The following is a 443671-nucleotide window of genomic DNA, read 5'->3' on the forward strand; positions in this document are numbered from 1 at the left end:
AGGGATTCCTGAGAGTCTGCTCGAAATCCCGGCCCGTTCGGGAGCCTCTCAGCGCCCCGAGGACCCTCACAAAAACACCCCCGCGCACACCAGCCGTACAACACCCGCCACGGGCCTCGCTCCGCCGCCCCGCCCTGAGAGGAGGAGCCCCGCCGCGGGCTGCGCATGCGCGGCGGCGGTGTCCGCCTGTCAATAAAGATTGAACAAGCGCCGGGCCGGGGGTGCGCGGGCGGGCGCGTTTTGTTGGTTTTCTTTTTTTTTTGTTTTTTTTTTTTTTCTCCTTCCTCTTCGAACAAACTTTATTGTTCCGGCGGCGCCGCGCGCACGCGATGCGCTGAGGCCGCCGCGCTCGGCCCCCGCTCCGCCCGGCCTCGGCATGTCGGGCAGCCGCCCGCCGCCGCACCCCGCCGCGCCGCCCGCCGCCCCGGCCTCCTCCTCCTCCTCCTCCTCCTCCTCTTCTTCTTCTTCCTCCTCCTCTGCGGCCATGGCGCCCGGTTCGTCCTCTTCGGGCGGCGCGGCGGCGCGGCCCGTGCTGGTGGCGGCCGCTGTGTCGGGCTCGGGCGCAGCGGCGGCGGCGGGCGCGGGGTTGGCCCGGCTGGCGGCGGCGGCGCGGCCCGGCGGCGGCGGCTCGTCTGGTGGCGGCGGGGCGGGAGGAGGGGGCAGGAAGAGGCCGCTGCTCACCCCGCTCTGCAACGGGCTGCTCAACTCCTACGAGGACAAGAGCAACGACTTTGTGTGGTGAGTGCGGGGATGGAGGGGGAGCGAGGCCTCTCGAGGCGGCCCTCGGCCCTTCCCGCGGTCTCCCCCGCTCTCACAGAGGGCTCCCGCCGTTCCGTTCCCACTGCTCAGCTGGAGGATCCCGCAGCCGGTCCCGTGGTTCGGTTGCTTACTTGTTTGGTTGCTGCGCGGGGGCTGTAAGGAGTTTCAGAAATCCCTCTGTTAGGGGCCTGGAACATCTCCCTGGTGAGGGAAAGCTGAACTCGTGGCTGTTTATCCATGCGACTTGGACCGGCATCTTTTGGTGCTGCACAGCAACAGAATGAGGGACGGTGGGCACGGGTTGCAAGATAGGGAATTTCATACTAAAGTGAGGTAGAAGTTCTTTGGGGATCTGATCAATCTGTATAAATATCTAAGATGTGATATGCACCAGGCTCTCTTTAGTGCTGTGTCGTGACAGGACAAGGGGAAATGGCCACAAACTGGAGCATAGAAAGTTCCACACAAATGTGAGTAAGAACTTCATGGTAAAGGCGACAGAGCACTGGAACGGGCTGCCCAGGAAGGTTGTGGAGTTTCCTGTGGAGACACGCATTCACTTGGGTCTTTAGTACCTGTGCAACCTGGTCTAGGGAGCCCTACTTTGCAGGGGGTTGGACTAGATGGTCTCTAGAGTTCCCTTCCAGCCCCTGAAGTCCTGTATTTCCTTACTATGCAGGTGGCAGAGCAGTGGAACAGGCTGCCCAGAGTGGTGGTGGAGTTCCCTTCTCTGAGAATATTTAAGGCCACTTGAGCACTGTGTTACCTATTGTAGGGAACCTGCTTTAGCAGAAGTCCCTTCCAACCAACCTCTATGATTCTGTGTCCCCTTGGCATTGCTTTTATTATATTTGGGTCACTATAAATCCAGCGAAACTGATGTGGGCCTTCCTCTGTTAGTTGGAGGTAAGTGTTTGTGTCAGTCCAGCAACTAACCCCAGATAAGTAGGGAACTTTTGCGATGATGAGAAACATTTTCTTCCTTAATCCTCTACATATGTTGTCCTTCTAATGTTCAGAACTTCTGCAGTGATGAGAAAAGCTTTCTTCCTTGAACCTCCCCACATGTCATCCTTCTGATGTTCAGCCAGGGCTGCTGCTTGTAGCTGAAAATACCCATCCAGCAGATGTGGAAGAACAAGGCCCGGTGCTGTGTCTGCTGTGGGAGCTGGTGGTAATTCTCAGTTTAAAGACAGGTTGCGGGTTTCAAATCTTCAAACATTAGGAGGAGGTTTGGTGTTTATGGCTGGGTGGATGTACTAAAATGTGAGAACAGAAAGGTAGGGTGAGTGCTCTCAGCTGATGTTGAGAAGAGACCAGAAACAAGCGTGAGCTGTAGGAAAGTCATCGGCTGGAAGTACAAGAGGAAAAGAAAGTGGACTGCAGCTGCCAAGGTGGCCCTGTCTGACTGCTGACTTACAGGGGAGGATTGGATGTTTGTGTCTGCAGGACATGTGTCGTAGCAAAGCCCCATGGACTTGATCTTAAACTGTCAGAGTAGATGGGAAGTATCCTTGTTACTTAAGTGAAGCTGCTGAGAAGTTGGAGGCAGGAAAAACAGCAACTACTTCTTGCTAGTAATGGAAGTAATTTTTGGTCGTTACCTGTCGCTGTAGGTTTGCTATGTAGTGGAATTGGGGTGAGCAAACAGCTGCTATTGGCTGGTGTGCTCTGTCTGAGCATGGGCCATGTGAAGTGGGTTTAAGGGTACTTGTTTGGGGAAATAGCTGCTTAGTTGCTTTGCTACTTTTTTTTCTGGTTATGGTAAGTGATGTGATGATGAATGCCCTTGTATATTCATTATGGTGTGGTCTACAGCCATCACTTCCCATCCCTGTCCAGTCAGTTTATGCTTTGTTGCGAGTCATAGGAATAAGGTTGCTGAAAGCAAGGGACATTAAATCCTTACCATTATGTTTGTAGGACAATTTGAGTGCTTTGAGTCCATTCAAAAAGCAGAGTTGCATGCTGCTATTTTTTTTTCCCTGCAGGTAAGTGCTGCAAGGAGAGTAATTAATTGTTTTCTCCTCATTCAGGAATACTGCTGGCTGAGTAAGTGAGAAGGGGAAAAAAAAAGTCAGCTGAGCAGTAATCAAGGCAAAATGCCTTTACTGCCCTTTTGTACTTTAAAGGAGAGCCACGCTGGGTCTACTTAACTATAGGTCAGAAGCTTTAAGAGCAAGTAATAATTATAGTAACTTACCTGGGTTCTTCACTGCCATGTATGTCAGTGGGCTGTAGCACCTGCTATTAACAATAGGTTTGAATTATAGCACTCATCTCTTTTCTTGAAGTAGCAGTACAGTTGTGCAATACAGAAGTGAAAACTCAACTGGCAACTTTGAGTAACATCCAACAAGACAGGTGTCTGTGCAAGTTCGAAGAATTGGTTTAAACAAGCTTTGGCTATTTTAGTCTGAGAAGAGAGAGCTTCAATATGCAGCTTTTCCAAGGATGCTTTCAAGATTCTGCCAGATGCAGGGGTCGTTCAGTGATCTTCCTGCATATGGATTGTGAGTTACTGTTAGATGCAGCTGGAGATTTGGCATCAGATCCTGCCTATACCAAACTGAAGCTGGAAGAAGGGCTTTCAGGTACACAACTCACCTGAACTTCTGTGTGAAAATCCTGTTGGTAGCCTAAGTGCATAGCCTCTCAGTCTTCCAAAAACGTGCTCTCAGAAATGTGAGGCTGAGGCTTTAATGCAAATGCTGGCATACGCTGCTAGTCTGGGTTGTGAAATCTTGAGCTCAGGGGTTTGCAAATAGGTACTGTTTGTAGTACTTTTCAGCTTCTGCCTGGAAATGCGTTACGCCAGACCAGGAAAGCACATATGTGTGACTTACTAGACAACTTTATGGTGATAGGGGAAACTTCTTGTTCCTCTTGGTGTAGGATGTAGAATTTAAAGGCAGACTTTGTATTGCTTGTGTAGCCGAGCTTCTTTCCAGTTGCCTCAGGAGTGTCTGAAAGGGAATCCTCTAATTGGAGGATTTCCTCCTCTGTAGCAGTGTAATTGCCTATGGTTTTCCCAGGCCTTACCTTAACCCTCCCAATTAATGGTTGACTAAAACTTTCTAAAACCAGTTGCCAGTTGTTTTGCTTCCCAAACCGGGGGGAGGGGGGTGGTCTGAACTGCAGGCTGACTTTTCAGTGGCTGCTTCATTTGTTTGAGCTCTGACATAAATAAGAGCATATGGAAAAGAGTATATTGCATACAGAGGTACGCCCAGCTAACTTGGGCGTGGGAAGCTCTGCTTGCTACGTTTAAAGGTAGGCTTGTAGGTCTTTAAAACCTGTTCTTTCTTTAGGTGTTTCCATGTTAATGATGACATGTGTAAGTTATAGTTGTTTGTATTCTTGTGATCTGCTGTTTGAGCTTTGTATCGAGCACATACTTGACGGCAGTGATCTTTGTTGTTTACACAGAGCTTGACCATTCAGAGCCTGTAGCCAGTGCTGCTCTCTTAGATCCCAGAAGAATGGAGTAGGAGGAAGAAACTTTAGCAGGTCTGCTTTGCTGTGGAACAGAAGGAAATATGGAATGTGCTTGACTTTTATAATGACTGCTTCAACCAGATGCACAGATAAGCCTTTGTGGTTTAGAAAGTGTAGGGCAGGTAATTGTTTAGTCAATAGGGTATCTGTATCTGGTAAAGAGCAGTGAAACTGGTGGCTTTCTGGAGTAATCTGCACCTTTTTTACATGACTCTGCTTCTTGAGTCCATCAAACAGTGAATGGGAGCTACCTCGAGAGTAGGGGCCTTGGTTTCACCATGCCCTGTGCTTCAGTGAGTGCTGCAAGCTGCAATGAGACTCAAGTTCCTGTCTCATGCCTCTGCTCACTTCTTAACTTTCCCTCTGTTAGGCTAACGTAAAACAACTGATGCACAGCAACTTCTATGGGTTACAGCCAGCTTGGCTTTGATAAGTATCAAAGACATCAATCTTGTTTCCCTTTGTATCCCTGAGTATCTGGGATGAGAAATGGTTCTGAGTGGAAACTTCAGGCTCTGTTGAGAATGACACTGGAGCTGAGTGGCTATTTTTGCAGGCTCTGTTTGCTTTTTCTCAGCTGTTTTAGCTCTGTCACTTCTCCAGTCAAACTGGTATGAAGAAGAATAAGTTGGGAAACAATGGTCTTGGATAGCTGTCATGTCAGGAGGGTGTATTCCTCCTTTAGCTCTAATTTCTGATGTCTTGCTGCAGACAGAAGAGCCTTGCAGCTTTGTTGTTTCCTGTACTTATTGCTAGGAGCGTACCAGAGAAAATGCATCTGATGCTGCACAAAACAGCAGTTTTTAGCCCTTGTCTCCAAATAATGCCATGTTATATGGCTTACCGGGGGGCAGCAAGGTAATGAAACTCTTCATCACCAGTGGGGAGAGACCAGCCTCAGAGACCTTCATCCTCTGTCTCTGTAACCACAGGTTTTTGACTCTCTTTGTATTCTGTTAGCTAGCCCCTAAGGGATGCTTGATTTTTTTTTTTTTATTTTTTTTTTAATTTTTATTTTTTCCTCTCGTTCATACATCCTTGTTGGCCAAGTTTGTTGAGAACTTATTCTAACTGAAAAGTGCCTTGAAACTAAGTTGCTCCTGTTTTAGAAACAAGTGACCTTAATGCCTCATGTGGTGCAGCTTGGGACAACTGATTCACAGTAAGGGATTTGCTGGGGCACAAGAGGAGCAGGTGCCAGTTAGTTACTGCAAGAATAAAGACACAACTTAAGTGATGCAAAGAATAATGTTCTACTTAGCTCACAGTTAAGTTGTGTTCATGTAGCAGATTTTCTGGGGTGTTTAAGACAACCTAGTTTGTGTATCAGGTTGAACAAACTTAAAAGGCATCCATCCTTCCCAATTTGGTCACTTCGAGGGGGATTTAGTTTGCAGTGGCCATGGCTTCCACTCTCTATGGGCTTAAAAGATATTTTAAAAGATGTTGCTCCTCCTTTTAAATGCTCAGTGGGTCCTAGATAAAAGTATCCTCTGAAAAGAGTGGTGGGATGTGGGGAATGACTGCTGTGATACCTTTTTCAGGCTCTAGGGGAGAAACTGTGGCGAAATAGAGCCTGCTTAGCTAGGCATTGCATGTTTGGTCTGACATCAAATGCTTTCATCTTAAATTCAGAAGAGTTGTGTAAACAGCAAAGGCTGTTAGCAGTTTTTTAATAGGTTATTCTATGAGAATGCATCACCTAAGGGGAGGCTGCTTGTGAAGAAAGCAGCTGCTGGTTAACTTCTCTCTGAGTGCAGATTTGTATGGACTAGCAGGAATGTGAGGATAGCATTGGAATCTCTGGGCTTGAAAGCAAGATGTAGCTTGTGGCACATCTGCTGCATGTGTTGCATAGAAAGTTATGATTCTGTTGTCCACAGCACCTTGCTAGATAGCTGATCAAATTCTGAAGGCATTATGTGATAGCGTGTCATACTAACCATCACTAGCAGCAAATTATAGCAGGCACTGGGAATCAACTGCAGCTCTTCTGCTTTTGTTTGTCTTCCTTTTCCCTCCCAAATCCATTGCAGCCACTTGTTGAGGAGGCTGATACCCTGTATTGCCATCTCAGGAGATCCCTTTACCTCCTGCCTGCCCCGGGCTCTGTGAGCACTGCCTGGCTGCGTGTCTTGCTCTGAGTGCTGTGCTTGTGTTGGTTGAGAAATAGTTCTGGAAAGAGCTGTAGCTTTGGTGTCCGGCTGCATTCTGCTGTTTTCCTAATTTGGGTTCCCACATCCTCTCTTCTGTTTTCTCCTGTGACTCTGAACACTGCTGGTCTGTTGGTTCCCACTTGTTGCAGTATGTAACTCCAGGTGTCCTGCTCTGCCTGCTGTCTGGTGTGCCCTGCAGGGCACAGCCCTCACTGGCACCTGTGCCTCAAGTTTATTACAGCTGATTCTCATACCATCACTACTGAGTCATTTCTTTTAATTGTGCCTAGCTATTGGCTGAAAAAACAGAATTAAAAACTGATCTTGGTGTCACCTAGACATAACTTATGTTAAAAATAGTCTAAGGTCAGCTTGAATTGGCCAGGAGGTTCTTTGCTTGTCATTGGTGCTCTGGCTTTGAGTGGTTTACAACTGTTGAAAGCTTCAAGGGTGAACACATACCTGATTTCCAGTTGTAGCAAACTGCAGTATTACTCAGAGTTCAAAGAACTGTTGATTGCCCTTTTGATCTTTATACTGTCGAGTTGCTGTTGCACTTTTTTTTCTGTTCTTTTCTATTTTACAAACATAAAAGATTACACTTGTTTGCGTGGCTGCTTCAGATTAATAATACTTTAGAAAAACATAACTGGTTTTTTTTGTTTTTGTTTTTTTTTTTTTTCAGTCCCATCTGCTTTGATATGATTGAAGAAGCCTACATGACAAAATGTGGACACAGCTTCTGGTAAGATCTTTGTATTGCACAGATCATCCATCCTGTATGGTGCTTGAGACCTAACATTGCTGTGGATCACTTTCCTTGTGAGTTGTTCCTTCTGTTTTCTGGCCTTACATTGAAGACATTGAAATCAAGTTTTAAGAGGTGATTACCACCAGTTAGACTAAAAAATTCTCCTAAGTATTTATGATGAAGCTTAATGCTACCATATTTCTGTGTAAAGAAAAAGATGGTCGTAAACTGTTGGTAGCACTCCATGTCCAGGGTCAGAGCTGTTTCTGTTGGAAATGAAAAGGTTTTCTTCTATTGCCATCTAATGCAGTGGGTGTTGCTGTTATAAAGGTCATGAAAGCCAGTGTTGATGTTGGCAGGCCCTCTTTGCTTTTGGGCGAGACCTTACACAATTTGAAGAGGCCTTCCCATTATCTGTTGCAATTCTACTGAACCTAAGAGAGAGGGTATGCTTCAGGCTTGCTTCTTTATTCACTCCTTTATATTTTTCTCTTTGCAAAATGCTTACTAGGAAACTGTTACATCAGGTTGGCTTGAGGTTCATGTATTTTTCAGTGTGTTATCCCTGGCTTTCACAAGCAGCAAATGTTTGAAGGACAAGAACCCTCCAGGTGCAGGTTTGGAGTTGCCTGCTTCCCTGGCTTCAGCTAAGGATTGGAATAAGTGTTGGCCCATGAGGTTTTAATGTCTGGTGTGTACTACAGTCTTACAGTGCCTGTTAAATAGAAAAATAATCTCCTACTTTTTACTAGTAGTATTTTAGGAGCATAAAACAATCACCTTGAGAAGCAGATTCTGTTAGCTTTCAGGCTATATTTTGTCCTGCATACAGGTAAGGTAGCACTTGACTCTGTGCTTTATACATAACACTTCATTACAGATCACTGGGATTCTTTTTAAGAAGTCCAAGATGAAAGGCATTAGAGTACAGTTATTTAGGTACAAGAGAGCAATGATGCATCATTGGATGTTTCTTTCTTCAGTTGACTTGAAGCTTGGTAGGGAGTGAGGTTCTTTAGCTCTGTGCTGAAGTGCATCTTTTTAGTCCATCCCTCAAATAGCTAACTGGTTTATCACAGCACCTTCAGAGTGCCTTGTATTAAGAACAACCACTGGGAGGTGAGGGGAGAAATGTGAGACTCTTTTAGAGGTCTGTGCAGTATTATCTGAATGTGGAGTAGCTTTCAGTGTCACTTGCAAAGTATTTGGCTGATGTAAAAAAGTTGCTTCTGAATAATGCAGCTCATCTGCCTGCTCTAGCTGTGGAAGAGGAGCATGAATTCAAGACACAAGCATGACTGAAGTAGCCACATTGTCACAATTCTTACTGAAATAAATGAGTGAAGTACTTAAACACAATTTTGTAATCCTTGCCAACTCCAGTTTTTGCTGTAGCCTGCCCTTAGTCAATATTGGAATGCCTTGACTCCACTGTAGCATCTTGGCAATGCAGCTGTTAACTAGCCATCCAAAGGAAGTACACATTATCCAAGGTTTATACGATTTCCTTTGTGCTTGTGTACCTTTTTGTTTTCTGTTTATTCTCTTCTATTTTCTTTTTTTTTTTTTTTTTAATAGCTACAAATGTATTCACCAGAGCTTGGAAGACAACAACAGATGTCCCAAATGTAATTATGTTGTGGACAACATAGATCATCTTTATCCCAACTTCTTAGGTGAGCTCTAGGTTTGTTTGTGTAAGTAACATCTTAGTTGTGATGGGAGATACGTACTTGTAAATTCATCCTATAAATAACCCACATGCAGAGATTGAAAAGGAAGTCCAAGCATCAGCCCTTTGGTCAACTGTGTTTTAAAATAAATAAATACACGTGGCTGGTAGTATAAATTGTTAATACTCCACTGCCTCCAGCAGTTCTGTATGCCGAGTTATGGCAGCAAGACTGTGATTTGCTTTTTATAGCATGCAAACAGCAGCGAGATGATGATGTTTTATGGTGAGTAGAGATTTCAATCTCTATAATTACTTCTGATTTCTTGTGCTGTCATTTGTTTAATAACCAAGAACTTGCGCTGTTTCTGAAGTACAGATGCTGATGTGGGGAGGCTGAATGCTACTTTGACTGCCACAGTGTGGCTCATGTGATGCATCTTTGTGTCTAAATTACATGCAGAAAATATTTGTATATGTACACAGTGCTACTTAATTGCTGCAGAAACAAAGAAGGGTAATAGTTAAATACTGTGTTACAAGGAGAAAAGATCTGAGTGAAACATGTTGGAGTATGAAATATCAAAATAGAACCAATCTTGATTTCATAGCTGGGGTATTCATTTAGTAATAGCCTCTGAGCCACAGTAGCCAACAGATGTTTCAGAAACAGGCACCCTGACTTAGCCCCAAGCATGCTGCGCTGAAGGTGGTGCTAAGGCAAGTTGTGGAGGGTATGTTAGGCTGAAGCATTGTTTCTGTACACTTACAGTTAAAGAGTCTGCTTTGGGAGAAAAAGAAGTGTGTGTATGGGAGAGTGGTGAGCTTACTTCTGTCTCTTTACAGTAATGGTGTGAAGTAAAATATGTTAAGCAATGAACATAGTGATATGAAGGAGGAAGTTTTTGTTTGGCTGCACTTGTTCTTGGCCTGTAGTAAACCTGTTGATGTTTCGTCTCCTTCAGACTCTTCTGTGATGTGTTTTTCAGTTCCAAGACAGATACACTGGTGCTTAGAAAAATGAACTGGAGCAATTTTGTTAATATGTAGGCATTATATTTGCTGATGACTTCTTATGTGTCTTTATACCCTTCGCAGAAGATTGTCCAGATAGTAAATTGATTAGAGAAAAATGTCTGTAACTTCATATTGTTTTAGTTGTTAGTAAACTGTCTGTGTAATTGAAAATAAAAATTGGGATGGATTTTTCTCATATTTGAGTTCTTAAATCTCTCTTCTGATACCTGTTTTTTTTTTTGTTTTTTTTTTTTTTTTCAGTTAATGAACTTATTCTTAAACAAAAACAGAGATCTGAGGAGAAGCGATTCAAACTGGACCATTCAGTGAGTAGCACCGTATGTTCAACCTTTCTTACTTTATATTTATTTAAATATTCTGTACAACAATTGTCATTATGGGGCTTAATTTATTAGAGAATATATCATCAAGCTGGTGTTTTAATATGTTCTGTGGGGGAATAACACCAATATCAGTGGCACTGTATGTCATGAAATGTACTGAATAGAACCTGTGAAACTACCAGTGAAAGCACACTTATTTAAAGGTAACTATCTTTATTCAGTGCTGGAAATGGCTACTACATTAAGACTAATAAGTAATAGAGGCTTGTCTGATCATGTGTGAGAGGTTAGGTTCTAGAAAGAAATTGAAGGAAGGATAATACTAACCACAAGAGGGAGAAAGATGTGTTTGGAGTACTGCTGTACTGGCTCTGATCCCAGATACAACTGCCTGGTTCTCTTCTAGACTTTGTTCATGTTGTGGAATCAGAGTGCAATTTAGGCTGAGCTGTGTTCTCTAGAGGAAATCCCTCTGCTGTAGCAGTGGATGCTTTTGTACATTTCAGAGCAGTGCATGATATTAATCAGAAAACTTGCATAATATTTGTCTTAGTTCTTCAGGTTTCCTTCCTTGGCTTCTGTAACTTGTAAATAAGGATGCAAAATAAATATGTTCAGTTAAAAAAAAAAAAATAATAAAATAAAATCTCTATTGAAGCCTTATTAATTTAGGGGTTACACTGTAGAAAACAATGCTTCCAGCACCAATGTGCTTCAGAAAAGAGTACGCTTTCAAGATTCATTGGCTTACTTACCACCCATTTTCTACTGAAGATAAAATGGAAGGGATTTAATACCTAGCTTTAAAATTCATACAGCTAACCTGAAGGAATGTGCAGCAGCTTTTTGGAAATCGATTCTGCTTTCTCACAGTGCACCATTAAAACTATACTTGTGGATGCCTCTATGTTAGATAACTGAGTAAGTGGAAAATCAACTATGACCTTACTCCAAAAACACTATTATCTGTTTTTGCCAGCAAACAAAAATACCACGTCTTCTAAAACAAGAAGCCTTGATGCTGCATGTGCTGCTTAATGTGCCTGTTCTCTTAACATCAAATGTAATGAAAGAAGTTGAGACACGTTACAGCAAATGAATCCTGTGCTGAGTGCCGTTTCTTGGCAGTGGATTTGTCTCGTTAATTGAAGAAACCACATTAAGGGATCTCTGAAACTTTCTAAATCATTTAGTAGAATCCATTAAGTAATAGCACCAGTACGTAAGGACAGTTTTCTGGTCCCTTCAGTGATGGCTAAGGCAAGATTCACATTGTGTGTAGCATTAACAAATCTACAGCATTCTTGTCCATACTGAAAGTGCAGTTCTAGAATCTGATATCTGCAAATATGAGTCCTTCTTTCTCTGTACATCTCATTTTATTCAAATACCTCTTTCTCCTTACCTAATGAGCCTGACGAGCCTTTGAACGGTGTTCCAATTACTTTCTGTTTCTGGAAGGAATTTATTTCCAGGTTAATAATTTTCAGGTTAATATTTTGTCTCTTTTTTGTCCTTTCAAAATATTAAATAAAAATCTTCAATAGTTCAGCAAGTTCACTGTTAACTTCTCTTTTTCATGAATCTGGTGCTTGTTCTTTCTTTCCATTCTTAGAAGAGTAAAAGTACACCCTGAAATTTATTCTAGGTTGTATTATTTAAAATTTCTCTATAAGCATATTGACTTGATTTGAAGTTACACGTATATTTTTTTCTAGTTGTTCCAGATTGAAATTGAGATTTTTGTCTGTGCTGTTCCCACAGGTTTTAAGTGTTGTGTAAAAAGGAATAATGTTCTATATGGATGTTACATTATTTGTTTTAATGTAGCCAATACAAATACTCTATAGCTTCTTAGAAAACGTCTGCTTTAGATTGGAAGGCACTTCTAGTTCTTGCAAACCTAAATATCTTGATTTAGTGTCATAGCTTTTGAGGAAAAGGTTTTTGATCCAGCTCTGGGTTTTAGGAGGCCCAAAGACCTTTCAGCTGCATCCTGAGTCTTCCTAATGTAAAGCTATGCTGGTGTTAACATGTAATTCAGCCTTTTCTCTTCTGAAAGGTACTTTTTATGCCTAACTTTACTGAGAATAAGAAGGGCGAACAACCTTTAGGGAAGGGAGTCTGGGCTGTTCAGTAGAGTGCTTGCTTTCCAAGGAGTCCTTTTCAGCTCTAACAAGTTGGATGAAAAGATCAGCCTGCTGGGCTCCATCTTCTTTCCTGCTCTTGTGTTTCCCATGAAAATACACTTAAGAGGAATAGTGTGGGCGGGGGGGGGCATAAAAGAAATGGGCTGATGCTACTTTCTTCCATTTGAATTTAGCATAAAGGCTTTACGTATTCCTTGGTTAAAAAAATTGAAAGGTATTGCCACTTAACAATATTTCAGGTAGATATAATTCAACTGAGTTTCCATAAACATGCTTTCTTTTCCTCCCCATAGAAATATGTTCTCAAAAACTAGGGCACAAATCAAATAAAACTGTGGCTGTGTAATAATCTTTTCCTAGCAGTAGCTGTGTTCTCATAAAGCACGGATTCTCAAAATATCTTCCAAACGAGATAAGCAGCTCCACAGAGGAGTGGGACAGAAGAGCTATTTCCTGCACATGTGGGAGAGCTGGGGATTTTGATTTCCAAAAACTGCTCTGAAATTTTCTACAAGGGGATGAAATAGTGCAGTTTAGGTACTTGTTGCTGGATATAGCCCTGAATTTCTTGAACCTTCTGTCCAATGTCTCTCATTTTCTTTCTAGAATGGCCACAGGTGGCAGATAATTCAAGATTTGTTGGGAACTGATCAAGACAATCTTGACTTGGCTAATGTCAACCTGATGCTGGAGCTGCTGGTACAAAAGAAGAAGCAATTAGAAGCAGTAAGTGTTTGCTTTTTTTTCTTTTATGCCTTTATATATTAAGACAGTTTGAAGATCTGTGCAGAGCGAAGCAAGCTGTTCCTGTGATTGATCAGCAATGTCATTGGTTTGGGAAAGTTAGGTATGTAGCCATTCCATGCCATTGGTTTCAGATGACCATTTTCAGTTATAAGAGCTAGATCTTCTAAATTAAACTGGGTTGCAAACTTTGAACAAGGGAACTCTGAGTAGGATTGAAATGATGAGGAAAAGTTGTATTGGAAATTGTGTATCTTATTCCTGTAGAATCAATATTTACTCAGTCTGTGCCTCTGATAGTGGGGGAGTAACACAAAAATATTTATTCGAGCCAGATTATTGCCCTCTCTTGGGGCATGGGGGTGAAGTTTTGTACCTAACTCTTTCACTGTCATTTGGTGATGACAGGGTGGGAGTATAGTTTCTAGCTTCAAAGTAAAACCTCTTTGTTCTCAAGCCTGTTTGTCACTTGGGTGAAATGTGAAACAAAGAAACGTGATTGAGCTTATAAGTACTTCTGAGCAGGAAAATCTTGTAAGGGTACTTAACTTTCAAAAAACAAAGTAAAAGCCATCCTCTTACACTTGAAGAATGCTTGACTGCATTTTTCTTGCATTTACTTGCTTTACTTTTTAATTACAGTCACAGAAGTAGGGAGAGAATAAGAAAATTACAGGGGAGAAAATTATTTCCTTGTAATCCTAATCTCCTTATGTTTTCTGTCCCCTCTGCCCTTAATGGGCTGTGTGTGTTGATGTCGTGAACTTTTTTGACTGAATGCTCACAGCCTTTCAGTGACGGATGTTTCTGCAGACTGCGAAAATGAACTGCAGCGTACTGGAATACAACTATAGGACTATATTCTGAAGTGTTTTTTATTCCCTCTTGCGGTCCTCCTTCTCCTTTTTAAGATTTTAGCAAATTTGGGTGTAATTATTAAGGCAAAGTTTGATGGAGATAACTTATTATGGAAAGACTAGAAATGTATGTTTTAGTTTCATCAGTGACTTTGTCTTCCATTTAGGGAGAATGTTCAGCAGCCATCGTGTCTTTTTACATAATAATTGTTTGTTTTGGGAGATGTTTTTCATAGAAGTATTTCATACTTCAGTGTGCTATTTGCAGAAGTGAATGCTAACGATCTTCCAGGATAGACAAGTGTGCAAAAAATGTGTATTCCAAAAACAATTTCATGTGCAGCAGAAGGGGAAAAAAAGTAAAAAAGTTCTTTTTTTTTTTTTTTTTTTTTTTTTAGTAAGCCTTCAGAAATATACAAACAAGAACTGTTACAAGGGTTTCTTCTTTCATGTTAAAACTTGTCATGAACCAAACAAAATCTTTAAAACCTGTGAGGCAAGTAAAACTACTGTTCTTAAAACTGCCTTAATAATCCATTTTCTTGTCCTCATCTCTGAATGAAAGCTGTTTCTTTGCTAAGTGAATATATGAATGCTGTGTATGAATGCTTGTTTCTCGTACTATGAAAGAGTTGCACACCCTTATTTATTATTTTACAGGAGTCCCATGCTGCCCAGCTGCAGATCCTTATGGAATTTCTCAAAGTTGCCAGAAGAAACAAACGAGAGGTAATGTGCTTTGTTTTTTTTCAGTGTGTGAGATGGTGTCTGCTGCTTTCTGTCACTTCGTTTCTATTTAAGTGATGTGGAAGTCTGGCACTATCTCAGCAAATAAAGCAAGGCACGTTTGGGGAAGTCCTCATGCAGAGGACAAACAATTTTCCTTGCAATCTAATATATTTACCACGTGACAGCTTTTTTTTTTTTTTTTGCCTTTTTTGTCTCATGCTGATGTGAATTTAATGTAGAATTTTTATCCTCAAGTTATTTTGTTATAGAGTTATTTCCCTTCCTCCAACATTCTTCACCAAGCTCTTCAAGCTGTTTTCTTTTGTGATGGAAAAGTTGTAAGACTGAGAAGGAGTGAAATTGTGGTCTGTCTTAATTTGATAGTATCGAATGCCATGACTAATGCTGTGTCAAAAAAGAATGAATAGTCTGTGCTCTTTTCTTACTTGTCTCAAAATGAATGTCTCAAGGAATGAAAGTTGTTTCCATATCATGCATTGTCTTTCATGGTTTGGAACTTGTTGCTTACTGTCATGCAATAGTATACACTCTGGTAGCAGAAATTTCTCAGAAACCTACAGAAATGATGGTGAAAACCACAAAAGAATGAACTTTCTGGAGGCACTGTTTTTTGTTGAAAGACAAGTCTGAGACCCAGCAGCGTGTCTGCAGCAAACATTAACATCACGTAAAGGTGATGCACAATGAGCAACCTTGTTCAGAGTGGCATGAGGATTTGCTTACATAAAACTTCCCAAAGGAAGTTATCCTGAACCTGTCTGCAAATAGACATCCATGGCCTTCTGATGAGAACCACCAACAGAGGTAACAGGAAAAAGGGGAAGCCTCACCTGAGAAGTGGTGACAATGTTGCTGATTAGGATACCTGATCTTCTAAGGAAAACAAATGCTACAGGATATCTTGGGTATCTTATACTAGAGGTGTCAGTGAAGATGTCCACTTATTTTGTTAAATATGAAGCTATTTGTCTGAGCCCTCAATGTTAAGAAAGAAATACATATTCCTGTGTTTTTATCTTGTTTAAACAGCAGAGACTTGAGCACTGCTTGAAACTGCTAAGACATCTGTAAGCTTTCAATTTTTTTAACAGTTATTCTGTAGATTGAGGAGTGTTGTATGTCTGCTATCATTTTTTCATGTAATATTTAGGATTATTCAGATAATGTCACAAATTTGACCTGCCTTCACATCAGAACTAATGTGGGCTCTGGCCACTGTCCAACTGCACTCAGTAAGTACCTACTGTGAAGATATGGTGCAGCTTGAGGGACTGAGAGATTGCCCAAGTTTCACAGTAACTCTGTTTGTCTGGGAGGCTGATACAGAGCTTGGCTGGGGAGTTCTTTAGTTGAGAAGTCCTGGGATGGTTCAGCTGTGCAATGTTTAGGTCAGTGCCTTGAAAAAAAATGACGACTCTGCTTTGTACTACTGCAGCTGAAAGAGTTAAAACAACTCTCCCAGTAGAATTTGCTATTAGTGCCTGCTTTAGTTTACGTTTGGGTGAAATGCACAGCTTCTGTATTTTCTTGTTGTTTTTTAGCATGTGCAGCGTTCCTCCACTGACAATAATATTCAGCACCTGGGAAACCTTTCCCATATCATCTGTGTTTGCCCTAAGCTTCAGTTGTAATGGACATTCACTTCTTAAGGCTAGGAAGGGGGCCTTGGGAGCATCCTGAAGCCTGTTGGGACAGAGGATCTGTTTCAGGTTCTTTCTGTCCCTGCTTATGTTTTCCTTCTTGTTGCCAAGACTACTTCTGATGTTGTTTCTTATCAACCCCCCTCCCCTTTTGTATTCTAACATCAAATGCAGATTGTCACATCTCAGAAGACATTTGTGCAAGCCTGTCAGTTCTGAGCTTGCTGTAGTGGTTAGCATCTGGCCTTGCCATTCATCTTTTAGGAAATGAAGCCTTGTCAGACTTCCACTTGCAATCTTTCTTTTCACTTGATAAGGAAGATAAGAAACAATTGATAGAAGAGTGGAAAATACAAATTACTAGGAAGGTTTTAGAAAAACTGTTTTCATCAATCAAGACTCCAGTTCTACCAACAGGCTAAATTAATCCAGTTGGTTCTTTATAGTAATCCCAAGATCTTTGCCACGGTCAGCAGTGTTTGTTACAAATACTCCGTTCTGTTTTCCAAATGATTTCGTCTAGAGGAGCTGCTGTTTGGAGAAGGATGTGGTCTATGCCTATGGTGATGATGCATCCAAGTCTTAACCTGCAGGCAGATGTCTGCAGAAAAGCTGAAGTACTAGTTTGGAAGAGGGGTTCAAATGACTATCTTAATAAGCTGTAAAGCACAGGAAAGGTTATCAGATCTTTTAGCAAATTTTAAGTTTCTTTTGATGCTTCAGTAGGTGATGTTAAGAAATAAAGATGGAACTCAACATGCAAAGACTCTGGAATGTTTAACATATTTGACAGAGCTGTGAGTCATGTAAGCAGGCTTTATTTTTGTGGGGAGAGTCTGAAGGAACACTGCTCTTTTTGTTTTTACTAATTCAAACCTGGTTCCAGTACAGATGACTGCAGAGTGAGTAATTGCAACTTCACTCAGTAAGTTACAGCTTCTTTTGTGTATGATTGAGTGTCTGTTTCAAATTTTTGTTTTAAATCTTCAAAGAAATACAAAATTGCCTGGTAACTTTGTTTCCTAGTGTGCCTCTTTGAATATTATTTATTGCATGATTTTATTAACAGCTTTTATTAATTACAGACTGCAGTTTCTTCGGGACTGTCAATTTTGTTAGTTAATACAGATCTTGCCCTGGAGTTAGTGTACTTGTATAATATTTCATTACAACATGTTCAGAGCATATAATTTACCACCTGTAACTCTGCTTATTTCACTCATAAAAGTTTTTTCCTCCTACCTTCATGAAATGGTGATGACTTCACTTATTAAAGGGGGAGTTGCATCTAGAAGAAAACTCTACAGACTCATACTTAAGAATTCAGAATATTGCTGTAGTCGTCTTCTGACAAATGCTTCTTTCTTGCACTTTCATCATTTCTCCAGAAGATAAATGTGAAGTTCAGCACCTGCAGGAGTTTCCATTAGAAATTCTGTTTTGATGTGTTCATAACTTTCCAAAACATTGATCTTTCAAACTGAAATTTACTGCATATGTTTTGTACAAAGGTATTTGCAAGTTCTTTTTCTTTTAAGGTTATGTTTTGTTTCTGACCTATGGCAATACGGCTTAAAAAAAAAAATAAATCCTTGGCAATACTAGTAGGAGAAAAAAGAATCTGACTTGGAAAAAGATTGAAAACAAATGGCTGAAGCCTGAAAATATCTTCTAAACAAAATAATGGATAGTTTTATAGTGGATGGGTGTATTGATCATCCACAATAGCTGGTTTTCTCAAAGACAAACTTCGCGTGGTTGTGTGCCTTTCCATATGTGTGCAGAGTTAATTGGATGCACACTTCCCTTTTTTTCCATCTATCAGGCTCTTCTATTAAAATCAAAGATCCAAGGAGTCTAGAAGGTCAAGTTTAATAATGAAAAGCTTGACTTTATGGTTTATTACTGTTCTCAAGGGAAACCAAATACATCAACCTGTGACTCTTTTAAAATTAGTAATTTGATGCCATTACCTTAGCTGTGTTGCATAAATACTTTATTCAAGTTTAACTTTGTTTATTTTTAAATGATTGTTCATTTTGAACACTTAACTGCTGTTATCCGCTCTCTTGCTACCAAAACTCTTCTGTTACCGGTTTAAGGAGACTTAACTAAATACCTTGTCGTGGTTTGAACACTACTGCATGAAGCTAGGTAGTACCATATGAATCTGTGTATTTTGTGTGTATATATAATTTGTCCTAAACCACTTTTAGCATAGCTGCTTGGTGGGGAGTCTGTTAAATGTTTCTGTGAAGTAGCACACTTAGGCCAGGTGGATAACAAGTTTAACAACTGATGTCACAAATCAAGTTGTATAGGCAGTGTTGTCTAGGTGCATTCATGCTTCTCTTGGCAGCTGTCACTACTTTGTATTTATATTTTTTATTTCTAATAAGGTCACATTAAGTCTCTCCTATTTACCAAACAAGACCTCTCAGGTTGTTGAATGCTTGCTCAGCATTTCAGAATCATCATCACCCTTTTCAGCCTCAGATACACATCTATCCAACCATCTCCAATTATTCCATCCTGTGAACATGTTAAATACTAAAAATAAGAGGAGTTATTAGTTATTGTGGGATAATTGCAGGGAATTATAAGTATGAATTCTCCAGGGGTGTCATTAGCTTGTGTTAATCACTTCACCTGTCAGATCTTATTGTTCTGTGCATACACACAAGGATGAACTAATGAATAAGCAAGAGGAGGTGACAGAACAAGAAATCAGTCATGCTCTTATGTTGTCATATAGTCTTGATTACATTCCAGGGCTCCTGAGGTAAATTTATAGCTATAGTACTCTTTCCTGTGCATTGCACTTAAATAACTGGTATTTTACATCTATTTGCATTTCTAAGCTGCTCAATTAGACGTGAGCTCTGACTGTAGTGATAAGCCAAGGATGCAGTTAGGGTATGAACAGACAGCTGGGGATTACCATAGAAATATCAGTGTGTAGTAGCTGAGTGTTATTCCCTACTGAGATGGGGGAGATTTCCCTAAAGAAAGGAGGGTGCAACCTAATGCTAGGAGTTAAGTGGCCTTGTACATAAATTTATTAAACTGAATCCATCTCAGTGTTTAAACAGTTTTGTTCCCTGCCTCAGTGATCTTTCTCTTGCGGTGTACTTCTACCTGACTGTGTCAGCAAGCATTCAAAGCATCGTCTCTGCAACCTGAACTGGAGGATTTATTTGAAGAGGGCTTGGGAGAAATTACAAATGTGAAACGTACTTGGTTAGCCAGCCATCCCCCATCCTGCTTGCAGGAGTTTTGTGTTAATCAGGATGTAGTCTCCAAACCATTGTTAGCTCTTCCCCTGCTAAGAGGAAATATATTGCTATTTGGAGGAAGTATTGACTGCAGGGAAGAAATATGTCATCAAGACAGGTCTTATGGGTGGCCTGCTCCTATGTCTAAAAGGCTTATCTCCCACAATTAACCAATGAAAATAATACGCAAAGACTTGTACAAAGATAAAAAGAATTCACGTTCAAATTTGCTGGTGGACTAGGTGGTAGAAGGACAAGATGTAGAAAGAGGATGTTGTGTGGAGAGTTTTTGTCTTTATTGTATACAGAGTGATGAATGCATGAAGCTTTTGGATCAGAGTGTTGTAGGAGTGTAGCTGACACAAAATAGCTTGTTTCCAAAAATGTGAGTCCAGAAGTTCTGTTTAAGCTGTTCAGTGGGAGTTACGTTGGGGATTTCTCAGTATTTCCTTAAAAAGTAACTTCTGCTACTTCTTTCTTATCCTTCTTCTAGAATTGGAAAGCCAGTTGGCTGAAGGCAAATGACTGCCTCGTGATGTTTTCTTGCCTGTTTGTTTCCAGGCCATCTCTGTGGCACTGAGAGATTCTGCTGAGCCTTGGTCTAGATGGTAGCACCTAGGATTCACCAAAGTGAATGAAGAAAGTTCTTGATCCAGGAAAAACAAAAAGCATGAGATTGAAAATTGCCCCACTGTGCCCAGCTGCGTTTGTTGCTAGATAACCAACTGACATCAAATTGTGACCAAGGTGTTTAGTGCTGTATAAGCTGCGATTAATAATCCCAACCTAGATTCTTGAATTGAAAGTCAGGAGCATTTTGGTATTGATGGTGCATTTACCACTGTATAACTGTAGAGGATGTACAGTTGTACAAATGTAGAGATGGAGGATGTCCTTTCGTACACTTAGACCAGAGCTGAAAGTTGATTTTAGAGAACTTTGTATCTAGATTACCCACAGGGTAATATGGTTAGGTTAGGATGGGGTTGGACTTGATGGTCTTTAAGGTCTTTTCCAACTTGAGCAATTCTGTGATTCTAGACAGCTTCAAATTCAAACCAGAGGGTTTTCGCCAACTGCTTGGGGATCTGAAAGGAATCTGATCTGCAAAGTTGTGTAAGAAGAAGGCTATGGGACCATACATTACCTACTGTGGTAACATTTCTTTTGTAACTGTGTGGGGACCACAAAAATGATGAGGGTGCTGGACTGTTTCCTTTGTCAGGAGATGCTGAGAGACATGGTTCAGAAGAAGACTGAGAGGAGGATCTTTTTCATTCACAATTATAAATGGTAGTGCAGATATCTGGTGGTAAGGAGTGAAGTGGATGAGGCTGGGCTCTTTTCAGTGGTGCCCAGCAGCAGAAGCAGGGGCAATTGGCACAAACATAAAAGTTCCATACTAACACGAGGAAAAACTTCTTTACTGTGAGGTTGGCAGAGCACTGTAATGGGCTGCCCAGAGAGTTGGTGGAGTCTTGTACTCTGGAATACTCAAATCCTACCTGGATGCTTTCCTGTGTAACCTACTGTAGGGAAGCTTCCTTAGCAGCGGGGTTGGACTGGAGGATGTCCAGAATCTGTTCTAACCTCTGTGGTTGTGATGTCTCTCCCTGGCTGTTACTGTTACTTGCTATTTTGACTACTACTCCTAGTCTGTTCATTTGAACAAGGATATTGCCAGTAGTTACCTTTTATTTTGTTAGTTCTTCAGCAGCCTCTGAAATGACTGAACTTGGAAGAGATTGTTCTTCTGGTGTGGGAATCAAGTTGTGCACTCTGACTAGAATACTGTGCAGCTGGTTCACTGCATAAGCTTGTTTGTCTTTGAAGTTTTGCTTAGCGGAGACTAGCTCTGAGTTGTACCATTAGCTTGTTTTTCTTAATTGCCATGCGGATCTATGACACCCTATTTTTCCAGTCCATTAGTTCTTGACTTGCATGTTCTGAAGCTCTTTTTCTGGGACCAGAATGTTACACACCTGCTTCTTGTAATTTATTCACGGTGGAGCTGAAATGACTGAGTTTGTTACAGCTGCTGAATTGAAGACTTCTGCTTATTCACAGTGGCTCTTTCAGTTTGGGGAAGGCATCCATGTCTGAGAGTTCATAATAAGTGGTTCTCTTTGTGCATTTGTTTAAGCATTCATTCTAAGCATTATGCCAACTTAATCTAAAGCTTGACGGAAATGATTCTGCCCATCAGTGAGACAGGACTTGGCTTGCTTTTTGAGCCCAACAAGACTGAAAATCAAATGACCTATAAATCTGGGCATATTATGAGGACTATAATTCATTTAGCTTTCCTTAAATGTTTTGCAGTGGCAAGCAATTATAATTCAGCCATCTCATTTTTCAGATTAGAATTGGAATGAACATGGACTGATTTAAGGACTTTGGTAGACTAAAGCAGAACCATGAGATATCTGAGCTACCAAAAAAGGTGGTCACAGTGTGAGTACTGGTAACTGGTTTGATGCTTATGGGGTCAGAAGACTCTTCCTGAAGTGAACATGCAACACACTTACCTCATTCTTAGGCTTGCTGCTGCTTGATAAATTTGATTGCTCTTTTAAACGTAACTGGAAGGAAGAATTAGCAACAGCAAATGAAGTCTTGGGTACTTTGGGCAATATGCAGTAGTTACTAAAAGCTGGCCAATGAAGTGTATCTGCTCTGGTGCCTATAAAAAGGTCTCCTGGTTACATGATGGCAACAGCCATCAGTTATTTTTCAGTCTTCTAGTTTGGCCGTGGTCCAGTCCATTGTAGAATAGCTCATTTCCTTGCTGTAATTTTGGAACTTCTAAGTGAGGTTTTGTAACTTCTTTTTAAATAAGTTTATAGAAGTAGGGGACTAATGGTATTTGACTGCTAGAGCTGAGCACAGGCAGGGCCCATACTGTGCAAGTGTCATTTAACTTTACCACTAATCTTGGAGCTGTAGCACCACCTGCTATTCTTGCTGTAGGTTTTGCAAGTGAAAATGGAATTATCTGTTATATGTAGTGGTTTGTAAATTATCTGTGGCACTCTAGGTTTAAACCATTAAACCTGTGCTGTCTGTGACTAAAATTGTGAACTGAAGACTTCAGAGTAGGGTGGCTATGATATACGTACAGCATCATCTCATTCCAAGGAAGATGCTGCCATCTTAGAAATAGGTGTGAATGCAGCAATCCTCTCCTGTCTTCAGGCACAGAAGCATTCTTCATGTGAAAAAGGTAGATTAAAAGAATGGATTTTCTGATGCAGAGCATGCCAGTATTTGCAGTGCTGGTCAATACTGGGAATTTTAGTCTTTAAGCAAAAGATTGTCATTCTAATGGCCCTTGAGGGAATAAGTCTTCAGAAACAATTTGCCAGACATTCTTGGGAATATGTTGTGCTAAGAGTATTATGTAATGCAGTGCTAATAATTTTAGTTTTGGTCAATTTGATGTAAATAGATTGAGGCAAAAATGTGACTGGCCTTCAAAGAATGTTGTGCTTAATGCACTTCCAGTGGACTTGCCAACTTGATAATAGCTTCTGGTCAAATGCCACAGTGCTAGCTGTCTGTAGATCTTTATGGCAAGGTGAAGCAAGTCAGGTGGACTTCTAATTCTCCTAGTTAGGGTTGTGCATGTCAGTAAGTTGGGCTTGCACAGAAGCCAGGGTTGGTCTGTTTAGAGCTCTCGCCTAGTATGGTGCATGTGTTTGAATGTTGAGAGGCTGAGCACTGGCTGTGTGGGTGTCTGGATGGGAGATGTCTATTGAATGAGGAGTGAGAATTAGAGCTGGTGAGCAGGTGATACTCTTGCTTAGGAGTAAGCAGTAAGCACCAAGGCTGTGGGTTTCGCTGTGTGTGTGATGAGTCAAACCGGGGCAATGTCTGGTTAGAGAGGGAAAAAAAAGTGTGACCCCAAGAAGGGAAAGGAAATGGTGGCTGGTGAGTTTGGAAGAAGTTTCCTTCTGAGCCTTTCACAGACAGACCTTGGTTAGATTGGCTGGAATCTGTGGTGTAATCCAAGGTTTTGCACCTTTTAAAGCAATGCCACGCTTGCTTCGTACCAGGAGCAAATCTCTCCCTGGTCATATTGGGTGTTTTTGCCAATCTGAAAATCTTACTAGAAACTTTAACTTGTCAATTAGTAGATTAACTGCTAGAAAGGGAAGTGCTCATAATACTTTTTAGCTAAGTATTTCACATTTTTTTTCATGGATGAAGTGATTGTGGTCTCGTTCTTGGGGTCTTTGCCTGATCGTGTTCAGTGCTTGTAAACAAGTTATAAATATCTTGCATGGAAGGTGCTGTGGGAGTGTAGAAGTGTAACTTTGAATGATGTGGATCTTTGTGTTTAAAATCAAAGTACATCATGCTCTTGTTTTGTACCATTTTACGATAACAACTTTGTCTTAAAAGTAGTTTGTGCATACTTATGTCAATCTATACATGTGAACATCTGCCTAGCGACTCTTGAATCACAGTTACAATAGTTAAGGTTTCTCTCTGAAAAGATCTTAATTTATTTTGGCAGCGGTGCTGTGCAGATTGATTTAGATTTCTCCCATTCTCTTATCCACAGCAACTGGAGCAGATCCAGAAGGAGCTAAGTGTTCTGGAAGAAGATATTAAACGAGTAGAGGTGAGGTGCCCAGACGTTGTTCTGACTGGCAATTTTTCTTTTCCATCAAGCTGTCTGCCTTGCTGTGGGGCTGATGTGTTAAATTTATGGCAGTTGCTTCAGTAATGGGAAAATGAACAGATGATGCTCTTTCTTTAATTTGTTCACATAGTTGATGTGTGCACACTGCAGGTTAGTAAAGGAGGGCTTTATTGAAACCTAGCTCTTACGTAATCATATCTTTCAATTTCTTTATGTGAGTAGTGTTTTAGAATTGCTAGAAATCAACAGCCAATTTATTGATAATGATTTATGATTTTTGTGTTGCCCTATTCTGGCAGTCTGTATAGGCTGTTTAAATCTTAGCAACATTGCCACAGTAGAAATGGAGATGCATCAGGGGTGCATGAGAGAGCTATAATGCAGAGGCAGGGTAGGAGCAGAATCAGCTCCCGCTGCATGTCAGAACAGAAACCATCTGCTACTTCCTGATCCTCAGGATCCTCTTGAGATTTTTTTTGTTAAGAATTATTTCTCTAAGTATTTGTAAGCCCATCAGCTCAATCCTGCTATCCTCATACAGTCCTTCAGGTTTCTGCTTGATCCTTTCCCCCAGTCATCCTAGTGTTTTGATTCAGAGGTAGGAAACTGTTTTAGGAATGCATCAGATTCTGCCACCTCTCTAAGTAGATTTCCCTTAGAGCTTCTTGGGAATCAGTTTGCATGGCTGCTGTTCTTCTTGCTTGCCTCAAGCAGTCAGTCCTATCTCCCATCCACTGCCCAAAAGCCTCTTAGATTTCTACATTTATGTTGAATTCATGCACATGCTGATGAATTATCGAAGTATAAATAGAACTGACAGCTGCAGGAACTTCCCTTCAGCTGATAACTATGCAAATTGTAGTTCAGCAGATAACAGTGTGTTTCAAGCTGGCTTCCCTGAATCTTTCTCAGCTCTTGGGAAATAAATATGCCTTAGCTTGCTAGACTGGTAAAATAGGCCTTCAAATGTAGGAGAAGCTATTCTTAAAGCTGTGGGGTCCCTTGGAGAATATCTAGCTACCTGGTTTTCTGCTCTTTAATCTGGCAGTTCAGTGGGCTGCAGCTGGGGTATGTATCCAGTGTGTGACAGTGACCTCAGTGCTGACCTCTGAAGCCTGGGATCTCTCTTGTCACAAATATCTCACTTTCTGCTTAACAACTAATGGGCACCTAGTGGGAATCCTAAAAGTAACAGTAACGTCCTGGAACATTTTGGCCCCCTAACTAATGAGCTGCAGCATCCTGCATAGCTTCAATTTCTTAAATGGATTAAAGATACAATCTCGTACTGGGTGCACTGTAGTGATTTGGACTGGAAGTGACAAAGCCAAGTTCATGTGTAAAGTTTCCCTTGTGCACCTACTCCACAGAAGACTCATAGATCCTCTTTTAAGTCTGGAGCACAATACCACCTTTGCCCTGTTGTCTTGTGGCTGTTCTTTCTTTGACCTACATCTGACATAACTTTATAGCTGCGAAGGCTGCTGGATAAAAGTTAGCATGTGTCTCAAAAATATGCTTAGAGCTTGCTTGTTCTGCTGTGCTTAAGGGAGATGCTGGGTTAGGGACTCTTGGATGTTAACTAAATCCACTGGTGTTTTCTCTTTGTTTGAGTATAAACTTTACAACTGCCTTTTGTGGGGCAAAAAATCACTGCAGCTGTGTGATTCCATAAACCTAGATGATACCTGGGTTTGTCTGGAACAATACCTGAAAGAAAAAATAAATGGGAAAAAAAAATCAAGGTTTCTTCAGGTATTCAGCTTCAGGGGGAAGCTTCCAGGAGGGAACTGAAGAATTGAAGCTACAGTTCATTATTTTGTTAGGAAAAAAAATAAATGCAAGGAAGTCTATGTAAATTCCATATATTGAAATGTACCTACTCTTGATGTTTTGTCAGCTTTGCTGTAATCTGGCTTTCTGTTTCAGGAAATGAGTGGCTTGTACTCCCCAGTCAGTGAGGACAGTACGGTGCCGCAGTTTGAAGCTCCCTCACCTTCGCACAGGTATGGAGTTGCCACTTGGAACTTGGATCTGCAGCTGTACATGCTGTGCTGTACTTGTTAGTCTTCTCCTTGCCATGCACGAAACACAAGCAAAAGTACCATACAGTATTTACATGTTTTGATTTTACTGGTATAAATTCACATGAACAAAGCAGTGAAAAGATTGTCCTCTGAGAAAGTCTTCTCCAATCCAGATGATGTGAGAAGCTGATGTTTTTAGATGTAGGATGGGCTAGTTAACATGAGTGATAAGCCTTTGCTATGGTATGAAATATTACTATTAAATACGTATTGGACATTGTGCAGTTTTTTGACATATGAAAACATAATTTTGCAAGATGCCAGTGTCCTCTGGCTTTTCCACTCCGCATGAGTGACCAAAGGTACTTGCTTACAGAATCAGACTGTAAAATGCACATAGTGTTGATTCGGTTTACCTACTGTCTGCTTTGATTTAATGAAATGCCTTTCTAATAACATATTTTCAATGTGGATTTTAGTCTGGAATATTGCACAGTCTGGTTTCTTGATGACAAAATTACAGATGCTTCTTACATCCAAGTTGCATGTGCCAAGGTTTGAAGTGCTGTGCTCTTCATAGCCACATTTTTTTCAGTTGGAAGAAAGCTCTGATTTCACAGGGCCAAGTTACGTTATTAAACGATCATCTCTCCTACCTCTCCCAAGTGTATTTCTTTAATAGCAAGCATTCTGTAAGCAGTTGATTCCTGTTACAGAATTTCTTGGTACCATTACTGCAATTAGCAACTCCAAACCTGGTAGCTCAGAAGCAAGCTAGACAGAAACGATCAGATTACCTCTCCTGGATAGATGTAGGAACAATGCGTTGGTATGGAGTGCAGCACTAGTGGCTGGGAATTTTTACTAAGTTGCTATTTTTGGATGGAGAAAAGAATCAGTAGTATTTCTAGGAAGTTCTAGTTGGCTTTAATGGAGAGGAATATAGCAGAGATGGATGGGAGCAGCATTTGTTGCTTTGTCCTTCGCTGCTTGCCCAACATCTGGGTGTGGGTGTGTTTTCCGTGTGGTTATTGCTGCTTTGCCAAACATCAGTTTTGTGAAGCTGATGAGATTTTTGTCAGGTTCTGCTAGTTTTCTGGTTGTTGGCTATTAAACAGATTGCTTGTGGTTTGTTTCATGTCACTTCTGCTTGGGGATAACTTCAGCAAGAGCTGGGCTGAATTTGTTCCTCACACGTTGAGCGCCTTCAGGCGTAGAAGCCTTTTTTTTCTGAGAAGATTGTATTTACGAGTAGAAATGTATCTTTGTTACTTGGGGCAAATTAACAAACAAGCTCCTGGAGAACTTTATCTATTGAAATCTCAAATAACGCTTTAAGCTCAAGAGTTTTTGTGAGAAGGTTTGAGTATCTGCTGTGTGTGACGTACGCTGATTTCAGTCTACTGAGAATTTCTTACTATTTCTTATGCCTCCTTATTTCATGTGCTAGGGTCAATTGTTCTCTGTCCTTGCTTTTGAAGATGTAAGATAGTGTCCTGAATAGTTCAGGGAGTTTCAGCTGAGGCCTGCTGGGAGATGATGGTAGGTCAGACCATTGCAGCTGCTGAAATCATGGGACTGTTTACTTAGTGGATCCTTCTTATGCTTCTTCTGTTCTATCTCAGCTGTGTCTGAGCCTCTTTCTCCTTCTCCTGTTGTACAGCATAATACTAGGACTGTGATATATATAACACAAAGTATATAGTGTCTTTCTGCACTACATGGATTTGCTGATTGCTTTTCTGTTTCTTGATGGCATTGCTATGTTAAGAGTAGTTGTGAGTAGTGCAAGAGGAAATAGTAAGTGAAGGCAATGTCTGAACAGGCATCCTTAGTTACCTGGCTCTTGTGGCTTCTGTCCCTCCCTGTTCCTGACAGATGATGTGGTTTTATGTAATACAAGTAATTGAATTGGCTTAAATTACATGAAGTCTGATTCCGGAAACTTCTACCACTTGAAATTCTTCTTTCTTTTTCCTAATGTTAAGTCTAAGTTTTGTGGAGTATCTCCCAAATTGGCTGCGATTCCTGCTTGGGAAGAGGGGTGCAGGGCAACTGATAGGAGCTTTAAAATCTGCGGGTTTTTCCAGTTCTGTGGTAGCTGATATATTTAATGTTCCAAGTGCTTTTTATTGGTGCTGTGAATCAGAAAGGATGAAATGCAAATATTTTTGGGGTAGTTTCACTTCTCTGTTAAAACGATGTTAAACTGGCAAAGACTTTTTTGCACTTTACCTGAGTTAAAGTGGTATATTAAATTGGAGTATAACTTGTTAATATGTTAAACACCTTGATAAAGAAATACAATCAAACTTGCTAGTACAACTCATAAATAGCACAAGGCTATCGTAGATCTCTGCTGAGATAAAAAAAAAAAAAAACACAAAAAAACAAAAACAACTCTATAGTCTTTGAATTTAAAGCCAAGAATATAGCTGTCTGCAAATCAGTTTTATCTGGTCTCCAGTGACTTGCCCTTATTCAACTACTTGCTCTAAATTACAGCCTTGCTTCATTAATTCTTTTCATTGTTTGTTGCTTTTTTCAAGCGTCCTCAACGTCTTCAAAATGTGGAATTACTGTGCCTCCCCCCATCCTCCATTCTGAGTCGCTTAGCAAGAAAACAAACACAACTATCATGTTCAGAGCGTTCTCTGCTTCAAGAAACAAGTGTTTTTTCTTTTATGCTTGTACAGGGCGTGAGGAAATATTCAATTGAGTAATAGCATGCCACTTGTTTACAGGACTGCAGATTGCTGGGTTTGTATACTAATAGAGAACGGGAAGAATAGGGAAAAGAACAAATAGTTCTGGGTTTGTCAGAACAGGCTTGTGTGCTATTTTTGGTATGGGTAGATGGTGCAAACAGGAGATAGAAGCAGCAGCTTCTCTGTGGCTAGGTATTCAGGCAGTAATAGCCATAACAAACCATTACTCTAATAGGTGTTTCTGGGGAGAAATTCTGATGTTAAAAAAAAAAAAAAAAAATTAGTTGCCTGGTAACTCGGCCTCAGTTACCAAAATCCTGATCTCCTTCCCTTGAATTTGCTCTTACCATCTCATAAGAATGTAACAAACGTGACTTACAGAGGCAGGTTGCTGCGTTGTTGTTCTCATTCCAGGTTTTTAAATACGTCATTTTAGTGTAGCTGGATTTCCTAATTGAGCCTGCTGCTACAGCTTCTTAAAAGGAGTTCAGAGGAAACTTTGATTTTTCTGATTATTTGCTTCATGTTTTTTAAATGGGAAACGTGCAAACATATGCCAGCTTAACTCTGCTTCAGGCTCCATGCAGAAACAGCTTTGAATTTGTATTCTGGTTAGGGAAATGACGTCTGCACTCCTGAAGGCTTTACATCACCAGACAACCTGCAGCAGAACGAGACTAGACACCCTAAGTCTGTGTGTTTTGCTGTTAATTGCTGCTATACCTGTCTCGGACTGGAGTACTTCTTCATTGCTTTCCAGCCGAGTGTCTTATCCATGCTGTTCCTGGCAGGATCTACTGTATGTGTTTCATTATTTCATGTGGCCACATCCTAATTTAAAGTTCATTGTCCATGACTGTGCTTGAAACAACTCTGCTATTTCTCCTTTGCAATAGCTAGCAGCAAATAATGATTTCTATCCCTTAGATTTTCTTTGTTTGCAGCTTTTGTCTTGCTTGTTACAGAACTCCAATCAATCTCATCTTGCAAGTTAGCCACTAGCGATACTTTAAAATCATCTCTCATCTGTTTCTACTTCCAGGAGAGCTTTAAAGCATTCAGAGAAATACTTAAGCACCAATACCATTATTTCATCCTCCCTAGACTTGCAGGTACCCTGACTGGTGTTCCAGCCAGACCACTTGATTCATGACCAAGAATGTCATGTCTGCCCATCTGTTCTGGCAGCCATTACCTGAACATCAGTACATGCAACCATCTCTTCCAAAACCAGGACTTATGGAAATGTTCTGGCAGCTTTTTAAAGAAATGTTCAGCTCCTCCCAGGCGGTGCTTAAATCTAGGGTTAACTTATAAGTAAAGCTGAGAATAACGAGCATAGCTTCTGTCCAAATCAATTGAAATGACGCAGCAGAAATGTTTCTGAAAAATCCTTTTTCTCCAACAAATCAGAAACAGTGATACTTGTAATGTGTTATTTGTGATTAACAAAATGGTGTTGTGCATTTAAAATTTTTGAATAGGGGTGCTTTAAGCTGACTTCAGTGCTTTATTTGTATTTTGCCCATAAACAAAAGTGTACTTAGCACCTTCTTTTTGGCTCTATCAGATACCTTTGCATTTTTGAAAACGAAACATTTGGAGTTGGCATGTGTATGTTATGTTTTAAAAGCAGTGACTTAGATATGCTGTGTAATTATAAATACTAACTGTGGAGCTGTATGTAGCATAGCAGTTTCTAGTAATAGCACTCTTGGCCGTTGGTATTTGAGTTTAGTTCTGTATTTCATTGCTGGTGTCTGTTCTGTGTGTGTTCAGAGATGTCTGGAACACTTGTGTCTTTCTTAAGCTGATTCCTTTAGGTTTTTCTTCACACTGCTGTTTCAAATGCAACAGATTTAAATTTCTCTTTTTTTAATTTAAAGGAACTGGAAACCAATTGGTAGCATGTTATTTTTCAGGATGTTAACCTGCATATTTCATGCAAAAGATATGCATTTGCATTCTAATTAGAAATTATTAGATTGTACTACACTAAATTGTGTGTGACAGTAAACAAATCTATTGTATGTACAGAGCTGATCAGCATTCTGTTCTAGACATTGTGCATTTAAAAACAGAACAAAAAATCCATATTGCTCCTGTATCCCCAAATAAAAAACAGCATTGTGTTCCATGTCTATAAAATGGGTTTCAAAGGTAAGTATGCTACAGGATGTAAAAAGGCTGGGGGAGAGTAGAAGAGGTTGGAAATAATAAAGGATGATTGTACAGTGATTTAAGCAGACTATTTCTTTTGTGTTTGCAGTAGTATTATTGACTCCACGGAGTACAGCCAGCCTCCAGGCTTCAGTGGCAGTTCTCAGGTAAGGTAATACATGTGTCTGTGCACGAGGGGAAAGGAACAGTGGATGTGGAGACATCACAGCACAACACAGACCATCTCCAGGGTGCCAGTCAACTGGCCTGTTGCTTTAACTGGTTATGTGGCCAAACTGGAGCTGAAACTATAGCGGTAGGAATGACTGTGCGTAGCTGTGAATATTCACAGTGATGCAAGCTAAGAAAATAACTGACTTATTAGGTGTGTGACTTTATTCCCAAAGCTGACTCTTCCAGGGCAGAGAGGATATTTTCTGCTTTTCATCTCCCAAGTTAGCAGTGTTTTAGAAGAGAGGTAAATCCCTGACGCTCTGCATTGAATTACATAGCATTGGATCAAGTCTGACTTCTAAACCAAGAACATTCATTCTCCAAATATACAGTTGCCTTGTAGTTTATCATTGTTAGTGCCTTACAAATTGTAGTAAGAATTCATATTGTAGAGGGCAAAAGGTTCAGCATACAGTGAGGCCATTTGGCAGGCAGCCTCCAAACTTGGTCTGACTCACACAGCTTACCAAATGACAAACAGCACTGCTGTGGTCTTGCAGTTCAGAGTGGTTCATCTGGGCTACAAAGATGACACTGGTATCCAGCTCACTGAATCAGAGGGGTTTTGACTATAGAGGTGAGTTTTTATTTAGCTAGGCTGTTGTTTATGTGTTAACTTGTGTCTGAGGTGCTTTGTTGTGTGCTGCCACAGAGAAACTCAGGAACTGGCAAATTAACAGAAGTGCTGCTGGATTTTATTTGACTAAGTAACTGATATCAAGAAAAAGCACCTAAATTTTGAGCTTGAGTGCATATGCAGAATTCTGTTTGCAGCTGTATAACTTATTAGTAATGAGGAGTTTTTTCAATCTGTGTAAAAAAAAGTTTGTTGTTCCTTCTGCTGCAGTCTGTGGGGTTTTTGCTTAAGCAAAATGTCACATTTTTACCTTACTGCAAAGGGCACATGAAATGTTCATGGGGATTTTATGTTTGGGACTGATATGGTATAGTGTTTGTTCCCTACTGACACTACTTGTCTCAGTACTTTAATTTTTCCTTTGAAATGGGAAAAAAAAAAAAAAAAAACATAGCTGTACTGCACAGAGCAAACAACCTAGATTTTCTAGTCATTCAGTATGACAGTCGTATTTGTTTGAGATTATTTTTTGTCCTCAAGAAATCCAATTTCTTTGTCCTTGACAGTGCAAGGTCTATACTCTCTAGTGCAAATTTACTAATCAAACTTTAATGTATGTTTGGATGGAGAGTTGAGAGGGAACTCTTAAACACTTCATTCAAAGGTAGTCTCATTTCAATATGACTTCACAGTAAAAAGTTTTTCTGCAGTGAGGCTGTTTCTAAGAATTTAAATTCAGGTGTACACTTTAAATTGTCAGTCACGACAAAGATTGCAGATTTTTACTGCTGGCAGTGTGCAACTTAGCTAGAAAGGACAGCATAGCTTGCTTTCACAGTGTAATTACTTTTTGCATTGCTTGCAAACATGTTAAGGAAGAGTTTATGTGTCACTGAGCCACAGGACAATTTTCTTGCAGAGACTGAGCTTCAGAAGAAAGCAGTGGACAAGTTGCATAGGCACTAGGGAGTTCTGCAGGTAGTACTTAGTTGCAGTCCCTGGCTTTTCTGCTGAAAATGAGGAGCTTGTGTGCAGCTGTGAAGGTTTTCCACGGTTGTTTGAGAGGACTCTTTAGGGTGCCTACTGGACTTCAGACAGAAGAATCACTCTTGATAAGGGTAACCCTTACTTACCATTCTCAACTGGAACAACACTAATAGCTTTCTCAGTTTTTAATATAGCGAGCAGTTGAATAGAAAACACTGGATGTGTTATCACTCCTTTTCACTCCTTCACTGCCTTATTTTTTCCACTCTTGTTTCCTAGCATTGCTTAACAACTAGCCATCAAGCAGTCTTCTCTGCTTAGAAGATCAATAAATGTTTTTATATAAAAGCCTGAGCAGCTTTAAACCTCTTGCTGCAGAGTCTCAGCTCAAGATGCAGTCCGATTCCCAGCACAGCTGGGTCACCAGGTGCCAGTCTGAGACTGCTCCGAGGGAATTTTCCTCTGCTGATGTATTACCCAGCAGGCAAGCTACTTCAAAACACTGATGCTTACCTCCGCGCGGACTGGACACATCCAGCAGATCAGAGATGAGCATGGCTAATATTCACTCATCATGTCACAGGCTTGTTTGTCTTAACGAGACTGGAGTGCCTTGGTTCTTGAGTCATCTTGAGCCCTTATCACGTCTGATGTGTGAGGAGAGGCTGGAGCGCGTGCGAGCAGGAGTGCAAAATTAGGGGAGTGATTCTGTAAAGCATTCTGTTACATCTCTCTTAAAGCTGTTATGCTTTAGAAAATTATATTCAAAAGGTGTTGAGGTAGGAGTGCTTTCCAGTACTGGAAATGTGTTTTGAGATTGGAGCTGCTTTCAAGATGAAACGAGCTGTCGAGCCATGAGTCACAGATGTCAGCACATAGCCAGGGGCCTCGCACGGGAAGTGGCATCTGGAAGTTTCATTGCTTGGGGTATGTTTCTTCCCTTGAGCCTTAGGTTACTGTTTGTACAGTTATAAGCAGAATCTCAAAGTAGGCTCTAAACTTTGTTTATTCTTGTTGGCTTCTTGACGGTTGTAATGAGAGCAGCCCCATTCTGCCTCGTGATTTGAGGGGGAATTGAACCAGTGTTCTTCGTGGCACATGCTGAATGAGTTTTGTTAGTGCTTGAGAGGCTGTACCCCTTGTGTGTGTTCAAGGGTATTGTGCCATAGGAATTCTTTGCTGCAGAGCTGTTGGTTCTTTTTAAGTTCTCCCATTGTCTCTGAGTGATGTGTGAGACTTTTGAAACACAAACAAAAGCAAGATGCTCTTCATCCCTGTGCAGTAGAGGAATTTGTTCCTTTCACTAGCGATTGAAACAAGAAGCACTTTGTTTTCTGTTTGCTTTCAAAGGGAGAGCTTGCTTATGTAGTTTCAGTTCTCCCTCTTAGCACTGATGCTTGTGTAGGTTGGGAAGTGGTGGTTTTTTGTGTTTCATGGACTTCTTTTCAATTAACCTTTGAACTTGGTCTCGTAGTGTATTCCTGCTTCTTTCTTCCTTTGTTTACTTTTATAGGTACTGAGTTACTTCAAAAGAAATAATTCACTAACTAACTCCTTAAAATAAACAGCCCCTGCTCTTTATCAGTGGTTTGCTAGGGATCTAGGGAGTAATTCTTGTACAGACCATTTGATTTGGGAAGCTGAAAGGCTGTATGTTGGGCCTCTGTCTATGTGCACAAATGCAATATGTGGCTCCCCATGGGTTGCTGTCACCTGTCATGGGGGTGAAGTTAAACTTGCAGAGCTTCAGAAAACCCCTATCTAAAAGGAGCTGCTCTTGCTTCTCAGGTTAGAAGGTGCAGTGCGAGACCCTGGTTGTGACTTGATAGCAACAAGATATTCTTCATTGTTGTTGTAAAATTCTGACTCACCAGATACAGAGGATAAATTGTATTTCAATTTCTTGGAATCTATTGAAATAGACCTCGGGCCTGGCTTTTCCTCTCTCAAGAAACATGTTCTCTTCTCCATTCAGGCCAAAAAGCAGCCATGGTATAACAGCACGCTAGCCTCACGACGGAAGCGGCTCACAGCTCACTTTGAGGACCTAGAGCAGTGCTATTTTTCCACAAGGATGACACGTGTCTCAGGTGAGTTCCTCCTGCTTGGTGTTCAACTTCCAGCATCATTTACTTTTCACAGTCCCACTCTTCAGGAAAGCTTCACTTTTAAGAGAGAAGCCTTGAGAAGCCTTTGCTTTTTCCCTGCCTGGGTGTGTTGCTGTACATATGCAGGTATTACTTCAAGTCATCCTGTGTAGATTTTTCTTGACCAATTTTTGAGGTTTTTAAGCTATAAAATGTAATACAGTTGTTTCAGAGGGGCGCACATGTTGCTCTGTAATGCTGTACTGTGAAGGTTGTAACCACTAAATAATTTTTCACTAATCTTTGTTCTGAAGGTGCAGACATTTGAAAGCAGTGGCTAGGTAGTCTTTCTTCTAGATGTGGAATAAGTAGAGTCATTAAAACACTTATCAAAATACTTGAGAGGTGAAAACAAATTGATAAATGTTCCCATACTTAATGTGCGGTACAATACTTGGAGATCCAGATTGTGAGTCTTAGTTAACAAATGGCTTGAAGTATAGAAGCTGAGTGTGCAGCAATGTCATTATCCCATGGGGCACACCTTAGATTTAAGACTTGTTTTGTAGAATTAGAAGCTGTTTTCACAGTTGCCTAGATTGCCTCATTCATAATTGAGTATCAGTGTGACAGCAGGCTAGAGTAATTGTTACATGGTGGATGGATGGTTCTTAATTATATAACAATATTCTCTTTGGAAGTGAACAGGTCAAATAAATGCCTCTTAAGGGAGAGGAAGGTTGCTCTCTGGCTCCCCTGGGGAAGAAGCAAGCTTTTGGGAAAAAAGTTTTGTGCAATGGGCTGTGTCAGGCAAGAGATGTGCAGCACCAAGCGAGCAGCAGCTTATGCAAAGAGGGAGAGGCTACAGTGAAGAGCAGGGAGCTACTGAGGGTTGAGAAAGAGCCTCAGAAGCACAAAAATAATGCAGGCAGAGGCTGCTGCAGCAGAGCATCTTTACTTATAGACTTGGAAGGCAAGGACCAACCTGTCAGGACACGAATCAGCAAGCAAGCTGGGGCACAAATCCCTGCTCCGTGAATACTCTGTTAATTTAGTTTGAGGTTTGGCTGCTTAAAAACTATCAAGCTTTTAAAAAATTATTATTAATTAACAAAAAAAAACCATGGTCTTTTCATGTTCGGAGGCTGCCGAGTGTTTTAGGAGAACTCACTCTCAGGTGGAAGATTGGCGCATGTCTGTGTCAGAGCAGTGGCTGACTCAGATCCCATCGTGTCCAGCAACACAGTTCTAACAAATTGTGGCATGATGGGCTTCAGCAGCTGGAAGATGGGAGGAAGGCAGTTGTGTATGGCCAGCCAGGCTCCTGCGAGGAGCTCTCAATGTTCTGCAGGCTGCAGTACTTCACAGATCATGCAGAGATGCTTCCGTACGTGTTATCTTGGTGATACGGAGCTGTTTTTGTTAAAATAATACGTTTATTAACTAAGAATAACAAATTGGACTTTTCCCAGCATTCCCTTGTTGAAGGCATCTTTCTTCATAATTGGAACTATAAATATGAATGCGGAGAAGCTGTTTTGTTTATGTGTGTGTCAGCTGCACCAAAAGTGGAGGATTTGCTACTGCAGTTTTTGCCCTAAATAAGGGATAACCTGTAATGCTTAATTAGATTTTCTTCTCTTCAAAGTCATTCCTGATTTTTGACACATTTTAAATAGGATTTAATACGGATATAAAGGTTTTTGCAAGAGATGCCTGAAAATCTTCTAGTAAGGAGCGGAGCAGTAATACAGCTGGAATTATGAAATGGCCTCACACTTTGACGAGGAAAATGTCTTGAGAAATAACATTCCGTTTTGCAGGCTTAGATGCAGAATAAATTACAGGAGGACTGTGTGCTTGATCTCTAAATGAGGGAAATGGAAGAGCAGCAGCTATTTGCTCCTAGTAAAGTGTCAAAGGAGGAATCAGTCTTTGAAAAGTACTTACAGATGTTTATGTACTGCTTCTCGAACTGTTTTCTGTAGTGGTCAGGTGCTGAAGGTTTAATTTAAAGCAGTGCTTTGTTCATTTAGATCTATCTGACGTGGGTGATGTACCTGTGGCTGTACCCTGTAACATGCTTATTACTGAACTTCACTATTTCTTTATGCAGTCAAACATTAAACAGCTTGCAGGGGACGCTTCAAAATGCCATACGGTTACAAAGCAAGATCATTTCTGATGGCAAGAAATTACCAAAGTGCAGAAATTTTAGAAATAACTGTTGCAACTTTTCTCCTTTTTTCACCCCAGTGTTTCCAAAGACTTCCAGTAAGTTGAGATTTATCACTTTCTTATGCATTTGATAAGAGAAGCTTAACTATAGCATAATTTAGTGACCTCGGCTGCACAGGCAAGTGATGTGTACCTTTCTGCTGCTGCAGTGGATGCTGTGGTTTAATAAAAGGCAAAATATTCAGTAGTGTGACTTGCATACTGGACTACCTATAATCCAAAGCGTTGTGTGTTAGAGCTGTTGCTGCTCCCTGAGCTCGTTCTTTTCCATGGTATTGGAGCAGAAAGACAAAGCAAGTAAAACAAGGGGGAATTGCTGCAAATTCTGGGGGTTGTTACACAGCCTGAGGGCTCTGTCTGATGTTTGACTGCAGTTGCTTGATCATATTAGGAAAGCTGGCTTGTCCATGAGACATGGCTGTAAGTTAGGAATTCTTCCTTATATAGGAAATTCTAAATTTTGAAATGGTTGAAATAAAATTCCATTTGTACTGAAGAAAGTTAAGACTTGTGAGGTTTCGGGGAATAATTTTTAGCCATCTATACTGCAATTTAGTTTTAACGTTTGTAGTGAACTGTTCCATTTTCCACAGAATATTCATCATTATTATTCACGCTGGCTCAATTTCATCTTGTCTGCTGAAGGTCATAATTTCACAAAACTTACAGCACATGGAGTCTTCTGGTTTCATGCTTGTCTCCTTTCTCTAGCCGTGAAACAGCTCTCCCTTAGCTCTGTTGCTTTTGGAGTAACAAGAGAAATACTTCTTGCTACAAGTATTTTGAATGTAATTGACACCAAATGTAGGCATATTGTACCTGAAGTACAGTTCTGGGGAAAAGGAATATGTTTTCACTTCCACAGAATGTTAGACATTCTATACCATGCATTTTGATGTGCTTAAGGCTTTTCTGTTAATAATCCTTATGGCCCATAGGCTTTGTATGTGACTAAAATAAGTGAGCTCATCTATCAGTAAAGCGTATTTATGATCTCTAGGCAGATGCTCAATGCAGTAGGTTCATTGGAAGGACTGAATTTATGCTCTGAAAATGCTGCTGCCTTGAGGGAATGCCAAAAAGACAAAAGAGAGAACCTATTTTTGACCGAGAATCCTCCCCAGATAACAAGCAGAGGTGTTATCACATGAAGACATGCATCATGTTTGCCGTTGTTTATTTACTTCCTTATTCATTTTTCACCCTCTGCAACTCTCCTACCTCTCCCTAGATGACAGCAGAACCACAAGCCAGCTGGATGAATTTCAGGAGTGTCTGTCCAAGTTCACACGCTACAATTCTGTCCGACCCCTGGCAACGCTGTCCTACGCTAGTGACCTCTACAATGGCTCCAGCATAGTCTCCAGGTGAGAAATATGGTGGCTCTAGCAGTGCATTTTGTGGTGATACAGGCTGCTGAGGCAGAGTTAATCACTTGTTTAATACGGTGTGTAAATGCTTTGGCTTCACCAAAATAGTTCTGTGATGAGTGTGTGGTTGTCATTGATCTGTGAAAGCGCTTGAGTATCCAGTAGTACCTTTTCTTCCAGTTGATATAGATCAAAACCAAGTGCAGAATCTTTGAGAAGCCCTTGTGGTAAGGCATGAAGGCTGCTGTAGGCTCGGTCCCCTTCATGGTACAGTTGCATTAAAAAATAATGGAGATCTAGCATTTTAAGCCATTTTTCCTGATGTTGGTAACTTTAGGAATCTGTGGTGTTATTAAATCTTGTTTGTGGAGCCAGTCGTAATGGCGAATATTAAATAGCTGAGTTGTTTGTGACTGCGATTGCTTGACCTCTGCTAAGCGTTGGAAGCTCTTTTTGCTGTGCTTAAACTAGTGAGGGGGTGGTTATGGTAACGTCAACACAATAATTCCTTTCGTGCCAACAACAACTCTGCACCCTTTGCTGTATGGGAGGCTCATGTCTTCTGTACCAGTAAGGTCTGAGCCTGCAATGGACCTGTTTGGACATAAAAGCCAGTGAAATGTCTTTCAAGAGAATCAGTTTCTTCGAGTTTCATCTCATGAACCAGCTCCCTTAGGGATCAAGCCTGAGAAAGCACACAGAAGAGGGAGAAGCTGGGACCTGCCAGCAGGCCGTACTTTTAGCTGACTTCAGCAGTTGTGGAAGCATTCCCTGGGGGATTTAATTAGTCTGTGGTATCTTGGTTAGAGCTGTTGGTGGTGTTGGAAAAGATGATGCAATATGTTAATTGGGATTTTTTTTTCTGTATGGCATACAGAATGCAATACCTTCACAAATTTTAAATGCAGTTGTGGAAGTAGTATCATCATTTATAGTTAGGGAGTGTGAGTTCCAGAGGCCATACCTGGAGTCTTGAAAGAAATTCTACAATGGCATGATGAATTGAAGTTGGACTGTGAGCCTTGGTCTAATGCTGTATGACACAGCCATCCAGACAGTGACAGAACAGCTTGGGTATTTCTTGAAAGGCTACAAGAAATGTTCTGTGAAGGAATCAAGGCATGTGTAGTGTAAAATGCATATTTTTTTTAAAGCAGCACTGATCCCTTAACTACTGCAATATGTAGCAGGAATGTATAATGTCTGACTTAGTCACAGAGGTCAGAACACAATAATCACTGATCTGACGTGTATTTAACCTGCACTGATTGGGTTCATGCTAGCTGCAATGAAATGCAGATGGGAATCTCACTGCAACACAGACAAACTTCCTCAGCTACCAACTTGAGTGTGGATTGGATTTTTCTCCTTTGCCCTTTCTTCTCCTTGACATTCTGCAAGAACAGCATTTTTGTGGTATTTGGTTAGAAAATACTGGAAGGGCAGTAAATCTCACTCCGGTTTTGAAGGTATTATAATTCTTGGGTGAAATATACTTTTGAATAGTACTTCACTGCTGTTAAAAATGAAGATAGTGTGGGTCCTCCGTCTGAGCTAATGATAGAATCTGTACTTACCTAATTTCCAACACATTTAACCCCCCCAAAAGTATGGCTTCCACCTTGATGTTTCTCCCTTGCTTGTGCCATTTTTAATCAAAGCATTTAAGAAACGTTTAGGGGTTTCAGTGTGTGGGCAGAGTTAAGACAGTTCACGTTTGAGTGTGTCCTTAAGTGCCTTGGTAAAGCAATGCTGCCAAATGTGCTGCCACTGCAACTCCAGTTGGCTTCTGGCTCTAAACAATTCCTTCAAAGTTTGAACTGGTTTATATGTAATATTTGCTGGCCAACGTGTTCAGTCGTTCACCCTTGTTCTTTAGCCAAATTAGTAGTCTCAAGTTTAGAGACTCTTAAACTATTAACTGAGCTAATGTGAACCAAAACTAATCTGTCTAGGGGAGAACATATGATGATAGAAGCTTGTAAGTAGTCATGATTGGGCCAAATTAATTAGCAGGGTGCTGTAAGAAGGTTTCTTACTGAGTGAAATGCTGTGCGAAGTTTTACTGTTTATCTGGACCTCTGTAGTACTGATTCCCAAACTTACTTCTGGATGTGCTGCTGGAAACATCAATGAAATAAAGGATGAAAGGAGAAGTCTTGCTGCTTAGCTGCTGTTGACACAAATGCATTTAAATAAAAAGCAAATATGACTTATTAGTAAGTAATCCTCATCAATTCACTCCTCTTCCCCCCCCAAACAAGCAAACAAGAAACTCAACAACCAAAAAGTGGAGAAACAACCAAAAAGCAACCCGATGGTGCTTTTAAGGGATATGTCAAATATATTTAGAAGTGGAACATGAGACTGACCTGAAGTTCAGTTCTCTTGTGTGCAGTTTAGCTAATAGTTTTTTTTTTAATAAAATGATGGTATGAACCAGCAGAATACAAAGGTGTCTGGTTTGCATTGCTTTAACCCCATAGCAGTTCATATGCTGGACTTGGACATCTCTGCTCTCTTTAACAGAGAGGTGTTAAGATATATTAGCTCTGCGTGCAAAGGACGTTAATGGAAACATGTTCCTTATCAGCAACGTTTGTTTGTTTAGAAGGGAAATAAAACCGGATTTATGGGAATGGGATGAAAAGTGTAATTAAAGGCTGTATATAAGCCGACTGAAAACCCCCAAAGCTGAGCAGCAGTCTCCTGAGCCACTTGCCACAAGCATATTTATGAATGCCTGGGCTTCTTGAGGGCTAGTGAAAGCTCATAAACAACCCTGGGCACGTTGTGTTACCTAGAAGTGTTTTGGTGAAGCATGAAGCTGTTGCTGCCTTCCAGAGCAGGGCTTGTCGTGTCCTCTGATGCAGCTTTCCCCAGCTCTGAGTGTACCCTGGGAACTCTTCCTCCTGGCTCTGCAGTCCTGCTGTCCCTGGGCAGCATCCACACGGTGGCAGCCGCCGGTTGCGGTGCTGGGAGCTGGGCAGGGGCTGTGCTCCCTCTGCTGCATCGTCCATCACGCATTAACACTGATTTAATAAGATGCACGCAGCCAGATGGTGAGCCCAGCCTGGGTGATCTTCCTCACTTTGCTTAGAAACGGTGCTCGTGCATGAAAACTACAACACGTTGTCCTTTTTCCCCCTATTTGCTTTGAGAAAAATCTGAACAAAGGAGATGGAGTGAAAATATGTGGAAGGATTTGCACTGACCGGTTGTTCAGTTTCACTTCAGCATTAGGGGCACTTTCAACAGGCCTGCTTTGCAATCGGAGCATACGTGTAGCTCAGCATGCTAAATGTATTTTTATACACTCAGTTCTCCGAGGACAAACTATTTACATGGCTTTCACGAGTGTATTAAGTTTTGCTAGAATTGGGCCAAGGAATAAATTTTCCGTTCATTATGCCACCAGACAGAGCAGTCGTCAGAGCTTAACTTTTCTTCTCTCCACTTACCGAGGCAGTAAATAGTGGAAGGCTTTCTTTTAAAGATGAGACTGTAAACTGCAGCGTTAGCATTACAATGATTTATGTAGAAAATTGCTTTAGCGCTGTCAGAGGCCTTCAGAGTATAATGTGGCAGTCTTTCATGTTTGAAGAAACTGAACAGAAAACTACAAGAAAGACTGCAGCGGGATGCCTGCCCGAGGTTGGGTTATCAGCACACAGCTTCTCTCTGCTGGGAGTCCTCAGGTCGGGTGCAGACATGGGCATTTCTGCCTCAGAAGCCCTCAGGATTTTTGGGCAAATGCTGTGTGGGTTTTTCTAATCGGCTCACACTGCAAATTCTTCTGGTTTAGTTTTACCACTCCTCTGAAAGGTCTCGAAATGACGTCTGAGGAGGTTTGGATAGACAGAGCTCTGTTTGCCCAGTGATTTAGTGATTTATTTCATTAGAAAATAATAATAAAATAGGTATTTTTTGGCTGCTGATACCTTGCTAATCAAATTAGGGATTTACCTTTTGGAGTCCACTGTTCATTTTTTGGATTTATTTCTTTTATCACTTGCTTTTATTCTCTTGCCTCTAAGCCATGCACAGGATGTGAAGAGGCATTCCTTGCACTCACACACATACAATTAAGCCACTGTTTCAAAGTTGTGCTTTTGAGTTGAGCCTTTCAGTAACGTGACCTGTAATTCTTTCCTCAAAAGTGAGACTAAAAGAAAAAAAAGTCCATTAGGAGCATGTTTTCTATCGATTCACTGGACATTTTATTTTTCTGCTCCCCTTTTTCCTTTGGCCTGCGATTGCTTTTCATATATATTGAGTTCTTTACTTAATAAGATGCCTTTTTGTTCTATCTAACACGAATCTTTTTTTTTTTTTTATTGTCCTACATCCCCTACTTTTTAATGCACTGGGCTGGCAGGGGTTAGATGAGCCATTTTATTAAGCTGGTGACCGGTGATGCTTCTGTGTTGGTGGTAAAGATGAATGAAAGAAACGTGTGAGTGGGTTTATCCTTCACAGGATTATGTTTCAGAGTGCAATGGATGCTGCTGCTTGAGAAAGTGAGAAATGAGGAGGGCTGAGTTTTTCTTATGGCCTTTTCTTCAAGCGGTCATTTTTGAAATAGACCCTTATTTAAAGGTGGCAGTTCTAAACTGTGGATGGATCTGTCTTCCTTGAATTGTTCTCCATAACTGGATAGAGGAGAAATGGTTGGGTAAAGTGACTTTAACTGCAGAATAGCTGAGGATGCTTGAAGTGGAAAGCCCTGAACCTCTTTGAAGTTTGTGCTTCTCCTCTGGCTCTGTTACCTTGATTCACATGAGGTTTTGGCCTACACACCAGAGGTTGTCTGGGGCTGAAATGGAATTTTGTTTACTTAGAGCTGGGCAAAATACTGAACCTTTCCATTACTTTTTCTCTTGAGCGCAGAACTAATGCATTTCTTAGTACATAATTGTGGTCTGGATCCCTGGAGCAGAAGCTCACTATGATGTGTAACCAGCAGAAGGGTTATACAGATGTCAGTGTGCAGCTTTGACTTTGAGGCCATCTCAGCTCCATGCTGTAACCCTCCCATTCCTGAGGGCGGAGCAGCAATACCAAAAGGAAAACCTTTCCAGCCCTAGCCAGAAATGCAAACCTTCTGGTGGCTGTGTTGCCATTGCAGCAATATATTCTTGCATCTACATGTGAATTTGCTTTTTGGGATAACGTTTACATAATTTGGAATTGGGAAGTTAATGAATGAAAATTTCATAGCCACCAGTGGGACCTTATTTTTTCTCTGGTAATTTCATACTATCTGATAGTAAAAAGATCTTCTTCCCATTAAGCTTTTAGTACTTCAAAGCTGCCTACCATTGCAGGTAATTAGATGAGTTTTGTAATTCAAATCAAATTTTATGAATTTTTATAAATAGTCTGTAAAAAGTATTGAAGAGTCCTTGATCAATTTGGGAATCAGCTTTTAAGCCAAATGTGTTAAACAGAACTATTGCTCTTCATGATTTTTTTTTTTTAATAATTTGGAAAAAGTTCATGCAGCTGATGAGAGCAATTCCTGGAAAATTTAGTGTAGTGTTCCCTGGCTGCAGCACAGAGCAGCAAACATCAGAGCAGGCTTCCTCCTTCCTTGGAAGCCCCAGATAAGAGCTGACCCTGCTTTGGGTGGGGTTTCGGGCTGAAGACCTCCCAAGGTCCCTTCCAACCAGAATTACTTTCTGTTCTATCACTAGGTAAAGCAGCTTGGAGCTGAATGCCATTTTCAGTTTTCAGATCCTCCTGTTTCCAGGTCTGTGTTCTGTACACTTAGGCCGAATGCACGCAGTCAGCTTGTTTTTAAACTTCAGGTTCTGCTTCCAGCTTCCTGCTGAGCATCTTTCTCTGGCCTTATGGTTCAAGAAGAAGCAATGTCCTCATGTGGCTTTTCCACCATGCAAACTGAAATTCACTTCCTACTTATTTAGGTGTCAATTTAAACATGAGCATTTACCCTAATGAGGCTGGACTTTCAAAGCATTATTTTGTAGAACTTCAGGAATTGAAAATGAATGCAGTAGTGTCAAGAATGTCTTCTGAGACAAATATGTGGGAGGGGTAGCCAGGAGTGTGTGGAAGTCATGTTGCATCCCTGTGTTCCTGTGTTCACCCTTCCTTTATTGATCAGGACGAAAGGTTTTCCTGGGGTGCTTCTGCTTCTCCTCCTATTCACATAAATGCCATCATTAGCCTGTAGCGTGGTGCTTTGACCTCAGACGTGGGACTCACAAACCACAAAAGCTGTGGTTTCACAGCACCTTATCTGCAGAACTCAAATGAGGACAGCGTTGGCAAAAGGCGGTTCCATGAGCTTGCCTCCCCCATTCCCAATTTTATAGCTTTCTTTAATTTCTGAGTTTTGATGCAGTGAGTTTCATAGCTGACTGCTTGAGGAAACAAAGCCTGTCATTAACAGAGCATGAATTTCAGTAGTTTATTAGTGGTCTCTTTAATTTTCTAGCTGGATTTGTTGGAAATGCCTCGCTTTGGTAGTAGGTCATTATCTGAAAAGAATTAGTGTGCCTTTGGATTTTTTTTGTTTTTCTTCCGTGCTTGCTTAGGGGGGAGTGAGGTTGTTAAATGATGGGCTGGCATGCGGAGCAGTGTGGGCTTGAATAGTTCTGAGGGAGAAAAGAGAGAAGCAAAAAAGAAAAGCCCCCAGCAGCTCAGCTTGGAGAAGAGGTAGGAGCTAATGGTTATTAATGTTGGCTGCACTAATAACTACAAAGCAAGACAGAGATGCTTTGGATCCATATGCTGCCTAGATGTTTTGTGGAATAAATTGTGAAGTGACACTGATGTTTGTGTGGTTACAGGGCTCTATGTGAGCGTGTGTATACGTTGATGTAAATGACGGTGGGAGTGAGGTCAGGTTTCTCTCTACAAAACTGAAACAAGGAAGATCGCTCGGAACCTTTCCCTAAAGAAATAGCATGCAAAATACTGACCAAAAAAAGATTCGGAATGCTATCAAAGCAATTCCCTGAAACAGACTTGGCAGGTGAACTGAAAATGTTTCAAATGGCGTTTTAACCTCGTTCCATCATCGCCAGGCAGCAGGGCCATCAGAATTAATTGTCCCAGCCTGTTCTTTGGCTCCTCGACACGGCTCATCTGCGGCGTGTGGACACGATATTTATGAAGGCTGGTGCCCTGCCTCGTGCTGCCTGTTGGATTCAGCCGAGGTGTCTGAAGAGGTTACTGTCTCCAGCTGTCCCTCCTGATGCTCTGCTGCAGGGAGTCTGGCAGAAGAGCTAATGGAGTCTGATGAATTCGGAGGCTCTGGCTAATAGTTTGGCAGACTGCGTGCCTGGCATGGGCTGGGCGCCGATTTGATCTGAGCTCCTCATCGGGGAAATGGGGGATCTGGCGATGTGGTCAGCTGGAGGCAGTAATGCCTTTGGCATGATGGAGAAAATGGGGAATTGGAGTCTGTGGATGGGCTGCGTTGATTACAGTCCTGGTACTGATGGATGCTTCCTGTGCTGAGCTCTTTTCAGATGCAGTTGTTGATCTGTTGCAGCTGTGATGCTCTGTTTTGAAGAAACAAAATTTTGTTGGCACGGTAATAAATGTGGTGGTTTGAAAGGAAGCTTGCAAGCTTTTGATGGCCCTATATTTAGAGGGAATTTCAATCACTATCAGAAGTTTATTCCTAATTCATGGCATCATCCTGATAGAATGTGCAGACAGCCTTCCAACTGGCCTGAGTTAGCCACGGGGTGGGGTAAGGCTTCTTCCTTCAAGCCTGCTCCATCATACACAGCTCAGGAGGAAGCTGCGAGCTTCCTTCTGAAAACATTTCCCAAGCTTGAAAAGAGAATGGTGAGTATGTGTGGAGACCTAAAAACCTCTTCTGCCGTGATGCTTTGGAATGCTGAGCCTGTGCAGTGCTACCACTGGAGCTGTCAATAAACTCTTGTGTACCAGCAAACCTGGCGAAAATTGAGGATCCTGTTTTTCAGATACGGATAGGCCACCTGAAATATTGCAGCAGGCAGTCTGATACTTGGCTTCAGTTTTAAACAGTCATTAGAAACACTCTGTATTTAAGCTGCATTAGAAACGTTCTGTAATACTTCAGCTGTGTGTATTTAAGTGTTGGTGATTTTTAGTTAACGTTTGCCCTAGCCTAGCTTATTTAAAAATGGTGGCTTTGGAAAAACTGAATTTAATCCTCATTGACTTGCATGGTAGTTGTTTGCAGTTGCTTTGGCTCATTGTACTTCTGTGTATCTGGCATAAAAACCCTGGGACTGTCGTCATCTCTTCAGCATGCAGAAGAGCATCACTAGCACTAAAGTGGCTTTTTATCAGTACGCTTTATGTTCAGTTGCTTGCAAAATTCAGTAGTTCCCTATAGGTTTTTCTCATCATTAGTGTTAATTAAGCTAGGTTCCCCTGAATACATGTATGAACAGAAGTTATTTAGTAGAATAGTGTGTCCCTAGCTACATGGTCTTACTGACAAAGTTAGAAGAGATTTTTAGGTTGTATTTAGCGGATATTATGTTCAAGGTTGCTTCCCCTCAAAACAGAGGGGATCTTGATTTTGAAAGTTAAGCTGCTGTAGGAGGCACTGTCTCATAGAGTAACATATTCTCCTGTTGAGTTTTAAAAAGGAATAATTCTATTTTATCTAGCGATGAGAAGGCATGAAAGTAGCTTTGTTGGTTTTGATTTTGGAACAGAGATGGAACTAAACCTACCAAACCTCCTCAATTTCAATTCAGAATGAATTGAGAGTATTACTAAGTGGCATCTATTAGAACTGATGGCATTTCATTACACATAAAAGGATTTTTGTAAGCATGAAATGGGCCCAAAACTAGCTCTAATGACATTACTTAGTCAACTTGGTACCTTTATATACCTTTCTTTGAAACAGAGCAGAATAAAACTCCAGACTAATGTGGCTGTGAGAAGGATACTGAGCGTGACTGCTGCATGGTTGGTGCTATAATGTCTTCATAAGAGCCCAGAGCTGAGGACTCACCTTCTCTGGGCAGTGCAGACTTCAGTAAACAGTGATGTCCTTCCCTGTTTGTTCCCTAGCTGATGGAAACTGTTACGGGGAAAAGTAGATAATGGACAGGTGAGGAGCTGGCACTCCACTGCCTTGTTTCTGTGTTGCAAATAGGCTCCTAAGCAGAGCTCTACTTGAAAACAATTGAAATGTGGAGGAGCAGTTGCAGGTGAGGCTACCTGAGACGTGTTCTAGCATCTGCGTCCAGCATATCCCAAAAAGATCCAAGAAATGGGATCAAACCCAACACCCTGTGCTTTTGATGGGAAAATGTGCCGTTACCAACAGCACAATAGTCTGGGTTTTTGGTCAACATCATCCCTTCTCATACTCCTACCGGGGATGAGGAGAGATGTCATTGTAACAGGACTGCTGAACCCTGATGGTAGTGATCTTAAGGCGACAGTGGGCTTCTGGGTCTGCTGCTTTGCCCCTCACTGGAGGTGCATGTGAAGAAATTGTCTCTCAACTCTAGCAAGTCCAGCAGAGATGGACCTGAAGCCTTGCTGTGTCCTCTATCTATGGCCCAGATCTACCTTATAAACTGTTGTGGCAAGTTGACTGCAACTGCTGGAGTCAAACAGCAAAAAAAAAACCCCAAAACTGTGAACCCTCTAGCATGTAGCTCCTGTCTTTCATGATCTCCACTGAGTGAGACTTTTCTGGGCTGAGTTCCTGCTGTTCTGCAGCTTCCAAGCATTTCTGAACTTGGTTCTTTGTACTGTTCTGATCATGGACAGAGACTCTTGCCTTGGGCGGAGAGAAGCATCTAAATGTTTCTTTATGAAAAGTGATATACTTAATTTTGGACGGGAATGCTTGCTTTGTAGAGCAGATTGCCTTTGCTAGAGGAGGCATAGGTTAAAATAGAGATCTGTGTGCAACAGTTACAACAGATGTTCAGCTTTCTTTTTTTCCTGAAACTCAGGATACACACTATCAAAGGGATCCCAAAATCCAATATTTCTGCCAGTTTTCCTGGCAGGTTTGCTGTGAACAGAATGGTAATAACTCTAGGCACCAAGTGAGCTTCAGCACTCTTTGAGTGATGGAGCTCTTAGGCGTGGGAAGTAAATGATAACTACAGTTATAATCAGGGAATAAGGAAGGCTTTCTCAAGTTACTGGCTCATTCATTTTTATGCATCAATTTTCATGTAATTTCATTCTTTGGGAGTTGGGACCAGAGGCTGTCATGCGCTGATGGACTTTCGTTTAATTAGCTGGGCTGTATGCTCTCTTTCCATTCTTTCTGTCCACTTCAAGTTTCCTTTCTGCTGTGTGGGACATGTGGCTGAGATTACTGAAATGATCCTTCTGGTTTCAACTTTGACTTGAATGTTCCACAGAACTTATCCATACTGCCTTCCTAAATGAGAATAAATGAAGCAGGAGGAGTGCAAAAGCCCCAAACTGTGATTCCAAGTCATATACAGATTATATTAAAACCTAAATAAAATTATCTTGACTTTTGGCATAGGGGTTTGTGGGCACATTTGACAGGACAAGAGGCTTAAGTTGTGCCAGAGGATGTTCAGGTTGAATATTGGGAAAAATTTCTTCTCTCAAAGAGTGGTGAGGCATTGGCACAGGCTGCCCAGGAGGAATGTGTTGCGATTGCCATCCCTGGAGGTGTTTCAGAACCATGAAGAGGGAGCACTGAGGGACATGGTCAGTTGGCATGGTGGGGATGAGTTGGGGTTGACTTGGTGGTCTTAGAATCATCAAGGTTGGAAAAGACCTCTTTCTGTGGAAGTGGCAGATGCTGCTGAATGACAACCTCATTTTGTACTTGATGCTCATACACCTGCTTAACATCTTTGTGTCCTGATTGCTTGGGCCTGCTTTGTGGTGGATGTTTCATTATTGTCTTCTGTTTGGGTTACTCTGTGGCCTAGTAAAGAACAGATCAAGCAGCCTACAGAATCCACTGTGCCAGCGTGGCATTAGGTGAGGAAGGTGCATGAAAGTCACCACTTGAAGCAAATGAATGTATGGATAGTAAAACTAACATCTGCTATTGGTTAAAAGGCTCTGTTCTACTACTATATTTAGAGCTTTGTGCCCTGCAGGTTGTCTTCTGGGATGTCTCATCCACCAAAATTAGTTTTTCATCAGACCTCTCTTAGACTTGAATCCGATCCATTAAGAGGCCTTAATTGTGGTAGCTGAGACATCTTTGTCAGATTTGTCCTCTAATAAAGCTAATGTTCTGGTAATCTATGGTTGTGTCTAACTCAGGTTGATGCAGTTCTTAAGGATGAAGATGTTTACTTTCTGAAGATAGAATCCATTAAGCAGAGTCTCATTTATGTAGTTAACTTGTCTGTCTGTGTAACAGACTGTAGAATTGAAAGATGCTCTTTTTTTAAGAGGCCCTTCCTAAGATTTAGGGGCTGCAGTAACCTGAGGTTGCACTGTACTTGCTCAGTGTATATTTGGAAACACCCTTAGCAGTACAGCAGTTCACCTGGGCAAAATGTTCAGTTGAGGGTCCGTGTGGGTTCCTGTGGCACAGGTCAAGGATTTAGGGGCAGCAAGGTGTCACTAATGCAACGGTTGCTTTATAATTAAAAAACAAAAAATAATTTTTCTTATGCACAGCTTTAGCATAATGGCTTTTTGATACTGAGACTTGATTGCTTTGTCTCAGTAATCTTTGTTTTTATATGTGACAGCATTTCGTCTTTGAGGTGATGGAGTGCAAAATATGAGCACTGCCTGAACGTAGCTTTGTTTTTAGAAGCTACAAATTAGTATGCTAGTGCACACTTAGTGACACTAATTACATTGCCTTAAAATACAAGTCTGCTGTAAAAACAGTCTTTAAGGAATGTGATATTAATACCAATTTCTATATTGGTCCCAGGTGCCAAACAGTCTGCAGGGCTGCTCATGGATTGGGTCGTAACCTAAATTTCTAATCTCTTGACTTCGGTGTCGGAAATAAGCAAGGAGGCTGAAAGCAATAGGATTTGGGACAGGATATCCTTCAGATTCTGGGGAGTGGAAGCGCAAAGTGAGAAAGACTGAAAGCGAAAACTGCAGTTCCTTCTTCCCTCCCACCAGTTAACTTCCCCCCCAAATTGGAGAGTAATTTTCCAGATTGCTGTTGAATGTGGAACTGGAGATGTAGAAATAGAAACAGCACCATATTAGGTAGAAAGTGGAATTGAAAGGATTTGGTATATTCAGTCAGAAAACTATATATAGTCCCATGGGGAGGGAGGGACTGAGACGTATGCTTTCTGGAAATGGCAACTCCTGCAGTCTCAGATTCTGTTACTGAGTCAGGACTTAAAATTGTAGTGGTGATTGTGGCATGTGTATATGTACAGTGTTCATTACCAGTGTCAGGTTCCCTTTGGCACAGTCGTGCTGTGCAGCAGCAAGGATCAGGTGGTGTGTGTGTGTGTTAGTGTTAAAGTGGGGGTGTGGGGAACCAAAGATCTGTTCTTCATCTGTTCCAAATCAGTCTTCTGGCAAAGTGCTTTCCACTTCTAATATGAAGTGGTTCACCACCACTTTTGCTGTCACTTTGTTCTTAAACACTGTGGCTTTGTACACCCTGCTTGTCCCTTCCCTCAACCTTCTGTTTCCAAAGTGAAAGCCTCAGCCTTTCTGGCATTCCTCCTGTAAGGGAGCTGCTCCATCTCTTTAATCCCTCCAATTGCCCATCTGTATGCATTCTCTAACTCTGGTGCATCATCCAGGGATGAGGCGAACACAACCACGTGCACCATCAGGATGCAAATGTAGCAAGGCTTTATGCAGTAGTAAAAATGGGGAATACTCATTCTTCACTGTTTTCCCCATAGGTCTACCTTCAGTACTAAGCCAAGGTCCAAGATGTGTTTCAGAAGCAATTTATTTCATAATTCCATTTGTTAGCTGCAAGTGCTCTCCAAGGTCGTTGGCTTTAGAATTAAAATGAAGAAGTTGATTTATAATCTCAGAGATTGAGAATAAAGAGAAGCAGCAGAGAAACCAGAACTCTTGAGAATGCGTTTGCTTTCCACTGACTGTTAGTGGTACTTCCAGTAGATGCCAGTTGCTTAGCTTAGGAGAAAGAAAGCAGTGATTTGGGAATTGGAAATATCTCTTCTGTTTTCCCTAGAAGAAAGCAATCACTTACTCTGAATTTGATTTTTTTTATACATAAATTCTGTTGCACATTGATAAATCATTTTTTGAAAAACCCAGGAGTTCTTGCATCCCCAGAAGATTCCTTACAAAAACTCAGATAGTTGCCTCTGTTGGAAATAAGGAGTTTTAAAAGTGCTATTCTAAGTGGGGGAGAAAAAACAACTGTTAATGATTCCTAATGTGCACAAATGTGAGCAGCAAAGATCACTGCCAGTCCAAAAGGGAACTTCACTGGATGTGTTCCCCTTTGAGATGCTCTAAATGTGGCTTACCTCCACTGCTGCTTCCTCAAGTATAGAAAATAATGATAGAAACCACACTAGTGAAATCACCTGTGTTTTCTTCTCATTCCTCGTGCTCTGCTGTGACATCTCATGCTTCCTTGCTTCTTTTTCAGGCAGTTGTATGTTAGATTAAGCACACAGAGCAGTAAGTAGCCATCTTTTTGGCCAGCGTGGGGCTCCTTCTGATGCTGTCAGTCTAGAGGGCAGTCTCCCATCCCTGGAAGTGGTTGCTTCCAGCTAGGGCTGAGGTAGGTTTGTAGCTCCAGCACTGCTGTCCCCTCAGCCCTCCCCAGCACATTGTTGGTCCCACGTTAGGTCTAGTTATAACAGCGCTGCCAAAACCCTCGGCTCTTCTTTCAGAAGGACATTAACATCCAGCACACGAGCGCTTCCTGCCTTGTGTTGGCTCGCTGGTGGCCTCTTGCTGCACATGAAGCAGATGCTAACTGCTGCATGTGCTGTGCTCTGGCTGCTTGCTTTGCTGAGTGATGGCCTTTTTTGACAAAAATGACGGTTATTTCCTATTACCCGATTGCATGTTATTGTTGTACTAATGGCTAAAACTTGATTTACTTATGTAAATTTGCCTATAGAAACGTGTCACCTGAAAAGCAGGCTGTTGTTTTTCAGAGCTAGCCCCATTGTGTCTTTTGGCAGTATGTAAAACTGAGTTCTCCTGTGAATTTTCATAAAGATAAACATGCGCATAAGGCACAGCTTATATTGAAACAAAAAGATTTGAGACAGTAAGTGACAGGAATACCAGTGAGCTAGTTAAGTGCAAATGAGCCTTGCTTAATACTAAACATGTTTAGAAGACTTGTAGGAAAAAGTGTGGCAATGGCTGCTGCTGTGCAAATGGGGCTGTTTGTCCTAATCCTGATCAGTGAGGGGGGAAACAGAGCTCTGCAAATATTAGCAGTGATTTTGCATAGTGAATAATCTGCTCCATTAGTTACTTAGATTGTTGATATTTTTCTTTTCCAGCCGCTTAGGAAAATCTGATTGTCAGAAAGCTGGGATGCTTTTTCTGCCAGCACTGCGTGTATGTTATGGAGGGCAGGATGAGATGCTGTTAGCTTTGCTGTTTTGGCTTTGCCTGCCTTCCTCATAGCCACCAAACACATCTGTGCAGGTGGTGCTTCATTTCTGCATCAGTTTTCTCCCTGCAATGTCTTTGATGCTGTTTGAAGGTCGCAGGTCTCACAATCTGTTTTGGTGGTTGATGCTTTTTATTATTTTTTTTTTAATGGTATGCTAACTTTTACAGACATATTGAAATGCTCATTTGTTATGTCTATGGTATATCTTTTAATAAAAAAAAATAGAACTAATGCTAGAGAAGGAAACTACCCGAGGTGAGACAGTGTTCTATTCCAGTAACTTGGCTTTTCACCAGACATTGTAATAAATTATTTTTTCTGCAGTAGCAGAAGGCTGAAGGTATAAATTGAGTCCAGGCAGATGAATTGCTGCCATCAGTTTAGTTGTGCTCTACCTGAATCCACGGGGCAGCAAGCAGGAGCCGAGACTGCAGTTCAATTAAGACGGTGGTACAAGTAAATCCCTTCTTTTGTTAGGTGTGCTTTCGATTATACAATTCTCACATAGAGCAGAGTGAGCTGACAAGACAAGTCTGGAACAATGCTTTTGTTCTGGCTATTTAGAAGGAGGTGAGGCTTGGGGACGTCTGGGGAGGAGAGAAGCAGCCTGGCTGCTTTACTGCTTGCTTTTTCTCTCCCGTTTTATATAAATAGATGCGTGCGCATCCACTTTATTCCCTTATTCCCCAGTCGTAAGCACGTTCCTTTTCTTTGCCTTTCTTTGGGACTGTGATTTGGCAGGCTCGGCCTGACTCGCTCTATCTCTCCTGTAGCAATCAAGCAGTGGAGGAGGAACTGTCTCCTGCAGTGCTTTGGGGAATTTTAGGCACCTGAGTTAAAAGGCCAAGTTATGAGCTGCTTCATTGAATTACTGCATATCGTCAGGCAGCATATCAAAAGTCCTTCGTCTCCATAGTTTAAAAATAACTTGATGATATCTCTCCTCTACAAGGATTTGAAAACTCTGTTGGCATTTGAAGTTCTCTTCCCTTGAAAGCAGTGCAGTGCCTTCAACTGCTCAGCTGTGGCAAGGGGTAAGAAATGCAAGCTGTGGCAGCTGTGAGTGCTGCCTGAAGAGCCCTCTTCTCTTATAATTGGTTTGTCACTTTCTGACTGTAGAAAGGTACCATAAGTACCCCTGCTCAGGATTTTTCAGACTATATGAGTGTGAAATCCGCTCAGCTTAAACTAGGTGTTCTCTGCTGTCAGTAAGAATGTGCTGTCTGGTTCACAAATGCTTCTTAAGAGATTCTGATACGGACAGTGGAGATTGAAATTAATTATTGAATGGCAAGCAATGGAAGATTGCTCAGGTGGGAGTCTTGAAAAGAGCTGGTGACTCGTCATAGCAACATAGACACTGAGAGTAGATGCTACTTCAACCTTCTTTCTAGGAGTAGCACCAAATTTTAATCTCTCTGACAGTGATGCTCCTGAAACTAGGTAGGTGTCTGCACACATCTGTCCTGCCACACCTTGTGCAACTTGGGCTACAGGCTGGTAAGAAGCTACTTCTAGAAAGGAGATTTACTTCTGTGGCTACTAGATGTTAAATATGTTTCTTTCAAGCCCTTCCAAACAGTGGAAATAGCAGTGAATTGAGCTGTGTATGCCCTGTTGCCTGCCTTTCCCTCAGACGTATGTCATGTACAACCGCAGGCTTTTCTCATTTGCAGCTTAACTTTGTTATAAGGTGACTGCTTTTACTTGCTGCTTTGTTGATATCTATTACAAACTTGCCCTGCAGTTCAAGAAAATAAGTGCCTCTGTTTCCAAGAGCAACCCTAAGTGGAAGTCATAGCATGTGTGTGTTTTACAGCATTGATGATATACGTCTCAACCCTCTGTTGCTGCTTAAGGAATTTAGAGGGCCTTTTCCAGATGTTCTGATTTGCTCTGCATTAGTACATAGAGTTCACCAAGCTGCTGTACAGAATTGCTGAAGGATGGAGCAGTGCATCCAAAATAAATCAATGGGCAGGCATCCTGCAGCATCTTGTTTGTAGACCGTGCCGCTGAATGTAAAGCAAGTTTCCTGGGTGAGCCGTCAGCTGTGATGTTTGGGTACCTTGTAACGTAGCTGGTGTAGTTGAACTGAAAAACCTTCAGAGCTTCTGAACAGAAGTTCATTTTGTAGAACGAAAAGTGGATGTGCTTGGAGGGGATGATTAGAAAACTGTGCTTGAGAGCAAGAACTCTGTGGTTGGTACCACACCTTATATGGTGCTCTGTGCAGCATATTTGCTAACTGCAGTCTTAAGAAGGCTTATTACCTGCTCTGCCATACTGAAATGTACTTACCAGCAAGGTATTTTATTATCTGAATATGTGTCATGTGATTCTCAGTCTGTGCTTTTCTTTCCTAGTATTGAGTTTGACCGGGACTGTGACTACTTTGCCATCGCTGGGGTGACAAAGAAGATTAAAGTCTATGAATATGGTACAGTCATTCAGGATGCAGTGGATATTCACTACCCTGAGAATGAAATGACCTGTAATTCCAAAATCAGGTAGGCACTGACTTTGCATTTACACTCAGACTGCCTTTTCCACTAGCTTGCTTGTGTATTGGTTTGGTTGGTTTGGTTTTTTTTTTGCTTTCTTTATCTGCCGTCAGTAATACTTGGCTGGGAGGGAAAGGGTAGAAAGCAAGATCTGGCAGAGAGCTTGCTGTGTATTCTGGGTAGGACAACATGGCACTAAGCACTCCTGCTCAAGTATGCTGGGCCCAAGTATTCAGAAAAAGCAGCTTATGGTAGTGAGGAGCCTTCGTGTTCTTTGCAAATGCTGTTGGATATCCACTTGGGTAAAAGGAGAGTAAAACCTGAGCTGTGGATCTACGGGCAATGTCAGAGCTTATACAGATAACTTTTGTCCCCAGTTCCTTATAACAGCCACCAATTCATTTGTGCTCTTCTACTCATTGGTAAGATCCCCTCCATTGCAAAAAAAGGTTAATGATCCCCAGGAAACGTGCCTCATTTGCACCTTCTGCCCATGAATTTACATTTGCCTGATGGGCCTCATGATGTTGAGCTCTAGGGAAAAAGTCTTGCATGATTTTTGTACTTCTGTTGTTACTGTCACTGTTTATTTTTTAATCCCTGTAAGTGACTTAAGCCAAAAGAAGTGTAGCCTATCCCACAACTTCTATCAAAAGAATCCAGCTAACGTAACTTTAAAAAAATCCCAATTCAAAAATTCGATTGAAGTTCAAAAGTAAATAATGGAAGCAATCATGTCAATACAGCACATTAATGGAAGTCTTCAGCACCTCATTTGTTTTGATTCACTACTCTACATTTTGAAAGCAGTAAAGCACCTTACAGAAGTGTGAACAACAGATTTGTTTTAGACTGCAGTCCAGTTCCTACCCTAACAGAAATAGTAATGTTTGCAGGTCTGTAGCAAAAGATGGTAGTTTTGTAGTTAGTATATTTCATTAAATAGATCAACTGCTGTTGTGTCACTTACGGTGATTGCTGTGTACGCGTGTGACTGTTCTCTGAAGGAGATATAAATGCAACTGCTCAGGGGCTGGCTTTCAGGACTTTCTGACACGAGCGTTGTTGGGTGAATGTGTTCTTTGTGGGCTAGGCAGCATACAAATATAATAGGCAGTCTCCCTGTGCAGCTGTGTGTTTGTATGATGCTTGTTTATGTAAATGCACCTGCTTGTTTGGAATGATCCCTTCATGACCAACTATCGGATTTCTTCATTCTCTTACCTGTCTCCTTTTCACAGCATTGATATTTAGATCAGTATCATTCAGCTGTCTCTTCCCACTCTGATTTATTGCCTGTTTGGAGCTGAATATAAATAATATGAGAGAATCCTGTATTGATAAACCATACTGCTGACAGACCTTGAGTTTTGCTGGACTTGTGAAATACTCTGCTTTTTTGGCCAAGTCATAGCAGAGTTCTCATTGTTCAGCTTCATTGTTCTGAAGAGAAGAGTAGAATAATAGGAGAACAATCTAGCAGAGCTGATTACTACCTCTTGCCTTAATTAGAAGGGGGAAAGTAATGCGAATTTGGTGCTTTGCTGTCCGAGTCTACTTCCCAACGTACTGCTTCACATTTGATAGGAATCTGCCCCGACAGTCCTGCCAGGCATTAGGTAATTGTTTGTTCTCCCTTCCCTGGCAGCTGCTGGTGAGGAGAGCTGCATTAGCACATTCACTGATGTTACTCTTGTCAGCTTTGTGCTCCAGACAAGACACTACTTGCATTCAGCATTTCTTTTCCTTCTCACATCTCATGCACGTATATACATATATATATATGTGACAATGCAAATGTACTGTCCTCTGACACTCTGCCTCAGCAGAGATGGACAGGGTCCTCTTCATTCATTTACCTGCCCTAGTTTCTCTCTTTCCTTCCAAAAAATGCTCTTTTTCTTTTTTTCTTTTTCCATTGGCACCTTCACATTATATCAACCTTCCTTCGGCATGTGGGTGCTTTTGGTTTTGACAAATAAAGTTAGGCTGTCAGTCAAATGCATCCCTGCTATATCCATTAGCTGTGCTGCCAGTCACTGGTCCTGGGGCTCTCTGTCACAGTGTAAAACAGTATAATAATTTGCTATTCTGAAGTGATGTAGCTTGAGGGAGAAGTTATAGGAAGGAAGACTGTAATCTCATTACAGAATATTGCAGTATGCTGAAGTCGTGCCTGCATTACGGTAAAAAAAAAAAAAAAAAAAAAAAAAAGCCTTGGCTTAAGGCTGTTTCATCTTAATTTGGGTGGAAATACAGCATCTTCCAAAGGCTTATTCTACCTCCTCACTAATGCCTTTCTATTACCAGGGACAAACATATCTCTGCAGCTCTGCATGGGTGGCACCTCTCTTGCCTGCTGTCTTGGATGGGTTTTGGGGCTCTGTCTGGTGCTGCCACTGAAAAATCCATTTGCTGTCAGGCTGCCTTTGGGAAGCTTTATGTCCTAGCTGGTTATAGTAGGCCATTTAAAAAACAACAACAAAAAAAGCTACTGGTATAATGGTGATCTTGCAGACGGCACAGCTTGTAACATCCCTTCCCTCTGTGCACTGCACCAGGGCTGTCTGTCTGCAGGCAGTTTTGCTCTCCAAATCCACGTCATGGGAAGCTCACCCTAAATCGATCCTGGTTAACCTTGTTCGAGGCGATGATGCTGGGACATAAATCATGAGCTTAACACCAGTGACTCAGCTCTGGGGGAGCAGCGTCTCAGTCAGGCTTCCATCGAGCTGACAGGTGACAGCAGAGGCAAAGCCAAGCTCAGCCTGGTGCCAGGCCTGCTGTCCTGGAGCAGCTGGGGAGGGGAAGGCAAAGGAAAATGGGAAGGACAAGAAGGGCAGCCCTGGTTGAGGCTGGCAGCCCTGCCAGCATGGCTGTCCGCTGCAAGCTCGGGTCTCACCAAACCGCAGTAGATTGTAGGCCTGCTTGGAGCAGAGCCCTGGCACCAGCTGTATCACAGCCTCTCTTCCTCTTTTCCAACCCCCTCTTTACACCCACCTGCTTCTTTAATGTGTTCCTTTTTTGTTGTCTGCTGAGCTTTTCCTGATCTTTATTTTTTTTAAGAATGGGGAAGGAAGTTGGTGTGTCAGTTTTCTGGTAAACACGCATTGTGTCCCCCGGGAACGGCAGAGGCAGAAGCTTCCAGGAAAAACACAAGATGACACATAAATCCTCATAAAAATCCCATTTACAGATTCATAGCTTCAGCACAAGAAACAAATCCTGGCATTGTGCAGAAGCTATAAACAGCACCGTGTGTGCTAATTATGATTTGCTGTGTCCCAGGCAGTAATCTGTAGCTCCCTCCAAGCTGGGAAGAGGTGGGAGAGGACCAGAGTGGGACGAGCAGCAAGCACAGCCCTCTTGTGATTTATCCAACAGGCAGAATGGCTGCTCTGCCATAGGCTGCAGCAGAAAGAGAAAAAATAAGAGGGCTAGCACTCCAGGTGAAAGAAATTGGCTTTAGGCTTCGTTAATCCATAGTAGGTGATGTGCAAGCGTGGCTAGGTAAACACGCCTTTGAAATGCATGTTTAATATTCTGCATGCTCACCACTGTACGTGTTTGCAGCGTCTGTACTTCAGTGATAGATGTTACCACAAGCTGCCCAAATCGGCTGCATCTATTTAGTCAGCTGCAGTAAAAGCTTGGTTGTTGGTTTGTGTGTTTTTAGGAGGCTGCTGGTATTTTATTGTTCTCATTTTTTGGTGTCAATAAATCAAATGCACGATTGCTCTAGCCTAATAGTTTGCAGGTGTATTACTGTCAATTTTTAAAGTGTCGTTCAGTCCCCGCTGTTAAGCTTAAATTAAGCAAAAACTCAGTGTGGTGTTTTTCAGCTTAGTGGGCTATTTGGAGAGGTATGATCTTTGTTTATGCTGGAAAACTTCAAGGATGGTTGTTGGGCGTCTATATTTCTGCTGCAGAGAACAGAAACACCTGCAACTTCCATTAATTCCAGCTTCAAGGTAACTGCCTTATTTTGTAGTGAGATGTTTTTGTTTAAAAGTTTTTCTCTTTTAACCCCACAAGGGACTTTCTTTGGATTGATTAGCAAAAAAAAAATAAAATCTGGTTTTAATATTTGCTGTGATGCTGTTATTCTGTATGCCTCTGAAGTATTTGGTTAGTGCTGTTGCTCACAGGGGTGGACCCCAGAGTAACAGATCGTTCCTTTAAAGGCATTTCTGCCCTCAAATTACTGGGCATTAGACTGGATCTGAAACATTTGGCACTCGAAAGCAGGTCAGCCCACAAGTAGTTTGTGCCTTATTAAAAGCTTGAGCTCCATCCAGTTGACACTTGGTAACTTCATTGTGGATTTGAGACTTTTCAGCCATAAAAACATTGGCTCATGAAAGAAACATCAGCGCAGCTGACAGCGCTCACTGAGCTGCCCACTCGTGTCACTGAACAAAATGAGCATACAGCTTCACAGGGTCAGGGATTCTGTGTGTCCGGACCAGATGCCAAGGTTAGAAGAGTGCTTCAGCAGGGGATAATTAGCTTTCAGTGAGACCTTCTCAGCAACTTTCTCCTAGCTAATCTCTTGGAAGGAAAGCTGTTATAAATTACAGCAGAGTAAACCTCTGATGCAACCGTTGCACTGTTTGTGGTCGAAAGAACAAAGTGAAAACTGAGAAGTATGGCCACTAGTATTTAAAATAAGAGATGACCTTCACAACCCCCCATTAATTATGCATTATCTCTGCCCTAGGTATCTATCTTTTATATCATACATCATAGCCTCCGCGTTTCAATTTTTCTCCTGTATGTGGCTGCAGGCCATCCGAAGGTTGTCTACAGAAGGTCATTTCTATATACTCCTGGGGTTTTTGTGCTTAACTCACCTGAGGACTGAGTAAGCTGCATTTTTGGCCCATCTCCCCTCTGCCCTTTCCTTTCCCATTTGCAGTCTGGCTCACCCATGCATTTCTGAGTCTCGCTCAGTTTGTTATCCATGATAACGTCTTACAGGAACCCAAGAAGATAAAAGGCCTTCGAAATTTCAACAAAACTGCCTGTGTTGGGCACGGGAAAATGATCAGCCTCTCTTCAGTAGCATCTGCAGTACCATCCCAACACTCTGTAGATCCCAGAGAAGCCACGTGAAGGAGATAGCTGTAGGTGTGCTCAGAACAACTTGTTCTTCATCTCTTGGCAGCCTTTACTCTATTTTGATACAAAGAACAATTAGGTAAAAAGTGTCCTTTACCTGGAGAAGGAGCTGTCCTCTCAGTTCCAACCCTCAATTGCGCTCTACGAAAAGTTACTTTTGAGGCTTTAAATCATAAAGAAGCTCAAGTACTGTATGTCAAGGAGAACGCTCTGATTTCAGACTTTGTAAAGAGAGTTGGGTGGTGATGAGGGGGGAATTAAAGCAGAGAGGTGGAACAAGATTGTCTTTGTCTTATTATGATCCTTTAATCATATTCCTTAAAAATGAAAGATTTATGGTGTGTGTGATTTAAAAGGTGTTAATTGAACCACTTAGTTGCTGCAAATCCCAAAACATTTTTCACCTGTCAGCTCCTGTTTTCCCTCCCAGTCTATCCACAAATGGTTTCCAAGTGAGTGTTAACCCCTTGTTAACACTATCAGGATAAGTGGTGCAGAATGTCTAGCTTGGTCTTTGCTGTGCCAGATCTAATGGACATGCTTTAGGGCACAGAAACCCTTCAATTTTTCTCTGTTTATATTGATTGCTGTGATGATCTATTACTTCTTACAAGCCTGACATTCCTTACATCCTTAGGCATTCTTTGGTCTAGCGCATCTCAAACAGCACTGTTAAACTGACCTTTATATTTTTCTATCTACTCAGTAGTTCTAAAGTTTCATCATTAGGGGTGATTTATTATTATTTTTATTATTTACACTATGTGGTTACACAGTTACCCTCTTCATAGTTCATTTCTAATCAGCCAGGCTGGCACCTGCCCATCTGCCTTTCTCTGCTCCTGCTGATGCTGCCTGTCTGACATGCTCTCAGAGCTGTCTGGATGGAAGAGTGCTTTTTCAGAGATTTGGCCCTGTGCTGCATTCTTTCTGCTCTTCTATGATGGCTAAACTTAGATATGTTTTTCTTAAGCTGTCTCCTTGAAGTTCTGGCTTGAATGAAGATAAGATGACGAGAGGAACAGGTTTAAACACACAGGTATGGTGCAGTGCCTGCCCCCTGCCAGTGCTTGGAGACTGCTCCCAACCCAGGGCCTTGTGCTGTATCTTTAGGGCTGTGAGCTGCTGCTGCTTCTGTCAGTGGTCACCTGGTAGCAGGACTCCAGATGTCAGCCATGGTTATCTCTGGACTGCTGCAGTCCTTGGCGGGCAGTGCCTGCCAGCTGCATTTGGTCCACAGGGAGCCACTTCATTCTCAGAATGAAGCTTCAGGTAAATCATTGACTCAAGATTTGCCTTTGTGCTGGCACCCGGAGGTGGTAGCATGGACATAATGATGATATCTCCTTAATGATACATTTGGGGATGGTACCTACAAGGGCAGAAGACACACTTTCTAATTAATGACTTATTCAGGAAAAGCATTGCCTGAGCAGTATTGCCTCAGCCCTTCTTTTAGCACCTGGTGGTACAAGATAATGATTTATATGAAGTGAAACTTTGAAATTTCTGAATGTGAAGTTTTGCAAGTAGTAGATGGCTGTTGCAAGAAATAAATGTCCAAGAGTGAGAACAGGCTCTACGTTGGTAGAGGTGAGCACAAGGAGTGCAACCGTGCTAAAGGAAGTTGCCAGTAATGCACTGAGGAAGGAGAGTCCTGAAAGCTTTCTCTGAGCATTGCAGTGGTGTGAGAGATTTGTTGAAAACTGGTCCTGTTGGATGACTTGGTCTCTTTTTAAGTTAGATTAATTTGTACAGAAGAGCAAGGCAGAGCTAGAAGGCTTGGATCACTCAACGAAGTTTCCTGTTGATGCAAGCACTGACAGCATGTTATTTCTTTCACATATTTCTTTCAATTTGTTTTAGAAACCAGCTGGGTTTCTTGCTTCACATTACTCAAATAAACTTGTTGGTGCTACAGTTAAATAGCAGTCAGCTGAGATTAGTGGTTGGTACTGATAGTCCCCTTGTAGTTTTAAAATTGACACCCCCAGTAAATCTGAGCACTGTCAAGAGTAGGACACCAGAGCTGTGCTAATCAAAGAACAATGGTGTTTATATTTTTAAATTGCATTAACAAAGGAAAAGGATTTTCCCATATTCAAGTGCCTTATTCCTGAGGAAAACAGGATACGAGTGTACAGTGGAACCAAGAATTTGCCAAGGTAAAATACTCCCAAGTGATTCCATGCATCTACACCATATTTCAAAGTGCAGCTGCAGTAATCAAAGGGGGACTAAAAAGTTATGCAATCCTGGACTTTTAGCTGTATTGTTGGTTAAAACTTGGTCCCGAGGCTGCCCTAATCTAGTTAACTGTGTCAGAGTGGCTTGACCTGCGTGAACTGGCCCTGTCAGTTCAGTTTCTGCTGCATGCGTAGCGGTTGATACCAACTGGTGTGCTTTTGTGCCAGATGGTCCAAAAATTGGTGAGCAAGTATTACAAATTTGCTTACCTCTGTCACATTTTCAGGAGGCAGAGCGGAGGCATAGTGCCAGAGCGATATGAATGTGACTTGGCAGTACTGTTGGTCCTGTTTTGTCTGCTAGCAGTTAGTTTGTCAGTGGAATTGTCATTTAGCTTTTATGCCTACTTAATTCCGTTAAGATATAAACCCATGCAATGCACTTCCCAGTCAGCAGCATTTCCTAAATGGCCCATAGCAAACAAACTGCTGTTTTCTTCTGCATAAGAAGTGGGCTTTCCACATTTGCTGATATTTGGAAATACTTTTTCAGAAGTTACAGGCTTATGTAAGTAGATATGTGTATACAGAACTATATATGTGCCAGGGAGCAAGACTGTTTTGCCTTCTAGGCAGGCCTGTGCTTTGCATGTATAGCTTTTCTTAGGTAAGTAGTTATCTTTGTAGTAATAATAAAGTAGTAGCTATTGGTAAGAGGTTAGGTCATCAAACACTGAACTCTCTGTGAGAGTTTTTGAGGAATTAAAGCCAGGACAATAGCTAAATTAGAGGTGAATGTATCCAAAAAATAACTAACTCAAATCCTAGCACTTTTCTTGCTTAAGTGATGTCATTCTGTCACTCACTCCTATATGATGTTTTTCTTTTAGCTTGTGGATGGAGGTTTGTTGTTACTGGTGGTTTTTGGTTTTGTTCTTTCTCAAGTGTTTCAGTGGCATGGACTGAATGAATCACAGAATCGTCTAGGTTGAAAAAGACCTTCAAGATCATCAAGTGTTGCGTGCTTTTTAAAGTGTAATCACCTGACATATTGCAAGGTACAACTTAATGAAAATCTGACCTGGCTTTTTATTTTCTTTTTTTAAAGCTGTATCAGCTGGAGTAGTTACCACAAGAACCTGCTAGCCAGCAGCGACTATGAAGGCACAGTCATCCTATGGGATGGGTTCACGGGACAAAGATCCAAGGTCTACCAGGTAACATGTAATCAGCAAGCAATGCTTCTCTGCACTACAGACTGTGTCGAGGGAGCAGCGTTCAGATTGAGATGCTGCTTTTAGTCCAGCAGTAGGTGAAATAGATGCAGCTTCTGTTTGACAAATGTCTTATCCATGTGATGTTATTGAGCTGTCTTCCTCTGAGTGAGGCAGCTCTGTCTTGTCACAGTCGTGAGGCAGTTGATGTTTTCTTGCCACCAGTCTTGCTGCTGCTTCTAGGTAGGGAGTTTGCACAGGGAGAAATGAGTTCCTGGAACTTATTTGTCTCGCCCTTCTTTAGAAACCTTTGTCTGGCTCTCTCCATACCTGCTCCACGTCTGTCTTTGTCAAAAGCCTTTTGTGAAATCCTGCAGTGATTACTGTTATGGGTCTTTGTAAAGCAGAAGAGCCAAATGCAGGCTTATGTAGCAAGCCTAGGAGAATGGAACTGTAGGCAGAAGGCTTCCCAGTACGGTCCTGTGCTCAGCAGAGCAGTGTGTGGATATGTGGACTGAGCTCAACAATTAGACCTATTTTGTGATAACTTTGTGGTACTTTGTCTTTTCATGCAATTTGAATGCTTTTTTCATTGAATGGATCTGAGAGCCTTGCGGTCAGAGCAAGGAGGTTGGAAGTAAAGGTGGCCTGGTGTTGTGAGGTTGGAAGTGCTGCAGCGTGGTGTGTAGGTAGAACACTGTGTTGAAACTGGTCTGTGCAGGCAAGCCTTCAGTTCTTCTTTCTTGACAGTTCTACATAAGTTTTAATTCCTACTTAAAGCCTTGTTTACTTTTTTCATTGTTTTAGTCATTTACAATGTTTGTTCTCATTCATCCTGTACATATGTCAATTAAACAGAAATGGTGCCGGACAAAATCTTGTCTGTTTTCCTCCCATATACATTTTGCATTTCTTTGAGACTCAGTAATGAGCCTAGAGAGGACCCAGCTGTTGCTTGTGTTAAAACAAACTAATTTTGCTTCCTATTGGATCACTTGAATTTTTGATTTAGATTTACAAAGATAAAGGCACACACACTGACATCTGCCTCACGTGTATTAGAAATCCTTTAGTGACTTTGTCCTGGCGAGCTTTTCATGTTATCATCTTGTTTATAGGCTTTAAACAAAGGGTTTGACTGAATTTCAGGTTTCATTCAGCACAGTGCTTTTGATTCCACACGAGATGTCAGCATAACAAATATAGCCCTTCTGTGTTTTGTGTGCAGGCTTGAAAGTGTATGTTTGAGTGGAGAAACACAGAATTAGACACCAGAAGTGCTGTTTAATAATTCAATATGAAGATGAGGGCTTCCAGGACTTTCTCATAGAAGATGTTCTAGTGGCCTTAGACAGACATCTTAATCAGTATTGGGAGACAAAGCTGTATGTTGTTAGAATAATTAGCAGCACACATTGAAAAAACAGCCAAATCATACTGGAAAAACAGATCTTTAACATATATTTCTTGAAATCATAACTGCTTCAAATTTAAAATTCAAATTGAGGAAAAAATCAGTTTTAGTTCTTAAAATTGCTGTTATGCTGCTGGCTTCTTTCAAGCCATGTTTAGCATGCTACAAGCATTAATCTGATCGGGAGAAAAGTTTTCGAGAAACCACCAGAAGGCCCAGGAATAGCCTGACAATTTATAGCAAACAGCATGCATTTTTCTTTCACTGCTTGATCAGATTACAGCTCACTGCCTTGAAATATTTGCCTTCTTTCTCCAAACAGGAGCATGAGAAAAGGTGCTGGAGTGTTGACTTCAACTTGATGGACCCAAAGCTATTAGCTTCAGGCTCTGATGATGCAAAAGGTATTGTTTTTTTTTTTCCCCCTGTCTCTGTGCAGAAGACTTGCACTTTCTGCATTCCCTCTGAGGAACAGAAATGTGATAATTCAAGTAGCTGATTCCTCAGCTGCCTTCAGAATTGTTGTTGGTGTGGTAACGTGTCAAGGTACCACCGAACTGTTCAGAACTCAGAGCGAGAGCCTTTTTTGGGATTAAGATTTCTTGGTGTGACATACAGCTTTTGGGGTAACATACTCGCTAGCCAGCATCTTCCAGAGCACTAAAGAAAATCATGTGTGTTTTAACATATAGTCAAGCTTGTTGAGTTAAAGCCTCAGGGCCTTTCAAAAGAGCAGCATGTATTTATGTTTCAAAAAAGTAGGTTGTCAGGCAGAAAGCAGACACTGAACAGCAGCAGGCATTTTTAACTATAGGTCTGAACATTAAATGTCCTGCACGACAAGAAGCATCTCTCTTTCACAACGTGTAGGGTGGTTTTTTTTTTTTTCAGAGCTTACTGAGGTTGGGCAGTGGACTCAATGGGATCGTTGGGAGCAACTCTCAACTTTCCGTACTCAAAGGTCCATTGGTCAAAGAGATTTTGGAGAACCCTTAAGGCAGCTCTTTCCCAACCTACCTGTGGGTAAATATTCCTCTTCTAAGAGACAGGAAACATCTGAAGAAGAGGATAGCACTGAGGAATATGTAACACATGTAACATACTTCATCCCTAATGAAAAAGATTTTATCTGTAATGCGTTTACAATAACAAATTGCTTATCAAGCAAGAAGAGCTTTAGAGTTGTTTAATAATTTCCTTTTGTAGTCAGTGGAGATGAACTCTGCTAGATGGGCTAACAGAGCCCTGGTCAGAGCTGTTCTTGATTTGCTTTGAAATGATAAATTTTGCACAGCAATTAAACCTTGAAAACCTCTAAAATGCTTTTAAATACTGTTTCAAAAGAAGGCTGTGTTAATGTTAGTCAAATGCATTTAATGCTGTTCACGTCATTGGCGATTTCATTTAGAAAATGTAGCTTTAATGATTATTTTGTATATAAGGTACTTTTTAATATTTTTTTTTTTTTTACACTTTCCCCCTTATGGTTGATAGCCAAGAGTGTTTTGTGTGTGCCTAAATGCAGTGTGAACGTTCACCTTGTAAATTATCTGCCTTTCTATCACTTTGCTCCCCACTCATGCTGTGCATTTGAAGAAGCTTATCCACCAGGTGGACACGCATTTATTAGCATGCTAACAAGTTGTCCAGTTGTGGAAAGCCAGCTGCAAGCAAAGCTCTTGCCTCTAACTTGACAGTTCACTTCTTCAGTAACAGTTTTTAAGAGTGATGTTTACTTAGAAATTATTGTAATAAAGTCTGCAGATCCACTTAAATGGCATTTCAATCCTCAAAGGTCTTTTGAAGGTATGTTGGTGAGCTTTTTTAGTGAATAGAACTGGCCTGGAACATTTTATCTTTTACCTCCACCACAGTTTGCCTGTGATTTGCATACAAAACAAGCAAATAAATGGAGCCCTGTGTGAGTGTTAGAAATAAGCACTGCTTTTAAGTATTTAAGGTACAAAGCAATAGTAGCAAACGTCCAAATTGAACTGTCATCAGTGTCCAACTTTCATTTCACATAAAAAGGGTTAAATTTGAGGAAGAGGTAATGCCTATGAATTGTCTTCTCTCATAAATTTGCATAACTTCTGTTTTTGTCTTTCTACTTACCTTAACAAGTGCTTGACGTTGTTCTGTCCAGCTCTGGATGTGCATTCAGGACATATTTGGCCAGGTGCAGCATCTGGTAGGAAATATAAGAGCTGCATACTCTTCCTGGTCTCTTTTCCTTATCTGCTTTTAAGGCCACACTGGGCTTCCTAACAAGAAATTTCAGTGTTGATAGATATTGGTGTGACCAGAGCAATTGGAACTAATCTCTCCATGTTTCTCTAGAAGGCATGGGTGTAAAATTTTTCTGTCAAGCATTCAGGACAAGCCAGCAAAAAAGTGACAGCTTAGCCAGTTTTTCCTGCTTGCCTGTGTATCAGCCTGTCTCTTCTGAGTCTTTTCAAGTTGGAGGCTAATTTTTAAAGCGCTGTGTATCCTCAGTAGGTATATATTGGGAAAGGAGATTTTAGATTAATAATCCTGTCATTGGTGCTTCACAACTGTCTCTGCCAGGGCTCAGACGCAGCAAAGAGGATGCTAATGAATGAAGTGTCACAAAGGATAAAATGCTTCTGATACAGTAAGAAACAACATCCTCGGGTCTTGGGTCCTGCATCAGCTTCTTCATTAGATGAACATAATCCAGGATGCTTATTTGTGGAAGATCTTTGTGCTTTAATAGTAGATAATGAGAGCGCAAAAGCATTAATGTACTTGAAATAGCTACTGTGTGCATGAAAGCACCATTTTGTCTACGGTTGTCATGCACTTCCCTCTTAACGGGGCAAAGGTAGTTGAGTATCTCTATAGAGACCCAAAGGTGCATGCCACCTAGATGGCAGTCAGCAAAATTAGTGTTTACTTGTGATACAAGCAGCCTAAGGAAACTGCATGGCCTTAATTTCAGCTCTTTTATTCACATAATAATGGCAGGAGCTATGATTCTCATGTAAGTAGGAAAAAGTGAAGTTTTGCGCTTTGAGCAGAGAGAATTTAATTTTCTGACTGTGCAGACGATATTGAAGTGCTGGGTAGTGCTGGAGCTAGAGCAGACTTGCAGCTCTTCCTGAACTCAACACTGCTATGAGTTCTGGGCTGAGAATGTAGTTTAATGGCCAGAGTGAAGTTAGTAAATGAGATAGTGAGAGCAAAATATTACCTGTTGCCATGCAGGGAGAATTTAAATCTTCACTGAGGCAGTTCTGGAGCAATCAAGTCTGTATTCCCTGTTTTGATCTTTTTGAAGCTCTCTGATGCTTGCGGAGATGCTAGCAATAATGACTAGTTAAACTATAGAAGGAGGGTTGGCTTTATGTCCTTTCTTAGCTGAAGTCCCTTCACTATTTCCAGCTCAAAATGGAGAGCTGGAGCAGAACAGAATCAGCTGCAAGGGTTCTGAGCTGTGGTGAAAGGTTACTTTTCATTGCCTCTTGACAATGGGGGAAAGCAAGTATTTGTTTTATTACATACAAGAGAAAATTATTTCCTCGGTAAGTGAGGCCATGGATGCCAATCCTGCAGCTGTTTCTCATAGTACCTGTGATGGGGCAACATAGGTTCACTCAGTTGGCCTCGTGGAAGTGTTCTCACAACTGCAGGTCAGAGCATGTTTCCAGCTGTGGTGAGGATATCAGAGGTTTGTTTGGTGCCTCATTTTTAATGATAGTTAGCTCCTTCAGCTTCTACTGACTCTCACTGGAGTTTTAGATGTTTACAGCTCTTCAAATATCAGGCTGAACTTTCAGGTTGTTCGTTTTCCTGGCTAATAGCAGTTCAATAATTTCCTGGAGCTTCGAGGGCCATTGTATTCAACTGGGAGTGCCTCAAAAGGTCAAGATGATGCTGGTAGGTAAAGTGGCAACCCAGATACCTGACTGACAGTCTTAAACTTTCAGTGTGCAAGGAGTCATTGCCCGCTAACAATCCGGAGTATATCATGCTCCTGACCTTACCATCAGTGTGCTGATTTCATACATCAGCCCCTTCAGTTATTGCAATGCAGGCTTCCACCTCCTTTATTAGTTAGTGTTTGGTCTACGGAAGATTAATTTATAAATTTGGTCCTGAATAAAAAGAATCTTAAAAAGACTTACGCATTTGAAATGGAGAAGGCTGTTCCAGAGCATCTTCTTTCTTGTGTGGTGGGGAGTGGACACTTGGCCACTTAGAACTGCATCTGTCAGTAGCAGCAATACTAGGAAACGTGCTTTGAGAACATGTTGTAGAACTAGCCAATCTCAGATGGTTGTTTGCCTCATTCACACAATTCTTAGTGATAAAGACATCTGTATATTGTATAATTACTGCCTCGACCTCAGCTCTGAAAGCTACAGTAAATAAACTCTTATGAATTATGCTTTATTAAACTGTCAGTTCTTTATGAAAAAATAATGGACAGTTGCAGGTAGAACTTGACAGGTTTCATTATGTGTTGTTACACGTTACATATATCCTTTTTTATGGCACTGACTAAGATATAATTGAAGCCTACTATATCCCACAGCAGCCAGATCACAGAAATTGCTGCAGACTCTAATCTGCATCTGTCAGTTGGAACGAATATTATGATGGCTTTGAGCACACAGGTTGACTCTTCTCTAGATAAATGGCAATGCAGTGTGACCTGAAGACTTGAATGAAAAAAACTGAAGCTGAATCGTAGCCCTCATGTAACTTCTGCATCAAAACTGAGACCTGAGGCTGTTTAGTAGAGATGGTTTCAAGAAGGAAGTAGGCTACTTTGGACACTGCATTAAATGTCAGTCAAAGCTGGAAGGCTTCAAGATGAGTCTGTTTGCTTTTATTCCTGGATTTGGGAACAACATAGCTCTAAATTGTGAGAACACTTAACTTTCCTGCATGCCTCAAGTTTAAGCAGTGTCTGCCAACGGCGTCCTCTACAGTGACAGCATTATTTGCTTCCTATACTGTCACATTCATAAATGTGATGTCCTCTACTGCCACTGCAACTTAGAGTGTATATATCTTGGTGTCTGTTCATTAAAGTAAAATACTAGTGTTATATTACAGTGCAAAATTATCTTTCCTAGCTTTGTGCTTCCCTTCTGTCCCCCAGTGAGAAATACAGTGGAGGAGGTATATCTTCCAGTCTGATTTGGGGAAAAAAAGAGCATCTTAAGCCATGTTTACAAGGTTGTTAGTTTTATTTACAAATGCAGCTAGATGTTTAAGGTGAATATTACAGCTCAGGTAAATAAGGATAGATTTACTTCTGAAAACCAACAACAGCGTGGGTGCTGTTTTCATTGAATTTTACGTAATGGCTTTATGTAAATCCGGTATGCATCAGTGTTTGTGTTTCTGTTGTCTTCACGCTGCCTTGTAATGGTTCCAGGCAGCTGTCAGATGCCAGCATAGTGCTGTATTTGAAAATGATGTGTTGGTGTGCTCTGAGCAGTTTCCTCTATTCCTGTAGCCGTTCTCCAAGGTATGTTCAGGCATTGCCAGCTTTTCATTAATAGCAATACTATTAAAAAGTAGGAGCATTGGAAAGAACTTGCCAACATTCCTTCTTTTCCTTGACTTAAGACACCCCCAATAATCCCCACTGAAGCCTTGCTTTTCCTTCAGAGCTCCAGGGAATGAATGACCAGAAGAAAGTACAGAGGAGCGCTCTGCAAGTGGAATGGACTCAACATGAGACTTCTTATTTCACTGCTTTACTGACTACAGCGGAAAACAAGATTCCTACTCTTTGCCATTTTTTTTTTACTCATTTGCCATCATCAGTCAGTGTTAGCGAGGTGACCGTCCCCTTCTGTTCTGCCCTGTTCCATCTGGAGTACTGTGTTCAGGCCTGGGACCCCCAGCACAAGAAGGCTGCAGAGCTGTCAGAGCAAAACCAGAGAGGGGCCACAAAGATGCTCAGAGGGCTGGAGCACCTTTCCTGTGGAGAACGGTTGAGGGAGTTGGGCTTGTTTAGCTTGGAGAAGGGAGGGCTCCAGGGTGACCTCATTGTGGCCTTCCGGTACATAAAGGGGGAATCCACTGGAAAGCTAGGGAGGGACTTTTTGTAGGAATTAGACAGTGGTTAATGGGCTTTAAACTAAAAGAGGGTAGGTGGAAGTTAGATACGAGAAAGAAATTCTTCACAGGTGTGGTGCTGTTACAGGCTGCCCAGAAAAGCTGTGGGTGCCTGGATGCCTTATCCCTGGAGGTGCTCCAGGCCAGGTTGGACAGGGCTCCGGGCAATCTGATCTGATGGGTGACAGCCCTATCCACGACAATGGCATTGGAACTAGAGGATCTTTAAGATACTTTCAAACTCAAACCATTCTGTGGACTGACCATGTGGGGAGCACCTATCTTCATCTTGAACGTTAAACGATGCTTGAAGTTTTTGTAGAGAGAGGAAAAAGCTAAATTTTGAAAAGCCACTGGTGTTTTCTGTTGATCTTCCTGTGAAGCACTGTAGTACTTTTGGGGAAGAGCTTGTTCTGTACAACATAGTTTAATCAGTGTTCACACAGCAGTGTTGAGAAACAGTAGAGTTCTTTGTACCAAGGAAATATATCATCATAGGAAGCCAGCATACTGATTTCTTTTCTGTCTGTGCCAGTTTCTTGAGAATAAAACAAGTTGTTCTTACTCGCTTGTGTTTAAGCATACAATTAGGTGCATTTATTAAGTGCAAAGCAGTTCTGCCTTGGAGCATGGAGTTCTGTACATCTCAGCAAGGGAACAAAGAACAAAAGGGGTTTAAACACTCCTGGTTATATGGATCTGCAGTCCAGTGATCTTAAACGTTGCGTTGAGATTATAACGTAACAGTGAGTCATCTGTTTGCACCCATCACGTGTGTGATGTCATGTGTAGGATGTGTGCCTTCCACATCTCCTGAGTGTATGGGGATGAGTAGAGTGTTGATGTAGCTGGGAAAGTTATCAGGCTCAGTAGCCATCAGTTAGAATCTGATCATTTCTAATTGTTAACAGCTTGGCAAATGAGGTTGTTCATAATCTTAATAATGAATGAGATTCTATACTTTTCAGATGGAGTTGGGAGTTTTTGCTTACTAATTCTTTTTCTGTTTCTCTAGTGAAGCTGTGGTCTACCAATTTGGACAACTCCGTAGCAAGCATTGAAGCCAAGGCAAACGTGTGTTGTGTCAAATTCAGCCCCTCTTCTAGATACCACCTAGCCTTTGGCTGTGCAGGTAGGTGAAAGAATCTCTGAGCAAAGAGATATTGTTTCTTCTTTCCTTTAAGCTGCTTCTTTCTCAAGGTTGGCTGCTGTTCCTAGCAGTGCAGTATCTTTGCAGTTAAAATGCCTCTGAGTAAGGCTTTTCAAATGTGCAGTCACCCAGAAGGCATCATGATACCCGAGCGTCAACTCCTTCCTGCAGCCTGACTTTTTAATTTGCCCGTGGATCAGAGAAAAAAGCTCATGAAAGTGAGAGGCACAATGTGTTTATTGAGATAGCTAAGGCAACCAAGCAAATCGTAGCTTTGTGAGTCTTGAAGCAATGTTAACGTGTTAACATGGTGATAGTTGTTCTTTCAAATTTACAGCATTTCTTATGAATAGTAGAAAACCATACTGGGAGTTTCAACTGGTTTTACCTGAGGCGTGCTGTATAACAGTGGCTGTGCATGTTTCCCATAGCTGCAGCTATGATCCCTGTGCATGGGCTGATGTTTTCCTAAGTTAGTAAAGCATGGTTTTGGGGATTTCTTGATGTTACTGGGAAAGGCACGATGAGACTTCTATCACTTGGATTAAATACGTTTTGGTGTCTGTACAAAGTCTTAAAAGCAGAGTGGGTATCACTTCAGGAGGAAACTGCATTGTGCTATGCATGCAGCAATTGAAACTTAGAGGTACCTATAAATGTTTAACCAACTCTGCATTTCCTTTCTCCTCAGGGAGTTTTAATGTGCTTGTAACTAGATGTTCCGATGACACTTGCGATCTCTGGATTTCGGGAGATATGTTGATCGCATTCTTGCAACAGCTAGTTTGCCATTTTCTTTAGGTGTTCCAATTTCCAGACTGGTTCTACTCAGAATTGACTCTTAGGAGGAAAAAATTCATTTGCATTTTGATACACTGCAAAAAATGGATTCAAGTTGGAGTGTAAAATATTGACTTGCTTGACAGGCATCTTGCTGAAGGTTAGTGAATTACATGCAAGAATAGAATTGAATTACAATACCTACTAGCAGTATTTGAATGAAAGGGGCTATCTGTGAAAGGCTCTAGGGAATGATGAGAGCACTAGCTCCAAATGGATCAGCTACTGATTAAAACAGATATGTAACAGCACCATGAAGCAGAATTCTTCCTGATAAATCAGTGGCAGGGATTCTTTTCCACCTGAAAGGCAGAGGAGAGAATAAGGCACAGATAAATCTATGGAGGTTTTTGGAGCTGTAGGGGCACATGGGATGAAAACAAATTGTGAGTCTATATCTATCAGGCCACAATTCATGCCAAACTAAAACCATGCTTGTCTTCAGCAAGTTAGGTGGGGAAAGAGGCATTAGTGGACAATAGGGGTTAACTGGAAGCTTCATAAGACTACGTGTGCTTTTTTGAGATAGCTGAGGGTCAAACAGTATTTGTAGTATGGAAGAATGCATAGGAGGAAGGCAGAAGATGATTTTCGTAAAAAGTAAAAGCATCTTAACCATCAGTTACCAAGCATCTTCTTGGAGCTTGGTAATTAAGTCTAAATAAAAAGTAAAATGGATATTTAATGGTGGTTGCGGGAGCAATTATATGGACTAATTGTACTGATGGGAATGATTTCCCACAAAAGAATTTTAATTGATCTTTCAGCAATAAATACAAGTGAAAAAATGCCATGTGAAACTAACCAAAAAAGAGGGATCTTAAAAGCTGGTTTTATTTCTAAAATTAAAAGTTCAGAGCAGAGAAATTAGTTTATTTTACTCTATAGTGAGTATGAAAGTAGGCACTCTCCTGCTTAATGTGTTATGACAGAAGCGGTTTTTTCTTCTCCATCAATTTCAACTGATCTTGTTTACTAATTTCACTGAGTCTATGGTAAAAAAAAAAATAGTGTAACTTGTGAATAGTGTGTTTGTCATGTGGGCAATAACATTAATAAAGAAAGAGAAAAGCTGATTTCCTTAAGCAGTGTTTAAAAAGAAAAGGCATGGGGATGTGGAGGTTCCTGTTTGCCATCACAGGAATAAAGGTGAGTACTACAAAACATTCACTCGCTAAGGAGTATAATGGGCAGTTTTAGGAAGTGGGCTTGTCTTTGTGTTGACTTGCTTAGGTGCTCAGAGGAGTTTCAGTTTTGATAATTCATGTCAATTACATTTCCAGTGATTGATCCAATGATAAAGGAGCCCTGATTTCCTAACGTTGCCCACGCAACAGAATTGGGTGCAGCGTTTAAGCAGAAGTGCTGCTCCTGTATATCCTTCGTAGTGTTGGTTTGGTGGAATCTGATGCTATATTTGTATGCTTGTATGTATGTATATATCCTTACAGCTTAAAGCTTGAGGAGAGAAGCAATTGATGAAATGGTTGGTGGAAAAAGAACCTAATGTTTGAAATGTAAAAGGATGATGTGGATTGGTTGAACTATTAAATTACTATATACACCTTCCATTCTCCCTTTCTCCATACATGGGATAGGTTGCAAGTTGGTAGCCTTGCTTAAGTATTGCAGTTCTGACTGTAAGTCTGGGGTTTCACTTAGTCTTTGTCACACATTTTGTTTTTCCAATTATTATTTCCCTTTATTTTCTCTTGAGGCTCAATCTTCAACCCTCCCCACAGCTGAAATCCTTTTTAGTAAGGCCTTGTTCTTCTGCATCTTGATGAATGAAATGTTTTCCTCTACCTTTGCCAAAAGCATTGTGTCCACTTGCGTCCGTCTGTTCAGAATGCCTCTTTGAAGTAGTTTTTCCTCATCAGATACTTCAGACAGATCAGCATCTCCTTGAATCTCTGTGCTGGTCCCTGCTTTATGTTCTCTGCAAAAAACAGAATGGCTATCTTAAGATCCTCCCTGCCTTATCTCTTATTTATGTATCCCTTCTCATTTGTTAGTAAAATGTTGACTCTTTGCTTACCTTTACCACTGATGCTATGGGTAAAATATTCAGAGAGAGATTCGCTTTGTAATTGCACGCTTTCTTCAATTTTTGAAGCATCTCCCTTCCTATTTCTCTAAAATGTCTGAACGCTTGCTAATTTCCATGGTGCGAATGATGTGAGCCGAGGCAGCAGCCTGTGGACGTTGTCATCCATTTCCCCATGCTGAGTTCCTCAGAAGATCCCTGCCCTTTATTGGCGGCAGGGGAAGTTTCAGCCTTGAACATCGTCATCTGAGAAGGGCTAGGATTGGAATTTATTGTATCTTGGATTTCTTCTGTGCTTCAGTTAACCCACAAGTAACTGGGAATAGTGGTAATGCAAGCAGTAGCTGTGATGTTTGGGTTGGATGTAGCTGTGCTCGAGCATTCGTGCTTTATCTCCGTATGAAGTGTCTTCCTTTAGAGTGAAGTACTGGCTTGGCTTTGAGTAGATGCAGCAGAAAACTAGTTTAGTTGCTATTACAGATCCCAGGATTCCCATCTTATATGGATGATACATGTTTCTTTTCTGGACTCTTTAGTCCGAAAGCTTTCAGATGACCTTTTTTGTGGCTTAAAACAAAGCAAACAAGCAATAAACTGGAAGTAGAGTCTAAAACAGAGGAATAAGTGGTTTAGGAAATAACTGTCTTAAAATTTGCCAGGCCCTTCAGGTAAGAAGAAAGCTATCACATCAGAATGCAACCTGATAAAATCCATTGCAGTGGAGAGGGCACATAAAGAAGAAAAGATCCCTCCTGTCTGCTACTTTAATAAAATATTCTATTTGCACGCTTACTGAGTTGAAACATTGTGCAGTATAAACTGTAATCACTGACGAATATAAAATTAGGTAATTTTGTGGTCTTTTCCTCTTTTTAAAAATAGATGGGTCTTTATCCTGAAATTAGCCGTATAGATCATGGCCAAAGTTGTTATTGTTCTGCTTCAGCAACAGCATTGATGCTCTCAACCTATATATTTTCGAGCAGTACTGTTTCCTTGCTTTTAGGGGAAAAAAAAATAAAAATGGGCTGCAAATGCATGCAGTTGGCAGCTCGAAAGTCCAAGTTCTGCAGTCTGGGTGAGATCAGCTTGTCTACCATCTCCAGTGAGCTAAGTACAGCTATTGATAGCAACTATGCTTTATTCCCAGCATGCTGTAATACCGTCAGCAGCTACTGCTGACCTTTTATTTCCCATATATTATGGGAAGATCAGATCATCAAAACTTCGAATTCCTGAGTTCTTGCACTAGATTCATCATCTTCTTTCATGTGGTTTTTCTCCATGCTGGACCCATAAACGTGGCAGGTTGAGTTGGGGATGAGAGGGGCTCCTCAGTGCTGCACAGCTGCAAGGCAGACTACCTGCTTCCCGGGAGTTGTACAAACAAGTGGAAGCAGCTGATGAGTATTTGTAGACAGAAGTACAGTGGCACATCTGCATCATATTCAGAGCTTAACATTTTGGTGGGTTAGTTTCAACCTCAGTCAGATCTCACTGTGTTGTCACAAACTGTTGACAGTGTGGATTCAGGTGAACTGACCCAGAAAAGCATAGGGCAGCACTCATTGTGTTGGCATTAACACTTACATAAAACTACACCCTCAGAGGTTGAGGTTGTCTAGGTTGGGAGAGTCTCTTCCCTACGCTCACGCTTCTCCACTTGTTCCTGTCCACGTATTCCTTGCCCATTCTGTCTCTTTTCCTTATTCCCTTCTCTACTTATACAATGCTGCTGAGCAAGAGCCCTTCCCAAGAAACTGCCTGTCCTTCCCAGATGACTTTGCCCTTGCCCAGCAGGTTTTGCATGCTATTTAAAATGTTTTTTTCTTGCACCATCTTCAGCATTACAGAGTGGCATCACGCTCTGGCTTTGAATGCCACAGCCTTTCGTTCCTTGTTGAAAGGCCGCAAAACTAATGATTCTGATTCACAGCATACAACTTGAAAAAGGACTCCTGTTGCTATGTCAACAGCTTTGTTTTGATTTTTTCCAACTGTATCGCCACCTCTTTAATTCTTTGCACAACCATTATGCACTTAGAGTTCAAGATCACGTGTCGTTTTTTTAGTGAGCATCATTCAATTTTGCTAATGTACCTGATGCCTAAGCAGGACTGCATTGAAGACCATCTTTGTCTAGTGAAATATTGATTTTCTTGCTGCACTAACTGGAGGAGTGATTTCTCTTTTCCAAATATCTTTCTGTAGAGCCAGCCTTTCATGCTGCCTGAGATCTGGGTGACTTGCCTGCCTTGTCACTCACCTCAGAAGAATGATGTGATATTAATGACCAAGAAGGCAGCGTGCCTTTTTGGAAGAGAATTAATGTTTTCCAGCTGAAAGCAAGGTCTTACCTTAATAGATTCTCCTGGGTTAAGTACTTTGCTCTACTGAACGCCAGCAATGACTCAGAAACGATCTATCCATGTGAAAACGTGATATGTTTAGGGTGGAGTTAAGCAACTTCTTTGAGCTTAAGCTACAAGATTGCCTTTAGCTTGTGAATTGAGCTTGGTATTCAAAGGCATAGGCTAAAGTTAGGCATTTCTTTGAAGCATGCAGATAAAGTTCACAGCAACGCTCAGAATTCAGCCTTTATGGAACTGGTGCAGTGTGCAGCAATCCAGGACTTGCCCGTAAATTCTGTTGAGCTGGACCTGCAGGGTATCTTACCTTTTTATGAGTATTCAGTGAGTTTCCTCTAGTCCATAATCTCTGAGGCTATTGCCAGGGAAAGATGGGGACAAGGCCATGCTTTTTCAAATGCATGCTTGACATCGTATGGCTTAAACTAAACTAATTCCAGAAACCATGGCACGTGTTTCATTTCTTGCAGCCTAGGAAAGCGTCTGCAGCCCTTCTTTAGTCTTCTAAGGATACTTTGAAAGAAGGAATCTGTGTTTGATATGGCCTCCCGTAACATCCTTGTTATGAAACTTAGAAAATGTGGGATAGGTGAGTGGGTGGTGAGGTGCACTGAGCACTGGCTGAGTGGCAGAAGTCAGACAGTGATCATCAGTGGCACGGAGACTGGCTGGAGGTATAACTAGCAGTGTTCCCAAAGGTCAGTGCTGGCTTTGGTCTTGTTCAGTATCTTCATCAGCGATCTGGTTGAAAGGATAGAGTCCACCCTCAGCAAATTTGCTGGGAGGATTGGCTGATACATCTGAGACTGTGCTGCCATTCAACAAGACCTGGGCAGACTGGTGAGTTGGGCAGGGAGGGACCTGACAAGGTTTAACAAGAGCAAGTGTATAATCTTGTACCTGTGGAGGAATAACCGCATGCATCAGTGCAGGTTAGGGAGTGACCTGCTGGAGAGGAGCCCTATGAAGAAGAACCTGGGTGTTCTGGTGAACAGCAGGTTGGCCATGAGCCAGCAGTGTGTACTTGTGGCCAAGAAGGCCAATGGGTTTCTGGGGTGTATTAAAAATATTGTGGCCAACAGACTGAGGGAGGTGATCCTGCCCCCTACTCTGCCTTGATGATATCACATTTAGATTCTATCCAGTTCTGCGCTCCCCAGTTCACAAGAGAGATGGATCTCCTAGAAGGAGTTCAGTGGAGGGGGCACAAAGATGATGAAGGGCCTGGAGCATCTCCCATACGAGGAAAGGCTGAGCAGCCTGGGTCTGTTCAGCCTGTGGAAAAGAAGACTGAGAGGGGATCTGATCAATGTGGGAGTCGAATGGATGAGGCCAGGCTCTTCACAGTGATGTGTAGTGGTGGTACAAGGAGCAATGGCCTAAAACTTGAACGCAGGAAGTTCTGTCCTGACATGTGAAGAACTCCTTTACAGTCAGGGCGATGGAGCACTGGGCAGATTGCACATAGAGGTTGTGGAGTCTCCTTCTATGGAGATATTGAAGGCCTGGCTGGATGCCTGCCTGTGAGATCTGTTGTAGCATACCTGCTTTAGCAGGGGGTTGGACTCAACTATCTCTTTTGGTCCTTTCCAGCTCCTGTGATTCTGTGGCTTTGGCCAGTGGTAGTAATCATATGTCTGTACTGACAGTACGTATTCTGGGGGAAGCACTGAGCTTAGTAAGATTGTTTAGTTTAGAACACTGTCTTGAAGGTTTGATTTAAAAGTGATCCCTCTTTATATTACATTCCAGCATTTATGAAGTGAAGTATCAGACTGTGCCTTCTGTCCTGATGCCTGGCCAAAGACTCTTTCTGGCTCAAATTTCAGACATTTATGGTGGATCTGCACCTGTTAAGAACTGAGAAATGGAGGAATTGCAGCCACACAGTGTTATTTAAACCAGTGCTGTGTGTAAATGGACCTGCCTGTGTGGGACCAACAGAGAGATGCTGGGTCAGCCAGGCATCGTGCAGTGCCTTCAGATCAGACTGGGACAAAAAAAAAAATCATTCACAGGCATATAGGAGATGTTGTATGTACAAATTTCAGGACTTAAAAGCTTATTTAACTTTATTTACACAAAAAAAGTCTGTGTGTATACTGAGATTCACTGGGTAAAGCACTTGAGATACATAGCAAATAGCACTACAGAGACCTACTGGGAGGTACCAAACTATCCAAGAGATCGTCACACTTCAGTGACAAGTAAATGAATAAAATGAACTTGAGAAGCTCCATTTGATTTTCTGGAGAAAAGGATAAATCTGATGTTAGCAGAAATGAGCTCTCTAATTGTTTGCTTAAATATTCTTTTCCTCAACATTTTGTCTTATAACTGGTGCAGAAGTCATTTAGTCAACACTACAGACTTCAAATTAAAATTGAAATAAGCCTTGAAATTGAAGAATAGAACAGGCCGCTCTGAGATTCATCTTTTCCTCCAAATGCCAAAGTGCTCTTGCTAGGATTTTTTGCTGTATTCCTACGAGTTGAATCTGCTTCAACATCAGTTTTCAAAGCTGCAGTTTTTTCTGGTAGTTTGACTTAATGGAATTACTTATTAGAATGACATCTTCTCTAGTGCCTCAGTGTTTTACCTCCTTTTCAAACTGCTTTTATTTGGGTATGGTATGCATTTAGACTTAAACAACATGGAGTACTTTTTCCCATACAAACTGGTGAAAATTGTTGTGTCGCTTAGGAAAAAATCTGCAACCTACAAATGCAGTGTGATCTGTTTTCTAGAAGGCTCCATGTCATAGTAGCTGAACGTGTGAAGATTGTACATGTTTTGTAAGAGGAGAGTTTCAGAATGCTTGGGCTAGATGGAAAGGAGCTTGTCTAACGAGGAACTTTTAGCCACTTGCATCTCAAGCTGGTGACAAAAGGAAAGGCTGTAGATGTATGTACAAATCCAGTTATCCTTCCTTCATGGGTCATTTCATTGTCTGTCTGTCTAGATTGCCTCTTTTCCATACTGGACACCTATGTATCGTCATGTACTTTTTCCATACTTATTTCCTCATCTGCATTATCTACAGTACCTTCAGGATTTTGATTGAAGCACTCCTATCTGAAGCTTGAGTATTAGTGATTATGACAATATATTTAATAGTTATCATCTCTTCCACCAAGACTGGAATCTACTTTGATGGCCATTTAGGTGATGAGTCAAATCACCAACTCCCAAACCAAGGAGGAGGAGGATTTTGTCTCCTCAGGCTAGTCAGCCACCATATAGTGCTGGGCCCACATCAGGTTTGACTGAAATTTGACAAACCTATGTCCTCAGTTGTGCATTGTAATGTCTATTGGAGCAGCATGCTCTTTTCCTAGAGCCACTTTGGTTGATGTGAAGCTTGTTTGGTTTGGTTGTTTGGTTCTTCTGTGATATTTGCTGATGCAACAGAAACCCTAACGCTGTTGCTCCATAGACATACTCATAAAATCTTAGGGATCCTTTTCATATCTATCTTTCAAAATGTCTCAGGCCCTTACCTGCATGAACTTGTTGTCTTGGAGCTTGTGGTCTCTGTGAGCCTGACTACCACCTCCATCACTGCTCTATGACTTGCGGTGCTTTGAGGCAATCAGTAACAAGATCTTTGGTTTGCACTAAGGTCAAATGTTGTGTGCAGCAAGTATCTTGAATCAGGAGGGATCTGCTCAGCAAATGAGGTGGTACTGATGGCTGTGATGGATGTAGCCAGCAGTCTTTATATAAATTAGACTTCTGGTGCTCCTGAGACAGTTCAGATCTTCAGACTTGTATCTAAATGGCAGTGTGGATTGGGGCACTTCTTACTATTAAATGATTTCACATATTCTGGGTGTCGTAAAAGTCATTTATGGACATTGAAGCATGTACGTTAGTGGATGTAGTCATACATGCTCACTGTCAAGAAGAAGAGTTGGATCAAGAGTCTGAACAGTAGCTTTTCTACAGGTCTGCTATTGTCTTCATTAGTTTTGTTTTGATACATCTGCCTTATCTGTACTGAATCTTTTGGGTTTTTTTCCAGCAATCTGGTAGATGAAAAACTTTGAATTGCATACAGACCTTCTATTCCTTGCTCCTATGAGAGATCTCTGCAGTTCTTTAAAGCCATAAAGGTCATAGTTTCAAAGGAGTTCAAGAGAAATCTGTTTTGCTCCCCTTCCCACCTCAGCTCTTTTCCTCAACAGATTAAGATCTCTAATGCTTTAGGTCTCCTCCTTCTCTCCTTAATATGATACAAGTTACTTAGTGGAGGCTTTATGGTCTGCTGTGTCAAAAGCTTTCGACAAGTCAATAAAAAATGTCCCTGGTGCATAAAGACCATTATCCATACCCTGGCAAATGTCGTCTGTAACTTCAAGCCATAGGGAATCCGTTGAATACAAAGGTTAAAAACCCTGTTGGCAGATCCCATCAAGGCTGCTGTTCCCTTTTTCTGTTCAGCAGAGGGAGATATAGATCTTCAGTGAAGTGCTAGTGTTGATATGTATTTAAAAATATATACATATATGCATTTGCTAGAGATTACAGTCACTGGCTGAAGCAGGATGTCGCCTTCCCTGCAAAGCTCTGTGAGAATATATCAGATGCTAACCTGTAGCCCACTGCTGTCACCTCCTTGAGCCTTTCCTTGGAAGAGTGTTTATGGAGCTGTTGGTTTTGCCAGGCATGAGACTGAATCTACCAGTTGTGCTCCATATGACTGCAGCTCCCTTGAATTCGGTTTGCATGGGGTGAACCTTTCCCATATTGCTTTCTGCGTCATCCAATCTGCCCTACAGAAGACTGCTAGACATTTCCTTCTTCTCAGAGCTGCATTCTGCCTTTGTTTATGTGGAGATCTAGGCTGGATTTCTGTGTTGAATTCTTTAAATATGATGAGCAGTTGCCTCCAACAGTAGTCTTTATTACAGCGTGAGAAAATGAGATTGAGTTGTCAGAATGCAGTCATTCCCAAATTCCTGTGTGCCTTCCTCTGCTTTAGAAACTCCCCGTTAACAGCCCTACTAACATCACTGCTATGTGGCTTACTTAACAGATACATTTCAGATTTTGCCACCAGCAAAATAAATCATAGAGACCTTGCTTACTGTTGCGTCGTCTTCCGAACCAGGATGTAAGGGAAGAGAACATCAGGGAGTTTGAACCCACTGGGAAAAATCTATTGAGTGCTTTTCCAACCCTGGGCCGTTGGTGGGTGGCTTTAAATGCTTGTGATGTGTATGAGCTCCCTGGGAGTGCTGTACAGAGGTGTTTGAGACCACTTGTCTAGACAGAACTCTGAGAGCAAACATGAATGAAGCACTGCATCCGAAATCACGTCAGGCAACCGCATGAAATACAAAATAAGGACGTTGTTCCAGTTGGCTGCTGCAGAGCAGGGCACTGCACCTTGAATACATTGCTGAGATCACCTCCCCCAGGGCAAAAGAAAATGGGTAACCAGGAAAACTGTTCTTTTCTTTTAAAAAGAAGAGGTAAAGCAAATGCTTCAAATGGGTAGTTTTGTTTTAGTTACGTAAACAGAGTACTTGTGACTTCTGCAGCAGAACGTTGTGAATATGAAGCTATAGCTAGCAAACATTGTAATTGTGCGTGTAACACTGATGTACTGGGATAGAATTTTCTTTGATTGTGAGTTCTTTTGAAGGGAAGCTATGGACAGGAAAAATAAGCATCAGTCATCACAGCCTGTGCTGTGATGATCTTCCAGCAGGGAAATGCTGGGATGGAATGGTTTTATCTCTGTTCTCTCCTTGCCATGTGATTTGTCATGCTGCAAGTGCAGAACGCTGCATTCTTCAGCAAAATGCTCTGGATTGTTTTGTCTGCCAAAGGTTCTTTGCTTCAAACTGTATCAAACCCATATTTAATCTCTTCGCTTGCAGTAAAGGAAATAGTTTGTAAAGAGGGCACTGGTGTCAACTCACTGCTGTTGATATTGTCTAATTTCTTCAGAAAATCTTGTGTTAATTTTTGTTTCAGGGCTTTGTTTTCTTGAATTCAAGTCCACTTTTGCTTCATGTGTTGCTGTCTTCTCTCTTTTTCCCAAAGCATCTATTTTCTTTATGTAGTAGAAACTATTATGTTGTCTTTTCTCCCTGCAATGGCTTGTGATAGGCTAAAGCCTGTGTTGATCCTAGTCCATTCTGGTTTTATTCTATAGAGAGAAATCAATCTTTTGTAGAGCTTCTTTGGCTGGAAGGCTTCCTCACCATTCTTTCTTGAAAGCTGAAACTGCATCCTTCCTTTCTATTGCTGTAGCAAAGACCCATTTTTTTTTTCCCCATACTCTCTTATACCCTGGAAAAGACCAGTCTTCACATTCCTTAGTGCATTGGATTGTTCTCAGAGTTGGAGCACTGAACCCTCCTATGTCTCCAGCCTTCTCTGGAGTGAGACCCACAGATGGATGCTCAGACTCCAGTCTACCTCTCTGTTGTAAAGGAAGCTAACTTTCCATCTGGTTATTTTTTCTGAGCAAAGCTACCTCACTCCCTTAAAGACCTCAAAGTGCTGTTGTTTGGTATTACAGACTGTGCAAAAGTTCAGGTTCTGTAGTTCCTCATTTTCCTTTTTTCTTTTTTTTTTTAACTAGTAAGAATAAAGTTAATTGCACGTGAACAAAGGTTGCATGGCAGCACCTTGCGCCACCTCCAGTATGTGGGAGTAAGTAGACAAAATGTGAAAGATCTAAGAAGCCAGGATAATAATAACAGTTTAAGCAAGTTTGGATCTTAAAAAAAAAAAAAAAGATTCTCCCTTATCCTTTGACATAAGAGTTCTTTTCAAGGTAGCCAAGATGATGGAAGAATTTGCAGTTTCACCACCTTTGAGATGCCCAGAGCTGAACTGAGTGGGACTGTGGGCGCAGCTATTGGACCTGACCTGACCTGAAACTGACTTAGCAGGTGGTTCTGATCGAAGCAAAAAGTAGAATCTATTGGAAGAAACCTCTGGAATCCATTCTGCATTATTCTGCAACTTTGAGGGCCCTTGAGCAAAATAAATAAAAAACAGATTTAAACAGAAATTGCTTTCTGCATAAGTATATAAAGATTAAGGTTCTGTTTTGACTTCATAATTAAATCCTGAGTTGTTTTTTGACCAGCCTTTGAAGAAATCACTGCTTTTTGGGGATGCACTGTTTCCTGGTGTGGACGCAGGTAGAAGATCTGCTGAGGAGGTTCCACTTTCTTCTTAATAGCTTTCAGGTTGCTCTGTAAGTGTGTAGCTTGTTTGATGGCTTTGAGGTCAAGTGAAGCACTGAGGCTTTTGTAAGTCTTCTCTCAAATTAAAGGAAATCTATTTTAAAGTATTTCATCTTCAAGGCTTGGGCACTGATAGCAGCTCTCTGTCTTATCTCAGATGTCTGAGAAAGAGCTACACTTTTATTTATCTGGCCCTTACTCAGCGTGCATGTTATGTGCACGGGTCCTTACAGAAAAGTCATGTAATGCAATATAGTACATCATATGACAGTGTACCTCAGTTGATGTGAGCTTATTTTAAAATCAGGATGTTGTCCCTTTTCATCTCCTTCCTCTTTCTCTGCACTAACAGAAGATAAGTTTTCAACAGGGAAGAATGAGGTTGTACTTAAGCCTCCTGATTCTGCTTCCATTTTTAGCCTAGCCAGAGCCTTTACCTCTGAGGATGCAAGTTTCCTTTTTTGTAGGACAGAATGTACTGAGCCTGGCAGAAAAAGAGACTTTTGGTTAACTCATCTTGATGGCAAAGTTCTGTTTTTTCTATTGCTTGTTTGTGTACAGTGAACAAAAATTCATTAAGGTGGCTTGCCCTTCTCTTCATGGCATAGCACTCATGGGAGTGATAACGTGTGCTCTTTCTCACTTAGACACTTGAAATACAAGGTTTTGTTTGGACCTCTGGGCTCGAATCAATGCAATGCATTGGGGCATGACTATGTGTTTCACTCTTTTCTTTGTGAGCAAGTTGCCTAGATGTAGTTCTGGGTAGCTTTGAAGGCCTTGTTCTATCCTTTCTGTGTGCTGAATGTTCTTGCTTACGCTTCATGTACAGAGGAGAAAGACTATTTTCTATGGGTAGATATTTAAATATAAATAGTGGGGTTTCATTGAACTCCCTTGATGTCTATTGAGCAATGGGTGCTTCCCTCAGGATTTCCAAAATCATTTTTTAACCACTGAAAGCAGAAATAGGATCAACCCCCCCCAAATCATGCCTCTCTTCCTTCACTTTTTTGTCTTTTTTGTGGTCTTTTTTGTGCCCTTTTGTTAGTTTTTTTTTTGTATTGGTTTTATTTGGATAACGTAACTGGAGGAGAGCAATTTTGCCCAGATTCAGATTAAACATTACAGGGCAAGTCGTATAAATACTTCCCTCCACTTCTCGATTGCATTTACATAAATATCTTTAATTTTTGTTGCCTATCATACAGATTTTCACTGTGGCAAAGGCCAGCAGCTTTGATCCAAACTTGACTATCACAGAGGCAAAAGAAACAGACAAATCTGAAGGAACTATCAACCACTGACATGAGATAATAGATAAACAGATAAGGCTGTTGTGAACAAAGAAGCAGAAGAGAAGTATGTTTGAGAGCTGCGTTCTAGCCTGGGCTTCTGTTCCAGTGGAACAGCTGCAGCACAAGGCATGCTGGACTGCAGGTTGGAGCTGGAGCATTGATACAGGAAGTGGATTTGATCCCTTGTTTATTTTTAAAAAAATAATAATAATTTGAAATGTGCTTGGATGACAAAGGGCCTCTCACAGACCTTAAGCAGCATCTGATTTGCTGCTTTCCAGCTTCGGTTTTGGATACTGGCATCTTCCTGCCTATGGCATCCATCTGACGTGCAGCAGTCAGCACCACTGGCATTCCCAGGCATGTAAGCCCTTGAAAAATGAGAACAACCTAAATTGCTTATGTTTTGAGTAGATCAATAACATAAATATTGAACAGCTGAGAAATATGCATTTCTGAATGAAGTAAGAAAAATGGTCTTCAGTTTGTCAGCAATTTGATTTTCTTGAGGAGAGCTACAGGACCTTTGCGTTGCAGCTCTTGGGGCTTTCTAGTCGCTACCTCTATTGCATACAAAGCTGTTGCATTGCAGGTAAGCTGTTGTTTTGCTGTCCTTGGCTTGATATTCCTTCTAGGAAGTGGTTCTCAGTCAGAAAAAAAAGCTTTGGAGGGCTGCGAGGTACTTGGAGCTGTAGGGTAGTTAATGCTGCTGGTGAAGGACGTGATGTGGAAGATGAATGTGGCTTGGAACTGCTGGTACCTGGAGAGTTGGATTGGTCTGTGCGTCACCGCCACTACGCACAGGTACTCAGAGAAACATTAGGGGGGAAAAAAATCTGCTGCCCTACGATGCTCTTTGCTAACCTTGATCTAAAGTTGCTCCTCAGTCTATTTTTAAGAGCTTTTCAATTGGTGATGTGAATTTAGAGCTTTCTGATAACAGCTGTCTTGTGAACTTTAGCAGCAAATCTCCCTAAGTGTAAGGAAAAGCATTTTTGGCAAAAAAACAGACTTTGCTCTCTTTTATTGTTGTTTAAACCACCGAAAATCCAAGAGCAATTACATCTTATAAAATTATGGAAGCTGCTGCCGGGTCCATTAGCAATTCCCAGCTCTCTTTGTGGAAGTATTTCCTGCACTGGTATAACCACATCATCACTTTGTTCATCTCACCCCCTCCTCAGTGCCAAAGCTGAGATGGAGATGCTCATCTCCTCGCCGTGTTCCAGCCATCCCATTGCCTTGCTAATTTACGAGCCGACCAGTGAGTGATGGCAGCCTCTGATGACACAGGCTGTCTTTCCTGGGTGGCTGGGACATCTCTGGAAAGTTTTGCTGGACTTGTCAGTGCTTGCAGCAGAAAGTCTGAATTCCTGATGAGTTGTCGCTGAGCGGCTGGAAGGTGAAAGCACTGCTTGGCTGGGGAAGTAAGCACTCCTGGAAGTGCTATTTAAAAACTCAGCTCTGGGGTCTGTGACCTCCTGGCAGTGGTAGCAGAGCTGAGCTGCCCTTTTTGCCTTCTGAGGCCATTTAAAAAATGCAGTAAAAACAGATACAACATGACCTGATAAATCTGAATTCAGGAGGAGCAGCAGCAGAATTCTGTCATGCTCAGTGTCTGCAATGACATTGAATTAGATGAGAATTGCTTTGGAGTGTTTAATTTGTTATGGTATGTATACATACTCCTCCCCATTATCTTGTGTATATTTCAATTAAGCCAGAACGCGGAAGCAGAAGTGAAGTTGGGAGCTGCTGCTGCTGCCTGAGGGTTACATGTGAGGCTTTTAGCTTTGGAAATTGAAATTGTTTTAAGTGAGCTTTTGGGTCAGGGGTGGGAACTGTAGAGTTTAACAAATAAAACTTGCTGGATGGTGGTTTTAATGCCCAACAAAACAAAGAAGTCAGAGCCACTAAGGTTGGAAAAGACCTGTGAGATCATCCAGTCCAACTGTCCACTTATCACCAAAAGGTCTTACTAGAGCTGTACACAACTGGCAGCGAAACAAACACTTGTGGCTTCTAGGGATGTGCAAACTTCTTAAAAAGTTGAAGGGTAATTGCCAAGCTTAGGAGCTGAGTCCCCTCAATGTCTATTCTTCTGACCACCAGCTGGCTCCTAGGACCTCATTGCTGAGCTGCACAGCACTCAGTGCTGCTGTGCCCTCATCCCAGTCCACCCCTAGGGGCTCCTACTGGGCTACCTGGGAGTTGTATTCCTCTCATTTAGCTTCGTTTTCAGGCTCTGCTCTTCCTCAGCAGATGGCATTTTTATCTTGTTTGCGGAAAGTCCATATGGCCTAAAAGAGAGAGTATCTCTTTAATTGTAAAACATGACCACCTGTTCTGGTTTTAATGAATGCAGCATGCGTTCGTCTTCACATAACTGCTTTAAAAATAGCTGCTTCGGTCGAATTAAAGAAAAAAAAAAAAACCCTCAATTGCGCGCCAACACTTGGGCTGCTGAAATAATCAATTAATAATTAAGTGGCTAATTTTAGAGCCCACTGGCCTTGCTTTTCCCCCGGCCCTGTGGTGATGAGAGCAGACAGTGATTGATTGCCCTGGTGCCATGGGGAGGCACGTTGTGCCGGGTGCCAGCGGACTTCCAGCTGCTTGTTGCCATATTTTGGAGGCGAGTGCATCTCCGCATCCCTTTGCTGCAATGGACCGCTGGTTCCTGCTGCAGCTCTTGCCTTTCCCCGTTGTCCAGATGCTTTGACACATTCTTATTCAGCCCATCCGCAGATCCCCCTTTCACTGTCACTCTCTGAAGGATAAAATCTGGTGATCCAGAGGCATCCTAATGACAGGCCAGCTGGAGAAGAGGCTGAAACTGGGAGCAAAAATAGGCTTGAAAGGCTTATCTACTAACTGGCTCCTAATGGGAAGCCCTGCTAGAATCATTTCTGCTCATTAAAATAACAATTGCCAGTTAACTGTTTCATAGCTCCAGGAGGTGTATGCTAGCCAGGTTAGCAAATGTGCCTGGTTTGAAGCAAGCTTTCAAAGAGATAGAGGGGAGCGAGATGCTCAGATTGTATGGAAGGAACGTTAACACTTAATCTAACTTCTCCTTGAAAGTCATCCCCTCTGTTGAGTGTGCATGGTACATCACCCTGTTGTGCTAAAGCTGATTAAATGCATGTATTTTAGGAAAGCTCTGGAATTTTGGTCAATAGCATCAGCCATTGAGGTTCCTGTTTTGGAGGTAGAAGGAACAGGAGCACATGAAGGAGTGTCTGAGAGTATGGCACTTCCCCATGTCCTGGTACTAGCAGGAAGGGACACAGCAGCTGCAGAGTTTGAGTCCAGTGGGGCGGCTTGGCCAGACCCTGCCTGCTTGAATCCTGGTGTGAGTGATGGAGGAGACTCAGTGTGTCTGCTTCTGCACTGCGAGAAGGAGAGGGGAGAGCTGGAAACGCAGCGGAGAGGCCACTAGACCTGTATTGATATGCAGTGAAATGAGGCACTTAAAGCAGAGAGGACAGCTTGCCTTCTTGCCACATCTGACTGCAGGTTCTGCCATAGGGCCCTGTCCCTGTGTCCTGCAATTAGTCCCTTAATATGGGTGAAAATCTGCCTCTGCTCCAGGAGCTGCTGTGGCCTGGCCTGATCAATGGGAATCCAGTTATCTCCCAAAGCACATGGAATGCTGAGACAGCCAGGCACTGTTTGTGAGACTGAGAGCCCTGCTTTGAAACCGTGCAAATACAGAAGTAGCTGCAGCTATTGGCATTTAAATTCATTTCTGGATAATCTTAGTGATAATCTTCCACTGGTGATGTGTTGTTTCAGCAGAAGGAAGATCAGGGCAGTGTTGAGTGATGTCTGAGTACCTTGAATTGCAGGGGTTAGAAGGTTGAGGGCAGTGGAGCTGAGTGGGGTCTGGACCACAGCGCGATGGGGAGCAGCTGAGGGAATGTGATGGGGCAGCGTGGAGAAGAGGAGCTCAGGGGAGACTTCACTGCTCCATGTAACTGCCTGAAAGGAGGCTGTGGTGAGGTGGGGGTCAGCCTCTGCTCCCAGAGTCTGCGACAGGATGAGAGGTGATGGCATCAAGGTGCACCAGGGGAGGTTCTGTTTGGATATTAGGGAAAATTTTTTCTCCAAAAGAGTGGTCGGGTTTTGGCATAGGCTGTGCAGGGAGGTGGTGGGGTCACTGTCCCTGGAGGTGTTCAAGAACTGTGGAGATGTGACATTGAGGGACATGGTTTAGTGGTATGGTTGAGATGGGTCAACGGTTAGACTAGATGCTCTTTTATAGGTCTTTTCCAACCTTAATGATTCTGTAATTCTAAGGGAGGCTTCCTGCTCTGCTTCCATGCACACGGTGTTGCCTGCCCTCCCTGGGTGTCCAGAGCAGCAGGAGATAATTAAATGAAGTTCAGCATTGACAATGGAAGGTCAGGGAGGGAGAAGCTGATTAACCTCATTAGGCTAGGAAGAGCAGTGGGTGGCCTTAGGGCTTGGATCTCATGGGGGCTTCTATTCTTGCTTTTCTTTTTCTGTTTTCCTGGGAATTGGCATTTAGTTGTGCAGGAAATAAAATGTATTGCTAATTTCGTCGCAATCCTTTTTATGTGGCTGTGGCACTGCAGCACATCTGTGAATTAAATCTAAAGAACTGAAATTTAGTCTCTGCTCTTTCACAAGCAGAAATGCTTATTCTCTCTTGATTGGTAATGAAGCCCAAGGAGAGAAGCAAAAACAAAAGTATAGAGGTTACCCATATAGGGTAAGCATAAGAAATTCAGCCCGTGTTTTCTGCCATTTCAGTAGCAGACAGGCTGAGTTCGTAGCCTAAGGTTCTTCAGCAGTTTTCCAAGAGGGGCCAGATTGAGGAAGGAGAGGGGTTGTGCCTTAGAAGTGGCAATTAGGCTGCCCAGGCACAATGCCAAGAAGGAAGGCAGGAGCGATGAGCATCCTTTTAGCTGCTGCCTTGCACGTGGGCTAAGGGGATTGTAGAATTGAGTTCTGGGGCCGTTGGAAGCAGCCTGTTTTAAACACTCCTTTCCTGTTGTGCAGATTGTTCACCCCAGTTGCAGCATGAAGTGAGATATAGCATAGGCAGCACTCTCACTGTGAGCTAATTACCTATGAGAGGTCCCATTCATCCTTCCCAGCTGATAAATATTACCTCTTCTTTCTCATTTCCAGATCACTGTGTCCACTATTATGATCTTCGCAACACTAAGCAACCCATCATGGTGTTCAAAGGGCATCGCAAGGCAGTCTCCTATGCAAAGTTTGTGAGTGGGGAGGAAATAGTCTCTGCGTAAGTATTTATTTTTATGTAGGGTAAGAACTTGGTAGCCCTTGGTTTCTGGCAGCTTTGCAAGGTGGCCAGTGTGGGTGGATGCGCACACTTGCTGTGCTTTTAGGAAGCGAATATTTGCTTTTTCAGGCAAAAATAGAAATTAATTCCTCGTGTTACTTGGCTCTGCTCTATATTATGGAGCTGAGAAGCTTGAGGAACGTGAAGACAAAGAAATTCAACTTCTGACCTTAAGCCCCCGCTTTGGTAAGTTGCAAGTCAATGGTCCTCCTCTAAAGAGCCTGTATGCTGAGGGTGCTCCTGACTAGAGCCCTGCTGCAGACAAGGCTGCTGGCAGCTTGAGAATAGTAATCTGCAGCAGAAGGGTGTCTGATGAGTAACAGAAGTGATTAAATAGTGTTGCTACAGCTGAAGAGGGCATTTAGCCACAGCGTGAAAGCAAATCAGGTGGAACCACCCCAAAACCAAATCTGGCTGCCTCCGTTCGAAGTAAGATTTCAGTCATGTAGGGGTGAGTATGTCTATCAGATGACATGTGGAAAGATTTGTAAGACTGGGTACGTGAACCAGAGATGAGTCCCTGTTAGACGATGGGTAAAAGGCAAATTACTTTTTGGAGGCTATGGGCTGCTAGAGGAATGTTAGGTGTTGTATGTGATTGTGTTGACATCAGGGGCAGTAGGAAGCAATCACAGGGTTAAATCTTGTCCTGGCTTGCTTCCTTGAGCTGAGTAGATGTCTGTCTATCGTAGTTCTCCCTGTGTTTTCTCACTGCTTGCTCTAGCAGCCTGGAGCTAAAGCAGAGCTTCTTGAGGCATACATCTGAGTATTCAGACTGCTGGTGAATTATGCTGATCTGAGCAGTGTGATGGAAGATTCCCCAGTGACTTCAAGTGCTGTTTATATTTAATCCGTTCCTCTTCTTATTTCCATCAGTGTTATAGCTCTTTGTAAGCGTGCAAATTCATACCTAGAACATAGATCAAATTAAATTGAATGCTTTGAACCAGATCTGTCTAAGAAGAAAGCGTTTACTAGAAGCATAAGGAGGCTGAGAATGTTTTACAGCCATGGGGTTCGGTGGGGTAGAACGTCCCTGTCCTATTTGAGCTGTCCAGTTGAGAGTGGATATCCTGAGCCCTAGGAGGAATATCAATAGAGCTGTTGGAATTGGACAGGCAGTAACAGGACGAGGCAGCTAACTCTAGGGTTCATCTATCTTTCTGTGTGAACAAAAGGAAGCATCAGAAAGAATAGATGTCTTAATTTTGCAAGCTGGGGTGTCAACAGTAGTGACTCCCAAAAGTCAAGCACCAATTCTTTTAAAGAAAAAAAATATTTCTATATTCAGATTCTTCAGATTTCTAGCTAAAGCTGTTTTATAGATTGCATTGATTTACTGTGCCCTGTAGAGTTAGGTTTTGACCTCGAGAATGTTCAGAACTGCCTGGTATTTAGCACAACACATCGATTACAGTGCTGATTTACAGAGAGGCAGATTTACTAGAGCAGCACATCCATGATATTTTTTGGAGAGGGTATGGAACCAGAAGAGCAGTGTCACAGCAGAAGGATCAATGGCCTGTTCCTATCCTTGTGGCACAGTGGCAGGTAACCATCATCTTGTATGGCACACTTGTCTTAAAGAGTGGAAAAATGGCTAGAGTGTGATAGAATATTGTTAACCTATTACTAATTGAATGCTTTTAATGTGAAGTGTTTTTATTTTAATGAAGATCTAGAATGTATGTTACTAAAACACGGAGGTTAAGTGCCTGTGTACGTAAGGTCGTCTTGATGGGTTAGCTAATAGCAGAAGCTGTCACAGGAACCTGACAGCTTGTAGACCAGGAATTATTCTTCTGCTTCACTCTGCCTTCTGAAATTTTTAGTTTCCAGGCAACTCTGAAGCTTTAAAATGTACCGTTTTAAAAATAATACTGCTATCCTAACAGCAAAGAAGGCAATGTCCTTGTACTTCTGGGCAATAAAAAAAAAGGCAAAAGGCAAAAACAAACAACAACAATGAAAAAAAACCAACAAATACAAAAAAAAAAAGCCAGAACAGTACTGTATATGTTTTTTCCTTTTCTTTGCATTGCTCTGATGATGAGTAGAAGGGAGAGTGAGCTGCAGTGTAGCTAGGGAAACTGAATGCTCTCTTTTAGGCCTCTCTGGTCAAGCCCTGGGACTAGGATAGCACTTCTGCTCAAGTCGCAGTGTTGGAGATACAGTGCATACCTTCGTCGAGATCCAACCTCATGCTGTTATTACATATGACTAACAAATCTTGCTGCAGCTCCCTTATCTCTCCTTTGTCATTCCAGCTGTCATTGAGGGCTGAGATAAGGTTTTTGCGGTAAAGCACGAGGTGCATCTCTCTCATGCTATATTTTTAGGCAAATGTGACATTGGATTAATGTGTTACGTTGGGAATATTTGATGGATATTGTGAGTGGTTTTTTTTTTTCCTCCCAACTCCCAGTATTTGAAAAGCAGTAAGTTTGGGTGATGGAGCCTGTACCAGCCTCCCCTTTCTTCCATCTCAGCCAGATGACAAGTCCTACTCCTGTTCTCTTTCAAATTTAAGATCAGAACAGCTCTGTTTTCTCAAGGGTGGGCTAACTGAGCTCCAGTCCCTTCCACATCAGGAGCTGTTGATGTGCTCACAGCCGTAAGTCAGGGAATGCTGGGACATCAGAGCCTGGCTAGACAATAAATCCTGGCAGGTGAGAGAGGCTCGAGTCCTATCAGCTCTGAGGAAATGTATCAGCCCTGAGATCTGGGGTCTTTCTAGTTTGCTTGAGCTCTGCCAGCCTGAGAAGTCTGCACCTACAGCACCTTGCTCTTGCTGAAAGGGAGGTTTGCTCACAGTAAATAGAGAAGCATTTTGAAGACGGGTATGTTTGCAAGTGGGGGAACAATGCAAAACATTGAGTTCGATTTAATCTCTATGGAGTTGTATATTTCTAAAAGTAATATTTAGCTTTGCTGTCAAGGTGAAAACAGTGAAAGTTTGAGATTTATATCTTAGGCAGTCTCAGTTACACAAGAGAAATCCACATGAATTTAATGCAAGTAGTAACGCTGAACCCCCATAGGTTTCTATGTGCTGCTGCTTGGTATTGGGCAGGAGGAGAACACTGTGCTTTCAAGGCAGCCAGAGAGGAGGAGACTGCCTTGAATTCTGTAAAGGCATGAATGAGAATTTCAGCAAGCAGGCAGGAAGGAGCAGACTTCCTCTGTGCTGTAGAAGTTGGAAAAAAATCGTGTCCCAGATCTGCAAGGATTTGGAGGAGGCAGTGATGTTCCACAGGCTGTACAGTTCAGTGGAGGACTCAGCAATTGATAGGAGAGAGGAAGAGTAATACTGCAAGGAAGTATTTTATTCAAACATTTTGACAGGCTTTTAAAAAGAATAGATACTTTGTCAGGCTCAAGCTGGGTTGCACGTGATTGAAAGTGGGATAAATCTCTGCAAGCACACTAAGACTTCCCACACTAACACTGCAAGTAGGGTGTTCAGGAGGAGCATTTCAAGCAAGGATTACCTGCCGTATGGCAGCACTGTAACTTTAAGTATTGTTTTCAGGTCAACAGACAGTCAGCTGAAGCTGTGGAACGTAGGGAAACCTCACTGCTTGCGCTCCTTCAAGGGCCACATCAATGAGAAGAATTTTGTAGGGCTGGCGTCCAACGGAGACTACATTGCCTGTGGTGAGTAGAGCAGCTGCCCTGACTGGTGCTGGTGGGACTCCTTGGGGCTCCTGCCTCGTCATTTGCAAAGCACACCAGCAATATGCCCTGTAGCTGCATGGACTTCTAAATAGAGGATTGTCCTGAGCCTTCCTGGGAATGATGTAAGCAGCTTGACCTAAGGGACTACTACTTGGTTTCCCTTCATTTGAGATGAGGTCTTTGCTGCCATCAAAAACTGCTTATTAACATAGTTGGTGTTCATACGACATACACCCTTCAAATTTATCAACTGATGCATCTTCCTGCATTTTTTCTTAGGAAGGTTAGCAGTCTAGACCATGTGAGTGGGTCAAATACTTGTCACTTTAGCTCAGTGTTCAACCTGGTGAAGCAGTGACTCCCTCATTGTGAACAACTTTCAGAAGACTGACTAATCCTTAAGCAATTACTCTTTGGGTTCTTTCTGGGTTTTTTTGCTGCTTTTTGGACTGTTGAACCTCTGCAAATCCTCAGGTCTTGGTAGAAAAGCATGGGCAGGCTGATTCCGCTGAGTTGATTGGGATGGCTGCTCCAGCACTGCAGGAACCTTAGCATGTGTTCTCCGATCTCCCCAAAGCTTGTAAGGCAGAAATTGGGATGGATTTTAAATGAAGCCTACTCACTGTCTAGTTTCTCTCACTTAAACCTCCGTGGACCCTACTGTCATATTCGATTACTGCAGGCAAATGTGTGACAGTGCTACCTGCCTCACAGCTGTGACACTGAGCATGCATTCCACATGCTAGTGTAGATGCCATACTCAAAGATCTTGACCTTAAGGAAGTTCTGGAGAAAATTTGGGATCTGGTGTATTTTACAAATGCACTGCATACTGCAGTTGTTTGGTAATAAAGCCTGTTCTGTTTTTAAGCATTGTGAAAGTTTGCTGCGGGGCCTGCCCAGTTGCCAAGGCACCACAAGCATGATGACAACCACTGGGAGGAAATGTCATCTCTTGAAAGAATAAAAGAGCTAAGAAACTGTTTGGTTTTTGTTTTTTTTTTTAATGCTTCCAGAACATGATCTTCTGTATTTTTTATTTCTAGGAAGTGAAAATAATTCCCTTTACCTATACTATAAAGGCCTCTCAAAGACACTCCTGACATTCAAGTTTGATACAGTCAAGAGCGTCCTGGACAAGGACCGGAAAGAAGATGACACAAATGAATTTGTGAGTGCTGTCTGCTGGAGGGCACTACCAGATGGGGTAAGCTTTCTGCTCACTCACACAGCAGGGTGCTGAAAGGATGCCTCCTGATTTTACAGCAAGTGGCATTGCTGAGGGTTTGGTTACGTTTGGTATTTTCCTGTTCATGAGTATTGCAGACCTGTTTGAGAAAGTGAAGACTGCAGAATGACTGAAGTGCTGTGAGCTGCAGAGAGAGGATGCTGGGGGACAGGAAACTGCTGTGGCCTGATGGTTTCCACCCATGGGTCTGAGTACCTTTACTTTTGTGTCTGAAATCCTAAAAGCAGCACTATACTTCTGGCGTTCACTTGTGTGTGTGCATTAGCAAAAGCATTGCATTAATCAAGGCAGTTACAGATACTCTCTGTGTACTCTGGTTTAAACGTTACCCCGTATACGTGGCTTGCTATTTGAAATGTGTGCCCCATGTGTGGATGAGTAAATATATAAAAGAGGTGAGCCCTGGCTGCAGTTACTTCAATGAGTACATCAGTGACAGGCAGTTCATATACATGAAGTGTGTACTAATGCTGCAAGCAGACCTGAATCCACATTTCTGAGCATCCTTTAGGTGTGGGGAAGCTTTGGAGACCCAAGAATGCTGCTTTTAAATTCTGAGTGTCCTTGAAAACCTTGCATAAAGAACTTAAGTGAGTGACTCTTCTGTGCAAGTGTTTGCAGATCAGATACTTAACTGGTTTTTTGGGAGGAGAAGGAGAGGATCTCATCCTAAATGCAGTCAATCAAGTAGCTGAAGTGGAATGTTGCCTAATTGATGTTTCTAGACATTGCATTTACAAAGATAACACTTTAGAAGGGTAGCATCTGCCAATTCTAAAACGTTATCTTTGTAAATGCAATGTATGAAGAAACTGCCCCCACAGCCGTGATTCAATTGTCACTGCCATAAACTTATTTCAGATGAATGCTTTTAAGAAAAAAAAAAAAAAAAGCAAAAAAAAAAAAAACAAGGGGAAAAAAACCACCACGAGTATCTAAAATGAAAGATTGCTCTTCAGTTCAAAAAGCAAAAAGTGGGCGGTTTCCGTTTGAGCTGTGGACATCAGGCTGAATGGTGTGGGGTCACTAACACTTTCCTTGCTGGGGAGTTTTGGGCTTTTGGTACACACAGTTGTCACGTCTCAGATGAAGAGTTCCTTTAGGAAGTTGTGTAATTTCATGTTTCTGCTGGATTAAAACATGCTGCAGAAAAACTCTGTGTCTGTAGACACCCTTTCTTAAGTTTTCTTTGCTGCAGTATTTCTCTGTTGGGCTATCCTGCCCACTGACCTGCTGTGCAGCTTTCCTACAGGCTGCACACTAACAGTGGTCCCAACTCCAGGATTATTTCTGTTGCTATCCATCCTTATCAGCCTTTTCTGTCTCTGATGTACTGTGCCTTACTCTGGCAAACCTTCTGTTCAGGCCACTGACAGTCTTTTGTGGGGTCACCACAGGCCGTCAAACAATTCTCCATAACAGGAACAAAAAATTCTGAGTGATGAGAATGTGAGAGAGAATTTTAAAATGTAACAGTTAAATTGGGCTCATAAACATTGTACCAAATAACATTGAAGCTTCCCTTTGTTAAGCAGCATTCAGAATCTGTCACCATCCTGGTTTTATTTTCTATCATTCCTCTGGGCTTCTACCAAATTTCAACATCTCCCATAACAGCCACAGCAGCTGGCTTCAGTTTTTAGGAAAACTATCTATGGTCTGAGAGCTGGGTGTTTTGCTTCAGTATTTCACTTCTTTTTGCAGCACTTGCCAACCTGCTTTACATGCCTAGCAAGCAACTGTGCTGGCTTTGGCCAGGAAGCCTCACTGCTGCCTTGTACTATCCCTGCAGCCTCCCCAAGAGGTGAAGTGCTCTCCAGCCCTGCATCTGCACTCTTCCCTTCCTCTTCTGGTGGTGCAGTGGTCCTCTCAGACCTAATTGAGACTTTGCTCATGTTCCCAGTAAATTAAATTACTGCACAACCAAAGGTCACTCACATCCACAAAATCTTGTTCAAATGATGAAACTTTTATTCTCCTTTTTGATGATGTCTCTTAAATAGGCATAAAATTTTCAAATGAGCTTTGTATATAGGCTCCCTAAAAGCTGGCGTGTTTCTTAATGATGCTGGCATGAGAGAAGTCCTTTGCTTTGCAGCACAGTCAGTGTGTACGGGCACTGGGGAACCTAGCGCCTGTTTCTAGGTTAATTGCAGGCTTTGATCCTGGGTGACTCACTCTGCCTTAGTTTCCTAATTATAAGAATTACCACCCCTGCCTTTGGCTGCTGGTGGCAATCGCTCTGCGCTCTGCTGAGGAGTGTCAAAACACAGAGCACAGCCCAGACTGCAGCACTTGCCCAGGAGCCGTAACGAACACTGTGGGCAAGCTGTGTGCTCTTCTCAGTGTCTTGCTGGGCCGGTTCAAAATCATTTTGGGTCTCCACAGCAGTGGTCACTGTGCACTGATTACAGTTTGCAAACTGGAGCTTTCCAGGTGGGGGTGCGGGCGCTGCCTGCCAGCTTTTCCCTAGGACTCCCAGGTGGAGCAGACTCTTTTCTGTTTCCCTACGGTGTTGCTCTCAAGGATTGTTCTTTAATTAACCTTTTGAGATGAGATGGGTAAGTTTCAGATCTGTCAGTTATCTTGGGAAGCATCAGTACGTGTATTCCTTTGCTTCATGCAGTTAAGTGCAAAATCTTGGATCCTAATTAAAACTTAAGCTAAAACTTTGAGATGAAATGTCATTGATTCTTTCCTAATCCTATTTTTGTGTAACTCAAGCTTTTCCTTCCTCCTGAGCCAAAGTCAAGCTGTGCCAGCAGTCCTTGCCAGAACCCATCTCTTTTTTTTTCTTTTTTTTTTTTCTCCCCTTCCATGGTCTTCCCTTGCTTAAGACGACGCAGAAATCTGTTTGCTACAGCTGTCACTTCTCCAGCTGCACAGGTCCAGGCAATGTGTTTTCTCCACGTGTGTCAAAGCTGTAACGAGTTAGAGAAATTGTTCTCTGTAAGTGCTTATTAGCATTTTGCATAAGGCTTATTCACTTCTTCAGCTCTTAGGTAATGTTTAGAAATGAGAGTACTAGCTTGTAGGCTAATGTTTCTGTTAGACTGTTCAAAAAGAACAAATGTTTCAGCATGTACTCGAGGAAGCAAGCCTTCATGCTTCTCTTGATGCTGCATTTTCAACATAAGTAAATGGGTTTATTTTTGTGTGTTGTTTTTTTTAAGGCACTTTTTTGTACCAGGTGAGGAATGCCATTTCTCACTTTTTTTCCTCTAGAACAGAGAAGGCTTTGGGAAATTTTTGGCCCAAGTGACTTGATATGTTGCTGAATTATAGAATAATGAAGGTTGGAAAAGACCCCTAAGCCCACCCCACCGTGCCCACATCCCTCAGTGCCACATCTGTATGGCTCTGTAACACCTCCAGGGACAGTGACCCCAACACTCCTTGGGCAGCTGTGCCAGTGCCCAACCACTCTTGTGGAGAAGTTTTTCCTAATATTCAACCTGACCTTCTACTTTTTGTAATACAGCCTCTATTTCTGGTACCTTGGCAAGATTTAGCTTAATTTATTTGAGAACCAACTCTGGTCTTGAAATGTCTAGAAATAGTCTTTTATTTTGTTAGCATCCAAGCAGACTAAAGACATGGTGTTTTCTCCTTCCCTAAAGGGAGCACCTTTCGTTAGACCTGGTTTCCTATATTGCAGAGTTCAGGATGTGCCTCACACATCTGTGTTAAATGGTTGCATCTCAACTAGCCCCTTTCTCATCTGCAGTTAGCACTTCTCAGAAGCTGTCAGAAGAGAAACCAATGCTGAACCTGCTCCCAGGACAGCAAAAAGGTATTACTGCTGAACACAGAAGCAATTTGATTATGTAGATTAAGCGTGGCTCAATCTATCATAATCACTGTAAAGAAGCCATTTAATTTTGTACCTGTTTGCATGAGTATTCATTACTGCTGATAAGCAGGTGAGCTGGGGAAAGGTTTCTCAAGCAGAAATGTTAAGGTTTTGATACCAGAAAGGAGATAAAGATATGAGCAGGAAAATGTCATGTAAATTAGCATAGGTAAAGCCTTACTTACGTATGTGTGTGTGTGCTGGGTGTTTGCTGTTCCACAGCAGGTGGAAGAAAGGCAGCACTGTGAATCCATCTCCTCTGTGTTACGTGGCAGATGCTGGTTGTGTGTCTTCTCACCTTGTTGGCACTCTTCAGAAGGCATCTGGATTTAGGGGGGTCTGGAAACAATTGTCCAGCAGCAACAGAGAGGAGGAGGCTGAGGGACTCGGGCTTCAAGCTGCCTTTAGGCACTGTCATACGACAGAAGCATTTACATAATTAGTTTTGCATCTCTGAACTTCTTTTCGTTAATCTATGGAGATGGAAATATTCCCTCCAGGTGGATTTTGGTGCAGCTCTTCAGAAAGGAAGCTTTTCCTCCATTTGTTTGTTCCTCTTCTCTCGACACTCAGCTTTGTATTTAATGATGTCTGGCTTGAATTCTGTAAATAGAAACCCATAATTATTTCACAATAAGCTGGTCATTTAATAGGGCTGTAATCTTGTTCAGTGATGAAAAGTAGCCATCCTTTGTTTCCCAGTAGCCTAATAAACAGTACACAATGTACACACAAACTAGTCAGGGCCTCTGATAATTTACAATCAGCAAATTGGCTCCCTTCACTGGATTTAATTTAGCCAATACAGATTATTTCGGGAAGTGATTCATTGCTGTTTTAAAGCACTAATTAATTTGGATGACTTACGAACATTAGAAATGAAACCTCCTTTGTCATTCCCAAAAAACCAAAAGCTTATTCAGTATCATTCTTGAGTAACTTGTGTTGACTGCAGCTATAGCTCTTGTAATGGTGGTGGTAATTTCAGTGGGATTTGGGGGGGAGGAATGGGGGGAGAAGGCACAAGAGTAAGGCTTCGTATTTTTTGTTGTTCTACTTCACTTCTGGTAAGTTTAAAGCCTCAAAATTGCTGAGAATTTTGTCCTAACACTTTCAGCAAGATGTTCTTGTTTTTGCAGCATCCTCATCTTGTTGCTCAGGTCATAGTTCAGTTGTAATCAGGGATCTAGCTAAAGCTTAGGGACAAAACAGTGGGTAGTCAGACCCAACTGTCCTTGCCTCCCCCTACCAGATGGGGATGGCCATGTAAGGATGTTCTCTGGCTCAGCCCTTCTTTCCCAAACCTGGGCTGAGCTCCACAGAAGCTGGCTCACAGCATTGCCGTGCAGCATCTCCAACCTGGTGTTCTTGCAGGTCATTCTCTGCTGTAGCATTGCAGTATGCTGGAGATGCAGTATCCTGGGGATGCATTCTTCGTGTTCTCCCTCTTGATAGAGATGCACAGCAGTTTAAGGCAAGCTGAGAACAATCAGCTTTTAAGAAAAGTAAGGAGATGAGGCTTTGATCAGATTTCTATTTTCTTTTCCTTTCCTCCCCCGAAAAAACTCTTCAAAGATTTTCCTCCTGTCAGTGGAACTTGCCTAAGCCCTGCAGCGTGTGTGCTGTGAAGCTGGGAGCTGTGTGATGGCTTCCCCTTCCTCTCTGCATGTCCTCTTCTTCTCTGTGGCCTTTGGCAATGCTTTCAACAAGAAGTTTTTGACTTCTTTACTTAGCTGCTTCACGCCTTCCAGTCTTAGATTGTAAACATGTTTTATTTCCCTTCTATCTTTTTCATGTCTTTTCCTCCTTTACTTGCTTAGGAATCTCTGGTTTTCATTAAAGAAAAAAAGTGGAACCTAGAATATTGCAAGATAACACCGTACATCATGCATGCTTGATTTTTTTTTTCCTCCATATCTTAGCATATTACTTATGCATACTAACACACACACAGTATATATTGTTTTGTATGCTGCTTGAAAACTATTTTTGCGTGCAGAATAATTTCAACCTTGCAGACAAAAAGAAGTCACAAGTTCAGTGTGCGTGCTCCTTTGGTTTTGTACATGGCTCATATCCTCTCATACCCACTTCTCTTCAAACGTTAATTTCTGGGCTCTGTTTTTCTGTTTGACTAATGAGAATCGATTCTGAAAAACTGCTCAGGTTACTGTAACAATATTTTACTCCTTATCGGAAGCCTTGAAGTCCAACCACAGAGAACTTCATGGGGGAAGGACATCATACTCTATTATTAATGTTTCATGCGTTATATTGAAATTGCAGTATTTTGACACTTCACTCTGTGTGAAAGACCATGTTGGTAATGTGATTATGTAAATGATAGGCTTTAGGAGAGAGTGTTTAAGTGTGAATCTTTTGTACAAGAAGACAAATATTGGTAAGCGCTTTTCTTATTCCCTCTCCCTGGCTGCAGGGTGCTCCCCGAGCTGCCTCCCGATGGGGGCAGGGATGGAGGGTTTCAGGCACTTGGTTCTCTGGTGAGGGGCGTTTCAGAAGAAAAAAAAAGATGCATTGCACCCTTCATTTTGCTATCTCAGGGCTCAGCACAGCATGCCAGCAGGTGCATAACGCATATGTTAACTCTAGATGCAGAGCTGCTGTTGGTGTGAGCAGAGGGGGTGAGCCTGTCGCTTTTGTTCAGCTCTGGAAGTTCAGGTCCCCTGTGGTACTGCAGCACTCTGATATCATTTGAGTTTCTATTTTAAGAATAGCCTCTCCAAGAAGTGTAGGTGGCTTGGTTTTCCTTTGTTAGCTTTACGTTTACATTTGCAAACTCAATTTCTCTCTCCTTCCGCAAGGTGAGGCGTGCATCTTTTTTCCCTGCATAATCACAGAATATTGCCACGGGGCCGATGTTTTTTTGAAGCGAAAGCAGATCAAAGTTGCTCATTTTTCCTGAATGAAATATGAAATATACTCCCAAACTTCTGATATTTGCTTACTGGTGCATCTCTTCTAATGCCACTAGAAGTGCCACGCAGGTGGGACTGAGGTCCTCCTTATTAGAGTCATCTGTTTCTTAGAGCAGTGAATGACACCGCGGTCAGCGTAACACTGTTGGCACTACAGTCCGGGAGCTGATCCCAGTGGTGCAGCTGTACAGATAATGGATTGCAGCTCACTGCTGGTGTAAGTAGAGGTCTGAGCAAGCTCTTGTTGTTTCCTTGCTTTTAAAAATAACAAGAGCATCCCAATGCAATCAGAAATTGCATTGGTATGGTACGCACCGTGAGCTGAGGATGCAAAGAAGTCTCTGTGCAGCTGTCATTAAACTTGTAAGTGGCTGTTTCTCTCCTGTCGGGCCTCTGTTGCTTTAGTAAACATCAGTTCTTTATTCAGGTCTGAATTTTATAACAGATGAGCCAAAGTCAGGAGTTCAGCTGTAACCTTGACTTCATTCCCAACTCCATCCTTGGTTCCCTGCTGTACCGTAATGCTGCAAGGCACGAGCAGAGAGGTAGCAGTATGGATTCATGTGGCTCTTCACATAAACTGTATCCCAAATAATACCACTTGATAGAAAATTACTTATATAACAGTATTGCTTAGGGGTACCCTTGAGTGTTCTGTGAAGGGAAAAAAGAGCAGATTCGCACATTTGCTTTTCTAATTAGGTGTTTATGGCTTCTTTTCTTCTTCACCAGTCCTCTGTAGTGCTGCTGTTGGATCCTTGGCCTGAATTCTGATAGATGTCCTGCTGAGCTGTAAAGACACTGAATCCAATGACTGATAGAGGTGTTGGTTGGTCAGATGGTGCCTAGAAACCTGCTTACTGTGAGTTGTAAGCTTCTCTTTTGCCAGGCTTGTTCTTCTTGTGAGAGAGCTCAGCCTCATGGGATTTTTGCCCTCTATAGCACTAGCGCTTAGAGGTGTTAGGCTTGCTTTCTGAACTCGTAGCCTTCAGATAGAAAGGCCAATCCTTGTTTTTTTTTTATTTTTTAAATAATGCTGCTGTCCCCCTTCTCATCTCTGTACACTGAAGTCTGTAAGTCACTGTTGGAATGAAGCAGAGGAGATGTGTGGGTACCAGAGCTGGCACGTATTGACTGATCTCAAGCTCTGACAAAAGCTGCCCTCCTCCAAATTCATCATGAAGACTACCTGAGCAAGCACTGTTACCCTTTCCCCTGTTCAGTTCATCTGGCTTTTGTGATGGTAGCACCATCTATTTTGAAGTCTGATTGGCACAAAGTGAGATGTGACTCCTTTAGCCAATTCTCAGCAAGCTAGGCAGCAGTCACTCTGTGCTTAGTGAAGCTTCTCCCATTTACGATGGGAACTGCAGGGGTCAAATTCCCATCTCAGCACTAAAGGAATAGCCTGGTTTTAGAGCAGTAAGAGCAGAGCAGGTTGTGAGCAGACCCTTGGCACTGGGCTCACCACTGCCTTTGAAGCCAGCTTCAGTGGAGCAGCACAATTCCCACACCAAGGGTGTCCGAAACCTCACTGCTGGTGTTCCTCTCTCACTGCTGCTTGATGGTGGTTTTATAACCTCATCCCTTTTAACAAGTGCCACTGCTTCAGTCAGAACAACCTCAGGGTACTCTTTTTCTCATTCTCTGGCACACCTGCTGATGCTGAGTTCTGCCAGGTCACCGCCATTCCGTTGTCGCAGTTCATGAGCTGCACCAGCCTTTTGCTCTGGTGCTCCCAATTAAGTGGTTGTACTGGCAAGGATTTGATGTTTTACGGAGTCTAAATGAAGTGGAAAAAATATGAAATGATTTTTTTTTTTTCTTCCCGGCACAAGATTTTGATCAGATGATTTAATCTCTGGGTGAAAGGGAAGTGGAAGCATTTGTGCGCAGGTGGTTTTGTCTGCAAAAGCTTTGCTTTATGTAGGTCTCTGCAGTAACAGTTACTGCTTGGCTTTGGAGCAACTGTTCTGAAGGTTTCCTTATGCTTTCTGCACTGCCATTATCACTAGCAAAACCCTAAGAACCTTGCAACGTGTGACTAGTTCAGTGTCAATCACATTGCCTGCTGGTAGAGGAAGAATTAAGGCTTTTGTGGTGCTGGTTTTCCCCTGGCAAAAAGGATTGATGCATCTCTTTCAGATGTAGGGTTTGAATTTTGGGTGGTCCTTTGTGGAGCTGGGAGTTGGACTCAATGATCCCTATGGGTTCCTACTCAGGAATGGAGTAATCTCTAACCTACTGAAATAAGACTGCTTTTCTTTCTGCTGTTGTCCCAGCCTAATTCTCACTGAGGGCAGACAAGCGAGCCACCTGCATGCAGTGGTCACCCCATCAATGAATCCAACTGCCTGGCTGTGTAATTAGGCTGTGTAATTATTGTATGTAGAGTACATACAGAATTAGACTAATCAGCCCTGCCTGAGGAAGGGAATCCAGTGCAGCTGGAAAATTACACTTAGTAAGTTAATGGGTACCTTGTAGATGAGAGTGATGCTGTTAGTGAAGGTTGTGCAGCTCAATAGAGCTGTGCTCACCCTTACACGAGGCACTCTGAATTCTGCAGCGGAGGTCTTCAAACAGTTGTGCCTCTCTTATGTTAGTGCCCATAACCATCACTTCCTGAGCTCTTATCTAGTCGCTAAAACTGTAGAAAAGTAAGCTGCTTGCTGCAGCTGGATTTTCTAGATTTATTTAGCGTGTCTGAAATGAATATTAAGAGGTGCAGCCTGGGGAGCAGGCAGATAGAACTGCATTGTTTTCCACTTACTTCTAATAATGAGAGATTCTGGAGGGAAGATAAGCAATATTGCATGTACAAGGAGGAAAGATAGGTTCAGATCTACTTAAAGAGGGAAAAAAAAGTAATAATAATAATTTCTTTTACCTGTAATCTGCAGATAGCATTATAAATTAATTGCAGTGGGAGGAGGAGAAGCTTCATCTCTTTTCACTACCCCACTAACAGGGACTCCACATTCTCAGCCAAGCCTCCAGCGTAAGGCAGCATACATGATTATTTTTTCTTCCTTGTTTCCTGGTTGATCAATTTGATTGTCTGAGCCCTTGTTCTTCCAGGAAAAAATATTTCTACCAAGCAGGCTTCTCTGGCCAAGTTCGTTCTCCTGACCACGGCGTGATGGAAAGCCTGTCTCATCTGGGAAGTATGTGCTCGTGGAAAGCCGTGATCATTTAGAGCGAAATATCCTTGATTAAAATAGGAGGTTAATGGTGCTCCTGTATGTGCCTTGGTTTAGAACATGCACGTTAGCTGCAGAACTTGAAGGGATGAATTTGAGCCAGCAGCAGTTTGAAGAAAAAAAAAAAAAAAAAAAGAAAATGAGCTGGAAGTGAAATACAGATGTCCTTATTTAGTACAAAAGAATTCATCTCTCTGTAGGCTTTCTGTTTTCGTTAGGTTCTTGCTTGACTTGACAGTGCAAAAGAAGAAATTTAAACTCTTGGAAACTCTTTGAAAATGTGAAGGAAAGCAGGAGCTTGTGGAACTTTTGTTCTGGTTCTGCAGCCTGCTTTGGGAATGCATGAGGTGGCTTTGTTTCAGGGTGTGAGGGGATGTATTTACCTTACAAAGAGTAAGCAGTCACACTGTGAAAATCGCTCTGCTGATGCTCAGATGTTTGTATAAGAAAAATACCACTTTAAAGATTTCTTTTAGATAAATGTTTGGATAAGTGTACGGTGACGGGGTGAGGAGACGCAGCTGGCTGGCAGCAGCTTTCCCAGTATCCTGGAGTGGACCTCTGCAATCATCCTGTGGCTCTCAGAATGATGCTCCTTGCTTTCCCCAGGAGCAGAGCAGGCTGAACATACAAGTGGGACAAGGGCTGCTTCCCTGTGAGCCCACCACACAGCTCTTAGCTTTTGATAGTTGTCCTGAACTGGAATTACAGTTCCCTTCCCACTGCAGAGCAGGTGATAGCTTGTGTTTGTGCTGGCTCTTAAGGCTTCTGTTCTCCTTTATGTGCAGGTTGAAAGTGGTTTTACAATGCTGACAAGTGTGTTCTCAGCCAGGCGGGGGTTCCTGTATTAATTTCAGATAACACGTAGATGTGGAATTGGAGTCCCTCTCCCTATAAATAAAAGGGGATGAAGTAATGAACCTGTCGCAAGCTGAGCCATGTTGTCTCTGTCCCTTACCCTGTGCATGTGCTGCGTGTAGCTTTTTGGAGGCCGTTTCTTCCTGTGTCATTTATTTCCTCCCTGGATGCCTTAGCTGGGGCAGTAGATGATCGTGAACTCTATGCAGGAGCTGTCTTTCTGCTGATGATGTAGCAGAGCACATAGTTTTGCTGTGACAGGAAATAAGCTGTGCTTAGTCCTGGCACAGAACAGTTGTTGTTATCTTCAGATTGACTGTACTTTGTCCTATATTTCTTCCCATCTCTGCTCTATCTTGCTCTCAGGTTCCAGCAGCCTGCAAGGAAGCAGCAGGTACCTGCTCCAGAGCCGTGATGTACATGGAGGAATAAGCAAACAGCAGCATCTGTGCAGAAAGAGTATTTAAAAGGCAATGATCGAGGGAGGAGGAAGCAGATTAGGTTAAAAATATAAAACAAAACTGATCAAATGCCAGAAGTGTTTGCTGTCATCAGCAGAGCTCAGGTGCCCCCTACTTACATTGCTGAAGGATATAAAATCAGAGGTGCTGTGCATCTCAGCACCAGGGGCTCATTCATTCCTGTAATTCCAGTACTATGTAACACAATTTTTTCTTTATGTACTTGAATCTTTTTAAACGTCCTTTTTGCTATTAGTGTTGTCGGTGGCTTAATGGATTTCTTGATAGCTGAGCTCCTCTTTTTGGTACAGTTTTGTTAATCTGTGTTCAGAAAGACAGCGCGTAAAAATCACTCCTTTCAATTTGAGATATCTGGAGATAATTTTTATACCCACTGTGTGAAAATAACTTGAACAGTAGTAGAATTATCTGTTGTAAGAGAGGTGATTTTGCTTGTGAATTGGGTTTAAAGATAAAATCTTCTTCGTTCCTGGGACCTGGATTTCCTATTCATTGCTCTCTCTTAAGATTAATCGGGAGCAAGGCTTAATCCAGAAGGTGATTGAATTGTCCTTAAACAGTGATGTAGAACATTACCCTCTTGATCGAAATGCTTTTACAGTCTTGCAGTGCTAAGAAATCACGGGCCTGTGAGCTGCTTGTGATGTGCACCATGTGAGGGAGGACGCTGCTGCTTCATTTGCTGCCTCTTTGGAAAGAAAAATGTTTTCAGAGTGTTTTTGTACTACAGTTGCTGCATCTTTCAAGAATTAATGCCTTCTGTAGCTCCTCTTTTTCAGCAAGAAGTGTGTAGAGCTTGTAACTTGTCCTAAATCTCCAGTTATAGAACACGATAATGATTTCTAAGGGGTTTACTTGCCTCTTTTGAAGGCCCAAGAACAGGGAGAAGCATCTAATTATCAAGGGCTTTTGGGCTGGCATGCGTGAACTCCACGGTCCATCGCTTCATTTCAGGACTCCCAGCTGAGAATGGTTTGTGATCAGGAACATTTGGGATCTGGTAGTACTCATTCGAGATGCATGTACCACATCCAACAACAAAAAAAAACAACCACAGCAGCTTGTTGTTTAATGGCCTTGCTGTAAGGATGCTGGCCGCCAGCACGCTGCTGGCACGCTTCTCCCTGTAGTTTAGGAGGGTAGTCAAGGCCAGGAGATTTAGGAGCTTATTAAAGGCACTGCGGCTTCAGGCACTCCTGCTAGCTAGCAGTCACCTAGCAAATAAGAAAGACTAAGAAAGAGTCTTTGGGGTGTTGCTGAGTGCTGTTGTTCCCGTGCTTTGTGCAGCCTCTTTCTTGTGGCCAGAATGCTTTTGACCTTCTGAGTTGAACTTCCCACTTTGTGATGCTTTTCTAGTATTTGAATCCTTTTTCTGACGGCTTGTTTGCATGCATTAAAATCATGTTGTGTTTAGGATTGGATACGCTCAGAAGCTTGTGATAAAAGACTCTAATAAAAGTCTGCTTTAATCACAAAATGCTCAAGGACTGGAAGCTGTTGGGACCAATTGGGACCAGTCGTGGGCAAAACAAGTGTTTTGTCCACTCTTGCAGTCTTCCTAGAGTAAAGTGGAGGTCTCTGTCTGCTTTAGGAGAGCCAACTAAACTGGATCGTTCCCCTCCATACATGTTTTATGCCAAAATGTGTGGGGACAGCTTGTTCTGCTGCCAGCTGCAATGGTCCCACAGCATGGGGAGGGCCATTGGGCAACCCAAAACTGTGTGTAATTGCTTAGAGCGAGGCTAGCCCTGTGGTTTAAAGCAAGATTATAATCATAGCTATTGCATTTTCCCTTTTTTTTTTTTTTTAAAGTCCTCATTTGGTTTATAGGTGGAAGTGATTGAATTCCCTCTGGAGAGATACACAGGTGTGGGACAGGGCTCCTAGGCTTCTGTTCCCTCTCAATTCTTCCTGCTGCTTAGTGAAGCAGTAATTTGCTGCAAGCCAGGCTTTCACTTGTGATTGGAAATGACTGTGCAAAACCTTGTCAAAGCTGTTCACATCCCAGAGTCACTTAAAATATATATGGATATTTATACCTAAAAGGCACTTTGGAGCACGAGAGCTCTCTGGGATGCCAGGGGCCGTTGCAGTCGTTGCTGGTGTCCCCAGATGGGACCTAGAGAATCTTCTCGCTGTGTTTGTCTGCCCAGAGAGCCCACAGACTGAAAGCAAAAGCGAGTAGGACGAAATTGCTCTCTCCGGGGCTTCGGATGATTATTAAGTGCTGGCCTACTGCCTGGTTCCTGTCACTGCTCCGCACAAGTGAGACAGATCTGGAAGAGGTGGCTGCAGCTGTACAGCTGAAAAGTTGTGCTTTTAATTGCTAACTAATTAAAGTTACCATTTGCATTTGGGGTTTTCCTTTTTTAAAGAATGACATGATATTATGCACGAAACTGCTAGCGCTGCTTATTTAGAGCACGACTGAACCAGGAACTTTCTCTCGCCGTCTTGCTGGTGCATCTGGTTTTCACCTATTGCGTGCTTTGCCATCTGGATTTTATGACTTCTCCACTGGTAGCCCTTGTCCCTCCAGTCCTTGACTCCCCTCTCTCTGGGCGTATGATCCAGTAATGTTTTCCCTTTTGTCTTCGTAAACAATAGACAGTCAGACTAACTGTGAGAGTACAAAGTCAAGGGAGCTTTGCAGATTCAGCTTGACAACTCCTCTCTGAATTATTTAAAGACCTTAGACAAAAAAAGCCCATCAAGATTTTTGGATGACTTCTCTTCTAGTATTGTGGAGAATACCTGGTATGTGAGTCCCACTGATTTTACCCATTGAAATCCACATGATTAGTATAATAGCAAATGCAATTAGAATTTGGGGGCTGCCTCCTGATATCCCTCCAGAAGTGACTGAGTTACAGAGAGCTGTAACAAGGAATGGGAGTTTTCTCTCTAGCTGTAAGGATTGTGTGCAGAGATTGGGTTGTTTTTTCTTCTCACAATCAGTGAACTTGTCTAAGAACATCCTACCTTTTTTCTTCTGACTTCAATTTCAGTTTTTGGTAGGCTGTTAATTTTGCATTCTCGTAGTTGTGAAATCTGCGATGCTTTTCTATAGTTGAATGACTCGGTGATTTCTGATCTCTCAGATGCATTTCTGTTGCTGGTTTCACCTGTCCTTCTGGATTCTGGGGCATGTTAGAAGGATGGGATCAGGGAAGCAAGCAGAGGAGCACAATTGAGTCCTTTAGATGATGTGCAGTTCATTATTACCTTTTGAATAGGTCATTCTGCAGAACTAAGTAGGGAAGATGTCATGCTTTGCACTTACTGCACTGAAGCTATAAAGCTGAGCTCTCATCATTCTCAATACCTAAGGCATAGCCATCATCTCTTCCTGCTCACTTCTCCCTCAGATGAATACAATAGAGAAAGCATCAGCAGAAGGATATTAGAGAAACAACCTCTTATGTATCATCTGTACAATCTATGGTTTTGTTTAATGAAGTTCTTCACCTTCAGTGTCAGAGCTTTACTCCTTATTAAAATTCAATTTACTGTACTGTCTTTCAGTACCAGCAGTACCGTTTGGTAATCAGTGCTGATATTTTGCAGTGTGGCCTGCCTTTGAAAGCTCGCTTGCAAAAATGCTGTGTGGGCTGCAACATACCTTCCTTCGGCGATTCCAAGATTCCTTTTGGTTTCCAAGTGGAAGATAACAGTCTGCCTCCCAGCCTTGCTAACGTGACCCAGCTCGAGGTCCAGTTGAGCCACCCGTGCATGTGCCCATACTGATAAGGATTTACAGAGACCGTGCTGATGCCAAGCCAGTCTGACTCCAGCCCTCTTCTTGGCCATGGGTGAGCAAGGAAATGTCTCTGTTGGCTGAGGGAGAACTTCCTGCTCAGCTGCCCCAGCCCTATTCATGCTTACCCTGTAGCACCAGAATAGAACACGGAAGAAGAAAACAGAGGCTGTAGACATTTCCATTGCCAATCTCAAGTTTATCAGCCTATTATCTCCTATTAATTTTCTTATGTGTTCATCAATCCAATCAATGAAAATATTTGCTCGCTGCATCTGGAGCACTTTGAAAAACAGCATTTTGAGGAGAGACAGCTTTCTGTTTCTGGAGACTAGAGAAAACAACATGGCATGGTAAAACTTGCACTGCCTTGTCTGCATTGCAGGAGGCTTCAGGTGTGTAGCACTGCACTTGGTCTGTTTATACCATTAGCTAGATTGAATGTTGAAGGAGAGCAGCGGGTTGTGAATTGTTTCAAGATTAATGGAAAGTATTGTTTTACTTTAATTAAACTTGTATTCATTAAATCAAAGTCCTCTTCTTCAAATAGGTGTATGTTACAAATAGCTTTAGTATGGGGATAATTTCATGAAGCTTGTGTGCACTCTAATGTTAGCATTTTCTCTGCAAGAAACAATTTGTTCCTTTTCTCTCACCAGGTTCTGGTGATTTCATTTGTGGCACACCAAAGCCATACCATGTTCTAGGGTGCTGTACAGGGCTTTGGCCTTGTGCCTTTCCCTGAGGTCTCCCCTAGCTTTTTCTGACACATCTCCTCCCACTCTGCCAAAAACTGTTATGTGGAAACACTTGTGTTCAGAGTTGCGTCTTGGTTTATGCATTTTCTCCTGCTTTAGGAAAAAAAAAAGTCCATGTGTATATATTTTTATATTTCCTATAGTGGTTATACAGCTACAAGTCGAGCTGTCTTACCTTTCCCTTTTCTGTTCTTACACCACACTGCTGCAGCCCTTTGGGTGGAAGCAATCTGTGGGGGTCAGATGCTTTTGTTCTTCTGTTGTGTCTTGCTTCCCTGACCCTTGCTTGTAGCTCTGCTTGTCACATATATGCCTAAACCTCTGCCTTCTCTGCATGCAATGTTAGCTAGAGGTATAGCATCTTAGGCATGCTCTCATTTTGGCCCTGCAGACGGCATCTTCAGGATTGACAGTTAGACCCTTGGTTTCATTTCAGCTGCTATTAAAAACCCACTCCTGGCCTAAGGAGAAGAACTGAAACCATGCACTGAAACCAGTATATTTCTTCATTCAGTTAGTCTGTGTGTTTCATAGGTATCAGAGCACTTGGGTCTCTATGCAATATTATTCCAAGACCCATCAACAAAATGGTGAGGATTTTAATGTACGTTTCAAACCTTCAAAGTTGTCTTGGATGTGGAGGGAGATGCTGAAGTGTGTGTTTTGAGTCACCATTGCCCCTAAACCTCCATGTAGCCGAAGTCAGGTGTTACAGATTGCAAGCAAGAAGCTTGGAGTTTTGCAGTGCCCCATTTCCCTGCCTGGCACTGCCACCAGCACAGTGTATCAGCACACTGCTGCCACGCAGACTGTGCAATAGCTGTCATACCTCCTGTGCTGTTGCTGTAGCATCAGGGTTTGGGGGTGGGATTTCACTTCAAAAGGGACGTTATTGCAGTTAAAGCTTGCAAATTAACTGTCAGAATGTGGTTGTCTTAATGTGAGATTTTTTCTCCCGTCTGCATCAGGCGAAGGTGGAGGTGACTTTCGTTAGCACAGTGCAAAGAAGCTATGATCGGTACGAGACCCAATTTGCTGGGTATTGTCCAAACAGACAGCCAGTGACAGCCTATTGCCCCTGAAAGTTTGACAGCCAAACTGTCCAAAATGAACGGTAGCAGAGTATGAATCTGTTATCAGTTTTAAATAAATTGATTTCCTCAGTCCATCAGCCATTCCTTGAGATTTTGCCAAGATGTTCCCCTCTTGCTGACCCAGCCAGCCTGCCTCAGCATGGATCTCTTCATCATTCCTGACATCTTTTAGTGTTAACCCGTTCTCCTGCGTCGATTGCCACCATTCTATGTTTGTAATGCATTGAGGTATCCCCTCGAAGCAAAAGCAGAAGTGGTCAGAGTGCATGGGAGATAGCAGGCACTGGTGTAGGTCTGGTGGCACTGGTGTCCTAGAAAGCAAGTGCCCTGCATACCAAGTGTTCATAGGTGTGAGCTATGGGATAGGAAGGGCCATGGCATGCTCTTCAAAACCCACGAGCAGAGTTCATGTTGGATGCAGTATGTTCAGCCTCACCTGGGAGACTTGTGTGATTAGCAGCAATGATTTGTGCCCCTGGACTGTTTGGGAGAGAAATGCAGATGGAACAGATTTCTCATCAGCAAATAAGTAAATACCGCAGCTCAGAAAAGGAATGCTTATTAAGAGAGCTAAATCTCAATGGTTTTACTCCCTGCTTTGTGTCTTCCTAGTTGTGAACATCAGGATTAACCTGGGGCAAATCCAGTGGGTGTGTTGCCTCTGTTTCCCCACGTGTCAAAGTAGGTTAATAGTTGGTTGGCTCGCCAGGACATTTGTTACACTTAATTAATGTTGTAATATGCCTTTGGTTCTTCTGATTGAACGTGCTGTGTGAATGCTAAGTTGTTTTTACTGATTGGATTGTTAATTAAATGTGCACATATAAATGATTTATTGGTGTTAGAAAAAAATAAGCCTTAATAATTTAAAATGTTAACATCAAGGGGGTTGGGTCAGTTTTAAGACTGTATCATCTGCCTGTGTAGAGGTTTGAAGCTAGTAATGAAAATTTAGAGGATGGTATTGGAAGAGAGGGGAAGCAGGAGCTTGACCAGCAGTTGGCTTATTTAGTGGTATCTCTTTATGGGGGCTGATTTAACAGCAGCACCCAAGCTGTAAGGCCTGGTGCAGGGACGCCATCAGCATGCACTGAGCTTCAGAGAGCAGGGAACATGACATGTTGTCCTGGCCCAACTTGGAAACCATTTGTCAGCATGCAGAAGAGAGCGCTTCAGTTCAGCACAGCAGATGACATGCAAAATTTGCTTCTGTGAAGCAGGGGAAAAAAAACACAAAAGAAAGTATTTCTGGGGGAATGTGTGTCTGCCAGGCTGCTGACACAGATCACTGCCTGCTGAACACTCCTGGCCCTGCAACAGTTATTTTCCCCACCAAGTAACATGGAGTTTCAGTCTCTAGTCATAAGGCTTCTGCCTCCATATATTCTTCTCTTTTTTTTCTTGGCTGGGCAGATGTTTGAGGTGCAGGTGGAAGCCTGCAAGCCAAAGCAGGGACCAGAGGAACAGATATGTTGTCAAGAGCTGTGCTAGTGAGTTCAGGGACTTAGAAGGATGGAGAGCTGAGAAAATGCGTGGAAGTAGATACAGTTGATCAAATAATGGGTTTAGCCAGCATCCATTCCCTTTCAGAACCCAAGCAAGGTATGTGTGCTGGCGTGGGAGATAAGATAGCATGTTGGAGGCAAAAGGGTTGGGAAGGAAAGGAGGCAGGATTTACAAAGCTGGTGTCAAACAGGCACCTGAAGCTTAAATAAAGAGCACAGAATGAAGGGGTGTGGTGTGAGATCCCGTGCTAAGGAGAATGGTCTCAGATATAAAGTTTCCCAAGGCTATGGACAGATGGTGTGGGAGAGATCAAAGTGCTCTGGCACAGACAGGTGTGTGAAGATTAGAAAGAGGAAACTGAGCAGCTGGATTTAGTATTGCTGGAAGAGGAAGCCCCGGTTTGGTGAAAATGAGAAGAGAAGAGAGATGGAAGAACATGGGAAATGGTTTTAAGTTGAGGGAGGGAAGATTTAGGTTGGATGTCAGGGGGAAGTTCTTTGCTATGAGAGTGGTGAGGTGCTGGAACAGCTGCCCAGAGAGGCTGTGGATGCCCCGTCCATCGCTGGAGGTGTTGAAGGCCAGGTTGGATGGGGCCCTGGGCAGCCTGGGCTGGTACTAAATGCGGAGGTTGGTGGCCCTGCGTGTGGCAGGGGGTTGGAGATTCGTGATCCTTGAGGTCCCTTCCAACCCGGACCATTCTGTGATTCTGTGAAGGAGCCTGTTGTAAATGGAGGAGGACCAAGAGGCTGGGAAACAAAAAAAAGATGGCTTTAGCATCTCTCAGGGGTTCCCATCAGCACCTGTTCCCCCCATTCCCCAGTTCAGAGCAGCAGTTAGAAGCAGGGCTCTCGCTATGCACCAGAAGCCTTCAGCACCCATGGTAGGCTGCATTTATAGGGTGAGCTGCTTGTGCAATCCCAGGATAGCTTGGTCTGAAAAGGCTTTTCACGTTCTACTGACTTGTATTTAGAGCCTCTGATCCCTGATGGCTTGCAGTTGGTCTGCATAAGATGAAAATCTAAACTACTGGATTTAGATCATATTTCTGAGTACTCTTACGCAGACTTTGTGGCAATTTCTGGGATCACACATTTTGTTTCTGATTAAATGAGCATTTGGGAGAGAAACATACAGCGATGGCAATAGTAACTGCTAGCACCCTGGGGCTTCCTTTTGCCACACACAGCTCTGATGGGCAGGGAAGCATGACCTTGGTTGGGAAGAGATTAAATTCATCACCTCCAGCATGAGGTAATGACTGAGCACAACAAACAGGAAGAGGGAGGGAGGAAGGAAAATGTATGGGCAGCAAGAATGTGGCTCTTGGACGATGCAGTTGTGAAGTAACACTGCATTGCAACATGTAGAATTGCCAAATGAATGTTTGGGAGCTTTAGAACTAACAGAATAGATGCTAAAAGCTGTTTTCACTAAACTAATGCCTAACCACTTCCTGTAACTTTACAGTATTGATGCTAATGTGTTGCATGTTTATGTATATTTTTTTTTGTAGGCTTATTGCAAGCTGTATTTATGTACTGCTGACGCTTTGTTCAAGGCCTTGAGCTGTTTGTTTATGGCAAGTGTCTGAAATCCCAGGATGTAGGACGATAGAAACAAGCAGCTTTAGAGACTTTGCCACGTATAATGGGCACCAGAGCTCAGCAGTCCCACACGTAGGATGGGAAGACTTGCCCTTTGGGAAGAATGAGGGCTGGCAGGGTGTGTGTAAATTAATACCAACGTAATTTGCTTTTAATGTATGTCTGTCTACCTTGCCTGATGGGGAGTGTGCAACAGCCGTTAGAGCTGTGTTGTTCAGTCTGCATTAGATGCAAAGTAATAAGGCTCTGACAAATTATTCTTGAGTTGAATTCTAAATAAATTGGGTGCTCATCAAAAATGGCTTTGTTCCAAAGCACCTAAAATGATAGAGGGTTGCCCGTAGCCATAATCAGCAGGGTTACCATCCTGGGGTGGGCTTTGCTGACTGGCTCTTGCCTTTGCACAGCTTGCTTTGCCCTCTTCAGTCATCCTCACTGGCCTCCATTTCCATCTTGAATTCAGAAGATGGTGTAGGAAGGAGCAAATTGGTGCCTGTCCGCGTGCTGCTCCATACACGTGTGCCTGTTTTCTTGGAGCCTGGTCTTCAGTTGCTGTGTTGATCTTGTTTTCTTGAGAGCTACATGCTGAAAAGAAAGGTCACGCTATGAAAAAGTGATTTCTCACTTGGCTGAGAGATGGCTTACTATTTATTTGAGTATGTCATTGGAGCAAGTCTTGGACTGCTTGCCTCTGAGCACCCACGGGCTGTGAATACAGAGACCTGTCTATATGATAGCGAATGAGCCTCCAGTTATACGGTTTCTTCTTGTGCTGAGTTCTGTCTGAATAAAAGTAGAAAAATACATTAAGTGTAAAATCCATAAATGAGAAGACTGCTGCTTCTGGGAGGCTTTCGTAGGGCTGGAATGAGGGATGTATTCATGTACTGGGAGTTGCAGTTGGAAAATACCAGTTGTGGATGTGTCAGGAAACTTTTAATAAAAGTGTCCACGGTAAAGAGGTTAAAGGATGGGATTGCAGAAAAATGAGAGCAGGGATTCAACAAGATGCTGACTTTCTACCTGTGCACATTTCCCAGCGAGGCTAGATTCATCTTGTGCAGAAGCTGCAAGCTCTGCATGAGGCAGAATGATGAAAACTAATTTGTTTGAAAGCTTTTTCCCCTTTATAGAGTACCCGTGAATTCCTACGTGAGAGGAAAGCGCATATGTGATTGTGGGCAACCCTTTCCAAAGAAAGCAACTGAAGGAGTGTTGTCATCTGTAAATCTCTAGGTTAATGTGTTAAGAAAATACCTTTATGATGCTGTGCAGGTGTGGCTGTGTAGCATTTATAAACCTAGAGGGGAGAAAAATTGTCTGTGCAGCTGGAGCGAGAAAGAGGCACAGATGAGACCTTTTTAGATTATTGAGTTGTTGCATTTTCCCCCCCCAGATAAGCCTAAGGAGGCTTTATCTCCGTGTACAAAGGAATTACCTTCAGAACGAGATAAAAATACAGTTTCTAAGGATTAAAAACCACTGTTTAGGCACGTGTTCTGTTCCAGGTTCAAAAGCTGGATGGTGCTGCTACTGAAATGCCTTGGTGTGACATCGTTTGTATGGAAGACCTCTTTTTTCAAAAAGCTGCTCAGTTTAAAGAATTAATTAATTTCTGCTCAGGCCTGATGTTCCCAAAGTAGACAGCATTCGGTCAAATTTGTTCCGAAGGGATTGATGTTAGGCAAGTGTGATGGCACGTGAAGTGGGCTCTGGAACACAGGGAGATAACAGGTTGGACACTGCTGCTGAGCACTGCTCATCGATAACGATTGTACTGCAACAATGGAAGGAAGAGAATTCTGCATGCAAAGTACTGCCCTGCTGGGGAGAGGCGTAATTTATTGGTGGGAATTTTAGCATTTGATTTTGTATGCTGGAGGTTCATCTTGTTTCGCAGCTTAGAATTTGTAATTTTCTTTCAAAAACAAAGGCTGACTTGAGTCATGCAACAAGAAAATAGCTGGATCTCAGGGGATTTAGAGTGAAAAGCCATTATAATCTGCTAATTACAAGATGAAGAGCAGTCAAGCATTGGTGTTCTGTTGGGGAACCACTTTCACGCATCTTGATACATGAAAAGGCTTCGTGCATGGTGTCGGTGTGAGAACTTTCCATGGAATATGTCTTGAGTAATAGCCATCTCCTGTAAGGACCCAGTAGCTTTGCTGTTAAAAAATGGCTTTCTGCACAAGCTGCACTAGATTTAATCCAACTGTGCACTTTAATTCTGCCTATAAATAACATAAAACAATGGCCATTTGAGCACAAGCTTTCTCAGCTAGTATATCTTGCTATTGTATCAACAGCTTTTCTTAATTAGAGCTCTAGCTCCTTTGAATACATTTTCGGGGCTGAGCTGCTTGAAAGAGAATTGCTGACAAACCAAGCTTTTGTTAGCAAAAATGTCTGCTGGGGCGGGAAGGTGAGAAGTTGTTAATTTAAAATAAGTTCTTTAAGAATCCTAACTGTGAATCTATAGAACAAATCTAGCTGAAAATGCAGAAAACTCACGCTTACCTCAATGACCATGGGGCTGGAAGTTTTGAAGGGAATGTGGTTTATTTATGCAGAAGTGTAGGGATAGGAGAGGCACGAGTTCATCTTCTGTAAGTATTTATAAGACATTGAAAGTCCCAAATAAGATTTTGAGTCTGTTGTGTGAACACGTGCACATATAATTTGGAGAAACATTTTGCTCCACCGTCGGTACATTAATCTTCCTAACAAGCAATTTCTTCAGCCCGTTGCATTCTTGTTGCTATTTGTAGGAGACAGGGGAGAGTGCAAAAGTAGGAAACAAGTCCACATTGTCTCTATTCTCCATTAAGCAGACTTCTTCCTCAGTGCAGTCCTTGTGGGAAACAATTGGCAAAGTTGGTTTGAAGCTTAGTTGTGTCTGGTTAATGGCACTGAGGAGTGCTTCTGCATCTTTTATGTGTTTGCATACACAGTTAAAGCAGTGTCTGTTAGCTACCCAGTGCATTTAGCAGCTCTTCAAGAGCTCTGACTGGTCTGGTTGGACCAGCAATCACAAAACTATTCCATTTGCAAACTGTAGAAGTGTAGGTTATGTTCATACACAAGTGCTCCGATTCATACTGGAGAGGCAGAGATGTTTCAAGTGTGCATCTGTGCTCTTCTCTTCATGAGAATGATGCTTCAGCTTTTCCTTCAGGGAAAGTTGCAGCTGAGAGTGGGAACATCTGAATTTAAGCTTTGGTGTATGTGGGTTAGCAGCAGGTGAGTGGTCTTGCAAAGAGGATTAAAGGAAAAAAAAGGTAAGTTATTTGTGTTCATCTTGCCTGTACCAAGTCCTTTTGGAACAGGCTCTCTAAAAAAATTATCAGGAGAGGAAGACCTTAAGCCACTTGCCTGTGATTTCACTGGAGCCCACTGATGAGGGATGCACAACATCTGGAGGCTGAGGCTGCAGGCTCCTGCAGGCTCCTGCTCACCTCTTTGTTAACAAGGGGGGCTGGCAGAGATGGGTCATGCAATTGCACTGCAGAGTTGTATGATTAAGTGCCAATGTGTGCCCATCCAAGAAGCTGTGCCCTTACTGTGGCTCTAACAACTATCCATCTGGGCTGACTTTCATCCAATGATGCCCACCAATGTTTTCTTGCACAGAGCTACAGCCCTTACTTCCTATCACACTGAAGCAGCTCTGACAATTTTCAGGGCTTCAGTTGTTCAGCTGAGTTACCTCAAGCTTCAGGAAACTTCCAGAGCAATTCTGATTCTCTGACTGCTCTTGCATGAATACCAGCAGCCAGCCAGGCTTGCCTTCCCCTCCCTTCCCTGTACAAATTGCCTCCCCAGGGCCATCCAAACACAGGGCTCATCTAGGAGGAAAGGAAATCAGAGTGCTTCAAACCCAGCTGTCACCAGGTGAATAACTCCTTTGAATGATGAATGTAGCAGGTATCTCATCTACTCAGGAAGGTCCCAGATTTGATTTTGTTTTTCTTTCCCTTCAAGAATGTGCTGTAGCAATTTCTTCTTTTGGTGCAATCAGTGAAAATCCCATCAGATCCCAAGGGTGAGTGCTTTGAAGTTGCTTGGGGTGTGTGAGTCCACATTCTGCTGGCTCCTGGTGAGGGGGATGCCAGGTTCAGGTCAGAGGTGCTTCTGTCTGGGCCACCTTTGCTCTCACTACAAATTCATTTTGCATAGTGCCTATCTGTGTAGATCCACATCCAGTCTGTAGGAAGGAAGGGATTGGTGGTGGACTTGAGCCCTTCCCAACATTGAGGAACTGTCTGTCAGACTTCTCATAGTAATGTCAGGGCACCTGACGGAAAGACAGCATGAAAGAAAGGCTGTTCTCAGCACAAGACAAGACTTCAGCCCTGGAGCATCTGTGGACCTGCACTCCGTGTTCATCTCGATGCAAATCCTGAGATGCACCTAGATTTGTCAATTAATCTTTTTTAAATTTGTGCATAACTCCAATTGTATAGTTCTGACAATCCCCAGAGCCGTGCTCTTTTCTATTCATTTAACAGGACCAAAAATCTTCAGCAGTCTCTTGTCAGTTCTCTGGCTGTCCCTGGCTTGTTGAAATGCTGTGTTATCTCATGGCAGGGGACCCATGTGCACTGCATCACATCTCTGCCCATCACCCCTCATCTGCCCTGATGTGCATGGGAGAGGTTGCCACATTTCATCAGGGTGCAGTAATGCTTGCTGGATGGAAAAATGCTGCTGTTTGCCGGGCAGTAAAACCTTCGCCTGATTTTTATCGTGTTTGTTCTTTATTTTTGTTTTCCCCTTCAATCTTCTTTTAGCAAAGGCAGCTGGCACCTACAGCTCCTGCTGCAAGAAGGGCTGCAGCTGCTCACCATCCACAGCAGGACCCAGCGGGGCGCGTGTGTAGCAGAGTCATTTCAAAATTTGGTTACTCCAGGGCACAAGCATTCAGTCGTGGTGGGTCTTCCACATCCCCCTACGTCTGCTTTGGGATCTTTGGGCTCATGCAGTAAATTAGAGAGGGATCAAAGGCCAGCCTTCCAGCCATCCTGCCATGCATGGTTACAGAGTGATCAAGCAGGACGTGCAGTCAAAGCCTACAGTGGGAGCCTGTTTGTTCACGCCTGGATGCTCACAGTGGTGCCATAAGTCTGCCAGATGAGGTGGCCATGGTAGTTGTTCTTTGAGGTAACTGTTCTACCCACCCAGACAAACAGGTTGGCTCAACGTGTGCGTAGCTGATGGGAGGTACAAACTGACAGGGCTCACGCTGCTATCTAAGCAGCTGCATGACTTGCTTAGGTTTTTGATGCCTTGCATGTATTGCTTGTTTCGCAGGCAGCACAGAAGGAAGAGTGTTGTTCCTCTAGAGGATTAAAAAGTTCCCTTGCTGTGTTCCCAGAGAAGCAATGTTGGAATGCCTAACACACAAGTCCCTGTTTGTTCAATGACAGATTTGGTGCTAATTTTGCTGCTGTCTGCTCCCATTTGTGTGTTGTGGTTGTGGATGAAAGCGGCAGAGCAGCGATTAGCTCAAGCTCTGCTGAAGAAACGGTGACTTCTGAAGAACTAGAGAGTGAGAGTATATTACCCTCTGGCGTTTTTATTTTATTTAGCAAGGTAAAACTGTTCATTGAACCAGAGTTCATTTACAGTGGTACCCCAGCAGACTGCAGCCACAGGATGAATTACCAATCGCTCGCAGTGCATACAGGAATCATTCAGGCCCCAGACCATCTGTACCCAGGATTTCACTCTTTGGCACCATTCAGTGGATTGGTACCCATGCCTCTCCCCCAAAATCCTATTAGGCATAACAGAGGGATCTGCTCCCTGTTCTGGTCACCAGATCACACTTAGATCTGCATCCTTTCTGCTGTTCTTGGATTGTAGTTGTTAACCAGAAGCTCACAGGATTAGACTCTGCTAGCCTCCAAATTAATGGAAGGTGGAGTATATGGAGTATATTTTCTTTGAGGATGTATTTTCTTCTTGGGAGCTTTGACATTGGATGATCATTGCTGAGATAATACCAGGAGTAGTAACTAATCCCCTAATGGATAGAACTGGGAGTGAACAATTCTATTTCTAACAATTAGCCCAGTGGGCCACCAGGAGGCTGCTCTTACCTGATCTTACACATCAAATGGGATTTCTCTCCCTTTGCTTCGGAGCTGGTGGCTGTGCAGGCTCCCAGAGCTCCATCCATCCATCGCCCTGTGCCCCAGGCAGTGATGTGCCTGCTGCATGGTCACCTCCAGCCTGCTGAACGCCAGCAGGTTTGTTCCAGTCGCCTTCATTAAAAATGCATGCGTTAAGTGATGGGATAATTACAGCAACTTGGAGAACGGATAGCGGCAGCAAGAGAAATTGAAAGATGTTGGAGGAAAGATATCGGCTATCGTTAGACAAAACAGTTTGTGGCAGGTGGTTTGGCAGCATATAGTGCTGTTGCATATAGTGCTGCTGGATGGCTGGAAAAGGGCATGCAGGACACCAGGTGGGGAGGTGTTACTTCCAGTGCTGCTGCCATCGCTATAGTGCTCAGGTTTTTTTTTGTTTCTAGGCACCATGTCGTTCATTTGGGATTTCCCTGCCCTATCTGATTCTGGTTGTGAGGGTGTGTTTGCACTGCGGGTCACATCAGGCATTCAGGCAGCAGGGCAGAGATCCTCCTGTCCGTGGCTGGCACACAGTGTATGCCTGAGGTTACCTGGTGGTGTGGCAGGTGTTAATTTGCAGACAACCAGGATATCTCCAAAGAAAACTCCTTTGGCTCACAGGATGTAAGCAGGTGCTGTCTTTCTGAATCACGGCAAAGCTGAAGCCCTCTTTTCCTTTCCTTCCAAATGTGGTCTATTTGCTGTTGCTTTTTGACAGCAGGGAAAAGAGTAGCTTTGTCTTACCCTCTTTGTTCTGTTGGTTGGAAACCCCTTGGCTGAGCTGGAGAGCTTTTGTCACATTGATGAGTTGGTTTAGTTAGGTAGGGCACCAGAGACCTTTGTCCATATGCTGCCAAAAGATGAAATGATGGTTATTATTTGCCCACTTCACAAGGGGGCTGTGAGGATTAATTCATGTTTGTAAATTGCTTTTGAGATTTAAAGCTGTGTACGAGCACTAGGGATTATTGCTTTCGCACTCTTTAAGGTAATGTAACTTTTATGAAGACTTCTAGCCTCGAAAGTATCCTGGAAGTGGGAAGAGTTAAGTTCCTTTTGCAATTAGATACACTTACTGTGTTTAAGGTAAAAAGCAACTACTTCACAGCTGTTTCTTCCAAAAAAAAAAAAAAAAAAAGAGGAAAAGGAAAAAATGGAAAAGCAATGGCAAATAGTGACAGTGCCTCCTCTTTTTTTTCCAGGAGTCCAACGTGCTAATTGCTGCTAACAGTCAGGGTACAATTAAGGTAAGTTATTTTGTGCATCATCTCTTTAAGCGCTCAAATCCGTTGTTAGTAAAGAGTGAGGCCACAGACATGGTACAGCCAGGAGTAGGCATCAGAGGAGGTCATCCCAGCTGTGGAAGTATGCATTTTAAATGATGTATTTGCCTCTGGCACATGGGGGAGTGAGCATACAGCAGAGGTAGGAGCAGGGTGCAGAAAGCTGCTGGTGCTGCCCTGCACCCGCTGCCCCTTAGCTCTAAACAGTGCAGAAGGGAAAGCGGCCTGCATCAGGAGAGCTCAATGCTCTGCAGTGATGTGCTGCTTAAATTAAACACAGGCCTGGCACTGGGTGTTATGTATGCAATATTTTTCCTGCCTGATAATAGGTGCCACGTCTCAGTTGCCACAGCAGCCGCTGCGTTTCCACATTGGTTCGAAAGCAGCTGCATGGTGTTGCTTTGAACGGAGAGGTTTTAAATTAGTGCTGTCTGGCACAAACATCTCCACGCGCTCGTGTTGATTTTTGTGACAGCAGAGGAGGCTCTGCATTTGCTCGCTGGCATTAGCCAGACCCCATCTTCTGGCTGGTGCAGCAGAGCTGAAAGCTGAGCTCCTGATGTGCAGCCAGCTAGAGCAGTGCTTGAAATGAGCAGGGCTGCTCCATCGCGTTGCTTACTCTGAGCATGTGGACTGACTTTAACAGACAGCAGCTGCCAACATAGAGTTTTACGAAAGCAACAGCCTTCCCCGTGCACAGAGAGGCTAATGTTTTGCCAGGTATTCAGTGCTTGAATAAAAGTCTTTCCAGAATATCTGTTCGACGTATTTCTGTCCACACAATGTCAAATAACGTTTGTCCCACTTTGTGTCTCTATCAAGCACACAGCCGAGCAGAAATATTGCCCAAACCCAGGTGCTGCTCCTCTGGAGAGCCCCAGGTCCAGCATTGTCCTGGATTGAACCCAGCAGCATTCACCTCCACTGTGCTTTTGAGGTCTTGGTGTTCATGCTGCAGGCTCGTAGCCCAGAGCTCTGACGCTTTCCGTGTCTGCTGATAAAGGAATTTACTTGCTGTCTGCAGAGTTCCATGCTGTGTTGTCACCCTTGTGAATCTGAGCTTCCTCCTCCCAGTTCTCCCTCGTGCCATCGTGTGACAGCAGTTTTCTGGAGCCAGATCAGATCCGATGGTCTGAAGGAACCTGGAAAAATCACTGAAAAAGCAGAAATTAGTCCCAAGTCATCTGTGTTTCTGTGACTAGGTTTCTGTTTTTCCTCCTTTTTAGGCCACGATTGGCCTGGTTACTCCTGTTATTGCAGTTTGTGATGCTGTAGCCTTTCATTTGTAGGTGATTTATTTGGCAGACTTTGGAATTGGTTGCTCGTTACTTTGGTCACTTCCTTCCTACTTAAATGAGCAAAGCATACAGGTGCTTCTGATACCTTTAAGTGAATCCAGCACCAACAGGAGTGGTTTTGCTCATGCACTTTGCTTGTTAATGAGAGAAGGTGGAGAGAGAAATGTGTAAACAGCCAAGGTTATTTGGATTCTAGTATTTCTATTTGAGCTTGTTATCAGATAGTGGGGAAGGTGCGACAGTCTGGCAGTGCCCAGGAAAGGGCAGGATTTGCAGTTATGCTGTGGGCCTATCCCTCTCCACCATGGCAGTCCATGCCCATGGGCTTACAGCCCTCAGCTGTCCCCAGAAAAACCACCCTGGGTTGTTACAAGCTGTACAAATCGCTCAGCAGGTGACAGCCCTCATAGTGCTCATCTCGTTTGTTTGATATTATTGCATGCTGGTGAATAAAGGGTAAGAGGTGGAGACAAGAAGGGTCAGACCTGTCCTAGTGATCTATATGCTGATGTAGGAGATAATGAACATCATAAATTCCTATTCTGCACGCCTTTTCTTCCCTATTAATCAGGTACTGGAGCTGGTATGAAGGCTTTTCTCAAGGCTTGAGGTACTTGGTCCTGCTGATATGCTGCAGTGTTCATCTGGGATCTTCAGTAGGACAAGAAACCGAAACCACCTTGATATTCCTCCCCAAAACCACCATGTTTGTTTGTTTGTTTGTTTGTTTTCCCATATATGGACTTTCAAGGACATTTTTGAGATGCTGGGAACACCGGTGAACTGTCTGCCATCAACATTAACTCCACAGACTTTGCTGCTGCTGGTGGTGGTATGGTTGTCTAATTTTTATGATAGGAAAACAAATTCTTTTAAATAAAAACAAAAAGGAATAATAAAATTTATTGAGCCACAAGCTGAAGCGGGAAGATTCTCTCTTGTTGCATATGGGAACAGATTTACTGGGGAAGGGAGCTTACTGGACCACACAGGGCTGCCCTCAGTTGCATATCTCCACTCATCTTTATCTGGACTATTCCTTCATCTGTGTTGGCATAAAGTCTCTAAGCCTTACCTGGACGTGCAAGCAATTTGCTTTCAGACATGGTTGAGTTGTTCCTTTGATTTTATTTTTTAGATGCATTAAATGTTGAGAAATGTCACCCAGGTTGACATCACTGGAGACTAAAGTCCTTTGGTTACTCAGAAGAGAAGGGCAGCTTCCCCTTCTTCTTCCCTTTATGCCCCTGCTCTGGCCCTAAGGGGCTGCTCCAAAGGAGAGGAGTAAGTCAGCCTTTCACCCACGTGAGCCCGGTCCTCTGCTGCCTGCCACTGACTGTGCAGAAATGATGTGAGCTGCAGCTGCCTGGGACCTGGACTGCCCTCACTGAGACATCGTGGAGAGGTGCCCTCATTGACACTGAGCTGCCTCTCTGACTACATCAGCTAGAGGAGAAAGCATCTTGATCCAGTTACCAAAGCCCTGCACCACTCATCTCCCGTGTGGTCTGCTGATGTTTGCCCCTCTGCAAACCATCAATGGAAGCTGAGCGTTGTGAATGCTGTAATAAGAGAGGGGATAGAGTTGGTTTGTAACGTGTTTCAGAGCCATGATATAAGTAGCCTTATTTTTAATGGTTGTGCATACACTTAATTGTACATATGGAGGGGGAATAAACCATGATGCTAAGAGCTGTCGTTGCTTTGTTGTCAGAAGAGCAGGGGGAGGAAGAAGGTGCAGATGGTCCCCAGGAGCAGCAGTCACACGGAGCTGCCAGCACTTGTTAAGCCTGGAAGTGGAATGGGTGGGTGTAGCAGCTTTTTCTCGTTGCATGTGGTGAAGGTGCAATGCACACAGTGATACCTGTAGGCAGCGTTTCAATTCACAAGCAGAGCCCCTTTGTGTTCATTCATTCTCACTTGTGCCTCCAAGGCTTGGGGTTGCTGCATGGGGTTTCGTGTGCTGTGCGTGAGCACAGCAAGGTCTTGCTGCAGGCTTGGGCCGCCAGTCATGCAGCTGTGCCTGCTGTGTATGAAAGGTGGTAAATGCCTGGTTTTGCATAGTTCTGCATCAGAGCTGAGGACAGATCCTGTCCTGACCCAATCCTCGTGCTTGTTTCCAGTGAGCTGCAGCAGGCTGTAGCTCTCAGCTAGAAGGGAGTGGGATACGAATCCTTGCTGGCTTCTGGAAAGCTGTGTCCAGCTGGGAGGAAGCTGGGGGCACTCAGCTCCAAGAGCCACATAGGCAGCACCCGGTGTGTGCTGGGTTTCTTTGGGATTGCTGACGTGCTGGGATAGTGAGAGCAAGGAGAGCAGGGAGAGAGAACAGAGCATGAGATCATACTGCCTTGCTGCGGGGCTGCAGGTCTCAGCCATGTGAGTCACCAGGGTCACTGTGGTCGAAGGAATCAAGATGGGTTCCTTCAGCCTCCTGCCAAGCAGTCCGTCTCCATTTTCACTGCGTTTTAGGATGGGTGCTTGTGCCTGAGATCTGCCACCCTCCCTGCCTTGGATGCTGGGTTTCCCTCAGCCTGTCTCATTTATTGGTGCCTATTGATTTGTTTTGATTTGAGCTGCTGCTGTTGTGTCTGGTGTTGTGACAGGACCCCTCGGGCACATTTCTTGTCCCCCTGCTCCATGCCACGAGAAGCCACTTGGCAGCCGCCTTCATTCCTCCTCTGCTCCCTACTTGAATGTCCTCTGGACTTTAAATTGAAATGGCTCTGATGAGGATGAGATGTTGAAAACAGAAGGGAAAAAAAAACCAGCTATTTTGAATGCCGTAAGGTTACTCCATGAATTAAGCAGTGAAAACAGTTTAACATTAGCCTCCTTTATTTTCTAGGTTTTCATTCCGCTTCAATCAAGATAAAATGCAAATTCGGAGTCTGGCCCTAATTAGAAACACAGCAGCTCATAAACACGGGTTGATGGCATTTTTTGTCTTTGTCTTTTTGTCACAAGTGATATGCTCCTTATTTTAATCCCCTTAATTTTCTTTCCTTCAGGTAACTCTCAGTGTTGACGTGTATTAAGTTGCATATAATTACTATAATCTTTTAATGGCGTTTGGTTGAATTTCTTTTGAATTAGTTGTCTTCCCGTGTCCTCTGTATGAGCAGCTCGCTATCCAAAAGCCACTGGTTTGCTGTGTGTGGTGTTTGCCAGGAGAAGTGAGGATCCTGCAGATGACCCACGTGGAAGGAGCAGGTCCAGTTAGCAGAGGCTGTGGAAGAGGCAGTGGTTTTCCCTGTCCAAACAACTCTTGCACAGACCTGCAGAAGCTCTCATCTACTGTTTTGAGAAGAAGCCATCCCCAGGCAGGTTGGTTAATGGCTGGTGAGTTCCCACTTCACACACTTGGTGTACTGATACCTTGCTATGTTCCTTCAGCAACGTGCTAGCCTTCAACAGCCTCCTTTCCATCCTGGGCTCATGGCCCCACTGAGGTTTTCAGCGTTTTTTAGTGTCGGGGAGTAATCAAATTCAGGAGGCACCTCTGGAAGTCTCTGCTCCATCCCCTGCTCAGAGCTTCAAAGCTGGTTAGGGTTGCTCCAGGGCTTGGAGATGCTCAAAAGCTCAACCGAGCAAGGACAGAGATTCTTAAGCCTCTCTGGGAAACTTGTTCCAGTGCTTAACTCTCATTGTGAAAATTAATTGCAGATGGTAGGTGCGTGCAGTCCTTACAGTTTCTTGTATTGGAAGACCAAAGTGACAAAGCCTGTGGCTGGTAGCTGCCCCACAGCAGCTTTTGCTTCCAGTGCTTGTGTCCCTGGGAGAGCTGTTGGGTGAGGAAGGGTTTTTCTGCAAGAAAGGGGATTTGAAATGCTACACAGCAAGCCAACCTTTTTAATTAATCTTAAAGCATTTAATAGGAGAGTGGGAGGAACACGCTTCAGTGCTAAAAAGAAGTTCATTGCTGGAGGGAATCGAAAGTGATGGTCAAGGGGAAATTTAAATTAATATCAATATGTCAGGGCTCTTCAGCAGCAAGTGCAGGCAGGCTGCTAATGCCAGCGTTCAACTCGCATGCTGGATCCTTGTTTGTTTAATTTGGTCTAACTCCAGAAGGTTGCAAAGACACCAGCAGATAATTGGAAAAGCAAAGCCAATCCTTCCTTGCTCGGAAGTCGTCTTTCCTTTCTCCTTGTTGGAGGAGGCCAGAGGGCAGCCAAACCCTGACATTTGGCTGGAAGAAAGCACCCTGCTAGCCCATTGCCTGCCATGACATGGGGAGACAAGGAGCTGAAGCCCCCAGGAAGCTGTGGTGTGGCAGGATTTGTGATACAAAGACCGGAGCCCATCCCCACAGCCTGCTGGTGACCATCACTTTGCTTTAGTTCTGCTTTGAGAATGGGTTCTGGTGTTGGGAGTCTTCCCAACCTGCTCTCAGCTCAACGAGGCAATGCTGGGGTATTTGTTCTGTGTCTTCACTCTTTGTTAATGAAATGAAATTGCTTTGGGTTAAAGCAAGTCTGCCTTCCCTGCTCCCCACTGACAGGCCATTTGAGTTGAGTCAGCTTCACCAAAAACAGTGGTTTTAAATCTTAGCTTAGCTCCAAAAACAGGAAATTTTTATGTTCCTACTTTAACTTTCACCCCCTTAAACCTGGGTCTGGATGATGATTCACCATTGCTATGCAGCAGAGGCAGAATAAGAACTCGTCCTATAAAATTGAGCAGTGGGAAAAAGCCTTTGGGGCAGGGCGTGCAGTGACTTCTTGAGGACTTGCACAAGTAGCTGTGGGACACAAGCACCTCCAGCCCCAACATTCTCCTTGAAATCCCTCCGTGCTCCTACCATGAGGCTGGGGGCTGCTGGCAGCTGCAGCTGGGCAGCGCTGCCACCTCATCTCTAAAATCCTCTCAGGCAGCCAAGGAACATAATTTGGAGACGTTCAAATTAAAGGAACATACAGGCCATCCTTAGGAGGCATGAGTAATAGCATGTGACAGCTGAAATCAAGTCAGTGGTGCAAGCCGAACACGAATCCCAAACTGCTCATGCAGCCTGGGGGGCTTGGGTAGAGTTTCATTCCTGTTTGCTGCACCTGGGATGGTTTTTGTGGGGATTGCTGCAGTGGCAATGCGGTTTGCAAAATGTGAGCTAGCAGCTTGCACACAGCTCTGCCTGCTCGTGCACTCCTCTGGCCCTGTGCTTTGCTAACAGACCCTCCAAGGGACAGCGTACAGGATCCAGGTGTGCAGGGAAAGAGCAAGTTCAGTGTTCCCCTGGGCTAAAAGACACCATTGGGCTCATTTCAGCCAAGTGTTACAGCAGGCCTGGACCTGAGAATGCTCCTGTTCCTCTAGCAGGAGCCTCACTGTGGGTAAACAAGCTTTGGGGGTTGTTTTTTTTACAGAATTGCCCCTCCTTTATTTCTTACAGGGACCACTCTTCCCCATTGGATTGTTTTTGTGCACTTGAGCAGCAAGGAGGGGAGTGAAGGCTGTAGGTGTGAACCCAAGAAATGTGCACGTTGGGCAGGGAGAAACTCATTTGTCCTCACTGAAACAAACAGCACTCTAAATTCCAGATGCTCCTAAAAACATACAGATGTTGCATGTATGTTTTTAATCCCAAAAGTTGCCTTCAACCTGATATCTGTCTTTGCTAGCAGTGAAGACCAAATCCCATTCAAGACAACCTGAAAATGTGAGTGTCTGCAAATAACATCCCACTGAAGCCAGAATTCAGCCCCTTTGTCTTGTGCTCAGGCCCCCACCAACGCAGCATCTCTCAGTGCTTCCCTGAGCCATGCAGCCTTCTGTGGGTCTCTGGGGTGGACCTACCCTCTTCAGTCAAGTCTTCATGCCCCCCTCTTTTTCAACCCTTGCCTCCCACACCCTATGCATGACAACCCTGTGACTTATTTATATTAAGTCACAAACTCAGCATCTCCTCCTGATCCCGTGCTGACTGCCAAACATCCCGAAGCCACTATTGATCTGCAGGGGCAGAGGGGTGACGAGGAGGGGCAACCCCTCAAAGTCATGGCAGCATCATGCTCCAGCTGCCGCCTAAGTTGAGCCAAAGCCCAGCAGACCGCAAGGCTGTAGCCCTGGGCACAGCCCTGGCAAGGGCAAGCAGGGGCCACAGGGCTCAAAAATTGTTCAGGAGCAACATACACACCACCACGATGCTTGTGAGCCATGGATGCTTCTCACCTCTCTTCCCTCCTCCCATTCGTTTTCTCCTTTTCTTTTTTTTCTCCCCCTGTAGGAGATTAATGGTAACTCTTTGTCTTCTAACACCACTGCGCCTTACGAATTCTCTCTCACCCTTATCCTTTAAATTATCCACATAATAAAATATGTATTCAGTGATTTCAGGTCATAATTTGATCTGCTTAAGGAAGGAAAGGAATGATGGAGAAGGACTGCCAGCACGCTCCCCTTTCCTCCATTTATCTTTATTTATCATCTTTTTTTTTTCCTAATAACCCATGTGCAGTCCAGAGATGGAAACACCAGCACTGTGTGTTGCCTGTTTGAAGAGAAACAGGGCTGCACAATGATGAACAGAAAGTTGAGTCTGTAGGACCCAGGGTCGGTGATCCCAGCCCGTGACCCTTCCAGGACTCTGTTTCACCCATCTGTGAAATGGGCACAAATTCATCCCCCTTCCAAACAGTACTGCACTGTGCTTCCTACAGAGAAGGCTCCAGCTTCCCACTTGTCCATCAGGCAGTGGTGGGCAGGGAGTGCTATAGGTGCCACATGATGGGGCCAATGGGTGAGCCCCACTGCGGCCACCTCTGTCCCATGAGCCACCAGCTATTCCTGGAGCCCTCCCAGAGCTACCAGAGCCTCATCTAATTCCAGATATTAAACCTGAACGCAGAGCTTAATTGCTTTAATACGCTCCTTAACACGCTGTAACATCGGAATGAATTGTCTCGGTAATAACAGCACTGAAGGGCATTTTGCATTTTTAACAACCCCAGGAACCTGTTGCAGGAACCCCACCTGCACATCCCTCTGCCTGAGGGCGAGGAGAGGATGGAGATGCAGAAGGCAGCGTGTGAGCACTCCCACTGCAAGCGTGTCGGGCTTGTTTGCCATAAAAATCATGGTTTAAAATCCCTGCATTTAGCGCGGTCCTTGGAACAACGTCCCCCGGGTGCCAATTTTTCCTGTAGCTGTTTACAGAGCTATTTGTCTGACTGCGAGCCTGCGAAGCCGTTCGTTGCACTATGCAAAGCTGTCGGAGTCAGCAGTGCTGGGCTGGGGTGTGGGCTGGGACTGGGGGAAAGGAGGTTTCCTTGCAAGGAGCTTTTGGAAAGCTCACGAAGCAGAAGATTGGCAAGAGAAAATTACCCAAAAAGGCAGCTGTGTGGCCATAATGGGGAAAGAAAACTTGCCTGCCCTTGCTTTGCAGCATCACAGGTTTACCTGGGCACTGAGCACAGTGGCCAGGAGAACAGCCCCACTTGCCTGGGTTCAATTAAATCAAACGTGCAGGGAAATGTTGGTGCAGAAGGGAAGGTTGCTACTGACTGCTACCCTGGGATGGGGCTGTCCAGGGTGAGCAAAGGGTAACCCTGTATTCAACCTGCCTCTCCCTGAGACCCGGGTCATCACCGCTGAGCCTATTGCCTCCGCTTTTAGAAGTAATTTATTCTGGTGATGGAGATGCTCTCGGTGTGGACAGATGAGAAATCAAGAGCTCGTAGCAGCAACGACTCTTTAATGATGATGAAGTGCCAACGTCAGCATCGCTTACCCAGGACAGCATGAAAGCGATGAGGGAGAGGGACCAGAGCAGAGAATGCTGCATGGGAGCACTGCCCGCTGACTGTTCCCCAAACCCCAACCCTTTGGGGGTCCCTTTTTTGGTTTCATTTGTATTTATTTTTTTTCTTTTAAAGCTGCCTCTCCCAAGGAGCAACAGGTCTCCACGCTGTCAGCAGCAGCACTGGGTCGTTTCCCTCAAACACAAAATGAAAAATCCATTTGGTTTCTCGTGTGCTGGCTATGATCTATAAACATGGCTTTATTGGATGTTTTCAGAAAGCTATCTGCTGGTAATAAGCATTTTATAGACGGCGGTGTCGGCTGCAACCCACAGCATGAGCACACGGTGAGGCCATGCAATAATATTAATATTTATATGAAAATTGGACGCACTGCGTGCCATCCGAGGGAGAGAAACTCTCCTCGTGTCTCAGAGTTTGCTTCTCCCCACCAGCCCCAGGTTCTGCCTCTGCAGCTGCTGCACGGGAGCGGGAAATTTGGGATTTGATCACAGGGCATTAGATGGATTTAAAGATTTGGGTTTATTGCTTCCGTGACTGCACTCAAACTGCTTTAATATTGCTCCTGCTCTCTGCCTCTCATTATCCACAGCCCACAGTCTCAGCCCTCGAGCTGCTCCTGTTGGCCACACAACTGGGGTTCTTGTTTTTTTTGGGTGAGGGATTTGTGTTCTGCTTCTCAGTTTACTCCTGGTTTTGTTGGTGGTGGCCTCTGCTGCTCCAGCTGTGGGGATTGCAGGATCCCAGCAGGACCCCAAAGGGATCCAGCAATCCAGTGACCATTTGGCCTGCCTTGGGATGCTGAGTGCTGCTGACCAGCGATGCCCAACTACTGCTTTTTTTCCATTAGACTGCTCCAAGGAACGTACATACATTTTTGCCTTGCTTGAACATTTCTTAAACAGAAAAGTGAGACGTCTTTCAGATTAAACACTCCGTTTCAGATTTGCCCTCTTTGTAATGCAAAAGCATAAAGCCCACATTCAGAGGTGTACGTTTCAAAGGGGCTTCTTGGAATCTGTCTTTGTCCAGTGGAAGATGAAACAAAATGCTTAGGGATGTTGTTTCACCCAGCGCTGTGGGAAAACATTTTGGATTTGAAGGCATGAGGCAGAAAATGATGGACATCAAGGCTCTCAGTCACTGCTTGCAAACAAATAGCCATCCACCCAGCATGGCATGGCAACACTGGGAAGTGAAATCACGTCTCCGGATTCAGAGACACCTTTAGAGCCACCTCAGCACCATGCCAAGGTGTAGTTGGACCCAGGAGATCTGCACAGGACCCACCTGTGGGAGCTGTGTCCAAAGCTGTACACATAATTAGGTCAGATTGCTCTTTTCGACTTTGGTTCACCAGTTCAACTGGGAAAAAACATCAACCCACAACAGTGCTGCTATTCCTCGTTGGGCATAAAGCATTGGCAGGCTCGTTACGAGGAATATTCAGCCAAGTTCTGAAGTCAAAAGGAATCAGAGCGCTCTGAATATGTTAAAATACAACCTCACAATCTCTTCAGTATCTTTCCTGCATACTGGGGGCTGAGTGATGGTAATTGGGAGGATTTGTCAGGAATACACAAACAGCTCCAAACCTGCAAAAGGAGAATTCAGTTGAAACTTTCTCCTGGTTGTGTTTGAGGCAGCAAGCACCAGGGAAGCAAGCTTGTTTTTCATTTTCCTGGTGTCACCAGCAAGAGTGTCTATAGGAGCAGTGTGGACTACTGAACTCAGGGATTTTTCCCTGTATTAAGCCAAGGGCAGGTGCAAAAATCCCTTGTGCCAGCCTGGCCATGCATTCTTCCACTTCCCCAAGGTCTGGCAGCTGGTCTGAGGCAGGCATGGTGCCGATACAGTACCTTGTCCATCCTACATGGGAAGGGAGCTGGAAAATCCCTTCCAACTTGGGATTTTCTGTGATTCAGTGACTAGGAAAAAACTCTTCACTCTGTGGGTGGTGGTGGACTGGAACAGGTTGACCAGAGAAGCTGTGGATGCCCCATTCTTGAAGATGCTCAAGGCAACTCGGTCTAGTGGAAAGTGTTGTGTTGGAAGGATGTAGAGGGATTAGAACTGGATGATCATTAAGGTCTCTTCTAACTCCAACAATTCTGTGTTTCTATGATCTGCGGGCAGGAAGCCTCCCCAGACCACTGGCTGTTTCCACTGCTGTTAAGGAGGAACAGCAAGACCCAAACCTTGTTGAGTTGTCTTGCTCCAATGGTTCACGTTCCCAGCCCAGCAGAACTCAGCTCATTCTTTGCATCTCTTGCTTTTTTTTTTTTCATTCCCTCCCCATCAGCGCTCTTCTGGCTCCCACCCCATCTGCCCCTTCCATGCCTCCCCCGGGGCAGCCGCCCTGCAGCGAGGCCGGCGGGGGGAGGCGGTGCAGCCGCAGCGGTGCCGCCTGGGTGTTCGGGCGGGATTTTCCTCCCACTTCTGCCCACTAGGTGGCTGCGTGCTGGGAGAGCCCGGAGCGGGGAGCGAGGGGAGAAGAGGGGAGAGCAGGAAATTAAAAAAAAATAAGAAAAAAAAAAAAAAAAAGCGAGCCGCTGAAATTTAAGCAGAGGAGGGAGCGGCTGCCAGGCAGTCCCAGGGTCTCTCCGCTCTGCCACAGTAGGTAGCGGGCTGCCGGCGCCAGGCAGGCGCCAGGCCGAGCCCGGGGACCCCCCCGGAGAGGGGACGCCCCAATTCCACCTCGACAGTTGCGGGAGGCAGGAGGAGGAAGGAGGAGGCAGGAGGAGGCGGCAGGAGGCGGCTGGAGGCAGGAGGAGCCGGCCCGGCCCGGCCCGGTGAGTGCGTTCAGCACCGCGGACAGCTCCGCGCTCTGCGGCTCTCCGCGCTGCGGGGCGACGCGGGGCTGGGAGCGGGGGGAGGCGGCCCGGGCGCGGGGCTGCGCGGGGGAAGGGCTGCGCTTTCGGGGGGAAGGTGCCCGCACTTTCTGCAAGTTCCCTTTCTTGCTGGTATGAGGCTAAAAGAAATTGGGCTCTTAGCCCCCGCGTCGTGTGGGGAGAAGAGGGGGAATGCATCTCACTGCGTGCTCGCAGGAGGTGCTGGGGGGATCGCTCACACTCTCTCCCCATCTCCCTTTCGTGCTCCTTCCCACACCACTCTCCTATTTCCCCTTTTCCCGGTGCCGTGTCTGTACCAGTCGCAGCCGTCCTCGGGCGGGCAGGGAGCATCCCCTGCGCAGCGCTGCCCTCCGCACCCAGCCCCGCAGCGCTGCCCTCCCATCTCCGCCCCGCAGCTCTTCCAGGCTGCGCCGAGCTGCCCGCATCCCCGCTTTCTGATTAAAGTTTGAAGGAGATTATACCTCTCCTCTTGCTCACTCGGGAATACCCCGATGGCAGCCGAATGGAGGCACGTACGGTTTGGGGGGCAAATCTGCGGGTTTGGAGCGGCTTCTCAGAACAAAATACGGAGATTTAAACAGCAGCTCCAACGCTTCGTGGAGCTGGAGAATACCAAATAGAGGAAACAGCTCCGCTGGCACCCCGCGCCGAGCTCCAGAGGGCTTTTTCCTCCGTGTCCCTCCCCCAGCACCCGGTGCCCTTCTCCTGCCCACGGGATGCGCTGCTGGGGGCCGGCTGGGAGCTGCGGGATGCGCGCTGAGCAGCGGCTCCGGAGCGGGGAGAGAGCGCTGTTGGCGGGGTTACTGCTGCCGAGCCGGCGGGGAGAGCGATGCGTGGGAGCTGCCGAGGCACGGATTAATTAGGCACGCTCCGTGAACGGGTACCTGTTAGAGCTCCAGGCAGAAAGCATCTGCCCTGGGGAGAGGAGGATGCTAAGCCCAACGGGGGATGCTGCCCAGCTGAGCATCCCGCCTTTAGCCAGGTCTGCGTGCCGTCTGGGACCAGTGTGGCTGTGCCCAGCTCGTGCAGGGGAGTACCAGACAGGGAGCGACAGTGTGGGGTGGGCAGGGGGAGCAGAGGGGCCTTGGGCTCCCACAGCCCCCCTGCATCATCCCAGAGCGCGTGGCGAATGCGGTGAGCACCGAGCAAATGTTCATTAGTGAGTACAGGAGTGAGGGTGCAAAGTGAGCATTTGGGCGTGTTATATAAACAAACAGAAAGGAGCCACCAGCGCGGAGGGGGAAGGAGTCGATTCATTGACGGAGCTGCCCAAGCAGAAGGGATAAAGCCAGCAGCAGGGTGACATGGCGTGGCAGCAGCTTATAATCCGCTCTGCTTTTAATTGTGTCTATAATGAGAAATGAAATGTCAATGTCATTAGATGCTGCCTCTCGCTGTCCCTGACGGTGTGGCACAGGGGCACGGGGCCCATGCAGGGTTGAGTGCCCCCAGCTTTGTTGTGAGCTATTCAACCCCTCTGCCCAGAGAGCGACAGGCTGGGCTGTAAAGGAGTAATAATGTAGGAGAAAAGGAAAAGAGAAGGAAAAACAGGGGAGGAGGCTGTGGCTCCCTGCACGGCTCCCAGCTTCACAGTGAAGCTGAAGGATGAGGATGTTGAGACCCATCCTGATGGCAGAGCACTTCTGGGTCCATGCTGGAGTTCTGGCGGTGTTGCCCATGCCAAAAGCATCTGCTGTAACACCAGAGGAAAACCAGCACCATCGTCCCACAGCCTACGTCCCTGCCACACCATTGTCTTTGTCTCTATTTATTGCGGAGTAGTTGGACTAGATGACTTTTAATTCCCTTCCAACTCGAAGGATTCCATGATTTATGATTCTGTGGAGCACATGGACAGGTGTTGCCAAGGGGCTGGGCTGTGCAGGTCCATGCCAGGGGGCTCCTTGGCTCCTTGACTTTTAGGGTGGTTTCCCTAAAGCTCAACATGCAGTTTTGTCTCAGTTGCACAAACTGATTTATTGTGGTGTTCTCTGAGTACTAAAGTAAAGCTCTGCCAAAGCTTGGGGTAGTTGGAGAAATCCTATTCTGGGATGGACAGAGGGAGCCTTCCTAGTTTCATATAGAGAACTGAGCCTGGTAGCTGTGGTGAACACCGTGATGAACATGAACCAGCTGCAAAGAAGGTGGTGGTGCTCTGGGCTGCCTTAGCATTGCCAGCCAGCCGATCGAGGGGTGATCCATCCCTTCTGAGGTGACACCTGCAGTGCTGGGTCTGGTGCTGGGCTTCCCAGAACAGGAGGCATGGAGCCCTTTTGTGGCAACGGCCACAAAAATCATGAGGGGACCAAAGCTCCTGAGTGTGCTGGCCTGGGTGCAGTGGACAGGGTCAGAACCATGCCTGGTGCAGGGCTCTCCTGCCTCTTCCAAGTCCCCCTGCCTCTGTGTGCTCATCTCAGAGCTTGATTTCAAAATCCTTCACTTTACCTTTATAATTACCCCTCACAATCTCTTGCAGCTGCTTCCTGATGAGCCCCAGGTAATTCTTTGATCTTCCCCCCCCCCCCTTGCCCCCCCTTCCCCAAATTTGCAGGGGGAGCTGAAAATGGCAGGGCTGGAAGCGCCAGGAGCTGCCCTGCTTCCAAAACCAGGCAGGGAATGGAGGCACAGCCAGGATGGCACCCAACCCTGGACTGGGAGATGGTCGGGCCATTGCTTGAGTTGTCTCAATGTTACCTTAGCTCTGATGGCTTCCCATCACTGGAGACACTCCAGCATCCCAAGAGGACCTGATTGGGTGTCCCCCACTATAGACAGGTCCAAGTGATGCTTGCTGCCTTTGGGTGGTGAGCAGAACCAAGGTCCTGCTGTGAGATGCTATTCTGCTCTTGCTAAAAGGATGTTTATAGAAATATTCTTGCTCTTCAGCTGGGTTTTGGTCTTTCTCTCCAGGTGTGTGCCTGGCAGCACTTAGTGGTCCTTTTGATTTCCCACGGATGGCTACTGCTGGGTTTGCTGCTATGGGGATGCTGAATTCCCAAACTATCCATGTTCTGTGGTCAGATGGGGGGCACAAAGGGGCCCAGACCCCAAGAATTCTTAGCAAAAGGGACAACAGGATGTGCTCTCTGAGACACCTGTCTCTAGAAGCATACATAGATCCTTCACTCATCCCCAAAGGAGAGCTCAGAATTATCGCCACTGTTGGGAATTGTCACTATGGACCTCCAAGTGAAGAGATGTCCTTTGGTGGATGCCATCTTCTGAGTCAACAGGGTGCATTTGGGGAGGGCCAAATGTGCTGAGCAGGGAATGGAGTGGGTGTGGGTTGGCAAGCAAGAAGAACGAGGATGCCCTGGGTCTTCAGACTTTGCCTCCAACCCATTTCAGTCCCAAAGCATCCTTTTAAAAATGGAAACACTGAACAGTGAACCCCTTCCATTTTTTCCTGCTGAAATCATGTTCATCAGCAGAAATGTCTGAAAACGAGCTCGACTGCTGAAGCACATCCCTGAGCAGAAGCACAGCCCTGCAACAGAGGCTGGCTGCCTTCAAGTTAGCCAGCCAGGGCTCCCGGCTGCTAATTATACGTGGATTGATTGAGATTGATTGGCTGTTTTCCCTTTGGGTGCAGTGGGGTGTCCACAAGAACTGCTCGAGCTGGCAATAATGGGACCCCCTCGCCCCAAGGTATCCAAGAAAATCCCATTGCAAAGTGCAAGCCTTAAACTCAGCTGTAATTACCCAGCTAATCTATTATGTAGCACTAGAAGCAGAGCAAACCAGACAAACAGTTCTGAGATAGCACTGGAAGAATTGCTTCATTCAGTAAATAATTTTAACGCCAGTAATTATTTCCTACAAGGGGGCAGGGCAGGAGTGCCTCAGGGGACTCCCAGCTGCAGAAGGGATGAGCCCTCTGTGTAATTCCTCATTAATAACTGAAGTGCACCTCTCCCAGCAGCTGAATCAGGATGGCAGGTGTGGTTTTGGTGGCTCTGCCCCCATGGGCAGCATCTACAGTGCTGCCTGGGGACACAGCATCCCTGCAGCAATAGAGGCTGGGATGGTCCCTGTGTGTGTGGCAGCATCCTGACCCCACTAGGGTTCAGAGACAGTAAATTGGGTGTGAATCCATCATTTTCCTGAAGTGCTACTTCCCTGTGTTAGCTTTGTGTTAATGAAGATTAATGGTGGGGAACAAAGATTAATGTATAGTTCACTTCCTGGCCACAACTGGCACAGCCAGTGTCCCTGGCATCCAGCTGAAGGGTGATGCTGGAGATGGGAACATGGTGTCCTACCTGCAAGGGTTGTGTCCTACTGTGGGATTGTGCTGGAGGGGTCCCCAGGACAGAGGATGTTGCATTGCTGCTGCATCCTGGCAAACAACCACCCAAGCCCCACTCCTTGCTTTCCCTCACTGCTGCCTTCTGTAGGGCTTTGGATTCTTGCTGCATCCAACATCTGAACCCAACTTCATGCAAGGGAACAGATGGCTTTGATGATGCTCAAGGCAAGACTTATGGAGGGAGTCGATGTTCCACTCAGGATCAGCATTGCCTCATTTGTCCAGCCTGGGTCGGCATGCCTGGGGATGCATTACTTTCCTGGTGCACCAACTAGAAAAACTGGACCCAGAAGGTGGTCCAGTATTGGATCACAGAGCTTCACAGCTCTGCTCAACTCCATCCTCCATTTTCCCTCTCCATCTTCTATCTCCAACCTTCATCCTCTATCTCCCCCTCCATCCTCTATTCTCAGTCCATCTCCACCTCCATCTCCATCCTCTATCCTCCATCCATCTCCATCTTCCTGCTTCAGCCCCTTCCCTCTCCCTCCCCAGCCTTGCCACACTCTCTTCCCCACTCTGGGCTTTTGTTTCCATCCCAGCTTCATTGAAAAGCTCTATTTATTGCATTAGGCACTAATATGAAGAGAGTCTCTCTCTGGCTGCCCGCTGCAGATGGGGACCTCACTCAATCCGTGTCTTGTTCTCAGCTGGGGAATAACAATGAACTCGGGCTGGAGAAAGAGCAGCTTTGTGCTGCAGGAGACAGCCCTGTCCACGGGGCCAAAATAACTCCGTTTGTTTTATTTATAAACTCCGGGGGGACAAGGAGTGAGTGGCATACAGATGTTGGCACAGCTGGCTGGGCCGGCACTACGTGCCCGGCTGCGGGGACGCTTTGGGGTCTCAGCATCCCACCCGCAGCAGGGATGCTCACGAAGAGCCCGCAGTGTTCGGCCTCAACATAAGAGGAAGGGGGAAATTGAAAATAAGGGGGAAAAAGCCCCTCATCATCATTTATAGAGAGTAAAAGGAAGAGCAGTAGTGTTTGAGCTGATCATTCCCCATCCGGATCCCTCCCCTCCACTGCCCCCCATGCATGCACTTGCTCTTGCTCGTCTCCTCCTGTGCTCCCACGAGTGAATTGGATTAGTCATATCCTTAATTAACTGTGCCAGTGTGAGCTCTATTAGGCATTAAATGTTTGTCACAATCCAATTAAAAAAGCCATCCCAGCAGGGCAGGGGTTGGGCGGCACCACGGGTGTGCAGCTGGGTGGGGGGCATGGAGAGGAGCCCCCCCAGTCCCATGGATGCCCATGGGGTGGGTTTGCCCTTGGGAAGAGCTCCATCTCTGCATTACACCCGGGTGGTTTCGCTCCAACGTTTCCCTGCACCCTGAAGAGGTGATGGTAGTCCCCATGGTACCAAAGGCCATGTCTTATCCCATGGCAGTGGCTCGGGAGAGGGAACCCTGGTGGGGAGCATCTCTTCTGCAGCAGAAGCAGAAGGCTTAATCCCGTTAAATTTCTCCTTATCGATTGCGGATTTACAGCTAAACCACTCGCTGTGGAAATGCATGAGCTTCCCCCTCACAAGTGCATTAGCTGACCACACTGAGGGCTGCTCACACACCCCAGGGCTCAGCTGGGGGACATCTGTCACCTGCGCTCCATGGTAGCTGGAGTGACCCCACCAACAGGTAGGTCCCCACCACCCCTGCCCTCTCCCTTTGATTCCCTCCAAATCACCCTGCAGGATGTTGGACCTCCACAGCCTGTGGGATGGAGAGAGCTGGGGTAAAGGGGATTTTCGTTATCGATCCCCAGAGTGCAAAATCTGCTGCTCTGGAGGATTTTCTTCCCAGCAATCAATGGAAATGTGTTTATCAGGAAAACGTGTTTGACCTGGACAAGTGTTTTAGTGATGTAAACAGAGCTGGAGCAGGGAGAGGTGGAGATAAGGAGGGTTTGGAGCAGAGACAGACAGCGGCACAAAGGCTGGGAGATGAGAAGGGCTGAGGTAAGGAGACAGAATGGAGGGGAGAGCCGTGTGGGGAAGGGCTGATGGGAGGGCAGTGGAAGTGCAGGGAGAAGGAAGGTGATGGGAAGGCAGCCGTTCCCTTAAAATAGCACCAGGCAGGGCTAGTTCCACCCATGGAAATGGGTGGTGATGTGATGACGCTTTACTTGGCCCCAGTGGTACCCATACAGGTGATGCTGTCCCTGCTCCTCATTCTGCGGGCCTTGGTAAGGCCCCATCTGCTCATGGTGCAGCAGATCTCTCTGACAAACTTCTCTCCTCTTTTTTCTCCTCTGTCTTGTGACTCGTCCCACAAGATCATCGAATTAAAGAGGCCTCGATTAGAGGCTTTAATTAGATCCTGGTTGTTGGGTCTGCTGATCTCATGTCCACTTTGGTGCCACCCAGCAGCACAGCTGACCCAGGTTGGAAGCAGTGAGGGATTCGAGCTCAAGCAGGCTTCCTCTTCCAACTGTGCTTTCTTGGATGTGGCACTGTCCTGCACCCCAGGTTGACACCAGTGACTTTATAACAAGGCTGCTTGGTCTCGTAAGGCAGTCTGGGTTGCCTGATCAGATAGACAGATTTCAGAACAGATTACAGGACAGATTTCAGGAGAGACACCACCGCCGCTGTGGGCAGAGAGATGCAGCAGGGATGCATGCGGTGGCTGGGTTGGGCTGTGCATGCCCTGCAGCACCAAGACGGGAGTGATGGTGATACTCCTAACACCCCAACATGCATCCAGGACCACGGTGCTGTTTATTTTAAACCCGTGAAGCTGGGGAACACCCCAGCACTGGAGCAAGAAGCACGAATCCTGCTCCTAACAGGATTAATAATTCAAGAGGCTGTGTTAAACAGAACACCCAGGGGATGAAAAGAGATACATCTCCAGGGCTTTGTGGTACAAATCGAGTCATTAACTACCTGTGGCTGTAAGAAAATTCCTGCTGTAGGCAGCACGTCCCTACTGGTGCTTTCTCTCCCTATCTTGGTGATGTTCTGTGGATGCTCTGCTTTGCTTTCTCCCCTCCCATCAGTTCTGCAGCTGTTTTCTTAAACACTTCAGCTCCTGTCCCAAACATGAGGAATGGGAGCACTGTGGGATCTGTACCCACTGCTGTTATCCTCCCTAGTACCATGTCTCCATCGCAGGATCCTCTTGTTTATTGGTAATGCTCTACTGAAAAAGACCTTTTCATGGGATAGGATGTGGGGGAGCCCGGGGAAAAATGAGTGCCCAGACTTGGCTGAGCAGCCTGTGGTTGGGTTTGCTCAGTGCACACATGTGGTTTTTTTTGGCTGTGTTCACTTTATGTGGCTGGAAGGGGCCCAGGCCCCAGGGAAAGCACCCAAATATGTCACAGCCAAGGTTCCAGGAACAGGGATGAAGAAAATTGGGCAATGCCCATCCCCTATGGGATGCTGAGGCCCTGTGCCCTTCATCTCCTACCACACTCTGCCCCATGGGGAAATGCGCACAGCTCTGATGGAGAGTGTGGTGATGGTGATGTGGGGCTGGGTGTGATGGAGGCTGCAGGCAAGATTGATGGGCAGATCGAAGAGGCAGAGGAAAGAGAGACAAAGGTTAAGAGTATAAATAGGCTTCAACCCAGAGCGCAAGGGACTGGTGAGGGAGGATTGGTGGGGAATAAAGGGTGCAGGATAAACAGTGCATGGAAGTGGTGAGATGAGAGCATTACCAGGAGCATTACACAGAGGATGGGGATAGGGTCCCTGTTGTCCCCAGACATGAAGGACTGGGCACAGGCTTGCTTTGCTGGTGGGAAGAGAAGCAGAGGGTGCAGTGAGACCCTCAGCAGGAATGCTTGTGTAGGCCAAGAGCAGTGACACCCAGCAGGGATGTGCCATGGAACGACACCATTGGCATACCCCAAAACCCTGTGCCAGCATATCCATACGCTGGGAAGAACTGGGTGTGCATACATATGCATACATACGTGCTGCTGTTAGCACTACTATTTGGGTTTTCTGCTGCTTTCAGGGGGCACATATGGGGAGAGAGGCAGAGCACTGTGTGATGGCTTTACAACTTCCCAACCTGCTGAGTCGTGTTCTTGGTGGCTTAAAATAGGCTGTTATTAATGTGTCAGAATGACGGGCTCCCTTTGATTGTCAATTATCCTTTTTTATGATATCTTCAAAAGCACTCTCCAATAGCACCAAAAAAAAAAAAAAAAAAAAAAATTCCAGGTGATTTACTCCCCTTTATAATTAGATTTGGTAATGAGGCTCTGCTTTATAACAGTGCAGATCAGTGTCCAAGAAGCAGAAATCCTGCCAGCAGGCTCCCAGCCTTACCTCAAGACCCATACCCTCCACTGAGCTCACATGGGAGATGTGTGGACACCTCAGCTGGGTCACCAGCACAGTATTGCTGCAGGATGCATCCCCTCCAAAATTGTGGGGGTGTTCTTCCTTTTTCTCTCTATCTTAGGTAATGGAAAAGACCTTCAGGATCACCAGGTCCAACCATCAGCCTGTCCTACCAAGACCCACCATACTAACCCATGTTCCCATCCAGGGATGGGGACTCCACCACCCGATCCAATGCTTGGCCATCCTCCCCATGAAGAAATTCTTTCTGCTGTCCAACCTAATCCTCCCCTGGCACAACCCCCAGGAGGGATGCCTCTTGGTCACTCCAAATAAGGGGGGCAATGATGAGACAACCAATTTGAAATTGCTGATGAAAAAAAATTAAGAAAACTGGAACTACTTAAAAAGAAAATCTGCCTTGAGAAGCGATATTTGAAGCGTTGCCATTTAGTGGACTCACATGGAGCATGGCAATTAAAAGCTGGCTAAACTTGATTGGCAGGAATTAGAACCCATGCCAAAGCCTGGCACAAGCGTGTGTCTCTCCCACCTGCTTGTCCTTCCTGATCCTTCAGACCTTTACCAGATGCCAAGCAGACAAATGATGCTAAATTAGCTGCGCTCCTTCCCCCTTGTTTCATTTATTTTATTTTTCAAAACCAACAGCTTGGAAATAAATGTCCCCTCAAGGCAGCACAGTCTCCAGGTTGAGTTACTTTCCTTCAATCTTATCAGCAGCCCCTTTGCCCCTACAACCCCTATCCTTGGTCCCATCAGCAGCTTCATCCTTGGGCTCTCCTGGTACCTCCTTCAGTAGGGTCTGCAATTATTTGTATTTGGGAATTGCATTTGAAAGACGAGATGATGTTTTGGGAGTTGTTTTCTGTTAGGTTTAATTCATTTTTAATCAGCTGACGGTAACGATTTGATACAGACCATCTTCCTGAACCGAAGTTAATCACTGCTGAGCAAGCCTTTCACTTTGCGTTATTTAGAGAGGCATTTTAGAGAAATACTGTTGGAGAGGTTATTTAACCATGTATTTGTTTTCATTGTGTACACAGCTCTTTCATGGTCTTCCCGGCATTTAATGCAGAGAGATTTTATTTATTTTTGTCATTTGGAGGGAATTTAGCCCTGCCAAACTGCTTGGGATTGGTGGCCCTGGAGGCTGCAATAATCTGCACAGACCATCTGGGCTGCAGCCCAGGGGACTGGAAAGCCCTGTCCCCATCAGACCAGTTCTAGATCTCTCATTTTTGGAAATAGAAAGGCAGGGAAAGGCACCATAGAATCACAGAATGGGCAGGGTTGGAAGGGACCTCCAGGATCACAAATCTCCAACCCCCTGCCACAGGCAGGGCCACCAACCTCCACATTTAATACCAGCTCAGGCTTTCCGGGGTCCCATCCAACCTGGCCTTGAACACCTCCAGGGATGGATAGGGTATCCACTGGGCAGCTGTTCCAGCACCTCACCACTCTCTTGGTAAAGAGCCATGATTGCACCAAGATGAGCCAGATCCCAGTTTTTGCTCCCAGAGCACTTGGAGGGTTGATTATTAAATGGGGAGGTTGGTGGCCCTACATATGGCAGGGAGGTTGGAGATTCATGATCCTTGAGGCCCCTTCCAACCCTGCCCATTCTGTGATGATGGGTTGGCAGCAAACTCAGAGCAGGAGATGGAAAATGGGGCCATGTGGGCTAAGACCCTGACTTATGAATTGGACTGGCTGAAGAGTCTCCTGGCAAAGGATTACCTGACCACGGTGGCAGTCAGGCAGATCCCCTGGGCAAGTCTGACTGATGCTCGGTGAGAGGCAACCTGAGGCTCCAGATGGAAGCTGAAAGCCAGGGAACTTAGTGTGCCCCATCCACCCAAATCCTTCCCTCTGACTCCCAAATCCCCTTCCACCCTCTATTATATCCACCCTATCAGAATCTAGAAATAGTAGCTGCACCATCTCCCTTTGGTCTGCTTCGACAGAGCTGGAATTAGCCAAACCTCCTCCATGTGTTTATTCCCCTTTTTCACCCTTAGCTCTGAGCCGTGCTCCCTCCCAGTGCCGCCGATCCACTCAGAGCTCTGCATCTGATAAAGAAAGGCAGCATTCCACCCCACACACACACATATACCCCCCCCCCCCCCCCCCCCCCCCCCCAACCGCAGATGCATTATTTATGACTCGCATCGATCGTGGGAAATAACCCCAGGGTATTCCAACCCGATCGAAATCGCGGTTCGCACCGCAGCCTTAATTACCCGCCGGCCCTTCCCAGCGCCCGCGGTCCCAGCGGGGTGGGTCCATCAGCTCCACCGAGCACTGCCCGCACACAGAGTGGGCATCCTCGCATCCCCAGCCCTGCTGCTTTCGCTCCCTGCCGCCTCTCTCTGCTCTCCTCTCAGTGCTCAGGAGCTCTTTAGTACCTTCTTTAGTGTTTCCCTGCCTTGACAGTTCTTATGCGAACAAATGAAGCTACCTCTCCATCTTCCTGATGGACCGAGCAGGTTCAGCTCTCTGCATCTCTCCAGTGAGGCAGTCTCCCCACCCTCTGGTGATTCTGTGACTCTTTGTAACTGCACTGATTCCATGTACTCCTCTGCTGACAGGCAGAGCAGAGCACTCCAGCTCAGCACTCTCAGAATGGTGCCCTTTCCCTGCACAGCTCCTCCCGTTCCCCCATACAGTCCCATCTTCCCAGATGATGCCCCAAGGATGGAGAAGTCCATCCTAGCACCTTCTCCAGTGCCAGGTTTAGGTGCTCACAGATTTAGCTGGCAATGTTCTGCGCTCCTACACACAGAGTAAGGGCTGCGATGAAGCAAAGAGCTGTGTTATGATGCTTTGGTCACTCTGGATAAGCCACACAGACTTCTTAAGAAACTCTGCTCTACTCTTAACCATTCCCATGAGACTCAGAGAGATACAGCACTGCCAGACCCCAAAAACCACAGGTATGGTGCTGATGCCAAGCAAAAAACACTCCTATCAGGGCTGATGGAAGAGCCTTCCAACATCATTTCTGAGTGAATGGGGTGGTTTAGGGAAGGTGCTGTGGTCACAGGCGAATGGTTTTGGCAGCATCCAAAGTACAGCAGCCATACAGAGAGGAGCACCAACGGGATGCAGTGCTCAGGGCTGCACCACGAGAATTTGGGAAAGTTGGGAGTTTGGGGAAGTCGGTACTTCTGCAAATGAAACACTTCTTTCCCTACAATAATGGGATTAATGAAGAGATTAAGCTGTGCCTGGAGCTGCTGCCAGCTGTAGGTATGGGAAATCAGAGAGGGTTGGGGATGCTGCTCTGCCTAGGCAGGAGGAGAGGAGCTCTGGTGGCTGGAGCAGAGGCCTTGCCCAGCAGGGAGCTGCAATGGGGATGAGCAGGAGGCTAGTGGAAAGAAAATGCCAGTAATTAGGCTACAGCAGATGTAGAAATGCTGGAATTATGATGGAGGATGGGGTGAAGATACCCACTCAGGGCCAGTGCTAGTCAGCGTAGTGCTGTAACACCACAGACCTGAGCACCAGCTCCCACCCAGGTACTGATTCCAATCGCAGCACTCTAGCAGAAGGGCTGGTAGAGGAAGCAATAACAGCAAAACACAATAAAACTGTAGTGAAAAATAATTAAAAGACAGCTGCCGGCATGGGGATGAGTAGGAATACAGGGAGGGAGGCTGTTACAGTGCTACCTAAGGGAGGCAACGAGGAGCAGTGCTGGTGGTGGTAATGGGGCTGCTGGAGACCACAGGGTGTCTGGATGGAGGCACAGATCTTGGAATTGTAATGGGAATAATTATGACTCTAATGGGGAGGTAATAAAGATAATGGTATCGTAATTGAGGAGGGGATAGCTGGAGAGGAGGAGGCGCAGATAACAGCCTTGTAAAGGAGATGATAAGAGAGATAATGGATGGTAATGGAGTTGTTGTTAAAGGTAATGGAGTTATAATGAGGTGACGACTGCAGCAGGTAGAAGGGATGGTTGGTTTAACGAGGACCATGATGCAGAGATGACTGTATTTCTAATTGGCTGTGACAGGCAGTGGTGGAGGTGACCAGGAGGCTAATATCAACTGAAGGGGTCAACCACTAAGACAAACACAGACATGCAAAGAGCACGGCAGAACTGTGGTCCCTGGGGACACAGCGCAGAGGTGATGGGCAGCGGGGATGCTGTGCTGTAGTATGAGGAAAAGGGCAGAAGAGATGGAAAACAAGCCCTGAGCAAACCCTGAGGTTTTCTTCAGGTTTCTGAACCCAAGAGACGGGGATGGAGGGCAGCCCATGGCAGGGATGAAGATGAGGAGCGCCTGCAGCGGAGATGACAGTGACTGGGACGAGCCAGTGGCTGCTGGGCAGGGATGGGCCCTTTGGGCTGCACTGTGTGGCAGTGACTGGCTGGGACAGACACATGAGTGAGCTCATCGGCTTGCAGCGATGCTGGCACAACTGCAGGGAATGAGGCAGAGCATCTGATTCACCCACCTCCTTCTGAAGCTCAGCACAAGGTCCCCAGCCCTTCCGTCAGTCACATTAATGGCCATTTTTGAGTTCCTGCAGGTGATTTCTTGTGCAGCCCCACCACGACGCTCCCAGACCACTCCTGCAGGACTTGGAGAAACCCTGCACGCCCCAGAGGTTGGATTAGCTCTGTGAAGGCAGCTCGGGGCATGCCCTGCTGCCATGAGCACACTTGACTCTAAATGCCCTGGAGGATGTTCTCCTCCAGGCTGGTTTGAAGCCTGTCCTAATGAGCTGGATGGGAGGGAGGGCTGAAGCTCAGCCCACACAGGGTTCCTGCACTGCGACTCTTGGCTCTCCTCCATTCAAGAAGCAAAGAGCTTGGGCTCTCCTTAGCTCTCGTTCTCCTTCCCATGCACTTAGAAAGTAGTTTTCCACAGCCATTAAACTGATGGCGTATTGGAGTGTGTTCTGCTTGTGTCTGTGCATCTGCTCTCCTCATTGCTGGGTCCCTGTTTTCATTTCCCTTTCTCTGCAACTCCTTTAGGGCCTCATATCCACCAGGTCTCTTAGCCACCTTCCTCTTGTCCCTCTGCATCGAGATGGCTTGTTTAGGTGCTTCTAATGCAGTCGTTTTAGGTAATTGCCAGCTTCCCTGCTCTCTTCATCCCTCAGATTATCTTCCCTAGAGATGTCACCTACCAGTTCCCAGAGATTTTTTGCAGACCATTATCCTCATTCTGCTGTTCTCACTCCCCTTCTCTTGGCACTGTGCACTCCATTATTTTGTGATTTATTTCCTGAAATTACATCCTACTTTTTTTTTTTCCCCCCCCCCAAGCAGTTCTTGTTTATTAGCCCAAATCAAAGCCAGAGTAGCAGCTTCTCCAGTAGCTCTTCCCAAATCATTGGAAATGAGATGTTATCCTCATACACCCCAAGAATGGAACAACTCCATGCTGCTGTATCACTTTCCCATGAGGTGTTGGTGGATTTGAAGGTTCCATTACCAACAGGTAATGATAGACCCGGGGTTTGAAAAGTCCCCTTTACCCACCTACCTCCCCATGCTGACTCTCTTGAGGGCTGGTACGCATCCAAGTCATCCGTTCCCAATTCCTTACTAAACTTTAGAAGAAAGTCCCATTCTTTCTTGCCATTTGCTGGTATTTTCTAGGCAGTGCCTCCTCCCTTTATCAGCAAGCCAGCATGACTACAATGCTATAACCTTTGTAGTTGTGCTTCTGCTTTTAAGGGGTACAATTTGGTGAGTTGAAAGTGGCATCTGCCTGGGAAAGGGAGAAGCATCCTTTAAGTGCCTCAAGCACCTGTGAAGGAAATGAAAGAGCTAACAACTAAAGAAAAGTCAAGGTGAAGAGCTAGAAAGAAAAGAACTAAGGAGATTGCCTCTGAGATAACCTAAAGGTTTACTTCCACTTACAGATGTGGCTTTTTTTTTTTTTTTTTTTTGCTTTGGTCTTAATCAGCTTCTCAATAGAAAAACTTGAAGTCGAATTAACCCAGCACACCAAAGGACAAAGCAATTGCAGGTCCCCTGGCTGGTTGCCAGATCAAACTCCACTATATACAGTAACAAAAAAAAAAAACAAAGGGGAAAAAAGTAAAAAAAAAAAAGAAAAAGAAACACTAAACTACAACAGGTCTCCCAAAGGGAAAACAGGCAGTGAGGGTGAAGAAAAGGAGGGGAAATTGAAAGAGAAAGTTGGCCTGGCTCCAGGGCTGACTTGCACATAGATCCTTTAATGGCCAACCAGTTGTGGCTGCCCTGGGAAGTTGGTGAAAAAATCCCATTGGTGTCATCACCAGAGGCTCCAATCTTGGTAAATAATGATGAATTGTGAGCAGTGTCATGCAGTGAAAATCAAGGAGAGAAATAGTGCCTAAAAGAGGAGTTACAGCAGCCAGCTCTCACCCCTGAGGTGCTGCTTTTGCTTGAATAGAAGAATTAGGATGTCTCATGTTTCCAGTACAGGGCTGGCCAGAATGCTCAGAGCTCCTTGCAGAGAGTTCAGAACATCTGCTTGTCAGTGTGGAACAGAGCTGCTCAATGGAGGGAAATAATAATAATAAAAAAAATGAAGAAGCAAAATGCAGCATCCAAGTTAAGGGCAATTCCATGGGGTGAGGGCTGACCTCTCCTTTCACTTGGGTATCAGCATCTGGGCACAAGCTCAGGAAGTTCTTGGAATTACCAGAGAGAGAATAAGAGAGTAAAATAACTGAATGAGATCAACTCCCCAGCATGCAAGATACGTTACTGGTGTTATCTTGGCTGTTGTCAATGCCCACAGATCAGCAAACGTGCTTCAGGTTCCTGAGAAACAGTGCCCTGCGGGCAGGAGCATAATCAATCAGTATATGGAGTATAATCAATGAATACACAGATGCTATAATTAAGAAATATACAAGAAAGTTAGGCTAAACAGATTATCACACTAAAGAAGAATGGATAGAAATCTTACCCCTGTCCTAGGCTTACTGAGAAGACTCCAACAAGAGCGATCTCCAAAAGAGATCCTTCCCCAGTGTAGCCAGCTCTTACATGAATCTAGGAGAGGTGGAGCCAGGCTTCCACCTGGTACACAGATGAATTGCCCTCACCTGTGCTCCCAGGGCTGACTCATTGCTCTCCTCAGGTGGTCAATCAGAGGTTCAGGCCATAGAGCAGGTCTTGCAAGATGTGTTAGCAATGCAGCTAGCAGCATTGCCCTGCAACTTGTAGGATTTAACAGCTTAGGATACTCCTTCTAAGAGTGGTTTTAACTAGCCAATTACATTTTTTTTATGGCAGGGTGGATAACTCTCTCAATTTCATAGCGCGATCCACAGAAAGTCATTTTCTATTAAGCTCTTTATTGCTTTCAAGGGGGCAAAAAAAGCAAAAAAACGCAACCGAAGTTACATTTTCCCAAAGTTTTATGGTGTTTTGTTGTTTTTGTTTTTGTTTTTTAACTTCTTAGTGTAAGTCTCGCAGGGATTCATATGTCAGACTCTCCACTTCTGGCATCCATGGTTGTTTGGTTGGGAGTGACTTTGGGGTACGTTGCAGCCCCACAGCTCAGCTTGGAGGCTCCAGGTGTGGCTGGGAGCCAGCTTTGGGCTGTACCTCAAGGTTTCAGACCAGGGTTAGGTAAAACAGCACAGGGGTTTTTGTGGTTCCAGGCCGTGACTGTGGATAAGCAGTGGGGAAAATCAGCTTCCATTCAAAAATTGGGAATCCAAAAATCTCCTACAGGCACAGGCTGCTGCCAGCCCCAGTGCTCCTCTCACCTTTGGGAATGATACTTCCTAAGGCATCCGTGATGCTGCTGCCTTCATGCTGATTTGTTGCTGACCTCGTCAACATTAGAAATTGGCTCTTTCAGGCTCAGAGGAGGTGTGCTCAGCCCTTTGCAGGGGCTGAGCATCCCTCGGCTCATGTTGCACAGCTATGCACGTGTTTGGTCCTCATTTTGTCATGTCTTTGGGGGATGGAGCTGGTATTCCACTGGTGGGAACAAAAAGTTGCTGCTGATGGCCCCGAGATGTCTTCTTCCTTGGCAGAGAGAAGAACAGGAGAGAGCAACGGGCCTGGATGCCAGCCCAGGCAGAGTCAGCATTTGGGTGTGCAGAAGCTCTAACATGACACCATCAGAACTGGGACTTAAAATATAACAAACTAAAGCCATGTTCTCAGCCCCAAGCTGTCCCTGAGCCCCATGGAGGACAAAACCATCCCGTCTCCATCGCAGTGACCAGGAGGTTGCAAATGAATCTTTGGGTTCTGTTTTCCTGCAGGTTTTTTGCAGGCTCAGAGGGCTGCCCCCAGCAGCACAGGGCTGCCTGCCAGCCCCTTGGGGGCTTTGGCAACCAGTAGCTTTTTATGGATATTTGAGCTTTGATGGAAGCTGGGGAGCTCCTGAATGCAGCCATCCACCACAGCGTCTCTCCTGCCCTGACCTCTGTCCTGTTTGCTGTGTGTAATAAGACAGGAGAGCAGCAGGCCATATCAGTGAGTAGGTTGGGTTTGCTGAATCTGACCAGCTGTTCTGCTCCCAGCTGGCATCAGGGGCTGTTTGCTCCCACGTTCCTGCAACCAAAAATCCCTACCTTTCACACCTCTGTGCTCCAGCTCCATGCATACTTTTGGCTCTTCCCACAGTGCTGTAATTGCTGTCCAAGAGATCTCATTGCTCAGGTCAGCAAGCCCTGCACAGAAGATCACAGTGCATCACTTACCACTATTTATCCATCCACTGGAACAAAAGGGGAGGAGGGCAGCAAGAAAGTGTGCTTCAGATGGCTGTGGCTAATTTGGGCTTTGAAATGATAAGACTCACAAATTCAGAGAAACAAGAGGTGCTGAACTAGCCTTCTCTGAGCAGGAAAGGGCAACTGCACATATGTGCGTGTGGGTGCTGGGTACTGAGGGAGAGGAGGGAACTGAGCCAGCAAGGCATATGGCACATCACTGCCACACAACCAAAGTATAACCTTAAAATTGATTTTAAGTGCAGGCTTGTAAACAGTCCAACCCAGCTCTCATGGTGCTAGGGGGAGAATTTCAGTGAGCAGTATCAAGCTGGATCCCACAAAACCTGACAGACCGGCAGGCGTGCTTCCAAGCTCCCATGCCCTGCACCAGCTCCAAGCTCAGCAAAATTACATTATGCATTTATATCCACTCCTTAACGAGGTACTTGCTTATTATAGGGCAATAAAAACCCAGCCTGGCTTGGGTCCTCAGTGCCAGCCCACACTGAGGCGCTGCTGTTTCCCAAGCATCTTGGTTTTCCCTGCAGGGTAAAGCACTGGGATTGTTTCTTGTTCCTTCAGGGGGATGTAGATAGGTGGGTTTCCCACTCTCTCTCGAGGCAGTGTCAGGAAAGAAACAGGGAGCCCATCTGGGTATACAGCAGGGAATGGGGGCCTGCTTGAGGCTAAAGAATAGGAGAGCAGCCCTGGATCTGGGGCAGCCACGAGCATCCCAGTGCAAAGCCGGGGCTGCCACCTCCTCTCTGTACACATGCATGCAGCTCATCTGAGGCAGAAAAAAAAATAAATAAATAAAACAGATTAACCTATCTGACAGTACAGCCAGGATGTGTCAAAACCAGCCTGGCTGGCTGGCTCGGAAAAAAAAAGTGGTTATTACTGCAAACTCTATATACATTATTTATCAAATGAAGTCTCTGCAGCAGGTCCACGATTCATTTCCCTGCTCAGGTTGTCTTCTCAATGGTAGAAACCAGCCCGAGCCCTGCAGTAGGTCTGGGGGTGAGCATCTCACCGCCCTTCTAAAACACTGGGCTCTGCAGAGGGGATGCATTGTGCCCAAGCAGTGCCTTCTGGACACGCATCCGGCTTCTGGATGCACATGTGGATGTGTTGCACACATTAATTTGCATCGTTACCAGGCAGGGGCAGCGGTTGGCAGTGCTTTGGAGGAGCTGGGATGGGAGCATCCCAGGCTGGGTAATTCGCATCCACTGCAGCTATGCACACAGCTCTGAGGAGGAGCAAGACGGCTCACGCACTAATGAAACATGACAGCAAGCAGCAGATACACGAGCACGAGGCTTTGCTGCCTTTCCTGGAGCTGTGTGCTGAGAGCAAACAGGGAAAAATAAAACCCATGCACGTGGCTGAGAGGGACCCAAAGCCAGTGCTGTTCAGGTGGGGTGAATTTGCTAGAGATCTGGGCCCTCGGGATGGATTTTCTCCTTGCTGGAAGATGCCCACGTGATCCTGCACCTTACATCCATGAGTCCTGTGCAAGGATGGACAAAGGGAGGAATGCCAGGAACAGGAGTGGGAAAAGCCACGATTGATGGAGAGGGAAAGAGCAGGATAGAAACTGCCCGTTTAAGTGATGCTTCACCAGGTCCCCACAGCCCACACCCAGCTCCTGCCATGCAGGTGCTAAACGTAGCCGTAATTAGAAAGCAATCTCACAGTCATTTGCACCTGAAGTCCATTTAGGATGGGCAAAAAAGCAGAGTACTGAAGGAAAGGCAGAGCTGGGTTAGCATGGGTATGGGAACAGCTAAAAGCCTGTTGGTATGGTTGGACCTAGAAGCAGTTCACAACGTATCCCTGTGGGACACAGCCCCATCCAACAGCCCCTACCATGCAGGTCCTCCATCACCCTCCAAAATTAGTGACCAGTGCCCATGCTGAAGATAAAAATAACCTCATATTTATTTTTGCTCTTAAACTACAGTTTTCTTATAGATTAAGTGCTACTATGTAATTAGAGAGGATTTAGAGGCTGTTTGTGCCCCACGATGCTCTGCAATTATGGTTAATTCCTTCTTTATGGCTTCAGAGCATCACCAGCACAGTTCTAGGGCCAGAAGAGCTGCATGCGGAGGTGAGAGGTAGAGCTGGTGGCTGTGACACTACAGATGGGATTGCCAGAACCTCTTTCTTCATAAACTTGGGCATTTCTGGGGGAAAAGGGTCTGCAGAGCAGAGAGCAGAGCACTGCATACAGCACTGCAAGTCACCATGTCAAGCATCACCTGAGGATGCTGTGGGGTCACACGGGTCAGATTCAGGCTCCATCTGTCCATGTATCAAGGAAAAGAGCTCATCTTGAAACTTTGCTCTCAAACTTTCCCATGGGAACGTATAGAGGCTACTGATATATGCCGCAAAAATTCAATAAAGAAGCGTGTAATGAAAGAAAGATATAATGTAGGCTGCGATCACAAAGGCATACATGAATTATTAAGCCTGCCGAATTTACAGGCAGCTTGGGGAACTATAGATTTCTTCCTCCATGTATAGTTAGGGAACTGCTGTTTAAAGCAGAAGAGTATTTCATCCTTAACCACGCAATTAGTCAGTGGGGGAAAAGCACTCGCTCTACAGGTACCCATGTCACAAGAGCCAACGGGTCCTGGAGGCACCTGACATGTTCAATCTGTTTTTGCACAGGGATGCTGTTGGGTTTTTTAAGCCTGAAATCATTTCCAGCAAGATGCTCCCCAAAACCAAGTGGTTTTGCAGCTGTGCCGTACCCACATCCATCGCATGGTTTGGGCTTGTCAAGGCCATATTTACAGGCAATAAACAAAGGGCTGCAGATGCTGCTCAGGGCCACAGACATCTATAATTCAGGTGGATGCACTGCAGGATGTATCTTGGCTTTTCGCTTCCTCCCTTTGCAGGCCCCCAGGACACAAATCCTGGGTGAAGGGAGGACATCTGGGAGGTAGAGCACTTTGCCGCTTCTGGAAACAGCACTCCAGTGTTTTTCTCAGTTTCAGATTGTCTCTTTTTATTGAGCCCCATGCACATAAACAGCAGCAGATTGATCATCTCACATATCCCCAAAGTTGAAGCACTTGATGCCTGCCAAACTTGAATTTGAACTTTAATTCACATTGGGCAGGCCCCAGATTCGCCCACAAACCTGTTGTTAATGCAGCCTCTCTCCCTTGGTAGCTTTCAGAAATACCTGCAACCCCAAAATGCATCCATGGTCCTGTTTATAATACTAAAAGAAAACAAAGAGAGAGATCCCTTAGACTGTGCCATGGGGAAGCAACCCCGCTGCCGTATCTCCACTGCCCAAAGTCACTGTGTGGGGTGGACAGAGTGGTGATGCTACCATTCATCATCCAAGAAATGAGGACTGGGCAGTACCTCATAGGCACCTGCTCTGATGGAGATCTGGGGGAGGACTTTATTTCATTCCTACCACCTAAGCTGCTCTGTGATGATGTTGCTTTGAAGCTCTGGCCCAGCTCCATGCTGCTGGCTTGCAGCCACAATTCCTTCCCCACTGAACACGCACAAAAAAATAAAAGCAGGGAGAGAGGCCAAGGAGCTCACGCTGAGCCTTGCATGCCAGTGAGTCAATCAAAGGCAGGAAGTGCTAATTAGTCCCCCTGCCTCCCCCTACGCCTGGCCTATCTGTCAGCTGGGGACAAGAAGAGTCAGCCAGGGCCACCAAGGAGCTGCGGAGGAGCCTGGGGTAGACGAAGACCTGGAGCTGCTGGGAGGCACTGCATGCAGCCCCACTGAGCCAGGCTGGGTCATGGGTTGTTGGTTAATTCCATATATCATCTCTACCACAGTTAGTTACCTCAAGATACCTTTCTCCATGGTGGTCCATTTACCTGAGTTAATTATCAGGTCTTCCTTGAAGGGATATATTTCCCTCATGGCTGACGAGTGCCATCACCATAGGGTGAAAGGCTGTGTCCTTTTTCCAATTGCTTTGTCAATGCCACTTTCCATATAAAGAGATCCCAGCTGCTTGGCTTCACTGCCCACTAAGACCAGACTACTGGTTCTACAATCCCAGCACTGGAGCATCCAGGTGGCAGCATAGTCAACATTAGGAGTCAGATGGCTTCTGTCTCTTCCTCATCTTCCACCCTTCGTGATGGCCAGCAAGGCAAGTGGATCCTCCATCATCCTCCATATTTGGTATGGAGGATGATGGCTGAAATATAAATATGGAAAGAACTGGCAGGTGGATTGTATCACACACCCGCAAACTCACCATGTGCTTATAATGGTGGAAGCAACCACTATTGGCTGCAAACATATCCCATACCACATGCCACCCCCCATCTGAAAGGTGCAGAGGTCACTCCACCTTGGAGAAATTTCATATATTTGCTTTGCTTGAAATCACAAAGAAAGAGAGAGAGAAAGCCTAGCAAAGCTCCATGTGCCTGCTCAGAAGAGAGGTAGGCATTGAGCACAGAGCCAGGAAGAAATGTGCAGGAGGAACACTGCAGTAATATGGGATAATAACCCTGCGAAGACTGAGAGGCGGCTGAATAGCTGTATTTCCTGTAATACCATAGTATTGTAAGAGAAAACCAGTAAACAAATATTTTCACTGAGAAGCTGGGAAAGAGGGAGAGGCATGATTGTCCCTCAAAGAAGAGCATTAGAACAGGGGGATAGCAGTGAGAGAGGGGAGCTGCTCAAGATTATGGCCCTTGCAGATAGCAGTAGAGTCAGATCACAGCCAAGCAGCACACCACTGTTTTCTCCCATCTCCAAAAACCCAAGCTTCATGACCTGAAGGAGACTGACCCTGCACGAGGACACTGGCTGTCTTGTCCCAATGGGATCAGATTTTGTCCATCCCTCTCCCAGGGCAAAAGGCACTCCTAGGAAAAAAAAAGATACTGTGAAAGTCCCTTTGGCTAACCCCATCCATACTGGGTCTCTCCAAAAGATGAGAGCAATGCAATTGCAGTCCCAGTCTCACCTGCTCACTAGCTCTATCCTGGGATGGGTCGGGCAGTGATTCCTCATGGCAAACCTGTTGATGTCCATCATTGGTCAGCAGACAGTAGTCCCAGCAAAAGTAATGGGACCGAACCCATCCCCAGAACAAGTGAGCTGACACTGGTGGTTTTTGGCTGCAGATAATCGTGTCCTTGGAGCCCAGATTGGTACTTGGGGGCTTGCAATTGATATAGAAGTGAGAAGTTATTTATTTTCAAATCAAGGCAACTTTAACCTGTAATCCAGAGCATGGGTAGGAGGTGAAGCCACTTCATCACAAGGGATTTGTCTGCGCAGACCTAAAGGAGCTCAAGCCTGTGTGCTGTAATTTAACGGTGTTTTGAGTTGAGGCTGCTGTTCCTATAGCTACTAGAGGAAGCTTAGCAACCTCAGGCTCAGCTCCTGGAGCACCATTTGTGCTCGTGGAGGGGTCCAGAGAAAAGTAGGGATGTGGCATTTTCATCCATGCATTGTCATCACCCACACATTGCTGGCACCCACGATTTAACCTCTTACGTCCTATGCTCTGTGCTGATGTTGCACTGATTGCAGTAGCCATATGGGGTATTTCTGCTGGAAACAGAAGCACGTGGGGCTTTGTTAGTACCAAATCAACTGTTACCTTCAAAAATACTATAGGAATAAGAACCTGCTTCTGTCATGCTTTGAGGGCTGGAGCCATAACGCTGGGAATGCATACTCTGGAGAAGGCCCATCTTCTTCTCCCAGCCCTGGGCCCATCTTGGAGATGCTTTGGGCTCTACCAAGGTCAGTGGGACTGCGTGTGTGTCAAGCTGGCCCACATCTCTCTGGACAACTCACCTCTCTGACCTTAGTGCAGTGTCAAGTCTAACACTAATCACGCTCTCTTTCCTCTCTCCATAGGTCCTCCTCACGCTTGGCCAACCAAGGTTGGCTTAGAAGGCTCACCTCCCTCCTAAGAAAATGGGGACTGACAGTGAAAACCCAGTCCTGAGAAACGTGCTCATCAGCTTCAACTTGTTGCTGCTGGGTGCTGTCCTGAAGCCGTTCGAGTGCCGGCTGGAGGTGACAACAGAGCCAGCCGAGAGGCCAGCAGTGGATGAGGAGGGGGGCCTGGCCAACTGCAGCCCACCCATCAAAGAGCAGCCCATGGTCTTCCACCACATTTACAACATCAATGTCCCCGTGGACAGCTGCTGCTCCTCCATGCTCAGGTCTTCAGCTGAGGAGGTGAGTTCAGAAGACGACAGGCTGGCGGAGTACACGGAGCAGACCTCCGACAGCGAGAGCCAGGTCACCTTCACCCACAGGATAAATTTGCCCAAGCAAGCCTGTAAGTGCTCCACCTCCCTCCCATCCCTGCAGGAGCTGCTGAGCAGGATTGAGATGCTGGAGAGGGAGGTCTCCATGCTCCGGGACCAATGCAACTCCAATTGCTGCCAAGAAAATGCAGCCACAGGTAGTAATGCGATGCTGTTAGCTCTTGTTGGGGACACAGGGCTCAAGCAAAAGGCAGGAGAAATAAATACAGAGCTAGTAATGTCACTCAGAGTAATGATGAAGGAAAATCTCTGTTCAGCCATGGTGTCGTAGCTGTGCCATTACAGAAAAGTCCAGCTTAGGGCCTCCAAGGCAGGGAATTCCCTGGGAGGGATTCGGTAACTTCAGCTCCCAAAGCCCACTTGTTGTGGAAACCCCATAAATGTATCCATCAGACAGAGCTAAAATCCCATTAAAATAAAATTGTGGCTGATAAGGGATGAGCAGGGTGAGCTTCCCAACCTGTTCCCTCCCAGCTCCTTGGGCCCTTTGCTGAGAATGGCCTTTGCTCTGAACAGCACTGCTTAGCAGCAACTGTAAGCATCAGTGTGTTATCAGCATTCACCCAGAAACAAAAAACAGCATCATACCAGGCACTCTGAAGAAAACAGTTCGTCTCAGTTGAAACTAAGACAATGGTGAAGCTCTCAGAGCCTCCATCAGGGTTTCTCCAGTAAAGGCACAGCTCAGTCCCTCTGTGATAGTGAGATAACATGATAACAACATGGGTTGTGAAAGGTTTGGTTTAGAGGCTGCTGAGCAGAGGTGCTAGCACACAGCTGGTCTCTGATCTCTCAGGTAGCCCCTGAAGGGTGCTGTCTGGAAGGGCACCTCGTGGCTCCAGGCTTTGCACAGTCCTGCTGGGATGCCCCCAGTGTGGTACCAATCAGCTGTGAGCATAAAAGAGACTGGAAAACACCATTGAAAGACAAGACTTTGCACAGTTAAAATGGAATGGGAAGAGCAATGGGAAAAACCTGATTTTAAGGAATTCATTTGAAAAACTGATGAAACAATTTGGGTTACTTGCAACATGTGTAGCTGGTCCCATTAAACATTTATCAGTAGTTGGAGTCTTCACTCAAACCACAGATGCATGATGAGGTAGAACTGGAGTAATTTCATTCATTTTAACCAAGCTGCTTTCAATTCACCACACTTAAAATGAGAGCAGGATCCCGACCCCACAGCCTGAGGCACTTCCCCAAGGAAAGAGCTTCTTACAGCACACCTACAAGCATCCTCTCTCTTCATTTGATAACTTAACTAGAGGATGAGATCTGAAGAGAACCTGATCGCCATTCCCAATGCTTGCAGTTTCTGGGGGAAGCATCCTGCAAAGAAGCCCAAACGATCTGTCTGGCTTAGCATACAGCTAAGCCTTGCTGCGGGGGTATCTATCAGTTGTCACCCAGATAACTCACCTAGGATGAGAGGTTCACTAGGGGGGGACAAAATGTCTCGTGACTCACGGTCTTTCTGGTGCAGAGGCTTCCAAAGGGTTGGAGGAAGAACTGAAAGGGTTCCACTCCTCCTTTCTTTCATGTGAGAAAGAGCAGGCAAAGTCAGAAAGAGAAGAATTAGCCAGGCTGGTGTAAACCCAAAGCTGAAGCAGCAGGTCCATGTTGTGAGGCAAAATATGGGAGGATGAGCAGTGTCAGAGCAACTGGTGCCCTCACTCCCACGTGTCCCTCCTCACCCTACTGCTGAGCAAAACAGGGACATCAGAGGAGGTGGCCACGTGTTCTCCCTGCTTTCCCACATCCCTAACTCATGTGCAAACCAATCTGGAATCACCAGGATAGGGATGAATATTATATGTCTTTGATCGTAATACTCAGACATAATATTGGGATCTCTCAACTTTACGATGAATCTATGTGTGGAGAGGAGACAGCAGAGCCCACTGAGCTGTGGTTGGTGCAGAGGGGTTGGCCAGGGAGGGCTTTTTGCCATGTAGCTGTCTAGGGAACTACAGAGAAACTAAGGGGAGCTCTGGCACCCAGCAGGTCCACAGCCAGGAGTTGAGACTAGAGCTCCCACCCCAAGCCCCAGCATGACCCATGCCAAACCTGAGCCTCAGCCATCCCCCAACTCCTGCAAGACAGGAGAGCTCAGCCATAGGGAGGACCACCTTGCCACTTGCCCTCCATTCACAGACCCCACACCAGGCTCTGACCACCCATCCCACATCATTTTGCAGGACGCCTGGATTACACCTTACCGTGCAGTGGTCACGGGAACTTCAGCCTTGAGTCGTGCCGCTGTGTCTGCAGCGAGGGTTGGGCAGGCAGCAACTGCTCAGAGCCACGCTGCCCAAGGGGCTGCTCCAGCCGTGGGGTGTGCCTGGAGGGTCAGTGCGTGTGTGACAACGACTACGGCGGTGAGGATTGCTCCCAGCTCCGCTGCCCTGCTGGCTGTGGCTCCCGTGGGCTCTGCGTGGATGGAGAATGCATCTGCGAGGAGGGCTTCGGTGGGGATGACTGCTCTCAGCCCCGCTGCCCCCGTGATTGCTCGGGAAGGGGACACTGTGACAATGGCACCTGCGTGTGTGCCGAGGGCTATGCTGGGGAGGACTGCGGGTGGCTGCGGTGTCCCAACGGCTGCAGTGGACGAGGTGTCTGCCAGGATGGCCTCTGCGTCTGTGAGGATGGCTACGGAGGGCAGGACTGCTCGGCAGGTAGCAGGGGTGTGTGGGGGGAGTCAGACCTGATTGTGTGAGAAAGGGACACAAAGTTCCCAGAGTCCCACAGGAGCACCACACAGCATGGGAGGAACCCGTAGCTGGCAGAGCACTTTGTGCTCACATCCCATAGTTTGACTGCCTGCCTGTTGTTCCCATCTGCCAGAGACGCATAAAGGTTTGGGAGGCAAGCAAAAAGCCATTGAGTTTTGTCCAAATATTGGTGGTGATCCACTTTTACAATAGCAGTACAAGCAGGTTCTCCTGAGCCTTTGCCTTGCAATAAAACTTGTGAGCACATGACCCCCAAGCAAGAGCCCTTACCCATGTCCAACCAGCAGACCCACACTCCGTGGCTGGAGGATAAGTCATGCACGTCCTGATGCTCTCCCTCTCTTTCCCCATCAGTGGTTCCTCCTGAAAACCTGCGTGTGACAGGGATCAGCGATGGCTCCATTGAGCTGGCATGGGACAGCCCCGGGGCAGCCACTGAGTACGTGGTATCATACCAGGCAGCGGGACCAGGGGGATCCCAGCTCCAGCAGCGGGTGCCTGGGGACTGGAGCACCATCACCATCACGGAGCTGGAGCCAGGCGTCGCCTACAACATCAGCATCTACGCGGTCATCAGCGATGTCTTGAGCAGCCCTGTCACCACCAAGGTGACAACCAGTAAGTATCTGCCTGCACTTGTCCCTTGGTACCCCAAAAACCAGAGGTGATGCTCATCAGACAGCCGCAGAAGACAGCACTGGCCCATATAACGAGGAATACAACAAGCAGCCTGTAAAGGTGCATCCATCTGATATTTGACCTATCCTATGATGGCATTCTTGGCACAATGCACAGTCTTGCCATGGTGTCATGCAGCTTTCTCAAGCTAGCTCATGTTTTCTGTAAAGACCTTCCAGCAGCAGAAAATTGAGCCTTCAGAAAAAAATAGTGGAGATATGTTTACCCACATGTATATCCACATGGGGATAAAGGAAAGGTGGAAATGACACCACTTGCTGCAAGAAGTCTCTGTTTGGGATGGAAACCCAAATCACTGACAATCAAGGAAAATTTCAGTGCTTGCTTGAAACCCCCAGACACGGCCCAAAATATCTTATATTTTTGTGATATACCATACAAGTCACAGGTTCTGCTCCTTTTTCTGGATGGGCTCCCCAAGGGAAATCCCCACAACATAGCTAATAGCACAGCAAGAGGGGATGTTGCTGTGCATCATGAGGTTCTTAGTGCCAGAGGAAAAAGGGAACAGCAGGCTGTGACAGCAGCTTCCAGAAAGCATCCTTGGGAAATTAAAGGCTGAGTAAGCAGGGGAAAAACAAGTGATGCCAGTGCCGCTTTTGTAACCCCATTGCTCACTCTGTTGGCACAGTGTTACTGGGCACAAAGCAGTGGGATGCCACAGTGGAGGGCATCCCCCTCCTCCCCCTCCAGCCCAAAAGAACAATGATGCTGCTAACAGAGACCACCAGGGCCCCATTTCCATCACCCCAATAACAAAATAGTTGCAAGGAGGTCAACCCAGCCCTCACAACCTCCTGGTCCCTTCTAGACTTGGCCACTCCGCAGGGGCTGAAGTTCAAGACCATCACAGAGACGACCGTGGAGGTGCAGTGGGAACCCTTCTCCTTCCCTTTTGATGGCTGGGAAATCAGCTTCATCCCCAAGGTAATGCTACCTCACAGCACGACATCATGGGGTACACCCTAAGCCTAGATCTCAATGACCAGCCATAGGCTGTCAGGGCTCCAGTATCCCCAGTCACGTGCCCAGATAGCTCCTGCCACGGCATTTTAATTGCAGTGAAGAACAGGTAGAACTGGTGCCAAAAAAAAATGAAAATGATGAAAGTGTTGCCCTAAATATCGCCTATTTTCCATACGCAGTAACAAAAATTGTACATCAAGTATTTCATCTATATTCATAATTTCTACACCATTTAGCCATAAGTATAGCTTCAATTGTATATGGAGCCTCTTTACAAGAGGCTTTCAATCCCCAACAGTAAAAGAAATGCTGATTAAGGCACAATTATGCCGTTTTCCCTTGTACAAAATCCTCGCTGGAGTCAGGCAGCTCTGGGCAGTAGGAACAGCAGAAGTTGGCCCCAAAGTTTTAACAGCTCTCAATTGCAAAGTGTCATGAGACACTGCACAAAACAGGGGCCCAGGGGCCTGAGATAACTTACTCCTCGCTTCCAAAAAGGGCTGGGAGCATCTTGGTGCAATTTTTGATCCACAGATGGTGTCAGAAGCCAAAGTTTGGGTACCGCTGTTACAAAACCAAGGGTGTCGGGATGGAATACAAAAACGTTGTATTTCAGGATGAAATAGAGTAATAGAATCACAGAACGGCTTAGATTGGAAGGGACTTTAGAGACGATGTAGTTCCAACCCGACGCCACAAAATAGGGCAATGCCAGGAAAAGACCACCGGAGCTTTGAGTCTAATGGCAAACAAATCATGCATCATTCAAGCATTTCATCGATACTCATGAATTAATCTCAGCAACATCCGCCCTGAAGCAGACAAATTGGTATAGGCGAGTTTTGGGGTGAGGAGTTCGTGGGATGTTTGCAAATGTCTCTCCTACAAGGACATCAGCAATAGGTTTTCCTCAAGCTAGACCACTGAAGCAAGCTGCTGGCTCCCATTTCTCTTATTTAAGCTTAAAACCAGCAAGAAACATGCAGGGAATGAAACAGAGAGATTAAGTACAAAAGGAAAGCTGTTCCTTGGGCAGCCTTTTCAGGGATGGGAATGGTTGCAGCTCATAGGGCTTTCATTTTAGTACCGTCCATCAAGCTTGAGGTCTTGCATTGTGAAGATGCAGTTGTTCTCCTGCTGCCAAAATTGGGTTTTCTCAAGTCTACATTATCAGCTTTTCCCCTGAAACAAGACAGAGGGTGCTGTCTCCTTGGCTGCCTGGAAGCTGCGGTCATGGTTTGCTCAGACAGAGACACAAAACCATTGCTGCACCCCAACTTAAAGCAAAACCCAAGAGGCAGTGATGTGAAGAAAAAAAAAAATATATATATATATATATATATCATGTTAAAGAAGCACTATTGCAAATAACCCCTGTGCTGTAGGCTTGCAAATCGAGGTCAAATTGCCTTTCCAAAAGCTGGGTGTGGGGACACTAATTTTGTCCTCAGTATCCCCTGGGGGAGTGCACGCCCTCCCTCTGTGCAAGCCACCCTCCACACCCTAAATTATCCCTAGATACAGGATGGGGGGAGTTATTGCACATCTGCTCATGCTAGGGGGCATAAAACAAGGAGAAAGAAATGCAGGGGTATTTGGGGCAATGAGAGAGGCTCAGAGAGGCAATTAGTGAAAGACTGGAGTGATAACAGACATAGAAAAGAAAATTAGGCAAGGTGAGATGGCAATTTATGGATAAAATGGAAGATTTCCTGTCTAATGAGGAAAAGAGATGAATATGGATTGAGAGCTATGTGCACAGATTTGTTTAGTGTGTTATTAGTAAAGACAGCAGCAAGAAAAGATCCATTGTCCAAACACTGGCAGGGAAGGTGACATTTGCAGTTGCTTAAAAGACTTATGTGTTTTTCGGAGCACAAAACAGAAAGTATAATGAATTCAATCACGATATTTTAAAAAGGGGGGAATCCAAAATAAATACGCGATGGTTTCACCTCTGCATGAAACATAGACAGCTCCTGGCACCTGGGTAGCAGCCATACAGGAAAAGGAGGCTTTGGTTTTACTTTTACGTTCTGGAGAATATTCAGATGGCAAAACACAGCAAGGTATGAGGCAGGAGAGGGGACGGGAGCATTTCCCAGCTCTACAGCTCAGGTGCTCCACAGCTGGTGGGTGACTTTGCCCCAGGCTCCTGCATCTCCATGATGAGATGTACTGGGATGAAGACGTGATCTGGGGGTGCATGGCTGGGTCATCACTTTGCCATGCATCAGTGCCTGTACTCCCTGAGAATAAAGCTTTTTCTGTTGTTTTTAAACCCCTTCCTCCTTCCTGTTGCCTTTTCTCCTCCCGCCCCTGGCAGAACAACGAGGGTGGTGTGATTGCCCAGCTCCCCAGCACCGTCACCACCTTCAACCAGACTGGGCTGAAGCCAGGCGAGGAGTACACTGTCACTGTGGTGGCTCTGAAGGACCAAGCCAGGAGCCCCCCGGCCTCCGACAGCATCTCCACCCGTGAGTGAGCCCGGCACCGGGCAGTACATCCCAAGAACCTCAGCACCCCATAGCAAAATCAGCTCCAAACACAACATCTGCTGGGGCCAGAAAGCTGCCCGTGCCAGGAGCTGGGGCATCAGATACACAGAAGTGGTTTTCTTCAACCAGTGTTCTGAATCTGAATGCTTAGCACAACCCAAATGCTACAGGTGCATTGCAGCAATAGGTTTTCACGCAACACTTTGTCCTTCTCCTCCCCAAACTGCTGCAAGCACAGAAAGCATGGTGTGTTTAATGGGGTTGGGAGTCACGGCTCTGGTCAGCTTGCACAGTGTAGCTGCATGAATTCCTCTTCTCCATTAATCTCACCCCAGGCACATTTGGGAGGCTGGATGTGCCCAAGAAACAACTCTAAAAGTGCACTGCCTACTCATCTCCTCCATATTAAAGCTCCTACATGCTTTTGTGCAGCCAAACACCCTGTCCTCCCACCCATTCAGGCAAATCAGGCAGCGGGGCAGAGAGCCAGAAGCAGCTCTATGAAATTCAGCATGTGTGGAAGAACATGGTCCCTTCCTCGCCAAGAGGATGTGGCGCTGGGCAGAGCATGGGGAGATGCTAATCTGGGGCTTTGGAGAGGAAGGGGTGGTGCAGGGATGGTCCCTCCATCAGACAGCCCCTCTCTGGCAGCACATCTGAGCTTCCTCAGTACAGTCCTGCTCCGCTTGACACGGCTTAACAGAGACATCTCCTGGTCAAGGCAAACCTTTCCCTTTTTCTAGGAAGTCACGGGGGAAAAAAAAAAAGAAAAAAAAAAGAAAAAAAAGAGGCTGGTACATCAAATTAAGTGATTGACTTTAGCAAGGGAGCACAGCAGCGCTGTGCTCTCCACCACCAACATGAGATGCACGGTTTGGATGAGCCTTGGCCAAGCTGGACACTCAGCTCCAACCTAAAAACCCTGCTTCCCAGCCATCCTTCCTCCTCTGTTGCTGTTTTGTCCCCAGACTTCATCCCACTACTCCCAATTCCCCCACACACCTATTCTAAGCTCCTTCATCCCTTCCCCACTCCTGCATATAGCCCCCAGGATTTCCCACCCTGAGGCACAGCATTCAGCACATCCTTATTACACCACAACATTTTCAATGTATGTAGTGTAAAGGACATATGCAGCACAGCTCAAACTACAAGATTAATGTGTTTTTTTCACCACCTTTTGGTCACAGAAGAGACAAAGCAGGCAGCCAGTGCATCAGCAGTGCCATGGCACAGTAGCCTCAGTCCATGCCAACGGTCCTGCAGGACTCAAAGCATCCCTCACTTGGGCTGAGCATGTGATTGACCAAGCGCTGGAGAATGCAGAGGAAGAATGAGTGCAATTATCTGCAAAATAGAGCAAAAATGTCCTAAGCAGCCTCTCAGGAGATGCTCGATGTGAATGCCTTAGCTAAAATCTCTTTGTCTGAGGGTGTTTGGTGGTGGACACCCTCCATAGCCCTGCTCCCAGCTAGTTAAGAAGCCTCATCAGAGCAGCTGCATTTTCCCCTCCCTCCCCAGTGCTAACACGTCAGCAGCTCCAAGAGCTGATCCTGCAGCTTAGCTACAAAGCAGGAGCTGGCACCAATGCTGGAACATGTCTAGAGACTTTCTCCAGCTCTTGATGGTTGAATCAGTCCTTGGCCCTGTGTTATTTAACACATTGTCAACACCTTTCAAGAGCCGTAATAGACAAAGTATCATTGCTGATAAATTTTGCCAATGATAGAAAGGCTTGTAAAAGAGTAAATTGAGTGGAAAGAAGGAGATCATCGATAAAAGCATTTTGAATGGCTCGAAGAGCCAGGCACAAAGGAAAACTGCACTTTTCTATGCATCACCAAGTATGAGCAGTTATCTAGGAGCAATGAAAACGGACCGGAGAGAAATGTAGGAGGTTTTATTCTGGGAGTTGACTTCTGAATAAGACAGAGAGGAATTGTCAACACTCAGCTTGAGAAGGGCAGAAATTTCATTCTATCTGTTACTGGCATGTATCCGTAATGCTCTGCTCAAGAGATATGTCAGGAAAGTGGAGGGTCTGGAACAAGGCACTGGAACTCACCATGACCAAGCCCTGTGAGCGCTTTAGGTTGGAAGAGTCGAGCCTTGTGCCCATGCCACCTCTAACTCACGCTGCTCCAAAGGCCGAGTGGCAGCTTGATGTCCCCATACCTGCTGCCCTTCCCCATCCAACTCTCCCCCATTAACCACCCCTCCTTTCCCCCACACTCTGCAGTCATCGACGGCCCGACGCAGATCCTGGTGCGGGACATCTCCGACACGGTGGCCTTTGTGGAGTGGACTCCGCCTCGCGCCCGGGTGGACGCCATCCTGCTGAAGTACGGGCTGGCGGACGGGGAGGGCGGGAGGACCACCTTCCGCCTGCAGCCCCCCCTCAGCCAGTACTCCCTGCAGGCCCTGCGGCCCGGCGCCCGCTACCACCTCGCTGTCAGCGCCCTCCGGGGTGCCAACGAGAGCCAGCCGGCCCTCACTCAGTTCACCACAGGTAGCTGGAGGAGCCGGCGAGGGGGCTGAATGCTGCAGAGTGGTGTGGTGGGTGGGTGGGAAAGACCTTCAGGAAAGACCAGGTCCAGCCATCAACCTGACCTACTGAGCGCCCTACACTAACGTGTTCCTTATCACCGTATCCACATGTCTCTCGAGTATCTCCAGGGATGGAGACTCCCTCACTGACCTGGGAAGCCTGTTCTAATCCTTGCCTACCCTCCCCGTGAAGAAATTGTTCCTAATGCCCAGCCTAAACCTTCCCTGGTGCAACTTGATGCCATTTCTTCCTGTCCTATCAATTATCACCCAAGAAAAGAGATGAACACCCACTTCACTGCGATCATCGTAGCATTGTAGAATGGCAGAATGGCTTGGGTTGGAAGGGACTGCAAAGATCATCTAGTTCTAGGGCTGCCAACCACTGAATCAGGCATCAGATCAGTTACCCAGGGCTCCATTCAACCAATCTCTTGTCACGTTGTTGTAGAGGGTGATAGGATCTCCCTTCATCCTCCTCTTCTCTAGGTTAAACAATTCCACCCCCAAAACAGCAATTTTCACCCTTAATGCCACCCACAGACCAGTGAGCATCAGGGAGGTCTGATTTCAAGACAGTGCTCCCATACTTGCTCAGCACTGAGAGCTGAGGCAGGCACAGTGCCTGAAAAATCAGCAGTCAGGCAGCTGGAAGAAGCCCAGTTAAAAACATGGATATCTTATTTTATATCTTATATGAATAGTCTAACAGGTCAGTAAAATTTTAATTAATGTTAAGCCTGCAGAGAGCTAACAGGTTTAATTTACCGTGCCATAAAGGAGTAGGTAGAGAGCGTATATCAGTGCTGTTTTATGGTATATAAATTAGTTGCCATGTACATCACTGGGGAATACTAGGCTCCTTTTACAATAACCACAGCGTGTGAATTGTGTATATATATCTATGCAGATATATATGTAAGAATGAGATGTTCATTGCAATTGATTTGCTGAGTTGGCCTTCTTTGCTCTATTTCTAAAAGACAGCATAAAAATCCCTCCTAAGCCCAGACCCAGAGCAGGAATTAATGCCTACCTCCTGTGCAGTCAGATCCTGCCCTGCTCAAACTCATCCCTCGCAGGCAGCTATGGTACAGATCCGAGCAGGTCTGGCATGCAGCCTCTGCAGCACAAATAAAACATTTGATCAGTCTGGACAGTGTCTGAGCATGAATAAATCTGCAGAGATGCTTGAGGTCTTCTAGGAGAAGTTCAGGCCAGTGCTGGATGGTTTTAGAGCACTGGTCTTGATGAGTCTGTGAGTGGCACCTCCAGGTCTGTTCTGAGCAGGGGGCGAGAGATGTCCCAGCCATGAGAATGTGCCACCTGTGTCCCCTCCCCACTTCTCAGCCATGCCACAGCTCCCAGAGCCCATTGGCAAGAACACAGAATCATAGAATCATTAAGGCTGGAAAGGACCTCTGAAATCTAGTTCAACCATAGAGAGACCATGCCTTTCTTCCTTGTGTTGGACAGAGATCGATGCACCCAAGAACCTACGGGTGGGCTCACGGACCCCCGCCAGCCTCGAGCTCACCTGGGACAACAGCGAGGCAGAGGCACACAGCTATAGGGTGGTCTACAGCACTCTGGCTGGAGAGCATTACCACGAGGTTCTGGTGCCACGGGACACTGGCCCCACCACCCGGGCCACTCTTGCAGGTATGCCTGCCTTACCTTCATCGTCATCTTCATCATCTTCATCTTTACTCTCACTCATCCCCATTCTCCTTGCAAGTCCAAATCAGCTTGCCCTAGTGCTCCTTCTGTGAGTCTGGGTGATACTCTGCTGGGAACCAAGTGATGTCCTTTGGTGGGGCTGCCTCAAGGGTCCAATGAAGAGCTAACAACGGCTGGAGTGAGAACTGGGGAGAGGAAGACACTTCAGGTTGATCTAGAGAAAAACACTACTTCTCTTTTTACTTTTTTCCCCCTTGTTGGGACACTGATGCTCCATAGGCTGGCCTACCCAAGTTCTTTGTCTTTTTCCTCACCAGCACAAAGTAAACCCAAAACCAGGGATGGCAATTCCAAGCAAGTCCCTCCAGCATTTTGTGGTCCAGGCTGGCACATGGGTGCCACCATGCTCTGCAAGCACCATCACATCCCTCTGTCAGCCTTAACAGGAATGTCCCCAAACACACTTTGTATTAGCACCATGGAGAGCCATCCAAGATCTATTTTCCTTTTTCAGCTGCAGCTGGTTGCCTGCCAGATCTGCAGCTCAGGTGGCATTTTGGGGGCAAAAAAAACCCCAACACTTATATACCAAAAAAATATCATTTTTTGAGCTTGGGACTTATCTAGATCTTCAGTATGGCATGGCACCAGGTTCTCCCATATTGTGTCAGGCTCAGACAACTGCCATATGGACCTATAGGAACAAACGTGTGCAGTGGAAAAGTCTAATGCAAAGTTACAGGCACAGCGGCACTGAGTCATGAGAAAGGCTGGAGGGCAGGAAAACATTTAGAGCAGTTAGCTTGAAAAATGTGGTGTGTAAGAAAGAATGTAGTAGGGACAGTTTCTGCTGCACTCATGAGTGGAGAAGTGGGACGGAGATAGATGAGGACAATGGGAGATAGGGGTTCTGGTGCTGGTCCTCTGTCCTCTAGGATATTTGCTGCCTTTTGGGATGATATGGAGGGGACAGATGAGAGGACAGCCTTTGCTGATGGCAAGCAGCTGCAAACAGCCTCTCTCTATCTTTGTCACAAACACTGTAGCCTTCTCCTCCAGAGCTTCATCATCCATGGTGTGGAGTGTTGGGGCAAATTTCCAGCTGCTGAGGACTTAGTGGGGTTCATGGCATAAAAGCCTTCATCTGCCCCTAAGAAAAGTGTTGAGGAAAGGTGCTGAACAGAGCTTATTGAATATTTAATCTTAAAAATACAGCAAATCTTGCCCTGCCCCAGAGGTCTCTTTTCAAAGATGAGAATTTGCAAAGCTGTCAGAAATATTGGTGATTTTTCCCTATCCAAGAGATGGGAGAGAAGAGGCTGGGCTGCAAGGCTTATGGCTTTCTCTGACCTGATGGGAAAGATCAACAGAGCATGAGGAGGAGAGAAATGAAGCTGTCAAAGGCCAAGCAGGAGTGAAGACCCAGGAGATGTTCCATGGAGATAGAGCAGCCACCAGTAATAGGCACAGACAAAATGAGCTCGATTAGCTCATTTCCCATTCCCCAGGTGAGAGGAACCACAGGACACGTCCTCCTCAAGGAACGTGCTTGAGTCGGCTCCCAGCTAGGCTGTATGTTTACTAGTTAATGTCCATTTCATTTACTCTGCGTAATTTATTTCTTTTTGCGACACCAACCCTGTGACAATATTTGAAGCTGAATCATTTTGGAAACAAACACAGCTACTTTATCATTCCCATCTCATTTTGCTCCCTCTCGCTCACACACAATTTCTGTCTTGATGCCAGCAATTACAGCAGACCTCAGTAACTCCTTTTAAAAACTGGTTATTTCTGAGCTAGACTAATCCCACTTCCCTGTCCAAAGGCATTTGGGGGCTTTTTCAAAAGGCTTTCTACAGCACCCAGTGGAGTGGCTGAGCTGTGGGAAGGTTGGTGATTCTAGAAGCACTCAGGAGTGCCCCTTTACCTCCAGCCGTGGTGGGGGTCACTCTCCACGACCACCAAGTTGGATGCTGTTCTCATGCACCTCTCTGTGCTTTACTCAATCTTGCAGATCTGGTGCCAGGGACAGAATATGGCATTGGGATTTCAGCTGTGATGGACAGCCAGCAGAGCGTGCCAGCGACCATGAATGCTAGGACAGGTGAGTCTAACCCCACCGCTTTTGGCCTCCAAACACAGCCAGATCATATGGCCCTCCAGCTCCTACAACCTCCATGGCACAAACCATGCATGGGAACAAATATCTGTAATATTCAACTCACAGAGCTTGATAGCCCCCGAGACCTCATGGTAACAGCTTCCACGGAGACGTCCATCTCACTGTCCTGGACCAAAGCCATGGGTCCCATTGACCACTACCGTGTCACCTTTACCCCTGCCTCGGGGATGGCCTCTGAGGTGACAGTGTCCCGTGATGAGTCGCAGCTCACCCTCTCTGAGCTGGAGCCAGGGACAGAGTATACCATCTCCATCATCGCTGAGAGGGGACGTCAGCAGAGCCTAGAGGCCACCGTGGATGCTTTCACAGGTAAAGAAAACCAAGTGGAGATGGGACCAAGCACAGGGCACTACCCCGTTACCAATTCCCCAGCACCAAAACTCATGAGACGGGGATGGGGATGAGAGCTTGGGGGCAATCCATCCACATCAGAGCAGGTCCATGGACCTGAGAAAGGTGATGGCCCTACCAGTGTGGGCGTCCTGCCCTTCTGGATAACGGCACTGAACATGTTTGCTTGGATGATTTCCATAAGGAGGAGGTAGGGAAGCCTCTGTAGGAAAACATGTGGTCCTCTGTGCTCTGAGTTGGCAGAAAGGAGAATCCAGGCCTTGAGGGGCCTGAGAAGCACCTCTGGGATGAAAAAAAACATGGTTGAGAAGCACAGACAGCTCATCCAAATTGTATCAGATTGTCCCCTCCATGAGGCTGGAATTGAACATGTTTGTAGTCAGAACTGAGGAAAACACCACTTCCCCTTTCCTATTCTGCCTCTTGATCCCAGCAGAGATTCAGACCACTGGAGCACCCACATGTGGGGCTTTGCAACCTCCCTTATATCCTCTGTGGGCAACAGTGCACAATGCTGGGTATGAGCAAGAGGTTGGGAGCTGCAGACTGTGGGGGGCTGCATCTCCCCTCTATGGCTTTCAGGGGTCCGGCCCATCACGCAGCTGCACTTCTCCCAGCTGACATCCTCAAGTGTGAACATCACGTGGAGCGATCCGTCCCCCCCTGCAGACCGCCTGGTCCTCACCTACAGCCCCCGGGATGAGGAGGCAGCACAGCAGCTGGCTCTTGATGGCACCCGCAGGCATGCCAGCCTCACGGGTCTGCGGCCATCCACCGAGTACCTTGTGTCCCTAGTGGCTGTCCATGGTGCAGTCAGCTCTGAGCCTGTCACAGGCTCCATCACAACAGGTACTGGGTGTGAGACCCCACCAAGAAGGTGGGTGGAGGGAGGGGGTGTGGACCTGCCTCCCACAGCTGTGCTTTCTGCTTCATCTCACCAGGGATGGATGCACCAAAGGACCTCAGAGTGGGCAACATCACTCAGGACTCCATGGTCATCTATTGGAGCCCTCCTGTTGCTCCCTTTGATCACTACAGAATATCCTACCGTGCTGCTGAAGGTAAGGGGTCAGACATTGTGCAGAGTCCCTCCCTGCTATGCTGTACCCCAGGGTGTGTGTGGGGCTGGTCCTAAGTTAAGCAAAGGACTTCAACAGTTTCCCAACAGCTTCAGGCCATTTCGCTCTTACTTTTCTTCTGGAAAATGTGGTGCAAGAGCAGGTGCTGGGGTTGGGGAGCAGGGCCAGAGGTCAATCCCACACCACTGTGTGACCCAAACCACAACCAGCCCAGAAAGCCTTGCTCTCCTCTTGCACCCTCCTCTCCAACCCTTGAGCCTAGTTTTTGCCTATCATGCTGGAAAGGCCGAGTCAGTAAGAATGATGGGCACATGAGTGTCAACACGTGGGCACAGAACACATTTGTTCCCAGCGTCAGCCCTGGGTTGTGGCATTGCCATCTCCTCCTGGGCAAACTCCGCACCTCGGGTCAGGGCCAGGCATGTCACCAAAGCTCTTGGCTCTGTCCTTGCAGGGAGGACAGACAGCACAGCCATCGGCAGCGATGCCACCGAGTACACCATCCGCCTTCTGCAGCCTGCCACCAAGTACGAGATTGGAGTGAAGAGTGTGCGGGGCCGGGAGGAGAGCGAGGTGGCCTCCATCACCACATACACAGGTGGGAAAGGGCTCCCAGTGGCAGGCAGTGATCAACTGGGCCACGTCCTGTCCTGGGAAAGGGCTGGCAGTCCATACTATTCCTGGCAATCAGACAGCCAAGAGCAAGCTGAACTTAATGGCATCCTGAGGTGAGCTTGAGATGATGAGTGAGACTCACGAGGATACACTGGGGACTTTCAAAGTATGTCTAAGAAAAGCTTTTCCCGTATATGCGTGGCTTGTCATGGAGGGAGTGACAAATCTGTGTACCAGTCACAGGGAGGGCAGAGATGTGATGCTGGGCAACCATAACAACCTTTCCTAAAGGAAGTACAGGCTTCCAAAAATAATCCCCAGGGAAATATGTGTCAAAGCCCTGAAACAAACATCATCTGTTGCAAGAATAAAACCCTCTGCTATCCCCAGACTTCTCAAAACCTAAAAAACCTTAGCTCCCCAGACTGTGTATCAGGCAAACAGTGGAAGGCAAACCCAGATAGTGGAGCAGTACAAGCTACAACATGCCACTCTCCAACGAGGGCAGTAAAATTTCCTCTGTAGGTAAACGTGTGCCTGGAAAGAGAGGCAGGGCCACAGGAAGCTCTTCCAGCTCCTAGCCCATAGTCCCTTAATGCATCTGACCCTCCAAATCTGTCCCCTGTGCAGCCATGGATGCCCCGCTGGGTGTCACCGCCACCAACATCACCCCCACCGAGGCACTGCTGCAGTGGAACCCGCCGCTCATGGATGTGGAGAGCTATGTCCTCGTCCTCACCCGCCACGCAGGTGTGCTGAAACCCCACACCCCTCCGCTGCAAGATTTGCTAGAGCTCCATCTCAGCTCACCTCCACCTCTCCCCCACCCCAAACCTGGGATCTTGGTGGTTTCTTCCATGGAGGAAGAAGTAAAGGAGCCTGTGCCTTGGGAGGGCAGTAGCTGGCGGGTGGTGGAGATGCACCCCATCCTTAGGCCCCATGTCTCATCCCATGGGCCCCATGGCATGTACCACTACCCAGCCTCGTAGCACTACCCTAACTCATCTTTTGGCTTACAGTTGCAGGAGAAACAATTCTGGTGGATGGAATCAACCAGGAATACCAGCTGACCAGCCTTCAGCCCAGCACCACCTACACGGTTGCCATGTATGCCACCAATGGGCCCCTCACCAGCCAGACCATCAGCACCAACTTCACAACCCGTACGTACAGTCCCGCTCCTACACACCCCTAACCAGCCATCCACCCCAGGAAAAGACAGAAAGGCTGATGCTAAGCTCTTGTTCCAAACATATCAATGTAGATGTGGCCATTTGCTAAAAGGACACCCAAATACCAATGCTAGGCACAACATGAGGACAGGTTTACCACTACTGCATGCATTAACCATCATTATCACTCTTCCAACAACCAATGACATCTTTCTCTGACTCCCCTTGGATTCGATTTCCTGAGAAGATCCTTGACCAGGTCTTCTTTCCTAGAGCCATAGTCTGGCTCTGGAAGGGGCCACCAAATTGGGTTGTGGAGTCTCCTTCTCTGGAGATACTCAAACCTTCCTGGACACTTTCCTGGGTGACCTACTGTAGGGAACCTGCTTTAGCATGGGGTTGGACTAGATGACCTCCAGTGGTCCCTTCAAACCTCATGATTCTGTGATTCCAAGGAGCATGATAGACTCCATACCACATGCATTCCAGAGAGCATGCATTGAATGGCACTTAGAGGGCTTGCATAGCTCTGTTTAAGGCTGGGGACAGGTAATCAGAGCTGGAAACTGGGGATGAGGATGGATTTTGGGCTGCAGCACAAGACTGTGGAGTTGGATACTAGTCCAGCTAGTCAGGGAGCAGCTTAGAGAAGGTGGGATGGCTGTGTGTGAGGACATGGCCTTCCCTTGTGCCTATCCAACCTGCAGTTTTGGATCCTCCAACAAACCTGACTGCAAGCGAGGTCACCCGACGGAGTGCACTGCTCTCCTGGGTGCCTCCCGTGGGAGACATCGAGAACTACATCCTGACCTACAGATCAACTGATGGAAGTCGCAAGGTGAGTCCTCATGGGAAAAGAGGCTCATTGAGTCCAGGGATAACTCAACCATGGAGGAACGAGCAGGAGAAACCCATAAAACCAATAGAATGATACTCATTAGGCCAGGGAGACAACAAGGGCATATTACACTCTCCAGTAAGCTTACCTTAGACAATCAATTGGGAAAAGCAGAAAAGGATTGCCTAGGGCAAAATCTGCCAGTTTGGGCAAAGAGGGTATGCCTGGGGAAGTCTGAGGGAACAGACAAAATTCACAACTCGTGAAACACAAGCAAGTTGAGACAGGAGAAAAATTTCCAGCAAGTAGAGATGTTAGAAAGGTGATTTGCCCTCCCTGCAAAGAGGAAGGTAGGTACAGACAGCTAATAAGTCCCTCAGTACAATATATTTGATTATTTAACGAGTGTATCCATATCTGTCTGTCTGGAGGAAATGCTACAAACACTATCAGAAGTATGTCACTGCAAATCATCTCATTTCCTGGTGCAGGTAGCTTGCAGCAGCCGGAGGATAACAGCTTTGCAGAGGTGTTCAATATAATGCTCTGTGGCATTGGCTGATGACCAGAAAAATTAACATGACAGGGATTGATGGAGCCAAAGCTGGCTGATAACCAGGCTTGGCCAGCCTTGCTCCTTGCAATGCTCAGGAAATCTGTCATGCCCCACTCTGAATGTGTGCAGATCCTAGCAGTGTCAGTAAATAGAGCACACAGACTGCATTTAAGCCTCCAGTGTCCAAAGCAGTGAGCTCTCAACTGCACCATCCCAAAGCTGGACCTCATGCTGACTTAGCCCAGAACTGTAAGCAGCCATGCAGCACCCTCAGCCAAGAGCTGCAGTAGTTGTGGCTTCCCTTCCCTTCTCGCTTGCTCTTTAGGCTCCCGTCATTTTTCTCATCTGTTGCTCTTGGTGTCTACCCACGTACAGGAGCTGATTGTGGATGCTGAGGACACGTGGATCCGCCTGGAGGGTCTTTCTGAGACCACTGAGTACACAGTGCGCCTGCAGGCTGCCCAAAACGCCGTGCGGAGCAGCTTCATCTCCACCACCTTCACCACAGGTGAGGACCCACGCCTGGTAGGCCAGGCGAAGATGATACTCATGTCCCTGAAAAGAAATTCCCTCCATCTGCACTTCCAATTCAATGCACAGAGTTTTCTTTGAGTTTGCTGTGGATACACTTCCCCATCCTGGTTAAATGCAAAAGTCCCTTCACCTGCTTTCAAGAGATAACAGAAACTATTTACACCAATGGAAAAAGGCTCTTTTTTTTAAAATAGATGAGGTACTCTAGTTTTTCTCATCTCTTATGTGGATGCATTATGTCAGTGCAATTCCAGCAGGTGATGGAAAAACGTGTGTAATCTTCAAGGCTGCTCAGGAGTCAGGGACAAAGCATCTCATAGCTGGCTTCTCAGAGAGGAGAATGCAGGGAAAACCAACTCACACCAGGCAATGAGAGCATCACTTCAATTAAATAAAAATGTGGCTCCTTGACTGCATTAAACACCAGTGCCAGCTGATACAGCATCTCAACAGAAGTTTAACTCGCTTCAAGGTAGGCATTAGCAGGAAACATTTCTCCCAACCTACCCCACCTAAAGGAGAAAGAAAAGGAAGAAAAAAAAAAAGTCTTAATTTAAAATGTTTTGCTTCTTTATGCTCTCAGTACACATCCCAGGGTTCTTCCGTTCCCTCTGACATATTAATAGCTCCATCTCTTTGTTTCATGTTTGCATAACGTTCTTAGGGAGTTGTATACAGATGGGACAAAAGGAAGAAACAGATACGGTATTTATAATTTATAGTGGTTTGAAATGTCTTTCAAGGTCTGCTTGGTTCTTTAAGATATGAATATGAATTAAGAAACAACTAATCTGCACAGAGCCCAGGGGAGCCTGGAGTGGATGCCTTTGAAGTAATTTACATTGTTGAATGCTATAAAATGTGAACACTGTCTCACCAGAACTGGTGCTACGCTCTGCAGGGAGAGGAAGAAGTAGGGGATCTTCAATATTTGTAAAAAGTGACAACTTGACAATTTTGGGTCTTCAGGTCAAAAGGAAACAATGGGAGAACTCTCTGCCACTCCTATGGGGCTGTGCAGTAGGGATAGATGAACACGGCACGTCCTTCACACTCTCTCAAGGTCTTCGTTCAAACCACTCTTGAAAGCCAACGTGCGCCTTGCCTGCTTTGCACTCAGTCATTTGAGCAATGGGGGGAAAAAATGCAATTCTCTCTTCCACTAAATGAGAAAGAACATGAACCCCGTCTTGCTGAGATCTCACAATTAGGGCTCTCTACAACTCCAGCCTCCAAATGAGGTGTCTTCAATGTAGGCCACATGGAGCACGGCCACAGGCCTCACCCTGCTCATCTCCAACATTTCCTATGACCCAATTCCTGCTCCATTTGCTCAACCATCAGCCCACTGCAAGTCTGACATCATTCACAAGGATACAGATCAGAAGAACTCCCCTGGAAACAGTAAAGTCATAAAACCTACTTAGAGTTGGCAATCCTAAGAGGAGAACAGTTTTTGGCATTTTCATAGCTGTCCAAATATGCCAGTGACAGCTTAAACCCCAGGGTTTCAGAAATGGAAGACGACCAAAGGTGTGACATTCCGCATCACTCACCACAACGTTACCACGCATCTTTCCAATGTAGGATGTGTGGAAATCCATTAATGTGTGCACAGATTTACTCCATTGCATTCTATGACGCTGTCAACGGATGCACAGTCACCTCTGCCTTGCAGAACTCAGGACATACAAACAAAGCTAGATCCTTGCTGGACTGTAACCACCAAGGCGTGAGGCACAGTGAAAAGTTGTTTGCCTGCCCAAATTTTGATCTTTTTTTTTTTTTTTTCTTTTGTAGGTGGCCGTGTTTTTGCCAACCCTCAGGACTGTGCCCAGCACTTGATGAATGGAGATACACTGAGCGGTGTCTACACCATCTCCATCAACGGGGACCTCAGCCAGCGGGTGCAGGTGTTCTGTGACATGAGCACGGACGGCGGGGGCTGGATTGTGAGTTGCTGTGGCACCCCCTGGCCCCAACAAAGCTCCCGGAGCAGCCCTATAGAATTGAGGCCCTCTCCAAGGGGGACAGCAACACCCTGAGCCACACAACTCCCTGCCCAGCTCACCCAATGGCAGTCTTCTTGCACGTTGTCCCCATCACTAAGGAACTCCATCCCATCCTGCCAGCAAAACCAAGCTCCACGCCAGCTTAATATTGCTCGCTTCATTTCCCACACCACAGGGAATGGCCCACACTCCAGTAATAATAGTTACACTTGGCAAAATGGCCTTTGATTTATTTGACGTGTTTGCAGTGCTTTTGCAGAGAAAAAATCTGCAAGTAAATTTGAAGCTGATTTATTGTTCTAGAAATGAAATTAATGTCTACTAGCTTTCATAGGAAATGATTCACATTGCCTGCAATAGGAGGGTGTCAGGCATCGCCCAGATGGAATCCACACTGGAGCATTTTAGAGGCAGATCTCTGTTTTGCTATTGAATTGCACCATCACCACTTGTCTTTACTTAGATGTACTGGCTACTGAGGGAAACAATACTTTGGCACTTGGATTGTTTTTGTCTCAAATACTCATTGCATGTATTATATAAAACTCCAATAGATGTATAGCCCAAACAAGAAGGGGGAAAAAAAAAAAAAGAAAAAAAAAAAAGGTTTTCTCTAAATGCTGAGTTCTAGAAGAGCTATATTTTCAGCCAAGAATTTTTCCTCCACCTTACTCTGCTTCAAAGCATCCCATTGGGTATCACAAAAGAGCCGAGCAAACACAGAATCATGTTCTAGAAAACCGGAGAAACCACACACTGGGTACAGCATGAAGTCTGAAGGCTGAATCTTTCCTCCTAGGTCTATTGTAACATTGCTGCCCACATCTTTTAACTTGTATTCAGCTGATCCATCCACACCTGAACAAATGGCACGGCTGCAATTAACGTTAACCAGATGGTCATTGCCATTTTGTCCACTGAAAGGCACTATGACAGGGCAGAGTATCCTCCTGGCCGTGCGTTCTAAAGCCACTTCTCACAGAGCTTCCCTTGATTTCCCCCACTGCAGGTCTTCCAAAGGCGGCAGAATGGGCTGACTGACTTCTTCCGAAAATGGGCAGATTACCGGGTCGGCTTTGGGAACTTGGAGGATGAGTTTTGGCTGGGTAAGACCTTCATCATTGGTCTTACACCGAAGTGTCAAACATGAGCTCCTCTCTTCTGCAATCTCTCCAGGCTGTTTTCCTTCCCTTGTTCATTCCCTGCCCTTTGCATTTGAAATTCACACTTCTGGGTGATACAAAAGCATGCTGTGGAGGTCCCAAGTTTGCTGCTCCCAGGCTGGGGACATTCATGGAGCAGCATCTTCTCTTGGATGACTAAAAGCATTGGTGAATAATACAGTTAACAGCACAACTTCTTAAGGACCTCTACCGGCCTTAGCCAGCAAGGCAGTTGCCCAAAGCAGGAAAGAGGTGACGGTAGACCTATCAAAGCTCCGAAATAGAGCATTCTCCAAGTGTGAACCAATGCTAGCCCTGCAGTATGTTCTGACTCATAAACAGCTTAACTGAATGATGGGTGTGCAACATGGGAAGAACCAGAGCTCCACAGATTATCACTCCCTGCTTTGGCGACGCTCAGAATGTGGGACTGGGACTCAAACTCACCTCTCAGAGCCATGGGGAGGTGAAGCTTGAGTGAAAACAGAGAGCTTAGACCTCATCAGTGTCAACAGAGATAAGGCTTAACCACAAGCTGCCCTCTACTGCCTCGTCTTGCTTTCATTACCCAGAAACACTTTACTTGCCCAGAGCTTTCTGGTTGGCTGACACAGCAGATCCAGGTGCTGCATCTCACCGGGTGTCTTGTTGCTTGTATCCCCAGGCTTGGACAACATCCACAAGATCACATCGCAGGGACGCTACGAGCTGCGCATAGACATGAGGGATGGCCAGGAAGCAGCATATGCTTACTATGACAAATTCTCCATCGGTGACTCCCGGAGCCTCTACAAGCTCCGGATAGGAGACTACAATGGCACTTCTGGTACAGTTTCAGGGCTAGCTGGTATCTCGGGTGCAGTAGAGAAATGCTGGGACCGGTCAGTCTGAAGTTGTAAAGGAAATCTCAGTATCAAAGCTTGCATTTCTGGAGTGGCAAGATGCAAGCCTATAGCCCTTTCTGTCTTCCTGCAGTTCACTGTGCAAAGCAGGCTGATAAATTTCACTAGGGACTGAGAGAATTTTCCATTGGGGATAATATATGAAATATCAGAGTCGTTGCTGTTCAGATAATCAGGTCAACCACCAGAGGTGTCATCTCAGTGAACAGCACCACAGCTCGCTATTGATGCTGTGCTGCAGGGTGTGTTTATCACTCTCCTACAGCAATGGAAAAATCTGAAATCCTCTGCAGAACTTTGTCCCGTACAGAACCAAAGGTAGCCACTTTCGTAAGGACACAGGCACACCTGTTGGTTCAGCTGACACAGCAGCATTGAGCTTTGCCCACTGTGTAAGGAAGGAAGGAGAACATGGGGGTCTCTACCCCAAGAAGGGGATAGGGGTACAGCTACAGCCCCTCTAGCTGGAGTAGAAGTGTCCAGTGACTGCAAGCTTCCATGAACACCCTTGTGTGTTTCAATACTAATTAAAGCATCCAATGCACAGTTTGGGAAGAAAAGCAGTCCTAGACTGTATAGTTTTCTGCCTTCCATTTCTGCAGCTGCATTTGTGCAGCACTCTTCTTTCCTCCAAAGTGATTTTCTCCTCCCTTAGTAGGGAGGGGAGAGCAGGCTGGTGGGTTTGGTGGAATAAGACATAACATGTCTTATTCCTCTTATCCAGAGGGAGAAAAGAAGGGCAAACATTTTGGTTGAAGAAAAACATGCTTGGTTTCCTCTAGAATGGGAAGGTCCCTTTGGTTAGCAAAAGGGAAGGAGGGAGGGAAATTCCTGAAGGTATGCAGCAGATCTAGGCTCCAAGAAATAAGGGCTTTAGCTCACTTCTGAAGCACTGAAATTCAGATACAATGACAGACTGCTACTTTATCTTCCAAACCCTAAGATTTCCTATGGTCTGTACTGACCCAGAACCAACAGCAGAGGACCTGAGATTAATCCACCATGAACAATCCCAATTAACGCTACTCCCACACCATCCCACCACCCTTCAGCTCTTTGAGCTGTTGACTGACAGGCTACCACACACACCAGAATTTCCTCATGAAAGACCAGATGGCGTTGAGGCACACAAGCCAGAAGCAGGCTTGTTGGTCCATTCCCCTTAACAGCATCTCTTTCCACAGGGGACTCCCTCACCTACCACCAGGGCCGTCCCTTCTCCACCAAGGACAGGGACAACGACGTGGCCGTGACCAACTGTGCCATGTCCTACAAGGGGGCTTGGTGGTATAAGAACTGCCACCGGACCAACCTCAACGGCAAGTACGGAGAGTCCAGGCACAGTCAGGTAAGGGCAGAGCTGGGCTGAGACCCTTCAGCATTTCTTCAGGCTTGGGCTGCATGGTTGAGGCACTGGGGTCGCTTACATTGGCTGCCTTGGTCATTTGCCATGGCATTCTTTTAGGTCACACTACAAAATATATCCATCAGATCTCATTTGGAGCCTTTGGGCAGTGGGAAAAAAATGAAAAACAAGCAAGCCAGTGCAGCAGAAGAGTTTCTTGCTCTTCCTGTAGTAGGGTTTTCCTCTGGTTTCTCTGTGCAACCAAGCTCGTTTCCTTCCTCTCACGCTTTCATTTTGTGTGTGTGTATGCCTTTCTTTACCCCAAATCCTAAGCTTTTACCCTTTACTTCTTCCTCCTTCCAGGGAATTAACTGGTACCATTGGAAAGGCCACGAGTTCTCCATCCCCTTCGTGGAAATGAAGATGCGACCTTACAACCACCGTAACATCTCTGGGAGGAAGCGACGGTCCCTACAGCTCTGAGCCAGCAGAACTCCCTTCCCACCACCTGACCTTTTCTGTCATTTGTTTGTATTTTATAATATGAAAAGGGGAAAAAAAAAATACTCCTCCTCTGAGATAGCAACCTACCCCTCACAAGTCCTGGAGGGAACCACAGCACAAGCAAAGGCTGTGGGGAAAGAAAGACCTCATTGCTTTGCATCTGTCCCAGAGAAATACCAAATTTCCAGTCTCCCTAACCCCATACTCTGGCCCTTAACATGAAAAGAAAGAGAAAGAGACAGAGAGATTTTTTGATATTTTTGTTAAAAGACCTAGAAATCCCCAGCAAACCCTGTCCGACACTTTTGTCACAGGGCTGGTGGCAGAAGCCTTCCCAGAAGGGGACCTTAGTGCCATCATTTCTACCCCAAGGCACAGCCAGGGACACCTGGCCTCCTCCCCATCCCTGTCTTTTCTCAGCAGGGAGGCCCTGAGTCCCTATAGACACCATCCTTCAATAAGCAAGCTGTCACACTTCAAGCCCATGGCAATGTGTTTGGGTTACTGAGCTTGAGAGAAAAAGAGAAGAAAAGAGAAGATGATAGACTGAGTTAAAAAAAAGATCAATTCTTTCAGTCTTGAAGTCATCATTAGGGTCCGTTTCTTCTGCTACTTCTTTATGCCACCATGATGTCATTCACAGCGGTTGCTGGTCCCAAACCAAAGAGCCACAGTGAAGGACCAGCAATCAAAAAAGCCATCACACAGCCAGAGCTCAGCCTGAAGCCAGCAGTTGTGTCATGCCATGTTCAGGGACCCGCATGCAGCAGGGGATGATGACAGCACAGCCAAGGGAAGACAAGTGCATGCTGAGAAAGGCTTGTTGCTTTCTCTCTATCCCTCCATGCTTCCATCATAAGAGGGACCCAAATCTCAGTGCCTTGGTATCACCATCTTTCTCATGGGAAATCAACTACTTCCCTCCTCAAAAGAAGGCTTGGCCCATTTAGATTTTGGAGCACCTGGAGACCCTTGAAAGAACAGACGCATTCACTCTTCCCATTCTTAATTTCTCTTATCTTACAGAAAACGGACACCTCAGGTAGACTTTTTTGTGCTCTGCTGCCATTGCTGCCACCTGCACAGAGCCCCAGTGGCCATCACCATGGACCCATCACTCCACAGAGGCTCTGCTCAATGCAGTGCTTTGTCACCCATGTGTCCCAGGACAATGCAGCCCATCGCTGGATGCACAGCTGAGGCAGAATTACAAAGGCTAAACATTGCTTTTTGATTTTATCACACTGAAGCTGCTTTGTCTCAGGAAACATCTTCCAGATGGCAACATAAAGGCATCTTTACAGTAGCTTATAATTCAGGCCAGTGTCTCTTTCATGGTCATGCTCCTTGATTTGCTGACGTTACTCATCACCCTGCGGAGCTGAAGGAGGGCATTAAGCAGGAATCCAGCCCCTTTGTCCATGCTGGGCACACAACCTCAGCTGGCCCCGAGGTCAGGATTAGACATGGGTTCCTGCCCCAAGGTGGGCAGCTCACAGCCTGCTGTCACAAATCAGATTTTAACCAGTACTCACCAAGTACTGCTTGGTGCTGAGTCCAGCAGCTGGGGCACAAGCCAGGCAGGAGGCTGCACGTGTTGAGATCTCTGCAGCGTCACTGATGGCAATATCTCAGTCCACCTGAGCAGCCTGCCCCATTAAAGATCCCAAAAAGCAGCAGACAGGACTGATTAAAACTGAAGAGGCCTCCTGCTAGACCAACACAGTAACATTTTCCCCATAACCAAGAGTTTACAGGTAAGAAGTACCCTAAATAAAGTGCCATAGTACAGCAGTTACAGCTAGGAACAGAGGTTAGTGGTGGATGGTGTTCATCTCCTGTTCAGGACTGAGCTGTTTGCTTTTCCACCCAGGTGTAACAAAGAGATGGCAGTGAAAAAAAAAATGGTAACTCAACACTGGCTATCAAGGGGAAGGCAAGAAAATTGTTTTCATAAGCACAAAACAAACAGAAAATCAAAACCTGCCTTGCTTTTCCAGGAGGCTCAAAAGAAGATCCTCAAAGAGGCTGGTTATTCTCACAGTAGATGTCCTGATATGCGTCCCTCCCTCTCTGCTCACATCCATCATCCTGTGGTCCTGCAGCTGGGACAGGAGGGTCTGGCCAACACAGCTCTGTCGCCAAGTCTGAAGGACACCCCTGGGGACAATATTCAATCTTCCAGTGAAACAAAACAAGTTCTTTCAGGAAAACAAAAGGGTTGTTACAAGCCAGAAAACCTGGCTTCTTCCCAATTCTCCTTTCAATGTCACCAGCTCTGCTTCCTTCCACCACCATCCTGATGCGTCAGAGCCCCTTTGCCCTGCTGCTGTCACATCCCAAAGCCCACAGCACCAGCAGCGTGTCAGCCCTTCACCCTGCAGAAGACCACATGCTCCAGCACCTCCACAGCCTTCCAAAGCCACCTCTTGTTTCTGAACCCTAAACACCAGAAGGAAACACCAAGGGACCCTCTCACCTCTTTCCCAATGCGGTTATCCCTCTGTTTCTGTTCCCACCTGACGTCCACCTTTCCACCACATGCTGCTTTACTGCATGACCAAAGACAAGAAGGCCTGAAAGGAAGAGCTGCATTCAGTGAAGTGACACTTAGGGCAGCATTTATGGAGGAATAATGGAGTGGGGGCTTCCCCAAACATAGCTGGGTTTTGGCAGGAGGATGCTTCAAGAGCATCAGAGCCTTCACCTCTGCTCCTCCTCTTTGCGCTGCTTTACTGTGGGCATCACAAAGCGCAGTACAAGTCTAAATGCGCTCTCAGCTCCTTCCCAAAGCAATATTCACACCATGTGAGGCAGAGGTTCAGGCAGCTTGCAGAAGAGCAGCAGGAGCCCCAGCACCCACCCAGCATCTCATCTCCACACCAGCCGGGTTCCCTTTTCCAGACCCCAGCACATCACACCCTGGGGTGACCACACACCTCCAAGCAGCACCCAGTAGCCTTCACCCTGTCAGATACTGCCAGCAAAAAGTTATCACCCCAAAAAACTTTAATCCATGCTTATACCCCCCTCTCCAACCAAAGGCTCTGCCCCAGGACCAAGCCCATCCCCATTTCTACCAATCAACCACCTGTAGGTCACCAAACCCAAGCAAGCCCACACGGATGAGTGGCATGTCCCTGCCCAGCTCAGAGCTATACAGGTGTCAGAGGTTTGACAGAGGGATGGTGACACGGGGATAGAACCAACCAAGCAAAAAGCAGAGCCTCATGTACAGGTGTTACACTGCAATTGTGTTTACTCCTTCAGAAACTAAAAACTAAACAACACAGAAAGGCGACGGAAGAACAGAGGCAACGAAACCCTTTGGAGAGATTTTGATGAACCAAACGCAGACCAGTGCAGCCAAATGAGGGGAAGATGAAAGCAGATAAATGCATAAAGAGAGAAAATAAATAATATAAATAAATAATATATTAAACAACCCTCCCCCACCCCATAATGAAAACGTAGCTGGGAGAATGGGATCGACGCTTGTTAACCATTGTTAACTAGTATTTTTAGTCTTGACCGCTCTTAGGCTATGTATAGTTCCTTTTTTTAATGCATTTTCTATACATTAATAAAAGATACCAAACGAGTGAGCTGTGTGCCTGTCTGGGAAGAAACAACAAAAGGGGAGGAATGAGAGGTGATGGCCTTCTATTGTTCCAGGGAAGGTTCAGGTTGGATATTAGGAAAAACTCATCCAAAGAAGTGGTGATGCAGTGGCACAGGCTGCCCTGGGAGTGGCGGGGTCACCATCCCTGGAGGCGTTGTGAACCATGAACATGTAGCACTGAGGGATGTGGGCATGGTGGGGTGGGTTGGGGTTGGACTTGGGGATCTGAGAGGTCTTCTCCAACCTGAATGGTTCTACAATTCTGTGACTCGAGGGCTGAAGCCCCATTGCAAGGTACCCTTCCTCCACCAGCACCTTCCTGTCAGAACGTGCTCCTGGTAAAACAAAACACAGCATGGGTTTAGCAAAACCTCCAGGACAAGTGTGAATCTCAGAGAGTATGGGAAGCCTCCCTTCATTCCACATGCAGGCTTTATTTAGATCTCACATCTTAAATTTTCATGTTCACCGTGCAGCCAACCAGAATGAGAAAACCCCAAACAACTGGCAGAACTTCTGCCAGACTGCTAAATTTAATTCCAGGGAGACCAAACCAGGGGAATTTGCTTTGCAGTGCTTTCTATGCTCCTGTTTCTTACTCCAGTTGGAGAGAAAAAAGGGAACTGCAGAGCACGGGGCACATCTGCAGCCCCACTGCTGTTGGGAGAGGAATAGCAAAGCCTGGAGCTCAGCCATTGGCACCAAACGAATCCTGTGCCAATGAAAAACCTCAGCTCCAATTTGCACCAAGGATCACAAAGTCTTCTGGAGATGTAGGAGGTAGAGGACGTCTCAGTCTCCATCGTGGTGCCCATCTAGGCAGCAGTGATCACTGTGGGTAACACCCAGAGGTGTCCCACCACCTGTGCTGCTAAAGCTGACTATGCTTTGCATCTCAGCAAGCCAACCTGGTGGGTGCCCTGTATGACCCCTAAGTGAGGCCACTGCTCTCCAACACATTTCAGACTGGATAAGGAGGGGGCCAGGCTGCCACAAGCCCTTTCCCAAATTCCCCATACTCCTCCTTCAGGCCAGGGCAGTCCTGAACCCCACCACACCAACCCCATCACCCACCACTGGTGCCCACCCAGCCCATCACCCTACAACCCCTGCACAGCACATTTTTTGCATGGCACATGCACTTATTGCATGCAGTGATGATACTAAGTTCAGCACATTCCAGATGGGGTCACACATGGTAAGATGTCCCATTCCCATTCCCAACCTCTCCAAGAAGCATAATGCCTGGCCTTTGCACAGCAGCCCCTTACCTCCTGGGGCCAAGCTCCAGCCAAGCACTGTGCTGCCTGCCACCCCATCTGCACTTTGTACCCAAATATTTCATCAGAGCCCTCTTACCAAAGTCCCCTTCTTGCATGAGTGATGCTTGGGAACTTTGTCCCACCAGCAAACATCAGGAGGGCACACAAGGGTTCTCGGCCAGTCTGTAAGCATTGACTCCAAGCCTGGCACTTGAGCAACAGAAGCTGTAACCCCCCATCCCAAACCCCCACTGCCATCCCCCCTTCTCTGCTTTCCAGCTTAGGGGGCTGGGAAAGCACCCAGTGCCCTGCAGAGAAAGTGCTAAGTTTCCTGAGCTTGAGCTGCTCACCTCCCATGTTTGATGCCTTGCAGAACGTGATATTTCCTTACAGCCCTGTTTCTAATGTTTGTTTCTTGGTTTTTATTCCCCCTCGTAAGCCTGAATGTGCTCATCATCCATTTAAAACCCTCATTCCCCTTTTTATCTCTCCGACTCCCATAGCTACAAGCGCTACCACATCATTATGCAGGGCATTAAAAAAAAAAATCTCTTTTAATCAAATCCAAATGTAGGGCTTTTAATTTTCATTGATCCATTATCCTCTCTGTGGGATTGGGAGAGAGGTGAGGGCAGCCCATGGGCTGTTCCCTTTCCCACCTATACATACACACTGTGCCACTTCCAATTCATTCCAGCAGTTTCTCTTAATAAAAGCATAGGGGATATACATGGTAATCAAGGCAGAAATATTGAAGCTGCATCCTCCTGCCTGCCCACTGATCCTAGCACCATGCAAAGCTTTGAGCATCACCAAAGAAAGGCACCTGTTGTCCCTTGAGGGGGTCAGGGAGAGGTGAAACACCCACAGGAGAAAGGCCTCTGGCTGTTTGTCCTCTCTCCCCTCCAATGATTTGCATCTTGCTTTCATTTCCCCCCTGCCCCAGCTGCACGGTCGCCATAGAGCAGAGCTGTGGGGCAGCATCGGGCCTCAAACACTGAGGTCTTACGCTGCTCGCAACGAAGCTTTGTGCTGAATGTAAGATTAAAAAAATATTTATTAAAAAAAAAAGAAAGAAAAATGGTGTCTGCTATTTGTTAAAGGAATGGCATTGCCCTGCCCTGCTGCTGTGCTGCTCGGCTCAGGTTTGGGGTGCTGACACTGAGGGTTGCCCGATGCTCAGTGGCAGCAGAGGGATGGAGCGCAATGCAGAGGGCTGTGCCCTGCTCCCATCATTACAAGCACATTCCTACCCCAAAAAAAACCATCTTGGCAGCTCTCATCAGGCAGAAACCAGGTGTTCAGAGCAGCATGAGATTAAAAAAAAAACAACAACACAACAGAATCCAAGCAGCCCAACCACACCTCCGCTCCAAGCCATTAACCCCTGGGACTCTGCTTTGCAGTGAGCAATCCCAACAGACAGCAAACCAGGTCAGATACAGCCCTCGGGTAGGAAGGCCCACATCCCAGCGTTTCTCATCCCCGAGCATGTGGTTGACATTCCCAAGAAGTCCAGCCCTGAGGTCCAGCCCATTATGGTGCTGGGGCAGGGTTACCCCACTGCCCAATCTCCATGCCAGGGCACCACCTCATCCTCAGGCTGCTCCCCATACAGCTCCTGCAGGCAGTTCCGCTCTCCCCACCTCCTGCTGCCATGGGATTTCCTCAGGAAGGAGCTCCTGCTCACACACACAAAGCAACCACCAATTGTTTGGAATGTCCCAAACAAATCCTCCTTTTAACAGGGGGTGCTCAGCCTGACAGCCCCGCACAGCACAGGAGCAGCATCCACATCGCTGCGGGTGCAGAATGGAGCCATAGGCACTTGTGGGGGCACAGCTCCCTGGCAGACAGATGGAACCCAGCGCACTGGGGCCTGTCCTGCCCCTGGAGAACTGCCCCAGGTAGAGGAAGGCCTGACCTCAAGCCAAACCCAATGCAGCTTCTGTGCCCACCACCTGGCCTCAAGCATCGCCCTCCCCATCCTCCTCCTGAGCTCTGCTCCAAAGCCGGAAAGGCGACTGCTGCTGCTCAAATAAATACCAGGGGCCGCTATTTTTATCCAGCAAGCGACCGGGCAGCTTTATTTTTAGCATTTAAACTGCAGCCTCCTTTTCCTTTTTTTTTTTTTTTTTCTCCTTTCTTTTTGCTGGGAGGGGGAGAAGGAGGGAAAAGGCAGAAGCATCAGGGAAAAATGAGAGGAATGTTTCCCTGCGAGCAGAGTTTTCCATTGCTTACTTTGAGCTGCGCCACAGTGTGCAAACAGAGCAGAGGGGAAGGTGTGCCCATGAGCAGCAGTTCTGCTCTGTGTTGGAGGGGGGAAATTAGGGAATTTTGCTGCAGTGAGGCTGCGAGGAGGGTGAGGGTGCACGGATGTGGGTTGAAAACACAACATCCTGGGGGACTGCGTGTTTTGGGTTAAAAATAGGCCATGTGCTGGCAGATCCTATGGGTCCCGTGGGATGCAGAGCCCTGCTCGTGGAGCACCAATGTGTTACAGCAGCGTTTTCACCACCAGTCATTGCAGTGTTTCCCAAATGTTCAGGTCTCATTCCAGCTTTAAAAGGATTCTTACCAATGAGACATTGGGCTCCTCAGTCCGTGCTGGAGGCCCAGGAGGAGGAAAAAAGCCGTGTAATCCGGAGCAGGAGTGATTCATCGGCCTCTGAGTCACAGCTTCCTCTGACTTGGTGCTACTTCTGGAAAACAAAGCACCCAGAGAGTTCAGTATGAGCAGCAGTGGCCACATCTTGCCCAAGGGCAGAGCCATCCGTCACCAGCTCCATCACATCCCCTCAGCATGGTCACTGCATCTTTGTTCCCATCCCCAGCACTCATGATTGCTGAGTAAGAGCGGCCTCACTGATAGGGAAGTGGGGAGGCTGAATGAAACTAACAGGTGACAGGTTCAAACCCCCAAAATTTGGCTTTTTTTTTTTTTTTTTTTTAAACACCACACATAGCTGAGCTGTGGGGCTCCTTGCCCCATCAGTTATGAGGGATTTGTGTTCTTGTAATGCATCTGTTCCAGACCACCACTGGAAAGAGGATATGAGGCATTCAGATATCCTTGTAAGTTATAGAACCATTCAGGTTGGAAAAGACCTCAAAAGACCATCGAGTCCAACCTGCCTCCAATACTGCTCGCTAACCACATCCCTCAGTGCCACATCTCCATGGGTCTGTAACACCTCTAGGGACAGTGACCCACCGCCTCCCTGGGCGGCTGTGCCACTGCATCACTGCTCTTTTGGAGAAGTAATTGTTCCTAACATCCAACCTGAACCTTCACTGGCAAAACTTGAGAGCTGGGCAAAGGGGCACGTGGGGCCCCAAAGGCTGGGGCTCAGCAGTTCCTTGCTTGGTGAGGCTTCTGCCAAAGTCAGCCAGCAACAAGAAAGGACTGATCCACAGTACAGGGCAACGAGCCCATGGCCCAACACCTGCAGCTATGCTAGCCCTGAAGCCGCTAAAAATGGCCACTTCTAGTTAAGGAGGATCAAACAGGCGTGGGGTTTGCCCCGCTTGCTGTGGCCGGGACAGCCCCAGCTGTGCGCTCTTCCAGTCACAGCACGCCCGGCCGCCAGCACAGCGCACGGGGCTACGGCGGATCCAGGTTATCCCTCGTGAGCAGATAAAAGAGAAACGGGAAGGAAAGGCTAAAGTGGGAGGGGTGGGGGCGTTCGAAACCGAGCAGGAATCACGTCTGGAAAGCACCGAACCCTTCGAGCACCGCCCTGCAGGGAAGCCGCCTCCTCCGCAGTCCGTCCCGTCTAAGGGCAGCCCTCTCCAGTTCCTGTCCGCTGTGCCCAAACCCCGCGCTGTGAGCCCGGCTCCCCTCGGGCCGTCCGCCCCGTCCCCTCAGCTCCTCCTCTAGGGCCCGGGAGCGCAGCCAGCACCGGGGCGGAGCGGGGGGAGCCCCGCCGGGGCCGGGCCGGGGGCGGAGGCTGCGGGGCGGGCGGCCCATTCCCTCTGCTCGGCGGGACGAGGTAGGTGCGGGCCGGCGGCACGCGGAGCCCCCTGCGGGGTGCCCAGGTGCGGGATGGGGGTGCGAGGTGTTGGGGTGACCGCGGCTGCCACCTCGGAAGGGACGCAGGAGATGCTGTCGACTCCCTCGGTTGGCAGCTGGGCTCCGGGGCTGAGCCAGGTAGAGCCGCGCTTGCGGGGCTCTTATGACATTGGTGTGGGCATAGAGAGGGTCTTGTGGCCGCTGTAGCACAGTGCCGGGTGAGGTCCGTGCTGTGCTTCGTGCAGCTCAGCCCGTGCTTTCGCTTTAACCCCGTTAGCAGCAGCCGCGTAGGGAGCGCTCATGCCGGGCCGTAATTGTGCGCCTTGGGGGCACGGGGTGAAGCTCTGGTCCGTGCGGCGGCTCTCGGCACACGTTTGCTTTGCAGCGTTTGAAGCGGATGACGGCAGGGCTGCTGCTGCTGCTCACCACTTCCAGGTCTGTGATGGCTTCACCCCGCTGCCTTCCAATCTGCAGGTGCAAACAGGGAAAACCGGTGGTGTTCCGCATGCGTACCCGGCTGCGTCACGGAGCTCGCGGGCTCCAGGGGACCTGGGACACATTGCACCTTGGCTTGGTGCACAGTGACTCCCAGCCCTTGACCTCAACAGAGGCCCTGCAGTTCCTTACATGGCTGTGGTTGCTGTGCCACGGATGTGGGCAAGCCAGGCTGCCTGTGCTAGGTTCCCTGTGCCCAGCCTGTGCCCCTCAGCTTGCTTCCCCTTCCCTGTAACGCAGGAGATGCTCCGTCCTTAAAACCAGTTTGCTTCCAGCTGAGGTGGATTAAAGGATGCGGAGCTAGGCACCCACCTCCAAAAACCCCAACAGGAGAGGCACACACGTCAGCTCCAAACCCTACTGCAGGACCTCCTGAGCCAGTTCTCCTGTCAGCCTCCTCCTGATGCGCTGCCAACACTTCCCCAGCACAAAGAACGCATTTAGCAGGCGCTGAGCAGCCCTCCCAGACACTGCCCTGTCTCCAAGTGCCTCCTGGCCCAGTTGATGGTTCTTGGCCCAGAAACACGACGACCTCCCACCGGCAGCTCCGTGTACGCTCACACCCATCCTGGATCACAGCTTGGATTGTGGCTCTGCCCCCTCCATCCTTCTCCATAGGGAGATGCTGCTGCTGCAGCATTAAACGGGGCAGCAGCGCTAAACTTTCCTAAAAAGCAGTGAGAAGGAAGGGCTGCGTGCAGGAAGGCAGGCGCTGAGCTAGCAATGGGTGGCCTCGGCTAACCCCAGCACTCTCAGGCTCAACAAGGCACCCGTTTTCCTGCTCTCCCCTCTCCTATTTATTTATTTAGTAACAGAAGAACCCCTTCATGTAGCGCACAGGCATCTCTTCATCCACAACACAAAAGGCGATGCACGCACCAAGAAGAAAAGGCATTTGAAAAGCAGCAGTGCTACAAGGCAGCCTGGCTGTCATGCTGGGTGCCGTGCCTCTGCTTGCCCTGCAAGGATGCATCAACCCTTGGTTCTGCTATCCCACCCTGCAGGGTAGGGGTCCCAGCTGCCAGCCTCACCCTGCAGACTAAACAGCCAGTGAGGGCTTTTTCCCCACATTCAGATCCATTTTCAAATGGAAACATTTCAAAGGACTCTCTCCTTTTTTTTTTTTTTTTTCCCCCACTGCAAACAATTAATTATGAGCTTAAAAGGAAGTCCCAGCCCTCCTTCCCTCCCCTGAAGTTTACAGGCAGTAAACATGAAGCGGCTTAGGGCAGGAGTAAAATTGAACATCCTGTTTTGTCTGAAATTGAGGCGGTTGGCTTTTTTTGCTTTTTTCTTTTCTTTCTTTTCTTTTCTTTTCTTTAGAAGCTTTTTGGAATGAAGTGCATCATAGGATCTCAGTGTTCCTGCCTGGATAGCAAGCTGTCAGGATATTCATGGATAAATGGCAAACCTGCTTCAGGCAGACGATTCAAGCCAAGGGAAAGCTGCTCTGTTTATTTGTACGGCCATTTAACCTTACGACATCTGCACTAAAAATGGTCTCAGAGAGGAGGAAATCTGGGACAAGCACAGCTCAAAGAAGTGCTCCCTGCACTCCTCCATGCCCTTTACTTGCAAAGCAGTGGGCAGCAGGAAGCACCACAAGCACCCAGGGACTTTTTCTTACCCCTCCTGGGAACAAGGCTTTTTTAATTCCTTTTTTACCATGCATGAAGTAGGCAATGGAGCAGCGACAGGATTTTTGCCTCTGAGCTGCCATTTGGAACCTGCCCACCACGGTGCTGCTTCCTCTTGGCAGGTCGCAGGTGCTGTGCTGCAGGCTGTCGGGCTTTTATGGTTTTTCTTTTGGATCAGATAGCTTTGGTGGTTGTTAGGAGATAGGCTGGGTGTGCGTGCACCCAAAGTGTTGCAGGAAACCAAATGCTTAGTACAGGGGTATCTGGAGATAGCAGGTACCACTGCAGCGATACATGAGCAGGGAAGGGCAGCACTGGAGAGATGGAGGTTTCAGCTTGGGGCCCTTCTCACTGCTCCCTAGAGGAGGAGAACCAGCAATTCAGTGGATACAGCAAACGGAGTTCAGGTGCCAGAGAAATGCTCTGATTAGCATTTCTCCCCTCCACCTTAGGTCTGTTAGTGAAGGCAAGCAGCTCCTCTGTGACACCTTTGTGTGTATGTCTGGCTGTATGTCTGAGCTGCTGCCTTGTGAAAGTCTTAGTTTTCCTTTTGCTGTGTCTCAGCTTCCCCTGTGGTGCACAATAGGGGCTTCAATACTCCCTTGAGAGACTCTGGGGCTGGACTCCCAAAGGCAAAAGCAAAGCAACGAGACACCGATGTAAAATGCCAAATCAGGGTGAAACTTGCTCTCAGAGCCTGATGTTGCTCCTGCTGACTTTCCATCTATACAATCCTTAACTCAATGACCTCCAAATTCTTGGCTTAAAACCCCCAGGAGCTCTGCCTGGCCCTCGAGCAGTAACAGAGGGTGGTTGGGAGTAGAGGCAGAATCTCCCTTACCCTGGCCGCCTCTACTGCAGGAGGGCTTCCCCAAAAACCTGGGGCTCAGCAGCACCTCTCCCTCCTTGAGGGGGAGGAAAACCTCACGTCATGCCACAAAAATGCTCCTCAGCCCTGCCCAAGCCTTGGAGCAATTCCCAGGTGAGTCATGGAGGCTTCTCAGCCCAGGCACTGCAGACAGCCCCTGGGGGGCATGAGGCTGCTTTCCGGGGACCAGAGTCCCACGCTGAGCTGTGGGTGATCTGCTTGGGTTCTGCAGGCTCTCACCCACCTGAATGCTCCTCCGTAGAGCGATTCCTGGCTGGACTCTGTGGGCACAGACCTCTCGCCCTGCAGAGGCTTTGGCAGTGCTGGCAGCTCTGGGAAAAGAAAAACACGCCGAGGGCGCAGGCACCTGATCTGAGTGATTTCTTGTCTCTGCAGGCACCATCCAGAGCAGCTCGTGCAGCCTGTTAGCTCCTCACAGGAGTCAAACGTATCCTGAGGAGCCATAAAAGAGGAATCCTGCCCGAGAGCCAGCATGGAGCAGAAGATCAGCTCTTTCTTTAATTCCATCTTGGAACTTGTTCGCACCAAGCACAAGGAGGGCGTCTTCAACACCGTCTGCCTCGCGGTGCTGTTGGGCCTGCCCTTTGTCGTCCTCATCGCGTCCATCTTCATCTGCTGCCACTGCTGCTTCTCCCACTGGAGGAGACAGAGCACAAAGAGGGACAGCCCCAGCAGCAACGGGCAGCTGCAGGCCGAGAGGAACAAGAAGAAGAAGAAGAAGAAGAAGGATGAGGAGGACCTGTGGATCTCGGCTCAGCCCAAGCTGCTCTTGCTAGACAAGAGGCCATCTCTGCCTATCTAGCAACCAACTCTGATGTCTCCGGTCCTTCCAGCTGTGCTACAAGGAGATGCCCAAACTGCTGCCACTTTATGGTGACTTTGAAAAGAGGCTCAGCCCATCAGTGGGGTATCAAAGGGCCGGCACAGAGCAAGGCCTGTAGACACGGGTTTGTGCCCCCCACCAAGGTGAAACCCTCTGCAAAGGACAGACGGCCTGCTGAGCCACCATGGGGCCATGCTCACTCTCACCTCGGAGATGCAAGGCAAGCCGAGTGCAGCATTACAGTACAGTGCAGACATCCTGGCCCTCCACCCCCAAATCAAAAGCAATACGAGTTTCGCAGGATGCACTCAGCCCAACCTCAGAAACCTCAAGTCCCAACCTAAGGCAGCAAAGCAGAAGGCCATGCTGCCACTCAGCCCAAAGGCAGGAAGGAGCCAGGAAGTTGCAAGACCAGCCCTTTTTCACCAGCACCTAAAAAGTCTTCCTTAAAAGACTTTTTTGTACAGACTTGCTTTTAAAAAGCCCATCATACTGCAGCAAAGTCTGCATCACCTCTATGCTACTGCAGGAGCGGAGACGTAAGCTGATGCTGTGTAACAGCTTAGCTATGGCTATTAGAGTTATTTATTGAATGACTACTGAAGAGCAGAACCAAAGGCCCCTCTGTTACAGGGCTTGGTGCACTGAATTGCTATTGGAGCAGCAGACACTTTCCCAGCACAGTCCTCCCCATGCCACACATCAGGGGCACGCACAGACCCACAAGCACACACCACTGCCAGCTGCTGCATGGCCATCAGCACAGCTGGGACTGGACCTTGCACTCATCTCCCTCTCCATCTCCTTCCTCTCCCTGGCAAAGCCACCAGCTCCTGGCAGTTCCTTGTGCCACCCATCCCAGTTTGTGCAACTCCAGCAGGGTGGTGGTGCTAACATCACGTCACAGGGCTTGGCTCTGTCTGGCTGCACTGGTGACAGCCTCAAAGCTCCTCACCACACAAGGGCTTTAAATTGCCCCCATATGTGCCTTATATTCCAGTTTACTTTATGACCATTGAAATAAGTGACTCCCTCCTCCTCCAAAACAGGAAGCAATGTATAATGGTAGAAAACTTTCAGGCTTTGCCACACGTACATCCGTCCCCCACCCAGGTACTTTTCCCCAGTTTTGGCCAAACCATGCACTGAACCACTGCATCTCAAGACAAAAGCAAGAGAGATGTGTCTATCAGCAGGGTGACAGCCATCTGAGCACCAAGGCAAGAGCAGCATGGTACGGAAACGCGGCTGCACCCCCCCCCCTGCACTGCCTCCCCACAACTGCATTTCAGTATCAGCCTTTTCCTAAAGAGTCCATACAACAGGAGAAAAACAAAACAAAACATTTTTCTAGCTTTTTTTTTTTTTTGTACAAAAATAAATGACTAAAACTGCAAACAAATGCTGTGCCTCTAGCAGTTGTGTTTATTTTCATGGGGAAATTTTTCTTGTATCTGTTCCCTGGCCCTAGATAAGACGCTGGGAGGGCTTAGTGGTCAGATGTGCTGTGCCTCTCTGCCTGCAGACAGCTGTGCAGCTTGAAGTTTTCTTAAAGAAACAGCTTAGCTTAATCAAATTTATTAGCCTCGCCTTGTTAATGAACACAGTCAAGCTCCTCTCCCCAAGGGCAAAAAGTACTGGGAAAAAGAAAAGCAGCATTTCAGGCTGCAGGGAAGGGGTTTTTTTGTTGGTTTTTTTTTTTTTTCCTCTGTGTGAAGGCTCTGCAGCACAGGGTGAAACCCAGCTGATTTCTATCAGACAAGTATTTCGTGGTGTCTGCAGCTCCTTGTAGCTGTCTGCACTGGGCATGCAAAAGGAGCCGAGTTTTTCCAAATGGCACGGTGGGCATCTGTACCACTAAGTAATTAATCCCTCCATGGAAACGAATGAAAATAAAAACTGTCTCTCACCTGGATGCTGCACTGAGGTCCTGCACAAAAGCCACAGAGCTCTGGGAAGGACTGGCAGGAGGAGGGGGGGGTGGGAGGAAGCTGATATTAATTTTTGATTGTTCCCTGGAACAGCCCCAGGGATTGAAAGGGTGCCAGAATTGCCCCATATAGTCCCTGAAGTCCCATTAGGAGGGGAGAATTGGATTCTCAGTAACCATTCTTCTATTTCTTCAGTCAACGAAGCCTGAAGCAGCAACCAAAAGTAGGGTGGCTACTTTCCAACCAAGTGCCCAGTGTGGTAAGACACTCCCATCTTCTCCTCCTGTGGCCCAGTGAATGCTGAATTACAGAGTCCAATGCCTTTAGGAAGCAGCCACCTCTCCCCAACAGCAGCATTTTGCAGAGTCCAGCCCTCTGGATGGAGCAGTGGCCATGCTGAGAGCCTGATAGAGCTGGGTTTGCATGACCCATCAGCTGCATAGTCCTGGTCAATTCAGTGATGCCAAGACAGCACATCTTTCCAGGATTCAAATTCTACCCCAGGCATGTTGCAAACCCCTCTGTCTATTAAATTTAAGTGGTCTTCCAGCAAGGCAGAGGCTTTGAGAAGTTGCTCTGGTCCTAAGGCGTTAGGGGTTGGGTACAGCAACAAAACAAGGGCACTAGGAGGATGTGAATTTTTTTTTTTTTTAAATTGGACTACTCCAGGAAGCCCAAATCTTTGAACCAGACCAGCCGGCTCCTGCAGTCAAAGAAACTGCTTTATCAGAGCAGTCCCAACCTTTAAATCTGTGATACAGTCTGATTAGCCCTCAAAACATCTTTCCATGGAGGCCAGCTGGATACAGGACTGGTTCTCCTAAAGCAGCACGAAGAGAGGATGCCATCCTGTGGCTGTCTGGAAATACTGGCTTCCCACGTATGCTGTGGTCCCTGACTACCCTAGGAAGGAGACAGGCCTGCACTTCAGAGAAACAAGTGCCAATCCAGAAACTGCTAGTAAGGTACCTTTCTTTTCATTCTAAAATACAAAGCTCAGCCTTCTTAAGAGAATATTCTCTGCTCCCAGGTAAGATTCAGGTTTGGAATGCAATTTAGCTTTGTCTTTGCAGTGTGCACACGAAAGTGCTTCTGGGAGAGATCACATCTGTTACCTTTTAGAGCATAGGCTTGCTTTTAGAGGCTCAGTGTAAAACATTTAATCCTCAAGTCCCCCTTAGTTACCTGCTCTCTGGCTGACCAACAAAGTGAAACCTGCCCTCATCTGAGCAGTGCAGAGGAACCACTTCAGCACAATACTCTCCCCTTCCTTTTCCTATTTCCTTCCCTCATGCTCTTAAGACAGAGTTGCAACTTCAAGTGCAACTTTCCTCTCCTCCTTCGCTCATGCCAAGGGGAATGGATAGCCTAATGCAGCTCTGCTGAGTCTCTGCCTGCCCACTCATGCAAGTAGCATGGAAATGGAAGTAAAACAAAGAATTTAGACCTCACGTGTGAGAGACAACTCCCTGGCTAGCTCACCTCAGCAAAGTCCTAGCAGCCAAAGATCAGTTACCTTCTTTGCAGTATCAAGTAATGAAGAGATCACACAGACCCCCATCCCCATTTTGGAAATGCTAGAGAACTAATTTTCACAGCACTAGTTTTTCCACATTGCTTTGCAATGCTACAGGCCTGGGTATTGCTCCATCTCTGTAAATAAAGCTTAGTTCAAATTGAGAAAGAATAATAATTCTGACACTCAAAGCAAGGAAGACAGAAATATTTTAAGACCTCCTTTATCTGCAATTTTATTGCTTCTTCAGAGTCGGAGGACTCTTTAAAATGTATTAGTCAGCTTAGCACTGGGATAGAAAAAGCCATTAAAGCATAGGACAATCATGTTCCAATCTGCTCAGACAAGCAAGCCTTTAAGTAAGCATCATTTGGTGAGTTCCTATTTCTCCCCTGCATGAGGCTGGTGGTCCAGAATTTAAATATCTGCTCAGAGTGAGAAAGTAAGACTTCTTTTTTTTTTTTCCTCAGACCATAAAGAAAACAGCTAAATGTGAAAACAGCTACTGGAGCCTCCCTGAATCTCCAGACACCCTGAAAGAAAAGCCTAAGGGAGAGTGTGCAGGTCCATTTAGTTCTGTGATGCTAATTTTAGGGCTGGATGACAAACATTACCTTTTCAACATCGCTATCTATCTACACTGCTAATGAAAAAGCAGAGGCTGGCAGATGGGATGGTCACATGGAGAATTTTCTTCACAGTCTGTATCGAGCAAGGATTATACAGAGGTTTGTGATTGTGAGACACGCTTGGAGGAGAGTAGCCCTTACATTTACCTTCTCTGGGGCACCACCTGGGAGTGTGAACATTTCTTTACTGCATGTCTCCTCAGGCTTTTCTTTGGCTGGGAAATAAGAAGAAACAAGCTAAATATATATCAGGATATTACCCTGGAAAGATGTTGTATTGGAGGTTGAGGAACCCAGACTACAGGCTTTGCTTGCATTAATGAGGCCTGTTGTCAGCAGCTTGACAACATTTCCCAAATCTCAGTGCCTTGATTGGAGAAAAAGAAAGAAGTGCTGCACTCCAAATGATGAGGGGAACGGAAAAAAAGAACCACTGACCAAGAGATGAGGGAGAAAACAGTCTCAGAAAAGCTCTCTAATGTAAATCAGAAAGATTTCATTTTTCAGTGAGGTCAAAATGAAGTTCTTTGAAGTCTGAACTGGACAAAAGTCAGAAGGACAGAAATCAGGAGTCAGCCAGCTGGGTTTTGAGAAACAATAACGTGTTAAAGCTTGTTTTACGAACAATTCATAAAAGTTGCACACATTGGATCAAGCAGGTCCTTGTAATGTTTAACCAGGAAAGCTACAAGTGGCATGCTGCCCACAAGTCCCCTCCCAGTCTCTGACAGAGCACCCACCAGGACCTCCAAAGGCTGGAAACAGGCTGGGCTGCAGATTCAGAGACTTCTGGGTCCAAGCTGGGTCAGCAGCTGCTTCCAAAGTAGTGGAGGAAGTCATCCAAACCTAATTTTGTTAAGAAATACCAAATCATAATCTTCGGGTGCTGTCACGCACAGAGGACAATTTAAAATGTGATCTTCTTCGTTTTTCCTGGTAGAGATCTCTTCTTCCTTGCCAAGACTGACTCATTACTAGAAGACTGAGGACGAATCTTCATCTCAGTAAAAGGGATGGAGAACTCATGGCCCTTCCATGGCTCCCAATTCACTCCCTGCAAAAAGACCATATAATTTCTTTTAGTAAAATACTTAGACCAGGTGTTTGGAGTCTGCCACTGCCCCTTCTAATGCCATTTCATCTTTCCACAAACAGAGACGTTGTTTTCCACCAGATTTTTTTTTTAAACCATAACCACAGTCAGTATTCTAGATGCTCCTAATACAAAACTAAATCTCTATCCATACAATCTGGAGCTCAACAGGACTGTGTTATCTTCCAGCACAAATCAGGCTGTACAATGAGATGTAAACAAGGAACACACTGAAAGCATCCGACTTCTTTTCCCTGTTCCTCTCTGAAATTAAGACAGCTCCACCTTAGGTGTCTCTGTCCACCACAAGAAACAGGTTGTGAGCTTAAGCCCTTCAGATTCTAGGAGAATCCATGAGTTTCCTTATGGGTCATTATCCTTTAAAACAAAATGAGTTCAAATAGCATGGGCAACCTGTCCTGCTGCAACTCCCCCCTCCATATGTTTTTCCCAGGCTAGAGAGAAGAGCTGACAGTCAAAGCTCTGCCACTCACCTCACTGTGCTTGTTCTCCCCATATTTCCCATTGAGGTTGGCCAAGTGGCAGTTCTTGTACCACCACGCACCATGGTGCGTCAGAGCACAGTTGCTGAGAGCCACATCATTGTCTCTGTCCCACGTTGTGAACTTCCAGCCATTGTGGTAAGTCATTGCATCTCCTAAGAGAAAGGATTACAGGCACTGGTAAGAATAAGGGTGTGCAGTGGCTCAGCCCGAGCATTTCATGCGGCCTTCATTAGGCAGAACACAGAAGGCCTGTCAGGAAAAAAGCAACGGCATGCAATAGATGTAGAAAATAATTTCTAATTGGCTGCTAATAGAGGGCACGTTCATGGACTGGATCCTCTGGGCCTGAAGATCTCAATCTCAGTGCAGTAGGGTAACAAAGGATAAGTGGAAGACTATGGACACAATAGCAGTGGTAGAAGCCAGCACCAGGACTACTACTGCTTAGCAAAGTCTCCTTCTGAACAAAAGCCACTTTCTTTGCACTTCTTAGCTGGGGAGCCCCAGAAGTTGCTCCTCCGTGAATTGATAATCTCATGAAAATGCTTCAGGTCTGCCTGTTCAGCTGTGGTGTTTCAATGGGTCACAGAGCAGCTCTCTTCTCTGTGAAAGAACAGCTTAATCGTGTCCTCAGCAGAAGACAAGTCTGGAGGGGTACATCTCCTCAGTCCTCCTGGGAAATACAGAGTTCTCTCTTCAAAAGGAGGGACATGCAATCTAACTTCAACTAAGGAGCTCCCACGCTACAGGCAAAACAAATACTTAAATCCCAGCACTTGCTCCCCTGCATGGCGCAGACAGAACAAGTCTCAGGCACTCCTCACCAGCATTGCCTCTGTAATTCCCCACGGACAGCCTGTATCTCTCCCTGCTCGAGGCAACCTGAAAGAAGTCATAGACAGCATAGGCAGACTCGTTGGCTGTCCGCAGATCCACCCGCAGCTCATAGTGGATGGGGCTGCTGCTTGTGAGATTGTGCAGCTGGTCAAGACCTAGAAAGAAGGAAACTACTGTTAAAAGGGAAAGGCCTGTTCACCTTTGCAGTCCTGGAATCTCACCCCGTGGCCATTTTGGTTCGATCAGCTATTTCCTGCCTGCCTCCCATATTGCTTGATGCTGTCATGACATTGTGCCAAGTTTATGCTGTCTTATCCCATTTTCTGGCAAGAGATAGCAATGTCAGAAAAAAGAAAAACAAAAAACAGTTTAAAGCAGCACAGGACAGACTGTGCAACAGTATTTTTCCAAGAACATTCAAAGACTCTTGCCCCAAAGACCTTGGCTTATTTAGGGCTGGATTCTCTGATGCAAGCAGTTATCTAACAAAAAAAACTGAGCACACTGTGTTTTGTGTAATAGCTTAGACTGTGCATTTTCATTAACACAATGTCTTTATTTCTCCTTGCATAGGAGCATGCATGCCTGCAATAAATATTTCCTCAGTTTGCCTTGTTCTGGGACTGTTATAAATACCAAAGATGCCAATGGAAAGACTTAGCTGGCCTTCAGAGATACTCATGGCTTAAATGGCACTTCTAAAAAAGACATAACAGCTGACAAGTCAGGACTGCAGACTCAGCAGGGTCTGACCATTTCAGCATTTAGACGCTTCTACAAAGCTGATCTTCAGCAGTCACACCCTTGTACTGTACCAAGCCAAAATTCCCCAGTGGGATCTCCAAAGCCTTCCACATAATTTTTCCAGCGTTTGTAGAAATCCAGTTCACCACTGCTCCGCCTCTGAAACACCTGCAAGGCAAGGATTGCTGAGTGAGAGCTCATGGCAGATATTTGAGAGTCAAGGAGGGTGGGGGTGAAAAATCCTCATCCTGATCCAAGTACAGGCAGAAAGGTGAATTGTTTGGGAACAGATACATTTAGTTAAAAGGTATGCTGCAACTGAGCAGGATACATTACCATTTTCTGATTGCACAGAAGCACCTGGGGTGAGTACTTTGTAGTGCGAATTTTGCACTTTTCCACAAATGCCTGGGGGCAGCAAAAATCCCAGTGTGATCTCAGCACCTGGACAAGTCAGGCTTAGGGTCAAAACCCACAGAGACACCTAGGTATCTAAATTTCACCAGAATCCGTGGGCCACGGGCAGTAACACACAATTTGTTTCAGTGGATCACTGAAAATAAATGGTAAAGAAGTGAATAAAGATATTTTTATTTGTTTGTGTAGGGAGTCAGCTATCAGAGAATCTCAGATTCGTTATCTCACCCTTATACAAATTCACCACCTCAAAGCGTCTGTGTTTCTGCCTCCAGCTGCTCTCCATCCAGGGGCATGCTCACAGTTCTAGCATTTAAAATATGATCATCAGCTGAACTGCATTAACTGTCCATACTTGTAGCCTTTCACAGTGGTCAAGATGAGATAACAGAGCTTAGTCCATTCATTACAAAAGACTTTTAAGTTGCTCTACCTTGCCTTGCACTTTCATAGAAAACTCGTGTGCCCAGCTAGCAAGAAGTAACGTCAAACTGGCACTGCCTCAGTCAGGAATAATATAAGCCTTGAGTCACATTCATGACTAAGCAATCAAAGTTCAGCATCCCCTTGTTTCTGAGCCGTCCAGCCTTCCACAGTATTCCTGCTCTCGGTCTGAAAGGGTACAACAGCATCCGCTCCCTTCCTAAAACATGCTCCTCCATCACAGGAGGAGCTGAAATACAGCACAGTAGACCAAAAGGAACATCAGCTAAGCCCATTACCAGGTTCACTTGATGATGCTCATTAAAAAAAATTTAAAAAGTAGCAGAGAATCACTCACTATCCACCCGCCTCCATCAGTGGTCATGTCACAGTACACCTGCATGGGCCTGCTGCCATTGCCATTGAGATAAATGGTGTACAGGCCGCTGGAGATGTTTCCATTCTGCTGCATCTGGGCACAGTCCGCAGGGTACGGGTAGAGGAAGCTAACTGGGAGAAGAGAGAGCAAAGCTGGAGGAGCCATCTCACACCCCTAGGAATCTCTTATGGACAACAGTACTGGAAGAGAAGTAAAGAAAGCACCCAGCTGCATCAGCAGGTAGCTGTTGGCAGCCTTCCCCACTGCTCAGAAGCTGAAGCATGGATGGGGTCACCAGAGGCTGCAGGAGATGCTGCCTTGGGTCACAGTGAGAGCAGGAAGAGAAACCCTGGTTTGTGAAAGTGGGAACGCCAGTAAAGAGGCATTTTATCCGCATCTTACAACCTACCCACAATTGGCAGCCTCTGTGAGGACCAGCTCAGTATAAGAGGCACCCACATCAAGGCATGAGAATATTTGACTTGCTGGCATCCAGGCATACATTTCCTGATCTCTGGAAACAACCAGGCAGCTACTCGGGACCACAACAGTACTTACACAACTGCTGGCCTGTCATTACTGTGACAGTGCTGAAAAATCCCTAGCCCGTTATCTTCTCTCCTGCCCAATGGCAACTCACCAGGAGGCTTTGCCCTGCACTTGACCAGCAGGGTTTGGCAGAAGCATTGACCAGTGTGGGCAATTTCCTCTTGCACTATCCTGTTGGGATTCCAAAGCTCTGGACAGTGTGGCTTAGAACAGAACCCAGACAGAAGACAAGTTTTCAACTCACTAAACATTTGCTTCTGATCACATTGTTTCCCAGAACAGGAATTCCTTCTCAGACCTCAACCATAAAGACACAACAGCTGCAGAGCCCACGGAGCAAGTGCAACACTCAAGACCAAATCCTACCTGTTGAGAAGGTACCGACTGTCTTTCTGCTCTGGTGATCTCCCTTATAGGCCATCACAAACACAGTGTACTTTGTTCCTTGTTCCAGTCCTTCCAGCACAAACTGTTGTTCCCTAGGACCCAGCTGCACTTCCTGCCAAATAAAACAGACTGAAGATCAACCCAACTCTGTACAACACTTAGCTTTTCTGGACCACAGTGCCTCACACTCAGTAACTATTTATAGGCTTTTCTTGTAGGAGTTCAGATAGGCATACACTAGCTGCATATCTTTAAGACACGAAATCCATTTCCTCAGGAGAAAGGTTTGATGCAGGGTCTCAATAAACACTGTTAAAATACTGAAGACACTGTGTCCCTGGTTAATGCTGCTTTTTCATGTAGTAACAAGTTAGACAAGGAAAGTGAAGCAGTAAACTTGTTCTCTGCGTCCTGAAGATCTGCTGGAAAGTGGTATCCACTGTCTCAGAGTCTCTCCACAGCTTCTACTCATAACAGTAGCACATTTCCTCAGGCTCTGCCTCCCCAGGCTAATAATAGCATAGATTCCACCTCAAAATTATTTACCTGTGGTCCATATGCCCACAAGATTCAAATGTCAGAGCCTATAAACATAAGGGTGATGTCAGTGAGTTCTGCAGGGCTGAGGAATTCACTGTACCTTGCTGGTGCCATTTTGACCCTGGTAGGTCAGAGTGTAGCCATCAATCTGTGCTGCAGGAGGAGCCCAGGTAACTACACCAGTAGTCTGAGTCACATCAGATACATGGAGGTTCCTGGGAGGATCAATCTCTATTGAAAAAGAAAAGAAAATTCAAGTCCCTCTGGATAAAAGAAATACAGCAATTCCTGTGCTAAACTTGGGCTGAGCTTTGCAATGCCTGATCCTGTGAACTGGAAACTACAGAAGTCACTCAGTGAAGTTTGCAAGCAACAGAAGCCTACAGCAACCATGGCAAGATCATCACAGATTTGGTTTGTGGTTTTGTGAGCCCTGCAACTGGCTCAGCTGTATAGAGACTCCCAGGGGCTGAAAGCTCCTGACTCATCTGTCTGAGAAGTCTGACAATTATTTTTAAGCAACACTAATTCACAGCAGGTGTCAAAAAGCATCTGTCTTACAAGATACCCATAACAAGGCTCCAGTGCTTCCCTCGTGATAAAACCAAATTGCTAAGCTCATCTGGAAGTAATAACAATGGAAGCAGCCTCTCTCAAATTTTCATCCTATGCTTGCTATTCTGGTGTTTTGGGAACGTCTTAGAGAAAACAACTTAAGCAGTAGGACTGTGTGGCCTTCCACATTTTAGAAAGAAGGCATTTGGTGGGCAGTGCTAGCCTTGAGGGAAGAGTGCTCCAGCCCTGAAGAATGCCTGAGTTTATAGCAAACTAGAACTGAGTAATTCAGAACACTTTCCTGTTCTTCCATGGACCTCCATGGGAGGTGACAAGCATGCCACTTAGCTTGCTCATTGATTCAGTTCTTCTCTGTATAAGCCAAGCAATAACACTTCTCAGATCTTGGAGAGTGTTATAAGAACAATCATAACAGTGATTATAATGCAACAATGAAATATTACAAGTTATGAAAAGGCCACAGAGGAAAACAAGGGCAATACTTTGGCCTTTATTAGATAAACAAGAAGAAGAGAACAGTACAGCTTCTCTACATTCCTGGAGTATGGGGCTACTGCTTAAAAAAAAGACATAAAAACAGAAAAGAAAAAAAAATAAATCAAAACACCAGATAAATTGAATCAACAAAGACATTAACTCTTAAGTTGACAGAATGTGCTGCTTAAAAGATGAGTTATTCATTATAAATGAAATCCATCATTCACTGAGACAAGCATTTGTTTGTTATTAATCAACTCCTACTTCATACAAGAGACCACCACACAACTGCTTTAAATTAATGACTCCATTCTTATGACACGTGTAATAATGTATTACTCATTGCATGTGTACCACTCCATGGACAGAAGAGGGAGCTAAAAGGTGCCAAATCCAATACGAGAAGCAAGTGCTGGGAAGCCTCCAGGCAGGACTTGAATTTTACAGCACTGTTCCTGCAGCTTCCCCAGGTGAAGGATATAACTGCAGAATAGCTCCCTGCTACAGCATATTTTAGGAATGTTAGTGAGTAAGCAGCCAGCACGTAGAGTTAAAAACGTGTTTGTTTGTTTTCAGGAGTTGGATTATTTTACCAGAGGTGTCACATTTTTTTTTGAAAAACACCACCAAGATGGGGGAGTGGGGGAGAAAAAAAAAGAAAAAGCACTTTTTAATGGGCACGGATATTTCTAAAACGCCCCTACTGAAGCTAAATGCATTCCCTCTCTGGGCAGTTTCAATTCACGTGAAATTTCCAGGTGCATCCATTTTCATTCTAGTTGAAGAAAAAAAAAACCACTTCAATTTACTTAAATTTTCCTTAAATTTTTCAGTTAAAGACAGGCTTAGACACTTGGCCTTAAGAGATATCCTTTTATTTCCACGTGCTGCCCTTGCCCTCTGCAAGCACTGGGGATCTGTCTGGCACCTTGCCCTGAGTTCAAGCTTTATCTTTTCTATCTCACACCAGCTTGACTCAGAAACTAAGAAAAAGCACATTAGCAAGGCCAACAGATATGGAGTGACCCTGAAATATTGCCAGAACACCATCATCCTTATAGCTGATTGAACAAGATAGATTTAAGCCTGTTTTGCAGTCTCCTAGGACAGTCTAAGGTCATGAGTCAAGCCATTATTTTTTAACTGCCTCTGAGTCTGTGTGGTTTAACTTCGGTTGTTAAATGTCTGTTATTGTTACACTTGATAGCAGCATACAAAGCAGTGCATGCTTTTGATTAAGAAGTGAAATAAGCTGTGTACTCAGCTGTCACCATTCTGTGTTCTGACATCTGTCTCTTCTACAGCAGCCTCTAATAGCAGTTTCTGTTATGTCAGGCTATAATCATGCACTTATCTCCAGAACGTATTTACCACAGTAGATCTTCATTATCCAGTGATGCAAAGAGAGATCGTGGAAATGTAAATTAACAAATGAGTGGGGTTCTTCTACTCTGCTTCTCCTCTCCCCACAGTTACCTGTCAGCGCATCAGTGCTTGCCCTCTTGCTCTGCATGCTTCCCAGCTCTGCCCAGAGATGAATGGCGTACTTCATGCCTGCTTTCAGTCCTGTCAGAGTTGTAATGCTCTCAGCCTTCCCCACTTCTATTTCCTTGGTGCCCCCATCAGCAGAAGTGTAGCTCACGATATACCTATCTATGGGAGCTCGGACGCTATCCCAGGAGATTGTGGCTGAGTCTTCTGTCACTTGGTCAGTTACCAGATTCTTTGGGCTGTCCAATTCTAAAAAGTCAAGTGTAAAGTATGAAGTATAAGGAACTAAAACACACACACGTTGCTCTTAAAAGCTTTAGCTTTCTATAGCCCCATGATACAGATGATGGACACCGTGTCTGCCTTCAAGCTAATCAGGATAGTGAGACCGGCAACCTTCTCTATCTTTTCCTCATTTCTAGAAAGCTGCCAGGCAGTCAGTTTTCAGCCTAATTAAGCATCCAGATCCTGCAAGCAACGGCCTTCATGACATGAAGTGAATTACTGATACTTGAGAGACTTACTCTGGGCTCAAAAAATTCTTCACCCTCTTGGGTTATGGAAGATGAGTAAAGTGGGGCTGTCTCCTTCCAAGCCTTGATTCACTGGCTAATGCCATTCTTATCAGTGGCACATAATTTTAAGTAGGATTCAACAGCAGTATTCAGTAGTATTCAACAGTACTGTGGAACAACACTCAGTCACACCTACAGAGCTCAGCATATCTGGAGACCAAAACCAGCACATATGGCTGGTAAGTGAGGGCTACAGTGCTTTAGCAGAGCATAATGAAGCTCATACTAGTCTGACAGTTTCTAAATCAGTTTTTAGTTCCTGCAAGCAATTAAAATCTTTTCTCTTGACTTGAGAGAAGGCAGTATTTCTACCCAAAGCTTGAAGTGCCTGTAGTATGAATGTTTCCACATCATAAGCAAGCACAAGATAAATTGCTGTCTAGTACAGGCTGCAACAGAAGGAAGCAGGCAGGGTAGAAACAGATCACCTTCACAACATAGGACAGAACCACAAGGATTCTTCTAGAATACCTGTCACTGCCTCAGTGCTGGTTCTCTTGCTCTGCCGCACTCCCTTCTCTGCCCAGAGGTAGATGACATATCCAGTGCCAGGTTTCAGTCCTACCAGAGTTGTGGCAGTCTTGTTCTTCCCCACTTCTATCTCCTCAGTATCACCATCGGCAGAGGTGTAATTCACCACATACTTATCTATGAGAGCCAGAACCCTGTCCCAGGAGATGGTGACTGTGTCCTCTGTCACTTGATCAGCTATCAGGTGAGTGGGGCTGTCAATTTCTGCAGAGAAGAAAAAGTCAAGAATGCAAGATGTCACAATCGGGCTGGGTTGTGACACCACAAGACTCCTTCCCCTCTGGGGCTGGTTTCTCCCTTTATTTTTATTTTTTTTTTTTTTAAGAGACCCAGGTACTCTTTTACTCATTTTTCTTCAGCAAGTCCCTGATTAAGAGCATGGGTCTTGTAAATGCTTACAACTGCTTGTAATGGATACACTCATCTTCACAATGTTATAAGCCAACAACGGGCAGAGCACTCTATCATCTTTACCAGGACTGACCACAGAAGAGAGAACAAAATGGTAGGAACAACTGAGGAACTTGGACAAATTATCCTGTTGCAAGAAAAAAAATAAATAAATCCTGCACGCTGTTACTCTGCACTTCAAGTTGCCCATCTGCAAAAAGGAACTGAGCATTTACTTAACCCTTGAAAAAGGATAAACCAACAAACCAAACTAAGACCAGACAAATACGTGATTGATGCGCGAATGGAATAGCATCATTTTCACAGGTGAAGACCACTAACACAATTAGTAATCATCATGCAGCCTATCTGTAGTACATACCGGTAATTATGATCTCTCTGTGATAAAGTTGAATGGGCTTCACAGCAAGATGCTTTAACCCAAAGATTGTATCTCCTAAGCTTGAATTTCCCTTTGTCACGAAAATGAGAGACTTATTCAATGTTAAGGCAAACCCAGACTGTAGCTTATACTCTCAACCTACTGCCCTCTTACCTGTCACAGCCTCAGTGCTGGCCTTCTTGCTCTGTTGTTCTCCCTTTTCTGCCCAGATGTGAATAACATACTCCATGCCTGGCTTCAGTCCTGCCAAGGTGGTGATATTCTTGTCTTTTTCCACTTCTCTCTCCTCTGTATCCCCATCAGCTGAGGTGTAATTCACTCTGTATCTGTCTATTAAAGCCCGGACTTTGTTCCAGGAAACTGTGATTGCATTCTCTGTCACTTGATCAGTCAACAGTTTAGTGGGGCTGTCAATCTCTGTAAGTAAAATTCTTTGTTAGAAGTTTCAGCATAGCACTGTGGTAATCACAATGGTCTGAAGATACAGACAACATAAGTTTTGTAGGCAGAGGCAGTATATTTTATTAGACTAACATGTATTTTGAAAAACAGATGAGCTTTGGGAAATTATTCTGCGCCCAAAGATCTGGAAAGAGCTTGTATGCACAAAGACATTTGTAGGTAGTCAATAGAATCTGCTCCTGCATGGCTATGTGAGAATACATCAGGCTTGATTATAAAAAATGAACAAAGCAGTGCTTTGAGGGGTTTCCCAAAAGAGCTGCAGATGCTGCTCACATGCCCTTGCAACTGAGGATCCCTATCACCACGTGACTGTCCTGTTAAGGAGATTTGATTCCCCACACAATTTCTACCTTATGCCATGAATACGAATATATTTCATTTTTCCTTTTTAACAAACACTGTCACGATTGACTCTGCAACACTTCTATGATCTCACTTTACTACTGGGCAAGGTCACAAGAACATCTTGGAGGTTGTTGATGGTACTTTTAAGACATTTTTAATGTATCACAGTTCTAAGGCTTTAGTATTCATTGTGTTTAACCATTCTCTGTATTGACAAAACTGGTGCCAAGCCATAGTGTCTCCACACAACAGGACTCACACAAAGAACTTTCTGCTAAGCTGGAGACCTATCAGTCACACTGATAAGAATTAAATGAATTTGACTTGCTAAACTTGTGCAATACAGAAGCTGTACTGAAACAAGTAAAATTAATAAAGGTGTTCAAAATTCAGACCCAGTTTACTCCTGCCACCACTGCAACCTACCTGTCAGAGCTCTGGTGCTGGCTTTCTTGCTCCTGTGGGGTCCCTTCTCTGCCCAAATATGGATGGTGTATTCCATGCCTGGCTTCAGATTCAATAAGGTGATGATGCTGTTTTCACTGCCTACCTCTGTTTCCCGGGTGTCTCCATCAGCTGAGGTGTATCTCACCATGTACCTGTCTATGGGAGCCTGAACTTTATTCCATGAGACAGTGGCTGTGTCCTCCGTCACTCGATCTGTCACCACATTGGTTGGGCTATCAATTCCTGAGAACAGCGTTTTGAAATGCAGGATTAGGAAAGTCCATATAAATTCAACCACTACAATACTTCTCACGGCATGAGAAACTGAAATTTCTTCAAGATTCCTTTTGTGAATAGCTCAAAAATGTTTTGCCATATTTTTGAAGAGCCTGAAGCACCAATGAACCGACAGGTTTTCCAGACTTGTTTAAACATTCAGCATGCACTACTGTTCAGTTCACAGTCTAATAAACAGAAAAATGATGCTGCAGCCAGGGAATACAGGAAGGAAGAAGAATTTACCCTCCTCCTTACTGTTCCTAGGCTCAGGAGCCAAACAAATCGCTAGCAGCTAACAGCTGCAAAACAGTCAGCAGCAGCAGCCATACCCAGACTGGAAATCATGTGTACATGGTTTCAGTGAGGTCATCTTGTCAATCATTTGGTTAGGGAACTCAACCAGCAGAACCTCCTGAGCTCATTTCAGATTAAGAATAAAGTAGATTTAAAAATCAAGGGCTAGCTTTAGTGTTTAATAAACAGAAACAAGCTTAAATGAGGTAATAGCAGCCCTGACAGCAGTATGCATGAAGAAACAGTAAACTGAGTACCTTTCACATTGTGACCTTGACAGAATTGTCCCCAAAATCTGTAGTAAAATCATTACCATAAAAGAAACATTCCACCTACCTGTCCTGCCACTCACTGAGGATGGTTTACCCTCTGTATCATCTTTCACAGGTATGACAGTAACCTCATACTCCATGCCAGGTTTTAGGCCTGTAATCAGAAGGTAATTTTTCTTAAAAGCTATTTTGTTTAGTCTCCCCAGTTCTAGGTTTGTAGCAGAGAAGCATTTAAAAATGTAGATATCTATCTAAACTTCCTCTTGTCTTGAGAATGCCTTGGAAGCATTCTTGGTCCAGTCTTGTCATTAGGGTCCGTATTAACTATAGCGAGGATTTCTGTAACATTGGTATTTCCAGTTCTGAAATAAAAGAATGTGCTTTATTTTGTAACAAGGATAGAATTAAAGCTGTCAGTCTTGAAAGCTGCTATCCACAGTGCACAGAAAATTTCTCCCTGTTGAAGGACTCCCAGCAGATCTCATCCTGGCATACAGTGGTCTCAAGGTGAAGGAGAACACAACAGAGAAGAATCATCTCAGAGCTGTGATAAAGACAAATCACTTGTACCATCTCTCCCTGCCCAATATGGAATAGTCACAAGTACTCACCAGTCATGATGTGTCTGCTCTTGGGGTCACTGCTTTTGGGCACCATGACCTGCTTCTCATCCATGCCCACCAGGGATCTGAATTTCAACTTGTAATAATCCACATCTGTTGGTGGGTTCTCCCACTCTACTTCCAGGGAATACTCCATCTCCTCCGTCACCCAGATGGCACTGAGTGCAGATGGGACTGGGAAGGACAGAAAAGCGTGCCAGGAAAAAGCAGCACAACCATTAGAAGGTGAATATAAGATAGGAAGTTGCTGAACAGACCTTCTCCCTCCTCAGATAACTGCTCTGAGACCTAAGCCATTTTCCTCAGCCAAACTTAAGATTTAAGTGAGTATGGCACAACCACTATCTCAACAGGAGTCGTCTCATCCACAATAACACTCTGATTCAGGAGTTCTCTGGCTCTCAGCTCTCAACCTGTTACACTAGAGCTAAGAAAAAATGTCAAAATAACCCGATTTTTCCATGTTTTTACCAAGTGCAGGCAGACAGCATGCTACCAGCTACTAATAAAATGGCATTCACTTATAGAGAGTCTGCTTCAAATTCAGTCTTTCCACACCCAGCTCGCTGTTCTCAGTAGCATCTGATTCATTCAGTCCTAGGAGGAGACTATGAGGAAAGTTTGCTACTGAAGGCATGTCTGGCAAGTGACACTTAGAAAAGATGCCCTCCCTACTTTGAAGTCCCTCCTTCATCCAGTCAAACAGTGCACTACTCTTAATAACATGCTGGCTTTTGGTATGCTTCCTGCAGTGGGCAACATCATTGATTCCCTGGAATTCAGAAGTGTCTATGCCAGTCAGATTTGGAAAAGATAAAAGAAGACACAGGAAATTTGCAATGCATTCAGTTCCAGAAATACAGATCTATAAGCAGATTCTCCAAAAGAGAACAATAGCAAAAAAAAAGAGATAAGGTCAGAAAGAGGTACTGCTCTCCAGCATTCAGACAGGATCTTGCAAGCTCCAAGCTTGCAAAGCCAAACCATTTACTCTGTTTGCTTAAATCTAACATGAAAGACCTACAGATTTCAACTCTGAAAGAAAGGTCTGTCCGTTCCTACCTGTAGTTGCTTGTAGTTGCACGGGCTCACTGGCAATCCCCTTCTTCACATGACGAAGTGTGACATTGTATGTGGTGCTAGGATGGAGACCTGTAATCTCATAGCTGAGCTGCTCTTTGGGCACATGGACTTGTTTCTCCAGTGTCTCATGCCCCACTGGGTAATAGCTGATGAGGTAATTATCCACATCAATCATTTGATCCCAGCTGACAGCCATGGAATCCTCTGTAGCATTCAGCAGCTGCAAGTTTTGAGGAGCAAGCACTAGAAGAAAAACAAACAGAAATACTGCAATGAGGATGATGGGTTACAATCTGGTCCAGGACTCAGTGAAGTCACAAGGATTCTATTTCAGCAGGCTGCAGCAGAAGACAACGTGTTGCTCTGTGAATGGATGAAAAGGCTATCATACAGAAGTCCTTTGCATACGGACAGCTATAGTTCCACTAAGTGCAAATTGAGACCACCAGGCTCTGCAGAGACACAAGCCCATTCAGAGTCCATCTGCAAAGCAAACATTCACCTCCTTGTCAATCTAAGTGAAAAAGTTGCTATTTTATTATTCCTTTTATGGAGTGAAAAGTAACTCCTGGAGAGTACCAAGTCCAGGAGATGGAAAGGGAAGCTCCTTGCCTGAAGCAAAAGGGTTCCCACAGACCCTACTAACGTGAATTAGGAGGACAGGTGGCTGTGGGCCATGCCACAAGTCCTTCTTGGGCTCTGCTCGTGCTCATCAATCCCTCTCCATCAGGTAGCTTCTCCTCCAGAAGCAGACTAAGGCCATAATGGAATACATGAACAGGTACTGAACAGCACATTCATAGATTCAGTGATGGCTCATGGGACTTGTCAAGATTCTGCTGAGACTTTTCAGACTATTCTGCTGAGACTAGCCAGCTCTGCTTTGTTTTCTTTCCCGTTTTTCTGATTATAGCATCAAAACACAGAGTTCCTCATTAGATCCATGTAATGCTGAGATACCAAAAAAACACAAACTTCTAAGGATATTGTCATTTGAAATTCCTGTTTTATTCATCTACAAATATCCCACAACACTATCTTCGAGCAGCCAGTAAACTGAAACTCAAGAAAGAGCACAAGTCAGTATCTGCTATTCAGCATGCCCTTCTCATCAACTTTCCTTTGCAAGGAATTGCAAGCACTAATTATACTGTTGCGTGCTTGGGAATAAGTTCTAGATGATCAGACATGCCAGTTACCATGGCAACACACAACAAGATGCTTTTTCATTATCTGAGATACATTAAAAACAAACAAACAGAAAGAACAGTGCTCAATTTAAGTTCCCAGGTTACAAGAATCTAATCAAATGGAACAGAAAAGGAGAAAAGGCAATGGGGCAGCTATAGAAAGGGGACAACTTGGCTACAGGTGCTGACACAAGAAGCATTTGATTGTGGACTTAAAACACTTTTTAACTGGGAGTGAAAGCCTATTGTTAGGAACAGCAGCAAAATAGATCGTGCAATATACACTAGCTCTGCAGTGCTTGCTCACTTGTATACTCAGAATAGAGGCCCCTTTCACAGCCTATAAAACAGATGCAGGTGCTGCATAAGGAAGATGACCCAAGGATGAAGCCAGCCAGCCCCTTAGTGAGGCTGCACTGAGAAACAGTTCTCTTCTTGCTACTACCTCTGTAAAGGTGCTGGCCTGAGCTGCAAATCTCAGTCTACCGAAAGGACAGGAGAGTGCTGCAGCCATAAAGAAAAATGAGTAGTGAGGAATGGATAGCAGAAGTGAAACTTCCATGTGCAGCTCTTGTTTCAGTGAAGAATTTGAGCTAGTAGGCTGTATAAACTGTGATTCTCTAAGCAGACAGGTCGAGTCTGAGAGGTGAGGGATGACAGGGAGCATTAAAGACTTGCCAGTAAGGTCACTGCGAACCCCTACTGAGCACCAGCTGCTGCTCAGTGTGTGGTTGTTTCTTACCTCTCCTTTCTGAGCAGCTGTGAAAGATTAGACTAAGCACAGAAAGCAAGGTGCTTTCAGGGCACAAGGTTGAGGGTTAAGGCCTGGAGTATCAGCTTGTGGTTATAGGGAGATTATAGGTTTTTCAGAATACACACCAAGCCATCCAGCATTAAGCAGAGACTGTTGGATGCACACTTCAAGGTGAGCTCAGTTCACCTCAGGCAAATCCTTCTGCCTCATAATAGAGTATTGTAAGAGTTTCCTAAAGCCCTTGCTTTCAAAAGGTGGTTACTTACTGGCTTTACGCATCTTTCATCTAACAAGTTTTTATCAAATCAACTACTTCATCAGCAAGCAGCACACACTACAGCAGCCATAATTTCACCTTTTATTATCTCACTTATATGTCAAGAAACAGATTTAAAGTTCCATCTTTAATTACAGGATCTGTACTTTGTTAAGCTCTCTCCTTCAGCCACTATCCACATGCGTGTGCTAGCTTTGCCTTAACCTGTGTTTTCCTATTTTCTCAATCCAGGAACACTTTCCAGGCAATTCTTGAAGACATGGGACACTCACAGCCATCTCTGAGTACAATCCCAACAGGAACTCAGAAGGGACTTTGGTGATTCCAGGCCTGGTTTGCCCAGCACTTCCTCAAGAGACAAAAGGGAAATGCACAATGAAAGTAAGAAGGGAGAAATAACTCACAAGCATATCTTACCCTGGGAGCAGTCAGGGCCAAAGAACCCCTCATGGCAGTAGCACTCTCCTGTGTCACAGAACCCATTGCCGCTGCAGTCCCCGGGACATCGTTTCTCGCTGCAGTCCTCTCCGATGAACTCCTCATAGCACAGGCAGACGCCTTTAGCTGTGTCACAGATCCCATTGCCGCTGCAGTTCTCAGGACAGAGCTGCTGGCTGCAGTCCTCACTGAAATAAGGCTCATCACAGATACACCTCCCACCATCACAGTGCCCGTGGCCACTGCAGAGGTTGGGGCAGGTGGGGCGGGAGCAGTCACTGCCCTCCCAGCCCTCTGCACACTTACAGCTGCAGGTCTCATAGAGGAACATCCCGTGACCGCTGCACTGTGTGACACCTGGCCACAGCAGCACCACGATGCACAACAGCAAGGGTGATGCACAGAGAGGGAAAAAAAAAAAAAGGAAACAAACTGAGGAACAGATCAGTGAGAAGGTGAGTTCAAAGTCATTAAAGTATGACTATATATGGGCTGAAGAAGAGCTGAAGATCACACAACCACATGCCCCTGGTCCAAAGAGGGTCCTGCTCCCTCTTGTCTTTCCCAGTGCATTTGTCTGGAGTCAGCAGGAATGCAAAAATCCACTAACACACCAATCAATTAGAAGGCTTTCCACAGCCTCTAAGCCGAGTTGTAATTTAAGCTCAGCACTAATCATCACTGTTATTATGAAAATGGAAAGTTCATTATTCCCATGTGCCAAGCAGCTAAATTTGATAGAGAGCAAGTGACTGCCAAAAAAAACACCACCAGGAACTGCTCTTCTTTTAGACAGGTATTGAGGAAGAAACAAAACCAGCAGTTCTCAACAAATGCAAAATTCTGGAGACAGAAATGAGAAAGGAAAAGATGGCAACAAATTGCCCCCTTCATTTTCACCTCTCTCAGAGTTCCTCCATTTAATCCTCTCTCTCACCCATGTGAAACTCAGGAACACTTTCCTTCCTTTGCTAGGAGATGACTGGGGGAGATTTCCTCTGCACCGGTTCTAGAAGTGGTGTCTTCTACCACATTTTGGGACCTTCAGATTTCCCTTCCGATCACAAAACCACCATTCTGTCTGCACTTTGAGCTTTTCACTCTCATAACCCTTACAAAAGGATTCCAGTCCCCATCTCTCTGCAGAAAACAGGCTATATGTAGAAGATAAAAACAGATACTTCAATTGTTACATACCCTGGCTTCCCCCACAGCACTTCTGAGGGCTGCAGATTTCTCTCAGTTCTGCAACTTCTTTCTCTAGCTTCTCCATCCTCTCAAGAAGATCTTTAACATGGGCCAGAGTTTCACAGCTCGCTTTGGGTGCATGCACATGGATGTTGTGCCTGAAGATGATATCCTGCTCTTCATTTTCCTCAGCCTCACCAGGATCTAGCTGCACCCCACTGCTGCCTTCGTGCTGCAATGGATCCGCCTCTACCTTAATCTGGGAGGATGTGGGCAGGTCAATCTTGTAGGAATGGCTGAAGGATATTCTTTGACCATTGCTGGTGCAGTTTTCAGATGCAGGAAGTTGAATGGCAGATGCCTGAAGAGTATAGCATAGCAGTATCCCAACAGGGAAGGCAAACCAGCTCTGGAAATCCATCCAGTAGGTTTTCAGAGGAAGCACTGACCCCTGAACTGCAAAGCTGCTTTCAAAAAGAAGGAAAGAAGATGTAAGAAATGTGATCATAAAGCTGGCATTCATAGTTTTCCACAAGTACTCTGCTTTGATTCAGCATAAGGTTGGTAAGTACCTGCAAAAGAGTCACACTGTATGAATTAGATCAAGAGTGCTTCCAGACCCTCCTGACTAGGAGCTTTAAACTTGTATTTCTTAAACGAGACTCAGTATTGCAGTCCAACACAACTATTAACTATGCCATAACCCTTTTCAGCCCTACGCAGCTAAAACAGTCAGTCTTCTAGTCAGTGCTCTACATTACAATTACCAGTGTCTTCTGGTCAGAGTAAGAGATCTCCAGCAGCACCTCAGCTAGCATGATTTTCAACTAGAAGCTTGATGGCCTGTCCACAAGAAGATCTTCACTGAGATCAAGCAAAGGGTATTGATTTCATTTTATTTTTATATTAATTAAATAAGACAATCATCTCTGCTTCTCATTCACAAGCAGCACTCTGCTTTGCTAGTCTTCTTCCTCCTTCATTCAGCACTTACCTAGAAGATTTAATTTCCTGCAAGAGGAATGGGGAGAAAGGGTACGTTGTGCTGCTGAGGTAGGGCTTCTTCCTTGCCTCCTTTATTTCCAAATCTGGAAATGAGGAGCCAGAATCCAATCCTTGCCCCTACAAAGCACAGACAAAATCCCTTCTCTCAGCATTAAGTGCTAAACAGCATTCTGGGTTACAACATGATGTCATTACTAAGTAGGGCTTCCTGAGAACCACAAATTGATCTCAGACTTTCCTCGGCATGGAGATCATTTATGAGGAAAAACCCTCAGACATATGGATTTCTGTCAAGCATAATGAAAGAGGAGGACAGCTATTTTGGCTTCTTCATCATGTAATAAAGAGATTTTCCCCTGCTGTTAAAACGAGCGGGTTTAACTGACTCATTGTGGAGAATATCATGTCATACACATAATGAGCAATAACAGGAGACCAAGGAAAGGAAGAATTTAGGAAAGAATGCCTAGAAGTCAGGTCTGTGAAGCTAGAAAATATTCTCCTGAGGAAAGGGATGGAAGAATCCCTGCTCACATCTTTCACTGTGCAAAGCACAGGATAACCAAAGCTGGAGAGAACCTACAGTGGAAGATTTCATCAGCCTAGCTCTGTAAGCTTTTCTCCGTCCCACAGATCAGCACTTGAGGATACAGTGTGCAGACCGTTGCACTATGATGTTCTGGGGAAGATGCACGACTGGAAGCTGCTACAATCAAAGCAAGAGCTGATGAAGACCTGGCTGTGGGTACCAGCAGAGTGTTTCCTAATGATGCAGATGGAGATGGGACTGAGGAGAGAAAAGGGGCTTGCAATCAGAGGAGAAAGGAAGTGCAGGTCCAGCACAGATCTAGGTTGCAGAAGGAAGAGAGAGACAGAAATAACTGAAAGATCAAATTGTGAGCGCTGGGGAACTAATCATGGCAGATGATTGATGAAAAACTGTCTCAACAGAACGAGTTCATAGAGGAAGGAAATAATTTCCAGAGATCAGGAAGCCTTTCCAAACAGCAGAGTAGAACACGTATGTATGGGCACAGCAAGAGTATACAAGGCAACACCAGAAGCAACACAAATTAAAGCTGAAGGAAAGCAGCCAGAGGAAAAGGGAATACATTGCAAGAAGCCATGGACTGAGACCTGAGCTTGGTAAGTGCCAGGGGCTGGTACATCGTGCTATTTTTGCAATCCTGAGCTAGAACAAACGCTGCCAAGTTGTACCGCAGCACCGGACACAGAGGAGTTGGCAGTTTCCTAACTGCTGAGTTAGAAAAGTGGGCATATCTAACCATCCTAAAGCCACGGGAGGGTCCTCAAGGAACACAGGAGGAATAATAGATATTCTGCTACACTAATTCTTTTGCAGTGTCTGATAAGCAAGATGTATTAACCCTCCCCGCAAAAAGGACAGACTGCTTCTGACATGATATATACTCATTAGAAAACATAGAGAGGCTTAACAGTAATTTCACTTCTGTTAGTTAGGATCAGCATGTGTTTTATAATGATTTGCCTACCTCCCTTTTGTTAAATCGTTAGTTTCCAGCATAAGTCAAGTGGTCTCTCCTGAAGCAAATCTTTGTTTTGCTGCATGTATAGTTCAAAAACATTCAGACATCTGTATTTGCTCAATTTTACTCACCCACAGAATTTCACATTTTATAACTGGCATGAATAATAAAGTAGTATTATTATGGAAATAGTGCTGTATTGGCTTCCACCAGTGAGTGTGAAAAGGTACACTAGAAAGCATAGAAAGAGCTTTTCTGTGAGAAAATAACGAAAAAGTACTAATAGTGTTTGTTGTAATTATATGCAATCACTATCGCACAGAAACAAGAGCCTAAATTGGAAATTGCCAGGAACAAGCACTCTAAAATAATTAACTTGCAGGTGAAATCTTTGCCCTGTTAAAGTCAATGGCAAAACTCACATTCATTTCAGTAGCTGTGGTTCCACTGTGGAGGAAACAACCTTTGAAACCTTAATCCCTTTGTCTGGGAGCAATATTAACTACTACTCCATACACTATACATTTTGCAGCAGTACCACATCTGCCTAACACAGGATTGCTGATGTTTGTGCAAAGGCTTTCAGAACTTTAAATGGCAGGCATATACTACAGGATGTCAAAGAAGGAATGGATGGGTTTTTCCATTCAGAAACAAGAATCTCAGGCAAAATTTTAAAAACAAACAAACAAACAAACAAAAACACAACAACAAAAAAAACAAAAGATTCCTCTTACCCTTCAAGTACTTTCAGATGCCCTTCTGATATATCTGCCACTTGCAGAGCCTATCTGAACAAGCTGAAAGCTCTCTTCTCTTCCCAGACCACTCTACCAGTCCCCGTAGTGAATTTAAGTCCCCACGCATCAAATGGAAGGAACCAATAAGGTCTCTGAGCGTTTGCCCAGAGTGTTTCCCCCACTCAGTCTATCCTACCAGCAGAAAAAGAGCCTGTCCTGTTCATTATATGCTCCACCCCTAACGCAAAGCCAAAAAGCCTTTCCAGACCTGTACATGTGGCAGAAAACATCTTGGCGTGGCTGTAGGGACCCAATATTCAGAAGCACTTCTAAAAAACTAAAAGACGTGAGATTTTTGCATAGTCAGCACCAAATGCAAAAACAATATACTTTAAAAGAGAGCAATACATAAAAACTACAATTATCTGGGAAATTAAAAACAAACAAACAAACAAACACAGAAGGACTTACAAATAAGCAAAAGAAATGCCAACACCATTACTTGAGTACCCAGAAGATGATCTCAGGCACACATGTTATACATACCAGTTTTTAGATAAAACATATGCAAAGATTCTAATCAGTTGCTTTACTTCCCTGTAAGAGAAACTGTCTGGAAAAACCTCAGGATGGCAAAGGCTACCTATGCATATGAAGACTTTACCATTGTTAGGTGGGGATGTGAACTATAACTCTATTTCTCACATCAAAACAAAACAAAACACTATAAACTCTGAAGGTAGCTTTGCACCACCCCTCCCTCTCAAAACCCTAACTCACACCCTGGACAGTAACCAGCTCTGATACACAACCTAACTAGGAATCCCACCGAAAATGGATCACAATTCAGTTTCCTTCACAGGCTCGTCCCAATCCCACTCACACAAGGGCTCTGTTCTGTTCCTCTCCCCAAACCCAAATGTTAACCCTAGGTAGTGAGTAGCTCCAACACCCAGAGGTGCAAACTACTAACTAGGGAAACTACGATTCAAAGTAGCATCTGGTACACCCTGTTTTTCTTCGGCAGATCCTTCCCAACCTCACTGACACACAAGGCACTCTGGGCTTTCTCTCTCTGCTAAGCTGTAGAGTAAGGGAAGGCAACAATATTGCTTTCTATCAGAACAGAAACATACTTGGTTTTTGTGAAGATATAGTTCAGAAGATGACCTAAGAAGTGACCTAAGTTTATCCTTTCCAAAGACCCAGTAAAGTCTCCAGAAGGAGCAACCACCAAATAGAGAACCTGCTCCCTCAAATGAGAGTGAGGAAGGACAGACCTTGGGTCTACCCACTTCCAGTCATACAGGTGCACTGCTTGCACCTGTGTGCCCTGGGTTAGCCACACCTTCTCACTTGCTACTCAGTCACTGGTTTAGGCCTTGACCTAGCAGTTCTCACACACCAGTCAAAATCTAAACTGAGCCCTAAAACTAGTTGACTAGCTCCAACATCCACTCAAAGTAGGGATCCCACCAAAAAAGGCCCGCATATCTGAGCTGCTGGTACAGCTCAACCTTCTTTGACAGCCCCACTCACACAACAGATGTGCACTTTCTCTTTAGAAACCCTAACCCTGAACCCAGACAGTGACCAGATCCAATGCATGGGAGAAATGCACTTGGTTTTCAAACTCTAGCCAGAATCGAAACATTAAAACTTATCCAAACAGTAAACCTGGATAGAGACCAACTCAAACAACCACCCACTCAAAGCTCCAACATCTACTCTAGCTGGGGATCCTACAGAGGGAACCTCAAGTCAAAGCTTCTGGTACACATCAAACGTCTTTGGCAGACCCTTCCCAGCACCACTCACATGGGGATGTGTGGTTTCTCTCTCTCTCCAAATCCCAACCCTAAGTTGAACCTTAACTCAGACCCTAACCCTAGACAGCGACCAACACCCATTTCAACAAGGGAACCCACCAAAAACAGCCCACGTCTCAAAGCTTCACACACACCTCATCCATCTGGACCACCTAAGAAGCACACAGACACCAAAGGGAAACATAAAAACATACTGAACAACTGACAGTGTGTTCTAACATACAAATGCCCTTTGGTTACATCAAATGCCTTTTGATTAAGTGCATCCGATTCCTTGCTTAATTTTCTAAGCCTGTTTTCCACTGACTGATTTTATCAGCTAGAAAGATGCAGAAACAAGAAATTATGAACAATATCATCTGGGAATTAATCTTGATTTTTTTCTCCCTGAAACAACAGTAATCTTCCATGGCAGTCAGGCATCCACAGAGCACTTCACTGAGCAGCAGTCACCAACACCTTGAGCTCTGAAGATGCTCACAGAAGCTTTGCAGCCCATAGGCTTTGTAACAGCAGGATAAGGGGAAATGGTTTGAAGTTGAGGGAGGGAGGATTTAGGTTGGATGTCAGGGGGAAGTTCTTTGCTATGAGTGGTGAAGTACTGGAACAGCTGCCCAGAGAGGCTGTGGATGCCCCGTCCATCCCTGGAGGTGTTCAAGGACAGGCTGGATGGCACCCTGCGCAGCCTGGGCTGGTATGAAATGTGGAGGTCGGTGGCTCTGCATGCGGAGGGGAGTTGGAGATTCGTGATCCTCGAGGTCCCTTCCAACCCTGGCCACTCTGTGATTCTGTAACGCCTGGGCTGCTATAAAGGACTCCAGACCCTCACACGACTTTTTGATGAATCTAGCGAGCTCGCATGAACCGAAAACATACTCAAAATAATGAATGCAACGTTTAAAACGTAACACGCTCCGCCTGAAAGCAGCACGCAGAAAACAGCTCCGACAGCCCAGGTGAAAGCGGACTCTCAGGCAGGGCGAGGAGCAGCACCGAGCCCCGCCCCGCAGGCAGCTGCTGCGCAGGCGCGGTTCGGCCCCGCGCCCCGACAAGATGGCGGCGTCCACGCTGTGCTGGGCGCTGAGGGCCGCTCGGCAGGTCAGCCTCTCTCCTGCCCTTCTCTTTCCCTGCAGAGAGACGGCCCGGAGCTGCAGCAGCCTATTTTCTGTTGCTGTTTTAAACTAGGTTCTCCCAAGCCAAACGCGGGGCTACTATGTGGACTGGAGGATGCTGCGCGATGTCAAGAGGAGGAAGCTGGCCTACGAGTACGCGGACGAGCGGCTGCGGATCAACGCCATCCGGAAGAACACCATCCTGCCCAAGGAGCTGCAGGTACGGGCAGGGCACGCAGCGCAGCCTGACTGGCTTAAGTCTCCTTTCTCCTCTGAATTGTCAGTTGCATAGCTTGGGAAAGCTGTTTTCCTTTATTGCGTGCTGTCTGCTTACTTGTATAGCTGCCTGAATAAAGATTTTTACAGTTTTGTTTAGGAGCTTGGAAGCCCAATCCTGCCAAAGCCACTAGTTTAATTAGAAATTGTTAATTTTAACATGGAAACCTAGAACAGCTTATGTCTAACCTTATTTTCTCCTCTCTTACACTAAAGCCGTATTATCCTGTCACAATCAGGCTGTGTACAAATTTGGTCCCCCTCCTACTTATACCCCCCAAATACTGGAAGGTCACATTGAGGTCTCCCCTGGACCTTCTCCAAGCTAGACAAGTCCAACTCCCTCAACATTTCTCCATAGGAGAGGTGCTCCAGCCCACTAATGATCTTTGTAGCCTTCCTCAGGACCCACTCCAACTGCTCCACATCCCTCCTGTGCTGGGGACAGACTGGGATGTAGTACTGCAGGTGGGGGCCGTTGCAAGGGCAGAGCAGAAGGGGACAGTCCCTTCCCTGCCCACTGCCACTCCTCTGTTGATGCTGCCCAGGACTGGCCATCTGGGCTGCAAGAGCACACAGCTGTTTCACATCCACCTTTTTGTCCACCAGGAGCCTTAGGCCCTTCTGTGCAGGGCTTCTTTTAAGGATTTTCACACAGAGGGTGGTGAGGCACTGGAACAGGTTGCCCAAGGAGGCTGTGCATGCCCCATCCCTGAAGGCATTCAGGGCCAGGCTGGATGTGGCTCTGGGCAGCCTGGTCTGCTGGTTGGTGACCCTGCACATAGCAGGGGGTTGGAACCAGATGATCATTGTGGTCCTTTTCAACTCAAGTCGTCCTATGATTTTATGATTTCTTCTCCCAGTCTGTACACATATCTGGTTTTGCCCCAGCACCAGTATAGCACCTTGCACATGGCCACGTTGATCCTCATTAGGTTCGCATGGGCCTACTTCTTAAGCCTGTCCCAAACTTTGGTTGTCATCCCTCCGTACTGTTGCATCAACTGCACAACTCATCTTGGTGTCATCCTTAATCCTGACTTTTTGAAGATATGGATCCCCTTAGAAGGTAGCCTGACACTAATGCTTTTCAACGCTTGCAATATAATGGGAACTTTCATAGTCCAGCATCACCTTCCTTTTACGTCCAACCATGTCTTCCTATTACAGGATCCTTTAAGCCTTGCTTTTTTGTTGTTTTTATTATTATTTACCAACTGCTGCTACCTGATGCTTTCTGCTGACTTTTTCTCTCTTGTACACAGACAGAACTTGAAGCTTCTCGCTAGAGCAGAGACATTTTCACTCATTCTCTTCTGCCTGTAGCTCCTTATGAAGTACGAGCTGTAATATCCATTTTTATCGGCAACCTGTGAAGGCAGATAAGAAACAGCTTATCTTGAAGGACTAACCCACTCCATATTTACTGGCTTGAGGTTGTGTGGTGCATCAGAAGGTTAAATTTTAAGCCTTGATGTAGATCATTTTACGTTCACTGTTAGGGTGTCCAGAAAGAAAGGCAGGAGGAAGTTTACCATTAAATATTCAAGCATACTCATGATGTAATAGTAGCTTGTAGTGATAGCTGTTCTACAATGGGATTTGGAGGTCTGGAAATAAGACCCCTCAAAATCCTAGGGAACATGGTTAAACTCTAAGCTGTGGTCTTCTGTTTTAGGAAGTGGCTGATAGAGAGATTGCTGCCTTGCCCCGGGACAGCTGCCCTGTGAGGATCCGAAATAGGTGCGTCCTGACGTCCCGCCCTCGGGGGGTGAAGCGGCGTTGGAGGCTTAGCAGGATTGTTTTCCGCCATTTTGCTGACCATGCTCAGATGTCTGGGATACAGAGGGCCATGTGGTAGTTCACTGCATGGATATATGTTCAGACAGAAAACACAAGACAGGCTCAGTTTGCAAGTTCAGTTAAAACAGACTCCTGTGTGTAAGTCCAGCATCAAACTGATGCAGGATGGAAAAAAAGCCACACTGACTCATTTACTGGATTGTGCTTGGGATCAGCTCACTGACAAGCAGCAGCATAACTATGCTAAGCCAGTCTGTGTAAGAAGCAGTTTTATTTTGAGGGGAGGGGGGAATAAAATCAATCACGTTGTTGCAGAACTGAGCTGAGGTCTGTGATGGGTAACATTTAAAATAAAGACATATAGCAAAGGTTCATTTAAGCATTATTTTTTTTTTTTTGCCACTATATAGTTAAATTCACCATGGTAATTTAGGTAAAAGCATAAATGAAACTTCACAACAGGGCAAAGTAGTATTCTGCCATGAACAGGAATGAGCATGAACTTAAAAACATAGTCTCAATTTCAGATAATCTTGCTATGCAAACTTAATACAAACATATTAACAAGCGACGAAGAACAGGTAGAGAACCTACTGGAAACAACAACATGTTAATATTCTTCTCCTACCTATAGTGCAGAACTTGTTCCAGTGCTTTAAAAATAAAGTAGCAATTAAGTCCTAGTCCAGACCATAACAGGGCAGTAATGGCTTGCTTAATTTGGCAGGTAACATTAAGTAAACCTGTCCCTGGGAGAAACACAAGGAGGAAGCATGAAAGAAACAACAGTAGCCCCAGCAAGCCTGCTGCTAAGTTCATGTTTGCCATGTACTCTTCTTCAAGCAGGGCAATAAAGGGGAAATGGCCACTCTGCCCTCCCTAGCTGTATGTGGCAGGGGCTGCAATAGGCCAAGTTGTACTATCCTCAGGTGGAAGACACACAGGCAGCAAGTTAACAGCAATCCATCGCCCCCAATTTTGTGAAACTTTGGTGTATAACTTAACACACTACTTACTCTGTTACATTAAAACCTTTCAAAGTTGATAGGAGGTTATGGAGCTTCTCTCTTTTCGTCATACACTGCTAGAGCCAGGGTCAACTTGCTAGCATCAGCAGCTCACTACTCTTCTGTGACTGGTGCCACCTAGAGACACCCCAAGGAGGTCACACTTAGCATAGAAGCTAAAGGGCAGTTTTCAAAAGCTGTGAGCAGTTGAACAGGTAGTACTTACATTTTTTAATACCACAGTATAAACACCATACCACTTCTGCTCAGCTAGCAAGTGCACTGTCTTGAGATAGTGGTTCTGCTTGCCTCAGCATTTTTCCTTTTGTCACAACATACTATCCCACATGTCAAAAAAGCATCCCCACAGTGACATTAGTCCCAGTAACCAGATGGGACAGAGAGACCTTGACCCACCCCGATTTAGGATTCCTTTTTTCTTCTACATTCCCTTCTCAGTTTCACAAAAGCCTCCACTTATCTGAGGTGCTTTTTTAGGGAGGGTAAGGATTTACCTACACTCCACTCCTCAGGAAATGGTGAATCACTTGACTGAAGGAAATGCTTTATAAGCTATTTTATTTAAATATTTTCTCCAACCTGAAATGGAAAATGAGTGTCTTTGCTTGGAAGAAGATTGTGTAAACAATGATCTTTGCAGCACAGCGAGTTCTCACATGGAAGATCTGTATTAAGGCAGCCCTTAGAGTACTTTCAAATATCCATTGGTATGTCCCCTTTGGATTGCTTTTCTCTGCTTTCAACCCAGGCCTTGTTGATGGTGCGCTTCATTTCATCATCTCCTTCTGCATACATCTTTTTTAAAAGGTTCATAAGCCCTTCACTAGGATCTGAGGTGTCATAGGCAGCCTTCCTGCAAGACAGACATATATGAGAAGATCAGCCCTAGCTAACAATTCTCTGCAAAAATCTGAACACCAGAATTTGTTAGAAACATCATCAGTGAGCATTTTGTTTTGGCCAAGTCTTTACATCATGGAAACCATTAATCACATTTTTGTCACCATGTCTTCAGGTGCATTTAGACTAAATGCAATTCCACTTAAAAGCTGTCCAGTTAAGGATAACAGGAAGCAATTTGCAGTAAACGTGACCCACCACCCAAAATTAATTTTAAAAAGCAGGACTTGAATGTAACAGACCCAGAAAGTGCCAACATCTGTCTGCGAATTAAAAGAAAAAAACCAAAAACCAACAGAAGAACGACAGCACTGAGCTTTTCAAGTGGCCATATCCATGACCCAAAAGGCATTTTCTGCTTCCAGCTGTTATGGTGTTCAGAGGTTAACTGCCTCATCATAGCACCTTGCATTTCTAAGCAATTTTCTCACCCTACAAAGCCAGCAACAGTGAAGAAGAATAATACTCCATGTGGGAAGCATCTTGCTATGACATGACCCACATTACCAGACTTCATATTATGCCATCTCTGGCTAAACTGCCTCTATATCCCATTTTTCTAAAATCCCACAGGTATTCTTCAGGTAGCTGCAGGCTACCTGCAAAACATGCAGATCAAAATAAATCAGCAGAGGGAGCGAGTTCCCCAAGTATGGGGCTAGGCACCAGCCTCCAAGACCTGAACACTGGTAAACTGGGAGGAATATTTCTGGAGTGACTCATTTGTCTTAGTGTAAATCCTCAAGCCTTTGAACAAGGCAGCAATGCTAGCCCTGTCAGGCTGGGCAGCAGATGGTATTTCTCTGCACAAGAAACAGATTTAATAAAATGACTACGTTCCTCCAGCAACTGATCAGTAGTCAAGTCACCTTCTCCTAGTCTCTAATGCTGTTGTTTGAGAGGGGAAGGCAGTTTTTGCTCTGTTAGCCAGGACTGATCAGTTCAAGCTAGTCATTTTACAGAGGTTAAAAAAAAAAAAAAAAAAAAAAAACCAAAAAAAAAAAAACAAAGCAAAATGAATAGTTGTTGTCAGGCCATAAGTGTCTCAAAAGTGAATGCTTCCACACTTCAAAGTGGGCCTGCAAATTCTCTTCTGGATGAGAATGTGTATATTTTAAAACAGCATGAAAGTATTATACTAATTTATACTAGCTATATATTACTACTACACACACAGAAATGCATTTTGTCCCCAGGTGTTTCTGGCTGTAGTTTATCACTTTTTCACATCCAGTGCCCAAGCTGCCTGTAGTACTGGTCCCAAGAATTTGAAGCAAACTGATTTAAAGTTGTCTGAAAATTTTGTACAATGACCAGGTAAGCAAACAAAAAAAAGAAAAAAAAAAAACCTTTGCCAAAAGGATGCTGGGTGTTTTGTGTGGGCATTTCAAATGCATGTAAAAAAATATTATTTTTTCTGTATATCTACAGAATACAGCCTAAAAACAAAGTCAACCTCACCACAGCAGTTCTTGCTAGAAACGCAGCCATCAAGATAAAACTGACTCATTAATTCGTTAATTATCTCTAGCACTCTCACTGAAGGTCTCATCTGTCTTATTTCCAATGATGTGACATTCATAATAAGCAATAAACAAGTAGAAGAGTGGCAATCAGCTCTCAAAGAGCATCTCCTCCGCTGTCAGTCTTACTGGTACCACAAAAATCCCAGCCTAATGATTCACAAATACCTTGGGGACTTGTGCCCCAGAACAGCAGTTCTCTTAATCTGACTATCAGTGCATTACAGCTCTTCTCTTGCCTGTCCTAAAGCAGTTTCAGAAAGAAGATGGAGGGGCAAGGAGACACTTACTCTTTCTCTTTGCTTTCTTTTTCCACTTGAGTGAGACACTCCCATTTTTCCTCCCGCTTCTTCTTACACATCACAAGGACTGTGTCTGTCTTTATCTGGATGGAGAACAGCAAGATAGGAATTTAGAATACTAATAAAGGATGCTAGACACAACCACAATGAACTTTCACCTCTTTCTATATCCACCAATTCCCAAAACATTTATTTGCTGTTGATTTTTAGGTAATATACAGAAATTCTAGCACGTATTCAGCTTCACAGCACCAAGTGTTGACCTCACTGTAGTGGATTAAATGGCATGAATGATAGAGTACTAGTACAGTACTACAGTACTAACTACTCTATGGTACAGCAGAACATACAGTGCTGTAGAAGCACCAGTCAGTCATTTTAGGATACTAAAAGCACGCAGGACTGCCTGGTAAGTGGTGATACCAAGTTTTGGAAGAAGCTCTCCCAACTCATTTCTCCTAGGACAAGAAACTGGTTTAAGGGCATTGCTTCATTTCACAGTATGTTTGCAAGTTATAAGCCAAGCCTGTTTAATTGCTACCCTGACCTCAATTCCTCAAAACTGCTGTGTGCCATGGCACACAGAATTCTCCCTGAGCATTCGCTTAGCTCAGTGGCATGACCACTGTGGCATGACCACTGTTCTTTTTCACACTGTATTAAAAAATAAATAAATAAATAAATAAAAAATAAATAAAAAAAAAATCACTGGAGCACCATTCTTTTTTTTTTATTTTTTTTTCTTTTGGTACACTATTCTAGTTTTAGGACAGTTTCAAACTGAACCATCATTTGGTTCAATGGTGTTACAAGCAGCAAAGTAGGAAGAGTATTTCAGTTGCAGTCATCAGCAGTGAGAAGTTGCTCCTGTTTAATCTATCCCTACCAAAGCCAGAGCAAGTTTTGACATTGTTTTGGGCATTATGCCTAATTAAGCTACTCAAGGCTTCAGTCTGCTGACAAGTCTCCAGTCCTTAAAACTGCAAAGGCTCTCAGAAGTGTTTCAGAGCAGAAGAACGCAAACTAATGCTTAGTGGAATTTTTTGCTTAATTATTGCTGAAATCCCAATTGGAGGGCTGTTTAGAAAAAGCATACGATACCTAGCTATGATCTTTTCAAAAAAGCCTATGGGCTCTAGAGAATGATTCCACAATTACAACAACTAGAGATTCTTAAGAATGACATTCAGGCAACGACCATGGTATTACCTGTAACACACAGGGTTTGCACTGACCTTTCTGGAGCTGCCTTCCACAGAGATGGGCTTCAAGAGGTTGTTGAACGTCATGGTGTAGTTCTTTCCATTCAGATTCTTCACTAGCAGATCAAATGACCTGAAGCCAGAAGTTGGGGAGAAGGCAAACATAAATACATACTCCAGTCTGTACAAGACTGTTCCACACTGCCACTGCAAACTGTCCTAGATCCCTTTAGCAGGTGCATTACTTAGGAGAGCATGTCAACTGGCCCAACTTTCCTCCTACCCTTTCAGTTGGATTTAATACTGCCACATAAATATATATATATATAGAGAGAGAGAGAGAGAGAGAGAGAGAGAGACAGATAGATAGATTACACATCAAATCAAGATCTTTACAGGGTTCTTTCTCACTGACCTCCTGCAACTAATGCAATTTTATTTAATCAACATTTCAGTTACATCACCATTAAGAACAGGGCTGGTGCCACATACCCTGTCAAGCGACATGAGGTGTAACGAGCATTTGTAAAATTTTTTTTAAATGCCCTCTGAAGAGGGCTATGCTTAAGGGTATGTACTAAATAAATTGAAGCAGGGGGGCAGGAAAAGGCCTAGGTGACCTAGAACAGCACTCAACACTACACAGCCCTGCTTTTCAAACAATATTTCAACAGTTCCTCATCCATGCTTCTCCCTCATGGAATAGTGCAACAAGATGAACTCACCTCTCTGTGAAATTCACCTGCACGTTCTCAGCTGGAAGCTTCTGGACTCCATTTAAAGAGACATAAATCTTAATAAACTTGTCTGACTGATCCCAACCTGCAAGAGAATAAGAAATTAAGATCTAGCTTTCCTCCATACACTTAATGCATTCTGCTCTATGATTGCATGATTCCAATATTCTCAGGAAGTCCATGGTAATGGTCACAACCTGTGCCTTACTGAAACAACCTTCAGAGGGATAAGGGAAATCTGAGAGTAAAAGAAGGTCCTCACACATTCCTGAACTCCTCTAAATTTGGAGAAAAGCCATGCATCAGTTCAGTTAAAATGACAGAACTCTGTCTGTGCAGGAATTGGAGATGTCTGTTTTTGCTGCAGTTTCCTTGGCCCACTTTCTCCCAACATGCCAGACAAGCATCTTGAGCAACTCCTTCTCCTTTTACCTACGTGACAAGCAGAGAAGCCAAAGCTCACTCTTTCAGTCTTGCTGAGTGTTACACAATGGAAAAAACACTCGCTGGTACAGCAGGGACTGTTAATACTTTCTACCAGTATGGGACAGCACTCACACCAACAGAACTAACACATACTGTGCTCAGGGCCACACAGTAAGCACACAGAACCTTTATAAGTGGGGTCTCCAGTACAAAACAAACATTCAAGACAGCTTCTTACAGCACTATGTGAAGACTGTCACTGACACCACTCAGGCTTCTCTTCAGGCACAAGCCTGAGCTGTAAGGGCTTTTTGAGAAGCAAACCTACCGTAATTGTTGATTTTCACTGTGTACCCTCCCAGTGATGACTTTTCTTCCTCTATCACATCTTTTGGCTTTGGCAGAGGCTGACTCTTGATTTCTAGCTCTAGCTTGTGCTTTTCCATCATCAGGACATCACGCAGCCGCTTCCTCGTGGCCTTCACAAGCAGCTCTTTAACCTCCTCCAAATCTTTCTGCAGCTGTTTAACAACAGAAGATCGCACACGCCGATCAGACGAACCTGCTCAAGGTTCACTGCCGAGCTCTCCCCCGCTCACCAGATACCTCAGATTCACGCAGTCAATGTCACTCGGCATGCTGTGAAGCACGAGGCTACGAACACCTTCCCTCCCCTACCACACGTACATCAACGTTTAAGCTCCCATCAACCGGGACACAGCGGAAAGCCGTAAATGCTTTACAACCGAAACAGCTTCTCCGCGTTCAGAGGCCAACAGACCCCCTGCGTGAGCAGCGTCCTTCCCGCCAGTTCCCAGTTAAGAGCAAGGGGAAGGAAGGGAAGCCGCTCACCTCCTCGCGCGCAGCAGCCATGTCGTGTGTGGCACAACGCCGAGCCGCACCTCCACAGCAAAGCCGCCAACTCCACGGCCCCTCTGGAACCTTCCGACCTCCCGCCCCGCCCCCGCGCAGCGGAAGTGACGTACGTCTCCTCCTCCCCGGGGCGCACGCTGCCCCCTTCCCCACTTCCGCTCTCTCAGCGGAAGGGGAGGGCCAAACCGCGGCGTTGCCATGGCGACGAGCGGCTTGATTGACAGCGCCCTAGAACCCGAGGAAGCGGGGCTGTTACCTCAGTGGGTTCGGCCCGCCTCGCGCGCTGCGCGTAGTTTCGGTGTCGTATTTTCACCTCAGTCTGTGGTATTTGTAACGACCGAGCTCAGCGCGCACATTGTTCCACCTGGGGGCTTGGTTTTATTCCGTTCTTCTTCAGCTTTGCAGTTGAAATATGCAACAAATTGCCCAACTTGAAAAATATAAAGCTATAAACAGTTGAAACAAGTAATATTTAGAAGGATTGCTCTTGAAGATTGGCAAGTGAAGTGCTCTATTCTGTTGCAACTTGTTTTTCTTTTGAAGTGAGGGTTAGAATGCCTTCCTAGCAGGGGTTTGCCCTCCCAAGGGGGGTTTGGACAGTGTTATGGCAGAGCCGTGCTGCTGCAGTATCTTGTCTCATTTGTTAGCAATAGCTTGTCGACCTGTTACTGGTTCCCTTTGGAAGTAGATCCTCCAGTAATGCTTCGTTTCAGTGGTTGGGCTGGATGATCTTAGAGGTCCTTTCCAACCTTAATGATTCTTCTGAAGCGTCTACCTGCTCCTTGTCCTGCAGCTTCTCAGCCACAGATTTCATCTGACAGGATGCATTGTGGTCAGCTGGAAAGAACTTCTGTGGCGCGGTTATTTAATGGGCTAAGCCCAGTTTCTTCTTCTGAAGTTGTTTCCTTGTGATCGTTCTGCTGAGCGGCCGCTGAGAGGAGAAGAAATCAGTGCAATTTCCATGACTACTGATTAGTCTCCTCTGTCTGTGGTGGGATTTCATTAGGAAGTGTTCACAGCTTTAGGATTTAAATTGGTATTGCTTTGCAATTTGATTTCTGGATACAGGGGAAAACACTTAAATACATAAGTGCTCCTGTAATTTGCTTGTTTTCTAGCAATTTTTAACTCTTCTACTGTGAAAACAAGTTCTGCATGGCTCTTCTGTGGTAAAGCTGCAGTGCCACCTGAATGCTGTGTCCTACCTTGGCTATAAACAGGAGAGAATGACAAAAGTTTTCTTCTGTGCATCCTCATGAGGAGCCAAGTGGCTTCTCCCAGGGGACAAGAATGGGAGCTGTTTGTGCAGCAGGAAGGGAAGGAGCTTGGTTAGGACTGGCAGGAGTGCTGAAACTCAGCTGTAGGATCCTCATCTGGTCTTTGTGGTGAACACGGACGGGGCTGTGCAGTGTGTTCCTAGCAGCTCAAAGGATGGGGTAAAGTCATTTGAGAGGATCTGACCTCTCTGTGGAGCATGAGGTAGCCATTCCCTCCTTCCATAGACACTGATACAAACTGATGACAAGCAACTTTTGGGTAGTGATATGGAGGTGAATCAGTACAAAATGTTACCTCTGGTAAATTAACCAGAGACAAGTTTTTAATATTCAGCTTTTCTATCTCTGTTCCTTTATAACTCCCCATGGAGCTTATCTAGTTATGCAGGGAGCTGTGGCTGTTCATCTCAGTTAATAAAATGTATATATATATATATCCTGTAACAACTGCAGGAAAAACTGGTTTCATGAAGTATTTGAATACTTCTGGTTGCTATCTGCCACAACTGTTCTGCCCTGATCTTGCTCAGCCATGCTTCTCTGTTGCTGTTTCTTGCTGGCTCCTCTTAGTCCCGCTTTTCTTCCTTAGGGCTGCTGCCTGTTTCTCTTGCATACTTCAGGGAAGCATGAAGTCCCAGCCACTCTTGCTTTCCTACTGTTGTATATGAACAACCTTTAGGATAAATATATTTACCAGTCTGTTTTCTATGCTAGAAATCTCAGAGCAGCACCTGGAGTGTCTGGCACAGTGCTTGTCAGTCAGATCCCTGCGGTACAGGTTACCCTTGTGAGCAGGTACATAATACCACCAGTTTGGAATGAGCTGTGCAACGTGCACATTTTGGACAGCTGTCTGCTGAGCATCAGTGTCCTGGTACAACAGTGTGCTTCAAAATGACCAACTGGAGTGAACTGTATCAAACCCAACATGGCCGTTTATTCCTGCAAACTGTTTCTTAAGTGGCTTCTCAAAATAAGCATCTTATTCTCATTTTGTTTGCATTTCCATTTATTTTACAAGGCATCGTTCACACAATGATAACAAGGTACTGATCCAAACAATTCTGTAACAATTAGAAAAGTAAACATTTGTTGTGACCATGTACATTAAATTGCACTTTGAATAACAAGCGTTACACTTATATTTCTGTATCATACTTTATATAATACATGGATTTGTTACACAAGAACGGCAGTATGGAACTGTTCTCAAAAGTCTCACAGCGCTGTGATGCTCTTTCTTCCTAATAACTCTTTCTAGTGACTGTATTTTATGAACAAGGGACGCACTCAGATATCAAATGCAGCTAAAAACTTGGAAAATCTCATCAGTAATCAGCACTTTGAGGGTGCTCTCTACATTCAATGCGCTGATGTGATTGCAGACACAGAGTGCTCTGGATCAGAATTACGCTTGATTCGATCCTTTTCTGCATTGCTAACCTTTTCCCTGTGTGAACATACCAGAGAATCCTCTTACACAGAAAAGCATCAGTTCCCAAAGCTCAGGAGAGCTCATGGTACAGCTTTAGAAGGTGGTATTGGTACCAGCGTGTCCCCGGGAATTACTGGAAGGAGGGACTTGGGACCTGGAGAGAAAGCTGAGAACATACGCTTTTGTTTGCATTGACAGTAGCATCCATGTATTATATAAAATACAAAAATAAGAGAAACTGGAAGGAAATCAGTACAGCCCAGGATTCTGGTGGTATCAAATCACAAATGAAATCTATGATACTCGATCCTTTTGCTGTATTTATCTCCTTGGGATTCAGTTTCCTATATATTATTCTATATATAAGATATAGTTTTCCCAAGATACATATATATTCCTTTACAGGTTAAATAAAAGCAAGTCCCACTGAATAAGAAAATAAGAGGAAGTAACATTCTAATTCTCTACCCATATCTTTTTTTTTTCTTTTTTTTCTTTTTTTTTCCAGGTAAAAATAGCATGAAATACATTCAGTAGCAAAGCAGTTGGAATCCAGGAGAAGTGGAGAGCCCTGTATTCCTGGAGGATTAACCTGTACGTCTTAAGTCATGATCCTGAAACAACTTGTGTAGACTTCTGAGTTGAGAAAGATAGGATCTTGATCAATGCTGATAATTAGTCATCCAGTTCCAAATTCTTTGTATTTCCCTAAATCCACCTATGGATTAGCCCAGTTTTAAAGGCTGCAGTGATGTCTACTACATAATCCATTCTGAAATGTCCAAAAATCAGTGCTTCACTGTGTCTCCCCTTAGTGTTGTGACTTGGAAGGAGGTAAGGGACAGCTCCCAGTAGGATGGTAGGGTAACAGATGGAAATAAATAGAACCTTAGTTCAATCCTTTGCATTTGAAAGAACAACGTGATGCCTGGTGCTGTGTGTACCCACGGTGCTGGGTACACTAGGCATTGCATATCTCGTGCAGCCAGTGTTTGAGCAACAGCCCTTTCTGCAGGGTTTAGCTGTAACAGAGGCATGCTGGTCAACCAGAATGACATACAGTAAGGTTTTCTCTGTAGCAGCTGGAAAAAAAACCCAGCATTGTAAGACAAGAGAGTTTCTGGTTTCAATGCCAAAGGTATTTAGGCTTACTAGATCATGTAGAAGTATGCCAATTATCCCTGAGTCTAACAGTAAATCAACATAAGAGGTATAATTCTCCCACGCATGCAAGCAGTTCCGTGGATTTCACTGCAACTACTTAAAACAAAGATGGGAACAGTCCTGTTTCTCGTGAAGAAAGCATCAATTTCTCATGCAGCTTTTAAGTTTTAATGCCAGTAATTAAGATTTTCATTTAACTCCAAGTGCCCTGTTCAATCGGTGAGCGATACTGTGACTCTGAAAGTCAATGGGATACTTCATGCTTTGTCAAAGGGCTGAATTATTCCTGCTCTTGATGTTGGAGCTCCCTCTCCTGTTGTAAATGGCTGTCTTTATTCTGTGTTGTTTTTCACACAATGGCACAGATTTAAGTGTCTATTTTAGGGAGGAAACAAAAAACAAACCTCAACAAACAAGTTCTTTAAGGTGCCTAACAAGAAAAAAAATCGTTTATCTGACTTGTAACTTGGCTGTGGCAACCTATAGAATGTAGTAATTAATGGGCAAGGCAAGAACGTGTTTGTCAGCTGTCAATACTGATTACATGGCTGACCAGCTTTCCCGTAGTGATTTCACTGAACATTAAAGCCTATGGGCTCCACGGATTTTGCAGTTCCTTGGATTAAAGCCACCCACCGTACTTTTGTTTTTAGTCTCTCTAGGTAGATTTAGGATTTGTTAAAGTATGTGCTGTTGCTTTTCAGTACTGAGCCACAAAGATGAGACTAGTTCACAGATGTACCATGTAAGTATCTTGCTTCATTGACCCTGTAAAGTGTTACAGTCAAAGTAAACACTTCTTTTTAAAGTGGAAAAAAGATAAGCAGCTTTGTTTGTTTTTCCATACTGGACATCTCAGGAGCAATTTGTATCCAACAAGATGAAACGCTTATACTAAAAACATTCTTTGGAAGCTTATCCCTAATGAAAGTAAAGGCTTCATTCCAGAGTTGTGCAGTCTCAGTAAAATTAAAACTAGATTTAGTTCCATAAAGCTGTATTGAAAGTAATTTGGATTTTTTAAATGGACGCATAGTTTGATACTGAATCAGGAAAAAAAAACAACTAATCACTCCAGTCTTATGAGCTACGTTCCAGTGCCACACGAAAGTAAGATTGGTATTTCCTGCTGAAAATCTCAAGGTTGAGCCAGCTACCCCTGACAGACCAGTTGCCCTGGAATATGAGCGTGTCTGTAATCGACTGCTGAAAGGACTAATTAAAAGCCAGACTTTCTTTTTCCTCACAAGAAAGTATCTCAGTAACACGTACAGTCAGCAGACTGAGTTTTAGCTTTCCTGATTTAATCCCGCAGTTTTGCTACTTTCTTTGTTTCTGAATATTCCTCAAGATGCCACAGAGCTGTTTTTGCTTATTTGCTTTGCAGTAATTGTGAGAAAACAGTCTCCACGTATAAATATCACTCTTCCAAATGCCACTGCTACAAACACTAAGTGGGATGTACAGATGGAAGATGAAAGTCATTTACTGCCTTTGTATCATTACCAAAAGTGGATTCTGAAAAAAAATGTGCCTTCTGAAACTTCTTTTGAGAGGTACAAGGTAAGCCAGTTTCTATCTGACAGAGCTATGAAATCATCCTGGCTAGCAGGTAGCAAACGTGATTTTGTCACAGGAACTCAACTTCTAAAGTCAGAGAGCTGCTACACTGAGAAAGATGATGTTCTGTCAAACCTAGTTTCATGAAACACAGAAGCTTACTTAATTCCCTTTTGATAAACTGTGAGAGCACCACTCCCATTTCCCCCTCATCCACTCACTCTCACTGGACGCGCTGACATGACTTCATGTACTGACTTGTCAAAGGACTAAAGGGCAGGAAAATATCCACACACACAATATTTTAAGATTCATCTGCAGTAAGTGCCATACCAAGGACAGGGACACGACTGTACAGCAGGGAGTTGGGGGGCAAGGTCTCTGAGCAGCAGTCAGCTGTTACGTGAGCACGGCTGCTCAGGGAATTACAGTCTTAACCGTTTTTTCTTGATTCTGATGGCATTTTTCCAATCAAGGCTTTAAATCAGACTGAAGGTAAATGTAAGATCTATTTAAGAAATGCAGACACTTGTCAAACCATCAGTGTCACTCATCAGCACAGTACTCTCAAACGTGATCAGTGAACGCTCGCCAGGTGTTCTCAAGTGTCACTTCCAATTTTTTACGCCGTTGATACCAAGTGTGGAATGGTACTGATAAGTGAATGAATAATGCTAGGTTAAGATAGTCCACACAATGGAAACATCTATGTAAATATTAGCATGAAAATGTATTTTTCTCCTATTTGCAAAAGAGATCCCTTCTGCTTTCTCCCTCTTTATTCCCCCTTCCGCCGCCCAGTGTTAAGGTTTCCAGATGATCACTTGCAGGTACTTTTAACAATGCTAACATTCTTTAACTCCTAACTCTTAGAAGAGAGAATTCAGTCGCAGGATCTCTGTGTCAGGACTATGATTATAATCTGATCTCTGCTTCAAACAGGTGACTATCCTTCTGAATCATTCCTTTGGCACAGACAAACATTAAATTCTTACTACTCTGTTTGAAGTAATTCACAATTTTGCTTGACAACAAAGCACAGGATGAGTATCATTAAATTTTATTATACAAAACTGACAAGATATGGCATTCCTTCAAATTAATAAAAACAACAACCAAGTCAAAACAAAACTGCTATACCTGGAACAGTGTTGTTAATGGAACAATTACTACACAACCTTTTGTTCAGCAGCAATATTTACCTGCAAGACCATTTTATAGACATGAGAGGTATGATTAAAAAAATATTCCATCAGTTCAAGCAATAGTTTAATTTTCCATGAAATAAGTCTTTCTATAAACACTTTATGTTCAGTCAAAACAAACACTTTTGAGTTTTCTTACCTTAGACAACATATAAAACAACCAGACAGGTTTGGGAATCATCAGAGAAGTCTATCCCACGGGAAAAGTCTAAGTTCTGTATTTCACTTGAAAATGTTTGTCTTTATAAAATAAGTACTATCAACAGCATTTCCTGGCCAAAGATTTATAGCAAAAAAATGATCTTGCTTCTGTGATGTTTTATTCATCAGTGCAGTAAAAAGCCTTTTGGGTTTGTATTTGGTACCTCATTTCTGTGTCAAATTCAGAACTTGCAAAATAGACCCAGGGAAAGGTGTCTGTTAATTGTATTCATAAAAGCTCTGCTTCATTGCACAGGATTTACAAAAGGGCCAAACTTTGCAAGGTCTTTCCTCTGCTTCTCTGCTAAACAAATACATTTCCAACAGTTTTCCCTTTCTCCCAGTGGAAGGAATGACTTCTTGGAGTTCTTAGTATAAACATGAAATAAAAAAGGGGAACTAGGTAACTTTGTTAAGTTCCAGTTCAGCTGTAAATCACCTTTAAACAACAGTGCTACTCAGTGCTACGAACAACTGCACGACTCGCATTTCTGAAGAAAAAAACAACCCAAACAAGGACGAAATTCTCGGGGAAGCTCACGGACAATTGTGCCAAGAGAGCACAAGGCATCTCTGCCTAAGCTTTGCAAAAAGTGCTTCTCTGCAGGACGCGGTCACTGAGATAAACTTCTGAGATGGTCCCAGGGCATAAGTTATCCTAGACTCGCACACACACTGGTACTTGTTACACTGTGCTTTCTGGGAAGAGATGATGCTGCAGCACTTTACATTTGACATTCTCTCTCCTCCTCTTCCAGAAGAAAAAACCTTCTATGCAAGATAAAAATAATTCTGAATCATTAGTCATGTATTAAAGAGCTAGTTTTGAATTATTTATTCATCTAGTCATATAAAATAAAGTGTAAAAGTATGAAGGTATCAGAACGTGGCTTTCAGCAAGGCAGTTTGGGAAGTAGGAATTCAACATAAAACAATATATTTTTACCCTCTTTGAAAAGGGTCACATCAGAATGAATGAAAACACTGAAGAATTTCACTTCAAGCCTGCACGCCTGCCTTTTGTCCTTTACCCGAGAAGAGAGACCACTGGAAGACTCCCCCAGGGTTTCAGTTGTGTTGTTCTTTGTGCTCTTGTGTTAGGTCTGGCTGGAACTATGTGCTGCCCTCTTTGGGTGGCAGGGACGGCTGAGGCTGCTGCGGTGGCTGTGTGCCTGTGGCAGTTTTGATAGAGTTCAGGGTTTTGCTAAACCAAGAGTTTTTGGCAGCTTGGATTTCATTCATAAGGGCTCCCCTCTGGTGCTCCAGCTCCTAAGAAAGCAGAATGGTCAGAAGTGATCAAAAAGAATTTAAAAAAAGAAAAAATAAAAACCTTCAAACTCAGTCTTCTAACTTTCTTTGCAGCCTCCCAGGCACTGGGGAGAAAGGACGGATTAAAACCACCAAAACAGCAGATGATGTTTAGATATACGAATGAGAATCCTTATTTCTGTCTTTTTAAGGACAGACAGAGGATTCTGGAACTTCACACACATACAGCAGTACAGGTATATACCTTTTTTTTTGGTTTAGGGAGACTGCCACGCAGTCCTTGGATTCCACATACCTGAATTTTGCACTTGGCTTCCACAAGCTGCAGTTTGGTCTGTGCAAGTTCCAGCTCCATCTCTCTCAACTGCTTCTTCAGTGCATCCTTCTCATCATCTATTTCTAAGCCTTTATTATCCAGGCTTAGAGCAGGCAGCTTCAGTGTCCCCTCCTTACTGAAAATCTCACTGCAGTGTTTGCAGGCCATCACTTTACCCTGGAATAGCCAGAAAGCTACTTTCACACTTCACATTAAAAGAGTTTGGTAAGTTCATGAACAACGCCCTGAGTATATGAAACAATATTAAAAAAAAAAAAAAAAAAAGACCTTAGAAACTAGTTAGCATTCTCTGTTTAAGCACAAAGACTTGACTTCTCAGTGAGACTCCAACCTTCTTGCTACCAAAGCTTTGTCATATTTTGCAGTATTTATGTTGGCACAATTCAGAATAAATTACAGACTAGGGACTTTCTTGATCAAATTCGCACAGATATTGTTACTTGCAAGAAATCCAGCCAGCTTTTCTGTATTTCCAGAAGCAGTCAGTTGGCTGCAAGATCTAGTACTGGCCCTCAGTGCATGGTTAGAAGCATAGCAGACAGCCTTTCTTACTAACATTTGACACACAGTTGCAAGGTTTTCATGCTTCCTGGCCAGGTGAAGCAGACACTCATGGCTGAGGATGTAGCACAGTTGGTCTGGGCTTGCAAACTAACACAGAATATTGAATTGTTTCAGCAGTTTATAGGAACATCAATAGTAGTATATCTTTTGACCAGTAACAGATAGAAATGGTCACTAAAAAGCAACAAATCAGGTTCAGCTTGAGTACTAAGGGAACCACTAGATGTTACCATTGGCAGAAAATGATTCCACCTACTTAGCAGTGACAAAGCAGAGGGATGGAATTATTACCTGATCAGGAAATACTTAGCATTTGTGTAGATACTAGGAATGGGATTTAGGGAATAGAGAGGAGCTGCTAATGAAATTCTGGGGGTGGCCCAAGCTGTGCCCTAATAGTAATTCTGATCCTCTCCACTATGCACACCCAAGTAGCAGCAGGTTTTCTCCTCTAGAGAGCCTTCTTTTGTTTACATTTAATGGAAACATCTGAGTAAATACAGCCTTTCTACACTGCTGCCAAAAGCACATTTCCACAAAAAATAAAAATAAAATTAAAAAAAACATTTTTTTTAAAGACATTCCATTCATTTTGAAAGTTCTAATCTGATAAACTTCATTTTTTTACACTGCATGAAAAACATACGGGGCTGTCAGTGCAGCTGGGTGAACGTCACTGTTGTTGCAATAAGCTTCAATTCACATTTTGTTCTGTATCACTGGCATTCAGCAACACTTGCATTCAAACCATTCCATACAGAGAAGCATTGGTCTCACCTTTACAACTTCCAGTTCATCCTTACTGGCTGTCTGTTGTTTTTCCAGCCTGGTGCTCAGCTGGGAACAAATCTGGAGCAGAGAAAGCACTTTCTTAGATGAAATGGACTTTACAAAAATATGATCTGTGCTTTATAGTAATGATTATTTTAGAGCAAACACTTATTAAATTCTGCCTCACTCAGTTACACGTGTTACCCCTTAACAAATTCACTGCTGGTGATAACTAAGACTTAAAAATAGCAATATTTGATACAGAACCTGAACACAGGGACAAGAATATTTTACAGATTATCTGATTTATTATGTTTACACAGCTCTGTGTCACCACAGCAAAAACATAAATAAAAATCACTAGAAATAGTTTAAAGATAGATTATTTCGGTTTTCCTAAGTCAGCAGACTATTAGGAAATCTAAAAAAAGATGTATCAAAAATGATAAAGCTTTCTGAAAGCCTGAAGTGTAATGTTTTTTTAAAGCTTTTTAATATTTATATGAAGGATGAGATGTGCAACTCTGACAATTCAGCTCTCAAAAGGGGCTGAAAAAACAATTTACAAATAAATATGAGAAAGTGTCTTTATAGAACGTTACCTGTTTGTAGTCCGCAATAATAGCTGTGGTCTTCTTAATCTCAGATTCTGCCTTCTCCAGTTGCTTCCTGAAGACTTCCTTCAGCTAGGAATTGAAGGAGAGAAGTTACACAGCACACTGAATGAAGTTCTTAAAATGCATCATCAAATTGTTCTCTCAAAGACGGTCTGTGTTTACAACATTTCTACACCTTTTTCTTACCAATTCCCAGCTCTGGAGAACTGGAAAAGGTCTGATTCATTTATTACACAAATACCTACTATAACCAAGAAGTCTCTTCTGTCATACAGTGTATCACTGTTTAGAGAGTTCTCTCTGTCAAATAGCAGAGCACGGTTCAGAGAAGATAAAAGACAAGCAAGTGGGTGACAAGAGGTATGGGCAGACAGGTTGGTTGGTTGGAACAGGGAGAAGAATCTCTCAGCACTATCACTCACCTCTGTGAATATCTGGTTTAGTCAGTGGTACTGCATCAAAACACAGTTAACTCATTCCTCTACTGTTTACAAGTGCTAAACATGAAGCACACTTTCAGTAGGAAGAAGGCTTCCATTGCCTTGTATGTAGTAAATACAGATCCCTGCAGCCTCCATTTTAGGCAGAAAGGGAATAATAATTGGTTTGATTGTTACAATTACTGTTGTGGAATGGCAATAACAAAAACCACGGTACTGCTCTCAAAACATTCTAACGTGTGTGCTGCTATTCAGTATGTAAGTTATGTAGGATTAAAACTGCACCTTTTGCTAAAGAGCATGAGGTCTGGTCAGCAGCATTACTTCAACCCTTAACTCCATCCTGCTGTTGGTTCTAGCTTCAAAAAGGAACATCCACAGCTTTAACTCAGTCAAGCTGCAGCCTCTTACAAGGCAATGATTCTTCCAGCAACCTTTTTAGATAATTAAAAAACATCTGATTGTGCCTCCTTAGTTGTGATTGCTCTCCACCAGTGAAAATTCTTTCTATACTGGGGAGAGGATAAGATACAGAAAAGTGGACGTTCAGGAAAACACTCAAAAAAACAAACCGCGCACATTCAGCCTGGCCCTTTGAATTTTTGCCACTGCATTTTGAAGACAAAAGTCCCTTCTGTAACTTCAGTTCATTCCTGCTTTTCTGATCAACTTTTTGCGTGCATTCAGCTAAATGGGAAAGATGGGAGGAATGCCTCACCTGAGCAGTTTCCTCTTCCTGCTTCCGTTTCTCTTCCTCAGTCTCCACGAGTTTCTGTTTGGTCAGGAGAAGTTCTTTGTTCAGAACATCTGCTTTGTCTTCAGCCTAGAATGAGAAGCAGTGGTGTAAACCACGTTACCTGTGCCAATGTAAGTGCACTGATGGATGTATCTCACAAGTATCATGGATTCAGGATCCAGAGTTGCCTTTTCCTGACATCAGAGGGTTCACCCAATCTAGTTTGTAAATGAAATTCCCGTTTCAAGTAGCTGCTAAGATATTCCTTTGTGCTTCAAAAACTCTGCAGAATGACCCTTTTGCCAAATGTTATCCGTACCCAGGTGACAGGTAAGCACAGATCACACATCCTAATACAAAACCTAAGACACACAGTATATAAAGTACTTTTGGTTGGCAGCAATATTAATCCAAGTCAGGGCAGTGGTTCAGCTGCTGCGTAACTTTGCATACTGCAGAAAAAGTCAGGGGCCTGCTAAGTACCTTACCATGTGCCAGAGCTTAGGTAAGTAGCAGAGACAAACTGAATTACCAAATAAGTTTGTTCATCAGTGCAAACAAGTACTTCCTGGAGAAACCAGTGCGTGTACTGGAAAATACACTGGGAACGCTTTGGGATTTGTGAGCACTGTCCTCACTGGTCACCAGATCCATCACCAGGGGAAGAAATGTATTTTTCAGTGCCTAGATATATTTCTGTTGGCTTCCCCAACTGGCAGATGCACACTGCATCACACCACATGTCCTCAGTAACTACATGGTAGAATGGGCTATGGCCATTGACAAGTAATACTTCGCTGAAAATACAAGAGAGAAAATGGCATCATAAACAACAAATAACAGGAAAGAGCTTGTCTCTGACTTGCACTTCGTTTTTCTACACTGCCAGTGGTATCAGCCTATCTACTGCCACAGTGTGAATTATGAGGGAGGGGGCTGGTGGTGGCTGTGGGTAGCAGGCCCTGGCTGAAGTGATGGATTGAAGTCTCCTGCATTGCTTACTGTGTATATGTGGCTGTATGGGAAAGAGGAAAAACGAGCAGTGAAGGAACAAACAAGTGATAAGGTTGATATCTTAGAACAAAACTACTTGAGAATGACAAAGGTATTTTTGATAAAAGACCTGCTAAAGCCATACTTAGAAGGAATAATTTGAAATTTTTCCTCCTTTTATGTGGTTTTTCCAGGTTCCCCAAGCACCTGCAGTGGTGCACAGTCTCACCTCTCCTTGCAAGTGAGGAACAAAGCTTTTCTTTCAGTGCTGCTGACCTGAGATGGGGTAGGAAAGCTTCATGGAGTTCCCTTCATCTACAGAAAGGTGCTAAAATGGAGGAGAGCAAAGAACGGAGCGGGCAAAAGTACACACTCAGCAGCTTTGTCATGATACTGCAGAAAACAGCAGGGGCAGAAGCAGACAAAGCTGTTATTCCTAGGGAAGACAGAGCACCGTGATGCACTGTTTTTGGCCTTTACACCACAATGTTCACTCCACCACACAATGCAGTATCTGCTTGTACTTACACATCCAAATGGCTCTGATTTTTAGAATCACATGAAGATCAGTAGAGCCTAGCTGTCAGGGGTCTAACTAAGTAGAAATACAACTTGCACTGCTATCATCAATTATGCTTACAATTCTGAGGTTAGACAGAGATAGCCAAATAACTACTGAGAATCAAACTGAGAGTCTCTTGCAGGAAAAGATTTTAAATTACAAGAGGCACTACAGCTTTCACTAAGCATGACGCCAATCAGGAGGGGTGTTACAGCATGGCCCTCTTGTCTTCTCTACCGCAATAATAGTCATTAAGGAATTTATCAGTAGTGCATAAAACAGTTCCAGAAGGAGGAGGGTTGCACATGTAGTTCTCTGACATCATCTGTGACTTAGAGCTCTGAAAGCTGCCCCTCTATGCTCCAGTCTTCAGAGGAAACAAGCAGTTATCAGTGGATGCCAAAGAACACTTCTAATTTTTGTTGCCATGGATCTACAGTTAAAATAATAAATCCATGTAAAGTAGGTAATTTCCCTTTAAATCAGTCCTTCGAGGAGTACATGACACCATTCTCAAATACATGTTCATTCTTTGGTACACCTGCATTCACATGGAGAGATGGCTCTCTGAGTGTGACTAGAAATAAGGTTGTCAGGAAGACGTGGGTACAGATTATAATGCTTCTAATTTTGTATTGATGCTTTTACTTGAGCCCACAACCTGTTATGGAGCATAACCTGGCTCCTAAAACTGGCACTGATAAGCTGGAGCTTGGACACATCTCCATGACAAATCCCCGTTACCTGGTCCAGGTCATTCCGTAAGGCAATTTTGCTCGTTACAAGCTCATGGGCCAGGTCATCGTTCTCCTGCTCCAGCCTCATGCTAGCTTCTTGGAGCCTGCGGTTTTCCCTCTGCAGAAAGAAAAGAACAACCAGAAGAGGATATTAATTCTTATCAATATTAACGAGTGATAAGTGAATATACTGTGTGTATAAAGCACCGAGAAGGCAGAAGTGCACATTAAGACAGGACTGCTGCTCTGAGAAACAACAGTGAATTAAGCCAGCAGTGCAAATGCAGCAATTCCACTTACATCCCAATGGATATGTTTGAGTCGCGCTAAGTGACACAGTGATTGTAGGGCTTCTCTGTCCAAAGTAAACTCAGTCCTCTCTGTAAAAATGCTTCGTTTCTGCTTGCTCATCATCAAAAGAAATAAGGCAGATAAAATCCCACCAGCAGCAGTAAACAGGGAAATACAATAAAGTTCTCAATCAAAAGAACAAAGCTACCCTCTGCTCCATTTTACACAACTTTGTCTGCAGGTAGCTCACTAAAGCAGTCCATTTGTAGATGACATTATGCCAACCGCTCATCTTCTGTGGGACCAGTATAGAACCATAACCTGCACCTCCATTTGCATGCTCTCTCTACAACCTGCACCAGTGACAACAAGTATGTTTTAAGGTCTCCTGCTGGGCAGAAGCACCAGATGAAGAGGGGCTGTCACTCCCTAAGCACAAATCCAGAACAACTTCTGCAGCTGATGCATGGCAACACAAAATGTAGAACTGCAGGCCCCAATGCTCCCCTCAGCACAACCAGACCTGTTCCACAAAGGAGGAACTAATTTACACAGAGCACTAACTAATGAGGGTAAGTGCATGGGGAAAAAAAATTAACAAGGCACATTTCTTAAAAATCAGTTTAAGTGACTGTTCTGGAGATGAGAAGCAGAATTCCATTCAGAAGGTATCTGTGGGTTGGTGGGCTTGCAGAAGTCCACACCAAACACTCTGCCTACAGAAAGCACAGCCAGCTGAGCCAGATGCAGCTCCCCTCCTCAAATACATTTCGAGAGAAGTACAAAATTTGCTGGCCTTTGGTCACACAGTGACTGTGAAAGAGACAGAAGTTGGAATTTGTGCACTATGAAAATGACAAGCTCACATGGAAACCTGTAGATGGAGAAATGGTAACCTACACAACAGCATCACAAAAAGGACACTCCAAAGGTAAGTTCTGCTCTCCAAAGAAAAACAGTAAAAGGGGATATACATCAGCAACGTTTTCCAAGGGTTGCTCAGTGAATGCTTTTCCACACAATGTGATTTCTTTGCAGAAGCGTACTATTCACCAGCCTTCACTTCCTCCTGCTCAACAGCTATGCTCACATATTTTGCTCCTTCCAAAGCTCACGGCAGTGAAACTGCTGCTTTCATCTGTTGCAAAAAACCAAAAATTTTGCATGTTCGTCTTAAACAAAAAAGGACAACTCTGGCTCTAAGAGTATGCTAAAAAAGGTCTCCTCTTTGTGTTAGCTTCCTCTGTGGCAGGAAGCAGAAATTGTGCAAATACATTCTCCTTAGTGTGACCTTATTGTGCAAATAGATGGTGCACTGCCCTGCACAGGAAAGTCAGCTTGTTTCCTCTCTCAAAGACAGTACTTTAAATAACTTTGTTGTTTTCTTTTTTAAATAGGAACTGTAAAATATTTGTGTCTCTCACAGATAAAATAACCATTGCAGAAAGAGGGGATTTTTTAAATTTTAATCACATTGTGTTCTGCTTGAGACGGGGAATTTTTAGAAGTGGAACTATCCTGTAAGGATAGCATGTACTTTAAAGCATAAAACTAAATTGCTGTCTTCAGTAACAAGAAGCTCCAATGCATCTTTACTTCTGTACGAATTCAGACCACCCAAGAAACGTCGTTTTTACAGACAAGGTTTGTCAGTGAGCAGGTAACAGAAAGTCTCTTCAGTTCATTTAGAAACTGGGACTGAATTAGGGCTGTACTGCTGTCAGATGCTACAGCGCCAATACCTTTTCATAGGGATGTTGCTTAGAGCAAAAATAACCCAGGAAGAAGTTTGCTGTAACATTTTTGCTCTGTTTCGCCAAAAGCTTCGGTGTCCGCAAAGCAAGCTGCACAACGTGAAGTCTGAAGTTCCTGCTTTGCATTTGCAGACAAGTGGTAAGCAAGCTGCGTGGTTGGAAATGCACTATCCTCCTCTTAAACTAGAACTGACATATTTAGTAAGTTAAACATCTCTTACCTTGGGCATCCAGTCAATAGCTAAGAGCTGAGTCTCTCATTGGGCCACCTTTACTCTTCCTCCATACAGGGCAGTGTGCACAATTAGATGGTTTGTCCTTTCCAGCTCCTCCCCCCTGATCTAGCAGTGAAAAACTGCCTCCTTCCTCAGGAGGAAACTCTCATCTGCTTAAGTCTAAATAAAACCTAACGTTATACAACAAAGATCAAAATATCAAATGGTGCTTTTTGTATCTAGCAGACTACTTCCGATGGCTCTGAAATACATACAGGTTTTATAAAATACCAGTTGCAATGGAACAGAGTTCAATAGATGGAGCTGGTTTGTTCCAGCAGGACTCACAGGCAGTATTTTATAACCTGGCACGAGCCAACACGTCAGACCTGCTAGATGTCTTTGGTATAAGCAGCCAGCTTCCTGCCTTTTTTTTGCACACTGCTAATAATTCACTGACTGTGCCGACAATTTCCTTCTCATCAGCACTGCCCAGTTCCTACGATCATTAAAACATGATATTCCCTCTTTCCTAAATTCCTCCTTCCTGTTACAAAAAGCATCCCGTGAACTCTTTTAAAAGGAGGATACTGCATTTCCAAGAGGGACAAACATTGCTGGTACGAACAAACACAAAGAAACTTACCTCCAGCAAAGTCACAGACCAAATACTGCTTTCAACCATTGATGTAAAGACAGTGAAAACAGGATATAAAATATTTTTAATACCAGCAAAATCAGAAGAAAAAAAAAAAAAGTTGCCAATTCTTCAGAGGGTCTTTAGTTCCTATTTTTTAAAGAGGATACTGTCCAGCTTCCATCACACACTTGATGGAAAGAAGGCAAATTTGAAAGCAGGAGGCAAGCCTCAGTTCAGGGAGACTGAAGGGCTGAAACTCCACCCTCTGCTCCCAACCAGCCAGCACAAAGGAGCAATACCAGACACGATCAGTGATGATGATGCATCCTCTCTATGCTGCTACTCAAGCTGGGTGTAACGAGTCACAAACCTTGTTAAGCAATTCAGTGTCACGTTCTTGGGGTAAGCAAACACTCAAACCACAGATCTTTGGCAAGAACAGGTCCTCAGTGGTGGAATGAAAACACTGCTTACAATTCACTTTCCTGATGCAATCAAACTCAAGTCTTTGTAAGCCCATTGGGAAGAGCCCTGGATTGCAAGGGCAGCTCTAAAGGAAAACCCTGAGAAACACCATCTAGAAAGCCAAAAGGCTTTTACACCACTACCCAGGAAAACCTTTTGTGGGAAGCAACTCAGAGGCTCCTGGAAGTGGTCTGTGTCTTTCCTTGTTGACTGTGAACATGAGGTCCCAGAAGGGCACTAGCACTTTCAACAAATTGAACAAAAATAAACAATCAAACAAAAAAACCAACCCAAACCAACCCACAAACAAGAAATCCCAACGAGAGTTACCTCATGTTTTCCCACATGGCAGTTACCATTCAGTTACCATGACTCTGAATAAAAACGCTTCCACTTCAAAGACAGAAAAAGCTATTATGTCCAAGTCACACATTTATTCAGATAGACAACATCTCTGTCGCACAATGAAGCCCATGGAGGAAAATGCATTTCTACCTTCAGAACAAAGCCTTGGGCACAAGCAGGGTCCAGCCAACTTTATCTGGATATTCTCCCTTTTATTTAAAACAAAAGGCTGCTGAGCCCAACTTCAGCAATTTCTTAGCAAGTCAAACACAGCCCTGTTACATGAGATGTTCTTAAACACAGAAAAAAACAAACCTGTAACAATATACAGAACATATCAATCTGAACCATACTGCTATTTTTTTTTCCTGCACATACAGGTCACTTTTTTTTAACTGACTCTTTTAGGCAACTTGTTCTTTATTTTAACTAAAAAGTATGAAATTTGGTGGCAACGAGCAATTTAGAACGTGTTCACTTTTGCACCCTTTAAAAACCTGACAGCATTGTGAATGATGACTTCTTATGAATAATGAAAGATGAAATTACCTGACCATGAAAAAATATACTTTTCCTACATAATACCTGTAGATACAGAAGGAAATAAACACCAGAACATATGGCACCTGTTAATACTGTTCATACAGCACATCTTACTGTCGCATGCAAACTCAACCTGTCAAGGAAATGTGACTGGTTAATGGCAGGTGTGACACGGCAACAGTAGCCCTTTTTTGGAGTTTATGGGGAGTGTGGGGGTGGTGGCTCTGCAGGAGCACCCTGCTGGATGCACCCAGCTGCCCTCGGGCACGAGGCATCTCCTTCCTGGCACTGCTCCTCAGCCACAGCGTTACTGTGCTCAGGAATACCAGGACAGGAAGAAGCACTCCATGGGTCATGGTCTCTCTCCCTGAAGTCAGACTGGTCCTCAGTCTCTCTGCATCACCTCCTGTGAGCTCTCTCCCTGCTGCTCACAGGGCAGCAGGGACAGCAGGAAGAGGAAGCAGCTTGGCTGGAGCCCTGCTGCCACCACAGGGGGTCTTGCTCTCATCTGCTCCCCAACAGGGAAGGGTCTTACTCAACACATCCTTCATCCCTGCAAGTCAGGAGCACCAATACAACACCATCACTGAGTACATCCCAATGGTCCTGACAAATCTATTGGCAACAAAAAGCACAACACACTGCAAACAGCAAAAACTGTAACAATTATAACTAAAAACTGTTAAGAGGCTGCAAGCCTGTTTCCTTCTCAACCTCTAAGAGGAACATTCCAAGTGGCACCATGAGTCTGAGCAGTCCCCTCTTCCTAGGTAAGTAAACGTAAGCAACACAGTGCTGTGGAAGATTACAAACAAGGTGGACCTCTAGGGCAGAGTGCACACAGAGCACACAAGGCCAGAGGAGCTAACAGCAATGCTGTGCTCAGAGGCAATATATTGGCTTTTCACCAGCGCTGCCTCCGGCATTTCCCTAACCAAGCCCAGCCAGGCAGTCTAACAGTGACACTGCCAAAACCAAATGCATTTCAAACACAAGGGCTGCTGTGTGATCATTCAAGGGACAAGCGAAGCTGGCTCTCCACATTCTGTCCCTGAGGGTCCACAGCTTGCATTTCCTGTTACGCTTTGGAATCTCTCCTGAAATGTCAATTCTCACCAACCTCAGCCTGACACACAAATACAAAACAAGCAAGCAAGACAACGGACAGAGAGCACCGACAAGCATTTCTGCACCACATCAATCAGCTGAAGAATGAGTCTGAACTTGGCATTTAACGTGCAGCTAACAAGTTACGGAGCCTACCTAAGCACACCATCAGTAAGCAGAGCAGACCCAACAAAGGCAGCTGGGCAAGTGCAAGCCAACAGCTGCGCTGTGCTCTGGGCCGTGACAGGGACTCACACAGGCAGTGACCACAGAGCCACTTTCTATACCCTCATTTGCAGTTTGGAGATGATATTCTTCACCACCCATCACCAAGGATTAACCAGTTAATACATTTCCACAGAGCTTTAAAGAAGCCCTCTTTGGCTTTTAAGTATTAAATCCACAGTAGTAGAAGCGAACCACTGGAAAAGAAGTTCATCAGCAGCAAGTTGTGTTTTTTTCTCAATGTTCTGATCATCAGCTCTTGGCAGTCCCAGTTCTCAGAAACAATACAACATACACTCTTTGACATAAAACAACTACACTTAAAACACTGTTTTTCCACAAGCAAATATTACCTTTAAAGTCAGTTTTACTTTCTTTGTCACAGTAACTCTATCTTATCATATTTACAGTCTTTCACACTGTGGTTTTACGAACACGCCGCACTTTCCTTGTGCTCACATACCATGTAAACCTGTGGCAGCACCTGTAATTATTTACTAGCCTGCACTCGGGGCAGACTTTGTACCAACATAATAAGGCACAGCGAAGAACGGCAGGAGAACATCACAGGTGTATATAAGCAATGTCAGTTCCCAGCAAAACTGGGCAATATCCAGAAAGGTGCTTCATCTTTGGCAGCTTTTCCCAAGAAACACTGACCTCTTTTTAATACTGGGTAAGCAATAAAAGAATCCTGGACACTGTGTAAAATATGAACCTAGAGGCAGAGCCTCCATCACACAAAAATCTGCAGTAATAGAATGTAGCAGTAACAATAAAACATATTGGAAACAAGGCTGATCCAAACTTATCAAGGTCTAATTTTTTTTTTGTCAACTATTGAGCTGTCATATTAATAACTGAACTTTATTCTTCTGCTGCTATTTATGACTATTAATTCTATTGCAGTAGTATACGAGGACCCCAGAAGAACACTGGGTCCCACTGTACTAGCCATTATACTGACATAAAATTACTAACATTTGCTATAAACAGAGTTGAGAAACAAGGACATATCAAGCCAAGGAAGAGTGCATCTTCCAAAAGTCTCTGTGGATGTTACTGCACACAGCTTGGGCTAGAACAATGTGTATTTTCTCCTTTCTGTGTCTGTAGCTGAGAATCACCCTTTGTTTCTGCGTCTCAGGAAGGTCTCCCGTAAAAGTGCAACAGCAGGAGAGTTACCTACAAACATATAAACTGAAAGAAGAAAAATATTATATGTGGCTACTTGAAAATGTCTTGAGGCTAACAAATCGCGATTCAAACACCCCTGCAAAAACACTGAGTGTTCAAAGTGCTCGTTCAGGAGAGGGAATGAGTTTTGCCTGCCATTTTAATTCCCTGAAATCTACATCAGCAAATCCTGGAGAGGTGAGGGTGGGAGCACACCTCTGCCTAATGGCTGGAACTGCATTTCTCCCCATGTCATTCAGCAAACGAAAAAGGTTCCCACACAGCATCTCCCGTACCTTGTATCTGTCCATAGGATCTTCCTGCTGCAGCTGACTCTCGCGCATTGTTTGGTACTCTCTCTCATATTTCTTCAGTTTTTTTGTTGGCACCTGTGGGACACATTTGGAAGACACACATTTAAAGATCAGAGAAACACCAGAAAGGCTTTCTGAAAGCTCTGCCTGCAAGCAGGAAGCAAAGGAAGCGCTGGAAACTGCTGCTGAATTAAGTTGCTCCCCATTGCTCCCTCCCCCCTTGCTCAGCAAGCCATGTCACTTACCGATACATTGCAGGCCGGCTGAAATCTTTCTGTGCCTATTGCTGTTAATTTTTCAAATACTTTGAGACATTGCAATAAGAAACAAGAACAAAATGGAGCCAGAGAACAGGGAAGAAGAAAATATGCTTTGATATGAAATAAAGTGCCTTATAAAAAAAAAAAACCTGCTAAAATGAATTAGAAGAAAGAAGTGTGAGTGCAAAACGACTGGAGAATTCCCTGGGGGAGATGAGAGTAATGGTTTTTATTGCTGAAAGAATATTAATGTCTAAATTACTAGCTTGTGACCAATGCCCTCGTGAAGTCTGGCACCACACTCCTTGGCAAAGGTGGAGATGCTGCAGTGCTTGCTGCCAGCCACAGCAGGGAAACAGAGAGGCAACAACACTGAAATCACAAGCAAATTCAGTAAACAACGGTGCGTAAGGATAAGGTCCCAGCAAGCTTGGTTTCTAGGAAGACACAGCTTTGAACATGAAACAAGGGACACAAAGAGCACCTGTATTTTCTACAAACCAAGCACAGAGATCCTGTGACCTTTCACCTTGGTACACTGTGCTATGTGACCATCTCTCTGGAGGCCTCCAATAGCATTACCATGCCCCTTCTGTGCAGCAAGAACTCAGCCCTGCTAAGTGTGGCCTCAAGGGCTGACACCCAGAGAGATCACTAACACCACTGACCAGTGTGACTCGTAAACGCTCTTTCTCTGTTATGCACATATCTCCTCCTCTCTCATATATTGATCTTGTCTAGCCAGCTGCTGGCATGAGGACACGCTCCTGTCACCTTGCCTTAGGACACAAAGTTACTGCCAATGAGCAGCTATATGTTTACATGTAATTTGGGTGTTGTTTTTCTCTTATTGGTTTCCAATCCAATACCTCCTTCCTCTGTGATGCAGGAAGGGACCAGGCAAGGTCCTTGGTACAGCAGAAAACATGAAACCTGTGACCTGCAAAGCAGCACGGAGCTGATAAAGCAGCACTACTGCTTGCAGCTACAGATGGAGTCAAACCAATCCCCCACAAATAAAGTGAGGAGGAAAGGAGAAAGATAAAAACTTTCAGCATTTTGGACAGACATAGAAGAGAATTTCCCTTTGATCACTCTTTATTGCAAACCACAACGAGATGAAAATGATTTAATCAGAAGAGTGAGAATGTTTTTATTTTTCAACAGGGCAACATTCAGGAAGCAAAACCAGCCTGCTTTGTTTTAGCTGCAACTTGATGCCATTGATGCTATTTAATAATCAAGAATAAGAAATAATTTCAAGACAGAATTTTAAATGACGTGAACCCATCATCTATCCAATCTTCATCTATTCCCAGCTTCCACAGTGCTCGCTTTAATCTTGTTCAGACAGACAGATCAAGGTTCTCAGGCTGGAGCACTGAGATCCTCCAGACTCAGCTCTCCTGTGTTATTTTGTCATTCTGTGCTCCTATATGCTACCAGCACAAAGTGAAGGTAAATATGGGGGAGATGTCATGGAGCAGTATAGGAAAAAGGCACAACGCAGGTGTAAAACAGAAGAGGATCTGTACAACTACATATTTTCCTGTATTTTTGATGTTTTTAATGAAGACCAAATCAGTCTTTAAGGTACAAATAAGAAGTAAACCTCCCTACACGAAGAGACAAGCATCCCCCAGCAAACAGCCACGCAAATACTGTGGTGGGAATCGAGCCCTCCAAAGGGATTTCTTAATACTTGGTAACAATTCACACCAACCACTCTTCTGTTTCACCTCTAGGTTTCAATAGATAGACAGGAGTGGGACCAAGCGTGGGTCCTCTGCGGCCAGGAGGGATGAGCACCCCTGTATGCTACTACAAGAGCTGCCTATGACTGCAGAGCCTGTCAGCTGGGATGAAGGCAGAGTGACACTTCACCTGTATTAACAGTAAATCATAAGCTAGGATCAAACCAAAGAGTGCAAACATTGGGCATAGGGGAATATGCAATGACATAGTTAGAAAATGGTTGCCATGTATGCTGAAAGAATAACCTGACTGGTACATTAATGCCTGCTTATGACACAAGTTTGTCTCAGCTGAAAAGTAGCATCTAAACACAGTGAAATTCCATCTTAAGGATTTTGAGGGAAAACAGTTAGAGAAACAATTCATACAAACCATTTACCCCATGAATATAAACCCAAAGCAGTACAGTTATAGCTCTGGCAGGGACCAGGCTCCGCTGTTACTGTCCATTCAGCCGCAGTACCCAAATGAGCCTGACAATTTTTCACAGAACTTCCTTCTTCTGCACACACACTGCTACACTAAAACCAAAAAATAGGCTTTTTTTTCCTATTCCCTGGAACACTCTGTGGATTCAACAAGGGGCTTCTCTTTAAGCTCTCTTTAAGCATCAGAGCACAGTGCTAGCTATGCTTCAGTCTTCATGGATTGCTCCTGAACAAAGCGTGCTCATAAATTTTCTGCAAAAGCTTCTGCAATATTGATTTCTTCTTTCTTTAGCACCACGGTTATACTGGCTAGAACTGATGGTTATCAAATTTAGGAGGCTCTTACAGTTTAAAACATGGCTCATCTGTTTATCTCAGTATCTTCTTGACGTGTGTTCTTTTATCATGTCGCAAGCAGTTGTATGTACAGGAAAAACACACAGAGCATCTCAATAAGACATCCAAGCAGATGAACTGAACAGCAAATCCTCTTCCTGCAAAAACAACATACGAGTGCACAGAACATTCAGGGATGCACTGCAGTGAGCTGATAGGCAGCAGGTGAGAAAAATGCTCTGTTGTTAACTGGCCCTTGTTCAAACAGGGCTGGAAAAATCTGCTTCACCCTTCTCTAGCAATCCTGCTCACTGGCAGCGTGTGGAGCACCAGCATTCACTCAGCTACAGGAGACCACTTCCTCATCCTGCAATTTCTGTGGCTGTTTACAGGCAGTTCAGCCTGACCTTGCAGGATTAATAAGTCACACATCAATGATTCCTTCCTCCGAAATGTTTTATCGCTCTAATGAGGCGCAAGCACTCAGAGAAGGTAGTTATCATTATGCTCATTTGACAGCCAAAGGAAATGGAAGCAGAGATGTAAAGTGATTTCCTGAACATATTGAAGAGAGTCAGAGGCTGATCCAGAGAGAAAAATCCCATTACCTGATCTCCAGTTTCCAGTAAGGAAATAATGAGCGCCACACAGTGCACCTTTCCCAGTTCCCCTCTCCTTTTCTATCTGGCACTGCATAAAGACTCCAAAAATACGCAGTCCCATCAAACTACCAATATAGGCAGCAGCATTCAGTTACCTCTGCACTCCTCCTTTCAAAATGATGCTTGTTTCTCTGAAGCGTGTCATACGAAGAGAGCAAGTTTAAGTAGAACCTTAGGAAGGAGACTGGTGATAACGCATTTCAGATCTCACACGATGCCTTCATTTGTTGCCACATTGATTTGTTCTAATTAATATTTAATATTTAAAAACAACTAAATCAGGTTCAAGGAAGGACAGTATGATTTTGTTCATTTAGCCAAATTAAGGCTCTAATGTAACAAGAGCAGACGAAGAAACTGAGTCAATGCTTCCCTGCTCTGCCTAGTCATTGCTATGGATAACTGTACCACCCATCTTTACAAATGTGGCTGCCAAAAACCAAGAAGAAACACTTTGCAATATCTGTCACTGGAAATAAGATTCAGAAGTAGATAAGCAATTTATTTTTCTTTTGGGAGAACACAGTAATGAAAAAGAAAGAATAAAACTGACAGTAACATGTTGGCACAAGAGACTTGTCTCTTGGATTTGATTTTAAAGGGGATGAGTGGGATGTCATCTATAGATGTTATGCAAAGCAACCAGAACAACTTGATCCCCTATGAGATATTAACCACAAGCGTGAAATCTCAGAGGAAAAAGGCCAAATCAGAGTTTCCCCGCCTGCAAACGCCTGCAGAACAGACTTTGTATGGTGAAGAAACGCAGGGATTTAAATCAGCTGCTGCCTAAAGAAAATCCAAAAGCTGGAACAGGGTCTGAAGAACTCCCACCGCTCCTTTTGTCACTGTGCAGCTAAGGGCTTGCTGATAACATGCTGTTTCTCTGCAGGTTTGAAATCCAATGGAACAACAGGTGTTGCTCTTTCACCTAGCTAAAGCACCACGGCCAGGATTCCAAGTGCCCCACTCCAAAACACAACCACCAACCTCATTAAACATCACCCAATCCCTGGTTTTGGGGCAACGTGGTCAACTAGTTCCTGGGAAGCAGCCTCTTACCACCTGATTCCAGCATCATCCTCCCTGCAGACCGGCTTCAGGTGAATCTGCAGTATAAAATCTTCAGGGCTCAGGCTGATTTACCACCTTTCATCACAGTGGATAAAGGTGAACCCACAGTACTGTTACCCTGCTCCAGCTCACGAGTTGCATGCAGCACAATAAAAGCCCTGAATGTCAGTTGCTATTTTACTATCTGCACTGGCAAGAAGGAGATGCTCCCTGAGATTCCTTGGAAACATTCACTATGCTGGAGAGACTGTCTGCTTACCATGCGTCTGTCTGAGTGCCAGCTGCACAGCACCACCTCTATCTTGCATTTGGGAAAAAAGAACCTGCAGAGATGCTCTTTTCATATCAGCAAAGCAGCTTGTCCCAAAGCAGCATGCCTAAGTACTGCTTCACTGCAGGAAGAATTTTATTCTTGCTGTATATCATCCCTTTGTCACTTCTGTAGGTCTAAGACCTCTCAGAGAGAGAGTCTTTAGGATAACAGAAATCCAATTTGAATGCAGGGTGGAGGCAAAGCAAATCAGCTTTGCTTTGAATTTTTATTTACCTTTTCCACATCACCCCATTAACAAAATATATCAATTGCAGCTAAGACATCCACAGGAATTTATACGAAGGGTGAAAAGGAGCAAATTTCCAGAGCACCTGCCCAACCAACTGTGATTCAGAACAGCAGTGGCTGCAGTCAGTGACTCTGCTTGATTTCCAACACCAGATTCTTTTGTCAGCTTCTAATCTCTCTACTGCATTTCCATTCATCTAAACCTGCTGAACCTGGCAGAACACATTATTCTTCCATTGCCCCTCCATTTAAAGATCTGCTTACTTAGGCTCAGTTAACAATACAGTTAACTTAGTTAAAAGAGTAAGCTGAGACCAAGAGATATGCAGCAAGCCTCATTATGCAGCAGCATAGGCAAAGAGAACAAGAAATTCACATTTCCTGAGCTGCAGCTCTGAACCTTGGAGTGTACTTACGCACTCACTGCAATACTTCTGTGTTACAAGCACATGTATGGACTGCAGAGGGATCTGCATTAAAAAGGAAGTAAAATATTCATCTTCAGATCCACAAATTTTTCAGCGTTCCAAAATTCATTTTCGCTCTGGGCTACGGAGGGTTTCTTATCCACTTCAACTCTGTTTGTTTTAGAAAAAAAACAAACAAACAAACTACAAAAAGACCAACCAAGTAACCCAACAACCATCCTCTGTGGCTTAAAAGCAGTGCTTATAAATGGCTGATTATTTCCTATCGTCACAGCGGATGTCTTGCAGCTCACACAGACAAGAAGTGCTTCCTCTCACAGATACGAGATTCAGTATTGAGAGGCACACAGTGAAAGGAAACAGCTACATTCAGGAAACAGCCACATTGACGTTGTCAGCAAGCATCCTTTTGCATTTAAATCAGTTCTGGTCAACAAGAGTGCAGTGGTTAAGGGTAAAACATTCAAAACATTCTAGATGGAAAAGTATCTGTATACAGGTCATTTTTATTACAGAACTTAAAAAATGCCTGAACAACGAGGTCTCTGCCACAAAAGATGATGCAGTCTAATGACTCCTATTTATATACCCATAAGACTCAGAGCAGGAGCAGGTAACAGCAGAACTGGCACACTGACCAGAGCAGATTTTCCATCACATAATTATTATGGTTGTACCTCACAGCATTACATTTCCCTGAAAGATTACAGTCTTCCACAAACCTTCCAGTGCATTTGGTGCTACAGGTTGCAAACACACTCCTTCTTGGTGACCGTCAGCTCTCCCTCAGGTTGAGAGGCACCATTCCCTGATTTTGATCACATCTATGACACTGAAAAGAAATCAGGGGCGGTAAATTACGCCCAGCTGTAGCACTCAATGGAGAAATCCTGTCCTGTCTCAACACAGAGAAAGCAGTGACATTCAGTTAAAAACAGTGGCATAATTCCGCTTTTAGGATAGGAAGGAATGCCTTGCAGCAGCAGTACAAAGCACTGTTTTAGAACAGCACTTCTCCTGGCCATGCCCATATGGTTTACTCAGTAAACCCTATTTACAGACAGGCTGGCTGGCCAAAGGTTCCTGTGCAAGATACATCATCTGTACACTGGTTGTTGACACATCAGCTACTGCTCTCCCCCAGTTCCACTGTGGTCTATTGTCCTCACGTTGCTGTGCCAAAAACCTCATGACTCTGATTCATGTGCAAAATATGACTACTACCTCTCTGTGCAGACCCACCAGCTTTTCTGAAAGACAGAAATCTGTCATGAGCAGCAGTTCTCAACCCTTATGCCATGACTCCCTCCTGAATCTATCACTCTGGTCCTTGTCACCGCAGTGTAAGCGTAGGGATCTGGGATGAATAGGTTGCTGTGGCCAAATGCAGGATCAGACACTTGGTCTTGTTGAGCTTCATCCCATTGGCCAAGCTGAGTTGAAGCTGGGCTTTTGCCTTTCTAATTTTCTCCCTGCAACCTTCCTCCCTATCCTCTTTCTTTCCCTACTCCATAAATGCTGCTGTCCAAAGCCTCAAAATAAAAACCAAACTGTTTTAAGCAGCAGATTGAATGACAGGGGTTTTGAAAAATCAAGAGAAACAACATCCAGCTTCCAAGGCACCAGAAAGGCTCACTGAAGCCGCATATAGCATTCCACTCTGATGGCTGACATGTACCCCTGCCACGTTGTATCTGCACTCCTTCATCTGCCAAGGATTCCTCTATGCCTTCAACGAAGCTTCAAGCTTTGCCATATTTGCACCTTTCAGCCTCTGTGGGTCCTGCAAAGCATCTCACCACAGAGCAGGCAGGTGCCTAGAGGAGGACCAGCAGAGTTTAGAAGCCTTAGTCAGCCAGTAGCATGCTGTAAGTAGCTGCTAGAGAGCACCTCTAGGGAAGGGAACATGCAGCAGCACTGCTCACTGGCCCCCAAGAGACCCAATCAGGCATGCTGATTTGAAGATCAACATGCAGAAGTCTTATGTATATAAGATATAAGATATATATAAAGTATATATACATAATCTTTTTTTTTCTTTTGAGACTTGCACTGACCCTTTACAGCTATCTGAGTCTCTGTTAGGTTTAGTCCATTACCAAACTCAAGACTTCATGCAGCAGGGCACAGCCCAAGAGCAAACTAAGCTCTGACAAAAGCAAGAGAGGTATCGGCAGGAGGGGCCAAAGATGACATGGCCAGACTGCCAACCTCAGCTGGAAAGCCAATCCCATCTGAGCAGCACAGATTTCCTTGCTGAGCTCTCTGACCCAGGCCTGCCTCTCATCCCCCATTCCTCTTGGCAAGGATAAAAAACACAATTTTGGGACAATAAAGGTCAACGCTGCAGGAGCTGCTATGACAGTTCAGCCTGAATACAGACAATCTGAACGTGCTTGTTCATTCCAACACCTTTTGGTGACACACAGGGTGAAGGACAAACACCGTAATATCTTAACTTGACATTACTTTGGTGACTCTGCAGTGACTTTTTACATACACCGAGCTTTGCTTTGACATATCTAATGTGTTGCTCTGGACTTTTCTCAGCACAAAAGACAAGCTTGCAGGTTTGAAGCAACGGCAAGCTGCATAACCTGCACTCAGTATTGTATTTATTCCGTTGTAAGTTCATATTGACACAGCTAGGAGGAGGCAGTAAAGAAGATTTGTACACGCTGAATGTGCATGAAAGAACAAACAGGATAACAAATACTGAAATACACATCTTGAGCACAGCACTGATACACATTGCTAAATTCTTCTGAGAACTGGGTTCAAAGAGTGAAAACAGTCACAGACAACAAAGACAAGACTTTCAACTAAGACATCCACCTGCATGAACTTTACATTCATTTTCTAATAGTTCAGTAATTAGGCTTTTGTAAATAGATTAACTGCCTTTTCATCTTGTTTTAGTGCTTCTTTCAAAGTGGATGAGCCATAGACCATGGAGACATTAAGAATAGTGAATAACTGCATTTCTTATGATTGCACACAGGTTTTCATTTTATATATGGCTTTAACTAAGGTGTAATGCATTACATCAATGTACAAAACACAGGTAAGAAAGCTGTAGGGCTTGAATTCAAGAGCTTCAAATCTTTATTCTGACTGACTCTGCTTTTTCATCCTGTGATGGTTGCTGTATCTAACAGACTTGGAGTGGCTGTACCATGTACCTGACCTATCTCACCTGTGGAAGTAAGCTAAACTCTGCTTTACATAGGATTTCTGATAAGCCACTAGTCTACTTTAAACCATTTCTGTATTTAAATGCTAAAATGTGGTCTAACACAGCAAAGTTACTCACCACCCGCTCTTCTTTAGTTTTAAACATCCATAATGATACTCAATACACTCCAGATCAATTAAACTAAAGAGCTGGTGAATCAATGATACCTAGAAACCTATTGCAGATTTCTTCTCCCAAGCATGCTTATAACAATGCAGAGTTCCTAGATTACCTGGAAAAGCCTGTATCAATTTTCCTGGAATTATTTGTTAGAAGAAAATGAGGAAGCTCCAAAATACTGAAATACTCCTGAGTGTTTAATCACAAAGACTGTTTAAATAATTGCTTCTTAATCCAATTACTGTACAAGGGCAGAAAGAAGAAACACATTTAAACATGAAGAGGACGTAAAGGGAAAGTAGCACAGATTATTAGAAGAGGAACAAAATAAATGAAATAAATGAAAATAAGAGGGTTGGCGACCCTGCCCACAGCAGGGGTGTTGAAACTAGATGATCATTGTGGTCCTTTTCAACCCAGGCCACTCTATGATTTTATAATAGAAGTTAAAAAGCAGAAGATAAGAAATTTCAAGTTCAGCCTAAGGAAGGTCAATAAATATTTTTTTCCTAGAGCTTGGTGGGAATGAAAGGATTTCTATGTTGTTCATTTCCATTAATACTTAGAGATGTGTGATGCAGAAGAGCCAGAAGTGTCCAGAAAACAGCTTTGATGCATTGAAAACAAGGCAGTGCAGTTTCAGGCAGTGCAGAAGTGTTAGCAGAACTGACAGACAAGCTCTCCGGCCCACTGATGCTCACTGAACACAGAAGAGACTCACCTAGACTTGAAGAAGATTCTGCATTACTGATATTTAAGAAGCACAAATCAAATCTCCCAGACCCCTTGGCTGGTAAGTGAAACCCAGAAAACCCCACGTGCCATCTATGAAAAGCTGGAGCCAGCTCATAACAGGCCTGGGAACACAGCTGGTTCCACACCCATTGCCATTGCCAACTGCAGGTCCCACTTCACTCCTTATCTCCAGGGCTGATTACTGGGCTGACTGATAAAACTTCACACCCATAACGGACTCCTCCAGCACTGGATTCCCCAGCACATGACAGATTTTAAATATGACAACAATAATAAATAAATAAAAAGCAGAAGAGTGCACAATAACCACGAAGCATGAATTACAGAGCTTGGGAATTGGGTCAGATAAACACCAGCAAAGGGAATCGTTACTCAGTGGTATTTCTCATTTTTTGGTCAGTGACATTTGAAAGGGTTTCTTCTGGGACTCATCAAACATTCAGCACTGTTAAATGTTACATCAGTGACCTGGAAGTGGAAAATAAAATCCTGTTAATGAAGTCTGCAGATGACAAGTGGGTAAGAAGAGGGTAGGAACAGAAAACTGCACGGATGGATGTGAAATGCTGTGAGACGTCTCATTCCTGTGCAGCACAGCACAGAGCCAGGCCTGGACCAAGCTCACTGAGGACAGTGAGTCTGCACAAGGACAGGAAAAGGACAAAGGAAGAAGTTTTTAACCCTAGGTCATCATTAGGAGACCAATACTGGAATATGGTATCTGATCTTGCTATATGCAATATGCATTTGGGATAAACAAAAAGCATGCAGAGCAAAGCTACCAAACTGCCTTGTGCACAGCATAAATGCCTTACAGCAGGGGGCTTAAGAGCTCAAGCTTCTCGGCTTGTACAAGAGAGCAGAGCTGCTCACAGCACGCTGGTACCTGCACGGGGATAAAAGCCACAATAGCACAGAATGCTGCGTTCTGCCAAAAAAAGGCATGCTGAGAACCAAGATGAGAAGCTGAAACCTGAATATGTCGCAGTGAGAAGCTGGAAGCGTATTTCCAACAGCCAGAGATGAACAGATTTCCATGGAAAATGACATCTTTCACAACTCCTGCCAAACTCAAGTGAGAGCTGTTTGCTTCTCCTCTGTATTTTCCCCTATATCTCCTTCCCCTGTTTGATGACGCTGCCAGATACAAACTGCACCACAGAGCACTGAACAGAAAGATGAAAACCAGCCCCACACACACCAACCCACAGCAGGGCAGGGCAGGATGCCCCACAGTAGCTGACTCCAGGCCCCAGGACTCTCATTAGATGTGGCTGCCAGAATGTACTGCACGTGGAAGGCTTGGGACAGCAGAAAGCAAATGGGATGCAATGCTAAAGCAACAAGCCCCAGGGAATTTGGTACCAATTTTCATATTTAATCACAGATGAGTGAGGGTGGTCAAATAAGCAGGAACAAGTAGTCAAACTGCACAAGAACTACACATTACTGCAACATAAAACACGTGCTTTATGCACTTTCAGGGCTTGATCTGTGCACATTAAAACAAGCACCGAGTTTTCTCAGACAGCTATCTGCTCCATAATGATGTCTTTGCTATCAGCAGCAGGAGCTCAATCAGAGCTGTTACCCCTCTCTGGCCCAAAGGGATTCCACGTGCCAAGGGACCTGCAGATGCCTCACACTGTCAACATGGAAGCTGTGCCAGTTTTCCCAAACACGTGGAAAATTTAAGAGTTTAAAACGTGAGGAACCCAAGAAAAGGAGGCATTTTATTTTAACGTGCTTATTTCTGACATCTAAGGATGTTAACCAAGTCTTAATGGCAAATGAATTCTTACCAAATTAATAAGTTATTGGTCACACTGACAAATCTGAAGTTACTAAGCAAACTATGGTGATAAGACTGCCTCTTTAATTAGCTTTATGTGAGTGCTTTCTTTACCCACTTAAAATCCTGATGAGTTTAAGGGGAAGAAGATGACATGTTAAGGCTGACTACTTAAAAGTAGAATTTATATACACACACACACACACACAAATTCTACTTTTTTTATCACTGTATAAATATAAATTCAGATCATAGCTGTTTTTCCTAGGACATGAACAGATCACAATCTAGCTGCTCCTGCCCTGCAGGGGAGCAGAGGCAGAGCTCCTGAGGGTCAGATCCCTGCTGCAGTAGGGAAAGGAAAAGAGAAGGATTACAGGAGGGTGCAGATAAGCCAATCCTAACACCAATCCCAAATATCCATTGGGAAAAGCCAATCCTAACAACAGTGACCATTTCAACTTGTACTCCTTTTAGCAGCAGCAAGCTGGGGGTAATGCCATCCAGGGAAAGCTCCTATGCTGGCAGCTCCTCCTGACCACCAGACCACACAGAAGACACAGCTACAGCCTCACATGAACAGACACTGGAAGGGCTTTGCAGTGGGCACACAGTCTTACCTCCCGCTTGGGAGGTTTCTGCCATCTGAAAGCGAGGAGTCATCCTCTCCATGTGCATAGGCCTGAAAACATCTAACAGCATTCAGCACGATCCCCACCCCACCACCAACCTCCAGTCTCAGCCAGCTGCCAGTGAGACCTTCAACCACGACCACTATGCCCTGCTCTCCTGCCAGGCCACCCAGCTTCCCACCCACTTTGCAGCCAACCCATCGGCTCTGAACCTCCTCCTTTTGGCTCCAAAGCTTCTGTGGGAAGTGGTGACCAAGGAATCATTATGGCAGCATGTGCTGGCGCGTAACCATGAAGGATTTCTGTGAAATGCCTGGTAATCCCCCTGAACAGAGGGGCAAGGCGGGCAGGCAAATGAAAATACAATGCAGCTTTCCAGAAGAACGTCCTTCAGCTCTGGATTAAGAGGATTATACCACTTAGCATAGCATTTTTATAAGTCTTAGCATCCAAGTTTCCTGCAGATAAGTTGAGAATTTAAATTCCCTGAAGTAAAGCTACTCAGCTCTCCCAGCAGCCAACTTATATGCTTCCTTGCATCTCAGTGCAACGTGGTTTTGGACTAACAAAGATACTAAAAGGAAGGCATCCTGGTCCATGCTCACTGATGCTATTTATCTGATGCCTTCCACTTGCCATGTCAGCTACCCCTTATGCAACATCTATCAGATCCTGATGGTGACAAATTTCTACTCTTTTTGTACAGGTGCAAGTGATTGCCTAAGATGCAAACCAACAGAGAAGCAAAACTGCACAGAGAAAAAACCACACGTCATGGTCACACTGCAATATGACTAATTTTATAAAGATATACGTTGGGAGTTTGCTGTCATACAGCACTGAGAGCAAATATTTCTGTTAAAACTGCCTGCTATTTACGTGCATCAAAGCAACACTAAAAGCACTGCTGCATTTAAATGGAAGTGTGAAATTTTCAGTGGAAAAAAAAATCTGACCAGGACTGATGGGAGCAGGGATACAGCAGCTAACCCTGACTCTCCTTAGGCAAGCCTGTTACCTACATAGCACTGGGCATCTGAGCAGGGCTGGCCCCACATGTGAGCAACCCCATGGCAGTCCCACTTCCTGCAGTACAAAGGCTGCACGCAATGAGACTGGCAGCTGTAATCTGGGCTGGTTTCCATTTTGGTAATTAGCCCTTTGCAGCCCGGTGTCATTAGGAGAGGCTCTCTCACCTGTGCAAGAGGACTCCGTGTGCCAGAGCTGCGGTGCCATCACGGTGCTCCTCAAGCAGACAAAGGCAGAGTAATAAAAGGAGCTGGGTAAGACTCTGCTTTAGATCACAGAATCATTAAGGCTGGAAAAAACCTTTCAGATCCCCAAGTCCAACCACCCACCAACCCCAAAAGCCACATCTCCACAGCTCTGGAATACAAGGCCGTTACCTTACACAGAGTATGCAGGAGATGAGTTCATGCCCTGAGATTCCCCGAGCACACACAGGCAGACAAATCCAAGCAGGAAATACGTGCAGGGAGACTTTACACATGGCAAAAAAGGGAAGTATTCTTCTTCTGAGAAATCTCTTTCGTCACAGCTTAATGAACTGCTGCAAGTACCTTTAGGACTAACTTAGTGCATACAAACACATACATAGACCAAACTGAGGACAGAGATGCTTAACTGGATTCCTAAATAATTAGTCTGATTTGTATTCATACTGAACTTTTCACTGTATCTGCTTTCAAGGTAAGCTGGACATCCAGATTTCAAAGGCCCCTTTCGACCCATTCTAGCTAGATTGGCTCACCATGGGCACAGCTGTAGAACTGAGACCAAAATGAATGCCGGCACCAAACTCTGGAGTCATTGCTGCAACTCCACAGAGAAGGGCTGGGATCTCTACGAGGGCAGAAGGGGATCACACTACATGGAATTTACACAGCCATGCTACTTAGGAAAAAGTAAGTGGTAGTTCGACTAAGAAGTTCTAACAGATACTTATGTTGGTTTCAAAAGCATAGAGAAGTGTTGAATCATCCTTGCCTTGCAAAGGCCAGGTCCTCTCAGATTCAATGGCTGACAGTAAGCTCCACCACAGACCCCAGGTCTGAGCCTCCAGCTGACTGCTCAGACACAGAGGGAGTTCCCATCATTTAGCACCAACAACAGTTATTTTCCAGTTTGTTATTTCAATTATTTAAAGATTATTTCCGAAAGTGTTATTTCCCTGCTAAGCAGGTCCTTCTCTTCTAAATTTAGCAATCTAGGAGGGTATTATTTTAATAATCTTCTCCCCACTGAAATAAACTTTAGTCTCACTGGCACACAAAGGCAAACTGCTGAGAAGGTACTCGAAAGAAAAAAACAAACAGCTTTCAGCAGGAGGACTGAGCTGCTGCAAAGAGCATAACCTTAAGCACTATTGGCAAAGGAGTGAGAGGAACACCTACCACAGATCTGGGCTTGCTGACTGCCACCAGATTGGCCAGAAAGTCTTCATCGCATAGCTGGCTGAAAACGTGTGCGTCGTAAGCCACCATGATGGACACCTCTTCCATCATCCTGCCGTTAGCAGTGGGAGCGCGAGCCTGAGCCTTGGCACGGCTCTTTGTCAGTTGTTCACACCCACCCGAAGAGCTAATGAGGAAGGAGTGTCAGGAGCAGAGCCGACCTAGCAGATACCTCCTGCGCGGACCTCCCTCTCGAGGGTGCCTCTTATTACTGCAGGAAGAACACCTGCTCACATTCTCAGCAGTCCGCTTGCAAAAGCCGGATTTTTTCAGCCTTCAGGAGACGCAAGTACTTGAAATTCCAGTATCAGGCTGAAGAGGAACGAGCAGCAGCCAAACCAGATTAGCGTTAAGGAAGAACTGACCCACCAGCGCTTGATGGCAGGACTGCAATCGCTTCTGTTCTTCTCAAACTTTGCACTTCTCTCAGCTTTTCTCCACTGAAAGCTGGTAGCCTTCTTTAGCAGGTTAGCTTGCTTCCCAGCAAGTGTTTTCTCCTGGCTTATTTCTAAATCCACAGAGAATGGCGTTATGACGACGTCTTTCAAACATTTCTCAGCTTTCCACGAGTTTCTAAATCTCTCCTCAGAATCTGAAGAACATTCACCTTTTATTCTACACAAATCCAAACTGCATTTTGTGCCACTCAGACCCTTGCTATGAAGGTAGCGGTACCAAGCCACAACCCACCCCCCCCCCTGCCCCAGAAGAGTCCTTTGGTTCCACTTGTAACACAGTACAACAGTTGTTGAAAAGGCAATGAAGTCTGTAGGACCTTCTTTGAATAAGCCTGAACTTCCACAAGTGAAATTAAAAAAAAAAAAATAAAAAAATGACCCAACTGAAAAGTTTTGCAGTGGAAGGTTTTTAACCCGAACCCAGGACTGTTCTGCTTTTATTTAAGCAGCATGCTATCTTGTCTCTGAGCCTTACAAAGCATAGTTGCCTTCCAACTTACTCTGAGATGTCAATTTGTTTATCCTAACATCTGACACACACCAAAAGCCAGCGCAGGGATTAAAACAGGAGAATCACAGCAAGCAGTCTGCAGAAACAAACTGATCACCTCCAGAACAAACTCCTTTCAGGTGAAACTTCCAACCAAATCTGCACTCCTGCGTGGGCACATCCGCTATGTTCTTCTCTCTGGAAGCCTTCTGTCCATCCCAGCAGCAAATCTGACCTGTTTCAGGAGCACGATCTTTCCAGCTGTCCCCAAGGAGCGCACGCCGGGTGCTGCAGCTCGGCTGGAAGTTTCCAGTTGAATGAGTCGGTAGCAGATGGTTACACTTTCGCTTTCCAGAGCAAACTGGGTTAAGACGCACCTTGCTCTTCTCTTTTTCCTGCGCTCCTGCAGTATCCTTATCACAGATTACATGGGTGTCCAAAAAGCACCAGGTGTTATTTGCATTTGAATAGGAAACTTGAGCAACAGCTGTAGCGTTCAGGATTAAAACCCGACACCTCTTTCACTTAAATAGGGGGGAAATTACACGTTATTGCTAGGAAACAGAGAATTCTAATAGGCTTATGGCAAACAAAAATGCAGTATTTGAGGTTAAACCCTTGATACCAAAGCAGCTTCTGACCACGCTTAACCCTTGCAGGATGAAGGAAGGTAATTTTTACTCAAAATGTATCTGTAACGCTGCTTTAAAAGATCCGTGTCTCTCTTCAGAGGCATGCCGAGTTTTTGCAATTGCTTCCCACGGCAGAGGTAGCTCAGATTCAGATCCTGACGCAACATCCAGCTCACAGGGCCGCTCTCTGTGCCACGCCAAACAAAAATCATACCTGATACGCTAAAACCTGCTCAGGTTTTCAGAAGCCCTTTGCATGACCGCCTCCTCTTTGGCTTCGGGAGGCGCCCTGTGGGTTCCTTTCCTTGCAGAAGGAACACGTAGCACTCAGCTGCTGCTCCCAGCTCACTGCATGGGAGCTGCCAAGGTGTGCTGACAAAGGCACCTGTTGTCAGAGCTCTCCCACAATGCCTCCGTACGGGGCTGAGCTCACAACCAGCAGCCCCATGGTAACGAGGGACAGACTCAATGCTGCAATAAGGGCAGGAGGTGGAGAATGCAAATCATCAGAAGGACTCGGCAGCTGTGGCCACTCAGATCCCTTCGCTGATTCAGCCAGCAGGGAATTGTGTTCATAAGGAATCGTGGATGGGGATCTGCATCTCCTTTTTGTGCCTTCACCAGGAGGGAGAGATGATTTAAGAGAACTAAACAGACATGTTCCCAACGTATCACTGGCTGAATGATTCTTCTCATATACATCCTTCACAGAGGGCTTGCAATTTTGGCATGTTCTAACTAGCAATCTCAGGAACTAACCACTGATTTCTGATGTTGGCTAATGCCTATCTTCACTCTTAAAGGGAGGTTTTTCAGCTGTTATTTCCAGCTAACATAGCTGAGCTGCCTACCAATCTCTGTGAGCCTGCGGCTTGCATCCACGTTAACAGTCTGTGCTATAATCTGAGTCACAGCACAAAATTATAATAAGCACTTCAATCCAGTTAGCATAAGCCTGTACTGATGGAAGCAAACGCTGATGGAAGAAAAAGGCAGCAAGCACAGAGCTGGCCATGGCCACCTCCTTGGGACGCACCACCCCTTTCTGACAGCATCTCAGAGCATCATCCCCTTGCAAACATGAGTGCTGCACTAATGAACCAGATATTAAAACACACTAACAGCCCCATGCAGCATCAGCAGACAGCCCTTCTCTGAACAACACCACGGCTGCCTCGCAGCTGCCTTCTGCTAGGAACAGGAGCACAGTCCCTTCCACGACACGTTTTTAAGGCATACCTCCAAAGCAGCAATTTTTCAAGCGAGCAGTCAGGACGGCAGAGGAGAGCCCACAGAAGGACAGGTAAGCTGCAGACAGCCGTTACCTAATCAGGTAAGTAGCCCTAATTGGGATTTCTGTGCTGGTGGATATCAGAGGTGAGTGGAAAATTCCCGAACTGAGCGCAGCAGCCAGCTTAGCAAAGCAGAACCTGCTCGTTCCTGAGATAAATTCACTTCACTCCACCCCCAGGAATGTCTTACTGCTATCTGACAGGGATAGGATCTTCTGATAGACTGCAAAGCATTACGTATGTGAGGTGTGTGCAGTTTCTAGCTAAGTAGTCATTCCTCCTGCTGTGCTTCCTGTGTCATTTTCTATGATCTGTTTTTCTTGCATTAATGACTCCAGGAGTTCACAGCAGCCCTCAGATAAGGAAACATAACACTCTTTTCAGAGCACTTGGAATGGCATTTGGCAGCATTCAAGATAAGCTTATAGCGTGATTTTTTCCACCCAAATGAGATGGAATAATGATTCCATCATTCCTTACTCAGTAACGACCACTGCTTCAAATGCAATCAGCGAGTGAAAAGTGCTTGTAAAGGGCAAACACCGTGACTTCCAAAATGAAGTTGTTTCTCTCCACACCCAAGGAAAACATGCTGACCCCAAATGCCTAGTGGACACCCAAGGTTATCTGAAGACCCACCTGCAGCCCCAGATGTGGCTGGTCAAGCCCAGGTCCCATCACTGTTGTGTCCATCCCTTGGCCAGACAAAAGCTCTGAGTTGGAGCAGCAGGAGGGCAGCCCGTCCTGTGCTAACCCAGCCAGCTGGGGAGCAAATCCCTGGCTCCTGTGCTGGGCAGCTCTCAAGCAGGCTGCAATTCTACTTGTTCCACTTTTAGACATCAGAAGTCTTTCTAGAGGTGATTTTGGACTCAGTGAGCACTGAACACACAGCTCGAGAACACCTAATACCATCCGAAAAACGCAGCTGTCAGGCTCAGCCCGATCTATGGTTCAGCAATTGCTTCTCCAAGTTTTATTTCTATCCTTTAAAATGTCAAACACTATGGCCTATTATTTTTTCCAATGAAGTGGGTGTGTGCACCTGTGTTTCTCCTAAAATAATCCTCTTAACATGTGGAAAAAATCTGGGCTTGATGTGCTTTAGCACATGTCTTTACAGATGGAACTGAACTTGGGATGTCAAAAACAAGAAGGGGTTCTATTGGCACATTGGTCAGAAGAGACAGGCCAAAGAGAGCATACCTCCTCTGCTAAATGAGAATGGAGAACTGGATCCTGCTAGATGAAAAACTGAACGTGAGCCAGCAGTGTGCTCTTGCAGCCCAGAAGGCCAGTGGGATCCTGGGCTCCATCAGAAGAGGGGTGGCCAGCAGGGACAGGGAGGTGATTGTCCCCCTCTGCTCTGCTCTTGTGAGGCCCTGTCTGCAGTACTGTGTCCAGGTCTGCCCAGTACAAAAAAGACAGGGAGCTGTTGGAGAGGGTCCAGAGGAGAGCCACAAAGAGGGTCACAGGACTGGAGCAACTCCCTGCAAAGACAGGCTGAGGGAGCTGGGCTTGTTCAGCCTGGAGAAAAGAAGGCTGTGGGGAGACCTCATTGCAGCCTATCAATATTTGAAGGGAGATTATAAATAGGAGGTGAATCAACTTTTTACACAGTTAGACGGAGATAAGATGAGGAGGAATGATTTGAAACAAAAGAGTGACATCCACCCGAGAGTGCTGAGGGAACTGGCGGAGGTGATAGCCGAGCCGCTTTCCATCATCTGTCAGCGCTCCTTGTTGACTGGTGAGCTCCCAGAAGACTGGAGGCTTGCCAATGTGACTCCCATTTACAAGAAAGGTCGTAAGGAGGATCCGGGGAACTACAGGCCTGTTAGCCTGACCTCGGTGCCAGGGAAGGTTATGGAGCAGATTGTCTTGAGGGAGATCATGCGGCATGTGCGGGATGAGCGGGGGATCAGGCCTAGCCAGCATGGGTTCGTGACGGGCAGGTCCTGTTTGACCAACCTGATCTCCTTCTATGATCTAGTGACCCATCTGGTGGATGAAGGAAAGGCTGTTGATGTGGTCTACCTAGACTTCAGCAAAGCCTTTGACACTGTCTCCCACAGCATTCTCCTGCAGAAGCTGGCAGGCAGAGGCTTGGATGGGTTCACTCTTGGCTGGGTAAGGAGCTGGCTGGAGGGCCGGGCACAGAGAGTGGTGGTGAATGGAGTCAAATCCAGCTGGCGACCAGTCGTGAGTGGTGTTCCCCAGGGGTCGGTGCTGGGGCCTGTCCTCTTCAATATCTTTATTGATGACCTCGATGGGGGCATCGAGTGCACCCTCAGTAAATTCACAGATGACACCAAATTGGCTGGAAGTGTGGATCTGCCTGGGGGTAGCGAGGCCCTACAGAGGGATCTGGACAGGCTGGAGAGCTGGGCTGGAGCCAATGGGATGAGTTTCAACAAGGCCAAATGCCGGGTCCTGCACTTCGGCTACAACAACCCCAGGCGACGCTACAGGCTTGGGGCGGTGTGGCTGGAGGACTGCGTAGAGGAAATGGACCTGGGGGTATTGATTGATGCTCGGCTGAACATGAGCCGACAGTGTGCCCAGGTGGCCAAGAAGGCCAGAGGACCAAGAGGACCAGAGGGAATGGCTTCAAGCTATGACAGGGGAGATTCAGGCTGGACATTAGGAAGTATTACTTTTCAGAAAGGGTGGTCAGGCACTGGAATGGACTGCCCAGGGAGGTGGTGGAGTCACCGAGCCTGGGGGTGTTCAAGGAAAGGCTGGATGTTGTGTTGAGGGACATGGTTTAGTGGGAGCTATTGGGAACAGGCGAATGGTTGGACTGGATGATCTTGAAGGTCTTTTCCAACCTTGGTGATTCTATGATTCTATGATTCTATGAAACCAAAGGAGGGGAGATTTAGTTGAGATGTCAGGGGAAGTTTTACACTGAAAGGGTGGCGAGGTGCTGCCCAGAGCTGTGGATGCCTCATCCCTAGAAGCGTTTAAGGCCAGGTTAGATGATGCCTGGGCAGCCTGTTCTAGCAATTCTAGATCTAGTGGATGGGGACCCTGTCTGTGGCAGGGGAATAGGAACATGATAATCCTTGAGGTTCCTTCCTACGCCACATTCTTAGGATTTGAACACAGGTAAAACTTTAAACTCATTTTCACAGATTAAAGCCAGAAGAGCCATTCCGTGGCAGAGTGCAATTGCTGGTCCTCCAAGGGGGGCAGAGGCTGGTGGGATGGAACTGCTGAGGCTGAGGTTCTCTTGCCAGCTGCTGCCACGCATTCCCCTCCATGTCAGAGTGCATCCTGGATAAAGGTCGAGGGTTTGGTTCTTCAGTGAAGCTGCCAGCTTTGCATTACTGTGAGTACAACTAATGAAGGAAGCCAGTTCCATCTCCCTGGTCTGCTGCAGTCTTACAGGAAGGCAGTAGCATCAAACTCACTGTGAATGAGACAGGAGCCTTCACAAGTGCAGTCCGTGCTGCCTTATGGATGACAAGGAACACTGCAGAAAATGCTCACATACCCCTCTCTCCGCCTCTCCCAAACACACGAAACACCACAGCTGCTGCCTACAGATGCGCTCTCAGTAAGACCACATTGGTTTGCATTGCAGCCTTCCCTGCAGAAGCCAGTCAGAAATTAACGCACAAGCTTCAGGCACCATTTCCTGAAAAGCAGCAGACTTCTGTCACCTGAGTCACGTTCCACCCTTTCTCCTTGGGGAACTGTTTTTCCTCTCCTCCCAGTTCAGCGGCAGCAGAACCCTTACCCAAGGCAGCTGCATGAGCAGGGTGCTGGAGCAGACCCAGCAGGGACAGCCCAGGGAACTCCACACACGTGCCCCAGGCCACAGCCACGTCTTCTGAATCTGTGCCCTCAGAGCCAAATCAATGCAAACAGGTCCCTCCAGCTGCCCAGGGCACACACATGAACCACATGTAATGTCCCTGGTATAATGTCCCTGGGGTTGCTAATCCAAGAGCTGAATGGTGTTTGTATGGAATTTTGTTGCATTTATCACTTCAATGGGTATTTCAAAGAAAAGAAAAAAAAAAGTATTTTTTGAGAAAATTAGCATAGCAGTTGTAGTAGGAGTGCTTTGCACTTATCCACTTCAGTGGATTTCTGGAAAGACTTCAGCACGGCCTCATTCAGGGATTTCACCCAAACAGCATGGAAGCCAACAACAAGCAGAGCCAATTTCATCAAGCACAACATCCATCTGAGGAGCAGGGCCAGCCCAGGCTTCATGAAAACAACAGTCACACAATACGTATACAACTGTACTGCTATCTTTATCCATACTCTATTGGCTTTTCATTGAAAGCGAATGTTCAGCAAACAAAAGGCATTAATTAATGTCTAGTAGCATATTGAGGAGCAACGTCTGTCTTATGAAGAGGCTTGGATTGGGTTTCAAGGCTTGGGGCTCCCCATTCTAAAACCCACACCCGGATTTCTCAAGGTAGATACCTATCTACAGATTCACCCTTAACCTCCCCAGATAGGAATTAACAGCCTTTATCAACCTTCCAGCAGAAGATTAATAACAGCAAAATCCATGACAAGTGCAAAGATAAAGGCGATCATTATCATTACTATTGGTATTATGCTGTTTTCTCTGAGTGCTGTTAATGGAGAAATTGTGGTTAATGGAAGAAGGCAGGAGCACAGAGCTTCCCCTACCCATCAAAACACCAGGGCTGGCTGGGCACAAACCCACAGCAACATGCCTGCTGTGCAATGGTTAGGCAGGGGCTGTGCTCCTACCCATGCAGAACCCCACAGCAAAGCCCCACAGAGGTCTGTGGCCGTGTTTTCCTCCCAGAGCCTCGACAGAGCAGAATGGAAAAGGTGGGACACCTTGACGTGTGAACAGGACAGTAGTAAACTGCCAACACAAACAGTACATCAAGAGTATGGCTGCTGACTAGGTGAGATAAAAATAATGAAGGCTGAAATTACAGGGGTGAACGGCACACAGTGCCAGCTGAATGGGCCCAAACCGGACAGAGCAGCCCAAGCACCTTGGTGGCTGAGGGCTGAAGTCAGACAGCTGGGCTGCGAGAGGCAGTCTAGACTGAGGAATGCTTCAGGACTCTGAAAAGAGATTATTTCATGCATTATACATTAACACCACAAACCACTGACTCTTTCCAGGAGAGCAGCGTGTCCCACTGTGCCGGACTTAAAAATGAAAACATTAACTCGGAGGTCAAAGGATCCAAAAAAAAAGTCCCGCAAACAGCACTTGCATACCAAAGATGAGTAAGAGGGATCAGATAGAGAAAGCCTTTGCCATGAGCCCTGCTTGCTGGGGTCAGAGGAGGGCAGCTCAGTCTCAGAGCTCCCCTGGACCAGCCGAGGGAAGCAGCTCAGGGCCGTGAGCCGCTCGGCAGAAGGCTTCCAGCAGCACTAAGCTGAGCCTCACATTATCCTTTGCTGCTAAATCCCTATTCACCGCCGCACAGCACAGCAAAAGGCAAATTCTGCTCTCAGAAGATGATTTGGGAGACGAACTATTTCAGTGCTTAACTGTGCTCATCTAGTCTCCCACTGTGAAAATCTGCATCTACGTTTAATGCCTCAAAATACCACTATGAGAAAAGCTTCTGTATTTACATATGATTTAAAGATTAACTTGTCTCAATTTGACTGTTAATAAGCTTACTTGAAGGGCTCAATTGGTCTGAACGGATGGGAAGCAGGTTCCTACACACGTTGCTGGAGCAACTCCCTGCTTGGTGATGGGCATTTCTTCAGGCAGCAGAGACCTGAAATGTGTAAGCATCCTTTTCTTGCCTCTTAGTTTGTCCCATTCTAATTTAATCATTTATTTCAATTAGCCTACAGCTCTGGTATTAGTGCCATTATAGTACCTACAAACTAGAGGGCTGTGCTACCATTCCACAAGATGTGGACAGACTGGAGAGTTGGGCAGGGAGGAACCTGATGATGTTGAACAAGAGCAGTGTAGTTGATTTACCAGTAAGTGATACTACTCTTTTTCTTCCATTGAAACAACTCATTGCAGGACTTCACAGTAAGCTGGAGAATATGGCAATTTTTGTGACACATTTTGTGAAGTATTCCTTGTGCTGCACAGTACCGACATTATAGAGAGGGATGCTCTGTCCATTGAGCCATCTTAGGGAAAAAAATACATAGATAACAGTTTCCTTATCGCTGTTCATGACTATAAAATTGAGAAAGACAAGGTCTGAATCACACCTTTCTCATCTCTCATAATGGAGTAAAACAGCAGCCAAAGAAAAAGGTTACTGCAAGGTAATGACTGAGCACCCTACCTCAGTACCTCCCTGTTCTTGGCCCGCTGTTATCAGAGCATTGCAAAACACCCATTTGGTTGGGCAATGCTGCATTTGTATTCTCACTTATTTCACATTTTCCTATCAGGAATGCACGACCTGTGCTGTCTCAGTCGGTACTGTTTGCATTCCTTCGCTCCTTCTGGATCCTTCCTGAGCTGCAGGATGTCAGATGCAGGCAGCTGACTGGGGCTGCTCTCGCGGTACAGGAGGCAGCAGCACAAACCAGCAATCAGCTCAATCTTGTCAAAAATACCTGAAACAAATTCTCAGGGCAGCAGGAGTATTTCAGGGCATTTCAGATGGCTGTAAGCTTTTGCTTTGTTCACTACTCAGCTTCAAGAACACCTGAGATAAATTACGAGACACTTAGATGGGATGTAAGGAAGAAGTTTTTATGATAAGGGCTGCGAGGCAGTGGCACAGGCTGCCCAGAGAGGTGGTGCCCCATCCCTGCAGACACCAAGGTCAGGCTGGATGGACTGTGAGCACTGATGGAGCTGTGGGTGTCCCTGCTCAGTGCAGGCAGTGGGACCAGATGGCCTTTAAGGGTCCCTTCCAACTCAAACACTTCTATGATTCTATGAAATACTTAACCAAGCACCAAACTTCTGAGCTCCACGTGAACAAAGGCACCAAAATGCACACACTGCACGCACACAGACATCCCAGAGATAGACTTACATCACAAATGACAAAAAGACCAAGAGCCTATTTTGAAAAGCTCGGAATACAGCTACCTAAGAATGCTATGCCACTCCCAGATATATTTCATTTTTCCAAATGGGCAACTGAATTATGTAAACAAGATGAACATTCAATCTGGACTGAAAACCTGATCTTCTCTTACTTGGATGTAAAAAGCTACACTTGCCCTCGTACACAACCTCAGTCTGCTGGGCTGCATGCACAAAAGGGAGTATTTTATGTGCTTGCCTTTGTTTCTCTTCAGAGGGTCAGGTAAGGACAGATCATCAAAGCAGAACAGTGATTTTCCACTAGAAGCCCATGATGAACACACAGCACAGGCACACAGAGCAGCTGCCAGCCAGCAGCAGCAAGAAGACCAAAGGGTGGCAGTTGTCAGAGAAATGGAGTGCAGAGCATAGGCTCATGGATATTGTGCTTGCATGTAGTAATGAGAGGGTAAAAGAATACAAAAGGAAAAGGGGGTGAAAACATTTTGACACCCGCTTGTTCTAAATAAATCTCCACAGGGTTCCCTCTGCTCTTTCTCAAGCTCTGCAGCACTGTGTTGGAGTAAAAGTGCAAAACACCGGGCGTGAGAGCACCTACACAGCCTTCCAAGGCAACGTGAGTGGTGCTGCCACTCAAAGCCAGGCTGTGCTGTTCTCTTATTCCCACTTAATGCCTACCTGGTCGTGCAAGCGACTCAACGCAGAGCTGCCAGCTTGTGCTTATCAAGGAGCTTCTCTGGGCAGCACCCCTGGCCCACCCACGTGCAGGCTCTACAAGCAAGCTGCTGGTTTATGGCAGCACAAACCCTCTTGCAGCAAGCTGCTCCTCCGGCCGCACCCTGCAAAAATGAGGTTGGTCCTGCAGAACCGCCTCTGCAGCAGGGCTCTTCTCAGCTGTGCTGCAGGGAAAGGAAAAAGTCTTCTCATGCCTGGAACACAGACACAGCTGAAGTCAAAGCAGCCAGAAATAAAGCATGAAAATAGCTTAACGCTGTCTTTGTTTGGGACTTTTCTACTTTCCCCATCAAAAACACCTGGGACCAAATCCAAAGCTCAGCGATCTCATAGTTGAGTGCAGCACGGCCAGCTCTGCACTCAAAATGCACCTGGTGGATGTCACCCCAGCTCAGCAAATATCATGAGGAATTTGCTCAGCTGCTGCATGGGAAAACCAGCAGAGGCGGGGCTGGGAACACTGCTGCAACTGCTCTGCTTATGAGCAACGGAAGAAATCTGCTCGGCTAAATAAGGGAATAAAGCATGCAAATAAAGAAATAAAACCAAAGGCCAGCTGCAGACAAGTGGTGAGAGGGAGGCCCAGGCATTATTTCAGAGGTTGGCTGGTAACAGAGGCTGCAGGGCTAGAGCTGTGCACAACTACAGAGCTGTGTTTTGGCTTTGAATTGAAGGGAGGTGTCCTCCGAGGGGCAGCAGGGCAGAGCAGTGACTGACATAAGGGCATCTCTAAGGATGCTCCCCCAGCAAAGGGATCTCTAATTGAAGCAGCCAAGGGCTGCACCCTGCCTGCCCAGATCAACTCCAAAGCACACCCAGCTAGCCTGTAATTCCATCTTAACTAAAATGATGTCCTTTACAGTCACCTCACGGGTTAATTACTTATTAGCGATCTTAAAAAGCTCAAAGCCAGTTGTATCAGGCTACTCTTGCTTTGTTAGTGGCAGCTGACTGTAAGCCACATTTTCAGTTATGGACTTATCTAATGTATTGCCCCATTACTTCAGCAGTAGGTTATCTCAAGGCCAGCTTGGCATTCCCTACACATCTTTTGAGTAACTGAATCAGCATCACAGATCCACTGGCCAAAAAATCCTTCTAAGTCATGTTGCATCTGCAGCCTTCTGGAACCACCCTGCACGGCCCACTGTGGATCATTACATAGATAGCAGCTGCTGAAAAGAGCAGTGTAATGAGAACAGCAAGAACTACATGTGTACACATTTTATGGAAGCCTTAAACAGGAATTCTGAATGAAACTTATTTCTGGGTCACTGAATGCAGGCTCAGACTGCAGCAGTTAATTGTTTTCCACTGCTAAATGTGGAGGCTGCTGCTCTTCACAGCCAGACACTGCCATGGACCCACTGCCACAAGACCCAGGCAGGCTGGGGGGAAAGGCAATGGTCTGTTTCCAGCACGCAGAAGTAACTTACTTTGCAAGCCACCATGTTTCATAGCATGAATTACGAACGTGTTGGCTGTTCTCAAACCTCGTAATTACGATTTCTGGGCCCTTTGGGGAGCTGTTCACTTTGGGGTATTGTTAGCAGTATTTTGCTTTTGTCTGGGGTTGGAAAGAAGGCAAGTGAGGCTCATGCATGGCAAATGCTTAGGAGAGAAACGGTCCATTTCCTTAACGAGCCTCTTAAGAGGATCTATCAAGAGCATAAGGATGGGTCTCAGAGGGAAAAAGCAGAGCAAGAAAACAGATTGTCCTGAGATATTCCCAGCCCATGAACACACAGAAACAACCCACAGGCTACAATGGTCAGGTGGGAACAATGCAATTCTGCTGGAGAGGTACAATCTCACATACCTGGACACTTCTTTTTGTACAGCCAAAGCATTGGCTGTATGACTGAGCATACAGCTTCCCCATCTGCTTCAGCTTCCCTTCCTCTGAAGGGGAGATGATAAACCCCACTTCACGGAGATGCTGACATACTCAGCTCCATGGAATCTGGGGAGCCATGTGTCTGGTGGTGTTATTAGTGCCCTCTGAACTTGAGCAATCCCAGCTGCAGGGCAGAGCGATGCACACCACCATCATTCACCACACGAGCTTTTATTTAGAAGATAACTAAGACCCAGTCCTGCTCATTTTCCACTGCTTAGCTTCAGCTTCTGGGGAAGCAGCACTGCCTGCAGGGCTAGCACTGCCTGCTAAAGCCAGCTCAGTGGTAAATGTAGGGTGGAGAGTATACGAAAAGTAGAAAAGAAAGGAAGAACAAATGACACCAACATTGCTTAGGAGCTTAAAAGACAAGACACACTAAAACACATGCATATGTCTCTTAAAATGCCACTCTCTTTCAACCGTGATGGTTTCCAGACTTTTAGAGCTTAATTACTTTGTAATTACTTCCTATTTGGACAAGGCCACAGAACTAAAAGCTCAGTACCTTTCTACATTACCATCTCCTGTATGCTCTCTACACTTCTGTAGAAGCTGAGTTTCCTTTCCTGCTGTCAACAAATCTGCTTTTGGAATGCTTTAGGTCCATTAGCATAGCATAAGGCACATTAAAATGTTAAGAGCAATCATTACTGTTACTTCCAAGAAGTACAAACTTAGTTATCTTCTTGTTAATGCTTACAACTTCCTTTTTATCATAAACACAACAAAAAGAGGACAAATATGAAACCCAGATAACATGGAACGATAAGGCAGGTACTCATACTATGCACTGCAAAGGACCTGTGAAACCCCTTACCTCATTGATGTGAAAATATTTGTGGTTTTTGTTTTTAAACCTCTCCCCTTGTCCCCAGATTCCTGTGATGGTACACGATCTTGTATAACTTGTATAACATGCTTATATCATGGATCAAAGGTTGAAAACCCATAAGGCATACAGGCAAACAGTTCTCTTGTTTAAACAGGTATTCTGTAAGCACTGTCTGCAACACAGTACTCCTGTAAGACATGACTCTTATTGAAATCTTGTGGATGTTACAATAGAGAAAGGTGGAAGGAAAACAAAAGAGGGGCTCCTGGCTGCTCCCAGCAGAGCAGGAGCCCTTAGGAGCCCTGTGTGTGCTCTCAACTCAGCACTCCATCTGTGAATGCACTTCTCGCTTCCAGCCCACACAGGCCATTAGGGCTTCAGCCTGCTTCCAGAGGAGCAGCTGTTGGATGGAGAGAGGCTGATGAGCACAAGCAGAACCCAAGATGGGCTTCTGGCACTGCCCACAGCCATCTGCCCTCCTAATTCACCTTGGAGTGAATTAGTGGGGTCTGTGGGGAACCCTTTGATAGAAACATCATAGAATGGCTTGGGTTGGAAGGAGAAAACCACTTGTGCTCCTGATCCCTTCAATGTCCTTCCCAGAGATACAAAGTCTCTTTTAATGTCTTGTAGTTTCCTTGTTGGTGGTCACAGTGCTGGTTTCAATAGACTGCTGCTCCCTGCTGTTCCCACATGACATTCCTTTCACTTCAGATGATGAGTTTCCCTGCTGTCAGAGAACAAGAGGAGGAGGATTCTAAAGGGTTTTCCATCCCAAGCCCCTTCACACCTTTCTGGGGCCTCATCCTCCTCCTCCAGCCTTGACCAGGCACATCTGGGTCATGTCCCAAAGCTGCTGGGTTTGTCACAGCAGCTGGAGAACTCCCCAGCCCCTCTCCAGCACACTGCTTGGGGAGACACAGACTGGGCTGAGCAAGATGCTGCTTTCCTGATTCAGGAAGGACTGGGAAAGGATAACCCCTTCTTAAAGCTGTGCCAGAAAAGGGAAGAACAAATTACACACATTTCTGGAGGTTGGTGGCCTTGCCTGTTGCAGGGGCTTGGAGCTTGATGATCCTTGGGGTCCCTTCCAACCCAAGCCATTCTATGATTCTGTGAGACGGTAGAAGTTTATGACAAAACACACTTAAATTTCCCCTTGTGTTACAAGGGAAACACAGGCCAAATCTGCCCCTGAACACCCTGCTATTAAAGCAATGGGATGTGTGCCTAGATGGGCCTGTGCAAAGATGACTTTTCTTCTTTCTTACTATCCTTCTGCTGGGATCAATTCTCTACAGTCACTGACTAGCAGCTCCTCTCGGTGCTATTGCCCCCTTCCATCTCTACCTCACAAATAAAGAAATCATGCTTACTATTTTCAGGACTGACAAAGGCAAGGACATTTTTTTCCTCTCACTTCGACAAGTCAGGCAGATTGCAAAGTCATCAAAACGAACAGCCTGACAATAAAATTTTCTTGTGCCACTGATAGTGGAAAAAGAAAAGAGCTTGAAGTGACAAAAACACTTAAGCAGACAATGTAGATGTTACTGAATACAGTAGCTTGCAACCAGCTTTCCTTGGGGGAGAAAGTGTGCATGTGAGCAAGCAGGACAAAGCATTCTTGTTAGCCATTTAGGAATCAAGGCCTTGGTTTGTTTCCAATCCCTTCCATGGCTCTTGACTAGCTGTGATACAATCGATATTCCCTGCTGGCTAAGGGTGGCCCAGCCAGGTGGGACAGGCTGTAAGACAGTTCCTCAGGAGGAGCTAAGGTCACTGGTGCTCAGACAACCTCTTGACTCTGCTAAGAATGTTAGCTGTACTTCTATTTCTTTTCAGAGATCAAGGATTTGACCTCCAGGCTACATCAGCTGTGTCATATTTATGTAATAAGCACACCTTTATTTCATATGTGGGACAGGGGCAAAGAAGATCCCCACCATGCTGGTGACCACACAGGTGCAGCTGGGCTGAAGGTCCATAGAAGCTCAAGAATTTGCAGCTCTGTTCTCATAGCAACTGGTGACTCAGTGTGATGTGATGCCCTGGGGTGTGTGCATCCAATTTGTACCCGTGCTTCCTGATTTAAGTGAATGTTTACCATGCTGATTAATTGGAGATGAGGTTTTCTGCTTTTGGTTGTTGGTTTTCCACAGCTTTTGACTTCACTTGCAGAATCAAATTTGGGTTAGGAATTATTGTCAAGGAAATGGCATTAATTAGGCAAAGGAAGTTGAAAGGCATTTGCACCACGGCATGAAAAGGAACTGTGTCAGATTTGAGCAATACGAAAAAGCCAAAGAGCAAGAAAGTATTTAAAAACCTGCAGAAAAGTGAAATGACACACTGCCATTTTTAAATAGAAAGAAACACCTCTGCAGATAGAGGCAAACACACTCGGGTGTTTCTATACTGTGTCTTAACTGCATCCTCCAAAGCCTTCAGCATATGGCCCTTTACCTATATGTACCAGCTTCCTGTAATTACATAAGCTCAAAACACAGCACAAACCAAACAAATAACTTAACCCTGTGTTTACTGCACAACTTACCTACCACAAGAGGAAGGAGGCTATGATATAGCAAAAATAAAAGGAAGTAACTGCAGGAGAATCCTGAAGCAAAGCCACAAGGAGACGTAGAACTGTGAGTGCTGCCATCAGGAGGCACTCAGCTATACCTCTCCTCCAGAAGCTGCTGGTTGCTTACACAGCAATCAAGTAACCACTCACTGAATTTAACACTATCAATAATGGCAAAAATAGCCCCCAGGATTTGTAAATGGGAAGTTATTAATAGGGATTTGGTTCTGAATCCCACCTGCAGACCTCTGCGTGTATTAAACGCACAGTGCCACCTTTCTATACATAGCTTTGTTTGCTCACTTATTTTTAAAGCAGAGAACTTCAGCTGCAGGTGCCTAAGAAACCAAACACCAGCAAAAAAAAAAAATAAATAAAAATGCATAATGACACTGTCCTCAATGTCTTCTCTTTGTTCATTTGCAAAAAGCTCTTGGGGAAAAGAAAGGGAACATTGTCAGCCTTTGTCTTTTTTTTTTTTAGTACTTTTTTAGAGTTTATTTTTAAAGTTTTACCCTTAGGTCTCAATATAGCAGAGTGCTTCAAAAGTTGTTACCTCATTTCATTTCCTAAACAGCAGAGCAGACCTGACAGCATGGCAAGGATTTTTCCTTGGTCTGACTGCTTAAAATGGTCCAGGAGAAGGAGAGATGAATTTGCACCTCCAGAAAGGAGCTTCACCACTTTTGTTAGTGCTGAAGGAGCACTTCTTGGCCAGTGTAAGTGTGGTGCACAGAGCTCCTTTCTAGGCATTTCAGCAACTGCACGTTCAACTGCATCTTCCTCTACAAAACAGGAACACCTGGAGTTATGTTTGTATTTGAAGTGTGGTCGTAAGTGCTGATCCTGAGATACATTCTCCATGAGGTCAGGCACTGGAACAGGCTGCCCAGGGAGTGCTGGGGTCACCGTCCCTGGAGGTGTTCAAGAAACATTCAGATGTTGTACTGAGGGACACGGTTTAGTGGGAAATGTTGGTGATAGGTAGATGGTTGGACTGGATGATCTTGGAAGTCCTCTCCAAATCTCGGTAATTCTGTGATTAATTTTTTCCCTACAGCCTCTTTGTGCATCACAAAGGTGCCTAGAGGAGGAACACATCTCACTGTGAACAAGAGGTGCTGGAGTCTGCTGGGCACCGTCGTCACAGTCTTCCACAATACTCAAACTCAAAGCATTCCTCAAAAAAAGAAGAGTTGAGACTTCTGCTTCTGACGAACAACCAAAACAACTCACACTCACAATGGGAACTCGACATAACCCTGACAACTTGACCTCCAGACCACTGGAGGTAGAAATCTGTTCATACAAAATCTTGTCACCATATTAGTCAGGGCTTAACAAAACCCCACAGCCAACCTGCACCTGGGATTCAAATGCATCTGACTGAACTTAAGAAAAAAGAAAACCTCCCAGAACTGAGCTACTTTAATTTAACTGTGATATACCTGACAGGAGAGAAATATCAAACAGCAAGACTCCATGCCACCTTTATCAGTAGCTCTCTGCGCTATCTTCAGAATCCTTTTCACAAAAAGGATGGAAGATAAAATTAATTCCCCTCTCTGCCCTCAAAACTGATAGACAGTGATTCAACTTAAAATCTTAACAGTTTTGCATGATCCAAATGAGCTTTTGGCAAATACAACACGCAGCGAGATCTTCTGGCTAGGTTCCATTGGACATGTCTAGTCACTCTGAATTAAGGTCAGGTAACTTCAGGTGACCATGGAGGAAAGCAAGGGACAGCCATGTCTGTAGCTCATCTGTCACCTTGTGCTTTCCACCTGGCCTTATGGTAGCATCCTCCTCCCATGTGAGAGCTAACAATCTGAGTTCAGGGAGGAATTATCACAGATAACACATTAGGAGACAATCCCAGAAAAGGCACGTAGGTTTTACTGATGACAGAGATCCAAGAACTGAGGACAGAGAGGAGATGTTACTCATCCAGAAGGAAAGAGCCAGACTCGAGATGAAGCCAGAAAACATGAGCATGCCTTCCTTCCCCAGGTCTGAGACAGAAGCCATCTACTGTTGGGCACAGCTGGGGCTCCTGGCAGCACAACGCTCACCAAAACAAAACTGAGGAAATCTCCCATCTGCAGCCTGCTGGACCATGGAACAATTTTCAGATGCCCCCACTTCACTCAATTAAACTTACAATGTTTAGGTCAAGTCTCTTCATGACATATGCTATGATACAACTCTTGCAAATAGAAACAAAGGATATTTCTAGCCATTCTTCCATCTCAAGCTTACATAGCATTGTAAAGATCCTTACCTTTGGCGCTCTTCTTGGTGATGCCATTGCTGTGGGAAGTACAAACACAAACGACTACAAGGACACCAAAATATTGGTATTCAGTCAGATTACAAAGCTGCTTTAGATAGTTAAAGTGTGATCAGTTATTAATAAGAAAATGATATCATTTCTTCCTTATTGATAAAAATTAACGATCTACCAGATTTCATTTACAATATCCACTCCAAGCAAATTAAAAAACAAGAGAGCAGCTTTCCTCATGCTGAATCACCATGACAAACTTATCTCACCACCGTGTCTGCTCACTGGAAAACCAGATGCACAGAGTTCAGTAAATAACTATTTCTTAGCTGAAACTGATTTCAGCTGCTAAGTCTTTCCACACAGTTGACACTTATCACTGAGATGACAGAATATTAAACATCCAAATCCACTGTAGCCACTTCCATCCGATAGTCAGACACCAGGTCATCATGCTGCAGTGTAGCAAAAAGCCAAGCAGTAAGGAAGAAGCTGAAGGTGAAAACGGAGTGGGTATCAAAACCCACTGCCCTCCTATGGCAACAACAGGATCCTGTGCTTTGGAGATAACAGTGCTGACATAATAAGTGGAATTGATCACTGGCTTTTAGTAAGAATTCATATCCAGGCACAGCAGGGTTTTCTATAGATCTAAACACTATTCTTTTCAATTTGGTTTGGCCTTTTCTCAAGAAGGGGATACATGAGCAATCTTTTTCCTGCCCTTCGCAATGGAAGATGAATTGGATGCACTGTGGGTAGAATCAGAGGAAGAAGAGGCTCATCCAAACTCAGGGCTTTCTGCTCCATCTGTGGTGTTTTGCCTCCTCACACAATAGCAAGAAAACCTGAGTAACCAGATAAATACACAAACACAAAGCAAGAGAATGTTCTAGAGAGGGAACAGGAGAGCAAGAGAGCTATTTTTCTTTCCTTCTGCTGAAATTCACAGAAATCAATGTGTAATTCCTTGCTAAACCATGCCTGCAAAAACTCACTTCCAGATCAAACAACAATAATGCATCCACATCAGCGTGGTGCTGGCTTTGGAACACCAGTTTGAACACCAAACCCTACTACCCAAATGTGCAGAAATCCCTGAAAGCACTTGGATGCTGTCAGACAAAGAAAATGTCCTACAGAGAAAATCTCACAGTGAGATTCCCATTGTCACAGAATCACAGAATGGCTCGGGTTGGCAGGGACCTCAAGGATCACAATCTCCAACCCCCTGCCACATTCATCATCCTTGAATCATGAGTCCCTTCCAACTCAGGCCATCCTATGATTCTGTTTCAAATCCTGTGCTTCATCTCCTCTCAAGAAAATTGGGGTCTGGAAGATTCCTTCTCCTCTTAGTATGTTCTGATGGCCATTCCCAGTTTCCATGGGGAGTTGGAGGATCTGTCTGCAGAGATCTGAGGACTCTATCATAGAATCATATCATAGAATCCTAGAATAGCCCGGGTTGGAAGAGACCTCAAGGATCATGAAGCTCCAACCCCCTGCCACATGCAGGGCCACCAACCTCCACATTTCATACCAGCCCAGGCTGCCTGGGCCCCATCCAACCTGGCCTTCAACATCTCCAGGGATGGACGGGGCATCCACAGCCTCTCTGGGCAGCTGTTCCAGCACCTCACCACTCTCACAGCAAACAACTTCCCCGACATCCAACCTAAATCTTCCCTCTCTCAACTTCAAACCATTTCCCCTTGTCCTGCAGTTATCTACCCTCTCAAAGAGTTGATTCCCCTCCTGTTTGTAGGCTCCCTTGAGGTACTGAAAGGCTGCAATGAGGTCGCCCCGCAGCCTTCTTTTCTCCAGGCTGAACAAGCCCAGCTCCCTCAGCCTGTCTTTGTAGGGAGGTGCTGCAGCCCCCTGATCATCTTTGTGGCTCTCCTCTGGACCCTCTCCAACAGCTCCCTGTCTTTCTTGTTCTGGGGGCTCCAGACCTGGACACAGAACTGCAGATGGGGCCTCACAAGAACAGAGCAGAGGGAGACAATCACCTCCCTGTCCCTGCTGCCACCCCTCTTCTGATGGAGCCCAAGATACCATTTGCTTTCCGAGCTGCAGGTTGGCCCAAGCTACAACTCAACAGACTGAGTTCTTTGCTTGCTCATGAAATTGAGCTTCCAGACACATAGAAAAACTTCCAAATTCCACCTCCCTAAAAGTGTGAGTGCAAAAACATACTGCCAATCAGGTCATCCTAAGGTGATTCCTAATCACAGAGGCATAACATGCAACCTGCTCTGCTCAGGCATAAAATCACCCCCAAGCCCATTTTTACAATTGTAAAGCTTACGGAATGCTCTGGGAGAAACACGTTCCTTCCCCATACAGGCTACACCAAAATGAAAGGTGTGGTATTGCAGACAACAGGAAAGAAAGGAGGAAAACCTCCCATGTCTTAAATCTAAATTTTCATCATTTGCCATTTTTATTTTAGTCTTTTATTAAATTTTGATTAGTCCTTAAATTAGCACCTGCCATCTTACCCAGAGAATTAATGCCTTTGCCCTGTGTGACTATTCTAAGCGAGGATATCTGTGCAAAAGAGGTCTCCATCTACTCTAAGAGTCTCAGCAGAGACCTTCCCAATTTAGCCTCCCCCAGCTGAACAAAGCTTGCATTCTGCAAATGTGGGATATAATACATCACCTGTGTAACACACACACACCAAGACCGAAGGGAAGCTTCTCAGGCAATCTTATTTCGGAGTATGGAGCTCCATTGCTCAGCCACGGAATGCCGTCCACCAATCAGTGCTGAGAAATGCAACAGTTATTTCTAATTCCACTGACTTCGATCACAGCAATTTCCTCACTGGTAAGCTATGGAAATTCAGACCTGGTGAGTAATCACTGTGGATAACCCTTAATTGAATGAGACAGCCTCCACCACACTTTAAATACAAATTTAAGTTAATAGGGGCTTTTTCTTGGTATTCACAGAACAGTTCTCAAGGGAGAGTCTGACGCTCATTCTTTCAGATTTATTTTAAAAATAGGATGACAAGACTACTACTTCCAACGCAGCACCTTCAAAATCCAAGGGTTAGCTCCTGAAATCCTGAGTTAAACTGCAGTGTGAAATTAAGGAGAAAAAAAACACCACACATTTTTTCATTTGCCTTCTCTAGAACCACGACAGGTTGAGCTCAGGGCAAAATACATGGGGAAAAAAAAGCACCAAGAGGTACATTATTACTTGGGTAACGTCCTGTTTCAGAGTAATGCAAAAAAGACCATGATACATTGGAGAAGATAGATCAAGAGCAGGAAGCTTGGCTGCACCATGATTTTGTTCTCAAGTTGTTATGCCTCAGCCATTAGTTTACAGTCCTGAAACAAATCTCTGGCACTTACTGCGTGATACTTACCCTAAAAACATCTGGTGTTTGGTCTACAAATACTAACACACAAGTGAGAAGCAGTGACAGACACATGGTGCTCAATTTATTCAGTAGAAAGTACATGGTAGGAGGTCTGTTTGTTGATAGTTTTTTAAACAGAACAGGTTTCACTGCATTCAACAAGACAGAAAAATACCCTTCACACAACCTTTGCATTCCACAGGACCTCTTCTGACAATAATTATCAAGACCATAATTTCCTATTTGACCACGTCAAGTTCTGTAATTATCAGCTCCTGTTTGTACATCTATACCACAATTATGGTATCTAATTACAGAATTTTGGACCTTGTAAGGGACCTTGTCCAACACAGCAGGGTGAAGGACAGCTGGCTGCTCAGGGCCACTTGTGTTGTCAGTGGCTCCCCCGAAGGAGAGTCCACAACCTCTGGATCAAACCATTACCGTGACTGATTACCATTCAAGTCTGAGAAAATTAAACAACCCCAAACCACCTGCAACTTGCTGAGGATGCTCCTGTTCCATCTGCAGGCTACCAACGTAGCAACCCCTGGGTCCAGCTGCCAGTCACAGCCACTGATGCTGGGCAGCTCAGCCACATTCCAACCCACCCTCTGTCCACACACCTAGTCCACGCTTCAGCAGTTTGTCTGTGATGATGTCATGGAGAAGTTTTACTGCTCTCATCCCCTACACCAGCTATCTCATCACAGAAGCTATCAGTGTGATTTCCCCTCCATAAACTCACACTAATTACTCTCAATTACCTTGTCCCTTATCAGCTGATTTTTCACCACCCATCAAATAGTTACCGTGCCACCTGCAGTCAGAGTTTACCTTTCCTTCATTCAGACTTGGCTCTCTAGAGACATTTTGTTGGCAAAAGTGAGAAAAATTGATCCAAATAAATAGCAGCTGTGAATGTGAAGTCAGTCCAACCCCCATGTTTCAATGTGACATGAGACATGGAGCTAGCACAGCCAAGGCAGCACAGAATGTCTCAGTAGGGATGCACAACTGACCAGTTACTAAGAGCAAAAAGATAAATTTACTGCGCTTGTTATGTCCTTCAGTTACTCATTGCCAAGAGCAGAGCAAAAAACTACACATGAAATATCCAACCATCTTTTACTCCCAGGAACTCTTTCAGCAGCAGAGCTCAAATCTCAAATCCAATTTTCATAAAAGCTTTGCACAGATCATCTCTTTCTGGCTGGAATCATCATTAGTCTGGCAAGCCCTGCTCTTTGACAAGATCAATGTTTTAACCAGAATGGAAAGAGCTCTTACTTAATAAACGATGAAATGAAGCAGCACAAAAGCAAATGAATAAATACATGGAGAGATATGAGGAACAGCTGAGAGTGGGCAGAGCCTTCTGTCCCATCATACAGTGCCAGCCCACCGCAGGGCCACACCAACAGACCAGATATTGAAGACCATCCACTGCCAGACATATTCCAACAACATAAAAATCCCAGAAGAAATGCTCAGCCTTTCAAATGATGGTTTTATGAATGTCTGTAGCCCTTTTTAATTAATTTCCACCAACAAAATGGAGTCAGGCTCCTCCGGTTTGCTATCACTCATTCCAAGCCCAACACCAGCAATCCAGATGTTCTCCAAGCTTCCTTTTTGGCAGCACAGCCTTGGATAAAAAGATTTTCCATCTCGGTAAGCTTGGTAAGCAAACAGAATTTCAGTTTCTACTCCAATACAACTGTATCACACAGCAGCATTTTGCAAATCAATAGCATCAGGACAAAACAAATAATTATGACCCGTGACTATGTGATTATCAGATATTTGATTCATTGTGCTGCTGCTACCACTGCTTATATATCAGTCAATGAATTAGAGAGTTCTGATCATGAGTTTAGTATTTTAATAACAAAGCTTGTTGCAAAGCAAAGAGGGAAAAGCTCAGCGCTGTACTTTCTTAGCACTGCACCTTACTTTTGCCATGAGCAGAAATACAGACGGCCTTACCTTGATGTTGCAGGCTTGTTCCATCAGCCTCCTGGCGTTCTCCTCAGCTCTGTACCTCTTGGGCAACTGAACCCTGAAGAATTTTAAAGCTCCTTCAAAATCAGCTTGTAGAAGGTCTTCTTTGGAGGTCTGTAACCGAACACAGAGAACTACTCTATAAACACTGAGAACATGAAGTCGTGCTGTTTCACCAGATTTGTCATTTACTGAATGTATTCCAAATCACTGATATTCACACTGGCTCAAAAGACATCACCTTTGCAATCAACTCTTTAATTCCTATCTCGTAAAACAAACCAGACCTTAAAACCTAGCCGAGGAAAATGCCATGCAGAGAGGTGCAGCCTCTGGCACACACGAATGTATGCAGTCCCTCTGTACCTGCAGGGTAAGAAAGGGATTCTGGCAAAGCCTGTCAAGCTGCAGCTCAGCAAGTAAAAAACAACAAAAAGAAACAAGGGAATCTGTAATATTTTTTAGAGAGCTTCTCTCTGTAACAGCGCTGGCTTTTATCATGCTGCTCTAAAAAGACAATGTATATATGGATACATATGGTTACAGACATTAACAGCAGAAGCAGAAATGCATATGACTCATAGGAGGCACCAGCAAGTCAGTGTGCAGAAGTCTGTGACACCATTTCTCAAAGAACACCATGCCAGAGAACGCTTCCCATGTTTATTTCTGTATCTGTCATAAGACTGTACTTCTTGCTGTGGTATCAAGCCTAACAGGTCAGAAATGTGAAACATTCTTCACTAATCCCATTCTGCTGCTGAGGAGGTAATATGATTCATTACTCAGGAACAAATTAATTCATTTTTGGAGCTGCAAGAACTACAGGACGCGATCTTGCAGCTAAGCAGAAGCCTACAGACAGCTCCCTTAAAAGGCTCACAGAGATCTGACATCCAGAGAACGCAGCCAGGACGTCACCTCAAAATGGGAATTCTTTTCAAAGCAGAAGGAATAAAGAAAAGTGTGGCAATGTACAGCAGGGTGAGTCAGGCTGTACGCCCCAGTGCCACCACTGACACGTGTGGGGCAACACAGCCTCCTGTAAAGGCAAAGTGCTGGATGTGAACTCGGCACCACATGAGGATGAAACCTGCACTGTGCGTGGTTATCTATGACTTCACATATTCCCAAAGATTATTATACTTCACGCCCTGCTGAGCACTTACTAATAGCTTCTGCTACATTAATCACAGGGCAAGAGTGAGAAAATGCTAAGTGTAGCTGAAGTAGCTTTGGAGGATCTGTTTCCCTGCAACCGCGGGATTCATTTTTTTAAACTTTGTCTTCAAACTGCTCAGAGTTCCCTCAAGATCTGTTGGATCCTCCCTTCCTTGGCAGCCAGAAAGCTGCTGGGTCATCCCTGCAGGCGCACAAGAAGGGCTGCCGTCAGGATGCTGATGAGCACTGCTCAGCTTTACAAACGAGCTCATCCGCTTCTGCCCACAGCAATTTGGCAGGAGGGCTGCTTGGCCGAGGCAAGACCGATGCCGTGTTGACAGCAAGCTGCTGCTGAGGTATCCAATGAATCAGACCCACTCGTGAACACAATTCTGGCCAAGGCATCCGCTTCCTCTTCTGAAGGCAGTTTTCCTTCTGGACCAGGTCTGCTAGAGTGATGTGCACTATGCCCCGCTGCAGATGAGCTCCTGTTGCGCACTCACAGAGCTGTGACAAAGCAGCTACAAGGCACAGCATCACAGTGCCATGACAGAGCTCTGGACAGTGTTAGCTGGGCAGTGCTGGTCCATCATAGAGCTGTTAAGGCTGGGAAAGACCTCTAAGATCCTCAAGTCCAACCCCAGCCCAATGTGCCTGCTGCCTACATCCCTCAGTGCCACATCTCCATGATTCTCCAACACCCCCAGGCACTCTGCAGGCAGCCTGTCCCAGGAAAAAAAGCAGTAAATGTTGGATAACCAGCTTACTTGAGAACGATTACCCTCCTCTCTGCGATGCTGACAGCTGTGATCACTATATGGACCAAAAAGGTCTTCCTATTCCACTGCAGATCTGCCCTCTGTGGAGATGAGACTCCCGCTGTATTCTTGTCCCCGCACCCCTGCAGCCCCTGCTGGCCTAGCCATAGCTCTGAGCAGCCTGCAGGGGCACAGGAGCAGCCTCTAAACCCCATTTTGCTGCTGTTATTGATTTCACACTGCAGAACTGCCAGCCAGGCTGACTGCCTTGCTTCCGACACAGTGGGAGGCTGTTTTCAATCACAGCTCCTGGACAGTTGCTCCTAGCACTAAACAAACACAGAGCACACTTCTTGTCGGAGTTTCACCATTTTAGTAGGTGCTGAGTGCCCTCATTTCAAGCAAACATTTTTCCCGGAGTGCCTGACTGTATGATTCTATCTGAAATGTGTATTTTGGCTTACCTTTCTGAAAATTAACATCATGTATTTTGGGCTCTTGAATTTCTTTTTCTTTAAAAACAGAATCATAGGATGGCCTGGGTTGGAAGGGACTCATGATTCAAAGATGATGAATCTCCAACTGCCCTGCCACATGCAGGGCCACCAACCTCCACATTTCATACCAGCCCAGGCTGCCCAGGGCCCCATCCAACCTGGCCTTCAACACCTCCAGGGATGGATGGGGCATCCACAGCCTCTGTGGGCAGCTGTTCCAGTACCTCACCACTCTCATAATCGAGAACTTAAACGTTAAAGATCAGTACCTAAATTATCCCACCAAACCTCCAAGAGAAGAAGAGGCACCTATCCTTTATGTCTACAGCACTTCACTAAAATAAACAAATGTCAAAAAAGACAGAGGCAAATATGTCAGAACAACAAAGATGTGTAAAAATTCATACTTGGAGGTAGTTCTCCCCCGGTTCCCTTTGTATCACTGCTACAATGACTTTGCAACAGCCCTCAAACCAATTACTTTCACAACATTGTAGTTATGGAGAATGTTGAGGTCTGAGAAGCCTTTGGCCAATTAAAATCCGTAAAAAATAGAGTGAGCCATGGCAATGGGAACTATTGAAATTGAAAAATGATAACCCATCATACTGCATATTTTAGTAGTATGAGTGGTGGAGCCCAGATGTTCAGCTCTCTGAACCTTGCTGTGTGTTTTTACTTCATCAAAATAGTCAGTTGGTCAGAAAGCCATGAGTTTCACTATTAAAATGACAAGAAATCGAAGCAACCTTTTAAGATCAATTTTAAGTGGGCTATTTTGTGTATATATACATATATTTGTGTACATCATGCAAACAAATCTTTTCAGGTTCTAATTAAAAACAGGAAACAACAAAAACCAGTATGCGTATAGAAGTACATATGTACGTGTATTTAGAAAGAGGGACGGATGGATGGATGCATATGTAGCACAAAGAAGTACACAGTGTTGTTGCTATTCAATGATTCACATTTTGTGATCTTAATCAATAAATCACAAAGGCATTCCAGTCCCCTCTGGCAGCTGTGTGACTGGCAGGGCTCTGTAAATGTGCTGGTTCATACCACTCAGCTCACGGATCTCACCAACAACTTCTTTCCCTCTGCCATCTGTAAGCCTAATGAGCCGCTAATTCCAGTTTGGCAGGTACATGGCATTGCTGTGCACCTGGGGACTCCAGGGCATTTCTTAATATTCGAGATGTAATTCTTAAATAATCATTTTTGTGTTTAAAATACGTTTTAAGGAGACAGGCAGAAGAGGAGACTCGCTGAGAACAATGCACTTCTGAAGTCTCCGCTTGCCTTGTAGGTGTTGGTTCAGTGTCCCCTCAAGTGTCCTTCCCACATATTTCAGCATATTCACAAAATGGCCTTATATGGAACAGCTGAAATGAAGGACAAGCCCTTTTGCAGTAGTTAAGGAAGCATTCAAGTCTACAGATGTAGTGCTGGGAATGTGCAGATGTTTGAAAAAGAAGAGCAGAAAATCTGAGCTCTTCTTTGTGACCGACTTAAGTAATGGTGTGTTTATTTTATTATTATTACTACCTCTCAAAATATAGAGGGAAATGCGATTAAGACAGAGGCTTGGTTTTTTTCTTTTCTTCAATTATTAATTTTGCAGTCTCATTCCTCACTGACTGTACCAACTAAATCTCCTGATCCCAGCTGGGAGCTCAGAGAGCAGAAGGAATTTCCAATCAACCACGCTGCATATCCTTGATTTAATTCTTCCTTTTTTATACAAACAGATTGAAAAATTCCACTGTAATTTCTATAGAATTAAGCATATATAGTGTATCTGTTTAGAATTTCCACAGAATGCCAAGGAGCATAAACCTGTTGTACAATCTAATGGGCATCAGTCAGGAAGAAGAGAGCCAGTGGAAGGCAGAGGAGAACCCGGCTATACTCTACTCCACTATTATATGTGCTACCAATAAATCCAAAATGCTTTCAAGTAGCCCTACACTACTCTTTCAGACCATAATCTTTAATCTTTAACATACCCAAATGTGGTTTTAAGCTCCTGAAGAATGTGCAATGCACTGTGAAGGCATGGGAGCTCCTTCTACTCTGACTGCTCCCTCTCAATGTTGTATGTTGTTCTGTTTTGCTCCAAGCAGAGCTCCAGACTTGAGATCTGTCAGACGACCCCAAGAGGAGGACACGGAGCTGCTGAGGAGCACCAGGCAGTGCAGACCTGGAACCCAGCTCTGGGCACATGTCCTGGCTCAAGAGACCTGGCACGCACCGCCAATACGAACCATCAATGGGCTCCTTCCATTGGCATCACTTCTATCCCCTTCTAGGATGCGAAAGCTATGCTGTCACAAATAACGTTTTTCATTAACACCTGTTATCTCTGTAAAACCCAAAACCTGAGTGGATAGGTGAAAGTTTCCAGAAGGCCTGGCTTTGTAGGCAATGGGCTGGCACCCTGCAATGGGCTCACGCTTCCCACTGCGTACACACAGTGCTGCACCTCTGCTCCAATGCCACTGGTGATTGCTGATCCAGACGACAGAAGGTAATGTTCCATCTGCCATCTAAAATACGGATGAATGTCAATCAAACCTCTTTAAGAGAACAGGCATCATTAGCATCGCTTTGTCCTTTTTATCCTCCATTTTTTAATAACCACGTCATTCAGCAAAGCTCATTGCCCAGGTGACTAAGTCCACCAATTTCCTGGTATTCCCCACCTGGAGGCTCAGCTCCAAAGCCTGATGAATCAAGTGAAAAAGCCTAGTGGCTCTGTCTCATCACAGACCAATTCAGAACAACCTGGCAGCCTTCTCCCAGGAGATCAGCAGCACTGAGGCTACAGATTGGGGTAGGGGAGTGCTGAGGAGCACTAGGAGCTGTGCAGGCACAGTGCTCACACACAGCACCTTCAGCCATGCATTACAGCCAGCACTACACCCAGTTCTACAAGTGACTGCAGGCATACCCAGACTGCCCTTCACTTCACTAGCAATCTGTGAGTTTGTGAATATCGCATCTGCCACTTCACAACGCTTGCAAGGTGCAAGTAATCACCTTTCTTTCTTTTGATTATTTTTCATTACCCAAATGCTGAGCATCTTACACCACCAAGAACAGCACCTCTCATCCAAGGGTACCGCAGAACACGCAGCGATGGCTCAGCAGCACGATGAAAATGCACGACAGGTCACTCAACCACAGCGCAATATGGGGCTACGCAGGGCGTGGAAATAAGGCATGGGGCAGCAGCAGCTGCTTCTTCCCAGACATGACTCCCAAATAGCATTTTGGTGTGCTGTGCCACCCAACCCCAGGGCAGCAGCCAGAGCACACCCAAGGCAGGGACCAACTCCGCATCCTCTGCTGTTGTGTGGCTTTGGGTGTGTTTTGTGCAGCAGCAGTGATGATGAAAGTGCACTTCTCTGTGCCGTAAGGTGCCACACCAATTTCGGGCCATCTCACAGACAGACATCATTTGCTATGGCATATAAAAACAGCTTTAACAGTTTATCTCCCAGATTGTTCAACACAAGCATTTTAAACTTTATACTTAAATTCCCTCACCAAAACTAAACACAGAAACAGCAGAAAACTACAATACACCACATCTTGAATTGTTATCATTGCCTAAAATGCTTAAAACAAACCTCTGATGCTCCAAGAATCAAATTTGAGCTGCTGCAAATTAAAGCACTTTCCAGCAGCACCCGGGAGCAGACAGAGCACGGTTATTTCGAACCATTACAGAACTGAGAACAAAAGCATTCACCGCTTTAGGACATGTTTTATGGGAAGAGCCCTGGTTGTGACTGCAGGTATCATAGGGCATAGGGAAGAGTCCACTCAGGAGGTGGACTGAGAGAAGCCAAGAGAAAAAAAACAAATAAGCAAGGTCTCCCACCTCCATCCAATATAAAGATTCCCAGGGGAAGCAGGTTTGGGAGGGAAGATGGCAAATTCACAGTGACTTAATTGGAAGAAAACGTGATCTCACCGCAAGCAGCCGAGGCACAAACAGGCGATGCCCCATCCCCAGAAGTTCCAGCACCCGACATGCATACTCATTCACCAGCTTGCTCCTCTCGTCATGCATGTCCTGGGACTTTTTGACAGGCGGGGTGAGCTTGGCAGCCGGAGTTTTGCAAGGTACCCCTTCTTCCATCAGCAGCAAGTAGTAAGTATCCAGAGTGAGAAGAACAGGCTTCTAACCCCAATTTCCAGAAGTGCAATGAGAGGGCAGGTGAGCCAGCCCCGGCTCTCGGAAACCGGCTCAGATGGGCGTCTACAGCTCAGAGCAAGAAAAGCATCTTTGCTAAGAATCGAGGAAAAATATCATCCGCTGTGTTTGCTCAGGCTGAGTCCGGAGAGGATGTGAAAAACAAACCAAAGAAAACATGGATCTAAAATGTACCCAAAAGGCAGGAAAATGGCAGAAATCGAGTGCGGGAGAGCTCTGATGCAAGAAAGGAGAGGGAGAGCTCTCAGGGCTCAGCGTGTCTAAGGCTGTGTGTGCGAGCAGACAGCAGCAGCGATAAGAGCAATAAAGCCGGGGCAGTCCTGGAGCTGCAAAGAGAAAAGGATGAGCTCATTGCAAGCTCGGGCTGGTGACAAGCGTGGCGGCGGCTGCTGCTGCCTCTCGCTGTGCATTGGCAATGAAGGGATGGGGAGGAGGGGGCTGGGAGGGGGAATGAGCATGCAGTGTGCGTCTCGGGGGAGAATGCCGTAATAAGAAGCCAATAGTGAGCGGCGGGACGGATGGGCTCCCCTCCCCTCCACCTCCCATCAATCCCACTGTGACAGGCTCTGCTGCTGGATCCCAGGCTCACGTACATGAACGGCTTCCTCGGTGGGTAGGGAGAAAGGAGACTGCCAGGCAGCACAGGGGCTGCTGGCTGACGTGCTGCTGGACAACGCAGGCACAAAGTACACTACAGAGATGGGCAGGTAGGGCTGGAACCATCGTTCCTGCTGGACTGGTGAGGGGAAAGGACACTGCAAGGGGCTGCTGGCGAGGGAAGGGCAGATGCCGCAGATGCAGCCAGCTTTGCATGGCCTGTGCAGCGCTGAATGAAATAAGCAGCAATCACTTCCAGCCCTGCCTTCTCCAGAGGCATTTCTAAATCTAGAGAAGACAGGCAGGGAGGGGATGATGTCAGCATATGCTCTGAATCGACTAGAAATTAACTGCACATTTGTCAAGAAAGCAATGATGTCACAAATCTGTGGTCCTGCACCTCCCCAGGAGCTCCGGCCATCTGCCTGGGGACAAGGCAGCACATCACTGCACTCGTAGGCCTGCATTCAGGCACAGTGCTTTGCTGCTGCTGCCCCTCTGCGCTGCCTAGCTATAAAATGGGCTCTGTAACAGAACAATGCATGTTTTCATCACAGAGCGGCACCCCATCAGAAAGAAATAAAATCATAACATACCACAATGAGCTCTAGACACCTAAACCACAGTAACTGAAACAATTCTGCACTGCATATTTAGATATAAAAATCATGTGTTTATCACATTCTGAAACATCACATTTAGGTAAAATAGTGACACAAAGTAAAAATCAGTAGCTTGGGGTTGCTGAATTGAAATAAGAAACATGGTCATGTGTAACTAAAATAGGAAAATTCATTTTAATTCACATTGGACAAGCATACGTAAACTCAGCAAACAACAGAGAAAATGAGAGAAATAAATTCATTTAATTCAGTTTGATACACCACCCAAACTGAACTCTCAAATACAAGTAAATTGTCTTGGATGAAAGGAAGTAAAGAACGATGAAAAGGATGTAAAAGGATGAAGAAAAGGACATAAATACCAAAAACTGCCCCACCCACTCTGTTCAGCCTGGCTCACGGTGGCACATGAAGCAGGTGGAACATAGAGGGAAGCAGTAAGTCAGAGATGGCAGCTCACAACAACGCGGGACTGAAGCCAACTAACGCACTTGCAAACCTCATGCAGTACTGAGCAATCTGTTTGATAGAGGCTGTCCTCTCTCAGGCTGTGAAGCATGGCTTTGGAGATGCAGATCCCCCCAGAGGAGCAGATGACAGCTGCAATGGTGATGACGACCATACTTCAGCCTGGCTGAGCTCAGGCATCTATTGTGGTGATGCTGAAGAGAAGCTACACGGCACTGCAGGACACAGTGGTGATGGCTGTCTTAAATGACCTTAGGGGTCTTCTCCAACCTACATGATTCTATGAGCACCAACACGTTTCATTCTGGTTTAAGATTACAGTAACATTGTGATGGGGACTCCCCTATGCCTCCCAAACTCTCAGTGTGCAGTTCCAAAGACTCCAGCTTATCTTCTTGTTTAGTACTATGTGTGTAAGTCAGCACCGTAACTGACTGGTTATTCATCATTGGTTGAATTCTCACTAAACCATCTCTGCAGGGTGAAAGGGTTTAAAGAAAGGAAGGTAGCTTGAAAAAATCCGAAAAAAAATCAGACAAGTGTTTACACCTTGTTGAAACACACAGTGGTAAGCATGATATTCAGGAAGCATCAAGGTTCTATCCTCAATCAGAGACTGAAAACATGACTCAAAACATTAAAAAGGAAGAGATGAGAGCATTATATGGTGTGCTTTGGGAAACAAAGAAGAGACAGAAGCGACCAGAAGAGGCAGAGTCACTGGGGACCAGGCACAACCTGTGGGCAGAGCATGCAGAGCACTGGCCGTGTGAAAAGCCTCTCATTTCTCCTTGCAAAAATCAAACTTAACAAGATTTGGTTCACTATGGGTAAGATCCGGGCTTATGAATAATGGAATGAAGTGATTATTAAATAAAGTCTTTAATTCTAGAAAGTTATAATAGGATCCAGTAGTTAGAGGCTAAAACCAGATGAATTCAGGTTAGAAATAAGGTTCACACTTTTAGGAAGAAGGAAAATTAACTACAGGACAAGCATCCCAAGGGATGTGGTCTACTGCCATCATTACAGTTTTTCCATCAGCCCTGGATTTCTTCTTTAAAAAACAGCTTTTAGAAGCCCTGAGAAGTTTCAAGGCTTCCTAAAAAACCTGAACTGCCAGCTAAAATCCATCACTCATTGTTTATTACAGAGCATAACAGCGACCTGTCATTAGATCTGCAGTTTGAAACTTTTTATACTCCGTACCATTCTCAGATCTTTCTACATCCTAACTGAACACTGCACCTTCCTTCTATTTGTCTGATGCAGAATTGTGGTCTGTCCTTCATGCAGACCTCGCTGCTCTCATCCATGCCTTTGGCACTGCTCTCAGCCCTGCCATTAGCTTGCTGCCCTGGGTTCTTCATAAAGTCCTGGCTGAAGTCAACAAAAAACCTGGAAACAGCCCAGAAGACAGTAACTGGCACACTAAGAAGAATGCCTTAGGGTAAGCACACATTACTTGAGCTTTGACTTCCAAGTTGGAGACTATCTGTTTTTTGAAGTATGGTTACATTCTTTTTCTGGCCATGCAATACCTGCTCACGTGGCAATGCTGCCATTAGGTCAGCTCAGACACAGCAGAGGCCCACTGAACTCTGACGAATTGGCTCGTGGAAAAATGGTCCTTATGCAAAGCAAACCGTGTGGAATCTGAGCTACGTATACAGAGATGTAGACACAGAGAAAATACATAGAGAAGGCTCATGAGACTCCAAGGAGAATGATGGGTTTATATTTATCCTTTTATGATGGTTGAAGCAGGAGCTTTGTGCTTCTTGCAATGTTTTCTACAGAGAAAAACTATGTGCCAACATGGTTATTGCAGCTCTGCCTTAATATGTTGCCAGGAGCGCCCAGTGCCCAAACACAAACGTGTTGGTTTTAACAGCATTCTCCCCTGCATATTTAAGGAGACATGACAATTTGCTATGAAAAGCAGTGACTTGCCCAGCTCCCATCATTTTAAAATTACAGCCCTATGTATGTGGCGAGGATTTCTTTCTCCCTTTCTGCACCCTCTCCCTGCCCACACATTCTCCCAGCCCTGTGCCCTCCTTCTATCCCTGCCCTTCTGCAGGAGCCCTGCTGGCCTTACCTCCCATCCCATGCTTTGTGTCCACAAGAATATCAATTTTTTATGATAATGGGGCATGCTACTAAAAGGTCAGTGCTGAGATAAACTGGACATTTCCGTAATTGCTACATCAGCTGCTAACTGATCAATGCCTACACATGATAGCATCTCTCTTTTACATGTCAACTATCCATAAAAAAAAGGGAACTGGATCGTCTTTAACATCGCAGTGGAAAAATAACTGGCTTTGAAAAGCTAAATAGAATCTAAAGCTCGAAGAACAAAAAAGAAAGCTCTCTTTCAAGTTCTTCTCTGCAAAAGGATAAGACAAACCCTGCAGCAGAACACATCTGAAAAGCCATATGAAATGCATCGTGCCCGCAATGAGTGCTTCACCTCTTACCTTATCAGAAATTACTTTGTCGTGCCTGTTTTTCAGGTCTAGTTGCAACAGAATAATCTGCATTTACTGAAGTTTACATCTCTTAACATGATCAGAGAGAACACGACAAAGCAATTACTTCTCAGAGCAGATTCCAACCCTGTGCCAGGGTCTGTGCTGGTTAACCTGTTCTTAGATGGCTTAGAAAAGAGGATGAGTCACAAGGTGACAATGTTGGCAAATGCTACTGAATTATTCAGGGCTTACAGTAAAGAACTGAAGAAGGACTGTAAGAGTCTGAGTGACTGTGCAATAGTACAGTAAATGAAAATTCAGTGTACATAAGAGTAAATTGCAGCAAATGGGAAAAAAAATCTCTCATTTTTACATGTAAGTGACAGCTGACAACTGCCACTCAGAATGAATCTTGGCATTACCATGGACAGTTCAATGAAAATAGCACAGCTGACGTCAACAGAATAAGTCAAATGGTAGGAATTAATAGGAAAGTCAAGGTAATTTAAACTGAGGATGCCATTATTCTGCAATACAACTCCACAACATCTTCAACATTATGCACTAGCCTGGTACTCCGACCTCAAAAAGGAAATAACAGAGACCAAGAAGTATATAATGAGGAAACAAGGCTCATCAGAAGCTTCCAGGTGAGGAGATAAAAAAATAGATTCAAATGATCAAGCCTGTAAAATAGATGACTGATGAGGGATACAGCAGACCTGTAAAATCGTGAGCGGCCTGGAGAAAGTAAGGAGGTACAAAACCCCCTTCAGCCCCACTTTTTAAACTCTAATGAGAGAGAGCAAGGGGTAATATCAGCAGTGGATGTGTGCTGGGGGATAAAGGCAGCTTCATCTTAAGGGATGTGACAATGGCCATTTTGGCTTACACTGAAAACCGCAGAGCTCCCTGAAGAATGAGGTACAGAAGAATGAGGTACAGCTCATCCATAAGCAACAGAATCCAAGGCCTGTGAGAATCAATCACTGCTCTGTCAATCTCTGCTACATCCACTTCTCACGAGGATATATATATATATATTTTTATATTTATTTATTTATTTATTTATTTATATATATATATATCTTTAATGCTGAGCAAAATCTCAGATGTTGTTTTGAAGTTCTGTGTTGGCATAAGTGGTAATTTAGGAGGTAAACAATGGACAAAACCCAAGACAGGTTAGGTGAAATGTCTATTCTCAATGCTTTGGAAGCAAAATAAGAAAATTTACAATCCTTAAAATGCTCATTAAGAAGTGAAATGCTAAAGTACAGGAAAAAAAAGCATCAAAATGTTTGCCTTTGTAGAGGTCCATATCTAAAGTAGTGAAAAATTATGGGTGGATCGTTAAGGTTAGTCGTGAGTATTATTCCATAAAAAATTAGAGAACAATACAATACTCACAGTTATCAAAAAAATAAATTTATGTAGGTAGAAGGATGCCTATACATGACAGTGCAGTGTCAACACAAGGTCAATACAGAAAACACAGCACATTCAAACAGCCAAAACAGATCTGAGCAGATGCAGAAAGCTACCACTAAGATGCTCAAAAGTTCAAGAATACCAAGACTATTGGGCTGTGTATTAAAGAATATGACTGGTATCTATACACAATTCAAGGTGATAAGTGTGTCCCCCTATGGGACAATCTGAGAAAAGAGGACAATGTTGATGTAAGAGCAGAGGAGTGTAAAAAACACAGGAAGAAGATCAGACTGCAACAGGAAAAACAGAGCTCCACCAGCACACTGCTGCTGCTACCAGCTATAACATGGATGCCATGTCACACAATGGTGCAAGTAGAACACAGAAGCAATTCTTTGGCCCAGAAGGTCCTTTTCAGTCCACATATAGGATAACTAAAAAAAAAAAAAAAAATCAAATAATTCTCCTAAGCTAGAACAAATTTGACTTTTTATCTTCTTTTTAATATAGGGAGTATCAACTACTAAATTGATAGCATCATCTGCTGTCGCTGTCTCTGTAGCTGGTGCTCTCTTTTATGTAGGGCACATACTGGCACAAACAACGTTGAGATGGGAAGATGGAAGCAGAAACAATGAGGAACCACAAAACTGTTGTGTTTGTATTATACACTGTTATTATTTGATATGCGCAATGAAAAGCAGTTTAAGAACTCGGAGCAGCCATTAGAAATGCTGCTTACATTTGGCTGAGTGTAACAAATATACTTAAGTACTGACTTGTAGATAATAGGGTACTGAAGTGAATCTCTGCTAAAGCAGCTCCCTGCAGTAGGTGGCACAGAAAGCATCCAGTTGGGTCCTGAATATCTCCACAGAAGGAGACTCCAGAACCTCTCTGGGCAGCCTGTTGCAGTGCTCTGCCACCTTCACAGTAAAGAGGTTCTCATGTTTGTATGGAACTTCCCATGTTGCAGTTTGTGCCCACAGCCCCTTGTCTGCTGCAGGGCACCACTGAAAAGGCCCCATCTTCTTGACTCCTGCCCTTCAGATATTGATTGGCATTTATACAATCCACTCTCAGTCTTCTTTTCTCCAGGCTATTTTCCAACATAGAAACTAACCGGCTGATGATAAATAAGATCTGAAAATATGCTGGAACTGGAATGGTTCATTTTCCTCTAACAGCCCTACCAAAGATTTTGAGTGAAAATATCAGTGCAATATTGCTTGCAGAGCTGTCTGAACCACACTTTTCTCAGCTGCCTCTTTCAGCACTGGGTTCTTCTCCCACCTCAGTGCTTTGTTGTTATCTGATGCTCAGAAGAAGAAAAGCGAGCAATGTCTGCGCCACCAGCGCAGCTCAGTGAATGTTAATTCAGGTGCAGTCTCAACGTGATGTAACCCAGTGATTAATGCCAAGCTGTAAAATGCTGCCACCAGCTGGATGGAGAGGCCGACAGCGTGCTGATAAGCAGCACGTATTGGAAAGCAGAACACTGGGATGCTACAGCAAATGAAAGCTGTTTTGCAGTCGATAAATCAGACTAATGCCCTGCCACAAAGGGCGGCCTCCACTGCTAAAGAGCTTTAATCCACACTGTTGCATACTCAGAAGGTGGGAGGAGGAAAGGGAAAGGACAGCCCTCGTGCCTCAAACACATGTTCATTTTCTGAAGAGCACAGCGCTGAGGTATCACGGGTCACTGGTCACAGAAGCAACACTGCTGCTTCCTAACCAGTAGTCACTCACCTTAAGCATGAGCAGCTGGCTGGAATAGTGAGAAACTGCAGTGAGACGGGGGGAGCTCAAGAGAAAAGCTTTCTGTTGCTATTTAATGGGGGACTGAGGGGCACACACTTCACAAAAATGCAAGAAAAATGGCATTTACAGAATGAAGACTCATATTTCACTGTTGGATGATTTCCTCCTCCAAACTAAATCCAAGAGGTTGATGATGAGAAAACAATAAAACAAATGTTGTAAGACAGAACAAAACCTAGGAATTATGAGGGTGGACAGTGATAGGACAAGGGGGAACGGTTTTAAACTCAGACAGGGGAGGTTTAGGTTAGATATTAAGAGGAAGGTTTTCACATAGGGTAGTGACGCACTGGAACAGGTTGCCCAAGGAGGTTGTGGATGCCCCATCCCTGCAGGCATGCAAGGCCAGGCTGGATGTGGCTCTGGGCAGCCTGCTCTGGGGTTGGCAATCCCACACATAGCAGGGGGTTGGATCTAGATGATCATTGTGTTTATTTTCAACCCCCAGGCCATTCTATGGTTCGATGAATTGCTTCCATTCACTTCAGAACCAGCAACAGGCACAGCCTTACAACCTCACAGCTTTCAGAGCTCTTTCTCTGCAGAATTCATGTTCACTTTTTGCCATTTACAACAACCTGTGGACTAAAACATATCACCTCTAATGACTGTAAGAGGTTATGAACACATCTGAATAGGAAAAAAACATTTCAGGTCTCCAAGTTTTCCTTCATAAAAGAACAGCAACCCACGCTTGCAATCCAATCATAACATGCTAATTTGATGACATACAATCACCAGCCCTGTGATGGTACCACTACGGAAATATGCTCTGATGTGAGTGTTTCTGATTTAGAAACTGATCCTACTTTCTGTGTCTTCTTTGTAGCTGGTACTGGCTGTGGTATAGCAACATCTATGGGGGATAATGCCTCCCTTTCCACTAAGAGCCTGTGACTGATGGAGCAAGCAGCAGATACAGCACCCTGTGTAAGTATTAGATCTGCTATGTGCAGAATTAAAATCAACCTGCAAACTCTTCAGATCATAAAATAGTCACAACAAAACTGACAACACACTTCCTTGAATTTTCCTCTCCTGGAAAGGCCAAAGAGAAATGATCAATTGGAAATACAGTGTGTTGTGGAATATATATACAAGGAAAGAACTGAGTATTTTCTGTTAAAAGAAACTGGGGTAATTTTCTGGCATTACAAAATTCCTATTCACCATTCCAAGCCTTATCATGTTTCCTGAAGAGTTGTTACGTTGCTAACCTCAGTTCAACTGTCTCCAACAGCAGCAGCAGGAAACACAAGGAAAACAGACCGCTGGGTGTATACTCATGGTCTCCAAGCCAGACCACAGAACTACGTGGAACTGAATTCTAATTTCCTGAAAGCCTTGCCAGCCATTTTCAGCTGAACACAAGCACTCCTCCTTTTCCTTTTCCTCAGCTGAAGATCCATACACTGGTACCTCTCCCTGTTTCCAGGTTCTGATCCCAACTGGCTGCCACTTGGAGGCTCGGTCTTACCTCTTCACTATCTCTCATGTCATCACCTGCTAAGCTGCCCTTTAACCATGTGGGCTATAAAAAGCTGAAAACAGAAGCACCTCCATGGTTGCAAACAAGTTACAAAACAGACAGAAAAGAGTGCACGCTCCTCTCAACCCCACCTTTCTTTTTCTTGAACGTACAAATTTAGATTCCTGTGTGGGAGCACTTCCCTGGAAACATACATCAACCAACTTTTCTGCTTATAGGCTGGTTCATTTAATACGTATACTCACATTGAAAATGACACCCCACTTAATGCTGACTGTGTGAGTACAACACAAGTTACTTGGGACATATCCCAAGTATATCCCATAAAGCTACCTGCTGTCTTATACTTACCTGTACTCCTCTACTTAGCTTATTCTCCCCCAAGTGATTGCCTGTGCCCTGAAAGCAGTGCAGCACCAACACATATAGACAGACAGACAGATATGGACGCACACAGATATATTCCTACTGTGGAGCATTTGTGCTGAAGGACTGTGTGCTGCAGAAGTTGAGATCCTGAAAATTGCTCTTTAGTGAAGAGCTCAACTGGGAGCTGTTTGTCTTTTTGAGGAAAATGAGGAAGAATTGGAAAAATATACAGGAGGACCAGCAACAGGTGAATGACACTGTCTGCATCCACATCACAGGGCTGCTGTGTCAGTATTGGCAGACTGCTCTATCCTGAACTTTGGACCAAATCATTTGAATTCTAAGGTGGAATTTCTAATTCTGTATCATATGCCCATGTAAGGGCTGGATATATATCCATATATATATATATAATATACTAAAGCCAACTTGTGAAGGTTGATACAAGTTCATTTTGAGCGGTCTCACTAGCATCAGAAGGACCAATGGTTCCTCCACAGGTGGGTTTTTCCTGTGTGTGGTTCTTTGCTTTAGGTAAGCTCTGAGTCTAAACCAAAGATAGAAGCTACTCATTCCATAAAAAAACTTCCATTCCTCTCAGCATTACAAATACATTTGACACCAAATAACTTTCCGTCACATTTCTCGAGTATTTATATGTAAGAACCCAGCTATAAAATAAATATGCTGGGAGGTGAATCAGTACTGTTTTCTAAATAGTCTCATATGAGACACGTAAGTGCTAAGACAGCACTCCTTGTACCAGGAACTTTACAATATGATTAAGTTTAGTTTAAAAAGGAAAAACAAATCTACCATAACTGTAGTTTTGAAGACAGTTCTACTTCAGCGCATACTTTTCCTCTACTCTCTCTCCCAGAAGTCTCACCATGATCACCCCTTCATTACAATACATTCAAACACTCCATACAGTTGAATAAGAAAAGCTTCTGATCAATGACTTACCTTCAAGAGAGCCAGGGCTACGTGAAAGATTATGTTCATACCCTGAAAAATAAGAAGAAAGAGACTTCAATCACTGCCAGTATACAAATCTCTTTTCTCTGCTACTTATCACCACATAGCATCTTAACGAGATGCCATAAATCCCAAGGGAACGCTTCTCTTTTCCCTGCTACACTTCAAAGCTCATCATTAAAGTTCCAAGGCTCAGCTCTCAAACTCCTGGCTGGGGAAGATGAAGGCTCTTTGGAGCTCTGGAATCTCACTGAGCAATTAGCCAGGTGTTTTGCATGTCACAGGACACCTCTCCAGCTCTCCGCTACCTGCCAACGCTGTTTCTCATCAGCAGTGCAGAATACTGTACCAAGCAGCCCTTCAGGAAAGTGTCATAAATATTCGAGTTGGCAAGACTTTTCCCAGTAACTGAGAGCTGTTATCAATCACTTATTACTGTCACTGTAATTCGTTGTGAGATAACAGCAGAACTTTGGAGGAGGGAGCCGCCTGCAAGGAATTTCTGCTTCTGCAATGGAGTATTTTTCCAAGTCTCCTCCTAAAAGCATTGTGACTACACTCCCATCAAAATTAGACTTTATAAAAATGTGCAGAGACTTTGGAGGCATTCCTGGGAACAAACTGTATTTTTTTCCTGTAGGTAGTGCAATGCCTTCAAGGGATGTTACCATTAATTAGTCTCGGAAATGCTACTACATTAGACACACTGAATATTGCAACGCTGAATGAATTACTGTGCAGCCATCATGATGACAGACTGCCTTTTTCCACTAGAGGTCACAATTGCAGCAGGCCTGAGCCAAAAAGCATCAACAGGAAACCCTTCTTCCAAAAGTGATAACAGAGATTTCAAATACAGTCGTTATTTTGCTCCTCACACTTCGTTTTAACAAGAAAAAGGTCTGCCTGTGAGTTTTAGTCATGACACTCAATCCCAGAGCACCTACAGCCATTCTTTCAGTGGACGGCACTCCCAGCTATATTCCAAACACCCACCCGAGGCCGATGCCCCATTGCATGCAGCCATGACACATGAACAGCAATGAGCTCCTAGCAGAGCGGGTTGGATAAGAATATGCAATCTGTAAGTGAGAGTCACAACCACAAGCCATTACAGAGACCTTAGCTTATGGCTAAGAGTAATATGTGCAGTTGTTGGATTACCAAAGAATAGGCATGTTACAGCAGAGGCTCTGCCTGACACACCAGCACCCTAAAACCAGAAGGCCAAAGGGACTGAAGGTACACAGCACAGCCCTTAGCAGCACCCCATCCAGTCCTGAGCACAGAGAGCAACCCTCCCCTTGCCTCCAAAGAAGAGGCAACTCCCAACTCAAGGTGACATTTTGGAACAGATGCAGCAAGTGCTGCAGGCGAGGGCAGTCCCATGGCACACAGGTTGGGCTGCCTGCACCTGAGGAGTAATGGCCAAACATCAGTGGCAGCTGGGAGAAATACAGGTGGCCCCTGGCAGCCTTCAGGCAAGCATCCAACACCCACGTGCTGGACTGGCAGCAAGACGCTTTACATTTCCAGTGTGATGCCTTACCCACCTGGTTTAGTAACTCATAACCACTGACTCAAACCACAGACCCGAATGCCTCCTCCTAGTGCAAGGAAGACTGTTCTGACGCTGCCTCCTTTTTCATAACTGTTCAACTCGGCTATCTCAGCTCATTTTTTCCAGTCTGTTATTTAAAATCCTCCTTCATTTACAACACGCTGATTTATAAGATTCAGCTTAAACTCCTCCATCTATTTTAGAAGCAGAAGAACCAAAAATACCAGTGCGTACCAGACATATAAATCATTGCTAGCAGTATCCCTCCAGCAATTTTATAATGAAAACATGGAAGTACATGCAAATCACCACAAAGGAAAAAGGAGAGAGCCCGTATTAAATAAGCTTTAGATAATGACTTTTTAAAACCAAAGGTCATCATTTTAACAGCGCATTTTGAAATAGCCGCCTTAATATGCAGAACTCAATATTGAAGTGTCCTTGAAAACATGAAAGGTGTCAATAATTACCTAAGTGCTTGTTTGACATATAACAGCCAAAGTGAAAAATATTCACTATTCTAGACAAGAGCTGCTCTCAGAGCACAGGAATGGTGCGGGGCTTATCGTGCCCTATTGCTTCTCATGCAGCCATTCTGTTTTTCAACTGAAGAAGCTTTGCTGGGCAAACAAAGGAGGGTGTGCAGACTGCACAGCTTTCAGACAGGAAGCCCAGGGGCAGAGATCCCAGAAGGAAGGCATGTGGATGTGCTCCTCTGCAGAGCTTGCAGCGACCTGAAGAACTAGCAGTTCCTATAACAGCCTGTCTAGAGGCTTATCTGTCTAGCTGAGTGTCTGCACAGTATCTTCCTGCTTCCATCAGGTGTTACTGAAGAACCCTTTAAGCTCGCACACAGGCCTCGAGCACTCTAACAGACCTCATTAAGCTCAGGAGCTAGCTCTTCTAGAGAGAGATGTTCACAGTTCCTCAACCCTGAGCAGCCAGAAGCACTCCTCCAGGAGCCCTCAGCTTGACTCTCTCTGCTCTCCAAAACAAGCTGGCTTCCAAAAAGGCCTGATAAGAAGATGGGGAACCAGGAGCAACAAACAGATGATGGTAAAGGTCATAAACTGACAATCACAGAACGGCCTGGGTTGGAAAGGACCACGATGATCATCTAGTTTCAACTGCCCTGCTATGTGCAGGGTCACCAACCACGGGACAGGCTGCCCAGAGCCACATCCAGCCTGGCCTTCAAGTCCTCTGAAAGTGATTTTATTTAGTGAGATCTCTGGTAGAAAGGCTGCTTCTGTCCTCCCTTATAAGTGAGGAGATATATCTGTGTCCATCCAGCAAACCTGCCAGGAGACAGGAACAAAGGGAGCTGAAGGAGGGAGCAGCAAACACATTTTGGCAACTGACAAAGCTCTCCAGCACACTGGGGGAAGACAGAAGAGTCAGGTCATACAGTTTAATCCTGTATCTGGACAACATTTCCATATGGGATTCCCTTGGGATTTCTCTCTCATCTTAAATCCTGTCTTAGAAGACAGTAGCCTCACAGGAAGGCAGGCTACATTACATACCAGCATCCAACCCAGACCACAACAGACCTTCCTCTGGTTACAAGGCAGCACCTATACATCATTTCCATAAGTAAGAGAAATGAATCTCTTCAAGAAGCACACAAGCAATTCATCTGAGTGTCCTTATCTTTGCTCCTAGATTTAGGCAACGTGCAGGGGAAAGCAGTGAAGACATCGATACAACATTCTCCAAAGTTCAGCATGAGGTGAAGAAGAATGTGTGAGCACATGCTTAAGGCTGGAGGAATCTGAAGACTAATGTGACATGCCATCAAGAACCAGTTAACCTGCTCCAGTCTTGTAAGTGCATTTTCCTTTCTTTAAGGAGAGATTAGCTATTCCACTGAAGTTAATTTGACATTGTTTCATCATTCGAAAGTGTTTCATAATTATGTGTTCAATTGCATACTCCTTCAAAAGAGCTGTAGAGGGTAATTGGGGTTACAGACTCAAAAGGAGAATTAAAATTCTATTTATGTTTTGGATTGCTTCCAGCAAAACATTTGCTTGGCATCTGTAACACGCTGTGAATACACAACAAACTTCAGGAATGTCACAAAATATATTTACTTTGCTGACACCATAAAATATGCTCTGAAGCCCAAATTTCTCTTTTTAAGTAACGCAGGCTAGGAGCACGCTCTGCAGAGATATGCACATTAATTTGAACCTTCTACTCAGATGCACAGCTTGTGCTTTTGTTCTAGTTCAGTGACAACGAAGGAAATGAAAAGCTAACTCATTGAAATAAGGCACAGAACAAAAGGAACAGTTCTATTTACCAGTATTTGCTGCACTTGCACACAGCACATACACATGTGTGCATCTGTGTTCGGTCATGGCTACTCGCTCCGGTGACTGAATGCCATTTGAATTATTGCCTCTTGTTAGCCCAGCACATCACAGGCACACATGAAACGAATTGCTGGATTCCATTGGAAAAATAGTTTGTAATTCTTGCTCTAGAAGGCCAAACAAAACTTGATCTTCAAATTCTGGTTGACTCCATAGAAGTAAAAGCTACAAAACCATGACCTCAGTAATGTGGATAAGAGCAAGCTTTGTATTAGAAATGGATACACCTTTCTTCCTAAGCAGTCATCTTGGAGAAAAACAAAATGCAAAGAGATCTTACTGCCAAGTATGAGGTATAGCTGACATCTCACACTGGTTTTCCCCCAGTGCATCCACATGTATTGCTCCTACAATAACTAACAGCAGAAAATGCTATAAACACATAAAAGAAGGAAAGAAAGTACAGAATTCTTCATCCTGATACTACAAATGCTGTGAATAACACATGCACCCAATTAAACCAGTTGAATGAACTATCAGATAAGCAGGCACCATGGAGGTAACAAAAACGATGTCTTGAGATTCAGTACTCATTGTGCCACTTTTCTGTATTGTACTGCATGAAATGGCACATGATAAATATTACCAGATAACCATGAAAGTAAGATTTTGCCTGAAATGGTGTTTGGTTGGTTGCTTTTAAAAGAAATGAATGTGATTCCAGAGTGCTAGTAAATATTTAGATGCTTTGTGTGACTTTCACCTCATTTAATGCTAAGATATTGCAATAGCTGGATGGAGTCTACGGTGCTACAAGATTAGCCCTTTTTCTATCAAGTTTCTGTGATTGCTTTCAAAGTATAAAAATCATAGCCCCAGGATTTTAAGGCATTTTCCCATGCCCAACTGCTCCCTGGTTTCTGGTGTTTCTGCAGTGGTGTGCTCTTAACCCACCAGCAGCTGGTTACCAGCTGGCAGCATGCCTTCTGTTTGCTTGACCAAGCTATTTACTAACATCACCTTCTCACTCCTTGTTTTCAGAGACTTAAACTAGAGGACTTTCTCTCTTTCCAAATCTGAAAGTATGGGAACAAAAAAATGAGGGCTGAGTCCACATCAAGGGCATACAAGGAGGCTGAGGGATCTGGGCTTGTTCAGCCTGGAGAAAAGAAGGCTGCGCAGTGACCTCATTGCAGCCTTTCAGTACCTCAAGGGAGCCTACAAACAGGAGGGGAATCAATTCATTGAAAGGGTTGATAACAGCAGGACAAGGGGAAATGGTTTGAAGTTGAGGGAGAGAAGATTTCAGTTGGATGTCAGGGGGAAGTTGTTTGCTGTGAGAGTGGTGAGGTGCTGGAACAGCTGCCCAGAGAGGCTGTGGATGCCCCGGCCATCCCTGGAGGTGTTCAAGGCCAGGTTGGATGGGCCCCAGGCAGCCTGGGCTGGTACTAAATGCGGAGGTTGGTGGCCCTGCATGCGGCAGGGGGGTTGGAGCTTCATGAGGTGTCTTCCAACCCGGGCTATTCTAGGATTCTATGATATGATTCTATGATAGAGTCCTCAGATCTCTGCAGACAGATCCTCCAACTCCCCATGGAAACTGGGAATGGCCATCAGAACATACTAAGAGGAGAAGGAATCTTCCAGACCCCAATTTTCTTGAGAGGAGATGAAGCACAGGATTTGAGACATCACAGATGTGTGCCCTTCCCCTCTGCATGTTCCCTCAGTCACAGCACGCAGGGGAAAATGCATGCCCATGTTAAACCTTCCTCCATTCCATCTGATCTCTTTCTGAACGTCCGTTCTTCATGCTGTCTATCACAGCACAGCCCTGGCACTGGCTTTGTCACACCTTCACCTTCATCATCCCTTGAATACAACGTTTACTTGTTGATTTAATGCATTTCATCAGAAATTCAGCAGGCCCTCAGTTTCCAAGCACGAAATGACGGAAAATGTTTTGGCAGAGGCAGGCTGCACCACCCTCTCTTTTAAAAACAGCCTCCAAATTAGCTCAGCTTCCTGGATTTGTTCATGGAATATCACTCTCTGCTGTTTGTTATCCCTCCCTTCAGTTATTTCTGAAGCATTTTTCAGCACTGCCAAGACTGCCTGTAATATGCTGCTATCCCACTACAGCAGATGGCACTGGTGTTAAGTAAGCATTATGGAAATTTACTGTATTCCTAGAAAAATCAACCAAGTGAACATCAACTAGTAAGTTGCTAAATTACTTCAGAGGCATTGGGGAAAGTGATTCGGAGACATACTGTGATATGGCATTAGCTGCCTCTTCCTGCTAAGGCACAAGCAAGTCGCTCTCTTGGATCCCTGTCTCCACAAACTTCTCACCTGTATCTCAAAACATTTTCCAAAGCAGAACTAGGCTCAGCGTTACAGCACCACAACGTTTATCAACATCACCAAAAAGGTACCTTCTGTTCACAGAAGTTATCTTGAATTGCAGATTGCTGTGAAATCGTTTTTCCTTTGCTCACGCTGGGTGTTTATCACCAGCCTTCTCATAATTGGGGATAAACAAGCTGCAGCTATGAATAGAAGACATGTACATTATGGATGTCACAGGAACAGCTGGACAACACAGTGTAAAGCATTATGTTAAACCTGGAGGCTCACCAAGAACCTCTTGAATGTGCTCTATTAAAATACTCCCCTCAATTCAAGCTGAAATTCTTACAAGTTCTCTATAGCTTTAAAAGTGAATAGAGCATTTTGCATGCTGCATCCCCGAGGCAATACAGAACACACTGTTACATGCCTCCAATGTTTCTGCTGTTGATCGGAATTTTATATCCAAACACCGAAGGCTTCTTACAACCTTTAGTTAGAAAATAACTTGCAATTCTTTATTATAACCTGGACATTTTAAACACACACATACAAAAACTTTGGCGAGTTCCTCATCCATAAAACACAATCAAATACTACATTCATTCTAAATTATTTTCAGTTTTATTTCTGTTCTAGTACTGGAAAAAAGCCACAGTGCTGTACAGCTGTAGTCATCACACAAATTAAGCTAAAATTCCTTTTAGCGTGGATTTATGTAAGTCATCTAAATAATAAAAGCAAAATATCCACTGTACTCCAGACCTCAGGCTTTTGCAGTGAAGGTGATGATGACTGATGTATCAGCAGATGCTTCTCGATGCAGAAAAGTCTCAATTGTTCTCTCAATAATTGACATAAAATTCTGTATCTTTCTATAGTGTATGTATCACCCTAACTGCCTATCACTGCTTTGCCTCACTATGTTTAAAGGAACGTCTATTTCAGGAGACAAGAGACTGCACATGCTATATTCATGCATACATGTAACACTTTGAATTAAGGATGCTGCATGAACGTCGCAATTCTTTTGTGAAAGTATTGCTGGCAGCAGCCTTGCGATGATAATTTCAGAGTCTAAACCTGATGAGCATCATTTAAAAACACAGACTTTTATACAAGAACTCGTGCCTTACTGTGTGGAAGGCCTCAAACCACCGAACAATCCATGCCTACTTTCTTCCTCAGAATAGCAAGCATCAAATGCACAAATCAGTGCCATACAATGCACACGTGTTGAGATCCCTTCCACCCACAGCCTGAGACACAACCTATTCTCTTTCTTAAACCAATTAGGATCTAGCTAGAACAAGCTCAGAAGGAAAGCCTTCCCATCCTCTTTTAGATGAAAGTGCAGTGGCTACAGAGACCTGAGGAAGGAGGCTGAGCTCCCCAGAAGGTGAAACACAAAGAGAGATGGACAGGAGGAACAGCATGGGATAAATGCCAAAGGTGGACAGTCCGTATTTGTGCAAAGGAAAACAACCCCAAGGCCCAGCCTTCTCCAGCTCACATGTATGACACTGACTTCACTTTTGTACACAGCACTGAAATACTGCATGTTTCAGTGCTGTATCGACTCATAATATATAAGTCCAGTTTTTAATATGCTGTTCCTGAGGTAGGCTGCTGTTTCACAAGATTCACTGAAGTACACGCGGAGCGTGGGGTGTATGGATTTACAGATGAAGTGGGCTTGCTCCCTTCTCAACTCCTGAGTCAGTTTAATAAATTAAAATGCTAATCTGCTCTTTCTCAACCTAGCAGTGCCAAAGCACTCACAATGGAGGTACTGTGACAGACAGAAAGCAGCATCCTGATGGGGCACCCACTGCAGGAACACTGTTCTTACTTGAGCCACACCACACAGCTCAGTGTCTCCTGGCACACCCATTCCCCAGCAAGGCACACAGAAGAGAGAAATCAAATCCTCCATGCCAATACTTAGAAAACTTCTGAAATTGTCGTGATCTCGCTGTGAAGTGGTGCTCCCAGGCATCACGGCAACATAAGACAGAGCTGTTACTACGTAGTCCTAGAGAAGGCAGTCTCATTTCTCTGATAAGAGCTGTACAGAAAACAATGCATTCATACACAGAAGTGACAGGAAAGCAGTTGCATCCTTGTCTTTTCAGTCCTGATCCAAAAATCGCAGCTCTGCAGTCAAAACACTAATTTTTGTAATGGACTATGTAATTACTGACACTGAGATATGTAAATATATGTACCAGCTCAGGAAAGGCAGCACAGAGGGATTTTTGCACACTCCTTGAAAGGAAAGAGCCACAATCCTTTTGTATTCTATATCCCCAACCCCTGCACACGAGAGCAGCCAGACACACGCACAGCAGGTTAGCAATAACATCTCAAAATGCCAGGTAAAGAACAGAACATCAGCTTGAGCTCTGAACCTCCTTCAGTTTTGGCAGCACTGCATCTGTGTGTGTATATATCCCAAACATATTTTCTTTTTCCTTTTTTAAGAGGAAACTTTCGTGAAATCAAAATTAAAAGCTTCTAAGTAGCCTGCCAACTGCTTTTCTCCTCTTTTAAATGTCTAATCAAGGTTACTTGTTCAGTGCTTCTAAAAAGCATTTTGATTCCAAGTTGTATATTCTAAAATGCAAGAGGAAATTAAATGTTAAAAAGTTAAATGATGTGAATTTTTTAGTCAAAGGTGGGAGCAAGACAAAGCAGGCTCAGGAGCACTCAATAGCACGATGTCACATTGATAGTTAAGACTGACAAGCCCACATAGAATTCTGCATTTCATCAACACAGTTGTTCTGTAATGCAAATAGAAACAGCAAAAGGAGACTAATGAAGTGGCTGAAACAAGCAGCTAACAGGAGCCTTGGAGGAAGCTCTTCAGCTGACATTGAGATGTTGAAATTTATCTGCAGAGCCAGGCTGAAAACCACGCACTCTGATGTAATCTCATGGATGCTTGCAACTGGATCTAGAGGTTGGTTTGTTTGCTTGTAAACAGGCACTTGGACACCAAGTACTGAGTCTTACAATGAGCACCATCATGGTATGGCTTACCTGCCTCCAAGCTGGCAAGCTTTCAGTTTCTATCCAAGAAAAGACAAAGAATTTCAAAACATCTCCTTTCCAGACGACCCTGGGTGACATATTCTGTCCTATGGCTATCGAGGCAACATTGGTTATTTTTACATTAAGTAATTCTGGGGTTGAAACATATCTTCAGCAGCCTGCATATGGCTTAAAAAAGGTCAGAGGAAGATAACAGGACGGAAGAATTCAATCCTGTAGAGGCCATGCCAAGCCCAAAACTCGTGTGAACCTGAGCTATTTATTTAGTTATTAATCAAGTAAGTCATTTTTAATGCAAGAATGATGAAAAGACCTTGACAGTAACAGCACACACTTCGATTTGATTTTAAAATTTTCTCCACAATTCCCATCACAAATTCAGCTTATTTTTTAGGGGATCCCACCTCCCTGGAATCCCATGATGGAGGATGATCCGTGAAAATGATGTATCCTGAAGGTTCACATCCCAGCTGTGGAGCTGCCACTCCAGCACACACTAGGGAAGCAGGCAGGCCTACCTGACCACAGCAGCACAACTGCAGCACTTTGAATGTTTCCTCTCCAGATTGAGAGTTAAAAAGTATCTGTAGTATCTCTTCCAGCCAAGGTCAAGAATCGAAATGACAAATCTCATCCAAACATTCCTGGGCAACCCAAACCATTCATCCACAATTCAAAGATTTTCATGGATACCAGAGAACTGCCCTTGGAATGACCACTTTTTTGTAGCACCCAGGTATCAATTGCCATCAATTTAACCATTTTTTTCCCTTCCCCCAGTACTTTTCTGTCACAACAGATACGTAGGATGTAAACTTGTTGTCAGCAGCAGACAGGACAGGATTGGCTTTCACACAGCCAAACTTGAGCTATTTTAAATTCATCTGTATTTATGACAAATTAATGAGAAGGCTGGAAGCTTGTTTAAATTAAAAAAAACAACAACAACAACAACAACAACAACAAAAAACATAAGACTTCAAAGGAGTTTGATTTTTTGAGGATTTTTTTTTCCAGAAGAACATGTTCTGGGCTTAGCAGCTGCAACTGTTTTTTCTCCTTCCAGTCGCTGGAATTATAGGCATGCTGTTTGTTCAGAGATAAAGAGCAATTTAATGCAGACAAAAATTACTTTTTGACTGCTCCACCACTCCTTCTGGAAGCTGCCTGGACAGACTGCTTTGCAATACGTTTTCAGCCCTCCATTAAGGAATGGTTTCTTTCCTATTTTGTCTATGTGCCTTCAGATCTTATTTTCTCTCTATGGTGAGGGTCAACTAGATTTTTAGTTTAAGGTGATTTTAATCTACACTCCTCTCACAAATGCTCAGAACTGCCTGCTACTCCAGACTGGGTGAGTCATGAACATTAGGAGCAATCTTCTGATAGTCTGCACTGTTGCCTCTGTATGTTCTCAATACACACTGCCCCACTGTTTCTCAAGATGTCTGTATGTACCTTCTCACTTGAAATCAATTTTCTTATCACTTTCTGATTTTAACTGTTGTACAGGATGCTCCTTTGGTTCTATATGACTGCCCTCCACAGATGCTAACCAGTTTCCCTTTCTCTGGCAGAATCCCGCACTGGTTTCCCTATGTCCCTTTCAGATTCCATCACCTTTCTTCCCAGAGTAACTCCTTCAGACACGCTGAGATAAACACTGCCACACGTGAGATGAATGCAAATATTTAAATCCATATTAACCATAACTAAAATCTCTCTACAGCATGTTTCACCTTCAAGCCTAATGCAATAAGAAGTACACGAGCTTCAGATGGGATGCAGCTATACTGCTAACACAATAATCACCACTTTGGAATGGCATTCTGTACTTCCTGGTAAACAAGTTCTTAAAATGGTTATCTCCCAATGCAGCACTATATCAAGATCAGAACGAAGAAATAAAATCAACCAACAAAGAATGATCAAATCCATTGAAGACCATTCTAAAACCTAACTCACAAAGAACCCCAAGGTGATCGAGGTATTTTGTTCTCTGTTGGACAGCTATCTCTGCAAAAAGGAGGGCAGAGACAGGACAAACCAACAACTGTCATTCTCCTATTTGCACACTTAGTAATTAAGGCACTGTGAAAAAGTTAGAGCTCAGATATATCCAAACTGAAACATATTCGTGTGTAAATGTGGAATCCATTCTCCATTATTACCTGTCACACTCACTCGGATACCTGGAGGTATTAACCTTTTTTTTTTTAATAACTGAGCACACATGCAAAGCAACACTCTTAAGGAAAACACAGCAAGTTATGAATTGCAGGCTATATTTGTTCTGCAAGGAATGTTATCAACATCAACATGTGCAGCAAGCCTGAGAATTCCCAAGTAAAATACTTAATGCTAAAAAATGTACAGAATGAACCAGAGTCAACAGTGTTTCACATTCGTGAAACCCTCTGCATCTGAAAATGCCAATCATATACACGTGTACACAAATGTACACACACATATATATATGACCACCTCTCCACCCTGACTTCCTGATGACAAAAAGAAGTGCTAACATCTCACCAAAATAAACACTCCTGACGCCATTTTTGTCTTCAGTCAAAGCGCAGATGTGTCTACAATACAGAAATGCACTATTTGCTATGTGGAGTCATGCATTCCCCTTAGTTGGAATAACAGGAAGGAGAGAGTTTCATTAAAGGGTACTGTTTAGAAGTTCCCATTATTTGCTGAATACCATGCCATCAAGTCTCTGGGTGACATTCTGAAATGCAAAATCTCAGGAGTTTTACCACTAAAAGCCTACGGGGTATCTTCTGGAGATTAGAATTTCCAACTTTGAATAAACTGTGTAACAAATTAAATGAGAACAGATGTGTACATCAGATACTGTTAATAAGATCCCTTCGTACAGAATGAGGCAAATCACAATTTTAATTTGAAAACCGGACCAGCGTTTCACTGAACATCATCTCTTCAATATAATCATGGTTTCTGAAGAATTCACTACACACAGTTAAACTGCAAATGACTCCAACAAAATGAAACACAGAAAGACAGAAGTTCTTAACACATTCACGAGGTGGAGAGAGGGCTTTCTGATTCAAGGGTTTTTCTTACCTCACAAAGTAGTAAATCAATGATGTGGAAGACCATGCAGAGTGGAAATTTGGCAGTAAAAAGAGTGAGGAACCACTGGGACGCGTACATATGAGCTTCCAAGTTGAGGTCTGAGAAATGGCTATACAAATCAGGCAACTGCTCCTGGAGTACAGGAAAAAATAATAAATGCTTCAGTACTCCTCCTTAAAACAGGATCATCGTCTGCAGTGTCAGTAAGTACCAGGCTGCTGAAGACTGAGAAACAATAAAGTGAAATCCTGGCTTCTTCTGAGCAGCAGTAATAAGTTTCTTTATAACTTTTAGTGGTCACGGTTACAGTTTTAATGAGATACAGTTTTAATGACATTTAATAACCACTATGAATTCTATCACAGCATCAAACAATATACTATTAAATTATACTGAGAAATTACAAAATCTTCAATAAGGGAAAGACAGAGTAGCTGTGAAACTTACATCATGTACAGATATATTTTTAAAAGTTATTTCTTAATCATGTCTTGTCGTTTATAAACTATTCTGTTAAAAAAGCAATAGATACTGGAACAAGCTCACCTTGCAGACCATGAAGTGAAGCTAGCTCTACTAGTTAGCTTTCACTCTGCAATAGAAACCCAGGTCAGGTCTTAGTGAACTGCTAGTAAGTGCTTATTAGTCAGAGCAATGGTGTCAAACTTGCAACTTTTTCTTTAACTTGCTCTGCATAGGACATAATTACACCCGAAAAAAGAGCAATGCACTGAAATCACAGTAAAATGACCTACAGTTAATTTGTATTTCATAAGTGTCACGATGTCCTGATTTGCCTGACCTCTTAACCACCAGTACAACTCTTAGAAAGCAGGACACTGATAGAGGCAGTCCGAAAGACTGACCTTGGCCTTAGCAGAGCAGAGACATTCTCTCTGTGTAACATAAGAAATTAGGGAAGAGAGAGAGTGAGCAAACTGACAGACGGAAAAAAAATACAACAGATTAGCAGCAACATCATTATATGAAAGGAAAAAAGAAATTATAAGTAAATCTGATTTCACAATGTTTGGATGTAGGTATTAAGCTTTCCTGCCTTGGTTCTATTCCACCTCTAAATGAGGGGCTTTGCTGTCCAGAAGGTGATGGAAACAAAGCACCAGTCCCCACACCAGTATTCCCATTTATTAAGTAATTTCTTAGTCTGGCCCCACCTGCATTAGCTTCTCCAGCTGGAAAAACTTGCAATGGAGATCTTCAAAGTTATTTCTGTAGAGGTCCCGCAAGCCATAGTCATACATGATTTTCACAAACACACAGAATGCCTGCTCCTCTGGCATCTGGAACAACACACAAATGTGATTTTAAGAACTGAGCTGAGGATGGACATTCTTTCCACAGACAGACACACACGCACACTTAAATACCTTAAGATGAATTCAAAACCAGGGATGTATTAAATTTTCCAGCAAAGCACTCAGAATTTAGAATTAAGCTACTCAAATCTCAAGGGGATTGTTCTACTTGATGGACACTCTGATGTGGCTCTGTAAGACTTCCTCTGAAGAAAAGGAGGGATCAGATCATGGGCTCATGTCAGTATTGCATCCCTACAACTATACTTTGTGCCAGTAAGTCTGAGATCCATCTCAGGTGCAGAAGTCCAGCTTTAAAGCAGAACGCAGCAACAAACCACCCTAAGACACTGACTTCTACCATGCAAGACTTGGTTAGTTGTAAAATATGCAGAACCATATAAACCACAGAGGTTATAACCAACCCTCTGTGAGAATAATGCTTATCTACTCTCATCCAAACCCCAGAGCGTGACAATCTCTGAAGTCAGGTTTTCCATGATGAATAAAGTGGAAATAAATGTTGCCTTCAGAATCTCCTTGTGACCTTGAGGCTGGCCGATCCCCCCTGCTAACATCATGGTATTTTTTTCAGAAGCCCAATCTCTGTAAACTCTATTTCATGTTGGCCAAAATTTCTCACTCAACAGAACTTCAGAAAGCAATACAAATGACTGTGTGAGCCACTCTGAAACTGCATTTGTTGGCTTCAGTCCACTGAGCACCGAATTTGTGGGAAGCCCTGTGTCATCACATCTCCTTTGTGCCCTCAGGCAACAGAATAATAAGATAGGCACAAGCAGACCCCAAATCAGGTCTTCAATCACATGCAGGGGGAAAAAAAGACAACTTGCTTTTATGGGCACTGGATTGTTATACGGGAAAACATTCATTGAGTATCAAGAATGACAGCTCTTGACCTTCTAGCACATTCACTCATCCACTCCCATGCCAACCCCTTATCAAATATCAGCAATTGATGAAAGCTCAGTATTTTTCAAAGAGTCCCTTGTTATTTACCTCCAGGGTCTCATCATTTCTGGTTCATCCTATGATTATGCCCTATCTCCAGGGCCACGTGCAGACATTTCCATTTTCAGACAGCATATGCAAAAACAACTAGTTAACATAAACTGCCAGGTCAGCTGTTAGCTATCTGTGCAGGCTAGATTCACCTAGAACAAGCTCTTAGGAATCTCAGAGCTCTTATGAATCTCAAAGCTCTTATCACCATTCTATCTGGACAGAACAATCCCCACTGACAGCTGATCAAGGCTGCAGCTAAAGGAAAGGAGAAAAAAAAATTACCCTGACCAAAAAGCTTCAGTCTGCTCCAGAATAAAATGAAAGCAAACGTACATTTTTTGCAAGGTAACAATTATTTCTAATAAAATGACAGATGCTCATGCACAAGCACACCTACCTTGCATGCTCAATCAGACACGTGCAGTGACAGTCATTCCTCCCCCGCCACAGGGAGAGGGAACAGAGGTGAGCACTGGGCCAAAGACAGTACAGGCAGAGGCCATGGAGTCCTCACTCTGTGGATGCAGGTTCTCCAGCATTACCAGCCCCAAGGATTCAAAACTTGTAAATGAAATTTACTTTGTTGTTGTTGTTTTTAATTTTAAACAAAACCAATTATTTGGAATTACAAAAGCCAGAAATTTGTATTTTGTTCTTTTAAAAAGAAATATTAGTTTTTCACATAGTAGCATCTCCAAGAGTCAGTCAGACAAAGAAAGCCAAATGCAGTGAGACTGACAGCAAATCTTATTAGAGATGGCAACACTGGTCCCCTGAGATTAGAGATTACCTGCTCATCTTTGATGGCAATTTCACCAAAGCAGCAAAATCACAAAAAGCCAGGATGGAAGTTCAGGCTACCCAACCATCCCTGAAAGATATCTACACTGAAAAGAAATATCCTGTCCCAGAAGAGCAGGGGAAACGAAGGAGTCTAGAATCCATGCAAAGACTGGAGAGTTAGAGGGGGTTGTACAAGCATTCACAGATGCAGATTGGTTGAAGAATTTGAGAAAAACACAAGTTGGAGGATATCCTGGGAAGCTCCCAACTTACATGAGTGACACTGCTTCCCTTCCCCCCTTTCTCTGATTATTTCAGTTTAATATCCTATTGTAAAAGCAAACATTATAAAGGGCATATTAAAATGAGTGCAATTGCCATTTAGCATTCCCTGCAAAACAGGGCACTTTCTTCTAACTCCAGAAACACTAGAAGGAAAGGAAATTCTCTACTGCAATGACAGCATACTACCAAGAGAGAGAAGCTAAATATTAGTCGAACACTAAGAATGTGACACCCATTCATTTCTAAACAACTTGGGCATTGCAAATGGATTATCCCTCCAGTGGAAATTAGAAACCTTCTTTGGGTAAAAAAAATTACTTGCAAAGTAACCAATAGATATGAGCTGATTTGTAGAATATGTGGGACTGCAGTAACCTAACAGAATGCAGATTAACTCTTGAGGAATCTCAAGTTTCTCTGTAGCAATTTCACATCATAGATCTCACCTGAAATTACAGCTTGTGGTTAAATAAATCTGAATTTGATTTCCAGGTGGCTGAGGAAGAGCATACGTAACATATGTGCCACAAACATCCTATGCAAACCCACGGTCTGTAGTGTATTTCAATCATGATTAATAATTGAAAGCCTGACAGAAAAAGGCAATGGGCAGAAAAAGAGCTGGTGTTGGGATCTTAGGCGTTTTGTTCAGAAACTCTTCACAATATCTACCAGTATTTGAATTTGCTTCTTTTCTACTGATGCATCTAAGTTAAAGCATCTCACAAAATACAAAAATCATGTATTTCTCTCCCCATGTGTTTACACCTACACGTGTATGTACACGAAGTGACAGGTCAACGTTTGTAAAGATTTTGGTTACAGGCTGAAATATCAACATTCAAATTCAGCTTTCATTCAGAAGAATTTATAAAATGTCCTCAGGAGGAAAGGTATTGCTGAAATTGGTGGGCATGCTTTCTTCTGTGAGCTACTCTGAGAGCATCTCCCAAATCTAAGTTCCTCTTAATCACAAGGGGAGTTTACGTACCGGAGTACTAAACTCAAAGAAAATCTAGCACATCGCTTTCTGGTTTTCACACAGAACTACTTGATAATTTAATGGATTTCTCCTAAATAAATGAAATCTACATTCTTAAAAACAGAAGCTGTTATTCACTATTTGCCAGAAAGCAAAAGCAGTAAAATAAATTTAGACAAATATGAAACAGTGCATATCTGTCAAATACAATGTTCCAGTACTTCTGATTTTAAGGTTCAAGGCTGCTCTAAGTATCAAAGCATTCATTTAGCAATTAACTCACATGAAGCAGTAGCACAGCTGCAAGGAAGGACTGTCCCTGGCAATAGCCAATGTCTTCATCGTAGACAGAATATGCCTAGAAAAGATAACAGTCAACATATATTTAAAATGCATTTATTTTTCAAACTGCATGAAAAGAGCTGGACGCAATTTCTCTTCAACTAAACCAGGGATAATTCTGCTGAGGTCAGGAGTGTAAGAACGGGAATGATACAGCAAGCATGAGCTAAGAAACAGGCAACTGTGGGTTGTGTGGGGAGTGTGCTTCCTTCTTTGGTTTGGGGAAAGCAAATCTTCACACTGTGAAAAAAACAGGACTCGAGGTCATCTGCTAGAAAACCACTGAAAACTACATGGAAAATTTCATCAGAAACAGTTTTTCCACATCCTTGTTATGCAGAAAAATGAAGACAATTATTTTTATCTTCCTTTATGGTAAGATGGACGTGCTATTTTTTATTTATCACTGAAAATAACAAAACCTTCCTTTCTTCTCTGCTTCTCAGAGACAAGATGATATTTTGAAAGCCATGTTAGAGGATGTTGATGATTGGAGGAAACCTGAGACAGTAAGTAACCCAGAGCACGACTGACAGGAAAGAGACGGCCATCCTGAGGGAACAACGAGGTTATGGTGAGGGAAAACTGCAAGGCCAGAGCTGCAGGAACAAGCCAGCAGCTCCTCCTCAGTCCGTATCCTCTGCAAACATACCTGTGTGCATTCCAGTCCTGCATGCAGGCTCCAGCTCCAGAGCAAACCTTCCCTTTACAGAGAAAGCACTGCATCCATCATTCTACCAGGAGCTGAAGTGAAACTGACAGGTGATTATCGAGATCTTCATTCTTGCCCTTCCTCAAAACCAGGACAACACTTGCCAGCTCCCAGTCAACTGGGACCCCTCCAGATTCCCAAGATCATTAAAAAACACTTGAGAGTCTTCACAGTGCCTTCAGCCAATTCTTTGTCTCAAAATGACATTTGGCTCCTTTAAAGCCAAGAGTAATAACATAATTGCCACTAACTTCTGCCAGAAACATTGGAATCGAAGCCAAAATACATGTCAAGTCTTAAAACCATCTTTCCTTTTCCATTCTGACTGGCAGAAACCAAGAAACAAATATTTCTAAGGAAGTCAGTAGTGAGCCCAGTAGGGAAGACTTTCATCAGGAACATAAACTGAGCATTCTCTTAAAGCTCACTGTTTAGCAGCAACTCATCCATGCATTTCCTAATACGTTTGTCCCTTGGCCTCTACTGCTTACTGTTCCTTAACAGAGGAAATAGAGGTGACCATGATCCCAATCTACTGCTCATTTTCACCAGTCAAGCAACTACAAGATGACTAGTCAAGTACACTGCTGAAAATAATAATTAAAACCATCACTTGTTAATAATCAACAATAAGCAGCCTTTATCTCTACGCTCGCCAAATCTACCGGTCTATTTTAATTGTGCAGCAGTCCTAAAACATGCATAATTTCTGTCTTGAAAGGCCAGCTCCAGGTACATGAAATTACAAATAATACGTGTGATTGACGCTTTCTTCATATTAAAAGAGAAACATTTTAAATTAACAGCAGCAACAAAAACACATAAGGTAAAAATGAAATGATCAACCTTCATGGTAGCTCCCTCTGTTGTAAGAGGGAGTATTAGCATAATGGCTAATTGTTTGCTAAAAACAGCACTGACTTAATCCAAACCAGCTTCAAGACCATATATAAACTGCTTTGCAAACTGGCAAGGATAAAATTTAAGGTAAGAGAAACTATCAGGAATGTAAACATATGCCTTTGAGACTGGGAAACAACATGAAATTGTGGCAGAAGATGGAAAATGCAGGGTAAAAAAAAAAAAAAGCAACCCCAATCACATCACTCTGCATTTTAAACACAAATACGAAGGAAGAATAAGGAACATTCTCATGATCAACTTCCTGAGCACAACAGAAGTAGTAATAAATCCATTTTCAAACATAACCAGAGCAAGAAGGCAGAGATTATACTTGGAAAATACATGATGGAGGTACAAAAGTTGTGTTTAAACTCCAGCACAACATCCACATGAACTTTCTTTGTGCCTGTGTTATTGCAGAATAATCACAGACGCTGTCATTCTGCTGGAATGACTTCCTGCAGGGAATGCGTTGAAGGCTCTGTCTCCAACCGAACATCAGAAGAGATTATAAATCAAAATGAAGAAAAATACTGAACGTGTACTTAGAACAGATAGCATGGACACAAAAAGTTTTGAAGGAAACTCCCCACAGCGTGATCCACACGAGCAGCTATGGCCAGATACATGACTGTCATCTTCAGCTCAGGACAAGGAATTACGACAAAGCTGAAAAAGATTCTAAAGATTCTAAGTCGAAGCTACGTGATATGGGCAAATAAAGATATATATCTTTTAAACTAACTCTGCAGAATCAACATGATTTTATTTCACTTGCCCAAAGCAAATAGATTTTTGACTTTTATGCATATTACGTTTCCAATTATATGTATACTTTTAGCTTTAAGTAACCTTGGGGACTTGATATTGCTGAAATACGATGTAATTAACCGAAATATCCTCAAAGATGCTGCCTACAAACCACAATAATGCTATGTAATTAAGAAAAGATCTAAGATGAATTATTTAGGATTTATTCTTTAAGGGACTTAAGAGCATTAACTTTGATTTTCCACATGAAATACGAAAACAAAACAAAATCCCAAATCTCCCACTTCCACTGAAGCCGCTGTTTCTTCTAATTTCAAGGGAATGGTATTTTTCCCATGATAACTTGTGACAATGCTGTAAACTTCTAGTTCTTATTTTTTCAAGTTCTTTAGGAGCCTCCAACAGCAATACTTCAATTAACTGAGATCTTAAATATTCCCTTTCTTGCAGTTCAGATTTAATAAATATTCTGATTCTGACTTAAAGCCTTCTTTAATTCTCTTTAACTCAGCAAAGATCTTATTACAGAATTAAATCATCTTTTCAATAGTTATCAGTCTTCCACAGAGAACTGCGCGGTTATTAAGCACACTGTTAGCAAACAAACTGTTTGAAAGCTAAGGAGTCTCATGAAATAAATGAGCAGTAGAGAACCATGTGCATATCTGGAAAGTGAATGAAGAATCCAGAAATGGACCAATCTTCTGTAGAAGAAGAGAATGGTGAGGCAGTGGAACAGGTTGCCCAAGGAGGTTGTGGATGCCCCATCCCTGGAGGCATTCAAGGCCAGGCTGGATGTGGCTCTGGGCAGCCTGGTCTGCTGGTTGGTGACCCTGCACATAGCAGGGGGTTGGAACTGGATGAGCATTGTGGTCCTTTTCAACCCAGGCCATTCTATGATTCTGTGATTCTGTGCTTCTGTAGATACAATAATTCCATGCTAATTCCATTCTACTGGTCAGTACCATTGAAAATCACATGTGGAAAGGTTGCTTATTGGAATGCAGTAACTCAGACTCTGGATTTCTGCAACCACTCTGTGTGAGTCCCAATGGTCTGAAAAGAGGAAGTTTACAAAGGTTCATCTTGAATTCCACACCAACTGTTTTTTGCCATTTTTCATCTTCACAAGCATGAAAATGATTCCTTGTACTTGCTGAAGGTTCACATGGACTTGAAACAACAAAACATAAAACACTAACTCATAAGCAGCTTACAATCACACAGCCTATTTGCCTCAACTGCATTAATTGCAACAAATTAGAAATTAAACAGACTCCATGAAAAAGTATTTCTATAGCATTTGTCTCATGAAAAGATCTTCCTCATATTTGCCAGAGCTTTCACACGCTTCCCAGCAATGCAGTGGGAAAGGTGCGAGCAGAGGAGCTACACATCCCCATCCTCATCTGCAAGAACACCATCTCTTGTCAGCAGTAATGTCTTCTGGCACAGGGAACTCTCACTTCTCTGAAAAAGCGACAGGCACTCTGGCAAGCTGCTCAGCAGCCATACTACATATCCAGGATCTCGACCCCAGAAAAAAAGAAAATGAAAAAGGAATGCAAGACTTTTTGACATGCATGCCTGGTTTGTTCTCACTACTTACCTTTGTGTCACTACAGAAATGATCTCAGGAATCAGTGTTTGATACAGAAATGGCTCTGTGCTGAAGGGAAAAAGACTTGTGCAGAGTCTGAAGAACGTGGTGCCTCAAGAAAACACTCAGAGCTGGAGGCAGCCTTCTCAAGCAACAAGGAATTTTATGACACGCTTGCTCGCTGAGTGACATTGGTGATAATACACTTTAAAGTGCCACACCTAAAAGGAGAATTTAAAACTCCGTACCTGAATTTATTGCAAGGCTAACAGTCTGAAAGCAATGATATTTCTATGTCTGCTTCTATGTACTGCATCCTACAAGGAATTTCTGTCTTCACTGCAGACTGCATTTACCCGTTTATTGTGCATCCCCCAGAGGCAGGTATGTGTGCACCCTACCAGCCCAAACCATAGGCTCAAAGAATGAATAAGTGCTCATGTTCTCTCATGCAGGCTCCTGAAAACAGTGAAGTCTGATTCCAGTATTCAAGATTCACAATCCTGGCCTTTTAACCAGCACAACTCAGTAGAAAATCCATATGCAAGAACAGTACTGCTGCTTCCTTGCTGAGCACAGATGCACAGAGAAGGAACCAATGTAAATTGAAGACGACAAGATAGCATTAAAAATCCTTTGCATGAAACAAGACAACAATATTTACTGAAATCGCTCTTCAACCCAGGAGTGAAGAAAATAAACAACTAAAAATAGATGAAGAATAATTCTTAACTAAATCTACTTATGCTCCTATGTGTATTCTAAAATACGATAGACCACTACAGGAAAGAAAGAGATCTGCTCTTTGACAAGGAATTAAACTAAAGTGGCCAAACACCCATTTGTAAACTAGAACAGTAGCTAAAAAAGGATTGAGAAAAGAATATGCACACGGTGTCAAGAGGTCGTCATCAGAATGAAGGCACCGCAAAGAAGTGAATATTTTTCATGAAAAGATAAAGGGCAGACAGTTTACAGAACAGCATGTGGATGTGGCTCTGGGCAGCCTGGTCTGCTGGTTGGTGACCCTGCACATAGCAGGGGGTTGGAACCGGATGAGCATTGTGGTCCTCTGCAACCCAGGCCATTCTATGACTCTATGATCACATCCTGGCAAGTACGACCGGGATTAGGATAAAACTACAAATCTGATACACCAAGAAGACAAGTAACAGTAACAAAACACATCATGATAGGAGTGATTCATAGCCTTCCTTGTGCCTTTTTCACTGACACCAACTCTGAACCTCTGAAAAACCCATCCATCTACTTTCACAAAAGCAGGGAAACGCTGTGTCTATTGTTTCAGCCTGCCCGATAACATTATTAACCCTGATAAATTGAGTTCACTGCAGCAAATTCAGTTTCTTCTATTAACATCACAGCGGTTGTTTGTCAAAGAAGAGCTACTGTAATCAGAAAATTAGAGAAAACGTATCTCATATTAAATTGTGCACTGTGTACGCTCCAAACAGTTAAGAGAACTATTTCTGTCACACGCCTTGATTCCCTGGAGCACAGAGCTGCTAACTACATATGCAAGCATAGAAGTAGGTCGAGAGTACTATCCTGTTATGCGTTGTAACACCGGGAGCAAACTCTTTAGATAAAGCTTGAATTTTCAGAGTATTTTAACAGAAAGTCTGCAAGAAGCACAAATATTTCCCAAAGATGTTCTCTCTGAGCAAATATAGTTTATGTGATGTCCTCCAGTGAAATCTCAGATCTCAAATCTGGAACTCTTTTCATTCCTTATCACCACCGTCAGCCTTACAGTTTATTTTTAGACACCTTACTTTGTCACATATACGTTCTGAAATTGAACAAGTTCCCATCTTCCCTGATTTCCTACTGTTCTGAAGAAGAGACTTAAGAGATGGAACTAGAACTGACAGACCTGTTAAAATGAGGCAGTGAGCTTTTAATGGTTTCCCTTTTTATCTGACAGCTCAGATCATCTCTTGTTTCAGTGGGGCACGGAGGAAAAGCTCTTCTTTTTACTCTCCCACTTGAGGAAAGACCCCTTCTGGCTTCATTCAATAATCCCATTCTTCAAATATCTCATTTTCACGTCAAAAGAAGGCCCTGAGCACACAGCGCTGTTCAAAGCTATGTCAGCAACCTAAAGCGATTATTAGAATGACACATTTATAAGCAAATTAATTAAATTTTAACACTGTTCCTTTGTAAATGACCAAGTCCATCATAAATGCAAGGTCTGGTCAGACACAGACGTAGAACAGAGCTCTATCACCACTCAACAAGGACGAAGGGCTGCTCAGAAACCTACAGAGCAGTTAAGTCTCATCTCCACACTGGCAAGAAGGTACAAACTGGCAAGAATAAAAGCAGAATACTTATGAATAATTCAATGCCGAAGATTCGATATGGCTGCTGTATAGGAAGCAACGCTTCACAAATCCTTTTTTTAAGGAACCAACGAGCACACAAAACATGAAGCAGTCAGTGCGGCCCACGAGGATTTTGGAAAGACATCCAACGAGATCCCTTCCCAAACACTTTTAGGCAATTAAGCAGCCACAGGAAAAGGCTCAAACAATCGATTAGAGGACAGGAAACCAGAAGAAGGAATAGTCAGTTTTCACCCACTGAATGAAGGCAAAGTTTCTCAAAGAACCTCACATGAAAATGTGCTAGAGCTGACGCTATTGAAAACATGCATCAATCTTATAGATACACATACAAATAGCACAGTAACAAAGTCTGGTGATGACACGAAGCTGCTGAGAGTAGTAAACTGAAAGCTGACTGCAAAGACGTCATGTAGAATCTGTTTGTATCAATAGAAGGTGGCAAAATGGCAGAGAGAACTCAAGAGAACTTTTCAAGGGAAACACAGCCCTCAAACTGATTCGCATGCTGATGGGCTCTAATCAGAAAACTGAGGAATGGGAAAACCAACACCTGCTTTTGCAGCTCCTTTCTGAGCAGCAGAAGCTGAGATTGGGAGAGCAGGGAAAGCTCCTGGCCACGGAAGGTGAGCACAGCCCTTCACTTCTGCTGCAGGCAGCCCAGGAAGGACTGAAACCTCTGCCCCTCTGAAGTTAGACGTAGTTGTTTAATTCTGGATATGGCAAGCAAAAGCAGCTGCAGCATCTATGAAACAGGGCCGCTCAAGTCATTCTATTCCTATCTAAGCTTCATCCATTCATACATCCTTCATTACTTACAATTCCCTTCTCTGTGCCACCTACAAATCCTTAGCAGAAATGATTTTTCTGTTTTCTTTCAGACGACGAACGAAAGCACACCAAATAAACAAGTGATCTTCATGACACCCTGTTTGAAATGCATTTAGTTCAATGTAGCTACGTTTAGAAACCTAAGCTTTAGTCAGCTTTAATTCCTTAACGTGCATTTTATTATGTTCCAACTTGTCCAGCATTTTTATATATATATATATATATACACATAATTCTTTTGTATGGCATCAGTTCTACAAAATTGTTATAAAATTGCCTTCACCAAAGGAAACTGTATTTCCCTTCCTTATCTTAGCCTGTCAAGATCTATTTTCAATAAACTCACAGGCATTCATTATAATATACTTCTCACATTTAATTCCTGATAAGCTGAATGCCATTCCATCATTTTTCACTTAACTGATCTCAAACTGACAAGCCCGTAATTACCCACATCATTCCAGTTATTCTTTTCAAAGCCCTCCAAGATTAGCGAGGAATCAATGTAATTGGTCCAACATCCTGTCTGCTTCATTCTTTGCTTTTTTTTCTCTAAAAGAAAATGTTAATGCGAATTATTTAGGTTTGTGAACATCATTTTAATAACCTAAGCAGGTATTTTTTACCCACTGTCCAAATTACTGTTTGAATAGCAGACTGCATCACCACCACATTTATCTGGAGAAGGAGAATATGTATCAATATACCCCAAAGGCAGGACACTTGTCTGCTTGTTATGACAACTCCATCAATTCTGTCTGTACAGCAGCTCGAGGAGGAAACAGAGCAGCAAGGAGAAAGAAGAGCAGTAGGAATGGCTTTGTCTGAGGCAATCCTTTTTTCTATATGTAGAAAAAAATGTAAAATGAAAACTGACTGCCAGAAACACAATACAGTCTGTAACTGACAACAGGAGAATTGCCTATCCAGCAGCAATCTAATACCATTTGCATCTCTCCTGAGCAGCAAGCCTGCCTGCACAGCCTGGCCAAATCTGATCACTCAGTACCTCACCTCCCCTATGTGCAAACTGGAAAAAAAGTATTAGGTTTTTCCTGGATCAGAGGGTGACATGGATGGCATGAGTGAAAAGCACATCACTCATGGAATGGTCAGCTAACTTGTTCTCCAGATAATTACCTCAGAGACATTCCTGCTCAGCATCACTGCAGAGATTGCTCTGAGATTTCTCACCCTCAGAAACTGTCTCTATTGGCAGAGAAACAAAAGCTCTGCTCCCCCAGGCTCCTACAAGAACGGCCCCAGATCCCACACTGCCCACTAATAATACTAATGGGAGCCTCAACTATTCTCACATGCATCTTAGGATACAGAAAAGGCAAAGCTGCAAAACTACTTCAGCAGAATATGTAGTACTACAACAACACTATATTCTTCATAAACAGTATAAAAAAAGCTTTAAATCGTACTGATTGATGATTTGGATCAGAACAGGGTTAGCTGGGCAAAATACAGTCACAGCATTATATGGAACATCTTAAAATTCAGAGTACTGACTGTACCTTGCAGATTTTGTATAGAGATTCCTGACCGTCTCCTTCTGTATCTTTGAAATAATCATGTGCTGGAAACGTACGATGAATATCTCTTGTAATGACATTCTCCTGAGCAGAATCCTGTAAAAAGGAGAAAAAAATCCCTGAATATTAGCCTGGCAACTGTGTAATTAAACACACAGCACATACAATTCTATATGCAGTCAATGCGGTTACATTAGATAGCTTTACTGACTCATGCTCAGAAAATGCTCTGAGAAGAAACTGAAAAGCCTCTGGTCTCAAACGCAGTAATAATTTGACAGTTTAACAAGAGCAGCGTGGCATGTTTTCTGCCCTTCAGGCTTACAGTTCAACTTCAGAACGCAGAGAAAATGACTGGTTATTTAATTGCAGATGCATTTTTTCCTACGGAACATATGCTTACTGATTTCTCTACCAGCAGAAAAGGAAAATGAGACCGTCTCTCTTTCGAAAGCTCAAAGGTATTTATTTTTAAATGTATATCAATCTGTGATAAAAACCGTGTTAATTACCACTTAGAACTATTCCTGGGAAATGTTCAAAGTTTACCAGTAAGTGGTCTTTAAGAGAACAAAACCAGAAGTATAAGAAAATGTTATGCTTTCAGGTAAATCCTGTATCTCCTTCCTGCTATAACACCCTCAACAGGACCTAAATTCATTTTTACAAGGACGAGCACCAGGGAGAAGCTCGTGTGCATAACCATGTCTGAAAACACCACAGCAGAAGCCCTAAGATAGCCCTGACTGATAGGCAGCTGTGCTGCAGGAGGGTAGGAGGTTCCTTAAGTGCTGCAGCAGCTCTGCAAGCTCCATACGGATGATCTGCACATCCAAACACATCTGAAACAACACCAAATGGTTGTGCTTGGAACTGAGTTGTTCCCGAGACATACCTGCCTCTTTAGATAACGCAGTAACTGCTTACAACACTGTATTTTTATGTGATAAGAGCTGTGTGTACAAGGACATGGCACCAAAGTGCTGGAGCCTCAGCATCTCATCCATTATCTTCAGGTTCCAGTTACTTGCAGTGGAAGATAGCACCTTTACACCAGTAAATACCAAACACTGCTTTTCTCTGTTCCCTTTGTAATCCTAAAGGGAAAGCCAACAGAACCCTCATATGCGACTTAGAAAATAAATCTTTTATAAGCACTCTTGCCATGAAAATGAAATACATCCATTTGTTACACAGAAGCTTCTAAATCCTCAGACTGCAATTTGTAATCCAGCGCTCTACAGAAACGAGCTTGAAATCTGCTGGAGTCAGCAGGCAGCTCATCTCCTGTGGCTGGGGCATCCCTAACCCCACACAGGCTCTGCAGAGCTGCACAGGAATGCTCCTTCCTCCACAGCCCTCAGCAGCCGTCCTCTTCCTCCTCTCCGATCTCCACTCAAGTCCATGTCTCCTACAAATCTTCTCTCTCTTCTGGAGAGAAAGAAGCAACAATGGATGCTTCATTTATGTCGTCCTAATTCTTAGTGATCTCAACAGTTGCTTTCCCTTTGCTTGACAACATCTTCAGTACAAGGCAGTGACACAATCTGTATTTTGCAAAATACCAGGCATGTTGTGATGTGCTGAGGAAAGGAAAGCTTACAGAGAGGCGCTGTTTTTATTACACTTGCTGGAGAAAACAAACGTGCTTTTGGGCTTTCCCCGGGTCACCATCAGCACCTTCAGGATCCCTAAGCATCACAACACTGTTAGTGAGTGAAACTAACCATGCAGCCAAAATCATATGCAACAATACAGATAAGAATTAATGTTTGATAAACAGCAGTTCTCTAAGCAGCATTCTTAGAGCTCTCTTATCATATCCCCGAAGCCCAGTCCAGGAGCAATCCCATTACAGGCACAGTGAGAAGAGTGAAAGGCCAATGTGGAAACTCCCATCAAAACAAAGAAAAAGAATCAATACATTGGTTCAGCATCTTCTGTTTTTCTCACCATCAGTTAACAAGTCATCCTTCCGCATGCCCTTCTATTTTCTCCTTGTGCCTTCAGTACTATGTCACCTTTCCTCACACAAATCAAGAAAACAAAAGCTGGCAGAGTAAATGCCCAAGGCAGGCCCACAAAACATTGGTGTGAAGGCCCCATTGCACACTTTTGCTGATGTGGAAGGAGGCAGAGGCAGAGGCTGTATCCAGCAGTGAGTACAGATGCTCTAGAAAGCTAGAGGGAAATAGTCAAATGCATCAAAACGAGTATTTAAAATAAGACAATAAATGTGCTCCCTAAAGACAACACCCACCCGAAATGCTTTAAAGCCACCATTTAAGAAAACTAAGAAGTAAGACCAGAGAGGAGATCAGTATAGAAAATTCCTTCATATATTTAAATATATACAAAATCCGTGCAACTCTCCGCCTTTATCCACACTGCATTCATTCACTGGCCTGCTCTCAGGAGTACTGCAGCACACGAGTTTACCCTTATCTTAATTTGGGCTTTCAGGGGGATTTTGTTCTTCTGAAAGTCATGATTAGTTAATTCCTTATGAAAAAAAGATCAGGTGAGATGGCTATCAAAGCACGAAGAGTTCTGATGATCTTCCTCACTTCTAACAATCATTTTTGCGCTGCCAACTCAGAGAAACAATATTCTACTGAGGAAAAGAATTATCTTCATGTGTCAACTCTGTGACAGCTGACATCGTACTGAACGAGATCTCTATTTTGAGTTGGCACACTCTGAAACAGCCCAACTTCTGCAACTGCGAAGCAACCGTACCCGCGTGGTGACACTGCTGTCGTTCTGAACTATTAAGGCACTGCTGAATGTGGACACGGGATGCCAGAAGGCAGATTGAAATAGAAAAACAGAGAGAGAAAAAAACAACAACTGAAAACTATTTCCATTAAAGTAAATGTTAAAAGAAAATTAAGGCTACACAGCCCTCAGAAGTAAGAAATACAGGGCAATCTTTGTGCAGGCATATCCTGAATTATGTCTCAATTGAGGACATTTCAGACACTTTGGAAAAGACTCCTGCTCATGTATTGCCCCAAGCATACCCATCCTAGGTGTGACATCTCCCTGCCGGCTGCTAGATCAGAGAACCATAGAGTCACAGAATCACAGAATGGCCTGGGTTGAAAAGGACCACAGTGCTCATCTGGTTCCAACCTCCCTGCTATGTGCAGTGTCACCAACCACCAGACCAGGCTGCCCAGAGCCACATCCAGCCTGGAAGATGCACATCCTTTCTCCACTTCTGCCCCCAGGTTCTTACGTGGAAACAGGCACACAGCTTTCACAAATACACCACAAGAGGTTAGCTGAGCTTTCCTTATTACACAGTTGCCTGCATTACAGCCGTGGACTCAGTATGGAGAAATGCAGCATTACTCACGGTTGCAACCAAAGGAAGGAGAAGTTTTGCTTCAGAAGTTTCATGTGGGTACAAAGAAAAGTAATAAATCAGGTCACAGGTGTCTCAGACCCGGCACTTAAACTGAGCAGTACTTCTGACCTCAATGTCCTTGTGCTCCATTTCTCTGCTTAATAATAATTCCCTGTCTCAGTAGGGTGTAGTGAAAATCAATTAACATCTGAAGTGCAGAAATACTGAAGCGCTGAATCCTACAGAAATGTCAAAGAGGAGAATAATAACTTCATCCTCAAATTCTGATCTAAACTGCTTACTATAAGGCATGGGGCTACGCAATGAAACACAGTAAAGGGAAAAAAAAGAAAAGAAATAAACATAGATATATACTATTCCTTCTGTATACAATAAGGGAAGAAGAAACCAAAACCGCGGAGCTGTGTGCAACCAAGACCACATCACTATGCACACAATCAGACAATTTTATACTGTACTTCTTACCTCCCAAAGCTCATCCCTAATCTTAGAAAATGCCCTTCCAGTTTGGTCTTATCATACTGCACATGAAAACAGTATCATTTGTATGTGCCATAGTCAGCACAAGCTCACCTGAAAGGACTCACTTGTAAGGCCTGCATCTCTGCTGAGGTGCAGATAGCAGTTTTTCAGCAAATTGTCCCACCCATGCTTCATCTCCTCACTGGCTTAAAATATCCATGTCCCAGAGTCTCAAGGAAAGACAAAAAAATTCTCTAAAATGCCATCACAAATAGGTAGAAAATACAACACAGCAAAGAGGTCAGTCAAAACAGGTTCAAAATGAGCCATGCTCCTGCATGTAGCTTTGGCCCTTGTTATTGGTGACATCCTCCCAAGCTCCTGCTTCCAGAGAAACCTAATATTCTATTGTGCCCACATATGCACATCACCAACCCCTCTCCTCTCATCATCCTCTCTGCATACCACAGCCCTCCCAGTAGATATGCGACCTAAGAAAATCCCATGTTCTCTACCAACAAGTACTTGGGAAAATAAAACAACAACCAGAGGTTTGGCTTATGCTCAGTTCCTCTGAAACATTTTTGTAATACATACCTTGTAGCTCAGCTCTTTCCTATAAATAGATTTTCTTTCTATCATCAGCAGCTTGTATTCAGCAGAGAGCACAAACACTCAGATTTCTTATTAAAAGAGAAACAAACTGAGAAAAAGGACACGTGTCATAAACACAACAGTTCAGTAAATACGTGGGTCAACTAAGCTCTGCAAATCTAGTCTTCCTACCAGCTGTATTTATTGCTGCTTAGGCAGAAGTGCTCTCTGCAAGCAGCATGACCCAACAGTCCTGTTGGAGATGGGCCCATCAGCTCCAGCCCAAGCAGACCTCTGCTCCTGGTGGCTCGTGTCAGTCTCTTTTCTCTCATCAGCATGAATATAACTATTCTTCTGTACCTGGCTATAGCAGGGAAGTGCTGCTCTAGCCTTCTTATAGGTAAAGGAGAAACAGCTCACATTTTAACAGGGCTGAGCCATCAATCTGCCACAGACTTGATGATATTTTTCTGTAAAAATCACAGCATATTAGATCAGCTACAAAATACCAATTCTGCATACACTCACTCGTTCTCCAAAAGGGAGTACATCCGTGACCTTTACTATCTTTGTGTTTTATTTTCTTTCCTCTGCTCTATGCAGCCTCTCTCTCTGGTATATACAGATACATAATTTACTCTCCTTTCTCTGCCATATCCTTTCTGAAAAGACGTTGTCAAAAGAAAAATGCTGTTTGTGCTACTGGGCAAGAGATCAATTTTTGAATACGCCAGGCTCAAATCCTTGCCACTGGCACAGCAAGCTGAAGTCTGAGCTCCCCTTAAACACTTATCTTGAAAGCTCCCCGCTCTCCCCCAAGAGACAAGGAGCTCTGCATACCAGCAGATGGTTTTGGGGTCATTTTTATCCATGTAATGTATGGCCAGCATGAAGGGCCATGCACATCTAGGCATGACAGCATTTCAGTTTTGATTTTGTTCTATTTGGAGCTTTGTGTCACATTTTTAGGCAAACCCGATACCAAACATCCTTTTGTTAATGTGCATTTTGTCTTCGGCTTCCTCTTGCCTTTAATAGCTGTTACCTCAGAAGGCTGATCCCTGCAGAGGATCTGAAGCTCTATCAGACTAGGTGACAGGCATGCTATCCAGGTTACTCACCATTAGTTCACCAAAAGTGCATAGGCATTATGCACTTTATTACCTCATGAACAGAAAAGCAAAAACATGATTCACAAACTTATCTATACAGTCAGTTACTTTTGTCCACGTTCCTTCTGGCTCGTTACTCCTCAAATCAGGCTTTTTTAGAAGTCTCTTCTATTAGAGATGCAACTGCATTCGTAAAGTTTGGAGAAAGTGTTCTCGTGATTAATCTGCAATTTGAAATTCAAACAGCCCTGACTCTGCCACCAACTCGCTGGGTAACTTCCAGAAGCAGGTGAGCCTGCTTCTAACAAACAATACTTAGCTGCACACACAGCAGATGGCTGTGAAAAATGAAGTTGAAAATGTTTACAGAAAATCACAAAAGCAGTGTTTATGGATCCCGGGCTCCTACGTACCTATCTCAATTGAGTGTTACCAAACTTAGCTCAGTTTTATTAAGTGGCTTGAAATCTTTGCTACAAGAAGAATAAGAAAGAAAAATACTGTTACTGTTAAAAAAGACATCTTTAACAAGTCAATTTTGCAAAATAGTGCTTAGAAGATTTGTGCCCTGCAGTATTGCTGCCCAAGGAGATGTCTGTCTTGTCAGTGTCTCTTCCAGCGTGGCTTTACAAATTCTGAAATTAAATTGACTTCTGGCAATTAGAAGATGATGTGATCAATGCAACCGGTTCATGTAAGATTGTAAAGAAATGGTTGCTTCTCCTTTACAGAATGAGTGACTCCAGGTCTAAGACAGAACACTAATGAAGTTCAGAACTTCAGAACACAGAACACAGCGTGCCTCCCAGCCCATGCTCCTTTTGGCATCTGCACAGCTTGCTGTTGGCAAAACATTAATATAAAGAGAAAATACTTCCATGTCAAGTAGGTTTATCTGCTTCAGTGTTTCTAGCTTTCAACAAGAAGGAAATGTCTTGGAGCACTATGCAGATAAAGAGTTTTAAATGCTTAAGACTGTAGCTGAAGTGTGCATACTATTTCTTGAAAATGGAAACATCTGCCCTTCGTGTTCTTGAACGCTGGGGTTCTTCCAATAATCCAGACAGACACACTTCAGCAAGACCTGTGGTCAACAGAAATGTTCCCAAGACAAAAAAGCACCAATTCAGTTACCACCCAGATTCTCTCCCTGAAGACAGCTACATGATCCAAGCTACAACTTGGGATCCTGATACCCTTCATTTTAATTCTTGCTAGTGACAACACTGCCTTTCTGTTTCCATTAAGTGAAGGTGCTTCATTATGCTGAGGCATGTACTTCTGCAAACCGCTCTTCCAGAACTACTGAGATCAACAAACCCACTACAGATTAATCTTTTCTATTCTTCATGTAAGAAATCCAAAAACTGATGGTATAATTGACAGCATTTTGCATCCCTCAGTGCTCATATCAGAACGCAATACTGAAGACTTCTGCATGTAACACAGAATCACCTTTCAATAGTACCCTGAAGTGTTTGCTCCAGCTGCAGGGCACCAAGCACTGCAGAAGAGGAAGGCCAGCCAGATGGAGAGGGACAAGAGCAGAAATATCACCACAGAGTTTTCATTCCTGCCTTTGGAAAACGATGCAGTTGTGGATATAGAATCATAGAACGCAGCAGCAGACATCTGATGGTAGGCAACAGCCTGTTTGGACAAGTCATCATAAATGATCAGTGCATGTTTTCCATTGTCTCTGAAGTATTCCCCTATGGAGCAGCCTGAGTAGGAGCCACTGAAGGGCTGCAGCATCAGACACTGTTGCAGACACCACAATTGCGTACTTCATGGCATCTGAATCCGTGAGCCTCTTCACCAGCTGAGCAACAGTAGATCTCTTCTGGTTGATGGCAATGCAGATAAAGTACAGCTTCTTTTTCTCATCTGTTCCATCATTAAATCATTTCTGGTTGATTATTGTGTCAATGGCAATTGAAGTTTTCCCAGTCTGCCTGTCACCGATGATCAGCTCACGCTGCCCACGACCAATGGGCACCAAGTTGTCCACAGCTTTAATACCAGTTTGTATGAGCTCCTGCACAGAGGTCCTGGGAATGATGCCAGGGGCCTTCAAGCCAACTCTTCTATGTGTCTTAGATGTAATTTCCCATCAACTGGATTGCCCAGGATGTCTACAACATGGCCCAGCAGCTCTTCCCCAACTGGAACATCCACAGTGGCACCAGTCTTCTTCACAACAACCCCTTCCTTCATCAGTCTGTCATTACCAAACACAACAACACCAACGTTGTCGGACTCCAGGTTCAAGGACATTCCCTTCGGCCCAGAAGAGAACTCAACCATTTATTCTGCTTGGACATTTCATAGGCCATACACACGGGCAACACCATCACCAACTGAGTGCACACAGCCAGTCTCCTCAAGTTCAGCAGAGGCGTCAGCTCTCAAAATAGGTTCCTCAAGAACAGAAGATACCTCAGCAGTGCCTGTTTTCTGAAAGCCCATTAAGGAGGCACGGATGTTTCTGGTAGCAACAAATGCTGCACCAAGGGTGTTTCTGGAAATCAGCAGGGAGCGGGCGAGGACGGCGGCCACACAGGCGCACAGCATGGCGGCAGCGGAGAGCAGAGCGAGGCGAGCGGGAAGCAGCAGGCGGCCCACAAAGCGCTCTCTACAAAATGGTGACACCGCGCTCCCTACCATCCGCTGGATTGTGTGCATTTATTTCTGAGTACCTCACCGGATCTTTGGGAATGCCACCCTGAATACAGCTGCTGAAACCACAGCCCACAGGTGGCACGTGCTGTGAAGGCGGCTCTGGAATATGCTGCAAGACGAACCCCAGACATAAACAACTTAGAGACGCTGACACAGGGGGCTGCAGCTCTGCTTCCACTCTTTCAAATCTTCTCCTGCCACAAGGAGAGGAAATGCAGCATGAAGGGGCTTTCACCTCCTGACAATACTTCATACAGACACAAGTGACTGCAAGCAGATGCTGCCTAGGCTAACAATTAGCTGTCTATACCTAGGTTTATCAGCAGAAGATTTTAACACAACTGTAGATGAAGTCACAAAGAACAATGCAAGAAGGACAGAATCGCACATCAGCTAGTCTGTGCTGACTGTATCACAAGCAAAAGCAGTGCTTTCAGGCTACAATTCCTTAATTCAGTGTAAGCCCCAGAAGTCCCTTAAGTCCCACTCTCACTGGCTGAGCCAGCAGTGCGACTGCCACATGTGGCAATGGGAGGGCCGTGCTATAGAGCTCTGCCTGTAATTGGGACCTATGGGGCTGCGTGTGAATCATCAAAAGCAGCTCCATTTCTGCCTCTGTGTTTTGTTCCAGTTCATTGCTATAGTTTGAAAATGAAATTTGCCTTAGATTCAGCACCACCTAACACTCAGGTCAATGCGGTACAGACATTAGAGAGCATTTAGCTGGTCATACATGGGTCATAACAATAAAGACCAGACAGTGCAAAGATGGCACTGCACACTAAAATAATCCTAACTCAGTTTCAATGATATGTGTTTTCTATATACCACTTCTCAGTGTGTCTGAACACTTCTCAAGCAGTTTATATAACCACTGCACAGGTACAAGCAGATTACAGCTGCTCCTTCTCCCTGGAAGCAGCCAACAGAGCCTACATCCACCCCTTATTTTATGATTATGTTTAGTTTATTCCAGTTACTCTGATTAGGGTGGGATGCTGATCTGAGTTTACTGATAATGCAAACATTCCACAGTGAGCTCTTTTTTAATCCCTTGGTTTTCACAAGTAAGGCATGAACAAAACCTGTATTCTCCATCATGGAACAGAAATGCATTTGCTTCAATATGCTGATTCTAAGCAGACCAACGCTGATCTTCTTAGCATCTCTGACAAGGGGTAACCCTGATTCAGCTTTTCTTCCTCCTTTTTACCCCTCCTGGCTTTGCGAACCAAATACTCGACATGAATTGTATTACTTCATTACACGTGTGTTTGCCTGAGGTGAAGGAAGGGCTCCAGCTGGAGAATGAATGATCTCAAGTACTTCACAGGAGTGATTAGGGAAGGCTGGTCATCGGCACAACAGGAAAAGCAATTTTGCCAGACTGCCACAGCACAGAGCTGTGCAGCACAAGGAGGTGGGGGGGGGGGAACAGAGAGACGAGAAGCAGACTAAGGCTGTAGGGATAGAAAGGAAGACAAGAAATGATGGTGAAATGGAGAGGAACAAGAAGAAATAATGGGGAATAAAATATAGTATGGAAAAGACAAGTACCAGAGAGGTTATATTTAGTTCTCGCCAGCTCAAAAAAGGAAGCTATAAATCAAATATCCTCATTTAAATCAGTGAAAATCAGCCTGAAAGAAAATCCAGATTGGTTTTGTACTGTGCAGGGTACTGAATTCTATAAAATCTAGTTTCAGCTATTACACTGATGAAAAGGGCTTTTTCTCCCTCTTATTATAAATATATTCTCTATTATTAAAACGATCCTGCTATCAAGAATTCTGTAACTCCTACAATATACAGCTGATATATGTTAAAATTTTTCATTTCTTAAAGCTGCTTATCTGCTCTGGGATTAGCAAAGCTCATTCTGCATACAGCTGCACACTTCTCTACTTGATGGCAGCCTGAAACCAAGAGCAGAGAGAACACGGCCCACGCTGCAGTGCTCCCTTTCTCCTGGCTGCTCGCAGGCACTGCTGAAAGCAATGCAGGACAGTTCTCATTACTGCTCCTGACAGGCATTCCTGTCCATGCCTGCACCATGCTTCATCGCACTTCTGCATGGACACAGTGTGTGATTCCTTAGATGGCTGACCTCGGCTCACCTAGACTAAGCTCTGTGTTTCAGTTGGGTATTTGCAGCTTTCATCTCCAAGTACAACTGACAACGCACACACTGAAGGAAATATTAATTGAAACATCTACTTAAAAAATGCATAAATGTGCATCAGAAAACACCACAAATACAGATCATTTCTCGCTACTTCTCAATCTATGTTTCCCTCTCACCATGCGTTCATTTTGACATGCAGTCATTTATGGCAGGCACCCATATTTCTACGTAGGTAATATGCATGAGTCAAACAACATTTCTATTTTTTCTGCTTTCAGAGGGTGTTCCTTCTGGAATACATGGTAGCCTCTGAGGTATCTGTGATTCTACCTCAATAATAGCCTACACTGCATCAGATCACTTGGCACACAGAAATGAGACCCACCCAAGTTTTGGATTGTTCAATGTGGGAAGTCTATTCCAGAAGGTCAAAAGCAATTTATGAAGCCACCTTCTGCATTTAGTTCTATTTTGACACACAATGCCTTACAGGTTTATAAGTATGTGCACATCATCACTTCCAAGCAGTGCGGAACACAGGCAGAAGATTAAATGCGTCCCAAAGAACACCATGTGCTTCTCAAACCCGTTTTTTTTTCTCAGTCGCAAAGTAAGGAATAAACAACGAAGGACAAAACTATTTGACAAACTATGCAAAAGTTATTTGTATTGCCCACAAACATAAACAAACCAGGAAAGTCAAAAACCAAGGAGAAGTACTACCAACACCAACAACTAACAACAACAACGTTCAAGGAACGTTTGGACGTTGTGCTGAGGGACATGGGTTAGTGAGAACTATCGGTGATCAGTGGATGGTTGGACTCGGTGATCCTGTGGGTCTTTTCCAACCTTGGTGATTCTATGATTCTATGAACTACTGCTTTATGATGTAGAAGGCACATCCACCTGATGTGCCAGCCTACACGGTGGATTCGTTCTCCCTCAGCCTGAATAGCTTGCTGGGTGCAACACTCACTCATCAGCTGGCCAGGACATGCCAGTCCTGAGCATGTTCCCAGTACTTTCACCTTCTCAAGGCCAAGGTAGAAAATTGAATTTGCTGTCACAGAAAAGCGAGCTGCAGGCTCTCATGGAGAGGTTAAGCAGAGAGAAAAGATCAACAACCGTATATATAAATGTCTGTCAAGATAAAAGATGGAAAGCATCGAAAGCATTATATAACGCCACATCTGATTCTAAACAGAATGGGGTACAAAAGTTTTCCATTGTGTATCAGCAGCTTTTTCTGCAAAGAATCAGTAAGTGTAAACATGGATGGCTATTTATAGGCAATACAGAATACGTGTCCAGGAAACACCTGGAGCCTCTCACTTCTTGCTTCCATACAGTGTTCTTCTACGGCAGCCTCCTCTTTCCAAGGTTTTTCTAAATCAGAAAAGATTTTATCTCCACAGATTGCTACAGTATTTGATGTGAAGCCTGATTTCTTGCAAAGCTATCAGACTACGTATCCTATTAATAATGAGAATTTAAATACATTACAGAACACATCTCAGAGTAAGGTAGGGAGTTATTTATTGAATAGATAATACCAGCTTTGTAATTGGCTAAGCTTTTATCTAGAACAGGCTGCCCAGAGAGGCTGTGGATGCCCCGTCCATCCCTGGAGGTGTTCAAGGCCAGGTTGGACGGGGCCCCAGGCAGCCTGGGCTGGTATTGAATGTGGAGGTTGGTGGCCGTGCATGTGGCAGGGGGTTGGAGATTCATCATCCTTGAGGTCCCTTCCAACCTGGGCCATTCTGTGATTATCTAACTTTTTAACTCCATTATCTCTCTCTTATCTTGCTCTTAAAAACACGCAGGGTGACAGTGGCTCAATCAGCAGATAGCTACAATCAAGCTCACAGCTTGCTATTTTTAGTTCAGCTTTGCTTTGTGCCGTAGGAAAAAAGACAAAATTTAGAGGTTCAGACTGAACACAGATTTTGAAATTATTGCTACAGTTTTCCTCCACCTGAATTCACCATTTCAAAGAAAGCAGTACAAAAATGACCTAAAAGTTGTACTCAATCTGAGAACCACTGTCAGCTACAAATCAAAACAAAGGGGGAAACTGAAATGACATGGAAAAAAGAAGTGTGGGGAAAGTAAGGTTCCCAGTTTAAAACTTCAGAGAGCTATCAAATCTAATATACCATGACTAGGATTTTTCAGTTAGCTTCTATTACATTATACACTGAGCTGCTTAAAGAGCCCATCACAACACAGGCAGCAGAGCAAAGGGAAGGAAGGGCACAACGTACGTTTGGCACAGCTCAGCCTGGTCTTTGAGACAGCTCAGACCGAACAGGACTGATGGATTTCCACCTTGCCATGCAGAAGGCAAATATTCAGCTGTGTTAGGGTTCCTAAGAGCCACGGACATGCCAACTCAGCACCTCCCAGCTGACCACACAACACCACCTCCTCCAGCGAGCACATTTTGGTTGGGCTCCCAATGATTAGGTCAGGGCTCATAGGTGCCATTTTCAAGAGAAAGCCATACCATCCAACAGCACTAATGGTCCCTGATTCTCAGACCCAGGATGCAATTAATCCATGCACATTTTAGATTGTAATGACATCAGTTAGGAAAGAATATTACTCTGTCAATCATTTCAAAAGTAAGAAAGACACATTATCACAACAAACTTTTGTTTTCACAGAGGAGACTATTTGTTAAATAAGGTTGTGGGTTTTCTTTTTCTTCCACGCAAAGACTTTTTTCATTCCCCCTTATCTTATCCATCCTCTCTTGCTTGCATGCCCTTTAACATAAGAAAACAAAATACTAAATATATGAAATGCTGACTTAAAAGGAATATTTGTCATTCCATTTGCCAATCACACAACTGCCTGTCATTCTCAGCCATCCCAGATATGTCATGAGGTTCTTCAGAGAAGAAATATACATAATGCATAGAACTTCAAACAAAGCAGCTTTTACCTTGGACTGTTTTCTCCAGTGCACCGTTCCAAGAAAGCAGTATAAAACACTACAAAAGGGCAATACGTTAAATTTGCAGAGGGATCTTTTATTTGTCTTTGAAATTATTCATTATGAACAAATGCTCCGAGAGAAGAATTCATCAATAATTGATGGAACGAGAGCAGGAAACTTGCAAGAGAGAAATAAACAATACTGAGAAACCTCAGAAGAAAAATGAGGAGGAAAATGCTCACAAGCAACACCGTTAGGGATTACAACACCATTCCCACTCACCACTGGCACTGCAATCATCACACTGCAAAGCAGCAGAGTAGATAAGTTGTTTAGAGGTTGTAACGGACCCATGAAACAACACCAAACTGATGACTGATACCAAAATGTAACATTCAGAGTACACTTCACACACAGACCAAAATGCATCATTCTCGCTTTAGGTGCAAACCAACTGTATTCTTCAGCAATTTTTTTTTCTCCACACTTCTTTCCGAGAAAACTACCTAGAAATGCATCAGTGGTGTGGAGCTACCTTTTTCTTCTTGAGGAAACAAGCACAGACCTTTGGAAAAATAAAACAAAGTCTTTAACTATTAATCTATAGTGATGCACCACTGAGGATTATTTCCAACTCAGCAAATGAAATCCAAGTAGCAGCGGGTAACAGCATCCTGTGGTTGCAGGAGCTGCCCAAACATCTCCATGCAAACTGTAACATCAAATCACACCAGTGTTTCAAGGAGGACCCGGCACCACAGAGAGAGAGTACCAACGGATGGCTTCTGCCTGGCTCCTGCTGCTGCATCTGCTCACCAAAACCATGCCATTTTTTTTTCAAGGCTTCAAGGTGAACATGTGTAAAGTGAATGATGAAAAGTACTTTTTTCACTTACCATGCTGAAACCGCCCTTACCGAGCAGCGCGCATCTCCAGCCTGCCTGGTCATCATAAGACACGGCTTGCACAGATAGTGGTGGCACATTGGAACAGGTTGCCCAAGGAGGCTGTAGATGCCCCGTACCTGGAGGCATTTAAGGGCAGCCTGGTCTGGTGGTTGGCGGCCCTGCACATAACAGGGGGGTTGAATCTACATGATCATTATAGTCCTTTCCAACCCGGGCCATTCTATGAATCTACGAATCTATACTGAATTTCGTATACGGTATACAAATACTGCAAGGCCAAATGATGGCACTTAAACCCTAAATAGAAGTCATAGCTCAGTTGGAAGTAAAGAGGATCAAAGACACCGAGTGCCACTTCAAGCCAAAGGCTCTGCTGACACAGGAGTGGGCCCCAGCCATCGGAGGCTGGCAGGCAAAACCCGATGGAGCCCTGCTCACCAGGGCTGCTCTCTGCCAGGGGATGGCTCTTTGCTCTGCTAGAAGCCTGTGCTGCTTCCTGCATTTCCCAAACACTTCTCAAGTATTTCAGTACCATCTCAGACAACTTTCCTTTAATGTTTTTTTCTAGGCACAGCAATAATTTTCTGCAATATTTCTCAGATTTGAAAATCCATTGAAACCAACACACAAAGCATAAAAATAATTTTTCAGGGTAAGGACTTAGGCACAGAAGATCAAACCTTGGCCGTAAGACTCTGCTGCCAGGTACCTGAAGCCAAAAATAAAAAGCTCAGCTACAAAGAGATCAAACGCAGCCAAGTTAATTTTGTACAAAAGCATAGGAAAGAAGAGGGCAGTACACCGTGAGAGAATTGGATTTCACATCTCCCATCTTTTGGTAAGAGATGTACAATACTGACAGCACAGATGGCACCAGCTCAGTCCTAATCAAAACTAATGAAGTTGAACTTGATACACAACCCTGTAATGAGCAGAATGTATTTTTGTTTTCCCAGTCATTTGAAAGTTATCACACAGCAACAGAATCATTAAGCCAGCACATTAACTGCACAATGTATTGTAACAGAGATAGCACTTGGGAACACCTGAGAAAGGCTGTAGAAAACAAGGATACATATATTTTTTAACTGAATTGTATATGGCTTTCCTGACCCAATACAAAGTCTCATTGGCATCGCATATCCATAACCCATAAAGGAAGAAGTCACGTTCCTACTTAAGATTTCTTACTTAACAGAAACTTCACAAGGTATCACATTTTAGAAAAATTACCCACTCATTAGCATTTAAATTCATATATTGCATGTACCCAGCAAAGATCATGGTAATGAGCTAGATGACATTTCACTTTGCTAGCAGCTACAGCATTAAAGTCTTCATGCTTGAGGGGCAGAGATAAATGAGTAGAAAGTGGAATAACGGAACAGACTCACCAAGACCACCATGTCAGTGCTTCACTCAACGCAAAACTAAGTAGCCTGCATTTTTGCTTTGATTCTTTTAAAAATAAGAATATAAAATACTTTGTAATGACTCATACCGAGGAGGCAGCAACAGCTCAGGTGCTGGACTGAGCATCTGGCAAACACACAATGCACAGACAAACAATAAGAGCTGTGAAGGGACAGGAGACTGCTTGGCCAACAAGAAACTTTAAAACGATCTCTGCTCTGCCTTCTCACACAGCCCAAAGCGTGGAGGTTCAGGACTGTGTGCATCTGCAGCTGGATTGCTCTGCCACAACAGACTGTGTACAGCTTGAATGGGAATGCCTTCAATTAAAACCAACCATAAGTGCCTAGGTTAAGCACCGAGCAAACTGTGTTTCACCTGAGCTTTGCAAAAAGTTCGCGATGAAAACAGGAAAATTAGGCACCCTAACAAACCCTGCCTGATGCTTCCTTTCTGAGCAAAACAGCTGGAGCAAGAAACATAGTAGAAAAGATACCACTCATGTAAGGAACCCATCCCCGCTAGCATTTTTATTAATTACTTTCATAAACATATATTGTGCCTTGCAATTAAAATTCCATGCGCCGAGTTGCCATGGCAGCACAACTTCTCCAGAAGAAGAAACTGCCAGAGCTCAGCTGTGAGTGGTGCCTGGAGCTGGGCAGGAGCCTTCTGCGGCAGGTTTGCAGGGCACCCGGGGGGGACAGGGCACAACGGAGAGGAAAAAAGAGCTTCCTTGGTTCCTAGTGCAGAAATCAGTGCAAGAAGAGCCTGCTGCATTTCCAGGGAGGCTTCAGAGGAATGCAAATGATGCCTTTTCCCTCCGATGGTCTGCTCCATCTCCTAATAGCTGGCAGCAGTGCGGGCAGATGGGCTGCAGCTATAAATAGGGCTGTGCCAGCTGCCCACCCGTCCCTGTGCCGTGCCCGCCGTGCTGCTCTCTGCCAGCCCTGGGGCATGCAGTGCCCGGGCGAGAGCCAGATAATGAGGTGAGCAACGAGCTGCTTGCACTGTAATTAGCTCCTGGGATGATATCCCTTGCTGTAAAGGAAGCTATGAATGCCGACAGAAACTCAGAGGTATAATTAATAACGCTGCGCGTTGTCTGCAGGCTCTTAACATTCAAGCAGAATTCTTCACCATGACACCATTCTTGCTTTTGGTTACATAGAAATTAGTAATAGATAAAAATAAACCTCAAACACCAACCGCAGCAGCCAAAAATAATCCAGCTGGGGAGCCAAGCCTAGCCCTGTGCATGAGTCAGCAGCAGGCAGGCGGGCGCATGGCGAGGTGCAGGGTTTGCCCATCCCCATCAGAGCAGTGCCTGGCACACCAACAGACCCTCCTCCTGCTGTTCCAAGGCAGATGAATGACCCAAAAGCATCTCCTTGCTCCTAGCGCAGCTCACTTTGCACAGATGCACCAAAGCCAGCAGCAGGCATGTTGCTGTGAGGCTTGCAGTGCAAAACCTTTCATGCAGTCCCCAGGATGCAGGTGATCCCTGGGAGCACACCTGTCTGACAGGGCTGATAAAGCTGGCATTTCACCAGAAGGACACACTGCAATGTGTTGGCTACAAAATCACCGCCAAATGATGTAGCTAATTTGGGAAAAAAGACATGGTGTTTTGTTATTCTTTTTCTCTCCCCCTCTCTTTCATGATTACAGACTTGGGGCTTGATTCTGCTTTCCTTGCGTCCAGCAGCAGCACTGCCACTGAAGCAGCACCACAATGGCCTTACAGCTCCAAAGGAGAAGCTATCTCTACACATTAAGGCTTAGCACCAGAAATTACACCAAATTCTGCAATGTGTTTCTCACATTTACAAATCTATGTTCACAGAGCTGTTATCAATAGACTGAGCAAGCACATTTTGCTTACGTTTTTAAACACTGTAATTTTCCTTGAGTACGTTTGTCATATTGCACATACTTCCTCAATAACCCTAATGCTTTCAAAATGGAGCTCTCGTTTCTCTGCTAATCTATGTAAACATTCTACACAGCAGATCAAGGGAAGCAATTATTCTTCTGCACTCAGAGCTGGTGATGCTGCATCTTGAATACGCTGTGCACCGATGGGATGTTAGGAAGGCAGAGAACCCAGCACAAACCACAGCAGATTCAAAACCACACCGGAGGTCTCCAAGACCTCACCAGACCAAGGTACAGCTGCCCTGATTGAGGGATAGTGCCAGTCATGCTCTGGGAAGGAGGCTGGGATGGCTGACCTTCAGCCCAGATGTTCCTTCCCCATCTCTTTGAAAGGTCCTTCAGTCCTACAGCGCATCTTGTCCAGGCGCTGTTTCTATTTGGGACCTCTGCTACAAGGATTAGAATTCTCCAAGCAGACCTGGGGAAGGGAAAAAGAAATTCTGAGGTGGTAAGTGAGGATTCCTCTCAGGAATCAGGCTTCAAACTTTGGTTTCAAGTCACCTGCTGTACTCAGTTTCCCCCAGCTCGCTGCCTGGTTCCAAAGGATGGCACCTGCCAGGCACTGCCACTTCCCCCTGATGCCCACCAGGATCCTCCAAGCCTCCTTATCCTCAGTGTGAGCACACGCAGGGCCTCTGCTCAGAGCAGCTCAGTGCATGCACAGAGCAAGGCAGCGAGCAGGCGGCAGTCACTTCAGCAGCTATGGAACAAGTCAGTAGGAGGAGACAGCAAATACTCACAAGGTAATCTTTCTGACAAGGTAATCTTGAACACACTTTAACCCACGTATTGCTAACTTACACCGTCTTGACACTTTAAATATCCACTTTTCCTTCACAGAGAATTCTCCTTAGCAGCAGAGCCTGAGAAACAGGAATGTTCATTGCCTCTTCCTGGGTAGCTGGCAGACTTTGCGTTTCTCATAAGTGACTATCAAAGATTTTTTTTTTCAATTACATGCTCAGATTGCCAAATTGGGTAAAACACATCCTCTGCAGAACTTTCATCTCATCCTTGAAAAGATAAAGTCATCTGTCTGAACAGGCTAAAAAGCACACAAGAGGTTTCTTGTGCGCACAGAGAAATACGAATCCATGGGGAACTTGAGGCATCATCAACAAGGCTTAAAAAAATTCTTACCTCTACAGAAACATACAGCCAAACTCCTGCAATTTCAGTGCTCCTCAGCTAATAGGGAATGACAGAGTGGCTGAGGTTGGAAGGCACCTCTGGAGATTGCCTGCTCCTCTCTACAGCCACAAGCTGCTTAGGATCACCTTCAGGCAGCAGCTGAGCACCTCCTGGGATGGAGATCCAGCAGCTTCTGGCAGGTGACTGTCATGACATCCAATGAAAAAATAAAAAAGGGCTTTTCTTTTTGGAGATGTGTACATTTAGAGGACATGAACAAGACTTCTTCCATTCCTGCAGCAGACAAGGCGTTTCCATCACAGCGAGCTTCCAGGCCACAAACAAGTGTTTTGACTGTAAAACATTAAGCTCCAAGCACTACAGGAGAGCAGCAGAACAAAAGATTTTTATCATTACTCTTCATGCTTTAATTACCTTTATCAAATGCCATCTGAGACTAGCTATTTTTAAATCCCTCCACTTCATCTGTAATTAAACTGACTTAGCACAGATTTGATTCTTCCCTACACAGCTCTATCCTAAATAAAACTCGGTACTTTTGTGTAGAAAGTTCCTGAGGATATTTACAGACCAATCAATCTGAAAACAGCAGCATCCAGAATCGCAATTCTGGGTTTGAGCTGTCAGTCAAACCCAAACAAAACCTACAGTCAGGAAACAAAAGCAATATACTGAAACCATAGGATCACAAAGATTGGAAAAGACCCCCAAGATTTAGCACTGCAAAACACTCCAGTATCAGAGGCAGCTGGAGATTAAAAAATTTGGTTTGATGCAGTGGAAATGTAATTTGTGATCATTTAAATACAAACTGACACCGTGTCTCCTATTATTACTTATGCGGCGTTCTTTTTTATGCGTCCCTTTGGAGGATGAAAACCAAAATGTCACTTTCCTTTTTATTCATTAATTACTTTCAGTCATTTCTTTTGCAGCTAATATCTGTTCCTAAAAAGTGTAATATTTGCAAAGAAGAAAATGAGACATTAAGTACTTTTATTAGCTCCTAATTACTCCTATTATAAACTGTCGCTGTTACTTAGCAATTTCTTCTTTTCCTGAGCAAAACCCATCTTAAAGCAAGGACAGAATTCAGTGCAGCCTTTCCGTACCCTACTCAGACGGCAGCCAAAGCAGCTCTTGCTCAAACGCTCACAGGATGCTCACATTGCAGGAGGGCACAGCAGCTCACGGGGGAGAAAACAAATCCACACACTGCCACGAGAAACCACATGGAGCAAATGAAATCCTTGGCAGAGAGGCTATGGACACAAGTTTAAAGGGTGGAGAATAGGAAGCAGGCACAGAGATCCCAAAACATTAAAAATTCAGGCTGTGCGATTTAAAAGCTTCTCTCTTTGACCCATTCAGAGCTGGATCAATAAATGCTTTTGAGGAATATTCTTAGCATCGTGTGACTTGCAGATACGCGTTAACTCAGAATATAATGCACATCTCCACTGTTCTGGCACCCTAAAGGAGCGCTAAGTATAGCTCTGAATCCGACGGTATTTTTTGAAATACCTCATTTGTTCCCTCCGTGTTCTTCTGCTTTGATAATTGTTTCTTTTCATCCCTCCCTGACTCACGCACAGAGGCGACCAAAGGAGAATGAACAAATAGAGGTGGGAGGAGAGTGGAGAAGTGGCACTGACTTGAAAAGCTTTGAATGCCTTCAATCATCCGGAAAATCACAAGCAGCAACCTTTTAACTTCTGTAATTAAAGACTCATGACACGTACTGCTGAACAGCTTCAGCAGTTCACTACTACATACAATTACATTTTCGAGGCTTTTCCGCATTTTTTGCTGCTTCTTTATTTTCCAATACAGCATTTCAACTGTTGCACTTTGGATGTCATGCTGGAAAACTGAAAAAATAAGTACGCATGATCATGTCTACAACATTAAGATATTAACTCATTTATAAACCCGTGGCATCTAAAATTTTAGCTTCCTCCTTCCTATACCTTCTCAGTCTCCATTTCCTGCCTGATTTTAGCAGCAGGTATTTCAAAAATACAATATGTAATCCTCAACAGAGAGCTTGCCGTGCCATGTTCCGTGGAAACCCGCACAGGATTGCATTTGATAACTGGTCACATTTCAATAAGAAACTGAGTTTGTAAGACCTAAAAACAGTTCCATACTCCCTACAATTCAAAGACAACAGCAGGTCAATGTGCTGCACTGCAACCCAGAATTTGGATACATCAGCATCTCCCAGCAGAACAGAACACAGGGAAGTCATAAAGTGATGATATGTATTAAAATATATTTTATTATGTATTATATTATTATATATATTTTTAAAAAGTACTTTCAATCAAATTGAAAGGCATGGAAATAACGTAACATAGACAGAAAGCATGGCTGTACAATAAGGTGACTGCAGGCTCCTTCTCTTCAAGGAGATGCTTCTTCAAGGGGAAACAGCAGTAATTCTATCACTGCTCTGGCCCAGGAGGCCGGGCAAACAGAATGAATTTGAAAGTAATCCATGTCAGACCTGTTACTATCACAACATACATCTCCTTGACATTAACAGAGACCAACAGACACAAATAAAGTGCAGACGGCAGATAATCTGTTTATGTTTCTGCTCTGCTTTTTAGGTAAGAATGGATTTTGTGACATGAAAGCGCTCGCTGAAAGCTTTATGCAAAGTTCTTTTTCCGGCACTTATTTAAGAATTCTTGAAATTAAAAGGATGAAAACAGTGCCTGGTTATTTCTCCTGAACAGCCTTCCATTGCTACGAACAAGGCTCTCCATAGCCACGAACAAGGCTCTCCATAGCCAGGCGTTTAATCTTCTTGATCCTATGCAGCTGAGTTTAAGAAAATCAAGTCACTATTTACTTTTAACTCCAGAAATACAGATTTTATCAAGGTCTTATCAATAGACGTAGAGCTGAGAGCAGTGGGTACTCCAGTACCTCTCACCACACATTTTCTGGCACGGTACAAAGAATTAGCTCTCACTAAGCTACAATCCACACCTTTCCACTGCTCACTGCTCAATGGGCAACTGCAGCCTTTCCATGGGCAATTCAAAGCACACCCTAGGAAAAACCCTCACTCCTACCCCAAGGCAGAATGACAGAGCCAAGGGGCAGGAGCTCAGCCCCACAGCTGGAGCTCTCACCTCACCCTCATCAGCATCACTCCTTGCTTTGCCCTGAGCTCTTCACACCATGGATTACTTTGCTGAGAATAAATACTGCTTTTTTTTTTTTTTTTTTTTTTTTTATCCATGTATCCATTGCAAAGTATTTTCCCAGCCTGCTGCTATAATAGAAAAGCAGGCTTACAAATGGATCCAAAGATTATGGATGGGTAGATAACTCAACGAAGGCAGCAAAAACTACTGCTTTTTTAAATACAAATGGGGAATATGAGAATAATAACTATTAGTACACATTCAATAGATGCAACAAACTAAATTCTATATGTATATATAAAGCATTAGATGCTAAAGCATTAATTAAGAAGCAAATTATATTAGCATTTCACTTCTGAGAAGAATGTGACCCACTATAATTAAGATAAATGCCTGCACGATGGGCACATATAGCACATAAAACATTATTCACTGTAACTGAAATAGGAACGTTTGATACTACAGCCTTTTCTAGGCAGGTAGGTGCCACTGAGGACAGTATCACCCTGTTGACCTCAACACCCTTCAGCTCTGCAGACCATCCTGTGTCCCCTTAGTAGAACCATGCAGGGTTTGGCAACATAAGGCTGTACTGAACTATTCTGTGTTGAAAAGGCAAGAAAATCCCCAAGTACTGCTTTAAAAAATCAGGTGAGGAGGCTCTACAAAACTCTGTCTACATGCTGAACACATGTTCCATGACAGTAACTTTCATCCTGCCAACTGCACATAAGCACTGATACCATTCAAGCACCATCTTGTAATTGGAAGCATCTGTGTGTATTGTTTCTGTTTTAAATCTATTTTAAAGGCTTCATCATCACTTCATGACCTGGCTTCCTTATCATGTAATTTCTATGGCATTCGTTACAACAAATAACAAGTCCGGCTTTCAGCACCCAATTACAGGGACAATGTTACCCTGTAAATGCATAAGACAGCTTCTCATTGAACTTGCTCTCACCAATACATCACTACCAGTGATGCACTCTGATAGATTCTAGTCTTGTTTCTTATGGAAATAAACCCCCACCTAGCCCGTGTGGGGCTCCTGCCTCCCTCCTTCTGGATCTCAAGGGACAGTAGAAAGGGATGCTCTCCAATCATCACCTAACACAGAGCTGCTTCACACTGCCCATCCTACTTGTAGACAAACTGTTTATGACTGTCATGACAGAAATGGAAAATTAATGACTTCAGACCCATTATTGTCACTAAATTACATTTTTCCTTGCTTCTGCAATCACTGTTGGGCAGCACAGATTCGTAAAGCTGCTAATTTCTTGTGCCTGTGAATAGCTACCTGCTTCCTAACACATATGGATGACACCTGCATGTTCACAGAATGGCATGGGTTGGGAGTGACCTCAAGGATGATGAATCTCCAACCCCCCTGCCACATGCAGGGCCACCAGCCTCTACATTTAATACCAGCCCAGGCTGCCCAGGGCCCCATCCCTGAATACTACGTCGATGACTCATGGGTTACTCTGAGTAGGGAAAGGTAATGTCCTTCACAAGATCTCCCTTGCTTACATTTTGCTTACATTCTTCTTTGTGACACAGATTTTGCCTGAAATTCAGGTAACTCTGAACAAGCTGTCCTCATTCCCATTTCTTCTCCGTAGCTCACTTTGATGAAAAGTACATTATTTTCTAGCATTCAAATTAGTTACCCTCCGTTTCTTCCAGAAAGGGCATCACAGCTTACTCTTCCATACAGAGATCTGTAATCTTTACTTTGGGGGTCAGCTGGGCTTTAATCATTATTAAAATAAGTGCACCCTGCTGTCTCCTTGTTAGCACCGGGCCTTAGCTGCTCCCACGGGGAGGCAGAAGGGCTGAGGCATTTGCACAGACAGGGCGAGAGGCTAATGATAAAAACCTGTCGACAAAATCTGCAAAATGGAGAAGCTGAGGAACACCACCGTACTAACTGCAGATACATGTATTCACAGTGGTAATACCTGCCTTCTGGTGTTTGCCCCAAGAGCAGCCCACTCCAGAAATACATTTCAATATGACACAGCCCGGCAAGACCAATGAGAATACAGCACATACACCTCAATAAGAAAACAGTGGAAAACAGCTTGCAACAAGTCTTTGTTTCTCTTGATTTCTTTTTTCCACACGTTTTCATCCCAGTTGAAAATGCTCCCAATTCCAATTACAACTTTGAATGTCTTTGAAATGTTTTGATCAACAAAAACTTACTTGCTTCGCAACTGCTCTTCATTAAGTATTAATTGCTTGTGCCCTAGAGACTTCCAGTTCCCAATTTAAACTGGAAGAAGTAATATACAAATATTTTATACCAATATCTATACTCAGAAAGGCCATTTAACCCTCCTGATCCCACCCAAGTGTTGAACAACACGTATGCTGGCACACCACGACTCCGCTGGGCTCTGTTGCTCTTGCAGCCAGCAGGAAGCACCCAGCCATGGGCTCAGGAAGCATTCAGCCTGCTCGGTTACACCAGCTCTTCATCTGCAGCCACACTGCTGCCATTCACACCATGCTCTCAGAACAACACAACGCAGATTCTTCCTGGAGCATCATTTGCTGGAAAAGACTGAAAGCACCCAGGTTGCTCAGTAGACCTGAAAAATCAGGCCAGATCTGCTTAGTGAGCCCAAATGAGTATTCAGGAACTTAACTTTAAAGCCTCAGTACTCCAAGTGCAGTTTTACCAGTTTCTGTTATATCCTCCAAAAAGATATCACAATACACAAAGCTCTCCAAGCCATGTGATTTAATTTTTGCCTCAGGAATTGCTGCCTGATAACCACTTCAGAAGCCGTACCCCAGGAAAAGAACAGAGAAATGGTTCTTGTTTTCCTAAGTCATCCACCACTTCTAAGGTCTGAGAAAATGACTTTTCAAAGACAAAAAAAATGCCAAAATGCTAGAAATCAGAACAAAGATAGGCAAGGATGGCTGTGGAAGTTTCTCTCGTCTCTCTTGCTCAGTCCTATGGGAGAAATAAATTAACTAATCAAACATTTAAGAAGAGCATCAGTCCAGAAGCCAATAACTGACAATCCTCCAGTCACCAAAAGCACTGCTGGTGCTGCAAGGCTTCACTCGGTCCTATTTGCTGTGTTTGCGTCCAGGTTCCTGCAGCACCTACTGGCCCTGCTCCAAGCCCTCCCTGGAGCCCTGCCTGTGCCCAGATGGGCTCTCTGCATGTGGTGCAGTGGGAGAAAGACATCCTTCCTCAGCCTCCCATTTTAGATAAGCCCTAACAGCAGCCCTATGCACAAGGCTCCACTCAAACAAAAAGTAGAAATTCAGTGTCTTCAGGCTGGTTCTGTGATCCAGGACCACATCTCAAGCATAACACACATAGCTTCTGCCTTGCTGGTACGACATTCAGTGCTCACACCCTGAGCATTCTCCAGAAGCATTTACCTCACAGGTCTGAAAATGTCCCACCTTCTGGTTTCCTTGTTGAAGTTTGGGATGAGCATGAGATCTCAAATCTTGAAAGGCAGAACTACAGAAGGCAGAGTGAAAAAGAGCTCAGCACAGACTCCTATGCAGCCCTACATGCCGCTTACCTCTTGTGAATTCAGTACTACTAACAAAACGTGCAAACTGAAGGTTGTCCATTTTACAGCCTACAGCTACATTTCTGATCAGGCTCTAAATCTTCAAAAACAAGACCAAAATAAAAACAAGAAAAGAATCTTTTCTGGTCAATGTTAAAAGTAAGTTTAGAACCAAGATGAACAAAAACCACTAGTATATTAGGAGAAGTAAAGAACCAGGTCTAAATTTAAAGCTCCATTTCTAAATGTTAACATTATAACTACTTTAAATATTATAAGCAGTGGTTAGCAAGACAGGATACAAAACTGGCAGCAAACACTAAATTCAGGCTCTGAATCTTAACTGTGAATTCACGGAACTCCATGAACAATCAAATATAAAAGTAACACAATGTATGCTAATGCTGCCCTAATTTTTGAATTAAAATGAATTTTTTGAAGTAAAATGATTTATAGGAAAGCAGGTCAACTCAAATACAGCCAGAGATGCTGCTGCAACGGAGCATAAGAACTGACGAGGCTGAACAAAGAGAAAGCACAAACATAACCTGAACTTGATTTGTACGCATGAGATTATTTTCTTGCAGACAATGAAGAAGGCACAAATAATAAACTGAAGCGTGACCACCAATCTTCTGTTATGCAGAAAGCTCTCAGAGGCTGTAAGAAGGCTTCCTGTCGCAGGAGTTAAGGAACCATGTTAAATGTCTAACAAGAAACCTACACAATGGTAAACAATACAGATACAGAGAGAAGATCACAGTCTTGCAGATGAAACCAAATTATTTTTCCATTAAAAAAGAGTACATTTACCACCAGGTTTCAGATTTCAACTCTATTTTTGAATGTTCAAATATTCTATCAGTCAACAGAGACAGTATCAGATGGCAGTAATGAAAAATACGATACAATCTCGAATGAATTAATTTGCTATACAATGCCTTTTCTGTTCATACCATCTTATTTCACTTCAAGGAAAAACAGGAAGCACTGTTAAATCATAAAATAAGAGCAATGCAATCAATGCAGAATAGGTTGGGATACAAGGGTTCAGCAAATCTGTAACAAAACATCGCCAGTCTCTTTGGAATTCAGACATTTTAATCAGCATTCTAATGCAATTACTTTCCAGAGTTACATTAGCATGCTTTTACTGTAATAACCTATATTTTAAGTTTCTCAGTAAGCTTATAAAATAATGTAAAAAATGCACAATATATAAAATAAGCATTTTAGCCATTTCACTTCACAGAGATGAGAAATGTGACTTTTCTGAACATACTTTAACGTACTGTTTTCAGTTCAGCACACACACACAGATGCATACTTTTATTATGCAATTCTTCTGTTCTCATTAGTAATGCTGCTGATGCATTTGTCTCCACTGTAATGGAGCTAGACATGAGTCATGTCGTGTACCTGCCTAAACATCACAAGTCTAGTGCTCTCCATACTATTGGTCACCTGAATAGAGAGACCTGAGCAGAGGCTCCTTAGTATTCCAAGATTCCCCCAAAGTCAATATGAATTCTGCTTGCAGAAGGAACGAAGAATTAGACCAAAATATCTGTAATTAATAATTGTAACAAGCTGCCAGCTTTAGAAACTGCAAAAGGGAATCCTGCTGAAAATACTGCATACTGCAATACATAAGCATATTGGTTTTTTTCTATTAATAACTTCTTTGTATGCAAGAAAAATAAGAATTCCCATAGTCTACGGTTTCCACAAGTTCAGTAAATTCAGTAAGAACAAGCAAGACAAAGCACTAACACTCATACGTGGAACTTAGCAGAGAAAAAACACAAACATACCTTAAACAACAGTTTTATTCACAGAACAGTTATTACTGATGCTGGTTTTAAAGAAAATGTGAATGTGTTCTTAGAGGCAAACCATATGTAACAACTTTAATTGCAGAAAGTTTAATTGCAGAAAGTCTAATTGCAGTGAAAGGGGCGGGATGAAAGCTCTCTACAAGAAGTAGAGGTGAGAACATCCAGTTGTGGAGATATGCTGATGGGCAGAGCAAACCAGATGCTGTTTCCAACTCCATTAAATATATCAGCCCTGGTTCCACAGAAGTCCTGTTTGGATGCTGGATTTTATTTTTGAATGAATAATGTGTTATTCCAGAAAAAAAATGACATGCTGGTGACTACAAGAGGAACACTCCAACCTTACCAATGGCCCATCAAGGCCTTGCTCACTGTGGAATCCTGCTGTTAGCCTCACTGCTTTTGTCATCCCTGCATTTTAAAAAGTTGTTTAGATAGGGTTTGAAGCCCTTTTTGTAGTGGACTGCCTACAGCATCTGGACCACCAGGCAGGGATGTCACCACCATGACATGTGGGTTCCATCTCCCAGTGGAACCCAGGCCACTGGGTTCCAGTGCCAGTTGGGTTCCATTGGCACCTGGCAGCACACGGCCTGGCTGCTCTGCAATATCGTGCCTACCTCAGTCAGATGGAGAACGAGGAAACCAAGAGAGAACCATCACCGGCACAAACATCACTGATCCATGCTCCAGAGCAGCTGGCTGAGGTCCTGGAGGCCACTGTGCCCTCCCTCCAGTGACTGCTGCCCCAGCGCCTGCACACCAGGATGGCAAAGATGGCACTGAGGACCAAGGCACCCAAAGAGGCTGCCATCTTTCAGCCAAGGAACTAACAACAAAGCCAATGACTGCCCAGCCCTCAGCGTGCCCATCAAACACAAGAAATCCATTTGGTGGAATGATACTTCTAACACCTGTCTTGTCATTGATGAGCCAGAGCTCACATAGGTGCAGCCAACAGCAGAGCCTCTGAGAGCTCATAAATCTCAGAGCAGGAAAGATTCCAGTGATAGGTCAAAATGTTGAAGCTGTCCGCAGTGGGGTGGCTCCAGAAAACACCAGGCCCAGCTTCCATTATATTCCCTGGGAGGGAGGGAGTTCACATGAAATAACCCTTGGCAATGGAGGGATGACAGGAAACGTTCTGCATCTTCATTTCTTGCTCAGTGCATTTTGTGGGTGAAAACACCAGCAGGGTTAATATGGTTTCAGAATGCTTTAGCTAAGCTGGAGGTTGAAAGCAAACAACAGATCCCTTAAAACACATACTTCTCTTTTGCAATTCAAAGTCGCACTCCTCTCATCTTTCTGATTTTCAGTCTTGGCATGGTGTCAACTAACTCTTCTCCTCCACATGACGAGTTCCTCTTCCACCACAACAGCAGCTCCAACAGTGATGATGCTTGGCTGCTCCAAGATGGCCAACAAAGAACTGGGCAGAAAAGGACAGCCCTGCTTTCCCCTGCCTGGCTGATCTCACACACAGACAAAGAAACTAGCCCAGAAGAGTGCAGATGAGATAGAGAGCACAGGCTCTCGGTTAATTCAGAATCTACTAGTTAGTAGTTTAATTGTCCAAGAGATCTATAACTACACTGTTTGAATCAGAAACCTCATGCTGATGGTACTGATGCTAACAGTTTTCTTTCCTTCTTTATAACTACAAACGTCTCACCACTTTTGGATCAGCTGTTGTTTATTAAACTAAAACTTCCCTAATACTTCTTACAGTAACCCAGAACCTCTTCCTGATAGGACACAGACACTGTTTGTTCCACAGCCAGCTGAAAAGTCAGGGCTGCTTTTCTACAGGATCAATAATTACATTTCTCTCTTAAATCTCATCTGCCTTCCCAAATTTAAATCTTACCCCAGATAAATCACAAACAGATATTCCTCACCTACGTCGCATTCCAAATCTCTTTTTACCAACGTAGAACATTTCTGGCTTGCTATAAATCTATTTTTCTACCACAGACAAAATCAGCATCATAGGAGCACTCTGTTGTGACTTTCATTTTTAAAATTACAAGCACTTAATGCAGCAGATTCATCAAATCAGATGACCACCAAGCACAACCGTATCAATGCCCAACCATCACGACCATACTGTCCCCCCAGAAGTGCTGAGTTGAGAACTCAGGAGAAAGGAACTGCAAATGCATGAGGAAAACAGGTAACACCTCCAGCTGCACTTCAGCAATAACCCTTGTATACTCTCAGCAAAATTGAAGGAATTACAAAAACGAGAAAGTATCTCCATAAATCCCATCCAAAATGTTAATTCACCACCCAAACAGTTTCTTTACGTGTAAATTCACAAATAAAAGCAGTGACACATCATATTTCAGCCCAAAAGAAAAAGCTGGGAGAATCTGGCACCTGTGCTTGAGGCTTGCTGCCAAAACACCCGAATTCTAGTAAAAAAGGTACAGCAGCAACTTTGTTTTGATAGCACAGCATACATCTTCAGTAGACCTAGGACTAGACACAGCTCCTTTGAAGCTCCCTCTCCTATCCTCGTAAAGGCTTTTACAGAAGTGAAGAACACATCTAAATATCAGCAAAACTGAATTTAAAATTTGTATTCAAATAAAATTTAAAAAAGGCAGATAGCAAGCACAGAAATAAAGCAAAGTCAGCAAATGATACTAATTAACTGCTTCTTCCTGAGATGCTAGATACCAGAAAGTGCGGTCTCCTTAAGTCCTGAGTTGAAAAATTAAAGATCTTAAAAATAATTTTGTCATGATAGCATGGAATTACATTTGTATTTATTAGACTTTTTTTAATGTTTTATGCCATCTTCATAAACCACTCCGAGTTACTGCCCGGAAAACATTAAGTAGCCAGTACTCCAGAGACAGCAGCGTGGGGGTAAAGGCCTTTCCCTGACAGCCTGCTTGCTGGTTTGGCTCTGGTTGTTTCAGCACAGACTGCACTTATCTGACTGCAGCCACAAAGCAGTCCTCAAAGCCCTTGAAACAGAGAAAGCTCCCACAGAAACCTGCTGTTCTATAACCATTTGCAATCCTTAAGTGTACACGTATGTATATGCATACAAGCTGCATGAGCATTATAGAAACCGGAGAGCCAAAAATCTGCCTGGTTATAACGCGATTATTTTATGATCCTGCTCCCCTATTGAGGGCACAGGTGGAAAGGAGACCAATCTGTTCCTGACCTAACAACAACTCATTACTCTCATCACACGGATCTCTCCTTGAAATGTTTATTTTTAACTTACTGCTCACCATTAAAGATTCTAACCCACAGCCTCCCGCAAAAACCATGCTGAGGCCATGGAAAGCATTGCTGTCTTCAGCAACCTGTCCCACCGCTTTTGGGGCAGATCACCTTCATGCAGCCCAGTCCAACAGGAGCCCCCGCAGCTCTCAGGGTGCAGGGTGGGATGACAGAGGAGCCCAGTACTGCTGAGGGAAAGGAGGCGAGGCAGGGCCCTGCTTCATCCTGTTGCTGGAACAATTTAAACCGCCCCAGGTTTAGTCAGTGAGCATGAATCAGAGATTTAAATGGCAAGCTGCGTTGAAAAGGATCCATAGGGATAGGAAATAGGAGGGAATACATCTTGCAAAAGGACACAAACGCCTTAAGATTTGATGCTCGTCATTTAAGCACAAATAAAGCACAGACATCCAGTACCACAGCAGCATCAAGCAGTGCCTGGCCCCCAAAGCCCCAGGCTGGCTGCCCTGCACAGCGTACCAGGAGAGCCCAGCCGAGGCCCCAGCAGCTCCTGCTCCCTGCACAGCTCCCAGCCCCACCACCCCAGTACAGCTGCTAACGAGAAGCTGCATGCTGCCACCAGTTAATAAGCATTAAGAGCCTGGGGCTGCAGCAGACCTCTTGCAGAGGTCAGAACGGATCCGCCTGAGTGCTGGAAACATCATCTGTCCATTTACAATTATAAATTTAAACATCACACAAGAGCAGCTTTTAAATAATACATGCCCAAGTATAAATAACACTTGAGAGATCATTCAAGGGCAGAAACCTTCACTGGATGCAGGTATTCAAAGACTCTCCTACCTAACGCACGGGAAATGTGAAATACCTGCATGCTCTATGAGTGATGCACCTCGTTGTCTCTCTGTCACTCCATCACACTTTCCCAAGTCCAACTTGTCATGCAAATACTTCATTACCTGGACTTCATCCGTGAAGCATTTGAGCTTATTCAAATAATTTACAGAAGAAAATCCAGACAACAGGCAGATGTATTCCATGCCAAGAAAAGGCAGAAACAAAAAGCAGTATCGTCAAGATGCAGAAATGCCCTCAATGCTGACATCTCTGATCCTCCTCAAAAACTTCAGTTTGTCCATTTTTCTAATATCACAAAAGCTCTAAGCTCACAAAACTTAGATTACGGGCCGGGGCAAATACCAAAGTAAAATCTCTTTTCCTGGCAATCACTACATGTATAGAAGCTTCCTTTCAATCAGAACCATCTGTGCTTTGCTCACAGCGAGCTGCAGGGTGATGAGCATGAAACGCCCGCAGTGTTTCTGCCACATCCTTCTCAGGAGGGTTACGTCTGGCAGGAGGCAGGGTAAGATGGTGATAAAATCCCAAAGATCTGCAGGCATTTCCATGGCCTCAAATAGCATTTCCCAGCTTGCTGCCAGCACAGCTGAAAGCACGAGGGCCTCCTTCTACTTGCCCGTGTCGTTCGCAGTACTTTGATAAAGGAAACGCCCAGAGAAATGGTGGACGTGAAGGTGAGATGAGTGGTTGGCAGTGTTTCCTTAAGGCTCTGCTGAGGAAGAGTGCCCTCAGCAGCCTCTCCTCTGCTCATGCACTGCCCTGTTAGCGCCTCAGGCCCGTGGAGCCCCGCTCGTGTCCTCTGGAAGGATTTTGTGGCTATCGAATGGAGAAAGTAGTCAGTATACACTACAAAAAAATTGAGATGTATAGGTTAAATAGGGGGAAAAAAACAGGTTTTATTTGAGCTTTGTATTTGGCTTAGCAAACATCGCACACTCCTCCCTCCCTGCAAAGGCAGCGCCAGCCGAGCTGCTGCTGGCAAAGGTTTCTTCCCACTGCAGCAGCACCCCAAGGCAGAATACAGACATTCAAATAGCAGCACAAAAATCCATAGATGTGCTGGCTGGGCTACAAGTGTATCAAAGAATCATAGAATCAATATGTAATATGGCAAGATGAAAGAGCTCCATGTTGAGAACCAGCTGTGGGATAGTATACAAACTAATTCATTTCCCATCAACTTGATATCCCGTCACAGCAACTGTCTTTTCTTCGTATTGAAACTCTGCTTGTCTTATGCAGAATGATAAGCTAATGAAACTGCAAATCATTGTGTCGATCCATGATTCTCAACAACCAATTTCTAATATTGACTGGCATGTCAATTTACCAAAAAAAGCCATTTTTACTAGCTTTGCTGAGGGTGAAAATAAAGCACGGCTACAGATATTCAGTTGGCAAACAGTAATGAAGTAAAATATTTGGAAGAACAAAATAAATGCTATTTTTAAAAGGTCTTCATAAACTGTACCACAAAAGGCGGCTCATTAAAGAACAGTGAACTGTTCAGCAGAGGACACACAAAGATTCTGCCCAAAAATAAACCTAGCATGACACCTCGTGCTTTACCAAGTACAATCACAAGATGTGTTTGTAAGCAGAAGTGGGGAAAAAAAAAAATCTTACTATGAGAAAATCAATAAGAAAGCATTTAAAACACCGCCTTATGCTTTTCGTGACCACCATTTTCTTGCTCTGTAAAGAGTATTTTAAGGGGAAATCGCCTGGCTGTTTCAGGAAATAAAGCAGCACGTGGTACTCGGTGAAGAGAAAGTCGCTTTTCTGGTGGCACTTTGGCTGCCACTGCACAACTGGGGTTCTCTTGCCTTTTAATACAAGATCATGAAACTGTATATAATAAAGACAGACTGAAAATCAAAACTGACAGGTCAGGAGAGTGAAATTTCTACTGGACTTTTTTTAAACCCACCAAAACATCCAGCCCTATCATTTCTGGAAGAGAATTCAGCACCAGCTGGAGTCTTCAGACAGCATCAGTAAAACAGCAACAAACCTCCCTTCGATAACATTTGAAATCATGAGTTTAAAAAGCACTGCAAGAAAATGAAACACACTTACTAAATTTAAAAATGCATGTGACTGACCACCATGTCAAATTCTGTCATCTAGGGAACAGCACCAGGAAGCAAAGGCTTGAACTTGGCTGCAGATAATTTGACATACTCCAGGTTTACACAGAACGGGCTGGAGTGAGTGAAATTCTGGCTTCAGATACGCAAGTCAGCGCTCTTGCACGACTGTTATATTGAGATTCAAAGAAAAAGAAAGCAAGGAACCTGGGTACCTACAATTCATATGCAGAGTAGGGGATTTCTGCCAGGTCCTGTCCCTTCAACACCAGCCTGAGGTCCCAGGGAAGTGCCACGTGCCAGCTCAGCACATGGGGGAGACGTTTTGCTGCCTGCCCCATGGGCTGCTGCACCAATCCTACGGGGCTGCACAAGCAGGGTTCAGCAGGGTTCAACTGATACAAATGAGCTAGCTCGTGTATCTCAACATGCTCCAAGCTACAGCACCGCATAAATATGCACCTGGTGCCTTCAAGTTGGGTTTCTTCTTTTTAATAAAAGGTTTGGTCAGCTACAAGGATTTCCTAGAACTCTCCTTGGATTTCCAAAGGTCACACCGAAAGCTCTTACTGGAAATGCCAACAAAGCCCTGAGCACAAATGCAGAACTATTTCATTGGCTTGAAACCAACCACACGAGCTGGGAGGAATGAGGCATTTCCCCACTTGTTGGCCAAATCTTGTGCACTGAGAACCTAACCAGGCAGGAAAGTAAGTACATCACCACAGAGAGCACAAATACAGGCCTGGTTTTTGAGGTGAGACAGGGTTGAACAACCTTCTGGAGCAGCCAAGGAGACTTCTGAAATAAACAGCAGCTTCTCTAAAGAAGGCAATACACACATTGCCACAGACATGAGTACATGCAAAGAACGCTACTTGCTTCTCCATAGTATCTGTCAGGGATAATCATCAGCAACAGCTCAGTTTAGCTAGAGGAATGTTTCAAGTCATATTTCAATCTGCTTTAAAGGCTGTGTGATGACCAGCGTACAAACACTGAGGACAGAAAGCAAGCAGTCCTAGTTCGGGATTTTAAATGGGCAATTCCAAAGTCCTTCGGAAGGTCGCTGGAACCCAGAAGAACTTGCACAGAGAAGAGAGTGTAACATCAGGGAACTACAAGCAGGCTGGGTTTGATATACATAATACTACTTTATTCCATAGTTTCATCTTTCTTACAGGTTTAGAAACGTACAGGGGTTCAGAACCACCTCCACAAAACAGAGAGTACATCAGTACGGGAGATCTAGAGTCAAACCACAAGTGTGCAAACGTGGTTAGCTTCCATTACAAAAAGTAATAGGCACGATATTACATATGCGTTTTGGTGAAAGGAGGAATCATAGTGCAGTGTTAAAAGGCACCAATAATCAATAATTGGGCCTTTTTTAAAAGCCAATAACCATCTAAGAAAATTACATTTGGTTCAAAATAATAATTTGTTTCATCGACTGGCATGCATCTGAACCCCTGGCAATTTATTTCACAAACCCAATGCGTGCCCTTGCGAAATAAAAAAGATTTATTCAGTGGACCTGAAAGTCAGTTCACTACAAAAGGAAATACTGAAGCTCATTGCCTGTATTTGATACCAAACTGCCTTGTTCACCTTCTCCAAGAGCTTGTCTGACAAACATCTATTCAACAACTGCACAGAAGGATTTCTCTTAAAATGAGTGCAGTGTTTTAATCCTGTAGCACTGACCTATCCCATGTGCTAGGAAAACATTAGGCACAGACCACAGCTTACATTTTCTCTTAAAAAAAAAAAAAAAAAGTAATCTGAAAAGAATACAGGATGTGCAAGCTAGGTTCACACAAAGGATTGGCAGCCACAACAGTAAGCTAGACTTCCAAAAGAAAAGGTTTCGTGACTTATTTTTAATTTTCTAAGCAGTGATGCGCACTGCTGTGTGCGAATACCATATCTGCGTTAGGATTATTTGTGTAGACAATAAGGGAAAAGCTTTAGTACACCCTAAAGGACATTACATCAACACCGTGTGCTAATTTAGCAGGATCGAGAGAATGAAAGACAGAAGAAGTCCTTACAGGCGGGCAGCTGCAGTTACTCAGCTTACCTCGTAGGTGCCCTCAAACGAAACCCCTGCAACACGATGGGATCTAAAGATGCACGGGATGGAAGGGGCCGAGGGGGTGGAAATAAAAGGAAATGAGAGGGGGAGGTTTGGTTGTAGCAGAATGTGCCCTTTTATCCAAAAGCATCACGCCCTGCGTAGGTTGTTTGCACTGCAGATTGTCTGTGTAACTGAAAATGGTACCAGGTGTGAGCAGAGACAGAGCTGGTTATTGATCTGCAACATCTACTGCAAGTCCTCAGGAATATAATTTACGGATAGCCACTTACTGTGTAGTTGATTGCTTCCTCGTAAATATACTTAAATTCAGAAGGCTACAGTATATTCTGACACAAAGATAGTAAGACAACTTTTCTACGAGGGAGAAAAGAGAAGGTAGTAACTAACTCGTTTATTTTGTGAGGACTCTCCTGCCACGCAGGAGCTGCATCATGCCCTTTGGAAGATTTAAGTTCTGACTTTCTCTGTTGTCTCTGCTGAATGGCTCTGCTCACAATTTCAGAGCTACAGTCAGAGTCCAGCGACCCCTCTTACCGCAGCCTTTTCTTTCCCAAAAGCATTTTTCAACTCATCTCTAACAGCATAGCAAACTATTCAAGTAAACATTTCTCCTCTGGTAAGTTCCCAGATACAGCAAACGCTATCAAAGCTCCACATCTGATGGCACACGCCGGTGTTCTTTAAATGGAGCAGGAATTAGCCCGTTTCCTTGGTTTAGGGTCCTGTACATCCCTGTCCTTTAAACACGTGCAAGATGAACACATGGTCTCTGACAGTCTCCGTAGTCCCAGCCTAAAAACACTGTTGGAGAGGCTATAGATCACACAGTTGCAGAAACTATTGCTTATAGCAAGCCACGTTGTTAAGAAGGAAAGCGCGGGGTTCTCCAACACCCTAGAGCTCTCCAGCAGGAAGTATATGATATAGGGAAGCCACAGCATGTAGAACACACTGGTGATCCGAAACAACACCATGGCGTAGCGGCGGTCAGGGCTGTGCCCCGTCTCCCCAGCAGCGTCCACTTCGTGGCTGGGAAACCGAGCCCTCCGATCGTTGATCTCTTTGGTGTGCTGCCGGCAGATCTTGAAGATGTGGAAGTACGTGAAACAGATGACAAAGGCAGCAGGAGCGTACAGTAAGCAGACGATAAAGCCAGTGAAGTAGGCATTAGTTAGCCAGGAGGTAGCACACCACTCAAAAATATCTCCGTGGTAACCAGGTTTTCCCCAGCCGAAAAACGAAGGCAAGAAGATCAGGCAAGAGTATATCCAAATCAAAATGATGCAGATTCTCAAGCGACAAGGTGTGACCAGTTGATTGTAGGAGAGAGGCTTTGTTATAGCGAGATAGCGATCCACGCTGATGCAAGCCAGACATGCCATGGACACACTTTTCAGCACGGAGATGATGTATCCGAAAACTTGGCACGTCAGGGACTCGTGGACGCCTGTTGAGTAGTGAAGCAGGGACAGCGTGGGGACCAAGCAGCTAACTCCAACAAAAAGGTCGGCGTAGGCCATGGTCTGAATGAAATAGCTGGTGGTGTAATGGTGCAGAAGCGGGGCGCAGTGGAAAACGAAGATAACAGTCAGGTTACCCGCAATGATCAGGAAGGTGAGCAGGACGATAACAACTGTCTCGAGGATACAGATGTCGACTGCGTTGTAGTGACCAAATCCCAGAGGGCAAGAGAGGTGCTCAGACAGGTTCACCACGCTACCGCTCATATTCAGAGTCCTCCATTCAACCCATCGCGACCGGTTCATGTTTTGTGGTGGGATCACTGTGACTGCAGGCAGCAGGCAGGTGACCCGCTCAGCGGCAGCCGGACTGCTCCAGTGTCCCACGGTCTCTCCTGCTGCCAGCGCTTACAGTTGGGAGGGTTCTACTGTCCCACAGCTGTTGATGCTCCTCAGCATCAGCGCATCACCTCTGGCACGCCTTAGCTTTAAGGAAAGAAAGGAAGAAAGAAAGAAGGGGGGGAAAAAAAAAAAAAAAAAAGCCAGAAAGAGAAAGGCCACTGATCAGTTGCTCCAGTGCTCTTGACCAATCCTTAGCAAACACAAGGCACTTCTAAAGCAAGCAGGTACCATGAAGTAGGGAAATAAAAACTGAAGAGCCACCTTCATTCCCCAGGGTGAGTGGCGGGGGGAGGGAGAGAGGGGAAATATCTGACTTTTATTTTCCTGAGAAAGTCATTGACTTTGGAACACAGCGGGGTGAGAGGAGGGAGGGAAGGAGGAACCTCGGCACAGCTCAGGGTTCCTGGACCAGCAGGTGCTAGAGGTCATCTTTTAACGTCTCAGTTTAAATCAGAGTGACTTGAGAGTAAAGGAAAAAGTTCATCATCTAACGCTGCCTTTTCTGTCTCCGTCTGGGAGATGGCACTCCGTCTTATCCACGCTATTTGTTAGGAAGGTAAGGAAAACACTTTTGTCAAGGTTAATTCCAACAGACTCACCACCGTTTGGGTATGAATAATGAATTTTATTTGGAGGGAGGCGGGCGGGGGACAAGGCAGGTTTGTCCTCTGACTGCCCAGGAAGCAAGCATACATCTCACAAACAACGAGGAAGATTGCGTCTATTCATTTAAAGATCAAAATGCTTTAAGAATAGAATTTGGAGACTTCTGTCAGTGTTCACAATCCCTTTAAACAGTTATCGTCTGTTACAATTATCAATGCCAGAAGCATACCTCAAGGTCCCCACAGACAAAATAAATCCTCTTGAATTCTATTTCAGCAACGGCAATTTAAAATCATCATCTTTGGGAGCTCTGCTGTAGCAGAGCCCAGCGCTCGGGAGTTCACGGGTCCGGCCATGGCAGCGCTCACCTCTGTAGCAACACCTGAATCATTTCACAAACCCCCACACCACAGGGACAGAAACTTCCATCCGCATTCTGCTGCGATGCTAACGAAACGCTGATTTGACCAGAAAAGCTGCCATTGTTTACTACTCCATCATCCTGCTGTTCTGCTTCATCTTCTACGTGGCTTTAGGGCTCCTACGTTTATAGGTGAACGGCGTGATAAATAACCGCTTAAAATAATCGTTCTTCTAATTGCAGGACGTTACCTTGCTCACTGTATTTGCAGCTGGGCAGAAAGCAAACATTAACAGAAAGCATCTTCTGGGTTCAGTTTTAAGTAAATGCTCGATTAGTTCCGGAATCGTTAGGCAGGTAATTAATTGTACACACTCGCGGTTTCCGAAAGGCCCCAGAAATGCCAGAACCGCCTTCAGCAGAGAGTTCTGGAGCCCGGCGGGGGGAAGTGAGGGATCCACACACACCGATCCCAAGGTCATTCCGGTATTAACGCCGGCATCTGCTTTAAGTCTCCGCAAAAGTCCCCGGTGCGTTCGGCAGCCCTCGCTGCGTCCGCAGGAGGGATTTCAGCTGCCAGAAAAGAAACATTTCCTCCAATCCTGTCGCGGCACTTTGAGAGAAACCATTCCCGTCGGAGTTAATTTCCTGCCGCGCATCCCGGCGCCGCACACAAAGTCCTTCGGATTGCAGAATATCGCCGGTTATTCCCTCGTCTACGAGCGGCAGAGAGCGCACAGAACCGTTACTTTTTTCTCCGCTTCTTTGTTACGGCACCGAGGAGAGCCGCCTCCCCTCCGCGCATCCTCGCCGGCCGCCGCCCGCCCGCGGTCTCCCGCTCGCCGTGCTGCGGCTGCAGCCGCCGCCGCTCCGTTCCCCGCCAGCGCCGCTCGCACCTGAGCCGCTCCTCCCCTCCCCTCCCCTCCTTCGGGCCGGCGCTGCGGCGCCCAGGCGGCTCGGGGCGGCGGCGCCCCCCGCAGCGCAGCGCGGGAACGGCGGCGCGGATGGACGGACGAAGCTGAAAAGCCGCGCGTGGGAACGGGGCCCGGCGGTGCGAGGAAGTGCCCGCACAGAACGACCAGAAACCTCGGTCATCTACACCTAACTTTCATCTAACGGTGTCGGAGTCTCCGTGTAACGCCTGGAAGTGGCTAACTTTGTTAACTACGTGCTGTGTCCAACAGACAAATATATATATATATATATATATATCAGTCTCCTAAACATCCATTATTTTTATACTGAAGTTAGACTCGTTTTAAAACTCATCTGCAACTACACTCGGTATCACACCCATCTGCAAGTACAGATGCACAACAGCAGCACCCCCCATTTCCCAAGCCCCCATCACAGACACACAGAATGGTCCAGGTTAGAAGAGACCTTAAAGGATCACCAATCTCCAACCCCCTGCCGCATGCAGGGCCACCAACCTCCACATTCAATACCAGCCCAGGCTGTCCGGGGCCCCATCCAACCTGGCCTTCAACACCTCCAGGGATGGACGGGGCATCCACAGCCTCTCTGGGCAGCTGTTGCAGCACCTCACCACTCTCACAGCAAACAACTTCCCCCTGACATCCAACTTCAATCTTGCCATCCTGCTCCTGCTGGAGGAGTCAGCTGCATCCAACCCCCAGCTCCACATGCTAAATATCCATATAGAGCCTCATCAGTCTGCGGGGATGCTGGGTGCCTTTAGGCACAGAGATAAATGGAAATATGAAAATACCAACCTGGAACTTTAGGCTACGGATCAGCAAAATACATGTGTGAAGAATGGCGTGGGAGAGTTTGACAAAGGGATTTCAATGCCATAGCTCCAAGCAAGGCAGAGGCAGGACTGCCATACGCAGCCTGGAGCAAGAACTGCAGGCAGCACATTACAGCTCCAGTGCTCTAAAGCAGAACAAAGTGTGGCTGTGTGATGATGACAAGTATGAAGGATTGAATAAAATACAAGAATCAGCCCAGGGCCTCAGCATGGAGAGTGGCTGCAACACAGAATGCATCCTCAGAGCTGGGCCCCACGCAGGAGTGCCCATTAACAGCAAACTCCACTGGTTGGTTTTCAGTGCAAGTGCAATGAATGTTGCCTGAATTATAACAAAGGGGATGAAGTAAGGGAGTGGACATCCCTTATTTGTGAACAGATTTCCTCCACGGCAGCTATAAGGGCCCTGCTGCAAGCTGCCAGCAGCCCTACCCTGTGCTGCTCTCTGCCTTGCTCCCAGCAGCAGCTCCAAGAGGCAGCACTGCCAACAGCAGCAACCCGACTGCTCCAACTTGAGCAGCATTTCCCACGAGTTTGAAGGCTAATGAGAATTAAAGCAGAAATCAGCTGTCCTGTCCTGATGGAGCTCCGCGATCACAGGCAGAGATGGAACAACACTGCAGCGTTTCTTCACAGGCAGAACATGAAAAAGCTGCATGGGAGAAGCTTTCTGTCTGCACATTAGGGACACAAAGATTCTGGCACAGTTCTAAACAAAGTGTGCTTCAGGATTTTCATATTTGCATCTAGGGGAAAGGAAGTGAGAAAGAACAATTACATTGGGCAAAGCCAAAGGCTGTTACTCAGGGGTATCTTACAAGCAGAATAAGTCCCGTAGCTGGTTCTGTCCAGCAAAGGGAAAGAGCATTCCGTCACTGAACAGAAGCAGCGATTCCACACCTTCCTTATGAGTTACATCATCTAGATACAACAGAAGCTGCCAGCCAGAGCAGGAGGCTCGCACCACCCAATCCTGCTAAAAACAAACAGAGGGAATGTGGTGGGAACTTGAGCTTCAGGGCTGTGAAAGCAGCATGATGTGTGTGACCCTGCGAGGAGGTGAGATGAAGCTTCTCAGACAGAAAAAGTCCACACAGAAGTTGATTTAGGAGCTCCAAGCAAGAAAATAATCTTTTTCCTGGTCTATTTCCGGCTTCAAGTCTTCCAGGACTCTGTTAGAAAACTGGATGGTCAGCTGACTAAATGGTCAACTACATTTGCTCAATTTTTATTTATTTATTTATTTATTTATTTATTTAAGCTAATGATTAGAGCAGGGAGATGCAGGCAGGAGTGTAGGATAAGGAACATCATAGTTACTTATTTAGATGCAGACCTGAATGACATTGTTGTTAACAGCTCTCTACCAGCTCGACGCCATCTCTTCTCCTCAGCTCCTCCTATTGTTTTCCTCTACCCACCTTCAGAGCCTATAGAACAAAGGTGTTTCTTCAGCTCACTGTACTTTTACCTTTACTGCCTCTGGTATTTAGTGGTCCACAACATCATGTGAACACCCGTTTTGATTTTAGTGCCTCCAGGAAAACATTGCTCTATCAAGCCTGCAGCTTGCACTGCAACCTAAAGCAGCAGAGGTGGAAAAGAAATGAGGATCTGCATTTTATAACACAATGGCCCCCATACCCCAGTGACTGCAGAAAAGATCAAGTGATGAGATACACGGTGCCAGTTTTGGATAACGGGCTGGAAGGAGACAGCAGCTTTCTGAAAGGTCAAGGTGCAAAGGATGCAGAAGGGAACTACTGATCATTTTTCATGCAAGCTCTGGTGCTGCCTGCTCCTCTGCTGCACTCATTCCGCCTCCATTGCTGCTTCTAATGTGATAAATATTAGCCAGTCTCATACAAATGTTAGGTAATTACCATTCTGCCATGCAGAACGAGAAATTGGCAAAAACTATCATTTCTGTGTTGTGATGGATCAGTACAGAAAGCTGAGCATTCATGTTTGCAAGTTTCCTGTGCAGCCCTTTCATGCTGTTATTTAGCAATTACTATCACCACTTGTAAGGTTTGAAACTTCACAACTGGCTACCAACAGTATTCTTGTATTTAATAAACATTGAGCAAACTCATTGAGTAAAATGCTACAATTTCCTTTCAAACATAACTACCTGAGACTCGGTTATTTTTCTGAGTCCTACATTCAGTAAGACTTTCCTTTGGAAGAAGGTTCTCAAGATTACATGATAAATGGAATTCACACACTCAGTTCAGAGCAACAAGCCCTCCCAAACTTCTGAGCTTCAACTCAATCAAAATAAAACACCCTGGAGTAAACCATCCATAAAGAAATGAACTTTCCTCAGGGAAATGCTGTCAAGTGTAATGAATGGTGATCATTAGTATTCCTTAGGAATTAAACACAGCATCTGCTTGAAGAAACAGCACTTAGGACAAAAGCAGCGTAAGGACACTGTTGCTAACTGGCTGCATGGGAAAAGAAAAGCCTTCAAATGATCAAAAATGGACCACGGAAAAATGGCAAAAAAAAAGTCTTTGGATGGTATGAAAAAGAAAAAGCTCAGGGATGCACCCTCAGAGCAGGTCATGTGGCTGCAATCACAACTCAACCACCTGCCCTTAAACCAGCAGTAACATCACAGGGGTGGAAGGGACCTCAAAGATCACCCAGTTCAACCCCCTTGCTGATTTTAATACTGTGCTCCTATACGTTTCTTGAAGGCACACTTTGACACAGCTGTGGTTTTACTAATACCTTTTTCTGCAGCAAGCCAGAAAGTTGGAACAAAATGCCACAGATACGTCTAAATTGGTATTCTAGAAGCCTATCAACAACTGGGCACCAGGAGATGATCTGTTCAAAGGCACTCCTGCTGACTTGACAGAAGCATAAGCTCTGTCAGCATAAGCAGTAATTCTATTTCAGCATAGCCAGAACAACAGTTTTTAATGTTAGTAAAAAACAAACGCCAAACACTGTGATCACCTACCTGCACCTAATGAAAGCCAAATACTTGTCTTAAACTACAGCATGATCTGCTGAGAGCCATTCTGACTTAATGAATTCATACAGCGAATAATCTGTTGCAACCTTGGTTAGGAAACCAAGTTCCGAGCCCCGTCCAACAGCGGCTCCCAAGATACAAACCCAAGATTCACACCTGTGCACATCTGTCAGGCTTGCAGAAGCACAAGTTTGGATGCAACAAGAGCAAAGCTGAAGTACACGTACAGATAATTTCCATTCTTCAAAAACAAAATAAAACAAACAAAAAAACCCGTGCACAATACTAACTTTAGTGCACCCAAGAGCATCACCTCTATTTTGCCCTCCAAACGTAGCACAGAACTCCATGCCAGGCCCACCTACGGCTCCTCCTTTTCCACCTCAACACAGCACCTTTCCCCTTCACAAAGACAGACTCACATGACAGATCTCCCCTCTGTAACCTTTGTTCACTTACTAAAGATAGGCATGCACACAGAAGAGAGGCAGAAAACACTCGGAAGCAAGGTGCTGCTGCCGACTGCTGAAACGCTGTGCTGAGAGCTACAGCACACACACAGAGCACTTCCAGCAGTAATTTATCTTCTTCTCAAAAACAGCTTAAAACCCTTCAGATCATCCACTTCACTCCAGTTCCTCTTACTAAAAACACTGCTGCCTGGGAGCTAGCACTACAGGACAAATTCACAGGTGCGTGTCAAAAACAGATTCCGTCCCCGTTTATGGTCACAGCTCCCATTAAGCACCAGCTGAATAAGACAGGCTGCCTGGAAACGTGTGCCTGATCTCAGGGACAAGTTAGCTTTGCTTACACAATGGGTACATTCCACCCTAAACCTTTCCTTGAATAATTGTTCAGTGGCCATTAGGAGAAAAAGCGAGAGCTTGAAGTGCTGGAGCTAACAAATGCAGCTGAGATTCAATATTTACCTTAGTGCAAAATCTGCTGAGGATGACGTGGTACTGAACCCAGATGTGGACTCAGCCCTCCGATCCATCACTTCCTGAGAGCAAAAAGGTGAGGACAATCCAAGCAAACCTGGGATCCTTCAAAGTCTGCCTTTAAACAATGTGACTGCTATTCCACCACTTTGGATAAGAAATGGACGAGAGAAACATGGGAAGGATATGGCATGGAAATTATTTATAAACTGAAACGTGGTACAATTTCTTTATATAGATTTTAAGCTTCATTTAGGCTGAATTTTCCTCCCAGCTGGAACAGCTGAAGAGGTAGCACTCATAGCCCGTGTGCTGCCAGGGAATGTATCAGCACCCACTGACATCGGTAACAGCAGACAAGAAAGGTCCAGGAGCAGCACCTTACCAACAGGAGTCTATAGGGAAAAATCAGCAAACAGCAACAGAAGCAGACTCAGGCATGGCACACAACGATAACAGAATGTTGGAAATGCCACTGCACTCCTCACATTTCTTTCCCCAGAGTTAAAAGCTAGCTAAGTCAAGTTTCAAGATATTTCATATCTGTGCTTTGAGCTTAGTAACATCTAAATACATTCAGTTGCAAATAAGTACTGATTGTATCTTAAATTAGATTATATGAGGACATTTATATTTATAGATAGAAATTGGCACATGTAAAATGTTATGTGAGCTGAGAAATTAGTTCTGATATTTCTTTGCCCAATAAAGAAAATGACATTATTTGCCATCTAAGAAACAAACAGAATTAAACACATACTTTGTTAGTGCTGATATTAGGTAAAATATCTTGTTAATAAAAAAAACAGCAGAAAATTGAAGAACAGAACTTCCAACTTTTGCACTCTGTATGGCTTTATTATTATTATGTTCAAATAGAGGCAAACCAATGAGCTTTCCATGTTACAGTTCTGTTTCAAGATTTTGCAAGGGCACCTTATCACACTGCCTCTTAAAACGTCCAACTGAGTATTTATGATTAAAAGCAGTGGGTTTTTTATAACTTGATTTTAGGTATAACTTGATTTTAGATCTTACAAAAACATTACAAGTCCTTCCAGGTCAAAGCTGCTCTGATAAATGTGCACAGCAAAAAATAAATCTACATTAGTTCTGCTCCACGAAACCTAAAAAAACTGATACATTTTCCTCTAAGTAAATGCTGACTACTTCGTGTTCACTCCAGTTTTAATTCTATATTACATCTACAAAGCAGATCTAGGTGCTGTCTTTAAAACTAGCACTGAGACATCTTGTTACAGCCCTTTACCGGGCCAATCATGTTGTGGATTGCCAAATCCCAGGCAAAATACAACATTTTTGAGAGAATCTATGAATGTATTTTACAAATGCATTTGGAGAGGACGCTGCCAGGCAGCAGAGAGTTCAAGCCTATAGATCAAATTCAAGGCCAACTTTTTTCACCAATACTAAACTCACAATTAATCCTCTCTCCTCCACTCAAAGCTGAGCCTCAAAGCTAAATATCAGGCTCTTCATTCATGTTTGAAGATGTCAGATGTAAGCACCCCACAGCTGGCAGATAAACACACTGACCCTACCTGGAAGGCCACATAGAAGCAAGGATTCTGTGCATTGGATGCTGCATGCTCCACCTGCACAGGATGCTGCAGAGGCCAGCATCTTCACCTGGCCCCTGGGATTAGTTGGGCTGGAAAAGGCACACAGCACATTCCTTCAGCACTTTTCTTCCCAGCACATCTCTAATATTTGCTGCAAGAGCAAGCTGAGCATAATTTGTTCTCGTACTTCTAATGAAAAATAAGATAAAGAATGACATGACAAAAAAAAAGAAGTTATTGGCTGCAGAACAATCTTTAAAGCTATCTTACAGTAAGAAAAAGAAACAAGCAAGCAGAAAGAAGGACAGCTTTCAATAGCATAAAGAAGAACACTCCCATATCACTGTATCAGCAGCAGTTGTCAACACCATATTTACAGCCAGTCCATATAATGAAATAAAGATAGTTGGAAGTGACTCCAACAGTTATGGTGCTTGAATACACTGCATACAATGGACAAAATGAAATCCCAGCAGCAGTTTTCTACATAAGGAAAGGCTTTATACAGTGATCTGCATTACTTTTCCTGCCCAAGTTATGAAAATGCTCAGTAGTCACAAAATCAGTAGAAATCGAACAGAACTAGATTAAAAAAGGAAAAAAAAAAAAAAAAATCAGCTCATGTTCTAATCAAAGAGCTCACAGAGAAAAGCTTTGCTATGTTTCCTTCCCCCCCCCAAGGTCCTTTGTAAAATAAAGCTAAAAAAAAAAAAAATGGTTACATTCAAAAAGCTATATTTTATTGTTATGGCAACTGATGTGCTAAAAATAAAGAAATAAAGTTGTTATGGCAACTAGCATTTTAAAAGGCAGTCAAAAGTAGAATAACCAAACATTCTGCTGGCTTAAAATGTAACGTCTATGACTCAATTTTCAGAGAGAGCTTCAGAGACAAGTAGAGTTCTCTTTTTGGTGGTGCTCCAGAGCTCACAATTAGCACAAACTCCAGAGAGCTCCACAGAGCACAAGGTAGGAGCTGGATGAGAGCAGACACTTCACCTCTGGGACTTCTTTTGGTCACTGGGAGCAGCGCACACCCTACGCTGCCTCCTTACTGCGCTGAGCAAGCAGAGTTGTGCCCCTTCACACATACAGATGATTGTAATTACAAGATCATTCTCCCCTTCAGCGTCTGCTAGATGGCTGGTCAGCCTTGTGAGCTGTACTTCCCCGCAGCAGACAGGCACATATCAAAATTACCACTTATCAAATTAACAGAGCTGCACACAGTGAAACTTTCCGAGGCCCGTAGTCAGATAAGCTGCAATTAATAGTAGGCAGAGTATCTAACAAATACGTCAGGGACTTGAGACAGTAACTTTTACTGGCAATAACTTCCACTGGCAATAACTTCCATTGGAACCACGCACACAGCATTCACCCCCATGCCCATGCTGGCTGACATTTAACACAGTATACCCACAGTCCCTATGTGAAGTACTCCCGTCTTACCCCTCTGAGAGCCCCAGCCACCACAACTATCCACATTCACTGCTTGCACAGCCAAGAATTCAGATTTGTACTAAAGGGAGAAGAATCTGACCGATTCCTTACTGTGCACTGGAAAGTCAAGCAAGACATAAGGAAGGGCAGCAAGGGTAACACAGACAAATTTAAGTGTATTTTTATGGGCTTGTTTGCTCAATCTCTGTATTAATCCCTGAGGGTAGGTGCACAGTTACCCATTCCCCTGTAAGCACTACGTGAAGCCACAAGTGCTTCCAGAGGTGCAAACATGGAGGCAGGAATGGATGTTAAATGAGGAATCCTGACAAAGTCAAGAGCTTCTGCAGGGGAAACTCCATGTACAATAGTCACTATACAGCAATTTTCAGTCAAGATAAACCTTAGAAACAGGAAAATCAAAGCCTTAAATCAAAAATTTTAGCAGCATGCTTTGTAACACTCAGGCTGAAGGAGCCAGGCTGCATATTTTCAAGGCTTGTTGCTGACTCAACCAGCTAGCGAAGACAAAAGACAAACTGTTGTGAGCTTGCTATGAAATTTGTTTCCTCATTGTGTTAGTCTAAAATTAATTCAAGTGCATAGTTGCTTGAAGTGCAGGTCTTCAATTCCAAAGAAAACATGCAGCAGACCAAACAACACCCCACCTGAGAGCTACCTTCATCCATCGCTTGCATTCTGCCTTGCATGGCAGCTGCAGAGGGAATGCACCTCACCACTACCATAGGAAAAGGAGGAAGTTCTCCAAAGAAATATGTAGAAGTCACCACAGTGCAGCTGCCTTCACCAGCAGTGAAAAAAAACCTGGCGGGCTGACGGTCTGGAAGAGGCACAGCCTGAAAATGCACCCCCAAATATGGGTTTTAGTTTAGAGTCAGGCTGTATACTGTACTATCTGGTCAAAATAAGATTAGATTTCGAAAAAGGGTTACTTTTGAGACAAGTCAGCCATAGAAACGTGGCTTTATCCAGGCCAGATGTGGCTTTGGACAGCCTGGTCTGGTGGTCGGTGATCCTGCACATAGCAGGGGGTTGAAATTCGAGGGTCACTGTGGTGCTTTTCAACCCAGGCCGTTCTATGACTCTATGATTCTATCAGATATTATATCTGACTAAAACATTGCTCAACATCACTAATATTCAGCTGTCAGTTCCAAAGAACATCCCATGACAATCTCCAACTGGACTAAATTCTTAGCTGCCGCAGTATTTGGGCATGTTCATAGAAACCCATGTGAAAGATTATTAGAAAGAAGAGATGCACAAATAGGATGCAAGTGGTCTCCTTTAGGGCAGCTGCTTTTTGCAGCGGCTGCAAATCTGGTACTGATGGGGAAATTACTCTTAACTGGTATGAAAATATTAATTTCAAAGAGAAAATGTTTATGGGCTACAGGCAGTAAATGAGATCTACAGGTCTCTCATCTCCTTTAAAGCAATTACTGTGAAATGTACCTAACACTGGCTCATTTCCTTAGAGCATCCTATAAGAACAAGTATGAATAACAATAAATCCCAAATTACAATCTAAAAGAAGTCACAGATAAATTAAGGTTGAAAAGGGTATCAGGATCCTCTCATGTATCAGATGGTAGTTTGAATTTAAGTGATACACACATTGCTTATATTATTACTGCTCACTCACCAAGATTTTGAAATATCAGCTCTCAACAGTTAGTCACAGAAAATAACTGCTTGCTTTGAAAACTGACTCCTGTGCCGCCTTCTACATGCAAAAGTTTAGGACTTCAGACTGAGTTCTTAGAGAAAATACTTGGTTTAAAGCTTTCAAAAGCACACAACAGAACAAGAGCAAAGTTTCTCTGAGCTTTAATACAGACAAAGACCATTCGAAGCCAAAACTGCAACTAGCAATTCAGATTTTCAAGACAGAGATCATTTTTAGATACTCACTGCATTTGGATATGCCAGTGCCTTCTGTGTGGCACCGTTGCGCAGCCAGCTGATGCACAAATGGCCTTCTTATTTACAAGTCAGTCTGAGGCTGTCCCCATTTGTTTCTGGAGACTAATGTCACTATTAATTTACATGTGCAATAACAGAAATTAGTCACCCTTATAAACAAGGCATTTAAAATGCAATTGCTCTGTCTTTCAGTGCAGCTTTCCAATTTCCAGACTGCAGATGCTGTGCGGATAACATCACTGAACTCTACTCCTAGCTGCTCCATTACAGCAACGTACACAAAATGATGCTTTGTCTCTTCTGCTCACCTTCAAACAGCTCCAGCCCTCGAGTAACTTGGCCTCCTGAACAGCAGTTACGTGACCTTTGCATGGAAGCAGGGAATGGTTAGGAGGAAGTCAGCATGCAAAGAATTACAGATGAAAGGCAGCACCATGAGAACATTGAGAAGATAAATGCTGTTAGGAATTGTAGAGCTCTCAGGCTGGCCTGGGCTCTGAGCACCCTGACGGAGCTGGAGATGTCCATGTTCATTGCAGGGAGGTAGAGCTAGCTGACCTTTAAAAGTCCCTTTCAAATCAAATGATTCTATACTATTACAACTGTCTGCACAAAAACTGATCAGTTTGAATCCCGGTTTGTTAACAGGTAAACTAGGATAGCTATCAGTGTTTTATCTATGGAGGGATAGAGTAGAGCTTTAAAACTCATTCAGAGGTATGAAGCATCTACCAGAACTAGCAGCTTTTATTGCACACTAAAGGAACAGAGATACTGAGATATCCCTGCTCCATTCTGCCTAACAAAACACTGTATCATTGTATATATCAGTGTACATTCAGAGACTATGAGGACATGAATTTAAGTATCAGTTCTTCCAGTAGCCATCAGTTAAGCCTATTCAGGCCATAATACTGTTATTACCATTCTATTTCAACTGATGCTCCCCTGCTTCTGCAGATAACGGATTATAAATTCACACAGATCCCAACAGAAGGTGGCCTCCAGGAGGACAAATGCAAATCTCATTTGCACTCTACCCTTCAGAACAGATGTGTGAGTGCATGTGATTTTTAGAGCTGGTACGTCTTACAGTGCCCCAAGAGTCAGGGTTGCATCCTGATTGCCATCAGTGTTATCCTAAGTGGTTGAGCACAGAAGAGAAAATGCAGGACAATTCTGCATATGGTAGAATGCTTTCTAATTTTTACACAGGCCCTGAAAAAAAATTTGGAATTATTTTACATATTTTTTTAATACCATGTATAAAGGTTAAAATTTAGATAACACAGAAATTACTGATGGATGCTATTTTTTCTTTCTGCAAAGAGCTGTCATTAAACATAAGAATTCCTTCAGAGACAAAGAGTGAGTACAAGGTTTTCCCTTCCGTGCACACAAAATTGAAAAATTTTCTCCAGATGAGCAATAAATGAATCAAAACTTGACAAATTAAATTCACCTCAGGGACATCTCATTCCTGAATTTCTAACAGAAGTATTAACATTTACTATGTGACTAGATACCTTGGCACATTCATAATAAACTAAACCTTTTATCTGAAGTCTGAATTTAAATAAAGCTCTTTAAAGAATTAAAACCTCTGTCAACGTCTGCTCTTCAGAGGCAGTATTTTCTTATTAATTTCTGGAAAGTATTTTCAGTTCAGATATAATTTGTTATGCCACAACACGTAGAGGGGAAAATTAACCTCTAGCAGTAACCAAAATACCACTAATGAGGCAATAATAACCAATATCAAAGACGAGACATCCCATCAATCCAATCAGTGTTTGATTGGATCTTTCCCTAGAAACCACATTAAATTATAAAAACATCACAAATCTATCTGACCCAAAATGAACAATCAAGTTTAACAGATCAGGTAAGTAAAAGCCATCCTATTCTCACCCCTTTAGGGAAGGCAGATACAAGTAAAACTAAGAACCTGCCAATAGATATTGAGTTAGCTGAATATAAAACAAACACAAAACTGGAATTGCTATGTATGTGTCTGATTATCTGTTCCTGCACAGTTATTGTGCTGTTCTGTTTCGAACAAGATACAAGTTGATGGAAGAACTTATTCTGGATGCCATCACCAAGAAGTAAAAGAAAGGAAGGTTATCAGATGAAGTCAGCATTTGCAAGAGGAAATCATGCTTGACCAACCTGGTAGCCTTGTGTGATGTCATGACTGGCTGTGTCAATGAGGAGAGCAGTAGACGCTGTCTACCTTGAGTTCAGCAAGGCTTCTGACACTGTCACTGATAACATCCTCATCAATAAGTTAAGCAAGTGTGGGACAGATGAGTGACAGAGGGGTGGGCTGAGAACTGGCTGACTGACTAGAGCTCAGAGAGTTGTGACTGGCAGCACAGAGTCTGGTTGGAGGCCCATAGCTAGCAGTGTTCCTCAAGGGTCAGTAGCAGGTCTGGGCTTATTCTACATCTTCATCAATGACCTGGATGAAGAGGTAGAGTGCACCTCAGCAAGTCTGCTGACGATACAAACCTGAGAGACATGGTTGACGCACTATAAGGCTGCGCTGCCATTCAGTGAGACCTGGATAGGCCGGAGAGTTGGGCAGAAAGGAATCATGTAAGGTTCAACAAGGGCAAATGTAGAGTCCCACACCTGTGGAGGATTAACCACACTCATCAGTACAGGTTAGGGATGGCCTGCCAGAGAGGAGCTCTGCAGAGAAGGACCTGGATATCCTGAGGAACAACAGGTTGGCCACAAGCCTGCAGTGTGTAGTTGTGGCCAAGAAAGCCAACGGGACCTGCAGTGCATTAACAAGAGTGCGGCCAGCAGGTCAAGGGAGGTGATCCTCTCCCTCAACTTTGCCCTAGTGAGGCCACATCCAGAGTACTGTGCCCTGTTCTGGGCTCCCCAGCTCAAGAAAGGCAGGGAAATTCTACAGATCGTCCAGTGAAGGGCTACAAAGATTCTTAAGGCCTGGAGCATCTCCCATATGAGGAAAGGCTGAGAGACCTGGGGCTGTTCAGCCTGGAGAAGACTAAGAGGGGATCTCATCAATGCTAATAAGTGTCTAAGGGGCAGGAGGCAAATGGATGGGTCCAGGCTCTTTCAGTAGTGCCCAGCAACAGTACAAGGGCAAGGGGCAGAAACTGGAACATAGGAAGTTCATACAAACATGAAGGAAAACAACGGTGAGGTGACAGAGCACTGGAACATGCAGCCCTGAGAGGTGGTGAAGTCTCCTCTGGAGATATTCAGAACCTCCCTGGATGCTTTCCTGTGTGACCTACCAAAGGGAATATGCCTTAGCAGTGGAGTTGGACTCTATGGCATCCAGAGATCCCTTCCAATCCCTACAATTCTGTGATTCTGTGAAGTATTACGTATCTCCTTTTAGCCTACTGAAAAAGTGACTTTCTAGTAATTGATAATTGATCATCGTAACAGCTTTTTTTTTTTTTAATCATCAATAAGCATATAGCTGTACCATTGATATCTAGCACCTCTAGAAGAGAAGTGAGTCTTTTCCTATTAGTAGAAAATGATATAAAGATGCAAATAAAAAGGTAGAACCAAAACATCAGAAATTGGCATTTTCCAATATATTATCACGGAAATTTCCTAGTGATAAGAGTTGAGACAATCAAAGATCTTAAGAATCTTCTTCTCTTTCCTTCAAAGGAGGAACATTTATGATTTTCCATAGGTATTTGTCATTAGAACACATCTCAGAAGAAAACCTGCCAGTCGTTTTGGGAATAATGAGAATGCTTCACTACAGACAGATACATTTTCAAAAAACTGCTGGAAAAAAAAAAAAAACAGAAAGAAAAGCAGACAGTTTTATATGCCATTCCGGATGCTCTCTGTTGTTGGTAATCAGCCTGCTCAGTAGGCAGAGCTCAGATGACATGGACAATCCCCATGGAACCAAGCAGAAAACCCAGAAGTTGCTCCACTCCACAAAGAAGGGTAAACAGCTCTCCCAGATTCACTGAGGTCAAACAGATGCAGAATTCTGAACACAAATATTTGCCACGAAAATACTCTAATGTTTCAGTCCATTAACCAACCTGCTGTGGCAGCTGGTGAACAGTCATCTTTTTAATTAGCCTCCCTTACTGATTAATTAGTCTCAGAGCACTGAGCAGTGGAACCCTGCACGATGCCATTGAGACAAAAGATATTCCTCTTCCTGGTGCTAGTATCACAGTCTTTGGTATAGCTGCAAATAACAAGCTTGGTTAATTTTCCACTCAAACCATGCATGTAACTCTCAATCCACAACTGAACAGTTTTAATGCCACCCTTTCGCACAAATAACAAACATGGTATCAAGGCACCAGTTTCAAAGCCAACTGCATTTTATCACATCAGATTAGACACAGTGGCTCACTTGTAATCTCCTCCACATTCCATTTTCTACCTATGCTAACAAACTTGCATTAAAAAAAAGTCAAGCAAATATTACCTTATTGCTGCCATCAAGTGACAGCAGATTGCTAACCATTTACACATCAGTTCTGACAGGGTCAGTGAGATGTGACAGAGCATCATGGCTGCTGAAGACCACTACCAGTCACATCAGTTGCAAATGGGGTAAACTGTGCCTTGCACTGGTTAATTTATGGGAGCTCCAAATATATCTCCTCATGGAAAAAGGCCACCTGAGCAACTTGAGAGGGAATGGGAAGGTGAACAAGAACTCCTGTCACACACACACAGGAGAAAGCCTCCATCACTGAAGCAACCCACCTTTGTGTCTTAGTCCTGTTCATCTGCATCTAACAAACAGATCTGACATGACTTTACAGGAACTCTATAAATACCAATATTATCCCTTCATTATCATCATGTAAGCAGTTTTCTCAGAGATTTGCATTTGTTTCTTACTTAACAAATGGAGAGAAATACATATTTATCTCTGCTAACGCACATCTTTTCCCCTCTGCACGGTGCCACATGCAGCAGGGTCAGAAGCCCGTGGCTCACATGTCATAAAGGTAACTGCAGGGAATTTTTATACAGAACAAATTTACATATATGCCAGAAATGAAACACTGCCAAATCACAACTCCCACTTTCTGAAATTGTACGCAAGGCCTGCTATTGTGCTCCAGTCAAGATTTCTGAGAGGCTCACAGCAATCACCAAGCTGGAACTCAGCAGGAGATGTAAGACAGAGCAGTGGCTTGTCAGTAAGGAAGTATTTCTCAGCACAGAAGTGCTGCTCCCTCCTCGCCCTCCCAGAAGCTCAAAGCAGAGATGGGAAACATGCTGCCATGAGAAGGCTCTGGGATTGGAAATACAGCTCACTAGATGGCTCTCAGCAGCCTGCTGACCTCCAGCACAGGGGATGACAGGACTTGCCTTTTCGAGCCAGTAAGAACAGCACTGATTTTTCTAACTAGGTCAGACATTTTTCTTTCTGTGTTGAACTGAAACACTAAAACAAAACCCAAATTATTCGCCCCTGACAGAAAACACAGAACAAAACACTTCCCTAACAGAAAGGCCGTGTTTGTATCACAGTTTCTTAGTAAATCTTTATATTGAGATTGTGCTACCATTCACAAGAGCCCCATTTTCAGTCTATCAACACTGTTCTCCTTCCGCAGCAAGCAGTTTCCCAGGACTCACCCAGTAGTTTTAAAGCTCCAGCACTTAATATGTTTCTTTGTGTTGCCCAGAAGATGCATCCACAGATCAGGCATCATAAGCCCAATACAGGTAACCCTAGCTATCAGATCAACATAGAACCTGTGACAGTAAAATGACAGTTTTCAAGATTTGTTCCTCAAGTTAGTTCTCTACAATTTGCTTTAGAAAAAAAATTTTGTAGATCCCATATAATCAAATGTGCTATTATAGTCAAGAAATACATTCAAGAAAACTGACCAGCATTCCTTACATTACCAGGAAGTAATGGCTAATGCTAAGTTAATGACTGCAGCACTCCACACTGTTCTACAGAGTGACACTGTTTAGTCATATTGTTTTGATCAGCAGACAAAGAAAAGCAAACCTGCACCTCCATAAACTTTCTTCCTTACAGATCTCCACGTGAAGAGCTTCTTCCATTGATTTCCAGGTGTCTTCGCTCTTTCTGAGGCAGTGCAATTGGCAGCTCAACAGAACAGTACTGCTGAGGCTGGATGACAGAAAGGAAAACGGGCCGGGGTGTTGGGAGAGAGCTGTGATAAGAAGCTAGGAGATGGAGCAGCCTGGGACAGCATGGCTGCAGCTCCAAGGCAAGCAGGCATCTGGGTCAGGGAGAGCTGTACCAGGGGCAAGCAGGCAGCAGGGCATGGCACAGATGGTGCTCCCACCTCTGACACACCTGACTCTCAGGACAGTCAAATGCAGAACGTTGCCACCTCTTACCATGTTGCAGTGTCTTACAGGAAGATGCTCAAGGATGCACGTGCTTACTGAAAATTCTGAAGTAGTCAAGGAGACAATGAAACTGCCCAGATGTATGCACAAACGGAAAGAATCAAAATGAAAGCTATATATTTGGTGGGAAGAAAAGTTAATTATGGAAAAAAATCACGCACGTGTTCATATATTGGGACAGCAGTGCACAAACAATGCAGAAAAATCAGTTCTGCTCTGGCACACAGAAGAAAGTGAACAATTGAATAATACTTGCATTACAAATCTGCTGAACATGCATCTCATTACTGATACACATAAAATACTGCTACCAGAAAGCTTTCAGCAGGACTCAGAGAAGAACAGATGTATGACAATCCTTAAGTAGCTTAATTCACTTTACAAGCACATAGAACTGAAACCGGTTTTCTTCAGATATAGCACAGAAAGTTCCTACAAAAAGTCTGACAAGTTTTTCTATTGCATCCAACCAACAACAGGCCTATCTTTAGTTTGGCACAGTAGCCCTCTCATCCATTTATTTTTATGAACTCTTTTGTCCAATGTATGCTGGGTGATGTTATCACCAGTAGCTACATGTGCTTTGGCTACAGAAGAAAGCTTATGATTTCAGAATAGATTTATTTCAGAAGAAAACTGAATTTGCACAAATGCTTCAGCAAATCATTCCATAATCCATACCAGTGTGTGCAGCATCTATCATCTTCCAAAATACACACCACCTAAATACTTCTACCATGAAAAGGCTAAATGTGGCAAGGTATTTTTGAGGCATGAGACCCTAGCTTCAAGATCAGATTTGTATTTTAGAAGCTCTCCATTCCCTCCTCCACAGTGAAAAAAACATATTTGCCACTTTTGGAAAGCAAGCAGAAAAATAATGGAGGTGGCTTTGATGCAACATACAGCTGACAGATGTCCTGCGAATGGTTTCCAAGGAAAATACAACCCAAGTACCACTTCAAAAAGAAAAATGTACACCGTCAAAATAACTCTATTAATTGGTAAAGGAAAAAGAAGTCATGATGGCAGATCTCACGCTGGGACTTTTTAAACTTGACCGACAAAGCTGGTAGGTCAGACAAACAGGACAAGCATCAAAAAGATGTCACAAGATTATGAAAGGAAGCATTTACTAACAACCTCTACCCCAGAACTTTTCTGTGGACATGTGATTCATTCTCCATACAATGAATCCAACATTTTCTTTGATCAACATACAGAAGTATATTCACCTATTTGTGCCATTGTGACCATTCTTGATACTGCTTTTTTTCCCCCTCAAAGTGCATGAGCACCCTGCGGTGAATTGTAGAATCACAGTAAGTGAACATACTCACACTGCACAAAGTTTTTGCCAGCATAACCCAGTGGTTCTCAATCTTTAGCTTACACCTATAAGCAGTCTGGGACAACACCACAGACAACTTCAAGCGCTCACTGACTGCACTGGTAGCACTGATGTGTGGAATAGGAACAGATTACTGACGCAGTCCTCTCAAACCATCTGTACCACAAAGAGACTGGTCTTCTCTTAAGGAAAATATTTCTGAATTTCTTTTTTAAACAACAAAATAAAAACCACTCAAGTTTGTATCCTTATTTCTTACTAAAAAGCAGGAAAATAAGACACAGAGTAAACAGAAACTGCTGAAAAACAAAGGTATGAATTCAAAAAGCAAACACCTGGACAAGAAGCTGATGTGCTTATTATCATCTCAGCAAGAGATGAGAAAGCCTAAATGTCAAGTATTACTGCAGATATAGGTCAGCAGTTTCTGTCGCTAATGTCATTCAGCAGGTACCCCTGGCAGGAGGTAAAGTCACCATCACAACTTCAGTTGCTTCAAACAAGCCAAAACGCTCCACTCTTCTGCTACTTTGCCACCGATTAAAATTGTAATAAAATGTAGAATTCATTTTAACTCCTCAAAAAAGAGAAGGGGAAAAAAAAAAAAAATCACTTACCATTGTGATGAGAATTCTGTATTTATCCAGCATTGCCTCGTTGTCGTGGCATCCTGCCAGCAGCTGCCAAACCTCTGCTCTCAGTGCCTCGGGAACTCCTCTTTTCACCAGCGTGGACAATCCGTTGGGTCTCACCACAAGGTTATTGTGCCTGAGAAACACAGAACCGTTCACCTGTTACATTATGTGAACAGAAAGTGAGACAAAAAGAGCTCAAGCTTTCCAATAGTGCTCTGAAAACTAAGAGTCATCAGCTATAAACATTTCTTCCACGGGTCATACTAACTAGTATTCGTCAGATGGGAAGCAAGGATTTACAGCGAGAACCAATGGCAAAATATAGTGGTTTCCCAAGTTATGCCAGGGAAGATGAGAAATGGTAATGAGAATTAAAATAATAAACTGTAGAAACTGAACTGGTCAATAAACTGGTCAATAAAAAAGTAACTGAATTGAAAGGGAAAACTAAACTGTATGTGCAACGTGTATGTTTAGCATAAGTTCCCTGCATAGGGAATGACATTCTGGGAGCAATCAGAAGGTGACCTTAAGTGCTAACAGAAAGATCTGCAGTCCTGCTCTTACCCCAAGCTCCATGAACACACAGCAAACTGCACAGCAGCCCTGACTTGCAGCTTGCTAAAATGCCAGCACCCCAAGCACAGCTGCCCATGAGGCTGCACAGCCACCAGGCCATGCTGCAGCACCAGGCTGGCTCTTCCCTGCCCCCAGAACCATGTCAGTAACCCTCAAAAGTGGGCACACATAAATGTGAGGAGCCTGCAACCACATAGATCGGATACTGAAGGCAGGGTATTTTTCACAACTGAGCCCATGCCTTCAGGATAAAACAACTGCACGTACAACACTGCACAGCGTTCAGACACAGATATTTAAAAACCCTTTCTGAGATAATGGTGTTTACTGCTGTAGATTAAACCTCGGTTTGATTTATTATGACAATTTTCCTAACAGTGCAGCAAGAAGGCCGTGTGAATTGATGCTACTCTTGCTAAGGTACAAAATGCTTGCAGGAATTTGCTTTGTTATTGTTTTGACCATTGTTATGTTTTTCAGTTCTACTGGCAGGAGAATGCTAAGAGCTACAGTTTAGCCAAATGCTAGCAAGCTGCCATTTAATTAAATAACCCATAATTTGACCCTCAATTTTATATAAATGTTTGGAGTACTCATTCTCTGAAGCGGCTCATTAAGATGTGAACAGTTTTCCACTGCTGTTTCCATTTAAAAGCCACTCTAAACAATGTTCTTTGTCCCATACTCAGAGGATGGTATCCATGATACCCCCGTTGTCTCAAATCACTGTGACACCGGGGACGGGCCGGAAGGCATGACTTACTATGCATAATGCTTTTAAAAACAGTGATTAGCTTTAATTTTAAGCATGCGGTGCAACAGAAGTAACTTCAAACTTCATCATTCAGTCAGCCAAAACGAAGGCCTTGCCAGGCCCTGCTCCTTTTTCTGGTATATTCTGAGGCAGGGCACATTAGTAGTGCCATGACAGGAAGAAGTTTGAAAGCAAAGACAATATTCACAGACTAAAAGAGTCACAAACTCTAAATAGCTACAGTATGATGAAGCATACATCCAGGTATAAATAAAGTACAATAGAGACTTTAAGTTTTGCAAGTACAAACTATTCACTGTACACTTCATATCAGATTAGCTTGGTTATTAAGTGGATCTGGTCATATGCATTGTATATAAAACACAAAGCCTTCGCTAATGAGTCAGCAAGTAGATAAGATAAAATCAACAGCTAAAAAGGAACATTCCCATATAAACATCACAGGGGTGTGCTGAGTCATGCTAAGAAACAATACTAATAACCTCCAGCAGCCACTAAGGGAGATGCTCCTTCCATGTTACAACACCTCATCACGCCATGCTCACTATCAGGAACTGAGCATGCCACAGTACATTACTGCAGCTGACATGTATTTAGATAGCTTCACAGCAGCAGTAACACTTTAGCAACTTTAGGATGTAGTGAGGAATAGGCTTTGTGAAATAAATTAAAAGCATTCCACTGCTTTCCAACTGCTTACCCCATCTTCTTGTGCAATTATTCCTTGCGCTGCCGTGCCCTTTGAAGGAGACTGTTGGAGCAATGTTTCTGCTGACTCAGTCCATGAGCTTACAGTGACATTTCAATTAACTGACGTGGAGAATTTAAAATGCAAGGAATTTTTCACCTACAAGGCAAATGGGCACACCACTTCCCCAAGTGAAAACGTTCCTATTTATTTCTTTACGCTTTCTACAAGCACACAGATACTCCTTTAGCATATGGTGCACTGTTTAAAACATTTCAAATTGTCAAAATTTTTTCATGTTACGCTTTCCAGGTTTTGTTCTTAAAATGTAACATAACGCTGTTTAAGAATCCAAGTCCTTTATGTATTTCAATTCATCTCAAAAGGGAATACTGTATGAGACTCTGCTAAACAAAATGCTACTGCTAGACTTCAAGCTAACTGGGACATCTCATTTCTCATCCTGTATTTAACTTACTGCAACTGGGATGTCTGACCACCAAAAGATCCTCTGACTTAAGTGGCTCATTGGTTTTGTGGTGCCAGATGTAAGATTTCAAACCATTTATAAATTCTTTCTTTGGGATGGCCTTTAGAACAAGCCTTGGATAGTCCTGAATAGCTCCAGAGCAGATCTGTTTCTAGCCATCCCAGAGGAGGAAGGCGCCTGTGTACAGGGATCAATCAATTTCCACACACTTCCTCATTTTCTTCAGCACTCAAAATGTGGTGAGAAATGATGAAAACAAAGGCAGGAAGGAGGAGCTCTGCTGAGAACTCGGTGGTGTCTCATCGAGGTGGCCTCTCCACAAGGTGTCCCTTACATCTAAGATCTGCAATAAAGGGTTGTTTCATCTCCAAACAGACAAGGTGGTCAAGTAAAGAGGGAAAGCATCTTACTAAGCCTTAAAACGTTTTTCAGCTCTTTTTGGAGCAGGGAAGAACCAACTGTGCCAATTTTGGGTTAAGAACCTATGATTATATTTGACCCAAGCAGTATGAGCTATTACTTATAAAGACAAAACCAAGTAAGTGGTTCTGGCATTTGCTAACAGCATAAGGTCCTGCAGAAGCAGCAAATTCACTGTCTTTTTCTCTCTTGGCAAAACATACACTGCTGTGCTTAATTAAAGCACAGAAATTAAAGCACAGAATTCATGCTGCTCCAGGCTTACAAATCATCTTACTCTTCACCAGAAACAGTTTACAGTGAGGGTCGCAGTCCTTCCAGAATTTCTTGTGCTGATACAAAGCACATGAAAGAAGAGAAGGAAGAGCCTTCCTAAACAATTCAATGAAATGTACCTCAGCCACAGCAGCTCTCCTGTAAAGCAGAGAGTTTCAAGCTTCCTGCATATTATATATATATACACATATACATATATATATATATATATATATATATATATATGTATATGTATATATATATATATATATTCCATATAAGGCTCAAAAACAAAGAAAAAATTAATGCTTAAAATCTAAATTTTTATATATAAAAAAAGAAGCATTACCATCTCCCTAGTAATTCTCCCCAGGAGTACAAAATCTTCTCAGGACAATCCTTTGACACATCACCAGTGCCACTGGAGAGTTCATTATCACTCTCTGCAAAATAAAAACAAAGACACAAACAAGAAAACAAAAGCATGCACAGATTTACCAAAAAAGAACAGACATTAAGGACGCATACATAAATGTGTCAGACAAATTCTTCTCACTTATCAGCTTCGAAACAAGCAAGAGACATAGATAGTATTAGTGGAACTCTAAAGAATGGTTGGTGGATTTGACAAAATAAATGTATTAGTAAAGTCACCATAAAGTTTAAAAGACAAGGCTACAGAAGAATTGACAGGGCTGTTATGAGAGAAAGGGCTGAGATGCAGAAAAGCATTACATGAGAAAAGATTCAAGGCAATCAGCTCTTCATTCAGTGATACTTCACAATGTAAAATTATCTAAAAGTCACATCCACTCTGAGTTTCACATAAAAAGAACTCTCTTGCAAAACACAGACAATAACACCACTTCATTACATCCATCCTTTCTGTGGCATTCTGCTCTCATGTGGCACAGTGCTCTCCAAAAGCCTGCTCAGAGCAATGAAATTATTTTTTTAACGAAATAAGCTCAAAGTGCAGTAAAAATGACACTGCCACATTAAAGGTCACACGGTAAGGAACAGAATGCTTCAGATGGAAAAGCAGCAAAATAAGTATCAGAACAAATGACTTGTGCAGGAATACGTGCCATTATATATGACTAACACACACAACTCAAGAAGATAGCATGAGCTTAGGATAGCAGGCTCAAACAGGCAGTAACAAGCCAGTTTTGAAGTGTTTTGGAAGCCTATGCAGCTGCTCACTACAGTGAATGGGAACTTTTTAGAACAGCTCCTGATGCGATCATGGCTTTGCAGTTATTCTGGGCTTTTTCTAGTGTTATCTGCAGAAAACACTGCTAAAGATTAAACACGAGTACAGTTTTGACAACACTAAAATTTAAACGGTCTGCAGCTCTCAGCACCTTTGTTAGTGAAATCCAGTCCAAATGAGGCGCTGAAACAGCCCCGTTACCCTCAGAGGCCTCAGAGTACGGACAGCTCAGGTGTCAGAATGCCTGAGCTTCCTCTGGAGCTATCTCAAGGAGCTACATCTTCATCCCTGTCATTCAGACTTCAATTGCACATTTCTATTGTTTACTCTCAGCAATTGCCAAAGGCAAGTCAGTAATGGAAACATTGTCAGGTTTTGAATCTGGTAACAAAACACAAGGACAAAAGATAACTGTATTTCAAGGACAGTTAATGGCAAAAACGCTGTGCACGTACAACAGCACAACAAATGTTTGTTGTTTTTTTTTTTTTAATTGCATGGCAAAGTATTTAAACATAGGTTGGTTTTATGTTTTGGAACCAGTAAGGTTGTTTGTATGTCACATTAGATGACAATAAAAAAAAAAAAGAAACATTTTAAATGGACAAAAAGCTCCTAATTCTAAAGGCTTCGTACATACACTAAAGTTGGTTGGAGATGGAAACATGGGGATGTAAAAATAAACAAACAGAAGGATCATTTTAACTAAATTCTCATCAAATTCTTACCATACTAAAGCACTTAGAAAAGAAGCTACACTTAATACTTCTGGGTTGTTATCTGATTCAAGCACAAGCTTACCAAGGAACATCAACACCAGCCAATCCTTCCCTCACCAGGTCAGTATGCTACACAACATCCTTCAAAGCTCCTAAGGAGATCAGTGTTACAAAGCATAATTATCCCAATCAGATGCAGCAGAAAGCTACAGTGCTTCAGCCCTGGAAACTCTTTCATCTGGAAGGCTTCACGGTAGTTGGAATGCATTATTCAGTTGTATGTCAGAAAATCACAGGCCTTAATTAGAAATGCCATATGCTCCCTTTCAAAAGACACTAACGTCAAATTTCAAAATAGAACAGGGCAAAGGGTGGAGAATAAACAGTTTTAAAAATCTCTACTTTGTTTCCATTCTGAAGACTTTTCACATGCTCTGATCTGTGCAATCCCTTCGGTATAAATTAAGGAAAAGAGAAAAGAAAATGGATCCTGGGAGGAATTTTTAGCTGTACAAATTCTTCCCTGAAACATGCCTTTTTCCCCCCACACTCTATAGCATCTATAAGCCAGCAGCATTAGCCAAAGCAGTTTTATCCTGTCTGATTCTGCAGGGAATGCAATAGAACCCTTCCTCTGGATGTATCATGTATTTTTCTCTTGGTTTTATGTCCTGCCCTCTCAGAAGCTCTCAGATGCAAATCTGAATGCACACCTCAGCAGAACAGGAGGACAAGGATTGGCAAGGAAGCAGACTGGTGTGGCTGGGTTGTGAATGTGTGCAACACACATGGCCCCTGAGGATATTTACAGCCAATAATGTCTCTTTTTTTAACGCAGTACACGCTCTTATTTTGTGGATGGACATCCCACAAAACAGCTGCCTAAATTCCAAGTTTCACTTTAATGCAAGCCCGAAGAATTGAATTTAAATAGCCAGCATCACTCTGCATGGCTACAGCACAGAATCAGAGAATATCTTGGGTTGGAAGAGACCTCTGGAGATCACTTGGTCCAACCTTCCGCTCCAAGCAGCTCTAGTTAGATTAGGTCACTCAGGGGCTTGACAGTAAGTGTGGAGTCTTGAAGATCGTCAAGAAAGATGATTCCAGAATCTCTCTAAACAAACCGTTCCACTGCTTGAACAATGATTATGGCTTAAAAACGTCCCATTAGGTAATTAGAATTCCCCACACTTGACATCTGCTGCCTCTCAGCATGTCACTGTGGAACTTTGAGTAGAGCATGGCTCCATCTTCAACTCCTGATGCAGTGCTTGTAGATAACAGTAAGGTTCTCCTCTGGACAAGTTTTGTTTCCCATCCTCAATAAACACAGTACCTTTAAATTATCCCAGCACAGTATGTGCTGCAGCCTTCTGATCAGCCTGGTGACCTTCACTGCAGTGTCAGCATCTGCCTGGTACTGCGCAGCCCCAAACTGGACACAATTTGCATGAGAGATCTTGAAGCCTGTACAGATATCACTGGGGCTGGGGAAGGAACTACCTCATCATTCATTATTTGAGCAGCCTATTTTGAAGAGGGCACAGAGTTGCACTTTAAGAGGCCCAGCGCTCATGTCATCTATTAAGTTAAAATCCTTTACTGACCAGGCTCAACTATAACATTTTTCTGCCTTTAAAAGATGGACTCCATCCTGTAGAGTCCCCTTATGAAAGACCTTTTACCATTCCATGAGAAATAAAGCTGGGCTCTTCATACTTGGTAACTAATCATTTGGAAAACATTTCCTGACGTGCTCTGCCTTCCACATAGCAGAGGCATAACCCGAAAAGCTACTTTGTAGTGTGCCACACATAAAACCAGAATAGGTTTTGACTACCTCCCAAGACCACCGTGGAGTGTTCAACAAGCCTTACAAGAGAGCAGGTTAATCCAAGCTGCTCCTTTTTCAACTTGACCACAGAAAACACAGGCCTGGATCACACAGCCCCCTGCAGACACTTGTTAACAGACAGACTTCCAGTTACCCCCCCAAGTTCATTCCAAGCCCTTCCTACTGTAGCTCTTGGTCTCACCTCTCCCAGTTCTCAATGCTTTCTTTCTCCAACTTAACCAATTGTTTTTTCTCCTAAACAGAGCAGACAATTTTAAAAACAACTTTAACATGTCTCACATTAAAAAAGAATCTTTGTCTGCCCACTTCTTCTCTCAAAAGACACGTCCTCAGTGCTTCTGCTCATTGCTGACTACTTCCTCCAGCCTCTCTCCACTTTATGTATGTATTTATGTATGTATCATGTCTGTATTTTCCCAGTGAGCCACGTTCAAACAAAACACCAAGACCTCACGTGTCCAGTACAGAAGAACCATGCAGATGCTCTCTCTTGATCATAACCTAGCATCACACAGGAATAAAACACACACACATTTGCAAACAAAGTCTTGGCCTTTTCCTTCCCTTTATGTATTCTGACAGCACCATGCTATCCTCCTGTACCTCCTCAGGTACCTGGCAGACTCTTAGGAAAAAGCAAGCAGCTTTGTGTATCAGAATTGTTCATTTTTGGCATAAGGGAATAGATGCCAGTTAAGAACTCTTGCTCCTGTCACCAAAAAAATAGGTGTTAAGTAGGCTTGAGTGTTTATGACCTTGTTATTTTATTTTTTAACTGCAAATGAGGGGGATTTGGTTGGGTTTTTTTTTCATTTTTCTTAAAAGTTACCTTTAAAACCACACTCTTCTTTTATCCCTGTTTGAAACAAACATTATAGATACAGACAGAACTAACTTTTGAGAAAGCAGCTCTGCTCCCCTTGAAAGAAGCCTACTAGATTACTTGAAGTACAGCAGTGCTTTAGAAGTCAGACTAATATGTTGACACAAAATGCAAATAAATTAGAAAACTACAGTGTTGATACCAAGAGTTCAGCATACAAGCAAATAAGTACAATCTAAAGTGAGTGAAAACGCATGAATATAGCAGAAAAAAAAATGAACAGGTGGGGTGTGAAGAAGAAAAAAGGATTTTTAATGGGTTTTAATTGAGAAGCTGTTACAAGTGAAATAAAGAGTAGGTGGAACTGAAAAATAATACACTTGGAGCAGCCTGAGCAGGGCAGCTTGTAGGAGAAGGAAATTAGGTTGTAAAGATAGGTGGGAATAGAATGGGAGTAATTCAAAAATGAGGAGTTTGATCATTATGTAGGAGAAGAACAAAAATGAAGGGAGGGCTGACGTTGGCAGCGTATCATCAGGGCAACAAGATGGAGACTTCACGTGGAATCATTCCATACATTAGAAATGAAAGACGATCATGAGAAAGGCCACAAAAAAAGCAAGTTTCCATTTATAAGGCAAAAGGAAATTATACAGAGCACGAGCTATAGTTTTGCCAGGGAGGACAAGAGGGAAACAAAGTTTAGGTCACAGAGTTGATCCTAATATGAAATAAAGCAGACTTTCAGAAAGATTCAACTTATCAATGCATTACAAAATATTCTGATGAAGGTAAAAAGCCTCAACATGCCTTTTAAATCATACATTTATGAAATGACGATCCTCAGAAAATTTACAACAGGAAATTAATCAAATATAGCACATTTCCTAAGTCAGAAGGAAAAAATAATGATCAGCATCAGAAAAAAAAGAGATTTGGAATATAAATGAAGAAAACCTGCACTGAGTTCTGTTCACAACAGAGTTCTGTTAGTATTTGAGTTACATAAAAGACTTGAAGAAAATTTACTTCTCACTGCTGGAGTGCACAGAGAGCAAACAAAAATGAAAGCCTGCATCTGATAAGCACTGAAAGAAGTGGAGGAAATCATGCCTGTCCTTCACTGCCACTCACATTCAGCCTGCACACAAGAACGGCTCTGACACAAGTAATGCAGCCTGTGCAGTATCTCTCAGCATCTACATCTCCACTTTGGAACAACCCCATCAATGCAGTGAAATGACTAGCCAAGCTGCCATTTTCTTCTCAATGCAATAAAAAATCCCTCAGTTCCACATCACACCGTTCGTACATAGGCACTGACTTACTGTTGTATAACAAAATTAAAATTCACAGCAATAAACCTCAACTCTTCATCCAAGTCTGAGTGCAGAAACGTGCAAAGATTTTAGCCTTCTGTAGCAAATACACAAGTGGGCCACTACGACATCTCTATATGCGATGCAAAAGTGCCTGAAGCTGAATAAAAGAGCTTCAGTTCAGTAGTTTTGCTCCCACACAGATGACAAAGCCAACTCAGCGCTGCTCAGCGGAGGTATTCTTGTAAATACAAACATCTTCCACATGTACTGTGCTGTCTGAAAACTGACATCCTCGAGAACATGCAAGAAAAAAAATCAAGTGTGAGATGCTGTCACAGTTCTAAGACAATGCAACTCACCATTCAATGCGACTCAGCTTCAGCATTTGCACATTAATTCCCTGTTTGATATTTACCTCTAAAACTGAAATGGAAAACTGGGGAATCGCAGGGTTGTTTCCATTTCACGTACAACCTTGCAATTTCATCACAATCAGTACTTCATTTGAAACTGCAGAAATGCTCCAAGTTGAAGCCACTTTAAATATTTGCCTTTTTAATGGAAAGTCCATACTTGCATGAATAAATGTGAATATGGTTGTAACTATCAATAACATCTTCCATCATCCAGTGCAGAATAAGAAAAGTCCCCTGCATCTTTTGTTTGCTAAAATATACATTAACAAAGTGATCACATACCATCTAACACAACAATTTTAATAACAGAAGTTAACTCCTAAGGCAAGACAACCCAAGACAATGTACAGTGCAGTCCATCAGATGACATCAAGACTGTTTCCATTTGGAAGTTACAGATTCACATTTCTTCAAGCACTTGTGTTTTAAGAATCTCTCTGACAGAACTTCAAGCAAAGGTTAACTAGTATCTGTCAAACAGAAAAACAGCTTAATAAACGTAGGATTTGTTAAATTTTAGTTCACTTTTATGGCATTAACAAAAATACTCCAAAGCAGATTCAGTGTTATCTTGTTTAGGGCCCAGCACCATTACTCTGTGTTTTGAGCTAATACAAGAAACATTTCCTATGAATTCCATAAAGTTATTTTTAATATGGGTGAAAAAGCAGAGTTGATTATTTCCATAGTACTAATGTCATTCTTCTCACTCACTCATCCTCGTTTGCTCACATTCTCCCTGATCATAAGCCCTATTTTATCACAAAATACTTTGAATAGCTCTACTAACTCCTAAAATATCACCTCCTCTATTCTTCTGCCTTTTCAGTTCCTGAGAACAGCCTCTAACCACTCACAACTTTCGACCCAGCATCTTAATTTAGCCTCAACGATCAGCTCTGATCATTTAGCATTGCCCACTCCTCAATCACCCTACCCATCCAGTCTTCCTGGGCTGCCCAAAAAACATTACTACCTCAGATCTCTTTGAAGCTTTCAGAATCCCTCTATCTTTTCATCTTCACAGTCAAATTTCACTACCTCCAAAGTCAATTTCCATACCTCACACATTAATTTCTCTATTGTTTAATACTTCCCTTTGTACTTAAGAGCTGAGGCAGATAGAACACAGAGGAAGCATTACCTTATTTGTTATTTCTTCTCTTCTGCTGCCCTTTCCTACTCCTACAGCTTGATATTTATGTAAACTTCTCCTTACTAAAAGAGAAAATTATTCAACTCCAAACACATTTCACTAGGCCTCTTGCTGGTACTGCGTTGTCAACTGGATCCCAGCTGTCAGAAATGAAGCAACTTTGAACATCAAGAAATCTACTGTTGCAGTAAGTAAAACCCACAAACATTACTGCATTCCTGGAGGTCACTTCAGGTGGTTCTAAAGCCAGTTTGCAGCTCATCCTCCATCTTCTTTCCAGAGACTTGGTAAGCACATTAACCTTCACCTAACATCAATTACCTGTTTTGGAATGTGTGCTAAGTACCCTGTGTTTACTCTGAGTCTAATGGATAGCTTGGGAGAAGAGTTTGTAACCAGGCACTTGAGACCACATAAAACATAAGCAAAAGACTTTAGCTTACTTGCAGTCAGTTTAAAGACTCTGGAAACACAAAGTATTTTGTGGTTCTAAACACAACTGCTCTTATTTACAATGACCCTTAACCTCTTAACAGCGTTCTAATTGAAGACAAAACCCAAAAAGCTGTCTAGTATTCTCCTGCAAAGTTTGATTATTTTAAAAAGAAAAAAAACATTAGAGTCATGGAAAGGTCAGGATTCCATCTATCATCTAAGGAAGGCTTACTGCTAAAAGAAGCCAACTTATTCTTCCCCTTTGTATGCTCTCCTTGCAAATCCTTCTGCCAGAAAAAAACTTTTCTCCAGTGCTTCGGCTCACAGAATAACTGAGGATCAGTTCAACCAATGGTGCTCTGCACTTCTTACCAGGTCATACTCAGAATTCCATGTTAGCAATGCGGTTTTCTGCTTATGGATGAAAATTGATACTTAAATCTTTTTTTGGAAGCTTTTCCAGAAAGCAAGAATTTTCTCATTAGATATTTAATTCTTTTAAGCTTAAACCTGAATTTAAGAGAACATTTCTTACTAAGGAGTGTACTTCAGATTCCAGATTTTGACAAGGAATCATTAATATTAATTAATGTTTTTAAAAACGCTATCTCCAGAGCAGTGAACCTTAGATGGCAGAGTTGCCAGAAATATCTACTACAGTATAAATAAGTAAAAAAAAAGAAAAAAGTTGACCTACAAGATCTCTAAGCTACTTCACAATCTTTGCAAACATTAGTTTTCAATTGAAAAAACTGTGTAACGAAAGAAGCTAAAATGGAAAGAAAAAGAAGAGCAAAAGCTAAGAATAATATACAGGGAAAATATGTTTGGCCTTTCATTAAAATAAAAAGAACAAGAATATTGAAAAAGATGCCTTCTTACGAAGATAACCTTTATTCATATACTCACAACATATGACATCTCACCAACTGTGTGCACGGAGTACATAGAAAGCAGGTAAGTTACAAATGGGTCATGCATTCTCACAGCGTTACACAAACCAAACTTGAATGCAGTGTTTCTAAACTAAATTAACGTTCTCTACGAGTGCAGTATATGCCTTTAAATATATATAAAAAGAGAGAAAAATCCTCAATATCTGTAAATGGGTACGGCAGCCTCTGGTCTATCTAATATTCTTTATAATGCAAACTTGCCATTGGAGCAAGCAGAAAAAAAATCTACGTGGCCAGAGAGCCTTAACATTAAAGAAAAGAAAAAGCTTTCTTCCAAGGCTAAGACACTGTAAACTCAAGGTTTTTTTTCCATCATCATAATTAGTACCCTGAAAAGAAAAAGAAAGAAAAAGAATGAAGAGATTTATTTAGAACAACTGGCAGTGACTCATTTAACCTGCATATCCACTAGGATAGATAACTTCTAAGCAGATAGTTCTAAATGCAGTTTCCATGAGAACAGAGTCACATCATGGTATTTTTATGTCTTCTCTTAGGATGTAATCCACATTTATAATACGGAAACCAGCATTAGGAAGCTAAACCAAAGTTAAACTTCGGTTCATGCCTCATATGAACTCACACCCTATAATAAAATATAGCTGCTTTGTAATAGCACCAAGAGGACAATAGCTTATTATTAGTTATAACTAATTAAGCTATATTCATCAAATTCTACAATAGCATTTTTACTCTTCTTGGTGAGAAGAAATATGGAGGGGAAAAAAAAAAAATTCAAGTTATTATTTGAGTCCTATCCTATCTAACAAGCTCTAGAAAGCGTTCTGACTGCCAGTGCACAAACATCCAGCAGGGAAAAGAATACCCATAAATGTTGAGCTTCACTACACTGAACCACAAGACCCAAAGGTCAATCTGAAATAATTCCTGCTATAAACAGTAAGGCATCCTCAAGTAACAATTTAACACAAAAGTTGCATTCGAGATAATGTTATTTTTGCTTTTTAGAATTGATAATAGAATGACAGTGATAGTCAACAGCCACCCTGCCAAATTCAAAGATCAGTTAGCTATGTTTTTTTAAGCATGGTGTCACCTTGGATTAGGGTTTTCTGGTTTGTAAACAGAAAGGAGTAAATGTATCTGCTGCTCCTGTGTTAACCACAGGGTTCTGACTCCCACTGCATAAACTGATATTCAACTATTTACAATCAAGTATGAATCTAGAAGGAATTTTTCCACTGTAATAAGCAAAACTTTTTACAGTACTGACAGAACAGTGCCAGAAATCTCAAGTGTAACTTCGTAAAACTGTCACGAGTTCTGGAAGGTTGGATGTCCTAATGAAAGAAGGCCCCTTGAGAGCCTGTTCTGAAGGCTATAAGCCAACCTTCAGGTACGAAGGGACTGCAGTAGGCCAAGGGCTTCCAAAAACAAGAGAAAAACTCTGAACAACCATTAGCCTTGGAGGAAGAAGGCAAATACTACGTGTCCATCGACAGCAGCAATCCACAATGCGCTCGCCAACTGAACCTAGATGTATTTTGATTTGTAAGTGTAAAAGAACTCATAATCACATGCTTGCCACACAGATGATGGGCAGCAGAATTCCCTTTATGAGACTGTTACCCTGTTGGTTCTTTTCCTGCACACAGGCATTTACAGCCAGCCATTCCAATGCTATTCTTTAGCAGCACAAAGGCAAATGGCTTCCGATCAGATGAAAAACACTCTAGCAAAGGTTTTCTACCACATTAGCAGAGCACAAGTGTAGTAGTAACAAATTTTGAAGCATACAGAAAAACAGCAATGTATAGTCTGATGCTGCTATTAGAAGAACTCTAAATAATAGGGTTGGCAAAAATACTTGCTAAAAAAAAATTGCTCAACAAACTGCCGCCAGAAGAAAGTTATGTGTGAACCTGCTGCCCAGAACAGCTGTATTTCTATTAGACACAAACAGGAAGAATTGAGTAAGCAATCAGCAAAAATATCATGGTACTGTCTACAGAAACTACAAGTGCTTGCTTATTTATTCTTACCTTCTTCTGCCTCATCTTCCTGGGATGATACAGGGCCCCCTCCACTTGCTGGGCTCAGCAGCTGCTCTTCTCTTGCAGACTCTCTCTGTAAGCTGGCAACTTCATAAATGGGATCCCCAGCGCTGGTATGGCTTTTTCCTTCAGACTAAAGCAAAATAGGTGCATTTATTAGGACGCCCCATTGACAATTCCAACTCTAATAGTATGCCAAAATCAACCGAAAACACACAAATTTCTTATTGCAGCTAAATAATAGTTTGGGCAAGACTGCCTCAGACTCCTCTGCAATGGCATATGTAGGCTGGCTGTAACATACAGCTATGTTTCTCTTCTGAGGTTTATGGTCCAAAGATGCAAATAAAACTGCATTATTTCCAATGCTGTCTCTTCGCTTCCATTTTAATTACCATGCTCAAAAACCTTTCCCATTTAAATATAGAGATGAGGGCAAGGAGAAAATGCAGCAAAATAAAAGATGAGAGAAGAAGCAGGGAAAAAAAAATAATAGGGTAACCAACATAAACACAGAAACAGGAATCAACTGTCTTAGAGGAAAAAGTTAAGGGTTTTAGTAAGTAAAGAGAAAACAAAGCAACAAATCCTAATGCTTTTAAAACCATAAATTGAAAAGATCTTTACTGTTTTACTCAAGCAAAAACAACAGAACAATTTAGCTTTATTTCAGAGTAGAACCTGTAATACAGTCCTTTCAATGGACTTCAATAACCTGACAGTTATCTATTTGAAATATATATGCATGTATTATATATACATACAAACTACCTATACATTACACACACATGTACATATAAGCTTGCATGTCTGTGTGGGTGTCTGAAGGAACCGCATATACGTGTCAATCTAACAAATTCATTACCTTGGCAATTTGAGAGCCATGCTTAACTATACAGAACTGAGGGCAGAGCATTTTCCCTAGAAAGCTCTTTGTTCTGTAACAGCAGCTTTTATTCTTCTCACCTGCCTTTTTGGGAGTTCAGTAACTCTCAGGGCAAAGATGGGGGGCAAGGAGAAATGGTTTTAGTTTTACTTTCAGGTGGAAAAGTTCAGAGTTTAATTTACCTCTTTTGCATTCAGTGGACATTCATGTGAAAAAAGGTACCAACATCCCAGTCGGTGCAGCAGTGTGAGTTTTTAAAGGAAAACCAACAGTAGCTTTTCCTGTGAGCTCCAGCTCTGGAAACAATTATTATTCAGTGACATGCAGTGATTAATATACTCACAGAGAGTTACACAAAATTGAAAACTAATGGTTGTAGTAAATGAACTAGAACCAAAACTCTGTTTTCTTATTTGTGTTCTTATCTAATCAGTTCAAATAAGGTAATTTTCTGAGGATATTAAGAACATCAAATTATCCATGAAAATAAAGGAATACAGTCTCAGAGTGTATTCAATTAGATTCAAATGCAAAATTAGGAAGGATTTGGAAGACAATGCCATATCACCCTTTGCTGGAGATGAACTGCTGAACAGAACTGGCATTTCCAGCAAGCTGCTGACATTGCTAAGATAGGTAGCTTAAACACTTGCACTACTGCAGCTTTCACAGTTTTGTACTGATGAATCCCACTCTATTTCAAAGACATTAATCATTCAGATCTGCCTCCTTTAAAGCTGATACTCCCAGAAGCAGACAGTCACAGGGCTCCAATTAGCAGCCAGTTTTGCTGACTGAACTTCTCAAAGTGCTTAATGAACTTTGGGATGAAGGCATAAATATCCTGTATTTTCTTTTAAACATTCAGCAGGATATTACAGCTATTATCCCCGTTTTACTTTCACAGAACACTTTTATCATGCAATTACAAAGTACTTGACTAAATTGATACCTCCGAGTGTTATTCACCATCATTATCTGTAGCTTTTATTTGAGCAGGAGTGAGGCATGAGGTACTATGGATTTTGCTTGCAGCATACACAAATGACAAGTTTTTGGTGCCTTGCACGTGCTCTGGTTGACTGCAAGAGCCATCTGTACACAAGTAACTCTGCACCATTATAGCCATGATTTTACATCCGAAGGTAAACTATAGCCCAGGATTTGTAGTCCTGCACAGACAAGCTACCTCTCTTCAGAGCTGATGTTACCAACTTGCAGTTCTGCTTAAATCCAACTGCTTTCTCAAACAGTGCCCAAGTGGCTGATCCCAATGCCACCTGCATAGCCGCTTTCAGAGGAGGAAGAGTCCCAGGGGATGGGCTCTCATAGAGCTACGTGCAGGAAGAGCTGCTGCAACACAAGCTGTGCAGCCAGTAACTGGATGAATAAACAGTCGCTACAGCTCAACCACACCGATCCTGCCATCCGTAATCTGAGCCTCATCTGGGAGAAAGTTTAACAAGATTAAATATGTTCCTCTTCTCAAAGTCTGCACAACAGCTTCTCAGGATTCTACAGGTGTAAGAAAAGCTTGTGGATTTTAGGGAGAGAAGGAAAGCATGTTTTGTCACATTATAAGGGGCGAGAAAGGAAAAAGAACACATCCGTATTACTCAAAAATGATATAGTTGTAAATGACTTACTGGAAATCTTAGTTCATTATAAATGAGTATCAAACAGTTGAGAAAGCAGCATCTTCAAATGCATTTTCCTTAAATTTAAAATGCAGATACTCTCAACATTTGCATATAAGAGGGAATTTAAGAAAATGTGAGAAAACCAAGCTACTGTGCTAATTTCTAGAACTACATAAAGAGCATTTCATGAGATTTACTTACTAGATGTTAAACAGTTACTATTTTTCTGTATACCATGTACACAGCCTGTTTTTCAAGACCCATTGCTGCGCCACACAGAAAGATGAGAATTAAAACGTTCACACTAAGCTCAGTAGAATGAAATCACTCCCATTTGGTTTCATTAGTCAAAAATGATGGAACATTATTCCAATGCAAATGACACTCGTAGCCTCTGCCGCTCATTTTTTGAGCTGAAACTCCAGCATAAATCTTTGGAGAAAGCAGGTCAATGCTCGCTGCGTAAGGATGCAGCTGTACACCACCAACACTGATGATGGGAAGACGTACACACTTCATGCATTTCAACCCTGCACTGCTCACAGCACTGGGTCTTTAGCATTCTGTTCAATAGGGAGCTATTCTACAGCCATTACCAGATGAGATGGATATAGCATCTCTCAGTGCTTGAGGAAGTAATAAACGCACATTAATCACACAAACACGGGACAGGGAAAGCTAACAGAGGGAGTACACTACTATGCATTAAGCTTCATCTTCCTCACTTCTCCCCTCCATAGAGCGGGGTGTTTTTTGTACACCTTCAAAGTTAAACTCCAAGGAACAGACAAACAAAAGAACTTCAGACAAATAGCATGCAAAAAACACTTCTTTACTCTTCTTTCAACATTTCACAGAATCACAGAATCACCTGGGTTGGAAGGGACCCCAAGGATCATGTAGTTCCAACCCCCCTGCCTGGCAGGGCCACCAAACATACACATTTAGATCAGGTTGCCCAGGACCCCGTCCAACCTGGCCTTGAACACGTCCAAGGACGGGGCATCCACAACCTCCCTGGGCAGCCCGTTCCAGGGCCTAACCACTCTCCTTGTAAAGAACTTCCCCCTGACATCCAACCTAAATCTTCCCTCCTTCAACTTGGATCCATTTCCCCTAGTCCTGCTGTTGTCAGCCCTTTTGAAGAGTTTACTCCCCTCCTGGGTGTATTTCCTAAGGTTACAATCACCAGTATGAACAACACTAACTTACTCATTGAAACAACAATGCCCCTGCCCTTCACAAAACCATAGGGCAGTGAAGGATGTGAAGTTAGTGCATTTTATCCATTCATCAGCAAGCATGAGTGTGAAAACAACTTCTCCATGTGTCTGAACTTGCTTTTTCCAAACAATTGTTCATGTACCTCTTTTGAAAAAACACAGAGAAGCTCACCTCCTCAGACACCTTGAAACAAACTCAGCAATCAGCTAACTCTTTTAAACCACTGCCTTTAATTGATTACATCCTTACAGATGCATACGTTCAGATTTTGAACCTTAGTACCCAGGATTTCCCTTTGTTAGATACCAGTTACTCGTTGTAAAGTCAGCTGAAGCCATTTCCTGATTTTACCAGTCAAATGGACTTGCTTCAAATGTCTGCACATAGGTCAGATTGTAGGAAATTATGGAGAATTCAACAAATGTCTAAAATTGTTTAAGCCCACAAAGCCAATCACTTATGATACATATAATGATGCAGTTTACAAAGAGCACTGAAGAACAATACATGCTACCTAATTACGCATTTAATCCTTTCAGCAATAACTAGCTCTAGAAAAACAAATCTACTGAGACAAAGGTGTCAACATTATAAAGGCCAAATTAAAAGAAACAAAACAAACATTCCCAGCACCAACTTCTGTTTAAAAAATGAGCACGCAATACCTGTTTCAGCTTCATATAGAAAGTTTCTGTGAAGGTTTTCCTGCTGAAGTACCAGAAGCGTTCGTTGGCAGGATACACGCGCACAACAGTCTCCAGCAAAAATCTCACTGGCTCTACTACTTCAGTAACAACCATATCCACTGCCACAGTCATGTACACACGCTTATCTGAAACACAAAATTAAGTCACGTACAGAAGAAGTTGGCAAAGAACAAATTCCTTAAAATAATAAACAAGTGAGCTGCTGCTCAAATTGAAAACTAACTTAAAGGAACACTCTAGATCCTTGTTTACCTCCATGTCCATACTCTGTCAGTTATAAGGACTAGGAAGAACATGGAGCTGTTGGAGAAGGTCCAGAGAAGGGCCATAGAGATGATCAGAGGGCTGGAGCACCTCCACCACGGGGACAGGCTGAGAGAGCTGGGGTTGTTCATCCTGGAGACGACTCTGAGGAGACCTTATAGCAGCCTTCCAGTACCTGAAGGGGCCTACAGGAGAGCTGGGGGGTACTTTTTATAAGGGCAGGTAGCAACAGGAAAAGGAGAAATGGCTATGAATTGGAAGAGGGTAGATTTAGACTGGATATTAGGAAGAAAGTCTTTACTGTGAGGGCACTGAAACACTGGAACAGGTTGCCCAGAGGCTGTGAATGCCACCTCTCTGCAGGCATTCAAGGCCAGGCTGGATGGGGCAACTTGGTCTGGCAGGAGGTGTCCCTGCCTACAGCAGGGGTTGGATCCGGATGGACTTAAAGGTCCCTTCCAACCCAAACCATTCTATGATTCTATGACTAAAGAAGTTTCACCTGCCCCTTTCCCATTCTATGGGTCAGATGATCTTTGCAGAAGCAGTGTGCAATGCTATTTTTTTCTCCCTTTGTACCTAAGCATAATTCAAAGTAGAGCAAAATACACAATCAACCAGAAGATGAAGCAGAAATAGTTCAAGTGTATCTTGTAGATTTAGAATGCAAGAAAAAGATTGTGCCTTTTGAAAACACTTATGAAATGCAGCAACCACCATTTGAAACAGAATTGATATCCTCCAGCCAGGAAGCACAGCTTTTTGAAATAAACACTGAACATCAGGCTTTGAACACCTAGGCTCTCACATTCTCAGGCCAAAGAGGCAAGCAGGCATTTAAAAACTAAATACACGTTTAAAAACCAAACAACACACACAAAGTCATATCCTATAATGGAAACTGTGTCAAGCTTCACAGCAAGTAGTTTCACACAACAGTCTACATGCTACCAGAAATAATGTGATTTGAAAAACCAGCAGGAAAACAGCAACACTGACTGCATACCCTTAGATATGCTTTTATGCCACTGATGGGAGCTCTGCCTTGGAACAGGAAACAGACTCCAGATTTGCATTAAAACTTTATATCACATCAGAGAACATCAATTCCAGCAACAAGGAAGCGTGCTGTAAGTGCAAGTGCTTCTGTGCATCACTTCTTCAAAGATGAAGGTCATGTAATGCTACTTGTAATCAGCTCACCTCCAAGTTAAAAGAAAAACAACAGCTACATTTAGGTTTTATACTACTCTGCTGGTTACAGAATGGGGAAAACTACTGTATGCTTAGGGAGCAAAAATCCTGATAATCAGAGAGCAGGAACATAAGGCCAAACACTAGCTTAGTATCTCTAAACCTGCAACACATAAGGTCTACATACAATTATTCACATTTCTGTGTTGCATATGTACGTACAGAAAAGTTCTGTTTCCAGTCACAGATGCTCAGAACATGATGGTGTATGTACTCAGACATACACATCCTGATTCCTAGGAAAAAATATATGCATCAAACTCAGGTCATATAAAAAACACATAAGTTAAATTACCTTTAGGTGTTTCCTCATTAAGTACTAGAAACATAGGTGCATTAGGATTCCATAGTCCAGTAATTACATAAGCCTTCCCATCAGAGCTTTTTCCCATGGATTCCTAGAAATAAAAGAGAAATAAAGGATTTCATTAGAGACAAGAGTGTGTGGAGGTAAAACAGTTGTAGGAATTTAAGAATATCATTATGTTCACGTTAGAGAACACAACCCAAAGTGAGAACATGGTACAATGGACGGGAAAATGGATAGGGAAATGGCAAAGAAAGAAGAAGCATTATATACAAGAAAATGAAGGCAAAGATAGCTTAACCTACTTTTTTAATACTTATTAAAATAGAGGCTTTTGGTGGGATGCCTGTCACTACTGTCTAAGCAGAAATATGGGGTGATGGAATATAAGAGACTTCAAAAAATTAAACTAGTATCACAGAATCACAGAATCGCTCAGGTTGGAAAAGACCTCAAAGATCATCAAGTCCAACCACAACCTAACCATACCACCCTAACTCTAACAACCCTCCTAAATCATGTCCCTGAGCACCACATCCAAATGGTTTTTAAACACACCCAGGGATGGAGACTCAACCACCTCCCTGGGAGCCTATTACAGTGCTTAACAACCCTTTGTGTAAAGAAGTGTTTCATGATATCCAGCCTAAACCTCCCCTGGAGCAACTTGATGCTATTTCCCCTCTTCCTGTCACCAGTGAGAAGAGACCAAACCCTCTCTCACTGTATACAGAGAAACAGTCCAAAATATAATCTTACTTAAGACCTTAATTACATCAACCAAAAAATTAGGTTAGTGTTTTTACTCCAAAATTATCTCTCTGCCATACTTGCCCCTGAGTTGCTCAGGCACAGACCTTCTCTAAGTATGACAGCAGTTTGCAACTCCAGTCCATAAAAATTTGACATTTAAAGAACCAAGTTTTAGGACAATATGCAATTCAAGTCAAAAGAGCCACATATCTTCAAGTTAGTAACAACACGAAAGCCTCTGTATTTGCATTAGGATAATCTTATACCATGCATCTGTTACTTCCATACTTGTCCCACACCACTAACAGTTCATATTTCCTGCAGTTTCCCTGGGCAGTTCCTATGGATCCAACAAGCCTGCATGGTTGCCACTTCAGAGGCAAATGGGACTGACATTCCTACTCTGCAATCTGATTTGTAGGATTTGTGGGAGCGACCAAGTCCTCCAAATTTAAAGAGGGAGAAAGGCAGCTGTGAGAAAAACACAAGTTTCCATGTAAACACACAGGAGATGATTAATAAGCTATCACATCCAGCAGTTCAATGTACGGATCTAGGGCTGGGATAAAGATATGGATTCAAATACACAGCCTGTACAGTAAAAACATGTTATATGGATTAATAGAACTCATTATGCTCTGTTACTCATAATTTATTCTATTTTCTATCAATCAATAAATTGAAATGTAACATCAGAACTAATATCAACAAATGAAAACTGTGTTAGTACATACATAAACATAACAGCATACAAGTATCTTACCTCTGACAAGAGAACTGAATACCAACAGAATCATCAACATGGATAAAGAAGTGGACAAGGCAAAACTGTCTGCATAATTACAAAATGCCTGGCTGATTTAACTTGAGCACCTTTTGACTTGAAAACAGTTGTATTCTTGTCCACTGCATAAAACTGAATTGATACAATCACAAAGTATCCGATGAACCTGCAGCTCCCTTAGATGCAACTCATTATAAGAAAGGAAGGCTCTTAAAAGATAAGCAACTCTTTCAAGCTCTGAGCAAGAATTTAATTCAGATTAAGCAATTAATGGCAACATTTTCAGCAAAAACCAGCAGCACATCTCTAAGATCCAAGCATAAAGACAATTATTGGCTCTAAATTTTTAGATAACATGTTTAACTATTTTTTGGAGCAACTAACTATCAATTTCACAAAAACAGATGCCAAAGATTTTGACATTGAGATGTTCTGCCCGTTGCGTGAAGCATTTGTTTCTAGTCCTAAGATAGAAGATTCAGGATTTAAGAAACCAAAGTAAACAAACAGTGGCAGTTTTATTTTTGGGAGGTGCTTCTATATGGCTGGGGCTTTTTGTTTGCTTTTAAATTACCTATCTTACTAAAACGACTACTAAAAACATACATTACCATGTCTAGTAAATGCATGTCACTGTTCTTCACATTTCTTCCAGGACTCAGCAGCATCCCAAAGCATCTGTGAAGTTTTATCAAAAAATATATATACACATATATGTTAGCATTTCAAAGACAAAAGCATTTTGTTGAACATAATGGCACAGCACCCACTGCTTCTAATTTAGAGAAAATCTCAGTAATTTTCTGCCAGTGTTATGGCAACACTCAGCCAACATCACAATATAAATCACAGAAGTGACAATAAAATTATTTTCCAGAATGAAGACAACAGAAATTAGTGTCTAACCTACGAATTAATTGCTCTTAAAGACAATTTAAGACACTGAGTTTAAAAGACACAAGATTCCTCAACACAAATGAGACAGATTGGCAACATGAAAATAAATTTTAAACCTGCTTTCATACAATTAAATTAAAGTAACAATTTACATATTTTATCATCCATAACTTCACTAGTGTAAATCAACATCACCCAGCTTCACAGATCCTTAAAAATACCAATTTGCTCTGGTCTTACACTTCAGCCTATTTTTTACATCTGAGCCTCTCTATTACATAGATGCAAGGATTCTTCACAGTCACAACTTATGGCCCTCAAATGTTACATGACGAATCACTGTGACAACCTGTCATTAGCATGAGATTTTAACAACAACAAAAAAACCCCACCAGCATCCCCCCACGCCTCTCGATGTAGAGTATTAATCCAGTATAAACCAGCTTCAATTTTGCCCAGCAGATTCTATACCAGTCTCATTACCTTCATTTCTCAGTACTCACTGCACTCAAAAAATGGATCTAACAGGCCAAAGCAAGTAGGCTCACACCTTGCTTGCCACAAGCAAAGAACAGCTCATCAGGTGTCATTAATGTCCTGCTAACCTCTTCTGTACGTATGCCTGTTCTCTGCTCTCTCCTTTACTTCAAACACTGGTCACTTTTCTGTAGGTTTTAATACCATTTTAATAACTGTTAGCTATTTCAAGATGCATCTTGCTTGCTTACACTTTCTGATCTAATCATGGGATGCTTTATTATTGTCATTTTATTAAGGAATGCAAGATATAAAGACTTAACAAGAGTTCTCTACAATTGCCCCACCATCTAAAGTGTGTATATACAAGAGTAGAAAGCAGCTTCTGCTATAGAGTTTGCAACCTAAACAGAAGGGACAAAGGAAGTTTCATGGCCATCACCACCACTACGTGGGTACTCTGCCACAGAGATCATACATAAGCCACGGTCTTGAATTCCAGTCCAGTCATTTAACTAGCAATCTTTCTTGATAGTTTTAACTGAACTTCATAGTTCAGAAGGGTTTGCTTTGAGAACTTTTCTTTCATTGTGGTCAAGTTCTAAGCATCTACAAGAACACAGGTTAAATAACTTCTCTGGTCAATCTGTTCCAGTGCTCAGCTCCCTTTGTGCTGATAACAACTTAACCCAACAGAGGAATTTCCAGAGAAGTAACACGTGCTCACTGACTCCAATCCTTCCACTCTGCACCCCTAGGGAGGATCAGGCTCCATCTCTTCCCTATCCTTCCCCCAGGCACCTGAAGGCACCATAAACAGCTCACATTCTCACCTTCTCTGAGACCCAACAAAAGATGCTCCATCATCTGGGCAGCTCAGTTACCCAAAGGAAAATTCAGATTTGTCAGCAAGCAGAAATCCTAAGATATTATCTGAACAGCCAGTGGACAGTAATGCAGACAACAGTTTCACAGCTTTCAAGCAAAAACCCTTTCATGGACAGTAGCAAATAAAACAGTAGACAATGATGAAGACTCATCTATAAGACTCATCTCATCTATAGCATAACACAGTGCCACATAACAGTGCAGATGCCAGGACTTGTACTGAGCCACATGAGAAGGCTTCTGTGAGACTAATGAGACCAGGCAGAATGTACCACGGACCAATTGCACCACTTTTTGTTCCTAAGGTAGAAATAGCTCAGAAGGAGCTACAGTTCATTACAACAGAGTGGTCGCTAGCTTCTGGTAAGCCTGCTAAAGAAACCTGCAGGCCTGAGATTCAGAGGCAGGTGAAACATCTGTGCTTTTCTAAGGCACCAGCTCAACAGATCCCAGCCCTCACTGCACTTCCATCAGATGGAAATAAGCTGTGATGTACTTCTCAAAGATTCTGGCCTGTATGCTTCCAAAAGAAAGGGAGTCACTAAAATGTGATTCCTGCAGAAGTAGATACTGATGATGACTGGGAACACCCTGCTACTGGAAGAGTCAAGGCTACTGTTCTAAGTTCAGAAGAGTAAAATGACTTCAAATGAGCTCAAGCAATAGCGAGCAACCAGCCAGTATTCTGCACATCAACCCTACAGGTACAGGCTCTAGACTAAGGCACACTTCCATGACTTGGTACGAGTCCTCCACATGAACAGTAGCGTTCTACCACTAAACGCCTCTCAACAAGAACAAAGGCAGTCCTATTGCCTCTTAGAACAAAAGGCTGTTTCTTCACTCTCCAAAACAACTCTTTACATCCCTCAATTATTAACCAGAATTTTCTTCTTGAACCCTGTAAGTAACAGAGATGTGATATCCCACACAGCACAGCAGCCATGAGCCTACACAGTGCCGCCCACAGCTCACAGCTGCAATGCAGGACAGAACAGTGTTCTTCACCTGCACTAACAACAGAAAAGCAGGCAAGCTCAGGTCAAATAGGCATCACAGCCAGAAAGCAACACAGGATCCCCTGTGGGAAACCTACTCAGCCCTATCTGAACACCACCTACTGGCATCAGCAGAGGTTTCTCAGGTGGTTTTTTCTGAAACCATCAACACAGATTTTTGGAACACTTTTGACTACAGGCCACTCTTCGTTTTTCCATTATGATTTCCCTTAGAAATACTTCAGAGAATGCATTAAAGAGCTAGAAATTCTCACGTAATGTCAATTGATCATGCTAATTTTTTTTATTTCAATATTGCATTCCGTATGTATATAAAATGACTTGCAAGGTTGTGCGTGTCACACCAATTAAATAACTTACCAGCAAAGCTTGTGGTGATAAAAATAACATCCATATTGAATCATCCTAAATACCACCTAAGTTAAAGCTCTTTTCTAATGAAGATAGTTTTAAGAGGAAAAAAAACAACAACACAAAACCAAGCTCCTTAAGATCCCTCACAAGGAAAATGCTGAATAGAGAATTAATATTATTCAGAAAAGCTTAACAGTTCATCATCCATGAAGTTTCAAATCAACTTTATTTCAATTACAAATTTAATCTACTGAGAAGCAAAAGAACAGTTTTACAGTATTGATAAAGTAATCTGCTGTGTCCTTCTTGTTACAGAAAATTACAGTTTCTTTTTTGATAAAAATAGCCTGAAAGCAAACAGAGATCAATCTTAGGCTATATGAGTTTCTTACATTCTCCCGTTATCTTGAATTCTCCTCAGTAGGAGTGAATTTTCCTATTGTTACTTTTTTGGTAAGATTGCCATCTGGTGGCATTTACTCTTTTTAAAATATGAGCTACTGAGAAAGAATTTCCTAATTTAAGCTAATGCAATGCCTACTACTGTTGTAGCACAAGTCCCCTGTTACTGAACCTAACAACAAAGAGCTACTCTTCATGCTCTTCTTCTGCTTTTTGTGCAAATGTCTTCCTCAAAAGATATTTATTTTGTATGAAAGAATTCTCCTCTCACTTAGTTTCCAGTATATACACCTTTGGTCACCAACCACACCTGAGATCCTCACTACTACTTCAAGATAAGTATTGGAAGAGGAAACAGATCTAAGGTTAACATAGTTCAGACAACCCAACTTGGTTACTTTCACAACACAGCCAGTGGTAATAAGGAAGGGTTATAATAAACATGTGTTTCTGTGCTACTTAACAAGAAAAAACAAAATGAAAAATATAAGAATGCCCAAGTATCCTAGTTCAAAAATTCACATTCAAAAAATGCAATTAAAATGAAAAGTTTGCTTAGTTACACGCTATGCTTCCAAAACATCACATTTCCACCTTAAAAATCACATCAGTTACTTAAAAAGATAATTAAAATTTAACCATGCACCTATAAGTGAATTTTATTATGCAATAATACTGTGTCACTGTTTTTCTTCTTTCAGTTGCATAACCTGCAAAGCCAGGTTGAGAACAAATGTTCTCACGAAAAGGTAGTCTGCACTACTTTTATATGGCTCTTACCTTTCAATGGCCAGTTCTTTGTTCGAGAGCTGCTGAACTGTAATCACCACTTTCTTCTCAATTCCCTGCTTAAGTTTGAAATATAATTTGTCTCTGTCCTTTGGCACAGGGCTACAAGAAATTTTTTAAAAGTTAGTATGAAAAGAGGACATTAACTGTTAAGTACAGCAGAGAACAGTAACACACTTAAGCTGTTTATAACTTGCTTGAGACCTCACCATTTAAACTTGGTTAATAAACCAACACTGAAGAAAAAAGCTGTATCTCGCACCTCGTATCTTAACTATCCAGAGAAATTATCAGGATCAGGTGGCTAAAAATGCATAGGGCATTTTGTTTTTTGAAACAACAGAAACACGTGCACCATATGAACCAAAAAAACAACAGGACATTTTAACAGATCAACTCTTCTCATCATCTCTGTCCATTTTAGAAGTCATGTAATTAACTATTAGGTTAAAAAATATTTTGCTTCCCTGTAACGCTCTGAGAATTTTACAGCTTCTAAACCTTCAATGCATTCAGAATTCATTAAATCAAAGAATCACAGAATGGCCCGGGTTGGAAGGGACCTCAAGGATCATGAAGCTCCAACCCCCTGCCACAGGCAGGGCCACCAACTTCCACATTTAATACCAGCCCAGGCTGCCCAGGGCCCCATCCAACCTGGCCTTCAACACCTCCAGGTGTTCCAGCACCTCACCACTCTCATAGGAAAGAACTTCTCCCCAACATCCAACCTTCAATTAAACCAACTTAAAAGAGCACTACATTGTATTTATTTGGGAAAACTGGTTTGACAGAAGTTTGTACAGACATCCTACCATCTTTTTCATTTGCACAAGCCTATCTTGAGCATTTCTGTCAACAGATACATCTTTAAAAGAAGCCAATTTCAAAAGGGTGCTGATTTTTAAATCCTTAAACGGAAAACATACAGAGAAGAAAACCAAAAGCAAAGCAGTAGCTTCCTCCTTATAGCAGGTCCACTTACGAAAAGAAGCTAAATCAATTTCACTGCAGCACAACAGTTGTGCATTCTGCAAGTATGCTTGATTGAAGAAGATTTTCAACTTTCCCATTCCATTCAGATTACCTGAAATTTCCTTTCCCATCATCTTCTTTGACTTCTAAGGAAACACTGAAAGTGTACACATCACTGTCTGGAGTAGGAAGAACGAAATCCTTAACGTGATCAGATGCTTGCTTGGAAGAACGTTTGAATGCTGTGGAGAAGCTGTATAAAATTCGGCTGACCTGCAGAAAAGCAAAAGAACAAGTGGTATTATAAATACTAAAAGATGAAAAAAAACACCCACCTTTGCTTTTTTTTTCTTTTTTTCTTTTCTTAAACTTTATTTAAAACAGAAAGCTTTTAGATCGTGTGTTTCATAACCACTCAATCTTTTCTCAGTAAGCTAATATGTCACAAGATTGGGAATGCAACTCATTAGAAGACCCTAATACTGCATTTTTCAAGTTGTGCCTTTAATAACATATCTCACAGTTTGCTAAAGTGGAACCTTGTTTTGTCATCTTTTTCATCCCTTACTCTTCCAGCCTAAAAAAATCCTCCTATCTCAAACTTTCAGCAGTTCTTCCCAAAATACCAAGAGCAATCACAGCACTGTAAAGTGATTCTTTCTAACTCCCAAGATCTACACTGCAACACTAACCTGGAACCTACTCAAATGAGGCCTGAAAAACAAAAGGCTTTCTACAATATCCCCATTACAGTGCACTTTGCTATCTTATTGCAATGCTGTAAATTTTAACTTGCATTCATAGTCACACTTGACTATTTGCACATTCTCTAAAATCCACTGAACATGTGTTAATGTGTTTCTCAAATACATACCATTCCCAAATCTGGAATAACTTTCCCAGATATGCCCTGCATCCTTTATATGAGCCATTATACCGTATTTAATACTTACTGCCTCTTTAATTTCACAAGAGAAAACATGAATCTGGAACTCTTCTGTTCCACAACTGCTTTCAGTAAACGCAAAACAGTCACTTTCTGAAGTCCCATTCTGTCCACGCACACAAAACAACACCTTATAGATTGGAAAAGAGGCTATCTCCACATTGCTTGACTGATCTATTATTCTGCCAAGGAAAGGAACAGTGAAGAACAAAAAAAAAAAAGCAAATCAAACAAACATACACAAAATAACTTCCTGCAATTAGATAAATACCTAAACTGAACTTACAACTAAGTATACAAGATGGAGAGTAGGAACAGATAAGTCAGGCTTTCTGGCTGTAAGATGTAAATATTTTTGGTTGCAATGCTGGCCTAATTTTTTTTTTAATGCTCCAAGAGAACATGGTACCTCTTTCCAAAACAGCAGAAATCAGTGAACAAGATGCTTGAGAATATTTGGCCCTAAAGCTGACAAACAGGCACTTGCTGATAACCAGTATAGAGAAACTAGCACTCAGATACTCCTACACCCAAAAATGACTTTCAACCTTACACTTCATTTTCATTGTTTTGAAGAGGCCCAACTCAGCATTTTAAGTACTTCAAGAAGATGCCCACAAAGAAGTGGAACATGACCATCAGTACAGCACTTCCACAGACTTTCCTTTTACAGGGTGAGGTGTCTCACTGTACTGTAAAGAACCTGAGCCAAAAATCCAACCATTCTACCTCCTTGTGAGAGTAACAAACTTCAAATCCACCTTCCACGTGCAGTGCAAGTAACGAAAGAATCATTTCACATTACCTTACAGAGCCTTCTGGAACATTGGGAACATAGAGAGTTACAGATAGAGGGGCCTGACTTGAGGATTTCATGTTTGCCATGGCACGTAGAGCTTCTGGCTCATTGCGAGGGGCAGACACCTTCATGCAACCCAGGTAAGTCAGTTTGTTAAACAACACGCTGTCCTCTTCCAAGGGTTCATGGGGAGAAGATGAACTTCGTGTAGACACTTCTGAAAATGAAGAAACCATTTCTTTAACTGTTTGTTTTTATTTTTACATATCGTTTACTGAACAAGTTCCATAGCAAAATCTCCTGCTGCTTGTAAGAATGGACACAGGGATTGAAGTCCAACAGTGAGAAATCCACTCAGCATTAATTAATAATGTTATGTCTATTCTAACACAGGTTTCCAAGTATTGCTTTAGGTCAATTTACCGTTTGATTCTTTTTAGCTATGCTAAAGTGTTCCTTACCTAGTTCAATTTGCTTACATCCCCAAATTTCTACTCGTTATTTTTGCATAAAGATACTTCTAATTCTCTTCTCTCCCATGAATTTACAATTTGTAAAGAATTATTAAATTCAAATGTGGTTCACATTCTTGAGGTAGATACGCTGACTGCATGAAACATCAGCGAACTGGAGAAAAGCAAAGGGATGCCTGCTCTTCTAATCAGAGGAAGAGAAGCATTCTTTTTTGATTATTCTTCTGCATTTTTTTAAAGGCAATTTGGCATTTAAGAAAAGAAAGGTGAAGTTAAAAAAAATAAAAATCAGAAGTATGAATCAGAGTAATCCAGGTTGGATTAACTCTAGAGATCGTTTCCATCTTAAACTCATTTACAAGCAGAACGGGTTAGACTAGAGCTAGCTGAATCAGGTTGCTCAAGGTCCTGTTGAGCTGAGTTTTAGCTCCAAAAATGGAAATTCCAAGTCTCTCCTAGCATTTTGCCCTGTTTTTTCATATTTCTTTTGACTACAACCATTGCTTGTGAAACACTTAAAAAATGCTGTAGAACTGAATGTATGTCAGTGGACTCAATCTTGAAATTTCTGATATTCCACCAGCAGCATCTCTATCTTACCTACAGTACATTCAGCAGTTACCTGACACTGAATCCCAACTAAACCAGAGCTGGTGACAAAACAAAAATTATTGTGATGAAAACTGAGCAGCAAAGGTGTATCGACCTGGTAATGATCTATTCCTATCTACAATCTTCCCCTAATGAGAAAACTTGAAGAGGCTACAGAATATTCTCTGGAATACTTACAGAATTAAGTTCCAGAAAGCATTACATCTATTTTAACTTCAAGCTTTAAAGAAAAGAACTGCCAGCCATGGGGAGGTATGGGGTGATGGGACATAAGACAAGGGTACTCTTCAGGAATACCTGTAGTAGAAGGGTCTAAAACAAGTTGCAAGGACGGTTGATTTGTTTGACCTGCTGAGCCAAGTCCAGATGCCTGGCTGCATGCATCACTAGAACCTTCGGAGAAAGCAGTGGAGTCGTTCTGGTCTTTTTCAGAATCCCTCAGTATCTCCTCCATTGCCTTCTCCAGCTGATCATCTCCATTTGAAAACACCTGTAAGAAGGAGATTAGTTTTTTTCCCCAAACATATATAGCTATGTGTATGCTTATTTGGCTACTATCTTTCAAACACACAATCTTTACAGACAACCATCCAAAACTTACAGACCTCTGTTAAAATAACAGGATTGTGTTTAGATTCTCCATTCAAAACTGAGAAATAACAGAATTTGTTCCACACTTTCCTTACAGAAAATTGTACTTTCTTAGTCATATCCAAGCCATCTCAGTTGTCTCACCAATTATTCCACACGTAGTTCAAAAGTAAATGTATAAAAATAGCCAGAACATGGTCAGACATTTCTCCTCCCCTCCAAAAAAAAGCGCCTTTCACAGATACCAGCATTTCCAACCAAAAAACCAACACAGCCAGTAATAAAGCTGCTTTATGGATTTTACCATCTAGATATAATAACTAAAGAAGCAGTCAGCGTTTAATTAATTTAATTTCTGAAATCATCAGTTGTAAACTGCCCAACAGTTACGGAAAGATAGAATCATTGTTGTCATTTCAAGGGGAACAAATTCCTATTTTTCCAAGAGGATCACATCTGCTCTAGCAACCAAATTGAGGAAACTTGCCATTAACCAATTAGCTGTTACCCCAATACTGAAACATTCAGGCATTCTGTGCTAGAAAGCTTCCACAGGTCTTAGTCGTGCTTAAGGCAGCACCAAGAAGGAAACAAAAACAAGGTCCACTGTGGTCTATTCCTATGCACCCTAATTGTGTTCTTCAATGAAAAAAACATTCTAAGGCTGTGAGCCCTAAATAAAGAATACCTCCTAAGCATTAATCTGAAACTTACTCTTTTAAAATAATATTTTAGTCCCTATTTAATGTATAAATCCACAGAACACTAACAAAGCTAGCCCCCATAGGAGTTACTACAAGAAAAACTGAACTGCCACATTTGGATAGACTTCCTCAATCTGAGCTCCTGATTTCAATGGCAACAAGCACTGACAAAAATGGGCAGTTAAGATTCTCCTCAAGCACACACAAGTATCTTTAGTTAAACACTTCAAAGAAGAGGCTATTTTTGGCTCAATAAGAATCTTATCATATATTTCAAATAAAACAGTAGTCAACCTTTAGCTGAGGTTTTGCATCTTTCCCAGAGGAGTCCTCAGTTTGCTGGTGAACCACAACAAACTCTTCATTAATTAATGTGGATACGGTTTCAGGAATTCTCCTGGCTTTGCTGAATGATGTTCTGACTTCCATCTCAGGTCAGCAGCTGCCACAGCCACCTACAGAAGGAAAAAAACATTATGAACAGATTAAAAACGTGTAACAGGAAGTTTCTATCAGATAATACAATACCTAAAGTTGTATGAATGCATTATACTACATTTAATGACATTTCTCTGATTCCACTGGTGTAAGAACATTTGAATAGCAAAGTGTATTTTGGGGTATTAAAAAAATCTGTGATTGAACAGCAGAAACTGTTATCTGCATGCATAGATAACTCCCAGAGTTCACCTTGGAGCTTCCACTTCTACTGTTTCTAATCCTCCAGATCCTGCTCCCTCTACCTCCCCCAGTTCCTGCCCTTTTTCCTCCTTTTCTCTCATACAGATGCATTTCTCAACATCAGCATCACCCAGGTTATGTGAAGATGCAAATTACCCTATGACTAATTTTCCAAGCGTGTGCCATACCATGAAAACATGTTTAGCAACGTTTTCTCAGCAAGGTATTTATATCTATATGTGATGAAGCATCAAAGATCATACTAAACCACAATCACATTCTTCTCAGCAGTTTCTCTGAAAAGTCTACAACAGTTAATCACGTTACTCACAAAAAAAAAAAGAATTAGCTGTAAATATTACAGAAACCAAGAACAGGGTTTCTCTTCTCTGGGCAGAAATAAGCCAAGGCACAACCAAACAAGGGCAAAGGATTGGTATCTCTACAAGTTCTTTTAAAAGACTATCAAAAATAAACAAACAACAAAAATCAGTTGAAATCATTCCCAGCACTCCAGAATGAGAAAAACTGTAGGTATCCAACACAAAGAGGATCATCTCTATTAGTGTAGAATATTTTCCATGGACCCTAAAGGAACAGTGGACTAAAATGTTTTTAAAGTGTCTCTGCGCTTTTATAATTCCTCTGTTAAAAGAAGAAAGGCATTTTCAGATACTCTTGGTAAATAGCACATACTTGCAGACACAGTGTACTTCCACATCAGTTTCCAGAGAGCTCTGCTTTGGCTTGGTGCTGCACAGTGTTTTCCTTAAGAGACAAAGCTGTGATGAATAACCTAAAGCAGGGAGGGAACCTTCCCTTACTGCCTTATTTGCAAGGTGGAACATAACGCTTCCCCTGAAGCTGGATATGGAGACCTAAAGCTCAGCTCAGTGCCCACCAAACCCAGTTTCACACTGGGAGGATCTGCTTCCCTAGAGAGGAGCTCAGCCAGACTTGTGCTGTGACTTGTGAGCACAGACAGGTTTTGCTTCACACTGCCTTCACAGCAGTACCAGGGCACAGAACCGTGCCATGCTCGCTTCTCAGTTTTACTTTCAAAACATGCAATCGAGATCACAAATTTAGGTTTCCTGGCAGGGAAGCACATAAACAGCCCTTGAGACGAGCAAGTCCTCCTCCGTTCTGAGCAAGCGCTATTTAAGCCTGCTAGCCACAACACGCAGTTCAGCAACTTTGTACCAAAGAACAAGTTTGGGAACTAAGCCAAGTTCAATACAAAACCATTCTGTGTCACTTCTGAAACCACGGTCAGTAGCCTTTTGCTCTTCTCAAGACTTGATCTATTTACACCCACCTCTCTCCAAACAAATTTTCCCCCTCCCTAACACAACCACAATTTTACCTTTCAAGTTAGTGAAGCATTACACACAGAAATCCCAGAGTATCGTATCACAGAATCATAGGACGGCCTGGGTTGAAAAGGACCACAGTGATCACCTAGTTCCAACCCCCTGCTACGTGCAGGGTCAACAACCACCAACTCAACTTCAAGCACTGTATTACAGCACAGGAAACTTGTCAGGAGAGTGGCATTAGGAAAAAGCCACCAAACAGCTGCCATATTCAGAGAGAGACTACCAGTTTGGACTGGCAGTGCAATGAACCCAAAGCAGCAGCTTGCAGACATGACATCATGTGGGCTCCACCCAACCCTAGGCCATGGATTCTCCACTGAAGTCAGCTTCATCTCAGCGTTTTAAGGCATCTTAACTTTAAAGATGCTTCTGGCAAAAGGGACCAAAAAGAGTTTTAAATATAAAAGACTGAGTATATTATTAAAAAAAAAAAAAAAAAAAAAAAAAAAAAAAAAAAAAACATGAACAAACTGCTTAACAGATATCAGGCTGTAAAAGCATATTTATTTGCAATAAACACTAAGTCTAGCTTGAATACTCATTTCAAAGTAATTCTTCAGCATAATAGTGGAATTTGACACTTATGGAGTTCTTTAAAGAAAATGGAAGAACATAAATACACACTCCCCAAACACAGCATAATGTGCATGAGCATCAGGTTACTCCAGCACTGGAGAAAACAGCAGAGGATGACAGGCAGCCCTCCTGGCCACATCAGCAGAAAGGATGCAGACCCCCACAAAGCTCCTCTTGACTCTAAACTTTCAATCAGAGAGTTCTGTGCACACATGCATTTTATGCATAAAGGGCTCTACTGCATTAATTGTTATAAGACAAATGCCAGCTGCTGTACCACCTTCTGTCTGCAGCCATGGAGGACAGACAGGCACGTCAACTGCCAAAAGCTTTCTGTAGCAATATATAAGAAGAAAAGCACAGTAAATGCACGTTTGTAAGGAGAAAATGATGATAATGCAACTAGAAAAGCATAATGAAGTACAAAATATCCCCATGTAGGTAAAGACAGTTTTAGGGAAGTTCCTCTTCTGGAACAGAGGAAGGAAATATAATTAACATGAGATGACTGCAGGGAATCTCTAATTCCCTTCAGAATTCCTAAAAGCATACCATGCATGTCATTGCACTTACAGATTTACAAGCTATTTAATGTTGTTGAGAGTGCAGCTCAAGCCTGACCATCAACATGGTGAGCAGACACACCTCTGCCATGGCTGAGCAAAACACCACCCTAAACACCTTCATTCCTGCCTTTCATTACAGCCAACTCCAAGCTGCCATCAGCATTACTCACATGGATGCTCTCTGCGCCATTCTAGTCACAACAAAACCAGCCTGGTTTCTGCTTGGTAATCAGACACCAGCAGGCCAGGCAGGGAGTTCCAGGACATCTCCTCACTCATCAGCTCACCTAAGCTACCAGTCTACAAACCCCTCAGGTCTTTTGCCAAGACCACCTCTAAATCATGACTGAGTCACGTTTCAAATTAAACAAGTAGAATAAAGTTGATAGCAGAATATAATAATGTAACTCTGAGTCTCAAGAAGATTACTGAGGCTTTACTGCCTTAAGAAGCTACTTAGAGGGGAAAAATACGCACGTTCTGTTACTCCAGCTAAGCACTTTGGAAGAAAAGCAGTAAAAAGAATAAAAACCTCTCCTGAATGAATCACATACTAAGGCGCTTTGGGGAAGGGGAGAAAAACAGAACACGTGATTTTTTTTTTTTACTTTATTTCTTATTCTTTATGACTAAGAAAAGAGAGAAACATTTTCTGGACTTTCCAGTCACCTCCAGACTGCAGGCAGTTACGTTATTTCGCTTTCAGCATTCGCTTTACCCCGTACTGAGTACTTACTCCTGTTTCACCCATGGCAGAGATGAACCAAAGGTTTGGAACAAGTGACTGCCAACACCAGGTATGCAATGGGAGCACATCAGTCAGAACACACAGATAGCCATACAGCCTCCAGTCATGCTCAGTTTATTCCTGGAGCTGAACCGTCACTCACAACAGTCATTAAAGAGGTTCAGCATTTGCATTTGGTTGCTGCTCAGAGTGCATGTGACAGACAGGGGCAGGAAGGCAGCAGAAGTAACACACCTCAGCTACTTCTGCACCAAGCCCACAAGCTTCGTTTAGCTGCTGGTGCAGTTTTACTTCAAATGAATTAACACGTCTGAGGTGCAAATAAACCTTCTGTTTGACCAACACCGTTCCAAGAACAAAACCACAGAGCAGATGGTAACTCCCCAAGCCATCAGAGCCCAGAATCAGAAGGGGTCTTCCAAGCATATCTTCAGAAAAATGGTGACAAACTGTGTTTTCCAAGTTCTCTTCACAGTAAGAAATGCTGAAGTACATCCTGCTACCACAAGGAAGCAATTTCTGCAAGAGAAGTCCTGAGCAGTCCTGTTCTTCCCCGTACAGAGGATGATTCCTCCTCCACACAGATGAGCAATGGCACACAGAAAGCAAGTTGAGAGCCCTGCAACAATCACATGGGAGGAAGACTTCCTAAATTCTGCTGATCAAAGCCAACCGGTTGGCAAAAGGAGTACAACTCTGAGGGAGAGCAACATCTCAGCACAGCTTTCTGACAAAGAGAGTTTCAAAACAAAAGGTTTTCAAGATATAAAGTAATTAATCAGATTTATCTAGTTTTAAAATAGAAGGGAGGAAATCTCGTAGTGCTACAGCAATGACTAAGGAAAAGCTGTTATTTTCCTCTTTGAGCTTTATCTTACAGTTTTGGCCAACTCACTTCAGCTTTCCGTAGTTCAGCTCCCAAGGTTTTGAGTTGGGATAAAAACGAAGCCACACATACCTGGAATAGAGCTTTCTGGGGGCCAGGAAGTGGAAATTACCGTGTATACATCCCAATAATCAGACAGCCCAGTCTCAGAAGCTACAGCTCTTCCTTCCAGGAAGGCACCGTGGGTTCACTGCAACTCCCTACACTAGCTTACCCCAGTGTACAAGAGGAGGGCCACAGGACGGAGGTGTTTCTCAATTCCCCCTCTCCCTAACTCTTCCATGCATTTCGTACTGTGTGTAAACTGGAAAACCACATCACAAACAAAACCACACAGACCTGAGCAGCGATGCGCATCCAGGGGACCGCTGGGCAGAGAAGCTCAGCCATGACCACTGGCAAAGCTGCTATGATAGGAGAGAGACTCAAAAGGAAGGGCTCGTGGCTTTGGATTGGATTTGCATTGCATTCCCTGAATGGTTTCAGAAACTTCCTCATCAAGCTGGTCCCCACTAGTAAATACCAATACATGAACTAGTCCTCGGAAGCACCGACCTGGTACTTTGCATTTACTTCCAGTTTGTGTTCAACAAATATTTCAAAATTAATGCTCAAGTTCACCATTCAAAAAAATGATATATTTTCTTTAAAAAAAAAAAATCAGTTTTGCATTCAACAGCACCAAGGCTTTGATAAAACTTGATAACATCTATGAAAAAGAAAGAAAAGACAACACAAAAACAAGGTGAATGTTGATGCATCTGTTTTCACTGTGCAAAATGAAACATGCTTTAAAGGAAAGCTTCCAATCTTCTTCCAGGGCAGTGCAGATCAATCAAATTCACACTTTCCATCATCAGCCAGGCCAAATCAGATCCCGTATTAATGATGAACTTTCAAAGCCATATAGTTTCGCTGATAATCTCACAACCAAAACACAACACAGAAGAAAGATTTTCAAGGGACTCTCTGGAAGCCTTCTGAGAGGAAGGTCCCACACGGCTACGCAGTGATTTCTCTTCTGCTAACAGATGTTCAAAGCACAGATGTACACTGAAAAGGGTCGTTTGTTCCCCTTTTTGAGCCGCTCAATACAATGCACACGAGCAAAAAAAGCATTAAGCTGACTTAACTATAAAACACAAGTGCAACGTGACTCACATTTCTGGTTTACATAGAGGTAACGTGCATTTCATTCTAATTTCCTGCTTAGGGCACTGGAAACAGCTCACTAATTCAATCTTTACCTCTGCTTCCTACGCTGAAGATGTCAAAACTGTTTCTGTAAATCCTACTCTGTTTCAATTTCACCAAGATCATCACCACTCTAATCTTGCCCTTCATCTCCCTTTCTCTCATATAAGAGGAGAAAGAAGCTGAACTCTCTGTTCAAACCAAATGCTGCTTTACTATCCGTAAGATGTTTCCTAGTGTCTATCTCTGTGAAAGACAACATAAAACACACCTGGGAAAAACAGAAACTAGCATTCACTTGCTTTACTGATACTAGATTAAAATCCCTCTAGATTTTAATCCTCCCCTAGATTAAAATCACTCTAATATAAAAAGATCTCTGTTGTATTCATATTAAAATATAAGGCCATGTGTATACATTAAAAAATCTAGTTTCAGTGAAAGCAATGGTAAGAACTCAAATAAACAAAACAAAGAAAGAAAGAATGACCACACAACTGAAAAACCACATAGCTTATTTTGGCAGCTTTGTCTCCTCTGTGAAAGTGAGCTTCTACTTAATACACCACAACAAATAATTAGTCTGTTCACAGAGAGCAGGCTGTTTTTAATTCCTGCACTGGGTGCCTAGATACAGAGGATACAGGAGGCCTCGACACAGACTGCTCCTACGTCAATCATAAGCCAAGGAATAACTATTAGAAGGAAAACAGATTCAAAAGAAAACTACATAAACAAGAAAACGTCCATTCAGCCTCAAAGCATTCTGCATCCACAGCTTACAGAATTCTGACCTGATGGCATTTTGCATACTAAGGCAACTATTATAAAGGAGAGAAACAGCTTTCCTGAGCTGGAGTTCTGGATTACACATCAGCCACTTAAACACTGCAGAGATTCCATTTTGAACTGCTCAGGGAAAAAGACTGTTTTCATTCATCTTGACTCCAGGCCCGTCGGCTGGCAGGCGTGCTGGCAGTGCAGGCACGGTGACTCAGGCAAGGAAGCAGCTGACATTTACAGCCCAAGAGAGTAGCAGCACCTCTCCTCTTCTGCAGAGATCATCAACCGCTGCAAACCACAGGCGAGAGCGAAGATGAGAAGCACATTAAAAAACAAAACCACCGATGTGAAGTACAATGTGGAACGGGTGGGGAGAAGGGCATCACAAATGGTAAACAAACTATCAGACCAGATCAAGGAAGGAAAGAAGATCAGGTCAGCCACAGAGGCAGCCCCCAGTAACTTGCCTGTTTGCATTCGCTCAAACTCCACAAACAGAATCACAGAATGACCCAGATTGGAAGGGACCCCAAGGATCACAAATCTCCAACCCCCTGCCACGTGCAGGGCCACCAACCTCCACATTTAAGAGCAGCCCAGGCTACCCAGGGCCCCATCCAACCTGGCCTTCAACACCTCCAGGGATGGGGCATCCACAAACAAATGGAATAGCTGCAGGACACAAGCTACAAAGCAATTAAAATAAGGTTGGGGAGTGAGATTTTAAAAAGAAACAACTCCTCAGGCCTAAGATTTGGCCACAGTTAGTGGCATGAGCCACCAGGTGACAGGCAGCTCACACTCGCATACACACTTCTCACTCACACATACTACATGCTGTTCACAAGTGCAAGCAATGCTAGCTCATCCAGTTTGTATGCAAACAACTTTAGGAAACATGTTTGATTTGCTGCCAATTAAAAGTCCTTTCCCTAACAACCCCCTGTGAAAGTGCACACCTTTTAAGGTGCAAATAAGCCGGCTCCCGCTATCCTAAAGAGGGATATCCTATCAGTCTTTATGGGTATTTTATGGAAGGAAAAGCAAACAAACCCCACCAACAAAAAGCACAGCACAGCCGCACCAAGTTCTGCTATACAGGTTCACTGGGCAGCTTATCAGAATTTCAAACAACTCACTTGAGCACAGCAGCTCCAATTTCTACCTCCAGGATAAAGCAAACAGCACAAACAAGCAACTCAATCAAGCACATGGTCACACTGTTGGCTGTCAGCAATTGAACACCACACCAATCTTCTTGAGCCAGTCCATCCTTTTTGCGTTTGGAAAACAAAAGGTAGCAGCAAAAAGTTCTCTTCAAAGAGCATCCCATTATTCTTGGCTGAAGCAGCATAGGGCAATCATTGCTTTAAAGATTTCATTTTTTATTCCTTTAGTGAAAAATAAGTGTTGGCCTAATTTAGCCTATAGGACTATGGGACAGCCTCTCTACTGAACACACTGCAAGTTTCAAGCAGGTAGTTTCCCTACAAGCTATTATTTCCCATTAAAAACGCATTATGTAATGCAGAAGAGAGCATATGGAAGAGCAGTATGATAAAGGCAGCAGAGATTCTGGGTGCCAACCTCTTTCCCTGCCAAACACACCTCACGGAGCATCACTTAGACAAACCCCACTGAAACAAGAGAAATGATGACTTCTTGCCTGCCTTCAGAGCCAGTAACGTCCCTCTTCCTCAATGTAACCACTGCCATAGCTCACAGTTCTCATCTGAAACCAGCAAAGTGCATTTTGGGAATAGCAAATTTCACAGGTTTAACTTGGATTTCCAGTGCTCCGTCCTTAATCTCAGAAATTAACTTCATACTATCCAACCACAAATAGACAATAACATTTCTACTTCTCAAACATTGTTCAACTGTAATTAAGCACTACACATCTTTCATTCCACCAGCTGTCACAGGCAATCCTGAGCAGTGAATTCTTTACATTCTTCACTTATAGATTTTCCAGAATGAGAGGGCCTATGAGTTCTGGTCAGACAGCCACCCAAGCTTCTAACATGAAAAGATGAGAAGAGAATGGTTATTTTAAAGGCCATGGTGAACTGAAAATGAAACCTCGTGGAAGTTAGGATAACTGCTTCAAATTGAGCAACTGGAATGTAGCACAGCAAATGGCTTTAACTATTGTCTGCCTCAGTCCTGTGTGTGTTAAATCACGATGGTACGACACAGAAACAAGCTTCAGCATGCTATCATTTTCGTATTCTCCCATTCTCAATGCTCACGTGTAATTCTCTGTTCATTCTGTACATTTTCCTGTTTGCTAAAAGCATACCTTGAACTTGACATTATTTCTCTACTACAGCTGTGCTGTTTCTGCAGCTAAGATGACGTAGAAGTATCATTTGAACAGAAAGCAGTTACCTGAATTAAGGAGTGATTGATCCAAAGAAAATATCCATGGCTATTATGTTAACTGCAAGATGACCTAATACCAAAACCACTGCTGAATCTGGTGGGAGGAGTCGTTGCCCATAGCAGGGGGTTGGAACACGATCTCTAAGGCCCCTTCCAACCCAAACCATTCTGTGATTCTATGAAATGCTACCTGAATTTTGATTTGACCAGTGCATTCTAAATTCCTCTGCATGCTGGAAGTAACATCTCACACCCCACGTTCCTGGGGCAAGCTCTTACAAAAATATTCTGAGATGCAGATTTGCTGCTAATTTCAAAGGCTGTGACAGATCTTAGAAAATGAAGGGAAACTCATGAAAGAATACAAAATTGTTCCCTTCACAGAAAAAAAGATCTTCCTGTAAGAACAGGACAATATGTGATCAGATACATCTGGTACTACAGTGCTCTGTCCACTCAGTCACATCAAGGGAAAGAAAGTAGTAATAAGCAGAAAGGGAAGAAAAGCTTTTTCTCATTTTAAGTCTAAAGGATCAATACAATTTGTTCTATCTAGATGAGAACAAGGTTTGATCTCAAGAAGATCACTTCATATTCCAAACCATCCAAATAGCTGGATGTGTTATATTTCTAATTTAAAAAGTTCACCAGCTTGCATAAAATCAAACAAATCCTGAGGAGCCACAGAGGTGTCTCTCCAATTGCTAAGCACCATACAACAAGCATTCTGTTGAGAGACAAGTAAACATGCAGCACCTAGGAGAGGTGGGGACACTGTATAACCTCAGAGCCAGTGCTGTCAGCAGGGAAAGCTGACATCACCCAGGAAAAGGGGACTCACACAAACCCACATCTTGTTGTTTTGATGCTGAAAGTTGAAAACTAAAATGCTTATTTGGGAATAAAGTGTTATTCTTGGAAGTAAAGCAGGAAAGTCAAAATTACAAAGGTGCCACAGAAAAACCTCTCTAATCCATCACAGCAGTCCACTCTGAACATTTCAGTGTAACCGACTCTTACATTTTTTATTCAGCTACCCAACGAATGGAGATATAACTATTCTGACACCCATAAACCTGTTTAGCAGGACGTACAGTAGGATATATTCATAGGCACTGCTCAGTTCTTTCCACGCTCACAGGAGCCATGGGACAAGCAAATGGTTTACAATAGAAGGAATCCTAATCCAAAACACAAAGTGCAGACAGGTGAGCTTCAGCATCCTGCCACACATGGAAGTCAAAGGTGAGTCTCCAACAAGCCCAACAAAGCATCCAAGCACTAAGAGCAGGGAAAAAAAACCCAACCACCAGGTATTCTGAAGTCCCAATGAAGCAGACAGCTTCACTGCACACCTACAGAGTTAAGAACAGATGTTATTTTGGCACCTCGTGTATTCTGAAGGGAACACACAAAATAATGTGGCTACTTTTTTCATACTCTACAGTACGACCCCAGAAAGATTATGAGCACCAGAAACAACACAGAGGCCAGGGATAGAAACCAGGAGGGCGTGCTGGAGGAAGGATGATCTGTGCTTGTCTTGTCACTCTGCCACAGTCACTCTCTTCTCTGCCTACCATCAAAAGCTAGATATTAATCTGCAGTCTGACCCCCCTATAATGTCAACTTCAGTCAGATAAAAGGGAAGCTGTAGGAGTCAAAGGCAAATACAGAAGTCAGGACAACTACGAGGAACTTCCAACTTGATATTAATTTTCTGGGGCTTGACAACATACTCTAATGGACATTTTGACCAATGCTTTCCTGCACCTCTCTCCCCTAACAGTTTTTATATATACGTAGAGCAATAAATAGTTGACAAATAATATTCTCAAAACAATGTATTGTATCAGGCACTGAGTTTTCAACTGCGCCTGTAACCACTTCCATTCCAGTCTCAAAAATCACTGATCAGTTATCTCCAAGAAATACACAAATCTAGCTAACACCTCTGTTTCTTGGAACTTTATACAGTAAGTAACTCGTATTCAAATTATTCTTATTAAAGAATCAACAAATAGAATCAAGTACAACAGGAATAAGAAAAGTTTTTGTGGTAGAGACATCTATGAGCAAACACAGCCTGCAGAAACTGACAGGACTGATATTTCCAAAAGCTTGCTTTCCTTGCACTGCCTGATCTGCTTTCCACTTCAAGTTTTAACCCCAGAGCAACCGCTGCCATGCACAGAAAGCTCTCTTCCAACTTCACTGCTTCTTTCTGCTCAAATGCTCACACACACGCTGAAAATGTTGACACAAGTTACAGATAGCCCAGTAATATCTCAAAGTTACAGGAGGTGAAGAAGTGTCTAAAAAAGCAGCGACCTTACCCACCTTCTGTGCTGGCAGCAACACGCTGAAGGAGACAGGACACCTCCTGCGACTGGCTGACCAACAACCCCAAAGGGGAATGGAGGATTGGAGCATCTCCTCCCAGCTCAACGCTTGGCTAGACACGTGCCTGTGCGAGCACCATCACTGCACAGAGCACAGACAGAAACTGGCAGCTCGGACTGGGACAACTATTACTTATGCTGCACTGCCACCAAGAATTTACTTGCGAGATCTGAGTTCAAAATAAGAGGAAATAATGAAAGTACATGCCAGAGGAAGAAGATAAAGCAAAGGCTCTGCAGAAAGGAAAGAATCAAAACCAGCCAGCACTCTGCCACGGGCAATCCAGATGATTCAGCCCAAGGTCCGAAAGGTTCCCCGAGAAACAGGCTGCTGTGGAATGCATGTCAGCATGCGGTGCTCACACTGAACTCAAAGACACCTGGATGTTATTGAAGGACGAAGAAAAATCTCCAAATTATTTCTGCAAGCTTATTTTAACTATTTTGCCTGTTCTTACAGTTCTGCACCTATTCCTAAATTAATGTTCTGGACTTTGTATTGCACACAGAAACAGGCACACAAGGACAGTGCATCAGTTCTTTACAGTGTTAGCTGTGAAACGTTTGTTGGAAATACAAACATGTATGCACAACATAAACACAATATACAAATGAACCCATCTACGAATCACCAATCACTTCTTTACTAATTATTTCCATAAAAATACAATGTTTTACATTGTTCTAACTTGTACTTTTCTTGTCCATCTTAATTTATTACACTGAAATAGTCAACGGGAGTCCAGACCTCTGTGAAGTGCAGCAATCAAGTAAAAGTAGCTGATTTTAATTACATTCAATTGCTTTCCTCCAAGAAAGTACAGACTGCTGTAGGACTTATAATCAAAATACTAAAAAAAGACATGCTCCTGTTAACCCACTGCAAGCCCACAATGCTCAATGAGTGATTCTACTGAAGTGTAATTCATGTATTTCAACATAACAACTTGCAAACAAAATACTGCTGTGGGCTGTTTTTTTGGTGTATTTTCTTAAATTACTATGATTTCTTGTTAAGACAGAAACCATGTTAAAATAAAAGGTGGCATCTCTCTAAATAGCAGTGAAAGTTATTAAAATTTGTGTCATCTAATTGTTTAGTTAATGCCAGTCCTCAGAGTAAGAAGCCTGAGCTCTCAATCTGTTCTTTACAAAGGCAAATAAGAACATAAGCTTATCAAATGCAACAGACCACTGCATGGAACATTCCTCCTATCAAGGAAAACCTGTCAATGCCTGAAGATATACACAACTACATGATATAAATTGAGACATTAACTATACTATAATTTAAAAGCACAGCTATTTAGCTGTAAGGCACCTGGGGAGGACAAGGTTTACAGACCGCTTAGCACCAACAAGCAGCATAACCTCATGGCTCCAGACTCTCAGAGCCCTGAGTCCAGCAGCAGAGTCTGCTGGAACAAAGACACATTTCAGCAAACTGGAAACACACAGACCAGGTGAGATGCATCTGAAAGTCCAGAGGAGCTGGCCAATTTCACCAAGAGACAAAGCTGCAAGAGGCCATAAGACTGACCGAGGTTCCTTACGGCTGGAAGAAAGGTAAACATCACATCCAACTTCAAGAGCCAAGAGGAGGATTCAGGTGGCTGCAGACCAGGCGGCCTAACCAAACACAACAACGGGATCATGGAGCAAATCCTCCTGGAAGGCATTCCTATGCCCAAGGTGAACAGGGTTATTGGGAACAGCAAGCATAGATCCAGAGTACAAACAACACCTGAGCAGTACAAGGAGATGGCTGGCTTACTGGGTGACAGACAAGCAGCGGACATGGAAGACCATCAGCACAGTCCCACGCTGTATCCAACCCCAACTGGTGAGACAGGCACTGCAGAGAAGAGCAATATTGTTCTGAGGAAATTATCAGCAGCACCAACTCCATTAACCAGCAGTCACAGTCACACAGTCACATTCTGCAGGGACTACCACTGAAGCCAGTACCTCTGAGTGTCTTCACACCCATTACGGAGGTCATTAAAGAGTGCAACCTCAGCTGGTTTGCCAATGAGCTGGGCACCAGTGGTCAGTACACAGGAGGGCAATGTGTTCAGGACCTCTTGCTATGCAGCAAGAACTTCAGTTTTAACCCTGTCTGCTTAAAAACATCAGGAAGATCTTTGTCCCTGCTATGCTTCTCAAGGACAGGAAACATCCCTGCAAAAGAACAGGCTTTCTACAGAGGCCTTACTCATCTTTCAGAGTAACCAACTTAATTAAGCAGGTTTCTGAAAAAGATTCATGTATAATTTAAGAGAGTCACATACACACAATCAAACCACATTATCTCTTTCAGCTTCGTGGTGCCCTCCTGGAACAGTTCTGACACCAAAATTAAGTAAACACTTTAAAACCCATAGAGGCACTTTCCAATACTCTCTACAGAAACTTTGTCTCTTTTTAAAGTTAAGAATACAGAAAAAAAAAAGGATGAAAAAACATTAATTTCAAACTCTTGTCAAATACTTCAGGCTTTTCTTAGGAAGCAGGACTCCAGCAAAGGAAAGAGACTCACTCCAGCAATCCAGGTTACAGCAATGGCTCCTTTAATACCTGTACTGGTGTAGCAAAGATTGAGGCTGGAATAAATTATCAAAAATATAACTGTCAAAACAATCTTACAAAATACACTTAAAACACCTTTGTCTCCTTTAAGAGGACAATTCTATGAGGCTTACTGTTCACGTTTGAAATATACATTTTATTTTTCACTTAGATTAAAATTCATGGGGTGGAAGAGCACTTAGAGTAAAGATTAGTACAGCTGGTGGTCAGAGATTTAAAAGGTTCAGTGTTGCAATCTGACACATTTGTGCATCCCTCGTGCTGCTATACCAGGATTAAGAATGCTGATATGGTGCATCTGCCCACTGCGCACGTAGAACGGGTATAATCTAATGACAAACTAGCCTGAACTGGAAATCAGAAGGTTTGTAATTACTAAGGTCAGTCAAGTCTGAAATAGCTTTCAGCTATAACAGAAATAATAAAAATACAACTGATTATTTTTAAATTAGAGCTGAATACATTTACAAACGTCTCTATCTGATAATGCCCATGTCATTCTTTGCAATTAACGAATCGACAGCAGCTTTAGAGAGAAGAAAAGATAACCAGGAGAGAGAAAAGATCCAGCCACTGATGTGGGCGAGCAGAATTAAAATGCAGAAACAGAGGTGGCTCTGTTGCTTCGAGAAAAACAAAAACAATAAGCACCACCACAAACAATCTTGTGGTTTCCTAACCAATGCATGCCAGCACACAGGAGCTCTTATCACCGTCACTGTCATTTATTACCTTCAGCACAAGTGGCACTAGCCGGCACACACACACAGCAACTCCTGGCAGCAGTGCCTCCTTACGTGATCTCAATGGTCCTAAGAGCGTGACCCAGATAAGCACAACACCCACTGCAGCTCGTGGCTGTGTCAGAGACACAGCAATAGCCACACACACCCCAACGCACTTCTTCCTTTGGATGGAGCCAACCAGACAAGTGAACTAGTTCAGGAAGTTGTTCTAACCATAAAGTAACCTGGAGGGGAAAAAAAGAAATAACAAGTACTGCTTTTTGACCAGTTCTCTGAACTCACTTCCTTGCTGCACAAGTCCCATTTGTTGATGCAAGGGAAGAAAAAGCCTCAACTCACCTCATCCTCAATTGCTCTGCAGTACATGCTATGGCCTGGATGTTTTTGCAATCCTCTTACTAACATCACCTAATCTTAATCTGCGAATCACTTTTCAAAAGCCTGCATTCTATTTTTACCCAAGCAATCCTGCATTTCACTGTCACTACCTTAAAGAGAACACCACAGAGCACTTCAAACCATTCTGAATTAGCTTAGACTCCTGCAACACTGAGCCAATGTGTGCTCACATGTGTGCCTGCGTGAGTGGTCCCTTCAAGTTCAAACTGCAAACTAATCTCTTAACACCACATCACCCATGCAGATGAACAGCACTGCCTGCAGTGCTACCCAAGCACAACACGCAGAACCGCTCTCTTCCCCCAGCATACGTTCACAAGACGTGGCACATGAGTCAGGCTGACGCTACTCAGGACTTTGACAAGGTTTGGCCAAACAAAGCCACGCTATTCCCTAATTCACAGGGAGAGGATGATGCCTGCAATGCAGCCAGCAACTCTCTTTGCAGACAGAAAGACTGCTGCCCTTTGGAAAAGAATCACTAGTGAGTCTAGTGAGTACAGCCTGAGAAAAGGAGAAGCAGTGCTTACCCAAGGGAGCTATTTCTTATGTCTTACTGGATTTATTTCTCTTAAGCTTTAAAAAAAAAAAAAAAAAAAAGTATAGACTTTTCTTTTTTTTTTAAACTCTTTTATGCAAAAGCATGGATGCAGGCACGCAGGTATGAGATCACCCCCCGGTTGGCTTGGAAGGAGCCCCAAAGCCCCCCCAGTCCCTCCGGCGCCCTGCCCAACCCGCGCTGCTCAGCCCGCACTCCTTCGTGCCGGGACGCGGCACAGAAGCACAGCGGCTCCGGGAGCAGCCGGGCAGCAGAGCGCCGAAGGACACGGATGTTTGCGCGGAGCCTCGGCCAGGGAGGGCCTAGCAGGGAGCCTGGGGATTAAAGGGGAAAAAAAAAGAAACCCAAAGCGCTCGGAAACAGGGAGGTAACTCCGAGCCGTGCGGACGGCGCAGGCTCGCGCTCGTCCGGCCGCGGGCAGGGACTTTGCTCTCCCCCTCACGGAGGAGGGCACAGCGCGCTCCCCAGCTCCCGCGCCCAACTTTACGCCGCGAACAACCCGCCGCCCTCACGCGGGACACGGAACGGCGGCCCGGCCCGCTCCCTCCCCTCAGCTCGCGAGCCCCGCGGCGGCATCGCCTCTCTCACCGCTGCCGGCCCAGCCGTCCTCCGGGGCGCCTCCGGCCCGTCCCGGCCCGCCTCTGGACGCGGGGCGGCGGGCAGGGGAGGCCGAGCGAGCGGAACGCGGCGGCCGCGCAGCCGCCTCAGGGCCGGGCGAGAGCCGTCCACATTCCGGCGGCGGGAGGGGAAGGGAAGGGAGTGCAGGGAGGATGGCGGAGCGCGGCGCGGCGGGTGGGGGCACGCGCGCGCCGCTCCCCTCCTCCTCCTCCTGCCGGCGGGCCGCGAGCGCCCGCTCCCGGGGTGGCGGCGCTGCCGTCCCCGGCTCAGCGCGCCTCGGGCAGCGGAGAGGCCCGAGTCCGTAACGTTAAGAGAGCCTGAGCTGCACGACCTTTCTCCCCTTCCCTTTGAACGTGAGAAAGGCCGGCTGTGAAATCGTCGAAGTCCCGGCTGCAGCCGACGGGCAGCGACGTGCCTGCAGAGCTGCCCGGGAGAGACGGCATTTGTTTGGTGCTGGCTCGTCGCGCTGCTTATCAGGTGTTTTGGTACGGTTAAATCAATATTTAATATTCAAGTCGTAAACAGACGCCTACGTTTAGGAAAACATCTGCACTGTTTGTGTGCAAATAACAAGAGGTTGTCCCGGTGGTTTCTTTCCTCCCCTTTGTATTCCATGTGGAACAAATTGCCCTCAAATTACCCCATAACTCACACAGCTGCCGTGCTCTCAGCATCGGACACAGCCCAGCAGAGCAGGGCAGCCCCACACCTCGTTACAAAGCACAGCAATCACACAGAACTGCCTGGGTTGGAAAGGACTCCAAGGATCACGAATCTCCAACCCCCTGCCATATGCAGGGCCACCAACCTCCACATTTCATACCAGACCAGGCTGCCCAGGGCTCCATCCAACCTCCAGGGATGGATGGGGCATCCACAGCCTCTCTGGGCAGCTGTTCCAGCACCTCACCACTCTCACAGCAAACAACTTCCCCCTGACATCCAACCTAAATCTTCTCTCCCTCAACTTCAAATCATTTCCCCTTATCCTGCAGTTATCTACCCTCTTAAGGAGTTGATTCCCCTCCTGTTTGTAGGCTCCCTTGAGGTACTGAAAGGTTGCAATGAGGTCACCCCACAGCCTTCTTTTCTCCAGGCTGAACAAGCCCAGCTCCCTCAGCCTGTCTTTGTAGGGAGGTGCTCCAACCCCCTGATCATCTTTGTGGCTCCTCTGGACCCTTTCTAACAGCTCCCTGTCTTTCTTGTTCTGGGGGCTCCAGACCTGGACACAGTACTGCAGACGGGGCCTCACAAGAGCAGAGCAGAGGGGGACAATCACCTCCCTGTCCCTGCTGGCCACCCCTCTTCTGATGGAGCCCAAGATACCATTTGCTTTCTGAGCTGCAAAGGCACACTGCTGGCTCACATTCTGTTTTCCAGACATCAGGACCCCCAGGTCCTTCTCTGAAGGGCTGCTCCTTTATGGATGCCTGGAATTCCTCCAGCCCAAGTGCAAAACCTTGCACTTTGCCATGTTGAACCTCATTAGGTTCAGCTGGTCCCACCTTTCAAGCCTATCGAGGTCCCTTTGAATGACATCCCTTCCTTCCACCAATCACTGCAGTGAATGTTATGAGAAATGAGATGAACAAAGTGTAACTGTCAGCATGCTCAGGTGCTACACACTGCTGTGAGGATGTGAGCAACACACAGCAGGAACTGAAAGTCACGTTCATAATCAGAAATGGTTACAAGTGGTGACCA

The 443671-nt window shown here is 43.9% G+C and overlaps 8 protein-coding genes, 2 long non-coding RNA genes, 1 other non-coding gene and 1 pseudogene across 35 annotated transcripts; 5 read left to right on the plus strand and 7 right to left on the minus strand.

The window, feature by feature from the left end:
- Positions 1-361: 361 nt before the first annotated feature.
- On the plus strand, positions 362-127385 carry COP1 (COP1 E3 ubiquitin ligase). Of its 3 annotated transcripts, XM_048944176.1 has the most exons (20): positions 362-738; positions 7099-7158; positions 8743-8840; positions 10115-10191; positions 12954-13073; positions 14609-14677; positions 24181-24240; positions 26191-26267; positions 31266-31323; positions 34930-35044; positions 38511-38646; positions 55573-55716; positions 64126-64234; positions 65968-66049; positions 72760-72876; positions 91820-91937; positions 95530-95654; positions 96722-96882; positions 124315-124359; positions 126265-127385. In XM_048944176.1, exons 1-20 carry the CDS (start codon positions 377-379, stop codon positions 126280-126282), a joined length of 2151 nt encoding a protein of 716 aa, XP_048800133.1. In that variant the 5' UTR covers positions 362-376; the 3' UTR covers positions 126283-127385. The 3 variants fall into 3 exon arrangements, with proteins under 3 accessions (XP_048800133.1, XP_048800131.1, XP_048800132.1); XM_048944174.1 differs by having other exon boundaries at positions 124315-127385; XM_048944175.1 differs by having other exon boundaries at positions 10115-10179; positions 124315-127385.
- Positions 109763-109885, plus strand: LOC125694279 (small Cajal body-specific RNA 3). Its single transcript, XR_007377487.1, has one exon. It is a non-coding gene; the product is annotated as a small Cajal body-specific RNA 3 (non-coding RNA).
- Positions 127386-135946: 8561 nt separating the features above from the next.
- Positions 135947-187930, plus strand: TNR (tenascin R). Of its 2 annotated transcripts, XM_048944139.1 has the most exons (23): positions 135947-136242; positions 159529-159855; positions 159991-160084; positions 162149-162625; positions 163037-163300; positions 164193-164308; positions 166674-166824; positions 169085-169354; positions 170869-171054; positions 173090-173179; positions 173303-173566; positions 174191-174457; positions 174550-174669; positions 175142-175285; positions 175933-176052; positions 176322-176465; positions 177182-177312; positions 178244-178376; positions 180203-180354; positions 181424-181520; positions 182242-182403; positions 183664-183827; positions 184188-187930. In XM_048944139.1, the coding sequence occupies exons 2-23, from the start codon at positions 159589-159591 to the stop codon at positions 184305-184307; spliced, it is 3933 nt and encodes a 1310-aa protein (XP_048800096.1). In that variant the 5' UTR covers positions 135947-136242; positions 159529-159588; the 3' UTR covers positions 184308-187930. The 2 variants fall into 2 exon arrangements, with proteins under 2 accessions (XP_048800096.1, XP_048800095.1); XM_048944138.1 differs by having other exon boundaries at positions 159529-160084.
- LOC125692955 (uncharacterized) lies at positions 149112-151929 on the minus strand. Its single transcript, XR_007376946.1, has 3 exons — positions 151866-151929; positions 151537-151732; positions 149112-151443 (listed from the first exon to the last, which is right to left on the minus strand). It is a non-coding gene; the product is annotated as an uncharacterized LOC125692955 (long non-coding RNA).
- Positions 152107-162283, minus strand: LOC125692956 (uncharacterized). 2 transcript variants are annotated; one of them, XR_007376948.1, is made up of 7 exons: positions 162170-162283; positions 160536-161483; positions 158624-158821; positions 158446-158522; positions 153493-153591; positions 152674-152938; positions 152107-152572 (listed from the first exon to the last, which is right to left on the minus strand). It is a non-coding gene; the product is annotated as an uncharacterized LOC125692956 (long non-coding RNA). The 2 variants fall into 2 exon arrangements; XR_007376947.1 differs by lacking the exon at positions 162170-162283 and having other exon boundaries at positions 160536-161548.
- A 5082-nt stretch (positions 187931-193012) lies between the features above and the next one.
- Positions 193013-198458, plus strand: KIAA0040 (KIAA0040 ortholog). 3 transcript variants are annotated; one of them, XM_048944184.1, is made up of 2 exons: positions 193013-193204; positions 196621-198458. In XM_048944184.1, the coding sequence occupies exon 2, from the start codon at positions 196718-196720 to the stop codon at positions 197045-197047; it is 330 nt and encodes a 109-aa protein (XP_048800141.1). In that variant the 5' UTR covers positions 193013-193204; positions 196621-196717; the 3' UTR covers positions 197048-198458. The 3 variants fall into 3 exon arrangements, with proteins under 3 accessions (XP_048800141.1, XP_048800142.1, XP_048800143.1); XM_048944185.1 differs by lacking the exon at positions 193013-193204 and adding an exon at positions 193325-193659; XM_048944186.1 differs by lacking the exon at positions 193013-193204 and adding an exon at positions 193692-196338.
- Positions 198459-200778: 2320 nt separating this feature from the next.
- TNN (tenascin N) lies at positions 200779-225158 on the minus strand. 8 transcript variants are annotated; one of them, XM_048944143.1, is made up of 18 exons: positions 223507-225063; positions 220112-220239; positions 219127-219581; positions 217909-218286; positions 215250-215513; positions 214176-214361; positions 213629-213718; positions 212699-212962; positions 211616-211879; positions 210610-210873; positions 209549-209812; positions 207120-207250; positions 206459-206591; positions 205523-205674; positions 204396-204492; positions 203568-203735; positions 202732-202895; positions 200779-202198 (listed from the first exon to the last, which is right to left on the minus strand). In XM_048944143.1, the coding sequence occupies exons 3-18, from the start codon at positions 219536-219538 to the stop codon at positions 202052-202054; spliced, it is 3378 nt and encodes a 1125-aa protein (XP_048800100.1). In that variant the 5' UTR covers positions 219539-219581; positions 220112-220239; positions 223507-225063; the 3' UTR covers positions 200779-202051. The 8 variants fall into 8 exon arrangements, 7 of the variants coding, with proteins under 7 accessions (XP_048800100.1, XP_048800101.1, XP_048800104.1 ...); XM_048944144.1 differs by having other exon boundaries at positions 219127-219584; XM_048944147.1 differs by lacking the exons at positions 220112-220239; positions 223507-225063 and adding an exon at positions 225076-225158.
- A 9-nt stretch (positions 225159-225167) lies between these two features.
- On the plus strand, positions 225168-227764 carry MRPS14 (mitochondrial ribosomal protein S14). The gene is made up of 3 exons (XM_048944183.1): positions 225168-225297; positions 225385-225531; positions 227266-227764. The coding sequence occupies exons 1-3, from the start codon at positions 225253-225255 to the stop codon at positions 227446-227448; spliced, it is 375 nt and encodes a 124-aa protein (XP_048800140.1). The 5' UTR covers positions 225168-225252; the 3' UTR covers positions 227449-227764.
- On the minus strand, positions 227761-234493 carry LOC125692952 (calcyclin binding protein). The gene is made up of 6 exons (XM_048944187.1): positions 234361-234493; positions 233837-234029; positions 233071-233167; positions 232379-232478; positions 231132-231226; positions 227761-229271 (listed from the first exon to the last, which is right to left on the minus strand). Exons 1-6 carry the CDS (start codon positions 234379-234381, stop codon positions 229112-229114), a joined length of 666 nt encoding a protein of 221 aa, XP_048800144.1. The 5' UTR covers positions 234382-234493; the 3' UTR covers positions 227761-229111.
- A 6368-nt stretch (positions 234494-240861) lies between these two features.
- RABGAP1L (RAB GTPase activating protein 1 like) lies at positions 240862-442048 on the minus strand. 12 transcript variants are annotated; one of them, XM_048944161.1, is made up of 26 exons: positions 441938-442048; positions 425751-425911; positions 424459-424651; positions 423083-423293; positions 422285-422459; positions 421444-421604; positions 420348-420458; positions 416142-416208; positions 413982-414084; positions 412127-412293; positions 407700-407844; positions 397145-397238; positions 393571-393721; positions 336180-336293; positions 327409-327483; positions 323909-324034; positions 322722-322865; positions 310329-310370; positions 293423-293551; positions 255307-255399; positions 248257-248367; positions 245940-246044; positions 244767-244850; positions 244171-244242; positions 242788-242985; positions 240862-242492 (listed from the first exon to the last, which is right to left on the minus strand). In XM_048944161.1, exons 2-26 carry the CDS (start codon positions 425883-425885, stop codon positions 242337-242339), a joined length of 3162 nt encoding a protein of 1053 aa, XP_048800118.1. In that variant the 5' UTR covers positions 425886-425911; positions 441938-442048; the 3' UTR covers positions 240862-242336. The 12 variants fall into 12 exon arrangements, with proteins under 12 accessions (XP_048800118.1, XP_048800120.1, XP_048800117.1 ...); XM_048944163.1 differs by lacking the exon at positions 441938-442048 and adding an exon at positions 438831-438911 and having other exon boundaries at positions 424510-424651; XM_048944160.1 differs by lacking the exon at positions 441938-442048 and adding an exon at positions 438831-438911.
- LOC125692947 (ATP synthase subunit alpha, mitochondrial-like) lies at positions 342463-344312 on the minus strand (annotated as a pseudogene).
- Positions 358152-375416, minus strand: GPR52 (G protein-coupled receptor 52). The gene is made up of 2 exons (XM_048944181.1): positions 374410-375416; positions 358152-373658 (listed from the first exon to the last, which is right to left on the minus strand). Exon 2 carries the CDS (start codon positions 373476-373478, stop codon positions 372393-372395), a length of 1086 nt encoding a protein of 361 aa, XP_048800138.1. The 5' UTR covers positions 373479-373658; positions 374410-375416; the 3' UTR covers positions 358152-372392.
- Positions 442049-443671: the final 1623 nt, after the last annotated feature.

The sequence above is a fragment of the Lagopus muta genome, chromosome 5, assembly GCF_023343835.1.
Source record: "Lagopus muta isolate bLagMut1 chromosome 5, bLagMut1 primary, whole genome shotgun sequence".
Taxonomy (NCBI): Eukaryota; Metazoa; Chordata; class Aves; order Galliformes; family Phasianidae; genus Lagopus; species Lagopus muta.

Bases quoted from the DNA above. Each gene is read 5' to 3' on its own strand.
- TNR (XM_048944138.1), top strand. From the start codon at position 159,589: ATGGGGACTGACAGTGAAAACCCAGTCCTGAGAAACGTGCTCATCAGC. The intron at 163,301-164,192 runs GTAAGTATCTGC...GGTCCCTTCTAG, and splicing joins CACCACCAAGGTGACAACCA to ACTTGGCCACTCCGCAGGGG. The intron at 171,055-173,089 runs GTATGCCTGCCT...TCAATCTTGCAG, and splicing joins CACCCGGGCCACTCTTGCAG to ATCTGGTGCCAGGGACAGAA.
- GPR52 (XM_048944181.1), bottom strand. From the start codon at position 373,478: ATGAACCGGTCGCGATGGGTTGAATGGAGGACTCTGAATATGAGCGGT.
- KIAA0040 (XM_048944184.1), top strand. From the start codon at position 196,718: ATGGAGCAGAAGATCAGCTCTTTCTTTAATTCCATCTTGGAACTTGTT.
- COP1 (XM_048944174.1), top strand. From the start codon at position 377: ATGTCGGGCAGCCGCCCGCCGCCGCACCCCGCCGCGCCGCCCGCCGCC. The intron at 64,235-65,967 runs GTAACATGTAAT...TTCTCCAAACAG, and splicing joins AAAGATCCAAGGTCTACCAG to GAGCATGAGAAAAGGTGCTG. The intron at 66,050-72,759 runs GTATTGTTTTTT...CTGTTTCTCTAG, and splicing joins AGGCTCTGATGATGCAAAAG to TGAAGCTGTGGTCTACCAAT.
- RABGAP1L (XM_048944161.1), bottom strand. From the start codon at position 425,885: ATGGAAGTCAGAACATCATTCAGCAAAGCCAGGAGAATTCCTGAAACC. The intron at 422,460-423,082 runs GTAATGTGAAAT...TTTCCTTGGCAG, and splicing joins GTTCCAGAAGGCTCTGTAAG to AATAATAGATCAGTCAAGCA. The intron at 393,722-397,144 runs GTAATGCTTCTT...TGTGTTTCTCAG, and splicing joins GGAGAATTACTAGGGAGATG to GCACAATAACCTTGTGGTGA.
- TNN (XM_048944140.1), bottom strand. From the start codon at position 219,640: ATGAATGCCAGCTTTATGATCACATTTCTTACATCTTCTTTCCTTCTT. The intron at 218,287-219,126 runs GTATGTAACAAT...TGCTGTGGCCAG, and splicing joins GTGCTGTGGGGGAAGCCAGG to GTGTCACACAGTGCAGCGGT. The intron at 205,675-206,458 runs GTAGGATTTGGT...CTCTTCTCCCAG, and splicing joins AGTCGGTACCTTCTCAACAG to TTAGCTTCCTCTACCCGTAC.
- LOC125692952 (XM_048944187.1), bottom strand. From the start codon at position 234,381: ATGGCTGCTGCGCGCGAGGAG. The intron at 234,030-234,360 runs GTGAGCGGCTTC...GTTGTTAAACAG, and splicing joins TGGCTGCTGCGCGCGAGGAG to CTGCAGAAAGATTTGGAGGA. The intron at 229,272-231,131 runs GTAAGTGTCTCC...TCTGTCTTGCAG, and splicing joins AAAGAAAGCAAAGAGAAAGA to GAAGGCTGCCTATGACACCT.
- MRPS14 (XM_048944183.1), top strand. From the start codon at position 225,253: ATGGCGGCGTCCACGCTGTGCTGGGCGCTGAGGGCCGCTCGGCAG. The intron at 225,298-225,384 runs GTCAGCCTCTCT...GTTTTAAACTAG, and splicing joins CGCTGAGGGCCGCTCGGCAG to GTTCTCCCAAGCCAAACGCG. The intron at 225,532-227,265 runs GTACGGGCAGGG...CTTCTGTTTTAG, and splicing joins TCCTGCCCAAGGAGCTGCAG to GAAGTGGCTGATAGAGAGAT.